The 458,123-nt window shown below is 39.2% G+C and overlaps 8 protein-coding genes, 5 long non-coding RNA genes and 1 other non-coding gene across 22 annotated transcripts; 4 read left to right on the top strand and 10 right to left on the bottom strand.

Moving 5' to 3' along the window:
* Positions 1-201: 201 nt before the first annotated feature.
* Positions 202-151,019, bottom strand: faf1 (Fas (TNFRSF6) associated factor 1). 2 transcript variants are annotated; one of them, XM_088598997.1, is made up of 19 exons: positions 150,515-151,019; positions 138,384-138,452; positions 130,993-131,039; positions 118,746-118,972; positions 114,430-114,521; positions 113,453-113,544; positions 97,187-97,292; positions 79,399-79,485; positions 57,426-57,521; positions 55,962-56,085; positions 53,995-54,058; positions 51,651-51,732; positions 42,803-42,957; positions 31,992-32,128; positions 31,527-31,615; positions 20,401-20,481; positions 19,445-19,522; positions 16,165-16,380; positions 202-3,058 (listed from the first exon to the last, which is right to left on the bottom strand). In XM_088598997.1, the coding sequence occupies exons 1-19, from the start codon at positions 150,569-150,571 to the stop codon at positions 2,975-2,977; spliced, it is 1,983 nt and encodes a 660-aa protein (XP_088455123.1). In that variant the 5' UTR covers positions 150,572-151,019; the 3' UTR covers positions 202-2,974. The 2 variants fall into 2 exon arrangements, with proteins under 2 accessions (XP_088455123.1, XP_088455124.1); XM_088598998.1 differs by lacking the exon at positions 150,515-151,019 and adding an exon at positions 144,844-144,900.
* On the top strand, positions 150,135-151,067 carry LOC148652336 (uncharacterized). The gene is made up of 2 exons (XR_015925297.1): positions 150,135-150,247; positions 150,439-151,067. It is a non-coding gene; the product is annotated as an uncharacterized LOC148652336 (long non-coding RNA).
* A 3,582-nt stretch (positions 151,068-154,649) lies between these two features.
* Positions 154,650-164,895, top strand: cdkn2c (cyclin-dependent kinase inhibitor 2C (p18, inhibits CDK4)). The gene is made up of 2 exons (XM_088598999.1): positions 154,650-156,463; positions 162,674-164,895. The coding sequence occupies exons 1-2, from the start codon at positions 156,332-156,334 to the stop codon at positions 163,037-163,039; spliced, it is 498 nt and encodes a 165-aa protein (XP_088455125.1). The 5' UTR covers positions 154,650-156,331; the 3' UTR covers positions 163,040-164,895.
* Positions 164,896-166,390: 1,495 nt separating this feature from the next.
* Positions 166,391-186,066, top strand: LOC148652338 (uncharacterized). Of its 3 annotated transcripts, XR_015925298.1 has the most exons (6): positions 166,391-166,879; positions 176,299-176,398; positions 179,766-179,820; positions 180,609-180,922; positions 181,255-181,365; positions 182,554-186,066. It is a non-coding gene; the product is annotated as an uncharacterized LOC148652338 (long non-coding RNA). The 3 variants fall into 3 exon arrangements; XR_015925300.1 differs by lacking the exon at positions 176,299-176,398; XR_015925299.1 differs by lacking the exon at positions 176,299-176,398 and having other exon boundaries at positions 179,770-179,820.
* A 12,746-nt stretch (positions 186,067-198,812) lies between these two features.
* Positions 198,813-231,434, bottom strand: rnf11b (ring finger protein 11b). Of its 2 annotated transcripts, none has more exons than XM_088599002.1 (3): positions 230,989-231,434; positions 204,391-204,560; positions 198,813-199,294 (listed from the first exon to the last, which is right to left on the bottom strand). In XM_088599002.1, the coding sequence occupies exons 1-3, from the start codon at positions 231,109-231,111 to the stop codon at positions 198,925-198,927; spliced, it is 663 nt and encodes a 220-aa protein (XP_088455128.1). In that variant the 5' UTR covers positions 231,112-231,434; the 3' UTR covers positions 198,813-198,924. The 2 variants fall into 2 exon arrangements, with proteins under 2 accessions (XP_088455128.1, XP_088455129.1); XM_088599003.1 differs by lacking the exon at positions 198,813-199,294 and adding an exon at positions 199,529-202,590.
* Positions 231,435-235,698: 4,264 nt separating this feature from the next.
* LOC148652340 (uncharacterized) lies at positions 235,699-240,503 on the bottom strand. The gene is made up of 2 exons (XR_015925301.1): positions 238,069-240,503; positions 235,699-237,992 (listed from the first exon to the last, which is right to left on the bottom strand). It is a non-coding gene; the product is annotated as an uncharacterized LOC148652340 (long non-coding RNA).
* An 8-nt stretch (positions 240,504-240,511) lies between these two features.
* ttc39a (tetratricopeptide repeat domain 39A) lies at positions 240,512-292,972 on the bottom strand. Of its 4 annotated transcripts, none has more exons than XM_088599005.1 (20): positions 292,647-292,971; positions 284,478-284,528; positions 273,609-273,753; positions 271,232-271,336; positions 262,683-262,814; positions 254,401-254,453; positions 253,036-253,103; positions 252,290-252,354; positions 251,250-251,349; positions 250,209-250,274; positions 249,535-249,643; positions 249,196-249,263; positions 249,010-249,069; positions 248,247-248,408; positions 247,637-247,728; positions 247,085-247,205; positions 246,612-246,723; positions 245,098-245,212; positions 244,844-244,960; positions 240,512-242,105 (listed from the first exon to the last, which is right to left on the bottom strand). In XM_088599005.1, exons 2-20 carry the CDS (start codon positions 284,512-284,514, stop codon positions 241,988-241,990), a joined length of 1,845 nt encoding a protein of 614 aa, XP_088455131.1. In that variant the 5' UTR covers positions 284,515-284,528; positions 292,647-292,971; the 3' UTR covers positions 240,512-241,987. The 4 variants fall into 4 exon arrangements, with proteins under 4 accessions (XP_088455131.1, XP_088455130.1, XP_088455133.1 ...); XM_088599004.1 differs by having other exon boundaries at positions 292,503-292,971; XM_088599007.1 differs by lacking the exon at positions 273,609-273,753 and having other exon boundaries at positions 292,647-292,972.
* A 2,500-nt stretch (positions 292,973-295,472) lies between these two features.
* eps15 (epidermal growth factor receptor pathway substrate 15) lies at positions 295,473-365,278 on the bottom strand. 2 transcript variants are annotated; one of them, XM_088599010.1, is made up of 25 exons: positions 365,194-365,278; positions 351,877-351,918; positions 349,562-349,651; positions 348,848-348,895; positions 347,709-347,804; positions 345,845-345,910; positions 343,867-343,992; positions 340,972-341,031; positions 337,168-337,368; positions 336,572-336,717; positions 335,621-335,774; positions 333,983-334,065; positions 325,316-325,388; positions 318,442-318,603; positions 316,591-316,788; positions 311,972-312,172; positions 310,412-310,495; positions 308,980-309,079; positions 308,467-308,511; positions 307,646-307,857; positions 306,997-307,066; positions 306,570-306,640; positions 305,345-305,486; positions 304,507-304,688; positions 295,473-299,837 (listed from the first exon to the last, which is right to left on the bottom strand). In XM_088599010.1, the coding sequence occupies exons 1-25, from the start codon at positions 365,218-365,220 to the stop codon at positions 299,697-299,699; spliced, it is 2,820 nt and encodes a 939-aa protein (XP_088455136.1). In that variant the 5' UTR covers positions 365,221-365,278; the 3' UTR covers positions 295,473-299,696. The 2 variants fall into 2 exon arrangements, with proteins under 2 accessions (XP_088455136.1, XP_088455135.1); XM_088599009.1 differs by lacking the exon at positions 304,507-304,688.
* Positions 365,279-369,700: 4,422 nt separating this feature from the next.
* On the bottom strand, positions 369,701-378,881 carry LOC148652343 (calreticulin-like). The gene is made up of 9 exons (XM_088599012.1): positions 378,640-378,881; positions 377,552-377,653; positions 374,750-374,953; positions 373,315-373,409; positions 372,765-372,974; positions 372,010-372,123; positions 371,343-371,486; positions 370,905-370,997; positions 369,701-370,713 (listed from the first exon to the last, which is right to left on the bottom strand). Exons 1-9 carry the CDS (start codon positions 378,722-378,724, stop codon positions 370,522-370,524), a joined length of 1,239 nt encoding a protein of 412 aa, XP_088455138.1. The 5' UTR covers positions 378,725-378,881; the 3' UTR covers positions 369,701-370,521.
* A 3,047-nt stretch (positions 378,882-381,928) lies between these two features.
* Positions 381,929-396,059, top strand: LOC148652344 (solute carrier family 71 member 1). Its single transcript, XM_088599011.1, has 12 exons — positions 381,929-382,605; positions 383,438-383,533; positions 385,264-385,326; positions 385,841-385,968; positions 386,507-386,621; positions 389,220-389,438; positions 391,026-391,139; positions 392,298-392,369; positions 393,258-393,370; positions 393,615-393,712; positions 394,455-394,627; positions 395,363-396,059. The coding sequence occupies exons 1-12, from the start codon at positions 382,525-382,527 to the stop codon at positions 395,567-395,569; spliced, it is 1,479 nt and encodes a 492-aa protein (XP_088455137.1). The 5' UTR covers positions 381,929-382,524; the 3' UTR covers positions 395,570-396,059.
* A 4,156-nt stretch (positions 396,060-400,215) lies between these two features.
* Positions 400,216-401,187, bottom strand: LOC148652345 (uncharacterized). The gene is made up of 2 exons (XR_015925078.1): positions 401,029-401,187; positions 400,216-400,582 (listed from the first exon to the last, which is right to left on the bottom strand). It is a non-coding gene; the product is annotated as an uncharacterized LOC148652345 (long non-coding RNA).
* Positions 401,188-412,581: 11,394 nt separating this feature from the next.
* Positions 412,582-414,204, bottom strand: LOC148652346 (uncharacterized). Its single transcript, XR_015925079.1, has 3 exons — positions 414,139-414,204; positions 413,776-413,842; positions 412,582-412,795 (listed from the first exon to the last, which is right to left on the bottom strand). It is a non-coding gene; the product is annotated as an uncharacterized LOC148652346 (long non-coding RNA).
* A 15,113-nt stretch (positions 414,205-429,317) lies between these two features.
* LOC148652347 (fibrous sheath-interacting protein 2-like) lies at positions 429,318-433,611 on the bottom strand. Its single transcript, XM_088597609.1, has 6 exons — positions 433,498-433,611; positions 432,741-432,902; positions 432,287-432,376; positions 430,739-430,878; positions 430,323-430,395; positions 429,318-429,440 (listed from the first exon to the last, which is right to left on the bottom strand). Exons 1-6 carry the CDS (start codon positions 433,609-433,611, stop codon positions 429,318-429,320), a joined length of 702 nt encoding a protein of 233 aa, XP_088453735.1.
* A 17,276-nt stretch (positions 433,612-450,887) lies between these two features.
* Positions 450,888-450,973, bottom strand: trnar-ucu (transfer RNA arginine (anticodon UCU)). Its single transcript is given in 2 exon segments — positions 450,888-450,923; positions 450,937-450,973. It is a non-coding gene; the product is annotated as a tRNA-Arg (tRNA).
* Between the last annotated feature and the right edge of the window lie 7,150 nt (positions 450,974-458,123).

The raw sequence follows: 458,123 nt of genomic DNA on the forward strand, positions 1-458,123 counted from the left end.
GGGGTAAATATTCTCAGCCAAATACATCAAACATTAGACAGACTCAGAATCAGTGCGTGACAGGCACAGTACACCTTTAACAAATTCTACCTCCCTAGCCATATTCATTTGGCATTTTGGGCAAAACCTGATAATTCCAGGGGGCATCCCAAGCCTTAGATCACGAAACACCATTTCAGATAGCGAAATGCACAGCAGAGGTGAGAATCAGAACTTTTATTAAGAATTCAGTTTAAAATTCGATGTACAGGAGTCAAGAGTGAAATACTGTAGAGTTGCGAAAACGAGACTTCCAAGAAATGTTCAGAACAAGTTCTGAATTTTGGGAGATTGCCACTTTTCCCTTTGTAAAAGTGCAATAATTTCCAGTTAACTTTATTCAGACTTTTTAAAATGTTAAGCTGTTGCACAATAGCTCAGGAACACAAGAACAGGCATGATCATCTTCCTAGGTTTATGAGCTTAATTATGAGAAAAAGAAATACTAAATAAATTAAACAAAAAAAAACAGTAATTTTCTTGGATGCTGGCTATTTCAACATAATCAAACATCTACCATTCCAATACCTTGCAGGTACTTTGCAAACAAGTACCTGTTTATCGAACTTATCATCACAGCCATCAGTAAACAGCAAAGTCCTCACAGGGTTAAACACAAAGCCTTCACTGCTGTCCTTAGCCTGCTGAAACACTGCAGCCATGACACCCCATACATGTTCCATAAAGGAACAAGGCACACAGCATTCACACAGCCAAAAGGTTTCTTGCTTTCAAAATCCCAAGTTGAGATCAACTGCGGACCAAAGGACCTTGGTACATCAGACAAGTAATTTATGAAACTCACTGCACTTGAGCACTCAAATGGCTTGTTCACAGTATTATGCAATCTGTCATAACTACTAAATTATGTTAGTACTGTGAATAAAAGCTATAAAATCAGAATTTCATGAACGGTTGTACACTATTTCTGGGTTAATTTAATCAAATTTGTTCATATCAAAAGGTCTGTTGATTTTTTTTCTCATTGTTTCTTTCTAATACCATTTTATGTTTTTTCCCAGTCATTGTACCAGGGAATATTGACTTCAATCAGTTGAAATATTTAAATTAAGTTGTACGTGCACCTGAACAATGACATTTATTTGAGAGACAAATAAATGAATGCTTATAATGTGCTTTCAAAGCCAATTAGATTTTTACAAAATTAACTACATACACTAGAAATAAATCATTTCAATAAATCAATGTTTTTTTGGCTAGTCTTGACACTTTTGTTTTGCCAGCTCCTCAATGAAAATGAGAATATCTCAAAGGGTGCAGCTTTAAACTTAAGCTTTTAAAAATACCATAAACTGTACATGGATTACACACAATTCTGTGCTCAATCCTGTAAAGATTAGCATCAGTAACTGAGAGGCTCCATGTTCACTTGAGGACAAATATCCCTGTGGTCACCTTTTTATAATGTAGCATCACTGGGGTGAGTAAATACTCAATATAAATTACATAGAAGGCATAAATTATTTTTCCTTTCCACCGAATGACAGAATTGATTACTGACACGTTTCTCTACATCTGAAAAGGTACTGCTTGAAGTTTTGGTATTGCCATTTGCCAGACATTGGCATGACAAATCGGTCCAAAATAGCGGGTTAATGTTAGCCGTGCTCTTTTGGTTCTGAAAGCCACTTAGCCTGTACATCCCTGTCTCCGTTGAAGCCACCACACTACCTCTGAAGATGAATGCAAACACAGAACGCCACACGTGGACAATGTTTTGCTGCTGTCAAAGTGTGTATTCAAGCTAACAGACCAAAACACTCTGTTTCAAAAGACCCGTCCGTCTCTTTCTCCCTCCGAGACATCTGTAAGCACGTGTGTAAAGGCACACCAATCGCGCCAGTTTATCTGAGGGTGGGATTAAATGGTATGCAATGTGAGCATACAGTGATCTGGCCCAAGCACGAGGTTGGAATCTCTATAAATGATCCCAAATCCAACTGAAGAATCCTGAGAACAATTTAATGTTTGCGCTATAAGAGCTGGTGATTGGAAACTCACAGGAAGCCAATATATAAACAACTAGAGCTTTAAAAAAAAAAAAAGCTTATGCACACACCATGAAAAAAATAAATAAATACATGCTGGTAAACAAGGCTGAAGGGATAACGGGCAGTAAAAGCTTCCAAAATAAATATGAATAATAAATGTCAAATTATATTCTTTATAATACCTGAACATCATTTGAATGGCAAAAGGAAATTGTTTAGTAACAAAAAGAATTGTATTCCAACCCTGAATACTGTGTATTCTTCATGGCAGAATTAGGATTTTTCTTTGTATTGAGAGCTCCTTATAAATTAAAAAAAAAGTTAAAAATTAAAAAAAAAATCAGCATGCATGTATATTCAAGAGAGTGCTGGCTCAGTCAAGTACATTATTTATATATATTTTTATATACTGTATAACAAACTAAAACAAATACAGCATTCAACTCAAAAATGATATGGGGACTGGATGGAGTGGGAACCAATGAAATCAAGCAGACGCAAGATCATCGAGGGGGCAGGAGGGAGGGAAGATGAGAGTCAAGTCCTAATGGGTGACCATTCACATCTCAGCAGCGTGTAGGTGGATAGGCCACCTGTGACTGGGAGGGATCGAGAAGGGAAGGCCAAGGAGAAAGTACAGCCTTTTTTCCAGGTATCGTCTTTCGTTTTGCTTTCTTCTTTACACACAAACGTATCTAAGAAGCCTTTGTGTGAAGTCCTGCTTGGTGTTACTCAGGAGCGAGCATGTGGACAGAGACTGTGATACAGAGAGTTGAGAGAGAGGAAGAGTGTGTGCATGTGGGTGTGTGTGAGAGCGTGTGTGTTGTGAGTTGAAGGAGTAGACAGCTCGCTGGCTCTTTGCAGTGAGTCTTCCCAGTCGATGGGCATGCTGGTCTGCCTTCCTCCGGGATGCCTCTCTCCTTCTACTCTTTTGCTTCCAGGAAGAGAGTTTCTTGGGGAAATAATTTTGCCTCCACTAAAGTCCACGAAGGGTCCAGCTGGGTCACCTGACGGGGGGAGAAAGAAAACAAAAAGGTCAACAGCTTAGAGCTGATGCTGCTCAAAAAACAAGATTATTTCTTGGGTCAGGAGTCAAATCTTGGTACACCTTCGAGTAGTATGGCACCATTACAAAGACCAGTTTTTATGCTTGATCTCAACCGAGAGACGGAAAGCCTCCGATTCGTGTTGGAGATTTTATCTGCAGCTCAATTTGCCCGCAGACATTTAGATAATGACTAAGAGTCAGTTCACTTTATTAGAAATTTCCTAGTGCCAAATGATTTTCTGTCCCAGAATGCAATCAGCCAGTGGGAATTAAAGCCACCCTAGACTCACCCTGCAACATTTCTAAGACATGCAGAGTGCAGCAGATGTAGTTGTTTAATACTTGAATTCAATAATACGAAAACCAATGGTTAAACAAAGTATGTGCTTAGTATTGAATTACAGGGGGTACTGTGGCACAGCACAGCAATGATCCCACTTCTCACACCATTGAGTCACGTTCCTGCAGTGCATGCTTTTTATTGTGGAACCAAATAACAGCCCTGCATTAGTGTTGAGTATTTTAATAAATAATGGATGGGTAGTATTATTGGTGATACCATTTTCGAAAGATCATGTTTTGAATTGCAATGAGGAAGGTAACTGGCTCAATGGCAACACAACAAACTCACTCACCCCAGGAGATGGTGACCTATGGAAAGATAGCAGAATTAAACTCCTACAAAAATTCTGAATGGCTGTTATAAGTGGACAGTAAGAAATTGGATAAAAATAACAAAACAGGAAATGTACAAAAAAGAACAAATCATCAAAAAGTGGCTAAAATGTGCAAGTCCTTAGATATCCGTAACAATGTTGCAGATAATCTAACAGGCAATACAATATAACTAAGATTGAATTAACAATTTTACAATCTTGTCTGACAGCAGGAGAGTAAGAGAAAATTATTTTTCGAAGCTGCAGCCACTATACTGTACATTTATCCATTTTGAGTTTAACAAAGCATTCTGAAATACACAGTCCTGTTCCCTTCGAGATACGTTTGTTGACTTTGCTCTGAAATGTACAGTTGAATTTAGTTATACCTCATATTTCATCCGCAAAGCATGGATTTAGCAGGAACATGAGTCAATGTGATGTTGCTCAACTCTAAAAAGGAGAGAAATGCGTGTGGGGAAAAAGAAGTGATCTAGGATTTACACACTAACAGAGAAACCTTCAGTAGACAACTAGTACAGTTAGTACTTGGACATGTACGAAAGTACGATGAAAATCGGTGTCTGAGGAAGAACAATATGGTTTAGTATTGTTTCATAACTATGGCTTACTGATGTCATCACTTAAAAACTACAGACATCTTGTATTGAAGGAGTTTTACAGTATGTATTTTATATATTCACTTAATTTTAATTTTTATGAAAGGTACAAATGAATATTATCAGTGAGTCTAAACCACATGAACCAGGCAACTAGAGCTACATTTGACCTTTAAATGTAATTCCAATATTACGATAGGGATTGAAATACTGTATGGCTTTAATTATGACATCAAGTCCTTTACAGAGAATAAATGAAAAATGCCAGAGCTAGCTTTGTTCTTCATGAGCTACAGCTACAAACTCATATTTCAGTCTAACTCAGCTATTTTGTGCATTGATAAAGTGAAAAAAACTCTTTCTTTACCAAAGATAAACACTTAAAGGCTTATATTGCATACAGTAGGCTACAGGAAGGGAAGGTAGGTACATCCTCCTTGTTGTTCAGCTGTTGCATGAATTGCAAGTAGATACGCACCTTTGTAGAAGGAGGTACTACCAGTGGTGCTCTGTCACACTTATGGATGAAAACATCACCATTGTGATGATTTTTTTTTAAATAATCACAAATCACGAGATGTTTCTTCAAATGCGGGAGCGAAAAGGAGCTTCAGTCAATCTGGGCCTATCAAACACTTGGCATATTGCAGATTTCTGAAGAAAACAATGAAAACCATGTCATTGTCCTAAACATGACAAAAAATGTGATTGAAGTTGATGAAGGCTGGAAGCATTCATCCTGGTAGTCTTTCTGACTTGTTTAGCATGAGATTTACATAACATTTGCAAATTTGTGTCATTCAGAAAGGGAGGCAGCTTCCACAAAGCTCTTTTATCCCATTTTCTAAATCTGCTTCTAAACACAGCCACGTCACACAGAAAGAAGCTCCCAGAGAGACATTTCACTTCATCATGCCTTTCTTCACATATTAAAATATCCCAGTAAGCATTGTCATAGATTGTACACTGCGCATCAAAACACAGCATTCACTTGTGATTGTGAAAAGCATTGTTTCAGTTGGTCATATCAGCAGAGAGAGATTTTCATGAGACCCTGTACATGGTTTTGACTCCTACAGCCTACGCAAGTGAACAGCCAGCTTTTGAAGATGTTTACCAAATCTGGGAATTCACTCAACTGCTGCAAAATGGAGCCTTGAAAGCCATTCCTTTTAAATGGGAGGTCCGAGAACATTCCCTGGATTCACCACTGCATTTATGCCAAATGGGCAGACGGAATTCATCCCAAACATGTCTCCTGGTTGGGTTTTCAAGAAAAGCATGAAAGTGCTGTTCCAAACATTCCTGTCTGAATTTGCTGTCTCTCTCCTTCTAGACTCTGCTGACGTCACACCTGTTTTAAAACCACAAGAGATGTTATTTTATCTAAACATCACCCTACTGTCTGGCTATCGCGTCTTTTCTTCAAACAAGAACACACGATGATCAGTCACCCAGTTTGATTGCTTTTTTAGTGGCTATTAAGTCTTTACTGCTTGTATTTTTCTCATTTTATTGTGTTACACTATGGATTACAATGTATTTAATTGGATTTGCTTGCCATTGATCAACACAAAAACACTATAATATCAAAGTGTCAACAACATTCTACAACAATTCTATCCAAAATTAATGATAACCATAAAACAGAAAATAACTGATTACATAAGCATTCAACTCTTTTTGCTATGACATATCTAAATACACTCTAGTGCAAAAAATAATCTTTAGAAGGTACATAACTATTTGAATAGAGTCCTCTTTTGTGCTATTAAGGCATTTGCATGTGTTCAGGTTAAATACACCTATCTCTTGGAGGTCCAACAGTTGATTAGTACATCAACTTACAAAGCACATCATGAAGACATTTAAAGCAAATACAGGACAGAGTTATTGAAAAGCACCAATCAGCGGAAGGGTATAAGAAATTTTCTAAGGCACTGAATATCTCCAAAAGGACAATAAAATCCATTATAAAGAAATGGAGAAAATAAGGCAGTACTGTGAATCTGTGCACACATGATGAGTTCATCCTCAAAAATTAAGTGTCTGGGTGAGAAGTCAGGGAGTCACTAGTCAGAGAGGACACCAAGAGGCCTACAACATCTCAAAAGGACTTAATGTCTTCCTTGGCTGAGATGGGAGAGACTGTGCATACAACAACAAATGCCCAGGTGCTGCACAAATCTGGGCTTCATGTGAAAGTGACAAAATGAAAGCCACTGTTGGGGAACCCCCCCTCGAATCTCGACTACAGTTTGCCAGAAGGTATTTGGAACACTCCGAGACCAAGTGGAAGAAGATTCTATGGTCTGATGTGACCACAATGAAACTTTTGGCCTCAGGCTAATATCTAAGTTTGGCACCAGTGCAACACAGCATGTCACCCTGAGACCATCATCGCTACCCTGAAGCACGGTGGTGGCAGCAACATGCAGCTTCGCTATGTCAGGGCCTGGAAATAATGTGAAGATAGAAGACAAAGTGGATGCAGCAAAGCAGAGAAAAATCCTGGAGGAAAACCTGTTAGTGGCTGCAAAAGACCTGGGAGAAGATTAATCCATTCAGCCATAGCCACACTTGAGTGGTTGAAAAACAAAAACTTAATAGAGATCTGGAGTTGAACCTGAACCTCAATCAAATCTAGAATCTGTGCCAGGAGGTGAAAACTGCTGTTCACCAATGGTCCCTATCTGGCATTGAGGGAGGTAGAGCAATTTTGCAAAGAATGGATACCATTTTCAGTGTCCAGAGGTGCCAAGCTGGTATGACTTGAGTCCAAGAGGCCTCATGGCTATAATTTCTGCCAAAGCTGCCTCTACCAAATATTGACTCAAGGGGGGATTTATGCAATCCAATGTTTCTGTTTTATATTTAGAATTAATTTAGGGGGATCTTCACACATTCGCTATATTCACTTCGATGTTGTAGTGTTTTGTCTTGGTCAATGGCAAAACATTCCTAATTAAATACATTTAGAATCCATATTCCATAAAAGTCCAAGGGGGGGAGAATACTTTTGATTGCCACTGTATAACATTTATCCAAAATACAGATAAAAATTCAGCTCACTTATCAAGGCTAAATAATTAAAAACATAAACCACAAATTGCAGCTATTGTTCTATTAATATGAACTATGGGCTCTTACATACTTGTAAATTGTCAAATAATGCACAAGAAATTTTGATTTTTTTATAGTTTATAAAAATAGGATACAGTACATGATTATTTTTGCTCCCTAAAAGAAAGGCTGCTTTTACTGTTTGTCTTGATGTTGATTGTTGATTTAAACTAAGAGACCTAAAAGCAAAGCATGTCTATTTTAATAACACATTATATATACTGCACATTATATTACATATTGTCTATCATGACTCGTATAGTCCCAGATGTGGACATACAGTAAACGTCTCTCTGCACAGTATTGTGAGGTTTTGCAGGCTACGGTGAATGAGAAGGCTCCACAGTTGAAACAATGTGTCTCTACTCATTACCTTTCAGCGTGGAATAAACCTTTATCCGTTCAGTCGCAGTCTACACATGCTGACGCAGATACCTCCTCGAACTTCATACAGTGTACATCTCTGTCTTTTTGGTTCTCTGGTCAAAATTGTACAAGGGTAAATACGATGACATAAAAATAATGCTTTTACAAAGTGTCAAGTACAGAAAATAAACATTTAACTCCACACTCGTTTTGCTGTCATCATTGATTGTAACATTTGTGGATAAAGATGTTCAGGTTGGAACTGACTGTGTAATGAAAGTGGAGGCAGCACCCAGCAAATATAGTTAGAATGCAGTCTTGAGGATGGGCAGCGGCTGTAGTGTGCCCCCATCCTTGTGACAGTGCCCATCACATTAATCACTACTGGCCCATGCCTAGTTGTGTCATTGGACATTCCCTCGGTTAGCTGCCACGAGGAGAAATTAGGCCCAGTTGGGCCTAATTAACATTTAGTTAGTACAGTACTATCTGAAAATGACTGGCACTGGCTCTGCAAAAAAAGCTATTTGGATTGATATCAAGAAGCTAAGGAGTGGACAAATGAAGCATAATGTTTAATAATAATAATAATAATAATAATAATAATAATAATAATTGCTTACACTTATATAGCGCTTTTCTGGACACTCCACTCAAAATGCTTTACAGGTAATGGGGACTCCCCTCCACCACCACCAATGTGCAGCATCCACCTGGCCATAGTGCACCAGGGGGGATCAGTGGGGAGGAGAGCAGAGTAATGAAGCCAATTTATAGAGGGGGATTGTTAGGAGGCCATGATTGATAAAGGCCGATGGGAAATTTGGCCAGGATGCCGGGGTTACACCCCTACTCTTTTCAAGAAACACCCTGGGATTTTTAATGACCACAGAGAGTCAGGACCTCGGTTTTACGTCTCATCCGAAGGACGGCGCCTGTTTACAGTATAGTGTCCCCGTCACTACACTGGGGCATTAGAACCCACATGAGCCGCAGGGTGAGCGCCCCCTGCTGGCCCCACTAACACCTCGTCCAGCAGCAACCTTAGTTTTTCCCAGGAGGTCTCCCATCCAGGTACTGACCAGGCTCACACCTGCTTAGCTATGGCTGCTGGCATATTTAAGATATTCAGATAAAATGAACCCTTCTGTACCGTGAATTAGATCTCAATATTCTTCAGCAAGCTTATTTTCTATATATAGGTTACATCCCATTTCAAACCTTCCTCAACTGCTGAATAGCTCATTGCGACTTGTTTATTTTTAATTTCTGAAGCTAATGCAGAGAAATGAGAATGTCTTCTCCTTTTCGCCATATCTGGTTAATATCTGGGCTCCAAATGATCAGGTTTTCAACAGCTGATTAACTGTCTGGCACATCACTTTAGCTGAGGCAGCTTCAGCTCAAACCTGTCTGATGGAGGCTAAAAAACTCAAAATCACAAAGCATTCCTACTTCAGATTCCAACCCCCAGCCTGCAAAGCTGCAGGCAAAGTTGAACTCTCAGTTGCTGCTGTAAACTATTTACAGCCGCCAATGCCTTGTTAAGAAAAATGTGTTAGGTCGAAAGAAGCCTGAAGAGATTCTAGCAGGTTCGGCTGCTGCCTGCTGCGGGGTACTAATTGAACAGATCTGGTGTTGTCAGAGCTCCTGACATTGTTGGAATAATAATAAAAAAAACAAACCGTGACACTGTCAGTATAACTAGGGAAAAGGTGCAGTTTTGTAATGTTTACACTGGGGACCTCTTCCCATCCTACACACAGGAAACACTTTTCGGAAAAGGCTGGGCACCTGAGCGGAGCAGATTTGATTTCCTCAAGGCAAACGATGGATCTGCATCCAATTAGTCTGCTGATACCACTTTCTCCAGTATAATTTGGAGTTGAGGTTTGAGGGAACGAGGGGGAGTGGCGAGCAGCCGAAGGAGCAAGATGGCACACGAACACACACAGCCCACGGTGCTGCTCAAACAAGATGCGGGCACGGCCATCCCGTGAATGAAGCTGGGTGTCATGACCTGATGGCATCAGGTGTGGTCGGGGGGGGGGGTGGGATGACGTGGGGGTGGGACGGCTCGGCAGCACACGGAGTGCTGGCCCTGTCCCAAGGAGGTGTGCCCGGCTGCTCCCTCAAAGACAGAGCGAGGTGCACGCTTGACACAAGGGACTGACAGAATCTGCAAATGTTTACACTGTTATCCAATTAACAGACAGTAAGCAGTGCGGCATCTGTCAACAAACAAAGCTGTTGTTTTCGCCTTCTCCCACTGCCTCCCCTTGCTCCGAGGCAACTCCTGCTCCTTCTGCTCTGCCTCTCTGACTAATTAGGGGCACAGGGCTGATCAGAGACTAACTCTCCCCCCGCCCCCCAGCCCTCCACCTCAGGGGACCTCAGCGAAGGCAATTGAAGCCATAAACACAGACTTCATCCCCAAGTGCTGCAAAGGAGTACATGCATGAAAATGGGCCTTCGCTCAAGTATCTGCACATACTTCCACCTTCTGGTTTTAAAGATGTGTTCCCTCGCCAGCTTTGACACAAGCCACTTGTCAATACCGCATACGTGTCCCTGCCAAAAGCCTTGAGTGCATCACTGATTGATCACTGATTTTTTCATACACAAGGACAAGTATATCTTACACAGTTTCTGCGCCACAGATGGGTCTAATGCATAAATGGGCTGGGCATACTTTCCCAAAAAGACAGGTATAGAAAGTCAAAGTGATAATAAAATATCTATGCAATCATAAGTTCACCAGTAACCACAAAAAAAGGCAGACCTGGGGGCTTATTTACTGAATATTTAACAACGCTCTATAGAGAATACAGACATCAAAATAAGCGTTTGAATTATTAAACAAACATTTAAGGGAACATACAAATAATTCCATCCAATCACTATTTATAGAACAAATATGTTTTATCTTAGCAAAAAAGAGCAGTGAGGCTCATAAGAGAGGTCCAGCAGAGATTGTCTTCAATTTCAAACACCAGCACACAGCCATCTCAGAACAAATGTATGTTCTTTGACTGTTATAAAAGGAAACAACTGATTCAAAATACACCACTATGTAAGAAGTGCAAAGTTTATAACATAGCGCATCCACTAATCTTAAAGGAGTGCTGAACAGTGTAGTGCAGAGCAAATTTTGTCCTGCTAGGATATTATAAGTGATATTTGACACCACACTCTAGACAAGCCACTGAATCTCGCAATCTATATTTGTTCAAGTTAATATACAACAATTCAAAAGAAGCTGTATTTTTTTTTGTGACATAAGCACTTTTTCCCTGCTTGTAAGAAAAAATGTAAGGGATTTATTGATGCTTTCGTCACATTGTTCTGGACAGTGACTCAAAAAGTAACTAGAGCACACCCACCACTTCATCCAAGCAATTCAATGGTGTGTTTTACGTGAGAAATTGTTTCTAGAAACATGGAGGAATTTGAAAAAATGGTGCATAAATTACATAAAACTGGATAAAAAAAAAGGCTGTCCATAAAAAAGTGGCAAAAAAAATTCAAACTGTCCAACCCGTTACAGCAAAAATCATCAATGTACAAAAAAGCTGTTTCACATTAATTAAACCGAAATAGTTTGTCCGATTCAAAGTTCTGTTGTCAAGTGTTTATTTGACCAATTACTAAAGCAGTGGGAGATCATTAGCTGCTCCCAAGAATGATGGAAACACATTTAGCAGGGGCGTGAACAGACCACTTCCAAGCAAGCTGCTGGGAATTGGAAAGAGACGGCAACTTGGTGAACAGATCTTTGGGAGGGGGCAAGAGGGTGCTCAAGGCCTGAGATGAGAGATAGAGCGCCTCAGGGCTGGGTGACAGTGCCCGCTCTCGGGCCGAGGGTAGGACAATCCCAAGCAGACATCTTGTGCGGTTTCACCAAAAAGAATTCTGATCATAAAACGAAAATCACACTTAAATAATCGGACTTAAATAACATTTCAAAGGTTTAATCGAGGCTTGAGCAGAAAAGGGTTGAAAAGTCCTGTGTTTTGAGAACTTACTGTAAGTAAGTAACACAGTTTAACTACATATAGTACAGAGTTAACGATTTTGAAAATAAATCACCATTGCAAACAGTAGAACTTAAATGAACAATTATTGTAAAGATAATAAAAAGTGTTCAGTATGACTGAAAGGTTGGTTCAACATGCTTTGTCCTTGTAAAGCAATCATCCCAAGCTTTGTAGCAGTCTGATTCTAAGCCATTAAAGTATTATTTAATAGTCTTAAAGGCGATTCATCACCATTTAATAACTTATTTGGTGCTCTCCTGAAATATTAGCATCAATACTCTCTCAGTTGAGGATGACTTTTTCAAGAACCCAAGGTGACAGACAGGACATACGAGAACTGCACACTTTCTGGAAGGTTAAGCAGACATTATTCCTCAAATACAAGACTTTGAAAGAGGTTTGTTAGTCTTTCTTCTAGATGCAATGCATACCAATACAGTGAACATACTTGGAAACAAAAGTAGAAGCATAAAGATGGCAGGTTATGTTTTGGGGTTTCCGAACAATGAATTATGGCCTCTTGTGCAACTTAAAATGCAGAGGGTCATTGTTCGTTGTTTGTATCAAGGAAATGTGCTCTGTTGTAGAAAATACAGTTGTAGTCTCAGAATGAAAACTTATTTAGCTGCTGAACTCACCGGGACTTCACTGGACGAGAGGACAAGGTGTTTCAGGGGGAACGTTTACACAGTTGAATCAACAGTATGAAGCACTGCAGTATGTGGCATCATCTCCATTTGAAATTTACACTCTGTGTACAAGGCTCACACAAACAAGCTTTGAGACTGCAGCAAGGCAAACACAGTGTCTTGTCTGCCAGAAAGCCTTTGATATTTCAAAGAAATTACTTTATTATATACTTGAACTAGCAGGTGCTAGGCAAATGGTAATTTCATTTTCTATCCAACAGCATGAAAAGGAAAACAAAATACACAGTACCAACACATTATTAAAATGCATACACATATATAATGTAGACACAGATAACTGTTACTTTCATTTATATTTATCCTCAAAAGATACAAAAAAAAATAAAACAACCTTCTTTACCATGAAATACTGCTGCTACAGCAATTCATTCTGCACTAATGTACTGAAGGTCCAGCTAGGTTTACATTTATGAAATTGCAGAAAATTTGAAAGAGAAGGTTTTACAACTGTAAAAAATAAAACTTTAATTCTTTGGTTTTTGTATAGCTCTGTATGGTTTTCTGTATGGCTCAGAAGTAGGTTTCATCAGAACATAGAAACACTAGCCGTTTTAGTGAATGTGAGGTGGAAAACATTTTTAACTGACAAAACTGAAGAACAGAAACAAATCTGAAGAAATGAAGAGATTTCCAAAATGGTTGGCGAGAGAGTGACATCTCAGGTAAGGCAACTGGCATAATGTAGCTCACATTCAAGTGACTTTTTATCTGCAACAGCCTGATGAGTTCCTTTTTTATTAGTACGCCTAATACAACTACTTCTGACAGGACCAGTAAGGTTTCTCTCACTGCTCCTGAGAAAATACTCCAGTACACTGTGACAGGAGAAGACAGCAGAGCAATGAAAAACTGGAAAACAACTACCGTGCTGTAGTGGTTAAAAAATGAAGTACAGAAGAGAGAAACTAGCTTATTTATGAATGCAGAAGCAGATTGGAAAGCAGGCATTTCCCTAGTGTGTCCCAAGCAGTCACAGAAACAAAAGTATTCAGTAATTTGTTTTAGCTGATCCCAGGCAATCAGCTTCAGTTTTAAACCCGGGTGGTAGGGTGGAGAGAAATCCTATTTAAACGATATTTCTGGAGAATTACAAATGCAATAGTCGTATTTCAGCTAATCCTTCCAGAAAAATAAGAGCCTTGGATGTCATTTAGCAGTTTTCTGTTTTCATTTTAATTAGATCTGAGCGCGTGAGGATTAGACAGGAGCTGCGTTCAGATGCACAAACACTGCTGCCACTTGACTCGTTCCCGTGGAGTTTAATTAAAAGAAAGGCCCCTTTACGTGATCGGCTGTATTACTGCCGATCCGCCTTCGCAAACGAACAGGTTGCACATTTGGGCTACTCACAAATTCTCTGAATGCAAATGAAATTGTGTATATTTCTGTTAGTTTAGAAACGAGGAGCTGGCAACCCCTTCGTGCTCAATCTGAGCACACTCAGCCCTGTAGCCAGTTTCCCTGCCGTTACACTGTATTAAATGCAAGGAGCAGGCTGCATGTTGCAGGCACAGTGACACCAACACAAGTGTGCAGTTTTCCCCAGAGATGGGCCAGGCAGGCTGTCTGGGCAGGCCTGGCAGCTCTCCTTAATGAATAATCCCATATTTGTTTCCACAAGTCTAATTAACCAGGTAGTTAAAAATGACGCTCATTAGCTACCTGCCACAGAACTTACCTCCCCCTATAATTACTGTGTTAAATCTGCCGCTGCAAGGGTGCAGTGGAGGAGCAGAGAGGACTGCTGACAGTATCTTAAGTAACCAGTGCTCTTTGGTGCATACAGGGATCCTAATTAATATTCGCAGAATAATAAAGGCACATGTGTATAGAAATAAAAACATGAAATCAAGGAGGTTCTCATTAGCCCACCGTAGCTTTTAATTAAACTGCACGCCTAGAACTTTCCATGCAGTAGTACTCAGTGGGCACAGGGGAGAAATATGAGCAACAAACTATATCAAGCAGCGACTTTGTGGGAATAGCGACCCAATTATTTTTTTTTCTTTAGCGGAGATGTTACAATATTAAAGGTCTCAGTACATTTTTTTCTCTCTCCACATCATTGATAGAGATTAGCCGTTACAGAACAGTCTGTTAAAAAGCAGATGAGAACATTTAGGCGAGGAAAGCACGCAAGTCAACAGCTCTGGCTCATCTTGAAGGACACAGGCAAAACTGGCTTTTACAACTTACTGATGAATACCTGCTGCAGTGCAAACATTATCAAAAAACACTGCAAGATGTCTGTCTGTGTCATTCAAAAAGATCTGCAATTTTTAAACAAGCAGTCTTTTTTCTCCATTATTGATTTTCATTTTCGTAGTCTCTTGTGGAAATCAATGCTTTTTCAAATTTCTACGATTTAAAGGAGCGTGTACAAATATTTGTCCAGGTAAATTACACATACACCTACAGATTAAATTTAAGATTAGTTCATATATGAAGTCCCACTACATTGGACAGATTTAGCATAAACCAGATTATTAACGATGAAAACAAAAAGGGAAGAGAAAAGTTTAAGAGGCAGAAAAAGATGAAGAAACAAAGAGAAAGGTTATTTAGCAGGCGATTTAAGATGAAGCACCTTTGAGCCCATCAGCTGAACTGTGCATTAATTACTACTGTTGCAGAGTCACAGGGCATCAGTTTTACACCTCTTTCAAAGGACCTTGCTCAGGCTAGTACAAAGTAATCCAGACTTCTTTATATTTCTTTCTTAACACTGATTCTGTATTGCAGTTTATTGTTCCTTTGTGCTATAGTAACATGGCAGAACTATTTTTGTGTACCCATTAGAGCACACATTTCCTAATTTTTTTTTAGGCCGTATTAGGCTTGTCTGCCACAAAATAGTGATGGGTCAAAGATGATCTAGATATTTTTTCCATCTTGAAATTAATACAGCTGTCAAAAAATTAAGTAAATTACATAATAAATATCTTCTGGTCTTACGAGCAGCTTCAGCTGTCTTTCAATTGAGCAAATGTCTCTTCAAAAGAAAAGTCTACAGACAACTATAACTCTTGTGTTTACATCTTTACATCAGTGTTCCACAATTCTGACGTGAATGAGTGTTTGTTAAAGTGAGAGGAAGTCTTCGAGGGCTCATCGTTTCAGGGTGAATGCTGAGCAACTTGACCGACTGTTTTCAGTCCACCAACATTAATCCCAGCAAAGCAAGAGACTTTCAAATCTAACTGGCTCCTTCAGGAGCACTGAGGCAGGCTTGATCATTCAAAACAAGCTAACCAAAAGCAACTCTGTGAACACTGGGGGATGTAACCACAGAGACTTGTATTAGACAGTATGTTTATGGCTCAATTTCATTAAAAAAAAAGAAAGTCGAGGGGAAACACTTAAGCTGCCTCTAGGGTCACTTTAATTAGTACCCTGTGCACATAATGTTGACTTTTATATGATACATAAAAAACATTTATATTATTAAAAATTGTGGTGGGGCAAGTTGTGAGACCTTTTTGGTGATTTTAGAAGACATAAATGAGCTTCTGTTAGAAGTCAGCAAGGGCGGAAGGTGGGGTACAATACTCACGTTTCTGCGGGGGAAGGTGGTCAGCAGTTTGAACTCCTCGAAGGGGTAGCCCTTGGATGCCACAAAGTCAAAGAGGACCTGGAGCTTGCAGCTGCCCAGGAAGCGGCGCTCCAGGAACTCTCCGCTGGGCGTCCGGATCCGGAGCTTGCTGATGGGCTCGCTGCTCTCTTCCTCGGGTTCTGGGGGCAGGGCCTGCTCCAACGACAGACGGATTGCCTGGAAGAAGGAGGGAGAAACCAACAACGTTACCCAACAGCGGGAAAGAGGAAATTAACAACATGGGCCCTTAGCAGACCTCGAATTGATTAAAAAGAACAATCTTTCCTCTGATGCAAAATAAACTGTAGCCCATTTACAATCTACCGATGTGCACAACAGCACATCAGAACACAGCAATGGCTAAAAGATACTGTAAAAATACTACTCTTTTACACCCAGAATGAGTGCTATTTGAAAGTGCCGTCTTCTTTTTGAAATATTTTAAAGTTTCAAACTTCAAAATGCTTGACATAACACTTTTAAGGTCAAGTTAAATACCACACTTCATGCTAACCTTAATGCAGAATATATGCATTCAAAGTACTGTACTTGTTTTCCTTTTAACTTTAAAATTGGCCACAATTTCGTATATATACGCTGATTTTGAAAAAGATGACATCTTGAGAGCTCTTTGAAACTATTTCTAATATCAATTTATATTATTAATAATACTAGTAATAAGAACAAAAGATGACGGAGGAGCAATTCAGTATCCTGCTCTGTGTGGTTTTCTCTTTCAGCCGAATGTTCTTATTTTGACAGTCGGCAACATATGCTGTGACAACAGATACCAGCTTTATTTACTAACCTAATGCAATTATATTTCATAAGAGTCGACAACAGTAGCTCATTAGCAGCCTGTGTCTTTGTGTGCCTGAGCCAGGGGTGCTCGTGGCCTACTCCCCTGAGCTGGGCCATACAATGAGCCCTGAGAGAAAAAGCTCCACATCTAACAAGCGCGCTGCAAACACCGGCAGGGCAGGCCCGCCACAAAGGGCACGCGGAGCACCTTTCGACTACAGAGAGCTTGAAAAGGACGACGGGCGTGCACCTGAGAGCTCGGTTTGTCTCCTGCCTTGTCCTGGAACAATGACCAAACAAACCCTCCCCACCTCTTTGTGGGCAAATCCCCATTGTCTGGCTTCCCTTTCACCTACTTCATAATAATCTCAGTATGTATTTCCGCCTACTAATATGTATAATAACATATATACACTTTTTGTTTTGCTTTTTCTAAAAGCATTCTCATATTAAAAAATAAACACTCCCAGCCAGCTTCCCTATGTCCTTTCAAGAGGCTGTGTGTATTGTGGAGAAGGGCAGCGAGCTGCTGGCGGGCGTCCAGCGGTGAGGACAGCATGCCGGGCTGTTTATCCACAGACAATGTCAGAGAAATGAGGTATTCTTTCACAGCCACGGACTGCTTCTGATCACCAGCCACAACAGCTGCACTCATGTATGCAGCATATATACAGTATACAATATAGGTCACATTTGTCTGTATGAATACAGCTCTGCTGTATTTATGAAATACTGACCTCCAATCACAAAAGGTCTGACGTTTCATTTGAAAGCCTGTTTTGTTAATGACAAAGCCACCTCTGCACTTCTTTTAGTGAAAATGCTTCGCTTCCTTTTAAATCGTTTTTACACATACTTTGAGATACATACTAGAATGCATTTGTATGAGGAGCTGTGCTCTCCTATAAAAACATTGTGCCAATTTTCTTTTAAATGTGCCATGTGAGCTGACTCTCCTTGCAAAGATCAATCTGGTGTATAAGCGGATGCCATCATGCTCATTAAAACACAATCCCTTGTGTATGAAGAGAAAAAATAAGAATTTGAACAGTGGGTAAAGCATATAGGAAATAAGTACTCGCTACTGAAACCAGATTACCTAAGAGCATGGGAGAGTTGCTCTCCACAGAAATGTATTTCATTTCAATTACTGCGGTTCCCAATCAGACACAAACTCCAAAATACAATGCTTTCACACAGGGATTCACTTGCATTACAGAATATTTAAGAGATTTCCACGTCTATTAAAACACAAAACTGAATAATTTCATTTTTGCAACTCACACGGCCTCAAAATGAGCAAACAGCTGTCTGTATATGCTGGTCCTAAAACTGGTCAGATACACCTCTATGCAGCTGTCCGCTTCCTCCAATCATGTTAACTGGGAGATGCAACCTGAAGAACAGGAGTCAGGAGCGGGAATCCCTCATTCCTTCTGTCCAGCGGACTTTATATTTGACCATTTCCTCAAGACCAGGTCCAGATCTATACTCAACTAAATGGCAAAAGGCCAGGTAACCAGTAAAACAAACCAGGCACAATTGCAAAGGTCTGCCCATCGATTTACTTTGCAGTTTCTGTTTACTGTGCCTTGTAAAAAGGATGCATTATTAGGTAAGCTTAAACAGTGGGGATTTTAATACGATGCCTAAATGAGAAGTGGCATTGTGTGGTATTATATATCTCAATATGTACATTGTTACACAGCAGCTCTTGCTGCCAGGTAATGACAGAAAGAGTATCCAAGAATAATCTAATTACACAGGCTCTGGTTTTGACAAAGCTATTTCACTAATGTGACAAATCACCCAAAGACTGCAGTCTAACCTGATTCATTCGTCACACAGTACATCATTGTGTGGGCAGTAAACACAAAAGGAGAGGTGACTGCGGACAGAACATTTCCCTTTCAGTTTTAATGATCGTTCTGAATGCTTTTTTGTTTGATTGCTTGTTAAGTTGCCTGTTGAAAGGTGAGAATCAAGACATCTGGTTCACAATGCGGTTCAGGGGTAACTTTTTTCCATCTCAGTAGTGAAAATCAGTATGGGACTTTCTTACTGAAAGAAATACAATTCTGCCATTAGTGCCCTTAAGTCTAGTTAAATCATGAACCTTTAAACAAACCTTCAGATAAAATGAGCACCTTTCCACATGTCTGAACAAAATGGAAGGTCTATTTCTTTGAGAAAGCTTTAGACTTGACTAAAGCTAGACTAGACTTGAGGGGCAAGCCACTCGTAACACACTATATTCCAAAAAGATTAAGATAAGGAGGACACTCATCCCATGTTACTCAATTAGCTACTATTAGCCTATTAATCAAAGTAGGTGATTCCACATGGAGCTTGAAGAATCAGAGGGATTCCATTAAAACCATTCAGGCAGCCACAATCTTTTGGCGACCAGCTGGCCACGTGCCGGAGGATTCGGTCTTACCTCACGCTCCTCCTCCTGCTCCTTCCGGATCTGCTCCAGGCGAACCTGCTCCGCCACCTCCCTTTCCTGGGCTTCTCTCTGCAACACCGACACATGCCAGAGTGTCAGTCAGCTGGCAGCTGCGCTGGCGCCCCGCCAGTATTTAGGCAGCAACCCCAAATCAGACAACCAACAAACATGATGATAAAAACAATTCACAATTTATTGAATACAGAATTCATTTTTGACATGCTATACTGACAGCCTGATTGGATATACTGCCAGCAATCTACACTTAAAGCAGACAAAGTTTTTCGGACCACAGTGCACGAATACAATCACAGTTTCTATAGTTTTATGGATGTGGAATTTCTCATCTCAAGAATGGCGATGGCCACAAAGCAAACCTCATCTAAAAGCAATTTATGAAGCATGGCTGGGTAACGCATAACAGCCTTTCCTATTTTTCACAAACTTGGTAATATCTGACAGAAACCCATATCTGAAAGAAGAACCCTGCTGAGAGCACAAAATGCAGTGTCGGTGATGAAATTAAATGGGTGATGAACAAAGGATGTATACTGCAAAGGGAAAGACCTGTTAAGATTTAGAGCCCACTAACTTTACAAACTTGCAAAATATCATGTCCACGTTTTCATATGTAAAACAAAACTAGACTGGACAGTTCTTGGGAGGGAGATCAGAGATACTATATGCTTGACAGATGGCTGAATGGGGATTGTATAGCAATCATTAGAAACTGAACGGCCTCATTTTTTCTTTCTTCTGCAACGTTCTGCTCTGGGATATATTACAATTGTATCCAATTAGTTTTGAACTCAGGTGAATGTTATTTTCAATACCAAATATTTTCACAGAACAGTGTACAGGGAATACTTCCATTCTCAACTTTATTGTCTGTCACTTGCTCTTTTTGTTAATTTGTCAATGTCGAGCTCACAATAAGCAGAACCAACCTTTTTGCGGTCCGCCTCTAAAGATAAGCGGTAGGCTTCATCTTGCTCCCTCTTCACCATCTCTCTTGCTTCACGTTCATCCTGGGAAGACGACAAAGCCACATACAACAGATTTAATTTCTTAATTTACAGGTTTGCTGGAATACTTTCTCTCTCAGATAAAAATCACAGGTAAAAAAAACACACACTGAAATAAGATAACACGGGAGCCAGTCTTCCACCACAGATATCAGGAGTTTGAATACAATTCTAAATCCAAATACTCCACTCAAAAGCATCCTTTTGATGCATCATGAACATCAGATTGCCTGTCAAAATGTTCTTACACAAATTAACCCTCTGATAATGTTTCATAATGAACACTTGTCTTCACACCATATGGCACCATCATGAACAACAGCTCCTGCACTGGGCTTTGGGATATCAGGTTTTTGAAGCTTAAATTTCCATCCCCTTTTCAGCTTTCTGTAAAAGTGGGCTCTAGGTTAATTACATAAAATAAAGAACTTTACTACCCTCCAACATTAGGACTGAACAATGCTTTGTGTGATAAATGCATTTACATTTGCTTGATCTATATAGGGGTGGGGGCAGTGGCACGGTGGTTACTGCCACATAGCTCTTTAGTCATTTGTTTGGAAATCTTCTGTATGGAGCTTGTATGTTCCATGGGTTTTTATTACTCCCACCCTAACATGCTGGCAGAGTTAAATGGCCTCTTTAAAATGTTCCTGTATGCCATGTGATGGCCTGATGTTGCATCCACGATGTAATCCCACTCTTCCATGATCAGTCTCCACGACCCTTATGAAATGGGGGCGATGAACACCCTAACACCTGCATCTCCCAATGAATTCCATTTACAGCCCTTTGTGGCAACAGTGACTACCCACGTTAAACCTTTCCCTGCAATCTTAAAGTACCACAACAAAAATCACACGTCTCCCAGAATAAGAACTCTGCAGTTGCTGCAGCAAAATTCTCTTTCAGCCTTTGTCTAACATTTCAATGAGATGATGAGATTTCTCACTTTAAAACCCCTGGTGCATAAAGTCTAGACACTGATGAGGTTTCAGGATGCTCATGGAGCTTCGCCACAGCTAGTTTAAAACCATACTGGCCTAGTGTGCTCAAGGTGAAACAGAGTACTGTACAACAATGATTGTGAACCACAGAAAAACATTCTGATCAGCAGACAAGGACTACAAAAGAAAAAGACTGACTCCTCACTAAATATGAAAAAACATTCTAAGAATATATGATCTTTATACTTAAACGCTGATTTTTAAAGATGCTTTACATTTTAATTTATATAAATGTTGAAATGTGAAACAGAAGGAAATACCTTGAAAGCTCATGGTAACAAGCAAATTCAGAAGGAAAGAATGAAGCTCTGAAACCTCAGCTGTGTTCACGGCATGATGATAATACATCCTTATTCTGATATTTTCTAAATGTTTCTAACCACAGCATTTGAAGAACAGCACCTTTCTCTGGTTCTTCTTTCAGCCTGTAAGCTCAAGTTAAAATCTGAATGATTCAAACTGGAAAGAGCTTAAGTGAGCAAGATGGGGAGAGATGAGCAGGCAGAGTAGTGGCTCTGGAATGAAGGAGCAAAGGAGTAATCGAGATCCTGTTTACCAAGAGATTGGTAGCTGTGTGCTACCTACTATGAGTGAAAAGACTTTGTAAGGAATGGACGTGATCAGTATCTATTGTGCAGTCAGGCACAGCTTGTTTTTACGATTGGAGGATTTAAAAGCACTGTGTAAACCAGAGTCTTTGGTGGAGCTGTGAGGTACTGGGCTTGAAAGTGTACTTGGCAAGACCTGTAAGTGAAAATGCAGAGATCAGTGTAGGGAAGAGATTAGGAAAAAGGTGACCTCTGATTTTAAATAAGTTCTCTCTAGTCTTTAAAGGGATGAAAGCGAGACAAGAATTATGGGTTTTCTTCTTCAGCCCCCCGTTGAACACAATTGTAGAGTGCAACTTTAAAGAAAAGTCAGTTTGCAAATGAGGGGAGTCTATTCGGTCCAACTAGTTCATTTGGGTTTTAGTTGCTAAGCAATCTGAGGATCTCATCCAGCTGTTTCGTGAAAGAAACAGCCACCTAAGGCAATGGATAAACAGCACATCAATCTTGTAGCTTCTCAGCACTCAAGCACATTTAAAAGCACAGTAAAGCCTTTTGTCATATGACACTCCTGGTTGTGCATTTAAAGAAGTATTGAGATACAATATTCTGCTTTTGTTTGAAAAAAGGCAAAAAACGTATTTTAGTACAATTTTAACAATTCTGTTCTCATATTTTGGGTAACACCCTGGCAGACTGCTATTTGACAAGCACCATCCTTAACCGACAGCTTCAACAGAAATCTACAAATAAAGGGTGAATGACATCCAAGAATGCTAAGCTTTGTCAGACTGTGATTTAAGAATGTATAAAAAATCAAGTTATGTGCAAATTAACTTATCTGTTATTTACCATTTACAAAGGCAGTAGCTGTCACAATCTGGAGCACAACATTTAGTCTGCAGTCCTTGTTGACTATGTGTGCAGGTCACGTTTTAGGATTCTCAGAGCGACATTTCTATCTACTTATTGCAATTATGAGGAAAAAATACATTCAGGTAGAATTAGTTCAATATACAGTATCAGACCTACGAGCATTAGACTATTTAAACCTTTTCAGTGTCAGAGCTGGTATGTGATTCTGCTAATCAATAAGAAATAATCCCTACATTTATATAGTGCTTTCCTGTAGACTCTAGCCAAAGTGCTTTACAGCGAATAGGGACTCCCCTCCACCACCACCAATGTGTAGAATACACCTGGATGATGTAATGGCAGTTAAAGTGCACCAATATGCTCACCACACATTAGCTATCAGTGGGGAAGAGAGCAGAGTAATGAAGCCGATTTAAAGATTACTACAGTAGAAGAGAAGACCATGACAGGCAAAAGTGGCGAGAGTTAATACTCCTACTCTTTTCTAGAAATGCTCAGGGAGTTATGATGACCACGGAGAGTCAGGAGCCCAGTTCCATGTCTCATCTGAAGGATGGCACTTTTTTTACAGTATAGTGTCCCTGTCTCTATTCTTTGGGCATTAGGACCACATAGACTGCAGGGTCCCACTAACACCTCTTCCAGCAGCAACCTTAGTTTTCCCCAAAAGGTCTCCAGTCCAGGCTCACACCTGCTTAGCTTCAGTGTGTTCCCCGTTGTGAGTTGTAGGGTGATACAGCTACTGGCATGATATAGCTAATGTTTTTAATTGCTTTAAAAACAAAAAAAACAAGTACATGAATTATGTTACGAATATTATTAATATAATATTTTTAGTTAAATTTTTTTAACACTGGTTTGAAGGTTCAATGTTTTATTTAACATGGGTAGGATTTCAGATATCTTCATCCCTTAAATTCCTGAAGACAGGTTATACTTTTATCTTTTATGATGTATGAAGCTTTGCGGTTTTATTTCTTTTTTAAGCCAAACAAATAAGAGAAGAAAAACTCAAACAAAATGTTTCTGTGGATTTAGTCCGGTCTTAAACAGAAATAACATCTGCTACTTCAACATACCTGCTCTAAAAATCTTGAAACTAGCAAATAATGATGGTACAAGAAATAATTTTGGTCTAAACATCTTGGTTCTCTCATATCCAGGTAGATTTGTATATTCTTTGTCTACCTGCGGATTCCCATTTTAAGATATAATGTATGGATATGGAGAAATTTGATTCATATGGAAACACTGTGAATGAAACAGAATCATGTGTGACAATTAGCAGAAGGAAAAGTAGCTGAAAAGAAAAATAACTAAATTTACAGTTTTCTCCTTAATTAAAAACCCTACTTGACAGGAAAAGCATATAATCACAGATAGAGTTAATACTCAAAAACCTAGTTATTAGAAACAACAGTCTTACATATAACAATTACCAGGAATTAAAATGATAATCAAATCAATAAACTAGCTAAATAGCTAGGCTGAGACTTACATGACAGATACAAGTATCAGTCTAAACTTTCTAGACAAGGATCACGGCCCACTGGCAGTCAAGTTCATTCAAATCAAGATTGAAAACGTCATTCACGGGCTGTTGTCAGCCCTTAAGACATGTCAATCTTGTTAGAAATTAATTGTCATCTCAGGACGCATTTGTCTCCTCTGGGTCCCTTCTGCTCCGGTGAGCACATAGTGCAGACAGCAGAGTGTGACTCAGGCAGAGTGGGAGGCCAGCTCACTGTGAATCACCTTCACTGTGATACCAGGAATTCCACCAAGGCACAACACAGGAAAGAGTGCATACCAGCCAAGTGAAATCCCACGCCTCACAGGCTTGCAGAGAAACGTGCACTGCTCCTCCACTTGTACTCTCGAAAAACTAGACATGCTCATCTTCCCATTCCTGAATTCTCCGACTTGAAGCCTTCTCTTTCTCCGAGTGCCATCTCCTGCTCCTCCGATTCTTCCCGTTAAATGCCATAATCCGCCTATTTTTTTTAATTTGACACAAACTTTTATGTTTGGCATTTCTGATTTTAGTCATAGTTGAAAAAGTGTAATTATTCTTTGCAGGGAGAGTCATGCTGCTTTTATGTTGCACAGTGAAAATCAAATGTGTTAGCAAAGGCAATCACTAATAATGGCCTATGAAATACAGCTTTGTATACAGTACATGACCTCAGTGCATGGATGTGTCTTCTGTTGTCCTAGACTTACAGCTAATTTGACACCCTTATTATGTTGGTTTATGGTTGTAGTACAAAAAAATATATTTTTTTGCCATTGAGTCAAAGGAGTATTAAAAGAAGACGTGGAGTCAACTATACTAAAATATAAATATAAAGATACGAAAACTTCACTCTATGAGTAACAGCTTAAAAAGTAATCTATGGTTACAAATGTTTTATTATGCATGTAATTTAGTGCTCCAGTTTCCTCCCAGTTAGGTTTTATTTGCGTTTAGTTTGTTTTTCCTAGATTCTACATATCTTGTGCATCTGCATAATAGTAACCAGCTAATTATAACTTGTGGGCATGTGGCTTTTGACTCATCAAATGAAATCAAAGGAAAACAATGTCAGCAAATCAATGACAGTAGTTCACGAACAGTTTAGAAAGACCTAGTTTGCAATTAGGGCAGCATGGAACCTCACAGCTCTGGGGCCCCGAAACCAATGCCAGACCTCAGTGCTATCGATATGGAGTTTGCATGAGTTTCCTCCAGTTTCTTCCCACAGTCCACAAACATACTGCTACATTAACTAGCTTCTGGGAAAACTGACCCTGGTGTGAGTGTATGACGGATTTGAAAATGACAGCTGGCTATACCTAAATGCATTGCACACATACTTTGTGTTGCTTTTCTGTTAATGATTTTTTGTTTCCAAAAGGTTAAGCATCTGATTTAAAAAGCTGCCTGTCAAATCTGCATTTAGATGATTCCAATGTCAAATCATGTCTGGTTCCAAAACTTCACATTTAGCCTCCAGGCTATCATTACTAAGTCAGAATGAATCTCATAAAGGGGTTTTGAAATACATGGCTTTATACAAGTGGAAAGATACATGACTAAATAGAACTCATTAAATGAGATCATTGAAGTTAGTTTTTTAATTTAATCCTTTATTTAACCGGATATGTCAGTTGAGAACACATTTTCATGTGCAATGATAATCCAGGAAGTAAGCATTTGAGCAGCAAGGAATTTGCTGGATCATTTTGGGTGAACTACCCAAAATTTAAGGACACAACAGCAGTGCCCTACTTGGGACGTGAGCCCACACCCCTTGTAAATTCCTAGATCGTTGTCATGCTGCATGCATTACAATATGGTTTCAAAACCTTAAAAAGTCAGAAATCAAGATCATTCTGAGTGTGTGCTGCATTGATTGCATTCCAAAAGAACAACAGAGTTCTTCACATTGAGAGTACATCCACTTCACCTACCGGTGGAAACAGCAACCACCTGGTGTTGCATGGTAGCCATTAAGTACCCCTGTTACACAGCAGGTAAGGTGGACAAGTTAGAAACTACCAGCAGAATTAAGATGGGACTTTAGGTGGACCAGATTGTTCAAGCCCTATTTCAAACAGTGCTATGTGATCCTTCATGTCCATGTTTTTAGGGCTTTAGTACATACCAAAGGATGGTATCTCCTAGAGCATAGTGTCCCTGGTCAGCACACTGAGTATTAATTTGGGAATTCTAGTGCAGAGGAAAGAGTGCCACCTACTGGTTGACCAATACCATTTAGATCAGCAACTTATTTTCATCCTTAGAGCTCTCTATCTCAGCACCCTGCAATGATTATCTGATGAGACCAGGTCCAAGGTGATAATGCTGCAAAAAACTAATCACACAGTTGAAACTACCATTGATAATTTATTTTCATGGGAAAACACCATCAATATATAACTCTGTTGCTTTTAAAACCTGTAATACCAAGAAAATGTGTTTAATGACTATAGAATCCTATTGCAAATGGAGGAACATTATGTGGGATGCTCATTTCAGTTCAGCAAGCATCCCGCAAAACACTGACAAACATTCTTTAGAATAGCAGTAGGTATTCAACTGTACCCTGACTCTACAATAGTTATGGCTTGTTTACTTAATTTATGTAACCACACAGTCGTTCTAAAGCTATCAAAGACCTCACATGTAATTCAACAGGTTAAGAAAATTAACAGCAGACAAATTACCTAATTAAAAGCTAAAATTTTAATGCACAGAAAGAGAAAAATAATAAAAGCACTGGATGAACACAAAGGAATTCGTGCAAGTCAAGAAATCACTTCTGTTACTAAAGCAATCATGTTGTTAAATATTGTGCAATCATTCCAAATTGTGTTTTTATTAGCTTTTTTATTCTGTACTAACAGGTCCTGTCAGAGTGTTTTGTTTTAAGGCCTAAAGAAATGTATTAATGTCATGTAACATGGTGAAGGGAAAAGCAAACTGCGGTCCATTCAGAAAAGGGCTTCAGGTTCTGGCTTCTCACTGAGCACAAAATGCACAGCTGTGTGGCCTGGTGGACAGCTGGCTAGCTAGCGAAACCTGAGGCCCAGGTGCTAAAACCATTTCTCAATGTAACACAGCCTGACAGCTGACTGAGACATGCGTGTTATTTCAGGATGAGCAGCTACCACACAACTCCACCCAGCCCCTCTCTGTCATAGACAATAACAGAAATCCTCAAACTCACCTGTTGACATGCTCCATTGGCATCGGGGTCTGCAAAAAAGTGCTTGGAAGACAGGCCATGCATGCCTTTCACAAAACAATCAGTTCGTGTTGATAAGGCTTCATAGGACATTTTGCCTAAGGCTGTTACATGCAGTTTTCTGTACACTACGGAACTTAATGTACACTACATATTATTAACTTTATACTTTGTAGAAGATTTGTTACAAATGAGAGGTAGCTACTCGACCCGTTGTCTATATTAAAAGACTGCCAGGTGTTGTGAATTGTATTTAAATCTTTTTGAATTTCATTTACTGCTCCTAAACTGTTTAATAATCCTGATAATTTGGTATCATTTGCAAACTTGGCTAGCTATATTGGAATTTTTTCACTCATATAAATTAAGAAGAGAAGTGGTGCTAGTACAGATCCCTACAGTAATCCACTATTTACATCACCCCAATTTGTGTATTCACCCCTTATCTGTACCCTGTTCTATTTAATTATCAACTCTGAATCTACACACAGGCCTTTCCATGTATGCCAATCATGTGCACTTTGAGGACTAAATTATGGGAAACTTTATCAAAAGCTTTCTAAAAATCAAACTATATCATATCACAAGATCTAAATATATCCATTACTGTTGTTACTTAGCAGTTTTTTTGTAAAACTTGTTTTATTCCTATAATATTTCCATATAGGGGATATCTCGGTTTAGTTTTACAACTGTTTTCATTAGTTTACATGTTAACAGAAGTCAGACATATTGGGAAATTACTAGAGTATTCGGCCTTCTATTCTGTGGATGGGCACTACATTAGTAATTACCCAGAACAAATAAACCACTTAGCTTGATTCCTGTTGCTATGCACATATGAACCATTGCGATTCGAAACTAATGTCCCCTTTATAAATTTACCAAAAAACCAACAATGGAAAACGCAGAAACTAGTCAGTAAAAAAGTGCAGTAGCAAGACTCTTTGATAAACTAATCAGGTCTCTCCTGGACAAAACCTTTCCAAACCACTTTGGTCAAACTGTTGTTAAATATTAAATATTAAATATGATGAGAGGTTTAATAAGGAATTCACAGAGTGTATTATTATCTGTCATTAAACCCCCAGCTCAATCTTGCTGTATTCCAAGGGACAACTATATACATATATTCAACCACTAAGTAATAATACATCATGCCATTTTGATAGAGATTTCTGAGGCTGGGCTTAATTTAAGAACCTTTTATACTGACTGATTTGTTATGATTTATTTAATCACCAAGCAACAAATTCTCTAAACCCACAGCTGTTTATCTGAAATATTACTTCACTGGGGTACAGCTAACCACAAGTAATAAAAATATCTTCAAATTACAGTACAACTAAGGAAAATGTAACATTTTGTAGACATTTCTATGTTGAACTTGATCTTGAAATCTACCATTTTCATTTACGGTTACTTTAAAATTACATATAAGTAGCAAAGAAGTTACTGGAAATATTACCTCATTTTGACAAAGTGTAACCTAAGGAATGAAGATACCTCCAAATTATGTTAGGTTTGTAAGTTATAAATTTATTTTAAACAGTATTTGATTTGAACTGTTTTTAGTCTCTACATCAGCACAAACAGCACAGTATCTCAGGAAGAGGGTTAAAGTACCTCAGACTTAATTTAGCCTTCTTGTACAGGTCTTAGATTATATAAAACTTTCTTGATTGCTGGCCCCATTTAATGAATTTGAGGAGCACTGTTCTAAGTTTAACACACTGATTTATGTGATATGTTTTCAATTACTAGCACCAGGGAAATTTTAGAATTTTATCGTATTGCAAAAATGATACGTGAACAGAGAAAATCCTCAATACCTAAAAACTGACTGCTGCTAGGGAACTGAGTTACCCTTAGAATATGACAGCATGGAGTCAAGTACCTATCCCAGCATTTCAATGGATTAAAATCCTTCCTCATACATAAGGGCAGTCAGTGTGCTACTACTTTTTGTAGAAGGCTAGGTGGTCTAGCAGTTAAGGCAAAAGGCTTATGGTTCAAGGTTCAAGTCACTGCTCTTCCCACTGACACTCTGCATTTCCCCGAGCTACTGAACCTCTTAAATGATTAATGAATTAATAGTCTAAAGGTATCCCGATCAGGAATCTCAAATGTCAGTTTGGAGAGAAGCCTCTGTTCATTCTGCTATACAAAAAGGAAACAAACAGTTAACTTTCTTTGTATGGAATTGATTCTTTTTCATCCACATCTTTCCCTCACAGGAAACTCCCCTATTCTCCAAGCTAATCTGCAGGATTCCTGTATTTACATGAAAGATATACAGTCTCTATTTTACATTTCAGTTCTTATAAATGAAGCAGGAGCTCTGGGATTGTTAGATGTTTGCTGTTTCTGTTGGTTTAAAGCAGCTTTAGAGAAAAAGAGGTAAAGGAACCGGAATTTGGATCCTGTTTGTATTGTCAAGACTTCAAGAAAAAAAAACAACTCATGCCCCCTTCTCAAACAAAAGCCAGCTCCGTCTTTTTTATTGTATGAACAATAACCTTTAAGGAAAACTTGCCTTTTGTTTTTTCCGCTTTTACATTTTGTAAAACACAAAGTTTACCAAGTCTGATTTGTTCCAACATGCATGGCTGTATGTTAGAAAAGTCAGCACAGACCAGCTAGACATGGCAAAAAGGCACTCTTGCCCTTTCAAAAAGCAATCCCTATAGGGCTGAAGTTCAGACTGCTTAGTAATTATCTGTAAAGATAATGGTCTGTGGACTAAAAATGCTGTAAAGTGGTTGACATTGCTAATGGTGAATAGCACACCTGTGGAAGCAAAATGTCAAATGATCTTCTCAAGAAAAAAGACATACACCCAGCCTTGTGACCTACTGTATGGTCGGAAGATAAACATATCCACAAGTTCCATGGCTAATTTTAAACTTCATAACCATAGACCTCAGACCTAAATAGACCATTAACTGCAAATCTTAGATCAGTCCACTTAATTAAATTACCCAAGAGTTTGTTCAACCTATCAGGATAGTTTTATCCAATTGAAAAGTGGCCTTCACAGTAACCTAAAGGGTAAAAATATCTAAGTGTAGGATGACAGTTGAATAACATACATTTATGGTGCTCATTAAAACAGGAAACAGCATAACTAAGTCATATGACAGAATAATCACAGGTGCTTCTCTAGATTTACTACACATCCAGGTCTTGTGCAGTGTGTAAGAAAGATTGCTGAATTATAATAAGGTATTCCACATTTTTTCTCATGGGTAGTAAAACAGACTGAACTATGGTCACATGTTGTTGAAATGATTTCCCTTTCTATCCTCAATGTTTGGTAACGGTCTTTCTTGACCCTTCACAATCACACTGCTCAGTCAGTTACTATGTTACTTCAGCAGTAACCACAGTTGGATTATGTATCCATTTTTACTTGCATACAGACTTTGTGCTAAGCACAAATTCTTAGCAAATGACACTTGTCTTAGCATATGAAAAATGATGTTGGTCTCACTTCTCTATTTCTCGTTGAAACAATGTAACAGTTTAATAAAGCATCTCGTAGCTGCTACAAATATCAGCTTTGTGCATGAGTATCTGCCTGTGCAACACAAGAGGCTGCTACACAATGGCATGTTTGTGCCTGCTGCCTTTTGTGCTACATGTTTTTGAATACAGTACATGACACAGGACATAAATTTATACATTATCTGTCATAGCTGCTCATTTTTACATGGTTTTGTGACATACCTATTAGTTCTGGAAGTCTATTAAATGCTGATATATAGTAGAAAACTAAATGAAAACACTTTACAACATGAAACTCAAGATGATAAGAATCAGACATGGGAATCAGCTTCATGTCCTTGGACAGGACCCCCTCACCCCTCCAGGCTGCGGCCCCTCACCTCATCTCTGATATCCTCTTGCTGCTGAGCTGTAAAGATCTCCATCGCCCCCATTAGCCTCATCATCAGTTCATCCACTGTCGTGTTCCCTAGCAACACAGAGACATCGACTCACCAACAAGTTATTAAAGAGTGGAAGGGGAAAAAAATCTGGAGAGACGGCACTAATTTCAGAATTAATCACTATGGAGTTATTAGGAAGGAGAAGGGCAGAAAGTACAAGTTTTAATGAAAATATCTAATTAGATTTTTAAAAAATAATACAAGCCCTTAAGTATTTAGAAAGAAAAAACATCTATAAATCCATCTGTACATCCAATTTATTAATAATATTTAAACAGGTTTACAATAATTTGATATGTGTTCCTGTAGGCTCTACGTCAAAGTCCAAGACTCAGTCCCATTTTTGTTCCCCATAAATGTATTCCTGTCCAATTGTGTTTCCCAGGTCCTGGGAAATATTACCTTGAATGACATTTAGCACTTCGTTTGATGCCCGTTTGCCCATCACAATGAGGAAGAGGGGAAATTGGTCTGTCTTGTAAGTTCGGATGGTCTGTGCCACCACACTGCCAAAATGCCTTGTGCACATTGTCAGCAACCTGCCAAAGGAAGACACACAAGATGGAAAGCATTACTGCAGGAAAATTAGTCTTTCATGTTCAAATTTAAGAATAACATAAGCCTCCTTATATCGGCAGCAATTTAAAATCAGTAGGTTTTGGTGTTCTGATGTCTACACATGATTTCAAATCTAACTAGATGTGTTCATTTTGGAAATAAATGTTCACATGCTGGCAGGACCCAGCAATATCTCTGCCAGTATGGATAGCCAATTCCGGCAAAATTAGCAAACAATTAATGCCTGATCTGAGACTTTTCAATGATCCAGTATTTCATGGAGCAAAGTGGCTTATATACCAGCATTTGACCCATGTGAACAGCACTTAGACAATATTGTGAACATGAATCTTGAGCCTTTGTTGACAGGATAAAATTAGAGCTTGTAGCATTTGGTGCTCAAGGAGTGTAATGTTAGACCACAATGAATTGCTCTCCAAAACACAATAATAAAATATTGTGATTGCTTCGTGAATCCGGAGAATATGAAGCATTTTGCCAGCACATGTTCAACAAATTCACATCAGAGTAAAGCATTAAAACAGTGGACGATCTAACACTTGGTAGCTCCTGCATGTTCCTTTTTCAGTTTTCTAGGAGGTATTTTTGAACTCATCCTTAGAAGAAACACAGATCAGGTTTTACTTATCTAGAAACTGGCATTTGGACTTGATTTGAACTGCCTTTAGCAACTACCAGAAGCTGTGGAAAAACCTAGAAATTTAACATGAAGATATAACTGTAGCAGCTTAAAATGAGCTCAATGTTCTTTGAGGTAGTGCAAAGTCCTGACAATATGGAGAATGCTATGGGGAACCTTCTGCTGCCTTCAGACAACTTCTGAGAAGATGATGGGTCAAGGTGACCCATGAACTTAAGAAATTTAATGAGGAACAACAATGTTTTAAAAGCTGGTAAGCATCTTTGCAGCCTTGCTACAGACAGTGACTGATTATGAAGACGTCTAGATAGTAGCTCAATGAAGGACTAGATTCTGTTTTCTTTTGCATTTCCCTGCACTATAAACAGAAGGAGTACTGTTATTACTTCCTAGGCCCACTTGTGTAAAACACTGGTAGCTATGGCACCACAACTCCTGGATGTGTCACAGTTCTGATAGAACTTTTATAGGTCGTTTTACCTTTACTACTTATTGAAAGACATCGTCATAGAAATCAAGAACCTCTTAGGATGGTACTGCAGCGCACAAATGCAAAATATGTATTACAAACATGAAAAGAAAATAAACTAGTGCCCGAACTTAACCAAGATCTAAAATGGAAAGTACTGCAAAATTTTAAGCACAGTATCATCATCATCATTATACTGCTGTACAAAAACCATGCCTGATACTTTAATATTAGTCATGCACCTTCACATGATTGATTCTTAACATCTCAGCATGGATATACAAGTAGTGAATAAGTGGTGGACCACGGTATGAAATGAAATCCACATTTTCTTTTTATGGGGTCCTTTATAATCCATTGAAACAAGTTCCCAAATGTCTGCACAAAAAAATCCAGTATTCGAGGTTTACCAAAGGACTTTACAACAGCTTGTATTGTTAGCTTTCCTCTGATCCTTAAATATGATCCTACAGGCTTCCATGATTGGGACATTCACACATGAATCATTAAATAAAATAAAAATTTATTTTTATTTAAAACACTCATTATAAAGGGTAGAAAGTCATGTGGTCTGTGTACTCTGTGGTTTTCACCAACTATCAGGGACATTTTTAGCCTTGTAAGTGGTTCTAAAGGACAGTATCTGAAAAATGAACCTTCTAACTCCAGGGAAGCAAATTTCAGGGGCACTGAACCCATTCAGTTTAACGTCCAACAGACAGCTTTCAAGACTTTCAAACAATTTGGTGTTTCATTCCCAGAAAAGTCTTGTACATCCAGGTAGGCTTGGAATTAGTATTCCTTGCCAGACACTGCGAATTGATAGGGCAGAGAGGATTTCTTATTCCATTACAAGACAGAACTTTAAATTAACATTTTGCCGAAGGAAAAGGGTAGCTGACAGCAGACCTGCAGAGCTGGTGGTAAATGTCATAATATTAATGAATTGCAAGGGGCTGAATGCAAATACAGATTAATTTTTTAATAAGATCCATTTTAATAACTGCAGTTAAAATAAGAAATGGGATGGCTTGAATATAGCTGGTCACTAGAGAAAGGGGTGATAGAGGGGTAGAGTTACGCCTTCATAATTCTGCATTAAACTTCAGAAGGGAGCTGTACCAACTAGATACTTGCAGAGAAAAATATGTCAAACCACTATCCTTTAAAGGCACTAGACTAAAGACAGTCTGGCCAGAGGTCTTCAGTGTTAACCACGCTGCATTATCCTGCCCGTTTGTACAAATAATCAATAGCATCTGCATTTGGTGCAAAACAAATCAAAGTCTTGTTTTCCAGCAAGAATCACTTACTTGAAAGTTCACCATAAAACCACAATCTACACAATCAAGGAAAATTACTTTTCCTTAGTTTTACAAATGACACAGAGATTATAGGATTTTCCACTGGAGTAGCATGGTATGACTTTCCAGATTTAAGAAAATGTACAAGCTGTAAATTCAGGACATGCTCAGCTCACTTGAGATCAAATCGGTGCTCAGGCTAAAATGCACACGATCAAAATAGGAGTAGGACTGATGCTCCTTAAAACACTTTAATTTAAGGCCAAATTCTGTGATGCAAGAAAAGAAGAAGCCAGCACATTACAGGAACTTTGTTTTCATCTGTGCTTGCACAAAGTACACACTAAAACTCAATGAAAAATAATGTATTTAAAAATGCTTTTAATCTCAAAGGCTCCCAAAGTGCTTTATGCAGCAGGAGAAACAGCCTCATACAGTATTGAAGGGCAGTACTAATTACCATTCTGCACCGGCAGGCCTACTACACAGCAGATAAGGTGGAGACATGAGAAATTACTTTATCAACTGATTTAACCAAGACCTTTAGAAAGGTCAGATGGTGCAGGCCCAAGACACCGAGGTTAACATAAGTACACTTTCGGACAGCTTCATAGGATATTAAAGACCAAGTCATCAGAACCTTGATTTAGCAAATTTCATTTGAAGAATGGCACATCCTACAGCACAGTGTCACAAGTCACCATACTGGAGTGTTGGCTTGGAAATTCCGGTCTAGAGGGAAGGATGCTGAGCCCCTGGTTTTTCTCAGAGGTCTCAGCCTACTTCTGAGATCTGTTTCAAAGGTGGTCAGTATTGAATAATTTACATTAGAACACCTAGCTCATCCAATTAAATCCATGTAGAAACCCTTCATCTGCATCCTAATATAGTTTACAGTGCGTTGCAAAAATATTCAGACCCTTGCACAGTTTTCACGCGTTGTAGCTATAAAGCTTGCACTCATGACACTTTCATGTAGTGATTAATTTTTTGCTACATACTGTACAAAGTACTCCATGCATTCAAAGCAAACAAAAAGAACAGAGTAAATAATTAGTATAAATGAAAAAATGACTGATTTAAGTAATATAAAATGCTGCTGTAGTAAATATTCAAAGCCTTTTCTGCGGCAGAATGATCTTAATTGCCTCTATGTGCAATGACAGTGTTGAGCATGATTACAGGTCTCTGTAAGCTCCTTCAGTCAGGTAGTAAACTTCAAACAAAGATTCAATCATGAAGACTAAAGAGATTTCAAATCAATTTAGAGATAACATTACAGAAAAGCACAGACTGAGAAGTTGGAGGATGGAGAAGATAGAGGGGCAGTCAGGAAAAAGAGATGGTGTGCGCCACTTTGCAACACAAAACAGCAGGATGTGAAACCAGATGCCCAGAAATCGGACGAGACTCAGGCATCCTGACCACCTGCAGAATGTTGGCAAAACAGCAAATACCTGACCAGAATGAAGAGAACTGTTTGATGGTGAAGAAATCGGGAGAACTGGAACTTTCACAAAGAACTTGAGGTTCTTGGACAAGAGCGATCTAGTACAAGCTGACACCAATGACAAAAACTGCCACTGGTCAGGGATAGATGAGAATCTGATGGAACAAAGTAATTCTCCAGGGAGAGGCAACACGTACCATCAATTTAATTACATGACTATGTAATATTTTTTAAATGAACTTATTTCTATTAAGTGATTTATATTTGTTTAGTGGTGCAAATGTTTACAGCAATGCCATATCTCCTTATTCATAGCCTCACATGTGCTGTGCTGATTGCATCTTGTGTGTGAGATTGTCATCTTCACAAACATGATTATTCATTTTTTATTGATGTATTGACTTTCACACAATTTAAATCTTTGATGCATCTTGTAAACTTCATAGAAACACATGGTTTTACACCACCATGAAATAAACTACGCCTACTCAATACTTATACAAATTCCCAGTAAGAATCACATAATGGGTGGCATGGCCATGGAGGAATTCCAAACTTAAGAAACGTATGTTTTGGATCTATTGAAGAATTTGTCATTGGTGGATTGGTCAGGTTTATGGATTTAAAGTCTAAAATGGGGTTAAATGTTATCAGGCAGTCATATTATTTTTTTAATTCAATAGTAAAATAGGTCTTGATTAAAATAATATTTGACGATATATGAAAAACAGCGTTTTCACAGTCTGAAAAATGATCTTGCGCATTCATCAGCCTAATATGTTAACAAAGACTTGATGTTTGTGATTATGTTAAGTAATCTTTTGAGCAGATACTCTGTTTTTAGTTTTCTCCTCATTTAAATGAAAAGTGGTACAGCAGCAAAATGTCCAGTCCCTTTTCTTTCATTTAATTGCGATGGTTGTTAGCAGTGGTGCCAACTCCTTGCAACAATTACAGCCGCCATTTGCTGTTTCCTTTTGCGTGCTGCTGTCTTGGTTTGTTCATGGTGACATTGGTGAGACATGGTAGTTAGGAGTTCTTATGTTTTTAACAATTAAGCTTGAGCCACATGCCTGTTTTTTTTAATATCAGTGCAAATTGTTCATGTACCTCCTGCACACACACTGAAAAAACAGAGCTACACAAAACACTCATTCTGTAGATCTATATTTTTCTTGGCACACTGACACTTTACACTAAAATTTGTCAAAAGGATTGTTGCTACATATTTGTTATTAATATTAAATATTAATTGCTATTAATCACCATCTGTTAATACAATTTTAAAATGCAAAAACTATGCAATATGTTGTGTAGCTTTGATTTTTGTTTAACATTTGTGACAGGTATGAGAAAAACATGACTCTTGTCTCATTTCTGCCACAGTGAGAGAGCTTGCCAATTAAAAGACTCTTCAGTTTTACTGAAACATTGGGTTAATTCGTCTGAAATTTCAGTTTTTGTAAGTGCAGAAATTCCCATAACATCTCAACTGTCAAAGGTTTCTTTTTTAACAACCATTAATTATATTCTCCATCTGGCCTGGTTCCAGGATGTGTATCTACTAAATGTAATTGTTTGCATAGCTTTTTTGTACTTTCATGGTTATAATCTTAAAACTATTCTGATCTTCTATCACTTTACCACTTCTAATTAAGATCAACATTTTCTGCTCAAAACAGACTGTTAACCATTCAATATATCCAGTCACATCACCACAAAACATTACTGATAATGAAACAGAAATTTGAAAATCAGCAAAACCAGTTATAAGACACAATGATTTATGTTAAAATGATATTGTAAAGGACTCGAGCAGAAAAGGTGTTGCAGCCCAATCCTACCCCCCAGAAAGGAACTAACCTGCCCACCTAGCCAAAGAGCCTGAAAATGCAATACTCTTTTAAAGTAAGCAGAATCAAAAATGTACTCAATTTATCACTGAGACAGTCTGAACATATGTCTGTATCCATGAAACATTTTTTAATTTTGTATACTTTTCCATAGTGAGACATTAACTTAAAAGTACGTGATACATTATGTCACTGCGAAATAATTTTTTTGTTTTTAAATTACACAAAGGATGTTCTGAAAATCTGTATCCTCAGGCCTTTCTTACTGGCTTAGAAAGTACATCCTTAACACAGAGACTACAGTGCTTCTTATATTCTTAAAAGACAATCCCTCCCCTTTTGAGGAAAGTGAATGAAGCAAAAATAAACTAGTGTCAATCACCCCTTGAGGCAGTCCAAAGCAGGAGGTTAAAGAGAGGGTGCCCAATTAAGTACCTGGCTGAAAAACACACCCCTGGCTTTCTAAACTGATGAAGATGCCAAGGCCTGCCTATTGAGACGATCTCCCTCTTTAATCCTTCCTCTTGTTCTTGAGGGTTAGCACAAGTCTGACAGGGGCCAGTCCAGAACAATACACAGGGGTAATTCTAACCAGTCGACTAGGAGATGGGAACAATTGCCGGGGGCTTGTGTGAAACCCAACACTATTACACTCATTACGTAAGGCCTTAGTCCCCATCAGGTCCCCAGAGCTCTTCTGAGATTGCACAAGGGCATGGGATTTGACACAACTCTCAAAGGCAAGCGTCCGAAGAAAGCCCGTTGGTTAGGTTCTTCAAGAGCACTCCTGATTCGTCACTTATCTGACACAGCAACCGGTGTCAAACACACTTGCTAGAAAGTCTTACGGACGCAGAAAAACTGTAATGCCCTAAAATTCAAATTACATGAAAAGGGAGGTATCAATGGTTATTCCATTACATGATTTGAAAGAGGAAATGATTTGAAATCTAATGATTCTGATCATTATATCCACACTAATTAACAAAATAACCCAAAATCGGACTGCGGTATTATATAAGATTTCCAGTTTCCTAAAATCAGAATCTACTGTGAATGTACTGTACGTAGTAATTTTAGTTATTCAGTAAGGACATGAACAACTCTTCAGCAAATAAAATCTGCTTTCCTCAAGAATCAAGAATAAAATGAGTGGCAACAAAACTTGTTCAAATGAGTATAGTTTTAGTTAGAAAACTGAAGTTGAGTTTAATTTGAGTATTTGCATTTCAGAAAAAGCCAGACCTTAAAGAAAGCTTTGCCATTTTCCTTATCGTCTACCTAATGAGCTTCCACCCTGTGCACCTGTACCAGTTCATTATACCAAAGTGTCATTAGTGCCATGATATTTAACCTTGCTGTGTTAATAAAAATTAATTTTAATGTCCCACAACAAACAAGTAGATTAGGCTATGAACATCAAACACACCATTAACTAATTGAAGAGGTGAAATCATTATGGTATTGCAAGGGCACAAGGTAGCAGGAAGTACCAAATCACAGGGAATCACTGACCATTGGAAACATTTTATAAACAGGTTTGATGTGGTCCAAGAATAAATCATTGACTAAATGAAGGGACGTACTGGATTGTATTAGCACTCAAGGTTCTCATTTTCAAATGCCAAGTATAAATATTTCTCTATTTGTTGGATCTCTTTGTAAGAAAAAGGCTTTTCACTTTGTATACGGTTAAGCAAGTAACTCAGAAACTCTTAGATTAATACATTTCTACTACATTTCCTATAGTGTTTACCTAGAGATACATCTCTGGGTGATGAATTCATTGCAATTCTATTGCACATGCCTGAAGATCACCAATTTAATGCAGTGCTAAAGCACGAGTGCTGTATGAGCACAATGCAAATATGTTTTGGTAGATAGACATCTATTTAAAATGCATTGAACCAGCTGGTTTATAAAGCTGTCTTTTATTCACTTCTGTTACTAAGGGAATTCAAAACATTCTTAGAGTACAACTGATGGAGAAATCTGGTGGAAGGTTCAGAGGATTATTCTTTGAATCAGGTATGCTTCCTTACACAAGTTATCTGCAGTGCCAATCACAGCATTCCCAAAAATGTGAAAATTTAATTATGCATCATGTATTTTTGTTGGTGTAAAGTTGAATAAAAACACACACTTTCCAAATTTAAATAGTTGCATTTGGACCAAATAAAAACTTGACATCTGTGACTATTATTTGTAATAGTATGGTAATTTGAAGCGTTGTGTAAGTATTTACAAAACAGCCCAACAATTACATAAAATATGACCCCCACCTAATCTGAGCTTCCCTATGGGTCTCTTTCATAGCAAAACCGACAGCAATCAGCAAGTTAAAGCAAGCTTGTTTGTAATATTTAATTCATAGCCTTACTCTCAATGCCAAGAGCAACACCCAGCTGTCAGGTCAAGCAACCTCCAGATGTAGGCTCTGTGAACTTGTGCAGCCCTCTAACCACCATGATTTGATGGCGAACAATTGCACAAGAAGCAGCTTTTGCTGCGGCAATCTGTGTGCATAAGTGTGTGTTTAGTAAAGGGGAAAAGCCCCAGATGTTGGCTGCCTTTAATCTGCAGGAAAATGGCTCAGCTGGAGCGGTGTAAAAAAAGGAAAGAATGAGGGAGGAAAGAAGGGTTCAGTGTCTTAACTCCCGTCTTTCTTAAACGCCTCCTTATGGGGGGCGGCTTAGAGGTGTATCCTAGTGGAAAAAAAGCCGCTCAGCTTAACATGCCCCTGAGCCAAACTTGCCGCTGGTACACAATCAAACTTCCATCTGTCTCCGCCACTGCCTGCAGCCCAGGCCTTTCTCAACAGCGGGAGAAAGGGCAAGCTAGCGCCAACACTAAGAGCTCACACCTGGGCTGGAATTCTGTTCTATTCTGCTGGTAGTGGGGGGTTAGGAGTAGGGGGAGGGGGTCGGGTTCGGCACGGTCAAGCGGTTTGTATCCAGGCAGTGTGAGGGCTCTAGCAAGGGGTCAGCCATCGAGAGGGCAGTTAATTACCTGAGGGGGACAGGAGGGAGGGGGATGGGTGGCGATTGCCTGAAGGAGCCCCTTTGATCAATTAGCAGCCGTCCTCACAATCTCACTGCCTTCCAATGACATAGGGATTTTGGTGAGAGGACATGACCTGAAGCTCCTGAGGTGTGCAAAGACAAGGAGCAATGCATTGCACCTGCAGGTAATAGCTCTACAGTACAAGCTATAACCACTCAGGTTCTGTTAATGAAATATTTCTTGATACAGTCCTATTGCTGTGCACAGGCCTTTTATTTATCCCATTAGAAAATATTGTTAAAAGGGTACTTTTTGTGGTTTTCTGCACATAAAACTGCTTTGGGACTCAAACATTTGATGTATTTACAGTCCATCTATGTAGTTCTAGTGACAGAACTTGCACATCATTCAGATATTATTCTGTCTTCACCATTAAAGTCAGGAGAGATTAAATAAATGATGGAATCCCTTAATATTCAATGCAATTGGTATACTGTAATCGACATACTATGTATAATGGGTAAGTGATTTTTCCAAGTTGGAAAAAGTCCCTTGCTGGAATTTCATTTCATTTAGCCTTCATTCAAATCCTTAAATTAATAACTTTGGACATCCAAAACCTAGGCTCACATAGTGTAAGTCTGTAAATTTGAAAAGCCCTTTTTTGCCATGCTAAGTTTATCAAACTTTTTAAAAAGAGAATTTCCTAATGTTCTACTATCAAAGCAAGCCATTCAAGGACTCCTTATTGGTTTCGTGTACACAACACTTTACAGTATTACCTTTTATGTTAATCTGATTTGCAAATGACACTGCTACTATTAGGAGGCCCTTACCAATCATGGCCTCCTAATAATCCCCATCTATGAATTGGCTTCATTACTCTGCTCTCCTCCCCACTGATAGCTGGTGTGTGGTGAGCGTTCTGGTGCACTATGGCCAGGTGGATGCTGCACATTGGTGGTGGTGGAGGGGAGTCCCCATTACCTGTAAAGCGCTTTGAGTGGAGTGTCCAGAAAAGCGCTATATAAGTGTAAGCAATTATTATTATTATTATTATTATTACTCACAAAGTGAATAATCTTGTGCTTACATCCAACCAAGACTCTGAATACATGCTGCTCGAACTGGGCCAGGAATACTTCTTTTTGCACAGGACTAACACTCTAAGATGGACTCAGAGAAACCACTACAGAGGATAAATTACCATCAAGAAAAGATTTAAATGAGGGAAGAGAGGATGACCTGAGGTCAACAGGCTTACCTTACCAGAGCCAGTATAACAGATAAGTGGAGATCAGAACTATTCTAACCTCCTATATTCAATGAATTAGCAACAGTGGGTCATTAAATCTTATGGCCACCTACAAAGAAAATACTGATCGCTATTACTTATGTCTCAGCTTTGCCATTTATTTTCATTCTTCCCTTTCGAAAAGTATTGCATTCCAGAAGGTAATGTTAAAATGATTTCTAAACATGCAAGGGGGAGGCTGTCTTGGAAATCATGCACTAATACAGCACCAAAATGTGAGAGATACAATACAAGTCAGATTTTATTAATTGATTCCGCTCTAAAATTTACATTCAGGGTCCAGTAAATGAAGCCTGAGTGTAAGTGACAACTGGAGAGTTAATTTATTAAAAATCCATTCACACACAAAATCCAGAATATCATTAATTATGTCAAACTTTTATTTCAATTCCTCAAACTTTTCTGCATTCTGGAATAGTTAAACTGCTACTAGGTAAATATTCAGTCATATTTCTACAGTACATGTATAAACAATTTAGATCAAGCAGAAGGCAGTATTTAGAAAAAGATATATAGACCGTAAAAGAAAAAGCAATAAGTCCTCTCAGTTGTTTGTATGTAAGTTTAAGCAGAATACAAATAAAGTCGGGCTAATGTTACCTGGCTCTGTTGGCCTCTTTAGTGACATCCCAGGCCCATGTGATGAAGTTCTGACTGAGATAGGAGACAATGGATTCGGCACACAGCATCTGGGAGCAGAAGACGTTGGTCAGGACGCTCTCATCATGGTGCAGGTAGATAGCAAGCAGCTTTCTCTGTGGGAAACAGAGACAAGTATAGTTTAACTAATACTGAGGAAAAGTTGAAAAGTGAGGCTGGCCCTGCAGCAACTCTGCAGGACAACCATGCAGCTACACCTGCACAAGTCACCAGACTAAGTCACAAGCGTAGGTTTACTTTCTCTACAATTGTAGAGCACATTGCCACCACTAACTATATCATAACCTTCTCAGCTCATTGAAAATAAGAACTTGGGCTTTGATAACAAGGTTTACAGTGGCATATTAAGCTCATGAAAACTTTAGTTTAAGACTGCCTTTTCATAAGCGCTTTGGGTAATGGGTCAGGTGCAAAGCAATGTAAGGAGACAAGTGACCGTACTAAAACAAAAGCTCAAACATACGTTAAAATAAAAACGCATATGCTACAGAGTCAACTTTCATACTCTTTCCAAAGGAATGTCAAATTCTACACTTTATTATAGATGAAAAGTTAGAAGCAACTTAGAGAACAAGCACACCCAGATGCACGCTGGGCACTGCAAATAGGCTGCAGTGACAGAGCTGGCAGGTTTCAACTTGTCACTGCAGTTCCGGCCTACCCCAGCAGAGCGCACACCCGAAACCACCGGCAGACGATGGGAAAGGCTGCAGTTAAGCCAGTGAACTAAAAGGCAAATAAAAAACTTCAAATGAAGCTGCCGATAGGAAAACAAAAGGAACAAATCACTTTATTTATTTTGCATCAAATGCCAATAACCCTTCTCAGCCCGTTCGGGTAGGCATCGGAGGCTGACAATATTGACGAATCCCAACCTCTAAATCCTGGGGTATTTAATGTGCAATATGAGCCCGGGATGCACCAAACTGAGAACTAATTAAAAAAAATAGACAGGAGGGGTTAGCTGAAGATCTAGTAAACAAAAATCACTGATTTTCTTATCTCTGCCTCTGAATCTTGCTCTTCATATGGTCGACCATCGCCTTTCTGCTTTTCAGACCGAAAGGCCTGAATTTATCCGTGTTATTCCAAATTTAAAACGTAAGGGAGGGGGGAATTAGGAAAAAAAAAAGGGAAAAATAAGTCCTGCTGCATTGTGGCTCCTGTAGAATAGGAGGGGAGAGCACGGCTGTGTTTGCTCAGCGATTAGAGGTTTAGAATAAGCCCCCAGCTCCTAGCGGGAAAGAGCTTCTAGCTCATTCACTGGGCCAACTGAAGGCCCTGAAAAGATTAAACACTCACGCTGAGAAGACAAGCAAATGCAGCTTGGAAGGAGGGGAAAAAATTCTTTTTCTAAAGAAAAGAAACGACGCACACACACACACACAGATGACTTCATTATTCCTCGTGCACCACATGGAAACTTTTGGAAAGTGTTTAGTTAGTAGAGAAGCCACTTTGACCCATTCTGCGTTTCCAAAAACCTTTGCCCAGTATGGGAAGCCAGCCTGTCAACAATAGTGCTCCCCCGCCCCACCTCAAAACCCACATCTCTCCAGATTCCTTTAGCACTCAGTTTGAAAACTGGCAAAAGGGTGTGTTTTGTTTTGTGGTTTTTGTCTTCTTCCCAAAAGAGTCTTTGAACTTATTGTCATTGTACATCTGCATTTTCTTAGATTAGGCTTTTTTGTGGCCCTTTAAAAAACAAGTTAAGAATTGGAAGCTTCTGGGATAGCAAGGAGTGAGAGACACCAAGAGGGGTTTCACCAGAGTAAAGTCAGTTTTTCTGAAGGATAGGTGATCCTACTTGTGTATCTTTCGCATTGGCGCAGAGCTGTTCTCATATTTGCATTTTGTAAAACAAGGGAACGACTGGCTGTGACTTAAGACGAGTCTGGAAGAAACAGGTTTCAATATCCTAGCTCCTGAGCTAGAAAATTGATTTCTTAACTGGGTAGAAATCATTTAAAAAACATATCATTCAAGTGCTACAAAAGCAATGTAAGTATGCTGTCTCCTCAAGAAAGGAAAAGAGGATAAAATGATATTATGAACTTGAAACAGTAGTTTTTTAGAGCAGTACATCATTCAGTTTCTTCATTATTCCTGTTCATCACCAGGACTGAATTCCAAAAGCTATAAGAAAGCCAGATGAACACCTATTTCCCCAGGTGGCAGTAAGCATGGTGCCCCCTGGGAGATTCCACAATGTTCTATGTGACTGCAGTTTCTGAATCCATACAATCAGCTTTTCAGGAGGCAGGATATTCAGCAGTGATTACACATTAAAAATAGACTTAGAAAAAAGTACAAGTTTACACTAATTTATTCACTCAGTTCTCAGTTTTACTAACACCAGAAGACAAAAAGACAGTGAGACTTTCCGGGACTAGAAATGAACATCATCTTCCTAAATGACCCCAGAAATTAAGAACACTACAGTAATGTCAATTCTGTGTTCTGAAAGCACACAGAAGAAAAAGAGTGAAAGAAGCTGCAGAGTTAATCTGATTCCAGGCTATCATGCCTAAATACTATCTCATGAGAGAACTCATCAGACAATTTGAGCAGGGTTAGTCCATTAATTATTCCAAGTGTCTCATTTATGAGAACATTACAGCGAAATGTAAAGGGAGGTGTTGTGATTAAGTACATTCTGGCCGATATAGTGTGCACTGCGTTAAGTAACTTCTGGTAGAAGCTGAAAGGATTCTTATTTTATGTTTTCCTAAAAGCACATTCGAATAATCTTTCAATATACAATTGCAGAAGAGAAAGGATTGTTTCAAAACTGTAATTTAGATCTTATGATAAATTTTGGCATTACTACTAACATCTTTGATTAGGATTAACACCCTCCACCAAAGAACAAGATTTTGAATGAAGCCATTTAGTTTTCTTTCAGCTCATCTTCCGAATCTGGTACAGAGCAGCTGTTGCACAGTTAAAGGGCCTTTACAATCAGCATCTTCAACCAGCTCTATAAAGATATAGTAAATACCAAGAGTTCATGAAGCTTTGAAATGTACAACTCTCCTCTCGACTGTTTGCAAACATTTCTTATTTCATTCTCTCCAAATCCTTGTACTCTGAGAAAAAATGTAAGAGTACAACACATTTCCAAAATCTCATACATTCATGGATGTGGCTTTGCTCTGTAAGTCTTTTAATTGTTTTTGAAATGTACAAAATACCAGTTCTGAACTCAGCTGTCTGCTACAGACTATGTGGGATTTAGTAAGAATATGAATAACTGAGACTTTCAGAAGGAGACTGTGTTACCAAGCAGCAAAATGTTTTTACAGATTTACAGTGTCATTTTTAAACTTCATTATAAAGACAGCAGAATGCCTGTTAGCAAAATGTGCATTTTGTAGTGTTTTTAAATATTTTGACAACAGCACATTTGAAAACCCTTGTTAAAGCACTGCACAGAGTAGCATTATTTTTCTACTTTAACTATTGCCATTCATATAATAATGGCAGTAGATAGCAGATATAGATATGTACATTTCCTTCCATACAGAAAAAACATTATAAGCAAGTGCGTTTTTCAGTTCTCTCATGAAATGTGCTCACCCAAGATACTGTAGAAATTGGGGAAAAAATAACATTTCTTCTTTAAAAGTAACCTTCTTAAATCACAATTTTGTTTAAAAAAATACTGCAGCTCTCCATGCTAAACTTCAGGCAGAACGGACTTTAATTGAAATTATACTGATAAATCCTTTAAGACCTCTCACCACAAATGTGAAAATCTTAATTTACTGTGATTCAAAGCTTACAAACGGAGCAATACTTTGTCTGCAATGTTGCAATTATTTCCATATGCTAATAACAGAAATACATTTTTCAAGAAGCAATCTTGCACTAATCCCTTACTTCTTTACTTGCTTTAAAAGTCAGCCTACTCTTTTTTTAGTTTTTAATTACATAGCTTGGATCTTCAGATAATCTTACTCACACCACTAAAATACACAACAAAGCTGGAACCTGGAACCTTATTTAAATAACTACTAAAATTAAAAGAAACCTTAGGTTTACAAGGTTGATAACAGAAAAACTGAAAATGCCCTGGAAGCTATTTAAATAAAAATAATGATTTTGACAGGCGGCACATGTGAACCCCACTACATTTCTGGGAACAAAAATTCAGTGTCATGAATATGTGATTTATTATGTGTCCTGGAGTCCACAGGCTTACTTAAAACTGCTGGTTACTTGCTCATTTCACAGGCCTTCTGCATCTCATCTTTCTTTGGTGAAATACGTAACAGTTGGCCAAAAAAACTGTAAAAGGTGTTAACATCCAGCATATTTTGTCAGCTCTGAACATATAATTATTTGTAACTCAAGCATGCACTTTCATGCACAGGTGTTCAACTTGTGGTAAAACGCTGTAACCTGATTTGCATCTATAGTGGTCTGCAGTCCCATATATACAGTACATACTAGCAAATCTTACAATGGCATAAAGACGGTTTTATATGCTGCCACGACTCTGGGTAATAAAATGTTCATGACATATTCCTGTCTTTTCTGGATACGGGCTAGTATATACCACATTTGTGATACCTGTCTACTTCACATTACAAGATTATTTAATTCACGTGTACTGCAGGCAATTTAAAAACACGCAACATGGAAACATGAAAATGCATTCAAACACAGGCCTAAAAGAGAGTAAATACTTTAAAATGAAAATGGATCAGATTACAGCAAACTATGACAGCGAGTGAGCAGGGGAGTTGTGTTCAGCAGATGGCAGATTTAATCACTGAACGATCCATTCTTTGTTTAATGACTCCAAAAACTAGCCACCCTTGAAAGTATTTGTAATAAAAAAATAAGCTTTACTTTTATTGGGCATTCAAGATAATCCTGAGTGCAGTGAGGCACGCTTTTTATTGAGAGAAAAAATAATACACAAGCAAAGCCAACTTTGCTTTACAAATGGATAGGTAAAGAGATGAAGGACAGATCATGCAGCAATAATGTACTTTAGCTATTGATCTCTGAATGTTACTATTGTTAGATGGTCAAACAGCAGGATAAATATTTTGAATGATCTAAAACGATCTCTGATATTAGACCTTATATCATTATATGAATTGACTGAATGTTCAAAATGATTTATATAAAGTCTTTCAAAATAGGTGATACTTAAGATTTAATAATAATTACTATAGCAATAAGAATATAGGAAATTACTACATTAATTTCTTAATTTCTGCTCACACCTGAAGAAGGATTCACAGCCAAAACATTACCTTTTCTCTCTTCTCTTTTCAGCATGGAATAATACCTATTACTTGTTCCTTTGCAGACTACGCATGCTGACACAGCTACCCAGCTGAACTATTAATTTCTTAATATGCTTGACAGAAATTTACTCTTCTGAACCTGTTCAATTCAGCAAATCTAATGTATCACCAAAAAAGCTGATCCTTCAACACTTAAAAATGTATTTTTGATATTTTCAAGGAGATTCAAATTTGACCATTTTAAATGAAGTGTGAAGTACAAAGATTCTATTTGAACATCTGATGTGAAGAGGCTACTAAACAGTAATTATGTTTTTAATATTATCGCTTGATGATGGTAATCCCAGAGACACTGACTAACGACATTTCTGCAATAAGTCACATTACCTCCAAGCCTGCAGGAGAAAATAATGAGCAGAATTCAGGAGTCAGAGGTAAACTGGCACTGCGTGCTTTAAATGCAGCACCAGGAATATGCGTGGGTATCAGACCATGATAATCCAGGAAAGATTAAAATATACCAATTACACAGAGAAGGACTGTGGAAGAAAGCTTGAGCCACAGCACAAGCTAAAACCCGAGATTCCTGAGAGCAACGGGGGGGTAACGTGATTTCAGGAAAATTACGGGACTCATTAGGGTTTCTGACTTTTTTTCCTAGATGTAAAAGAATAAAGATTCAAGCAAATACACAATACTAAAGGTATGAATGACGATTAATAGTTTTGTCTGTAAAACAAAACGGTCAATTCAAGCTCCAGACAGGGCATCACCTCCCTCCTGTAAATTATCACCACAAATTAGAATGCAGTAGATTGATTTTGATTAAATCCAAGAAATAAAACAATAAGGATTCAAATGGACAAACTCCTGTTCAACCTGCCTTCACCTCTGCTTCTCTTTTGTAAAATATTTGATTAAACTCTGCACCTGTAACAACATACTATTAATCTTAAAACTGAGTCTGGCTAGCACCTTTTTTTAAGTATGCAATAACTTGTTCTTTGTTTTGTTGCGCGCGTTTGCCGATGCACTTTAAAAATGAAAAAAAAAAAAACCCTCTGAACTGTTGCTTTAGTCCTCTGGTGTCAGAGAAGAGGCCAGGGAGGACAGTGTAAAGACCTTTCACTGGACCAGAGGCCTCCAATGCTGGAGCAGCTGTAGAGAAAGCACAGGGGGTGGCGGAGGAAGAAAAAAAAAATAGCAATCCGCATTCCAGTAATGAATTTTGATGTGCCTCCTTGTGAAACACTGAGTACCACGGATAGAGAGAGGGGTTACCTGATTAATCAAAACGTTAAAGGGACTTCAAAAGGCTGGAGCAGGGATGGGTGGCCTGTCTGAGGACCGCACTGATCTCCTGGCTCAACAGTCCTGAGCATTTTCATTAAGGGGGATTGAGCGACTGTGCTCCAGAAACACTTCATCAAATGTAGTGTTTTACTTAGTGATTAGCCGGACAGCCTTTGAGAGAGCCTCCGAAAATCCCTCCGGAATCTGCTCATTCCAATAAACACTTAATGAGCATCGGGGTTGACAGAGGGGAGATTTAGACCAATTTTTCAAGAGGTGGTGGCAGCGGCAGAGGGAGGGGTGTGGGGTTATTTACTGTTATACTCAATCTCCACTTCACAACAATCAGCTGTGGCTTTTCCAGCCTCTTTTCTGCACCATGAGGAAGAAAAGGTCAGCTGCCAATCACTCTTATTTTCACTCTTTTTTTTCACAGCCTTCTTTCCTCCAAGTCTAACACATTCCAAAGGCTTGTCTTGTACCGAAAAACATCAAAATAACACCATATTCAGTCTGCTGAGGAGTGAGAAACCCTGCTGGGAGACAGCCAGTGGCTGGAGCATCTTTGCACGCGGTTCTGCAACTCTCCAAACATCTTGCAGCATCTTCTTGTTCTAATAAGATTGTAATCCCCACAAGCTGTCAATTGATACAAGGGGCCTTATAAGGAAGGGGAAAAAAAACTAAAAATATAAGTTAAGAAGTGATTTTAAAATGCAATATGGTGCTAATAGAAGAATAACTGAACTTACACAGTTTTGGGGGAGGGAGATCTTTTAGGTTTTGCTTCATTAATTACAGTACATGAGTAATTTGAGCACATTTAGAAATCCTTCCAGGTTTTACACAATGGATAGACGCAAGATCCAAAAGCACATTATCAGACAAAATAAATCCCTACTCAATGACATCAAGGTAAGAAAAGCTATCAATTTCTTAAAGCGCTGCATGAGTCAGTGAAACACCGAACATCTCACCAGTCTTTGAGGGGTGGAATCTGATATAACCCCTAAGAGGGTCCAAAGACAAAAGTAATAAGAAAATACAAGTAATTGTTTGTTGTGTGTGGACTGATCACATGATTACTATTATTTGAGTGAACAGTACTCTATCATGTCACATGCTGTTAGTGTAAGTGTGTACGAAGCCGGGGAAGAGTTAGCGCTGGTATGACCTCCAATAGCAGAATAACCTTGTTGCACTGGTGCAGATGGCACAACAACATTGTACTGAATTACCAAACACGATTACTTTATTACCTAGGCGACAAAACACAAAGCATTTTCACATACTGAAAGTGGATGGAGTCTTGCTGTGGCTGCTGTCCTTACTCCACTACAGAGCAGATGAGCAATTAATGATATTCTCGATGTTGTGCTGGAGAGTAACTAATCAAACAGGTCATAGTACTCTACAGCTGTAGCTGTACTCTATGCTATAGATATATACTGTATAAGGCACGTGTGCCATGAGTGGTACTCAGACTAATTTTGAGCAACAAGCTATGAAAGTATAATAAGCCATGAAGAATTTGAAAAAAAGAACTATGCTTAACTACCTTGACAGTCTCTAAATGATGCTATTTAGAGGAAGTCAAAGCAATGAAGGGGGCTAACCAATACAGTTAATTGATGTAGAAAGGAAATATCGCAATGACACTGATCATATTTTTCACAGCTGAGTGGAGTCACTTTGGACAAAATGTCAAATCCTAAGAAAGCAAAGTTAGAGGTTTGCTCATTTCAATCCTCTTGAAGAGACAAACAGGGAGTTGTTCAACATAAAGACTGTGATATTTGTGCACTGTGTTGTGAGGGTGTTCTTAGTTGCATCTCAAATGACAAAGCACAAGAAACACTTCAAGGATGAGGTGGACAGGCTGAGTCAATCCAGCAGGCTTCAGTGAGGTATAGAAATCAAAGCAGTGCCTTTACTCACTACTGTCAGTATAAATCAAACTAAAGAGGGTAATTACCACCTCACACAATCTGTTCCAAAACATGGAAAGCCATTAACAGACGAGAAATATATTAAAAGAGTATCTTCTCAGTTCAGATGAGATCAGATGTTATGTTTGATGGTTTGTCCAATAAAATTCTCCAGAATTAAAGATTTACTTCTGTCTGCTCTATCAGTGGAGGGATGCAAAAGCGAAATGTCAGAAAACGTCAGCGCCCTCAGTGTATCCGACGCCTCCATTGTCAGCACGGTCGCCGAGAGGACATACTCACATCTCTGGCTTTCCCATAGAAGGCCTCCTGAAATGCCGCCTCCAGCGAGCCGATGAAGAACACCGGGTGACAGTCGCCATATCTTCAACACAAACACAGGGCAAGTCTGTCAGCACTTGCATGAAGCCACGAAAAAGGACATGCGCCATAGGTTAGAGAGGCATCAGTGCAGACTGGCTCAGGTATCAGCACACTAAACAAGCTGCTTCATTAACACTAGTTAATCAAACACACCACTACGTCTGTGTATTCTGTAGCTGTTCAAGGCAAAGAACATTTAATGGTTACATCTGACAAAAAATGAAAAGCATCAGAAATCAGAACTTAATGAAAAATCCATTTGTAATGAATTTAGGTAAATGATGACTGAAGACTTTTTTTAATTTGTTTTCTTATGGAGGAAAAAAAAACAACTAGAAACAAAATGCTCATGGTACTGCATCTGAAATAATATGAAGACATTTTAATTAATTAGCTTTCCACCATCATCTCACTACCAAGGGAAAGTGAACTGTTCAAGTCTGACCTTCTCATTCCAATAGAAAATCTTTAATATGCATTGTCCTCCAAACGCATTGCAAGTTAAAACGGTTATTTTTGCTTTATGTTCAAGCAATTTGTATTAGTGTAATAAGATTAACATGAATAAGTACCGTAGGTTTATTGGATAATTTCATGCATATCCGTGAACATAAGTAAACAAAGTGATCGCAAGTACTTTGCATTATTGAGGCAACTTCAAAGTGAATAAGTCAGTATTTACACATCCCTTTTGAAGCAACAACTGTATGAAATCTACTGAGCTCAAAAGACGTTTTGTATAATCATTTGTGATGTGTTGCCAAGTCTTTCCTGCCATCACGGCTTGCCTGTTCTTGGGGTATTCTTCAGTTATTTTCTTCTTCACGTAAAATGTCTTTCAATTGGCCGAAGATTAAACACTTTTTCTCCATTCTTGCACCAGCCATTTTATGCTGCACAGTGAAGCACAACCCTATATATATAAGTGTTTTGTTCATTTTGCTGAAATCTTTAGTGACATTGTCAATAAGATAGGTTTACTAGTTCCAAAACTATCTGAAAGCCATCCTGGCTGATCTTTGCACTTCCAAGCCAATTCTAACCTCCGTTTACTATTAACTGAGTTAACCGAGTTTACTGTTAATGGTGTTGATGAGAGGTTTACATCTTGCAGCATAGATTCTCAAGTCCCCAGGTTCTACGAAATGTGGATTTTGATATCTTTACCCCTGGACTCAATTTCACTGACATTTGGTTTAAACATTTTCCTTGATAGCTCAGATAATTTTTCTGTTACAAAATGCAGATGTTATTCTTGACAGACTCTGTCAGGGCTCATTGATAATTACACCTGTAGTTTCTTACTTCTTAATTTTATTCAACTGGTATGTCCAGTCTCTGGGCTATGGTTCTAAATACATTTCTTTTCTTTAAGCTTAAAAATTACCTGCTTTTTATGAACAGAAGTGTCTTTGGTTTTCATTTCGACTACAACGTCAAAGCTATACAGGCTGACAGCATGTTCAGAGCTCTTTCATGAGCATAGTTATCCATCAAAAACAAACACCTAACCAAAGAGAGACACCTGCTAGCCAACTGTCTGAGTACTTTTGGTGTTTCAAAATAATGGGGATCAACACTATCAGTTGGTTTAACTAAAAACAAGGATAAAACTGAACTGACATTATTAAAAAGTAAAATACTTCAGAGTTGTACTTCTCAGTCATGTTTTTCACGAGAAAATAATCTTATTTGAGTTGACAATGAAAATCCCAGTAAAGTCTTCTCTGGAACTCTAATACGTCTGGAGGGAACTGTAGTATGATATATGCAACAACAATTCCAGCTTTCAGTTACCATTTCGTAGCTGTACAAATTTTTTTTACTTATATATTTAATTCTATCCATTATAGCACATGTCTACAGTTGTCTAAATCCCAGGATTTTTTTTTATAAATGATCCGTTTCTCTTATTATTTATTTTCCAGAGACCTTTTTACTAACAATGACTGCTCTCTACAGTAAACAGAAGAAAAACTGGGTATTTTTTATATTCCTAAAATGTACAGTATTAAACACCTGTACATTCAACTAACAAGCAAAGATAAATTCCATACCAGAAAAGTAAAAAGACAAAATGGTGTGGTTTTTCCTCCTTCTTTTTCTTTTTTAATTGGGGAATTTTCCGCTTTTTACCTTTACAGCTTGCATGTGGACATACATGTACATACAGCTCCCCACTCTCACCTCATCTGTACATGAAGCCAAATAAATAATAAAAGAGCTCTTCAATGATCTGTTCCCTGAAATTCTGTCAGCTCACCTTGTTGAAAATTCAGCAGTAAACTGCAGTAAGGCATCTCCTTCACTCTCAGCATTTTCTGGCACTGAAACAGAGGAGGAATTAAAATTCGAACAGGTGAAGGTTTACAATTCCACAGCATGGCTTAACTACACGCTTCAAGTGAGTTGCTGTTAGGCAGGAACCTAAAGAAGCAATAACTCAATAAACCCAAAACAATCCCACCTCAGACTTCTTCAAATTGACAGAAGAAAAGAAACCTGGAGAATACATTGGTTAGAAGCAGGCAGAGGATATTGCTCTCAAACATAAGAGATTTATCCCAAATGTAAAAGTGATCTCAGTAAAGCTTTGAAGTGTTTTCGTGTTTTACGCCCTGCAAGTAGTACAGCAATTCTTTCTGTTTGAGACTAACACAGACGTGACTATTTTATTTAATAGGCATATGAACTGCAGTAATACTGAATTTACTTTATCAACATCAGGATATCTATCCGAAAGAGCCATGACAGAGCCTTTCTTAAGTAGAACACAGTTAAGTCGTGTTTCAAGTAACACATAGGCATAGCTACTGAAGATAGTAACAGAGTAAAAAAATGCAGTTATACATTAACTGCCTGAATGTTTCTGTTGATGTAAGGTTGAAGAGTTTTTGGTGTGATTAAATATTAAGATAAGTGGATACTTATCTTCCTTAATCTCACATAAATGCAGATTAGGGAGAGACAGGATAGTGAGAACAGGATTTACATAAAGTATATGGCAAAATATAAAAACAAGCAGCAAGTATTCTGTTGAGCTGCTACAAGAAGTAGACAACAATTGGAAACACCAATGTAAAGTCACTTAACAGGGCATTGGGATCCCATGTGTAGCTAACAGTCTACCAGTGTCTGGAATTCTGCAGCAAGAATATCGCACCATTATTCAATGAAAAGGTCCATCAAAGCCAGCAGGTATATCACCCTGCAAATCACAATTGGCAACCCACTGAAGCTAAGCAGTGTGTGCCTGTCCCTCAAATGGGAGGATTATGTATTAAAAGGGCTGTTTCCTATATGGTTCACCCAATATAGACGTAAATACCCTTGAATTAACGCTGACATTCTGCACTTTAACTTCATAGCCATTGTTGCATTTCAAATCTGCCGGAGTACAGAGCCAAAACAACAAAAATTGTGTCAGTGTCCAAATACTTACAGATTACACTGTTAAGTGTAAGCAATTAATATTAATTATCAACTCACTCATGGATTATGGAGGTGGAAAACTGTCTCAGGTGGTTCTCCAGAAGAACCAATAAATGTTCAATTGGGTTCAGATCTAGTGACATAACGTCTGTGTGATGCGCATCAAACCACTGGGTGACCACACGTGGATGGTGGCAGTCATACTGGACGCAACCCTTCCATGCTGAAAATTAATGCTGCAATATGGAGTTAAGATGATCACTCATTACCCTTAAATATCGATTAGGATTGAGTGTGCTTTCTGAGAGAATGACTGCACACACACCTTGCCAGGAAAATGCATTCCAATATATCATGGAACCACGAGAACCCTTCACAGCTCGCAATCATGCACTGCAAGCCAACTATTGATCTGTACCAGTTTTGATTAAACCAGTTGCTTGTGCCCCAGGTTAAAATGTGCAGTTAACTGATCTGCAGGTGCTCACCAGTTTTGTCTTGAATTTTGAATTCAGAATCCTGGAGTATGAGCTTCTGCCCACTGTTGCCCTGTGCAGAAGATGGTTTTCCCTTCTAGGTACATACTGACATAACCTTAGACATTGCTGCTCATGAAACATCAGCAAATTTAATTTTTTTTCCCCACTACCTGTACTTTGTTAGTAATTTATATCCTTGGCCATGCAAAAGAACATCTGAGGCAAAATGAAAAAAACAAGTCGCATAGAAAATGAGACAACACACAACGACACCACTGGTGTCTTTCCCATAATCCCTTACGATAGACAGAGCACTTACTCATGGGAGATTTCCGACAACTCGAAGTCCCCATCCCAAACATCTCAGCTTCATCCACTCCAAATTCTGAGGCATCTTCAAAATCATCCCCCTCGCTGTCACTCACCATGTGAACATCTGTACACTGTTCGAAAGCACAGAAAGATGTTAGGCAGACTTGGCAGCTCTTTCCTTCCGCCATGTCAGGAGAGGGAGGAGGGAGCTTCTGGCATAAGGCAATGCAAACCTTCCAACAAAAGAAAAGCTGTAGTTTCCTGCACCCCACCATGTTCGTCATGTAGGAAATTAGGAGGTAGTGCATGCAAGACTGAAAACAGAAAGCAGTTCTTTGCAAAAAGGGTGGTGGATGTCTGGGACAGGTTGCCAGCTTTGAAGAATCACCTGGATGGGTTCCTTGGATCAATTATCTGCTTATAACAATGAATGAGAAGGATCTAAAGGCCTGCTTTTTATGTTATTAACAGTACAACCAAAGGCAAACCAAATACTGGTAATTGGGTCCTTGTGGTGATGTACTGTACTGCTAATTACGAAGTCAAATTCAAACACTGCCAGTTCACTTTCTCCTCAGGAGAAAGCTTTAGCAATGCAATACTGATTTTTCCAATTTTTTCCCCAAGAAATATCAATAGACTTGATTCCTGATTTTGGTCATTTTGGAAAAAGCTCTGCATTACTCCTAAATACCTGATCAACCCAAAGCTAGAATAAAGCGTACAGAAGAACAGTCTTGAGTCTTGAGGCTATGAAAAGCGAAATATTAATGGCTTACCAGTAAAATAAAAAAAAAACTATGTCTGAACCACAGGGTGGTTCAGTGGGAAACCAGTGGGAAAGTCCTGTAAAAATATTAACTAATTTCTTCATGTTAGTCTTCACATAATCAGTGTTCTTTACAAAAACGTATGTAATAATGACTAGGTTCATATGCATGTGTTTACATACATAAAAAATACATTAATTTTTCATTTGCATTCTGTGCAAGAATATTACTGTTGTTTTTAAAAGGCTATGGTGACTATATGAACTTACACCCACACAGGAGTCCGTATCCACTGTTTAAAAGAGGATTCCTGGCTGTCTAAAAAAAATTCACTTGGAATCATAAGCTTCCAGATATAAGATAATCTCAGAAAGACTCCAAACTACTTACTAATGAGAGGTTAGACTTGTCAACAATGACCAGCTTACTACACAATTGACACTCTAAGCACTGACTGTTGTCATTGACTACTTGTCGAGTATATCTTTGTGACCATAAAAATATTTTGCTGTGACACCTGGATTCAAGGAATATAACAGAAATAGTATGACACCACTTCATTTTTATTTTATGCCTTGGGTGGAATATATAAAAATAACAGCATCATTTTAAAACGTCCCACAAATCATGGTCTCTTGAAGTGCACACAGTGTGTACAGTGGACAAGAGCACCATGGGAGTGATAGGAGTGCCTGGCTCACCTCTTCAGACTGCTCCCTGGTGTTGGTGGGAGAGGACCTCCGACACACAACCAGGTGGTGGCAGGGGTAGCTGATGCCTGCTGCTGCCAATGTCATCTGCAATGAGAAGCAACAGTCTTCTTTCAGAGAGAAGGACAGAGGCTTTGGTGGCCACTGTGAAATGCCAGGTCAATGCCCTTTATGTTCTGAATGATCTATAAACACATTCACAAAAAAACAACCGGCAGCAAAACTTTCTGTGGCAGGGAGTGGAACTTGGCAACCTGGTTCAAAATCAAGTGGCAACCTGCTAAATTAAAAAGGAGTATTCTTATAACACCACCACATTCTCTGACCAAGAATTATATATTCACCAGCTGTCAGACAAACTGGAAATCAGGGATCTTTAAGATTGGGAAAAACTCCCAATAAGGAATTTTTATATTGGTCACCATAGATATTTTTTTACGACTAGAAAGACTTTTACCCTGTGAATTATTTAAGCGGGTAATTCTACTAATGGTCCACGATGCCTTGTATTCATTGGAATTTGATTTAAGGTGCCCTTTGGAAAAATAAACAGCTCACAGGGAATAGTAAGAAAGGTGTCTGGTCCATTGCACTGTAATATAATATTAAACTGCAAAGCCACTGCAAATAAAAGATTATAAAAAAGGCCAGAGAGGTTTAATATTAATCAAACTCTTTAACATAAAACATTTTCTTGTAATTCATCGCTAAACCACTTCTGCAGGGGTCCATTAAGTTTTATTTCAACGTGTAGTCAGCAACACAGTGAACAAACTACTGAGTAAATCTTTCAAAAAGGTTATCAAACTAGCAACTCTTTTTCTAATGCAAAGCTAATGTTCTCTGAAAAGGGAGGTAAATCAATCTGGTTGCTGTCAAAGCCAGCGGGTACCATGAAAGCCTGTTCTGACATTCTGTATCCACTCTTCAATCCTAACCCAAACACCCCACAACATGGAGTCCTGGGTTTCCCCCAAACCCGACTGCCAAACAGTGCCAACTCCAGCCAAATTGCTCAAAGTCCATATGATCACAGGTTCAGAAAAGAAATGGGGAAGCTGGCCCACTGCTTAAGAGAAAAGATTAATATAAGCCAGGTAAAGACACACGCACAAAAAAAGGGACGATTCACAAGAGAACCAAACAATCTAAGTAAAAACCGCTCAGAGCTAGCCCATCTCAAATACTATCCCCATAAATGTTTCAAAGGAGAATAAACAAAAATGACATGTAAAAAGTACTTCATGTTTAAAATCTAATTCAGTCATTCATGTGCAGAGTCTTGGCACAGAAACATATGCATGTCCAGTAAGAGGAAATTTACAGTTTATATATTTGTTTTCTCTATCTATTGTACAAGTATCGGTCTACTGATTGCGTATAATGTCATGACACACAAGGATCAGCTGCTACATGTCTGGTTTTTTCTTGAGCAAAGAAGATTGAGAGGGGACATAAAAAGTATTCCAAATCCTTAAAGTGACTGTCAAAATTAACCCTGCAGATTTCTTCAGAATCAACAGTGAAACGCAAACCAGAAGACAAGTGAAACTATGTGGAGGTCCATTTAAAACGGAGAACAGGAGGCATTTCTTTACCCAAAGGAATGTGGAGTATGGAACAAGCCACCTGGTCATGGTGTAGAACCCAATACCCTGGACCCTTTCAACGAGATGGTGGATGAATTCCATCCACTAACTACCATACGAGTAAAATGGGCCAAACAGTCTCCTTCCGTTTGTCATCTTGCTTTACGCCCCTGTTACCTTTTTGTGTCTTCTCAGTTTTGTGTTAAGTTTTGTGTCAACCAAACTGCTTGTTTAAACATGGTGCTATCTGTGAAAAGACAGTGCCATTTCTCTTAATCAAGAGCCATTGCCAACACACAAAGACATTCACTTGTTTATTGATCATTTCAAATATAATGCAACCAGATTTGAAGTGTGGATCTTCAGATCTATGATTTAAGCATGCTAATGGACATTGGGGCACTAGAGCTAAAGAACACTTGCTTCCAGGAGTGATCACCTCTATTTCAGAAGATGTCTTGATCTGTTTGGACCTTCACCACAATTTTTATCCAATGAGCTTTTAATTCCTAAACGGAATCGGAAGGTCTTCAGAAAACAATAACTCTTACATGACTATAAAAAAACACCCCCCCACACCTTGTTTTCTTTAATTCCAGTTATAATACTCAAGAGGCCTTTTCTCCTGTCTAGATAGGCCAATGTACCTGTGGGAAGGACCTGAAGCACCTGCTTCGTTTTAGTCTGGCCTGCTAATTAGCAGACAAAACAGATCTGAAATGTCACTCTGCAGGCGCACTGAAGGGACTCATTAAAAATAGACACCCCACTCATCCACAGTGCAATTCTCACTGTGCCAAGAGCTCTTTCAGCTAAACGTGTGCTTCTCTTCTCATCCACCAACTCTTAAGTGTATCTAGATGAAGCTGGTACAATTCTGACTATAAATACCTTGTGTGACAGGTAGAAGTGTGAACAGGTTCCTCAGGTGAGAATTTTAAGTTCTATATAAAAAGGTCTGGGATCAGCTACAGGAGTGCTGTGTCTGTATTAGCACCACAAGCCATGCTGTGGACACCATGAAAATGGATGTTTCATAGAAAGCAGCACTGCAATACATACCTTTAATATTACTTTAAATCTGGCATACTTACCAGAGAGTATTACACAGCAACTCCAGAGTTTAGTGGGATGGTTTCACATACAGTTATTGAAACACTGCAATTCCACAAATTGTGGGATACTGTCCTACATACCATGATGGGTTTTCACAACATAAAGCTGCTGTTACTATCTCAAATGCAGAGAGAAATGTCTTTATCAAATCAATGGTGAGTTACCTAGACAATGCAATGAGTGTTTCAATACCATATTGTTTCTTGACATTCATTCAAGACAAACGTTGAGATTCCTTAGAACAGCAGCAATCTGCTCTATAAATGAACACAATCAACGGCATTAGTCACTCCGTCGTCTCACTCCAGCTCAAAAACTAGAACTGAAAGTATGTACAGTTTGGGCAAATGTGAGTAACTGTTGGTGTCTCTGCAAATTTGTTTCTCACACAGTAGTTTGCTACAACAATCATATTCTAACAGCTCTGCCAAATGAACAGGGTTCGGATAATCAGTGTGCCATCTGCTATACACAGTTAATCTGCAGTTATAGGGACTACAACAATGCACTGTTATTCCCAGGCCTCTAGCAAATATTCAGGGTTTTGATTGTTCCAAGTTATAAAAAATATAATTTGTCTGCCATGGAAGAAAAAAAAAGCCAAAACTCATTTGAGGTTCAATACCACAAAAGTGTTTTTAACAGAAACCAGGCAAGACTTTGTTATAACAAAAACCTTGTTTGTTATTAGGCTCTGAGGATTGAGCCTCTAAAAATGAAGCCGCTGTGATTTAGAGATTTCGAGTTTGATGAAGCAATGTAAGAGCATCCAAGACAGCCTACCCTGCACAATACACAATGGCTGCACTGCACAATACACAACCAGATACATCCTGAGACAAAACCAGCTCAACACAACAGAGAGTGTGCACATCCTGGCATGGTTTTTTTTCAGTCATCTTTGCATTCATGATAAAGAATCATAATCAAGCAGGAGGGAGAGCCAATGATTGTATGGGTTATAAAATTAAACTTTGTGAAAGGATAACGACGGTGGAACAGTACTGCAGTGGTCAGCATTGCTGGCTCACAGCGCTGGGTCCCTGCATTCAATTCCTGGAGTACTACCTGTGTAGAGCTTTTATATTCTCCCTATGCTTGTGTGGGAAATATGTGGAAAATTACATTTTCTGCATATACCCCTAGGGTTAAAATTAAACTAATAGTTCTGTCTACAGTAAGGTATGCGTTTTTCTCAGTGGTTGGAAGGGAGAACTTTCAGACTCTTGCCTTTCGAATGCTGAATTCCAGACTCTTGCCCAGTCCCTGTCTCTACACTAACACTCAAGCTCACTGAGACAGCCCCATCCACACACTGTACTGCACTGGCCGCACACAGAGCTCACCCAATGTGGGGGAGAGGGGTGACAGCTTGTCAAAGAGCACCTTGCAGCACTTTGAATATATTCCACTTATATAAGGTTGCATAGGAATCACTACGCAAGAAGAAAAAGAACCTTGGAAGACTTTGCATAATACAATAAATGCAAATATAAAAGCATTAAAATAATATACATTCTCCTATGTTATCTATACTAACTGCTGCACCAAAAAAGTAACTTAACACATACTGTATAAGTGCATAAAATGGCTAAAGGTATTATGATTAATTTTTTTTTTAAAGTACATTTATTAGTCTAGTTCAGTAGGCAGCTGCATCAGCATGCATAGGCTGCAAAGGAACAGGTAAGGGTTTATTCGATGCTGAAGAGAGACACAAAGTTTCAGCTATGGAGCCTTCTTCAGGTGATCATTTATTAGCATAGCTCCAGCCTATGATGTTTCTTGTCAATGGATCATTTCTGCCTGCATGACCACAGAGAGTGGCTGTCCTTCCTACTGTGAAGTTAAGAGAACTGCAATGCTATTTATATATTTCTAGGTTAGAAAAATCAGCATTGATGAGTCCATATCAAACCACAAAGAAAGTAATATGTACAGTAACGTGTAAAACCTCCAATTGTTATATGCATCACACAATAGACTAAATATCCAGGTACGCGCAGCACTATATTCTGCAATTCACAACGAGGCAACAAAACCAATAGAAATACTGCTCTCAAGTTCGAGATGGTTTTGGCTGACAAATACAACTTACTTGTTCACTCTGAATGCAGATTATGTTGGAACATTTCTGCAGTGTTATGTCTGCTGCGCATCTGTACTTATTCACTTGTACATCGCATTACATTAGTCCTTACAGTGACTAGTGAGTATGAAGGGCCGCTTCACATTGCAATTCGTGTGACCTCTTGTTCTTGCCCATAGAAACATGGCAACTATATAGTGCTTACACAATGTTCACGATTTTGTGCATTATTCAGAATCTGTAAAATTTTGAGATGCCGTCATTAATTTATTTTGTTACTGAGACTAACAACCTGTCTTCAGAAATTGGGACTGCACTTCCCCGTTAAAACATCCCTAAGGTCAAAGTACAGTAAATATTAAATTTAAGACTCCCCACCCACGTAAGCCATTCTGTTAAAACTGTTAGAGGATGATTTTTCAAGTATGTGGCAGGCAGAGTACATAGTATACTGTAAATACTAGCTATTAATAAAAATGTTTTGACCAACTTACTCGTGTTTCCATGTTACTTCATTAACATGGAAACAAATCAGGGACTAATCACAGAGATTGAAACAGTATTTACAATATAATATGCACTTTTTTTGTCCATATAAATGTCCATATGTTAATTTGATTTATATCGAAATATTTTGAATGATGTATGTAATTTATACTGAAAAAAAAAGACATGAAACAGCTTAAAAACTACAGAGTCTTTACTACAAAATCCGTAAACTCCCTTGTTCCCTTCGCATGAAAAAAATTAATCATGTATTATTTCTGCTCAACAGTTCATCACGCTCTTCAGAGCCGGCTAATTCGGAGGACAACAGAACACCTAACACATCAACCACAGATGTCCTAACAGGGGATAATGTTGCAACACAAAGGGCAAGAAGCTTTGAATGAACTTAATGTCAGCTTTTCATTGTCGATCTTGCTGTTTTTCACATCACAGCGAAATGGTTGCCTGACACCATCAGGCTTGACAGACAACAGAGGAACACTAGCATCGATTGCAGCCTCCATCTTTTTACCAGACTGATGAACAGGAAAATAAAGATAGATTCAGTTTCCGAAAGTTTGGATGCAGTGCGATGGCTATTGTTGGGTCTGGAACAGAAGCCAGAAAGAATCAGAGTTTCTTTTCTCTCTATCCCGCTCCAACGCTTGCCAAGCCTGAGGAGACACTAATTGCAGCACTGCCTCCCTGCAGAGTGAGAAAGAACAATGACCTGTCTCTGGGCACTGCAGCTCCATTGTAGATCACCACAGAGATACAGGCCAGACCGAAGTTGTAAGGTAAGGAAAGAGGAAGAACAGCCAATGTTTCTATTTCATTACAGCTGTGGCATTCCAAGAACAAAGAATACGTCCCTCAAGACTTTCTGATGACAAGATAGTATTTTTTTAGTGTTTCAAATCTGATTAAAACCCATCCTAAACACCAAGTATTTCCCAATTACATTGGCATTCAGCTGAATTGTACTGAGGAAGAACACTTAACAGAACTGATTTGCAGTGTTAAATCACTTTCTATCTCACTCCTTATCAGATCAAACACAGAAGCAAAACAATGAAGAAAACTTATTTTTTCCCCACTCAGTTGTATGACATGCCATAAAATCTAGTTTTCAATTTTTCGGTTTTTCATCCAGCATTTATATACTGTACACTGGTCAACAATCAAGGAACCTGCCATAACAATTCCTCGATTTCAATTCCAATGGAAAACATCAGAACCAAAGAACATGCAGTTCAATCCTACACACCCTCATTACAACCTTACCTGAAGCCAATCAAGGGAGAGGAATGGGCAGGGTAAGGATCACTATAATCCAGGCCTTTAAAGGCATTCAATGACACTAAATATCCAAATGACTAATATACAGTATGCTACAGTTCAATTTGTGCAACTATATGAAATCAGTTCATATCAGAACTTCAAATCACTCAGAATCATGGACAACATTGTAAACGATGGATTTTTTCAATTTTATAATGATTTACATGTACATTTAAATTAATGAAATGAAAGTTTGGGAATTTAAGAATTAAGATTTTGAATTAAAACTTTAGGAAAAAGTGAAAACTTACATTCTGAAGAAATGCCAAGATTTTACTAGTAACAAGTAGCTACAGTACATTTTGATATCTTAAAACTTAAAGCTGTGTTTCAGCAATACACTGGATTTTTAAAACAATTTTTGGAGAATGTCATGTATTGAAAAAAGCACAATAAAGGAGAGCTTTTGCATGCTCTCACAAATTTGCACAACAAAATCGAAGTCAGAGATAATGTCTATTATCAACACCAACCACTTCCAACACAAATCATAAAGCACCATAAAGCACCCTCAACACTGCAAATTTAATTTAATCAGTTCTAACTTTTGTAAGAGCAAAATCCTATACAGGAAAGTTCACACCCTAACTACAGCACTTACTAATGTCATAATATAACTTTACTCCTGTTATTTCCTACATTAATATTTTATTGTTTTATCATATTGCATTAGAAGGATCACATTCAATAGATACATATAAAACCAGCTGAGTTTGAAGATCAGTTTTGCTTCAGTTTTCTCAGGAATCTATGGCACACTGAGCATCCAGGGTTTGTCTGCAAGACCTTCATGCCCATCTGGAGAAGTACTTGTGCTGCCTGCTGTCCAAACTCAGAAAAGGCACCTGCCACATGAGAGCGACCTGAGTGGCCTCCATCCTGACCTGTGTGGAAGGGCTCCGATTAGTGCTGTATATTTTACACTTCCATCCTGAGCCCTGTTAATTGTCCTTTGGAAGGAAGCAGATGCAGTCGCTTGGGCTCCCTGCTGAGAGAGTGGTGGCACGGCAGGTTTTCAGCATGCCTGGACTGGCCTTCCTGATCTAACAGGGATAAAAAGACTCTCCTGGTCAGGGCCTGTGGAGCAGAGAAGCCAGCTAAAACAGAAACCGTTTTGTATAAAAGTGGAGAAGAGAAACAAAAATAATAATAGTACATGTCTTATTTATATGTCCATTAAAGAGCACCATTGGTCCTGAGAGATTAAACCAACTGTGAGTAGGTTTTTAAAAAAAAAAAATTCTGCAATGAAACTTCCACTAATTCTAACAATAAATTGTTCCAAATATTGTTACAGACATACAGACGAAGATGGGGAAAAAAGCCATCCAAATTACACAGACATCACTGTTTTTTATGCATTTTGGAACAAAGTGCACAAAAGTGAAGAGCAGCTATAACTTTATTCACATGAATTCAGAATTAAGAGGTTTTACCTACCTGCCACTTTACAAGTGGGGGGGTTTAAAAGCACAGTACGTGAGATATGATGAGACAAAAGAAATGCTCCAAAATCCCAATAAAGCCTATTAAAAAGACTTAAAATCTACTTTTATTACAACTTCAAAGCAGTCCTGAATGCTTAATCAATGACCATCTGCATTGTCGTCATCAGGTCAAGCCATGTCTCCTGAAAGTGACATGCTCCAGAAAGGATCTGCAGGTATTTAATGTGAGAATCGACATGCTGAAGTATGTGCAACCCTGCCAAAAAACTTTCTTGAAAGCCCCTAATAAGTGTATATCAGTTTATCACTTCCCCTCTCAAGGAGAGGACAGATTAGGCTCTGAAAAAAGTTCTGCTCAGATCAAAGCCTGACCTTCGCTTCTCCAGGCCTCCTAAAGACAAGTGGGGCTTCCCAGTGCTTTCGTCAGATTGGCTCAGCAGCAGAGGAGGTTAACCTCAGTGACCTATCCGCTCTGCCACTCACAAAAGACAGCACCTCTTTTTCTGGATTCTTTTAATTAACACTTGCATTCAGGAAAAAGGCTGCGGTGATGCAGAAAAGAGCTTTCTCTCTTTTATTTTGGAAGTGGCAGTGTTTGGATTGGGTGTCTGGCTGTGAGCGTGAGATAATTACTGCTGACAGCTGTATTGAAGACACCCATCCCATCACCTTGGTTCTGTGCCTCTTGGCTGGGGGCGCAACAGCACAGGCACAAAAAAATTAGTCCCACCCAAAACACCTGTTAAGCCTATTCAGGTTGCTCTGTGTGTTTAAAGATATGTCACTCCTGATTAGGCTCACAGGCCATTCACGTATCAACTTTACATTCAGCACCAAAGACTGTATTCCCGTGTAATTGCAAACATGGTGGCAAGCTATTCTCTTTAATTCCTACATTCCTAACCTTCGAGTAATTTATTTCTTTCACTTTTTTTAATGTTACTCCCAATACTATTGCATCACCTCATTTTCATATTACAGTAGCATTCAAAAGATTATAAACACTGTCCACAGACATACCACTGTTCAATTCTCTTTCAAAGTTTTGAGATTCAATAATACCTTTATGCAACCCTTAACAGATACTTTTCCTCATTAAAAATGCAGCAGACCTTGATGAGCAAGCTGTATATTTGGTGAGCTCTCTTTACAATAAAGAAGCTATACAACAGAGAAAATGTTGCCGGAAAAATCATGTTACTCTACACATTTGAAACCCTACTAAAAATGGAAAAAGTCAAATACAGCATTTGAAAACCAAATATTATAATAAAACACAACTGTATTTAAATAGTGACATATTTAACATATCCCCTGGCCTGAAATATTAAGCAACAACCACATCCTCCCCAGCTATACAAAGGGTTCCGTAACGACATCCAGATTTCATGGGGTTTGTGAAGTGTCAAATATCTAGCCAGAAGTAATTAATATCTTGCAATTAAACTTTCTAGCCAAGGCTGTTCATCGTTAAAATGACTAAATATAAGCGTAATGTAAAACATTTTGCATTTCAAACAATCAGACGAAAACCCCCTATTCCTCGTAAAATAATTATAATCCATTCTAAACAAGATAACCAACACACAATTATAGGCGCCTGCTCTACCTCTGCATCAGCTAATCCAATAATACATTGGATTTAAGAACCAATGGTTCATAGAGTGATGACATAGGAGTCACGTTTTAAAATGAGCTGGGATTCCCTGAAATTGTCCGTTATGATTTTGTTGATGGGTTAATTTAATCAGCTGACTTTGTGGCTATTCCACTGGAACTGGAAGTAAGTGGTCTGCAGCAGTATAGGTAGGTGTAACTTCACTTGAAAGCTCTCAACAAGATATAGACCTATGAATCAAATTACTTGATTATAGTATACTTAAAAAAAAACTAGAAATGCAACAAATAAGGGATGAATAATATTGACATTTCCATGACATTGACATTTTCCACCCTAAAGAAAGTCTCAAGACTTTCAGAAAGCATCAGCACATTTTAACAGGGCTGTTAACTATAGTACGTTTCACAGATAACACACAACACAGATATTGGGCCCCTTTAAAGATGCAACCTGTTTTGTATTTGCTACAAGACAAAGAAATATTATTTAACGTTGTGTAAATGGCTTACAGTTTTAACTATATGCAAGTGCAAGAGCAGGTCAACAAAAAGGAAAAACAACATCAGACAATGTTCATTATCAGCTGGTCTCCACCATGAGGACTTTTAAGAGAATATGTAAGCGTTAGAAATAAATGTTAATTAAAATAAGGTTTTACTTTATTAATAAGTCTATTATAAAGTTTTTGAAATTCAGGACCTTTATACTCTTCTGTTACGCTCCCTCAAATTTCTACAAAGTTAGAAATAAAGTAAACTAGGGTGTCCATTAGTCCATTTGCACCTCAGGCTGAGGAAACAGAGTAATACTGGAACAGAAGAGCTAAAAATGAAGTTTGTCTTTTACAAGTATCAGAAGCATGCAAGATCCATTTCTGGAGCCTGACCATATTCTACCATTGTACTTGAGGAAATTGGACATCTCATTCACAGATTATTAATAAAACTCTTCCAACATTAAATCAAGACACGGATAATACTCATTGATTGCAGGGTTCCAAAAGTGAGTGAAATGATGATTGGAGCTAAATTTGAGGAGCATTAGTATAGCATGAGAAACACGGGAAACTGTGTTTATGGACTTAAAAACAGTGAAGTGCAACCAAATCCATTCTTGGGCTTAGGGAATGTCCTGCATTTGTCTTGACAAGAGAGGATGATGAGGGAACCCAGTTTCAACTCAAAATCCAAAAAACACATCGTGAAGGTCAAGTGATCAGACTTCTTCAGAAACTGTGAAACTTGGAGCAGAGGTCGCAAGTGGAATCTATGGACGCTAGAACAAAACCTACAGCAGGCGCCATTTTTTTACACAAAGGGTTGTGGTAGCCTGGAAGAAGCAACTCATTGATACTGTTGACAGCTTGGCTAGATGAGATTTTAGATACATCACTTTATTGTCCATATACAATTTCTTGTATTAGGAATTTGTCTTTTCACACACCCCAACTTGCTCTCCATGAGACACACAGACAGGGAGAGAAGCTTGGGGTCAGAGCGTAGAGACAGCCATTTATACGGCGCCCCTGGAGCAGTTGGGGTTAAGGGCCGTGCTCAGGGGCCCAACGGAGTAGGACTCCTCTGCCAGCCGCAGGATACGAATAGGCAACCTTCCAGCCACAAGTACAGATGCTTAGCCACAGAGTCAACTACCAGAAACCAAGTGTGAAGACTGGCCTCCCTCGTTTGTAACTTTTAAGATATAGGTTTTTTTTTAAATTAACAAACATACACTGCAAATTCTACTAGGATTTCTCCAGCAAAGTCTTATAAAACCCTGTCCCATCAACTACTCCATGATTGCAGTTCTTTCAACTGTCAGATATACTAATTGAATATACCTATAGATATTGTACGAGGCACACAATTTACTAAATAAATTAGGTACTTGCAACAAATACTTAAAATTACAATAAGCAGACCCAACCGCAATAACCATTCTGACAATTATTAAAATGCAATAATGATTTGTCTTTGAATAATGCCTTCCTTTTGTAGACTCTTAAAAACAACAGCTGTCCGTGTAACCAGCCAAGGAAATCTCCCCATTCTTACACTATTAGCTCTTACAGTGTACCAGTTTTAAACATCTCTCCAAGAGCACTTTAAAAAGGAGGGAAATAACCATGTAACACTTTTCATGACAATCCCAAAGCACACAAGGCTGCAGGCCAATAGAAAAACCCAAAACTTTGGGCAAGTGTTCCATCTCGTACTTCCCTAGCCAGTTAAAGAGGCTCGTTTTTAGCCACAGGCAGCACATCTAAAAAGGACACTTCTCTAGCAGCTCCCCACTTAATGTCACCTGAAAAAAGCAATCACAAAAGGGCTCTGTCTGGGCTTATCTCTGAGCCCTGTCGCTACGGCAACCAATGGGAGAATAAGCTTCCGTGGGCCTACGAATTTGAGAATCTATAAAAGCCGAGGCTAAGGAGGCATGTGCAGCCCCTCAAAGATTGACTGCATTAATACATTAGCAAATACGCTGAAACACTGGATAAATGTCAGCAATTATGGGAAAGGCGTCTAATAACGATGTTCCATGTCTGTCAATCCCCCATGGGGACTGATATGCAACTGCCACTCAAAAGACGGGCCCAGAGCTTCTGCCGCCAGCCAAGAGCTGGCGACGCATTCAGATGTGCACTTTAAAAAAGTAATAAACAGTAATGTGGCTCAATCATCACTGATCACAACTGTCAACAATTCCCTCTAAAGAGGGCTGAAAATGCTTTCGCACTGCCTGCCACCTCAAAATGAGGCAAGCTGTCAGAGGGACTGCCTTGACAACTAAGCTCCTGCCAGCAAACTGTTGCCATCAAACTGTCCTTTTTGTTTTATCCCCTCCGTCGTCGCCGTTATTAGTTTTGACGGAAGGGAAAGAGAAAAACACAGCCACGAGCAGATTAATCCTTCCAAATGCTTCAGCTGTTATTCTAGGCAGCGCGGACAGAAACAGTCTGGTAACATGCGCTTCGACATCTGTCTTCTGCTTCGGACAAACGTTTTGAGAACTACTTCCTGGGTTCTAATGGGAACTTAAGATAGCTCTCAAAATGTTGGAATTCATCTTATTACAAGTGGGAAAACGGACATTTCATTAAGCAGCTCCATCAGTAGATTAAAATTCTGCAGCAAATGAGATGGCATTCCAACAACCTGATTTTTTCTCAATCTGTAACAAGGCTGCGGTAGTCGAGTTTTTATTTATTCGAAAAGTAGATTTTAAATTGGATATATTAATGAATTCTAAATGCCATTATGAGAAATGTTGCAAACCAGAGGGCACTTGGTCCATATTGTTATCTTACGAGTGAAGAGAAGCTAAGATATCACCTGTCTGTTTCTTCAATAAGACCAGCCGTTGAATTTCAACCATGTGGTTGGGAAATCTGTCCCCGATACTCACGACTCTGTCTAAAGAAAAAAGTCCTATTCTCTGTCCTAACATCCTAACCTCTGTCTGGGTTCCCTTTTAATTTCCTCACACTCTCATCGATCCCAACCTTATTTCACTACTGTGTGTAAAACACTCACTGATCACACTCCTTAGGATTTCATATACTTGAATAAAGAGCTCTCTTCCTATTCCCTTTGTGTGAGAATGAAGAAATTTAGTTCCTTTAACCTGTCTTTTTCTTTTTTGAACTCAAAGGCTATAACATCTTCAATATCCTTGGAAAGGTGACCAAAACTGAGAATAACATTGAAAAATATAACAAAGATCTAAAGTGTTGTCAATTTTAAGCATAACCTTCCTGGAATTAAATTCCAGACTTCTTTTCACACACCCAAGCATATGATAGGTTGGCTTTTTTTAGTGTCCCTCATTATCTGTACTATATAAAATAATCTACATAATGCATTTAGTCTTCTATACTGTGGCTTCGTACTTAAAAAAAACGGAATATTCTGGCCCAAAATCACTAGGTTTTCCACACCACTGGAGTTGGATCACATTGCCAAAGTATCAGACATCCCACTTTGATGGCACTGTAAGCTCCTCAGATGCTCTGTGTGGGACTAAGGCTCTCTTCTCTAATCCCCTTCATGATTATTGACCTATGCCTGTTATGGGGACCTCCAAGTTTAAACTGGGGGACTTCGTACACTACATGTCTCTAGTCCTACCAGGATGTAGCCTTAAGCCATCTTATCACCCACTTGAGTGGAGTGAGTGTTTAGTGATTTGTCAGTCGGCTTGCGGAACCATGCTGAACTCCTAAGATGGGCCAGTGGTCCCATTTCGGAGAAGCCCGCACAGTTCCAAAAAACAGTCCTTCACAGAGGTGTTAGTCCCCACACAATCTTCAGTTCCTCTCTTCACGTGGAAGAACTCTTCAGTCCTCTATTCCACTGAGAGAGCTAGAACAGACAAATTCCTGACAAACTCTTCTTTTTTCTCTTTCTCTTCACTGCTAAATAAAAAAAAAAACAATCCCAAGAACGCATAAACAGAAGGCTGACTTCAGGAACTGTCAGTTTGCACCCTGTACAACTAATAACCCCTGTGGTGTGCTATGTTGCCATGTAATACAACCCATTCAAGAACAAGATCATGAAAAAGAGCAAAGTGGTGCTAAATGGTGTTTGCAACTGGAGGGGGAGCTGCAGCTGAAGTGCAGATTCTCACAGAGCTTCCCCAGGCTGCAGGAACTCAGTGACAGGATCTTGTCAGGCACGAGGGGCGCCTCAGTGGGGCTGCATCAGCGGCGCTCCTCGGGGGCTGAGGTCACAGCAAGCTCTCGTCCCCCCAGGCTGCCACGCTTTCACACACCTCCCAGCATCACGTCACAAAAATAAACTACTGGAAAAAGGGCTCACTGGGGAGTTTAGGGAACCTGCCTGCAGGACCTAAAGAAACTGCTGTTTCCAAGACTTGGGTTATTCAAGAATTAAGTGGGAGATGTTCAGAAATGTGGGTCAAAACAAAGTTGACAACACTCTCTTGAACAGAGTTGAGCCATCTTCCAGATTGTATTCTTTCACCATTAAAACAATAAGGCAATGAATTCACTACTATGGTATTTTTTAAATTTTAAATCAAAACCTATTGAGTGTAATTACATCAAGTCTAACGTTTATTTCAGGAACCTAGAGAGATTTTAAATTTATTTTGGAATTAGTGACGAACATAAGATCCTAATGAAGGGCTGAATATTTTTTTTATTTCCCCTTTAAAATTCATTCATTTTAGATAAGGGCAGACATTGTAACATTTTACCTCATATTGGTTACACTTTATGTAACTTGACAGAGCAGGTTTTTTATTTCAGTTAGATTTACTTGCAAGAAAGTTTACACTAAAAAAAATAAATAAAGCCTTGGTCATTTCTCCTACTATCCTGCCAGATGATTGCTTTAATTCCACAATTCAAATCTCAAAGCACCAAGAGTAAGGCATGCAATATTGCAAAGGGGCCTGACACTGTTTCCTCTCATGGTGACTGTAAGCAAAGTAGTAAAATATTTGTTAACCCATCAGTCTCCACAAGCAACAGGAAAACCAAGAAAGTGAAAGCACTGTGGTCTCTGTTAAGCCTGTCTTGCAACTGTAGTCTTCTTTATAGGTAATGGAGATATTACCTATAAAGTGATATATAGTAATTAATTTGCTCGTCTATGGACAGCATGTTTGCTCCACTGTACTTTTTCGACAATCAGTCTGTATAAACCTATGCACATTTTGCACATATTTTATTGTTTTTACAGTGATTATGATCATCACATTTTGCACACACCTATGTATTTATTTTTTATTTATTTATTTTTATTTATTTTGTTGTCTTTTGTTTTATAACTATTCTGATGTCTGTTTTTGCTTGTCTTGGGCTGGATTGCTGTAACACATCAATTTCCCTATGGGATTAATAAAGTATTATCTATCTATATTGTATCGTATTAACTTACATCTAGCTCATAAATACCCACAGTACTGGATTTTGTAAATGATAATTTTTGCATTCTTTTTTGTTTTTCTTTGTTTCCTAAAAGAAAGAAAGTCTTTTGTTGCTTCCTTTTGTTTCCAAAGTTTTTTGTTCCTTTTGAAAACAAAATCCAAAACAATACGGTAACAAACTTACCTGCCAAGATTACCTCCACTCTTTCTTAATGAGTGCTAATTAAATGTGAGGAGGCCTTTCCAGTTTTGAGTGTTAAATGGAACGGAAAGCCTGCTTTGCTGCAGAAGTCAGTATAATGAAGTCTGGGCAGAATAATCATTGATTTGGACTCCCAGAAAATGTCATTTTAAGCCCTGCCCGCTATGTTTATTGGTACAAGTCCCAGGAGATGAGGCAAGGTTAATGAGATATGCACTGAAACAGCTCTGCTGGCATGCTGGGACTTTCATTGTAATGCAGGGAAAAGAGATTTCAATAAAAGGCAGGCTGACATGTAGGCTGTTATTGCAGGGTGACAATCTTATTTTAATATTGCCTCAAGAGGATAGTGGGTGTGCTGAACTTTACAAAGAAGTGAAGGTTAGGTACACACAACACACCCTTTGGAACTGGGCAGGCAAATTAAGCCATTGAGTTGGGACGCAAAAATTAAATGCACGAGCCCGTACATGGTTCATCCTGTAAAAGTCCCCAATCCAGAGAGCAGGACATGCCCTACATCCTGGAGATCCAGGATTCTGTGTTGCTCCTAGTTGCCAAAATGCTGACAGGGACCGAGCAGGCAGAGAAACGTGCAAGAGCCCTGCTTGTGCTCTGAACACTGAAAATAAAATGGGGATGAACTTGAGCAATACAACAAGCCTACCCCAGACTAGGAAGTATAACAAGCAAGCCCTGGGTTCCAAACTGTTTGCTCCAAACCTCATTGAGTTACTCATTGGAGGATATAGTTTTTTTTTTTTAAAGTTGGGGGGCAGAAGGTTGAAAATGTCTAAGTTGGATTTTCTTTTATCCATGTGATCTTATTTTTTTCCAGCAGCCCATTTCTCGCTCTTTTCTTTATTTATGACTTTTTGTTCTGATTCTTTTGTAATCGTACATATTGCATACTAGCTACAGAATCTTGCATAATTCAGTAGAGAAAATCTGTTTTGGTTATACACCAATGACTTAGCAGTATGGAGGCATAATTTGTAGCAGGAAGCCCACACTGAGTCTTAAGAAACATACTAGTTATAAATGCCACAAATTTACAAAGTTTTCAAGACCGTGTGCACGGAAAACTTATTGAAGTTACTGAATCAGTAAACATTATGCGGAGGAGTATTTGTCATCAACAAGACTGATCACCGGGAGGCAACAATGACTAGCAATATGTACAGTTCTCACTGGGAGCAATAAAATCTGTTGCGCATGTTTTGAACCAGTTTACAGAAGTTGAGTTTTGTATTTCCGTCCCACTGCTCTCGTGAACTCTGGACAAGCCCGTGTCTGTTCAGTAGTTCATAGACGTCACATTGTCACATTGCTTCAGCGCATCCAAAAATGTTCTCTGGGGCTCAAGTTATCATGTCACATTCTCATGCTGCAAGAAAACTGTTGTTAGAAGAGCAGGCTGAGGAGATGCATGTGCTTGCTGGAATGCTGTCACATTGGGATGAGCCCGTGTAAGGGCAGAAAACCTACCCTCCAACTTTCCTATGGCACATAGGTGGGGTCATCTTGATCACCGAGACCCATGATTCCTTCCTGGTTTACTCTTTATTTCAACTAGGTTTGACATGCAGCAGGTTAAATCGCGTTGCTATCTGTGTTCAACCAACTGTTTTTAATCATTACAATTGTTTTAATAACTGTTTTTCATCAGTTTGAAAAATACAGATACTTTAATTATCTAAAAACACACATACAAAAAACAGTGTTAAGTATCTTTTGATGCTCATGTCATGTCACAGAATTCTTCCAATAAATAATAAAGTTAAGAGAAAGCCCAATAAACAAAAAATGTTGTACTAAATACTGCATAATCTTTGCTGATTATTTTGCTGGCTTTGTTCAGTTTTATACTGTCACAAATGTAAATTTAACTTTTCTCAATTAGTAACCAGTATGGAATTAGTCACTTACATAGAAAGTGTTAAATTACTTGCTACATTTCCCTTCCAAAAAAGCCTATCGTATGCAAAAGAAGCATGACCTTTTATCTCAACACCATAGGGCTTGTGTTTTGTTTTCTTCCAGCAAAAAGCAACAAGTACAAAGAAAGACATGACAAAAATGTTCTGTATAACTATAAAATATCCAGTTACACTATAACCACTGTAAACTATAGCCCACAGTGATACATTTACGTCATTGAAAAATCAGTAAACAGTAGTTTTGTTTTGTTTTTTTAATGTGAGGACTGTTTGGATGCCTTGTTGTCTGTTCTGTGTTAATCTGCAAGCAATTGAGAGCACAAGATTTTCTTTAAAGAGGTCATTTCCAAAATTGTACTTGTGTAAGGATTATAGGACAATACCATTCCAATTATTTTAGAGTTACAAAATGAGAGCTTTTTGCATGATAATGATGATCAGACATGCCTGTAGAATAACCAAGTACCCTTGTATAGCAGTCGTTTAGGCAGTATATCAGCAATTACCGTCAAGAAACCAAACAGCACTTGACATCAAGATTGCCGTCACCTCTAACCGAAGATCAGGTTTAGAAAGGCCTGCGAACTTTGTTCCAAGGAGATTAACTTAACCTCTCAACTACAGTCTTTAAAATGGTCTAAGAAACATGTTGAGCTTATAAAAATGTAGCCTTGAGCAACAGAGAAGGCCCATTGACTTAACGCATGAAAGCACCCCTTCCAGGATGCATAATTATCAATCAAATTAGGTTGCAAGCAAATAAAGGAGTAATGTGGAGAATGCAGTCCTAGAGCTCCACAGGGCACACAGAGAAGGAGTATAATTGTGAGGTTCTGGAGAGATTGTCCCATAGCTCCGCTGCAGTGTGGTGGAATCTGGCCAGGGCACTAGGGTCAGCGTCTCTGCCATGGGATCTTTTTTGTCCACAAAAGCAGGCTCTTTGACATCTCACTCTGAATCCCAGAGCAGGGGTATTCTGGAGATGAAAAGCTCCTCCCCGATTTCCCTGGGCAGACCGTTACATTTCAACCTTGGTAAGAAAATAGTGGTCTCCAGACTCCACTAATTGAGAAACCAACAAACTGAAAGTACATTAAACAGTTGCCTTTGACTCACAGGTCATCACAATGCACCATCTCGTATCACTCTACTTCAGTGCACTGTAGCTTAGAAGTAAAGATGAGCAAAGTCAGCAAGTCTGGAAAACTCATCCCTAACACTGACCATAACAAAAAAAGAATACGAGCTGGCATAACAAATGAGATTCCAGTTGTTTTAATGCCTTTCAAACCTCATTTTCATTTCCAAGACTGACGCAAGTTATCTTCCATATATGAGCACTGCTCCACAGGCACTTTGCTACTAGTAAGGTTAGGCTCATAGCACCTACAGATCTCTATGCTTCAATTTATAATCATAACAATGACTCTCTTCCTTACTCTGGACTACAACAGATATTCAAAGGTACTTAAATGATCACTACCTACTAATCACAACAAATATTTTTTTTTTCATTATTACAGCAAAGTGACTGGGATATATGACTGTTAAAATTATAATTAACACAGCCTTAGATACTATGACATTTGCTCTGGATTGGTCAAGTGAAAGGTTTTGTATGGGCTAGGAGGCTGTCCATATTTCTCATACATTTGCAAATTGGATTCTGTTGGTGGGATTTTGTATATTCTTGAACATACAGTATATCACAAATCAGTTAATAAGAAAATCCAATACATTCCTAAGCTTTTTGAAGAACTGAAACACTGGACTCTTCTGGGCATATCAAGGTGCAGAACTGCAATGCATAAATTTAGCAGATGGTCGCAAAGCTAGAGACCAGAGACAAGAACATATTGATTCTGTGCCACTATTTCCAACAAAAGGTTTCCGTTCTAAAAGTTTCTTGGAATACCAAGTGAAAGCAGCTTAGAACCATTAACAATGACAATTCAAAAGATGCTCTCTGATGGACTGCATTAATAAAAATCTTTATAAGCCAAAATACACCATGTAGAATTATTCATCTCATTCTGCAAATCTGTTGGATGTCTGCATGATTAAAGACTGTTCTGTTCTACTGGCTCATATCCTTCTGAAGAGAAGGATGGAATTGACATGCAGTACTTCCATTTGGAGGGAAAGGGCTATTTCCATGCACTTCAGACTTCCTCCTCAATGCTAAACACTACTCTGCTCATAGCTGCCTAAGATTTGCAGTGCTGCCATTACACCGAAACTGTATTTAAGAGAATGTAAACTTTTCACTCATTCAGTATTAGCAAAACAAAAAAGCCAGATTAAGTGGTTACCACAGTTATTGCTACATGCGTTGTGGGTTTCAGTTATGCACACCATTATATCATATAATTTTCACACTGACATCCAGAAAAGCTTTTATCACACTGTGCTTTGAATAACATAGCATGAAAATACACACTAGTGGAAATGTAGCAAGAGAATAATGTTTCAGCTGAAAACAAGCCCAGCAACATCAATATATAGCTGTATCAATGGAGATGTAACAGAAACGCTGGTGGCTTTTTTAATACATTGATATGAATAGAACAGTTCAATATTTCCTATAGCCACTAGTATATGGCTAGAGGAAACAAAAAACCATATGTTACGCTGAAGATATCCACTGAATTCCCCGGGCCTAATCTCTAAGTTTTTGTCTTCATAAGTTACAGTTACTGACCAAGGAGGAACATCCTTTGCAAAGCAAACCAAAAACCAGAACACTGAAGTTGAAACATAAAACTCCTTTTCCATTTCCATCTTTTCTACTGTCAGTGAAGAGAGACTATACATTCTGCTAAAGGTTTTAAATTCTGTGATTTAAGGACTATTTCACTTTAAATCAAAATAAACTCACACTCCTTAGAGATATCCCATGTTAAAGCATGCAACGTTTTCAGGACCATGCCTGCTCAGCTGTCTGCACACAAGGCTCAAAAACGTGAAGATTCAAAAACCTGCATAAGAACGTCACGTACCAAAAATGGGCTCTGCTGCAACTGGGACTGTTAGATTTGAGTATCATTCTTTTTTGTCGAAGGAAGAAAAGGATCTTGGCATCCATTATGAGTGAAAAACTGGCCCGTTAGTGACAGAGGTGCAGTTCTGAAATAAAATAGCCTTTACTAAAAGGTATAACACATGAAAGCAACATAAGAACGTCTGCCTAAAGGTTTTAAAATTAACAACTTCCTCGTGCTCCAAAGAGGTTACACATCACACAGGGCATCTGAGTCAGCTAAGGATGTGGCTTCTCTCCACTGAAATCAGATTATGTTTGAAAATCATCCTTCTTTTCAGGTATATAACTCAACACCAAGATGGAGTTGAAGCCCAGCTGACAAACAGCTCAAAACTTGTCTGTACTCAGCTATGCATGCAAATTCCTAATAAAATGATGTGGTTACCTGCTTGGAAGTTGGTGATTGTTCCACAGTTTTGCTCAAGCGGTAAAGATACACAGACACTACAGAGCAGACTTATTCTGTAGGGTTCAGTTCAAAGCAGTTCGAGGAGAGAGATTTGTAGAGTGTCTAAATGGGTTCATATTTAAATGTCCTAAACACCTTTTCCACCTTACATATTAGCTAAATTATGTCATTATATCTTGCAAAAGTATCCACCCCCTACAAGATTGAAAGTCGACACTTTCAAAACACACTTTAAAATTTTAATATAATAGGTAAAAATGAAAGTTTTTTAAAAATACATATGTTCTATATACACTATGTGCTCAAGACTGTTTACTGTCTATTTACATACTGTCAAGCATGGTGGTAGCACCATTATTTTATGGGGATGCTTTTCATCACCAGTGTTGGGAAATGCATTCTAGAAGAAAACATTCTTCCAAAAAGTACTGACCTGGAGGGCTCAATATGTATGCATTTAATCTTTGAATGTTTTACCAACATTCAATGTCTCTCACATATAAACGTTCAGCTTGATCACTGTAGTTTTGAATGAAAAACTCCTTATAATTCAAGAAAACTACATATTATTGCCAAGAAACGAATAAATTGCAAGGCAACTGTACCAATGGGACCAAAGTACTCAATTCTTGAATAGAGGAATACTGCTTCCTTAATTTCTAATTAATCAATACCTAAAACCCACATCATACTGTACATAAATAATGTTCAATACTCAGTATATTTGACTGCATGCAATCTCCAGGAGCTCAGAGGAAGATTTCCGGCAAACCACTCACCGAGTCGTCTGTGGCAGTGGCGGGCCAGCCTTCCCATTGCTGGTGTCGGACAGGGATGTTGGTCAAGTCGTAGATGTTTCTTTTTACCTGGAAAAAGGGAAGGAAAGGTATGAGCCCTCAAAGAGGTCCACACAAAGTGCAGAAGGGAAACAGCAACAGCATGTTTATATGACTCACTTTATTCATGTATACAAATTCTTGTCCAAAGAGACGAGAGACAAGAAAAACATGTTAAGAAAAAAACCAAACATCTACAGCAGGGTGTCGACACCTGCAAATTTAACACACATTCACGATTCGGTCTGGCTGACAGGGTCTCGGATGAAACGAGTATTGTGGGATGACACCAAGCTGAAGGTCATAAACTGAAACTTTCAAGCTAGAGGTGTAACATACCAGAATCACAAGACCAATCTAACAGTGAGTGAGCCTCTACCTGCCCCCTGCCCAAGGACCCACTACACAGCATCCACATCTCAACACGGTCTTGTTTCTATACTGTAAGGAACGCGCCAGGTTCTATGTCAGCTGCGTTGGGAATGACAGGCTGCAGACATTTCACAGGCTTACTGACAGTTTTATTGTCCGTTTCATTATAGGGGGGCTCATCACGAATACTGATTACTATCAAAGTCTGTGATTTTTGTGGTTTCTTTTAGTTGATCAATGCTATTTAATGTAAAGCCAATGCATAAGTACTTTAATTATTATACAAGGTAGGGTTACATATGTATTTTAACCATATTTATGTCAATATACTGTATACTATATACATACTAGAATGTAGTGCATTATGCAACAGTGTGTGGGTGGACTTGGTTATATGTGAATTTGGCATTTCGCAATATCATGAATGTTGAAATCTTACTGTATAATAATAAGTCATAATAAGATTAATACATTGCATAAGCTCATGGACAGACAACTAAAAAAACTGGGTGGACATCCTTCAAATCAGTTAAAGGGTTATGACCATTGTTTGTGCTATTTCTCCCCCAACAATATGCTTCTTATTATTCAAGTTACATAACTAGGCATCACCACAGATCAAGGTAGATTTCTGAGCCCACTTGCAAAGAAATGTTTAATGTGAATTAATGACCATTAATAGAAAATGCAGAAACACTTTAGCAATCACTTGAACACTAATCTTTGTAAAGTCAAGAAAAGGCACTACACAGCCAATAATAAACCATGCACAGATCACTGAAAGATTTATAAATGGGGCCTAACACAAAGAGAAGCAATTGCATAAAACAGCATGGACCAGCAATGGACTTGCACCCTTAAATGAACGGAACCTGCTATAGAAAGAAAACATACTAAAAAATAAGAAAGACTCCCAGTTAAACGGTTAAAACTCTAGAAAGTTGACATCTATGAAAGTCTTATTGAAGACTGACTCATCAATATGATATAGGGCATAAATTAATTTTAAATTAAGATTGTAACACTATTAAAATTAGGTATAGCTATATACTGTAAAGGAACAAGTAATAGGTTTATTCCATGCTGAAAAGAGAGGAAAGAAAATGCAACGTTTCGGCTATGGAGCCTTCTATGGAGAAGAAACAAGCCCAATAATTCTTGTCTGCTTTTTAAACTCTCTCAAAAAAATGACTTCCTAAAAGTCCGCCGCAGCTTTTTGGCAAGTTGGAGTCTCTAGAGCAGGGGTCGGCATGCTACCACACACATGCCCTCGTTGGCCCTCAAAAGGATTTTTAACGACACACGCATAGAAAGCGGCACATTATAAACGTCTTACAAGCCATGAAGAAAAGAAGTTAAAAAAACACTAAAAAATTACACTGGACTCTTCTGTGATTCTCTACAGCATGCTACCCAATCAAAGTTCTTTGGCACAGATAAAAGGAAATTCACCCGGTTTGCTTACTGCCTGATTTTAACAGGGCTAACCAGTAGCATTCACATGGAAAGCTCACAATCTATGCTGCTGATAACGTTTTTTTATGCTTAAACGTAAAATCAAATATATTGGAAAAATTATCAGTTGCTAAGAAAGTAAAGTTACCGTTCTCTCATTTCAGCCCTTTTGAAGAGATGGATTTGCGCAACAAAGACCATGCTGTTTATGCTCTGTGTTGTACCACTTACTGCACAATGAAAATGGGTTGCAAAAGTAATGTTTCTAGCGGACACCACCACACATATGAATGAACTTAACTTCCATTAGCAGGGTGGATATCAAACTGTTCTGGGTCTTTTCGAAATGAGGAAGGCATTACTTGCAAAACATGCAAATTTTTCTACAGGGGAAATTGGCACCTCAATGTTCCGTTATTTCCAACACCTTAAACAAGTTTCAGAACATTGCACAATCCATGTTCCGAGTTTGAAGTGTACATGCAAGAACTGGCATCAGGTTTTTGTTTCCAGATTTTTTTAGCCTGATGCTTTTTTTCCCCCCAGATTAAACCAGACAGCTTTGATACCCAGATTTCTAAGCAGACTTCATTATAAATGGTAAGACATGCATATGAATGTATTCATTTTAGATATTTTATTATTAAATATGTATTAATCAAAACGTAAGTAGGGCTATTATTGACATTTAAAAAAAAACTAAAATGGCACACAAATCTGTAAAAACAAGTGCGTCGGGCAACTCTTGGCACGTCCCTTCTGAAAAGATGCCGTGCCCTGCTCTAGTGCAATCATCTCCAACAGAGGGGTTTGATTCAAGTGCAGCTGAAGGCCAGTGCCAGTAGAGTTGGGAGGTACTGGCTCTTCAGGTGACACACGGAGACACACCTGTGTGAACAGACTAGGAAGGTTAAGGGACAACAAGCCACCAACACTTCCTTCATGGAAACAGAAGCTGTGATCCTTGTGAGCAGCCTGCTCTTCCTCCTCCTCCTCCTCCTCCTCACAGCACCATGCAGTTACTCTCTGTCAGCAACTCCAGTGTGAGCACATTACAGATTTCTTCTCAATTTTAAAAGACAGACCTTCGATTTAAATTTCCTGCACAGCCCCGGCATTTTGTTCTGTGCCTTCGTAGGTACCACCCTGAAAGGACTGATTAACACAGCAGCTTAAAAAAAGGTTTTGGTTTTAAAAAGCCAAGCCAGATTGGAAAATAAATACTTAAAAATTAAATAAAATCGTACATGAATCGTCATCATTTCGTAATGGTATATTTACATCTAGTAACCGTCTTCACTCAGTGAGCAACCATGAGCAAAAATACAAATTCCAAGATAGTTAATAAAATGAGTTGGTTCTACTTTCATGGCACAAAGGTCATGAAAAATGCCAAAATAAAAAAAAATCTATATTTTTGAAAGAGGCAGCAAGTCGAACATAATATCCTAAATAAAAGAAATAATTGTAGCCTCACAGAGGAGGAGAAAGGAACCCTGTATTTGCATTCCAAGAATGCCAAGCTAATGCCCAAACACAACAGCTCCACACTCTGAAATGAACAGTATTCTATTCTCTCATTCAGCGCAGTGTATCTGCACTTAATAACATTCCGTGCTTTTAAACAGTAGTGCTTGCTGACTTGCACGTCGTGTTGGTTTAAAACGCAACGCCAGGCTGATGCGGAGGGCGAGGGTGATCAAAGCGGGCATCCCTCGAGCCACTGGGCCTGCATTCTACCGCATTACCCCTGCAGAATGCACCACGATGGGAGATTTGCCACAGAGTAAACTAGCTATTGTATTCAAGATCTCCGTCCACTCACTGTCACTTTCCGCATGTTGGTAAATGTTTCATCAACTGGAAGGCCTGGGCCCCGAGAACGAGCTGCTGAGATGTAAGATGCGAGCAGGGAAGCGGGGTTTTAGAATCCACAAGAAGATTCCCTTGCTCTTTCCTAGTCTAGGGACCAGCCTCTTAGGTCTCATGTTTTCAGACTTCTCCCAGAAAAGAAATTCGCAGGATTATGGACATCCTATGAAATCTGTGGATGGTTTTTTTTTGCAAGATGATCTCTTCAGAGTCCAATGATCTTTGAGGGATTACAGAATGCGTTTTCCCATAAAGTTCCCAAGATTCCACAATTGCAGAACTTACAGTATCATTGAATCTACCGACATAGACATTGTCCATTTTCAGAAAAAAAGAAGAACATCTGACTTAATTCCATTATATTGTCAGAAGAGTGGATAAATGTTTTTTGTATCATTTTAGTGCATCAAACATCCATACATTTCATGGTACAGGTGCTGTAACCTTTCCTACTTTACTTCAAGTTTCCTATTTATCATCCCACTATCCTGACCAACACAACAGATTACCCAAAAAATGCCAAAAAGGTGGTTGTGGTGTCACCACTCTGTATTGATAACACTTACAAGTCTGTGACAAGGACTGTGAATAAATGAAGGAACTGCTTAAAGAAGGGACAAAAGTTCCACACAGAGGATGCATGATCCCAGAAATAATTTTTAAAATTCCACATCAGAGTTCATTGAAAAAAAAAAACTAAGCCAGCATTTATCAAAATGATCAATCCCTTTGCTCACAATTATAATGTGGTAGGAAAATAAAATTGAATCTATATTATTGTATCTAGGCTACTATCACTTCATTTCAGCAAACGCCACAATGAAACATACAATTTACAATAATGTAAAGTCTTTTTTTCTCAGTTTCCAAATCCAGTTTGAAAAACGATTTGGACAGTAATAATAGGAAAGCAGCACCTCAGTTGAATTTCATGCAAAAATCTAACAATGCAGAAGTAATACTGCCCAACATTTATTCTTGATTAAAATAACTTGTTAAAGAGTTCTAAAAAATTTCAAAAATGTAATTACATTTACTTGATATTAAACAGTCACTAACATAGAATTTGACAAACTATGAAACTTTTGTCCTCAGAGAATTTAGGAAATTTTAATGGCAGATTTCAATGAGAACTTATGCACGTTTCTGCCTCTCTCTCTTCCTTGGTACATGAAAACTTGCTGAGAAAGATGTTCTGAGGTGATAAACACAGAACCAGTTGGTACAGGCAGCTGCAGCTCATTTTAAATTTAATATTTCCTGCAGGCGTCCAAATTAGGTAAAAATAAGAAAACTAGATAAAATGTTAATGTTAATATGTTAATGAGTGGTTACCAAGCAATGTTGATGAATGGAGATAATCTGTTACTCCAAGTTCAGTTATACACACTACAGATAACTTCTCTGTCATAATTGTGAGGCTTTTCCCCAACGTCTTCATTCTTGAATGCACAAGCTTTAGCACCATGTCCCTTTGATCAGCTGGCCTTCTCTTCCACACTGAAAGATGTTCTCTTTTCTCACTGTTTGGCTTTTTCTTCACCCTATACTGGGTCTGTCTGTTCAGTGATCTGGGTCTGGACTGGGTTCCAGCTGTAAACCCATCACTCTGTACACAAGGCAGTTGCGTTTCACCAGGAGCTCCTGATCCAGAGCTCTGCCAGGGTAATCTCTGGGACCTAACAAGGAAACAGAGCAGCCGCCTGCCTGCCACTCAGATTTCAGCAGCTATTTCACCTTGAAGCCTGACATCTCAGAAAGAATCCTTGGTCTGGGAATTAGGCAAAATTACATGTGGTTTATACTAGGGCAAAAAAACCTCTAAGGAAAACCAGTTTGGTTTTAAAAGAAGTATACTGGACCAGGAGTTGGAACTGACAAGAATTTCCAAACCGACCAAGTGACAGAAGAAACGTCAGCAGGGATATTGACCTATGAAGACAGCACTTTGCATCATTCAGGTTAAAAAGGGCAATATAAACACAACAAAACTGCATTAACTCTTACTACCAATGTGGAAGAGAGAATGATCAACCACTAAAGCTTTACTCCCTAGCCTTAATGGAAAACAATGCTTCGTTTAAAGTATATTTTCATTAATATGCAGCAGTATTTGAAAATCATAATTATCAGATCACACTCTTGGCTTCTTCAAGTCTAGATAATAGCAGGGAGTCTTCTGCAACAACAACATTTACTGTTCCACATTACTGAATAAAAAATCCTTGTCTGTATTTAGACAACTCTCTTTGAATTACTGGAGTCTGACTGAACTGTAAAACAATGCCAAACCAGGCTTAATGAATTCAGGAGCTACTGGTGAAACACCACTGTCTCTGTACATAGTGATGGGGTTACAGCTGGATCCCAGGCCTGACCCAGTTGAGAAGACAGATACGAGCTGGCATATTTTGCCATCCAATAACTTCCAAAACATTTTTTTATAATCTACTGGGGGTAACTAATACAGAAATTTTACATTTACTGGAATGCGGATTTTAAATTATTTTTACTCATAAAATATACTATATACTAAATATAACTAATACTCACAATAGTTCAGTTCTTTTGCAGACATTTTCATATGCGAGTATTTTAGGATACAGAAATACTGTAAGATGCCTACCATTCCATTCATCATTAAGCAGGGCTCTGCATGAGTATGTGCTGAAGTCACATGTCAAGTAGAAAACCTAGGGAAGTTAACAAGTTTTTTTATTTAAAGCTGCAAACAACATGAAACCTGTAACCAATTACAATTTCCATTGTAGAAGAAAAGAAGATTTTATAAAGGAAAACTAGACTTCAGAAAAAAGTTCAGTATCCCATTTTTCCCAGCTGTGAAATTGGTAGGGACTTGTATATGCCAATATCTTCAATTAAATAGCAATAAACGCTTATCAGAGTGGCCCTCAAACTTCACACCAGTTAGGGACAGAGAGGGACAATTTGTTTTTTAATTCAAACCAAATCAGAACTTTCACAACAGCGCCTCTTCCACAAGTAAATGTACTTAATGGTGGAGTACATAAAAACCATAGAGGGTCAAACAGGGTTCGCTACTTTGGTATCGACAGGGGATATGGTTATTTAATCCAAAGAAGCTATCTGATCAAAAGAGTTCCTGTCATTTCCTTTTGTGTGGCATTATAAACAGTGAGGAGATTCGGCACTTTAATGAGATACGAGACTCTTTATTTTTCCTCCCCTCTCTCACCATTAAGCTTTACTTCGGTGGCAGAAGACCGGGAGGGCTGTCTGGACGCAGGGCAGAAGCAAGTAGAATGTCTCCACCGTCCAGGGGCCTGGGGCGCTGGCCTGCTCCGACAGCACAGGCTCAGATCAGTGGCTGGAATGGCACAGCCTGACATGCACCCTTCAGCCTGGGAAGACAGCCCCCCGCCTCTCGTAGTGTGCACACAGTGGAGGTGCCTTCTTTATGAAGTAAAGGGTCACTGAAGGTGGAGAATGTTATTACAGAGTGTAATATCCTTGTTTGACCAGAGGGCTACAGGGATTTCAGCACCGAGCTCTGACCGCCAGGCTCCCTTAAACACCAGCGCTTGGCTGTAATGAACAGCCGGGATCAGAGGACAAGCTGGCCCCAGAGAAACAACAGCAGCAGAGTTCAGGACAACTTGGAGCCCCGTTTAACCAATTTAATTTTCCTGTTCACAAATGGTCATATGTATTTGGTTTCACCACATCATCTCATAGAATGAGAAGCCACTGGCTGATCTCCTTAACTGAATTCCTTCCTTTGCAGTGGTCTAATTTCCCAAACAAGTTGGTTTCATTTGGTCTTTTTTTTTTAGAACAAGTTCCCTTTTTTTCCTTAATTCCAAAATCACACTTTCCATAAATGGAACATTAGGTCATACTGCATTTTTGGTTGCTTTCACAAAACTTCTGCATCAAAAAAGTTTAGCGACACAAAATATTAATATTGACAATTTAATCTTAAAGTATCCGAGTCAGAATATGTATGGGATTACTCAGTTAAAAAGTTGTAAAGTTTGTCAAACTGTAAGACTGCCTCCTATGTTTAAAGCAATGTTATTTTACTATGTGTGGCACAAAGCAAGATTTACACTCCTTCAAAAACTGAAAACAATATCTTTCATCCCACAACTCAAAACTGAAGTACAAATTTGCCTGTGCCTTATGCTATCTATGCAAACTACACCGGTGATTTCTGATCGGCTGTAACAATTCCCTATGCTAACACCGTCTAGCCTGCGCTCCGCACATATTGCCAGCTCTTCCACAACCTGACAGTGCTATTGTCTACAGTGTGAAGCTTGAAATAACTGTTCTTGTTCCGAGACTCTAAATACAAAAATAAACCAACAAGGAAAGACATTTCCTTAATTCTAAAGGTTTGATTAGGAATCACAACATTCCATTTCTTTTGATCTTTGTTAGTTTTCAGAAATGGTCATTCTCTACTAGAGCAATACATTGTTTTAGGTGGCATCTACAGTTTCACAACTATAGTGCACTTGAAATAAAAAGCCCTGAATGATAACAGCATCTCAACGAAATACGCTCAAGCAAATGCAAATGTATAAAACGCAGTTCAAACAAAAGACAAGTAACAAAATTCACTTCAGGCCGCTGTTTGCTGAGAATTTAACTGGATGTGTATTATAAATCAGTAATGAGCACACTGAGCACTGATGCCCTCCAAGGCATGCTAAGCCATTATTTCTCACGTCTTTTAGCCTGCCTCAGAAACAAAAGGGGATCCATTATTATCGGGAAGAAATTAACATTAACATTTGATGAAGCTTTGACTTGTACTCATTCTCCTGCTCAGAACACAGCCTTCCAATTAAAGCTAATGAATGAGCGGTACACACCCTCTGCGGTGTTCTCAGTCTGCGGTGCGAAGACCGAGAGAGGGGTGAACACAAGAGCCTTCAGCAGCCTGGAGGAAGTGGGCAAACAAACAGCACTTATGAACAGACACACTTCCCAGAGGCTGGAGTTTCTCTCTGTGAGCCTGTAACAGCAGCCACTGCTAATGCTATCAACTTTCCCATTGCCAAGAAAGAATTACACTGGGTTTCAACAAGCAATTTATAACCCTGTACAGATTCCCACTGTAAAAAAACAGGAACCCAATGTTCTTTATAATTAGCCTGCAGTTCAAGAAGGTGCCACTTTCCAGACTTGTTATGCAGGATGGGAGATACCGATACAAAGCTAACCTGTAAGACCACATAGTATTTCTTCCTTCTTTTACATCTCAAGGATGTTTCTTATTAAGCTGAATAAATCCCTTGATGGGAATAAAAAATGTTTAGAAATCTTTTTTTGACTCAAAAAAGATAGAGTGGATATTGCACTCTTTTTATTATTAAAAACAACACAAGTACAAAGCCACAAAGTTGATCTAGACTACAGAGCTAAATAGTTTATCTAAACTTAAAGGACTGTGCTCCTTAAGAATTATTTCCTTTACTGTTAATATCAATTTAATTGCTCACTTACAACCAGAATATTGGAAATTAAAAATATTTTTTTCCTCACTAATTTTACTTACAAGGTCTTCAGATAAAAATGCATATGAGCTTATGCTTTAAGAACTGTTTTCCCAAAAAATATTCAGAAGAAAGCAAACAAAAAATTGATAAACATAAATAAATTACAATATTCAGATATGTAAACATTGACAGCACTGGTGGTATATTATGTTTCAGTAGGTGCTTCAGTAGAGGAATCTGTCTGTTGAGCGGTATGCACCAGACTTTTACTATATAAGAATTAGTACAATTTCTTCATATGTACTTTAATTCTAAGAACACTGAATGTTATGGGTCCTATACATGTAACTGTGGATTCTAGGAATGTGTGGGTTGGAATTAACATACCCCTCTTACTTCTGAGTACTTAATTCTCTGGCAAAGTATTTAAAGAATTAAGGCTCATATTATCCTCATCATTGCATGGCCAGTTACTCTCATAACCCAGTGTAACTGCTGTAATGTAAAAATTGACATGTGCAGAGTTACTTCTTACCTTCAGACTGAGAACCCTGCAAATTGTATTGAAGGGAGTGTTCTGCTTACACATTTCAATTTGTATCCAAAGACTACTTACTCTTCAAAAGCCTAGTAGCAAGATCTAACAAAATGCAAAGCCTGAGTCAGAAATCAAATGAAAGAACATGCATCTCTAAATTGTTAAAAATGCACAATAAATAAAAACACAAAAAAATGTAAAAAGCTGAAGGCATCAATTAAACTACCAGATATGTTTAGAATTTTGTACAATTACAAAACCAGGGGGTAGTTTACCAGTAAAGCATTAACATCAGAACTAACCACAGGATCATCACATAATGGAAGGCTAGTTGGAGCCACTAGTCACCTCCATGCAGCCCTGTCTAGGGGTCTGCTTTTACAGTAGTGTTTGTGGGTAAAAACTTGGTAACATTACAGTAGCCTTTTCATCTCACAAATTCAGTCTGTCTCTCCTATGTTTAATCATGTTTTTCATTCAAACATTCTCAAGGCATGTATATACTCCACCTTCACTTGACTCAGGCAGCTGTCTCATGCTGCCCCCTGCTGCAGAGAAGGCAAAGTGCAAGCTCTGACTGGCTAGTGTTTCCTACCTCGCTAACAAAAGAGAAGCTTCCCTATAATAGCTCTAAAGTGCATTGCTGGATACATAAAATAAGGTCAATCACACCAATTCCAGCTGCATAATGTGCCATTCAAAAACCTAAAGTCTACATTACATTACAATAAATTATATACTTCATTATAAATACATTATAAGGTTATATATAACTTCAATATAATACAATAAATCATATATTTCAATAAAATCTAAATTTTATCAGCATTAAGAAACTGGAAGAGCTGGAAATATATTTAATTTTATATGTGAAGATTTAGATCCCATGAGAACCTTCCTACTTATAATTGGGGCTTTTTCAGTTCTAAGAATACAAGTGAAAATCTGGTTTGCAAGTTTTACACATAACAATGATAAGTCTATTGGCATAACTGTGCTGCAAAGCTTGCTGTCATTTTCAGTAAGAAGTAACAAAATACTGCATAACACTAGATATTTAGCTACATAGATTTTAAGATTGTCATTACATGTATAGCCCTAAGTATATAGAGAAGCCTTAAAAATGCTACAAAACTATACTGATATTTTTCAATGAGTAAACTTGTGCAGGTAAATGCAGACCATGATTCAAGATGGGAGGAGGTTTTAGTTAGCATTGTGATATGGGTTTACACATGCGAATTACAATGCAATATTTATTTGTTATTTTTATTCTCCCTGAAGAGATAATTGGTCCTGTACGTATTTTTTTTTGTTTGGCTTCTACACCACCCAACACACATTACAAGCCATATTATCAAGATGTATATACATATATTTGAGTTTTATAATATTCAGTAGTTAATCACAAGAACATGGGTAAACAGTTACCTGTCCTATCCATATGAAGATTTTGGCCTATGGAACCCTAAAGGTACGGGTAGCCACGCTGTTCCTATAGCCTTGATATAATGAGGATATATTCCTGTAGCTGTCACCTCCAATATGACGGCAATAATATGGGTGTATAGTTTGCTAGGATAAGTACAGAAAAAAACAGTCCGAGTTAAACAATCAAAGTATTACCAGCAGCAGATGCCTTTCTTTCTCTCTTTTTTTTTTTTGTTCTCCGCTCATTTCTACAGCTGTAAAAACTGGGGCCCGAAATCCTTCAGCCTGGCTGTCTGGTCACGGAAATCTCCGGCCCCTCGGCAGCAGCTATTCTACCCTCCACTTTTCTGGCAAACATTTGCTCTCCAGCTTATCGCAGCCCACATTTAACTCGGGGTGCCAATCACCTCCGAAGCCGGCGCTGCGGTTTTGAGCAGGACCTGCAATACAGAGGGAGGGCGCGTTCCCCGGGAGAACTGGGCAAACCCCAAGGCTTTGGCAAAAGACAAACAAGCAGACAGGAGTCTATCTCTCCATTGATATGCACAGGCAGAAACCACAAGGCTGGCGTCTCCACAGTCACACTGGCTCCCATACAGATACATGGGCGTCCTGCACTGAGCACAGAAAGCTGCACCTTCCAGACAAAGGCCAAGTGTCTTTATTGTTGCCTTTATTATTTTCTCGCTTTTATTTCTTCTGAACATCACACGAACCCAGGCTAAAACCATCGGTTCACACAAACATTTTCCAGAAACATGATTTTATAGCCACATATATCCGGCGACGTATGTATTTCTGGGACAGAATCCTTCAGAAAGTCGTATAAATGTTTGCTTTAAATCTCTCAGCACTCGGCTGAGCCCAAAGAAGTATTTGCTTTACAGAAAGGAGAGCATTTTAAATAATCCTGGAACCACGTTTTGCAAAATCAGTACATTCCAATTGCATTCTGAAAATGATATATGGACACTAACATTTTTAACATGACAGATTCATATTCACACCTCATCATGAAGAGGGAAATGGAGAAAAACATTTTGTTCTCCAGCCAACCGCAACATGTTTTAGCCTTGTGGTGAAATGGTTACTCACGGTTCAATTAACCGCAACTTGACAATCCATTATGTGTCAGGAAACATGACGGAGCTCAAAAACGTAAAGATGGCAAGAAGTGAAACTTCGAGAGTGTTATTTTTATTGGGGTCTCATTTAGTCATTACTATTACGAGAGCACCTTGGAGACTTTTTTATTTTTACAGCTAAGCAGGATTGTTGAAAAGCTTACTTAAGACAGGAGCGGTCTGAACAATCTTTCATCATTTTACCATCAGACGATAATGCGCATGAAGCTCTTTGCAGCAGATTAAAAACCCCACATTAACTTAAATCAGTCTAGAGTAACATAACCTTATTTTTCCTCAATGTTAGGGCTTAAGGAAGACTGATAATTAGAGATAAAGTGACTAAACGAAATGCTACAGTTTTTCAGTGAGAGTTTAGTTCTAATACAGACCTACTTGCCAATTGCTAATGCTTGCCGGCAGGCTTCTGTTTGACAGAAAGATGCAACCACTGGCAAACAAAAGAATCGCCATCATGTATCAGTTTTGCAATTTAGACTCGATAAGCTGGAATTTTGATTTAATCCTCCTTCCTTGTTGTAACATGGCTAAATTACAGTGCTGTTTGGGTACTAATTTCAATTATACTGCTACAACAATAACCAAGAACACACAGAACTCTAAACACACAGATGTACACGCGTGTGTGAAAAAGCCAGGAATGGAGGTGCTTGTTTGCAGTCTCCACTATTTTGAGAACAAACCGAGGGCCCTGGGACTGCCTAAAGACGAGCATGTTAGTGGACGTGGGGGTCTGTTTGATTTCTTTTCTTACCCCTCTGGATCCCCCGCTGAGCTACCAGCCCTTTCCCTCTCCCTTCCCTTTAAGACCATTCGCAACAGGAACACTCCCCGTTTTTGTAATCCCAGCAAAACACTTAAGGAGCACAGTAGGTGCTCATCAAAGCCATCTGCTCCAGGAGGAAAGCCGGTCGCTACTCCCGCTTGTGAATAGAATGAGGAGACTGTGAATTAATCTCTTCAATTAGCACTATTACAAACTGTCAAGTGGGATTATTACAGTAGTGGTCACCACTGCAATCCGAAACACTCCCTCACCCCAGTGAGGTACGTGCAAAGTGAAGTACACAAAGGCTATATATGTTTGATGCTGGGTTACTGAAAACGCAACAGAGGCAACATCAGGAACTGGATCAGGTCAAACGCTGTTATGATTCCAGCTATCATTAATGGGGAAATGAGGCTGAAACACTAGCTGATCTCAGTTAAGCCTCTGTTGATTCATTATGATTAAAGAGCTAACAACAAATCCATTAAAGACACTCTAGAAGATCAATGTTTCAGTTTTTATCTAAGTTTCTAAAATGAGCACAGTACAACTAGATCAAAATTTCCAAAACAATGCCCCAGTACAGTGACAGGGAACACTGTGCTGTAGGAGGCATTATCTTTTGGATAAGTTAGTTCAAGTAGGTACACACCCGAAGAAGGCTTCTTCGCGCACCCGAAGAAGGCTCCACAGCCGAAACGTTTTGTTTCTTTTCTTCTCTTTTCAGCATGGAATACACCTTTACTTGATCTTTTGGATAAGACATTAAACTGAGGTCCTCACTAAAGATCATTAAAAGATCATGGTACAGAATAGCTTTATTAACTCTGGTGTCTTGTCTGTATTCCACTGTGGGCTTGATTAAACTGGCCTTCCTGAAGTTCACCCTGTTATGAAGCGGGGTTGCTGGCACATAATGGCCACTGTAAGTCACTCAGATACGTGACCGACGAATCTGGCCCACCCTTTATAAGTGCTTTGTGTTGAAAAGCCAAATGAGGAACAGGTTCCTATAGGATGGAGTTATCTGTTCTCTTTTGGGGTTTATTACAACTGTGATAATGTACTAATGTACTCAAACATGGCTTGTTTAAACAACACCTGAAACTTGATGGCTTGTGCTTCCTATTTGGGCGTAAAGCATGAACCCTGACTTTATGAAAGACTCAAAGACAGTGATCCCCATGAAAAGGAACTACATATATTAAAACAGCAACAGAATGTTTCCAAGACAATAATTTAGTGGAGGTGCAGATGTCTAAAACAGGCTTTACTCTATAGAAGTTTACAGTTCTCATATCAATTTCTAGACAGGACTAAGAAAAGCCAATACATGTAATTATTTCAGAACAGGCACATCTTGTTAACACTCAAACTGGAGGCTTTTTTTACATCACCAACAAAAGCTCCTTCATGTAACAAGTGAGTGCAATTGACAACAGTTAATAGCTTTTACGCATGTTAACTCGTGAATCCTTGTTGGCCATGAACCTGGCAAAACAGCAGGTAAAGCTGAAAAAACACAATATCTTTGGTTTACAAGACTCAATCTGCAGTTTGATTGCAGCCCTTTAATGGAGAACCCGCACCAGAGAATCTTAAAAGTAATATTTCCACTGGGCCATACAATTAACCAGAAGCTACTTTTCTCTCAGGCACTGACAAAAAATATTTGCTGTACCAGAAAATAATTAAAGATGCTATTAATTTACACCTCTGATCATATTATAACTACTAAAAAGTACAAATTGCTTGTTTATAATGTGGACATACCAAAGCTCAATTCAATTGTAATTCTCAAGTCAGGCACATTTTTAAAGAAACTATGAAAATTTCACAGGGACCAGTCAATTAAAATCCAAACATTTACATTTGAAGCAGAAATAAAAACAAATGAGAAAGCTGGAGCCTTTTTTATCACAATCACTTAGTTCCTAATTACAATGCTGAGAAGCTCTGGTAGATGAGTGGGGATTCAGCATTTCTTAATAATCTGTCTTTATAACATTAACACCACCACACAAGACCTTTCATGCTAGTATTTTTAGATACTTCCCTCCAACATAACCACACCTACTACTGGACAGCTGTCTAGGACAAATCATCTTATTCACGAGTGAGATAACCTACAATTTGAAATTTTTTTGTTACTATTTCACACAACAATGCATACATTCCATTATGAGGGAGACTGTCATGAGTAAGAATACAATAACTTTATTATCATGCCTGCTGCAACAACAATGTGGAATTGGCTGTATATCTAGAAGCAAGCAGCACAGATCTTTCAAAATACTATGCTAAGATTGCTGCTATATGAAAAGCAGTATTTTGAGTATGGATATAGGAGAATCAATAGCAGAGGCAGCACATGAAGGATAAGGCAACCCCTTCCAGCCACAATAAATGAGAGAAAACCAAATGGGTTCTTTTAAACAACACAGCTGTCTCTGTTGTCTAATAATTAAATCCATTCATTTTAGGAACTTTACGATAAGATAAGAGAGATAAGATCACTTTATTAGCCATATACAATTTCTTGCATTAGGAATTTTTTTTTTCGCATACCCCAGCTTGCTCTCCATGAGACACACAGACAGGGAGAGAAACTTTGTGTCAGAGTGCAGGGTCAGCCATTGTACAGCGCCCCTGGAGCAGTTGGGGTTAAGGGTCTTGCTCAGGAGCCCAACGGAGTAGGATACATCTGCCGGCTGTGGGATTTGAACTGGCAACCTTCCAGCAACAGGCCACAGATCGTTAGCCACAGAGCCACCAAGCAGCCCTTTTTTAGGTTCACTCTTTGTTCCGGTGGCTACTTTGGGCATTTCCAAGACCTCATGAATCTTCTAGATCTCGTCTAGATCACCGTCAAATAGACTTACAAAGTCATTCACAGATAACAAGGAGAACAGAAAATGACTTCATTTCAAACAACTGTATGTCTCCTATTCCTTGTTTACCAACAAAATAATACAGTGCTTAAAACAGCTTCAAAGTATAACATTTGAGCATGATCATTTACTAAGGAATACCCGTTTTTAGTGAGACCACTCTTACTCATCTCACCATTACCCTTTATACCTGCATAAGAATTAAAACGGCTTTTTTAGGAAACAGGGAGGATTAGGTGCGTGTCAGACATGCTAGAACTTTCTAGAAGCTTGATGGCAAACCAACCCTGTTTAAAGCCAAGAGCAGGAATTAAAATGCCAGGCGCTCAGGGTGAGGTCAACTTGGTTACCCTCCAACCTCAGCGCTGGAGTCAAAGGGTTAATGTGCTTCTGTCAATCCGAAGGGAGCTTGTTACATAGGAATAGAAAGAGTGCTCTAAATAATTGATGAAGTAATTTTGAATCCTTATGCATAGGATATCAGGGAAAAAAGTGGACCACATCAGGGGGCACATACAGTAAATGCTTCCAACTTGTCCACAAGGCCCCACCAACCCCCTCCCCCCACCGACAGGCTCACCAGCACCTCTCCAACTAACGACACTGTAATCTGCAAACAGATGCCTTGGGCTGAGCACCCATGAATATTTTATCAGCTCCCAAATCCAGTGTTTAATTTGAGCGAAGGAAATTAAGTCTCCTCTTCTCCAAATGCCAATTTGTCTGCAGATCAAACAGTATCTCGGCTATTAAGAAGCCTACTTTGTGTGTACTTGAAAGATATTAGAGGAAAAAAGGAACAGGAAAAATGGGAGTCCTAGCAGAAGAATAATTCTCCCAATTCTCGGAAGTGTGCTACAGTAACCGGCTCATTTACAGATTTCCGCATTGCAGAGTGCAAAGGGCTGCAATGTGAGGAGCTGAGCAGTAAGTACTAGTTCACAGTGCTAGGGTGGGAGATGCTGAATTACAGTACCTGCACTCCACTCTAGCACACAGCGGTTTAATGAACCTGACCGATTTGACAGCTTTGGTAAAAGAAAACTAATCTCCAGAGTGAAATTGTGTGGATCATTGGACCAGTCAGTATCAAAGTGCAGAAGAGACTTTGAGCATTTTAGTGCTTAGGGGATATATTGGAAACTAAAAGGGCAAGCACTGAGACATAAATGGAAGTTGGCAGAACTGATGGATTAATGTACACTTGCTACAAGTTTGGGATCTTGAGCAAAAAAGAAAACTAGCCTGCATTGTGGAAGCCATCCTTACAACATAAACAACCTTACAAAAACAGTCTTGGAGCCAAAAGTTCATGTACTTTCTCCACTCCAACAATTAGAAAGTGTTTTCCACTATATATCTCTAAAAGCACAAAATATGAAAATGTATCCTGATCTACATACAGACAGATCCAAGAACAAAAACTGATAGGATCAAGGCACAACACAACCTGTATGCCAGTTGGGATCAGAATCTATGCTCTTCAACTGTCCTGTCATATTCTGATTTTCTTCCATTGAAAAAAAGATTATCTTCTGTGACTCTCGTCTTCAGGCCCCGCGCGATTCAACAGCAGGCCTCCTGACATGTGCATGGATCACATTCATTTTGGACAGGGTCCTTTATCACAGTTTGATCAGCAGAGCTCTTTTAAGGGGAGGAATAGGGGAAAAAAAGATAGTGCAGTTTTTTCCTCCCAGACGCTTCCCATAAATAGTAAACACAGAAATAAGAGAAGAGTGAGATGGGCTTGTGGCTCTGTTACTCACCTCCTGGATGGTTTTGGATCCTGGGAAGTTGAGGCTGTAATCCCGCTGGGCTTCACGATGGCTGATGATGAGCAGGAAGTTCTGATTTAATGATTCCTGCAGGGCGCTGAAGGAGGAGAAGCAGGATGAGAGAAGAAGACGTTAAAAAAAAAAGAAAGTTGGAGGTGAGCATGTTACAACTTGTACCACAGTTAGCAGTGCGGCTAGGTTGCTGCCCTTGGGACACCCCTCTCCCCAACAACTGCCTCTGCTAAGGCAAGCCCAGGCAGCCCTGCTGCTCTCATACTAACTACGCACCACCGGGCTCATAGTGACCACCAGAGTAAGCAGTCAATTTCCACTGACACCAGCAAACTTGTCCACTGTACTGGCACAGGAAAAAGGCTTTGAAAGAAGGAGGTCACATGAGCGGTCTTGGTTGGTTTTCCATCACATAAGCTGCAGAAACCTAGGTTTATTTATTCAATGGCTTTTTGTCCCACGTGACAATCACTTGATTAATTGTGATAAATTTACCAATACATGTTAATAAGTTTGTATTTTATCTAAAGTGACTAATGTGAGTATTAGACTCAGCTAGAATTTGACTAAACTCTGAAACCTAATTTACAGTTTGACCAAGCACCCTTTATGAACTGCAAGACAAGTTTGTGGGAGGTTTTCTTCTTGTGATACCAGGATGTTTTCAGTAGTTCACAAAAAGCCTGTTCCTCAAACAAATAAATGCTGCCTGACTTTGTCTGGTCTTTTGTCACAAAGGCACATGTTAATATACAAAACACAGACAAAAGATTTATGACAACACTAGGGGCTGGTCTAGCCATCTAGCTTAGTCCCTGGACTCTTAACTGGTAGGTTATGGGTTCAAGTCCCCACTGCACACTGGTTGTCTTAGCTTGAGAGAGGTTTTATATCCCTTGGCACTAAATCTCCCAAATGTTACATCTAGAGCCAGCTGAATCTGGTTTTGTGACTGACCTAAAGCAAACAATACTGATGGGTTTGATTTCCCAAATCTACAACTTCAGCTAAGATGAACAGTTTCAATTGTCTTGGTTTTCTTCAATAATATCAAAAACAATGACAATAACAAATCAAAGCAATGCCAGCAGCCATATCACTCTGCAACTCACAACTGGCAACCCACTGAAGCTCAGCAGGTGTGAGCCTGGTCAGTACCTGGACAGGAGACCTCCTGGGAAAAACTAAGGTTGCTGCTGGAAGAGGTATTAGTGGGGCCAGTAGTGAGTGCTCACCCTTCAGTCTGTGTGGGTCCTAATGCCCTAGTATAGTGACGGGGTAACTATACTATAAAAAGGCGCCATCCTTCGGATGAGACGTAAAACCGAGGTCCCAACTCCGTGCATTTCATTAAAAATCCCAGGGTGTGTAACCCCGGCACCCGGGCCAAACTTCCCATTGGCCTTTACAAATCACAGCCTCCTAAAAATTCCTATCTATGAATTGGCTTCATTACTCCGCTCTCCTCCCCACTGATAGCTGGTGTGTGGTGAGTGTACTGGAGCACTATGGCTGTCGCTGGATCATCCAGGTGGATGATGCACATTCGTGGTGGTGGTGGTAGAGGGGGGTCCTCTTTAGCTCTGAAGCACTTTGAGTGGAGTGTACAGAAAAGCGCTATATAAGTGCAAGGTATTATTATTAATAATTAATATTATTAATAGGCCAAAGTGAGCAAACTTGCTCCATAAGAAAATATTTTTAAAAAACTATTAAGGCAGAAAGCATTTCTGTATTTTCTTGAAGTCGCCTACCTATATAGTCCACTAATTTAGTCGAATCCTTTACTCAAAGTGACTTATGACTTATAAGATGTGCACAGAGGACAGAGGCTGATGTACTGTATCATGAGGCAGAGCAGTACATGTGGCTGGATTTCAGTGGGCTGGTTTCAGGAATGGTAACAACTGAGAAACAATAATGGAGGCACTAGTGTAGCTCATTTGGAAATGGGGGAAGTGTAACCGTTCTACGCTGTTAGATCACTTCACACAGAAACCTGATACACAGATATTTCCCAAATTCTGTGATGTTTAAGCCTTGCAGGATAAAGGTGTTCAGATAAACAAATGTTTGGTAAATGTTTTGTCAATGTGTCTGAATGCGGAACGAAGCTCGGCTAGCACGAGCATCTAATCCGAGCTAAAAAAACTCAAAGAAAAAAAATGAAGAAGTTGGAATTAATATGTACCACACACAATAATTATGCAATCATGTCCTTAAGCTGGGAGATTTAGACAAGCTTATGTTAACAGAAGCCCAAATTTACTGTAATGACAGCATATTTACACTGAATAAAACTACGAAATCAATATGTAAATGTAATGTTTGTTGTAGCTAACACAGAAAATTGGAAATGTGAGCAGCTAGGCAATGCAGTGGGGAGGGGAAAAGATGAGACAGATGATATATCAGAGACAGGGGGATTCACGGATAAGACAAAACTAATAGCAATGTTATTTTGGGGTAGCTGGGAAGCCTGCCTACCCTCAAGTAGATATTACATTTGATGGTAATAGCTGGACAACCAAAAAACTAAACCCCACCTAAATCCCTACATTAGCGCTTTAACAGCCAAGTTAAAACTGTTAAGGACGAACATTTTAAAAAGTCAAACCTGACAAAATTACAAACCATCCAGTTTTACAATGAAAACACCCATCAGCTTAACCCATGACCATAAAAATGTGGATGTGGTCAAAGGACATCTATAATTCAACCAATGAGAATACATACAAGCATGCAAGCTCAGTAACAGAGTGAAAAGTGAAAATATTGATGATCTGAAAGAGGAATTTTTCAGTACACACTTTGCTTGGGCCCTGTAAAAGTCATCTGCTAGTGTACAGGATCAGGCCTTGGAAACCCCTTCATGGCCCAGAGCACGTGACTGTACAGCTCGGAGATGCAGAGCTTAACATGTTGTGGAGCTCAGTTGGGCATACAGTAGTTCCTTTTTGTTAAGACAGCAGGCAGATGAAAGCAGTCAGGCAGTGTCAAGTGAAGATGACTGAAAGAATTTGTGACATTCCCTGCTGGCTGGACATGAGAATATGTGTTCTGTGTTTGTGTTTAAAAAGATTCCTATACCCTTTGTGCAATATTACAGTGTGTGTTTAAATGTATGTTGTATCCTTGTCTTGACATGTGCAGTATGTAACACAAGAAGTTGAGTGGTGCTGTGCTTGGAGTATAAAAAGCCCTAAAAAATGTGTTTTAAAGCAGACAGACCTTGAGTTTATTTATTCAGGATGGCCACCCAAATAAACCTAGCTCACAATTACACTGAACTGCACTATGACCTCTTGCATCCCTACAGTTTGAATTCTCTAGTCCAACAAGCTTCATGTAAAAAACAGAGTTGTCACGTTTTTCCTTTCTGGTGTTAAAGGCTAAGAGTTCGAGTCTTATTCACAGACTTGTCAATCTTTTTTATGTACAAGGCCCTATGCTTATCCTACAGGGCAGGGTCTGTAAGGGTTTTCGGTCCTGAAAGACTTCTGATCCACAACTAACACTGCCAGTCACCCGTCAGCCAGCTGAAGAATTTCTTAAAAGGACTGATTTTAAGAAGATCGGTGCTATCACTAATTCCAAAAATCACATTACCGATGAATAAGTGAGATAAAACAGAGGGGTTTTATCCTCTATAAGGAATATAAGCATTTATGAAGATGAGTAAAGAGGGATACCTCCAGATGTAGAGGAATGTCTTGCATGACAAGCTAAAAGGAATTTAGTGTTTAATAGAGAATACAGAGAGGACCTGATTCAAGTATTCAAAATCTTCACTGACAGTCACCGACAAACTTCCTCAGGTTTATCAGTGAAACCAAACCAGAAATCCCACAAGTATAAAAAAAGAAAAATGCAGTCCAGACAGGAAATGGGAGACTCTTCTTTACACAAAAAGACATAGGTGTGTGGAAAAAGCAACCATGTAATATTATCAAAAGGTGATACCCCAGCTTTTTTTTTTAATCATATGCACGAAAGTCTCAATCTGATCATCTGCTAGCACCCAAACAAGATAGATTGGGTTTAATGGCCTCCTCTGTTTTTTTTCAAAAGGTTTATCTAGGAACATTTATTTTTTTACCATACCATGTCTACTAGTGACTTCTAAACTTTAAAAGATATTTAGTAAAAGGACACTCTAGAAAGCACCCAAACAGCCATTTTGACGGCTCAACGTTTTTGCTCTCACCCACGCCTTTTGCTCAATAAGTGTCCCAGATCAAGCCGGTTCTCTTACGTTAGCTTGCTGTTCTCTCTTGAGCTCAATTAGCAGACCTGGTTTTTACTGCTTAGTCTAGCGAGAGTCAGACAAAGGTGGCTGTGAAAGACGCTGTACAACGGTATTCCTATTGACATCACAGATTCTAAAAAGATGAATTAAATACTAAAAGTGTAATGAGTCATCTGTATTCAAACACGGGTTCAAATTCCTGGACACAGTGAAAGAAGCGATGGATGAATGATATTTAAATTATTCATCGCCTTACATTATTTATGCAAAGATTAACGTTTTCCACATATCTTGTCATATAAAGGAATCTGTAAATACAGCAATTTAAAAGACAGTTTGGTTTTCAAGTGGATTTCTGTAACTACCTTTGAAGGAGGATTCGTTCACAGTCTCAAAAGCCACCAATTTATTCATGATCAAACAGAGGATTTAAAAGGGTAGGCACTGAGGATTGCGAAACAATCTGATTAGTCTATTTGATTTAGGCACGTGAAATTTGATTTGCGGTAATTGCATGCAATGTCATTTATTTGTTGAGCTATGTTGCATTTTCAAATGATGCTCTCAATTATACTAAGGACCTCATTCTGATGTGCCCAGAAAGACAAATACAAAGCTGAAATACTACTTTCCAACACATGGCCTTTCTACTGAAAGCTTAACTTTTTATACTTCAATCTGATTAATGGTTACACAGATCTGGCTATGAATCATTTAGACACGGTAGCCTTTATTTCTACATCATGTCAAAGTGAAATTCAGACAGTTCTGAAAAACTGCATACCTGGTACTACTGGTAAACGTTCCTCTAACCAATTTTTTGTGTAACGGAAAAAATAAGATTTAAATCATGTGGACGAAAACAATTCAAATGTAACATCAAATAAAAAACAAACTGCGTCCCAAACTAAAACCTACATATTGTGCTCTTATTGGATCAACTAGATACCTACCAATGTAACGCACTAGGTGGGCTAAATGGCTTCTTCCCATTTGGAATCCTTCTGTTCTCATATAATGGCCAGAACCCAGTGTAGGCAAAGAAGTGTTAAAAATACTCCTGGCCTGCACAAATTGGGGGTGGGTGTATGTTTTTAACTTTCTTTGCATCTTAATTAAAGATGCCCTTTGTGGAAAAATAAATGTATCTCATATCTCAAAATCAACAGTGTAAGTTGTGATTTCAAGTTTCCTGGAAACCGTTATTAAAGGACATCACTGAGGTACAAAGGAAAGCCTGAGCTGAGCAAATTCTGGACTATGGTTACACCAAAAAGGTTGTGGATTTGAATCTAAAGTAGAACACGGATTATGTTGTACCCCTGAGCAATCAAGATTGCTTCAACAGAATGCTCAACTCTATAGGAGGTGACAAATCTAAGATTTCTGGATATAAGAAACAACAGCTAAAAATAATAATATTCAAATGGGTTAAGGCACCCTCAAAAGATTTAACACCAATGGTTATTTTTAAAACTCACTAACAGTTTGCATTCTCCCTGCAGGGGTTTGTTTCATCACTGCCATGTCTACTGTCAAGGCAATTCTCTAGGAACGATGACAGCAGTGTCACCTTTCCTCTCTTCCTGTCTGTCTAAAAACTCTTCAGCTGACATAGTGACTGCTCTGCAAATGACAATGAAAGTGCTTTAACATATACAATATGAAATTATGTTTTAAGACACCACAGTAAATTAAGAACTGAAACCGTGAGGCCATTGTTGCATTGATCCCTATATCGTTTTTAAAGATCACGCTCAAATGCAGTGAAGCTTTACACACTGTTGTGGCTTGAGTGTCTGCAGAATGCACAATGCCAAGGTCCTAATACTGCTGTGTTTTTGTCTGCTTTGTTTGTGCGTGGCGTTATTAAAATGAGCAGGTGTGTGCAATATAATTCAGAGCTGTGGAATTATGCACTCCTCAATAAAAGGCCATTTTGGCAAAAACAGACTGGCAAGAGATCCAGTTTACGTCATGGTAGTAATCCTCAAATTCTCCTAACGAAAAAACTGTACTGAAGTAGACACTGCTCTACTCCCAGCGGAGAGTAGCCCTCAACTACAAGTCAAAGACTAAAGAAAAAACTGCTCTCCAAAAAAGAGGTAGTGCTATCTATCTTGCTGACGAGACCTACAAACACATGGTCTTTAATTTTATGTGTACTCTTTTTATTAGTAATGTAAATCTGCAAGACCACATTTAGCAAAGTGAAAAAGCCTGTTAATTTTCATAAAATAACTGGATTGTGGAAGACGAGCTCATCCTATTTGTTTTTTTTTCCCCTGGCACATGCTAGCTGAGCCCTCACAGTGTACCTCACTTCACTCTTGCTGTCTTGTCGAACTGAGGCAGAACCAAACTGTGCAATACCTGCCTCACAAGCTACAGTATATGGGACTGTCCATGGACATATCACCCAGAGATTACAATCGGGCTGTTTACCTTACGGCCCAGTGTAAAGTCAGAGGAAATACAAATGATGAATATCTTTTCCATATTGTACTAAGTAACAGGGGTTTACATTAATATACAACATTATGTTTAGCCTTATCGAGAAGGCACCACTTAAGGTTCATTATGTTTCATGCAGAACATGTTTAATGTTACTTAACGCAGTAAGATGTAAAGTTACATGGGGGAAAAATACAGATATACAAACACATGACACCCAAAGAAGGCTCCACAGATGAAACATTGTGTTTTCTTTCTTCTCTTTTCCGCATGGACTCTTACACGCATGGAATAAACCCATTACGTGTTTCTTTACAGCCTCCGCATGCTGACGCAGCTACCCACCAGATATACAAACTACTGCTTTCTGATTTTATAATGCAATACCACAATTATATTTAATGCTCTGAGCTACATTAAGCCCTTTCTATAAGATAAACATGAAATACACTAAAAGTCTACCATAATTTGGAGAAACTCTTGGCTAGATATTTGTTGTTTTTCCCCAACTTAGAGTGGTATATAAATACCACATAAGCATTTCCTACATTACACTCTTATAATGTCCTAATATCTTCTCGTTTTCTTATGCGTCGGACCTGCAGTGTCCATCGCCCACACCCTCGGCACAGCTTGCGCTTCAAGCACAGGGAAAAGAGCAGGGCCATCCTTGTGCCCCTGTGAGAAGGCCATTAATCTTCCTTCTTCACAGCTTACAAAAATCCAGCAAAAATGTTTCCATCAGGTGCTTTTGGTTTTATCCAGCCACCATTCCCCCTCTGCTTCACTGCACTGGTTTCTCAGATGCGGCTTGTTTTTCTCCTGCTGAAGACCCCAGTCACAGTGGGTACCCTAGTTTGCCAGACATCCCCTTTAGGAACCAGGCCGATCTGGCCCAGCAGCCTCCCACAGAGCTAAGTGCCCAAGTTAATTAACACAGATAATTACATGCGACACATCCGCACTTGTTAGAAATGACCTTGTCTACTCTTAAAGCATTTTTAACTAATGAGAAATTACATGCCTTCCTATACGTTTTTGTCTTGTAACGTCTGTTGCTGGTTCCCTTCAAATTAACTGTAACCAATTATTAGCATTCCTCAATTTGTTCCTGGACTGCGACTCAATTAACACCCCTCACCTTTCAGGTGCAGAGTTCTGTGCTCTGTTCAGGCAAAAGCCCCCCCCAAAAAACATTTTGCCTTCTCAATACAACGGGTTCCTCCAGGCTGAGTCTAGCTCTCCATCGACGCCTCTTAGGATCAGTTAATTACACAACGGGTGGTAAGTTGGCTCCCCATTAAATGTTAAAGCTTTTATCACTTTTAATGTGATCTATTCCGTGCCTAAAGAAAGGGTGTGAACCATATACAATAACCTTACTCTAAAGAAAATGGAATTCTGTTGTCAGGAATTGTGTCGACTCACACAAGGAATGTCCTTGAGCTGTAATTCCTGCCAGTGTTACCCACTAGTTCAAAATACAGCAACTGGTTCTTCATACAACTATTTTTCTCTCAGACATGCCTGATACAATTCTATGATCTAAAGATTCAGAATCCGCACTGAAACACAAGACGACACAGATCTGCAAATTGTATTTAAAACCCAGAACAGGAGCTATTTCTTTATACAAAGGGAATATGTTGTTGAAGCCAACTACCTGGCTTCTTTCAAGACATGGCTGGATGAGACCTTGGATCAGGTAGCTACTAATTCTTAGGCATTAAACACATCAGGTAGAGCAATCAGAGGGAATTCAATCCACAACACGAAGATTTAGATTGTTCTGTACTGCTTAGCCTACATAGAAGGCCTGCTTTGGAAAATATGCAGTTTTCCATGACTGAATATAATATTTGTCCTTAATGCTTAGAGTAGGAAAAATATAACTGATTAACAATGGATATGTCTGCTGTGTGAAGAATTATTAACCATAATATAGCAAATTAAATCTGACTATACTATAACTATAGACAAGTGCTATATGGTACTCAATACCTAAAATAGTTAATTCAGCAGAAAATCCTTTCCTATCATTTTTTAGGATATTTAAGTGATCAAAATCTTAGGAAAGATATCACTGATAAGTAAGCACAGATTAGCACATAGTATTCATTATACATGGAAGTGCTTCAAATACAGGATTTCAATAGTTATTTCTTTGAATGCAGGCACAATACTTGGGTAGAGAAGTCCCAGTCTGCATTTAATAAACAAACACTGCCACCTAGTGTACCAAAGAAAAGCCATGCAAACTACAGTAAACAGTAAACAGGTCAGGGGACAGAGAGGGGTGCTTCAGAACACCCCTGTTTGATCAAATCTAAGATGAGACGAAAAAATCTAAATACTTATAGCTAACCCTCACCAAGAAAAGTGTGAAAATCAGTGATACAAATATAAGATGCTCAACGCTTTATTAATCTTTTCTAAGGAACATCATAAAAAAAAATTCCAAAGCAACAGCAATCACTGATTTCAAAAAATAATCCCCAGTCTATGTCGATAATTGTCATGGTTTCCAAATATACAGCAACTGAGTTTCATTTGGTTTTGGAACCATAGCAATACTTTATGGAGTACTAGACTTTTTAAGCTGTTTTTACATTGCAGGTCTGCAGGCTTTTTTCCCCAACTAGCCAGGTACTTAGCTCTTTGTGATGGCATCCATTCCAGAACCTAATTTGATTAGAAGGAACCTACAATATCCCTCAAAGCAGACAATTCCTATTGTGTTAGAATCTAGTGGTCTTTTGGCACATCATGAAATCTGTTAATTGTGCAAGTGGTCGCAAGGGCTTCGTAATTTTAATGTGATGACTTTTAATTTATTTCTTGGCAGATGAATAGGTTTCGTTATGACACCCACCACAAAAAAGCAAATTAGTCAGATTCATACTGTTGCCATCCTTCATGCTGTGACAGTAACTGTAATTATACAACACATTCTAGGATTTCTGCTTACAAAAACAATCCTAAACCTTCCGCTGTTATCAACAGAAAATAAGCATGCTACAAATATTTGTGACTTCTGCCAGTCTCTAAAAGCCATATGATAATCTTTGTTAAGCTCATTAGCCATTCACAGCTAAACAATCTATTGGTCGACCCTTAACACTATACTGATCTCTGCACCGCAGAATTTTAAATTAACTACAGTGATTGCAAAAAGAGGCATTACAAACTGTACTTTTCTGTCTCTGCTCTGATAATCAAGGGTCACGGGTTTCTACATCTTGTCACAGTACCAACAATTCAAGAGTTGACAAAAGTCTCGACATACCTTAAATAATTAAGAATTATCAATTGAATAAAAGCTATTTAATTAATAATTAAATTATTATTATGTTCAAATGGGTCATTTACAGCCTAGTGAAACAAAGCAACTATGACCTAACAAGCCCTCAGAAACGGAGTTGTTTTATTGAAAGTTAATCAATGCTGAAATAAGACACTGTAGGGGAACACTAGATGAACAAAAGAGTTTTAAAAAGTAAATATGTTTGAGGTGTTACAAAGCAACATCGTGGGTCTCGTCCAACATATAGGGAGCAATCGAAAAACGTATCCAGGTGTGGGAAAATCACGATAACCATCCTGTGAGTTTGACAGCAGTGAAGATGGAAAGGCATCAACGCAGCAGAGGATGTGATCCCAACTTAAAGGGTCCTTCACTGCACAACTACAAAACCAAAAGCAGAACGGCACAAATGCACTTCAGTATGAGGGAGGGTTACGTTGAAGAACGTGACTGAAATAAAATATAAGTATGTAGTCTTTACTCTTTGAAAGACTCATATTTTCCAAACTGAAATCCCACCAAGGTAGAAAAGACGACTGAATGGAACTTCATCACAAACACTGTTCGGTCATGTGACTTGATACAACAAAATTATTACTTAATGCTAAAATCTTGAATCTCTATCATTACTTTAAAGTAGGATAGGATGATTAGGGTATTAAATAAAAATTAGTATAAAGGGTTAATAAATAGTTTAATCCATTTGCTCACATGAATTACAAAGTACAAAGCACTATCAACAGATTTATATTCTAAATGACTAAAGTGGGTCTTTAATTTCACATTTCAGAATAACCAGATGCAAAAGGAATGTAAGGGAATGGGCAGCTGAAGAGAAAACCCTCTGAAGTGTTTACATTTTAGCAGGTTTACTTTGTACAACCCAGCCTCCACCCCAAACACAGCTGGTACTGATAATGAGCAAAAAGTATTACTACTCCTCCAATGAGCTGAGCAGAGCTCCCTCTAGTGGCTACATTCTGAAAACATCAGTTTTGACTGGACAGCTCTGGTGCAGTTCACGTTCTTGATAGCTAATAGATAAGAAACAGAAATGCAATATCTTTACATTGAGGTGCAAATTGAATGTTTCAGACAGGTGCTCTTCGGGAGAAGGCACCAGCTTCTTGGCAGTTTTCTGTTACAAATGGATTCATTTCTTATGGAGATAATGCTACGATGCTTTTCTTGCGGGTGCTTTCAGTCAACCAGTAAAGGTGCACATTCAGAACACAGGACAGGTCCAAACATGCCGGCACCATGGCTTCTAGTCTGGGCTGTGTTTTTAACCACATCTGACAGGGATTTGCTGAATGTCAGTCCTCAGGGGTATCTGTGGCATGCTGTGGAACAGCATCCCTTCTATCAGTGCTGTCAAAGAGTCTACTAACTCCTCCAAACAATGATTATCCTGAAGACACCATGGGACACACCCATGACAGAGCACCCTCTGAAAATTCAGAGAAATTCAGACAAAATCCACATCCTCTGCGTTTCTACATTTTATTACTATCTGAGTTTGCAATCGAGACTTTCAAACAGGACTTTATAAAAATATATACATTGATATTCAACATATAAATATATTACATTGATTTATAAACAAACTATAAAAAAAGCTTCATAACACATGCCAACTAAAAAATTAACAGTATATAAAATTGTGTTCTTAAAGAAAATCCAAAGATCATCAATTGCATAAGTATTCATCAGCAGCCAATCTAAACCAGTTCAGGTGCAAGACAACAATTTGAAAATGACCGTAATTTTCCAAATAATTTAAATTGACTTCAGAGTAAATGCATCAGTCTCTGTAAGTTCCCGTGAGCAGATACTGAATTTCAAGTCACAGCTCACATAGTGACATGACAAATCGACCATGAAGACCAATGTATTTTCAATGCATTTTGAAATGTATTAGGAATATATTGGCAGAAAACAACAGAGAAGGAGAAGATTACTTATCCCTTCAACGTGTCGTGACGTTAAGAATGGAGTGATGAAGTGGAATGTTCGTCACACCACCCAGATGATAACCTGAGCATACTGCTCTCCCATGCCGTGTAACTGGGAAAGCCAGAAACTGGTCAGGGATACAACTGAAAAGCCAAAACAGCCCAGCACTCAGTCAGTACCAGGTCTACTGTCACACATGGGGGTGGCAGCATCATGTTATGTCCCTCATCAGCAGGGACTGAGCGAAGCATCACATCTGAGTCATGTTTGAGCAATATGTAGATGAATCCTAGAAGACTACTGGCTTGAGTTACTCAAATGCACAACAGTAAACCTGAAACTGAAGCTTACTATGCAACATTACTAGCACTCTATACGACTAAAATAATACAAATGACTAAATGGCAGCGGGTTAGAAATACAGCTTCTCCTGGAAAATGTATATTCTCAGCTGCACTCAGAATCAGATTCAAACTGAAGATAGCAGGGAAGCCCACTGCTTAGAAGAAAACACTTCTGCTACCAAGACATTTAGACAGATAAACGCCTTGAGGGAAAAATAAGAAGCCTCACTCATAAATCGAACATTATTATTATTGACTGCCTCAGGCAAAAATAAAAAGCCTCACTCATAAATTGAAGATTTAAATAAATTGCTACATACCTATTAAAGAAAAGGTAAGCAGTAAGCTATGACCACCCAGTTGCGGCTGTTGACAATAAAATGTAAGAGCAGTACCTGCATAAATGTAATGTGAGCCATTTTCACAGGGACAACACAATAACCGAGGGAGGACAATTCAGCACTTAGAAGGGGTTTAGTTAATCAAACTTATTTACAGTATTCTTCCCAAAAACAAGGCTTTGCAAGGTCAACATTTTGATTGTTAAAAACACCGTGAACTGGAGCGAAGATGACGACTATGCCAGCTCTAACACGACCAGACACAAAGCCCAGAAACCCATCAAGATTTAATGAATGAGCACGAACCTAACATCTGCCTGTAATTACTGAATATACCACATGAGAGTGGTGCATGTTAATGGTGCACATTTATCAAAGACACACGTCATATGGAATATTTTGAAAGTAGCTAAATAATATTCGGCAAATTCAATTACGCATATTCAAAACCCTTTTGTGAAGTTTACTTTCAAGAATGAGCCACCCCAATTCAGCTGTAGTAAAGCACCAAAATCACCATAAATGACTTTATTATCCCTTATTCATGCTTGCGTTCTTAAATACTGTAAGAACCAACAGCATTTGTTGCATTTTTAATATGCTTCAGTGTGTAATGCAAATTACTGAAGCACAACCATGAAGGAAGTATGAAAAAACAATTTGAATTCAATATGCACAATAGAAATTTTGGAATCCCCCTCTTACACACACGTGTTCAAGCATGGAATGAGAATCCCCCCCCCCCGAAAGGAAATTGCTTCCTCTTAACCTTTTTAGAGAAAATGAAATTAAATGATTTTTTTCTGCTCAGAACATGTCGAGAAAACGGTCTCATCTTAGGAAAGAAAAGTTTGTAAAGTCCCACCAGACAAACCAGATGTATTTATTTGTGACATAATTAAGTGCAGCAGTCAACTTCAATCGAAAAAAGAGTCCTTTCTGTCACATCACTTGTGAATCAGACCTTTATATTATTTATTGGAGGAGTTTCTCCCTTTCCGCTCATTTGGCACAAGAAAAGAACATGTGCTAAATGTTTTGAGGAAAAAAACAACACAGGACACAGAAGCATCAGCAAACAATGAAGCTGGAACAGAGAGCAAGGGGAGGAAATCCTGTGGAGATTATTCCAAATATGACTCATATCTGTCACAGGAAGATTAAGGCTCTTGTCCACAAAACGATGCTGCTAAAATACTATAAAAACATATCAAGAGCTTGCACGTCAATTTGAAAATTAGCAGTTCTTCAGATTTGTTGAATTGTTGCAAGCTCCTAAAGGAGTTTTCTTTTGTCTTTACCACAAAAGTGAAACATGATAATTTTAAGCATGCTGCCCTTGAGATATACAGTAATGTTCTTTCCCCATGAGTCACAGAGTTTTTCTTCAAGTGGTCAAATTTTATTCTACACTTTTAACATGCCATATGTGCATTTTATTTTGAAAGCGCATGAGAATTAAAAACACAGGACCACAAAGGGCACATGGAACTTTTTAGAAGTATGATATGGGTTTACCTCATATAACAAGTGTTGGTATTCATTTAACTGGATTTTGAAGTCTGTCATGTTATTCCTTTGTATTATGATGCTAATCAAAAGCAGAATTACATATTTAAGTAAGATTTTGTTTCTTTCAATGCAAACAATGGTCATGTATGCTTTGTAGACCAGAACTAAGTGAAGCATAGTCATGTACAGTCACACTTCACACTTCTACATCATCTCAAAATGCCCACTATAAAAATACTAGATACAAGAAATATTAACCAAACAAACCAACAAAACAATTATATCAACAAGATGGAAAGCTTGGAGGCTTTTTGAAGAGCAAGATGATACTGAGTTGACTACAAAGGTGCAGCTTTAATCAGAAGCTAAAGAAAACGAGATGTTATCAAGGACTTGCACGCTGTGGTTTAAAAACTGCTCTCAGTACCACAGTCTTGACCAATTTAGAAACTGGATTTCTATGAAATGTAATTGTAAATCGAACTACTTCAACTACTCTCATCCTGTGAGTTCTGGGTCTCCTGGGCTTGCAATGTGCATATTAATTCAGGGCTTCACAGACGCTCCACATCGCAAACATGGAAAACCCGCTGGGGCAGCTGGTGATGAGCAATGGTTCCTGATAATTCTGGTGCTAAAGCCACAAAGAGAGAAACCCAGGCCCCACATCTTCTATCCACATTTCAGGATAGAGACCTTTAATATAGACTTTGACCAAGATTCTGGATTTCTGTTATATCCAATGCTCAGTCTAATGAGGCCCCTTGAAGCAACAATTATTTCAAAGGGGGCACCCTCCCTACCCAATCTGATGCTTACCTCACGGGTCCCCTCCTCACGCACCTCAGTCCTGTTCATCTTATTCCTTTACAACACGAGTACCGATAATGACCCTTTTGAGTTACCCTTAATAAGAGCATCAGGCAAACACACTAAGCGGGTTAGCAGTTTAGCAAATTGCATAATAAGGCTGGCTATTATGCTGTCTGGACTGGATTTGTAAAGGCAGCCGTAGCTGAAACACTAGAATATGTGTTTCCCAACCAACAAGCTGGACACCCAGAGCGGTCACAGTAGTTGCACGGAGAAATAGAAAAGTTTCTTTCTGGGAACCAGAAAGAAAGTCAACTTGTAATATCACATAAAAATCTTGCCACCACTGCTGTGCCTGTTAAGCAGAGAGCAAAAAGTACTTCTCATCCTAAGGCTATTTACACTTAAGCTCAATTGATATAACACTAAGCGACATGAACATATTACCTCCTTAATCAGCATTACATTTTGTTGCTTATGTGAGCAAAGCAAGCAAGCAGAAATTTGTTGTATCTTACCTATATTTTTGTTTGTGTGTGCAATTTAATTTTTACTGAGGGAAACTGAATTGTAGTTTGCAGTATATTAACTAGAAACCTTACACCAATGTCACGGCACTACAGCACCTGGGGGACCTACCCTCTAGATTTGGGAATTTAGAATTACTTGACTAAACTGAGAAGCAGAAATTATGTAGCCTGTCTTACAGCCACAACTGTATTCTTTAAACGCACATTTGCTGTACAGTGGTTCAATGCTCCAGCTTTGCATTCCTCCCATATGCATACTGCAATAGCAGGAGGAAAACTTGTAGCTTTTCTGTGCTTTCAGACTACAGCCCTGATCAAGTAAAGAGATTAGTGTCCTTCTGAAGTTGCATAACTCAAGAGGCTGCAACCAACTAATTGGCCTATTAAAAAATGCCATTGCCATGACGCTTTCTCATTTTCCATCAATCAGACCTCTCCTTGGAAGACAATGGAGAACAGAAAACATCGGGGCCTTATGTGAAATGTTCCTACATATAGTGGACAAGGATGAAGAGCTTTCTGATATGACCTGGTTAAGGTGATATATGTTCACATTTTCATTTGAAAAGAAAAGTCCTTTAGAAAAAAGCTAACCTGCACAATTCTTCCTAACTATAGATATTTCATCAGAAACATCAAGATGAAATGCTCAGATGTCTTGGACTGTAAGACTGGAGGGCTTCAGCCCTGGACAGTCATCACTGATGGGCTGTCAGAAGAGGAAAGCTGTGTAAGTGCTCACCTGGTCTGGCTGGTGGAGGCCGTGGGGACGATGTCTGGCGTCAGCACATACAGGCTGTTGTTCTTGGGCAAGTGCAGGCTCCGCAGGACAGTCTGCAGAGGGACAGGAAGAACGTCAGGGCCGACGCTCAGAGGCAGCGTCCAAGAACGGAGCACAGTTAGACCTTGTTCACGCGTATGTTGGGTCCATACAGAGCGTACAGTGTCCTGGGCCCAGCCTCTGGGGTAAATGTCCTGGCAACAACTTCAGGTCGGGGTGGGGGTGACGTTAAAATGTCATTGTGACAGCTGGCAGGAAAGTAAAGAGGAAAAACAGGCTCTGCACAAACTGCAGTTTTGTGAAACACTTTACCTTGTTTCAATGTCTTATGCCTTTTCACATCTGTTGTGTGCTTCCTTCACCTAATTTCTTTATTAATAGACTCATAGATTTAAAGTCTATGCAGTCTACCATCTTGTCAACCCAAATCTGACATGTCACGTGACCTGGTTCCTTCAAAAGGTGCTGTTACATCTCCTAGCAACCCCAGACACTGACTTCTCCTTCAAAATGACTCGCATAAACACAAGAGTATTGGTAATCCCAGTGGGAGCCAACGAGGGGAGATCCTGTCCTTAGAAAATGGTTGTGTGTGAGCAGGACTTCAGATGCGATTTATTAAGTAATGAACGTCATAACTAGCTGACCAAAATTGTATTGCAATAAAACCAAGTCTTAAGTTAAATCTTATTGCAGATTTTTTTTTAATTCAACAACTTCATACCCTAGGAGGAGGAGTCACAAACAACATCTGTAAACCTACTAGTTTTGCAAATATGTACGAAACAAATTTGCCAAAATCAGAAAATGTAAACTTTACAATTATACTCAACCCAGTTTTGGAAAAGAAGGTCACAGATGTAAATTTCCACCATCAGTTAAACCAAGTACTTGATCTTTGTAACAGTGACTCCTTGGCATATTGAAATGTTACTCACACTGTCAGTCACGTCTCCTGTTTTCCAGCCCTTCAGCTGCATTTTTGACACGGGAATCTGCAGCTCGGTTTCGAGGATCTGTTTAATGTCACCTGATGAAAACAGAACAAAGGGCATGGATCACATATAAGTCAAAGAACAGAGAAATGGGAAGGAGAGGAAAAACCTAGGAAGTAATCTTAATTGTACTTGAGGATTTTAGACACTTCTGTCGATGCTGTGCATTCCTCTCCGAGACCTCCCCTCCACCAGTCCACCATCTGAGGGCAGTGACGTACCAATCGAATTTCTTTAATAAGGATAAATGTGGAGACTATTACTGTTTCCACTGCCACAACTCAACAGAGTAAAACCATAGATGAACAATTCCGAAAGGGATCTGCTGTACAGGATTGTGATGGTGTGAATGTCAGCCTATACAACTTCCCCGATATTTAAGAATCTAAGAAAGGTTACAAGTAACAGGATCTTCTAATCCAGTGATTTTTTTTAAAGGATCCAGGGTCTCAAAATTCACACAATGCCTGTGTGGCCTGCGTAAAACAATGCCTCTTGCTATCAGTTTTAAATGGGCTTTGCATACATGTAATCCGTGTGTAGGCTTTAGAATAAATGCATTAGCAGCAGGATAGATAAACTTTGTGCCAAGTAACTGGAGTTGGGTAACAACACCTTCAATCAAGGGTGTTATATTTCATGATTTTAGAGACTGTGTGATGTATATTTCTGGAAATCTCCCTTTAATCTGAAGAATACACAGCTAACCTATGTTTTGATGTTTGGCCATTTGGGCTGAAATCAATTATCTGGAACAAAATTGGTTAGTGTCAACAACTGAGGAATCTGCAAAGGTCCCAGTACAAAGGTGATGCATAAGCTGCTGTAGTAGACTTGCATGTGTGTACTGTATGCTTCAACCAACCTGCAAAAGAAATGGTTTTGGGATAGGTTTGAACAGAGCAGGCTATTATAATTTTTGTGGTTAATGAGGATGTGAAAATGGTGATGTGAAAGTCATAACTGCATTACCAAGAACTGACAGCTACCAATTCTTGGTACTGCAATGGTAAAGCTTTATGCCATCTTCTAAGAATCACACCAAATTAACTTTTTGCTGTTTACTTCAAGTACTGGAAAGGAAATGACTGCAAGGGAGAAATGTGTTCTGAAACACTAACCCTAGTGGCCTATATACAATATGGTGAGAAATTATCGAAGAATAATTTTCATTTTGTGAAACGTTTCAAACGTTTATAACGCTTTCTCTCCACCTGCAACCAATTAATTTGTTTTTTAGATTTGCACATCACTGTTGGACTGAACAGAACTTGTTGCTAGCGCATTTCAGTTTTCCATAATATTGAGATCTGGGAACTGCTCTGTCTATGAAAGATCTCAAGTCAAGCACATACTGTCTGCCGCCAACAAAGCCTACAGATTCAACTCCAGTTCCTAATATTTTAGCTATAGAGAATAAGGGATATTTCAGGGTAATGAATATTTAAACCAGGTATTTTTCTATTGTACAGAAATCCAGTTTGGAATCATCAATTCTTTCTAAGACTCATCTATTCCAAGGCGTACACATGTTCTGAAACATCCACCGGAAGATTAATGCATTATTTGACACATTGCAAACACTTAATAAACACTTGGTGCCAAATGGAGGACCGATCCATCTATTACTGACATTACACCCTATCATGCTCTGCAGGGACGCTGCAGGGTTTGAGCACACCACACCCTGGGCCAGTGTTGACTTAAGATAAACTCATTTTAAACCTACCCACAAAGTGTCACACTTTGTAAGTGATCTCCCGTGTCGTCTAAATCAAATCATGCAGAACAGGCAAACAACTTTTCACCATAGTAAAAAGCTTTTCAAAGAAACTGGCATAATGATATAAAAATACACATACAGAAAATTTCATAAATTTTCTCCAGCAAAATAAAAATTCGCAACAAGACAACTGGAGTTTCACAGAGCCGTTTCCCAATCCAAAATCCAACAATTATAGTAAAATTATTTATCGGAGTTCAGCAAAGTTCCAAAGTCCATCAATAATTTATCAATAACCCAACAAAATAAAATCACAAAAGTAAAATCTCACCTATATACTTAGAATCCCATGTTCATACCTTGTAAGACACAAAGAAACTATTAAAATACTTCCATACATAAGAGACTATACTCATCTCTAGGCTTGGAGACAACAAAGAGCTACTGGCTCTTGGGGCTATTTTTCCAAAACTGACCACCTTGAAAAATCTGGTCCAATTGGTCCAAATTGCTGTCATACATTTTCAAGCATTCAAAGCCTTAGGTAAGATAGGTCCTCTGTGAAGCTCAGACTGGATTTTCTCTTGATTGTTTACATATCAGGGAATGACCAATCAGATTTTTATCAGTGGTCATTTCACACCTGGAAGCTTACCAGATGTTTTAGTTTACTGCCCAACAGCAATAAAAGGCCTCTCAGAAGTGCCTAGAGACTCACTATAGTAATTGCAATAGCTATGATACCTTTATTATTTTAAAATAATTTTATACTTTTACTGGGTATACAAGCAAAACCATTCCAGGTCTTCACAAAAAATGTTTTATGTCAAAATTTGTCTCAAATTTTTAGCCAAGCTAGCAGCCACATAGGGCCAGTTCTACAAGCATTTTCAGCTTTCTAACAGAGCCACAACTTAAAAAATAGATAATTGAGTACAAAAAACAATTCTGTTTCTTGTTTTTTTTTGTCTGGATATTTGTTTGATACGTGGACACAGTAAGATATATAAGATATCTGATGGTTGCACAAAGTGCTGAGGGAATCTGGGCTAACAAACCCCAACCTTATCCCAGCAGTACACAGCCAGTTTTGCACTGTCTCAGGGATCACTGTCTCAGGGATCAGGGGCAGTGACCGAGATCACTGTCTCAGGGATCAGGGGCAGTGACCGAGATCACTGTCTCAGGGATCAGGGGCAGTGACCGAGATCACTGTCTCAGGGATCACTGTCTCAGGGATCACTGTCTCAGGGATCACTGTCTCAGGGATCAGGGGCAGTGACCGAGATCACTGTCTCAGGGATCTCGGTCACTGCCAGGTCCTGACATGATCCAGTCCAAGAAGAGTGATGTTTATAAAATGGGGCTCAAGTGGGGAGATTCTGGAAAAGCAAAGCAACTCTTTTCTCTCCATCATGTCCAAATCAGATTTCACTTCCTAGCCAATGAAACAAATGCAACTAAATTGTTTGTGCTCGTCTCTCTCCTCTTACTTCCAAAACCGTTGCTGATATTGCTACTAGTCATTTCTGTCTCTGAGTTAATGCTGTGATTGTTGACGTCTGCAAAAGAAAACTTCCTCTTCAAAAACAGATAATGCATAATAGCTATTCTAGCACCATACGGTAATAAGTGAACGTCTGAAAACAACATCAATTTTTTGGGAAAAGATGTTCCAACTGCATATGATACAGCATCTATGTGCTCCCTAAGAATAGCACTTAAAACATGTTAGATGTTACACGCTATAAAATATGCAGAATGCTTTTTATGTGGTCACAGGTGTCACAGATATGCATGATGAATGGGGGTGGTTTCAGCTGGTCCTCAGAGACGAGTGGCTCTGAATGACAAGTGGAAATGGGGAATAAGAGTTTGTGAATGGAAACAAGCATTCTGTTATTTTTAGCTTTCGCTTCCCTATCTTCCTGTGAAGAGAAATGAAATCTCTCAGCTACCCCCTCCCCACCCCAGAGTCAAAGGGCAATAAGACCAGATGAGACGAGGGCAGGATTTCTTAGCGCACAAAGAGCACAGGGGATTCAGAAATGCTCTGTTCAGTGCACATGGCAGGCAAACGGAGGAGGCCCTCCACCTTTCACACGATCAGAGGGTTTGAACTTAATGCTAAGGACTCGGCAGTAGTTTTTTCTTCCCAGCTCTAGCCAGAACATTTCATATAATTTGCAGTTGGCACAAGGCAAATCCTTTGTCAAAATGCAAGCCTTAAGAATCAATATAACATGCAAGCTCTGAGTCATAAAGAGAAATAACACAATGTTGGTTTAACTTGGCATGGATCATTATGAATCGGATACTAAACAGCCTTAATATACAGATTATCAGAAAGAAAACGGTTTGTGGGTTTGGGGACTTTTGTTTTTTTCCACAGAGTGGTTTTTTCTTTGAAAGGTTAACCAAGCCACATACTTGAGTTCAGAGCCCGTTAGATGCTTCAGACTTGCTTAACTTGACTGCAAGGCTCCAAAGAGCTCTGAAGGGCTTCTCTTTTCTCCAGACTTGCTCCTTTTCTTACCCACTGTGCTGGACTCCTCCAGCACCACCTCCACGTTGCGGTCCCGGTACTCCACGCGGAAGTTGAGCATGCGTGGCTGACGCTCCACAATGGGTCGAGAGGGGATCACGGGGCAGAAGGCAGAGGCGGAGGAGGAGGAGGAGGAAGATGGGGAGGAAGAGGGGGGCACCACAGGTGAGCTGTTTGGCCCAAACCCACCGGCTTGGGATGCCTCACTGGTGAAGTTACTGCCAAAACAAAGCAGGACACCAAATTACAACAAGCACAGCTACCTTCACAATAGTGAGCTGAATCACATGCACAAATGCATTTCTCTCTCTCTTTGCAGTTTATAACAGTTTCTCTGGACAAATCATTTCGCATCACTCAAACAAGATCCGATTTCAAATGTTAGCCGCAGAGGTATCAGTCACAAAATGTGATCCAAAACAAAAGGGTGAAAAGAACCACATTCCTGACTTGATCGGAGAGCTGCACATTAAACATGGACAGACACAGAGAACCCTAAGCATTTTAATTTTTAAACACTCGGATAAAGTGCTGAATTAGAAAATAAGATCTTTGTCTCCCATTCATTTTCCAACAGATTTTCCAGTTTAACTTATTCCACAATTTACCAATTTCATTTTAAGGATTCAAACAATGAATTGACTATTACAGTACGAACATATTCAAAAATACCTTTAAAGGTTTTGTAGAGACGAGTATAAAGAATTAAGGTGCTTCACCTCTCTACCCATCAGGGGAATATGGCAGAGCATACAAGCATGAAATATTACACAATATGGGCCCAGCAAATTAAATACCTGTAAAGAAGAGATTACAAATGTCTCCTTCAACGTGCTGATGTCCAGTTGCAGAAATAAAACCCAGGAACTCCACTTAAGAAATATCTATGTGTACTGTAAACTGTACTACAGTCTGCTTTGACTCAACCCGTTATCGCTGGTGAATCACAGCAATTGTGGTACAAAGATCTCTTCCTCCACACACTGAATTGTTTGTGGTTTACTAATGATGGCCTAGAAGATTAAAATAAACCCTTATGGATTCATAATTCAAATAAAGTTAGCTTTTTCCCCAATGACAGGTTTTAAATAGGAAGCCTTTAATGTTAATAAGTCTATAAGAAGTTTGATACTTCAAAAAGTCAAGATATCATTAGAATTAGGCTTTCATGTCTGAGATTATTAAAAGCCCAATCTAAACTGCTCAGTATTTCATCAGCTATTTTGGTTTTAGATTACTAAAAGTCTTGTAGAATGCAGTATACACATGTATGAAAAGGTACATTAAAGGTTGAATTTTTGTTATGTGAGTCAAAAAAAATATGATAATCAGAAACAGAAATTTTGAGAGAGGGAAGGAGGAAGAAAACTCTGTGGTTTCAGAGCAATGTGGTCAGCACAACTCAGTTAATTATCACATTGTGAACCTTCAAATGAGTGGTTTTAAGAACTTGGAAGAAATAAATAGGGGCAAAGCAGTGTTTTGGTAAACAGAGAGGTCAGTATTTTAAATGATACAAACGAAAGTGAAGAGTCAAATAAAATGGGGGGAATAAAAACCAAATTAGCTTTCCTGTACATTTATACAGAATCAAAACTAAATCAGAAAAAGACCACTTTAACAGTATTAAGGGAAACCACAGTTTTTACATTTTTTATTTTTTAAAAAGTCAAGTAACAAGAATTTTTAACATGTCTTGGGAATGCAGATGATAATGTTTCTGAATATATGATTTAAGAGAACGATATTTAGAAACAGTGTCACCAGTGAAGTTCACAAAGAAAGGGCACTTGTTCAGAATCCAGCTTGAGTCCTGTTGTCCAGATGTCTACACATTGAGCCCAGGTCAACCACAGTCTGCACTCCCCGTCAGTCTACTGTAACTGCCCATTCCAGAGACTCAGAGCACAGCTTGCCAAGAATCACTGGGACTGGAAAGGCTTGTGGCAGCCTGGTATGCTGGGCTTGTCACGTCCCACTGGGTCATATCCGGTGCGAAAGTAGTTTTGCCAGTGAACACACCTCAGGATGATGTCAACTGTGCTCTAAGAACTAGTGGGAAAATGGCAGGTGGCCCTGACTAAGTCTCTTGAGAAAGATATATGCACCTCTCATTTTGTACATTTCTTTTTTTCCTGGTTGTCTTTTAACGTAGCTGCAAAATCAGGTCTAGGGGCGAGAGCAGCCAAATGAACAGGAAGAAGATTTGAAGTCTTCACAATATGACTTAATGAATCTTTTTACAAATGTCTGACAGGTGATATCATGTCAAAATGTACAATTTCAAATGTATGGTCAGGGACCATAGGTGGTCCCTACGGACTGACCGCACTCTCGCTCTCTAATACTCTTATGCTCATTTAAAACCGGACAGAAAGGGCTTCCCTGTATGTCCCAACCAGTGCCTGTCAGTCAGATGTGCTCTCTGTGAGTCTGGGTTCTGTTATAAGCTGATGGTCCTCAGGATTTCACCAGACAGTAAAATACAAGTCACTGTCTGGTTGTATGGGCTAGTCCTGGTTAGTTTTTGCAGTTTACCATGCAACAGTCACTGTACGTTTCCAGGTAAGTGTGATCCTGTTGTCACCGAGAGACGCGTACAGTCACAATGACAACCTCTGGTATTCGAACTGCGACTCTCACTGTGCGAATCACAAGCAGCAGATAGATCTTCAAAGCTTGCATCTTTCCCCTGCTGTTACAAGGGTAGCAAGCCGGGGCTGAGGAGAGTAATAATTGGTGGGTCCAAACTGGGAAAGTAAACAAAAGTTCAAGTTTTTAAAATACAAAAATCTAGATCTGATATTCTAGTGAGTTACCTACGTATTGAAACCCAAACCTCACTTGGCCTGTATAGAGATAAACACCATCGTGCTTAATGATATTGAGAGACTTAAGTTCATTTTTATTTCCCCCCAAGAAAGCGCCATTACCCTTAATTTTTCCCCATCCAGTCGAGCAACACTGCCGTGGTGGAATAATAGCTAGGGTTACGATAAACGTATTAATTTATTTTGTCGTCTTATTTGACGGATTCTCCAGTTCTGTAAATACAGCCGCACAAAAAAAACATATCACCATCCAGCCATTTTCTGACCGTTTTATCCAATACAGGGTAGTGAGGGAGCAGGAGCCTATCTTGGCCAGCAAGAAGTGCAAGGCAGGATATACTTTGTACTGGCCAGTACATCACAGGGCAGACAAAGCACATTTATTTATATACTTATATATATATACACACTAGTATATTTATTGCTCTCCACAACATATTTATAGTTCTGTTATTATGTTTGTAATAGTGTTGTATGTTATGTGTTGCCTACTCTGTATATCCCAGAGCAAATAAAACATCCAATGTACATACTGTTTGGCAATAAACTCCTCTACTCTATTGAAGCTTCCTACACATTAACAAACCAAACCAACATTTCTTTTTTTCACAGCACTGGCAAAACACATCTAATTCCTGGGAAGGGATGCACCAACCTGAAGTCCGAGGGCACAAGTCCACAACAGGGCACATACACAAACATCCAGGGATAATCTAGAAACATGGGAGGCCCCCTCCGTAGGGAATCAAACCCTTCCCACCATGCCACGGTGCCATGCGGCTTTGGCGATTCATACGCCCCCCAAAAAACAAGGCCTTGGCACTAAGCAGATCGAAACATCTTGAATCTGGCAGGGCGCCGGGCAGAGGGGAGCCTTCAGATTTACGGCTCCCGCGCGTGGATCCCTGTCCCTCGCGCAGCGCGAGCGCGGGACAAGTGAAGAGCTCCACGCTCCAGAGCCAGCTCACCAGCAACACAAACAGTTTGGAGTCAATGTCAACAGGCTGTGCACCCCAGATAAAACAGGCTGGGCTGAACAGCCACTCGATTGTCTGGCAAAGAGAAAACAATTCCTCATTGCCGAAGCCCGGGACACAAACGGCTTTCTCTTTCTGCATCTGGGGGCTGCATTCCCTGAAGCCGCCTTCCCACTTGCAGTAAATAATGTCTTTTCTCTCTCCTTGTGTCCACAAAGGCCTCTCTCTTTTCCTTTTGGGGTCAGCAGATATTACGCGCAAAAAGAATCAAGATGCCAGGGCTCCCTACAAAGACAGCATTTATCTCCCATTACAAAATAAAAGGTTAAAATCGTTGGGTTTGAGGTCATTCTGCAAACTTGTATAAAAAGGCAACGTTTTTCCAAACGGAATATTCTACAAACAAAAGTGCCAAGGCCTAACTTTTTTCACGTTTCTCTTGTCTCTCCCATGCCCTCATTTTATTTATTCCTCCTGTAGTCCCAGCCAATTCAGACTCCACAGTTAACGCAATCTCAGTTCCCGCCTTGAGCTGCAGCAAATTAAGAAAACTCACTTTGCACCAGCGTCTACTTTTTATATATAGCAGCAAAAGTGTGAAGTGAGAGAGTGAAAATGTCCCAGATTGTCAGAAAATGATTTGTTTCTTTAGTGCAACACCATAGCATTGGAAAAGCTCAGAAACAGCATTTCTTGCATAGCACAAACACAAAATCTACAGCCATGTTGTACATTAATTCTAAGCAGACAATTCACAGCAGTATTAACATATATGCTAACCCTTTCTCCGACCATTGTAAGAAATTAATCAACTTTGGCCGACTCAGGAAATAGATTTACATTTCAAAATGGTGTCAGAAGTATTTGAGAATACAGGTGTTAGTTTTAATAGAGGAGAAATCAGACTTCGGTAATAACCATCACTTCTGGGAAAGCAATGCAGACAGAGGGGAAAAAAAACTAGCTTACAAGATCATGGGATGTGGCCTTGGTATTACTCCTAGTGTCATTACTGTTATCAGATCAAAAGAATGATTACAGTTCACAGTCTTGCCAAACAATATTAATATCAAGGCACAGTGTCCAACAGATTTTTTGTTCTCTCCAAATTATTTGTTGCAGTTTCAGCCCATCTTTCCACTTACTTTGCATGTGCAATTAGTTCCTATTTAACAATAAGAAAATGAATATGAACCACAAACAGACAAATGCAAAACAATTTAGAGAAAAACTGGGTGTTTGTTGTGCTTTTCAGGTGGTGACTCATTCATAAAGTGCTCTGGATTGAGTGTTACTACTGCACTAATACTACGATTATTACTACTGGAACGCTACTGTAAAAAACAACATAAGTATTTCCACATGGATAGGCAGCCAAAATAACCGCAGTTGGACTAAGCCACGCACAGCCGTGCTTTCAACAAGCAAGAATATGATATTTGCTATTTGGGTCAGACTATGAAATGCAAACACTCATGTACTTAAAACTTTAGATCAGAGCTAAAAGCACATTTGAATGAGTGGTTGTTTTATTATTATTTTGAGGTACATACAAAAGCTGGGCTAAGCTTTTCCTCTTATTACTTCTATAAATAAGTAGTGACATGCCTGCAGATCGACTCACCATGCCCCTTGCTGTCTAATAGAAAGGAGCAGTGATGTAATGACAGTTCACTTAACACGACCTGGAACAGGGCACCTCTGAGACAAGGACTTCCTTACCACGAACGCACTCAGCCAGTAACCAAGAAACGAATGGAGACAGCACGCAGGGGGGAGAACGTCAACAGCACAGCGGTTTTCGGTGTTGACACTTTCTAAAATGAATTAGAAGTCCAAGAGGACCTTATACGCCTTTATAAGATTACCCTAAAAAGCTTGTTACCCTTTTTTCAGACTACCTAGGCACCAGACACAATGAAAGAAATGCTCTCTTGACTGTGCTAAGCAGATGGCTATTTTTAAACATTTCATTTTTTCCAGGAGACCTCTAATTCTGTCAATTCCTGCTTCAGAGCTGAAAGAAATTAGAGGGCACAATGCCTTTAAATCTTGGAAGAACACTGTGTATTGCACTTGTTATCTTTTTTCATGGTGCTCCTGATCTCAGGGTTATTTTCTTGCAGTTGTAGTACCGCAAGTATAACCTAGATGGGGATCTGAAACCATTTAATAGTGCCGAGGCAAAAAGGGACTATGACAGAGCCTGGTATTAACTGTGGGCATCTCACTGGGGGCTATTTTATGACAAATGCCTTCCTACTAGTATTGAGCAGTGCCAGTCTCTGTTGTAAATGGGGAGGATGGGAGCCACAACACCCGTCTCCATTCATAATTCCGTTCCGATTATTCAGATGAAAGCGGGAAGCTGGAGCATTACAGATCGGAGCTCTTCCAGCAACAGTCCAACAGATGCCGTTTCCCAGCTGTGCGTTTCCAGGCAGTGCCACGCGCTGCCCTTCCTTATCCCACTCCCCCCCCCCCCCAACACTAATAATGAAAGAAACGTCTGCTAGCTGCGGCTTTTTCGACAGGATTTTTCACTTCTATTTGTGATCAGATGTCCCGTTTCCCTCAGCCGAGATTTCCTTTCAAATGCAGGCCAACTCAGGTTTTTACTTTGACTTACAGTGCACCTTTATTTTTTGTAACTTTTTCATTTCTGCATGTCTAATCAAAATATCTTCCTCCTCACCAATCTGCCCTGATTCAAAGGCTTTTTCTCAACCACACTTTCATCCTAATCTCAGTGGCATTCTTCCCCCTCACACCACCCCTACTGCTCTCTAGCAATCAAGCTCAGGTTTGGAAGGTAGTGTTCACTGCCATTCGCTTGATTTCAGATAAGGAAAATAAAACCCTACAACATGAAAAGCCCTTTATTTATCTGGTGCTGGTCATCACTGTTGGCAGACCATCCTTGCTTGAGCACGCAGCTAATCTTACAACAGCAACAAGCTATTTAAATAACAATAGAGCACGCTAATTGCTAACCCTGTAGTTCACATCCGTTACACACTGCATACAGCAAATTCTTCAGTTTGTCTTTGCCGTTCCAGCCTAATGGTCCCAAGCTGTGCTGTGGTTATCATATGCTCAGAAGCCCAGCAGGGGGCTCCACTGACATCATTGCACTAATAGGACAAGCGGATCGAGGCCTCCTCAGCTCACACCCAGCAAGCTTAAAAACTCTGTTCAGGCTCCAAACCCTTTTGGGTTACATTATATTGTTCCTCCCACGCACCCACAAACCACATACATCTAATGACATTAAAATCTGAGCCGTTGTGCAACCAAAGACATTTTAGCTGGGACTTTTATGTGAAACGTTCTTTATAAAAAAGTGACATTTTCTTTTCCTCAGTAATTCCAGAACTACAGATTGGAGAGGCAAATGCTATGATCTCGTAGACTGATTCGAAGACATGTGTCTTTTAAATATGATTTTGCTCTACTAACTTTAGGAAGTTTACAAAAGAATTGTCTACATTCCAATATTTGACTTTTTTTTAAAATAAAAATTCCAGTCAACATTTTCTAAGTACCTCACATTCACAGTACATTTCAGAAATCATAACCTTCTACCTTTAGAGATTTGGAATCACCAATTAGTTATCAACACTAACCTAACACTATTATCTCTTGACTGCATGGAGAAGACAGGGGCCTCTGAACTCATTCTTTTGACAAGCAGTCCTTTAAAGTCATAAGAACATGAAGTTTGCACAAGAAGAACCTATTGAGCCCTTCGGGCCTGTTTGGTAGTTAATATTTAATTTATTCAAGGATTTAATCTAGACATTTCTTTAAAGAAGCCATGGTATCAACTTCAACAACTTAGCTGGCTATCTTGTTCAATACTTTCTCAACCCTTGGGATAAATAAATGCCTCCTGTGCTTCGTGTTGTCACTCATTTGACATGGTGCATTCTCCATGATGCCTTATAGTAGACATAGCACTAACTGGAGGAACAGTGCCTCACAGTCACATCACACCAAGTTTGCTAGAGCGTACCAGGTCCCAGCATTGGCTGCTTAGGGAGGTGAGTCACAGAAATGCAGGGTCAGAGACTGGCATAAGGACCACCTATAGAATTAATGAGCACAACAAAAACAGAACAGCTCCTTGCACAGAGCAGGGAATAAGGGAGATGTCAAGGCAGACTTTTCCTTCAATCTGAAAAATCGGTCTCCACTAATAGGGGTTACTCATCCATAGTACAAGACTAGTAAACCAAAACAACTGTCTATGTTATTTTTAAAAAATCAGTAAAGTATGGAAGAATATCTACCGAAAATCAAATTTAATTCACATATAAACATATTTTCTTATAACCTCTTTTTTAGACAGATTTTGGTTTGCTGCCTTCTGTGATCTCGTTTAGGCTGAGCAGAAGAATGGCAGACACACATCATTACTTGTTTAGAATAATCTACCATCATCTACGCCGTTTTAAACTTGAAAACCTCAAGTACAAGTCAGGACTCCACTGGCGGAATAATTTTTACATCCAGCCAGTAGAATTTCCTATTATGCTGCACTTTTGCTCTTGACCTGCTGTAGTGGCTTTAAGGCCATCACCGAGTAATTAAATGTGACAGGATTTCCCCAAGGAAACGGCCCAGCAAGGCTTCTGTTTTAGTCACAGATGATCATTTGCAGGATTGTTTCCTGACATATTTTCCATTTGTTACTTCTACAGAATGCCCTTTCAAAATCTTATTAACAGGATTTTTGGAACAAAAATGACCGTTTATTTTCCTCATGAAATTGAAGACCCACAACTCCCAAGGTTTCCATGCATACTTGTGTGGCCATTCACCATACACTAGAACTGGCCTCTTTCTTTGTAAGAAGTTAGGTTGCTCTTTACTTGTAAATAATTTTACATTTCAAGCCACAGCTGTTCTCTATTTTATGATCAATCTGTAAGATCACCAACTTTCTAGTTGCCACAAAGATGATTTGTTGCTCCATGAAAAGTAGCCAATTTGATTTTATAGAAGCACAAAAACAAAATTTTGGTTCAGACAGTGCATATCATTAATGGGCTCCCTATTTCAAGTGGGAATCTTATAACAAACCTCAGTCTCAATGTCTTTTGAGCCATGTGTGCATTTGAGCATGCAACTCTCCACACCTTTTCCAAAAAAGTGGAAATGCCAACTTTTTTGAGGATCGGCTGCATGGTGTCTCTATTACGGTGATTCAGCATGTACAAAATTCTTATTCTCAGTTATATTTTACACACACTTGTGACTATTTTGCAAAAGCAGATTTGACAGAATTAAGTGGTTTCTTGTTTGCACACTTAACAGCAGCTGTATTATTACAGTGCCCACAAACGAGTTTAATTCACACAATAAAAAGGACGGTTAGCCAAACAACGAGATACAAAATACATAAAATATTATGATGTGCTACAAGCGTTTTAACTTCACAAGCAGGCACTTCAACTTTCACTTTCCGCTATTTCAAGATTTCTTTCAGTTTGAAACCGAGTAGATAATGGACTTTTCACTTAGAGAAACATCACTGCTCTAGTCGATGCTAACTCCTGCAAGGCAATGTGGATCTCAGTCTATGAAATCTTTAATGGCTATTGCAAGTATGCACTGTAAAGACAAGTGTGTAAGGCCCTCAATCCAGGGTCAAAGAGCTGAGCGCTGGAAGAATATACAATATAAAAAGGCCATTCCTCCATTTATTTCAAGCTAAAAATACACCAGTACTGAAATGTATTGCCCTTCAATGAAATTGGATTGCATCTAACATTCCTCAATAACTGGGCTCATGATTCAATACTCAAACTGGCATCTTACTCCAACTGCAGTAAATTACTCATATTTCCTCCAAAACAGGCTGCCAGCCCAAGCACGTTTGTTCACTGTGATTCTGAAAGTGGTGCAGGACGGCTTTTCTATCAGTGGAAAGCATCCGTTCCCACTGGAAAAAGACTAGTCCAACAGGCCTTCAAGGCTAGCAACAGGATTCAGATATTCACTGCAAACCACTAATCCTACAGCTGATGCTACTAGACAGCTGAGCGTCGCCCGTTGGCTGTTTCATAGCATCCTCAGGACTGAGGGACTCCTGCTCTCAGAGCTACAAACCCAAGATCAAACACACTCATAACAACAAAACACAGTAATTTCTGCTCCAATTTGCTAATCCTGTGAGGGTGTCACTGCGCAAGTTCCTCACGTGCTGACTTATAGAGACAATGCAAGATAAGGCAGAAGTGATTCTGGGCAATCTTCGAATGTGCTTGATTGTAGTTCTTGAGACATGCATTTGTACTTTTACAGACACATCAAAACTGCTGCCTACAATGTTGCTTTGCATGACCAATACAAAGGAGATAAAAAGGTGCCTTATTACAATTAAGATTTAGATCCAAAAGCAAATTCCAATTAACATTAAATTGCAATCTAAATTAACATTTAGATCCAACATTTATCCAAAGCAAATTATATTTATGCTCCTTTTTATAACTGGGCAATGAACTGTAGGAATCTGTGTAAAATATCCTGTTCAACAGTACTACAGTGCTCCACCCAGGATTTGAACCCACAACCTTTCCGTTAGTTTAGAGCCCTAACCACTAGCTCAGCACTACTACCTTCTTTCTTTATTGCCCTTCCGATTCCAGAGAACAGCTTCTTAGGATACAAGGTTGTATGTTTCAGGTCAAATGCATTGAATGAAGATGAAAATTACATGAGAAGAGTGCTTGCATTTTGCTTTTATCCAACTCCACCCCCTGAAAACATGTCTCATAAAAAAACTTACTCAGTGTTACAATTAACTTATTCTAATACCAATAACCGGAAGTGAACGTGTTCAAAGGAGAACTGGACGTGACGGTTTTTAATGTAAGTTACAGCAAGCATTGTGCTTTTGCAAAATAGAAATGCATACCTAGAAGTCTAGGGAATGTGAATCTCAGTCTAAACACTGACACCTGGTTTATGTAAGAATGAAGCTATAAGCCTTCTGGTGAAAAGGAAGTAACTTAAAAAATCAGGTGACCTATAACCCTTTTTAATCTATGATTGCCTTGCAAAAATAAGCAACAGAAGTTAACAATGCAAACAAGTAGCAGACAAAATTATAATCATAAAATGGGAACCACTGATCTCTAAGAAAGCCTCGTGTCTATTTTGACTTTTTTTATTGTATTTAATGTGACGCAAATAAAAAACACAAACAGGGATACAACATGCACAAACACATGTCTTTAAAATAACAGATGTTATGTTAGAACTGTACCATACACTAGAAAGTACTCTATTAGAATACAAGACTTTTTCATCACCATGGTACGCCACTACAAAAGCTTCATGGCTTCTAAACCTACACTGACAGGCTAAATGAAAACACTTAAAACAATCATGAACAGAGGAGAAATAAGCGTATCTGATTAAATTATAGTTCATATTAAATTTTATTCAGAAAAGATCGCTTATTCAACCGAATTGTGAAATACAAACCAGAGGACACAAATGAAAACTGTGGAAGTGCATTTATGACTGAGAACAGGAAGCACTTCTTTACACAAAGGGTTGTGAGAGTATGTTACAAGTGGAGACAAGTCATGCTGGTTGAAGCAGTCACCCTGCCCTCCTTCAGGAAAAGACATGATAAAAGCCACAGATCATTTCGCTATTAGCCAATGGTGGATTAATTGTCTACCACTTGTTGGAAAATGATATGCTTTTATGTACTGACCCCAAGTGCTATGAATTTATAGTTCAATTTGGTGGAGTGTTCTTATCCAACATTTTCAAACGCTGCTTTACACAAAACACACAATTATATGTCTTATGATGCAGCTGGATTTGACAATGAAGATTTCAAAAATGTCAAAAGGCAAGAACATCCCCCAATGCCTAGTGTCACACAGTGACTCAGCCCTCTGCTAAGGGCACTAATCGTTCTCCAATTTACATGTCACTACTGAGGCTTCAGCACAGCTGGTCCAGTAACCAAAACGCCAAAGTATAAACCAAACACTAAGGCTTGCAGTTATAGTTTATGCACACTGAAAGTAAGCATACCTTAATGAATGTAAAACCAATCACAGCTGTTACGATTGCAAATCATTTTCTTCAATAAATCATTATCAAAAACAGCTCATTCAGTTTTTCCGCAACTGATAGTAAAAAGATAACACTGTACTTGGTTTCCTATTCATGGGGCTGTGAAAATGTGAATTACAACATCTTGATTAACTTAAATTTCAGACTGAAATAAGCAGACACTATCTTATGTGAAGATTACGTATCCTCAGCTTCAGTTTCTAATGGGGTTTAGACTACAGTGTTGATGACTCATATTTAATCACCTGAAAATTTCATAGATCCCTGACTATTCGACAAGCAGTTCAATCAGACCTACAGAAAGGGTCATTAGCAGTTGATCATTACCTTTGCAAGATCCCATTCTCTTGTGGAATCACTCCATTAATAGCTGCCTGTGGAGGAAAAAAAGAAAGCAGATCTTATTACACCAGGTTTGTTGGCAATGCAGAGATGAAGAAACTTTGTCACCAAAACAAGATTGCAGGGACTTGAATTCAATGGGCAAGCACAGCTCAAACATTCAATGAATATCTTTGTTTAGACTAGTAAATCCTGTGAAGAGGCATTCTGCTATGGTCTTTCAAAACAATAAATGGTGCACGTATAAAAAGGCTAAAAAGTTTAAAAGGCACATCATTTCAGTACAAAGCCATAACATTCAAGATGATCTTTTCAATGGCAAAATACACAAATCGGTAAAACAAATTGTGAAACATGGCTTTTGAGTCCTGTTACATCAGTACCTCATTACTTTTGAAGGTTTTAGTAAAGCAATTAACCGATTCCCATTATGAGAGGCTGTAATGTGCTTGCAGAAAATGTTATTGCTTATGTGTCCTCTTTGCACTACCCTTAGACTTGTGCACCTTTCTAGAGCTGAAACTCAAAAGGCATGGCGTTTTCTAAAGGAAAAGTGATTCTGCGTAGGACCATGCAGAAGTGTGTCTGTCTGAGGGGAACCATCAAAGGTTCCTTTAGGGCTGGGTAAGGGAGTACTATAGTTTTGGTGCAGTCAGATTAATTTTCAGGGTCCCATTAATGCCAAATTTATCAGTCAGCCTGCTGCCGATGGAGGAAATGACCCTGCACAGTGCCATAAAGACCACAATTAGAAAAGTCTGCACTGCATTTAGCTAAAGCAACGCAATGTCAACATAATCCCCTAATCTTTCACCATGTAATGTTTGTCCCTACGTAACAAGTGTAACTCAAGACTTGCTGCATCAATCCTAGCCAAGCAGCATGCTGTCATGCCACTATCGTCAGATCTTAATCTAGCGGTGGACCAGCAAAACTCAGTAGTCACATCAGCAGTAATCACTTCCAAATAGCATTACTGTTCTTTTAGCTAGTGTGCAGATATAATAGAGGAAAATCCAAGATGTCCATGTGCAGCAAGCTTCTGTTTAAGCTAAAAATGGGCCCATAAGGAAATGATCATTTATGCAGACTTGACTGACATGCACCTGAGTCTTTCTCGCTAGAAACAGCTGTATAAATGCCAAACTCATGTCACAACCAAAGCCTAAGGAATAAAACCATAATTACTTCATCTAATATCTTAAATCAAGTGATTTTAGTACATTATGTATATAGGGCCATTTCATGTCAAATTTCTAAAATGTTTATGCAATCCAAGACATATGATGACATTGGCTTGTTGAATTGACACATTGTTCTGACTGAAGTTGAGAAAGGTGCTGAACGTGTATTCCTGGAAATTAAATTATCTACGTGTTCACTGAAGTTACAACACAGTAAGCCAGAGTACAACTGCCCCCAGTAGCCCTAAAGATTGATTTTGCAGGTGAAAGTTCAGTTTATGGTCTCGGCTGATCAATCAATTGCAATTTTCGAAACATGCCAGAACGAGGAGGATTTTGGACATGCTTTAGTACTGTCCATGTGTTAATGCTGGGACATTTCACTCGTGATCCTAGGTCTTACGCTAAAAAAAACTGAAATCTCGAGAGGATCTGTCTGAGCAGCCACACTGCTGAAAGTTCACTTGACATTTTCATTTCTGCAACCCAGTGGCCACATTGTTCTCTGTGGCCTGTGACAATAATAACGTGGCGGGAATTAACGGTACTATTTGCATAACGTTACAACTCTCAAACTAACAGAAACGCCTTTCTGTCCTGCTTGTCGGCTGGGAAACCACTTTACTTCAATGATGGAAGAATAAATCAACCTCGCTGACTCACATTACGGTTATTCCAAGAGGCGGACAATACAGTATAGATGTTATTAATGGGTGGAACTCAACACAGTGGGCTATTTGTGTATTTTTTTTCCCCCAACTCGTTTATTTCAATGAGGAATGTATCTAAAGGATTCCAAGCAGGCTTGTGTGGGCACTGGGGCCCAGACAATGACGAAAAGACATGGTTAACGATCTTCGAAGACTCCTCCAATGAAAACTGCTCAAGGCACTGCCTTATGTGGCAAAAGAAAAGCTGAAGCATCTTGGTCCAGAATGTTAGCAGAACAGATCTCAGCTGCAGCGAAAATAACTTTATAACTGAAAAGACCAGCACACAGACTGCGGGTGCACTTGGAATCTTTTAATATGCTTCCTCCTACCCAACAACCACATCATTCTGCCACTGTGTTTTGAGAAAATGTTAAATTACAGTAACTACTCAACTCTTACTCATAAGAAAAAGGTATGGCCATTCTGAATTTTCTCTCTTCGATTAGGCGAAGGGAGATATCTCACTGCACAACTTAAAAAAAGGCTAATGGACCCATTTAAAGAAACATGGAAACTGGAAAAGGAAATTCACAGAATGATGCAGATCTTGCTTAAATGGAAGCATACTGATTTTCAAAATATTCTGGAAAATGACTGCTAAAGACCACATTATTAAAAGACCTAATTATAGTGGAATGGTACTAGTTAACTTTACTTTGAATAAAATAAGCCCATTAAATGGAAACTATTCTGGAACAAGTAAAGGTTAGTTCCTCACTGAAAAGCCAAAAGAAGAAAATGTTTTTGGCTGTTGAGAATTCTTCAGGTTCCATTGCAGTCGGCACATGTTGACACAGCTCCTCACTGATCTTTACCAACCAGACAACAAATATTCAAAAAGAGGTTGTTTTTACATTGTCAACGTAAAACATATCTGTCAAATCTACTACAGATACTTCCAACAAGTCTTCTCAATTGAAAGCCGCCTAATAATAACCCTTCAGTTCTGAGAAATGTTATTGTAACCTCATGTCTTCGTAAGCAATTATACAGCCTTTGAGCAGAGCTGTAGATATCTGATGCACGACAGCTCAGCAGACCACAAACAGGTTAGCATGGTCAAAGCCTTTGCATTTGTGAGAAATATCGAAACCCAGGTTGCTCCTTAGGGTGCCCACTCCACCCTGCCTACACCAAGAAACTGGAACACCCACTTTCTTGGAAACACTCAAGCTATTTATTGACCCTGGCATGACCCATCCTTCAGAGCCTTGTGTGCACCTTCACACACACCAGACAGGTTTTCTAAGCTTTTCAAATGTTTAACTGAGAAATGCTTCTACTAAACTCAACGCCAACCTCACTCAGGGACGGTGCAAGTCAGACCAACAGCAGAAGGCGTCTGGAGTCGGTCAATGGCTATATACTGTAAAAAAGAAATCTGTTAACATCTGAGAATGTAAAGGAGACAGGGTTCAGAAATTAAAGAAGAAAAGGTTAGGAAGGAGCAGAGGCACTGAAGGTCTGTTCAAAGCGATGTTTGCTTTCTTAGAGGGGGGTTCATGCCAGCAGTTCCAGAGCTCAGCTGGAATGTTTCTGGGACAATCTGGGCATTACTGCACTATGCCACCAGCACCCTGTTTAGCAGACCAATTCCTAAAATCAATAAAACTAAAAATGTATCACACCTGCAAAAAAACAGAGCTTTGACAAGCACAATCTTGTTGTTCTGTTGGGGTTTTTGTTTTGTCCCCCACACCACCTCCAACCCAACCTGCCCGAAATCTTAAACCTGCAGGTGGTTCGGAGGGTAGGGGCCCTCCCTGAGCACTTGTTAGCTGTCCTGTCCCCATACAGAGTACTTTTTGTTAACGTGCTCAACCTAACGGCACCGCAAAGGAACTGCAAGTCATCACATTTACAGGTGCGCCTAACCACTGCTTCTACTGCACTGCTTGCTTTGAAACCCTGCCAGCAGGAGAACTGCTGGCAGCTAAATATAGAAGCCTTTCGAGATAAAGAGTTACTTTGTAAAAAAAAGTGTAATTTCAGCAATGCCCTGTTCCCCCACACACTGACATCTCGTACCTTCTGTCAGAAAGAACACGCCGCTTTGTAAGGGTCCCGTCTCCCCCCCGTTTGGGAGAAATAAACCGACAGCTGCGGAATCGTCAACAAACCAGTCTTTCGTGTAACCTCGCGCTTCGAGCAGCGCCGCATTTTGTCACGACAAGCTGTGTTTTCTTTTCAATTACAAACTCCAATTTGGTCCAGATGTGAAGCAGACTGTGCCGGGCTGCAAAAAGGGTTTGGATACTACGTGTAAATGTGATTTTCCCCAACCAACACTGGCTCTTCATAGTGAATTCTAAGGCTCATTTTGAGCTTGGTATACATACAGGAAGAGTTGTGGTAGTACAGGTCACAGACCACTCTGAGTGTATCCTTACTGTCACTGCAAAGCATGCATTTCTGTCCATTATTATTCAGCAACAAAATTAGTTTATTAAAATAATAAACCTCATTCATTAAAATAATTGAAATATTAAACATCAGTACATCATTATGTGCTCATGTGTACATTCAGGAGATCACAGTAAAGTGGAGTCTGGTGGAGGATCGAGCTTGAGGGTTTCATTTTAAAGGCTCTTTCATTGGTTTCGCAAGAGTAATACAGCCTCCTTAGCACAGCTACCACTCTCACACAACTACACACAGCTGTGCCATCAGTTATCTGTACGGGTTAGGTTGCGAGAACCTCTGTCACACCGAACGACAAAAAACAGTAATAAAATTGTCACAAGGTGACAAGATTACAGCAACTATGGGACACTGCACCAATGTGTACTGTATAACTTATTAGAGCTTTCTGTTTCAAACAGAACCCTCACTTTGTTACATTACACCTGACTCCTCCAGTGCAGACATAAATGGCTATTACCTTTTACTGCACATGTAAACAGTTAACTCCCAGCTGTACTTTTTTTATGGACGAAAAGTGAACACAAACAAATTAGTACAGCTGATAGCTGCCAAGTGCTAAGGCAAAATAACTAATGTAATTCTATGACATGTTTTATAAAACAAAAAATGAAAACCATTTTTTACACTACTGTATGTTTCATGTTATATCCGTGTTTGACTCTTGTCAAATGATTTTGACTAAACAGCTTGTCAGACCTTCTATTTAATAAGACAGAGGTGGGTGATAAAAAAACATCACTGCAGTTCAGATGTGACAGGTGATATACAATAGAAATTATAATCTTATCATTTTGATCACCGTGTATTTTATATGTACTTGTCACATTATTGTAAATGAGTGCATGGTGTAAAAAAATGGAACTTGGGTGGGAAGTATATCTCAATGTCTACAATTCTTTCAGTATTCCAAGACCAGGAAAATCAATGACTGTAGAGGAAAGCTGAGCAGGTGTTACGAAAGTCTACAGTATATATATTAATCTATTGGAGTAAAAGCATTCTACAGCAAAGACTAGGATGATGGGAGGAAAGAACACTATAAAAAATATATTTACCTTTATTTCAGCACACTAGCTTCCAGTTGAACATTTTATTTCTTATAAAGATTTGTTCTCATTGTTATGACACTATATTAGCACAACAAAAGCAATAACTGATATATAAACAAAGAGAATATAGTGGTGTAATTGGAGATATTTAAAATATGTAAGAATATATTGAAAGCATCCTATTTTCAAAGCAGTTTCTGCTTATGTCACAATACATGGTGCATATTGTCATAGCTCCCACCTCTTAACAAGATCTTTCTTCTGTTGTCCCCTGGTGTTGAAACCTCATATTGGGTGAAAATATGTGCGCTACAAGAAATTCAAACTGAACGCCTCAAATAAGCAATCTCAAAATATGATTTAATATTTGTAGAAACTATAGAAATTTGCCTACAGTACTAAAGCACAAATCATCATAGTTTCATTCTAAGAGCATAGATCCCCAATAAAAACCCTTAGTGGTAAAGGCAGTAGGCAAAGCAAGTGATTTATCTGTACAGTACTGATCTGTGAGAGATGGGTTTGTACTACAGTTGCTTGCACCTAACACTTCATTGGTCAACTGTAGATAAACATGTTGCTTGTCTCGCCAGTGCTTAATATACACAATGTCATTTGTCAATGCCCATTTTACTAGGTACCTTCTGTACGAACAGTGCAATGCATTTAACACACTTGGCACAATTTATATCTTCCTCTATTTTAGGATAGAGGCTAAGTGAGGCAAAACAAGATTGGAGTAAGCACGTGTGAGATTCCCTTCCAAAACCACACCCAACTTGCCCCAGAAACCACTTACCACTCAGAATATGCCACCGTAAACACCAGGAGAAAGCAAAAACTGGTCCTGCAGGGATTTTGCAAACTACTTGATGTTCGATTATTCAGTTCTTATCATTGTTATGAAAAAGACCTTTGAATAATGATACACCAAAATATCACACCAGGCTAACAGTCATCTTTCTACTATTATATATTTACTCAGAATAACAAATTTGCCTGCAATTTTTTCTGCATTAACAAAAATCAAACCATAGGAAGCAACTGTTAAGTCTTCAGAAACACTCCAAAAACTGGTCTTAGGCATAGGTTTCTGCAATGCTATTTGATGTTGAGTTAAATAACAAAGATCCCCTGTTTTAACATATGGGGGAGGAACATATGAACTTTTGCACCCCCTAGCTCTATTTTAAAATCTTCTTTTGAAGAGTATTGTTCCATCACATAACTGATTTTGTGGAAATACATGCAAGCCTAGATAATTTTGTGAAGTAGCACAGTATTCACAGATTTCTTCAAAAGCGGTTCCAGGAGTCTGCAAAAGACTTTACATTTTTACCCAAACAGAACATATTCATTCATGTCATCACATTACACTAGAGGTGTGCCTTAGGAACTGATAACAATAATAACCTAGCACACAACATGCAGCATCTGTGTTCATGTGAGCCATATACATTCCTTCCTTTCACACTTCAGACTCAACCCCACTGCCTATCTGGGAGAAGTTCACATAGCATTCTGAGCGCACAGCTCTCTATTTTTAACTACAACAATTAGCATAAATCTTGTATTAAGATAGAGTCAATGTGCTTCGGAAGCTACGTTTTACTGAAAAGACTCTTCAAGTGCAGCCATTAATAGCGGGAGCTATGACAGCTATTTCAATGTTATCCTGTTCTATGAGAGCAATTGAACACAGTCCAAATATTCCCATACAGTGCATTCCTATTCGTTAGGATAGGATTCGTTCCTATTCTGAGTAACACACATTAAACCACAGTTTTAGAGCACCAGTGCAAAAGCTTCATTCAGAGCTTCAGTCGCATTAAAACATCTTGGGTATTAGTGGCTCTGTTTCAACACATAATGGGACTCCTTCTAAACACCAAAACATTGTTGGTAGGTTCTGATATTGTTTTTGGACATCAAAAATTATTTTGTGGCGGGCGTTATGTTTTTTTCCTCTTTTCTTGTGGGAGGCACAACTGGGGAGGTTAACTTACCACTAAATCCCAGTTATTCAGCTCCAGGAGGGCAATGGCTTCTGCAATGTTGTCAATGCCAGTGCAAGCCTGAAAAGACAAGAGATCACAATGTTGCCATCAATGTCACGATCTACTGCATGTGCAATACTTTGCAACATTCAGCTTCCGTGTTGCACAAGATGGCCAAGTTATAAAGGAAGAGTGTTCAGGATTGAGCAATAAAATACATGAACTCAAGCACTGTACAGTAGGGTCTGGACATTCGCAAGAGTTCGGTACAGAGAACCATCGCAAAAAGCCAAATTTGCATATAACGAAGTCCACACCTACAGTATGCCAATGCATAGTATACTACGGTAAATAGTACATATGGTTAAAAAACATAAGCAATCCTAGCCAAATATGCATACAACAAAGTCCACACCTATACTGACGCATAGTATTCTATAGTAAATAGTATGTATTGTTAAAAAGCATAAACAATCTTCCCTGATAATGATAATTATGGGGCGGAGCGGTGGCTCTGTGGCTAATGATCTGTGCCTTTGACCGGAAGGTTGCCGGTTCAAATCCCACAGCCGGCAGAGGAATCCTGCTCCGCTGGGCCCCTGAGCAAGGCCCTTAACCCCATCTGCTCCAGGGGCACTGTTCAATGGCTGACCCTGCGCTCTGACCCCAAGCTTCTCTCTCCCCGTCTGTGTCTCATGGTGAGCAAGCTGGGGTCTGCTAAAAGTATCAATAATACTGATTAACTAAAAGAGAAAAGAAAGAAACAACAGTGATCCCAAACTTAAATAATCAGTTAGAATAAGATGAATCCCTCCTCTGTATCCAGCCCGCACTTTCTCTCTCTGCCTCCATGATTAGCCCCACTGTAATGAAACGGGCAATGAAACTGTCAGTGAGCCTGTAAAGTCGTCTCCAGCCTGTCATTCCCCACACAGCCCACACAGGACCTGGAGTACTCCTTGCAATATAAAAACAAGACCACTCTGAGATGCGGGTGCTGGGTAGTACATATTTGGATAGTGGGCAGGGGGAGACTCACTCATTAGCTAGATTTATGTCACAATTCTAGTCTGCTGGGCTGCTAAACTTGAAAGCTGCAGGTAACAGCCTTCAGCTCAGTTTCATCCTGCATTGCTCTTCTATCATTCATGAGCCCACCAGTCAGACAGAATTGCAAACAATTTTATTTTAAATGTTAAATTAATGCTGAGATCCTACTGTATTATTAGCATGCACACTTTTACCGAGGCATCAGTAGAGTGGACATTACATCTGGGTGAAAGAAAAACCACAGATTGCTGGTAAATGCGTGACTGGAATGATGGAAAAACCTATTGTGATTACATAATACAAGCAATTCAACAGCCTTGTTTTGACATTGCTCATTACAGGAATTACTGAGCCATCATTTTTATAACTTTTCCTTTTCTTTATGTTCTTTTTTATTTTCATTTAAATAACTTTAGAGGTCATAAGATTTTTTTTTTTACATCTCAAGTCACCATGCTGTGGTATTCATTTGGAAATTCAGGTTCAGGGGAAACAGTGCCACCTACTGGTCGACCATCACCACTTGCAGCATCCACCTGGTTTATCTTGAAGGTTTGCCCATCCCAGTTTTCCAGGAAACTGGAAAATTGCCCAAGCCCCAAGACCAGGCCTGGCCTATCTTCTGAAATCTGATTAAATCAAAAAGGTAACACTGCTGTCAATAAGCTTTGGCTTCCCACTTTTCTGTCAGAAAAACAATCCGGTTCATGCTGAAAATTTACAATGACAGGCAGCACTAAAACACTGCCCACACAAAACAAAAATTAAACTTTATGTCAGACACAACAGGATTTTCAGCCCATTTCACATCTAAAGAGCTTTAATGTTGAGCAGTAGCCCAGAAGTAAAAGTAGAAGTCAATCATGATTTTATTCACCTCTAGAAAGTGGAAATGAAATATTATTGCAAGTGCAGAAAAATGCAAGGTCGTTCAAGGTGAAACTGCTGAATGTACACATTTCTCTCCATAGCACCACGAGTGTAGCACACAGGCAGCAGATGTGCAAAGCATTTTCATACAACTGCTCCCCGATACAACACAGCCCAGTCATAGAACAAATGCAGCTGAACAGATGAACACCAGCCCTCCAGTCGCAGGTTCTCTTACATTTCCCTCCAGCTCCTACTACACGTACCATTATATAAACAATTGCTAAAACTCCAGCAAAGAATCCCCTACTATAAGTAAATAAGATACCAGGGGGCAGTCAATTTGGGTTTAGAAATAGCAGATCTCGTCTAACCAATTTTCTTTGAGTTCTCTGAACAAGCAACAACAATAATGGACACACAGAATACAATATGAGGTATTTAGATTTGCAAAAGGCTTTTGATATGGGGTCTCCTAAAAGATTAATTCTCCTATTTCAGGCAGTATGCATTCAGGAAAATGCACGTATTTGGATTTAGGACTAGTTAATTAATTGCAAGGAGTACAGATAAGGGGCGCTGGTACTGACTCTGGCGAGAAAAAAAAACTGAGGTGTTCCCGAGCCAGATTTTCTGGAGTTTCTGCACTCATAGGGATGAAATCAAATAGTCACTGAGGTCTATGCATCAAGAAAAAGGCTCACCCATCAGATTAATAGAGATGCCTTTATTATTAGCATCTTTATGTGTAATTATGATGACAAAACCATTGACAAAATCTGTAGGCATGGAACATGCTCAGATACAAAACCGTTGATAAAGGGGCACTCAGTGTTGATAGATCTGGAGTACACAGCTAAAATAGTTTTTGCCACTATTCTAGACAACACAGGGGAAAAGGTGAACAATCCAGACAAAATGTTTGTGCATAGAGGTAGACACACAGGACTGAAATCAAGAGCTTTAATATTTAAATTGTATTATGCACGAGTAAGACCTTAATAAGAACACTATGGTCTCCACAAGCAAAAAAGATTTTGCTGCTCTGGAGTCAATCCAGGAAACAAGAACTACAAAATTAGTTATTTGTCATTAGATATCTAAAAGAAGGTCAAAACTTGAAATATACAGTGGCACTAGTACTTAGACCCCTGTGCTTTAGTAGCTCTAAATTTACACAGGTGAAAGAAATTACTCTAATGAGAATATAACTGCCTTACCACTGTCCTGTACACCACTGAAGTGACTGTTACATTTTCTAGTAAAAAACCCTGTCTGTTTAGGGAACATTGGTCAGACATTGAGGACTAAAGAACAATCTGAAGAAGTTAGAGTTAACGTGATAAATACACATACTGTAGATTAGGAACAGGGTACAAAAATTATCAGTGTATGGATATCCCAGCTCAATAATCAAGAGGCCATTCCCCAAAACCTACCATTGGAACATTGGAGGCCAACAATCACTATGAAAAACCTACAGAGTTCAGTTGCTGAGAGTGAAGTAAAGGAGCAACAATCAACTATATCAAGGGCTCTGCATAACATTGGCTTGTACAAGAGGGTAGCAATAAAGGTCGTTACTCAAAAACAATCCTCTAAAAGCCCATCTGGAGTTTACCAGATAGCATAAGAGTGATACAGCTAAGATCTGGAAAAGGGTTTGTGGTCAGATGAGACCAAGATAGAGCATTCTGGCCAAAATTCAAAGCGCTGTGTGTGCCACAAATCTAACATTACCTATGCCCTGAGAAACACTATGTCTGCAGTGGCTGCATCATGCTATGGGTATGCTTCTCATTAGGGACGAGGAATCTTGGTAGAATTGAAGGAAACATAGATGGAGCGAGCACAACGAAATACTGCAACGGAACTTGTTCCAGTCTGCTAAAAAAAAATTAGGCTTAGGAGAATATTCACCTTCCAGCAGAACAAGGATCCTAAGCAACACTGGAACAGCTCAAAAGTAAAAAAGGACAGACCCAGTAAAAAATCCTGACCTCAACTCCAGTGTGCTCTGTGGCACACGTTGAAAAATGGATCACAAGCACTGTCCAAGAAACAAAAAAAGAGCTGGAGCGAATCTGCCAAGACGAATGGGTGAACATCGCTCCTAACCAGTGTGCCGAGCTGGCACCGAAAACTACCACAAAAGACTTAAAGCTACTGTGGCTACTGCTATTGTTACTGTGGCAAATGGTGTTTCTGCCAAATATGAATGTGTGGGGTCCGAATACTTGTACTAGCAGCATATTTCAGTTTTTGACTTGACTTATCTACTGACAAATAACTAAGTTTGTCGTTAAAAAACATCTGTCTGAGCTTGTGAGTTTGTACTAAAAATGCCGAAAGGAATAAGATGTGCAAGCAACTTTTGTAATCCAGCAACATTTGAAAACTTGTTACAGGGACTCGATATTTTTGCAAGGCACTGTATATTTCTAGGCTTAAAGGAATTTCAAGCTTAAGGAACTGAACCATTTTAGACTTGAACACAGAAGACTTGATCCAAGTATCCATAATTCACAAAGACAATGACCAAGTCAACAGAGCTGACGTCTTTAAAATCAACAGTTAAACACAAACCAGCTGTGCACTGTGGTACACAGACAAATAGGACAAACCATTGCAACCGCTATCAAAGACTTACATATTGTATTGTGTTTCCACACCACAGACAACGACAGTACCCGCCCACAATTCCTTTCTGTAGCCAAGATAGCCAGCATACGCAAAAGACTGCTTAATCCTTCCTATGATCCTCATTACATGTTTTGCAACTGTCATTTTTCCACAGCACGCAATTTTCAGAATACGGATGTTCAAATAGGTCAAATAACTGTACAAGAGCCCTGTTTTTGGACTAAAAAAGCTTCTTATAGCAAAAGGCAATGAAAGACCACGCTGTCTGCTTCTAGCTCCAGACCAACGTTACAGGTCAGGTTCTAGGTCTGTTGTTTCCCTGCACAATGCTGCTAGCACCATGCCAGGCACCGATGAAAGCCCAAATAAAGCCCCCAGACACTGGTGGAATAGTGCAAATGTTCTTTTAACGTTATTCAACAACCAAGCCTCCCATGACCAGCAGCTGACAAAATCATGTCTGTGCAATGCATCTTCTGAAACCCTATATTGCAAAGTGTGATATATTTCATTAATGTTCCTCCCCATGCCTAAACCAATGACCTAGAACTTAACAAAGGTAATGCTTAACCCCATGCCCACAGAGGGGGGAGGGGAAGCTGTAGACTCCACCTGTAGCCAGCATCAAAATGAAAGAGAGAAAGGTGTTCTGATGAGCCTGGGGCATGAATATAGAACTGCTAAGTAAGCAAAATGCAAAACCACTGATATAGTCCTCATTTTATTTCCAGAAAGCATTCTAAATTGCATTAACAGCCACTTCTACAGACTTTTCACTTCTGTCATTGCACATTTGCAAATGCTCTGTCTCTAGTCATACAGTAGCAGTGCTAGGTCATCACAGGATGGACAGTATGGTCTGTAGACTAGCCACTGCAAATATTCAACCAGACTTTAATTCATAAAAAAACCAAATTGTAGTCTCCCGTTTCCCAGCCCTGATAGAACTACTGAAATCTGGCTAGTTTGTGAGTGAGAAAGGCAAATGCAGACCTAAACAGCTACAGGTGTGTGGGGAAAAATACTGATTCCAAAAGGCAACAGCTCCAATGACAATTCATTTGAACTATGCTTTACATACAAATAGGATAAAAAAAGAACTCAATGTCAGTCACAACTAAGGCCAGAGCTTTGTTTTCTACATTATTTTAGGGAAAAAAAATTGAAGGTAAAATAAAGTATTCAACAGATACAGTAAGTGTAAAAGCTGCCAAGTTTTCCATCTGCAGAGCACTCCTGAAATAAGGCTGACTGGGGGCTCTGCCCAATCCACACAACCCAAACGGACTCCTAAATAAAGACTATAATTCAAACCTGCTTTCCTTCCCAGCAGAAAAGGAAAAGACAGTAGAGCAGCTGTCCACGCTGTAAAATTCAGTGTCGAGTTCATTCTATCTTAACTTTAAAGAGAACGCTGAGTGCCCAAGAAGAACTAGTGGTGTGCGGCACCTTTGAAAAACAAGAACCGCAATAAGAGACAAAGCAAAAGGAAATCTGAAAGCAAAGGTGCCGGGCAAACCAGAACACCTCAAAAGAATAAGTCTGAAAATGCTACAGGTCTGTTTTGATTGAAAATGTGATATAAAGGCAAGCCCAGCATGCATGTTTTTAAACCAGTCTTAGAACTATCACTATCATTCAAAGGTACAAGGACTTCAGAGGGAGGGAGCTGAACGTACAGTGACAGATTTTATGAACTGTCTGTGTGTGGTTGCCTTAGATCTTACTGCTGTCAAGTTCCAAGGGAAATCCCTGTAACATAAGCAGACCCAGAACAGAGCACTTGCGGTGTACTGGCATCCTAAGATACCCCTGGGGCAGTGCAAAAAGCTGAAATCCTTCTAGGCCCTATTAGACAGGAGACCCTTTCCCACTTTGTTTTTTACTTTCGACTCAGCAAAATTACCTGCCGTTTCTTTTGACAGTCAAAGTGCGGGATGATTTTCATCCTTGGGTTCGTTATGATCCTTTCAGGCAGATGCTTTCCTCCCAGGTTGAACACAGAAGAGGACGAAATACATCAGTGTCCATGGTCCAACAACAAGGCTCGATCCAATTAGCATTGTGGTCACTCCTTCCCTGTTCATTTTATTGCTGTGCACTATTTTGTGTGTGTCTGTGTGCTAAAGAAGGCCCGTTTATTACGGACAAGGGGCTGGCAACATCGTGTCACTCGACTTCAACTCTCACATTCCCACAGGAACTCATGGCGGCGATGGCGGCTGCATGTTCAGAGATGTGAGGAGCACAAAGAAGCAATGGCTGTGTTTGTGTTGTGGCTCGGGCGAGCTCAATCCTGCTGGATTCACATTTCAACACTGGAAAACCTGCAGGGCTGTTTTCGACCCAGCTTGAGAGACTCGCCCTAGGAATGAAAATGGTCCTGTAAATACAGTACATCTGCCTGTTCAACCTGGGGAGGGTACGAGTAAGAAAGGATTTAAATCCATCGACCTTAAAACGCAGAAATGATGGATTATTCCAGGAAAACTGCATTGAATTTTCCTTGCGTTTGACTAGAGACTTTTACCATGACAAGCCGGAACACAAATTATAGAATTCCACATATATAACCCCAAATGTATATCAAATAATTTGTATAGTATTATTCAGACACGATTACGACCTACTTTGCAAAAAAAAAACGGACTCTCCTGTAAAATATTACTGTAGGCCATACTGATCTGTGGGAAGTGGCTTTGTTCCATATTTTCCAGAAACATTTTAACCCAAAACACTCAACAAAAAACCAACCCTAACACAAACACCACCCTAAATCATGTGTTATGTGAATGACAGTAGGAAAAGCCTCAGTAATGTCCTATTGTCCCTTAGAATTCTCATTTGAGCACAAGATCATGCACGTTCCATGCAAGCTAAGCTGTCAGTTGTTGACCTCATAAACAGCTGTGTCATTCTGCTTGTTAAAAATACAGGCCTCTACAGTAACAGCTTTCTCTGCTAGATCAGCAGGAAAAACTGTTTACTAACAGCTCAATTCACATTTGCAAAGATACCATCATGAAGGACCAAATGTCTTAGCATGAAATGAGAATGGTTTCTTCAGGAGGAAAGAAAGACTTCCTTGACTTTGAGACAAAGGCTGCTTTAATTGATGGTCTTCCATAAACAAGGCAGTGCTAAGCCAGAAAGCCATACTGATTTCTGTGTACCCAGAGAGCAAGTCTCACAGTCAGTCAGGTAACAAAGGTAAGGGCCTTATTTTCAGCTGTGGACAAACATTAGGGAAACTGCCCATCGCTTACTGTGGACATCATACAGTACTTTCCCAACCAAACTGTCCCTTTCACTCTGATCCTACGTTAGATTATAATTAACCTCCAAACCACTTTTCAAACAAACAGATAGAGCACATTGAGGAGTTAATTCTTGGCCTGTGACATCTGAAACAGAGTACCTCAGCTGTTTTCTTGCACATTAAGGATATGAAAAGTTCCGACCGCCTATCCTAGCCTGGCTGCTGTAAAAGAACTGGACATGACTTTCAAACTAACCTTGAAAGAACCCCTTACTCCCTCCTGTCTTCTACACATCAAGTACAAACTGACATGCAAAGAGGGATACAGTAGCTAATTCTTTCAATACATTTGATGATGGAAGTTTCTGACAATGTCGCTAGTGATAGCAAATCTAATATCAACTATTGTCCCAGACAGGCTCTAATTTGAGCCATGGGTTCTCAAAGTCACACTCCAAAGTGACTACTTTTTACACATAATTATCCACTCTGTCAAGCCGTTACATCTGTGCCAACTGTAAGCTCTGCCCAGAAGCCTTCACCATCATCTGTCATTCAGAAATACAAGTGGCCAACAGGAAGATGCTAACCCTAGCAGTAATGATTTTGTCCCTCAACGTTATATCAGTACTGCATGAACTTCCACTGACAGAAACGTATTTATAAAATTGAACATGGTTTGAATAAATAAGGACATAAAAGTTTAAAAACTATAGAGCAACAAAAAGACTATGTAGGTGATAAATACAGAGCCTAGAGAGCTCATCTCAAAAAGACCTTGACTTTCAAGCAGAGGACTGCCTGTGCATGTGTTTTCCATATACAATCTTTCATAAGGTGAGCAAAGGAAGCCAACAACAACAAAAGAAGCAAATAAGTGATGAGGTATATTTTATAAATATGTATTTTCTGGCAGTCTGCAGTCTATTACTATTTTTTTTTTTTTTTAAATAGATACAAGCAGGGTAATGAAAGTAACTGCAAAGGAAAATTTCAGCATAAGAAGTCCTTCTCTGCTGGTGCACTGGGTAATGGATTAGCTAATTCAGCACAACAGAAATGTGTTACAGCTGCTGCACGTCAACTAAGTTACTCCACTAGCTGAATTCTATCTACAGAAATCCCATCACATACATTAAAAAACACCTGCCTCATATTTAACAATCCCTTCTTACTTTGAATGGCTTCCATGACCAAACAGTTGAAATACCTTCTGCACAACAATGTGGAAACTCAGAAAAACAGCATGAGAAGTTTTGGAGATTGCAAAACTTTACAGTACATGGTGTATGTCCATGGTGTCCTTTAGCAAAGGCCTGGATGATTCTTTAATAGAACACTGTTTTGAATTAAAAAACTGCCTTTAGATTTAGGTGGCAGGTTCTCGCATGTAATATGTGGTTTTTGTCAGTCTTTACTGACAAATGGACGTTTCCACAAAATTCACTAAACTCCAGATAATTGTAAATGCTCATCATAAGATCCTAGTATCTGATCATCTGCAAGGGTTTAAAAATTAGGCTGAATTTAAACTTCTGTTTTTCCGTTCAGTCTATCATAGTCTGTCAAGTGAAAATGAGATTGTAAATTCAAGTGATATGGAAAGGGTAGTAAATCTGCTAAATGATTTTCTTCCACTTACATTTATCCATTAAAAAGTAGGACCAAAAAGACAAAAGCTGAACTGGTTAAAAAAAATAAAACTATTTTCTGAGAACCTCCTGACATTCACAATACCTTATGAGCACACTTCCATCAGTAACAGTGGCTCTGTGGCTAAGGATCTGCGCCTGTGGCTGGAAGGTTGCCAGTTCGTATCCCGCGGCCAGCAGAGGAATCCTGAGCAAGACCCTTAACCCCAAGTGCTCCAGGGGCGCATATAAAAGGCTGACCCTGCGCTCTGATCCCAAGCTTCGCTCCCTGTCTGTGTGTCTCATGGAGAGCATGTTGGGGTATGCAAAAAGGCAAATTCCCAATACAATAAATTGTATATGATCAATAAAGTGATCTTAAAAAAAATCTTATCTTAAAACCTGCTACCATGAATGTCTGTGTATGAAGCATAGAAAAAAGCAGGTATCTTTCAGCCAACAGTCAAAATTAAACCAGAAACAAAAACTACTCTGACTGAATATATTCCAGTTTTCCTAAATCAGCTTTATTTTAATAAACGCTTCACAAAGAATTAGGTTTTCATGTCCAGTCATACCACAAATATAACCAGGTTACCTTAAATCTTCCCAGCCCACAGAACACAGATTTAATTACACTAAAAAACTCCTGGTGTTGCATTTTTATTTTAACTGCCATTCCTCTGCTCATCTTATGACAATTCAATATATTTAAGTAGGGGGCTCATCTCAAACTCAGGATTATTTGCAAAACCTATAAAAACGTTCTAAATCCTTATAGTAGTAAAAGGGCGGTCATGGTGTTCAGAAACGTAGCTGCATCACAAAAGGCTTTGATATCAGCATAATAAACATAATCACAGGCATGAAGGGCCACTTTCAGACATTTGTAAAACTGTTATCAGGAGACACATCATCGCTGACCCGAAGCAGTCTACTCAGTAAATGGCTTCATGACTATAAACGTAATGAATACCAACTTGCTAATTCCTTCTGGTCTTACTTAAGATATTGCACATTAATCATTTATGCCAGCGCAACTTAACTCCATCATGCTTACCAAATCTGCAGTCAGTGGTACTGCATATTGCTCAGTGCACTGTTACATCTCAAGAAATGGGTTTAAACCATGTTGCTTCATCTGAACATTTATGATGTAGCCTACAATTTCACTTGCTTTATCTCCTGTGGCACCTTTTTAGACTGTAATCTACCATGGAAATCAACTACTGCAGAACCAGGTGCACAAAGATTCCATGGAAGAGTACAGGAGGAAGATGTAAGTAGCACACAGGTCTCTGAAGCACACTCCGGCCTGTGAAACATTTGTTTCCCTCAGTTCCTTCCTCACATGTGTCCTACAAACATCATTTCATAACAGTGGGCAATTACTCACAGAGGTACACAGGAAAATCCCAGCAGGAACAGCTACAGCACATTAAGAAAGAATGAAGGTAGAGTTAAATGTTACAAAACACCAGACTGTCACTTATGTAAACTTTCTACCAACTCACTGGGAAGAGCAAGACTGCATGTTGCGTCACCTGACATGCAGGAAAAGAAGCTGTAAAAATATCCTTATATCATCAAATGTTTGTCAACAAAATTACTATTTCAATCTCCAATATAAAGACTATGATAATGATTTATATATAAATAATAAATTTGCTGTATAAAACATCTTAGAGAGAAACTTAGAATTTTCCCTTCTGAGATCAAAAGATCTTAAAATTAATTTTAAAAGTGAAAATACAGAAAAATATTGTTTTAGGATACACAAATCACACTAATTCATCCCTACTCATTTAAAATCTTACAGTTACTAAGCTCACATTAAAAAGATGTTGTTCTCACTGTATTTTCTGAATGAAAAGGTGACAATCACACTTGGCAGCAACAAACCGCAACATCTAAAAGATTTCAGAAAGGCAAGTCTGTCAAACTGGGTGCATTGTTAAATCCCTTAAAATCCCTTATTTCTTAGGCATTAGCCATTTTCTTATCTGGTTAAACGGGATCTTTAAAGACCTATAAAAACTACAATTTGCATAAAATGCTGCAGGACTAGGCCATTAGTGCCTTACTAGAGTTAAAATTGGACCTCTTCTAAGATCAAAATATTTTTCTTCAGCCATCAGCAAAGCACTTTTGGTAGATCTCAAATGGATAGTTTTTATTTTTTTCTTAGCTTTACAGACAGCTTGTTAAAGTCAGGAGTATGAAAAGTGTTCAGGCACTGCCTTTGTGAAACATCCACAACAACCTGTTTTTTTTTTTATTTGGGTTAAAGTTCACTGTCCTTTAGCAATTTTTTTTGATGAGTTCAAGATCTACGTTCAGACCTGGTAACGTAAACAAAATGTTAAGTCTTCATTTATTTTTCAACTTCATGGAACCATTGGTTTTCTTTAACAAGCCATGTAAGCTTCTCAACCAGTACGATTCCTGTATCACGTCTAATGTGTTAACAGTGTCTATACCTCATCTACAGAAACCCAGACCGGCGTGTGTTTGTGTTGTTGTTGTTTGAAATGTGACAGGTTCTATTCTGTTTGAACAAGAGCATCTTGTCTCTCTTGTGCTGCTGTTGACGTGTGGCATTTCCTTTCAGGAACAGCATGTCAAGTTAAACAAGTCGGCGAGCATTAAGAGCCACGTACAGGAACCCGTGCAAAGAGGAAACCCACCTGAAAGTCAGCCAGAATCATCTCTCTGTCCATGTTGCTACCGCTATCGGAGGCCATTGCAGTGACTGGCTATCTCTCTCTAGTGAAAGCAGGAGGGGAGAGGGGAGGGGGCTAAGGTTTCATATAAAAATGCCGTCGGAAATACACAAAAACTACCCGAGCCCACCCGGGGAACGGGACTACGCAGGCAGGGAAGGTGAAAACGGCGGCGTTATCCCGCAGTTTCGTTGGTATTCCGGATCTTTTTTTTGTGGGTTTCAGCCTCTGATGAACCAACACTTTTCCTTTTTTATGTGCTCACAGGCACCTCTCCAGTTGATTTACGGCAGAAGAAAAAACGTCGCACGGCAAAACGAAAAAATGCTTTTCGGCAGCGTTGATGGAAAGTTTTTAAAGAGATAGTGTACTTTTTAAATCCAATATGAAAACATTGTAACGCAAGGATATTGTTGCGTTATGTGACAATTTCGTTGGAGTGTCTTGGTGCAGTTGTTTACAAGGCTGAGGAATAATAATACTGCGAAACAAAAAATAAAGGCACACAAAGCCTATATCACACAAGGTTTGACGTCACTCTTTGGGGAGAGGGTATTAACACTTTAAAATAAAAATAAAAAAAATTCAAAACAAGTTGAGTTTCGCAGTTTCTACCTCTGTCATATCAGACCCTCTTTACACGGTGAACTTGTGCATGAGGTGCGATTGGTTAAAATGTTATATATAGAAAATAAATATTATTGGATTCGAAAGAGGAGAAACACACATGCACTACAGTACTCTCCACCGAGTTGGAATGTGGCCACGTCAGATATGAAGTGCACTCAGTTAACAGCGCAAAACTCTACACAAGTTCAAAATTAGGTGATCCCAATAATAACAATGTGCTGTTTAATATAGGTTCAGAGCTTTATGAACCAGTAGATCCGCAATCACCGGTTGTTCCACATTCCTTGCACTGTTCGTTAAAACAAAATGAACGACATTTTTTCCTAATGACGTTTTCGTCATGTACAGTACTTAGAGTAAGACCGTCATACAGTAGAATTATGCACAGGTGTTTTTCAAGCATGTAAGGAAGGAATGTGTGTTTTTGACTGATAAACATATTGTGTGTGTAGAAAATCACCTGTCAAGGCCAGAGTCAGGGCTATTTACTGCAAAACATGCCTTGTTTTGGAAAACTTACTACTGACAATTCAAATGTTCTGGGAAAGCCTCTTCTCCTCTCAGGGCCAAAATAGTTAAGCAAAGCTGATTGTTGGTGGACCACTAGGTGGCAGTCTGCTGAGAGAAGAAAGTTCTCGTGTGCGAGATATATACCACATTGAAATCCTGTGTAGTGGCCTGCCTAGCTCACTCCAGATGGCTGTCAAGCTGATGTGCCAGGGAGACTGCGCGCTGGTTGATCCCTGTTGTCCACATCACAAGCGTCCATGCCAATCACTGCAGCCTGCCTGACATTTCAGGAACTCTTACGAGGCCGAGTTATGGAAGTTGATGCAAGAACAGCACTGAAACTCATATTCAATGAATCATCATCTTGATTTTATATTGGCAAAAAATACATTGTTTATCACCATGAAATAAATAGCATCTGCTTTCATGAAATGGAAAACGAAGTCCTGTCAGATACCAGACATTAAGGATCCCCAGGCATACCCGTTCCCTGGAAATCTTCCATTTTGGCTTATTCAGTCTGGCCTGTACTTAAATGTTATGTTTAATCAGCAAAGAAATGTAATCACTTCTCTTCCCTACTTGCAGTGTAGTGAACTGCTGGCACAGAACCACTGCTGTATTCCACCCCTGAGGGTGCTGCACTTCAGTGGTGGATGAAGTCAGTCCCTAATTACATGTGAAGAACTTTATGATTATTTGAGATAAAATAAGTTATATATGAGGTGTCATTATTATTCCCTCCTTTTGTAATGATTATATTAAATTTTCATGGTAAAACATAAATGTCTGTGCTACAAATCATCAAAAGGATGTAGCTGTTCAGAGAGCCCAATGGAGAGAATGTCTCCCTTCTCCATAACATTGTAACAAAGGTAATTTTCCTTGTTCACATTTTCATAGGGCTCAATCCCAACTCACGCTTTCTTCCTGTACTTCTGTGTGTGTGTGTGTGTGGGGGGGGGGGGGGTTCAGGTGCTCCAGTTTCTAGCTACCCATCCATATTGTCAAAACCAATACCCTGGCTTCTTTCAAGAAACGTCTGGATGAGACCCTTAGATCAATCAGCTACTAACTATCGAATGGTCTAGTGGGGCTAAAAAGCCTCTGCTTATTTGTGAAATAGCTTATATTCCCATTCAAGAGGGCCTTATCAACCTCTTCAACCCCAGCTTACACTGTGCATTTTACTGAGTAACTTACCTTGCTCAAGATTTTAACAGAGGTGCCCTACCTTGGACCTGAATCCACAGCTGCCCAGTTATAAACCCAGTGCCCTAACCCCTACGCCTTCCTTGCCAATAAGGAGAATGACCTAAGTGCCCTGTCTCTGCCTTCCTTGCGAATAAGGAGAATGACCTAAGTGCCCTGTCTCACTTATGACCCACACAGTTGTCTGGGATCCCGATTGTTAAATGTATAGTATACTGTTTAATTTCTGAAATCTGTCATCATGACGTCGTCACTGTGCCACTAATTTACCCTGACTACATGTCATGAGAAACTTGCTGTACACAGTCAAGTTAACTGTTATTGTCTCAATTGGAGGATACATTGTGTATATCTCACTACAAGACCTCCTTCTTTATGTAGTACAATCATTTTCATTTCTGATCACAATCGACAGAGCACACGTTTTGGTGCGAAAGTACAGCATATGTTTCACAAGGCGGCACTCGCTATTTATAAAATCTAAAGAAAATATTTCAATTCATTTTCAGAGACAGAGGGCGCAGCGCTGCTTGAGTACACAGCAGGCAGGCGCTCACGACAGACTGCTGCTCTGCCACAATGTCCAGTTTTTATCTGCTATACGTGCTCTGCATGACTGCTGTTTTTGCTTGTCTTGTTTGGTTGTCGTCTGCTGTAGCCTTTGAAACTCGCATGTTGGACATACAAGGGTGGAGGCGGCCCAGGGGCAAGAAGGACTTGCAGACCTGATTGCGTTAATTGCATTTCTTGGGAGCGCACCGTTCAGCCAACACACTGTACGCTGTTACGGGGTTTTCGTGTTCAGTTTGGTTAATGTTAAACATCTGTGGGAGCAGAACACCATTCATATTTAAACTGCATAAAATAAAAAAGGCTCGTTTGTGTATAACCTTCTTGAAAAGGCATATAGCAAATGAGATTAGATGTAGCGTGGCGAGTTAATTATATAGCTCAGTACTGTCACTATGGAGAAAAACGAACGCTTGATTCCAGCATAATGCTGATAGAAAGTATATATATGTTTCGCTGTGTAAATGTATAATTATCTTTATCTTGAGATGCCAAATTACCACAAAGTAACAGAAATTTTAAAAATAATCACTATCGTTTCAGTGAGATATGAATGCGAATCGTTTTCATAATTCCAGTCTTACACGGTCTGTGGCGTCGTTTATTTTCGTTCTTTTTTCCATTTGGTTCCCAACAGCTATTGGCCAAACGTACCAGTTGATAAGCCTTGTAGAAATTGAAAGCTGCGTTATTAGCAAGGTAGATAATTTGACCTGGGAATACGACTGACACATAACGGTAAAACAGTTTCGCAAGCGCTCAAGTCGAAGACGCAGACTTCGCAAGGGTCTTGGCTATGATTTTCAGGTTACCGATACTTTTAAAATACCGGTAATAGAGTTTAAAGGACAAAACATTAGAATGTAAATGACTCTCTTGATAAAAGTCCTGTATACGATGTTTCTTGGTCCGTGTATAACGAAAAGCTAAAAACCTGAAGGTGCGAATGAAATATGTGACTTTTTGATCTCTACAGAGGTGGAATTTGGGTACGGTTTTCGTCTAATTCAAAATCCTGTCCCAGTGGCTTTGGTCAGATAGGTTTATCGCCCCTGCCCCCTCCCGTAGAAGCCGGAGCGACGACAGAGCGGTCCAGTCCCAGCTCGCCTCCCCCTGCTCTTTCAGAAGCGACTGTATCTGTCAGCCCCGCCTCTGATCTGTTCGTTAGCTGTGTGGGCGGAAGAGTCGGAGGAGCTCCCTCTTTTCAAAAATGAGTGATGTCAATGAACAGCAACAAACCACTTTTTCAAAAAAAAATCACTCGTGTTAAAAAAAAAACTACGCAAAAAGGTGGGGTTGGCAAATGGAACTGCGATGAGGTCGGGGAGGGGGGAGAGCAACAGAAATTTATTGCAAATATTATCAGTGTTGAAATAATGCTTTTAAGGTTATGGCAAGCGGATCAGCGTTAATGCGAGTGAGGTCCTTGATACGACACAAAGGCAGGAAGGTACTAGGTTTCTGTAACAAATCACTACAGAGAGATGGCTTTACAATCAAATTTTAAAAAGCGAAAAGGAAGGGCCGAGATGGAGGAATACAATACCGTACCTGTTTTGTGAAGATACTGTACTGCATTGCCGCGATCTCATGGTGTTGCCTTTTTTAACCGAAATAAACAACCTCTCATCAATAATGAAGAAAGCAGGACGCATTTGAGCAACCCTTATTTCTACAGTTACAAAAATGGGCGGGAAGTTTGCACAAAACTTTGAAAACACAGCCTTTAAGATGTCATTGGATACAGCTACTCGTTAAACAGAAACAGACCTATTTTTCCCCATTTTTGTTTTCAGTCCAGAATTGCATTAAGACTGGCTTTGAAACGTACTTACTGTTTGCAAAAGGACCGGTTTAACTAAAACCATGCTCTTTTATGATCGGATATGCTGTGTGGACGGCCGCTGGCGATGTGACTACCTGTATTTTTAAACTGATCGCTTTTGGGATACAGTAACCGAAATATGGGTTGCACCTGTATGACAGCGTTTGCCTATTTGGATTTGTGAAAGGCAAATACCATTTTTGAGGGCGATTCAAGGAACTTACCTTAAATGCCAAGCGCGCTTTTCAAACAGAAAACGGTTTGTGAAATGAGTTAAATGTAGCTCACTTCATGACTGTTGCTCAGAAGCCGGGACTTTTTTTAATCATCTTTGAACCCGACCAATACGTTGGTGGGCACAATAACATTTTAAATCTTTCGACACCAACTAGCTAATTTTGCATTTTTTTCGACCTCTGCGCATCCCGGTTGCAAACGCGTGGTGACAGGTTTGAATCTTTTATCTGTCACCTTGTTGTTTTTCTCCGAAGAAGAAAAAGCGATTCCTGGATTTCAAATACGGATAAGCTAAGAGGAGTCTTTCCAGCAGCCGGGTTTTCTGAAGAAACCACTACAGGAGATGTCAAGTATCTGGGGTCTAGGGTCTATAATAATTTATTTTAAGCAGTAACAGTGCGCGGAGTCATCGGCAGAAAATCCGGGTACGAAGGGATTTCTCCTAAACCCGACCAAGACCGAGCGTCTCCGAGGGCATTAATGATGGATTTGTTTTCTGAGCGATGCTCAGTGAAAAAATATAGATCTGTATTCCTCGTTCTGGAATGGCTGGACATCCCGATTTTTCGAACTGATGTAAAAATGAAGTGGATTGTGTTTGTGGGATGGTGTTAAAAAGGGAGGCGGACCCTGGCCGAAGCCCAGTTTCTTTTACTGTTCAATATTTACTACAACCTTTTTGGTGGCTCGCGTCACTATAGGTTTACCATAAAAAAGAAGCAGAGCGTACTGTTACAAATAACACCCAACTTTTTTTCCCAAGAAAATATTTTTCAAATCTTTTATTTCCATAAAGAATGGCTGGTTCTTCAGAAGCAAACAGGCTTGCCAGTGCATCTGCAAGGGGCGATTTAACTGAAGTTGAAATGTTATTACAAACGGGGGCAAATGTAAATGAAAGGAATGAGTTTGGCAGGACTGCCTTGCAGGTTGGTATTGCGTTTCTTCAGACAAAATTGCACATTTTAGTTAAAAAAAAGACGCGGTAATTTTGCTGTGGGACTCGGTCCATAGGATGCACCGTTGTACAGATGTTTGACACCCTTAGCAAAAGGTAGCTTCGTGACGTATCTGAAATATGAATGATTATTTTAAGGCATAAATACCCTTTTCTCTGTTCCAGATGAAGTCAATTAAGATGTTTTTAATTGTCTTTAGAAAACAATATTATCAGTCTGCTGAAAAGATAGTGGAGGTTATACTTAACGTGGGACGTTGTTTTCTTCTTCGTTCGTGGTTAGCTGCTCCATCCGAGTCCGGTTTTCCAGCCCTGGGCATTTCGAAATCCGCGAAAATCACTAACGTCAAATACTCGCATTTTGCATCATCGCATATCATTCTTTTACTAATTCGGCTTCTTTTACGGTCTCGTTGTGTTCATAGTCTGTTGTTCATAAAAGAAAGACAGATTACGTTAGTAAGAATATGTTTTAAAAGGCTAGCCTTTGGGAATCTCGGCGTGTATGTAAAACTATAGAAAATTCGTCGCAAAATAGTGTCTCGGTAACTGCCCATATTAAAAAAAGGAGGCAGTATACTCATCTGACCTTAACTGCAGATACACACAAACCTACAGTATATTATTACATCTCTCACCATGTAGCTCATATATATGTAAAGTATAATGTTCGACCTTCATTGAGATATTAATTAGAATAAGCAGCCTTGCTAATTGTTCATTTATGTGCAGTACCTCGATCCACGGACTGATACCTTACAGTAAAAATAACCCGTTCTGTACAGCACATACTTTACGGCTTGGCCTAAGCTGAATATGTATTTATATCTTTATAATTAATAATGTGAGAACTTCTATTCCATATTACGATAACAAGTAGAATTAATTCACTTTAAAAAATAAGAGTACAACCTCCTTTTTTCTGCACTCTGGAATGGAAACCTGACCCCCGGTTTCTGAGGGGAGCTGAATTTTTAAAAATACATATTTATCAATAATTTTAGTTTCAGGTAAAGGCCATAACTACAGTCAGTAGTGTGAAATATCGCTTGATAGACTAGAAGACAATAATTATTTTTATGAATAAGCAGAATGCATTTATCTCCTATCTTGATTGGATATCAGTTTGGAACTATGACAGGTTTTTTAACCCGTGGGAGGTACGTATCATTTGTAATATTATTTTAAAACACTTCTAATAATCACTGGATAACTCAGACAAGAATAATTAACAGTAGGGACTGTCCTGCGCTAATACTGAAAGAGATGTGGCAGACCTCAAACTCACTATCACTGCGAATTGCAAATTTACGGATGACAAACGCAGTTTCAAACATAGAAAACGAACCAAAATACTCCTCATTCCAGAGTAAAAATCAACGTTTCGCAAAATGTAAACAAACGGAACTCAAAAGATAAATAAATAAACACTACTCCCCATTCACTCTTGTGAGATAGTGAGGAGAAAACAGATTAAGTATTTCATAAATTATTGGCCTGGTCACCTTAGCTAAAAATATATTAATTGATCAATTCACTGTTTCCAGTGTTAATTAATAGGTCTCAGTGACACTTATTTTAAAAATGTTTTTGTCTTTTTCAGTCAGGAGTTAATTGTACAGAAAGGTGTGTTTAAATGTGTATGTACTGTATGTGCGAGGGTAGACTTAGAGAATTTAACATTATTTTGTTGATTATGCCACACAGAATCCAAAGTTTAGTAATAGATTAAAGTAAATTTTTGTAACCACATTACCAACATAAAAGCTGTTGTTTTGTGGTTCGATTCAGCAGAACAAAACATATAAACAGCCTAAGCTTATTTTAGTTTTTGGAAGCTGAGTAGTACCTCGATAGCTATACAAAAGCCTGTGAAAGTGAACAGCAATAACATATCAGACAAACTCTGGTAGACCTAATGTTTTATATATAAATTGGAAACAAAAAAGAAAGATGCTACTGTATATAAAAAATAGCAATACCACATATCCTTATTTTACACCGGCCTACAGATTATACTTGTATAGTAGTATGTAATACCTATTTTTGTATTTATCCAATATTTATAAACAATGTAATTAGGCATCTGGACACTTTTAAAAATATGTTTAAATAAAAATTGAGTGTGGAAAGCAGACTAAATTTCAAGGACAGATTTGCTCCAATCTTTGGTTTTTATTTCCAAAACCATGGAATGTAAATTCAAAGTGTGTGTACTCTCCATCTTGATATAGATGTTTATGCATGTACTGTGTATAAATGAATGCAGTGATACATATATACACAAATACACATATGTTTGTGTTCATATGTACTGTATATATGTGTGTGTGCACTCAAGAACAATTTTTGAGGACAATTTTTTTTACAAACAGGAAAAAGACTCTTCTTGACAATTGCCAATATAATACTTTTTTTTTTTACAAAAAGCAGTGTTAAAACAACACGATTGTAGTAGAAAGGCATGTTGTATTTTCGGTGTGGTTTTTACCACAAAATTGTGTTGTTTCTTTTTGAGCGCCAAAAAGTGTAGTTTTCACCAGTATTGGGTGAAGGGAGACTATCTGAAGTAAAGGGTGAAGACATTGCAACTGCATTTGTTTCTCAAATATGTTTCAGCTTACAGTAAGCACTGTCTAAAAATACATAATGTCATACATTCATACAAATGTTTATCCTTTCAGGCTTTGGCAGAAAAGGCCAGCTATCAGCTTGTCTTTTTGAACTCTCTACAGGGGAATCCCAAGAACAATTTAAGCATGTTTTCAATGTAGTGGCCCCATTTCATTTTAGAGACTCCAGGGGCAACGTTTTTAAATTTGCCAGTTAAACAGATCAAGCCCTACTTTTTATTTTCAGGCCTCAGTCTTGCTTTGCAGAATAATCAAGACTTATGCGATAATGTTATGGAAAAAAAATAGAATAGGCTACTTAATCCTTTTTTGTTCCTTCTGAGAACCACAAACATTAGATTTAGCGCCCTGAATAATCTTATTCTGTACTTAATTGCATTTGTTTTTATTACCTACTTGCTTTTGCAGTATATTTTAAAAAACGCATGGACAAAATATGTTTCTGTGCAGCCTGCAATTGTACTATTTCATTCCTTTTTCATTTATAATAACAAGGTTATATGATGTAAACTAAGAGTATCCACATCCTCTTTTTTTTCAATTTAAAGGAAAACAAAATTAACGGTTGCAACTAAGTGGTATTAACCTGTTTTAAAATTAGACCCCTTCCCTACGATGGGCAGAAGTGTATGTGTATATCACTTCAAATGCTTTAAGTTCGTTCATGTTCTGTTACATTGAAGGCAGAGTGTTTATCTTGCTCTAGGCAGGCTAATGTGGAGAAAACTAAAAGAAAATCGGTTCAGTGCACCAAAGCAGAACTAAAAAAGATACCTTTTTCAAATTATTTGTCAAGATTTAATGTAGGCAATAGTAGGCCTCATGGTATCTTGGTACTTCCAAACGACTTTGCATATTGAGCTGTTAATAGATTTATTCATTTTAAACTGAACACTGCCTTTTTTATCTTTTATCAGTGTTGTATTTAAATTGAAATATCGGAATTTTGGTATTAGGTTATATTGTATGAATGTAACAATGAATCGTTGTCATTTGTCTATAATAGGTTGTCCTTTTTTTTACTGACAGCTACAGTATTATTTAATTCTGCATAAACCATCTCAGTTAATAGCTACAGCTTTCAAACAGTGAGGCCTAGTGTACTTAGAAATATTTTTGCAGTCAATCTTTTTTTCAAATAACAATATTGGTAGTGCAGTATTGTTATACAGAAATACATCTAAATCTGAAGGGATAATAATGCACGTGTGAATCTTTACTGCCAGCTCTTCTCTGTTTGGAGATTAAATGTTCACAGGCATGATAATTACATGTATTTCTTCAGGTGCAATTTCAGTTTTCTAAGGCCTAACAGTTATTACATGGTCATTCAATAATCCATTATGTCAGGATAACGAATACTGACTTGCTTACCTTTCAGTAGAATACTTTTAAAAGTAACGGTTAATAGTATGTTTGAATTTTCAATTCTTACTGTTTGGAAAGCTGTCACAAGATGTCAAGGTACCCAGAGGAAGAAAAAAGGCAGAATTAGGAGAATGCTCACTTTCGGAATACCGGACACAATTTTTGAAGATTACAATGAAGTCAAACGACCGTTACAAAACTGCTGGAGTGTTACCCAGATACAGGTGCCAAAATGGAGAATGCAGTCTCTCTGAACTAGATTGCATAGCCAAACCCACATCCTTATTGAGATGATTCTAGTAGAAAATAAATGTACCTCCCACATGTTCTTTACAGTAGGTGTTAATGGCCAGGACTGTCTTGGTGCTAACAGTGATGTTCATATGCTTTACTTTCAGTATTTGTATTGCCAGCACATCCCAAAGTTCCCTAACTAGCCTCCTTGGAGAACTAGCTCTCTCTGGCACCTATTCTTGGAGGAGAATGGTCCATTGAATGTGCACAGGGCCCGTATTGCCACCTATAAGCAATAGGAGTGAGGAGGCTAAGGTCATAGTGAACTCATACTCCTACTGCTTTTGAGAGCATCTGTTTTTAACATTTAACTTGATAACGCCTGCTGAAGTGAATCAACTGAAATTGCAATTATCTAACTATTGTTTTGCACATATAACAGTGCAAAAACGTTTGAGATGGGTGATTAGAGGCTTAGTTATAGCCCGTAAAATAGGCCATGTGCATTTTGTAGAAAACATTTAAGACTGTTTAAAAAACATTAATTTTCCATTCAGTGTCTTACTGTATATACTGTAAGTATTTTATGTATTATACAGTCCTATCTAAATTACTAAACAGTTTGCTTCTTTCATATTAAACCTATGGAAAATAGAGGAGCAACTATCAAACAAAATGATTTTCTACGATAGTTATCTTACAGAAACTCATTTGTTTAGCAGGTTTTTGTCATTCATTTTACATGAAAAAATCAATAGTAATTACCAAAGACTGTGTGAGCTTCAATTGGATTCTTTAAAGCATAACATAATTAAACCTATGTTACTTCATAGATCTGGTGTGCAGTTTTAATGTAAAGTACGTTTTAAATCTAAGCTGGAAAAATCAGATACATTATCCCTATTGTTAATTATAAATGTATTAAGTATGTATTTACAGATATCTTAAGTACAATAATAAAAATAATTCTGGCCCTTTGTAAATGACAGAATTGCAAATAGGCCTACAGTTTCTATATGAGCCACTTGTTCCTTCCACATACCTATTTTAAGAGAAAACTTTGAGATTACAAAATCACACATATTTGTAAAAAACACACCCTGCTAAAATTTGTCAGATCTTATTAAAGAGACATTGCATTCTTACAGAATATTATACATTGTGAAATGGCATATTAGAACATGATAATAATTAATGGAAAATAGGAATTAAAATAATGAAATATTAAACTTAAATATATCTTAAGAGAAGTTTTGCTATTTCACGTTTTCCCCAAGAACTGTGATATATCATTTATACAATATCTAATACAGAATCATAAGGAGTTTTATAAGAGCAGTTTACCAAAGAACTCTTACCGTAAGTTACTCTGAAAAACTGATACAAAATTTAAAGTGTGCGACTCTAAAATGGCGGTTTAATTAATGTTGTTAATATTTTTTTCTATGTTTAACTTTTAAATCCAAAGAATCGTTAAAAGCCGAAAAACTGCTCTGCCCCAACTCTCGCATCCTCATGGAAAATAACTTTGTATCGGCTCCGTAACTGAGGTCAAACAATTTATTGAAAGTAAAGTTATGCTACCCTACGAAATTCGAAAGATGCTGTTGACCTTAAACCACGGAGTATTTCAAATTGTCTATAAAATTGCCACAGTCTGGAATATTTTAGGGCCTACTGCATCAAACGTCTTTTGGTTGCCTACTGCAACACAGGTAAAGTTGCCAAGCCTTAGGTATGTATTCGGAACCTGCATTTTTGCCAATGTAATTAGACTAAAGGTGCTCAGAAACAGAATAGTTTGCAATGCCCCTACTTATATTTATTTAAACCTATGTGTTTATTATTGTTGCATTTAAAGCTATTTTCACTTGGCTCACTCAAAATCAAAATAAATAATATGCTGGTTTTATGCAACTAATAATTAACGTGCTTTCTGTTTCTAGGTCATGAAGCTTGGCAACCCCTCCATAGCCCAGGTCCTGCTGCGGGCGAACGCCGATCCCAACGTGCGAGACCCTCTCGGCGGCCTTACTGTGACGCACGACACTGCCCGGGACGGCTACGAGGACACGTTGCGCGTTCTGGTGGAGCACGGCGCCGACGTGAACATCCAGGACACAGAGGGGAATCTGCCTTTGCACCTTGCGGCTAGGGAAGGCAATTTGGACGTTGTTAAATTCCTAATAGAGCGGACGGCCCAGCCCCTGCATCGGAACCTGGAGGGAAAGACTGCTTGTGACTTGGCTAAAACGCACAACAGAATGACAACAGCGAGATGGATTGAGGAGTATATGCGCCTGCAAAACTAAAAGGGGAGCGCCACAGAGACATGTCACATTTAGGTTTAAGGGAAAAATCTGATCAATTCATGGACATCCATTGAGAAGTTTGAAATTCATGTATGATCATTCGTTTTTGTTCTATAATGGTGACGATGAGAGCGTAGTTACTCAGCATAATCCTCGTTCCAATCTAAAACTTGCGTTTGTGTGTGAAGCAACATATTGAAAAGCGTTGTTTAAGATAACGTAGAATGAAACATCCTCCAAGTCACGAGAAAATAGTTGATGTTGAAAATTTTTATTTTTTTATAAGGCGGAAGACAGATTGCCTTCCTCTTTAAAAATCGTTTAATTTTTGTTCGCTGAGGAACTGAAGATTTTCAGAGTAGTGGGCTACTGTAAAGCACAATCACAAATTGATTCTGCAAGAATAACTGCTGAATGCCTAGTTTATTGGCAAGTCAAATTTATACTGTTTCCTTTTGAAGCGCTCGAAAGAAACTACAAAACATATTATCCTAAAAAGCCTCTTAATATGTTTTGACCTAGGAAGAATCTCCAGGTTCTGTGAATGACAATTTCTTCGTTCATGTTTAATTCTTCTTTCTGTTTACGTTCATGCAAAAAGGGGAGAACGACAGTTTTAAATGGCCCCAATGTAACTTGTATCTCACTGCTTGACAAGCTGATATTTTCAATACGAATTTAATTTGGCAGCTTCAACAATCATCAATTTTGTGTGAAATGCTGAAACGTGCGCCTAGTGTCAAGGAACGCACTGCCACATACAGTATATGAAATAAATAATTCGATGTCGAGGGGAATACACTTTTTTATATAAACTACATTCCCATTTTGTATTAAATATCGAAACTTTTCGATAACCCATTACATCAACTTCAACATACAAGCGCGTCGAATTACCACCCAGTTTCTTTAAAAAAAAAACAGCCAATTTTTAGTAAGTACCGTTTGAGGTCTTAATAGATCGCTTGTGTTTCTTTGTTACTTTTTTACTGTAAGTTACATTTTTAGATTTTGATACGTCTACTAAGTGTGTTTCCAGCCACATAATATACTGAATGCTTTTTAAAACTATTGCAATCGCCGGTTTTAATTCAAACTAATAATTGTCCATTTTTTAAAAAAGCTTGTAGGTAATTTTATTTCCAGGCATTTTTAATGGCCTGTATTGATTTGGGAAATAAATTTTAAGTTGTTGAATTTAAACGATAGCTGGCTATATTTTTTTGTATGTTGAGGCGTGCTTAGATGTCAGTTGAACTGTTTGTATTATAGAGACACAATTTAATTTCTTTGCCACATCAACAGCAAGCTTAAAGCTGAAACGCCGCACGTTGCTTTCAGCGATTAACATCGAGTAGGCTTAGGCAAAGGCAATACATAAGATGCCAATCTCCAATTTACAGTATGTCTTTACAATCATGTGTTCTTTTTATTATTAATTGGATTTGCATCTTTAAATTAGCCAGGTTTATGGTTTGTTTTTCATCGTATTTTTATTTTCCTCTATAAAACGTTCACGTTGCACTTTTGGTGTAACGGCAGTGATGAATGTTACCCATGGTGCGATGTGTTAGACTGTGAACGCATGTATCTTTATCTTCTCAACAAAATGTGATTTTTACATTTTCAATACGGACCGACCAAAGTTTTGTTTTCTTTTCGTTTTTTTACGCAAAACGAAGAAGTACATGCACTTACAGTGTTTCATTTTGGATTTCTCTATTTATAAAACAACCGTCATTGTGTCAATTAAAATGTTTTATGTGTTGTCCTGTTAGGACAAAAGTGTATATTGCAAAATTAAGTTATGTTATCTTGCTTTCGTGAGAAAAAAATAAAATATTGAAAGAACGGCATGGTGCATTACTTCCTCTTACGTTTATCTTATTCATAATAAAATAATTTAAAGGTCATATATATAGTATGTATCAATATTATTAAATTGTAAGAATGTGTTATGTGACCAGCTCTCTCCTCTTCGAGGTCAATTCTCAAAGCTCAAAAATAAATCTGTACAACAGTTAACTTTCATTCTTAAAATTAGTTGCCTTTGATGGTTTTAAAACCGTGATATGTCAGCTTACTCATCACTTACTCATTTCCAAAAGTACTGTAAACAGTATCAGTACTGTTACAGAATATCATGAAATTTACGTGAGGAGACCTCGCGTCTGAATTCAAAATCATAACCACGGAAAAGGCATATCCAGACTCCATCTCTATGAAAGCTAAATGACACCAATTAAGTAATTTAAAAATAATGTTACAATTACTTTGCATCACAGTGTATTCAATGCAGATTACACATTCAATGGGCAACTATGTAGTCTTTCCAGTATTCATAATACTGTTAATAATAAATATGTCTGTTGTATTTTAATTTGTAGTTGATATTAAACCACAGTTAATTCAGAAGTGGACTACCTACAGAAGCAGACATAAGAGCAGTACAGTCTTCTAATTTATTGAACACTCCTTCATCAAGCCTAATTTAGGATGGTGAATAATACATTTAAGACAGGGCGGGAATAATTCATCTTCCAACGGCTCTCATTTCGAAAGCGTTGCAGAATAATTGGCAGTCAATGTCTCAGATTAAGAAACAATATTTATTACACTTAATACAATTAAGGTGTTGTAAGGCATTTAGGCAGTGAACACAGATGTTGGATATGTATGCAATAATTTCTACAACAATACATGAATTATTTATGAATAATTCTTAAATCAAAACACGATATGTGTGTAACAGATACAGTGGCCATACCGTATGTATATAAATGGACACACAGATGCACTCACTGTGTACGTGTGTCTTATTTCTCCTTTGGAACATAGTGTTTAATGTACTTCTTTGTTTAAAGTTTACGTCATGTCATTTTTTTAGATCTATGGTAAATAAAGTGTAAATGCACAGAAACGGGAAAATGTATACATACCGAAGTAATACACAATTTCTTGAATGTAAAGAAAGGACATTCTATATTGTGAGTCAATATTAATTGTACCCCCCATTTTAGAACACCTCATAAGTGAAATGTAGTTAGAAGTTGCAACATATTGAAACCGTCAGCCGTATTTAAATCAGAAATCAGTTTTGATTTAGCATCATAATCAAGAAGGCAAAACGATCAAACGCTGAAGTCCAATCAAACAAAATTATCACAAACCTGTTTTGATTTGAAAATGCTTTCTGCTTTTATTTCAGAATTTCTGGTGCAAGAAGAATTTTGAAGAGCAAACTCAAATCAGCCGGAAACACAAGACCTTGAGACCCACAGCTAAGGCAAAAACCGTTAGATAAAAAAGCTTTTTTTTCTTCTCCTGGCCAAAGGTTTCAAATTTTGGCGCTTCACCACTGTAGCAGCTCCCATAACAAACTTCCATTCTTAAATGAACAAAACAACAACAACAACAACAACAATTATATAAACACAGACAGAGAAAAAATAATGAAATGAAAAAATTAATATAATCCTTTTTTTGTGAGATTGTCTGTGTAACCATAATGCGCAATGGACCTCTTCCTGGTTGCGCACAGAAATAGATCGCCGTTCGTAATATTGCTAGTGTTATTTTTGGATTGTGCTTTCAGATTAACAATTTCGGGTCACTAACAATGTTTTTTAGCATCTTCGGTGTCTTTCTATCAAAACTATGGATTGACAATTTCTTATTACCCAAATTCGTCATCACATGTCAAACCTCTTCTGGATCAGTAGGTTACTTGTCCTCTTCAACCCGGAAAATGTTGCTTTTTAAAAGAAATTTAAAAAAGAGAGCGAATGTTAATCTGATCCGTACGTATTCATGAGTCTAGTTTTTAAAAACATCTTCACGGTAAGTGCTCTACAAAATGAACCAAAGCGCTATCGGGTTTTGAAATGAATCAGGCGATATAAGCAGAAGACGCGTTCTGCCAGCTCCTCTGTGCACCATAAATGTAAATGCAGCGACTTCGACGGACTGCTTTCTAATGTTTTTGTACAAATGATTTAACTGAAAGATCATAATGGAAATAAGAGACAATAGAAATATTGTATATACAGTACGTTAAATTAAAGTACCTGTAAAGGTGGTGATTGTCGAATAAAAGATACTTTTCACTGGGCTTTGCCCCAGGGGAACACTTTTACGCTATCTGGTTGTCATAATTGCCGGTACAGCGAAATGTAGATTTCAGAATAATACGAATCCGTGTGAGCATCTGTTAAAATTGAAGTGATGGTCGCTGTAGTTTAGACGTTTACAGGAACACTCTAATGCTGGAAAACGTTATCGGTTTTATTTAGAAAAGAACTGTCATACGTTTGTCTTTGTAAGACCTTTGTGGTCTGTAAATGTGGACATTCTTACTGCTTTTATTACGGGGTCAAGAGTTTACGCAAACCCGCCTTAATTTTCATGCAAAGTCTTTCACGCTCTTTCGCAGAAACATAATTAAGAATTTAATTCATCCCGATCTTAGGGGCACGCTGAGATGATCCTTGCGCTGGTTATTTGGCACTCTGTTACAAATATGGCTACTGCGCCATTTATATTGCTTTTCATCTTTCTTTTCTTAACGATTTCGGTGCCGAGAACTCCCGATTCCGGCTTGCTTAGAATTTGTTCTCGGAATCACATCAACATTTAAGCAGTACAACGAGTCCTTTAAATAATAATAATAAAAATAATAGTGGTGATGATGATGATGAAGTGCATTTTATCGGTTTTGTCTAACAATCACTCAGATGAACAACAGCTCCAGGGCCACTTTATCTGATTCTGTTGATGCACGATGTGGTGAGGCTGGCTCTCCGTGCAGAGCAGCCATTAGCGAGATATGTGCCTGTTCAGATACTGTAAGCTTGTTCAGTGTGTATAGTGACAAGAGGCATTGTGCTGTGGGGCACAGAGTGAGACCACAGAATCCCTGCCCTATGTACTGGTCTTTATCCCACTGATTCCACAAGGTCCTCCAGGTGAGGCGATGCAGTGGTGTCCTCTGTGTTGTAATTCTTCTTAAGTCGGCCGTGTTGTCTGCTACACGGGTCTCTGTACTAGCAGGGCCCTCTAGAAGTGGAAAGGGTGTGTGGAAAGATGTCACATCCCAGGATGGGGCCTGTCCTGTGTCTTTCAGACAACATCTGGAGAAGAGCTTTCTTCGTGATGGAGAAACAGGGCAAATGGTTTTTAGGGGCTACAGTGTCTCAACATACAGAACAGACCTTCCTCTTTCAAGTCCTGCTTGTATTCGTGAGATTACAAGTTAATGCAACCTCCCCACAAGCAATGCAGAGCAAAGTTAAATTCATACATTCAATAGGAAACACAAAAATAGCGAAGCCCGAAAACCTACTTTGGCTTTCTAGATGTCTCGGTGCCTTGGACATTTTGCAACTCTGGGTCCAGTCCTGCTCACTTTGCCTTACTTTTGCAACATTGTTCATTTCATGGGAAATTGTTTTTTATTGTGACTCATTTTAGACCAATATATAGGAAGACGTTTGATCAACAGGCATAAGTGGTCAAGAGAGAAAAACTGCAGACTGCAATTCTGAGTGAATAAAGTGCAAAGGTTTGCTGCTTTAAGAGTCTTCTGAAGATGAACAATTCTCATATTCAGAATATTGGTGTTGTGATTTTAGCTATGTAAAAAACAGAAGAGTAACATTACACAAGACATTTCAGGGTTTTATGGGGTGAATTACCCTTCTTCCCTCTCTGTAATGAAAAAGTTGCATTACAATTAAGTTGTACCTAAACACAGTTTACAGTTTTGCACTCTTCATTGTCAAAATATTGAAGGTTTCATATGAATTATTTTCATGAATGCCCTTTTGATGCCTCAAATAGACTGTAAATGATTAGACCAATTAAAATTTGAGTGATCTAGGAGTCCTACAGTGTCACTGCTGCCTGTTGATATGTAACTTACTCACTTTGGGCAGCATTCATGGGAGGTAGACATCTTTCATGAGCGTAATCATACACTCACATTTTCTTCAGAATGTTCCAGCTCCAAACATTTACAGAACTTCTATTCGTGTTCTCAAACAAACTGAAGCCAGTCCAGAAAGATGAAGTCTGAGTCAATTAGAAAAGACACCATTTTGAGGTCAATAACTGTTGCGCAAATCAGTTGTGTCAGGAGGAACTGTGGGCTTTAAATGGACTTACATCTAAAGACCTTGCAGTCATACAAGATATGATATTTTCATTGGCACTGCCAAAAAGTCTGCAATCCTTACACATTTCTCCAGCACATCACAGTATTTCACTGCTTGCACATTTACCTAATTCTCACTGAAATACTTCTCTGGGCCTTAGGTTCAGTTCAAGTTACACAGCGATGAGCAGAATTAAAACTAGGGACTTTTACTTTACTAGGGAAAGAAGTATTGGTTTATAACGTGTGTGATCTTCAATACTCTTCAATATTAATTTCTCTGATATGGTCCTTCTAATTACAATTATCCTTAACATGTGTCGCCTCAATGTTGCCCTTACGACTTCACGCAGCAGGAGATAAACTGGTGATATTTTATTCAATAGTTAATAATACCCCCAAAAATGCAATTTAAAACACTTTAATGGTAAAAGTAGATAATAATAAATAATAGATAAATAGATGATAATTTCAATTTGTCACTCTTGAGTGGTTTAGCCAAGCACTGTTGAATTGAATGAGCTGAGTCAGTCAATGAATCCTCAGCTAACTGCACCATTAGTGACCCCTGTGGTTTGCACTGCATGCAGAGGAAGCAGCTTGATAATTGTCCTCTTCTCTCCTGTGCTGGGACAAGAATTGCGGTAGGCCAAACTAATTGTGAATTGCTCACCACAAATTGGAAGGGGGCAAGGCTACTCACTAAAATAAATGCAGTAGTGATATTACCTTAATAATAGCAGTGATACAAGGAACTGCATTCTGAGCTGATTACCAAAACACATTCATGTCAGCCATCTTGGTGCAAAATAACTGTTCAAGACATATTAATAACCAAACATTCATGATTTCTTATGATAATCTGAATTGATAAATGTATGTAACAAAACAGGGCTTAAACTGGCAACAATTCTGGCACTTTATTAAAACTAATTAACATATTATATTTACAGCTGATGATAAGATGCAATATTTTTTTTAATTCCATTGCACATTCAATATTAGTCTTTATGAACCAGAATCTTATTTTTCATTCCATCTAAGATCTAAATCATCTTACTTACCTAACTGATTAGATGTCTCACCATTGTTTACCCTTTAAACAGCTATGCATAATTGAAAAAGCAACATTTAATGGAATTCTATAAAACATTTACATCGCTTTCATGTCCTCTCCAGTCAGTCTGATTTTGAAGCTCAAGTCAATATGAAAATATAGTTATATATATATAAATATAGCAGTTTCAAGACATCATATTCAAAATACTTTTCACATAGGGTGCAAAAGATACAGTAACTTGACAGAAATGAAACATCTACATTGTCAAAGGTGTCAGAAAGTCTAACCAGAAAAGTCTGTATTTGTTTAACAAAACTTGCCAAATGTATATGGGAACCCAGCTTCAAACATTTGAAAACACAAAGACATACTTGCCAATGAATGGTGTTTTAATTTTGTCAAAACATACAGTGCTGTGTAATAAACAATTGGCAGATGAAGAGTTTCCACTATTCAAAATGAATGCAAACAACCTTAATTATAGCACATGTTAATTCCTTTAGCATGCTAAATTAAACCCCAAATATTGTTATACCCCTCTGAATTCAAGAAACAAATCAACATCCTCCAACAGTAACTGAAGTAACAAAATGAATATGTTTAAACAGAAAGATAAACCATTTTTAACTGCCAATTTACATTACTGTAAGTAGTTTTTGGGAGAATATAGTTAATTTTAAAATAATTTACATTGATTCCTTACTAATTTTATTCTGAAATAGGTCTCAAAAAGGACTCTTAATTATAGAAACATTACACCTAAAATAAATATAAATATAAAAGAGCCAATTAAATGCTAAAATTCTTAAGCATATGGAGGTAAAGATTCCTGATAATTTACTTTAAACTTAAAGTCATTTTGTCTGACCTCTGCATTATAAAAGTTTTTTTTCAACCAAAAAAAAATCAAAACGATAAACTTCTTGCTACATGATCTGCTCGTGTAAGCCTGTAAATCTTTACACCTGCTTTCTGGACAATATCTGCATACTTAACAGCAGGTGGCCTGTTAGGATTGGCCAGAGTGAAGAGTTTGACTGTCTTTGCATCAGTATTATCAAAATGTGTCATCACTAGCTGTCACAGGCCATACAGTATAATAAAGGCTCACATGTGTAACAAAAAAAACCCAATGCAATTAACAATATGATGTGTCATCCCCAGACAGCAACAGATGAGATGTTTAGGAAAATCCACATTAGTTGGCATTATTGAATAACACAGACAGCATTTAGAAGACCTTAGCTACATTCAGGAACCCGAGTTAACACGTAAAATCGGAACCCTTCAGAAACACACCTCTGTCTTTCAGGGGTACTCCAATGAGAGAGCACACCATACTTTTAAATTTCATGATTTTAAAAAAGAAAAGGACTGAAGTAACAAAATGAGGTCCTATCTGTTTGTCAGTTGTAAGCCTGAAAAAAAGCAAAAGAGAGTACAACCCCACATACAGGGAAATTATGTGCAATTATGAACTATTTTTTTCCACAAATTTTGAGAATATCCATGAGGAGCCCACAGTGCTCAGTGCTAGCAGGTACCCATTGTTGCTTGAAGATTTCATTTCTAGGATGTTTTCTTTCTGCTTAAAGCCAATACAATATTTCCATAATTATATATCAAATATGCACATTATATACATATGCACATATCATATAAAAACTGGAGAAGATATATTAGACTATGAGAATGTCAACTATGTACAATATTTATCATACATTAAAAGTTAATTAAAAAACAGTGTAAAAGAATCAATACAATAAACACTATTCAGTAATTTGTTGCTTTATGTAACCTTTCCATTAGGTTTTTGTGACCAGTATTGTGGTGTCTATTTGAGTATGGCTTTACAGTGAATGTGAAGTTTTCTGGTTCTACCCTTATGAAAATAAGCTAAATGTTAGCTATAGAACTGTCCCTAGGAATTGGTAAATATAGTTTATTTTGGGGGCTGTTTACACAGGCAGTAAAACACTCAAAAAGCTGCTAGCCCAGTAAAACGCAAACTAATAATAGAGTTATCCTCGTTAGTTTTCCTATACCCATGAACACAAAACAATGTTTAATCAAAATACAACGGCCTCCAAAAGACAGTAAATTAACCTCGATATACTCAACGAGTAAACGCATTCATTCAGGAAAACTAAACGCTACATAAATATGTTTACAGTCTTAAACTTGGACATCCATATAATTTACTTAAGAATAGCCCTCTTCGTCCACTTCGCCGGATAGAAGACCCAAATACTAGGGAGTGACGTGTCTTGTCATGCTGCACTGAGAGTATTATCTGACTCAACTAGAAATTGTTGTAATTAATGAACACTACCTAAAAAGCAATAGTTTCTCACGAAATATCAGGAACTGCAGAAAGGCGCCCGATTCAGTTTTTCATACGGATCCTGTTTTTAATTTAAATAATCATTCACAAACACTGAATGCTGAACAGAAATGAGTACAACGGGATTCCCCTACTGCCTCTTCATTTTACATATGGGTTTATTGCGGTGACGCACAGCCATTATCCGATGTCAAATGCACAATTCCTAAAGCGTGTGACCAGACAGGGAGTACACCTGTGAGGTCCTTCAGAAAAACAACTACCGAGATATCAAAGGGAACGCTATCTCTGATGTCATAGTTTGGTCTGCACCGCGATTGAAGAAGAGAGATCAATCACAGGGAAAGATAAATCTGTTTGTAATGCTGAATCTTGTGCAAACGCTTGTTCACATGGGGAGGAAAGCTGTTTGTAGTTGTGCCATTTCTAAATTTTATGAGACAAAATAACGTTTTACGAAGCGTATAGCTTGTTTGAGGAAATAAAAACCACAAGTCAAATTGACTATTTGTTATTACACTACTTACTGTATGTAATAAGTAATGAAAAAGTACTTAATAAATACAAGAACTTAAGTAATATTTTACCTTTCATGTTTTTTGCAAGTGAAAATTCACGCAACACCTTCTAGACGCTATTAAAATAAAACAGTGCGGCAATAAGTTTCCATGTGTTCAACTATTATTAAATTGGTTCCATTTCATTATGTCTGGTTTAGATTGGAGGAAGAACATGTTTTCATTAACACTTTCTACTGTGACGTATCATAGTGGTTTCCGGGTTAGTCTGACAGTGGCCGAGTCTGCATTTCAAAAAATGAATCAGAATTTCGTTTCATTTAAAAATTTCAGAAGAATTCGCAGTCATTTATAAACAGGATTTCGAGAGCATTGCCAAGTGCCAAAACACTGCCTGAATATCTACAAAACACCATACAATTTCCGATTTATTGCCTGTAAATTTCAAACGCCTAATGGATTTAAGCAAGATTTAAAATTCGGTTAAAATAATCTTGGTTGATGATCATATGTGTACAGTATAAGTACTGTAGACTCGATCTTCAGTCCAGATACTAACCGTAAGAAAACACACACAAGTATAAGACATGAGTCTTTCATTAAATATAATTATTATTATGTGAATAATATCCCTGGCCCTGATCCAACATGTGCTTAACATAGATGCTATCCAATGATCTGCCATAAAGTAACGACATTTTTTCGTAACCATCCAGTGATTAAAAATGCACCCTACAACACTGTTGGGGTACAGTATTTGAAATCCATCGTGACTTGACCATTGCCTTGTAGTACTGAATAACTGTTCCACAAGTATCCTAGTGTACGATTTTCCCAGACTAGTTCTACGGATTCTGAGCCTGGAAAGGACTGTCCAAAACGTGGTATTACAGTACAGTGCTACATTACCAATGAAAATCAACCATTTCTCCTGCATTTTATGTTGCTAGAACCACGCATGAGTCGGTATACTGTACATAGATGTGCTTTGTATATATTAGTTCTTTTGGATCTCTGTTTGGAATAATTTCTATATAAATATACTTTTGGTAATCTCTGTAAGACACATGACCAGAACAGGCATGTTGCCGAATGTGTTTTTGCGCTAGTATTTTAAACTAAAATTTAGTAACATTTATACATTGCGTGATAGTTGTGCAGCGTTTCTAAAAGGTAAGTGATGAACACGGAAACGCGTTTCTCAAATAAAATTACGAATTGTAAATTATGACTCGTTTATATCGGAGATTACATCATTTTTCATTGTTTTATTTTGGGCACTGTTCGTACGGTTATTAAAGTGTTAGTTGATTATTTTAAAACGTCACACTTGAATAAACAAGCTATAAAATAACCCACTGTTTTTAAATTGGTTTCCATAGGCAGTATACTGGGATCCAGTGTGTGAACAGTTAACCAGTCCTTGAAGAAGTGAAAACAAAGATCGAATAAATAGTATTAATAAAGGCTGAATCTTGAACTACAGACAGGGCCTAGTTCTAAGCATTATGACCTGGGGAAACATGTTGGTGTCTTTAAGCTGGGCATTTCTTTCATACCTTATGCAAGCTCTTCATGAACGTCTCATGTTGTTCTTGCTTGGGGAGCTACAGTATAACTGTGCTAACCACTTTTGCAAAATTCAGTTCTTAGAACATTACTGAATGTGCATCAAAGAACAGAAATCTGCCCTCATGTCTTCTTCAGTTTTTAGCTCTTAACTTCCTTACCTCACATCTTCCTGGAACAGCTATTTCTGTTAAAACAGTAAGCACCACAAATAAGCAACACAGAAGCATTTGCAGAGAATTAACATGAAAAAGCATATCAGGGTATAAGTTTGGATTTCAAGGCACATCAGGAAATATTATTTTAATCATGCTTGCATTTTTATAAGTTTCAGGAATGTTTGGAGCTACAATTGCAGTTTCGGGACTATCCCCCAAATGAAATTAACAGAAAGACTACAGGCTTTTCATTCCCTGTCAGTAGTGCTGTAAAACTAATTTCACAGACATTTTGTGGACATTAATGAACTTTGTTCTGACAAGATTTGAGCAGATAGAGCCAAAAGAATTCATACTTGTTGTTATGCCCAAAGGAATTGCAGCATCACATTTTGGCACAGTTATGAGTATGATGTGTTAATGCAGCATTCATTATTCAGTGTTTCACTACATTTTCGCAATCACCTGATGGGCTCGAAGCAAAGGGATCTCTTGACCTTTCACAGCTGTTTCTGCGTGTAGTGCAAAAGTCATTCCTCCTTGGTGTGAGCACATTTTGGCCTTTCGAACTCAAGTAAACTACAGTGTGTTATTAAACTCATGAGGCAAATAAGTTTGCTGAACCCTTGGTTTATTACCCCTAAAATTAATCAGGTCAACCACACAAATAAAACTTTGATCTTAGCATGTCACAGCATATGTAAGAATGCTCCTATAAAGGAAGCTGTAAATTCCTGAGCACAGTTTATTTCATTCGATTCTTTCTGTACAGTATTTGTTTCTCATGTTTTGTAGCTTCAATAGAAGTTGTCATTGTTTTTCTCTGTATGTTGCCTGTCACATTCAATGTGGTTCCGTTCTGTATTGAGTGAGTTCTCCCCACTGAATTTCTTTAGTACAGAAAGGTATCTGAGCCACTGGTTTCTCAGTGCAACAAGGTTCCCTAGCAGTAACTGTCAATTGGCCATGTCTACAAAAACGGCCAGTCTTTTTTTTTGGATTACAGTGACACAGTTCAACATTGTGTTCATGGGAAAATATCAGAGCATCACAAGTGGGCCATAGCTTAGCCAATCGTTTGACACAAAACCCAGAGCACATGTGGTTTTTATTATACTGAGTCATGCAAATCCCTCCCAGTAAAATGTTATAATGCTCACATTTATATTATAACTACTAATAATTGATCCTGGTGTATGTTTGGTGATATGGTGCTGGTGTTCTGATGTCCTGCTCTTTCTTGAGAACAGGAGGCACTTCCTTACACAAAGGATTGTGGGTGAATGGAACATGCTACCCAACCTGTTGTTTAGCCCAATTAAGGGGGAACTGCAGTTCCAATTTCTCCATAACAAATGTAATTAATTGATTGACGTTAATGTACATTTTTACAAATTCCAAATTAAGTGTAAAATCATTAACTTTGTGAAAGTAATAAATGGTTGCCATTTTGTTGCAGGCAGATGAGAAACTGCTGGTCTTGCCAAAGGCGAGAGCAAGAGGCTGCAGAAATTGTGATGTGAAAGTGACCCTTCCTGCTCACTAGTCGCTGAAAGCAAGTGAGAAACGTGGTCTGATTACAACATTAATTATCAGTTTAGTTGTTTAGCAGGTTGTTCTTTTTGCAATACTTAAATGTATCTAGAAATGTGTTGCCTTGATGTGTCGGTTTCATACAAATATTTAATATTAGTATAGTAGCAAAAGTTGCTTGGTCTAAAGCATGCTTACAATGTAACAGGGCCATGTCTGCATCACTGGAGGTTTTTTTTGCCTTGTTCTGAATGGCAAACAATGACAGCAATATGGCACCACACATACATTGAGACTCTTTTGTGATCTGAATTGGAGGTTGTGCATGTTCCCATGTACCTGGCAGTTTCATTCTGGTTTGGAATTCACTCATCATTGCCAATTCTTTCTTACCCTGAAATGTAAAATTAGCTTTGCAGTTCCCCTTTAAGGAAGTGAGTTGCTTCCTTCAAACAAATCTGAATGAGAAACTTGGAGCAATAAGCTATTTACTAGCCAACAGGCTTGTTGGGCTAAATGGCCTCATTCGTTTGTAATCTTCTTTATCTTCTTGCCAGCTGTCATGCTTCTATTCTATTTTATTTTCTCTACTACCACCACTCTAATTACTAAAAATAAGGTGCACCACACATTGTGCAATGTGGTGTAAATTGATGAATCTAACTTTAAATTTGAGGTGTAAATGTCCTTAGCTAACTCACAGATCCTTCAAATTGTTGGGGGATTTTTATAAGGACACCAGACATTCTTTTTCATCTTATGTGAAGAGATTGTAAGGAAATGTTTCATCGGGAAGGGTGCAAAAACAAAAAAAACCTTCACATCTGCACACCTTCAAGTTCAAGTTTATTGTTTATGCCTAGTGGTGGTACTATTCTGGGTTCAGTACAAAACAGAGGGGGTGTTAGTGGGAGGTGGAGTTTAGGAGTCTTATGGCTGTGGGCTTTGAACCTAGAGGTTCAGATTTTTATACTCCTAAATCTTCTGCCAGAAAGAAGACAGAAAAGTGCATTTCCAGGGTAGTTTTTGTCTGATTATATTATTTGCTGTTCTGAGGTAGCGTGTGGTGAAGATGGTCTGGATGGAAGGGAGTTCTGTACCTGTGATGGCCTCAGCTGTCTCCACCACCTTCTGTAGTTTTTTTTTACATTCACTAGCTGAGCAATTGCCATACCAAACTGTAATGCATCCAGTGAGAATACTGTCTATAGTGCATCTATAGAAATTAGTGTTTGTGAACACATATAGTACCAAATCTGTTGAGTCTCAGGAGGAAGTAGAGGCGCTGGTGTGTTCTTGTAATTACTTAATCTACAGTATGTGATGGGACCAGGTCAGGTTGTTGGTGACGTGAATGGGCAGGAACCTGAAGCAGCTGGGCATCTTCACAGTAGCCCAATTGGGCATAAAAGACATTAAACTCGTCTGGGAGAGAGGTGTTAGGATCTGACTCCACTCAGTTTCACTTTAAAGTCCATGATGGCCTATAATCCTTGCCACATACGCCGACTATTAGAGGTGACAGACTGCAGTTCTTACCTTGCTCTTGTATTCTTTTTTAGCACTTCTGATGGCTTTCCGGAGGTTGTACCTGGTTTTCTTTTACAATTCTAAGTCACCGGATTTACTGTAAAAGCCCACGATTGGAAGCATGGAATAAATTATGCAGTTAAACCATGGTTCCTGGATGGAAAAAACCCAGATTATTTTTGTAGGTACACAGTTGTCCACGTGTTTTTTTTATAAACTCTGTAATGATTATTGTGTACTTATTCAGGGTGGATGAATGTGCCTTATCTTCTAATAAAGCTAAAATTTAAAAGACCTCAAGCAAAAAATAATCCATTTAATTGTTTGCGTCCTAGCGGTACAGTATTCATGAGACATTTTGAGAACTTAGCACACATATTGTAGGAAAATTTAGAAAGCTTCTATATCCCAGATGCCTAATTTTATTTAACTTGAACATTGTGAAATATACTTGATGAATATGAATCTGACATATTTGCAGGTGCTGTGTTTAGAATTGTATCTTTCCAAAGAGAAACACAATGCCCCTCAGACATATCAAATAGATATGGAGAAAGAGAAAGAAAGATCACAAGTCATTTCCATATCTTCTTTGAAATTTCCAATTCCTAATGAATGTCTTTCTTTGCAGTTCAACAGCACAGTGAATGAAAACCATCACCTTTTTTCCTTTCCAGTGTTTTATTAAGGTTGAGCCAGAGAAGGCTGAGATATAATGAGGAAAGGTGGAATTGTAGACAATGCACCAGTTGGCCATTTGTCCTTTCCTATGAACAAAAAGTAGTGAAGCAGTTTTTTTTAAAGCTATCAGGCAAACCTATATCTGTACTAATTCCATGCACCCATCTATCCATTTTCTATTATCCAATGCAAGTTGTGGGGGAGCCAGAGCCTATCCCAGCAAGCAATGGGCACAGGGCAGGATACATCCTGGATGGGATGCCAGTCCATCACAGGGTACACACAGACACAGATATGCACACACTCACACCAGGGCCAGTTTTTTCCAGAAGACAGTTAACCTACCAGTATGTCCTTTGACTTTGGAAGAAAACTGGAGCACCCAGAGCAAATCCCCAGACACAGGGAGTCCATACAGATCCACACAGATACAATAGAAACTGAACCCAGGGACCCAATGCTGGAAGGCATCAATGCTAACCACTGCACCACTGTGCTGCTCTATCTTTGATATTTGTAATACTTTAGAATTAAGCCCTCCTGCTGTGTAGAATTCCTTGTACAGGAAAAATAATTCTTAATAAATCAATAGATTTAGTTCTCAGTCCTAGTGTAGGTACCTGTAAGCAGTGTAGGATTAGTGCTAAGGCAGAACAGACCACAGCTAACACACCATTTAAGAACTTTATCAAATGAACTAAGTTAGCAGTGATGCACCAGTCAGGATATCTGTATTCTGAGCTCCATAAATTACATAAGCATCCATATCTATTTGCTATGTACAGATTTTATTAAGCTTAGCAAATTCGTCTTCTTGTTCTACAGTGTGTTAGACTACTGTATGCAGCCAGCTTTTCAAACCAAAGAGGGAAGTCTGATCATTGACAGCCGAATAAGACGCCCACATTACAACCTTAGCAAGAACCATAACCTTTCTTAAACAATGTCATTTAAGCCAATGCTTTTCAAGCAGCTGAGGCACTCTGCAAAGCCACCTAATTAAATTACAAACACCTTCACAGAACCTTTCTTCACCTTTCAGAACCACCGAGGGGCTGTGGGATCTTTGGAACAGCATGTAGAGGAAATTGATAACACTGGCTTTCTTGTTTTTCTGTGACCATGTTTTGCATTTCCTGTTTTGCATGTTTTTAGAGCTTCTCTCTTGTTGTTTCTGCCTAGCAAGACGTCAGAAAAGACTCCTCGACAGTGAACGTAAGGAGGAAGGGGCAGGGGGGTGAGTATTAGTGTTATTCAGTCTGCAAGTGTTTCTCAGTCTGAGCACCACTGGGATGTTATGCTGGGGGAAAGGGATTTACAGGCTGTTTTGAGAAGTCTCTTCTGGAACTGTGCCTGCTGAACAAATGACTGTGGAAAATTACCTAAAGGGAACATATGTTGTAAAGAGGTGGCCATTCTTGGTCATGGGCTGAATTTAAGGAAGTTACTGTCAGTAACATTAACGATCACTCAAACAAAAACAATTAAACAGCTAAAAGAAATTAAAACATTACAATAAGTCTGTTCTAAAGGGGAATAACTTGTTTTCAAATAATATACCGAAAATGATTTGGGCCTATGCATCTTTTTATGCATGTGTATTTTTAGAAAAATTAAAGCATGCAGATTTTTTTTGCATCAATTCCAGTAATTGATCATTCATGACTGACTGTGTTGCACTGGAGGAACTTTGGTTAAATCACATCATTAGTAAGTAAGCTGATTAGGCACAAATGATGATGTGACTTAACCTGTTGAATATTAAACCTGGTGAAAATCAAGACAGAAAAGAACTGAAGGAAAAAGTAAACTGGGGTGCTAACTGGGGTGTTCACAGCCAGTAGTATCTGATGCAACAGCCAAAACAGTCTGATACAACATCTCATCATTCAAGTGTGATGGCCTGGATAAACGTTTCTGGTAGCTACAGATCTCCCCTTGCAGTGATTGATGGCCTGCCTGCTTAGCAACACATTGATCATGTCCTATCACCTCACTTGCTACCCTTCCTCTGGGCTCTTCCAGGTGTGACAAGATTCCAGCAGGACACGCTTCCTCATGCTGCTCACATGAGAAAGGCTTTCTCACGAGATGAGGAGGTGGATCCCCATGTGCCAGACTGGAACTCCGTTGAACATTTTTGAGATGAGCTGGCAATGTGCTGAACCCAGGACTCAGCAAGACCGTGCTTTATGATTGTAGTGGGACAGAATCCCACAAGGCAGTCCGACTTCAAGCATGTGTCACAGAGGCACAGCTTGTGTTGCTTTCAGTGGTGGCTACACACACGACAAGCCTGCTACTTTCTTAGTAAAACCCACCATTGATCAGTCCTACAGGTGACAGATGTTACTCAGCATCATTCTTTGGAGAATTCTTTTTATATCATTCTCTATAAAACATCAGTACACATGCTACAAGATTATCATAAGACTTTGTAGACTTTGCAAGTGCTAAGTTTCTTTTGATGCTCCATATATAAAATTTATAAAATTGTATCATTTAAAACCAATTCTACTGCCACTCTTCTGAAATAATATTGGTCTACTTGCATTATAGCATTCCTTGAACAGATACACAAAGAGAAAAGCACAATAATATAAACTGCTCTAACAATATGGTCCACTAAGAATCCGTTTCTAAAATTGAAATCTGTTGTTTTTGGTTACAGACCCAGACATCTGGAGTTGTCAACTGTTATAAAACCTGGCTCACTGAACTGGAGGGGCACCTACAAGAGCCTACCATCATTTCCACAGAAAGCTGACAGACTCCTGGCTGAGTAAGTCCTAACCTTCAACTAGCAGTACACAACATGTTGTGTGCTGTTGTCTGGGAAATCCTGATTGCAGTCCAATGACACATGTGTGAGCTTTCGATATTTGCAATCTTTGAGCTGAGCTCAGTCTGTGCTCCAAGAGAGCACAAATACTGGATGAACCCCCATCTGATCTGGAGCCCACGATCCACTAAGTGATACCAACACCAGATTTTGGTATTTCCCGAGCATGGTACTATAGATTGTTCAACACAATTAAACAAGTCCACATTAAAGCACTAGGTGGAGAGGACGAGTATAGCTTACTGTTAAGCTATTCTGAAATACAACACAGGCATCTTTCTCCCCTATCCACACCCCCTCAACCCCAGAGGCACGCTGCATGGTATTTAGTGAGGTACTGTGAGACGCAGAGCCCTTTCCCTCTCTCCATTACACTCTCGTTGCTGGGGGCAGTTGACATCCCAGCAGCTCCAATCTGCCTCTCAGCGGGAGCGAAGACTGGCTGCCAGGGACTGTAGGAAGTGCATTTGTGATGCATAATTACAGCGACCCCAGTGTCCCTGGCACCAAAACGTGGATGTGGAATTTTGTCCATGGTTGCGCCACGAGATACATGTCATTCTAAACCTGCGCTGTAGTCCACTGTGGAGCGCAAAGCCCCATCTCTGAATCACAGCATTTCAATTCTTTTTTTTTTACCAAAGACTTTCAAGGACACCAATACGTAACGAAGGAAGTAAAACAAAGCTGTTGGCACAGCAAGGCACGGCGGATAGTGTGACTTGCATCGAGGTTGTGCAAAGCAAGCAAAGTGGACTGGATATTTAATGGCATGCATACAGTGATAAAAACGTGCAGTGTTGCTGTGAGAGGGAGACTGCAGAAAGGAATTAGCAGGCCTGATGCATGAGCTATGCAATGCCCTTTAATGAACTTGGGTATTTTTTTAAGCACAACTTTTTAAAAGCCAAGAAGCTTGTTCATCTCATTTAAAGCTCAAACCCACTCTCATGCACTTTGCAAAGATGTTGTGGTCCCATCCTTTCCACTACAGCATATAGTAAGTGCCTTAAAAATTTGTACAACTCCAGTGGGACCACATCACACCGTGAGTATCTCACTATTTCACACGACGGGCTTCCATTCACTCTTACAGTACCTGGGCTTTTTTTTTTGCTTTCTTCTTAGGTTTCCGACTTCCCCCACCTGTCAGCAGGGGCCCCAGACAGCTGGATCCTCATCTGAGGCCACATGTGCAGGTGTGGCAGAGACAGGCCAGTCCTGCGCCACACAGTCACCTTCATTGACTGAAGTGCTGAGTGAGAGCTGTACCACTTCAAAGGAGAGAGCACTGCCAGCACTGAGTCAAGTCTGCAGACCCACCCCTCTGAAGGATATCATGGTTTCACAGGGTGGAAAAGGCTCCAAGTTAGTTTTGGCTGGGGAAAAAGCTCTCTGTAGTTGAGCTTTTTTAAAAAAATAACCTTATCTTGTACTTTTTTAGCCGCCCCTTTTTCAGTAAGTGGCATTCCGTTCACACCAGAATTCAAAGGGTAGGAGATGTGAGTCTAGGCCCTAATATAGCTCTGTACTGGAAACTAATACTGCCATGCGCACTCTATCAGATCATATCACAGTGGAGTGCCGGCAGTTCTGCAGACATGGTATTATTTTTCAATAGTGCCCTTCTTAGAGAACCATTTTGAAATCCCTGAATGCAGCAACATCAAGAAATATGGTATCCCGTTTTCCACATAGGAAAGTGGGAAAAGGCCGGATGAGGGTTGATCGGTTTAGTTCCTGTTCTACAGAGTAAATATTTAATTTAATCCACCTATCTTCCAACACACCAAATCCAGTACAGGGTCACAGGGAGGGCCGGAGCCTAACCTGGCAGGCAATGAGCACAAGGCAGGAAACACCCTGAACACCGGTCCATCACAGGGCACAAACACACACACTCACAACAGAGTCACTTTTACAGAAGACAATTTAACCTTAGGATTCTGAACTCCAGGCTGGAGGGTTGTAGGTTCAAGTCCTACATGTGCTGCTCTGTTGTACCAAACTGCTGCTGAGAGAGCTGAAGTGCAGGGTGATCTCTCCGGGTTCACAGGTCCGAGTCTGGGCCATGTCACTAACCAAATGTGACCGGGATTCTTCCAGAGGCAGTGTAAACCGACTAAGTGCTGCCAAGGGTGTGGTGGAATTAGTTATTTATCAGGATTGGGATCGTGGTGACATACTGATTCCTGAGGTGCACGTGATAGTGTTGGTAGTGGTGCCCAAGAAGTGTTAATTAGATGAAGCAAAAAAACCCAAAAGGCTAGTCCTATCCAAAATTATCTGAACAGCCAATTAGAGACAGATTCCGTTCTAGGGTATAGAGGGTAGACTCAAAGTCTCAATATACTTTTAAAAATGGTAGACCCACTAGCTGTTTCTTTGTGTCTTCTGTCGTCCTCCTCTTTCGTTTTACTCTTTTTTGGGAGGGATGTAAGAAGTGGAGTGGAAATTCTGTATTTTCCCTTTCCATAATTTAGTCTCAGATGAAACACTCCCAACTATGTACTATTTACTGTCCTGTAACATTACTATAAGATTAAACTTATGCATCATGTTTTTGGTTGGTTAAAAAACAACTACTCATTGGTGAGGAGATGGGAAAGTCATTTATTCTGTCCACCATGCAGCTCAGGGAGCAGTGACAGGAAAAACACAATTGGCTATTCCAGATCCAGTGCAAATAAAATAACAAAATCTACATTACAAATATAATTCGCCAATTTTAATTTAGGAAAAACTAAAAATGCTCCTGTAAGGTTCCTGCTGTTGTCATTATAATGAAGAATTTATGCTTAATTGACCTGTGCAAACATTGCATAGAACAGAGAGAATCACAACACCAACTGCTGTTTTCATGTTTTTCAATGGCAAAACACAGGATATTAACAGATCGGGATTGTGCCAGTGATACAAGATATTACTACAAGATCTAAGTGCACATTCATGTTGACCAATTAAAAAGGAAACAGCAAAGCAATTAAAATGACAAACAATCTACCAACCAAAGGGCTTGGGGGTGAAAAGGCTAAAACATAAGATGAAATAAGGAAAAAATCTCCGACTTTGCAAGGCACATACAATCTTACTGTCCGCTCTCAGCTCTCGGCTCTTCCTATCACTCACTGGAGAGCACAGAGCGTCTTGTTTGGGTGCTGAACTAGTGAGACTCAAGGCAGGGAGGACAGGAGATCTGGAGCTACATAAAAATCTGAGCCAGATATAACAGATAGTGACTCCTGGGGCTGTACACCCCTTTTGAGCCCAATGCCTCTGATTAACCAGACTGGATCTATTTTGGTAACCACTCTCAAGTGAAAGTGATTAACTCAGTGTGCACAGGAGCAGAAATGTCCAGTTCTCCTCCCATTGTGTAAGCATCAGTCCCACACATGGCCACCTGCTGTGGATTTTGCACAGCCGTATTATCTCTGAGTCACAGTACAGCTAGAATCTGTAGGTTGGGGTGTTTCAGCTGAGGATGAGGGGGCAAAATTAAAATCAGATGGCACGCTGTCTGATCTGCATTGCCTAATCAAATGCAGCTGAATAATGGCAGCAACCTAATTACAGAAAAAGCCTTTGTAAATGGCTAACAAGTTAAAATGAATGAAGCGAGTAAGAGTAAGAATGTCAAACCGTACACAGCCCTGTATGTCTACTTCAGACCTTCTGAATGGGTCAGAGAGGTATCAAATGGAAACAACAAAAAAATTCAAACAAATTCTCTCCTACCGTCCGGTAAACGGTACCGAAGCATTCGGTCAAAGTCCAACAGATTACAGAACAGCTTCTACCTCTAGGCAATAAGACTGCTAAATAGCCAAGCTGCAGTTCCTTCAGCAAATCACCCGTAATGGCTACATGGACACACAGTTTTCATTGTATTCGGCATACTGCACTACTTGGACATAATATATTGCATACAGCCTGGACACATAGCAGCTCTATTTAGATTGAGTTTTGTCTGAGTTGATTTTATTCAATTTCTATTGCATTATTATCTATTATTATCAAACCTTATTTTATAGCCTTAATTTTGTAATTTTTATACCCTGGTGAGCTCCTAGAAAAGACATTTCATTGCCAGCAACTACTCCTGCATGCTGTATTGTTGTGCATTTGATAAACATCGATTGATTGATTGAATCACACATTGAAGGCATCCTTCATTATTTTAACTTTTTAACAACATTAAAAAGTTATTAAAAATAACACCTTATTGCTTTTACTTGTCTAGTTCCTCAGAACGCTAAAATGATTTTAGCCCAATGATTCAATAAAAAAATAAGCTTTCATTATTTATTTTTGCCTATAGACTTATTTCAAGGGAATTAACAAAGGATTATAAACGTAAGCATGAAACTAAAAAGGTAATAAGTTGCAAAGTTAGCTTTACATGGGGCAGCACAGGAGTGAAATTAAATTTAATTAACTTTTAAATAGAAATGTTGGTGAAAAATATAGTCCAACAAGCAGTGAAAGAAAATATCAGCACTGCAATAGTCCTAATGCTTGTGGAGACACTAAAGTTACATGTAACCGTGCTCAACAGAATAAAGAATGGCACACAATACAAGTCCACAAAGTTTAAATTGTACTTTATTAAAACTAAAAGACATTCATTATTTAAGCAAATGTCCTGTGGTTTTTATTATACCACATATTTGCCATGCATGATAAATAAACACATTAAATGCACAAAAGAAATCATATGTGCATCAAAAAAAGGCAAGGGCAATAGAGGGAGGCCTAACCGATCATTTAGGAATTTGCCCTGTTTACAGAAAACAAACCTTTGTCTTAATGGTGATCACAAGCAAGGTCTTGCAGTCATACTGTATATAAATCAGAGTTTCTGCTACCTCTCCCTGCCCCTCCCCAGAATAATACACCTTGATCCAGACCCCCCACCTGACACAGAAACATGAAGGTGTGAAGCTACCGCCTGATGGATTGTGACTGAATGCCTCTAAGTCAGGATCCCCTCTGACAGGGAGGTGGCACTTTTAAGGAGTTTCAGTATTCTGGCATTGGGATATGTGGTCGATGAACATTTATTTATGTCACCACTGTGTTAGAGGTGCAGTTACAGTTAAAACACAAACCTCGCTGAATTTCAAACTAGGAAGAAACATGTTAGGCAGGGGTGTCGGACTGGCTTCCTGGATGGCCTGGCATCTTTTTTTGTTCCAAACGAGTTCTACAACAGATGGTCTAAATCATTTAATGAACTGCACAGTTGTCATACTCCTCACCAGGCTCCAAGATGTCTTCTAAGTAACGCACCTTTAAGAAAGTGAAGACTTTAATGTGACCTCAAGAGAAATCCAAGGTCACGAAAATAAGTAGGTTACTGGCTTAATTGATCACTTGCATTGGACCAAAGAAAACACAATGGAGTTTGATTCCACTGATCCATGATCCATGCTACAGATCCACAGTTTGGGACTATGAGAGAGACCATTCATGGGGCATTGGGTGGTGAGAGGATTTGAGGCTATTTGTTCAACAACAGAGGGATGAGAGGATTGAGAGGATATAAGGAGACACTGCAGTGTGCAAAAGCTGAACTGCTTGCTAGAAAGAAGGACACTCTCTAGATCTCAAGTCTGATTGATGGCCCCAGAAAACAGTACTGAGATACCATATTAAGGCAACACCTACTGTACTTATCACGAGTAATTCTGGAGAGTAACACTCACAAAACAATACACAACTACCAGGAGATGAAATAACAGAAGCAAGTTATATGATTTCGCCACCACCCAGCGTTGTGCAACATCCAGACAGGAAGAAAACCCTTGTTATGGATGAAGGCAGCCGATACAGAATCAGAAACCGAGCAAACCACAGCAAAGGGAGTATGAAGTCTCCACTCCAGTCTGTGTGCATCTGGTGAGAGGTGGCTGACAGCACACATAGCCATCAGGATGCTGCACAACTTCCTAAACATTTCCTCTTACTGGCTTCAGAGTCATTACTGTGGGCTGCAAATGTATTTTCATTTCATTTCACAGATGGAAGCAAATCAGTGATCATTTCCTGAACTACTGTATACTCCTCAGCTGCATCACCATTGAATGGCATCAGACCATATAATCAAGCACACATGCATATCCTTCACTACCAAAACCTGGCACCTTGAGATTGATTCTCACCTCAAGCTTATCTTTTTGTGCAATGTTGTTCTTTAATTCTTTCAAATTTAATTCCATACCTCTGGTTTTAGTGGAAAATTAAAGAAAACTGCAAAAGGACACGATGCCTTATTTTCCTCAACCAAACAAGGCTGAAATAAGAGAAAACTTTTTTGTTCTTCTTATATGTTGGCTACAAATCCTTCTTCAGTCAAAACAAGAGATCTGCTGGGAGATTTTGACTTCTGGAAAGGAAGAGAGATGATAGGATTAGATGGACAGACTGATTCAGGCAACGCAAGGGTTTGATTGTCTATGCAGGGACAGGCAGTCCTAGTTCTAGAGGACTGGTGTATCTGCAGGTTTTCAAAGCACCAGTTTTGATTTTTCTCGTCAAAAGGCGAATAGGAATGAACCTGCAGGATGACCGTTTATTGGTCGGCTGGGTCAAACTATGTGGCTCTGTGCAGAATGGAAATTGTTTGATGTCGGTGCCATCTAGTGGCTCATTTTTGGTATCACAATCGCAACTGTATTAAAATCCAATGATTGTAGAAATAAATTCAATAGAGTGCTGGTCTAAGACTATTATGCGTATCACTAAGAACTGAGATGCAGAAGAAAATTGAGTTGGCAAATTAAAAACCGTAGAAAAATATCCCGCCACCTTAAACCGGAGAGAATTTTTAAAATATGCAATACCAGATATAACAGTTTATCTGTGAATACTGTTTACACTGTGAACCGTAAAAGTAAAGGAATCATCGCTACCGAAGAATGGTTTAAATTATAGGTAGTATGTATTAAAATATTGAACCAAACGGTTGTTTTAATATAATTTAGTTGCTGTTCATTAACAAGTCAACGCTTTCTCGGTGTTTGCAAGCGGTGAACTTATTGTCCCGAAGTCTAGTTATGCATTAATACCATTTTCTTAGAATAATGCTTAAAAGAACAACCCCGCACCAACATTTGAATCCGACGAGTAGCTTGGGCCCAAGAGAAGTAAACCGAAAACGAAATAAAAGGCTATTAACTGCTGGCATATTTTTTCCTCCAATTTTAAATAGACGGCTCATCAGGTGAGCTGTTGTGTTTCTTTGTGAACTTTCTTGCCCAAAATGTGGATTGGGACACGTCACAAAGTCTATGTGGTATTTCTTCCATCCGCACTCTCAGTGCCTTAAGCCTTCGTTTTCTCAGTCTGACCGTGTTATAATTGAAAACAGCACTGGAAATACTGTATTTAAATAAATTGACTGTCATCCCAGAGCAGAGTTTAAAAAAAAAAGCCCTGCAGAGCCCGGGTTATAAATATTGCTCTACTCCAGTGTTCTCATCGAAAGCCACAACTCATGAGGCACCCAAACTCCAAAGACTAAACACTTGGAAACAACTGTAATTAAGTCCAATCAAGTCATTAAGGGCTCAAGTAGAATGAAAACCACACAGAAACACCTTTGCTCTCCAGTGCCAAGCGTGAGATTGTATAATCTATGTGAGGCTGTGTGTAGCCTGTGACTGATAGTCTAGAATCAAAAAGGGAAAAATAAGTAAAACACTGAAAAATATTTTCCCACCTTCAGTTAGTACATATTTTTTTCAAAATTATGCATAAATCCTTTTTTTTTAAATGATTTTTTGATGAATTTGTTGTGAGGGGGACACAAAACAATGAGAGTGGGACAGTGGACAATGTTGCTGTATAGCAGAGCTGGGGCCCTGAGTTCAGTTCTGGACCTGGGATGCTAGCTGTGTGGATTTTTTATATTCTCCCTGTGTCCGGGTGAGTTTCCTCCAGGTGCTACTGTTTCCTCCCATAGTGCAACTGTATAATGGGAGGTTAAAGGACTTCTGGGAAATTTGGCCCTGGTGTGAGTGTGTGCATGTTTGCATTAGGGCATCAAAAGTGTACCACATCTTGCACACACTGCTTGATGGGATAGTCTCAGGCTCCCTGATGACCATGAAATGAATGAAGCTGTAAGAAATTGGATGGATGAACAAAAGCATTATTTACGGACAGTAATAAAAGTGTTATACTGTCGTCAGTTTCTGTCCGTGTAGAACAGGGATCGCCAACTTATCTCCTAGAAGACCTCAGTCCAGCATGTTTTAGAGGGTCCATTTCTAAAGGCTGGGAACAATTTAACTGTGCAGTTTAACAAGTGATTTTTAAGATGAAAAAAACTTTGAGACGTGTAAACTGAAATGTTCTTTGGCCCTCAAGGACAAGAGTTCCCTTAATTGAACAAACTACTTCCTTAATTAATCGATCAATAATTTGCAGGTCTTTGGAATCTTTGAAAAAAGGTGTCTCAGGGTGTCTGTGAGACAATACAGACTGGCACTCTCCCTGTCCAGAGGCCTGCCAGATGTACAGGGAATTTACAAAACAAGTTGTCCTCTTCAAGGTTAAGACCAAAGCTGTCTACAGAACACTTAAATTCTCACTAAATACTTATTCAACACACAGAAGGATGGAGAAGAGATGAAGCCCAAGAAAAATGATGTTAAACATCACCTCATTTGACGTTCCAAAAATATGGGTAACAGCTGAGCAATATAGCATGAGATGCTGCAAATGTGACAGGTGGCATGGAAAATCTAATCTAATCTAAAAACTAATTCATGTGTTAATGTGCAAAAAGTGCGTATGTGACAGAAGGGTGACCCTAAATTCAGGAACTACTTTTGCTTTGTGCCGACTACACAATCTAACAATTATAAAGGACCCTTCTTCACTTGACACAGGTTCTGTTCATCTCCCAGAATGCACTCACAGACCAGACAGGACAATTAGTAGTGCTTAAGTGTCCTTTTTATTCTCTTGCAATTACAACACCCTGTCTACACAACATCCAAAGGCCACAACACAAAACTCTCTCTAAGGGGCACACATTGTAGACCAGCACAGGTACTCCAGGGATTCCAGTTAGCAGAATAAATATCCCTGAAAGAATGCAGTCCAGCAGTTGTGCCCTTTGTGTAGCTCCTTGGGTGTTTCTTAGGTATCTTCTTCAGTCATATTCGTCCTGAACAATTTGTCCCTGGTGTTTCCCCCTCTACCCTGTTTGTCTCCCAGTTCAGTTTTGGGTAAAGGTGGGTGGTGAGGATGATGCTGGGGTTTTGAGTCCTCCTCTGCCTCTTCAGTCCCTGGTTGTCTGAGTTGAGTGCTCTCCTGGGTCAAACTGCTTTAATCTCTCAAGCAATCCTCCCTTCTCCAAAGGTCAACTCTGACTGAAGCTTTTATTTTAAGCCCCTTTAACAGGGTTTCTTCTGTCCTTTTCGACCGGCCAGTCCCAGTCTGTTTGCCATTGTCTCAGGCAGGGCCAGGTGTGCCCAGGCGATTACAGGAGGAAGCTTGAAGAAACAATATGAATTGTCAGTGTGCACATTTCCAGGTGTCTTGTCACAGTTTTGTGTTTCCTTTTCTGTCCCATACTGCCCAAGGTCTGGTCCTAACTGGTTTGGCACCACCAGACACTTCCACGGTAAGTTGTGGAAATTGAACAAACAAAGTGTTCCTCCTTCCCTGTTAATTGTCTCCTGCCCTGCTGTCTGCGTTTGACGCCTTTGATTATGGGGGGGAAACAAACACACAGGAAAAAGATAAACACACCAATACTGACTCAATCACTGGGCACTATATGCAAACCCAATTAATCACCACCCATAAAACTCTTCCCTTCCTAACTGTAGGCATGGTAGTTTCCCGGAGGAGCTGCATTTTAACAGGAATGAGAAAAGTTCAAAAGACTGACAGGGAGAAGATAGTTCCATATAAATAAGGAACAGAAAAAAATAAGCAGTTTCTTTTATGACAAAAGAGGAAAGAGGGTTTGTCAGGGTGAGAAAAAGGAAAAGAGGAACAAAGACATCCTTGTGCAAATTATTTGGCGACAGAAGAGTAATCAAAGAGTCGAAAAGAGTTGATGGAAGTTGAATATTGATATGGACATTCAAAAATTAAATCCAGCGTCCTTACAACGAGCAACTAAGCAAGATAGAAAAAATGATGATTTTTAGTGAAATTAAAGGTGAATGCAGAACATTAAATTACCATTTGAAACCACAAAATACACTGTTAGTTTCATTAAACGTTCAAGTAAACTGAAACAGGTCAAGTTTCATTATGTCTGAGAAACACAGTCATGGTATGTGTCAAAAAGAGAAAACTACTTAATATCTACAAGAAGCAATTCAAGCTCTTCATTATAATTTCAGAACAGCGAAGCAGAGGGACAGTTCTAATAATATTTAGAATCAAGTAAGTTATTGTTTACAACGGATGTTATGGTGACTGTGACTGTGACCTCTGACTGTGAACTGATCTAAAACTGTTATTCCTAAGAACAGTGTGCTGAGCTGCATAGCTCATAGAAACCACTTCTAGAGAAATTCGGTTCAGCACTGATGATGTTACGTCGCTAACACTTGGAAGGCTAAAATTTACAAAGAAATAAGGCTCGTAAGTTTATTCTCTAAAAACTGAAATTTGAATGAACTTCGAAATGCCAATTCATTGGAATTTTGAAAAACAGAGGCTGAACAGAACAGCATCTTTTTAAGACAACATACCCATTCATCCTAATCTAAGACACCAATTAAATATTTAGGAAAGACAGTTTAGAAAATAAAATAGATATTCTAAAAATTCTAGACATGTGCCCTTTAAATGGACTACTAAAAACATATGAGTGTATACTGACACATCAAATGAAATAAGGTTATTATTGTTAGTCTGAGTTAGGTTCTAATTTTTAAGAAACAAAGGGTAATTCATGTCAGACTATTTTATCACTTGGACTGACAAATTAATATGTTTCCTTGTGTATATTCTGTTTATGCAGAATATTCAGAAGACATAAGTGGAAACTGCACAGAAGTGCATTTACAAACAAGGACAGTTGAAGAGGCACATCTTTACACAAAGGGTTGTGGTTGTCTGGAATAAGCTTATACCCTGTTTACTTCCAAGAAGTGTCTGGATGAGATCCTCAGGTCACTTAGCAACCAAATGAGCTAGATGGACCAAAAGGCCTCCTCTTGTTTATAACCTTTCTTACGGTCCCATTATCTCCCTAAAGGTATAAACACAACATGATGGTTTAGTGCTTCAAAAGATACTGTATATGAAGGTGCTTTTTCTCCACCACAAAAGAGATGTAACAGCCACCAATTTTAAAAGAGCAATCTCTAAAGGTTAGCGCATTGTTTGATTTTAATGACAAAAAGAAACCTCTAATAAAACAGATTTATTTGACCTTTTTATTAAATGTTTCAACACATAATTATCATAGATTGTAAGAAATTCCATATCTAATTTTACTTGGGGGAAACAGCCCCACACGACTCAGATTTGCAATTTTAAAATTTGACTAATTTATTTGGAAACACAGCTCCTTCACACTCTGTTTTCACTTTGATGCTACATCTGTATTTGTTTTCACTTCTTTTGCCCTTTAGAGCTTACCAAGAGGTTTCTTCCAGTATAGTATATAATATAATAGAAAAAAACACATGGAAGGTGATTTATTTTCAATTCAAGAACAAATATTATTGATTAGCTGTGTGTGGATGTGGAAAGATTTAGTCAACTGAAATGTTTGAAATGTTCAAATTTGAATCCTGCATCTATCTCTTACTCTCTCAATGTAAGTGATTAAAATGAAAAGTAAAATGCAGAATGTCAAATGTTAATCCCTTCATTATTACACCAGGTCATTATATTGAGATTCCCTGACATGTCTGATGCGCGAGTGTAACACCTCTGTACTCTGTGTAGTGTGATGTCATAGAGAGAGTCAGAAGGCGTGTGATGTCACACGGTCTTTGTCTGACTTTGATCAACCTCTATTAAAGTGACAATATGCCACCATGTGCCCTGTTGCAGCACAATAATGATTAATTCAAAAACATAAAATGCCAGAGATAAATGTTCATTTGAATTGAATTATATGAGACAACATGTTTTGTAAATAGCTGGCCTAAAAAAACTATAACAACTTACAACAACTAATAGCTAATAATAACACTTCCTGTTTTAGTCTTATTCCTCTAAAACATTTTTCATTACAGGTTTCTTTTTGATGTGTTGGCCTTAAATAGCTAACAATAACTATGTACAATGACTGCTAAAAGGTAATGCCATGTATTAAAACTAGCAGTGCTTTGTTGCATGTAGTATAAGCAATGAGCATCGCTGATTTACTCAGTAGACAGAGCTGCCCAGTCCAAGTTTGAAAATTAATGAGTTATAAAGGGTAAAAACACCTATGTAAGGTGTGCAGTTCCACATTGCGGGAATGTTCAGAGAGCTTCACATCACAGAGGGCACTAGAGCTTCTCATCCCAAGTGATTCCACGGCACACCACATATATGGGGTCGCCCACTTCATTCATCACCAAAGTGCAGTACCCATCCACGCCTATACCTGGGTGAAACACAGCAGATCAGGGGGGAGAAGTGAGAACATACTTCACTAGCTGGATTCAGGGAGAACTTTATTTAGATCAGATTTAGCAAGACAAGTGGAATTTAGCCAGGATCCCCTGCTCTTACAAAACGTACTATGCCATCTTTAATGACTAAGTAGTCAGGACCTTGGTTTAATGTCTCAGCATATATAAAGGTCCAAAGAGAGATATAACCTTTTTATGAATATCAAGGCATACAGTAAGTAGATCATGGACTAAAGAGCAGCAGAATCCTTACCTCTACTCTCATCATTTTCTGTTTCAAAAATGCTTAAGCTATTTAAAACTTAAGGCAAATAGAACTTCTATTGTATTCTGTTCAATTAAAACATCAGATCTACAAGGCTTTAATTAAACAGCTCATAGACATGCCCATGCCTTATTTCCCAGTGATTTGCACCTTCCCTCATCCATGACTATAATTAAACATACCGGGAAAATGTTGTCTAAAACAAAAGATACGGCCCAGAAAGTTGCTGCCACCGGATCAAAGATATATGCTTTGTGGAAGAAAATGGAAATCAGGAGGGCCAAGGACACCTTGTCACACAGAAATTCATTTCCTCATTTAAATGCAACATGGGACAGCTCGAGCACTTGATAAATCAAAATGATACAATTTTAAAGGGACTGCTTCAAAAGCCAAAACAATCAATGTGCTATGGATTTCCTCTAAAGGTTCAACTTAATTGGCAGTCTGACAATAACTGTTTCTGGCATCATAAAAACCATCTCCATAGTAAAAGGTTTTCATTATTGAAAAAGGCTAACAATATTACCCCCCTTTAAATACTACTCTGTGAGCGAAATCAATGCAGTATGTTTTACAAGTTTCAAACTTTAGAAGATTTCTAAGAATATTTTACAGCTTCATTACCAAAAGCTCCAATTTATGTGATATATTTACGTGTGAGTGAGCATATTTTATACCAACACAAAAAGCTGTTATAAGACCTAAAGAATAGCTGCAGGAAGTTGTATTCTCTGGCATTTTGAGATAGGAAATGAAAAATATTGCTTCCCCAGGTGAGAGAGGCAAGACTTTTAAGCAAATCCAGGTTTCCAGGATTCAAATGCAAAGTTCAGTTCAAATTGTGATTATCAGCAGATTGCATAACTGCTAGAACCTGCTAAGAAACTACCACAGAAAAAAATATCAATAAACTCTATCTAAATTTACTGGCTCTAAGTAAATAGAAGCTTAAAAATAAGTTTTCATGAGGGACTGGTTTCATCTCAAGACAAATCATGAACATGTATTTCTTCTGTTGTGTGCTTTAACCTTACCCCCTAGAGTGCTTAAACATGTTCATGTCATTATGGTCTGCAAAGACCGTACGAGTGCCTTCAATTCTGTCCAAACAAGCGGTGCAGTGAAGTCAAAATGATCAAGTTATGGAAAATGATCTCTGACATTCAAATAAAAGGGGCAAAGTCAAAGGCTTGACATGTAGACTCTAAACCCATAACCACTAAACTTACAGCAGAAATGCTTAAATAATGTTCAGGAATAAAGCGTCTGAGCAATGTTAGTACCACCAAAGCAATTGCTTACAGAAAAGAAGGAGAACATGGTTGGTTGGCATATTGAAGGGCACAGCACAGTTGTGCAGGAGTTGCATCCCTAGTGCTCTGGGTTCAAGTCCAGGCCTGGGGTGCTACTGTATATGTGTGGAGTTTGTATGTTCTCCCCAGGTTTTGATGTGGGCTTCCTCTGGGTGCTCCTCTTTCCTCAAAAGAGTCCAAAGGCACCCTGGTATGTATTGAAATGCTGTTTGCAAAGATCCACTGGAGCTGCCAGGGCAGGATGACTGCCATTCATCACCCAGGTGGGGGCTGCACTTCAGTGGTGGGTGAAGTGGTCCCCTTTCTATTTTTAAAGGGCTTTGGGATGAAAGAGCCATACAAATGCAAGTAATTCTATCATATGCACACATTTCTCATCCTCTTGATCTTATTCGTCTTTATTGGATACAGAGATTTTTTTCCTGGCCTCCTAGCTGAATCAAACAAGCTTGATCCTAGGTCCTCATGGTCTGAATCTCCAAAGGTTTTTCTTTTTCCTTCCTACAGAAACAAACATTTTTCAAAATGTATAATAGATCTGCAGGCTCATATGCTGGCCAGGCCAACAGATGGCAGAAAAGCTAAAAAACTAGAGTGACTCCTTCCATGAAGTGCCTAATGATTGCAACTTGTATACATTTGGCGACTGTCTACATTGAGCACTATGAATATGTCGAGTTTAATGGTCATTTAGGTGTGCTATAGAAATGAAAGGAATTATTGAGTAGCCAGTCACGATATCAACATCTCCCACATAGATAGCATTAACATTATCAGCCTAAACTTCTATCTTCAAATAAGGCAATGCTGAAGGACAAGATGTGAGTGATGCATTTAACAAAAGAAGATTTTAAAGCAATTTTTCTCAATGAAGCTTCTTGAGAATTCTGCTACAGCAATATTACAAAACAGCCAGTATCTACACACGCCTGTAGCTCAAAACCACTATTAGAAATCAATAACGTATTCAGCATCGTTCTAGCTTTAGAAATATACAATAAGTATTTGTGGATTTGGTGCTCTTTTAGTAGTTGTTAGATCTGGTAACCGTCTTGTATTTTCGACGCTATTGACTACACAGTGACAAAACAAATCAGAACCTCAAAACTACAAAAATGAAACAAAGTTGAATTCCCAGATGGAATTCTGAAAACAGGCAAAAATAGCAGAAGAAACAGTAAAGCACATGTACATTCTACCATTGAGCTAAACAAGAACTCCTTTCACTCTAGCTGCAAGAACACTTCTCCCACAACTTGCGGCAGGTTATTGAACTGCAGAAATTACCAATTTTTGTAGTGATAACTCTACAAAAGCGTGATCCAGATATACAGTAACTGCACAAGCCTGCCGTGTAGCACAACCTGTGAGAGGTTAAGCATTAACAGTGTAAAACAGAGATTAAGAAAAAATAAAAACACTGACAGCTGGCATCCTTTTACCAAGGCTCTCCAAGTTATTATAGGAAAAGGAACAGTAGTATATAAAAGGTACAGTAGCAACTAGACCAAGACTGCTTTTCCTGAAAATGGATAATCAATGTTGGTAGTTGCCATATTGCTTTGAATTTTATGGGAGTACTCTATTGGGGACTGTTATACCCCAAAAGGTGGCACCTTTCCACAGTTGGATCAATAGGGTTGAGTTTCTCAAGTAGGTATACCACTCAAAAGCACCTCTGTGGTTTCTGAGACACCTGCAATCCTTCAGGTGAAGGCACCACTCAGTTCTCTATGTTGACATGAGGGCTCTAACGCTAAAGCCAAAATAAGAACTGGCAATACCAAACTGGCTAAGAGCCAAATCAATTGCAGTTTTAATTGAATTTCTTTTTTCTCAGATGTAACTGTTCCATTGTGGGGCTGAAGGACATTTTATTCCCTTCAAGATGGCCACTAGTGTCAGTAACTGCGACAAAATATTCCTACCAATAGCTTTGGTCATTGTAATTTAGTAATAGCCACTAGCAATTTTGAAACTGTAGGACACGTGTTTGACATTAATATTTAGATGCAGGGATAAATGTAATTAGTGACAAATATTGCGGGGGATCCGATCAGCACGCCAACAGGAAAAACTGGTCAGAACCCTTAATGTTAAACCACCAACCACAGGAAGACAAGTCCTTCCTATTCCATTCCATTCAAGGTCACATACTGTATTCCAAGTGCTTGTTGCACCTCCTGTTGTTTATGATCATTGCGACATTGCTTCAGAACAAATATTCAGGTTTCTGACAAGCCATCAAAAGCCAACTCCATAACAGAGAGAAAACAAAAGCCTGGCACCCCGGTAATACTGGCTGTCGATATTGGCCACAACCGCTTATTTTCTCGTCACTACTATCACCTCAAATGCCGTAGTTATACTAAAAAACATCACACATTCACAACTGCATTTCTGCTCTCCCCTTTCACCAGTTACAGAGCATTTTATGCTCCAATGAATTTCTACAATTTACTACACTCTGTAAACTCATCTACTGCACTGCCGACATTGCTTAGCTTTGTAATTTATGTTTGTGTTGTTCCCTGTATTTATAAATAGATATCCTACAACATTTTATAAAACCTGAATGGTGGTGTATAAAAATGTTAACATCAAATAAATAAGAAAAATAAATGATACTTTAAACATAAGTTGAAACCAATAAGACACAAAAATAATTGAACTCATTAAGAATCACGCATATTTACTTGGGTGGCTTTCCTGGGACCACCTGCTGATTCCTGCTGTATGGACATCTTTCAACTCTTTAGGTATAAAAAATAACTTCTTCAATGTGAAGTGCATTTTGTAACACATTTACCCTTTCCTGTCATAAACAGGACTTTTCAGTATGAGTGAGAAGACTAACATGGTTCTTTGGTAAGGAATGTATTATCACAGAACTAAATCTGCAATGAGACATATTTGTCATATCAGATATGAAAAGGTATCATTAAAGCAAAGTTTTAAAACAAACTTCAAGTGTGACTAAGCACATTACCACAAGTCTTGATAAATACAGCTCATCTTTGTCTTTCTACATCTGCAGAGTCTACCCTTTTAAGCTAGGTTTTAAGATCATAAGATCATATGCGTTTAGTCCAAGATTGTATTTTGTTTTATAGTTATGCATAAACCCACATGGTTCTTGCTGAGGGGCAATACCAGACAGGCAAAGACCACTCATAAATAAACAGGAATACCCAGTAATCCTTAGCGCAGTTTCTATTTATTTTATGTTTAGTCTGTGTACATATGTATATACATACTTACAGACATCACGTAAAGATATATGCACATACATACAGATGTAGACCGCTGTTCAAAAAATACACCTCAATAGTCCTGGAATCCATGGCAGCAGTTTATTTCTGAACAGCCGCTGTGCATATGCATGTACACTGATACACAGACAGATACATACATCTGGTAGAGTTTTGCATTGCATACCACTCCTGCATTCAGTGCTACTTGGGAGAGGGGGAGGGTTAATTTGCAATATCTTTTTTCCCCAATTCCTTATCTCAGTTTGTATGTGCGGAGCCTGGTGTGCCTCCTTCCAGCATCCTTCCGATTCCCAATCCGCCATCTTCGGTCTGCGCTGGTCTCGCATTCTCATTAGGCTGCCTTTGAGCATGCTTGAGCCCCGTGCCAGCTCGGGATCCTCTCCAAAAGCTCCAGTCTCAAAAGACCTAAGGCAATGGATTCCATTTTGAATGGAGAACACAACAACAACAAAAAAAAAAACTGTGCAAAACAAAAGCTTTTCTTTAAAAAACAAAATCTACTTATTTTCTGTGCCAGTGTCACCTATGTTCAGCTCATTAAGGTAACACCCCGACGCCCGTTATTGAAGCTGTCTCCCTCAGCAGTGAACCTTGACCCCAAACACTATTTCTACTAAGGGAAAACCAGACATCTGCTGCTTTCCATATAAAGGAAAAAAAAAACAGAAGATGCCATCTGTGACACCAACAGAACCTGCCATTCTCTCCTGTTGCTGACACACAGTTAGGACTCATTCCACACTGGCTGTAAGAGATATTCAAGATCTCTTTTGGGGAAACAAAGACAGTGGGCAAAAACAACAGCAAAGGGATATACTTCTTTTTAATTTAAGGCTTTGTCTGCTTAATTCTAAAAATATATATATATAATTCTAATGCCGTTTAATGTATGAAAAGTATATACAGTACTTTTTTTCTTTCTTGTGCTGTCAAACTTTTAAGGACACAGGAGTAAGAAGTGTGTTTTGGAACACGGTATAACAATTCAGCAGGCAGAGCCTGTTTTGTTAGTACCAAATAGAAATGTTTTTGCAGAGCATATGAAGGGGATCTCCTTCAGAAAACTCTGTATCTCTAATTAGAACATCTGCTTGTGTTTAGGCTTGGTTCTCCTCCACCTTTACTTCTGTGAAGCGATAACAAAGCTTTGTAATACTTTCATTACCTCTGAAACCATGCTTTTGTTTCCTTGGAGCTGAACTGGATTTTCCACTGGCCTATCATGTAACCGATAATGATGAACAAGCTCGAAGAATTACAGCATGCAATGAAACAGATTTCAATTACTGGTGCCAGGCCTGTCTCAAACTCACTATGCCTTAGAGGTATTCTTTTATTTTAAAAAGAAAAAGAGGAGCATAAACGTGAAGATAAAAATAGGTCAGAATTTTTCTGGCTATAAAAAAAAAATTAAAAATTGTTACTTTGTAAATTGAACTTCCAAGAATATACAGTCATATTCAGAAAAAACTCTAGGTTGGAATTTTGTCGAGCTTAACTTAATTCAGTGACAGCGCTTATAACTGGAAGGCCAAGAAGAAACTTTGATTTTGTGAATACTTTGACAGAATGGTTCTGCTGCACACCATATGTGGTGTCTAATGGTGTTTATAATTGGAATAGATGTACTCCTGTGACTGAAGAGGAGCACGTATTTATAGACTGAAGTATCAGTTACATGAAGATTACCGTTATGATGTTACATGAACAGAAGCACTGTTACGATGACATTCAAAGTAGTTAGTAAAACGCTCCAAACCAATAGCCAGCTGCTTGCACACCCTTTACAGTTAATGAGAACATTTTAATGAATACCAGCCTCAAATGCTATCTAAAACCCCGCTGAAAAGGGTAAAAAAAGAAATGAAACAATTCTGCTTTTGAACTATGAGTTGCATACCACTCCTAAAATTATGACTAATAAAGATTTTTGCATAGTCATACCTGTTTGAAAAACAGCAGTCTTCTTTCACTCACAGTATTTCAATAATATGATTCAGTGTGGTCATGCAATTAAAAACATTTTGAACAAGTTCATTATGAAAAATCATATAGTAAATGACTCTAGAAGTCCATGGAATTCTTGCCTATGGGGATGCCTATTAATTCACCTGCTGCTATTATTTCATTGACATGTCAAATTTGTTTGAGATAACATTGACTCTTTCACATTCTGGAATGATGCTGAAGAACACTTGACAGAAAAAAAATCAGACAATGTTGAAGACATCCGAAAATCAAAACTTTTCAACTAACAGCAAAAGAAGTACAGCATGACCAACAGAAAGTCGGGATAAATGTGTTACAACAGTGGAAAGAAATATAAATGAATAAAGATACATTTTAAACTACAACTCTGCTGTAATATAATGAGGTTCAACTACGCAAATTATTTGAAAAACTGGCATTTGTTCACATATTCTGATATCTCGAAATATGTAAAGGCAAAACAAAGAAAAGCGACCAGTGCAATTGTCTAAAGAGCAAAGCAGCATATCGGTCACACTTGGGTCTTGTGGCCTTTCTGCCATACTTCTGAAGCAGCAGACAGTCTGCACCTTAGTTACAGATGATAGGCATTTCTTATTTTGTGACATGACTGGAAGGTGCACGGACCCTTATGCTTTTCCAAACCCAGTAACTGACCACACGGGTTAAAGCTTCTCATTATTTGTGGAGGGTGTGCAAGCCACTTTACATCTCCGAAAACGCGATGCACAGAAGAGTGGAAGACAGCAGCCAGATTATCTATCCATATCTGAGCTCTGTTTAGTGTGCACTTAGTGCAAAGAGGTCTTTTGGATTAAGTGGGCTGGTGTACTACTAAAAGATGCGAAAAGGATATAATTATCTTGGAAACTATGTATTGGTACAGAGGCATAACCTTTTTATATCTATTCTACAGAAAAGTGCAAATGTCTTGATTTGAGTCATGAACATGCCTGTGTCTACTTTCTAGTAAACGTTCAATCCGTTTTCCTTTTATGGCAATAAGCCCTTTGTGACATTGAATTGGATCTAGTTTCTGTTCTTACCCAAAAAAAGAGGAACTTTCTGTCCAACATGCTGAGCACTCAGAATAAGGACCCCTCTAGCAGTAGTAGATAGTTCACATTTCGCAGTAGAAATAGGGTAGGAGGACAGGGACATAGGGGTGGCGATCAAAGTATCACCAGCTATTACAGATCCCATCAACAGGACTTCCTATTCTTCTCTGCTATCCTATGAGTTGTTCCTGGTTGTGGGGGCTGCTCTTGAATGATTCACTAGCGCCAGATGCGGTTCTCCTCTTTCTCCCCTGCAGGATTTCCTGGCCAGCAGGCCTGAGCAAGAGATCCGAGGTGGATATTGTTTGGGTGGGCAGGAGGTGTGATTGCAGCCAGCCCTACCCCCCCCTCCACTCCACAATCCACCCACCTCCCATCCTGCATCAGAGGAGGTGAAGCTAGTAGTGGAGGAAGGGTGTATGTGTGTGTGGGGAGGGTATTAGGGGTGGAGGGATGGGGTGGGGGTGGGTTGCAGGACGTGGTCAGTTGGTCTCGTAGGAAGAGAGCAGAGCGGCGTCCACAGGCTCCATGCAGGATGGACAGGTGAAGGACCGCATGAGCCAGTCGTCTATACAGTCCATGTGGTAGATGTGCATGCAGGGCAAGAACCGGATGGGGTCCCCATAAACAAAGTCCATCATACAGATCACACACCTGCATAGGGAACACAGCCAGGGAAGGGGTGGGGTGGGGGGACAGGGGGGGACATTTGTTAGCAATCTGAATTCTGATAAGAATGCTGCTGCACCTGACAGCTATCGGAGAGGCTCAGTGAACCAGGCATGGACAACAGAAGTGCTTTTATAAATAACTCCCTACACCGAGGACAACCTGCTGCCATGATGCAGTGGAAGCTCAAAAAAAAAAAAAGAGAGAAGAACAGACAGGGTAGATTTACAAAAATGAAAACTATGTCACAGTGGTTTCTTATCTTAGTCTTACCTTCTTACCTGCTAATTGGTTCATTATAGCGTAAGCTCCCAACGTTTTATTACCTTTTGACTAATAGAATTAGAAGTTCAACTTTAATTGAAGGGAGTAATTCAGTATAATTCTCCCTTTTGCACTTATCATGTAATGCATCATAAAAGGCTGAATTGGAGTGTTTAGTTTTTTTTTATTATCTAGTAGGTCACCAAAAACTGAAGTTTGTAATCTGTTTAGCTCTAAAAATTTTATACTAAATTGTAAGTGGGAGCACACTTAGTGCCAGGAGTTTTCACAAAGCCAGTGACTGACAATGGAAAAATACTGAATCAGTATTTTTAGTGGGCATTTTAGCTCTGATTTGTCTGTTTTGCTCCAGAATGTCCCCTCCAAAAAGGTAAATAAAGAATGCACAATTACTTTATGCAGAAATCCTACAATGATAACCACCGTCTATCAATCTGGCCTATGTCCTAATTAACATATACTTTTGGTTACAAATTGTGCACTTAAATGAAACTTAAAATATCCTATAGTTTATTGGATAATATAGCTTGAAGGTCATCAATAACATGGGTTTGAGACGAAAACCTCATGGCAGCAGTGAAAAAATTAAACCCATTAGCTACAAAGGAACAACAACACATTCAGACCTTAGGATGAACCGATGAAATTTAAATGATTAAATGCTTAGAAAGCAGTCCCCTTGACTGAGGCATTAACAGATCTTAAGCCGTTATTTCTGTTTGGGGACAGTTGACTGCTAGATGAATGAAGCACAAATATCAAAATCATTCATGTTGCTCAAGATAAGGTGAATTTATTTGAAATAGCATGCATCAAGAGGCTTACTCCAAATAATTCAGATTCTAGAAGCAGTAAAGTGAAATGACATTCAGAACTAGAACTGTGGGATGCCATGTTGTTGAAGTCAATATCTGACTGTGTTCAATTAGCTATGAGCAACCAGAACGTACATCTCTCATCTGTAACCTTTTTTTATGTTTTATGTTCAGAAGTACTGAACTGTCACCAAAGACTTACCTCCCCGCATTTAACCTCACATCATTTTATCGGCAATGCATAATGGAAAAATATGAACTAAAAAAAGATCTATGCAGAACCAGCAACAAAGGAACTGTTATAATCAATGCAACGTTGAATAAAAATTCAAATAAATTTAAAATGTTACTGTCAATTTGCCCCAACTTATCGATTCTCATTAGCCTGTGCCCTGTTCAATTCTTCTGCTGTTTATAATCACCTCCTCCGATCAATGTTTTCCTATCCTAGCCTTGGGGATACATGAATTAATTCTCTATTTCTAGTGTGCACAATGAATTGCTTCTAACCAACTTTGATCTAGTTGAATTTGATCAGGTACCAGAAGCCATTTAAAAAATGAAAAGCAATTTAAAATTGATAACTAGGTGGTAGTTAGATGTACAACTTGGTCTTTTCATTGGTCTGAACCGCTACACTACGGTCTAGAAACGATTTGCGAGAGTGGCCAGAGAGAGTACTCACTCGCGGATCTTTTTCTCCGAGCCATCCCTGCCGGCGTCGTACACCCCCTTGGGCAAGTGCTGGATGAGGCCGATCCTCTGGGCGATCCTCACCTGCTCCTCCTCCGTCAGCTGGGTGGCCAGGCGCGTCTGGCTGGGAGTCGGGTGGTACACTGGCACCTGTGCCTGCTCCTGAAAGCAGAGAGCGAGGGAGATCTGTCAACGTGAGGGGTAGGGCGGGGAATGAAAAGGAGAGCTCTGAAAAGATCTAAAGGAAAGAGCAGAGGGCAGAACTGCAGCCACTAGTTCCCATCACAAGCTGAGCGCCGTCAAACAGCTAAACCCCAGCATTTAATTTGGCTGTGTTCCTTATTTGTACTTGGTCTTTGGCAGACAATCCACGAAAGATGGGTAAAAAAAAGAAAAGATATTGCCTCTGTGGCATTCGTGAATTTTGTCTGCTTCAGAAATCTCTAAGCATCATTGATGCTAGAGAATTAACTTGTTTTTTAAGCGTTTCCACAAAGGCCTGACAAAACATATGAAAATGCTTCGCTCTAGAATACTGTGGCTTGGTATGCTGGCGTACATTTAAAGAACACAAGTAAGAGAAATGACAATAATGCTGCTGTTCCAGGTACTTCATTGTCTCTACTCTTGTTTAAAAATTGTTGCATCTTTGAAAAAAAAAAACACCTGTTAAGCCAGAACAAAATCAAGAGTTCAGACCTCTAGATATGCACCTGCTGTTCCTGCGTGCTGAGTCAGTGGCAGAGACAAATGCTCATGGATCAATGTAGTCAAAAACCATTGTGAGAACATGCTTGTTTCTCCTAACAAGTCCACACCCACATTCTGACAAAGTTCAGTTTCAACATTTTCTTTTCTTTGCTCCTGAAGTGAAACAGTTAGCGACGAGGAAACTGGTGTCCTTTTTAGACGACGAGGTTTGCTGTTGCAAGGAGCTGGACTCATTCTGATCAAGTACGCGAGAGTTCCAGTTTAACCCTGCTACTTGACCTGACCCAAGTCCAGCAGGTGGCATTATTGCCAAGTGCCAAAAATGACCCTGCATCAGCTTGACTGCACAAGGTCATCACATTTCATAGATCTGACAAACAAGTTGGTAATAATAATAATAATAATAATAATAATAATAATAATAATAATAATAATAATTGCTTGCACTTATATAGCGCTTTTCTGGACACACCACTCAAAGCGTTTTACAGGTAATGGGGACTCCCCTCCACCACCACCAATGTGGTAATCCTGTGCTTTACTCTAAAAAAGGAGCAAATCTAAATTTTAACAATAACCTGTCAAAATACTGAAGAAAATATTACCGGAAGGAATTGCAAATTCAGAAGCTACATTCCGAACAGAAGGTGAAAACGATGACTAACGAAACCTTCTCGAACGAAACTCGTGAATGTTTCTCGTCACTCACCTCCAGGTAATGAATAGGCGGTAATAACTAGAGTGAAACCAACAGTATTTCCTTACTATAACAGCTTACACAGCATGTTTTATAGTTCCAGAAAATGTTATCCTACATTTACCTATACACTATCTGTGACTGGATAATTGTATGAAAGAGTTCATTATGACTATCCATTTAAATGGAGGGATTCCCCTTTAAAGTAAAGTGGGATTAGGTCTGACCTAGGAATTATGTCGGATTTTTTGTTTTTACTCCACAAGACATAGTAACAAGAGTGCAACACGATGAAAGAAAACAACAAAAGACTTTAAAGTGTTTTTGTTGTTTATGCCTTCATCCTTCCTGTTTCAACTAGGAATACTGTAGAAGCTGTGCTATAGCCTGTTATCATTAATGAAGTTCTGATTTAAGGGTGACTTCAAACAGCCAGTACCATGCTGAGAACTGTGCATACAATTGAGACAAATGTAAAAAACACGCAAGCACATCACCACACCATCTTTCTTTAACAGAATGCCTGGATGCCATAATGGTTAAGCTCCATATTTTGTTCTTTAAAATATCAGCTTTTTTTCTGTGGTAACTTGGATGATGATACCGAGACAGATTGCGAAGAATTCTGTGTGTGGTGAATGAGGATAAGGACCATACCTGGTCTGTAGTCTATACTGTAGCTTGGGATGGACCAGTTTGACCAGATTGGAATTTATCTCATTTCTACGACACTGTAACACCATACTGGCACAGTTGTGAAAGCCTGCCACAGCACTCCTATTATTTATAACAAAACACGCTTGTTCCCTGATGTACAAGGAAAATGTTGAGCTGACATCCTTTCAGACAGTAACTGTTGCAGCCACAGCACAATTGTGCTGTTCCAAATGGCAGCGTGTGTGAGTCTGAAAACCCCTCACTGAAAAAAACAGATCAGGTAAACAGAGACATCCAGGGGAGGACAGTTAAAGTTCTAATAAAACCATTGGGGGAACACAACATCCAAGAGCAGCTGAACACTGCTGTCAAAACACAGAAAGGTGTGTCAACTAACTAGCAGTAGAACAGAAAGAAATGCTTTCCAGTGCAATGAACGCACAAAATATTTGAGATACATTACAGTAGGTGTAAGGATGATAAAATTGTGGAATTAGCTGAATTGTTCAGATTAATGAGCTTGTAGACAAAATGCTAGTTAATAGTCCTGTTAATACCACTGCTTGTACGGAGACTGGAGCCAATCCTGCAGATGTGTGGGGATGATTCTTGCACATTGCTACACATCAGGATTACCTTCCCCACACATAGACTTGGACATAGAGAAAGAGTACTTTTATTTACTCCTGCTAAATGTTACAAAACCTACATTTAACGCCGCCATTTTGACTACTGGAAGACAACAGATATTTCCAAGGTTACCATTCTATCTGTTATCTACACTTTTAATACTTTTCATGAGGGACATCCAGGTATGGTTTTGTCACTCTGTAACTTGAGTACTACGCTGGCAAGCGAAGGAAAGATAACCAGAAACGAGGCAAAACGAGTAATGATGAAAGTTCTTTCCATTTCTACTGGAATACACTGAGCACAACAACTAAAGACTAGAAAACCAGCAAGTGTGCTTTTTTGCCAAATAAGCCTCAATGCATGCAAACTATTTGAATTTAAATTTACCTTAAATCTGATCTAGAATTTATGATTGAGACACTGAGAAATTAACATCTCTGACATGTATCTTATGATGAAAACCCTAATAAAATTTATAACTTTTTGCAATAAGGGCAAATCCTAATAACGTTTGGTTAGAATACTAACAATTGGATAAAACAATGGAAAACTTAATTGAAAAGCTTTATTAATTTATTAGCCTTGACACTGCCAAAAACCCACTCAGTGTACCATGTCTGAGTTTTAAGGATCCTTTGAAAATGTAAGCACACTCACTTAAAACCAGTCATTACCCATAATACTGGGAAAAAGCATGATTATTTTCTCCCACGTTCTTCTGCAGTCATAATGATTTTAAGATGCCCATCCCTCTCTCAGAAGACTGCTTCACAAATGCATTTACTTAGAAATACTGCACCAAGCCCTTATACACACACATCAATGAGCCACATCAGTGTTTCTCTCACAGCTTCTGTGAATGATGTCGTAATTCCAAATTGCAGGTAAGTCCAGGATAAAGATTAGCCTGCACCAGCTTTGGGTTCCACACAAGCAGAACGTTGCATCAGCATTTTTCTGACAAAATTCCACATGCGAAAGACCTTCATTAAATTACATGCATTTATTATAAGAAGGAGATTAGCCTGAGTCAGCATTTTAATGCTTTCCCCCAACCCTATAAAAACTGAGTATTTTGGATTCATGACAGCAACTGCTTAAAACTAACAATTAGGCGATTTACATTTCCAACCTGGAAATTCAAGAATTTTAAGCCCATTAGATACATAAGCACACAACAAGCTTAACATTTAGGCTTACTTATGAAATGCACCAATTCTACCCAGAATAAAGGTTTTACTGTACTTCTTAGTTGGGATATTTGTATACTTTATAAAACCAGTATAAGAATTTACTCACATAAACCTAAAGTAAATTAACTGTAAAACATCACCAAGCAATCTTTAGTGCTTGCTTTCATACTCCCATTGTTTTCTGGCAGAAGTCAACAATGAGAGCACAGCACAAGTCATCTTGACATCTTTTGTACACCTCATTGATTCCTCCGGGATATATAAGGGTGGCAAAAGCAGGTTTTAGATGGAGTAATGAATTGGGCTTTGTGAATCTGCAAGACTTGGCACGCCACATTCATAAATTAACCATGTTAAAGTAAAGCGAATCAGGGAAGAAACCCAATCGCAGACAGATCTATATCTCAGTGATAACTGTTGATGAGGCTCATCAAGTGAAAAGATGCCATTGATTGGGTACTGCCAGAGAGCCCAGCGCACTGCAGACCATGACAGGCTTCCACACATGCAGAACTGAACAAGGCACACTAGGAAAGGATCGCAGCTTTTATGCAAGTTCTCTCAAAGTGAATTAAAGGTCTCTCTGGTTACGTATGAGGTGGATTAATGTGAGGAGTGTTTCAGAAAATGCTTCTCTTTGGTTTGCTATTTTTGCCAACAGTAACATGATTGTTCAGAGGCAAAACTGAACAAAAATTATGGAGAACTGAAAACATAAAAAAATGCCTTCCTCCAAACAAATACACCTTCAAATGTACTAACCCAAAACAAGTCTGAGAATATTACACACTTCTGAATGTTAGGTTAGAGTTACTTTTGTTGTATAAAAGTTTAAATCAGTTATTCAGATCATTCTGATTGCCAGTGTTAAGGCCAAAATTAAATCACCTTCATACTGTAATGTCTTGAGGTAGCTACACTCAGGACCCAGATTAACGCTGTCTACGTGTTGCTGCAGGATTAAGATACAACACAAAGTCCCCCTGTTTGTTTCTTAAATCCCTGAAGCAATCAAGTGCCGGCTGGCAGCAAAACAGCTGGGCTGGCTGGAGTGTACAGTCCCAACTTCATCTCCAAATCTCCTTAAGCTTTCGCACGAGGTGACCTTACAAAACTGGGAGGCCTGTGGAATTAATTAGCTCCAAGAATGTAGGTCAGTGCCCGTTAAATGCCTTCTTAAAGGGACAGGAACCTGTCAAGACCATTGCTTCTGCCTGGTGGTATACCTTGAGCAGTGCTGTGCCAATGACATGATTTCTGAAAACAAGCCGGTATAGTACAGACCAAAGGATTTGTATTTCAAATATTTACTTTTTAAAAGGTTCACAATTCCCCCCATTACCTAACAAATAGGGGTGACATGTTTCTCTCTATGTAGAGAGGGTGACCTGTTTTGAAAAAAAAAGGTATTTTTGCTTGCCTTGTACCCAGTCACCCAGAACTTAAACTGAAAAAAAATGGCAAGAAGTGAACTTCTGCCAGTAACAAACTATAGCCCCATCACTAAATTTTACAGGCCTAAATTACTCTAAACTAGGCGACAGGATACTACTGCTTACTTAACCTAAAAAATGTTTTTTTTTAATCAAGTTCTTGCTAGCAGCTGGTGTTCCATCTGAAGATGTGTGGTCTAGAGAGACAAGAGTGGTTTAATTACAGGCAGGAAACTTCAAAATCTCACAGGAAACCTGCTCTGCTAGAGGACATATGGAAGCACCGATGCAAACACAGTAGTGATCTTACTTAGTAGTAGTCCAACATGATCCAGTTTCCACTGACCTTATATTGAAATTTTCCAAGTCACAGTGGGGTTCAATTACAATGCACAGCTTGCTTTTTCAACTCAAGGATGATGCAAAACAGAAAAAAAAATACAACCACCAAATTGTGCTCTTCTTTTGGTATTGAATGAGCTCAGTTTATGTTAAATAAGTAAGACAAGTATTCAGCATTGCAATCCCCTGAGGTTGATATGACATAACCATGGCACCAGACACCACAACTTGTGACCCAAGACATTTTCTTGTTTGGGAGCAGAGTGGAAATATTTTAGGTCAGAGCTGTCAGAAAGAAGTTAGCTGGAATTCAGAAGATGCACCCTCTAACAGTTAGACAGATGTGTAAACTTCCCATATTTAATTTTTCATTGTCACATTGCCTTTCTGGTACATACAATAGGTCACAACAAAAACAATAAAGCAGGAGTGCCGTACAGATTCAGTTGCATGATGGAGCTAACAACATCTTTCTGTAGTATGTCTCACTTTAAAGCATACCCAGTCTTGCTCATGGGACAGTAGCTGTTTGAATGAGGCTGCACAGGACAGAAGACAGGGTGGGTGTTACCACAGACTGCTACACATCAGGCACTTACAGCCAACTGAAAAGTAGTGAGATACTACACCACAAAACCTAAACTGTACTGCAGTACTACAATTAAACAACCCATTGATGGTGGAGGTCCAGGTTTAATGGTTTGGGAAGAACTGTCAAATACCTATCGAAACGCCATTTGTAACAATTAGTTGAACTCTAACTGTGCAGTGCTACACTGATCAAGTGCAGGGATCGCACTTGCTGCCCTTCCTGTTCATATCGTTTTGCAGAATGAGAATGTGACACTTCTGCTGTGGATGCCCTACTCACCGGACTTGAGCGGAGGACATGCAGCATCTGGGGCTCAGAGACCAGTGAACCTAAACACACTTTGGTTACAGTAAGACTTAATTTTAGGTATAGAAACATAAAAAGACACTTTGTTTTAAACATACTTAAAACACAATGAAAAGCCAAAAAAACGTTATATTTGAATTTTAAAACCTGCTTGTTTATTTCTGGACTTGAGGAAGACCTTCAGAGAAAAAAAAACAACAAAGACTGAACATAGATTTATTTGGTATGTGTATCGAGCTTCTTGAATTTTCAGTTCAATCTCAGTGGAGGGGAGATACATCCATTCAGGTAGTCTCTCACTGAGAGGAACCCTGCAGGGCATGCCATAGGTCTGATGTTACACAGACCAAGGAAACAAGAGGACAGTTCTTTCTAAAACTCATTGATTATACATTAAATTGTCCCAAGCTTTTCAAAATTACTCAAACCATTTCCAAATGCTCTTGAAAGAACGTGCCGATGCATGCATGTGATGTCTGGCTTTCATACAATGCCAGTTTAATTACCCTTTTTCCCCACATGGTACTAAAAGGACGAGAGCCATACCACAAGAAAAACAAACTCAGTGGGGTGTATTATGACAGTAGTATGTTATATTCTTACATTATTTTGCAGTATGTTAAATGAATATTCAAGATCTTGTAAAGATGAAACGTTCACAATGCATCCCTGATACAAGTCAATCCTTTTCCTAACTGCAACTCGTTCCAGTAAACAAATTTGCCATAACTATGCCAAGCTGATGGCAACATGTGATGATACCACCAGTGACAGCTGAGCAGCAGTGAGACTCTAGAAGTGATAAAAGTCTGTCAGCTCTATGGACCTCAATTTCATTTCAAGTCATTATTGAACCAGTCACCAACTACTCTGGTTAATCTTCATTATTTATGCAACGAAACATTCACTTCTGGAGTAGCAGTAACAGACTATACCTACTTTTCTTACACATGTTTCCTACACACGTACAAAGTTGGCTTAAATATATTAAGCTATTTAAAGCAAGAATTACTCAATTATTAAAGACAGAAATTGTGGAACAGATTCAAAATATACTAAGCATAAAATATAAAGTATATGGATTTTGAATATTGATCAAATGTTTGTGGTGTCATGTTGATTGATGAATTGCGAATGTAATAAGCTTGAGTTATTTGGACTGTTACATAAGCACTTTATCACTCAATTAGAGAGAGATGACTGGACACAAGTGATGAAGTGAGCTAACCTGTTGATCAAGCCTGAAGAAAATCAAGAAAGAAATTAACCATTTACCATTAATGACTTTGTGTCATTAATAAGGAGGGAGATAGACTACGTTACCTCAGTTGAGCTTGCCAGCACAGTAGCAATGACTCAAGGTTTGTGTTGACCACACTGGAGCGTAACAGCGAGTGTGGAGCAAACATGCAGAATAACATTTTAAATGTGTACAATGGGGATGTCCAAGTGTGATGGTCTGTGCAGGAATGTCTACTTCAAAACTGCAGTGCCTGATGTCAGTCTGACTGCATAGTGCTACACTGATCAAGTCATAAGACCTTTCTTGTTGTCCATCTGTGGGCTCAGCCTTAAAACATTCCAGCAGGGAAACACATGATCTTTGCTTCTCAGGTAGCACTGGCTTTATTTCAAGGTGAGAATTTGACAGTTGTGCTGTGGATGAACTGCTTGCCGGACTTAAGCCCCACTTAATATAGTGGCATTTAGGGCTCAGAGACCAATGAAGAGACGCACTTGCTTTGCAGGATGTAGGATAGGAATGGACAGAATCCCATAACTTTCAACAACATGCAAAACGTACAAAACATCTGCAATGTTTCCACCAGGTCACAAAGGCTGCTGGCCTGTGACTTTCACAGAAGACCCCTAACCCCCCAACCGTCAGTCTTCAGCTCATGTCAGAGTGCAGTTATCCAACTTTGAAGATAAGGAAAAGGGAAAAGGGTGATGGAAAAACAAAAACAAGGGAAACAAAAAATGCAGTATTTGTAAAGATGTGACAGACACACATGGATAGAGTAGGTCTTATCTTTTCAGCCCGTAGAAACAAACCAGACAGCATAAGCTGCCAAGCTTCCTTCAGACAGAAAGCTTCTTAACTGCCGTCTTCATGATATAGTCCCCGCCTCCCCTCCCCCCTCATCTCATACACTCAGACATTACTCAGGCACTGTGCTGAAACCCTCCGGTGATGCAACTGTGCTGTGGGAGTCCACGAATTCCCTACAGTCTCCATTGTAGATAGAACTGAATAAACAATAGTTCACTCTTACTCCATGCCTGTCTGACCCTGTTCCACCCCAGCATGCTGTGGTTCAAGATTAGTATCGCCGTCTGCCTAAGAACATGGATATGCCACAGTCCTGGGATTTTTAGCAGTCCTGTCTGGGTGCAGCTGTATAGTACCTCCCTGACGAAGACCCTCCTTCAGGCCGGCCCAAATGAACACAATTTTAACACTGATGGCACTGCATACTTAGGTGTCACTACTTCCTAGCTCTCAAAAGTTCCCCAAACTCCCTCATGCTAGAAACAACTCATTCGTTTGGACACGTAGGAGGAAAACCATCAAGACACAGAGGCCTGTGTGCTCGCCAATGTCAAAGTGTAAAGGCAGGGTTACATTTTAGTTCATGAATGACATTTTTCATTGCTCTATAGTCATGCATCAGCTTACATTACAGTGTTACAGAGATTGTGTTACAGTACAGGCCTCTGACTAATGCCAGGGAAGCAGTCTAGAATTCACGAAAAACCCCTCTTGTTCAGCCTTGTGGGAGCAACTCCCCAGTCATGCTGTTGTACTTGATTCCTGAGGGCTCTTCAAGGGATTATTTACCCTCAGCAAACACTCATGAAGTGATTAACTACTGAGGAACAAAACGAACAAAACTCTTTGCATATGCTTTCCTTATTTGGAACCCCTCATAATTTTCATACATTCACTGAATCTTTGGTTTACATTGCACTTTTCAGAAAGTATGGAATGACAATGAGAAACCTAAAACATGTAAAAAAAAAAGAAATTCTGACAATTCAAAAACCAATCTTCCGTGAATATAGAAATCAAAACTAGACAGAAAAGCAAAAATATGATATGTAATACAAACATTTTTGTATGAATCATTAGCAGTGTTTAAAGTAACACAAATGTGACTTTAACCTTACTGTAAAAGAAGCAACAGATACAAATGGTTTCACAGCTGTGGGAGCTTTAAAAGAGAGCACTCAGCCACCTGCACTTTTCTCTGCACTTTTGGGACACTGAACAGGGCTGCATTTTGTAATCTCAGAGACCAAGTAGGGACATACAAGTTCAACATCAATCTTAAGTATATGAGTCCCCTGATGAAGCTTTATATGTCAAGAACAGGATTTTAAAATACATATTGAATCAAACTAAAAAACAAGGATCTACTTGTGCAGTTGTGAAAAAAGGGGAACCCTATTCATCATCATCCTCCTCCTCCTTTTCCACCACCTTGTTATCTTTATGCCTTTGTAAGGTGCCGCTCTGGAGGCCAACATCCCTGTGGATTTCTAATCAGAAATATTATTTTTATATTCCTACTTCAGCCTTGTTGCAAAAGGGCTGCTTCAATGAAGTTAATCCAGACGCCTTTACTAGTTCTCACTGCTTTTGTGATTAACGTGCAAGGGAAAACTCTGAACTACACTCAAAAGACACTGGCATGCCTTTTTTGGATATGGGAAGTTACAAAACACCACATTTGCATGTATTCACCTGAATACTATTTTACCAACACTTAAAACTTTTCTCTTCCGTGAATCTGAGTTGAACTCTAGTTAACCTCAAGGAGGTAATTAAGCAACAGAAATATAAATATTATTTTTTCACTTATAGCTTTACATCTAGTAGGAACCCAAAATATTTCACATACAAAAGGATAACAGAGCAACTATTATGCACCAGTAGCTAAGTGGCATATCAGACCAGGTCAAGGAGGAAGTTCTTCAATAATTCAAATGAGGGGAAAATGCAGGTAGAATACAATAAGAAGTCAGATGTGAAATCAAGTAAGGGCACTGGAGTTAACGCACCCACTCTAACAAATACTGCAAAGGATTCTTATTGACTGCAAGTGACCTGGAGTTTAATTAGACTTCTAATGGACTTCCAACGCAAAATATAGGTTCTAGAAAAAGTATGTTGTTGACTGAAAAAGTAAATGATTACTTTAAGGATGACGCATCTGCAAATTTAAACCATGAGCTCACTCTCCTGTAACTTTAGACTACTCACTGAAAGCCAGACAGCAGCAACTTCCAGCTTTGGCATGAACTCTGAACCCATCTATAGTACAAGTTCATCAGCATGTACATCCTGCAGGCTAGAGAAGACCCTACCAGAGTCAACGGCACTGTGTAAACATACAGCAAGAAGAGGAACAGAAAGGAAGCCCAAAACAGGAAGAGATACCAGGTGGCCTATTCAGTAGCACATTGGGACTGTTTAGAGACACCTTCACCAGTACAGATCTCAGAAGATTGTGTTGACCTTTACATAGTGAACTCTTTGTTAGTCATGTTATCAAAAGGTCCTTTCTTTTTTGACTGGTATCCAGAAATGTATCATTTGATAGTGCCTGACCACTGCAAATTAATTTGAAACTAAGTTAAAACAAGATCAGTATTGTTTCACTCGCAGATAAGAGTCTGAAAATAAACTAGTGTCTCACATTCATTCATGACATCCAAGCCCACGCAAACAGTCAGGCCAGGAAGAGGCAACACATTTGACATCTGTGAGGACATCTCTCCTAAATCTGTTTCAACTCACTTTTATACCCCAGCAGCCAGACTGCTGTACCTCTTTCTTTGTAAAGTACAAGTACACGCACTGCTCACCTCAGCACAAGGCTGACTGCAGTTTTTAAATCTGAGGGATTTTTAAACTTTTTAAGGTAGGTTATCGCTCAGACCACGAGGGTCAGAAGGGGTAGTATAGCCACCTGATTAAAAATTACTTAAAGGCACATTCCCAGCACAGCAGTTATCACCCTCCATCAGTGGTGCATTGCGCATCTGAAAGACTACACAGACCTAAACCTTTTCTGCATTTCCTAAATGAGCTTAACAAACATTCCATTCAACATTTAATTAAAATATCAGTATGATGACATTTTGATTCTTGAATTACATTTGGTTAAGTCCTGCACTGAAATATGAAATTCTGTTTCCCCAGAGTACAAGAGCAAAGTGTGAGGAGACACTACCAAGACAATAAAAAACTGCAGACATGACAATTCTGTACCTGTGGCGTACCGAAGGTTAAGGTCTAGGGTAACACTTTTTACTTAATGAATGAATGGCGTTTTTCCATTGCTATATAGCCTTACATTAGCTTATGTTACAGTGGCTTTGAGATTGTGTTTCAGTCTCTACCACTATGAACTTTGGTATGTGGGCTCAAAGTGCACTTCAGCACTCTTACCTGATCATAGTCATGTACAGAAAATACTATTTTGAGAAAACACTAAAAATGTCCTACTAGTATTCACATTGCTGTTTCTGCAAAGGTGTGCATTGTAAATCTCATTACAGCATACAGTTCTGTTGTACTCTGTTACTTTGAAGCCTGAACACAGAGCCATCATAAAAAGTTACACACTAAATCATTCAAGATATTGAACAGCAGTTGACTTTAGAGCCTCAGCTTCTACCACATTGAGACTTGCACTTGGCACTCGAACAATAATCACTTACTGAGAGTCTGGGGAAATATGGTGTAAGATTATTGTAAATAATAAATATAAATGCAACACAAACTGACTTGTCAAGAAACGTGGCCTTAAAACATAAAACCTTGACTCTAAGACACACAGTTGACGGTCACATTGACTTAATCACTTATCTTTCTGCGAAGCTGAGTAATTGAAAGCTTTTAAGGAGGTATTAGGCCTCATGGAATGCAAGCTGAATTCTCCTTATTCGCTGCTGATGTTAGTTAACTGTGTTCTTAGCAATATATAATGAGCTGCAGGCTAAAAAAGATCAGTTGTGTGCCCCACACAACTCTGCTACCACACCCTCTAAATACCATGTTTGTACGATTCATTTCTAGTTGTTGTCATGGCAACCTGCAGTAGGTAGCCCCTTTCCAGCTCCAGGTGAGGCACCCCACTTCTTCTGCGCTGCTTTTCCGAAGGGACAGAAGAAGCAGGCTGCCCCTGAGGTAGCACCGTAAGGCCACGAGTTGACCGCTGAGCCCTCTCTGAGCCGGTGCTGGGCGCCCTCTCGGCACCAGCCCCCCGCCAGCTGGGCCTACGACTCCCGACAGCTTGCCTGATTACCGCGCGCTCCCTGCCTCTTCACGCGTCGCTCTTCCATGCTCCTGTTTTTCTGGCAGCTCTGACAGCTTGGGTGTATAGCCCTGGAGCACATTTTCGATCCCAACTGTGCATGCTAGCACAACAAAAATGCTGACAAGCCTCCCAATAAACAAGATTCAAATGTGATATTTCTTTAGCTTGGCGTGTTAACGCTTAAAATACTTCTCCGCAAAGCACTTGCGTTCAGAAACATTTTCTTGTTTACAGTTCCAAAGGAAAGCAATTCTAGGATAATCCGTGCACTGTTAAAGGAATTCTCAGATCAAATATACACTAACTTTAACCCTTTACAGGTTGTTGGAATATGTAAGATCTGCTGGTAGGAAAGGTCTATGATCTCTGAATATCTGCATCAAGAGAATTAGACACTAGACTGCAGAACTTAGTTGGACACGGACCACAATTCATGTCTTGCAGAGTCAGGCGCGACCAACAATGTGTGAGTGCTTCTAAGGTAATTTTCACACCAAACAAAAATTGAGGCCATGAAGGCTTAAAGGCCAGCTAGTCCTGAAACCGGTCAACTTGATCTTACGAGAAAAAGGGGATCTATCACAGCAGCAGTCAACCAAAAGCTCCTTTCAAGCGGCGAAAAATTGCCACCATAAAATAAAAGCATACCTAACCAATCCCATAACCCAGATCACTGTGATGACTACACTGTACTTAGAAAGAACAGAAAAAGTAATGTGATGTGACTTTGCTCTACAGCTGATCTAATGAAAATGAGCAAAGAGGAGCTGCCTCAGCACAATGTCCTGCTGCTTTTGTTGCATTCCTAACACTGGGCATGACATTCCCCCCTTCACAAATGCTGCAGATGAGGAAATCAAGGTCATGTTACATTTTATCATCCACAGTCAAGACTGCTAATAGCCTCCACAGAGCATCCGAGAATACTCCCTGCCTACTGTGATAGCAGTGATAATCTGCAGTCCAGCTACCACGACTTTTCAATTAAGAGAAACTGTGAAAGGTTAATCTTTTTCTCTCTAGCACTCTCAGGAAGGGAGCCCTCCTACCCTTTCATGATACAGCCCTGACAAAAACTAGAACATAATGCACTATTAATATTTATCCACTGCTGTCTCGGCTTACAAGGGACCAGATTGTTTGCCATCATCCACTTGAGCCCAGCAGAGGGCATGCAATTTACTTTACCTGCACACCAAGGAAAACCTCATTCTAGATCACCATCTTTGACCAAGCCATCTTTTTCAAAACACAAAAAGTCACAGCAATCCAGACAATTTGCCCACTGACCAAATTCAAAGAAACATCAAAACAGAGGATCATAATGAAAATCACCTTAGAAACTACCATAAAATTAGAATTTTATTTTAAAACATCCAGCAGCCTATGTGACGCTTGTTTAAAAGTCCCCTTTCAAGGAGATAAAAGTAAAAACAGATTTAATATTCATAAAAATAGATCCATCACTAGTAAATGTTTGAAATTCTCACAGCACTTTTTATGTATTGATCTAGAAAAAGTCAGTAGTAAAGATCTTGTGGCTCTGTAATTATACACAACTGAAGCTGAGTTTCACAAACTTGAATCACACTGAATCTGAACTTGTACTGAATGATTTACACTTTGCAATCCACCATGTAGAATTTCTTCACTTGTGGTTTTGACACTTATCTAATTCATCAGATCTAGAAGCAGGACAGTCTTCATGCTGTCTGACAGAAGACACAAAAGGGAATGTTGCTTTATACAAAAACAATTCCCAGGAAGGCATGAATACAGAAGTAAATCACGTAGCTTCAGATAAGTGTGAAAATAATTTAAAGACAAAGTGATGCCTCATGATAAAGTGAAAGAATTTGTCTACCTTCATGTAAGAAGTACATACTGTAGCTTTAGAACTGGCTTGTTAGCTTCTATGCAGGCTTTATTCACAAATGTCATCCATCTGAATTGTGCCAATAATGACAGACTAAGTGCATCTCCCACTGTAGAGACCAATGTTTCTTTCCGAGATCCATGCACTTCAGACAGCATCAACGAAACCAGCTCTAGTCAAGAGAGCCACAATTGAGAAATATTTTTTTATATATATATACACCCAGCTTGTTTCAGTTTTGTGGTTTTCACATTTTGGCTTGCACCTACGAACACTGTGACCGCACACGGGGGAGAATGGTTAAATAGGCAGACCTCTCCATACCCAACTTCCTTCGAAACACACATCTATTAACACATCACAGGCAAAACAGCCCTGTACCAGAGATTTAGTTTTAACTGGAAGAGAGGCACATCCCTCATCAATAGCCAGGAGAAGAGAGAGCCTAATAAGCAAGGACTAATTTCACCCTAATAAAGAGGACTAATCTCATCCTATCTTCAGCAACGTTTTAACTATGCATCATCATGGTGGCTGCAAGTGACTTAGTATAGTAATTGCAAACTTTACAGCAAATGTAAGTTACAAGTCTTACATTATTGTCTTATTACATCAACCTTTCAAATCTGCTGCTGTAGCTCTCCAGGATGGCCACCCGTGTAAAAATATATTCAGATGATTATGTAATCCAACTGGGCTACACTCTTCTAAACACAGGTTGCATACTATAATTAGCAGGTTTAGTAAATAATAAAAATAGTCCCAAATTTGGTCCTGAAACTACAATTTTGGTTTTCAGGATTTATGACAAAGGTAATCCAAAAACAATTCAGACAGGGCTATTGGTTTCTGCTTTTTGGCTTCCAATGGATGAAAGCAATGCTCTGAAGTAAAAGCCCGCTCCCCAGAACAACACTGAATAGAACTGGTTTATATGTTATTTTCTTCATCACCACACTAGAGGCCCATTTGGATAAGCCTAAACTCTAAGAAAAAACTTGCACATTAAAAGAACCAAGTTGACAGAAACTGCCAATGTAGAATGTAAAATCAATTCTGATTAAAGAACACAAATCTCTGGCATTTAAAACTGAGAAAACATTCTGCACCTAAATTCTATCTTGTAGTTGCCAGTTCCACATTTTTAACTGAGAAAATGGAGTTGTAAAAACAGAAAAAACAATGCCTCTACTAAAGTCAGTGGACTGTAGCAAAGCAGCACAAAAATCCACAGTAGAGGAGTTTTTTTGTGTATTTCACAGCAGTTTTATTCCCAAAGCTGCCAGTGTCAGTTTTCTGCCCTGGGCATGTCTATGAAATCTGCCAACACAGCACAGACTGCAAAATTGGCCTGTGGAAAGAACAAGCTGATTTAGATGCTGCACACAGTGTTTCATTATCAAATATTTCAGAGTGGAGAGTACGTCTGACTGAGAAAAATGCATGGCATGCTTAGAATGGACTAGAGGGTGGCCTAACCACTGCCCACATTTGTTCGAAGACAAACCTGCACTTTTAAGAGTGCAGACATTTCTAATCTTGGCAATGGCAACAAAATAATTTGTTACCAACATTAGATGACTAAGTGCTACAGAAGTCAGGGGAGATGGTTTGTTACAAGCAGACGCCTGCAACAAGCCACAATTCTGGCACTGAGAGTTACCCTGAAAACATTACTTAACCTGCTTGTGACCTGTCCTCTGGGTGAAAGGTTACAGAGATTTCCTGTTGTAAGGGACATCACAGTATCAACTGTACCTGCTGAGGTGCAGTTTGCCAGTAATGTCCCTATGTGTAGAAACATCTGGTAAATGCTCAATTATTTTTAGAACAGTTGTCAAAAGCCTGCATAAGATTCCATATGACCATAGCTATGCTTCAATAACACATGCCCCAATAAAGTCAGGCATCAGCACTGAAGCATTTCAAAATATCTAGAAAAAGAAACAATTTTGCACTGTATTTAAGAAGACAAACTGAAGCTTGTCTTCTTTCAGTCTTCTCAAACCTGTCCTTGGCTGCAAGTTAAATGCCCTGCCCAAAGACCCAGAACTGCCCTACTTCAACTGAAGCAAAGCCAATGGCTGTCTTGCCTCTTGAACTGGTTAAATCTCAGTTTGTTACTCATGTAGTGTGCAAACTGGGAGATGATGCAGCTGGGGCTGAAAAGTACAGAAGGTGCTGTTATAAGTCCAGGTGACATTCCGAAATACTGAAGCTTAAGCTGGCGTCACACTACACAACCTTTCCTAGGATTTTCAGTTGTAGCCTTCATTTACATAATCGTGAGAAAATCACAGCAAGTTGTAGAGTCGCAGTGCGTGCCCATTACCGTCAGTTGTGTAGTGTGACTCCCCCCGCAACTCAGTCATAGCCCCCTTAATAGCCCCTACGACTCCCCGCGACTTGCAAGTCGTAGGGGTGGGCTCTTGTGTCTGTGACAGTCACACCCTATGAGCGCCTAAACCGGAGGTACAATGCGTACAATGCTGCTGCAAAGAAAGAAGGAAAGCGAGTGTTTTGGACTGTGCAAATGAACGAGAGGCTCGTTTGACTTTGGAGCCACCACCCATGTCTGTTCGATGTTTCATGTTTGTTGTTTGTTTACTTTCGTGCAGTGCTCCTCCTCTTATTCCGGGTGCGCTCCATGTTGATTGGCTGCCAAAATGAGGTGACCTTGCGGTACTTTCGCGGTGCGATATGAGATTTGGAACCGTGATGAAAAGTCGTGAGGGAATCGTGTAATTAGTCACCCCCTGTGATTCCTAGTCGGACAATCTGACACCCTCTAGGACAGAAAAGGCAGCAAGATTCAGCAACTGCAGTCGTTAACTTTGACATGCTCTCCGACTAGAAGTCATGTAGAGTCCCGTAGTGCGACGCCGGCGTTATAGTGAAACAACTTCTAATTAATACTAATAAGGGAATGACTGAATTATCTTGTGATATGCTCCCAAAACATACAGTTCAGACTCTAGTACGTACTGTAGACACAATATGGACATCAGCCATTATACAACAATCAACAGGAGTAAATAATACTAGTATATTTTTATTCTTGTCTTGTGATTGGATTTGATTAAGATCAAAGTATATGCAGTTGCATACATTTAGCTACATACATACAATTGCTTCACAACATAGGCCATAAGGAGGACAGCGCAAGCCAGTGGGGTGTGATGTCATGGCACACTACAGGACCTGCCGCCTACACTGTTGGCTTTTGGTGCCTTGAAAAACAACGCGAGTCGGATATAATATAACATACAATACATGCAGTTTACTCAATTAACTGATGATATATATTCAAAACAATGAATTTCAGGTGTATTATAACGGGAACCCTTTGTATAAATTTCTATTTATACATTCCCCTTGGTTTCACAATGCAAAGAAAATTCGGTGAATCAGCATTTGGTGATGTACTGCAGGTTAAATATGTGGGAAAAGCAACTGACCTTCTAAAGGACATATAGGATGGATTTCCCTGAAAGGCAGCTGGTGGTTTTCTAGGAAAAAACACTAATGCCAAAACTGCCAAAACTTCAGATACTTCAGAATAATGGCTAACTGTTTTGCAGTCAACAAAGGAGAAGCGATTCAAAAAGAATGCACAACATTAATTTCATTCCTGTGTTCCCCAACAATGTTTGCCACTTCCAGTATTTCCATTCCCCTCATTACACCACAACTTGAGACACACGGATGGGTTCGGGCATTTTTTATGGAATGCTCAAATTCCAAATATCACTTCCAAATGTGCACTTTCCATTCTTAAAGGAAAAGTCATAAAGGATTTCTTGTGCAAACTATTTAAGCTATGTTTTAATTACTTTATTAACGTTATGTGCTACATAAAGAAAAAAATGCAAAAACCACAAAAACAAGAATACATCATATCAATAAACGGTGTATAGTACGAAGTTATACACATCACCCAAATAGGTCTGAAAAAAGTCTTTCAGCTCTAATCAGCAGATTGCCAGACCCTCAGGAGAAAAAAAAACAGTCAAGGAATTTTTACTTTGCTGATCAATTTACAGCTATTAGCTTACACTAATGTAGTGCAAGAACAGCACCAGAAAGAGTGACCTCATCAAATCTTAGAAGCTCGACAAGGCTGGGCCTGGTCAGTACTGTGATGAGAGAGAATTAAAGAAAGACTGGTTGATGCTGTAAATGGTATAAGTGGACCAGGAGGTGGTGCTCATAACTCAAGATCAGAATGTCTTTGGTATGGGGGGCACTGTATTTTGGATGAGACATTAAACCCAGGACCTAACTACTTGGCCATGAGTGATCCCATGGTACTGTTCATAAGAGCAGGGGTGTTAACCCCATGTCCTGGCTAACGTCTCCTCTGGGCCTTGTACAGTCTGGCCTTTCTCAAGTTCCTCTTCAGTTTAACTGGTAAATCAATTTCTCACTTCTCTGACTAATATGAAATGTAACAGGGTTGCTGGAGCACAAAGTCTAAAAAACATGTCACTGAGGTGGGGGCTGAACTTCACTGCTAAATGAAGTGGATCCTCTCATAGATATAAAACACTTTGGTAACCAGTGGGATGAAAAGCACTGCATAAATATAATCATTATTAAACAATACTACAAGGTTCTGTGTGATGTAAATAAAGAGTCAAATATAAAATAATATACAAATACAAAAATAAGAAGCTTTCTTTTGCAAAAGCTTACTGTGTGTTGCATACTGCAGATTTTTTCACCGAAGCTTGAGAGTCAAAGGCCTGTCACCATCTGAAAAGTCTTACTGCAACAAAGACTAACTCGCTCACAAATAATACAGTTTGCAATGCAGCAACCATACCTAGACGTCATCTGGAAATAATGCCAAAAGCCCAGAAAAAAAAGGTTACGTCAGAAAAATGGCTGTGCAGATCTCGGCTGGGGGAAAAAAAAGAGGAACAGACAAGACATGGCAGCATTACAACATAAGTGTTGATAACTGCATCCATAAGACCAAAAAAATAGTTACCTCAGGCGATCCTCACACAAGCTACACAAGTCTCCTACTGTATATCTTGGAGACCTACAGTATACCATTGTGGGATCATGAGGAGTGATGGGGCAACTTGAAAGACAATGAACTGTTAGTCATCATCTCACCTGCTTGCTTTTGGCTTAAATAGCAGGTCTGTAACTATAGGAGGCAAAGCTCCCTTTGCTTCACCCTCAAGGAAGGCAAAAGCTTTAGTCAGGAAAGCTAATGTTTCCACAGCTGTGGTCAACAAGAGACAGCATTTTTATGTCCTGACATGACTGAAACCCTGTAATCTCACAGTGTGGTTGATGGTTTTAGCACTCTTGATCTCCTCAGTCTGCTTTCAGGAGTTCAATCCTTTACTCCTGTGGGTTTTTTGTAATAGTTTAGGAAACAAGACATCTCTCACTGTACAGTTTTTTACATGTTGGGTCTTACTGACTACAGGTGAAGTAAAGTGCCTACAGAAAGTCTATACACCCTTTACAATTTTTTACCTTTTGCTGCCTTGTAGCCTGGAATTAAAATGCATTCAATTTTTTTTATTTATCTACACATCCTACCGCACAACATCTAAGAGAAAAAACTGATTTAATTTACCAAATAAAAATGAACACTTGGTAAGATAAGTCTCATTAGCAATCCTCATTTCACGAAGGGTTAACCAATGAACCTCAAAATCATACACCAGCTTCTACCTGTTCTGAACTGTTCTGAACTGCTTGGGTAGTGCATTTCAAAGCAAAGATTGAACCACGAGCACCCACGAGGATTCAAAAGAACTCCAGAACAAAGCTGTGGAAAGGCACAGATCGGGGGAATGGGGTTAAAAATGTCAAAGGACTTGACTATCCCTTGGAACACGGTCAAGAAGTGGGTGGTGTACAGCACCAATCAAGACCCTTGTTCAAAAGGCTCATCCCTCCCTCCGAACTGCATAACAGCAAGGAGACTGATCAGAGTGGGCACATGATATCAACATCTAAAGCACTCCTATCTAGCCTGTATGGCAGGATGGCAAGAAAGACATTACTGAAAAAAAAACAGTAATAAAGCATTTAATACTGCAAATGTGTGGTAAAAAGAGTCTGTGGTCTGATGGAACTAAAATTAACCCCGTCTTTAATGTAAAGCATTATGTTTGGCACAAACACAGCACATATTGCAAAGAACCCCATCCCAACTGCGAGGCATGGTTGTAGCTGCATGTTAGAGGGATGTTTTTCATCTTCAGAGACTTGGGCTCTTTTCAGGAGAGAAGTGTGTATGAATGGAGCAAAGCACAGAAAGGTCCTTGAGGAAAACCTGCTGTCCTCCGCGTGAAAGCTGAAACTGGGACAGAAGTTGTCATGGTGAAAGGCAAACACCCCAAAGCAACATTGGAAGAGCTAACAAGCAGGTAAATGTCCTTGAGTGATCCTGTCAAGAGTCCCCACCTAAATCCAGTCGAAAAGGTGCTACTAGCTAGTATTAACTGAGGGAAACAGAGACTCAAACAGTCAGAATATTTCACTTTTAATTTCTTTCCAATAAACACATTTTCCCCTTAAATGTTTAGTAGTGTGTAGATATGAGGGACAAAAAACCTTCTTCTAAAGAATGAAAATCCTTGTTTAAAAATATGTAAAAAGGTCCAGGTGATGCAGACGTTCTGCAGGCACTGTAACAACCATTTCAAGTGCTAAACAGGCTATAGCAAGCCTGTAACCATATTTTGAGTGCATTTGCATAGATTAGCATTGTTGACATTTTAAAGTGTACTGACTCCCCGATTCACCTGCAGAATCTGATGTGTGAAATCCTGTGATAAAATTAGTATATATATGCCCATTTCCTATTTCCCATGTGCCAGATGAACATCTGCCTCCTCCATTTTGCAGATTGTTTTCAATCCTTGTGCCCTACAGTGTCACATCAGGCGATTATCAGCATTTTATTGCCAAAACCAGAAGAGAGCTATGAGACTAAACCCAACAGAAGGCAAAACAGCTGTAAAAAAGGGTTCCACATGCAGTAGTCTCTTCATAACAGCGTCTAGCAAGCACCCTCATCTCTCCCAATAAAACTGAAGTGTTTCCAGACAACACAAGCATTATTTAATCCCTCCTCTGCTCTTCCCGTTAGTAAACCACACTCGAGGAGCACAATCGGGCTCCGGAAAGCACCAGGAGTAAGACAGTACAGCCCTGTACTGTCTGAATTATAGCAATAATCCTAATGACTCTTGATCCTTACAAGGCAAATTCCCCCCCCAAAACAGAAGCCAGATTTGAAATGAATGCATTGTTGTGATGAAAATGACATCTATTAATATAGAAAAATCTAGCAAATAGCATGGACGTATTCAAAATAAAAATAGTTGAGATCAAGTTTAAGATGAAATGGGAAATTCTTTGCTACAATTTTGTCAAAACCCTGTTCCTGTGTCCAAAAAGTAAGGTTTGCTTATCACCAGAACATGCATCAATATGTATCTTTCAAATTAAAAAAGACAGAAAGACATTGAAACTTAAAAGTTATTGTCCCACAAGCTGATTTTTTTATTATAGCAAAAGCTATAATCTATGTTTGATGACAGTGTGTTCTCGTTCTGTCTCCCGTGCGGATCACCACTTGGATTATGCACAAATTAGGGATTATAATCCAAAAAAGCACCATCTACAGTGCTTAGAATCTTGCTTAGAAAACCCAGTTCTTTTAGAAGAATAACATTTCTGAGGAAGCCTCCATCTCCAAAGAAGCCCTCCAACTCCAATCATTTAGATCAGCACATCAGAATGCTCTTTATAATCCAAACCAAAACGAAAATGTGCATTTGACCTCCAGAGTTTGATGTTTCCAGATTCAGAAATTAACTAATCCTCCTCGGCCCACTTAAACCAACAAACTGGGATCGATCAATTCATATTCAATCCAAAACTCTGCAACACCTTCAAGAGGAGACTGGGGAGGACATCCTGATACAATCACTTGTGTGGTGCACTGACACCATCACACAATGCCCACACACATAAGTAACAGGCCAGAGACAGGACACTGGAGAGCACCGAGTCAGACCTTCACAAGCACAAGATGGAGTCTGTATCTAAGAACAGTTACTACTGAACTGCCCTCTACGAGCCTCTGAGAACCCTTTTCCTGGACGATAATATGTGACCAAGCAATGGAAGCACAGTTGGAAAGAACAGACCTTAATTGAGAAAAATGCACAATACATATCCTTCCTTAAACACGTTCTCCTCCAGAATCTCTAAGGAAGCTAGCTATTGTTTTTTTTTTATACGATTAAAGGAGGGCAGAATATTTGCCAAGAGTCTAAATTTTATTTGGCAAAGGCTTTGGAAAACATTACCCAGTGCCTTTTAAGATAGGATCTTTTAAGCACCGAGTAAATACTGAGTCCATTAGCACCAAAGAAAATGTTGTTACTAAGTGGCTGAAGGACCTTCTTTTCAGAAGCGGTTCTTGTTGAAAGCCACAGCTCTATAGTGATATTCCAATTCAGTGGAGTTGTAAATAAAATGAGGGAACTGGAACTGGTGTGCCTTGATATCAAGAGCATAAGGACAGATCATAAATCCAAAGTCCCTGTGCAATCCAGTTGCAGACTTCCTTTAATTTCTATGTGTCTCAATCCATCTGCGGCTCCTTGTCCTCTCTGTTCTATCTAGACGATGAAGGGACTCAGTCATCTATGATCAGAAACATCTTTGTAGGTGGATGGCGAAGCCCAGAAACGTCTCTCATTATGTTCAGACTTTATTGCCCCCAAATAAAAACAAATGGCACAGCTTTCACACTCCAGCCAACCTTGAACAAAAAGGAACTACAGCTGCGTCCAGGGAGAGTTCACACTGTGACCAATTATCCACAGATGATCAAATATTAGAGGCCACCTATTTCAAAAACCTCTTCAGGGTGGTGTGTAAAATATCAGCTTTCATAAGAGTTCTCTTCAAATTCACAGTTTCTGTTTTCAGTTTATCCTTGGGGACTCAATGTTGATGACTCTAGTGTTCAAGTCAGAATTGCACTATGATAAGGTAAGCAGGTTTCATGGACTACCTAAAAGCCATATTTCATCAGACATTTGATATAGTCTACCTGAAATAGCATAGCATGAAAAAAAAAACCAATATGTAATTAAATTACAGTAAAACACTCCTGGAAATACCAAGCAAGCCAGATGGTGAATTGGATGGGTTGTAAGAAGGTTCAAGGGGAATCAGGTGACAGTGAAATTATTAAAACCAATAAATTACAATGTGATCATGCCTGGGGGGCCTGAGTGACAAAGCAGTGCTCCACAATGCAGTCGTGGAATTGATGTAGTGAGGGCTGCCTGTCTGTTTACACTCGACTGGCTAGAGAGAGGGCGCACGTTTAGAGAACGTGCACTGATCCCCAAGAGCTGACGCACAACCACTGCACTGCACAGAGGAACTGAAACCACTTTTTAACAATAACAAAGACATGGGTTAGATTTATACTAGGTCTGAAAAAAGTCTTTAAGTCTAAAAAAACACAGCAGCCAGCAACCGTAGGTTTTTCCCCTATTCTTATACTCCTGCAGCCTGGCTGCACTCCAACCCTGATGTAACAATAGTGACACAGCAAAATAAAGATAAAAACTATCAGTTGGGTTTGACATGGTTTCTGTGTGCGCCACTCACAAAATAAACCTTCGTTTACATATGGAATAGAAAGTGTGACCATTTAACAGATACTTAGAAAACATGACAAGGCAACCCAATAGTAGTGATGAGGTGAAGTTAAGGTTAATTTTATATTTGATTTATGGCTGGTATGAACTGTATACTTATACATTTATTAGCATTTTGTAGAACTGCAATTGACAATTAACAGAATATCCTTATTTGGACAATGAAAACTTAAAAACGTAAGTGCTACTAAATAAAGTGTTAATTGACATCTGTAATTAACCAAAATGTATGAGCCATTCTATAAGGGTAATATAGTACTTTCTTCCTCAAGTGGTTGTCTGAGGACATGTTTTTGAACACATTCCACCCTGCAGAGAATACGTTTAGGATTTATTTTATAGGTGCAGAAATTCAATAAAAGAGGCATGTTATTAGAGATCCAGTGGTCTGGTTAATAGCACTGCTGTCAGTGATCTCTTCAGGTCCTGGGACCTGGGAAGCGTACTGTTGTGGGGGGGTTTTGTGCAATTTCTCCAAGGTTTGGGTAACCGATAATTTTTGTTTGAGTGGCAATCGATCCAGATTGCAGTCCTGCCTTTAACTCTCTACAACTGGCAAGGGTTCTGAGCTACCACCATGCTAACCACGATCACACAGCTTTTGAGGAGGGATGGCATTTAATGTCAAAATTATAGAATTCAGTCGCCAAATTGCAGCAAAACATTCTGCTGTTCTGGAACCAGTCCATACCAGACTACAAGGATACAAGCATTCAAAATCCTTGAGGTGACTGGCAAATTCACCACAACAGACTTCGTCAGAATCAAAAGGAAAAAAGAAACAAAGGATACAAGTGGAAAATTCGTGGATATTCATTTACAACTGAGAACAGGAGAAACTTCTTTACTTTAACTTCTTTAGAGTTGTGTAAGTATGGAAAACGAAGTTAAAACCCTGGTTTCTTTCAGGAAACCTGTATTAGATCCTCAGATCAACTATTGGCAACCAAACAAGCCTGATGATGAATCAGCTCCTTGGTGTTTATCATAGCAATTGGTAACTAACAGGGAAATATGCTGTAAATTTGGAAAAACGTGGTGGCAGTGGGAAGAATAATTACCTTTATATATAGGCAAATACAAAAGAGACAACCCAGCCATGTTAAATTCTTAGGACAAAAAGCCGATTTCAGTGAACAATCACATAACAAGTTCAGTCTTTTGCTTCTAATTCCAACATTATTCAGAATAATTACTCATCTTTATTAAATTACATTCTGTCCTAAATGCCCTCGAAACCACCCAGAAAATAGGCAAAATGAAAATTACAGCACACAAGTTTTACCAATAAATGTCCATTTTTCGTGACAAAACACATTGTCCCATTATTACGCAAAACCTGCCTCGTTTCAACACAGTTTAAGGTTGACCAAAGGGCGATATTTCGGATACACGGTTTTATAGCCATTGAAACACTTTATTTTAATGTAAGAAGCGAACAATTCATAGTACGGAGAGGAAAACCGAGATAAAGAATACACATTGTTCCTCCCAATCCATGCTCGACTCATGAGCTACCATTGAGATTGGATAAACAGCTTTAAGAAATACATACCGGTCTCGGCTCAAACCTTTGTATGTTATTGAGTGGCACAGGCAATGCAACTCACTCAGACCTCGGGTCAATTAATTTTATTACAATTTTCTGCATTATACAAAATAAACTGGGTTTACCTAACAGAATGTGAGAAAACTTAACCTAATGTTTTGTCTTCCCTGGTTTGTAGTACAAAACCACATCAGGAAACAAAGGACAAAATAAATAAAACAACATGAAAAATAAATAAAGCAACCCAAATAAACAAAGGGTAGCTGAAAAACCAAAATCGATAATAAATGACACACGAAGTGCAAGAACATTACATTCTGTCCTTTTATTAAGAAAAGACCGAACTACGTGAGAATCGACGTAGTCAATTGTTTGAGATACAAATGTTTTGTTTAGGTGTTATCTCTATTGCGTAGCCAGTAAATGGACTCAATTCGCATTGCCTTCTGATTATTGAAAGGACATATCTACGGTGCATTACATGACAAACACTTCTGCTTACCAAGTAACGAAAAATGAAAATGAATACAGTAATTGTGCACTCCCATACCTGATATGGCGGCGGAGGCTCTTGGTCCGGGTCTGTCCCGTCACCATAACTAGCTCTGTCCGACTGCGATTCATGTAACAAGGAGATGTCATCCGAGGTCGGAGATTTCAGACAATTGCCCATCTCCTCTTTGACCTCCTTGTGTATCTCTTATCTTCTTCTCAGTTACACACCTTTACCTGCGAGCCCAATCTTCCAAACCGAAACAAAACTAATTGACTCCCCATGCAATCCAGCACCCAACGCCGAATGGCGACTTAAGACTTGCACAGACTTGGAAAGAAGAAAATCAGAACTTTTTTTTAACAACCAGCTAGTTTTAAAACCCTTTCCTGCTGCCTCGGTACTTGATTTTCCTGTTTAAAAAGCCTTGTTGTCTTTTCCGCCCGCAGACAATACAGCAGCTGCTGCAGAGCTGGGCTCAACGTCACGCCTGAATGTCGTACTACGTCAGGAGAGGTGGTACAGTTTGCGTTGCTAGTGTGTAACGTGCCCTACCTCCCAGTTTATTATTATTATTATTATTATTATTATTATTATTAATAATAATAATAATAATAATAATAATAATAATAATAATAATAATAATAATAATAATAATAATAATAATAACGTGTTTGTTAATTAATATAGGATTTTGTAATGTCACAAATGAAAACAGGTATTATACTGTATTTGCACTATTTGTAGAGCAAAAACAAGCTGTTTACTGAAGTTGGTTTATATTTTGTGATAAATTACTTTGTACTACAGATGCTACTTTAGTATTCTTCAGTAATCGTTTTTTTATTTAACTCAAAGATTAATAATATCTATAATAAAAGAGTGACAAAGACATATGGCCCTCCACGTCTTTGGATATGGTACCTACAATATATATTGGGCAAGTTTATTTCAGAGGCAAAATAAAGTGGTTGCATATCTGACCGCCTCTCTAGCAGAAATGCAGCAAAGGTTTACAAAATGTACACATACAGTACGTAGACTTCTGTTTGCGTTTGGATTGTGTGTATACTTCCCCTTTCTAAGTAGTCAAATATCTAGGATGGCCTTTATGAATATCTGTGCTAGTTGCAACATACTTCTCTCTCTCCTCTTATTAAGACATTATATTTACATTATGTCAATACATTCTAATATATATTTCAAGTACTGGAAAAAGTCAGAAACATCTTTGATGGAACATTGTATTCTCCCACCGTCGAAACCAACATGAACAAAATGGGTTTTCAGAAACAGAGTCCCTTGATGCTAGTCCTTAAGGGCCAGCACATTCTACTGATAGCTCTAATATCACCTCTTTCAGGCTTAGGAAGCAGAATTAGTAAGAAGAATGAAATTGGCTCAGTTACGAGAACAGTTAAGTATATTAAATAATGAAGATTTAAGATGGAATGAAAATTAAAGGCCCTTTAAGATCCAGAGAATGCTTTGTTCTTGTGTCATATTATTGATGTCCCCAACAGAATATTCGGTTTCCCATTAGCAAGATACCCAAAGACACTATATAAATAAGACAGATACATATAAATTGATAAACACTAAAATGTAATATTACAATTTAGTGGCTTCTATGGACTTTTCCTTGATCTTTGAGGAAGAGCTTTTTCATACCAAATAACACACTTTCATTTGTAAGTCTTGTATTCTGTCATACATTGTGGAGTGACACTTATTTCTGAAAATCACAGATTTCTTGCTCTCACTCCCTTAATCTGTCATATTCCACTAGAAAATAAAACATTACATGAGAAAGGTCAAGGAAGTCTTGATCTATCATGATCTACTTATTGATGCCACACAGTGGTCAAAAATCAATCCCAAAATTTGTAGTTTTCACCTACATTTACACTACATTATTTTCATAGTGTCCTACCAATCTGCTATCCTGAACTCTGTTAAACATGTTTATCAGGCCATTTGTTCTTGGTTCGCAATGAAAGAGGTTCACGCACGGCTTTAGGTCGGCGAGTTTCATAAAGGGCTGCTTCACATTTTAAGGTGCCACTTAAAAGGCACCTTAAAGGCATATTAAAAGGTGTATCATTTTAAGTGCCACTTGTTGGCTGTGTCTTATTGGCGGTCAGGCAGAAATTGTTAGTAGTTTCAACTAAAATAAATAAAAAAACACTGCTATGCACACTTAATTCCTATATATTCTATTTTTTTAAGAGAATAAAGTTTGGTATTATTTAAACTTCATCAGCTTATCAATCTGTCTAAAAAGTTACAATGTAACAGTGGTCTCTTCTGTGGAGTTGTCTTTTGCGGGTATAAAACCCATGCATTTCTATGGACCTGTGGAGACTGGCTATCTGTAAATATCCAACAAACGAGATGGGAGCAGTGGGTGGCTGGCCTCCGTCTGCTAAAGCATGTAAGACTGTACAATTTCATGACGACAGAATTAAGTGATTGACAGAATACGAATATTACCATAAATCTAAGATCTGAGGAGCAGAAACGATATGAACAACATTTCTTTAAATAGAGATACTTGACTTTGTGACCTATGTGATTTCATTTCTACAGTATCTGGAGAAATTCTGCACATTGATCATTGTAATTATGTGATCAAAAAGTGACTCCAATCTAATCAACTCTTTACCTGAATTCAAGGTGATACGAACAGATCCCATTGCCCTGACTTCCACATAATTGTGTTACTTGCACTCTGTACAGGTGTTTAATCTCTGCTTGATCTAGGGTGCCTCGCAAACATATTCAGATCTTTGCAAGGTTTTTACATCTTGTTGCTTTAAAGCTTCCACTCATGACACTTTGGAGCAGCAATTGATGTTATATACATAACCAACTCAGCGCAATCAAAGCAAAAAATAAAAGGAAATGAGTAAATAGAGTAAAAAGAAATAAGTAAAAATTGAAAAAAGAACTTTGGTATCTTTTGGTGTAGCAAACTGAAATGATTTAAGGTACACAGAATTACTTTAAACAGCAACGTAATTTGTTAAGTGACATACCTTAACTGTAGGTCTGTTCTCATTTACTGTATAGTGGTTCACATGATTTCAGAATAAACACACCTGTCTGTGGTTTGGTCCCTCATTCAAGTAGTGAACCTAAAAATATTCAACCATGAAGACCAAGGAATTTTTAAAACAACCTAGGGATACATTTGTAGTATAAAATTGTATAAAAGCACCAATCGGGAGAATGCACAGATCAGGAGAATGGTATGAAAACATTTCAGAGACCCTAACTATCTCTTTCAGCATGGTTAAATGGTATTGACTGGTCATTAAGAAGTGTAAGGCACTGTAAGGCTGTACCCCCAGACTGAGTCAGGCAAGGAGGAAACAAGTTAGGGACGACTCTTAGAAAGAGTTAGGATTGGAGAAAATGTCCATGAGTTAATTCTATTCTGTTCACTCCACAAAAGAAACAACGTCTCATATCCTGCATGGGGGTTATTGCAAAACACCTAAGTGATACTGCAAACATGTTGCAAAACGCTTTGAATTCAGACACAACAAATGTGGAACATTTTGGTCTAAAAGCAAAGGATTACATCTGACATAAATCCAACACAGTGCATAACTTTTTCAAAACCTTCCTTACTGTCAAGCATAAAGTTATAATTCTACCTCTCACCAGGAAGCTTTGTAAGACAGAGCAAAGTACTAGAAAACGTTTAAGAAAAACCTGCTTCAGACCTAAAACCAGGACAAACTTACACATTTCATTAGGACAATGTTCCTACAAGGCCAAAGCTACAATGGAGTAGTACAGTAAGTACTCATAAAGTGAATGTCTTGAGTGATCCAGTCAAAAGTTCTGACCAGAATCCTACTGAGAAATTGTGAAAGAGTTGAAAACTGTTGTTCATAAACAATCCTTCAAGCAACTTGCGAAAGCTTGAGCAAATCTGCCAAGAAGAATGGACAAAAGGTGTAGCAAGCTGGTGTACAAAGTCGGCACAGACTTACCCAAAAATACACACAGCTATAATTGTTGCCAGAGGTACTTCTATTCAATATTGAGTTCACGGATCTGAATACTTATACGATCAACATATTTTAGTTTTTTCTCTTTAATGATTTATCCTGATATTGACTGTAAGTCTTTCAGTTTGAGCATTCAGGTTTTGAAATAAACATGAATTTAAAAAATGTGTATATGCATCCCTTTAGAATTTGTGAAAATGGGACACCATCGCAAGAGTCATTGCATACTTTTGAAAGGTACTCTAAATAATGTAAAACTTTGCTTGTGTTTTAACATTTTGTGAAATTTGTAAAATGCAGAAATTGTTATGTGCTTGTTAGGAGAGAGTATGTTAATTACTATATAGGAGTTGTGAGATTATATATTTTAATTGATTTGTGAGTAATAATTTTGATATTACTTGGACATTGTTTCTCAATCTTGCTTTTAATTTTTAATTCTATTTAGATGTTTACATAAGATCTTGATGTTTCTATCAGTCTATAAGCCATAGAGACAAAATATACCGTATTCAATTTGAAATGCATAATTACTGCGGCCCTGTAGTTCTCTCAGTCTGGAAGACAAAGTTTGGGTGTCACAGAGGATGTCATCAGTTACACCTGTCTGTGGGATCTCTGAGTCTTTTGAGAGTCATGTCAAAACCATCAAATTACGATTTATTTTTATCATCTGTGTGAAGTCTCTAACATCATAACTTCAATAAGACATTCATGCCAGTTAATAAATAGACCAACAAGGGAAAACACTAAGATATTTATTTTATTAATTACCCTTCATTACAAAATCAAATTTATTTACAGGAATGTAAAACTGCCCAGTAGCCATACCCCAAGGTGCAAAGTGTTTTAAACTCACAGTGCCTTCAGAATGATTTTCTATGGATTAACTCTTTACCCTGTATTTTTGCTATTAAGAGATTATTCCCATTTTTGAATAATACAACAAAGAAAGTTTAGGTGCATTAGAAACTATAACCAGTGTTTATGGCCAATTATTTGACACCAAACAGTGACTATTTCCGTTTTTCCAATGTTGTGGTCAAAGTAATGTAATATTTTAGCCTTCAGAAATCCTCCTATTTGCATACACAATGCTAATGCCAGTAAAATCAATCACAGAATGGTATAGATACAGTATGTCTCTACTGTCCATGTTTCATAGACAAACCTAAATCCAAGGAGAACATCTTTTATGACAATGAAAGATATGTGACTGTCATACAGGTGCTCGCATGGAAAAGAACTGTGGATTATTTTGAGAGCTCTCTGATGTACACCAATTTAGCTAAAATGCTCATTTTTAAATTCTGCTAGCTTGGTGTGGATTACAGAAAATGCAGTGAAAGTGAAAAGCAATGTACAATGTACAAGCAATGTGACATGGAAATCTTCTGAAATACCACACATGACTATGACATCAGAACCTGGACAATCCTTTAACGGTCGGCTGAACCGTGTGGAGGCAGTCTAGGAACAAAATGGGTTTTCAGAAACAGAGTCCCTTGATGCTAGTCCTTAAGGGCCAGCACATTCTACAGACAGCTCTAATATCACCTCTTTCAGGCTTAGGAAGCAGAATTAGTAAGAAGAATGAAATTGGCTCATTTACGAGAACAGTTAAGTATATTAAATAATGAAGATTTAAGATGGAATGAAAATTAAAGGCCCTTTAAGATCCAGAGAATGCTTTGTTCTTGTGTCATATTATTGATGTCCCCAACAGAATATTCGGTTTCCCATTAGCAAGATACCCAAAGACACTATAAATAAGACAGATACATATAAATTGATAAACACTAAAATGTAATATTACAATTTAGTGGCTTCTATGGACTTTTCCTTGACCTTTGAGGAAGAGCTTTTTCATACCAAATAACACACTTTCATTTGTAAGTCTTGTATTCTGTCATACATTGTGGAGTGACACTTATTTCTGAAAATCACAGATTTCTTGCTCTCACTCCCTTAATCTGTCATATTCCACTAGAAAATAAAACATTACATGAGAAAGGTCAAGGAAATCGTGAACTATCACGATCTACTTATTGATGCCAGACAGTGGTCAAAAATCAATCCCAAAAGCTGAAGGTTTCATTTTCTGAAAACACAGTATTTAGAACAATAGACAATAAATAAAACAGGAGTTAAAATATGTTGTAAATAACACTGATAGGAATAACTTTTGTTTATGAAAGGATCATTTTCAGAAATAAGTGAACATCAAAGCCACATTCTACTTTAGGGATGAATCTGAATGAGTCTTAGTATCAGGGCACAATTTCTGATACTGTGAGACGAAGACAAAGACAATGTGAAACAAAGACTGGTTAAATGGTCATTTAATTATTGAATGAGAGACTCTGCTGTACCGCTGAACACCTTCAAAGCCTTGACAACTCTCTGGACAGTTCCATAATCACTGTACAATCAATCAATTGATCTTTGTGGAGGAAAAAAACCTTGAAGAACTTCTAAGCCTTTGTTCTAACATTTTCTGGCACCATCAGCAACCCATGTTGATTCTATAGCACTTCTGGAGTATTTTCTAGAACTTTCAGATAATGGGAGCAGAGATTGCTATGGGATATAGACCTCAAGCAATGATAGAGCAAAGGACTTCATAAAGTCCATCCTTCTCTTTTGTTGGGGCCATGGTACTCTGCCACCTTCCTTTGTCTGTCCATTGTGCTCTATGAAGTTATGGGAGAACTTGAAAGTGAACTCTTCCAGGAGATGTGCTACTCAAGAAGACAATGGTCAGATGAAGATGGCAGTTTTTAAGCTAATGAGCAAAGATGAGAGCTACTTCCTTCATGTCACCTGTAATCTTTAAAGCAATTTATCTGTGCTGTATGTGTCATTTGTCAGTCATCAGATATCAGAAACAGACATGAGACACTTCTTATGTGTAACACCATGAGCAATTGAAAGGCAGAAGGGAAAGGCACATACAAAGCAAGAATAGTAACAATAGGATGATAAGGCACATGTAATACAATCCAATTTTGATTTAAGTTTAATTAAACACTTTTTGACCTATTACAAAGAAATGAAGGGGTGAAGCAATACAATTTTCATATTTTCAAATTATATCTAGGAAATACCCTAATACTCTACTACTGCATATTAACATGAAGATTAATGATCAAAATGTGTAAGTGTTTCATATAATTTGTAGTTTTCACCTGCATTTACACTACATTATTTTCATAGTGTCCTACCAATCTGCTATCCTGAACTCTGTTACACCTTCGAATGTAGCCTTACACTGACACCCAATGGTGAAAAAGGTTGGCAAGAATAGCTTTTATCCTATGCAGAGAAACTGAAAAATATTTCAAATAGTTATGAATATGAATAAATGTTTAGGATTTCATAGTTTTCTATTGCTTTTCTATCAGAGGGAAATCACATCCTTGTATGATATGGTAATGCAGAGAAGGTAAGATAGGCACTGTACATATTATTTTAGAAACAATAAATTATAGCAAACACAAAACAAATGCAGCCAAATTCAGAATATGTGGTAATCCTGTACACAATAATTATAGATTGTGAAACTTTTACCTATCACCTTTATTAGTAAAGGCTGCCTGTGTTTGTACTAGTTTTGACCCATCCTCCTATGAGTGCATAAAACATGAATGGGTTAATTAATAATATCCAGTGTTAATGCACAACAAAGTTAAGGCAGAACATGGGAAGTACCCAAGGTAAGATGTCAGAGTGCAGAAATTTCACTTTAGCCCTCATTTCATTAAGAAAAAGGGTGTATTTGCCTGAAGCATTAAAAATATTTTACATTTGTTTAATTTGATTTTTTTAATGATTTTAAATTGTATTGGTGGTGTACTAGGAAGTTGCTAACAGCACTATTTACAGTGAACGCAGTGAAAATACTCACACTCCATTTTCTCTTGAAGCCGACTCTGTGCTTTGTGCAGGTCACTGACGGCTTATTTTAGAGGAGAGCAGACTACATCCAAGCCAGACAAAGCTTGGTGAATTTATGTGCAAACCTATTACAAATCACAGTAAGACCACAGGCCAACACTAGGAAATCAGTAGGAAGCAAACATCACATTCCTATATTTTATGATAAAGAGATAAAAATAGGCCATGTTACACAAAATTTCTGAAAACCTTCAATACTTCATTTACTGTCTACAGATGTTTATGATCTCCAAACTATGTTTGCTATTTTTTGTTTCGTTACTTTCACAAATACTTTCCCATTCACAAAATGGAAATGAATTAATTTCACAAAACCACCTAGTTTATATATTTAAAGACAAAGGAAATATGTTCCTTTGTGCCAGCTGGATTAGGCAGAACTGTTAACACCAATTTTCTAAACCAATTTCAAGACTGAATAACCAACCAAAAATGTATCAGTGGGGGAAAGCGCCTGTTACCAATACAGTTAACAAAACTGCATATGCAACAATAAATCACACAAATTGTAAACTAAATATGCCAAGAAGACAAATTGATAATAATATATGTGTTGTCCATTAGATTCTGAAGGATGGGGGCTTGATGCATTTCTCTTAAATCTCTTAAATTTGGCCAGGACGCCGGGGTTACGATGGTAACATAAACTAATTTGATAAAGGCAATGGGTACATAGATATGTGCAGTATCTCCCTCATTGACAAAGTCTGTGCAAAAATTTATTTTCCGCTCCTTATTAGAAACTAAACTAAAACACACAGCATTTGCATTGCTCCCTCTCCCTCTCCTGTTCTTTTGCAAGTGCAGAACATTTTGGCACCTTTCTTTCACTCTTAGGAACATAATCACGAAGTCTAAACAGAAGCAAATATGATTTTATGGTATCCTGCTCTCATTTTGTGGGTAGGCTACTTATTTCCATGAATCAATTATGCATTAGGGAACTAACATGCTTGCTATATACTTTATAAGGAGGATTCTGTCGTTCCCTAAATTAAAACAAACACCAATTAACAGAACAAGTGAAAGGTTTATTCCATACTGATAAGAGAAGAAAGGAAACACAATGTTTCGGCTGTGGAGCATTCTTTGAGTGTGAGCCGAAATGTTGTGTTTCCTTTGTGTTTCTTTGTGTTGTGTTTATTTTCAGCATGGAATAAACCTTTTACTTGTTCCTTTGCAGCCTACGCATGCTGACACAGCTATAGTACCTACTGTACTTGAACTACTTCAGCCAATTAACAGATACTTTTTGTGAAACCTCTTACAGGACATTGTATATAACTTATGTTTGTATATATGCTATATACACACACACAAATAAATTACTTATATTCTGGATTGAACATTTGCTTTTTCTCAAAGCTCATCCATGTAAATTAGAATAAACTGACTGGAATAAGTTCAATCATTCTAGCAGGATGCCTACACTAGGTTAGATTGTCTGTTCTAACAACAGATGTGAGCTCTATGCATTATACCTCATATTCGTGTACTGTCAATTGTACTGCATATTAAAAAATGAGGTTCATTCATCATGTTTGTATAAATCCTAAATAAAGTTATTCATGTACCATGAAACATACTGTATTCAAAAAACGATTATAGCAAATGTCTAAACAGTGATGTATCGTAATGACTGCAAGTGCTGTAGCCCTGCCTTTATGTTACTATTTTTTTACTGGCCATAAAAGACTAATATCACAAGAACTGAAGTGTTCCTTCTCACATAAAACAGGATTAGAAAGACCTGTTATAAACCATGAAGCAAGGCGTTGAAGAGCAGGGATATCCATGTCTGGTCCTGGAGAGTTACAGTCAAGCATGCATTGCTGGTAACTATTTAACTGTCAATTACAAAAGAAAGGTAGTAATTGAACTACGTGAAATTTAAAGAGATTATTTTAGCATTTAAAACAAAACCTGAACGCAATACATTGTTCAAGGATTAAAGGTCTTGACTAAGTGACTTGCTTATTTGATCAATAACGTACAAGTGTTTCCTTTCCTTAAGAACAAGAGAGTTAGGGTGACGGTTAACTCTTTCTGGATTTGGAGGTCACTAGAACCAGGAGTGGACATCCCCGATCTATTGATTTTTACCGCACCTCGAGTTTAGGCATATGAATAGATTTTTAAAACCTGTCTTGAGATTTTAGATTTCCCCTCAAATACACTGACAAAATATAAACTAAGAAGGACACTATTTTAGCAAAACATAATACATTGTGAAACATCTTGTGAAACATCTAGAGGACATTATACATTGGGGAATAAACAAGAAATGAGAACCACAATAACACTAACAAATGTGTTTTCACAATGCTTGTGTAGCTCTTTCACCATCGATCAGTGCCAGTATTAACCATTTCCAAAGGCCCAGGAGCTCTGTGAAACCTCCCAAATCATCCAGTGGGACTCAATGACCAGTTGCCTGGGAAGAGATGATTGATATAGCCCCAACCTTTACAGTCTTCATAACAATTATAAATTGTAATTAGTCCGAGGCTTGCTGGGACTTGGGTATTAAAATTTGGACATTTCTCAGTTTTGGTCACTGAAATAAGACAAATAATTTAGAACAGGAAGGTGACTGAAAACTACAGTAGGTTGTGAGGTCGAGTCATCAGAAGAACAAAGGTTTGGTGCTTCACCGCTGAAACAGCAGTGGGAAAGGAAATAATCACAACTTACACTGCACTTTTCAAAAGGTTAACACTGGTACTAGTGTTACTTTTGAGAGGGTTTTGACCTAGCTTTAAAATATGACTACTAAGCTATAGAAGCAAATAATACAAGAACCATGTTTTAATTTGGCATGGGATTGCTCGTAGTGGGATATTTTCAGAGGTTGTGCAGTGTTTTTTCTGCCGTTAACTCTGCAGAGTTGAAGCAAACCAATGGGAATTAACCCAGACAGGCCTTCAGCAGGAGTGCTCTCAGAACTGATGATGAGGGATCCTAGGCCTTCCTGGTCTAAAAGGTGCTGTTTTCGTTCCTGCTCCTTTGATGACACCCAAATGCTCCGGACTCTATCCTTAGGGCAGGCAGACCCTGGCCCTACTTCATTCCTGTAGCTATGGAGTGCAAGGCACAGAATGGACTCCGTTTTCCACCGTCAACCTCGCCTTCTGTAGTGCAGCCTGGATTCGGAAATGCGTCCTGGACTCCATTGAGTAATTCTTGTAATTCTGCCTGCAACACACACAAAAAAGGGAAATTCCCTGAACACAGATCCCATTCAATATTATGTGAATTAGACAGGTGAATAGGCCACTAAGAAAAACAAGGGCCACATTCAAATGCATAGATGGGGGCATAAATAACAAGTTAGAACCCTATGTTCATTCTTTTGAACTGCCAGAAGACAGTTTTTCAATACAATGATATTTGCTGTGTAATGTACACATTCTCTGTGTGACTCTTTGGACAATAAAGTTTTCAAAATCATGTGCTATTAATAAGAGTAAGATTGTTATTCTCAGTGGCACAGACTGCAGACTGTAAAAAAACACGCATTTCCCTCTAGTACTGTGTTCCACTTGAGCTTAAACAGAAAATTCAGCGCCTTGCGTAGGTTTACCCCCTTTCCAATGACATTCCTTTTTCTTGATTTACAAGTATGGTATATGCACATATAATGCGAATGTTTAATTAAAACTGGAAAGCTAAAATTCAACTATTATGGGTGAAAAAAAATATTTTTATAGTATATATAGTATATATCTAAGAAAAATTAAAAAGTTTAATGTCAAGTGGGCTGCAAGAACTCACCTTCCTGAGTTAATTCTTCATGGAAGCCCCTTTAGCATCAATTACAGCTGTCAGTCTTTTTCGGTCTCTACCAACTTTGTTAATCTGAATGGTGTAATTTTTACCCGTTCTTTACTGATGAACAGTAATTTCAAAGCCTCACCATAGATTTTCTATTGAATTCAAGTCTGGACTCAGGCACTCAAGGACTTTAAACGTCATCTCGTTAAATCTATCTTTGGCCTTATTGGCATGGCTGAGGTCATTGTCCAGCTGAAAGGTTACTTTTTGTGTCAGTTTTAGAAGACTGAGGGAGGTTTTCCACCAAACTTTGTTTTTTTCCAATTTACCAGTCACTGCTGATGAGAAGTAACCTGGTAACATAATTTGATCACCACCATGCTTGACACTAAGGATGGTGGGAGATGTGCTGTGTTTGCATTAACATTAAACAGCTTCAATTTTGACTCTCATGACACCAAGGTTTGAGTCTCTTTTTCACCACATGTTTGTGGCAAAAAAAAAGGACGTGGAGTGGTGGCACTGTGGCTAAGGATCTGCACCTGTGACTGGAAGGTTGCTGGTTCAAATCCCGTGGCTAGCAGAAAAATCCTACTCTGTTGGGCCCCTGAGCAAGACCCTTAACCCCAACTGCTCCCTGCCTGTGTGTCTCATAGAGAGCAAGCTAGGGTATGTGAAAAGACAAATTCCTAATGCAAGAAATTGTATATGGCTAATAAAATGATCTGATCTGAATTTTTTAAATGGTCAACAATACTGTGGTTCAACATTGTGGAGTAGTCAGAATATTGTTGACACATGTACATTTTCTCCCATCTTAGCCACTGAACTCTCTATCTCTTTAAAAGTCAGTGTTAGCCTAATGGTAGCATTACTAACCAGTTTCTTCCTTGGCCTACTGTTCAGGTCATAGGGACCACATGATCCAGACAGTGTCTGAGTAATACACATCTGACTTCTTAATGATCAACTTCCCTATTTATGGTCTGTGAAATGATCTCATATCCTTTTCCTTATTGATGTACCTTTCTACAACTTTATCCCTGAGTTGTTTGGAAAACTTCACGGTTGAAACTTTTCCTGAAATTCACTATATGTATATTTATCCTGAAATTAGCTGACCCACTATTGCACACAGCCAAAAGCCATACTTAAAAACATTGTGTGACATACAGTATCTAATCAGATTTGTACACCTGAATCTTGGTTTGCCATAGCAAAGGGGCTGAATACTTATGCAAATATGTAAAGAAAATGTGTCTAAAATCTTTTGTGGGTTGCACAATACAATTTTCATCTTCATCAGGGCTATTTTTTACAGGTCAAGTCTCACCTTTCTCCAGGTGTGTGGTAACTGATTTTTCATTGAAAATTGTGAGCAATTCAAACTGCAATCACGTCAGGGGAACACCTAAGTGATTTTATTATTTGTATTATTTACGGTGTATTTTATTTTGTGTTGAATTATTTAAAGAGTAGCGTATGGTAAAGACATGTATAGTTTTAATAAACTCATTAAAAGGCAATTCTGACTTCTTAACTTTATTGTGTATTTTAAGTGTACACTATATTTGCGGTTTATTCTACCTGTACAGTTGTATTTGTTTTCATTCATCCTTATTTCTTTCCTCTCAAACTTTGAAAAACAGGGTAGTTTATTTTTCTCTCCACCTCATCGACTGCTAGCTGCTGCTACATTTTCTCTCTCTTGCTCTCTACCCTCTCTGTGATCAGCACACACAGCTGTTAACCATTAAAGGACAATACATCCTGGTGAGCTTTCAATTCTACTCTACTCCCTTCCTCGCTGACAGACACAGCTAGGGCAAATAAGGACGGATCGCTGCAATGTTGTGAATGGTGCTTTTCTATATGGATACACACAAAGGCTAAGAAAAGGTTGCTTCTGACTTATGTAAGATTCAGGTCATGTAAAGATTTGAGAAAACAAACTCTTATTTAACCTCAGGAGTTTTAATTTTTCATTTTTGCTGAGAAATAACATTTTTCTCCCATAAAAATGTTTAGTTTGCCCATTCAGGTATTGTCCTTTTAATCTGTAGGGTGAACAAGCTCCATTCCCATAGTTAATTTCTGCAATTCATCAGAAGTCTTTCATACAGGATGGGATATACTCATTATCATATCCTCTGACTTACTTTGCTGTTTCCAGGAGTTTGATCCCCTCTTCCTTCCTCCCCAGCTCCATGCACAAAAGCCCGTGTTCCAGCAGGGCATTTGGCACTAAATAGTGGTCATATCTGATTTGTGTTTCACTGCAAGGAGATGAAATTACAAGGTTTAAAGTGTTAATATATTACGGGTTGAAACTGATGCTGACAAAATTTAAAGAGTCAACTTACAAAAGAAGTACTTGAATCAGCACAAAGGAAGTGCAATCAGAAATACATACTTGCAGAGGACAAGGGTAAAGTAATGTTCTGCTTCCTCATGGTACCCAAGGTGCTTCAGACACAGGCCTTTCAGAAGGCTCATCAGACACTGGTCATCTATTGTGTAATCTGATGCTACAAGGACAAGATTGAGACTCAAATTCAGCCAAGGCAGATCCACCCTGAAAAAAACACTTTGCACTATTCATATTCCTGGCTGCGCCTTGTGAAGTCATCCGGAACATTCCTCAGCTTATCACACACCACTGCATCAAGACATCACGATGGCCACAAATGAGAGGAGGCTTTTCAGCCCATTGTGTTAATTTGGTTCTATTTGTCTGTGGTTTCATAGACAATAATGGTAAGGTAAGGGACTGCTTAGAGTCAATTAAAGATGATAAGACCTACAGCACAGTACATGTCTGTGGGACCATATCATTGTGCTGTTCTCTTTTTCTGGTACTAAGCTTTGCCAGTAAAAGCAGTAGCTTTTCCTGTGACACCATTCACTGAGCTAAGCTCCTGGATCGCATTTTTAGTTCAGTCAACCCATAGAGCAGAGGCAGGAGAGCTTGGTTACAGAGAAAAAGTGGTTTGATTGACAACTCGCTATCCAGTACTGGGACAACTTAAGGGGAAGACAATCATCCTGTTACAGCGATAGAAGTGGCTATCTGAGGTGTCTCTGGATTTAGAAATAATGGTCAAACACGAGTCAAAATTGTCATGGTTAAACACTAGATTCAACTATAGTGTAAACATATTCATTTATCAGAAGTTTCAAAACAAGAAAAAAAATAGGAGGCCTGAGACAAAAAAAAATATGTAAGGTTTACCTTGGATTACTTTAGAAAATATTAAGCTCTGGGTAAATAACTAAGCATTATCAAAGGTCTAGAAAAACCAAATTTTAATTCTGTTGTTTTTGAGGAAACTAATTTCCTGTATAAAGACTCCCTAGGTTCATGAAATAGTATCGCCTGGTTAGTGACTGCATTTTTTAGAATAGGAAGAGGTTTTCATTCATTTGTAGCATTTGGATTTACAGAGAGAGAGATTCAACTCTAGCTTGCATACTGTTTTATTTAGAAGGCAGGTTTAGCTCTCTTGTGGGCCTGTTTAGATGTTATATAGGGTTTTTGAATACTTGACAGCAGTCTAGGTTTTTCTAGGTAGGATGTACAGTAGGCTTCTGCGACTCCTTGTTTGTAAATAGAGTAACTTGTGTGTTGTATGTTGTGTTCTGTCATTGTCATCATTAATAAACAGGTGTTTATCCCAGCTTGCCTGTAATTTATTACTCCTTCTACAAAGCTGTGACAAAAAACACAGTTAGGTGCCTCTAATTATAACAACAGCTCAGGTACATTTTTGGCATATCATTACAATTTAGTGGCTATGATTATTTAATTACTTACTGATTATCCCGCTTGGTCTATTTCCGTAATTCTCTATTAGTAACAATTTATCAGGACTTTTTAAACAATGCTTCTCAGCCAAGCAGTACATTTATTATAACGCAGGGCATTACTTGAGTTAGGTTCCATCTTCTTCTGTGCTTCGTCCAGAGTCTTTAACATCCCTTCTGTCAGGTCTCGGTGCTTTCCAATCACTGTGAACCCATTCCAGATGTACATCATTTCCTGCATAGAAAGGGGAAATTTTGAGGCAGGACAGAAAGAGCTCTTACAGCAACAAATACACATAAAGACATATAAAGCCTATAGGGCCCCTTTCCTTCAGAAAGATTGAAGTGATAATATATTGTACTTATTAGAGAAAGCTGTAAACATCACAGCATGTACTTCATGAAAAATTCCCTAAAATTCTCAATAACCTAGTCCATGCCAGGTTAGCGGTCCAGGAAGTATAATCACTGATAGCAAACTGAAACCTTTTTATGTACTGTACATCTGGCACAGGGGCACTCCTGCAACAGACTCCTAGCAGAGTATGGTCTGTGGGGGTGTTGTTGAAGCCAGACTGTTTAGGTCAGGGACTGACCAAGGGAGGGGCAGGCAGAGGAGTGTGGTTCTCAGCGAGGTACCGTCGGGCTTTACGGATTGCAAATTTCTCAGTGGGTAAAGATTTCCCTGCTATTTTCTGTTTCAGTCCTGGGACTTGTCTGGAAAAGGACGAACACAAAAAAGAAATATTAATGAAAAGCCCTATTTTTAAGATTAGATAGTATTTGTCAAAACTGATTGTTTCGATCATTTTAACATTAAATAAAAAAACAATTGAGAATTAAACAGTAACGATCAGTTAACATTAGTCGAAGACGACATCTGATAAAATGCCAAAAGCACAGAAATCTTTATTTTCCTTGTGTAAATGCTGAAATTGTATATTATCATGTTTTCAGGTGAAATACCATGTGTAGCCTTCTGAACATTAGAAAAATTTGGAATTCAATAGAGCAATGTTTATGTACTGTATAGTATAACGCTGTGTGTTAAGCTGTAAAGTAAATTGGTGCAGGATATTTATTGAAACATGGAAATGGATTCTATTGTTAATTTTATTAATGTTTATCTGCACATCCCAAAGTCCTACCTGAAAAGCTCCACCTCACTCTCACCAAAAGGTTTGCAATCCTCTTTGCTCAGCATGCTGAGGTACGCACCCTTCATGTAAGCATATGTGGCCTGTTTAAAAAACAAACAATGTTATATCCTTAGGACTGTTTTTCACACAGACAAAAAAACAACTCCGCCAAAGCCAACCTGAAGACTATATCTAGGTGACTTGTCTCTTTCTTACTTTAAATTTGGCTACATTTTGGTTCAGGACTATATACACAGAAATTAAATTGAGCACACCCCTAACAAAACCAGAATATTCCAGTAGGTCTGTCTGCTGCAGGCCCCAAGAAGCCATGGTAACAACTACTGTGGTGTTGGTGCCTGCTCTATTTTCCGCTTGGTATTTTGTCACAATCGTATTACCTCCATTTGAACATTGCTCTTTTAAATAGATGTTTATTCCCACATTTTCTCAGTTAAACAATTCAGAGTGAGAAATAGAACAGCAATTGCTAAGCTCTTAAATACAGCAAAAAAGGCAGGGATTGATGAAATGGTGGATTAGAAAATGTGCCTTCTATGCCTGGCGCTCAGGACTCAAGGCTCAGTGCTGACCAGTGGTATGTCCTATGGATTCTCACTTTGGACCAGGCACTCTCTTTGCTCAGCAGGTCTGCATAGAAGTAGGCCATCTTCCACTGCTTCTTGTAGGTGAAGCACCACATCAGCTCCCAGTAACACATGTGGTGAAACTGCTTCCAAAGCTGCTGGGCTTCGCAGCATTCCTCAAACCGTTTTATAGCCTAAGAGGCAGAAAGACAACCACATGAGACTTACAGTAGACACACATGACATTATAATCAACTGGCAGGATTTGCTAAAAGGACAAAGGGCTAAGGTTATTCAAGGTTCCTGGATGTGTCTGTCTCTCATGGAATGAAATCTAGTGGAAGACAATTGTGTTTTCTATTCAGATGAGTAATCTGTGAAACCTGTAAAGGAAATAATAGTGCTATATATAAATAAAAGCACACGTTTTCCTAGTAAACTTTCTTTTTTACACTAAACTATAAACCCGCCTTTCCTAAATATGGATTTGTCTGTTCGCAGTCGGCTTGTCTTGGTAATATTTTGTACAAAATGTGTGAAAGTGTGTCTTAAATTCTTCCAGTGACAATAATCACACATGGACTGGCAAACCCACCAGGCAGAAAGGTAACAAAGTAGAAAGTTCCAAAATGCAATAATGCTGATTTAATAATTTTATCTACATAGTGTATTCTATTTTGTATTTACAATTATAAAGTGAGATACAGGTATGGACTTCTGTACATAGCACATGAATTTGCTAAGTCAAATGCAATGCAAATGCAAAACCCAGTCTGCAGTGCACTTGATACTTACAGTGTCCAAGTTTCCTTTTAACTCCTCAATTCGTCCAGCAAAAAACAGGAAGATAGCTCCCTACAACAAAGAAAGACAACACAAGGGAGCTGTAAGGATTGAATTATTAGGAAACGTGGTTTAGCAACGGTTAATATTAGTGAATTTATTTTAATAAAAATTTAATAAGTTCTGTACTTTTCTCACCTTAGGATACTCCCTGAGGTATGGTTGCAAAAGCTTTTCTGCATCCTCTACATCTCCGTCCCCTGTCCCTGTTAATACAAATACAGATGTTGGAGACAGAGTTAGATTGACGTCAAAATTTGTTACAGGGATCTTCTTTACATAAATAATATTTTTAAATATATTATGTGAAAATCTCATTTGAGTGCTGGCACACTACTGTAGCCAAGGAGAAATGGTCAGTGTACTGTCCAGATTAGAACAGAGCAGGGGATAGTGTGCAGTTGAGAACAGAACAATACAGTGCACAGTGTGCACTCCAGAACAGAATAGTGTGATACAGCATACAGAGGGTCTCACCAAGAATGAAGCTCATGAAGGTGTGGTAGCAGAGCAGCAGCATAGTGCACAAAAAGGCCCTAAAGGTGTTAGTGGAGGCTCCCTCCTGGAGCTGCTGTAACCCATGCTCCTGAAAACAGAACAGAACACAACATGCAGCAGTGAGGTTCCAACCTGAAGCTCACTTCCTGAAACACTGCTTCCTCTACACCCGTCATTGCCCTTCGAACACAAACCACACACGGCCACATAGGGATAACAGATCCTTGTTATAAAATGGCTGGGTAAAATATCCATGCACTAATTGTCTAACTTGGGTTTTTAACAAATTACTGGTTCATTTAAAATAGAAAAAGGTGAGTGTATCTTGATATTGAAAAACAAGTAGTGCATTTGTAAGTGCATTTAAAATGAGACCAAGATAACCACTCTGACAAGGGCTTCCCTAGTCATGTCCTGTGTCAGCTCTTACGCGAGACACTGAAACGGCATCAGGAGAGGTGCGTGCCGGGAGACCAGACTGTATTCAATTTTCACTCTAAAACTGTGAAAAATACAACAGCCGCCATGGCACTCTGTCATGTTATTTCACAAACCCACCATATTCACTTCAGTAAACGAATGTGACAGCAAAAGCAGCAGGAAAGAAAACTGGAACTATATTTATCTGTGAAATCATGCTGAAAAAAATTTACCTTGTTGCCAGAAAATCCCACAAACTCTAGAAGCCTTAGTATTCTTGTGGGTAGCATGGAGAGAGTCTAAATGGTAAGAAGGGAAAACAATGGAAAGAAGAGTGTTACACAAGAAAGATGAGAAATGAGTGGAGGCCATTCTGCCTATTGAGCCTGTTTGATTGATTGAGCCTAATCGATCTGCAGATACTGTACCTCCCAGCTTTGTCTTGAAAGAAATCAGGCTATACTCCCACATTCCTCTGCGTACAAAATGCCAGAATTCTCTGAGTTTAAAATGATTTTCACTGTAATTGAATGGTACCATTTGTATTTCATTGTTGAGTTGAATAAGTCCAATGGGTGGATCTGAATTCAAGGATTCTGAATACTTGAATCAAGACACCTAATCTTCTGCATTCAAGGTTTACTTATTTTAGCCTGTCAGTGTAGGCCAAGCCCAGGGATGTATCTGGTTGCTTTACTTCTATGACAGCAAAATCTTTTTTGTTGACAATTTAATTCTAAAACAAACTTTTCTGAAATACTACTGTCCTGAGCTCTATGTTGGTGACTGTATTTTTGTTGTATTGTTGTGTTGGTCTCAACAAATTTCCCTCAGGGGACAATAAAGCTTGTATTGAATTAAGCATATCTACTATTTCAGTTTTGGCTGCTGACATGCCAACTGTTTTTTCCCAGGCTTTTATGTGAGGAAAAATGAAGTCTCCCATGAAAATCAATTGTTTTTACACATATGTTCTTAATTTCTTTTCACATTGTTGAATTAGAATTAATATCTGCATTTGGTTGTCTGGCAAAGCGGTTCATACTTTATTGATAACTAAGAAAATAACCTTTTTAATGTTTTTGAAGTTGAAGAAATATTATTCGGCTCTTGCCAATAAAGTAATATTTTAAAATTAAATTTGAGGTTCATGACATCAATGGAAAATTACTGAAATGTAACAGTAGTAGCAGACCTTTTAGGATCTCCTCAATATAAAGTGTAAAAAGTTAAAACATAGGTATATCAAGATTAACAACGAATACTCTGCTCACCAGATTAAAGGCTCCAACCCCAAGTTTGGCACCAGCTTCAAAGTGACTGTGATTCTCCCCATGAGCGTAGTTAGATGACTGTAAAATGGTGTGAAGTTCCCTGAAACACAGAATAGGATCAACTTATTGATCTAGGACCTTTCACACTCCTACTGATATGGGATATTACAATATGTCAAATGATTCAAACAGCTTTAACAAATGTGTTTTTTACAAATATAATGGCACTTTTCCCCTTTAGATAAATCTAATATCTTTTACATTCCAGTAACCCAAAAAGAAGAGTAAATTGATCATTCAATCCATTTGCTCATTTGGCTGTTGCTCATTTGGTTGTACACAAGTTATTGATCCAAGTATCTAATCCAGATGGTTTTTTGAAAGACAAAGGGATCTGCATCACAAACAGACTGGATAAACACAGGTATTTGCAATAGTGCAGAATAATTATCGTAACCATCATTCATCCATCCATTTTTGAGCTGCTTCATCCAATTTGGGGTCTTGGGGAAGCTGGAGCCTATCTCAGCCAGTAATGGGAGCAAGGCATCCATGACAGGGCACACACAGACACAAACACACACTCTCACGCCAGGGACAACTTTCCCAGACGCCAGTTAACTTAAGCTATGTTTTCAGACTGTGGGAGGAAATCAGAGCACCTTGATGAAAATCATGTGAACACAGGGAGACCATAGAAACTCCATTCAGATACAGTAGCACCCCAGGTCCAGAACTGAATCCAGGACCCCAGCACTTTAGCAGTACTATCCACCATGCTGCGCTCTGTAACCATCAGGATTGTTTAAAACTGAAGTGGTAATTTTATATTTACCATAGGCTTAAAGAGAGTGATCTCCTCCCATGCCCCAATGTCTCTGCAGATAACCAGATAATGACTTTATTGCGTAGTATAAGGCACGAAAAAGAAGCGAGATTAAAAGTGTCATTCGCATTTAAGATTTTACATAATTGGCCACTAAAGCACAGTTCTTGAAAAGTACTTTAAATGTTGTGAAACAGAGAGGAGAAGCTCTTACTTATAGGTCTGGTAACTGCTCCTCACTTTGATTCCCCCTTTGATGAAACTGATCATGTTTTCATCCTGAAAGACACACAGGCCTAAGTTGGATTCGAATTCCGAGACTGATTTCCAATCAGGAACATGTACTTTTTTAAATGCATGTAGCTTTCCTGATGTGATGTAGTGCACCTGTCATTAAACAGATGCAGATTTGCAAGACAGAAGGCTTCATTTAACAGGCTTCAAATTTGTTTTCCAATTGTGTTTGTCTCTGCACGTACGTGCACTGATCTTTCATTCTTGATATGGGTGTATAAGGACTAACTGTAAACAAGGATAATGTTGATGGAAAGACTCTGATCCTAAGAGAGACCAAAACAGCAGGAGACACTGCTGGTGAAGTTATTCATAGTCCATGTTGCATGTAAGCAAACAGGCAAGTCAATATTCTAGTTTAGTTCTAGTATTCTAATTGGTTCTGTAAGGAAAATAATCAGACAAACAATCAAACATTATTATTTCAAGAAATCTTTTGTGCAGGAGAAAAATGAAATGAAATAAACTGACAAAAGCAAATGATTACACAATGCTTGATTTGCATGCCTGCTTATTCCACATGTTTTCTGAAATTTAACACCATTTCAATCTTATAGACAGAAAGGAAAGTAAGCTTAGCTTGTGGTGGGGAATGTCTTGTCTAAAAGATGTGACAAAGCATAAAAAACAAAAACATCAGAGACAGAGAAAACACAGGCTGCTTACCTGGAGGAAAGTGAGTGCTGCTCTCTGCAGGAGACACTCTGCATAGCACAGCTCTGCATGGATCTCCTCTGGGACACATGGGAGAACACTATTACCTCCCCTACTCGTATTTGGCTCATTAATACAACCTTACATTCTTTATTACATTCTTCACATCATTATGCTGTTCACTAATTGGCAGCTGGTTACCATTTTCAATGCGATACTTGTAATTCTTTATACAAAACCTTTTTTGGTTTTTGCATAAATAAAATGAGCACAGTAAACTTGAATAGCCTGGTACTAAAATGAAGGTTTAAATAAAGTTTTAATCTATTTCCCCTGCCAGGTTTGCAATTTGCAGCTGTTGGGTGGACTGAAGTTTTGATTTAATCAGGGCCTACGCTTGTGCTGCCAAAGGTAACGTACAATAAATCACAGAAAAAAGCATTTGTTAACAATTACTACAATGCCAAATTTACATCTACATCAATTTAGTTCCTTACATATTTCAAAAATAAGGTTTTGTTACACTGAACATTGACTCATTGCTTTTGACTGAGGTCACATAATGTCATGCAGACACTTAAAAGCTGAAAAACAAAACAGTCAACAGCCACAGATGACATGTTTAAAAAGCGCACTTCACAGCAACACACTGAGAAGTGTGCTCTTCTGTGGCGTTTCTGTGTTTTTTTACAGGAATCAAATAAATAATGTATATAAAAAAGCCCTTGAGAGCTACTGATTAAACAATGTATTTTAATGTCTTCCCACGCACAGACAAATCCAATCACACTTTTCTGTAGAATCTTAGCATTGGACAAAAAGAGATAGAAAAAGCTCAAGGGCTGAAGGCAATGCAAGCATATCACTTTTTGCTCTGTCCTGCTGAATGACTGAAGACATTTCTTTCCCAGGCAAAACTGGCTCCTGAATTATAAGCTTCCAGCTGAAGCTCTATGAAAGGACAGAATAGCTGTGGGAAACACCACTTTAAAAAAGGTGAGGATTTTCCCCTGGATTCTACTTGATAAATTGAGAAAGAAAATACACTTTTAAATGGGGTGCAAAAGCTTTGATAGTCATATATAGCATGTATGTATGATAAGCCTTTTTTGGGAATTCAAAGCTTTCTCTTCATGGTAATCAAGGTTTGTGTTGGCTGTGTGGTGTCAACTTCAGTTAATGTAAATCAAATAAAAAAAACGTCATAAATTACTTTTAATTTATCAAAAAAAAGTTTTAAGAGTTTCATGAAATATTAAAAAGAGAAAACAGAGTCTCATTAAACAGGAGATTAAGAGTAGCAGGCAGGTGTATCATCGCACTTGTGTATCATCTCAATAATAAATCATTTTAGAAAAATGTCCTTCATCCACTGACCTTCGGTGAACTGCTTGTTCATGAGGCTGTTGAAGGAAGGTTTTTTGCGGAATCTGAAATAGAAACACAATGTGTCAGAAAATGCTATCTACAAGCCTGAGAGAACTGTTGAAGCCCTGGCACTGTTCACACAAATGTGTCACTTCTCTCACTCCCACATGACAAAGAACTGGATTCTCCTACGAGTGGCTGATCTGCTTAATGTGGCAAGACAGGTAATATTTCTGGGAAGCCATCTCCCCCTCCTGAGAGAGCTGGAAGCAATTTTTGTGATTGACTGTTTTAATGTAATGGGTATATTTATCCAAGCTATAGACTCTGATCAATAATATTAAGTAGGTGAGCACAAGCTGCCATCTAAAGTGACTTGCAGTCTCTTGTGAGTGAGCTATGCATCAGCTACTCTTGTTGAAGTTTATTAAAATTCAACCCCAGGTTTACACCTTGTCTTAAGGCCCGACAGTCCTCCCCTAGAGGGCGCTCCACTACTCCTGTCATTAGTCCGGTGATTGTTGCTATGTTCACTAGGTACACCCTGTTATGTGCAATGTTATTTAAATTCTAGTTCCTCCAGTCCTTGGGGGCTCAACATTAGGGTACGGATGTTGCGAGGCCAGCCCAGCACCAGGATACCCTACAGTACATCCGTCTCCTGAGGGCATAGGCCTCATCACCGACACCTCCCGTTTCCTGAGCCCGGGGTCTGGAGGAACTCTCCCCGTCATCATAGGACCTCCATGTTTTCCATGTCTTCGTGTTTTCCTCCTTCCCGCGGATTTTAGCCTTGTCGTGACAGAGGACGGATTTATTGTTGATGGACTCATGGACTGTGCCATGACCTGTCTTTGGACCTGCTCGGATTTGGATGCCATTCTTTGTCACCCCTGCTCACTGTCTCATGGACTGTCGCTGTTATTCTGTGCACCATTAAACCCCTGTGTGTTCTCCCACACCACACCTCCTGTTTTCTCCAACTCTTACCACATCGCATAGGATCTACAACAAAAACCGTCACGGACTGTGAATACAGGAAGAGTCTTTAAAATGGTCATTTTCACTCCCAAATTAACAATGCAACAATCTTAACAGATCTTTGTGGAAAGTAGGCTGATCTGTGCTAAGCTGCACAAGTAAAAGAGGAGAGAGAGTCTATTTCAGTGTGACAAATGTAAAGCTCCTTTCCAAATGTGAATCCAATGGGTTAGAAAAAGAGTATGTCAATATCGTGCCGTACACAATTACACTGTCTGCTTGAAGAAACAGATCTTGTATGCCTTGATTCTTTTAACCAACCAACATTTGGTTTAGGCACGCAAAGACTGAGAAGAAATAAACACAAACACAAACACAAACCAAATTCTAATTCCATTGAATCTATAACTCTGAGCCACAAGAAAAGAATACTCACCATGCCTAGAAGAAGCATACGGTATGCTAATTTCTGATTTCTCAAACATTGTTGACAACTAATTTGTCTCATAATTAACCACACCACTCCTTGTGCTTAACCAGCAACATATTCACAAAAGGTTTCTTCTCTCAGAAGTGCAATTGGGATCTACAATCTGACAACCACCTACTGCAGTGGAAAATACATTACATGCATTAACAAAAAGTTTACACCCACCTAGCAACATAAATTAAAACTCAAAGCCTCCATACTATACAAACAGGTTGTGCCTTGCAGTCATATTTGACGTCATTGTGATGCTTAAGGGTGGCTTGGTGGTATAATATTTAGCATTACTGCCTCATAGCGCTGGGGTCCTGGGTTCAACACTGGACCTGGGTTGCTATCTGAGTGGAGTTTGTAAATTCTCTCTGTGTTTGCGTGGGTTTCCTCTAGGTGCTCTGATTTCCTCCCACAGTCCAAAGACATGCTGGTATGTAAATTGGCCCTGCTAGGAGTGAATGTGTGTATGTGTGTTTGCCCTGTGATGGACTGGCAGCGCAACCAGAGTGTATCCCACTTTGCGCCTGTTGCTTGCTGGGATAGGCTCCAGCTCCCCTGTGACCCTGAATTGGAAGAAGTGATTAGAAAATGGATGGATGTGATGATTACTAGAAAGTGAAAAACATGCCAGTGGACACAAAGAAAATATTGAGAAGGTCCCCTTAATGTTCTCAAAAGAAACAAGCAACCCTTTGAGTAACATTATCTTTAAGGTTAAGGCCTTGTACTGAATTTCACACCAGTTAAAATTGATTTTCTGTCAGCTTTCAAATAATCATTCCACTTCCATATTTCTAATCCCTACAGGTGCCTGAGAGAATCAAGAAAAAAACATCCTGAAGAAAGGGTTTTGTGCTAAAAACTAAACTGCCTTTTGTCCTTCTCAGACAGTATCAGTTAGCAGTTTACACTGTTTGTCCTTTATTCTGTCTAGAATGTTTCACAGCACTCACAGCAGAGAGAGTGAGTTGAAAAAAGCATGTCTTTGATGTTGAATAATCTTAAAACTTTTCTTCAAAATCCTCAAATCCAGTTTCTTTCCTTTCTCTCCTCCATAATTGTGATTAAATGTAAATGACTAAATGTAAAAAAAAACTCCAATTTCCCAAACACCAAAGGGCAGTCTACAGTTTTCTGTTTGGCTTTTTGCCCTTTACGTCACTAAAACATATAATTAATTAAATTGATATATAAAATGTTACAAAATATTTATAAATATAAAATGCTGACTCTTTTCCAGAAAACATTTTAATTTTTTTAAATGAGAATTTGACCTTTATTGTTCGGCCCTAGTATTCCATGAGATCATCCCTGTCCGGGGTGGATGTTATCATCTTAACACTAATGTTGTAAGTGGAATTTTAATGAATCCAACAAGAATGACTCTCAGAATTTCTGGATAAGAGTACATTTTGTCCTTGCACTAAGACTAATTCAAATATGCTGTTATTAGGGTTAGGGGAAATTTCCTGAGGAAACTCACTGATTCTTCAACAAACTGAGCATTGTATGTGGCAGAGACAGGGGAATTCTCTTTATCAATGTGGGATTTCCACTGTATAATAAAGCTGTGAGTTCAGCCACAGGTACTGTACAGCAAGCTCAAAGACTGTGTTCTTCTCAAAGTTAGTCTGATTTTGGTTCAAGGGGTAAAACCAAGTGAAACCTGAGACAGACTCAAGCACTCAGACTCAGTGTGAATGGCACACATTGAAATAACAGAAAGCAGTAAGATTCAGTCAAAAACTGATCAGGAAAAGCCAGATTCAGAGGGCTTCTGTCCTCGCCTTATAAAACCATTTTAACATATTATCCAAATTACGCTGTCCTCCTCAGTCTTATAGAGTCATTGTGAAGTAAGAATATTGCTTAGAGATTTAGAAATTCATTTTTGCTTTCTGAAATACATACAATGTATATGTGTTGTCCAAGTAATAGAACAGCTTTAATTATGTATCATTGGTCTTTGAAACTGATAGGATTGCTTAGTAATAGGGTATTACATGTTTTTATGAAAATGAACAATGTAAGCGATATTGGTACAATAGTAACTGTTTTTGTAAGGGTCTTTACCTTTAAAGTACAGGGTCCAAGAATCTAAACATGTCTTGGCTACAAACAATGTTACAGCCTGTAATTTTTTATTTCTGTGACCAAGGGGAGCAGCAAACCATCTGAGTGATATACAGTTGTAAATGTAGTTTCTCTGTAAAGCTCAAGTAAATGATGGATTGTGGAGAAACTGAAGTAATGATAATTCTGTGTATTACTTGCTATATTTTTCAATGAAGAGGTCAGGTGATAAATTATATTTTAATTAAAAAATGTGAGTAAAGAATATTTGAAACAGGCATGGTAGTAGAATTTCTTTCATCTCACTTGCCAGGTGAATCAGTTTCATTTCCTCCCACTGGACAGAACTTTATTTTTTAAAGACGTACAAATCTCAGCAAGCTTCAATCTCAAATCCCTCTCAGAAGAAAAAAACTGAATGAGTACTTTCTGAAACTCCACTTCTCTGTATTTATAAAATACTTCTACACTTCAATGTCAGCAGTTCATTTTCATCCCAGCGTACCAATGGACCTTTTTTAATTAACCTAGAGACAGTGAAAACACAAAAATATTTTGGAAAACCTGCACATTGAGCAAGGAGTTTGGACTGAAGCAGTCAGCAGGTCTGATACTATTACTTCAATGCTATAAGACACAGTGCACACAAAGTAAGGGCCTTTGCGACATGAACCATCCCACTGACCCCTGTCCCTGCATTTCTGAAATAGTAAGGAAGCAACTATCATTGGCAGCACAATGCATGGGTTTACCCACTGGTATGTGGGGATACTGTATCTGGGAGAGCCTTCACAGATAGTCAGGAATCCAAGCACACATTCACCCCAAGAAGGCCTAAATACAATCACACTAAATAAATAAATTGGCTTTCATTTACATGAATGTTTCAGCTGTGTTTTTTAAACAGCTATACAGTAAGTCTTCTGTACAGGTTATAGTATTCTAAAACACTGGTGGGGCAACAGAAAGTGATGTATAATAGAGTTTGAAAACCAGGGTCAGTGCTAGATTATGTCTCTGACAGCCTTTTGATGGGAGGTACAAAGAAAGAGTACATCTTCACTTTTTTGCTGTCTTGTCCCTCTTTTTAATTTCTGGGTTCTCAGTATGTCCACCCTTCTTTTATGATGGGGGGCAAAGTTTTTTTTTTGGGGGGCAATAGTGTCTTGTACTGGACCTAATAAGAAAACCTTCTAGCACTCTATTGCTGAGTGGCGCTGAAATAAGAAAAGCATAGCTCTGGAACAGTATAGTACTGCAGCTTTCTCTTATACAATTCCCCTGCAGATACAATTGAAGCCTTTTCCCCGCAATCTAGCCCAGCCTACATTCAGCAGAGCAGGAAATGAGGCAGAAAAAGTCTAATTGATTTAAAAAAGGTCATGTGAACAGACATCACAACAAAACATGTGACTTAATGTTACAATACCACCCCTTGACTGTCTCTTCTCCCTAAGGCAAACACTGAATAGATGCAAAACCAAGGGGAATTTCTACACAATCGAGTTGGCATAGCTTGTCACATCTTTTTCTTGAAGTCAAGGTGAAATTGGAACGTGGTTGACAGTGCTCAGTAAACAAATATGTACAGTATTTGCAACTGGAAATTCACAGTTAATTTGACTAATTAATGAGTATGTATGGGTGCAAATTAAGGATATGAGTAAAATTACATAAGCCTTAAGTTTCAGCTGGACCTTCAGTAGTATGGTGACATTTCTGATTGACTTACATGGTTTGTTCTGATTAGTAACATTGTTGGATGTGCAAAATATTCCTATATACTGAAGTTCAATTAAAGTTGTTGTTGGATGTTTGAAGGGTATTTGCCAGTATCTATACCACCCTGCAATTCACAACTGGGAACTCACTGAAGCTTAGCAGATGTGAACCTGGCTAGAACTGTACCTGGATGGAAGACCTGGGAAAGTGAATGTTGCTGCTGAAAGTGGTGTTAGTGGGGCCAGTAGGGGATGCTCTCCCTGCTGTCTGTGTGGGTCCTAATGCCCAAGTATAGTGACAGGGACACTATACTGTAAAAAGGTGCTGTCCTTCAGATGAGATGTAAAACCAAGGTCCTGACTCTCTGCGTTCATTATAAATCCCAGGGAGTTTCTCAGAAGGAGCAGGGGTATTACTCTGGCATCCTAGCCAAATTCCCCATTGGCCTTTAAAAATCATGGCCTCCTAATAATCCCCATCTATCAATTGGCTTCATCACTCTGTTTTCCTCCTCACTGACAGCTGGTGTGTGGTGAGTGGCGTACTGTGCACACAATAGCTGCCGTTGCATCATTAGGTGGATGCAGCACAGGGAAGTCCCCATTAACTGCAAAGTGCCTTGAGTGGAGTGTCCAGAAAAGTGCTATATAAGGAATGGGCTGATTGGCCTCCTCTTACTTGGAACCATTCTTACTTTAAAACCTGGGTCCCTGCAGACTTTCTCATTTACTGTAAATGTAGGTACCTACTGGTCTTTAAGCAAAATTTTGTATCAGGCTTGGGCATGGCTATCCCATCCTAGCCCTAGAAGGTTGATGTGTTTGCAGGTGTTCATTCCAGCTCATACATCTGCTTGTTGTTGGCTTAACTGGACAAATGTAACCTTCTCGTAGCTCTTCAGGTGCCGGTGCTTTAAAGAGCCCTAGAAAACTTGCAGACAAAATTTTGGTAGTGGTTATATTAAAGTAGTGCAACAACACAATTGTTCGCATTTGTAAAGTGTCAGGTAATAATAATAATAAGCTTTACACTTATATAGTGCTTTTCTGGACAATTCTAATTTAGTTGATATTCTTTTACACTTCATTTATTGTCACTGAATTGTATTAAAAACAGAGTACTTGTAAAAACGTACTTAAACTAAGGTTAACAGAAAAGCATGGAACAGACGACAGAATCGGAAACTACTTTGAAGAACATTTAATCCTGCAAAAAAGAGGCACTTCTTTATTTCAAGGGTTGTGGAACCCTGGTTTCTCTCAAGCAACAGCCAGATCAGCACTTTAGATTAACTGACTGCCTACAACCAAACAGGATAAAAGGACCAAATGACCATGTGATTTTACTTTCTTATATCTGTGCTGCAACTTTAACTCTTTCAGATCTGCACCTGTGGCTGGAAGGTGCCCGGTTCAAATCCCGCGGCCGGCAGAGGAACTCTGCCATTGGGCCCCTGAGCAAGGCCTTTAACTCCAACTGCTCCAGGGGAGCCGTATAAATGGATGACCCTGCGCTCTGACCCTAAGCTTCTCTCTCCCCGTCTGTGTGTCTGTATGTCTCATGGAGAGCAAGCTGGGGTATGCAAAAAGTCAAATTCCTAATGCAAGAAATTGTATATGGCTAATAAAGTGATCTTATCTTTTAATTTAAGCAACAGTTCGATAGTTTACAGTCTGAATATTCTTTGCAGCAGACCAGTAGGCTGACTTTACTAATGATTACATTTACATTACACAGGTCTGGTTTATACAGTATACAGTATCTAACTTTATTTCATTCTACCGTGTTCCACTCTCTGCTTACACACCCACACACAACCTCCCCCAAACTGCTACTAAGTCCAACCCCTCCTACTGTCTGCCTCATGTCAGCTCCTGCTTTGTCTCTGATGCTCATCTGCACCCTACTACAAGCCTCTGAAACAGAGCCTGCCACAGCCTATTCACATCTATACTGTCTCCCCTCTATACAGTTATTTTCATTTGATTGCACCTCCATCGTCTGATGCTTACTAGGTCTTCCCATCTATGCCCAAGCTGACAAGTATTGTGATTCTACCTGGAAATCAGCATTTAGAGCACTGCTTGTCATAGACAGAGAGATTAAACAGCAACCAGAGTTTTCCTTCAAGTTCCCATGAGAAGGACAGGGATATGATAGAGGTGGAGCCCATGACAATTCCTGAGGATAAAAATGGCTCAGCCCCATCCACTGGGATACATACTGTAAACCTGCCAAATGCACCTCATAGGATGCCAGGAGAAAGAGAGACCTGTCATTATGCATTATGGGGTGTTGATTCACTAGATATGTGTAGTAGCAGTGTTCACCTGTCTATACTGTGGACCTTTAGAGTAATCTGTCTAACCATGCTGTAGAAACTTACTCAATTGGGCTTCTTCAGAAAGTAGTTTGACAAGATCCTTCTATAAATAATACTAGCTAAGCGTTATATAAAATTCGGTCTTAAGTAGTTCAATCAGTTGAGGTGCTAACTAGAAGCTCAGGCTGAGCCCTACAGTAAAGAAAGTGTTGTCCCATTTTATTATCCATTTAACCAAGATCCTCCAAGCATCATGAGTGCTACAGCAATTGGATGGACCTGATTTAGTCATGCTGTCTTCATCCTGACATTTACCAGCTGGTGCTTCAGAGCTCACAGTGTCAAACAGTGACTGGCTCTGACAGCTGGGGAGTAAAGTGTGTGCAGATCCTCATTTCATAAAGCCTCCATAAATTGGTCCACTTGGGTCACAGTGGAATGCCTACCTGATCAACAAATTTTAATTACAAATTAGGTAATTATATACGCAAAAATGACTGAAAATTTCAAATGAAAATAATCGTAGTTGAAAAAGAAGACAGTTCTGATATGGAGTGTTTAGCATTTACCTTACCTGTCATTATTTACACAAGTCAATGTGATTAAAAATCCAATCAACAGAATAATGTAAACTCCTGAACACGTAATGATTTATTAAAACTATACATATTAGGCTGATATTGTACAGCACACAGATATCTGCCTACATACCTTTGGCACACTGCCTGGGCATCTTTCATGGTGTTTCCTGCTTCTAGTATGTTCTGAGGATCAAAAGTCATCATTGCCTGCATCTCTAATATTGTGGCATATGTGAGGGAATGGTACATGCTTTCTTTGGTTCTGAAAGAGAAAAGGGAAGAAAAAAGCACATTAATGTTTTTTTTACTGCCGTATAGAGTCATTTCTGTTCCATTATCTAGAACAGCTGGAATCACCTCTTTGTACCTTTTTGAGAGGCCTGTCTGTGCAGTGTCTATATCCACAAAACAAAACAAGCTTTTGTTGAGTCAGTTTCTCTGGGAGTCACTCTCATCACAATGAAATTGACAAAAACACATTTTATAACGCCAACTGACAAACAAATACAATAAAAGGCACTTCTTTGGTCCTGTATGGGGCTGTCTGACTTGTCATTTTTTGTTGGTGGGATTTGAACAACCTATTCCCAATCATGCCACAAGCTTGTAGAAGCAATAATATTTCAATCTCCGATCACATGGCTCAGAGAAACTGAAACTGGAGGGGATATACAGAACTTGTGAACTACCCTGCTATATTATATTCTACTCCTTTCCTATTTTAAGATTCTGTTGTGTTAGGTTGAAAATCTCCATTGAATTGCACTCAATAACAAATCAAATTACTACCCCCACAGTCACTTACTGTACTGTATATTAACCAGGGCACTTGTGGAAACTGCTGCTGAATCAAGTAAATTAAAAGCAAATTAAATAAATTTCTACAACAATGTCACATGCTATCCTTGTAGTTTGTGCGTATATCAGTCTTCCAGATATATCCTATTCTGTGAGCAAAATTAAGATTAAATCTCCTATTTCCTGCAGTGTCTGGGTGCCCCACAAAATAATACTATTGACAGAGCATTTAGTTTCAACACTACATGTTAACATTTTGCTCATATGAGCCATAGAACCTCTCAATTTTATTTATCTAGCTGATGTCTTGATAATCAGCAGTTAATTATTTAGTGAACTAGTAAAAACTCTCATTTCCTAGTTCTTAAGTAGCCTGATGAATCCAGCTCTAGTGCCTTGAAAGCACAGCAATAAATTTAAATGGTCAATATGCTCGATCTTGAACCAGACCAGTGTGCAATATCAAACTCTGTAACATTTCAACCTGTCTTTATGTATTCGGGTCGATCACATGTCTTTTGTTGAGGAAGCAAGGAAAATAAATGAACCGTTGCTAAAACATTCCTAACTAAATTATTCCACTGATTCCACACAAAATCTGTGAGATATGGAAGTAACATATTTCAGTTGTTCAGAGAGTTTCGGATTAAGTTCCAGAATATGGAGGTAGAATGCCTAATTTGAACTAAACCATAACTCTATTCAGTCTTATTTTTTCATAAAATAAAATTGATTAGTCATTAAATAATCTCTCAATCTGACAATTCAGAGTAGTAAAGCATGACATTAGCATTAATGCAGCTGCTGCTAAGAGAGATCATGACCCACATACTCATGATTCTTTTGAAACAGGTGTACAATGCTCATTGAATCTTGTGAAGTTGCTATGGCAACTCTTACTTCTACAATTGTTGTTTGGTAGCTGCATAAGGTGAAATTGTTATGTATTTCGCTTTTGTGTGGTCTGTCAGAATTGCTGCATAGGTAAAATAAACTGCTTACAAAGTGAAACAGAAACCATATGGAAATGTAAATCAGCATTAATAAAACAGTTTGCAGTGATAACAAATAGGTGTTCTTAAAATATGTTTGGGTTAAGCACAGCTCATAGGTGCTGAACTAGTTCTACATATTACTGTAAGAGAATTAAACAATCATGCATAACATTCAACAACAGCTGCCAGCAGCACTAGTCTTCAGCAGGTTTATACGAGTGGAACAGTCTGATGGCAGAGCTGAAAGTGATGTTTAAGCAAAGCACTACTGTTTATGTTTTGTGGTTTGCACGCCAGCTGTACATGAGGAAAACAGTTTAAAATGGCCTTGCTACAAGTGCTAATGTAACAATTTCAGAACAGTTAGTAATCAAAATTATAATCAATTCCAAACTTTTTTCACTCTCGTATTTATCCTGCCAGTCAAAAAAGTATATACCAGTAGAATATGAAGTCAAAGCCAGCAGTTTATAAATAAGATATGCAAACAAGATTATTGTTCTGAAGAAAAGGGGCTATTTTTGTTTTTATGATTGAATTTTTCAATTTCAGCACCACTTGGTTACATTAGATTTTGTTTGTCTCTTAGAAACAAACAGTCTTAAAAAATTCCAGACTTGAAGTTGACCTCTCTCATTCATTAATAAACTCAGTGGGTATGCACATGGATTTTGAAAAAAATCATTTAAAATGGTATGTTTCATCAGTTTGAGAATGTGAATAACAATTACAAGTTTAGGATGAGACAAAAAACGTTAAGAATCATGGAATGTTTTGAGAAGTGCTGCCACTCAAATCTCTTCATTCTTATCAGCTGGAAAAGCTTCAGCTTCTGTTCATCCTAGTAGTTCCAGAAGATCTTCAGAACCTTTACCTGAACAAGCCTTAACAAACCTGAATGATACTTTGAGAAAGCAACTTACATTTTCTGTATGTACTGGAGGAGCAATTCAAAAAGCACATGATAACAGCAGACAACAAGATTTCATGGTCTTCCAACTGAAAATAAAAATGTGTTTCCAGGTTTGATGATATTTCAAAATGTCAAAGTAGTAACAAAGTTTAATTTTTAAACTTACATGGGTTCTCAGTAACTTAACACCCATTTTAAAGGAAACTTGCTGTTCTTGCTCTAGTGTTCATCTGAATCCACCTTTCTCACATACTGTACAAAGCTTGTACTATACTCCTTTTACTCCTTGTCAGTTCCCCTCTTGTTGGCTTTTAGATCTCTATTGCACTTCATATACTTTTGTCTATTAGGCTAAATGCAGAGTTAGTAAGATGGAAAAATCTACATGAATATATTTTTAACTAACTACAAGTTCGAAATTTGTATTCTGAAGACAGAGTTGGCAGAAGACACACCTAGAAGATGAGCTAGGCCATGTGGAATCTTCAGTAGCTAATTATTACTCTGACAAACACTTAATGATTTTCAAATCATTATCAACATTGAAAACATCGACTTTTGTGTATTTAAACAAAGCGCAAGGCTACTTGGAACGCACAGTGATTACAGCATGTTTATTTGTCATCAGAGTCAAATTTATGATGATGGTAAAACAAAAATTTAGGGAAGTTGTTTTATTTATATCATGACATTACTAACTTGTCACCGTATGTGTTTATTGCAATGGGAATCCATATCCAGACTTTATATACTGTATGTGTGTGCCCATCCATCCAACTATTATTGGAAAGTCACTCTTTTTGGCAAAGGTAGCAGCAATCCATCACAGGGCTGAAGGAGTGCCTACACTCTGTACAAGATGCCAATCAATCACAGGGCATACACACATGCTGGACGTCTTTAGAGATCCCGGCGAATCTAGCCAGCAAGTCTTTGGGTCATGGGAGGAAACTGGAGCAACAAGACAAAACTTATGTGGAAATGTTCGTCTGACTCACAGAGCTCTGTTCCACAGAGCAAAACCCAAACAGAAGGTATTCCAAGCCAGAATTAAAACCCTGTACCCAAGAGCATGAGTCCCGTAAATGAGTCAGCAGCGCTAACTGTCACTCAGATACAGTATAAGCCCATTGGTCATTAAGATATTCCAATCACTCTGAAAGCATGTATTAGAATTATAAGTTTCTATACAGACCATCCATCCATTTTCTAACTGCTTCATTCAATTCTGGTTTGCCGGGGAGCCAGATCCTATCCCAGCCAGCAACTGGTGCAAGACAGGATAGACACTGGAGAGGATACCAGTCTATCATAGGGCACACACAGACACTACAGGGCCAATTTTCCCAGAAGCTAGGTAGTCTACCTGTATATTTTTGGACTATGGGAGGCAACTGGAACATCTAGAGAAAGCCCACATGAACACAAGGAGAACATATCCTATGTAGATAGCACCACAGGTCCAGAATTGTGCCCAGGGAAACAGTGCTGCAGAGCAGCAATGCTAATTACTATTTCTATCCAGAAAGATCCTTCTAAATACTGTACAGTACACGCAGGGTGAAAGAAAATTAATTCTGGTTGTTTCTTCTTTCTCAATAGGTATTGCTCCATCTGCATGCAAAATTATACTTTTCCATGAACTGTGTGCAGGCTAGGGGGGGGGTTCATCTTTTCCTTTTGTTTGCCCAGCAATACTTTGATTATCGCTTATAAAGGAAACATAGCTCTTTGTGTGGAGGAACATCTGATAGTTGCTCTGGAGACACTATAGTTCCACATGACGGTATGCTGTGGCACTGCCAGCTCAGGCTGGATGAGTACGTGAGAAGGGAACAAACAGAAAAGTAAAGGAGGTTCTTCTGGACTGCCAGTGGCATCCATATGGCTTTGAAAGTGCTCTCTTAGCGACACTGAGAATCTACAGCAAGACACACTAGATTCAAACCACAGCAGAACGATAAAATTGCCATAATTATACAGTATTTAAGGGTCACAAGCTTTTTCTCTGCACGGTAGGGAACCATAGCAAGATCACATGACTCACCAATCACTACCCTTGTCATCAGGTAATTTTTGCAGTAGACAGTAGTACCTGATAAATGCCATAAAAATGTAGCTCAACACAACCACACTACAAAAAGCTATCCTTACAAAACAATTCCATCTGGTGATATGCCTACTGTGGCCATTAAAGGGATGGAGATGAATAGCTATATATTTTGTTTTCAGTTGTGCAAAGCAAATAAAAAAATATGATCACAATAAATCCTTGGCCTCTTGGTTTGATTGCATATCCAACTACCTTTACTAACTTAGTGAGGCATGATAATTATTTTCTTGCAGTAACTTGTAGGGCCTGTCAATAGAGGTTTTCAACTTCTTTGAAAAGAACTAGTGAAAGTGGATGTTTTCACTCTCAACTCATAACACAAGAGAACAAGAAAGTAAAATAATAAGCAAGAAGACAAATTTGTGACAGACAATAGCACTCGGGTGTATGTCACATCTCAGCTGTGGGATGTGTTTTATTGAACAGCTTTAAGAAACAGCCAGGGAAAGTTCTTGAATGAATGCAAAATAAATTTGTGTGAACAGCTCCTTCTTGTTAGTAACTTTTAATATGAAAAAAACTATCATTATTAAGCCATTATTTGCTTCGTGATTCAGGATAAGATACACACATTTGAAATTGTACATAATAGTTTGTTTGCTTTATGAAAACCTTTTGAAATTAAAATTTTATATCCATTCTGGAAAAAGAATTTAGGATAAGTAACCTCTGGAGAAGCGTTTAAATAATTGCCACCTTTAAACAACAAATACACAAGTGGTGCATTAACCTGCTCAGAATAAACATTGGAAATACATTTGGCATTAATGTAACATCCTCAGAGACAAATCAAGTTAAACAGTTAAAACAAGTGGCTATTTTCTAGACTCATTGTACATACACCTCATTGCAGTCCATATTCAGATTCCTATATCATCTGGTTTTGAAAATGAACCATGTCATATCAACTTTATTCTCCTTGAGAACTGAACATCAGGACAAACACAGCCCCCAGCCATCCCAGGTGTCTGAACAGCTTCTCTGTCAACCTCATTCAGCTTCACAGACAGCCTCTCTCCTTATATAACACAGCTCTTGAGAACAGCTCCCCACCCTGTCTATGCAGCAAAGCTGGGAATGGGGTGGGGCCACACTGTAATTTAGAACAAAAAAATAAGCAAAGTCACGGGCTGTCAAGCTGCAAGTCTGAACAGTCAGCAGTAAGGCAATACCCACTCACTGCACAAGCTGTGTCTCATCTATCTTGTTGACAGAATTTGTGCAACTTTGTGTTTATACTGTATACAGGTATACTCTATGTCCTATATGAGCTATATGTCCTATATAAAAATAACCAGACAGAACTCCGCCATTCTAATATCAGATACCTAAAATAGCTAGTCCCCTAAAGACTACATCATTGTGCTCTAACTTGAATCTATGAATTGGCTATATTACTCTGCTCTCCTCCCCACTGATAGCTGATGTTTGGTGAGCGTTCTGGCGCACTACGGCTGCCGTCGCATCATCCAGGTGGATGCTGCACATTGGTGGTGGTGGAGGGGAGTCCCCATTACCTGTAAAGCTCTTTGAGTGGAATGTCCAGAAAAGCGCTATATAAGTGTAAGCAATTATATTATTAATTATAACTTATAGAAATTAGGATCTTCTTTGTACTTCTATCGAGCAGAACATTCTAGCCACATTGTTATGTATTTGATCCTTTTTTACCCATACACTACAAGCAAACAACAAATTAAAGCACAGGTCTAAAAAAAATGATGATGTTTCATCATCTAGTGATTTTCATCTTAAACAAAAAATTGTAAGTCTAAAGGGAACCAACCTATAACAATCTCTACCACACTGCAGTTCAGAACGTGATATATCATTGCATGATCATTTTATACACCAAAACATCTCCATACTGCCAAATTCCCCAAACTCTGTCCTCTCAATATAGCCTTCGGAGTCACGAAAGATGCCTCAAAGAAGGTGTAGCACAAGAAAGGAAAGGGACTGTACTGATACGTTATGGCCCTTCTAGCATCTGTAAAAACACTTCAAACATCAATGAAGAAACATTTTATGCTGGAAACAATATAGGCAAAAAACAGTATTGTAAAGCTACACGCAGTATATTCATAACGTTAATCCTTGGTCCTCTATCCTTGACCTTGTATTACTTTATTACACGGTAAAGCTAACTTTAACTACCAGGTAGACATATACATGTGTGATATTATAACTAAATGTGAGTCACATAGTGTATAATTAATACAATGTGCTGTACAATACAATTATTGTTAGGGGCTCAGAAATATACAAAAATCTGATTTTGTTTCTCGCTTGATTTACTGTGTAACTTAACCACTAAACAAGAAACAATTTCAAACATTCCAAACTCTCCCGGAGTGCGACAAATCCTACTTATTCCGTTGCAAGTATATAAACCGACCTGAGAGAGTTTTAAATAAAACCTTTACTTTTCTGCTGGTAATGAGTGTGAATGGGTGTCAGTAAGCGAGAGAGGCAAAAAAAAAGAAATGGACACTTTTACTACTGCAGCTTTTGGAAAAACTCAGATTTGATACAGTATATTGGGCATAATGAAATGTAACTTGGTGTAATGTGATTCCTGACAGACAGTCCTCTTGGGCAGTCATTGTGTAAGAATGAAGAATGACCAATAACACCGTAGATCTGCCAATGTGCGGGCTTGAAAAGGAAGCAAACTGGGGCAATGTGCATACTGGGCCATGTAGACAAAATTCTCTGCTTAGCCAATCTCAGCACAACAAAAACTGTTTTAAGGCACTAATCATAGTGTTGTTCCTTGTAAAAAACTCACAGATGGAATTTAAGACAAATTGAATTTAACACATTTTATGAGCTTGGGCTCATTCTTTGGGCTACAGACAAAAGTGTTGTACTGGATTTGTGGGAGATCGGCATGTTCTAAACCTCACAACTAATTCACTATAAACACGGGGCTCATGCTATACTCAGAGATGCCTTGGGGTTTTTTACTAAAAACTGAAAAAGGGTGGCAGCATTAAGAACTATTAAGCACAAGATTTTCATCAAGGTGGGATGCACAGTGGTTAGCATTGATGCCCTGCAGAGCTGCAGAACCGGGTTCCTGGGTTCAGTTCTAGATCTGGGGTACTATCTGCTGGAGTTTGTATGTTCTCCCTGTATTTGCATCGGGTTTCCTCTCACAGTCATACTGTCTGATAGACATAGTGCTAGGTTAATTGGCTTCTGGGAAAATCGGCCATGGTGTGAGTGAGTGTGTGCTTGTTTGTCTCTGTCCTGCGATGGACTGGCATCCCTTCCAGGGTGTATCCTGCCAGCATTAGGAGCTATTAAGCACAAGAGTTTCATCAAGGTGGGCGGCACTGTGGCACAGTGGTTAGCATTGATGTCCTGCAGACCTGGGTCCCTGGGTTCAATTCCTGGGAGGCTACTGTATCTGCGTGGATCTGTATGTACTCCCTTTGTTTGGGGGGATTTCCTCTGGCTGCTCTGATTTTCTCCCAAAGTCCAAGCACATACTGGTATGTTAATTGTATTCTGGGAAACCTGGCCCTGGTGTGAGTGTCTGTGTATTTGTGTCGGTATGTCTGCCCTGTGATGGACTGGTATTCTGCCCAGGGTGTATCCTGCCTTGCTCCCGTTGGTTGCTATGGCTTCCATGCGGCCCTGTATTGACTAAAGCAGTTAGACAATAGATGGATGAAATTTCAGCGATGTGCCCAGAGTTTATGTTTCATAACAAAAAAGACAACACCCAAAAGACAACACTGCCACAATCCCGAAATTTGACAAAACACGTAAGGGAATTTGTGAGGACTAATCCAAAGATAAAGATTTCATGCAAATGATAAAAAACACATGATGCCCCCCTCCCTCCTTACTTGGACTGAAGCCGAGTTAATGCCTCCTCAAAGTCGTTTCTTAGGAAAAGGTCCAGAGCACCCATACAGTCTTCCAGTGCAACTGACAGGTCCGACTTCTGTGACCTGGAAAACGAGAACGGCATCAGCATGGAGGTATTTAATGCATGTGATTAGGATATATTCTCCTCCATCTTCTACAGTCCTAGCACAGCATTCGTAGTCATTTGCTGCATTAAGGACACCAGCAATAGCAAAGACAACTCTTGTTTGAATATAGATGGAGGATTAAAGTTCTTGCACACAAGTCTCAAGGAATTTTTTTATGCTCAGCACACACCATGGTATAGTACACACCAATGTCTACATGAACACAGTAGGTGTTCAGATATTCACTAACTTTGCTCTCCCAACAATTAAAAGCTTTGATGGAAGATAGTAGGGCAATCTGGGCAGTTTTTGAGTCAGTTATGTATGAACTGTATATATGAAGTGTGCTAGGTACTACTTCACCATAGATCACAATTTGTACATCTTTACAATAGCAAAGCAGCTCAGGCCAGCTGAGATCAGAATTAACATGGTCGCAAAACCTTGCAATAACACATGCTGGTATTGCAACTGGTTGTCACCGCACTTCTAATGTCACAAGTGTCAGTGAGATTTTTTTCTTGTTACAGAGTCTAGTCCTCAATTTCACTTTTAATGCTCTGTTATCTTCTTTGAAGTACTATATGTCAGAACATAAAGCTTTAGAGTTTTATTTAGATACCCAAAGACTCCACGTATACCATGTACCTGAATTGAAAACGTAGTGAAATAAAAAAAGAGATAAGCAGCTTTTTCTCCATTATCCCCTGGCTGTCTGTCTCATAAAATGACTAAATGATGCACACTTGGTATAATTTGACTAATCCATACAGTTTTTGACAAAAATGCCAAATTAAATCAGTTTATAACCTTAGTCGGACAACAGACAAAGCCTATGTTTCATATAAACAGGCCTTTTCTCTGAAGGAAGTTGAAACCTTTTCGTCAACATAACATTTCTGCTTCTCTGGCTCATTGCTATGATCTATAACTATCATGGGAGGACTTGAGCATTGCATGGAATTATTACACTGATAAATAAACTGCAGCTTCTGTGAGGTGTAAAGCAAGGATGTCACAAATGCTCAATTATTGTGCAGCTTTCAAAGTGATTAATGATCACTATGAGTTCAGCAGCTGCGTCACATTCGCTTCAAATTAGCTCAATTACTAGCAGCTGGTTGTAAGGGAGAATACAGACCGTGTACAGAGAAGGCCTGGACAGTTAATCAGAAGATCACTACAGACAACGACACTGAGCAGAGTACCCAGCACAGTCCCTGGTGCATACAGAATCCATATTTCACCAAATACATATCATTCATATAAGCTGCGTGCACAACGAGAACATTATTTTACAAACCAACAAATCCTAATTCTATTGAGGGCCACTGAAGAAAGAAGTGACAGCTTCATCCTTTTGCACATTAGCCCATTTCTCCCAGAAGAAATCCAGTGATTTTCTGACAAGGTCCTCCTCAGGGAGCTTCACAGAGATGAGACAATCTTTCTTGCTGCTTTGATTTCTTAACTTCTTTATTCCTTCTCAGCCAGCTTCCAACTTTTCTAAATGGGTACCTTTTCCACAGAATTTGACCAGTATAAATCGAAACAAATCTCAATGAAGAAAGGCTGCATGTTCTTTCATTTTATTTCAGTCCAGCACAATGCATTTTTAACGTATTCAGTGTAACACTGGTTATGAGTGTAGTGAATGTGGTCACATTATTCGCAGTAGTTGTGCTGTTACAATCATTTTAGAATATAGGGAGGGTCATTCTGAATTAACTGCCAGGCAGAATAAATCCAAGGGGTTTAAGTAGGTTTTGAAAATAATGCTACAATGATGCCCACAACAGACTTCTTTGTACTGTACTGTACTGTACTGAGTAGCACCATACTGTATATCATATTACATTGCAAAACAAAAGTCAGCAGTTCTATGAAATTTTCAAATCTCTAAAAGGCAATTTGCAAAAACAGTAAGATCATTCCTCTGACACACAGCCTTCTTTATCCCGGCTTCGGCAGTGATACTGTGTAATCATGTTATTGTCATCGGAACATTTTTTGAATGAAGGAAACACGAAAAAGCCACGCAGACTGGCGCACTTTTTTAAGCACATGCACACGATAAAGATCACTGCATCGTTGCACTAACCCCTCCGAAGCCAAACTAAACCCGAAAAAGAATACGTTTAAGTTGATTTTTTTTTTTATCCAGAGGGAGCATTAACGAGACACAAGGGCACAGAAACATCTGTGCACGTTTTCACACGGATGGATCCAGTGGTACCTGCACTCTTACCCGTTGGAGAGAGTCTCTGCTTCCCCTGACATTTTCATCTGGCAGAGCTGGAGAGAGCGGAGTCTGCCCCTTTCACAACAGGCAGTTTTCAACAGCTCGCTGAAGATCGCAGGCCCTTCTAAACGAGAAGGATTTCCCAGTTGGCCTTAGAGGCAAGCACGCAGGAGGGGAAGAACACAGTCTAATAAGATTGGGATGACTATCACACTGGGAAACTAAGCATATGCAATCTCAGCCCCCCCCCCCCCCCCTTCCCTCAGTCTGCTCTGTGCTCTCCCCACCATTGCACTTACACAGCGCTCACTGCAGAGGATAGTGCTTACTGATTGGGTACTGCACTAGTGACTGTAGGCAGTAGGACTGGAGTCAAATAAAAATCTGAGCCAGATATTCATTGGAGATAGTGACTCCTGTGGCAGCACATCCCTTTGGTAACTCTGATTAACCTGGCAGCGAGCTGTTGGAGTAGAAGTCAAACAAGGCTCATTTTTGTAAGCCCTCTTAATTATGATGGAAAAATAAATACTAAATATTGCAGATTTCCACTTCACTGACTGCAGCAATTCGACTCCCAGGAAGCTGCCAGAAAACTGAAATGTGAATGAGGCTATTTTCTCAAAGCTTCTCTGTAAATTTGAGAACACAACTAACGTACAGTCACAATGGCGTATATTGTATCTATTTATACACATCTTGCCTTTGCACTTAGAGTGAAAGGCAACCAAGGGAAACAAATGTCCTTGTGATCTGTGATTTGTATTACAAACATACCATCTGAGTCTTAAGTCTTCCGATCAATCGTTGCCATATACTGTATATACAGTATGTGTACAAACAAAGGTCACAAAAACAAGCTACTCTCCTCCCTCAATGGAGTTCTGTGGAAGTATGAACTATTAGATTGATTTAGAAACAGTCACATTCACGTACTCGGTCACAGACTGATTCCATGGACATAAACACATACTTCAAGAATATGCAGCACATTGCAAAATTTGGTGTTTGCAAAACAGTGATCCCAAAAATATCCTTTTCTGTATGAAAAGTACCTAAAAAATTTCCTTAGATACAAGTTCCAAAATCTGTAACAAAAAGTTCTCTTCTATATTATTTTGCTCTTTATATGATTTTCCTAGAATTCTAGCAATGTGTTTTTTCACTTTTTAGTAACAAAATGCATGTTTCATGCTTTTTAATCTCTGTGGAAGAAATGGGAAATGAAATGCAAAATGATGAGAGAACCCTAAACAGTGTCCAGTCATCTTCATATAAGCAGCCTTGACATAAAGTCAACATGTAGTCCGGAAGTATAAGGTGTTCTTTGGCCTTTTGTATCTAACAGGGCTTGACACAGACGCTCATAAAGAAGGTTTAGTGAAAATGTGGCTTACAGTAGTCTGCTCTGTAACAGTAGCACATAATGATTATCCCAGAACTCTGAATTCTAATGTGTGGTACAGAATCAGGAGAAACCAATTAGACACACGATGACTCTCTCTCCTGGGATACAGGCAGTCCTTGCATTTACTGTCAAAAACCTAGAAGTTTCCCATTCGTTTTGCCAGACACCATGTGTTGCAGTGATTAATATCCATCCCTAGGGGTAGCTAGTTTATTAATGGATTATTATTGAACTGCATTTGTTAAAGGAAACCATTGCAATTTGATAGTTTACAGTCTGAATTTGATCAGAACAATTGCCGTCATTTTCTTTCTGCAGTGGGACTGCTATTGGGATTTCTGATAAAGCAGCACTTTGTAACAGTGCATGCAGCATTAACGGGAAACAGTATATAATATACATAATCAGTCTTATTATTATAGTCTAACTGTGTAATGAACAGTCAGAAAAACCTAATTCTATCATGAGAGCTCCCTGACACAAAAGGCTAATTTAGAAGTGTTTTCTGGTGATTTAGTTCTGCACTTCTAAGTTAATCACCAGATGCTCGGGCTTGCTGCTTGACCTCGTCAGATCTTACAGTAAAGCAGGAATGGGAGACTTCTAGGGGGAAATGAGAGAAATTCTTCTCTCTGGACAAAAACAAGCTACCGCTAGGTACTGTCTTAAAGAATTGCTGATACAGTATGTAAACATTATGTTTGTTAAAGGGTTTATGGCACTCTCCATAAAAGTCATATTCTAGTGCATCAGTCACAGGTTAATATGTTTGGTCTGCAAAGCACTGTTCTTAGTAGTTTCAGAAGCCAAAGATTTGTTGTGTCATGGAGCTTAATCAAAAGACATGGTCATGAATTCAAGATATCATGAATTAACAGAGGTGTTCATATAAGGCAATATGAGGCAGTTGCTGGTGTCACACACAAGATTATTCTGTTTCGAATCATAGAAGCAGACATGCTATGAATTTGTAGTATACTTCTCTTTTGCACATGACCCTGTAGTTTGTAAAACCTAAAAATTGTATATGTGCTTTAATTGGAATATGATTCGATTACTTAGCCATTTGCACTAGTAAGAAACTGAGGTCAAATGATCTTCAGAACAAGAGTGATTAGTAGTCGAGTACTTGACATCAGAGATAATATCTGAGAAGCTTCTGTTCTGCTGAAGGTGAATTCCATTGAAAAGAAGTACATTGCTTTCTGCTAAATGCATTTTAGAAATTCCTTTTGGTCTTTAAGGAAAATGTTGGAATAAAACAGTTTGTTATAAGAGGCTCCAGTTTGTATCTACATTTCATCAACATAATTTCTCAGTTGATCCATGGTTCTTTTTGATTTCCACTGAATGGATTAGGATAAAATTAGCAAATCCAATTAAAGCAATATTTTTCTTCAGAAACCAAATATCCCTATGGTTAGGAAAACCAAGTAACTTCAGTCTGTCTTTCAGTATTTTATCAGGCTCCTTGTTTTTATAGGCTTGATTTGATGTCAATAGTTTCTAATACAGTGATGTTGGGCTAATGTTGGAATAAGACTTCTTTGTAAAATTCAGGCACTCGACACACCAAGGTAGGCATGTTTCTTGATTACCAAGCTAAAAGGACAGGCTCATATGATTTACTTTCTCCTCAAAGTCGTTTTTATAATCAGGCTTCGTTTTTGTCATTTAAAATTTTGCCTCGAGCAAAATTATAGCTACCTTCAGAGAACACCCAACATTTTATTTTATAGTCATTGTGTTAATGTGCTAATTTGATTAATTTTACCTGTTTAACTTTCCAAACCTGAACAGTTAAAAATGTAATATATATCCTTCACCCATAACCAGCCACGATACATTCTCTTTACCTACTGCAGTAAAATTAGGTGGACTGAATCAGCTTTATTTTCAGAATTAATCATTCTGAAATACACATATGCAAACAAATACAGCTAATCAATCAGGAGTTATCCCTTTACAGATAAGCATCTCAACCCCTGACCACACTGAGAAAGTATTTACTGTAGGTGTCAAAGACAACTTAAAACAACTTTAAAAATTAGGTTTCAGCTTGTTCAGGAAGCAGATCTGATACTTTTCACAATACATATGTAACATTCTAACACCACTTGTAAAATGATTACATTTTGAAAAATGGAATGGACTTTACAAAGGGCTATTTTAACACATAAACCCTTCCACAGTCAAGGTGCCTTATAACTCCAGGAACTCAGTATTCCAGTATGTCCTTGGAAATCCGCAAACCTGGACACACTGGTTGTACCAATAAAAACCACAGGAAAACAGGCAGACCTGGAACTGGAGCCTTATTTGTTCTGTCCTCAGTTTATGGAATTTCCTTCCATTAGATACTCAAATCTGAGCTATTTTAAGTCATGTCAGAAACTTTATTTTTATCTTCCTTCTTTGTTTGTTTGCTACAGGAAAAAAATGAGCTTGACTAAAATGTGTTTTAATACAGTACTTTGTGTGCAGCACAAATACAAAATGTCAAAAAGGGTACAAGCCTTGCTGTCTATTTGTGGATTGATTTCAAAGCCACGTGTGAAACCACATCAGCATGAAACATACCCTGTTATCATTCAGTGGCTTGAAACACTTGAACTTCGATTTAAAAGTATTCAGGAGATGACAGGTACAGCAGCAATTTAAAAATGTAATCCTCTTTGAACTAAAATATCACTTAAAGCGACTTAAAAGAAACTCACAGGAAATGTATTGAGCACTGCCCTAGTGAAAAAAACCCACAATAACAGAAAAAGAAAGGAGCACTCAGTATACCTGTGGTGCTTGTAGCCATGTTCATTTATAAGGCTGGTTTAGCTTATGTCACTTTTAGGCTCCTGTAGAGTAAATAAATCTTCACATGGCAGTATAGCAACAAACACTCCTGACACAGTGTGCGTATTGAAAGAATTGAAGCGATTTGATTGATCAATTTTTTAAAGGCAGGAAAAGCGCTGGATATGACATTTTTCTACCAGGCTGCCTCTTCTGCAGTTTGTTTCTCATTAGAACAGTGTAGCCATCCAATCTGGAAAACAGATCATAATGCATGCATGTGATACAGCAGGATATTCAGTATATTCCTCTGCAGAGTGTTACTTTCTACCTAAATGCATAGAAAGGATGTCTTAAAATGTTTTCATTTTCAAGAAAAGTACAAATACTGTAGCTTCCTTTTATTGGTAACCTGTCTTACAGTATGCATTACACTGACAAATCGCTGTCAAATTTCAGAGTTTAATCCAAAGTGTGGACATTCGTGTGACCAAACAGATATTAAGCATCACTGCTTAATTGTCAAGCCATGCTAATGAAGGTGTAAAGATGGAGATGCCATTTTAATCCCAATATAACTATTCCTATCTTTTGGGATAAAGTACTCAGGCTGTCAGTCTTGGAAACCACACCTCCAGCACACTAACTCTGAACACTGGGGTCCCCCAGGGGTGTGTGCTTAGTCCATTACTCTACTCCCTCTACACCCACGACTGTAAGGCCAAACATAACACCAACTCCATCATCAAGTTTGCTGATGACACCACAGTTGTAGGTCTGATCACAGACAATGATGAGAGGGCCTACAGGGAGGAGGTCAATCTCCTTACAACGTGGTGTGAAGACAACAACCTCACCCTCAACGTCAGCAAAACCAAGGAATTGATCGTTAATTTCAGGAAACTGCAAAACGGACCTGGCCCTATCCACATCAACAGGACTGAAGTGGAAAGGGTCAGTAACTTTAAATTCCTTGGTGTCCATATCACCGAGGACCTCACATGGTCTCTCAATGCCACCTGTCTGATCAAGAAAGCGCAACAGCGCCTGTACTTCCTAAGACGGTTGAAGAAGGCTAAGATATGTCCCCAGATCCTCACTAACTTTTACAGATGCACTACAGAAAGCACACTGACAGGTTGCATCACAGTGTTGTATGGCAACTGCAGTATTGCTGACCGCAAAGCCCTACAGCAGGTGGTGAAAACTGCCCAGTCCATCACTGGGGTTGCCCTCCCATCTATACAGGACATTTATGACAGACAGTGCTTGAGGAAAGCTCTAAGCATCATCAAAGACCCCACACATTCCAGCTACAGACTGTATGACCCTCTACCATCTAGAAAACGGTACCGGACTATTCGGGCCTGGACTACCAGACTCAGAGACAGTTTTTACCCCCACACTATCAAACTATTAAACTCCCAGCCTCTCTCACTCATGATCTGAACCTCACAGTGCCTTCTTTCTTTCTTACCAAAAACTCACACATTGAAATCTACCTCTACCTTACATGTCAAAAAGCTCACTCCCCATAATTTCTATCCTTTTATTTCATTCTGTTGATGCATGTTTTTGCACATCTGATGTTGATTTTGCACATTACCTGTTAACCTTTTTGTTGCTTTGCACATTGCCTGATGTTGTTTTTTGCACACTGCCTGTTCTCTCTGTCTTTCTTTTGTCTTTCAATTGTATTGTTGTTTTTTTTTTGTACCACGTTATCGTCTGAGAGCTAGCTAAATAGCATTTCATTATACCATACACCTGTATATGAGTATAATGACAATAAACTTGAACTTGAACTCAACAAATATCTGAAATGCACCAGCAGTGCCCATTCTTTAAATCCTTTGCTCCAATTTTCACCTAATTGTTTTCTGCTTCCTGTCCAAAGTCAGTCAGCTGTTACTTGATATATTAGATATCCTGTAACTCTATCCCAGGAAATACCAGTATAACAGGTAAATGCATTCAAAATACATTTTTATTTCTTCTCACAGTTTCAGAAACAAAAATGTAAAGACTTTTCAGAATCAATCAAGATGCAATGTGATGAAGATGTATTTCATGGGGAAACATAGATTCTTCAATAGTCCCCCACACACTTTTTGGAAATCAATTCAGAGAAGCGTTTTCAGAATCTACTTAGTTGGGCCATAATAGTAACCTATTGTGCTTGACTGTCAAGTACAAAGCCAGGTCACAAACAAATCATTCCTGGCATCACCAAAGAGGTGTGAAAACAAATTTGTTTCACAAATCATCATCATTCTCTTCATTATCTTGATTTTATTAAATACCTTTCATGCGAAGATACATAAAAACAAGGCAGGTCTGTAAAACTGAAAATAAATTAGTGTTGTGTTCTCCAATGTTTGGTTATGCTGGGAGTATATACTGTAATATGATATATTCCCAACATCATCATCATCTTGCTCTTCAAACTGCATTAAAGCAAAACTCCACCATTTTCACCACACAAAATGTTCTTAATACAATGTAGTTAAGGGTAATCAGAAAACGTTGTACAAATAGCAGGTACATTTCCTTCTAAATCAGGCAAAGGGGAAAGAGCCTGTGGGTTTATTCTTAAACTAATTTTTCTTTGGACCAGATTCTTTAAAATAATGCATGTTACGTATAACCATGGCAACTGCAAGTCACAGTAGACTGGGTAACAAGCCTCTTTTCACTCCAACTGAAAAAACAGTATTCACCTGAATGAAAAGAAATGTATTTGTATAAAAAATTATCGTAAAGGGAAAATTCTGTTTCTGTTAGTATTATTTTTTGCAGATTTGAATACTATACCAAACCTACATGCTTAGAACAGCTGCAAGAGATCTGTCTGCTTTTTGCTGTGTTCAGTGAAGTCACATTTACCTCCAACAGCTGAAATATTTACAATATCTCCAGTATACTGAATAGCACTGACTCTGCAGGTGTTATTTCAGGAAACCACTGAGATGAAGCAATTATGTTATGATGGAGACAGTCTCATTATTCTCATTGTCTTTAATGTGGTTACCAATGGGAGCATTAAGGCATGTTGACAGGAGTTAACAAAGCTGGGCTTAAGTTGTATATTTCCAAATCCCCTTTTTTATTAGGATCACATAACAGACAAAGAACTCTTGCAAGAGTTCATTTCTGGAGGATCTGAAATTAAAGCCCATGAAACCAATTAAAAATGTCATATGAAACTGAAGGTGATCTTAAACTGAACGAGTTCAAGAAGTTAGCTGCATCAGCCTGCGCAGGCCTCCCACCTCCTCTACACTCCCTTTTTTTTTGTTCTCCTATGCTATATAATCTCTGCTGACTCCCCTGTGTTTCGCATACCCGGAGAAGGCTTCACAGCAGCCGAAACATTGTGTTTTCTTTCTTCTCTTTTCAGCATGGAATAAACCTTTACTTGTTCTTAAACTGACTGAGACTGTTTACAGCTTAGTGCTTCTACCCCATTGCCAGGATGTGGCAGTAAATGCAGACATATACTAGGCCACTGCCTGGCTAACCAAGCTCTTGAATATTTTAGATGAGTATCTGGTCTGACAGCATCACATAGTTGTGAAATCCAGTATTATATTCATGTGTGCAAAATTTAAATTTTTCAAAAAGATAGTCTTTGGTGCATTGACCGTTCATTTTCATATGTTAGCCACAAAGAGGCTAGCAACAGTATAGATTTGCATGGGTACTATTTAAAATATGATGTGACATTTAATAAAACTCAGTGCATGATCTCATTACGAGTCTTCTAAAAGTTCCTGGTTTCATCACAGTCATAGACAACTCCCAGTCTTCTGAATTTTCAATAGGTTAACTTTGTAAAACTGTAGGCTGCAAAATGTTTTATTGATGGGTAATATAATTAGTGTTTTTTTGCATTTGGTTTTATACCAATTGTGGTTACCTTTATTGTGGATTCAGCAATCAAGCAGTCTTTCTCAAAGGACTTTTCCAAATCCCTTCTATAAAGAATAACATGTCAGCTCTCCTCTCACACTTGCATAACACTCAATGCCCTCTCCAACATTCTGAATAGAAGATTTTTGATTTCTGCAGGAAAGGTGCTGGGCAACAGCAACACACAATCTTGTTCCTTCTAGTTGTAAAACCACAAAAAAAGACAACTGCCAAGATTCGCCGCCATTCAAAACCTATTATTACTGGCATATGTTTATCACTATATCAAAAGACAATCTGAGAACTTGGCTTCTATTTCTGGGCATTTTCCTGCAACCTGTATATGCCCTCTTACAGCTTCAACAAATTTGGGAAATGTCTATGAAGTATTTATTTGTCTAAAACAAGAATTTGTCCATTTATGATCTAAAAACAAAATGCTAATATTCATGTATTTACTCCTTCAAGTGCAGTTCAAGATAAGTGCAAGAATAAAAAAGAAATTGAGAGAGAGATGTGGGTGCTTAGAAGAAACCAATTCACTGGGATCCCGTTGGTTATGTTAATAAACTGTAGTAAGTAAAGTTATTTTGCAATTCTTTTCAGAGATACAGTATTACTATTCTGTACTCTTGTAAGCAAAATCAAGAGAAATCAGATAGGACATTTAGCAAGTACCAGAGAAAATATACAGTAAGTAAAATTAAAGAGATGCAAGCTACAGTATATATTGAATGCCTACACATCAATATAGATAGTAGTTTAATAGAGGACGTGAATGAATTTCACAAAGAATCACTTGTCTGAAAGATGTGTAGTTATTATTAAAAGGATGCAGCTTTTTATCAGGGTACTGGAAATGATGAAAATATTTCAATTGTCAAATTTCTCCATTTCAGTTAATCCTCTGTTTTTAAGAATTTAAAGTATCAGCATTAGGGCTACCGTGATTTGTCAAGGAAGGACATCCTGTGTTTGACCCCGTTTTCCTGGTTGTCAAAGTGTGTCTCTTCTCTGGGTCAAGCTCGTGGGGTTTCAATTAAACAAGAATGAGCTGCAGACGTCAAGCAGAGATCAAAGGGGCTTGTTGATTAGGAGCTCTTTTCGTCTCTAATTGTACAGGTGCAGAGGAAAATCACCACAGGACGTATGCCATACTGAAAGTCAGTGAGAGGACCAGGCCTTGTGCTGCAGATTCATCATCTAACAAAGCCATACTGGAAGTCTCTGGTCTATGCATAGAGAAGGACAATGGTCAACCATGTTAAGCAAAAAAAAGACAAAAGAGTGTAATAAGGGTCAACCTATAACAAAGTTTGTTAAACTCAAAGACAAATAGGGGTATTTTTATAGTGATTACTACATTGCAAAAACCGATATAGAGCATTAAAACTGATATAGACACACATCTGTAAGACACGGTGCTGAACATTTCTCGATTGGCAGAGTTTGTAGGGGTAGGCAAGTACTTTTGTCCAATCTTGTACAGTATATTTCTAAATCCTAATGTGGAATTAAGGGCCAGTATAAAGGACTTAGGGGGTTTCAGGCTGCAAATTCCTAGAAACCTAACAGGCCTTACTGGTGTGTCTTTGCAGCGGATCTTACAGGTGTATGGACCAGCCCGAGATTCTGCCAGGGATTGGTATTCCTGCCTGAACAATCAGTCCATCTACAGACCAGCTTGTGTGGACTCCAGGTACACAAGGCCCAGGAGAAAAAGGCTTTTCCATTCATTTGCAAGACTCAAAGAAGCTGAGACCTGGGCACATGGGGTTTTGGTGTAAATAATTTACTGTCTGCATTCTAGACTATTGAAGCAGAAGCAATGCTCCCTACCTGACTGTTAGGGTTTTAATTGCTTTGCACAGCAAGACATCAGTGCAGAGACAGCATGGTTTCATTTAGTTTTGTCAAAAGGGTGGCTAAGGTCCCCAATAAATCCATCTCTATTTCCTGGAAACAGGTCACATTTCACCAGGCTGCATTTAAATACTACCTTAGCATCTCCGTGCTTTGAGGTTTAACACAATATACAGAAAATAAGACAATAGAACAACAAGAGGGATAGGGAGCAGTCAGAAAACCAATGCCACTGCAGTTCCCTGAATGTGGTGTACTGTTCCCAAACCATAATAGCTTCAAAAAGAACAATAAAAACAAGCACAGATCGAGATGCAGAAAAACAGGTCTCCAGAAGTAGAGGACTGCGATCCCCAAATCTTCTGGGTCTTTTGTACTTTCAAATAAAGAGAAAAGACGTCAACAAAACGTCACATGTTACACTTGTTCTGGGAGTCTGAAATACAGTAAGTTATTCCATCAGTAATTTAGTCAGTTGGATGTTCTCAGAAAATGGACAGGTCTTATCTTCTTGTTCCTGACCAGCAATTCATATGTAAGACAGAATAACCTGTTGCACAAACATCAATGCATAAATGTCCTTTCCAGGCTAACTAAAGAAAAACAAAACACGCTGTATGTAACAGAGACTACTGCTCCATTGTAGTAATAGTTGTTTCTGACTCATAGTCATTTGTTAGATGTAACCTGAAACAGAAGCAAGACATTGAGGCTGTCTGTTGGAGTCTCTTAACAGAAAGATGTAGGTTAGGCAACAAAACCACAGAGGATCACTCAGAGATGTAAATAAAATAAAAGACACACAGAGGGACATCTGTAATCTGTGAATTCAACAGAAAAAGAAAAATTGTTGGTGTGCATTTTATCTGAAATACATCTACTGTGCAAAATGACAAACTTACATGATATGGGGGGATCCAGTGTTAGGATTGTTGCCATCAGGGGCTGGAGACCTAAAATATAAGAGAACTGTCAGTTGACAAATTTCATCCCTCAAATTAAAATATACCCTACGCAAATTACTTTAGACTTTTTCATCCAATACTATGGGTGGATGAGAAGGCTGGTGAAATGTTGTTCACTTGACCCAATGGAAAAATTGTATCTTCAATGTTACAGTATATTATTTACATGCTGTATTACTTAGATAATACATTATCTGGGCTGTTTTCTGTGACATAGTGTGTCACCTTTATGTGAACATCAAGGCAATTGTGATGACTCAGCACTTCAGAGTGAAGATCATCACTGGGTGGAGCAGTGGCACTGTGGCTAAGGATCTCCACCTGTGGCTGGAAGGTTGCCAGTTCAAATCCCATGGATGGCAGAGGAATCCTACTCAGATGGGCCCCTGAGCAAGGGCCTTAACCCCAACTGCTCCAGGAGTGCTGAATAAATGGCTGACCCTGTGCTCTGACCTCAAACTTCTCTCTCTCTGTCTGTGTGTCTCATGGAGAGCAAGCTGGGGTATGTGAAAAGACAAATTCCTAATGCAAGAAATTGTACTGTATATGGTCAATAAAGTGATCTTATCTTTGGAACAACCTATTCACTGCCAAATAATGGGAAATAGTTTTTGCACGCATTATTTTTAATCACAACAGTAATAATATACAATAGTACACACATGAAGCTCTGAAAAAAATTGTAATTTAAGATTAACCTGATTAAGTGTTGGACTACACATGCAAAGACAGCAGAAATACAAGCATCTGATCATTAAATGAAATAAATATACTAACATTATTTTCTTTATATTTTCTTTACATTTCACTTTTACAGTAACGTATGAATACATACAAAAAGGATGAATACCTCGAAATATTTCAATATTATTCATAATTCTATTAATATCACCTTAAGCTGTAGTGTAATTGCAAGCTACAAATTAAAAGTACCTGGAAAACCAGGCCCATCTTTTACCAAGTTGTACCAAATGCCTAAAAGTAAAACAGAAATGCTAGCCTGCTGGTGACATTCTCCCTATTAAACTGTATTTGTTCAGACAAATGGCCAGACAATTGAATTTGCATTTAATTAGTTCCCAGTGTGGGCAAATGTCACTGATGCCAGGCCCAGATGTTTTGAACAAAAGCAGACAGATCAGAAATCAGTTTCTTACTGTAAAATAGTCAAAATGTTAGTGGTGAAGTGAACAATGTAATCCAGATATAAGGAACAGGGCTTGTCAAGGTGTCATTTGTTATCTTTTTTTCTAGTTCTTCTTATATGAATTCAAAAGAGCTAAGGAGCACTGCTGGCCTTAGCTTGGCTAAACCTATTTTCCCAGATGAAAACCCAGTTTTCATCCCCATACCTAATACAGAACTATAAAAAGGTAACTGGACAGTACAATTCATGTTTCAAGAAGCTTGAAACAGTCTATTGAATGTATGTACTTCTATGGCAATTTAAGCAAATTTCCTTGGTGCAACTGACCTATAGCCTTTGTAATGTATATAACCTGTCACTCTGTCTCATTGAATACTTTGGTCACTCTCAGAGAGTTCATAGTTCTTATTTCAAGGTTAATGCAACTGGTAGCGTAATGAGATAGAAACTCACTAAAATTACTATAATACTGTGCAAAGCATAACACAGTAGTAAAATACTGACATAAGGAATCACTTTTTATAAACAGAGTCCTAAATGCTTGAAACGGTGTTGTCACGGCAAGCATCTGCACCCAAGAACACTGTGATCTTTCAAGAAGCAGCGCTATGCTGGAGTCTTTGATCAATCTTAGAATACAGTACAGCAAGTTCTGAACAATAACAAAACTATTGTTATCATTTCTTTATGTGTATAACAGCATAGCCACAGAGATGGAGCTATAAGCGAGTAAGTAGTGAGCAAAGAATAATAACAATGTTTATGTATGTTTTCAACACAGTACAAATGACACAAAAATCAAAAAGAAACGTTTAGGATTAGTCTCCCAGAGCTCTTAGAAGTCAAGCAAACAGCAATCACTGTAATTTCCTGGGCACCAGCAGGCTTGTTGTGAGGTCAGTGAGAGATGTGTCACTTCTCTAGTAGCGCTCACCCTCCAGGAGTGCGCTGAAAAGCATGAAGTGTGTGAAAACACAAGAGGCCAGATGTGTGAGCAGCTCAGAGGAGCTTGTCTGCCCATTCTTATCCTCTCTGTACAGTAGAGAAATCATTGCTAACAGCCAGCATGTAAAGAAACAATTGGAGAATCCCAACTGGGTGAGTATAAAACAAGAAACAAAAAAAATAGAAAAATATAATAATCAGAATTATATTAATGCTCTAAAACCTGCACAGCACAATTGTGCTACAGAAGTGATGTCCCACATTCAAAGCATGCAAGAACCCCGCACGTCCAGTAGTATTGAAGACACCCTAGCTGACACAAGCCATTCCAATACCAGCAATGCTCAGCCAATTGTGCACAGTGCACAATTGTGCTTGGGGACTAAGATCTCAGACTCAAATCAGTGACGTCTGAACTCTAGGGTTCAACCTGCGCTACAAAATGAAGAACTTTATCCGCTGGGAACCAAGACAAAGCAGCCTTTTAACATATCTCTTTGTTTTAGGTTTCCTCTAGGAGGCTAAAGTCCAGGGACCAGCTTCTCTGTTCTTCCCTGTACACCTGCCCCGAATTAATCCACCAGTTTCATTGCATTCGCATGTCATTGTGATTCATCAATGAATGTTACAATATCACAATACTTTAGTACACAATCTGTAGAAGGGATGTGTCTTCTGACAGCAAAGAGAAAAGGAGAGATAAAAATGTCACTTTCCCACAGATGAACACCGGATGTTTCCACAGACTCATCCTTCTGCATTGTTACAAGAAAAACTAAATAATAGCATTGAAGAGCCTAAAAAAACAAGAAAGTGTGACACATGACAGTGTGTTTGTAAGAAGGAATCACCAAGCAGTGGTGCACTGGTAGGTACACTGCCAAAGGAGGCTTGGAATTAGCTGGCCAGGATCCTGTCAGTGGGCGGCACAGAGGTTAGCATTGCAACACTGGGGCCCTGACTTCAATTCTGGACCTGAGTCGCTCGCTGCATGGAGTTTGAAAGTTCTCCCTGTGCTTGCGTGGGATTCCTCTGGGTGCTTTGGTTTCCTAATGTGAGTGTGTGCATGTGTGTGGCTATGAGTACCCTGTGATGGACTGGGGTCCCATCAATGGTGTAAACTGCCTTGCGCTTTGCCAGGTAGCTTGCCAGACAGTCTCCAGCTCCCCCACGACCCTGAATTGGGTCAAGTGGTTAGGAGATGAATGAATAGATGGAAATGAATGCTTGGAGAGTGTTTTCAGTACAATCTGTGTTGGCTATGGGACTGTAGGCAAACTGAATCAAATGAGCTTGATGGGCTAATTTGCTTCCTCTTATTAGTGAAGATTGTGTCTATGTATAACAAGAAATCTGAAGTCTATTAAGAAAATCACTGAGAAAAGCTTAATCAAAGGAGACTGTAGACCATTGTGACCCATATTTATAGCATGCACATCTGATCAGCTTAATCTGGAACCACTAGCATAGTTGAACTATATTTATCTGACATCTAGACAGAGATTAATTGGTTTCAGATATGCAGCCTGGCCTACTTAATATCAGCACCAAGGAAATCAGTCCCTTTAAAAAAATATGTTATATTCACTGCAAATATAAATCCATTCAATATGTTAGGCTGAACAAGCACCTGCCATACAAGAGCATATGGCACGAATTGTTATAGGTTTCCAGTTGGACTTGATATAAACCAACTGAAAAAGTTGAATACATATTGAACATTGGCACACCACACGTCAATCAATAATACATTATGCACTAATTTATTAAGTGTAAGAAATAGTAAGAACACAAAAGGGCTGACAAGTGACAGGAGATTATTCAGGCCACCTTACTGATTTGCTTGTTACTAGTTCATTCATTTATGGACTTTGTCCATCTGCTTCAACAACATTGCTGAACAGCTAAACCCCACAGCCTTCTTTATTGTGTAAAGAATTCCTTTCTGTTTTAAGTCCTAGATCAATCACCTCTTTATTTTCTATACTTACCTGGCAAATATTTTCAAGTTTATTGAACATTCTTTCAACCCAGTTAAATGTTTAAAGGAATTAAATCACTGTAATACACTGAGTGTGAATACTTGTTTTGGAGCACTACGGCACATTAAAAATAATTTAAATAAGGAGCAGACACTTCTCCTTAAACTCCGGGTACTGTTCAGATTAGAGACCATCTTGCTCGTGATCGAAAATAAAGATCTACATGAAACAGGGTCGTATCACTTCCGATGATGAAAGACTTACTTTATTTGACAGCCATGTCAATCAGTCAGTGCAGTGTTTTCAGTGCAAAATGCTGAAAAACCAGCCCTTCTGGTAGAGGCAGCTAAACCTCTTAAGTCATAGACTGCTGCAGCTACACAGATCACATATTTTGTTTTGTGAGAAGGCACGCTACACCCAGTTGTCAAGAACTTAAAAAAAATATTTTCCTCCAGGCTTAAAAGCAACGTTAATCTCCCCCAGTGCTATAGCTACAGCAGAATGAAGGAGACTGACTAAACCTATTTAAAGACCAATTTTAGTGAGGGGTTCTGAGTATGTGAGGAATTGGTTGTCTAATGAAAATGCAAGGTCTCATATCATGTTAGGTTGAAAACCTTTAAAACATCTTTGCAAAGAAAAGAGTTCAGGTTCTAAGAGTTATATGGTCAGTGATAAGCTTGACAAAGTGCATGTGTCATTCTCACAGCACTGATGGAATAACATGATTAAAACCATGTACTGTATATATAAAATGTAAATGTATTGCCATGCCGCACAAGACAACATCTCTGTGCTTGTTTAAAATATTTGTATATTATGCAAAAGTTCCCTCACAAACTTTCAATTTCAATTGGATTTTAAAAATCCATTTATAAGTAAACAATCGATGGGACAGTAAATATATTGTAACCTGACATTGTCAATACGTTTGCTAATCCTATTATAGAAGTACGTGCTGAATTAGTTTCTGTTTAGGACATTATTTGCAATGTTAATTATAGTGCTATAAATAGCCTCTGAAGTGGTTTCACAAAACCAGCCACCTGGTAGTGCACAAGGATTTAAAATCATGTTGTAAAAACAATGGCACTCTCACCTGTGTCATGTCTTATAATGTCAGCTACTGTATACCTCTTTTTGCTAAGCCTGGGACAACCTAAGCAGAAAGCTAGCTAATCATGTAAAACACTAAATAATGTAACAGGCTATTTCCCTGTAAAACAATCATGTAAAATGCTTTAGATGTGTGCAAGCACTAAATTCGCTTATTATTCACATAAGGATCTCAAAGAAACTTTTTTTTGTTTGTTTGTTTTAGATCTGAAGGGATCCATCAAAGTAACTATGGCTTAATTTACATTACTTTAAAATGTTTTTACCTTCAGATCATGGTTGTCTTTGCAATGGAGGAAATTCACTTTACCGGCTTCTTATCTGCATGTACTGTATAAAAGCGGTAGTGACTTGAATTCCAGGTCTAAGCTCTCAAAACAGTATTCTGTTGTACAGTATTTTACCCTTGTGCCACTAAGGTCTTGTGGTAAAAAGGTATACTGGCAATTTGTCCTTGAATAGCAACTAATTTGATTTTTCTTTTTTTCTGTGGTTATCTAAAATTGTTTATAGCTGTTTTAGTCAACAATATACAAAACAAGGGTACAGAAAAGTTCAATTTAAACTGAGTACAACATTATTTTATTTTACAAATGAAAATGAACAGACAAGGCAGCCAATAAGATGGAAAATAAAGATAAAACAGACTTTTATTTGTAATATTCTCCTGGGATGGCCTTAAAGGATAGTATATTTTATAACTACATCTATGTTGAAATCACTGTTCTTCATTCACAGAGACATAATAACAGGTAAAATAAAAATCCCATAAGCTTTTAATGGTTAACTGGAAATTGAAATTGTGATTGCCTGTAATTCTAAAACAGCCTGGCAATTTTGGCTGACAAATAAGGGTCTTCACTTAGTGAACCCCAGGCCAAGTGCAAAAGGTAATGGAGAGTCCATTTCTTTTGGAACGTGGGCCCAGACATAGATCGCGGCACAGGATTTCTGAAGAGGTGACAAAAAGGGAGCAGTGCCAAGACAGAATAAATCATTACTTGTTCTTTTTGCCCAAAATCTGGAAACAGGTCAAAAACCTGCCAAAAACCTGCAGCAGTTGATTAAGGCCCACATGCAAAGGTGAAAACAGGCTGGTCAGTGCCAGATGAAAACCAGGCTTGACCCTTTCGTTTACTTCCATGTCCATACCAATTTAAATGTCACGATGGGTTCTCCGACACCCCTGCACTGCCACATCACTAGTTTTCTTTCCAACAAGTAACTTCTTATTTCGACACCTCTTTACCTTGAGCCCCTGCCTTACGTTTCTAGTAGCCTGCTTTTTTTGTTAGCCTATTTTTTTTAAAATTCATCCCAAGCAGAAATACATTTCCCCCCACACTTTTATTTCTTTCATGAAGGGCTGTTAAAAAAAGCATTCTGCCCTGGTGATGCTTGTTCATAAATTAATCAATGCTTCCAAAACGTAAATAAAAGCATTAATCTGCATCAGTTCATAATGGCTCTTGAAGTATTTTTCTTCGCATTTCTGCCACTCAAAACAAATTAATTTTCACTTTTTTAGGGAAGAACCCAAGAACATACTGAAGCATCACCATCTACCTCATTGTAATTTATTAATTGTACGTCTCCAGTCATTGTTTACACGTCTGTATTGTTTACAGTCAAACTGTCTGCATGTCTACTTGCACATTGTCTATTGTTTGTTTGTACATTGTCTTGATGCACTGTTTGCACTTTGTTTTGTTTTTTACACTTGTTTTATAATCGAGAGACTTTCTGTAAGTAAGAATTCCATTGTACCAGTACCGGTTACATATGGCAATAAAGTTCAAGTTCAAGTTCAAGTTCAAGTTCAAGTTCAGTGTCTGACACCTTTGCATTTAATTGTTTGCCTCTGATTAAACACAAGGTGAAGACATGAATGAGAAGGAAGAACTTCACTTCTCAGTCTCAGTGACCTCAGAATAGTAAACATAGCAACAAGCTGTTTCTCTCTTTGTAAAGCTCTAGGAAGGAATAGCAAAATGGTGCTCCAACCCAGGTTCGGGTTTCTAATCCATATTATTGTAAATAATTATTTTCTATGTCTTGTGCCCACTTGTACTGTATATGATGGATTCATTAAGAAAATACACTAGTCATTTAAGAAAACTGATTCCTGAGGACTTAAATTTGTTTATAATGATTTCTACTGTAAATCATTATACTGTAGATGATAATTAACTAAATCAATTAAATTCACAAATCATGGGCCATGGAGGTCTTTGGTAATTGATAAGGGTTTTTGGTAATTAAGATGTTAATGGTGATTTCTAAAACCTGGAGGACAGCAGCTCTTTAGGAGGATTAGACACTTCCTGTCAAAGCAGAGTTGTAAAGCCACAATTCTATGACACAACACAACCATAAATAATCTGTAGAAGTGTGTTGATAACTATCTGACAGTTGGAATGTGAAATGTTACTTTCAAAATAAAAATAATTTTCTCCTTTATTGAACGCCAAGACTTCTAAACTATTTTCCTTTCGCTTAGACGGAACACAAGAACGTCACCTGGTTACATTGCCCTGGGCTGAAGTGATGTCCACTCAGAACCTAAATAGGGCTTGTTGCAAACTTCAAAGCAGAAAGATAGGCAATACTGGGGGGAAAAGATAGAGTGTGGTGCATGTAAAGTTCATTTTAAAAGAATTAAAAAAGTTGTGTGGTCTATATCTCGTTCAAAAATAAAGTCTTATTTAAAAAATGAAAGTTTCTACCTTTTCGATGAGCCTCGTCATTGAAAGTGAAAAGAGCTCTTACCTTTTGCTGGCATTCCTCTTCAAAGTGCGTCTCAAAGCTGCAAAACTCATTTAAATAGCCAGAGGACAACGGCACAACTGCAGGTTCCAGCGACTGTTTCGTACCGCGTCTATAAATGTAAAGTCCAAAACATGCGTGTTTTACCTGAGCTCAGGTATACTAAACAGCGACGAAGACCTGTGCATTCCAGAAATGCAATACCCAGGTAACCTCCTCTCTTCCTGAAACGAAAAGGTGTGTAGAACTCCACCGTGGTACAGTAAATGGGTTTTTGTTTTTTCAGAAGTGAGCTGTGGAATGTGTATCTGCTATTTTCTGGGTCTTAAAGCCTTCCGAATTAAAACTGACCCCTATTTTATTATAATTTACATATCATTTTCATGTATTTCCACAGGCTCCAGAGTCCCAGATATTCAGCTTTAAGCATAAGTGCACAAAATTCCTGACACGTAGGTTAACCTGAGCTGTGAGGAATGCGGACAACGGGGAGCGGGACTGTCATAAAGCATTTTAAATACCGGTACATCCTCTTGCTAAAAATACAAAATTTTAATGATGATGTCTTTCGTGTGAGTGACGTAAAAAGTTTAGTAACTGTTAGAAGTAAATGCCAATATGAGAAACCTTATATTTCGTTTTTTTCAGCTTGTCAGGAATTTAGACGTGAAAAACCCACAGCATACAGACTTGTCAGGTCTGTCAATGCGTAGCTTTGCAATGATTTCATTTCATACCGCAAATTTACCATCTGTGTTTTCCCTCACATTTTCTTTGCTTTTGTTGCATACTGTATCAGTATGTGAAACAGAATAATGATTTACTGTAAAAGATATGACAAGTACCCAATAATCATGTATAATGTACTTTAACTTAAAATAACTGCCATCTATATATACCCTATTGCATTTGACTGTATCCATTAGACTTGACTTGCTTCCTTTTTGCATGAGTTCATGATGTGATTATTTCAAAAATAAACCTATAGAATATTTTATAGATGTGTTCCTAATGAAACCCCTGGCATAGATATACAACAAAATTTAGACTTCTTCCTTTTCCCCTAAGCTCCTGCCTTAAAAAGCCTCATGGATTCCTGACCCTTCCTGTACTAACCCAACTGCCTGTTACCAAACTGCTGTTCTGTAAAAATACCTTTGCGTGGGACATTAAACTTTTAATAAAACCCCTGCTCTGTAATAGAGACTTCTGTAGTCCATCTACTATAAGTAAAGCCCCAGGACATATTGACACTTTGGCAGATGCTATTGGTTCCCATGCTCTTTTATTGCCTTTATCTGTTGTTCTGGAATATAGTGTATAAACATTACAAACATTTCATTTATACTGAAACTGCAGTCCTTCGCATCATTAACAACTGAGTTCCTGAACATGGCAAAGCAGAACCTACAGGTGCAACACACAATATTGATACTAATAAAGAGACAGAATGGCAAGGGTTATTATTTAGATTTATAAACATTATGACGGGGCTGAGTGACTCTTTAACACAGAAAAAGAAACGTTCTCATTCCATTCCAGAAATACATTGCTTTCATAAAATGCGAAACACGTTTTCTTCTTTGAAACTGGAATGTACAAACTTCATATACTGTACCTGACTCTTGTCTGATTGAAGACACACATGGCAAAGAAACTGAGCAAACACCAAGGGATTTACTCTGTGAGTCCTGCACTGTGCCCAAGAGCCTCACCACCCAGCTTTGACAGCCATGTGTGACACAATTCAAGGTAAACAGTAATAAATATCACAGATTCCAGAGACCTGGCTTATATTTCAAACTCATTAGGCAGAAGCTTCTATCCAGAGCAGACTGAGGGTTAACTACAGTATTCTCATATAATACAAGGGTAACCCTTACCATTTCAGAAGCATTGTTTTTCCTCAGTCTATAGACATACTGGTAGGTTAACTGGCTTCTGGGAAAATTGGCCCCAATGTGATTGTGTGTGTGTGCTTCTCTCCATGATAGACTGGCATCCCATTTAGTGTGTATCCCACATCATGCCTGTTGTTTGCCAGGATAGGTTGTGGATCTCCTGCGACCCTCTATCGGATAAAATGCTTTAGAAAATCTGGCATTGCTACGCTTGGTCATAGTTTTTCCCCTTCCAGTGCTGGGAAGTCTCTTAGAACATACTCACAATCACGCTTGGAGTCTATAGTCTTAAGAATCTTTAGCCAGAGGAAACAATTAATCAAGTGGGGTAGCCTTGATTGTATCGAGGTACGGTACAGTATCGTCACCTTGCCTGTGACTAGCTGGACATATGTGACATTGAGTGTAGGAATGATGCAGCTTTCATTACAAAGATAAAACTCCAGCACTCAAACACAACTTTCTCCTGCAGGGAAAGTAGAACAAAGCTTGCAAAGCCCTCATCCTTTCCATGTCAGAATAAAGGTCACAGCAATGTTCCAAGTTGGTTAGCCATTGCTACTTTTTTAGGCCTGGTCGTACACAGATGCAAATTAAAGAAACTTTTCGTCAAGAACTGTTATTTACAGCTTTAAAGGTCAGTGGGCAAGTCAGAAGTTAACACTAAAAATTCACATTAATAATCTAATGCTGGGCAGGGGAGGTAGCGGTAAATGGAGAATAAATAGTAGCTCATCTCCATTGCAATACATCAAATACAATGGCAAACGTGCATGAAAACCTCAGAATCTGAAATAAACTACACTTTCATGACACTGCTTTTTGGCTGCATGAGTGAGCACATCCTGTGAAGAAAAGGGTCCTGAAATGAATAATACCTGACCCAAACCAGTTCCAGCATTTTGCATTTCATCTCTGAAATCGATCCCTTGCATGTTTTCCTCTATAAATATCAATGGGTCTTGGCATGGGCAGCTCCTACACATTAGAACGTTCTTTCAATTCTGGTTTGTTGAATAAAACATACAAAATCTGTCTGAGGCACCCTGCACACAATAAGACAGGAACCAAGTTCTGTTTAAGATTTATATTTATTTTAATTAATTACAGGTTATAATCGGCATATTTGAACAGCTGAAGATATTTCCATTAAGAAAAACAAAATGACAGTTTAAAAAAGTCTATTGATAGCCTATTTAACGTATATCAGTGGTTTTAAATGAGTGAGGAGCCTATACAATTCACATGAGCAATAGTAACAAGAGACTTTAACAAGATGAGCTGAAGGAAAGAACTGTCTTTAAATGGAGAAAGCAGTTCTGTGGTATTTACAATGAGGATTGATTTGGAGGACGCCACAGAAGAGCTTGAGAACTTAAGCTGGGCTTTAGGGTTCATTCAGGATTGATTTTAGTGTAGTGATAAATTACTTTTCATGTACAGGTTTGAATAGTTACTGCTGGATTTTCTCTTATATTAGCTTCACAGCTGAAGCCTCTACAGAGCAGTCCAGTGCTGAATATACTGCAATACAACTCCTTTCGCCAGCCCTTTCCCCACGTCTTAAAATCACAACCTTCTCATTTTTTTTGACTGCAAACACTCAATCTATAGAAATCGTAGGGACAGCATTTTACAATGAGGAAGAAATCAGATAAAAATTGCTTCAGAACTTTCCAATCATGTCTACATTTGAATTGAAGAAATTGTATTAAGTGTTAATGTGAAATGAGACATTTAATAAGGCTTAGCAATGTATTATTGCACTTCTCAAAAGTAAAGATGAGGGCATCACGTTTTTTTCCCCCGATAAACACACAAAAAGGTGGTAAACTCCTGAAAATTGAAAGGCTGACAATGGATGTTACCATTCATCTCATAACACTGTATTCAAGTCCTTGAATTGGATTATTTTCCTGCATTTTTTTCTTGCTCCGTACTGTACACTGCATTGTTCAGGTTGTTTGGCATGCAGGTTCAGAAAACAGTATTTCAGAAAACCACTATAAACACAAACTGAGAACAACAAAGTATTGGCAAAGAAAATTCTTAAATAAATTAGCAACACCTGCTGTCAATAACAGGTGGTTAATTCTGTCCTGTGGCAGAAATCAATGAAATTTCCATTTCCCCTCTAAGTCAACTTTAAGAAGTCTTCTCAGGAGCCGCCATTTTGTTGGAATACAATGTTGGCACAGAAAACAAAACCCAAGAGTGAGGCATGCATGAACAAAAAGCGGACAATTTCAGAAAAAATATTCCAAAGGCAACTAACCACCATCCTTCGATCCTACCAAAATCTAAAACATCCTTGATTCCTAAATCTGTTTCCAGTTTTGAACCTTACATTCAGTGTAACATTTAAATAAAAAAAATAATAATTGAAAGTAAAGCCATTTAGTTCTTTACAAAATCTTCTAAACATTTTTCTGGGGATGTCATGTTTTCAAAACCACACTTCAGAGCATTCCACTGATAGGTCTGTTATTACTATGGTTACCAAAGCAGGTTATAAAGAGGGAAGTTACAGAGAGCCACATAGATAAATTGCCAACCCTACAAAGTAGAGACACACGAACTGTGTCTAGAGCCAGTAACCTCTCCATTATGTAGAACAACAACAAGACAGGAAAACATTGTTTAGTGGATGCAGAACATTGCTTGCAGTGAAAGGCAAGAAGAAACTAATGGTGACCAGGGCATAGGAGCATTTCTTTGATGAAAAACCCAAAGAAGCCATTGCAGGGCTCAGGAGAAATGACTGCAGAGATGAAGAAAGCAAGCTACCCCCGTCCCCCTCCAAACACAGTTCACAGCAGAACTACAGTAGCTTTCCACTTGGGTCACAACGTCTTGCATCTGAGCTGAGCAGAAGAGGCTAAACAAGCAAGGGGCTACTTCTACTGCCGCTTGTCTTTAATTTACTTAAATTGGACTATTAAATATTGTAAAAGCTAGCACAGCTAAAAACAAAAGCATCTCAAAGCGTTGCCCTTCGGGTCTCTTGGAATCACATGCTACAAGAGACAGACTGCAGCCCGAACTCCACTGCTCCAAACAGCTTTGGAAATAGGCAATAACGGAGAATCCTGAATTATCCAGTCCCTGTGCTTGGAAGTTCTAAAGTTAAATAATATATATTATAAACACAAGCTTGCAGCATGTATAAACCCTGAAACGGCTCTGACTGCTCTTTACTGGGACTCTTATTGTCAATTCCCCACTCTGTTCCATTAGTCCTTTCTTTGCATGTAAATATAGCCATCGATATTTTGCATTTTGAAGTGCTTTATGTAAATGAAAAATAAAAGGGCATTTTCCCTTCATACACACATTCTTCTCCTCAAAGTACAGAACACATAATTCAACAGATATTAAAAGAAGTGGCCAGGCTGAAAAAGGGACTCCTATTGATCATGCATGAGCTCTCTGTGCTCCACCATCAGTGTACCATTCTGGCGCATTACTCAGCTTGTACATGACAGGCACTATAAACCCTAGCAGCAGAGAGAGAAAGCAACTGTCAAAAGATGAGCATCTTGCTACGATTTGTACCAAAACTTAAAATCAAGTGGAATTAATTTTTTTTTCCATATGCACAGAATAGTGGATACATTGTTTTCCCATCAAAATGCATCGAAGCACCAAATTCATAAAGCATGAAACCAGAAGTCACACCCTTTGCCATCATACCAACCACACTCACACCCAGAAATCTTCATCTTTTTTTAGCAAGGGCTTTCTAACCCATTAATTTAACAAACAAAGGCAAGATGAAGCCTGCCTCAAGATACGTTAGGGGAAGCTCTACTGTAGTGTGCTTATACTTGTAGGAGAACAAGGTTCCCATGTAAAATTAGAAGCTCAGTTTATTAAATGGTGACTTCCCAGGTGACAGTTATCTGTTTTTTAGATTTGCCCTAAAAAACTATCACACCATCATCCTGAGGCTCCCTTTAATCAATAAGTCTTTTGATGGCAATCAATATCAAAAACATAATAAAAAACATCCAGACAGTCATGAAGCACGTGATTATATACAAAGATGTTTTAATAAGGGCAGTGTGAGGTTACATCTGGGTATTGGAGGAAACTTCATATTGCCACTTCAGGGTATATGCTTCATGAGCAGCAGCCAGAAAGTAGCCTTGTGTTAACTGGCTTTCACATGCACTGGAAAGGAATGCATTTTTCTCCATTGTAATTATCAAGTTTTTCCAGTCTAAAAAGTCTCATGAGTTCCCAGAACACCGTAGCGATGGCTAGTGTTATACTCATGTGAGATATTGGTGCTAAACCCTTCTACAGAGTCCCACTGTATTGGCTGAAACTCTTCAGCATTCATTCACTGGCCACAGAGTCTCACATCCTCACCCTGCTATTGGCCAACAATCATCATTTTAGCACCCAATCATTGAGCAAGTTCATCCACAGTACATTAGATACAATAGGTAGATATGAATATTAAGTTGACAAGAGTAAGAGTTCTAAAAGGTTGATTCCCTCCATAGGTTAGAACAAAAAACCAGACTCAGCACAAAATCCTAGTCATAGGCTTGAGAGTTTAAACAAAAAGAAAGGAAGCTGTATCTGAAAATAGCTGTAAATGGGTTTTTCTAAAACTGCCAATTGAAATGATGCACAGGGTTCAAAACCGCTTAGTTGAGATTTAATACAAATGCAGAGGAAAAATTAGCTTCCGTTATAGTTACAGAAGATTTGTGGGTGCACATCAGACACTGGCAGGCAAAAGGATATAGAATGGTGCTTATGCAGATACTGTATCTCTGTAGTTTTGTGTAATCTGAAGTTTGTGGCTCTAAGTTTCAGAAGACGAAACAATTTTCACCAGCTGCTCCAAGACTGCAAAGGGGGAGAGAGGGCCGTCAAAATGCTAATTCCCTCTGGAGGTGTCCACCCGCCCTCAGAAACACAAAAATAGCTTTTATATCTGTGGGTATATATATGATATATACACACACTAGGGTTCTGTGAGGAAATGGATTGTCTGTGTCAGGCCATAATGCAGGGAACCTTACCATCTCCAAACTGGCCTAAAAATTAACTGACCCTCCCCCCAGCCTGTCTCTCGTCTCCCACCGACAAGGAGGTTGGTACACGTCAAACCAAAAGAAAATAAATCCAGATACAATAAACCCCAGGGGATCTGAAATCTCTCCGTGCTGAGGTGGCGCCAAGTATCTTTGCCTTCTTCTTTTAAAAATCTTTTCCGACCGGGCCCATGGGGGGGGTGGGGGGTGGGGTGGTAGCAGGTGGGATCGGGGGTCCCCCCCCCTCAGGAAAGCTCCGACTTGCTGAGTGCGATGGCCAGCTCCAGGTCCTCCTGCTCCTGTTGGGTCAGCCGGGCCAGGCGCTCCTTCTCCTCCCTCTCGCTTTCCCGCTTCACCCACTCAATCATGTCCTCCTCCGTGGGATACTGCACAAGCAAGCACACACACAGACACCGCAGGCCGTCAGAGCACAGGGACACCAGCAGCTGCACACTGTTTCCCACTGACACCTGCAGTACACCAGCAGGAACTACCATCAACTGATCAGCATCCCTTTTCAGAAGCTTGACTTCACTTATATTAACGTTACGTTTCTTGCTATGGACAGCCTTTACAGCTGTCTCATTATATAGTGCCCTGCTGTACTCTTCATTATAACTCTAATCACAATCGCAATTTCCCTTTTTTCCCCCCAAGGTTTACAATATGGAATCATTAATTGTTTCCAACTCTGTTCACTGTTCATTGCAGCAACAGAGTACAAATGTTCTGTAGTCGCTTCGTCACAATGCAGGCTCTTCGGTGTTTCTGCAATATAAAAAGGGCTATTCACCCACAACTGCAGGTGAAGGACATCATGTGGTCATACTGCCCTCTAGTGGTGCCGCATTAGATTTGAAATCGGTACACAACTCATTCCAATTCTTGATTTGTGTTACAAAAGAACCGTTGCAATAAAATTGATGGCATTCTTCCCATAAACCTAGATTTAGATTTGTACTTAAATAAGCACAAACAGACAGTCAAAGAGACCAATGGAAGATCTCAAAGAAACAAACAAAAAAAAAAGCTCTGGGAATACAATTCCTAACAGACTGTATTAAACTTGATTTCTGGGCCCTGTTTATGTTAGTTTACAACAGATAATCTTTATGGGCAAATCACCTCTTTTTTTGCAAATACACTGCACATATTCATCTTCTTCAAGAAACCGACAGCTGATTAACAGCACTTCAAACATTTAAAAGGCAATGAGGGTCTACTAGTTGCATGATAAAACATCATTTTATCCAAACAAGCAACAATTTATGAAAAGCTTCCTAGTCGTAATGAACAAGACTTTCACTTCAAGCAGGTCTTACCAAGAGATTCTGTATGATAAGAGAAGATGTTGTCTTAGTGTTTTAGTTAATTTCATTAATCACCAGGGTGATTAAAACTACACACTGATTTATTACACATAATCATACCGTAGGCCATTGTTTTTGGCTCATTTTTACTACGATTCTACTGTTAAAACAATGGAAGTGAAGACATCTTCCAATTAGGTTTTCTAGGTTTGTGCACTTTCCTTTTCCAGAAACCTACAGATATTCAGCTGACATCAGTTTAAAGTATATTTTTGCCCATAAAGTTGAAACATGTTAACTAGGGAACAGATTTACTCAAGTTTATGTCCTTTCTTTTTTCACAAGAAGAACTGCATTACACAATAGAGCACATTTTAATAACTAATCTGATATAAGTTAATTGACAAAACTTTAATGTTCAATACCTTACTGCAAATAGCAGACATAATAGCATTTACAACAACGATGTTTAATTAGAAGAAGTTCTATTATATTTTACAAAAAACATATGGAGCGAAAACCATTTATTGGAATCTTGCTTGGAGAAAAATACAGAAGACCAGAACTTCTGATTATAAGAATTAGGTCTAAAAAGAAATTAACACACAATAGGATTAGTGGAAACAGCAGACAGAAATATCACCTCGTAACCTGATCTTTTCAGATCACTAAACAAGGCTGGGCCTGGCCAGTAACGAGAAGGAAGGGAGTTCAGATTTCCTGCTGCTTGGAATGGTACTAAAGTAACAGGTGACATTCTTCCCACTGATCAAGAATTTCCACTCTAATGCCCAAGGGCCAAGGGACACTGTGCTGGAATTTTTACAACAGAAAACAAATGTTTAATCTAAACATTTAATCTACCACCTCCTAATAATAAACCACACAGTAAGGATGGAAGAAGACAAATAAAGAGCATGAATGTGAATCTCAGCTGTCCTATAGACAATACTGTGAACACACTAAACATTAAAATTACCTTGAGAGTCCTGGATTACCAGCAGCCTTTTGGCTGAATTAAAAAAAAATCAGATATTTCAAAGCCCAGTTCAAAAAACAATTCCGCAATGGGTGTTTTTATGTGCTGGATGTTAAGTTGCACAGTGGTCAGTTAATGGGACTGTCATATAGGAAATGGAAAAAGAAAACCAGAGCACATGCTTTTAGGGATGGGCCAGCCAGTACAGAGCAAGTGAAAGACGAGTCATTAGCCGACAGCGGTTTATTGGGAAAGAGCGCTGGCACACAATTTCTGTTGCACTCCCACATACTGCCTGACAGAAAGCATCACGGAAACTTGTACGATATAAACGCTATGGAATACACCCTGTCCAGAGTGGTCAAAAGGCACTGGACCGTTCAAGAGTGCACCCACTCAGGAAGTTTAGATCCACTTCCACAATGACATTTTCAAGATAAAATTGACATTTTTAAGAAATTAGATGTTTCCCAAAATAAACCACATCCAAGATTTTAAACAGTCAAGTCTTATTTTTTATAATTTTCATACAGAGCCCCAGAGGTTTTTATGGTGTCTGCATGCTAATAAATGATGGCAGGAGGACATTCCAGAATGTGGTCATGGGCAGCGGTTTGTAGTAGCCGTTCAGTTCAAAATAAAGCTGTGGTACACACAGTTATACATGGCGATACAGTTTAACCAGCTGAAAGTCCTGAGTTTTTCCAGGCCCTTTTATAACAATAATTCCTTACATTTATATATGAACACTCCACTCAAAGCTATTTACAGTTAATGGGGACTCCCCTCCACCACCATCAATGTACAGCTCCCACCTAGATGATGTGTCGGCAGCCCTACTCTTTTCAAGAAACACCCTGGGATTTCTAATGACCACAGAGAGTCTGGACCTCCGTTTTACGTCTCATCCGAAGAACGGCTATTTTTTACAATATAGTGTTCCCGTCGCTATACTGTGGCATTAGGACTCACACAGGCCGTAGGGTGAGCGCCCCTGCTGGCCCCACTAACACCTCTTCCAGCAGCAGCCTGAGCTTTTCCCAGGAGGTCTCCCATCCAGCTACTACCCAAGTTCACATCTGCTTAGCTTCAGTGGGCTGCCAGTTGTGAGTTGCAGATTGATATAGCTGCTGGCAACCCACTGAATCTTCGCAGGTGCCGGTTTTTAAATGCATAAACACAAGCTTTTCATCCAGACTGGTGGGGAATGCAAATTTTGTTTTGAGGTTAGTGTATATACTCCAGAATGGAAATGTAGATTTCTAGCCCATTTGGCTTGAACACCTCTACAACCCTCATACCATCAGGAGATACTTAAGGACAATATGGAAAAAAAGAATTTTGCGGGACAAACAAGCCAGCCATTTCCTTTTACAGGAGTAAAAACAGCTGAGCTAAGGCATTAGATGTCAATGCAGACACTGCAGGTTAATGTGGAACTGCTGGGCAAGGAGCCTTGGAAACCAACTCTGAAACCACCTAGTGCTGGCAGCCCACGGCCAATCAGGGCAAGCTCACAGCTCAGTCCGTCACTCTTGAAGGGCACCAGAAAGGAAGGGAAACATTTAATGCAAACACGGCTTATACACCTGTAATCTCCTGTGCCTACTGGGCATGTGTGGAGTGCACTGAACAATGACGCCAGGCCTGATGAACATGCAGCTAGGTTTGAAGTTAGAGAAATATGATAAAGCAGAGGAGAGAAGAGAAAAAAACAGACCAAAATGATTAACGGCAGTCACATATTTGCAGAAACGTTGCAAACTGTGATAAGCGAGAAAAATAAAACCAGTGTTAATGGCTCCAACAGAAGAAGACAACATGCTGCACTTCATACAATGTATCTGCTGATCTTCATGCAAAAGAAAGTTTGTGATGCTTCTAAAGTATATGCGATCACAATGATATTCCAAGGAGAAGGAGGAGGGGGTGATTAATGAGCTCTTGCAGGCAAACGATTCCAAGCCATGATGAGAAAGAAGTCAATGCATGGTCTCTCACACGAGGGGGCACATTCAGGAGGAGTTACAGTGACAAGGCCAGGGAGAAATGGGACACCAAAATGCTAGTTAAGAGTGTGCCGGACTTGGCGTCGTGATGGAGGAATGCAGTAAAATGAAGATTCAGACTGGGCTCTCTTTTAGTCTCTTGTAGGAAGTCGCCATAAAAAAGACGTGGTCACTAACAACAGTCCAGCTTCTCCATCCACAGCCAAATTTGAACAAGGTCAATCTAAGCACTGACAGTGCACCAACCAGAGAGCTGGCACCAATTAATATCAATCCAAAAACCTGCATAAGAATTGTTTTAGTATACTACATTGGATTATAAATTTTACTTCTGGAATTTGATCTAAGCACATCAAATGGCAATCCTTATCTTCTATTGAAGAGTATGAGCTCTTTTATCGTTGCCTTCTCCAACATCCTTTCCTTTCAGCCAAAGCAAAAAGGCATATGAGCAACCAATAGAACAGCTCCATTCAGGGATAAGCCTGAAGAGTACGGGAAATACTGTCTTAGCGCAGAAAGGAAACAGTCTGCAGCAGCTGTAAAGAGCACGCACATTAATAATTGTAAAATTAATGATTCATTTTACAATGTTAATAATCCATTACTTAATTTTAACCTCCTTATTTAGTTCCACGTCAGTTGCCATAACTTATTTCCTATCTGGTTTTTGGGTTCCTCTTTGGCTGGAGATGGAAAGATAAGCTCAAGCTTGAGTCTGTCTGGCAGGGGCTCTAGCAGGCAGGGAGGTGCTCACTTTGTCAAAGCTGGCGAAGCTGTCAGGGTCCTTCAGAGTCTGTCTGGGAGAGGACGGGGAGAAAGGGTCCTGCAATTTCTCCTCCTGGGACCGAGAGCTGTCTCCGGATCCCCGAGACAGGAAGGAACCTTTCCGATGGAAGGAGTCCGAGGACTCAGATCTGGAAATGGAGGACCGCTTCCCTGCGCAGACACAACATCACAACAACACTTACAGCAGCCACGCTTGGCGAACACAGGAAAAAGGGGGCAACGGGTCTCTGAAAATTTCCACGCTCTGGGAAACAGCAACGGTCGGAAAACTGGTCATTTTCCACTTTGCTATTAATTGCTCGGTGTGTCCTGTTGTTATTAAAGTGTGTGTTATTAAAGCACAGATACAAGCTTTCACAGTTCAGGCACAGGTTAAAACCTCTACTGGAAAAACACACCTGAACAAGGCCACTTAGACAGCAAATGTGTCCAGTTTTCCCAATAAGACAGGCAGCATAAACAAGAGTTCGGCGTTTTCAGACAAAACTAAAGAAGTGCACAGGCAGCCATCTTTCATTATATATACAGTCGAACTGCAGAAGGCAAACCAGGAGGCAGGACTGCCCTATCGCTGGAGCCAAAGAGCAGGTTTAGTCAGGTCACTAAATGAAAACCTCACTGCTAGAATAGAGTGACCTGTTGTAACCCAGGCGGGACCTTGGGGACCAAGCGCTCATGTCCATCAGAGAGCAGGGCAGTGAGGCCAACAGGCAGGCTTGCCCAGCTGGCTTGTTGTTCGTGTGAGCTGCCAAGACAGCCGGACTGGGAGCAGCTCCATTCTGCCCCACTGCACAAACCACTGTTACCTGGCGGAGGCGGCGGGGGCCTGGTGGGGGTCCCCGTCTTGGGGGGCAGGGCAGGCGGCACATCTGGACTCGTCATTCTGTCCTCCTGAAATAGGTTCTTACTGCTCAAGACGTCAGAGCTGAAAGGATCTGAGCCATTGGACTATGAAGCAAACAAAGGTTAGAAGACAATCTTATTCAACTTTGTACAGATTAGCACAAGCTACCTTAAAAATAGATTAAATTATTCGGAATCGCCAGTTATGTTTTCTAATTCCCAGTTCACAGCTACAAACTCCAAAACCAGACGCAGGACTATGAAGAAGTGTAAGAAGACTCTTCCATCTTGCCCATCTTCCAACCATTTGTGTTTTACTGCAACACTCATTGAAGAAGAGGTGCATATTTCACCAATAGCACTGATAGTTTGCGGGTGCCCAGGAAGTTTCAGGGGCTGATGTACCATCAGGAGCTGAGGGGGGCTTCGCCACAGATCCCACCCCACTCTCAGTGGTGTTCAGACAATTGTGCTCCATCACTTGGGAAGTCTCAGTCGGCTAGTAACCTGATCCAGACTCATGCTCACAGCACCCGGATCATAGAACTCAAACTGGGCTAGTGCCTGCACCTTTACTCACTGAGCCACACAGGAGTGATACAGCTTATTTTAATGTAGAAAAAACAACTAAATCAATTACAGGGGGATGCATTCCTGAAAAATGCCATGTCATTAAAAAAAACACAAGAACAATCCCCCATAGGAATGCATGCAAACAGGGGGGAATGTGTTGTGGGTTCAGTCTCAATCTGAGGGTTGAACTCCCAAATAAAAAAAATTACATGCTTTAATTTATATAAGATGTTTATATAGTTTTAATGCTTTAATAAATGCTTGTGGATATTTTGAATTCCATGTCAACTGTGAAGGGAAGGCTTGTAAGTGGCAGGTGGTGAACAGTGTGGAAAATGGTCACATGCCCAAAGACTAAACAACTCCACATTGCGCCATTTAAGAGTCACATTAGTAACATTACAATTATTATTTATTGACAGATTGATATGATTATTAACCATTTTATCTAAGAACAAAATTTGCTTTTATGTTGAATGTTAAGTTTGACAACTGCATTTCATATTTAAAAAAAAAACTTCGTCTTTTAACCAGCTCAATCATAACCTGTTTTCTTTTAGTCTACAAATACCTGTGGAAGGGATCATGGACATAACAGTGTGAACTGTCATTTACCTTTGACAGGTTGCTAAAATCAGCAAATCCACCTCCAAAAGTGTCACTGCCAAACACAGAGGCAAAGGGGTCTGTGAGGGAAACACAGAGAAGATTACACACTAACAGAGGTGACATTGTGCTAGTGGTACCCTCCATAACGCCAACTTAAACTACACACAGCCACTTCTGGGACAAGATTTAGTATTGAAAATAATAAAAACATGATTATGAAGCAATAATGATTTGACCTATGTCTGCGTGTGCTTTCTCCCACGTCCCAGAGACCTGCTGGTTAGATTAAGTGGCGTCTCTAAACTGTTCCTATCCCTTGTGCTTATGTAAGTTTTAGAGTAAGGTGCAAGAAACCTTAAGAGGTAATTTTAAACTTCCTGAGAAAATCAGCCCAGCCTTCAATCCCTCTGTGCACTAACAGGGGGAGACTCACCTGGGTCAGAACCTGTGGTTACTGCAGTGCCTCCTGGAGCAAAGGGGTCATTGACCAGGGTTGTCTCCATCTGAGAAGAACCAGGAACTGTTACTGCCAGACTCTTCACACATTTGTACTGCTGTCTTTGCTTTGTCTAAGACTTGCTATTGAGTCTTTTGTCATTACTTTTCCACAATCTCACTAAAATTGAACTCCATTTCTCAGGTGGGTGAAAAACAGCCCAAAATATACATTTTGTAGCATGTTTGAATTTCAAAGAACCTCAAAAATGTTAAAAAAGTAATTTTCTTTTTTTTTTGCAAAAGTGACAGGAAATACATACCCACACATACACCACTGCTTCCCAAACATCAAGTCCATACAGTATCTTAGCTACATAAAATACACAGGCCAGTAGGTTCTCAAAATTACCTCACAAAATCTAAGTCACCCAATCAAATCCGACAACTAGACTGGTGCCGACAGGTTCAGTGCACTGTACTGCTCAGGGTGGACAGAAAAAAGTCATTTTTAAATATGCTAAACGTATAAATCATCCTTGTTTTTGTATGGAGCCAGCGTTGTCAAGTGTTTGCAAACTCCCTAACGGCAAGAAAAAAAAGTCATCAGGCCACCTCGCTGAAAACCTGAGCACTGCAGGACTGACCTTGGCCAGCTCTGGACCGCCGGTGGAGCTCGTGAAGGGGTCGGCTTCTGCGGTGCTGCTCATCTTGGAGCTGAAGGGATCGGCCTCGGGGGGGTTGCCTGGGGCCCCACTGAACGGGTCGGCCGTGGCGAAGGGGTCAGCCGACGGCTGCTTGAAGAAGGAGTCTGCAGCGAAGGGGTCCGTGCCTTTGAATGGGTCTTCACCGAATGGGTCTGACGGACACAAAAGCATAACTACATTCACAAGCTGTCAGCATACATGAGCTTAACGGGGGGCTGTGTTATATTAACACCTGCTGCGGCAGAGTCACTGAGAAACAGTCTATAGTCTGGTGTGCCTTATCAGAAGGACAGGACACTAGAAGATCCAGCAACATAATTAGGGCACCAATGGCTTAACTTTGTCTTGATAGCCATTATTTTATTTTAGTTTTTTCTGGTAAATCCCTTCATTCAGCCTGCTAAGGCCATTTGTGATCATGTACAATGGCTTTTTATATCCTAAAGAAATCTCTATATTTGAATATGATAAAGTTTCACTGTTTACCAAATGGCACAATTAAAACCATTTTGGAGCCTCTAACTCGACAACACAGCTACACAACATATGATCAGTTTACCACTATTAATACACGGCTCTGAAAACACTCCCCCATTGAAAACCCATTCATGTAAAATAGGTCACAGTATGTGGGTTTTATATAGCCTAGGATGCCACCCACAATTCAAATTCAGAACAACCTGTTGAACTGAAATCCCCTAAATAATGTATTTGCATATTCTATCCTGCTTTTTTAACAAAAGAATATTTGAATAATTTACCTGAAACGTCCACCTTTGTAAATGGATCATCTTTGAATGGGTCATCTAAAATAAATAAAAATGTCAAAAAGTAATTGTTGGTGGCAGATAAAGAATTAGCCAAATCTTTACACAACATGCTTGCAATTTAATGTTATTTTCTAAGAGACCAATATTTTATGTAACTTATTTCTAAATCTTGTGAATTAATGCGTTGGCCTGCCCATGGACCAGCACTTGTATATAGAGAGACAACTACTGTATATTAAATTTAAAATAATGTATTTTAATAAAAGGGAAATACTGTCCATTTTACACCTATCCATAACCTGATTAAAGCCAACCAGCAAAACGAAACAGGCTGGTTTCAATGAGTGATTCCCATGTTTTCTTCCTGTACTTATCCAAGGTTTGAAGCCGAGTTATTTTCTGTTTCTGCATCTTGTATTGATTATCCAATGGAGTCAAACAGAATGAAGTCACGTGTGATTGAAAAAATACTCCAGAGAGAGGACTGGAGCTCAGGGCACTTACTGTCCGTGAAGGGATCCGACTGGAAGAAGTCCAGTCCGCTCTCGGTGGAGGGGTTGGACTGTGAGGGCTCTGGCCTTTTCTCTACTTCAGGAGATTCCTCCTGCATAGATGTTCAGACACATTTGTAAAAGACAAACACTTCAAATAAGAGCATTTTAATCTACTGAGCAGCCACACAGAGTGCAGAGAGGACAGTGGGGACCTCTCTTGGTTTGTGGTGCCTGAGGAAAAGATGCTTTAGCTGTTTCAAACATTTTCCTTTCAATAATACGAAAGAAAACGGGATGTCGCAGAGAAATTTCGGAAAAGAAGTGCTCTCAAGAGCACTGGACTGACCCTAGCTGTGACTAGGAGCCACCTTACTATATTCTTACAGCCCCAGCGAGTAAAGGATTAATCTTTAGCCTTTTACAAATTGCCAGGTGGAAACTACAAACTCTACACGGACTAGAAACACACTGTCCTCCTACTAAAAAGGACATTCCCATTAGCAGCTTTCAGATGTCACAATGCCAGATTTGCCAAAGAAAACTAACTTGTTATTTCAGAAGTTGCAAACTTTACAAATGATGAATATCCAACTATACATCAGTAAACGATTTAGACATGAGGTCACCTTTATTAACAAACATGCAGTTAATCACTTGCTCATTGATATACTGCAGGTTAGAAATAAGTTATACATAAAGTTTGCAACCCCTGACAGAAGGTGTTTCCAAACATACATTTTCTCTCAAAGCCAATTTCTCCCATATTCTTTTATCAGGAAATATTATTTTTAATGCAATGCTTCCCAGGGCTCTCAAAACCAAATTAGTTCTTCACACCTGAAGAAGGCTCCACGGCTGAAACACTGCATTTTCTTTCTTCTCTTTTTAGCATGGAATAAACCTATTACTTGTTCCTTTGCAGCCTACGCATGCTGACGCAGCTACCCACCTGAACTACAAATGACTTGATTACTCCTTACATCTATAAAGCGATTTTCAGCCCAAAGGAACCACAGTGCTTGCTACATACTGTAGGAAGGACTCACTTCATCCACCAATGTTGTATAGCAGCTACCTGGGTGACCTATGACAGTCATTCTGCACCAGCTGCCCCACTAGGACAGAACAGGTGGACCAGTAATAAACACATCCCCCAGTTGCATTAAGGAAGAGCGCTGAATAGGCCAGATTACGAGATCCCAGAAAGGAATTTTGCCAGGACCTTTTTTTGATTGTCTCATCCAAAGGACAGTGTTTCACAACAGCAGTGTCACAATATGACAAGTGAAACAATGCACGACACAGTGTGTCGAAAGAGATTGGCATCTCTTCATTCCTGCAGGGCCCTGGGGAGCCTTTGTCACTTTCCTCAAAGGGTCCAGTTGCGCTGGCAGAGACAAGTGTTAAGATTAGAGAATTCCAGCAGCAGGAAGGCAGCGAACCTGTGGCTTTGGAGGACTGTCCTCTGGGAGTTCCTCTTTTTCTTCTGTTGTGTTTTCAGCCGACGAGGAAGGGCTGCTCCTTTCCTACAGAACACCAGAAATGAGGAGAAACAGGACAGTAAATTGCTAAGAGACATGAAAATGCCTCCATATATAATAATAATAATTGCTTACACTTATATAGTGCTTTTCTGGACACTCCACTCAAAGCGCTTTACAGGTAATGGAGACTCCCCTCCACCACCACCAATGTGCAGCCCCATCTGGATGATGCGATGGCAGCCATAGTGTGCTAGTACACTCACCACACATCAGCTATCAGTGGGGAGGAGAGCAGAGTAATGTAGCCAATTCATAGATGGGGATTATTAGGAGGCCATCATTGGGAGGGCCAATGGGAAATTTGGCCAGGACGCCGGGGTTACACCCCTGCTCTTTTCGAGAAACGTGCTGGGATTTTTAATGACCACAGAGAGTCAGGACCTCGGTTTTACGTCTCATCCGAAGGACGGCGCCTGTTTACAGTATAGTGCCCCCGTCACTATACTGGGTCATTAGGACCCACATGGACCGCAGGGTGAGTGCCCCCTGCTGGCCCCACTAACACTTATTCCAGCAGCAACCTTAGTTTTTCCCAGGAGGTCTCCCATCCAGGTTCTGACCAGGCTCACACCTGCTGAACTTCAGTGGGTTACCAGTTGTGAGTTGCAAGGGGATATGGCTGCTGGCTGAAAATATATTTGATGATAAAAAAGTAAACCTCTCACTCTAGTTCAAATCAGCTATGAAATGGTCTACACACCTGAACAGACTGAGAAAAGCATCATCCTGTGCTGAGGCAATTGAACAAATAGAACTGAATTTCATCCTACGCTGCAGCTCTTAAGTCTTTGAAAGCACTCGCTCTGAAATGTTCCCAAAAACTCCAAAAAGGTGTAACACAGAAGCAAATCTCTGGGATCTAAACCCTTTTCAATATATCTGCTGCACCACAATCTATATACTGTACAGTTACATTCTATAAATAAAACATTGCAATGAAGTTGCAGCCTACTACCAAACTCTTTCTAAATGCTCTTGCCTTGTAGGCACTTTCCTTTTCATTTTCCGTAACACTCACAGAAGTGTGAAGTAGTACTAAGCGTGGTAGAAAACATAAGGCTGGAGGAGTGGTTGAGGCAAAAAACCCATAACCGACAGGTTGTGGAATCTTGTCCCAGACTGCTGTTGCAAAGGAAGAAGTAAAGGATTATTCCATGCTGAAAAGAGAAGAAAAGAAACAACACCACAGCCGAAATGTTGTGCTTCTTTTCTTCTTTTCAGCATGGAATAATCCTTTACTTCTTCCTTTGCAGTCTACGCATGCCAACGCAGTTGCCTACTTAAACTTCTTCAACCCAGACTGCTGTTGTACCCTTTAGCAAGGTGCTTCACTCAAGAGCGCTTCAGTAAAATGTCAGGTGGTACAAAATTGTACAAAGATATGCAGCTTTGGATAATAATCATATTCTTCAGCACCTCTTTATTTCTTCCCCAATCACAATAGCTGGATTGACTCACCGGAGTGTCCTGCTTCAAGGTACTGGGGATGCTGCTGTAGATGTCCTCAAGGACTGCTGTTTCGGGGTCCTCCTCAGGGGTCTTCGGCACCTCCTCCTCCGACGTGCCATTTACCAGTGGCCCCACCAGGTGCCGTCTCCAGCTCGTCTGGCTCCTGGAGTCCCTCTCCATCTCCTTTAGCTCCAACAGTTTCTGCTGAACCTGCAGAGCACAGCCAATCAGTGCCACACCAGCCTAGCAGCACAAGTTCCAGAAAGGTGTAGCATGACACAACTGACAAACTTCTGCACAAACATTTCAGTCTGAATGGAGCCTGGAACAGACTGAGGCGCTTGAAGTCACTCCTTATAACTAAGATACTAAACTGATAACAGGTGACAACTGAAAAACAACACAACCACATTACAGAAAATTTGAAAGTGTTCCAAATGTTGTCATTGTACTGTAAGTGATATATTCTCAATTCCAAGCAGCCCACAGGGGACAAATTCACTGAGTTTGTCACAACCCATTTATATTAAAGGGGCACTGCTAAATGGGGAGAGCAAAATCAAACTGTTAGAAAAATTCAACAGTCCCAGGCGATCAATAGTTTGGATCCTAAGGCACAGCAGTACTGACTCTATAAGCTGTTTAATACAATATATAATATTGATGTTGCAATATTTCTACTACTGCTTGTTTCTTATGGATTTAATGGTATCATCTAAACACCAGGTCTGCCTCCGTTTGAAGCTCAGCTAAAACAAATGCATGCTGTCCTGTCAACCAATCAGTACCCTGAGTGTGCCCAGCTGGGATTTTATTTTCTCCTGTCTTGGAGGCACCAAAGCTTCATAGTAGCTTCATAGTACTGTGAGTTCTGATGAGGTGAAGCCACAATGAGTCCCGTCCTACTAACACACAACCATTACACCTACAACACACCACAAAAGCATGGCTGAGGGAGCCTATCTAAACAAACAGCATGAATATTATAGCTACTAAATACTATACTTTATGTGTTCTCCGCTTATATGGTTCAGTTAGCAGCTGAACCAAAAAGGCTCAGTTACACAAAAGAGAAAAGAAAAATTTTGATGTGGAGCAAAAAACAAACAAACTGAGAGCTCTAATGAAAACCAACACTGGAATTATGTACCATTTTAAAGCAACTGCAATCCAGTTATTGTAGGGTAGACGCAACCATACAGCAAAAATGTAGAAAATTGTCAGAACGTCAACTGTTCAGAAAGGTATGATTTACTCTTCAGTTTGGGGAGTGCAATGTACCCCTTAACTGAAATGTGCATTGCAACTTCTTTGTTTTCTACTTAGTGCTTTTCTTTGCTACAAGGAAAGGTGTAATTTAAAAACCAAGCACTCTTAACTTCTCAGCCTTAAGGTCAGTAAAGGGAAGACAAAGTGCCCCAGATATCCACATTTATCAATAAATCAATGTTGTGACCTTATTTTAGTCCTTTCCAATAACACATTAAAGGTTAAGCCTGAACAGTTAAGACCCTAAACTCGTGTACAGCTTCCCAACACACTTCATAGTCACATTAATATTCAAGCCTGTTTTCCAATGGGCACCACTATGTGTACAGTTAATACTGAAATCGCATACATGGGAAACAAAATACAACAGTAACAGCAAAATCAAAAATAAAACCAGGAAAAGAATCCTATTTTTTTGCTATGCATAAACATAGGTAGAAATCATAAATCTGCCACAGAACTGAAGGATGTTTTCCAGAAATAGAAAGATGAAGCTCAGCTTTCCACCATTTTCTTGCCATTCTACCACAGAGACAGTGGGTTGCAGAGACACAAAGTGCTCAATACAGTACACTTTCTGATGTCTGTGTAGCATTATTTTGATTAAAAGATAGAAAATGTGTACTGATTTGTTCATCATAAACTCATAAAATGAAATCGAAGAAACAAATATTGGAATGATCTGGTAAAAGTTAAGTAAACTGCACTGGTGTCCTTAATTAATGTTGACTACCTCATTTGACACTAACAATTGAGATGGACCTGTAGGTAAAGCATTAAGTTTCCTTTTTTGCTTTTCAGTATGTTCCTTTGGAGCCTGCGCACACATGCTGTACCCAGCTCTAACATCTCTAAAAGACTTCAGAAAAGAAGCATCAAGACATGAGCCTGAATGTGGTTAATGGCTGTTTCATATTCTCAAAGAATGAGAAAAGCAAGGTTTCACCATAAAGCCAGTGAAGGTCAGCTCAGCTTTCCGCAATCAAGGTACTACTTTCTGCCTTGCTTATTCAACCTTTCAATGTGCAACATCAGCATCATATCTAATGGAGACACATTGCACATAAAATCTTAGATGACCCCCTCCCATCCACCCTTTTTAGAATATACTTTCCAACCGTCATGGAGGAGGTACCAGATCCCCTGTATGAACACAAGAGAGCTTTTACTTCCTTTATAACTAAAAACAGTCCATCACCAAATAATGAAAAAATGTTTGCAGGTAGAGATATTATTATTGATGTTGTTTTTAGACTCTTTACAAGCTAATTGTCTCTTTGTTATTACCCTTAGGGGTAATAAACTAATTCAATTCAGTACTTTTTCTTTAGATGGTCAAAACGCCAATATCAACTTACAGTGTATCAGTTTCCAGCCATCAGTAAACATGCTGTGCCATAAATTTGCCTTAAAATTAAGTATGGGAAGTGATAATTCTACCTCCCTGATGTACATTGAAACAATGCAATTATCTAGCTCAACAGGATTAAGAAAAAAGACCCTACAGGAAAAAAGTTTATGTGTGCCAAAGAATTTATTAGCGAGGGTCAAAAGAGAAGTTTCCCTTTCACTTCCTTTAAAAAGACAGTACTGGCTGTAAATCTTACAGTAGTTAAACTGACAAGAAAAAAACTAAAATTAAAACAAAGGGCCCGAACTATAAAGCATTCCATTAACAGTATTCTTGAATGGCTGGACTTTTATGAAAAAAGGTTTAAAAAACTGATGACGGGTCAGTTTTACGAACGCAAAAGCTGCCAGTCCACATGACTGAGCAGAAGAGAATAAATAAATCACTTCCAAAGTCAGTAGGCTCTGTGAGAGGCAAAAGAGCTTACTTTTGTCAAAAGATAATCAAGTCACGAAGCCTGTCCTCAGGTCAGCTCATTATTCAACTTGTACACTAATTTGACGGCTTGAAATTAACAAGAGCTTTACTGGCAGCTGCACAGCTAGCAACTGATTGGTGCTACAAGTATCAGCATACAGGAAATGACATAAATTACAATACTGGCAAAGTTTTCTCACAGTCTTCCTCCAGAGTTGGTTTAATTGCTAATTCCTAATTGTACTCTGATATTCTAGACTGTATTGTCGATTAAACGAAGAAATCAGCTTTGTATAATTTATCTGAAGCTGTTTTGTTAGCTGTGTTGTTCAATTTCTTTCTTTACATATAAATCATCAGATCGTAGTTGAGCTCCAGTGACATTTTGCTATAGTTTTATGAAACAACGTTGCATTGAAATGCTTTGCAGTCTTCTCTGACCCAGTGGATATTTCCTAGTATTTTATACTCCCTTGTATCTAAGAAAAATTATTGAATGTTGTGAATATGGAGTAAGAAAATAAAGACGAATAAAGGCTACAAAGACAGGAAACCATTTTGCTGATCTAAACAGTTAAGTAGTGAGTAATTAATTGATAGAAGGTTCTGCCGTTTCTTGACAGAAGCCAAGGTACTGGCTTCAATACAATGACTGGACAGCTTGTTACATACTCTCAAAGCCTTGCTATATAAACACAACCCTCCTATTCTTGGTTTTAAAAGCACTTCCACATAGATTCTAGTGATACCCCCTGGTTCGTGCTTCATTATGAAGAAATCCACTGGGATGCCTTTGAGTTTGTAAAAGTAAAAAGGTTCAGTTCCTTCAGCCCATCAGTATAGGACAGGATAATAAGCCCTAGAAAGCATCTGGTTGGTTATCTCTGGATTGAGTCCAAATCAGCAATCTCTGTTCTATTATGCAGTGACCAAAAGTGATCAAAATGAGGTATTACGTATTCTACAGTGTTTGCCAATCTTTTTTAATTTGGTGTCATTTTGTGCATTTGCATTTTCACAGCATATTTACATAACCAATGACTGGAATTTCACGTTTTGTTGAGTCATTATAATCAATCGCCCACTTAAAGGAGACTTTTATGTCTTCTGGATGTATTTTAATTAAGAATAAACATAAAAAATATGAAATTGAGCTAGACTACATTAACCTTTTTATACAGAGAACTAAAAATGCAAAGGCACAACTTCCGCAACAGCAGCATGGCACGAAAAAAAAAGAAGGGAGATGTGCAGATAGGATTTAATGTTTTGTTACACTTCTGTAAGGCCTGAATGTGTCATAATAATAATAATAATAATTCCTTTCACTTATATAGCACTTTTCTGGACACTGAGTCCACTCAAAGACCTTGACAAATAAAGGGTCCACCACCACCAATGTGCAGCACCCACCTGGATGATGTGACGGCAGCCATAGTTCTCCAGTACACTCACCTCACACCAGCTATCAGTGGGGAGGAGAGCAGAGCCATGGTGTCATGTGGAAATTGCCGGGGGTCTGGTACAGTACCTTGGAGACTTCCTGTTGCGAGCTTTGGAGCGACTCCTCCAGGGGGCTGAGCTGGGCCTTGCTGGCCTCCACTTTCTCCTCCAGCTGCGCCGTCTCCAGCTGCAGCTGTCGCAGCTGCTCGTGCGCCTGGGCCAGCTCCTCCTCGTATCGAGAGATCTTCCTCTCCTGATCCACACGCTCCGTTTGCAGTTTGGAGATCTGGGCGGGGGGGGGGGAAAGAGTGAGTTGAAGGAGAAAGATTTGAAGAATGAACAGATTATACAATTCAGCTCCAGTTCAGGGATGCTTTTCGTTAATCTTTAAGCTTTTTTTGAAGCAAATTTAGTGTCAGTGCTTGGCTGAGGACCCAATAATGCAAAGCTACAAAGTTTTGAGGTCTAGGGTTATGACCGAATGCTTCTAATTCAGAATCCCTTCTAAAAATGATAAATTAAAAAAATTAAACGGTGTAAAGAACCCTAGCATTACGATTAAGATTCAAGCCGTAGACACGGCTATCTTTTTTTTTTTAACCAATATCCATTTAATCCAGAGGTGGATTATCAGTACTTATATGTTCAAATCAGGTTTCCCTCTGGGTGGTCCAGTTTCCTCCCACAATCCAAAGACTGGTAGGTTAACTGGCTTGTGGGAAAACTGGCCCTGGTGTATATGTGTTTGTCTGCAATACAATGGACTGGCATCCCATCCAGGGTGTACTCTGCCTTGCATCAGTTGCTTGCCAAGATAGGCTCTGGTCCCCCCACGATTTTGTACTGGACAAAGCCATTAGAAAATTATTTATGGATGAATGGATGTTACTGTTAAGCTTGTGTTACAGACAAAACACACTTGATGTGAGACTTTTTTTATTGTTGTTATGAGCTGAGGGTGTATGTCATTTGCAGTTCACGTTCTGACTACAATATTCAAGACCTTACTCAGAAAACTAAAAATATTGAGGATGGTGTGAGGCATTTTCCTAGCTGCAGGTTAGTTCAGATTATCAAAGAGGCTTTTCTAGTGAATTACGCTGGTTAATTAATTTCATGGTCAATCATCAGAGCGTTCAACATAGAACACACCATAAAGGGAAAGAGAAGGAAATCCCTCCTCTTTCTCTAAGCTTGTGCCATGTCAGAGGACCTTGCTCTGGTCTGTCTTGGAGACTCAATAATCTGATCATTAAAAAAAAATGCTGTCCTTTTTATTTTAGGAAATTCTTATTTCCTTTATAGTGGAATCCTCAGACTATAGACATTCACTCCTAGTTGGTGATGCATTTTTAGAGCAGGGAGATTGATTCCCACGGAAGGGAGATTTAGTTATGAATCATATTCTTCTATTTTTATTTTCCTTTAGGTTTAGGTTCCATTCTATTTCAGATTACAGGGGAAAAATTCTGCATGGAATGTAGGCCTCGGAAATGCATAGATTTGTAGATGTGTTATTTGTGTAATGTGGTATACACGGTTCAGGTGCATTATTGACGGGTTGATATTTGTTTGACAAAGCTGTGTCAGAGAATATGTAGAACTCAAGTGCGATTTCTCAGGTGCCTTAAATTCTTACCTGCTGTTTGGGTACATTTTAACCCCCCCCCCCCCCAATTTGTAACACTATCAACACCATTCAAGTGATGCACTGCAAGGACTGAGAGAGTGTTTGAACCTTAAATATCTAACTAGTGTCTCCACTGCCAGATGTCAGAAATGTTCATCTGGAAACAAAAGTGGCCATGTAATGAGGATGATCAATGTGCTCAAAAAAAATAAACAGAAAACGTCTACCTGTATAAAAGTACGCGGGTTTACACCAGAGGCAGGGGCCTGTTTGTACTAGGCTTAGTGTAATGTGGCTGTCCTCTCTTACCAGCTCGCTCTCCTGCGTGCACTGCTGGCGGATCTTCCCCAGCTGCTCTTCCAGAGCTTCTTTCTGCTGGTCCAGCTTACCCAGCACCTCCTGGATCTCCTGCCGCTGGGCCTGTAACTTCTGTAGCTCCTCGCTTTCCCGCTGCACTTCATCCTGCAAGTCCTAGGGAAGAACGGGAGAGAGCCGCACGCAATGCATCAACACTGGGATTGGGCTGCAGCCTGTGCAGGAGAAATCCTATCATCAGCCATTCATCGTGTTTCTCTGGCTACAGCTGAGAAACATAAACCTAAAACATTGTAACTCTCAAAACACTTATTACCATTACCCTGGGAAAGTCATAGAGGCTTCAATGCCATGCCACAGACAGAAATCTCAGTAGAGAGTCTGAAAGAGTTCCAGGGAAGTCAATATCAACACCATTCTGAATGCTGCCAAAGACACTGGCTTTAGTACTTGCACAGAGACACTAGTGCCCTTATCAGCAGAGAACTGCACCTCACTGCCAAAGTCAGAGCAGTACAGCCTTCAACAGTGCTTATTAAAACAAAACTATTTATTACTGAAAGCTTATTACACTGCCAAGAGGATCAACTTCAGCCCACTAGCAAGAAACTCTCTGTAGACACTGGTCTAATGCAGAGAAGATAATCGAACCTGTTCCCTGGCACCTAATATTATCACATGAGGAAAAGCCTTCATTTGTAAAATGTGGAAAAACTAAAAAATTTAGAAATTCTAAAATGTCATTTGTTTTGGTATTAAAAACCGTTGCTTCATCTCTCCTTATGTCATCGGAGGCTTAGTAAGATCCTTTTGAATTTCCAAGAAGATGCACTGCACCAGTATTCAAGAGCTTCAAAGCATTTTAAAGAGTTAGTTAGGTCAGGGATCCCAATCCTGGTCCCTGAGTCCCATGCACCAGCTTGTTTTCATTATAGCCCAACTTAATTACCTTATTCAAGCTGCAATTGAACAAACAAGTTGCCTCATTGCAAGTTGTAACAGCTCCAAATGGACACTTAATGCTAACTGTGCTAACTGATGCCTGTAACTGGTCCTTGGTTTCAAAATACTCTATGTAAAGGGCAATGATTCCAACAATGTCACAACAATGAAAGAACACAGAATTACCACAGAGTCTCAACATTTATGCTTTTTATTCCTGCTTTTATTCCTTCAGATCACAGCTTACAAACTGGTGGACCATTAACAGCCCAGAAGCCATTTCGTGGCAACAAAGAAACAGTTCTTGAAGTCACGGGTTTATGCCGATTCTTAAAATACAGATCTCAGGTCTCCGTTAACAGTTCACCACAAATGGCAGAGGCAGTGGGGAAAAAAAGCTGCTCCATCTTACATGTGCACGATACTTATAGATCATGAAATTCTTGTACTTTAAAAAAATCATTCCGCTGATTTGGTGATTTGAAGGGAATGCAGGTTGGCTATGCTGTTGTACTAAAAACAATTCATTGCAATTGTCCCAAGCTGGGCATCTGGAGTGTCTCACTCAGGAAAGGCAGTACCTGAAGCCTGGCTAAGCTCTATTCGTGTGGGTGCGAGGCCGGGAGCCTCTAAGGAGCGGCTCATGATTGGCTGAGCAATGCTGAGCGCAGGGTAGGATTAGTCACTCAGGAATCTCTCAGTGATGCCTGCAGTGCTGAACTTGAAGGATGAGCCACTCTTGGCTCCACTGTTGGCTAGTTCACCTACACTTACTCATCCTGGGTTTGTAGCAGATTGAATAACACAGCAGGTAGGTATAACACATAAAATAAACAGAACACTCTCAGGTGGTAACCCACACGCACCTTGCAGTTGGCTGCCATAGAGGTGCCATGGTCATGCTTACATTCAGGACCACTGGGTGGGATAAGTAGAACAGACAGGCACGCTAGGGTGCTTCATTCACCTTTGGGCACCTTTACCCTGAATCCAACAGCACCCAAATCTGAGTAACAATGGCTATTCCACTTTTACCCAAAATATCCATATAGGCTGATATCCCATACTGGCCAGCTTCAACCCTGAAACCATTAGGCCAGTACTCAGGTATAAAAGAGTTAAATCAAAAGAAAGGGAGCAACTGGCGTTTTTTATACTGTCCCCAGTGTAGAAGAAAAAAAAACAAAAAAACAGAAGGTGGAAAGAAAGTTTTTTAAAGAAAACATGGCTCCACCTCCCCCATCCCATCAATCAATGATCATATTTGCAATCCCCATTTAGAAAGGTAATAAAAACTCATATTTCCCTTCCAATACTAATTAATTCAAATTAGGTGGAAGTTTTACACAGAGAACACTAAACAAACTGGATCCTCTAAGCAGTCTGCAATTTTTTTTAACTGAGGTAAAACAAAAGGCTACCTTTCCATAATGAGGCCATAATCAGAACTGAGCAGTCATAAATCCTGACAAGCACTACCAAGGTTTCACAAATAAGCCTTGAAGCATCTCATTCCAGGAAATGAAGCAAGAAGTCGAAACCTCCCAAGGATGAACCTTTCACTTAGCACAGCCAAGGACTCTGAGGGAGGCAGAGGCAAAGGAGACTAAATTAAAAATTAATAAGTGAACAAAGAAAAAATGACTTTTCTAATTGGATTCTGATGGGTGCCATTGTAATTTCTACAAAGAAACCACACAAATCTTTCCAAATTAGTCTTGCTTCGCACTCAACTGTCAGGTACTAAAATAGAAGCCATTCATCATGCCGAAAAGCTGTACAACGGCTGAGACAAAGGGCTTTCTGGTTTTATCTGCATAGCTTATTCCTCAAGCCCGTGCAGGTGTGAGTGCGGGAAAAGAAAAATCAGGATTCTGTAAATAACGGGATGGTACCCAAGAAATCCATACAATTTTATCTGGAGAGAATGTATCATTCATTAATGCAGTTTATTGCAGTTTTCACAAATTCAGTGTATATACACCTATGCCAGGAGTAATCATTTTTCCTCCCCTTTATTTTTCCTACTGCTTGTGGTTAGAGTAGTGCAAATTAAATTGGTTTTAAAAACCAATTTACTTACAGTGAAATGAACCAGAGCCTAATATCTCTGCTGAAGCTCTTCCCAGGAAAGTGCAGTGATGCATTCATTGTAACTCCCCCACCACCACCACCACCTCAACCAACCAGCGGTGCTCTGACACAGCTCTGAATAGAAGCACTTACAAAACCGCACCTTCTCAAATTTACAGTTCACTCGATTCTGCGACAATGACTCAAGACAGCACAGGAAACTAGGCAACACAGTGTGGAAACTCAGCTTCGTCAGCTAATAGGAGCGCGAAGAAAGCTCTGTAATGCAGTTTAAAGCCTGTGGTAAATGTTAAAGGGAATTTGTATTACTGGGAGACAACACAAGGCATGAAACAGCATAATTGCTAACTTGAACTCATGGGCAACAGAGCTTGATGCAGACGACCTATTACTGCAGCAAATCAAAGAGGTGAAAGGTGGAAATTCCACAATTTGTATTATTAGCCCATACATTTCAGTTAAGAGCAGAGCAAATTCTTTTCCCTCACAAGTTATTACTTATAACAAATCGCCAAAGAAATGGAGCTGCAGAGGAAACAAACTCGTTCACATTTATTTTACACGACCTTCGTTTGGTGTGTTGAACTGGCTAAAGTATATTCATGGATTCCTGTCAAACAAACAAGCTAACACAAGTTTAAAATGAAAGAATCAAAAAGGCACTTTTCATAGCAGTGGTCAGTTCAAGTGAAGGCAGAAAACAAACCCTCATGTATGGAAATGGAAAACGTAAAACAAAACGTTAAACCACATTTTCACGTAGCATCACATGAAAAATGTTTTAATTTACAAAGGGAAATGCTGGATATTTCTGATTGCAGCAAAACTGAAAATTTCTTAAGCAATTTGCATGACCTAAATAACATTTTAAAAGCAGGGAATGTTTTAACACTGAGTATAATATTGGTGTCGAACACTGAGTGTAACCATATCTGTGATGAACTGTCTTCTGGAAATCACTACAAACTTTCACTTTTCAGATCACTGTCATTTTATTCCACAGCCCTGCTGCCTTCCTCCTGACCAGTAGGAAAAATTTAAAAGAAGATTTGATCGTAATCGTAAGTCCTTTATTAAAAATTGAATAAATATAGCTACCGGGGGAATATTTTTTAAAAAGTGGTTCATTTCAATACCCAGAGAACCAACTGCAGTCCATCTCATGTACAAACTGCCAGGTATTAATACAAAGGACTCTCCTGGAGGCCCCAGTGTCTTGTGGTATTTGTTCCAAGCAAAGTCTGTCTTATAGTATGTGCAATCAACTTGTATCAACTGAGAAATTTATCAGCACTTATTCAAACTTATTCAAGAACAACTGTTTTTAACAAAAACACAAAATCTTTGAAGAAAAAAAAAAGTCCAGTTGTGACTATCAGCTCAATTATGTAACTGAGAAAACACACAGATGAAAACCAGAAAGCATGAGCAGTGAGATACGAGACTACAAGAGCATAGACTATCGAGTAGCAGTAATAATGCACACAGCCAAGCTGGGCCTCTCGCAGCCAGTCTCATGTGGTCATTTTAGCATTTTTCAATTGATGACCATGTTGGGTTTATTATTGTCATACTTTTTTGGGAATTTAATTTTTTGTGCGCAGTTCAATTTCCTATGTGCGCGGATTTCATAACCTGTGTACGCGCGCACAGCTTAGAGGGAACACTGATTGCAGGGCAATGGAGCTCTGTATTCAATACTGTATTCTGTATTCAGCTCTGCCTTTCCTGTTTCCGTGATTCTGCAATTCATTTGGTTCCTGACTACATGCTGCACTCGAGCCAAGCCCTCGTGCTTCCACAGATCCAACCCAGCTTTTTCCCCCCATCAGTACTGCCACTGCCGAATGGCCCCACTGAGAGCTATATTTAGCTGCCTGATGGCTTATGCTAATAAATGAGTGTGACTGTAGCCTGTAAATAATGTTCAATTCAACTGCCTTGGTACTGTGATTGAAGTTAAGGGACCCAAGCCAGTTTTGTAGATTAATAATTAACTACAGGTATTGCCTAGAATTTTAAACAGACCCCCTTGGGCTTGCTTCAGCAAAGGTTTAAGTGTATTAAGAATAACCATCACAATAGCACAGACTACATCCCTGCAAAACATCTTAATAATTAAAACGCTTAAATAAAAAAACACCTGATGAAGGTTCCATGGTCGCAAAGCTGTAGATCTTACTTAAGCATTTCTTTTCGACCTTCCTTGGAGCTCAGTGCTCTACTCCCCAAGTATATATGGGGGTTCTTCCATCCGACTTTTATTAGGCTTTAAGCATAGAGATCAGCACTGCTAACAATGTGACATAATGACATGCAGTGTAAAATTAATGTCTTTGAAGGTTTTTGCGCCACCAGCTTTTTTCAATAACTGATTAGTTAATACAATTATATACATATGTTATCCATCTGTGCTTGGGCCAAGCTGAACCCTGTTCACTTAGTTCTAAATTTGAGAGCACAGAGTTCCTGGTACACATAAAAAGGCCAGTGTAAAATTGACATTGTTTCCTCTGTAATATTAAAGCAAAATGCATTGTTGATGCAGCTTCATGCAAAAATGTTGGGTAATGCTATAATGAGCTCAGCTGGATTCAAAGCTGATGTTTAAATGAGCCTTCTGCATGTCGGACGCACTTAAAATCTAGCTTAGTACAACAGGGAAAGGGAGCTGCAATGTTATGTACCTAAATCCAGCGTTTAAATCAACTTTAATGAGGAAATCAGCAAGAATTCAGAACGTAAGAAAGGAAGCAAAGTCAAGGAGGGTATTCGACACATCTGGCTCATTTAGTTAACTCTGGCTGTTGGACTACTGGACCCTCGTAGTACCACCCAATAATCCAACAAATACAAAATTCTGATGAATATCAGTCCTCAAAGATTGAAAGTGCACCCAGAGAACCATCATCAATTATAACATTCCAAAAGTGTTCCTATTAGTTAACGCAAGTCTAAAATGTGCAGTAGGAAAGATAGATTTGCAACTCTTTCTCCCATTTTTAGCATCCCATTTCACCGAATCAGCCATTCTGCCAATAGCAAAACAGGTAAATGGAGAAAGGAGACCATTTGAACCATTGAACTGATTGTTAAAATTTTAAAGCAGTGTTCTCCAGTCCTGAATCAAATGCCCTTGCCAGAATTTTCCGGGGATCTGCACTTCTGCTCCCTGCAGAGGCCTGTACTGGGTTCTCTTGCAAAATAAAGAGAAACATTTCACCCCACCCCTGCCGGGGTGGAATGATAACACAAAGATTATACATAGGACTGTCCAAGAAATCATCATATGTTCATCATACACTTAAACACAGGTGTATCAAATGATAACATCTTTGCAGGCACGTTGTAGCCGAAATGAAGACAGACACAAAGCTAAAAATAAATACAGATTTGAATCAAAAGCACACGCACAAGGGGGCTCTGGGACTCTGAACTTGTCAATCTGCCAGCACGTGTCACGAGGTCAGTGAAGGGTGCGTGAAAACAAACACGCAGACAAGCATGACAGTGAAGGAATTTCGAGAAATAGCATTAATGTCCCAGACAAATCTGACAAATAATGTCTGCGTCACTCAGCAAGACACAGAAGGAAAGGAATAGCAGCTTTGATATACTGTAAATGACAATGATGAAAAAAAAAAACAGTCATACGGTAAAGCAATAAAAAATGACGCCACCAAACCAGCAGACGCATTGAGCAGCCTGTAGCCTCAACCGGCATGGAGCAACCTGAAATCAGGCTTTTTAAACATTTCCTGCAATTAAAATCTGTATATCCGGAACCTGCACCTGCCCCTTCAAACACACACATACACACAGACAGCCTTACCTGTACTTCACTGGTCTTCTGTTTGATGCTTTCCTCCTTCTCCTTGATCTCCTGTTCCACAGTGGTTTTCTCCCTGGAAGACCAGCACAGGAGGCAGGAGTATTTAATAACATCCGAGACAGAGGGCACCATAGGCAGCCAGCCTCCTGCTCCCGATGGCTCGCTCTTTACAATCATTGCCCGTCTGCTGTGAAAAGGGGCTCTTGGCAGCAGGAACCCGAGTTAGGGGGGTTCAGGGTCTGGACTACACAGGAGAGAGTGCGCGTGTGCAGAGCACTGAGAGACAGAGAGAAGTCACAGACAGGAGGCGGGGGGGGGTTGGGAAAGACGAGAGGAAATCCTCCCTCCTTCTCTCTGCCCCTCGCTCCTCCCTTCCCGTCTCCTTCAGTCTGTTCCACCTCCTCCCAGCCACAGAAACGGCTCAGAGGCGCTGAGTGGAGCAGGCAGGGGTGACACAGCTGTTCCTCAGCATCTCCCTACTCCCCCACCTGCCTCCCAGACACTGTCGCTATGGAGTCAGGGGCTAATCGAGTCTGGAGAGCTAGAACGAAGCACAAGGAAGCCAGGACTGCAGTGTGAGGGAAACGGGAGTGCTTAACCCTTCACACGCCGCAGCAAACACATCTTTACTTGGCATTTCTGCGATATTCAGAAAACCCACTCTCAAGAAAAAAAATGATTCAAAATCCTATATCACAATCCTGGGATACAATTTGTAAAAAGTTATAGTATTATACTTGGCTTCTATATAAGAAAAGAAGGATGTACATCAGTAAGAAGTAGGTTTTCCAGATTTGATGTCAAACTAGCATAAAATTTAGAGCAGGCCTGCCTATAAACGTACATAAAAAAAACATTTTCCAATCGCAAAACACAGTAACCCCATGTACCTTAATATAAACTGAACCCTAACAAACCTAAAAGTGTGTATAAATGAAAATATCAGACAGGAATGCACACATGTATGTAAAGTTCTCCACTACAGATGAGACCTACTCTGCCTGTGAACCACCATTGTTTAAAGCAGCTAACAGTCTGCTTGGCATAAATGCAGGCTGATGGAAAAAAAGCATATTGTAAAATACAATTTATTGCTAGAAGTGTGATCAGTTGACATATGGCACATTATATATAAATATTTCTGCAATATTGAAAGTAACCTCTGATGGGGGCTTTGGAAAAGACAATAGCAATCATCAAATACACATCTCTGCAATTTGCAGAGCAAAATGTTTAAAAGATGTGGAAGAACTGGAGAGCTCCATAGTTTTTAGCGTTTGTCTATGGTAGTTGTTCTGTGTGCATGTTGGGGATTTTTTAATATAGAAGGAGTCTACAGGGGTAGCTGAAGGACAAAATCCATACTTTTATATAATTGAGCTTCACAAACTGTTGTTGCGATACAGCTCTGTATACAATGATACACCAAATGTGACTGATCGCGTGAGTCAGGTCAAAGATCACAGACGTGCATGTCCAAATTGTTCAACAATAAGAGACTGTATTGCCCAGTAACACAAAGAAAGCTACCATGCTGCACAGTGAGCACACAGATCTCTTCAGATTTGCCGAACACCCATCCCAGAATTGATACGGCTTTCATTACTTTCAGGAAAGTTGCATGAAAAGTAATTAGCGCAGTTCTTAAAAGCTCTGAGGAGATCCGAGCCAGATACTACTGAACTGCAAGGCCAGTTTAAAACAAGAAAGGCAGCGGCAACTCCCTAGCCACATCTTAAAAGAATGAAGGACATTTATTTCCTAACATTACTCAATTAAACACTATCTGTGAAGCTTTCCAAACTGTGAATCCATAAATCCATTTTGGGAAACTGAAAAATAAGTTAATGACAGCAGTCTCAGGAGATGACATTAACACCACAATGAAACAGCATCTGACACTGAGAGACAGTGCAGTGTAATTGAGGCCTTCATTGATAGCTCTGTTATTTAACTTAACAGCTCGAGTCCTTCCTATAAGATAAGGCTATGAGATGCATCTCCCTGGCACTACACTCTTTGAAACAAAGTAGCAATAAGATCACTGGTATATTCAAAGATGTTTACATTGATGCCAATTTTATTGCAGTAACAGTTTATTGCTGCTTATGTGTACGCTGGCTACTCTCTGCCTTGGGCACACATAATCGATTTCTAAGAGCATTCAGAAGTTTACCTAATCAGAAATGTTTCCATAAATGTTCAGCCAGAAAATGGCAGATCTGCAAAGAAAGTGTTAAAATCCAGTCTCCTCCTAACAGTACAGTACCTTTGCTATCTGATATAATGGCGCGAGGCTAGAGAATATTTAAATACACTTGAATAATGCGCAAGTTGACAAGTTAAGAAGATGATAAATGTGAACTTAAGAACTTCTTAACATGGCACACAGGGCATGGGGGGGAAATTGCCATAACACTGCCATATATTTTAGCATATGTTTAACAGTTGGCTGTCAGGGTAAGGATAGTGACAGAGTTACATTATGGGGTAAACAGTTTATACTTGCCATTAAAATCACATTACACCAGGGACACACCATATTCTAACATGAAGGACAGGAAGACTGAAACGCAGAATGTCTTTATCTAAGAAAATAATTTATCTTGTCTGTATCTAAGACAAAATTATGGCAGATAATCAAATGGACATCAGTGATGTTCATTGATTGTTGAGAAGACTTTATCAAGCAAGAACAACTTTGTATGTGAGGGGTGTGAGAAAGGAAAGAGTGGAATCTACTTGCAAATATATCAAAATGTAAAAATCATTTCCATTTCTCACTGAAACCCACTTCTCTCCACTTAAGGCTGGAGCCAAAGAAAACAAACTTTGCTTCTCTTGAAAGAGCCAGAAAGCACAGAAATGTGACTGAACTAGCCTAGCACACAAACATCAGCTCTTTTCAGGTTTTGAAGATTTTGCACATTATAAATGGATTCACAATATAAGTGAGGTATTTCCCACATTTATTATACCGTAAGAGCAGCACAGTGGCAGAGTTAGTACTGCTTTCTCACAGCGCTGAGGTCTGGGTTCAATTCTGGGGTGCTATCTGTCCAAAGACAAACTGGTAGGTTAACTGGCCCTGGTGTGAGTGTGTGCACGTCTATGTTTGCACTGTGATGGACTGGTGTCCATCCCGCCTTGTGCCCATAGCTTGCTGGGATAGGTTCTGCTTTTCCCCAGTGACCCAGTTCTGGAAAAAGCAGTTAAGAAAAGGTTGGATAGATTAAGCTGTACATGCATCAGGACTGCAGCAGTATCTGGTACTCAAACAGTAATGAATGCCAGAAAATCCTTCATGAAATGAAGTTTAACTCTTCTTTCTTTGAACCCCTAAATAATCAGTTCTGCTCACACCACAAGCATACATCACATATCACATTAGGTTTACTGGTTCAGGCATCACAGTGCAAACCAATTTCAAATGTAAAAGTCAAATACTGTACATAATACAACTTCACAAAACTGCTTCCTACTTCTGTGAGACACTATAAAAGACTTGTTTTTACACCATGCTTTCATTAACCTTAAGCTGTGGAGGATTTATAGTTCAAGGACTTAACCGTAGTACCAAATAGTACATAAAGCAAGAGTTTTGCCATATAAAAGAGAAACATCTATCCATCCTTCCATTTTCTAACCACTTCTTCCAAATCAGGATCACGGTGAAGCCTGGCAAGAAACGGGCGCGAGGAGGGATACACCTTAGACAGGTCACCAGTCGATCACAGAGCAACGGTGAAACAGCCCAACAAAAATGCAATTGAACAGACAATATATGCAATGATACAAAGACTCATTTCATAACAGATGAAATTTAAAAGGTAAGCTGCAGGATCTTGAGGATGTCAATAACATCAATTTAATTTTTTCTTTTTACTTTATGTGTGCTTCCTTATTTAAATAAATCTGTACAAGGATCTGGAGGTACAGTATTAACTGAAAGAAGTGGAGAGAAGGTTGGGGAAAGTCTCTGAGATTCAGCTACATTTTTTATGCAGAAACCACAGACACTTACATTGTCTACTTTGTAGAAATTTGCCTCCTTCTGAGGAGGTCCTCACAACAAATATTTCTCAGGACGTACAGTACTCTCTTGGTGAGGGTCCTCTCTCAGATTTTGACCTGGCAAAGATGGTAACACCTCTGCTTGGACATACTGTACACACACCAGAGTAAAATACAAAATGAAAGAGTACTGCTCTTCTGCCACAGGTTGTACTCTCTCACTTTCACCTCGAATATGCCGCTGCTTAAACTATACCTACTTCCCTCATTGATCACCAATGCCAAGGTCAAAACAGGTTCTCTGGCAAACCTGTACATTTCATGTTTCTTCTTTAGAATGATTCTCTAGTCTTGCCAAATTATCAAGGAAATTGATGCCCTTGTGTCTAATCTCTCTTTAGCTTTGAGCCTTTCTTGGATGCCAACTTTGTACTGAAAACATTACACATGGTGAGAACTACAGTGCTGTGTCTTGTATAACCAAGTATTGTACTGTTCTATTTGCTGTGGCAGTCTCACAAGCTTCACAGTAGGAGAGTAAGGGGATGTGCAGCAGGTGTATTATCTCTAAAGTAACTCAAGAGCTTTATAGCAAACCAGCAAAGGAGAACTGCAGTGTAGATTCCACTAAAGGGGAACTGCAGCAATATTTTTATATTTCAGGGTTAAAAAGAATCAGCTGTGATGAGCGCATTTCAAACCACAATAAAGGTAAAACGTACACAGTAATGTGCAAAAGCTCCAATTTACTTTACAAAATAGATAGCATTTCCAGGGACAGTATGCGAAATGCTATGTTCTGCGATTCAGTCATTATAGTGACTAGTGAGCAGGAAAAGCCACATCAACTTACAATTCATGCAAACTCTCACTCTTGCCTGTGGCGAGACCAGGTTTGCAACAACATGGTAACTATCCAATACTTTCACAAATGTCATGATTTTGTGCTTATCTCGATATTTGTAAAAGTCTTCTATAACATCAAAGAATTTATTATTTTACCAAGATTTAATAACTGGTCTAAGAAACTGTGACAGCAGTCCCCCTTTTAAATCTGATTTCTAGGCAGGTCACTGCCCTAGATTTCAAGGCAATGTAATTTTACTACAACAGCCAAAAGCAGGAAACCAGATTCACACCTCTACTACTCTACTAGTTGTATGAAAAACAGATCATTAACTATCTATGATGCATCTTCCTAAAAAGTCCAGTTTGGCCTGAATTAAACTGCAGAAAGTGTGATCCTGTGAAAGCTAGCACCTGAATCAGGTCATCCCTTTAAGCAAGTGTTGATCAATGTGTGCATCAAAGCATCTCACCCAGAATACACCCTGAAGTGTAATGTTTACCAAACCTTCAGAGAGGACAAAACATCTGTTCCTATGAAGACCACATCAATTGTGACAGATCCGTCTGGCACATCTTTTGCACCGTTTAGATCTTGAGATCTTTAACATTTCAGAATCACAAAAATAATCAGTTTTAACACCCTTCCCCTCATTAGAAAGATATAATTTAACAACAGATGTTTTTCTTTCTAAAAATAAGGGACATCTATAGAAGACACAGAATACACCTTTAGCTGGCATTTGATATGTAGGTAAAACATGGCTGCTGTACTTCACACTTAAAAAAAACACCGTTCAGTGCTTGGATTTTCCAGTGTCTTAAGAGTTCTAAGAAAATATCTGTAGCTAAAATCATGTGTACAAATAGCACCTCCATCCATCTTCTCTTCCAGCGCCACTACTTTTCTGAGAATTCTAAAAGTGCTGAGACTTGACAAGGATGGAGCGACTCCTCTCTCGAGAAAACATTGAGATCACAGAACATTGCACCTCTTTTCATCTGCAAAAAAAACGACAGAAATGGCAGCTGCTTCAGAGGTTTCACAGGTAAGAGGGGAAAAAAAAGCAGAGGTGAGAAGGAAAGAGAATCAAGGTGAGAAATAAGATAGACAAAAATATTCAGACAACTTTCACACTCTGGTTGAAGGTCCTTCATGAAGACAACTCCAATCAAAATATATGATGCATGTCCCTGATTTAGAAAGCGTGGTTTGTGCAAATGTGCAAATTCACTTCCTTCACCTTGCAGCTGGGTCTAAGTGATCAGATAGAAGCAGGGGAGCACTTACCTTTCACTGGAGGGAGCCCGTTGCCGTGGAGATTTTAAGCAGTCCCTCACCACACGCATCATCTTTGCGGCACACAGTCCCCCATCCTAACTCGGCATTCCACCCTCTCTCCCTTTACTCTCTCTGTCTCTATTTCTGAGCTCCACAGTCAGGACACTCAACACCGAAAACCCACTTCCCCCTCAGCAGAACAAAAAAAAAAGGAGAAATAACTGAACTTCCCCTCCTCACACTTCAAGGATCCACTGTTCTGCTCAGAAGGCAGGTTTTGACTCAAAGTGGAGGAGCCCAGTAAGAAGAAGGTAATGCCAAAGAGAGTCTCCCTCAGAGAAGTGGAAAAAAAAAACCTTAACTGCCTGTAAATGAGCTCTCCCCTTCTACTACCCTCCCAACCTCCTCCCTCCCTCCTCTAGCCTTGAGGCAGCAGCATCTATCACGTGGAGAACGCCAACCTCTGGAGAGACGCTTTGCTCACTCTCTGCCTTTTTTTTTCTCTCCGATTGAGGAAGAAAAAAAAGCAGCTTCCAGTTCTGACCGGGCTGCTGGTCCCCGAGAGTCCGGAAGTCCGTTTGCCCCGGTTCCTCCTCTCTCTGCTCTGAGGAACTCCTTGACACGCGTTACTGCACAGCCCATTCCTCGCCGAGGCGAGAGTGCTGAAACACATCACGTCAGGTTTTTATACCCTGCTTGCAAGGCTTATTCCATGCAAGGCATTTGAAGTGCCGGGTCTTCCCTCTGGATTACCGACCACACATCCTCTACTAAGCTAGTTTGTGTGCTGGCTATATTTGATTGGACTTGCTAGCAATTAAAACCTGAGTTTTCCAATGTGTTACTTTTAGAACAAAATATTATGTATTTTTCTCTGTTTCACACACTCCATCTTGCTTTGATAAGAATTCTATATTTTGGCTTACCAGACTTTTTATTAGCTGTCAAATTTGCAATTACAGCAAATCGAATCACTTTTCAGGATACTTACTTCCTAAGAACTAGAAAGCAAGATATTTCTCACCTAGAGATTGTGAACTACAAAGAACAGAACAGAAAGCCCTTGGGGTGCGTGTTCAAAATACAGTAATAAAGCAAACCGGAGAACAAGACAGGCAATTAACAAAAATGAACTGGTAGACCACGCAGGTAATGAATACAGGGGTTTGAAACCCTTTTTCTTCATTAGTTATAAACCTCAAAACTATCACACAGAGTAAAAAAAAACATTAAGACTGGCTATGAGAAATGTGAAAAGGATCACATTACTAATATGTTCCTACGCGAGCTTCTGAGGACACACATATGTGTATCTCTAACAATGTGCTACACTGCACCTGTGTCCTGTAGTTGCTGACAACACACCTCCTCCATCACCACATACACTTACTACACTGAGAGCAAGAGTCTCTGGAGTGCCCCCCTCCAAATCTCATCACCATGGCGAGAAGGCTGAGTATAAATAGCAAGCATACAACGTCCGACACACAGAGGTCAGATGAAGGAGTTTTCGAAACTGTATACGACCGACAGAAACTAGCCCTTTCTTCCTCCAGAACAGGGGTGTGTCACTGCTCACTGGAACAAAAAGCAGCAGCCGATTTGTTTTTCTTTCACCAGGAAAGGCGATCTGCAGCTACAATAAATTGCCCCTAACTCTTATTAGCAGAGACAGCGGCATGCCCTTTGTTGATTTTGGTTGCTTGCAAACAAAGGTAGAATCATCTTAAATTTTATTCAAATATGATTTTTTGGGCATCTGGGAAGGGTACAAATACTAAAAAAACATTTTTGTCTGTCACAAAAAAGCAGCTCCACAAAGACACCAAAGTGTCTTTGAATAATAGATTTGGACATTTTAAACCATCTAGAGAATACATCCAATACACAACGTAAATGTGGGCAGCATAGACAGAAATTGAGAGACTTATACATCAGTGTTAGACGGTGTGCACGCCACACTGGAAACAGGATGGGATGGAATAAGTTATCATTCATTCATACTAGAGACAAACAAGTATAAAAACTGGAATGAAAAAGGAGTTCTAGTTTGGTAACGCAGATACACTTACAAAAAAACAAGATGTCCTCCTAATTAAAGGCATTTTTAAATAACAATTTAGGGAAACACGGAAATAGCTGTCTTGCTAAGATTTACCAGCAGGGTTTTAAGAAATCTATAATCTAAGGACAGCAGAAACAAGCACTGACATTTTCAACTGAGAATCATTAACCAGCAGGTGTCCTCAGTTTCTTAATTATTACAGAAAGGACTATAAATTCAGCTTCAGGGAGAATTCAGCTACCCAGAAGCAGACAACCACCTGTGGAAAACTGTTAATGTTTATCAGCTGTTACAGTAGGAAAAAAATTTCTATTTGCATTATAGCAAACGGAAGCTTTTACTAAATAAATTTAAAAACTTGGCAAAACCATAAGAGTGGCCTGTGATGTTTTTAAGAGCAATGTGGAGCAGTCATACCCCAATTCCCTTGCTCCCCCCAAAAAGGTCCTGGCTCACTCACCTCTGGAGGTCGATGATCTCATTGCTCAAAGAGTCCAGCTCTTTGATGGCAGAGAAGTCAGCTGCCAGGCTACTCAATGTGCCCTGCAGAAAGAGTGGAAAGGTAGCCTCAGTATGAGCATCACAGCAAAAGACACAATCAGACCATTTCAATCATCATAAGAGAACTTCACACATTTCCAAATCATTAAAGAGACCCACACTCTGTTTGTGATCCACTGGGCAGTAAGATATTGCATGGAAACACCTACAGACTTCATTTAAAAAAAGTCAGAAATGTGCTTATTCAAAGCGGCATATGAACTTGGTATCGGAGCGAGGCGTACTGTGAAGATTCTGGTAACATTTGGCAAGCAAATGTCAAGTAGACAGTATACCACAGCAGCAAGTGGTCCTCAAAAGCGATACATCATCTTGCATGATATGGAGCCGTGTTGTAGAAAAACTGTCTGCATACACTGCTTGTCCACTGCTTATTCAACAGACTCCAAATGACTTGAAGTCTGACTACTTGACAAAAAGTGAAATTCATAGTAATGCTTACTCAAAGCAATTCAGACCACTGAATAACACAGCACCGTTGCTTTTTGATGACACTTAATACTGTTCACACTGATGCCCAAAGACATGCGGAAAAATTATCCTTATTGGCAAGTTATCATCAAGTCTTTGATAGAGACTGTATAAAGGGGTGACATCCATCTATCCAGACTTCAGTGGTTTCAGCCATCAGTAGTCCATACTTTGCTGCTGTGGGTAATTATGCCTGACCTCACTGCGCTTGCCTGGACGACAGCTTTCTTTGCAGGTGAAAGTGCAATATTAGTCTGCCAGATCACTTGAATGCAACAATGCTACGTATGCTCCAGAATCTCCTGGAAGATGCACGTTTTGGGGCAAAACCTCCGATAGCCAGTCTGAAGCTCATCACCACCCTCAAGGAAGAGTGCAGGAGTATCCAGCAAAAAGCAGCCTCCATGGGTGAAGTCTGTACCTCATTCTGCATTCTTGTGCTTCAGCTTACAGAGAAGACACACACCATGCACCAGGTCGAAGTGCTGAAAGATTACTACTAAAAAAGCCCACTACTGTTATAAGGAGATGAAGTGCTAAAACTATGTGCATTCACTGAGTTCGAAACTGGCTGGGTCGTCTGCTAGCATAACCATGTACATGGTAAAATTTTGAACTGTGTACAATTTAATTAACAAAAAACACCTGAAGCAGTCTGGTACACACATTTTCCCCAATTGTTTTTAGATCCTTTAAATCCCCTTACAAAGTGATCATACAAACCAAAATTTAAATTTTAAGTGTAATGCATTTTTCTGGAAATGGTAAAGTGAGACACTAACTATACCCCCCATTATACAAACTATGTGGTATTTCTGTAGATTGAAAACCAGTTTCCTCACCTGACTTCTTGAGACAATCTGAAGACCAGAAATAAAAGATGACTCCACAAACCTTTTTTGATTTGGCTTCAGCTTTTAACAAAATTGGGATATTTCCAGAGAACAGAAAGCACTCTGATTGTATAAAGCTTACATAAGTGAAGGGTTCTGTTCCTGCAGTGCCCCATTCCTCTAGGTAGAGCTAGCTGGCCCTGGGATGGCAGAGTAGAGCTCTGCTGGTTTACCTGCTGCAAAAGTCTGTCCGATGGAGGAAGCATTTCAGGAGTCAAGGCCTGGGGAGGGTCTATCCCCTTGGCAAGTTTCTGGTTGATCAGGTACAACGCCAGAGCGAACTGCTCTTTGTTCAGCTTCCCCGCATCACTGGTGTCACACAGCTCCCTGGACAGAATATAAAAACACCGACTTGAGTTCCTCCTTTCTGCCACTCTTAATATTATATGCAAATTCAGTCGTGTAAAATGCCTTATGACACTAATTCCTTTTCACAGCAGAAACACTAAAAGTGTACGACTATTGCCTCCCCATAAGTCAAATTTATTTATTACTAAATTGCTTAAAGCTCATCTCAGAAAGAGATTACCATTCTTCCAACAGATCCTCCAACAGATCCTCTTCAGGAGTCTGTCATGGTTACTGCAGACACAGTCTCAGTCCTCGTGTTTCTAGACTATAGGATCAAACTGAAATTTTCCAGTGTTCTCCTTCCACTGTAGATACTCTGCTCAGATCCAAAACAGTGCTGGTGAAAAGGCAGGAATATGCAATACCCAGTGGCTCCATGAATACAGGCCTGTGGTCAGTTGGGCCCTTAAGTCCAGAGATCACCTGGCAATATATGGGCTTTCTCATTAACCAACCTCAACCGGGACTCCCGGAGCCCTGCCAGGGCTAAGAGGACTGAAGTATCCTGCCAGGGAGCACAAGGCCCAAGGCATGTAGTGTGTCTGCAGAGTTATCAAGAGTAGCAAATATCCTCTTTCCTCTAATGCTTTTGATGAGTTGCTTGCAAGCTGATAATGGCTCAGAGTTCCTGAGTACTTATATCAATAGCCCAAAACCCTCCCAATGCATAAGAATTTATGCATTAACTCCGTTTTAAAATTAAAGAACAACAAGGGGGTATCAAGAAGAAACATCCCTCAGATTAAAGATAAGAGATTAGAAACAGGTCTCACCAAATTTTTGCAAGGGTGGCAGAGGGCAGACCAGTCTTCAGAAAGATATCGCGCACCTCAGGGCCAGAAACCAGCCCATCCTTGTCCTTGTCGGTCTTCATAAATATGTCATCGTACTTGGCTTTATCTGCTGGTGACACAACCCACTGCCAAGGAACAGAAATGGAACAGCGTCTTAACTCAGTGGACCTCAGTGGAAATGGAGTGGAAACAAGACTATATAATTAACAAGAGTTGCTAAAATAATTTTTCAACAGATGATTAAGTAGTTACATGATGAACTGGAAAGAATTCAGGTTTGGATGATTTGGATGCATCTCAGCTGCCATGTTATTTCACCCGTGTATCAAGTAAATATTAACAACTAAGATTTTAGTTCAAGTCATTGGAACATTGTAAAATAAAACTTGAAACACTTGAGTTCACGCAATGGAACCCATTTTTCGTTTCTTCACAGGTAGTCCTGATCCTTTGCTGAAATGTTTTGCAGCCATTCTTTAAGTACTAATTGATGGGCAAGTGCTGCTCTCTCCAGTACGCAGCAGCAATGAGACAGGAAAGACAGGACAATGCCTAAGCACAAAGCTGGAGGGCACCTGTACAGTGGGGGCCTTAGGGGGCAGAGTCTTGGGCCCTGTCATGGAGTGGCGACTGTCTTTGACGGAGGGAGGCGAGGGCAGCAGGGGCACCACAGGAGGCACAGCTGGTTTCTTTCTTTTGGACGGCGGCACCAAGGGGGCAGGAAGGGACATTGGCACAGGTTCCTTCTCCAGCGCTCGATACACCAGGTACATGGCCTGTCAAGGCACAAACCAGTGCTAGAGTTAAGTGCCCCGGGGTAAGTTTTATACAACATCCATAGCCACATGTGGAAACAGTAATAACAAAGCAACCAAACGGTCTCGTTTGTAACCTCTCTCATAGTCAAAGCAGTCTCCAGATTCTCAAACCTGACTTAGTCCAACACTCTCCACAGTTATCCAGTGATATGATTTTTTAAAAACCTGTTCCACCTCTTATGTGTTATCAACAAGACAAAGGGAATACTTCACAATCTCGGGTAATCTGTATCAAATTTCATCAACGCAAAAAATTCAACTGATGAAATCAACGAGTGTCTTTTCTTGAGGACTGACGCTTTGATTCTTACTAATTGTTATTGAAAATAATTAGGGTTTCCTATTTAGACAATGCTGTAGCTCAAGTATCAGATATTAATTAATTACACACCTACAAACAAGTCTGCATTACCCAATGTGCTCAGTGAAGTAGTGATTAGGATCGGCACTTGTAACTGGAAGGATGCAGGTTCAAATCCCAGGTGGGGCACTGTTAAGCAAGATACTTCAGTAAAATATTTTAACTCTATGGACAGATAAAAATGTAAGCTGCTTTGGATGAAAACATCAGCAAAATGGTAATAGTATTCCTGTCTCCAGTCAAAACCCAGCTTCCTTCATAAGTACAGAACTATACTGGGGTTTAAAGACTTTATGCAAGCAAAAAAACCCTGACACACTATAAATTTCTCTTGAAGAATTACTGCAGTAATTACTACAGACTGCTATTAAATGCTACCAACAATTTTTCATAGAGCATGTCTATTGTCTGCACGTACCACAAAGAGCTTTTAAAATCAGATTGTCTTACCTCTGCTCAGACAAACACTATTCCTGTCTCCTGCTGTGACATCGGTGCCTGATTTTGTTTGCCTACATTTACTTAAGTCTCTGACAACAGAGATGACAATCAAGAATCAAACACTTAAATCAAAGTGACCACACTACTTCCAACATGGACAAGGACTGTTGCCATTTATAAATTAATAAAAAGAGCCATATTTTTTTAGGGCTCCTATTTGGTTGATGTGGGAACATATTAAGATAAGCCCTGTTCAATGTCATAAATCAAAGTGTCAATACTCTTCACAAAGAGTCCGTAAATATAAACAAAATTTAGCAAGTGCATTTATCCCAATAAACCCATTTATAGTGACAGGCATTTTACTAAAGCTGAGTGAAGAACCTTACTCTAAAATGTGCAATATCCCACAAAAATAAACTAGCTCTATTTCCAAGCTGTTCTATAGAACTAGCCCTTGACAAAAAAAGGAATATTAGTGTTAACCCTGTTAGCCTCACCAGGGTGTGATTACAGCGGCAACTGCAACATCACTTAATCACCATTATAAACCAACTGACTCAAATCCTTCACTCAGACGTGCTGTGCGGCAGCAAAGTCAAGTAAAAACTAAATGTGGCATTTAAACTTTGAAAGTTGTAAGCAAATATTAAGTTTCACAGCTTTTGGTCAGAAAGAGCAAAGCAGCACTGCAAATTAAAATAGCTGCATTTCCTCCACCTAGACCACAACCCCACATAAACACCTGTGTGAAGAATGGTTTAAAACCATCTAGCACTAAACCTTTGCTTGTTATGGGAGATTAATTCAATGTATTTTACCAGATACATTAATTAACACTGAACATCTTTTTCCTCTGCAATACTGAAAACAAACACATGGGGCGTCTGGTTTTTGGTGTTCAAGTTTCCATCGCACAATGCCTCTTTAAATTCTATGGGGAATTAGTTGAACCACAACACATGGTTAGCTTTTCTGATTTTCATCTTGATTGTACCACCGATCATTTCCTTATCTATATTTGAAACACAGATGACCAGTAATGTTGATCATTCATCCATGAACCTGAGTTGAGTCGCTTCCTCCATTTATTGAAGAACATTTTTTTCCATCTTATGGAACTAGTCATTTCTACTTCTTGCTGAACAAAAAAAATCTACTATTAAATACTGTATTATTTCAGCACGAAACAGCTATGTACATGACACTATTCAGCGATATTACTGATTTGTAGGAACTGTTTATAACCCAGCTGACTTAGATAGATAAGACTTTATTGATCCCGAAAAGAAATTGATGTGTTACAGCAGCCCAAGACAAGCAAAAAAAAACAGACATCAGGATAGATAAAAAATTAGAATATGTACAGTAATACAAAATAAATATAAAATAAAATAAATAAAAATACATAGGTGTGTGCAAAATATGATCATAGTCACTGTAAAAATAAAATATGTGCAAAATGTGCATAGGTATATAATTCTCTTAATTGTGATGCAGAAAGCTTTAAAAAAGCATCATTATGGTTTACGTAAGGGCATGTAGTTGGAAAAAAAAACCATAAAAGAAAATAAGGATTGCATTGGTACCTTATTAACAGTCTCTTAATTTAATAGCCAACTTTAATTTTAAAACCAGAAACTTTACATTTAAAAAACCTGATCTCAATGGAATCCAACTGGGAAAAGCATGTTCCTGCAGTATGTGCAGTAATGCTGGAGGACCAGTAGGTGGCACTTTAAGGTTCAGTCTGCAGTCCTGCAGTTTCCAAATCCCAAGCATGGAAATGAAGGGCACTGGACTGTAGGTGGCGCAGTTTTTCGTGTAAATGTTAACCTGATGTCATATCTCACGATTAAACAGTAAAAGGACTGTTTGAAGATTGTACTCTGTCCCTGGAGTGGAAGGGAATGAGATGTGGACCAGCAGTCACTGGACACACTGCTGGATCCACAGTACCAGACAGGAGAGCTGGCATTGCTTGGAAGACTGGCTCACGTCTCAGCAATGCCACCGCAGTGCCCGCGGGCCGGTGGCAAGTCAGAGTAGCCGCTGCTCACCAGAAAGCCAAAGGCTAATAATACCCGGCTCAATCCATGAAGAGCTCGACCACTTGGGAAAAGTCGGTCACAGTCAAGTTGTGAACTACAGACAATTATATTTTTTGTACACTCTTCAGCATGGCCAACTCCTACCTTATTAGTCAGGAATTTTAGAATTTTGTGGTGCCTTTCCTTTGGACGGATTAAGAGAAAACGTACATGTACAGTATACACAGCCACTGCTTCTCATCTGCGGCTCTGCATACTCGAGTTGTTAGGATGAGTCTAGCACGAGAGTCCCTCCTGAAGCTTCTAGAATATCCTCTGAGGCCCAAAGCTTCTCAGACTACCTCCGAGGCCCAGTCCAAAATTTGCTCCTTGATTTTCCTCCACGTTACACAACATAATATCACCTGCTTCATCACATCTTCTTGAAAATGCATGCTTTATGTTTACTTTCATGATATTGCTTTTATTTCCAAGTTTCCTGGAAAACTATGCAGTACTTTATTTTCTGTTATGCTCTTTTGTTATTTGGCAAATTTATGTTGATTTTTATGGTGTGGTAGACTAACTCTTGCTAGATGTTGTGGGAGAGCTTTGGCCCCTTTTGTACCTTTTCATTATCCACCAACACGTTATATGTACACTGCTTTGTGTAACTCCATAAGAAAAAAAGAGAAAGGCTCCTTTTCAAAGAAACTGTAATTTCCTTACCACTGCAAATTCATCCCGGTCTAACATCCCATCTCTGTCAATGTCGCTGAGCTCCCACACCTGAAACAGGACAGGAAAGGTGAATCAACATCTGTGACAAGTTTATCTCTGTGAAAGTGCACCATTCTTACATTTTCCACAGCAATGCTTTACCATATTCTGCTCTTCCAGACTCTCTTGGCGATTTCACTGTGCTTTGCTAAGTTTCACTGTCCTACACTGCTGTATTTATTAGGGCCAGTCTGAAACCAATACTTGCCAGTGCCAGAGCCTGACACAGTACTAGTGTCCAATGAATAGGAAATAGTCCTCACAAGTTACAAACATAAGACTTGATCTGGCAGGTGTGTGGAATTTAATCCAGGTATAGGAAGCAGAATTTATACAACCTAAAAACCTGATCTCGATGGACCTGTGATGTTAAGCCACGCTGGTAAAGTCACAACATCAAACCAATCAAAGAAAAGCATGTTCCTGCAGTATATACAGTAATGCTAGAGGACCAGTAGGTGGCTCTTTAGGTTTAATCTGCAGTCCTACAGTTTCCCAACCCAACCCCAAGCATGGAAATAAAGGGCACTGGAAGATAGTGTGATTTATCATGTCAATGTTAACCTGAGGTCACATCTCACAATAAAGTAGTAAAAGTACTGTGGTACATTTCTTGCAAAAGTAGGGTGTTAATCACAAAACCATAACTAAAAAAATCAAAACGGGATTCCTGCTTCCTGCTCACTGGGATTTACTAGCTAAGGAAAGTTTGAACAGAATGAAATCACTTTTTTTTAAAAAGTGAAATTTGACTGGTTGTCTTAGGGTTGTAATGAGAACCAGTGTACAGTGGCTATCAAATGTATTCATTCCTCCTGGACTTTCCATATTTTATTGTGATACAAGATGAAAATTTATTTAACAGGGATTTTTTTGCCATTGATTGACACACAACATTATATAATGTCAAAGTGAAAACAAAACTTGCCAGATCCTCCTCCTGATGAGACCAAAAATTGTGAAAAAGTTCAAGGGGGAAGAATACTTTTGCTAGCCACTATATGTGGAAAGATCTCTTATTCCAGGTCTGACTGGTTTAAAGCCACTCCATCTTCACGGGAGAGCACAGCCACCTCCAAATCCTACCCTTTATAAATCAGAAGCGTGTCTATCAATCCACAAACTTTAGTACTGCATAAAAACTTTCCTAATCATAAAATTTGGAATTTTTGCTCTAAATAACCATATGAATTATAGCAATCCAAGAGCAGACAAACATTTTAGAACCTCATAATATGGAAAATTTCTTGCCCTTGAAATGTATGTTTAGATGGTTTAAAATTTAGATTTCAGAAAACTCAACAAACTGCTTGAAATGCAGGGCAAGACTAGAGAATCAGTTTGTACACACAGTCTATTAGAGTTCTGTTCAGTACACATGCCATTCTAATGAACTGAAGGCAGCCTGAAACCTGTATTAGACGTTTAAGACAATGGTTGAAAATTTCCACACCCAGGCTCTTTTCCACCACGATAATCAAGATCTGAAATGAAACTTAGCCTAATCTTTCCACTGCAAGAGAAACCTTCGAAAAATCCTAGGATAAACTATTGACTGGTACCCTTCATTTAAAAATAATATGGACTAATTATGGCTATAGGTTAGATATTAGCAAGAAAGGACAAAACTTTAGTCCAAGTAGATGACAATTAGTTGAAAATAATTTAGAATAAATCCTGAAAAAACATATTACACTTTTTCCAAACAGAAGACTTAATGAAAACGGAATAGCTAAGAATATACAGAAAACTACACTCTGAAAAAATATTGAACTGTATAAATGCAATACTGAACCTAGTTTTTAAGAACATATCTCATATATGTTCAGCTTTTCTCAATAAATATTTGTTGTGGAATGTGCTATGCTTTCGGTGTAAGATGTTAGTAATCCAAGTACTTCTTAAGAGAGATTCTGAAGCACGGAGCAATATGTAGCCTGGCAAAAGAGCACCCTCCTCTGGAAAACCAAAGGCAACTGCACCGTCATTCAGAAGCAGGAAACAAATTAAGCTTCACAAACTTTCTTGACGAAAAACCATGATCAGCAAGCAAACAACCATAAAGGGCTAAAAACTTTGTTACTGTACCTCAAAAGGCATCATCAAGATTTGGTAAAATTGACTGAATTAAAAGTTGAGACACAAAAGGAGATTTCCTTTTCTTGAGCTTGACATAAATGAGTCCACTTCCGCCTAACATAAAACTATATTTAGCTAATCTCCGTAAGCAGTAACAGCATGAAGCTAAACCCATATTACGCATTAATACCTGGTGACCAGGGCTGCCTGGAATTCTGGAAATACACCAGAAAAAAAGGTGTTTTCCCCAAAACTGCTTAATAAAACAGTAATTTCTAGTTCACTTTGCAGCAGCTCTTTTAATACACTTTGATACACAAAAGATTCAGTAACTCCAAATACACTGGCCTGGTAAATGACTGAAACACAAATAAATATCTTGCTATCACTCTCTCACCCAATGTAGCTCAGCCTCCTACATCACACTTTGAAGGATTTCTCACAACTGCCCTTTAAAAGCAAGACTGCTTCCTATACCAATCAGACCTTTTGAAAAATCACTCAACCTCAAACTTCAGGCTACTTCTGAAAGGAACAGGAGCCAAATGCTACTTTTATACAAGTATTAGCTCAACTGAAAGGCTCTAAAGACTTATTAATTTATTATATTGTTTTTAATGTTACCAGATTAAAAAAACAGCTTTTAAAAGTGATAAGTGTCAAGAAGCAAGAAATTACATCAATTCCTAGAACATTTGAGAATGGAGGTTGTTTCTTTTAATAAATTCAAACTAGCACTCAAAAAGAAATGGCTTTCTCCCTTACCCTCCCCAAAACATCCACAGGCAATTTGGAATTCAGAAGAACTGGTTTGACTTTCTCCCCTGAAAGCATGCCATTCACTGGGGAAAGGCTGTCAAAGATGGCATCATACTTCAGCTTCTCCTCCGGCTAGAAAACAGAATGCAGAGATGTTATGCGCTGGCATGCAGTGCAGAATAACACGCACTTCAGTCTGTAAATCACTGACACCTGGAACAATCCAGGAACCGGTTTAATCATAAAAAACAGAAAAGGCAAACTGAAGTACATTTGAGGTACTTATTTTTCCCCTTTTATTTATGGCTTGTCCAAGATTTAAACATTCATCTTATTTCATTCAATAAACCTTTGGACTGTTACTGTGATACTCAAAAGACATCCTATACATTTTTCCCCTCAGAGACCATCAAATGTCAGAATAATACCAAAAGGATGTTCTGTTAATTAGCTGCACTGTGAGGCACAAAGTTTTAATTCAACCTGGGAATCTATCTAAACGATCTGAACGTTGGCTCTGCAAAACACATTCAAATTTTTTAATGACATGCTACATTACATAATACAACCTGTATAATTTCTTTTCACATTTGGACAAGTGTCAGGGTCAGTTAAATGAGTCAGCTCCAGGTTAATTAAATGAGCAGGACTATTAAGTCTAACTATGTAGCATTTTTATTACAGTACTTGGCGCTAACACCAAAGATTTAACACAGAATAAAAAAATTGAATAATACCTACACATACAGCAGCTTTCTGATACAGTAACACTCCCTAGGATGTATAGCACAATTTGTGATATGCGAAAAGATACCCAGGAGTGGTACAAGATGTACAGTATAATTTCAAACAATTAAACAAGTCTGATAGGTGGTCCTTAATGTTTTGTGAATACAGGCCCAACCCCTCCCACTGTCTATCACTTCCTTCCCCTGTGCCAAAAAGACAGCTGGCCTCCTGTCATTGAGGCACAGAAATGCAGGTTTCATCACAGCATGGTTAACACTTCAGCTGGAAAAAAAAACAGCCTCTCACCAGTGGGAAACACCGCAACATTTTCCCGGTTCCCTTTTCAGCCTTTCATTAACCACAGTACGATTTTAGAAACAAGTCAATTAAGCACTTAAAAAGTAACCAAAAGACTTGTATTATTTGAAAGACCCAGCACATAAACTGAGGCCGCTGAGTATGGGGACAACAGGGGAGAGTGTGTGGGTAGGGAGGGAGATCACATGCTCATTAAATCCAGGGCACTGCGGGCGCCCCAAGTTTGAGTTCATGTGTCGGAGCGGGGTTCATGTCACTAGCCGACTGTGACTGGAAGTCCCCAAGCAGCGGTGCAGAACTGACGGAACAGTGCCAGGGGGAGGGCTGTCCGTCTCCCGGGTGTCTCAGGGTGCTGGGAGGCATGCGGTGCTGCCTGGGAGAAAGGCACCTTTTCTCCAATCGGTTTCGCACGCCTGGTACAGGGCCGTGTTGTCTGTGATGGCCGAGTCAAGATGTGAAACACACAATCGGTTGTTCCAAATTAACTAACTTGTGCGTTTCCTTTCTTGAATATCTTCTTCCCTTTGTTCAGGGTTATCCAAAGTGCGTCTCCAGAAGGCTTGCCAAAACCTTATTGTTGTGTATCCCAAGTTAGGACAAGATGCATCAAGAAATTCAATTTTTACATTAAAGAATGTAAAGAAGTTTAAGAATGTAAATAATTAACATTCCTTAATTTCTAAGTTCCTTAAATTAAGCTAAATTTAATTTTATCCTTTTTCTGCAAGTATTTACATGCTTTTAAAAAAGCATCTCTGACTCTAAGAGGGAATTTGTCAACTATGGAAAGTTATGCAGACCCAGGACTTCATGGCTAGTAACCCTCTTTAGAATATCAAACCCAAGAACTGCAAGGACCCCTGCTGCTGAAACACTAATTTAGCACACAAGAGACTCCTGCTGCTTAAGTGTCCAACACGTTGGTCAGCATTCTCACCTTGACTGCCCACGGACTGTCAATAGGCACCACTCCATGAGGCAGCAGGGGACTGCTGGTGTCATGCTGCAAAGAACAATTGACAGAACTTAAAATTGGCAAGGACTGTTTAAAACACCCATAACAAAAGACCCAATTTAGTCCATGAGCTACATCTCCAGGTACTGCAGTCATAAAATACCAAGACCACAAAGCGCATTTGTGCTCCAAATGTATTCACAATACATCCACTTATGTTACTTTTATCAAGCACTGGTGCTAGACTCTATTAGCATTCTTATATACGTAGATATTATTTAGGGTATATTCTATTTGTAAATTAATCAAATAACAACTAGATTGTGGCTTCTTGAATTTGTTTAGTTTGAAAACATTTCAGGATGTTTAGAAAAATTGTTGTCGCAGTGCTGAAAAGGATTGTTACTTTTCCAAACCGCTTACTTGATGAGATGACTTAAAGCTCACAGCTAAAGTCTATATGCACATGTAGATAATCAGTGATCTGTCCCTGCCTGATGCACTTATAATGCTGCTCAGTAAAGAAGAGGCACGGTTTTGATTAACTATTGTGAGCAGAGAAAAGATTTTAAGCATGGACCATGGGGATTTTAAGCAAGCATCTCATTTCCTCCTACTCAATCTTTTTATTGCTGTTTGCTTCTAGCGAAAGTTGCACACAAAGTGTGAAAATCCTAATCTATCCAGGTTTGAGCAGCACAGTATTGGCCAAGCCTAGAATTAAGTGTAATAATCTCTCTTGAACAATCTCTTTCTTTGAAAATAAATCTGGGAACTAGTCAACTGAACTCTTTGGATTTTCCTGTAGTAGGATTCTTAACAAGGACACAATGGTTCTCTACCTCCTAAACCAGGCTAACAAAAAATTGGGTTGCCCTGAAGCCCTATACTGATACAACGTGCAGATTCGTGCCTCTCAATGTAGAGTTCCAGGACGAAAGCACAGCTGGACATCACTAGTCATGAATCCACTCACAAGGTCAGAGTGACCCACCCATTAAGGAATACATCAAGTGGTTTTGCAAGTATACCTGATGATGCCACTCTTAATCAATAACCACCATGTGCCTTTATAGCCGCCATACCACATTCAGTGCTGCAGAGTTCCTGCAAGATCAGGCAACTTGACCAAAAACTCTTCATGTGACTGCAAACACTTGCTGTCCACGCCCAGCTGCTAAGGTACATAACGTTTAACCGAAAGAAGCCGCTGGGCCTGTGTAAAAGAAAATGCTGCCCAAAATGCATTTGGAACTAGAGGAATTCTGGGATACTCCCAACTATGATCTTTCACATTTCCAAAATTACTGGTACAGGTACATTTTTTAACATATCATACCAAATATTATATATTGCATATTCAGCATAGCAGGTATAAACTACTGGCAAGTGGACTTTCCAGTCATCTTCCCAACCAAGTATTTAACATTGTGCTGTGGGAAATATATCTATGATGGCGAATAACGACCAGTTGCAGTCCAGCTTTGTTAGGACTTTCAAATCTCACAAGGAAACAATCACCTAACCAAGTATGTTAACTCCAAAGGGTGTATAATATTTAGTACTCACATTTTAACACTTAAGAATTATTATTCCAAGAGTTTGTATGATAATGTTAATTCATTACAGTAATCTCATATTTACTCGTCCTCTTCCAGTTTATGATTGCTGAAATTATTTTCTCTTCTAATTCCTGAGTTTTAGACTGGCGCTTGGTGCATCACAAAAATATATCTATCACATTTAATCATGTATTTGTTTAAAGGCCACATTTTAATGTATTGTTGTATTGTTTATTTTACATTCACATAACTTATTCTGCAAGACAAAAAAGTTCTCAACTCACAAACTTGGGTGAAGGTACAGCCACACTGAGGCTTTTGAGTGCCACTTCCAGGCCATTCTGAGCACAGGCCACCAGCCGCAGGGCGACAAAGAATTGCTGTGCAGAGGAAAAATGTCAGATTAAACCATGTGGGGACCCTGGAGAAATAGAGGAATTGACTTTATATTACTAGACATCTGTCTTTAGATAATCAGATAGTTATCACCTTTCAATACACACAATCAGATCTGCTGACTCAGTAATTGTTAGTTTGTTGTATGCAGATGAGCGGGACCATGGGCCAGCTGTAGATGAGTTTGCCGCCTCGTATGAAGAGAATTATCTTAAGTTGAATGTCTCCAAGACGAAAGGCATGGCAACTGATTTAAGGAAGAACACTCAGACCCCCACTCAAACCCACATCGGGGTGAATCATACAAATGTCATACAAATATAACTTGCTGTTCAGGATGGCAAGTTAATTTTGAGGCATACATTGATTTGATTTTCAAAAAAATGGCAAAGGTGTCAATTTTCCTTAAGGAAGCTTAAAAATTCTAAGGCTGTTAATTTGTTGTTGATAGTGTTTTATCAAGTCTTTTATTGAATCTACCTAAATGTTTACCCCGATTTGTAAATCTGAATCTGAGGAGTCAGAACAAATTGGGGAGTATGGTCAGACTGTCCCGAAAGTAATTGGTGCTGACCTTTCGGCCCTATGCCAATGTCTATCAGTTACGCATTTTGTATAAAACATATTCCTAGAGGACCCTTCACAACCTTTTGTTTAGTAAATTCCAATTACTCCCCTCAGAATGAAATTTAAGAGCGAACAGGTTGGGGTTTTCATTTATACCTATGGCTAAAAGCTTGCTAAACAACGTATTCTTTTGATGTATGTACAGTACATATGTATTGGTAGTTTTTGGGTTTTCTTTATATTGTCTGCTGTTGTAAAACAAATTGCCCCTTGGATAATTCTCTCTTATATCTTTAACATCTAAGGAACTCATTCATTCAATTATTTTTTGGGGGAAACAAACAGGAGTCCATTTTAGTGGCTGAAACCCATCTGACAGCAGAGTGTAACAGATTGATCAGCTTATCTTCTAAAAGTGAAAAAAATACCTGGAAAACACAAGTGAGAAGTGAATACACACCTGCTTGTTTAGAAAGCCTTTTCGTTCTGCATCTGCTAAATCCCATATCTAGAAGGGGAAAAAAGAACATTTTACAGTAAGCTCTACTTTAAGAATCAAAACCGAAATCACAAACCAAAAATAATAAACGGCAGAACTACTGAGCGGTTTTTCCATAATGGCACAAATCTCACTGAGGCATTCAACTGTAACATACTTCTTGGTAGTAATCAGCATGGGTATCAAACATTCCTGCAAGGATAACCATGAGGAAAAGTTTCCATAAAGGTTGCAATACCTGCAGTTTTAACTTAATTTCATGTAAGGACAGTCTGCTCAAATCCCATCCTCCAGAACATTATAACCAGTGCACACAGAAAAGCCAGTGGTCCTTTATTGCAGGAAAAGCCTAGAATTAACGTTAATTAAGTCTTCACAGACAACCAAGCAACCACTGTCTTATCTTCACACAAACTGAGACTCCACAAACTCTCCCATGACAAGGCTCAATACTAACTGAATATACAACACAAATGTTGCAAGAATAACAAAGGCAGGCACCCATATGACTTTTCTCATAGTGAAAGGTGGCAAATGCCTTTTCTGGAGAGCCACAGGTTGAACTGACGTCGAAGCTCTTTCTGTATTGTCAAATGTTAAACACCTGGAACGAATGGCCATTTAACCAGCTAGGCGTATGGATCCAGTCTAGAAATTTAAGGGAGCAGGTCCTACCTTCCCCAACACCAGGTCAGCCAGGCCGGACCTCTTCAGAAACAGGGCAGCATCTGTGGCTGCCACACGCCCACTGCCAGCTGGGTCTACCTGAGGAAAAAAAGAGGGGTGCCATGAGGAGAAGGAGCAGCTGTTGGACAGGATCACTCCAGTGTGAGGTGGATCAGAGCCAGTCATGGTAAAATAGGGGTCTTGTGATCTTCCACTGTAGAAAGTTTATTAAAAGGCACAGTCGATTTGCTTGCGGCTATGGCGTGGAGTAGTGGTTAGGGAGTCCAGAATGGGGCTTCAAATTCTACACTAAAAGCACATCTCTGGGCAAGGCTTCTTTGTAAACAGGCACTTTTCAGGTCATCACAGTAAATGTATTTGTTTCTCAACTTACTTTCCTGTTAAATAATAAAAACTGCAGATATTACTGCAGATATAAAAAGAAGCTATGAATTATGGAGCACTACTATCTTCCCTTCCTTCCTCCCTGAAGGGTTAATTCAGGGGTTACCAACTCAGGAGTCAGAAGATGATCTACAGCTCCATTTCTAGGTCTCAAGTTGTCAATGGCTGAGGAGAAGGTCTAGGGTCTAGTCAAACTATAATTAGATTAATTTAAAACTTATCACAGGAGAAGAGCAGTTTATACTGTAAGGAGACAGATCTGCTCAACCCTAGGTCACAACGTTGTAGCAGTGTTCATCAGAGGAAGCACATACTGTAACTTGAGAAGTGCAAAAGCACTCTGGAAGAATTTCATTCTCCATGGCTGACCCTGGTGGGGAAAACCGAAGGCCCTGCCTTCTGCTCTCCCAGCACCACCTGCTCAACAGCTGCCCTCTCAGCAGCTTGGCAACATCAGCCCACCAGCCCAGACTGGTCCACATGAAAGTGGGGGTGGCCAGACCAGATGACACGGACTCATTTGTCGCTCCTTCTCGTCCGTACATGCACATGCTTCTTGATGTATGACATCCGAGGGACAGCATGGAAACGTGGAGAATCTTTTACATGCTCAATGCAAAAGATCTTCCAAAGCTTTCAGCTACAGAGAAAGACTGATGGTAATTTAGTTAACTCTCAGAGTTATGATAAAGAAAAAAAAAGCGTCCAATTTGCTTTTTCTGCATCTATAAGGTCACTTGCTACATTTGCAATGAATAAATCAATTCAGTAAAATGGGAGCAAAAAGCTTGGGCACCATAGTGGCATAGTGGCCAAGCGCTAGTATTATTCTGTGCTGAAAAGAGAAGAAAATTAACACACCTGAAGAAGGCTCCACAGCCGAAACACAGTGTTTATTTTTTTTCCTGTTTTTAGCAAGGCATAAACCTTTACTTGTTCCTTTGCAGCCTATCCGTGCTGATGCATTGCTGGCTTGCAGAACTGGGGCCCTGGGCTCAATTCCTGGCATGCTCCTTGGGTTTGGTTTTCTTCCATAATCCAAAGACATCCTGGTAGTTTAACTGACTTTTGAGAAAACCGGCCCTGTTGTGTGTGCCTGGTTGTGTCTTTGTACTGTATCCCAGCAATGTACCAGAGCAGACGTAGGACACATCCGTAGAGTGCCTTACACCTGTTGCATGGGCAGGCAACATGGCTTCACTCAAGCCTGATTGAACAGGTCTGCCCCAGCCCAAACAGCTAGTCATTAACATGACTCATCACCATCATTTTTCTGCTCAGTTTCGAAAAATCAATAGGCTCCAGCACACCTGAGACAATGTATTACATAAAGCAGTTAAATGGATGAATGGAAGCAAAAAGTCACATGTATAAAATAACCACTTTGGAGTCCTGTCCGGATTATATTGATTGTACTCTTTAAATGCATAATCCATATGCTTCAAAACACTGGAACTGCAGAAACAAAGTCAATGAATTGGCACCTTCATGAGCTTGCACAACCAGGAAAATTTTTTAAAAATGAAGAAAAATTGTCATAATTGGGAAAGTATTTAAGGCAACTGTTGATATCCATTTTTCACACAGGTATTTCACACTTGTGGGCATGTAACTGGTTTAATTAAATTCAATTAGCATTCAACAAGAGGGGGGCATAATGCCTGGTGGAATAAACTCAGATGTTTGTTACTAGAGGTTATCACTAATTTCCTTCTCTCCCTTGATTTCAAGACATACAGGAAGATGAGAGGAGAGTTATTATTAATTCATAAGAAGGTTCCATGTGCACAGAAGCACTGCATGACTCAAACAAGTCAAGACTCCTCAGCAAAACCTCTGCTGCTCATCTGATATACGGTACGTGAGGATATAAAGGCACTAATCACAAAAGAAGCATGACACCAAAAATTGACCCTTACCTGCCGATAATACTTGTCATAGACAGGATTTCCACTTGAAAGCTGTTGAGACAGAAAAAAACACATTCATCATACAGAAAGGAGTTTGAATTTCAGGCTCAAAGGTTATGGAAAATATCTGAGGTCTGAGTTCGGACCCTGCTTTTCTCTGACTCACTCCCTTTCTCCCAGGTATGTTTCTTGACCTCTTGGAATAGTGATGTTTAGCATGAAAACCTGTTCTGAATGACTCCGTGCAGTTCACCCTCTGGCCTATTAGCCAATCTAAATAAAAGCTACTAATAAATGCCTAATGACCAGTATCACCGATGGAGTCCACTTCAGGTTCTCCTTTTGACTTGACAACCTGGAATTACCCGACTTGCTCTCTCGCAGCCAGCACTGCACACTGACACAGCTCCCTACCCTATTTATACTTTGTCTACTTCCAGGTATAATTCAAGATAACTGAATTAAATCTATACACAAATATCTAGCAACCTGAATGGTTCAATCATTTCTAGAAAAAAAAATCTCCAAGCAAGATAGACCACAACATCCACTGCTCTGACTGCACAAGAGATAGAGGACAACCATCCACATTGACAGTATACTGTATATACTAGTTCAGGTGGGTAGCTGCGTCAGCATGCGTAGGCTGCAAAGGAACAAGTAATAGGTTTATTCCATGCTGAAAAAAAGAAGAAAGAGAACACAACGTTTCGGCCGTGGAGCCTTCTTGCTCACACCTGAAGAAGGCTCCACGGCCGAAACGTTGTGTTCTCTTTCTTCTTTTTTTCAGCATGGAATAAACCTATTACTTGTTCCTTTACTGTATATACTGTACACCAACAGTGTTTGGGGCTTGTTACAGGGCAAAACAAAAACAAAAAGGGATAAATAAATCAAAATTACATTTTGCAGAAATAAAGATGGAGGAAAAAAATGTGGAGAAAGGAATAAAGGCAATCATTTAATAAAAGTCTGACTAAAGGTAAGTCCATAAGTCTTTATTCTGGATTTAAAAACTATCAAAGAGTGGCACTTTTTGATGGGCTAAGCGGTGGCTCTGTGGCTAAGGATCTGCGCCTGTGGCTGGAAGGTTGCCGGTTCAAATCCAACAGCTGGCAGAGGAATCATTGGTTAACTCCAGCTGCTCCAGAGGTGCTGTACAACGGCTGACCCTGCGCTCAGACCACAACCTTCTCTCCCTGTCTGTGTGCCTCATGGAGGGCAAGCTGGGGTATGCAAAAAGACAAATTCCTAATGCAAGAAACTGTATATGGCTAATAAAGTGATCTTATCTTACTTCCAAGGGAGTTCCGGAGTTGTGGAGAAAGGTGGCTGAAAGCACGCGCCCCGAGATGCTTGTACCCAGAAGAAAGTACTAGTAAGAGGTGTACCTCAGTAGAACGTAGGTGTGTAAGCGTTGTGGGGATCTGGTGTGTAGGGCTTTAAAAGTTAAAAAGAAAATTTTGAACTGAACACGCTAAGTAATGGGGAGCCAGTGTCAGAACTGGGCTGACGTGGTCACAGGGCCTTCTGTAGGCTGTTGATGTACCATGAGTTAGAGAGCCACCTTATCAAAAGCACAGGCACCTCTCAAACTTCCTACTGCAAGGAAGTCAAGGTAAATGCGCCAAAAAAACAACCGGAAATGTGTACCAAACCTTCTTTCCTAATGATTACAAAATTGCTTTTTATCCTTTAATCCTCACAGCCAGATGTAAAATTCAGAAATAAGTCCTGTTAACCAAGGATATTGTGAACTAACAAAACCTCCCCATGAGAAAAAGCTTCACAAGCTGAAGCACTGCAGCACTGCCCTGACATCATCGTGGTCTCAGTTCATTCATGACTTCCCACCGATAAAATTAGAGTCTCTGGGGGATGAGCTCCACAGATGCTCGACCAGAAACCTTTTAGACTGAAGAGTATTTAGCACTTGGCCATTACTTCCTGTTCAGTGCTTTGTGGTTTGCTGGTCACCCATTCACATCTGCAGCAGCTCATGACAGAGCTACAGAGTTAAAGGAGCTAAGCCTCCAATATCAACCTCTCTCTCTCAACGGGGTGGAAATACCAGCAGGGTCAAGTGTGCACTCACTGCACCTACTGTACATGCAGACTTCCTGCCGATATAAAACACACGGTTTCACTCAAGCCTGATTGAACAGGTCTGCCCCAGCCCCACCAGCTTAGTCATTAACATGTGCCGTCACCATCATTTTTCTGCTCAGTTTAAAAAAATCAGAATCATGCAATAGATGAGCCCAGCCAAGTTCAGGTACAATTCAACAAGGGCTTCTTCGCAGTGCTGGCTCCACTGATAGGTCCTTATCGTGACTTCTATGGACCAGGAAGTTCCAGGATTAGCAAATGCTTTCCTTATTATCACTTCTTGACCTTTCATCTGCCATCGGAACCTTACGCAACTGTCTTCTTTAATTATGCACAGCAGGAGAATTGAGCAGGAACTGGGAACTGAAAAATCAGATTTCCGGCCACATTTGCATAGCTGATAAGTGTGGGATGAGATGTATTTTTTTAATCCAGTAGCTGTGTCTATTCAAAGACAGAAAAGCATTTAACTGAGCATTTCTGTGATCCAGCATTTTTTGCCGAGTTTTTAACCTAGGATATTTAAAGCTATTACACCACTCACATAACTGTCTAAAGGAGATTAATCTCTCAACAGAGCAAGGTAATGCTCATTCACCTTTTGTACAAACCACCTTTAGAGCTTTTCCAATAAGCTAATACTCTTGATAAGTCTTAAAAAAGGGGAGCCCAGCTATGGTGCATTGTCTCCTCCTAAAATTAGCATTTAAAGAGGTCTCCCTGATCTTTTTTTTCTCCTCTTAATTTTTATTCCTTGTTGACAGAGCTGGTTTGCCTGGAAATATGAATCATATTCAGAACAATGTTTTGTTTTGGAAACAGATACAGAATCCACTTCTTACCGTACCTGCTGCCTGACCTGTCAACATTCAGATGTCCCGATTTTCAACATTCAACTACAACGCTCTCTCTCTCTCTTTCTCTACTGATCTTCTCAGAGTTACTCACTCAAACCTCTCCAGTTCTGGATTATAAACATGTTATATGCATGGTCCGACAGCTGTGAAATGAAAACCAGTTATTTGTTTCCTGTGATCTAATTAATCTTGGCTGCAGCAGAAAAGAGGCTCTCGGTTTCAAAGAGGCAACAAACCTGGCGAGCAGGTAGGGGTCAGATCACATCACAGGAGGAAGCTGCAGTGAATGGCTAAGCTCTCGCACAAGACGGAAATGAGCAATAAAAGAAGCAGTTGCAGCACTCTGACAATCCTATCGCTTCCGCTGAAGTGAATCCATCTGTAAAGGATGTGGCCAGCAATCTATTTCCTTTTCAGTTCCTGCTGAATAAACAAGAGGCCCTAGATCTCCAAAATGGAGCCCCACAGGACAAGGAGAGAGGCCGGATACCGTGTTGCATGCTCTTATCTCCCTGCCTGCTGGACTTCCTGGAAGAACGAGCAGCATCTCGAACTGAAATCTTGAGTTCTGATTGAGCTTAAAAAACAGCCTGAAATCTACAGAAGACCTCCACAAATTATGCATCCGATACAATCATGACCAAGTGAACAAGATGAGTTTCAAGTCTACATGAAAAACAAAATAACTGTCTTCTTTCAATTACTGGACAGAATTTAAAGATTAATCATTTATGAAAATTACCTTCAGATTTTTTTACAACACGGGAAGAAAATGAAAATAATTTGCTTTAGCAGAGAACCCTGATGTCAAAGACAACAAGCCTGACACATGACCAAGATAAACATATCACAGCATGTTTAATAAAAATGCAGTAATTGGCACAGAGCGTATACTGAAGACTCAGAAATTCAAACAGTACTTTTAGAGGTTTTATATCCAAGTTCTGATGTCCCACAACATTTTAGATTGATACGTTTATAAATTGGGAGTTACAAAAATAACAAACACCAGGAAATGGCCAAGCAAAATAATCATAACCCAGCATCCGAACCACTCATAGACTTATCAAGTATTCAAAATCTTATCAAAATCTTACAAAAGGCCAAAATAAGCAACCTTCTAAACCAAACAGAACACAACCAGCAGTTAAATCTCTACCTCTGCAAACCTGGATGCCTATCTCCCTATTCTAAATATGCACCCCCTAACCAGGAAAAGCCATTTTTAACTGAGGGATTCTTTACACAGGAAATCATATTTCCATTAAAACCACAGAATAGCAGGCTCTCTTAGCAAGGCTCAAATACGTAGCTCCTATCTGGTCTTTCCAGGTGATCTGGAACAAGGAGCTCCATTCCTCTCTCTTGCCTTTTCCTTCCTCAGTTCTCTCCCTGTTTTTCCCCCCTTCTCTCCTTTCTCTAGTTGTCCATGAACAAAGCTTAAAAGAGGAAGACTACTGATTGACATTTAATCATTGACCAACTGAATAGATTGCTGAATCTGGGACCACTACATCTCCACGAACATTCTCCTCTGATCTGAAGCTGTAAATGTTTACACTACCCAGGTGTTCCTCACTTTATCTAGACTCACTTCATAAAAACACTACACACATTCTGAACTTTTCACAACTCGAAATGGTATGGCGTTTGCCTAGACCATATCAGTCACAAACAACTTCATTCAAATTAATGTTCTCCGAGACATTAATAGAAACTAAATGAGTCACTCAGCCCTCAGAAATCAGACTGAATTAACTCAGTCCAGGAAAAGGACTATAGTGATCTAACAGCTTCCATGGAGCACTGTCATTTTCATCCTGTTATTAATTTAGCACACGACTTTAAGGAGACTTAAAGTGATTATGCTTCATATAATGGAGTGTTATGATCATGTTGAAGGGTACACAAATGAAATAGACAGCCATTTAGGCAGGCTACTTTTAGGCCTAGGAAGCAACTCGAACACAATTTGACTTTTGCTTACTCATGCTAACAACTGCAACAGAAGTCATGATCTAGGGTTTTACTAGAAGTGAAAAAACAATCCCGGAACAGATCCACCCTGCTGTGCAAGTGCAGTCTTATTCCATCACAGGAACGGGACCCCCCCCCAGATTGTTTTCCCAAGCTCTCTGAAAAAGCACATAGCATTTTTTTTTCTTGACATTTTGGACAACTTCTGCTGCTCCCTCCTCCCTCTTATTCCTTTGGTAACAATTGTGTGCCTGGAACTGCTTATTAGCAGAACACTGAGAGGCTTTGTGTGTTTAACAGTACAGCAGTAAACAGCCATTCTCTGCGCTGGATTGAAGCCGGCATCGCGGCTGCTGTCTCTTTTGGGGCGGGCGTGTGCGCTCTGTGTCCGCACAACAGTGAGCGAAGAACGGAAAAACCACAGCATCGCAGGGCCCCAACTTGTTAAAACTGCAAAGATCCGTCACATCAAATCTACAATATGATGGCTGCCAGCCATCAAGAGCAAATACTAATGACTGGCTTCTTGGGTTAACTATAACACTTTAGAAAAGAAAAAAATAAACAAATCACTGACCCGACCAAACCGAAGTCTGGAGATTTTAGAAATGGCAGAGCTGAACAATCCTGCTCACATATACTAGTCGCCTGGACATTTTCCTCAGAATGCCCAATTCATTTTTTGTGACATTCTGTTCAGTGCAGGAGTTGTTGTCCTTAAATGGGGCAGAGAACGAATTTGGTTCAGTTCTTGTTTCACAGCACCCTGTTCAATCACTTGAGCTCTACCGTTCCCTGTGCTGAGTTCATACGCCAGTGTCAGCAATGGCTTTGCAAACAGACGCCTCTCTTCCTGCCGACAATGAAATTAAAAGCCGCAAGAAGGGTGAGCAGGCTCAAAAAGGAGACAATCCGATGTCAGAGATCACAAAAGCAAGTAAACAGTACCCAGTTTTATCCGGTATCCAGTTTTGCTTTTATTTTGGTGATTAAAATACATGAATATGCTAAACGGCACTGCCACAATTTTAATAAATGGTACACATGCAATTAAATTTAAAGAGAAATAGGAACTACAGGGCAGCAGGGATGGTGTAGTGGTTAGCATTACTGCCTCGCAATACTGGGGCCCTTGGTTCAATTCCAAACCTGTAGTGCTACCTGCATGGAGTTTGTTCTCTCTGTGTTCAAGCGAGTTTACTCCTGCAGTCCAAAAACATACTGGTACAGCAGGTAAACTGGCTTCTGGGAAGACTGGCCCTAGTGTGAATGTATGTGCATGTCTGTGTGTGCCCTGCCATGGACTGGTGTCCTGTCCAGGGTACATCCTAGATGGATAAGAACAAGGATCCCCACAGGCATACTAACATTTGCCCAAGCTTTCTTTAAGGAAAAAAACTAAAAATCTATTTTCCTTCTTTGTTTAAATCCATAACTGGACTTGAAAAATAGAAATGTATATATATTTATTGAAATATCAACACTGTAACAATTTAACTGTTGTATAATGAACTCAAGATAGATTACATATTTAGAAATACCAATTCCACAAAGCAATATCCATATCAAATACAGATACAAATGGTTATGCGTGTGCTGTCCTTAGAAGTCAAGAGGTTAAAATATTATTTCATATTGAGCTGATTCCCACCACTGATGTCTGAACCAAAAAAAACAACTCATGCAAATCTTTTAACTATTCAGAATATAAAAAGGAACGTGCATCAAACCCATCTTCCCTTTATGCAGCAGTTATTACCATATTTAAAATGCTCATTCAAAAAAAAGCTTAATTTTGATGCTTTATCTGATATTACCATCCCTTCCACATGCATGTACTTGTTTGTCTCTGCACAGCTCAATGTTCGGACATTACGATGACGTTCAGAAAGATGTCTAAAAATAGATGAGCCAGGATCGGACAGTTATGCTTTCCAAGTCTATTCTTGTAATAGTATCCATTAATATTTTTCCTACATATCAATGGGGAGATCGAAAGGGGTGACATTAGTCCTAGAACACATTATACTTGATGTGACTAGCTACATGCAGGAAGAAAAAAAGAGGGCGGAGATTTAAAAAAAAGGAGCCCATCTCAGCCTTTAGTTTTGCACTGTACATTTCTTAAACAACCATCCAAACTCGACCATTAGTACTTAATCACAGAGGAACCAATGACTGCAGTATAGCAAGATGCACAGCAACAGCTTGAAGCAATCTGCTGTTTCAATGTCCTGATAAAATCCAAGCTACACAAATCCTCAATGCTTTCAAAGGGCTCAGGGTGATTCTGTAAAATTGAATGTCATGGGGCTCCTGAATGATAATAAATAATAATTATAAGTGCTTACACTTATATAGCGCTTTTCTGGACACTCCACCCAAAGCGCTTTACAGGTAATGGGGAGTCCCCTCCACCACCACCAATGTGCAGCATCCACCTGGATGTTGTTTAACGATGACATCGAGCTTCATGAGCCGGACTGCTAGCTCAAGTCCGGGCCATCCCACTAGTGGACTGTGGCCAGGAATTCCTCAAGCAGCCTGTGATGCGCATATAGAACAAAAATCAGATGCGCATATAGAACCTAAGTGGATAGATTTCTTTTTAACAACACCTGGATACCTGGACACCTGAAGAAGGCTCTGCAGCCGAAACGTTGCGTTTCTCTTCTCTTTCCAGTACGGAATAAACCTCCACTTGTCATTTTAATCAATGCATTTTAATAACTGCTAAATTTGATCTATAACTACGACAGTCTGTTATTTCTGCGGGGGTCTCTATTCAGTCATGTCTAGTACTTCTGCCAAAAACCTGCCCAGAGTGGAATAAGAGGAAATGGGGGGAGGGACACACATCAGTGTTACGCTGTCCTAAGTTTCTAATCATTCTGAAACAGGCAGCTACAGTCATTGTGCTGCACGATGCCCCCATTCCCCCAGAGATTTCCTACATATTATCCTACAGCACATTCTGAAACGCCAACATTTCAACAGCAACCAACACAGAATATCCAAAGCCCTGCCACAGAATCATCCACGAGTTCTATAAAAGCCGGCAGTGCAATCACAGACATTTATTTCTGACTGGCCATTAAGACACTCACTGCAAGAGGAGGCGTCCCAGCATCTAGATGCTCTTCAAACTAAGCAGCTTTTCAATACCTATCAGTGCCCATCAGAATATCTCTTCTAATACGAACCAGACTGAGTTTAATACACAGACGCTGATCCAATAATACAGGATTAAATAGCTGCACAGATCAAGGAAAATGTAATTGAAAATAATCCCCCTTATTACTAAGCAGAGAGTTTAATCCCTTTCACTCTATTATTGTAGTTAAAATGCCAACCATTAAATAACAGTCCATAATAACATTTAAACAGACTGAATGCTTTTGGAAAAATGGAGAAAAGAGCACCAAATGGACTAATATTAACTAAAAGACAATATAACAATCCTCTAACAAAGTTTAAATTAAATGAAAATGTAAATGGTATTTACTTTTCAATTTTATATCAGCACTTGGCTTCAACAACTGAAGACTTTAACAACTTACACACAACCACCTTTGAATTAACTCAAGACTTTTTATTCATTCGTCATATCCGATACTAAAAGAGGAACATGAAACAACGCTCAGCACAATTTGTCCCGTCTCATGAGCTGAACTCTCTAGGATGTGCGACTGGGGAGCTGTGTCAGCATGCCAGCTGCAAAAGGAACACAGCAGAAAGAAAGGAGAAAATGTTTTCGCTGTGGAGCCTTCTTCGGGTATGAGCAGCAAGGACCAGGAAAACGTCAACTTTCCTTCATTCTTTCACATACCTGAAAACCCGCAGCTTTCTTTTCTCCTTTTCAGTGTGAAATTAATCTCTACGTGTTGGTCTATAGTATGTGGCTTTCTAAAATTTCTCAGATACCTGCTGGGCTTAATAACCAAATGAGTTAGAAAAGCCAAATGCCCCCCCCCCCCCCCATTTGCAACAAATATTTTGTGTTTAAAAATAGTTTACTGAAAGTAACGGGACATTTTCACACAACATAACCAGCAGCACCTAAGGCAGAAACACTGAAAAAGAAAGTGAAGTACTGGAACTGTTAAACGCCTTCTCCATGACTAGCTCTCTTTTATTGCAGTTCTTATTATCCCTGAATAAGGATGTGAGCATGTCATCAAACAGTACGAGCACTTCTCCCATCTTGCGATTGCCTCATTGTGACCCTTGCAGTTCCCCTCCGATAACGATCTTTGAATACATGCGTAGTTAGGATTCCTAAAAACACAACTAGGCTTTAAACAAATCCTGTCATTAAACACTTCTCTATTGTGCTCTTATCTGAATTATTTCTTCCTGTTATTGTTACCATGATCTCTTTTCTATATTTCAGTTCCAGCCTCAGGTTCGTTTCCCATGCCAACGACAGGCAGTTTTAAAACAAAGCTTCAGTGCACCCCCTGATCCCAGATTACAGACCCAGTTGGGTGTTTCACTGGAAAGAAACAAGAACCTGCTTACAAGCAAACAGCAAGTTTGAAACTGGCGAGATGGCACTTTAATGTAATCTGACTGGGGCCCAAAGGTATTGCAGAAAAAAAACACCATCTATAAATGCCGACTCATTTTAATGTCAGGAAATGACCTGGGGAAGTTCACCAGCGTTGCGCATGCCTACGTGAGTAATGCTGGTCAGATGAATCTCTTCAGGTGACAGTTGCTAGGTGGTTCAAAACAGGGCTGACCTGGAGTTTCAGCAGTAAGAGCCCTTTACATGCAAATCGTGTTTGTAAGGCAAGCAGTCTTGGATTAAATTAGACACCAACCGTACAGTATTTCACAGCAGATGGCAAGCACCAGTCAAAACGGAGATTGTGACGAATCCCTAGGATTCCCAAGACAGAAGATTTTGCTCTGGATTGTATTAAGCCTTAAAAATAACTAAAACCATTCATATACACAGGCTTACACATTATCATGCTGTTTATTCATATTTGCTGAAAGCGATCTCTTCATCTTAAGATCTTTGCATGTTTAGGGGAGTATTCCAGGCAAAGACGATTATAACAGAAAACACTGCCAGACCATACGGTAGATGAGAAGTGCTGATCTGGTCCACTCGATGCAACACTGCCATAACAAAAAAAAAATCAAATGAGAGAAAAGTATTACACCTCTTGTGCTTTGCCAGAGTTTGGCTTTTTTCCCCAGAAGAGACATCCTTACCAAACAAGAGATGGCTCTCTCCTTATGCCCTTACCATGTATTCACCCAAGTCATTATCTCCTGGTCACTTAATACTCACTGTATACTGTATACTTGCTCTGGCCACTTGGTCCTCTCCACAGGCTAGGCAGAATGAATGCAGGCTTCCTGCTATAATTATGTATTCGTTTAAAGGGATCTCAAACTATATTTTACCTCCACCAGACAATAAAAAACTGCTCTGCACATTCTCCTCAGAATAACATTTGCCATCCAATAACCCATGCCTTGGTGAACCCAAACTAAAATGTCTTGCTCCTGCAACTCCTGTTTTGTTGTGACACTATATTGGTCGACCCCCCCATCCTATCTGCAGTTGAATTGTTCCAATAATTACAGTACAGCAAGACCCATTTTTAATAGTGCATGATTCCGCTCTCATCTGAATTTGCAGGGAACTGCCAAAACCAATAGGGGAAATTAGCAGACAGATAACATTGGCAGACGATGACATGAAATATGTATGAAAAGCCAAATGGCCTGGTAAAAGCTTTTTCTGGGCAGTGCAATAAATGAGCTCAGATTCAAACATAAACTTTAATGGAAAGAGACTGCACACTACGTAATCCAAAGCAATCTAGGTAGATCCATTGCACAATCAGAAACAAACAGGAAACACAAGGTTGTGTGATATATCTTAACCTACCCACTTTACTCTGTGACAAACAAATGAAGCGATGCTCTAAACATAAATTACTACGAATAACTTCACAATAATGTCCGATAAGACCCGACCTGTCACTCACTTCACATTTTCAAATTATCATCAAAAAGAAATGCACCAGCATTAAAATCCCCTAAGTACGGCAACACCTTTCTGCGATAACTGAGTTAGGCCATGCTGAAAAGAGAAGAAAGTTAACGTGTCAGCCGTGGAGCCTTCTTTGAGTGTTAAGGCTCCACAGCCGAAACGTTGCGTTTCCTTTCTTCTCTTTTCAGCATGGAATAAAACTTTAACCTGTTCCTTTGCAGCCTACCCACGCTAACGCAGTTACCTACTTGAACTATAACGGAGTTAATTATACCTGTCTCTTTATTAAAGGCGATGTTAGTACAGAGCAGGAGATTTTCTTCTGTTTGTACTCCTATAATTAGCTGTCATCCACATTAGGTTACAGCGAAGTCAGGATCTTAACGTGACCTTGGTGCTTCCCTTCCTTCAGGCACTTTAACTCTGGCCTTGCTGTTGATGCCAGAAGCAAGAACACTTCCCTCAAACGATCAGCCAGTTTTAAGCGGTAGTTTGACGACTGTCCAGAGTGAAACAGTCAGGACACTCTATAGGGCTCATCAAGTGGGCACCTCCTTTCACCAGTCCCTTCACACCCTCTGGGAAGGCGAGTTATAAAGAGAACTATATAGCACCAGCCTCTCATCTTCACCCGTCTGGCCTCCAGGACTCTGACAACCGTCAGGTGAGCGTACCGACCTCCCGAATCTTACAATGAACCCCCAACCTCAAAACGCTACAATACTGGGGCTGGGCAAATGTAAATGATGAACTTGTAGGGAAGAAATTAATACAACTTCATTTTTAATGAATCAGCCAAAATGTTAATTTGTAAATGCCTTACAACTAGGCCAATACACAGGACGGCCTATGCTTGCATACGCACTTCACCAAGGGAAGTTTTAAGAATAATCTAAGATCACTCATCAGTCACTCCCAGATCTCCCAATACCTGTTGACCAGACTGCCATTGTAATGACAAGTTCTTCTTTGGCAACACTATACAGGAAGAGCCAATCGAAGTCTGTGTTTAGTCGGGGCCCTAAATAACTGAATCCAAGTAGCTCTAATAACTACAGCTGTCTTAAAGCTAGTTTTGCAGACGCAAAAATAACCTTTCCTTTCTGTGCTTCCTATAGAAAACAGCATGAGCTCAATGGAGCATTCCAGCTAAAAGGTGTGTTCTCGTAGACTGAAATACAACTTAAAAATGTTTCGGGACCATACCCATGCAAAATGTGTTGTTTCAACTTTAAAATATAAAACAGATTTTGCGCCCGTCTAGCTGCATAGATTTCATTTCGTTTTAAAACTTTAAATTGCAGCGCTGCGAGAGAACCCTACACTAACTTTGCAAAACGGTTACAAGCGTAACAAGTATTTAGAAAAAAACATGCTCATTCCTTACTGTAATTTAATCATTACTGACGTAAAAGGCGCTGTCAAAATCATGTATCAAGATGCTCCGACTGGAAGTGTAAAAGACGGATATACCGCAGTATCGTACTAACAGACAAACTGCCTATGACACCCAGGCCGGCAGGAGAATAAAAACACGGATGAAGGCGTTGGTTAACACTGGATTGTCAATCGAGCAGCTAAGTCTGATGAACAGTGTTTAAAATTCGCGAGATAACAGCAGAAGCAAAGAGGCAGCTCAAGATAAGAGGACAGAGAATATGAGCAACGAAATGGTTATGACAACAGACTTACACTACAGCAGATCACTACAGAAAGACAAGATATAGTGCTTAGGGTAACTCAACTAGGCACGTTACAACGAATGCCTGTACTTCCATAATTTATAAACGTGCTTTGCATATACTTTTTTCGAAAGACAGCTGCAATTAATAGTCAGTAAATGACTCACTATAAACGTCGAAAGTCTTATTTGCTTCGCAAACTGACGGGGAAAATCCAGTTATTATTTTCCAGCACGTAATACATGTGTGTTCAATTTCTTCCCAAACTCAAACTTTCGATGTACTGTACACTACTGCAGCTGGTAATCCATTTTATCTCGCCACCCGACAGATATATTGACACTACAAAACTAAGCAGCAAAACACGTTGGAAACAAAGCGATCAACATCGCGTCTTGGGAATAACGTGTTTAGTTGATGTAACAGAGTACTAGTTTAAAATATTTAAAAAACAAAAGCCCCACCCCCAAATTGACAAACTACGCCCTTACGCAGTCCCCAAAGAGATTAAAAACAGAAACTTTTTCCCCAATTCACAAACTTCTAAAAAATCACACAAACATGTGTGTAGCCTCCTTTTCACAGCCCTGCTCTAACTTCCTCATCGCCCCACACAGTCCAACGTCTAAAACATGCAGCGGAAGGAATGGTAATCGCGGTAATTCTGTTGAAAAGGCAGAGTTACCTGAGTCAGAGAGAGACTGGCAGCCATAATGTTTCTCTTCCCATTAGCCCATCCTGCGTTGCACTGGGCAATATAGGGGAGGCGAGGAAACCAGGAACAGGAGCCCCGATCGAACTGGATGCGGCTGTCTGCAAAACGTGGCACTGGCGTGACAAACCAGCTCGGCTCCGGAGGAGTTTTGCAAACTACTGTATTTTAACTTTGTTAAAGGCGGTGATTCGGGTTGGCAGCACACTGTCTTGTTTTGTGTCCGTATGCAGTTCGAGCAGCACTGTATTAGGCAACGAAGGACAAACGTTTAACCCATTTGTAAATATTAAATACAAAAATCAAAAATACAAGTTTAAAAATATGCCAAGTGATAATCTGTTGTACCCATTCATACTTGTCGAAGTATCCCGTTCTGTAAACTAATCAACCTAAGCTTGTTTTTTTTTTCATACATTCACATTTATCGGAACACATGTTTCTGTTATACAGGACTGGTTTAAAAATAGTTCAAATTACGAGTTCTCCCTTCTCACAATTTCATTAGAAAGGGGTCACGGTAAATTAAGAGTAGAAGAACACTTTGAAAACAAAAAAATCATGAGAGTCTTTATAAACATATCTTTAAAAGAAAAACGTGTTTGTTACATAAAGATAATATGAATTATCCAGCTAAGCTTCACACCCCACTTCAACAAATGACACTAAATATTAGCAAGTAAACAGCGTATCTAACAATTCCAATAGGGGGAGCTGTTACATAAATTATCCCTCTGGTTCAGAAGTTTTTCATTGCCTGATGGTTTTAACCAAAGTGAATTATATTTGTGCTAATTTATACACGTCTCGACTTTTAACAACAGTAAGCCTGAGTGAGTTACTTCGCTCAGTGACAGTAAGGTGAGGAAATTAGATTTTGCAGGGGACGTGACTGAATTTATTAGTGGATTGGATTTAGAGGCGAATTGCTGATTGCCCTAAACATTTTTTTCTTAATTATTCTATTTTGAAGTTGTGCTTCTCGGTATTTTTTGTCATTGCAATAGAGTATTATGTCATTTATGTACTGTTTTAATCTTTTAAATTTCAGACAGCGCATTGGCCGAGTGGTTTCTTTCACGGACACTAAAACACCGCTAAGAAAATAAAGTGCAAACGTTTCCCAGATAAATCCAAAACAATCTAACTTGTTAAGATGGCGTGGTCACTTTTTCCGTTTTCTTCCACAACCGTTATCCCTGTTGTACGTGGATCTGAGAATTTGCACAAATTGAACAGCGTAAGTTTATTGTAATAAACTGTTTTCCCTAATTCATCTACTTGTGCAAGTGACTGCTCTTTTGAAAGGATCCGGTGGCCGCAGAAACTAAACTATGCCTACCGTTCTCTTTCAGAACCACCTGACTAAAAAAGGCCATTCAAGTGTATTAACATAGAAAGTCTATGACTTCCCAAAAATATATGACTATTTTTAGGAACGAAGAACCACACTAGAATTCTTGTCATTCTGTACCGGTTGCACCCGTTCAATTGTTTTGAATTTATCTCGGAAAACATTTGCAGTTTATTCCCTGGCTGCCGAAATGAGGCTTTTCACTCATTTCATTTTCATTTTCTTTCACTTGCCTCTCGCCACGAGACTCGGTTGTAGCCCTGCCGCAGTACTTTTCGCCTTTCACTCGCTTAAGTGACTGGGATAAATAGGCTTGCCCGAGGGACAGACATAAACAGCTCTCGACATTTTCCTAAAGTACTTTAAAGCATTAGGATCACAAAATGCAAAAGCGTTAAGGCGAGAACACCAAAAAACATATCCACTGTGGACTGCGGTGCCTATGCAAATACATAAGCAGAAACTCTGGTTTACATATAAGTTCATGAGCCTGTCTCTAAATCTGTCATTTTGTTCCATTCATTCAATTGGTAATCATTCTACCTGATACTATAATGGCATTTGGAACCTGAATCAGTTTTAAAAGGCTCATCATCTGTTTGAGGGTGTCATTTGCTGTCCCTTAGGTATGGTTTCTTGAAGCCCTCTTCACCAGTGGTCCCCCAGCCTGGTCCTGAGAAACACTGCTGGTTTTCATTGTAGTACCAGTTGATGACATCATTAGCTTGTTTGTTTAACCTGATTGTTCAGCCAGTCTTAAGTGTAAAAAAATACAACTTCAGGGGTACTGAGGACATAAACCCTTAACTCTCACCTGGTTACAGAGGCCACAGGCCTAACCTCAGCATTGCCCCTAGTTAATTCAAACAGTGCTGAAAATTCATCCATTTTCCATCAACTTCCAGGGCACACCCTGGATGAGACACACAGGTTATAACACAGACACAAATATGCACACACTCACAGCAGGGCCAATTTTCACAGAAGCCAGTTCATCTACCAGCATGGCTTTGGACGGTGGGAGGTAACCAGTGTACCGGGAGGAAACCCTCCCAAACACAGTAAGAACATACGAACTCCACCCAGATCATATCACAGTTTCTGGAATTAAACCCAGGGCCCCAGCACTGCTAACCACCTTACCGCCTTACTGCCCCTCTCCTCCATTTGCTTGCTGGTATTTCTGACTGAACAGCCATGACTTGTAGATCAGTAGATGAAGAACACAGGGTCGAATGAGTTTTCTTCTCTCTGCACAGCTCTAGTTAGTTACATTTCAGGTGCCTACTCCGAACGAGTAGTTCTTAACTCCGATTGCGTTCGGTTCTGAAACTCAGAAATTGAAGCTGATGGTACCAAATACAAATTCCATTTGACCTCCCAAGAGCCGAAAAGCAGATGTACAAATATGGCCCAAACAGAAAATTTAAATAATTAAAATTGGCAAATTTAAATGCAGATAGCCTGTTATTCAGAACTTGGCGGGAGCAAAAACCAGGAGAGGCCCTGTTCCTCTAGGAACAGGTCTGGGATTCACTACTCTACACTATAGCAATCCCTTTCTAGCTCCAGATCCGTCTGGATCCACCTAGGTGGGGGATGCCCACCTCTGGTCCTCAAGGTCAATGATAAGATTCAACTGTAGAGTTTAATTAGGTCATTAAGGGCTCTGGTAACAGCTAAAATGGTCTCTTCAGGACTCGAGTCCTGCACACTTTGTCCATCTTTAAGGATTGAACTGCAGGGCATGGTTGGAATCTTCACTCAACACAGTACCAACTTCCACCACATTCAAAACTGGATTTGAGCGCTTTATGCTTTATTGTCCAATATGCATGGCAGCTCATGCCAGCAACTTTTTGGTATTCAACTTCTATTCCCAGCAGACCCATTCAGTATCACCAATTTACTGAACATTTAAGTCCAGGCTATCACCATTTAAGACTGCTAGAAAACAAAAGATCCATGAATTGTCTTGTTACACATACCTGACAATGTTGTGCATTTACTGTACTCCCATCATCCTTCATTTTCTCAAGTCTAATGGTTTAGTTCTTGATATTCTGAGGAGCAGGTCAAGTTTTAACCAGAACACCCTGATATTTCAAGGGAAAGAACAGAGACTCTTTTAAATTAGTTTATTACTGTACAGGAACTCACATAACCAGATCTTCGGCAGGACAATCTTCTTACTCCATCCCCCTCCCCCTCCCCCCCAAAACCCCATAAACAAATACAAAAAATATAAAAAAGGAACATAAACCAAAACCGGTCACCGGTCAGGTAAGTTTCAGATTGAATGTACAGCAGTGCAATTCACATTATTTCCAATTCGATGCTAATAAAGATTCTAAAACGGGACAAACTAACATTCACTCTGCATGATTTAAACCACTCTGGTTCGGCTTACCGGTCTTTTTGTAATATGGGCAGTTCCTAAGGGCAAGGCAGGGCACTTGGGCTGTTGAACAACACAGACCAGCGCTCTCAAACAATTCAGATTTTCTCTATGTTCCTACAATGAACTGTAGGAACTGGATGGATTTTAAAAGCACAGTACCTTCACCAGTAGTTACAGATGGGATATCCTAATATCCTTGTTAAAAACAAGGGAGATGGGAAATACAGAACAAATGTATTTCACAGGAATGTGGGGGAAATAGCGTTTTTTCACTTTTTTTTATAAGTAAATGAAGACTTTGCAACAGAAATTGTAAACCCCATTTCACAAACGAAACAGAAGAAATGAAATGGTGCTCTTAAAACAGGAGACAAATCTACAGCAGGTGACGATTAGAGCCACAGACCTGAAACAGCATGTCAGATGTCCTTTGAACAGAAATAAAAATAACTACCAGTGTTTGATAAATGTGCTAAATAATTCAAGGATGGTTATCACCTGGCTTTGGTAACAGGGAAAAAAAGCTGCCCCAAAATTCTAACATGTTATTTAACCCAGAAAAGCCTGAAATAGTCTGTTTTTATTAGCCTATAAAACTGCTGTTCTAAATATTTCTGCAGAATGTAAAACACTATAGTGTTGCATATGAACAACCACCATATTTTTTACAAGCGATCTATTTGTTTGGTAATTTCAACTCTTTCAAATGAGGCCAAGGATACTAGTTTAGAAACTGTGACCACATGGATTTATTTGACAGGGGCCTCAACATTGACAGAGGTGCAAAATGAGCCCATAAGGAATAGCAGCACAGGTTTACAAAGGACGGCGCACAACATCCACTGGAAATGCAGCAAGACTAATGAAGACAAGGGGGCTTTACAAAGAAAAACAAAATGATGAAATGTCTTCTCAAAGAGTCTTAACAAAAAAAAGGTGCAGCATTTTGAAATTCTACTGAAACAAACCAGATACTGAGATACAGTATGTGATCTATCTATAGAAAGTGGATCCATTACATTTGACTTGTCACATTAAAGCACACAATGGGTTTCTGAAAAGAATGGCCCTTACAGGACACCATAACTTAAAAAAAGTTTACATTAACAACTAGTCTCTCTAAAAACAAAAAAACAAAGATTTCCTTTCAACCCTCCCCACCCCACCCATCACCACAGGAAACCATTTCCCCCAAGGAAAGGGGAGTTCCCCTCCCCCGGGCTCTCTGGGCCAGGACAGCTTGGGTTTGGTCCAGGCTAACGTTAATGTTAGGTACACAAGATACCTGTAGCTACTGGCAAGGATTAAACCCCCAGCTGGACTGTCTTGTGTTTGTTAGTTGTGAAAGAGTTCAGAAAGGGAGGCTATGTAGTTATGAAAAAAGGCATTTCCTAAGGCTGTTCAGATTTCTCCCTTTGTGATGAGACCAGAGCCCCCCCACACACACCCTAGACCTGCCTGAATTGGAAAATGAAAGTCCTACAGGGTTATTCCCCAGAGTGGCTCCAGTTCGGCAGGGTATCTTTCTCACTGCCTGTTTTTTTTTTTACAGCTCATCCTTGAGGTTAGAGTCCGTTTCTTCCTCCTCTTCCTCATCGTCCTCCTCCTCCTCCTTCTCTTCGTCCTCCTCGTCTTCATCTTCCTCCTCCTTTGTTTCTTCCTTCAGCTTCTTCTCATCCTCCTCACGCTTCTTCCTCTCCTCCTCCTCCTGGCTCTCCTTCATCTTCTTCTCTGGGTCCTGTGCACAAAGGTAATGTGAGTTAGAGGTCCTTCATACTTTGGTAATCCTAGTCAGCATTGGCGCAACCTGACCTCATGAAAACATCTTTATCTTGACCACTTCTTCCAGTCAGCTGCCTAAGTGCTATGTGCAGGAACTTGCACCCAAACAGGTGTAGAAATGCTTTGTTCAGGACTGTGATAACATACCTTAGTTAAACCCCATGTTTCATTGCCCACCTCTTCTGCAAACTTTTCGTCGTTTGTGATCAGGAAGTTATCAAAAATTGTGCCCGATTTCACCTGCAAGAAAAGGGGGAGGTGGGATCAGTCACAGTTCAGCACAGAAAATACTGTGTACATTTTCCATCCAATATTTTTTTAATGATGGACATTCAACATGCTCTCACATAGCATCTGCATTTTATCGCCCCACAATCTACCATAAAGTCCTGACTCCAATATCTTATATAAGAGATTCTCTTCTAACATAAAGCATTTAACTCGTCACAAAAGATGGACAAAGAATAAACATAAAAAACATTAAGCCTTAAAAAACTGCCTTAAACCTACAGTAAGTGTGTAGACATTCACTAAAGGTTTTACATAAGCTTTTACATAAACTATGCAGAAGTCAATTTTGCCTACCTGCCACAGGTCAAGACCAATGACACCAGCGCTGTCATACTTGTAGATTTCAGCATCGGGAGTGTACTCTGGATTGTCGATTTCAGGGTGCACCCACTTGCCTTTGTAGTTGGGGTTATCAATCTTGCGGGGTTTCCATTCACCCTGAAAGATTAAAGGGTGGCCTGTCATCAACTGTGCTGATGGTTCAACTCTGGTTCCCCCAAAACATGACAGCACCCTCACAACCCTGCTCCTGACAGAACCACTGCTCTAGGAACTGAGGCTTTATGCAGAAGATTACAGAGGGCACACGTGGAAACTATATGGAAGTGCATTTAAAATGAACCGTGGGAGGAACTTTCCCCAGAGAGTGGTGGGAGTATGGAACAACCAGCCACATGCTTGAAGTGGATTCCCCAGCTTTTTTCCATGAAAAAAATCAATTGATTTAGTAACTGCCCAAACAAGGAACGTGGGACAAATAGCCTCCTCTTATTTATAACTTATGTTCTTATTTATTTAAGGGCATGTTTTCTGCTTCTGCTCCTGGCCAAGAGCAATTTGGATGAAGTCAATGCACAGGCAGGGCAAAGAGTTCATCTGAACTCTTGAGGAACTTGTATCTTGACACAACTTGAGGAAACCAGAGCTGGGCCCTGGCTACCCAGCAAGGAGATAATGGTACCTTGTACTCAGGGTTTGTGATCATGGGAGGCTCCCATTCGCCGTCCATCTCGTCATCCCAGTCCTCCGGCTTCTTGGCATCAGGGTCTGGAATGTGCTCAGGCTTGTCCCAGTCCTTTGAAAATAATAAAGACCGAAAAGGTTGTGTTTTCTTTCTTCTCTTTTCAGCAGGGAATAAACCCATTACTTGTACCATTACATAAAGTTGATTTCTATTACTTTTCGGGGAGCATGAAAAATAGGTAAGCAGGTGTGGGAACAGTAAGCTCACTTACGCTGTAAACTACAATCTTGTAGCCTCAGCTAGAATAATGCCTATTAAATACATTAACATTGATCATCATTGATCTGGTGCATACATGAACAAATCAAGAGCCCCTTCCACAGACCAAACTGACAGGACCAGGCTTGAGATTTTCCTCTGAACATTAAAATACATTCAATGGTATGATGGCATCGTGCTGAGAATTTCAAAACCACTGTGAGTGCAAAAGTGCCCGGCAAGGAGATCACACACATGGCAATGAAATGCGGAAAGGACTACCAAGACATTCAGAGCATGACCAGGTAAAACAAGACTGAACTCACTCCTATTTAGAAGTAGTTCTTCCAGAAAGACATTTACTTCCTCAAGGAGACAAAGTGTTATAGGGACCCATAATTTCAAACCCACCTGAGGACGGTTCTTCAATACGAGATCTACAGTACTATTTACATGGAATCAAAGTGTTGTGAGGACCCACATCACACACCCACCTCAGGCTTTGTGTCCTCGGGATCATCGATCTTCTCCCGCTCATCCCAGTCTTCTGGCTTTTTGGCCTCAGGGTCCTTGATCTTCTTGGGTGGCAGGAAGTCCCAGTCCTCTTCCAGACTCCCCGACTCCACCTTCTTGTTGTCCATCTTTACCTCATAGGTGTTGTCAGGGCGGACGATCAGGGTGTACAGGTGAGTGTACTCATCATCCTGACACAAGACAGACATCCACTTAAAACTGCAGCTTGAAACCTTCACAGTCCTAAAAAAGCTGCTGCACTTACTGGAGCAATAAACCAGACAGGATTTCTCCAAGACTACATCAGATCCAAATCATGTTTCTTGACAAATTAAATCAAACTGCTTTTGATGTCAAAACTGAACATTCTTGGGAAAGTTGCAGGAAACATTAACTTTCTACATTGTTGTTACAAGTTTTCATAAATATTTAGCATCAATTACAAAATCAGCTTCCCAACCCTTGGGCTGACTGAATCCAGTGGAAACAAGCCATAAGATCACCTCACAGCAAAAATGTTATTTAACATACCTTGCAACGGATGTCTTTGTTAATAAGGTGATTCTTTCCCTTGTAATTAAATATGACATGGACTTTTTTGGTCCCTGGACCACAGATATCAGGCCCTGTAAGATGCAGGAAACCAATATCAGGAACAAACAAAAGACCATTGTGTCGCCATCAATTCATACTGGGACACAATTCAATGCATTTAAAATGATTTTATAAAATCATTTTTTTTTTAAATATAGAAGGTACAATCCTTTCTGTGGTTCACTGCCCCCCCAAATCATTTAAGCCAGTACCGAAACACAAAATACAAAACACTTGCATCACTGCCACTGGGTTGTGAATCATGTTCTTACTGTCGCGCTCCTCATGAAGCACGAATTAACTGCAAATTTTTAAAGGGTCTTCTGACGGTATGCACTGTGTAGTTGAACACGAGCAATACACGGCAGGTGGAACTGTAAGTTAGTTTAAAAGCGATATCCGTTTTCAAAAGTCACCCAGAACCTTACTAAGGTCAAACAAGGTGCAGATTGGAATACCTTCTACTTATGTTAAGTGCTAATGTGATGTAAGAGACTCTACCCTGGTGTTTCACACTTTCAACACATCACCAAAATAGTATTATCCTGGAACCCTGTAGGACTTCCTCCCTGCGGTTCCCAACTCTGGTCCTACAGGACCACTGTGTCTGCTATTTTTAATTCCAGCTTTCATTCCAAATCCCTGGGGCTAATTGGCATGTTTCTACACTGCAGTCCTGAATTTCAACGCTCCTTATTATTATTATTATTATTATTATAGGTGTACAATTTCCCGCATCTTCAGAACACAAAGGCTGTCTCTTCCCAACTACCCTTATTTCTGACTAAACCCACTTGGAATATTTACAGAGGGCAGACGGGGACCAGAATGGCCTAGAGTGGCATGCATGTCCATGGAAAATTCTCTCATAAATTAGTGCGTTTTCCTTCTGCAGAAGTCCATTTGGTTCCATTTTATGCAAAACACCTGAAATGAAGGAATTCTGAAAATCTGGAATTGGTACCAATTACAAATCACATTTGAGCTTTTAAGTGGTGAAAGCAAACTTAAAAATAGATCCCAAACTTCTCTGCGATTTAGGGCATGGCCGAAGCAAAAGAACGGGTCAGAGCCACTGACTTAACTCGCCAATTGAAACCACAGGACTCTTTCCACTGTTTTCTGCAGATGCAATATATAAAAGTACTCCTGTCACAGTTCTCAATAAGAAATAATCAAACATTTCACTTGAATCGCTATACTGCTGTCATCACTGACTATGAAAGCACTCTTTTCACATTCAAATTCAAGGGCATTCATAAGGTAACCAAGTTATAGAAAGTGATCTATTTATACTTTTTTACTTTTGAAAACAAACAGAAAAACAGACTTTTCCCATGTGTGCTAATGGCACACAGACTGGGAGACCTACCAAACATGAGGTTGTAGGCGGAGTCCCCGTGCATGTCTTCCTGGTTGAGGTCGGCTGGGAAGAGTTTGATGTAGCCGCCGCCACAGTCGATGTTCTGCTCGTGCTTCACGCTGAACTGGACGACCAGGGTCTGGCCTTCGTTGCTGAAGGGCTCAAACCGGGAAGACAGGGAGTAGAACCTGGCGTCCTGGCTTGTCTGTAGGCCTGGGAGAAACAGAGAGGAAGAGCTCAAACCCCAGGAATGACTTCCCTGGCATTGAGGCCCCTCCAAACCCAAGAAACAATTCCAATTCCAATGAACACCTTAAAGATGCTTTGGGTACATCTTGTTTTTTTTATAAAAGTTTTCATTTACGATTTCAGAGATGTGAAAATATGAAGAAATTCCACAGCCCTGAGAATGCGGGAGGGGTTCGTCGTTTGACAGGTATACAAGAGCAATTCAAACGTCAGCAAACTTTCGCTTTCCTAAAAACGTCTTTTTTAATTCAGTGCCAAAGCCAGTGCTGGCAACCGACGTGCTCACACGACAAACAATTAAAGGGCAACACTTCAGCATGCACCAGATTACAGCAGTAGTTATCAAATGGCAAAGGTGTGTGAATACAATGAAAACAAAAAGCATGTCAGGCTGTGTGCGCCTCCCAAATCCTGATTCATAGAAGGAGCTGTTTCAGATTAGGGGACTGTTCTGGTAGTTGGCTTCAATTCAAGAGTTGCCCAGAACTGAGCCATTCAGCATAATGCAGACTCTCAGTGCTGCAACACTTTCAGTGAAATAATTTACTCAAGTTATTTTAAATTTTTCAGATTTGAAATGGCTAGATACCTTTAACACTGGAGACAAAGATTTAACTGAACTGCACTAGATCAATCAAGACTGAGACCCAGCTCAATCACGTAGAAAAAGGAATGAAGTAAACTACAATGACAAGTTAAGGGTGATGATCTCATTGACTTGAATTAATTCACAGAAGATCAGAGCAGGTGGAATGTGAAAGCTCTACTCCTGTATTTTCACATCCTGTTCTTTGTGATCATGTAATAAGATCACAGGTGTAAGCTACGTGATTTAGCCGAATGTGTAATATAACCCCCTGTCAGGTATGGCAAAATACTTCCTACTTCAGGCCTGTATGCAAGAGGCCTATAACGTTAGGCAATACTGCAATATGATCCTACCACCTTGGTGCATTATTACAATGCACTGCCAGCCACCAGCTTCTTGTCAGAACAAACTATATGGAAGCCAACTGCTTTTCAAAAACATTACGAAAAACATCATTAGTTAGCTCCCAATTAGTTGATCCCTTTTAATTAAGCCTTAATAGACGAACATGAATCAGCAGTTTCAAGATTGTCTTTTTGTCCCATTTACCTTTTAATACAAAGGAGATAATTGGAAATGTTTCGGCGAGTCAGCAGAAATAAGCCTGCCTTCTCCTAAAAGTAGCTCAGCTATTGCAGCATAGCAAGGCTTCTCACTATAAATTCCCACTTGTGTCACTACGGCACACAATGACTGCTCGGACATGTTTCCCATCAACAGCACCACAAACTCTTCAAGTTGCTAAGGCAGCACTTCCTCACCAGACTGTCACAGCTCGTGGGAATGTTCTTTCCAGTTTAAAATCTGATAAATCAATTCTGAAGACCTATAATTTACAGGAATGGGGAGAAAAAAGTATATACAGAACCCTGCTCTTGGAAACAAAAGCTTTGGTCTAGTTTCCAGAAATACACTGCTTTAGAATCCATGGGAGAAAAATAATCATGGCATATTTATGCAAGTTTTTTTTATCCCTTTGCTTTTTAATTCGCTTTAATGTACATCAAAATGCAGTAGTAAAGTAGTTAGATAGGTTGTGCTTGCTGTCTAAATCAACTTTTTAAATAAACCAAACTTTGAAAAAGCATGTAAAAAAAGAAATGCTGGCATTCATCTGCAGCGACAGCATTTTAAATCCAGTTTTTGCCACTGAATGCGTTTTTCCTCCCAAACACCTATAAACTATTTGTGACAATTCTCTTTACAGTATGAAGCTCCTCTTGAATAAAAAAAACTTTGTCACTGAAGATTAATTACAAATTGCCTTTTTTGAAACTGAGCAAAATCAGGCTCCAACAAACCCAGATCTTGAAGAAGGTTTCTGATTGATTTCATTCAGCACCTTCTTCAAATACAGCACCCTGATGCCTTGAATACCCATATTCATAAGGCACATACTCTAAATACTAAGCAGTTGCTTGTTTACAATAGTTTTATTTAAGAGATACACAAGCTTATTTGTTTAGACAGCAGCAAATACTTCACTCTCAAGCACATTTAACATTTAAATTCTAGATGACAGATTGAACGATGTGTTCGTTTAATGCAATGAGATTACTTCCGTAATACACTTAGGACTCCAATTCAAGGATTAATAAGAATTGGAGAGGCAGCAGAGATAATGTCTTACTTCATTGTGCCCCTGCTTTCTTTATGGGCACAATAAACTTAATCCCTGTGACATTTTTTAGGAGGTCCAGTGTATTTTTGGTGGAATAACATTATAGGACTGGTGCTTTTCCCTAGCTCAGTCAAATATTACTCATTGCAAATTTGCGAGAGATTATAGATTTTGGCTCTCGCACTACCTGTACAGGGTCAGAAAGCACAGAACACTAGTTGCTCAGGTGGAAGACACCAATACCAAATCTAGAAAGCTCTGTGGTTTCTACACATTTCAGCATAAGCAATACCAGCAGCCCCAGTAAGGTCTTCTGGAAGCTTCCCAGTAGCTAAACCCGAGCTCTCCTCACCTTTGTCTTTCTCCGCATCTCCGTAGAACTTCCCAGCTGTCAGAACAAACTTCCCGTAGTCTGACTTGTGCTTTGATTCCACCCATCGGCTCTTCCAGGCATCTGTCGAGGGAAATTCAACGTTACTGCTAACGTTGTAACAAGCGTCAGTGCAAGCAGTAATGTGGGTTCTCTATGAAGAACTGCTGAAGCCTGTCTTCATTGGTGGTTCACAAATGACCCGGCTTGTATCATAGATTGAAAGATAGTTGTGATAAGAAACCTAAAGGCACAGACGGTACATCTCAGGTAACACCACCATTATTCCTCAGTTCATTGAAAGACCTCATCACCTTGCGGGCCGTGCTGGAACAACTTCGTTTGTACAAGGATACTGTTTTGACTGGGGGAACTCCAACGGGGAAAGTAAAGTACATTTTAAAGTTAATTTTAAAAAAAGTACTAGTGATAAAAATAACAACCTAGATTGCAAATCGGTAACGCCGGCTTGCTGAGAACTACATTTTTAGAGCAGACTTTCAAGGTCTAACAAAGAGAACACTTTTAGCTCATGCTAGCATTCCATTGAATTAAAACGGGATAATTCAATGGAATTTAAAGATTCAGCGTTACTTTTAACACGTTAATTACCACTTACGTGATCCCCAAGTATCACTTGAATTCTCTCATATAGTTATTCCCACCTTTTAACAATTTTCATTATCTTCAGGCCTCAGAATAAAAACTGCTCCTCGGTATTGGCAGTTAATATCACAGAACCCAATTATGAAAAGTATATAAAAATAACAGCTGCACTTCTAATGACAGATCCTAACCGATGCCAAACACATGGCATGTATGCATTTTAATTAAATCCCCGCAATACAATTCAAATAACAATAACAAATATACAGATGCTTTTAGTTATCCCGACATTTTAGGCATTTAAATGTCATACCTTAAAATTAACCACCCCTCCCCCACTGATCAATCAACGCAGAGGCATTTAAACTGACACACGAAGAACTTCAACTTATCTTGCATGCAAATAATAAACAATCCAAAATAAAAAAGAAAGGCATACTTCTTTCTTAATCATTTTAACTTACCCCCATCCTCAAACTGCTCCCGAAAATATACAATGGGTTCAGCACAAGCCAGGGCAAAAAAAGCAGCCAATACTAACACCTTCATGATGATTAAATAGCTAGCGTTTTAATTCAATTTTCTATTAAGCATATACAGTTTTTATTTATATAAATAACCCTTAAAATGTATGTGCTCGGGCAGTTTACCGTCACGCCTGCCTTCAGATTCCTGCCCGGCAGCTCTGCACAGAAGCAAGGAATCTCCTCTCTGCTCACAACAGATGTCTGCTTCCCATTGGCTGAAGGCTCTGAGAGGCTGGCGCAACGGCTACAGCCAATCAGACATCTAGACGAATCTAAGGGCTGTACACTCTCGGCCAATGAGAGTCGACCACGCGTTTCACTGTCACTCCCCCCTGCAAAAAGCCTTCTTGACCAATTCTGGTCTAAGTGCTTATATTGTATTTCGTAAAATAAAGACTTCTAAATTTTAAATGAATGCAATGCAATATTAATACATTTCAAGTAGGATATGAATTCAATATGGAATAGACAGCTACGCAAATTTCGTAAATGCATCACAATCAAAGACATTACTTCTTATTTCTCCCAGTGTTTAACTCCTTCTTTGGTTTGGCTTTCAAATTATGTAATATCACGTTTTCCACAAGATGGGGAAAAACGGTACTGAAATTTTAAGTGCGTTCGAGTTTCTGGTTGAGGAATGCGTGAAAAACGAAAGAGAAAGTGTGACAAAACGAAGTATCGCTGCAGCCGGACACCCCGGTATAATTTAAAAACAAACTGAAGTTAACAGAGCGTACCGTGCAATCAGGTATTCCAATTTTCCGTGGTGACTTCATTTGTAGGAATTAAGGTTTGTATTTGTTTTTCTGCATTATTCGTCCTAAAAAGTGCCTGCTTGTTTCTCCTCACCCCCATACTGTAGGTCTTGCTTGAATGTACTATGGATGAGAGAGATTGGGCTTGCTGTGATGTTTTTCTTTTGGCCGGATCCTAAACGTTTGGGTTCACAACTACGGTACAGGTAACGACTGGTTATTGCTAATAGGCAATTGGAAAGCTAACATGCAATATCCCAGAGAAAACAGAGGGACTATACGTATAACCAGATGCTGTATTCAAAAGTGTTGTTCTATTCTCATTTCAATTACTGATGACTAAGAAGAGTATTTGATTCTCCTTTATCCAAGACTTGCAAACAGTGTTGTCCTGAGAAATCTGACAACTGTAAACTTGTTAAACAGATAAGACAGGCATATTAAAACGACATTTGCTTTTTTACAGGTACAAAATGGTGTCTGCAAAATTTTATTAGATGCATTTCTCAGTTCAGGTTTAATCAACAGTACCATCCAGCCCTGTAAATGACAAATTGCAGACAGGCACAAAGCAGTCAAGGGATATTGAAAAAAGTTGCCCCCCATTTTCATCTGAAAGCAGCTACTCTCTGATTCAAGTAGGTAGTTGTGTCAGCATGCGTAGGCTGCAAAGAAACACACCTGTTGTCTCTTTTCTTTCCCTCCCAGCATGGAATAAACATTTACCTCAGCTTATCCTTGTCCTGGATTCACAGCTATGTTAAAACTAGTTTCTTGGGTTGTGTTTACTTTAGAGGCATTAAAATAATGAACGTCAACCATATCCCTTCACTGCCTTCTTTTAAGACTAAAGAGGTTAAGGTCCTTTAAAATGCCTCTGTGTGACATTTCTTTGAGACATGGAAAGACTTTCACACTGGTTGTTTTTTGGTCCAGATCAGCGAAAACCTCTTTAACAACTGTAACCAAAAATGAGGATCATATCACAAATGAGGTTTTATAGTTTTTTAATGCAGATTACTTCAATATAAGCTTGTCGGTTTTGCTGTACAGTCACACATTTACATGGGCACATTCATCCTTTTCAGATTTTTTTCCCTAATGTTCAGCACTGATGCGTGGCATAGGGGGCACAATGGTTAGCATTGCTGCCTCGTAGCACTGAGGCCCTGGGTTCAATTCCTGGGGTGCTCTCTGCGTGGAGTTTGTACATTCTCCCCATGTAAGTTAATTGGCTTCTGGGAAAATTGGCCCACCCTGTGAGTGTTTGCAGTACGATGGACTGGCATCTCTCCTTGCACACATTGCCTGCTGGGATAGGCTCTGGCTTCCCCGCGACCCTGATTTGGATGAAATGGTTAGAAAATGGGTGTATGGATGTTCAGCCCTGTTTGAATTAACTAGGGGCAATGCAGAGCTTAGGCCCGTGGCGTCCTGAACAGAAGGAGAGTTTTAGGTTTGTGTTGTTATTGAAGACAGTGCTGTGGCATCTCCAAGCAAGGTGAGCAAGGTATCTTGCCCCATTTCTGATGCCCATCTATCTGGAAATGAGTACCAGCATTGCACTATTCGGGTGAGCATCCTTTTGCCTACTGAATGTTACAGCACCTAACAATAACTCTCTGATGAGCCACTAGATTTCACTGATGTGACCCAGTTGTGTTATAAATTGCCACCTTTCAAAGCTTTTGGAAAAGTATTCATTTTGGGTGAATCAGTGCTGTAATAGGATCAATGAAGTTAGTTAAAAAGACAGAAAGGCCATGAAGCCCTCCAAAAACCCCAACCAATGTCATTTAATGGGTTTCCTGCTCTAGTTCTCTTGGTTTCTGTGTTATTTTATCACTCTAATGTCCACAGTGTAGTGATGCTCAGAGCATCAGAACATAATAATTTAACATAAGGAGTCGGACATTAAATTGAAATTTCAACCCATCCTCCAACTACAATACTAAAAACACCTGCCTGAGTCTGAGTTTTCTATGGGCATAAGGTATAAGAATCCGGAAAAGGTATACGATTCGGAAACATTAAAGGTACCATTAAAATATTGGGTTCTGGAATTAATTATTAGTCTGGAATTAAAGTGTTTATAGGTTGCCTACAGTTTAAATATTTTATTGTGTAAAAGGAATGCTAAACCTTTACTGTAAGCGCAAAAAGTGTTGGCCATTGTCTGACCAGAAGGCATTACAGGGGGTGATCAGGTCAGCCAAGCCCATCCCTGGGGTACAGCTCCCCTCTATTGTGGACATTTTTACAGCTCGCTGTCTCAGGAAGGCTGGAAGTATCGCTAAGGACACCAGTCATTCTGGTATTTTCTCCCCCCTTCCCTCTGGTAAGCATTATAGGAGCATAAAGGCACAAACTTCCAAATTCAGAGACAGGATCTTCCCACAAGCTGTCAGATTACTGAACTTTACCCCTACCACTGGCTCACACTTATGTTTTTTTTTCTTTTTTAAGTTGTACGTTATTTAACTTGTTGCTGCTACTGCTGTTTTGTGTTTCTGTTTTTGAAGATTCCTTTAATGTCTTTTTGTATTGGAGCATACATTGCACTTGTGCATAGCACAATAAACTGAACTCAGCTGTATTGATATTGCTGTTTAATTACCGTATTGGGCACAACAATTTTATAACGCTACAGATGTCTGATGAAATACCAGTGTGGTTGGTTTGTTTAGTGGTTCCACTACGGCAATGGAAACCTGATATGGCATTTTGTAGTGGTGAATTTCAGTCTTAATGGTGAAAGCGATGCAATTTGTGACAAGACTACGGTCTGAATTCTAGGGTTGCTTTTCAGTCGTAAACGTCACAAAGGGGGGGGGGTTTCATCTGACGTAGCCAAACATTCGGAATCGTGCGATGTGACGTCACCGCGGGCTGCTGGTGTTTGTTGTGTCAAGATGGCGGCAGTGAGATGAATGGGGTTGTCTCGCTACTGTAGAAAGTTGATGGTGGTATTTTAACAGTTTTTTGTTCTCGTGTTTGTCTTCTTTTCTGTTTGTTTTAGTTAGTTACCATTTCTTTTTTTAAGAAGAATCATTAGAATGGCAATATGACACAGGCCAAGAAGAAAAAGCGGACGAACCGCAGTATTATGCTGGCGAAGAAGATCATCATTAAGGATGGAGGAACGGTGAGCGGATTTCTTTTAAACTTGTAAATGAGCATTTTATTGCTGTAATTTAGCGTATAACTTTATGGGGAGAGCTGATTTAATGTTTAACGGCCTGAACTGTGTGTTTTGTCGACCAGCTGCTTGGAGACTCTTGATCTGGGTCTTCCGCTGCGTGTATCCGAGGCGGTGTCACGCCTGAAATCCGCTTGCTGATCACACCTGAGCGGCAGGGCTGGCTCCTGTCGCTGCATCGTTTTAGCTGTTCCGGGGAGATGCGATGTGTTTTTGCGCCACGTTCTCCCCCCATTCCTTCTCCTTGTCGTTTATCAGATTCTTTATAAGAAAATGTGTCCATCTGCCATGTTGGACATGAGGATCGCTTATGCGGCCGTGCAGAATGCGACGGTCTTTTGATGGAGTACACTGGAAGACCCGATGTTAAATAAAATCTCAGGGCAGCAGTGGGAGTATTGAAGTGTTTTTTTTTTTTATTCGGAGTGAGTGTTCGCGTTCGCGTTCTGGACTTTCCGCCCCGGAGTGTTTTGATGACGAAATAAGCGAGACAGCGCTGGATGCGCCGCAGCGGTTTTGCAGACAGTAAGCACAGAGCCGGCCTTGTCATCGTGCTGCTCGTCTGTTCGTAGTTGGGGGATGAAAATAAAGGCGAAGCACAGACCTTGCCAGGTCGCGGGAGCTTATCAGCGTGATAAACGAGCGTGTGGCGATGACAGGAGGCAGGACAATGCCTGGACGCGTGTGTCTCTATTCTCTCTCAATAGTCCATCTGCGCTCTGGGGTGCTAAAGAAAAGCACTCACTTTTCCTAATTGTATTTTTTCCCCTTGTCACAGCCACAGGGAATAGGATCTCCCAGCGTGTACCATGCAGTGATCGTGATATTCCTGGAGTTCTTTGCCTGGGGTCTTCTGACTGCTCCCACCCTAGTGGTAAGGATGAGGTTTTCCTGATTTTGGGGTAGAAGGACATTGTAAAACGAATGCCGTGTGTTATATCCTGACAGTTTCCTCCAGCCATAATAATTATTGACTTACTCAACAGTGCTTCTGAGGAGAGTTTGTGAGTGACCGACCAAAATATCATCATTGGAAAAGTAGCTTTGATTGGTCTCTGGTTGAGGTGAAGGACAAAATATCATAGGTGCCTTCTTTCTGCTTTGTGCATGCTTCAAAACTGAATGGGGTATTTTCTGCTGAAATACCTTACCATTTCAGGTGGTTGTAAGAGTATGATTTTCCCAGTTTTTATGAAATCCACGTTTGCAGGCTGCCATCTTGAAAGGCTTTATGAAACCTTCCCCAGTGTATCCTCAATATTTTGATACAGTGCAATTTCATGTCCCAGTGATGGGTGGTTCTGGATTTCGTGAGAACAAAACCTGACAGCCACATCTGCAGAAATTCGCTTCTCTTTTTAAACGAAACACCTTTTGTTGGGCAATCACAGGAATCTGTACATTTCTTCTGTAGCTTGAATCCCACAAGGACCCCATTCTTATCTTGCGAGTAGTTGTCTTTTCCCTTCCAACAACCATACAGACTGTATCACTTAAAGGGCACGGTTGTCGTCTCTGCACAGTTTAGCCTTTTACTACGACTGTATGATTCAGCACACTGTGTGCCCCTCAACTCCCTGGGTGCTAAAAATAGCAGACAGATGCACAGGTTATATGACTAAGTGGGTAGCTGCAGTTGCAATGTTTTCTAAGCATGTTAGCTGTTTCAGTCATATCTCAGAAGATAGTGGGCCTTCTTGAGGTGTGTGGAAAAAGTTGTGTAACTTCTGAAGAGGACTATGCAGCTGAGATGTTATTTTTCTCTCCTTTTTTACTTTTCGGCATGGAATGTAGCTCTACTTTTTCCTTTTGTGGTATACACAGATTGAGCATAGGAACAGGAATGTGAGAGGAGGCTTTTCTGCTCATCCTGCTTGTTTTTGGGTATCACTATCTGACTATCTACAGATCTCCCACAGACTTGCAGGATCACAGTCTGGGCTTTTACAACTTATTTGCTTTGTTTGCAGGCACAAACAACTCTTTTTACAAAGTGACACCCTTTTATTTTCTTCCGTTACACTTCCTAGTAGTTTTTCACCTATGCCCAAAGGTCTTTATTTCATGGTTGCGCCTCAAATAATCCAGTGGATTCATTTAGATGGTGTTTAGTCATATAGGATTTTGAAGACTAATTCCAAGCCAATCCCTCATTTAGTGCAATATTGTCTGGAGGTATTGTAACTGTGCCATTTGTTGTATGTGCAGTTATAGTATCTGAAAGATATCAGTGCATTTCCAGTCTTTATGGTTTGTTACGCTGAAAAAAAAAAAGAAATAGGTAATAAATGTTCTTAAAGATTTCTTGGGTCAAATCAAGACTTGTAGATACGTAATAGAAGAAAATACAAGTCTTTAAGAAAAACTGATTGAATGTTAAGCCTGTTACAAATATCTCATTGTAAACTGTAGCTTAATTCTGTTGTACTGTATGCCTGTAATTTCTTTAACTGAAGGATTACTGGTCAAAAAGCTTAATGTGTTTTTCTGTTCAATTAGGCAAATGTGTTGAACAAAAATACTTAACCTTATGTAGTTATATCTTTGGTAATGGTTTATTTCTCAGAGAATGGTGGGTTTCAGGTTTTTTTTTTCTTCTTAAAGGTTTTGCACGAGACATTCCCAAAACATACGTTTTTGATGAATGGCTTGATTCAGGGAGTAAAGGTGAGAAACATTCTACAAAAATTCACATTTGTTCTCGGCTTTGCAAATGCAAAACATATTCATAAACATAAATCTGCCTATCTGTGTGTGACTTGTGTTGTGAAACAAGTTGTCGGTGTTGTTGATTATGCACGCTTAATTAAATCTTGCTTGATTAAGTCTTTAAATCCTCCCGACTTAACCGACATATCTTGTGAATCAAATCCTTAACTGTTACTTTTATGTTTATAAATGGATTATTTTTACTGCGATAAAGTGTGCAGGTAATTTCAAGCTTTTATAATGGAAAAACAGGTAGACATGAAAGATTAAGAATTTTATTTTCCTCAGATTTTGACTGCTTTCTCTTAGTATGTCTTGTAAATGGCTTGAATTTATTTGCATGACTCTGTAATGGCTTACCTGCATCCCGTTTTGCGTTGTTATTTAGCTGCGTAAAGTTCATCACAGTTCATAAGAAGAACGCCCTTTGCAATGTTACTGTTGTTTATCATGGCTTATATTTTATCTGAAGGGTCTACTCTCATTCCTGAGTGCTCCCCTAATTGGTGCCCTGTCAGATGTCTGGGGACGCAAGTCCTTCCTGCTGCTAACGGTCTTCTTTACCTGTGCTCCCATTCCTCTCATGAAGATCAGCCCGTGGTAGGTTGGTCTTTCTTCATCTGCTGTTGGGCGGCAAAGCAAAACTTCACTATTCAAAACCTCCCTGCAAGGCTCTTGGTAGTTCAGTTCAGTCGTTTCTCTGATTTTGTTAACACCTGTGAAACAACTTTCACATCACCAATAGCAACTATAAAATCGCGAATGAGAAGATACGGGTGTTAGGAAGAGAAAGCATCATATTCATATACTATCACCTGTGAAGTTTGCGTCTATTTACCATAGACTGATAGCTTATTGTCTTGGGGAGAAAATGACTGCACACAGTTATGTCATTGGGTTGGGTCTTGTCTTTACCTATGCTTCTGTGCAAAGTAAGCACAGAACATACTTGCACTTTTAAGTATGAGCACACAGGATGTGTTTTTTCACTCTTATGCTTGATTTGGAGATCCGTAACTCGACCTACTTATCAGGATACACGTAGGATGGGGTTGTTGACAGCGATTTGCGGCTGTGGACTGCATCAAGTTGTTAGGCATCCTCAATTCTGACACGTTTTCCAATGTTTGTCTTTCAGGTGGTACTTTGCAGTAATTTCTGTGTCTGGGGTATTTGCTGTAACTTTCTCTGTGGTATTTGCTTATGTGGCCGACATAACCCAGGAACATGAGAGGAGTATGGCGTATGGATTGGTACGTATTTGAAAAGAGGACAACCTAGTATTTACATTTGTTTTCCTCCAGCAGGTTAGTGTCTTTAAAAATGGATAAACCAATTCTGGCCTTCACAGGGGACATTGGTGTGGGCTTCTGAAGTGCACTATCTATGCAGAATGGAAACTTTCATGCTTGTAAAGCTCCACATTCCAACTGACTGTTGGCCACAGCGCCATGGGTGACCAGTTCTGTTCTACAGCTCACCATGTTTTCACCTGGCTGGCGTTAAAGCCTTGTGAAAGAGGCAGGATGATTTCAATGAACTTGACAGGACATGTTTCCTTTCCTCCATTTTACTAAGCCCAGTGAAAGCACTCCAGTCTCATTGCATAGTTCAACCAAAGCAAGTTTGTGTGCGACAGGAGACTAAAAAGGTCTGTTTTCTGTATTGTTTACTCAGCTATGTAAACACAAATACACTGACTCAGCTCAGAACTGAAAAAATAATTGTAGAATTGAGGGGTGGATGGATTAAGAATGAAGTTTGTTATTAAAATATCTATTTCAGATGAAATCCATAGTTACTATTTAACTTTCTTTGGTGTGGCTTATAGTTTTTCCAGTGTGGCTAAAAATGCTTAGTGTTGGCAAATTAAAATCCCTTTCCCATTGAATATAGTTGCAAAACAATGAGGTTAGCAGCTGAATTGGCTCCAGTAAATAATGACAATCTGATGCAGAGTACAAGCAAGAGGAGTGGTCTGAAGTTCTTTTCCTCTTCAGTTTCCCTGTATTAAGGCTTTTTTTCAAACCAGAGAAATGGGTTGCTCCAGCACCAAGAGAAGACAGGGCTCTGTCTAGGCACCAGCAAGAATGAGGTTTTTGTGTGAGGAAGAAACATCATTCCAGAAAAGCTTCATTCCAATAGTCAGGATTCAAAGAAGTTTGAATATCATCGCCATTTAGATGGAGTTGGAATAAAAAACAAAAATTATCATGCAGAATTCCCTCATGAATTCCGCAGTAGCCTGCTTCTGTTGTGTCACATTTGAATAACCAAGAGTTAATAACGAATGATTGGCAACCCAGCTCCCAGCAGTCACAGGCTCTCTGGGATAGAAGTACAGGTATTGGACTGTTCTTTCCCAGCATTCATCAGGCTAACACCCCGCTCTAAACCCAAAGGAGCCCTATGGTTTATTGTACAAGGGCTCAGACTTCCTCATCTATTTCAACCAAGCCTAACTTTTCAATGTAATTAATTTATTATTATTTCTATGCTTATCAGCCACCCTTATGTAGGATAACCTACAGTGAAAATATTTATTTGTAAATGCAATTAAACAGTTGTGCAGGTATTGCAAGTTCGAATGAATAAGGTGAGATGATTAGGATAGCTCAAACGGGACAAGCAGCACACAGGCCACTCAAAGGAAATATCGTAGTTGTGTTATTTATCTTTGTCTTCTCCACTGTTATTAACCATTGCAGGCTGGGTAAAAATGCCTATAGAACAACCTATGCAGATGATAATCAAACTAAATACTGATTATGGCATAAATAGAGCTGCATTACTACAAACAAACATCGCTATTGTGAATAGCAAACAAGTTGTTAGAGAATCTGACAAGAAATGTAACAGAAGTTGGACGTTTTAATACCTGTCCTGTCCAGATGTCACTTTTTTTTTACAGCTTTCCAAAAGGAAGGAAAGGTTTAGCATTTTGGCATCTGTGGTGCGCAGAAGTGATAAGGGTGCCTCTCAGTGTTGTCATTTAGCACTGCTGATGATGGATGAGGTTGCTCAAAAGAGCTTTTGTATCTGCTTAATTAGACTCTTAATGAAGTACTCCATTAACTTGGTCGTTGAGAAACAGCAGCAGGTGTGGTCTCTGAATTCAGAATTGATCTTGATAGTGACCAAGCTTCCATAAACATAGTGTAACACAGTACAAGGACCAGCAGAGACTGTTTTACTTTTAATTACTGTACAAACATTATCTGTTAATTGTAGAAATTGGTATCATGTGAACTAATTTGTAAAGGAGGTTTTTCAGTGTCATCACTAGCTGTGCAACCTGCCTTGGAGGTCTTTACCAGTCAGTAGTTTAAAGCAGAATGGCCAGCATGAGCTCTTCCTGTTTCACAAAGTGCTGAAGCACACCCTCCTTCAGAGCTCCTGACAAAACGAGTAAAAGCTATAGCACACCTCAGTGTCACACTCAACCCTTCTTGTAGACAAGCCAGCTCCAGTGTCAGTTTTCACACTAAGTCTAAGTACTTTTCAAAGGCACTCAGGACAAGGAGATCTATTCTATTTCTGGCATGGTTTGTGATTATTTTGGTTTGTGTGTGGTTGTATTAAAAGGAAGTATGCCTTTTTAAGTTTGTATCCATTCTGCTTTCTGTACAGTTCTTTTGTATTCATTTTGTCTAAAAGCACCTTTGACTCACTTTTGCGTACCTTGAAATGTGCTGTGTAAGAATGATATTAGGTGCCAGAAGGAGTCGAGTGTGACACTGTGTGTTTCATTAAAAATAGAAAAGGATGGCTTCGGCAAAAAAACCACAACATTAACTTGTGTCCAGTTTATTCTAGGTCATTGGTTATTTTGTTTTGTTCTGTAATTGAAGGTTTCGGCAACTTTTGCGGCCAGCCTGGTGACCAGCCCGGCGATTGGAGCCTACCTTGGGAGAGTGTATGGAGACAGTCTGGTGGTGGTACTGGCCACGGCCATTGCACTGCTGGACATCTGCTTTATCCTGGTGGCCGTGCCGGAGTCCCTGCCAGAGAAGATGAGGCCGGCGTCCTGGGGAGCCCCCATCTCCTGGGAGCAGGCTGACCCATTTGCAGTGAGTACTGAGTCTGCAGTGGCCACGGAGCTCTGACTGATTTAGATGCTGACTCAGGTCAGTCTGTATGGAAGATGTTGGAATACGTCTGAATGGCGCCCTAGTGGGTACGCTAGAAGGGATGGCATTTTTGTCACTGGCCACTTAATATGCATTTGTTTGAGTTAATGGCCATAATACTGGAGAATGATTGCACAGAACCATTTCTCCACTTGGTTTATACAGATTTTGCCAGTCTTGTCATTTAAAAGAAATTTAATGAGTTAATTGCACCTCCTCTGGTATTGAAGGCTTATCGGGGCTTAGGTGAAATTCTGAATTTACTTTGGGATCTCTCTGAAAAACGCATAGAGAAAGTTCAGAGTGTTCTGAAATATCCATTGCAGCATGCTAAAATCTTGATTAAGAATAATCAAAAATGATGTAGAACATTGGATTTGTACAGTGGGGCTGTCCAAACCAGAGTTTACATTTTTGGGTGTCGGTGCCAGTGTGTGTGGATGAGTCGTGCATCTGTGTCTCAAATTCAGTGAGTGCCTACTGTATCATAATGACATCTGCACCATGACAAAGTGGGCTCTTCATCTGCATGCTCCAAATGGCCCAGTGTGACCAACAGGCATTGTGCTGCCATTCTGACAGACACCTGCAGATCTGCTGACAGTGTCCGTATCTGGCTCTCTGTTTCCTGCGGCTCTGACGCTGCAGTTCTGTTCTGAATCTCTTGCTTGTAGATTTTCCCTTAAAGTGCTGAGCAGTCTTTTCAGTAGAAAGTCTGACTTGCTAGTCGTGTTCATCTGCACATCTGATGTATTCAGGTCTCCACTGACATTCCAAAACACGCCTACAAAGACGCATTATAAATGATAGTCAAAAATAAGAAAAGCTGAGATGTGAAATCACTTCTGAAGCACGTACTGCAGTGAGAGATAAGGAAAGCAGGACCCACAGCGTTTCCATTTTTGGGATGCTGAAGAACAGCAGTTCTCTAATGATGAGCTAGCAAGACAACTTTCGGTTGCATGTCTGGACACATTCTGGTATTGTGCATGTACCTGCTGCAACATCAGATGAGTTATCTGCTTGCAAAACTGTTTTCAAATCCTACAGCATATACCTGTTTGCTTTTTTTAGCAAGCTCTTTAAACAAAGAAAAGCTTGTGTGTGGGTTCTAAGACTAAGACTAAGACTTAAAGAAGAAGAGGAACTTTCTTCATACTGAAACTAGCCAGTGCTGTTTATTGTGATCCTAAGTTAGTATCCTGGCTCATGTTGGATCTAAATCTCATCCATTGTTTTTCCCTTTTGTCTAGACAACACACAACCAGATTATTTCAACCTTTTAATTTTGTAAAATGTTGGGATCACCGGCGTCCTACATTGCCTTCTTTCCTTGCTGAGATAGGCTCTGGCTCCCCTGTGATTTTGTATTGACTAAAAGTGGTTGGATGGATGGATTGGTAAAATATGTTAAGCAATTATTCCAGAGCCATATAAGTGATTGTACCAGGCACACCTCAAGCATTTCAGTCTAAAGCCCTAAGTGTTGTATCTGAAATGACTGTAGATATCTCTTCCTCTCTCTAGTCTCTGAAAAAGGTGGGCCAGGACTCTACAGTGCTGCTGATCTGTATAACAGTGTTCCTCTCCTACCTCCCTGAAGCTGGCCAGTACTCCAGCTTTTTCCTGTACCTCCGACAGGTAAGTCCAATTGTTGCCTTGCTCATCGACCCAGGCTGCTCATAACAGACCTAACAGTTAATGTAATCTCTAGTTACAGTAAAGTGACAGGTAAAAGCATAAATCTTTAAAAGGAAATATTTCAGATAACGTTGATATAGAACTATGAGTGTCTGGGTAACAAGAATTGCATTGTAACATCGCAGTAATAATCATTAAGGAACAAGTAACACGTTTCACAATTAAGTGTTTAGTGGAAGAATTAACGAGAACCGTTACAAAGCCCCGGATCATTTTATATGTAGTTAATGTTTTAGCATGTTTTATATAGTGATGCACAAGTGCAATGCAACACTTGATCTAATCAAACAAGATTGCAGAAAATGTGAATAAAAATACAGATGAAAGAATAAATCATAAATAAATATTGAATCTGTAATGTGACATACAGTAAAAATGAAACCATTGCAAACTTATCTAGTCTGATCTCCCTGGGCATTAACAGAATCTTGGCAGCGTTGACATATAGTACAAACCTGATCAGCCCACTTGTACTGTGTAACTGCAGCCAGCTGGCTAAGGTTAAGCAGTGGTCATTAGCCTCTGTAATGACCCCATGTCTTCCAGGACATGGCCTGTCTCTCACAGAGCTCAAAGAACTCGCAGAGCTAGTTGCCCAGTTACCCTGGACTAGCCTGTTGATTGTTAAAGCAGAACATCTCCTTCCATGGCCAACATCTGTCACAGACAGACTGCCAGTCAGTCATGCTGATAGCAGCCATGAGATCTTCATTACTCAGACAGTTGTATCTTTTGCTGTTTTGTGGCATTAATTAATATTGTCATTTTGGCAATAAGTAATGGATGGCTGTTGATACAGATGTATAGTGAGTAACATAAATGAGCAAACGCATTTTACAATTTTAACTCAAATTAAACGACAAACTCTGTGAACCTAGAAGTTTTTGTATAATTACATGACACGAGCCCAGGGCTTTTTAGGAAAAGGGCATCTCAAGCAACTTCACTATCCTCTCACAATTTAAAATGTATATAACCTTGTGTGTGCATAGAGAGCTATTGATATAAAAATTAAACTGTTGTTTTCCTTAAATTTAAGTATGCATACCTAAGTTATTTTTTCAGTGATTTTTATTTCTTGTTATTGTCTTGTTTCAGATGATGGGATTTTCACCAGAAAGTGTTGCTGCATTTATAGCTGTGCTGGGATTGCTCTCTATTATTGCACAAGTTAGTATTCTGTTGTTCATTGTTTTCATAACAATACTAGACTTTTAAAAAGCTTAACATTTTGAGTCTATGTACAGTTATAGGAGGCCAGGGTAAAGTGGCTTTAATTCACATATTTCTTCACATTTGTTGAAATTGCTGACCATCAGCTGGTGTATTTTAAATCCATGTGGTTTTATTTTTTTATTGTGTCTTTGCCACTTTAAGATCTATGTGAATTTGACGCACATAACTAGCTAACTTAGTACAAATGATTGGTATCAAAGGTAAATGGGGTCTGTTTCCAGTCTTGTGGCTGGTTACATTATGTGTGATTACAGTTCAGTTTTAATTGAAGTCTAATAAAAAGAAAACATGGTTTTGCAAAATACTGCATGTCAATTTAAAAATATACATATATGAAAAATACCTAAAAATAGTTTCAGAATGGAGGATGGCAATATCCATACATACAGATATGCAATTTAACTTGACCCAGAATAATCCCAGAATGCAGCTGTAGACTATAAACCAACTTTGGGCTTTTAAACAACTTTAAAACTCATTTTTAGGGGAAAGTCTCAGAATCAAGTAGAATCTTAAAGATTGAGTAGAAGCATTTCAGACACAAGTGAGTATTTTGCATAAAGTATGTTGGACATCAAAATCATTTGAGTCTGACATTTCAACAACTTCCTGGTGGGGATAAGTGCTGTTGAGTTTGGGGGTTTGTATGGGGAGCAGGGGTGGATGCAATAAGAGGTTCCCTTTAATGAAATTATGGCTTCAGTTTAGCATTCCTCACAGAGCAGTAACACTGAAACACAGGTGAAACATGAGGTTTCCTCTGCAAACATGTGGCTCAACAAGGTAAAAAAGTATTGATTTCTTGCCTCTTTATCTTCACAGACTGTAGTCTTGAGTTTACTGATGCGGTCCATTGGGAACAAGAACACTATTTTACTTGGCCTGGGCTTCCAGATTCTGCAACTTGCTTGGTACGGCTTTGGATCAGAACCCTGGTATGTGCCTTGTATTCTGTAGGAGTAGAAAACCCAGGAGCGTTTCCTAACACACTGTAGGTCACAGATCATCAAGCATAATTTGTGAACCTTTAATATAAGTCCTATTCTGAGTTATTTAAAATTATTAAGCAGGTACTGTCACTATTAAACCAAACATTTAATCTTATAAACCTGAAATACAGTCGCTGTTTTCTGCATATTTCTAGTTTGATACTAGTTTTCCTTCTTGGTTTCTCCCCAGGATGATGTGGGCTGCTGGTGCAGTTGCAGCTATGTCCAGTATTACCTTCCCAGCAGTCAGTGCTCTTGTGTCCAGGACAGCTGAAGCAGACCAGCAAGGTACCCAGGGCAAGAAAAAAGTCGCTTTGTACAGAAACTCAGCTGTTGGTTTCTGTCATCCATCTGAAAATGAAAGCGCTATGTATTTCTTGTACTTGTAATCTTGCAACTTCTCTGTGTCGTGAAGTCAGACAGATCTATTCTTTCACCCATTTAGTTTCACAGTTCTGTTTGAAAAGCTCATAAATATCCAATGGTCCATCCACTAAGAGAGAGCTCAGTAGTCTTAAGTGTAATGGCTAGATTAGAGGGCATCCACTGTGGTTCTTGATTGTCAAAAGATTGGCCTGTGAAACTAATTAAATTAGTTTAAGCTAGTTACTGTACTTAACAATTAAATTGTTAAGTACAGTAACTAGGAGTTTTAGGGATCTAAAACCCAGAAATCTTTTTGGCCTTGAGAGCTGGAGCAGAAGATCTTGTCTTGATCGTTGCACTAGCTAATCTAATGTTTGTGCTGTGCTTGTGCGTTCTTAGCTCTCCCTACTCATTAGAACTGGCGAGACAGTGAAGAGAAGCACAACATGTTTGCAGTCAGTCAGTGAGGTTAGGTGCAGTTTTAGTCAGGGGGCTGTTCCATGTCTTGTCCTGTGCTAAATGCCAGCATTGGGGGTTAAGACTTTTTAAAATAAACTAAAATGTACCCTACATGTTTGTCCTGTACGTATCTTCATGTGATCCTGCTAGATTTCTGCTTACCTAAGTCTTCTTGTGAATGGCTGACGGTCTCGTTCTCTTGTAGGAGTGGTTCAGGGGATGATCACTGGGATTCGAGGGCTGTGTAATGGCCTGGGACCGGCGCTGTACGGGTTCATTTTCTACATATTCCATGTGGAGCTTAATGAACTCCCAGTGAGTAACAGTGGCCTGGGAGCTGAGTCTGAATCATCACATCACTCTCAACACAATCATCAGGTAACGTACAGTGTCCAGCTTCATGGAATTGTCATTGAAACTCGTCATCTTTAGGTTTGGGTGTCAGTCTCTCAGAATTATGCTCTGGAATGTGAAATGTAGTCAAAATGGTATGAGATGGTGAAACAAATATGAAACCAGACATGTAGGATTTTGATGTTCAGTTTCTATGTAACCATAGAACTTGTCTCTATCTTATAAAAGGGAATATCATTCTTCGCAGGACATGTTACCTGTCATGCCAGTATCCCAGAGGAGTCTTTCATGACTTGCAGTACATTGTAAGAATGGTTAGGTTAACACACTTGGATGCAGATTTTGCTGTTGATCTTCAGATACTTTTAGTGAGGCACTAACATTTTTTTGCAGTTGATGTTGGCCAACTAATAGCTGGTATCAGGAATTATAAATGTGATGTCTGTGGAGTGTATGGGTATAGGTCACACTCTCATGGTCCCCCTGTGCAGGCTTGCCTAAACTGTGGTCAAGTGAGTACCTGCATTGGTATGTGTTAGCTGCAAGGAGACATGTATTGGTTAATCCCAGCCTGAAAAATAGGGGAAAAAATCCAGCGTTTCAGCTGCTGAAACGTCTTCAGGGGATATTTCATTTCACATAGCACGTTGAATGTCTCAAGATTAAGATATATAATACCCCTAAAAATCCTGGGTTTGGCGGGCTTCATTCTGCACTTTTTAATTACCGTCCCTTTGTGATTTTTTTCTGCCCACGCAGAGTTCAATAATCCCTGGTCCTCCGTTCCTGTTTGGGGCATGTGCTGTGCTGCTCGCCCTGCTGGTGGCGCTGTTCATCCCTGAGCACACTAACATGGCCCCGCGGAGCAGCACCTGGAAGAAGCATCTGTCAGCCCACAGCCACCCCCACAGCCCCCAGGCACCCGGGGAGGCCAAGGAGCCACTCTTACAAGACAGCAACGTATGACTGCTGTTGCTTCTCAGGCGGTTTCTAGATACATCATTCGGCCATTTTTTATGTATTTAAGGAGATGCCAGGTAATGGAAATTCAACACGAGTGTTAAGAGTACCATTTTGTAATATATTTAAAAATTGTCCAAAGGCACTATTGCAATAGCTCTATTTATTGAATTCAATATAGTTAGAGAGGATTTTTTATACATTTTTGTCATAAATTCTACATCGGCATGGCTTACCCAGGGACTTGTGCCTTGTAGAACTGGAATGTTACTGAACACAGTGTGTTTGTCAGTCATCCTGCTTTGAAGAGGTGTGATAATATGGGTTGAAGTGCAATCGGTTCACTAGAGAACACTCAGCCCATTAAGAGCTTTACCTCTTTTCCTCTTTTGACCCAAGACAGACTTTATTAAAAGTCAGAATGATGTACAGAAAAAGTGGTGTGGCCTCTTAAGCTTGTACATGACAAAGCCTTAATAGATGCTCTTGGGTGCAAAAGCAAGTGGGTCAAGAACAGTTCATTCTTTTGCGGCTTTGTTATCATTGAAAAGTGAAAAAGACTTGGAACTTCGCTTGTTCTACACATCTTCATTTTTCTGTTCATATCAAGCAGTTGCAGCATGCAGTGCTGTCTCAGTTTCTGACTACCTTCCCATTTTCACAGTTTCAGTTGCAAGTAAGCTTCTGCCCACCAAGAGGGTGGGGATTGCTGGGGGCTCATGTAGTTTGTGTCTCAAGAACCTTTATCTGAACATAGAGCTAGGCGTTGTGCAGCATCATGCAACTGTGAAGCTCAAGACAAAGTGCACAGGACCAAAAAATATGCTGTTCAAACTAGGGCGTAGTATTGACAAGATAATGACCTGGTGTGAATATGCCTTTTTTGAACTGTTATATTTATTAGAGGGCCTCAGAATATGAAATGAGTTTTGTGGCCTCAACTTGAAAGACGTGCATTTTTCTAAGTGGCCTTTTTCAGTAAGGATATTCGCAAGAACATGCTAATGTACCAAATAATAGAACATCAGATGTGAAATTCTCTGAAATGGTATATTTTTGTGTGCTCAATATATTTGAATGATTCCTTGAAAGATATTACTAGCGTGTAAAATATCGTAAGCTCAAATGTTTTTATTTTCCTTTCCGTTACGTACTGTGGTTATTACACTGCTTCACTGCCTTGTTTTTCTTTTAACCTTCAAGAAGATACTGTCATGGACACAGTTCTAAGTGTTGTAAATATAAAAGAGGTAAAGTTCAATAAAGTGGATTATTTTAATGTATGCAAGATGTATTATTTCATCTTAGTACTGTGTAACTCCCTTCCCTTCTTAACTTCAAAACATGCTCTGACTTTAGACATCTCAAAATATGATGCAGGATTCAACATTCGGATAATAACTGCTCCAGCAAGGTCTCCAGCTGTTGATTTAAGAATGCCTGGAAAATCTGTTGCATTGTGGTTCCTGATGACTAGAGTTGTGCACCTCAACCTTTTAAAAGTGTTCATATTTCTGTAATTGGGCCGAATATATAGTAGCTACAGGACTCTCACAACCTTAGTTGGGCTCATCACTACCAGAATGGATACTGTGATGGGCTCAGTGGAGTAGTGGCACCACCCCGCATAGCTTCAGGTCTGTGCAAGAACACTGCCTTGATGAACAGATGAAGAGTGATGTCTGTGAGCGAGGAAGGTTCTCTCAATCTGACCGGCACTCCTTTAGTCCACATCAACAACTGCAACCTGCTGCCTCTTTATGGAGAGTGTTAAAATCCTACTATAAAGAAAACAGTAATTACAGGTATACAAAATATAAGACATGGCAGACTAAAAGCAAGAGAAATTCAAAGAAGATTTTGATTAGATGGATTAAGCAGTTTGAAAGAGGCAATTTGGTGCTGCTTTTAATTACACTGGTACTGTGTATGATTAAAAAGGTTGTGGCTTTTCACAGCGTTGGATTGGTTTTCCTAGAGTCTCAAACTGCTGCTTTTCCCAGAACATAATCCAAATAGTACAAGAGTTCTTTCCTTCTACTGATATTCAGCAAATATAAAAGCACAGCAATAGCTGACTAAATTCTTAATCACAGGTTAGCTGAGTTCTACTGAATTCTATTTTTTTTGTGTCATATTTGTAAATTTGCTTTCAACTATAAATACCCAATAAGGAAGCTGTTTAAGCTGTTTAGAAGCTGTATTAATTAGGCTTAATGCATAACTATTCATAATAAATAGTACAGTACTATTAAATTCACGTAATGCTAAAACCATACTGCAATACTTAGAATATCTAAAAACTGCAGGATACAGAATTCTAAAGCTCAAACTACACAGTGGAGTAAAAAGTAACATTATGTTACTATACCTTAGATTTCACACAATATTAACTTTGCTTGTATTTAACTGCAATGTCCAGCAAAATCAGTCTTGATACAAAAAATGAGTGTAGATGTTGGACGTTTTCAGCGTGGAAAAAATATTTGAATATTAATACTATGATGTGTATATTGGACAATTCTATTTTAGTAGTTAAACCTTTCAGCTTTTTGGAATATTTCACTTTTACGTGTATCGCTTAAAGGAGTCCAATGTTTAAATGTTGGAACTCAATATTTTATGTAGCACTACTGCTCAATATATGTGTAGGTTTTCAAAAATGTCGATCAATATGGTGTATATAATATGTTTACATTTTTATTAAGTGTCAAAAATCCTTTTGGTAAATGTAACATCCCTACGAGGCTACAAAGAAATTAGATGTAATCACATATAGAAGCAGGATATGCACAGAGAAATAGAAAAGAACAACTTTGAAGTATCATCTGAAAGTTTATTTTACATACTGTGCAAAGAATTTGTAATCAGTTAACAGAAAAAAAACATTTAAAAACATATAACTGTCTTTCTGAGGCATTTATTGCCTTAAAACAAATGACATTTTTGTGGCTTGATATAAAAGATTAAATAAAAATACATTACATAACATTGTCATCATTCTCTGTAAAAAATAGTTTCATAACTTTTTTTTACTTTAAATAGGCTAATAAAATAAATAATTTGTACACATGTGTACAGTACCAATCAGATGAGATAATTATGCATTTACAAAGTATGATGCAAAAGTTAAGGAAAAACCCTTATTGTACTGTAAAATCTGGTAAGGTTAACCAGAAATAGCCTGCTTTTATCTATATTATGAATGAATTATGAGGCAAAACAATGGATTTTCATTCAGTAATATTCCTTCCACAACATGCTAAATGGAGCCATGCACCCTGTCTGAGTCCTGCATGGTTGACTTTTCTTGTATTGTGTATTGAGATGCAATAAAATGGTTAATTGTAGCCATGGTGCAAGAAGATGTTTAGTGCTCCCACTGCTGGCAGAGAGAAGCAGAGATGGAGAGAAACTTGCTGCTACACTGGTAGAGAAACATACAGTACTTCCCCAAAATCAGAACAGCTATCAATCCTACTGGGGAATAAACCTCCAAATAGTTTAGTTTAGTAGATTTATTGTACTAGATTTGTCGATGTTTAGTTAAATATTAATGCTTTGGCAATAGTGTAATCCATAGGTTATTTCAATAAGAGTCTGAATTTTAATACATTTAAGGAACATGTGAGTACCAAAGATCTCTCCAAACCAATAGTTCCCTATTTCTCCTCAAACAGACACAATCTTTCAGTTTTCTTTTTTAGAACTTCTATTGCATAAAGATACCCAAAACCAAAATTATGAATTTGCAGATTTTGGCTTTCCACACATCTCCTCTTGTTACACCTGAGTTTGGACACTGTTTTTCACCTGCTTTGTGCTCATTTTCCCTCAGCTGTCTACCCCTTTGTGCCTACTCTGTCTTTTTTTCTCCTGCACCTCATTTATCTGCTACTTTCCCTCTCTCCCTCACATCTTAAGAAGACTCCACAGCTGAAACGTTGTGTTTCTTTTCTTTACCTTTCTTGATGGAATGAACATTTCCCTGTTACTTTGAATTAGAATGTCAGCACCTCTAAAATACAAGCCTGACCAACAGTTGTATGAGAGAATGCTGAAGATGGTTGCCATTTAACTAGCAGAGGCAAGGTCAGCAAAATTACATAGGTAAACTATGGCAAGAAGAAGAGGAGCCAGAGGAGAGAAATTAAACACACCACAAATGATAAAGCCTGAAACTAAATTATACTGAAACTAAATACAAAATAAAGCATTCCTGCAAACCTGCAGGTTAGTGGCATTCATAAACTGTCATAACATACAAAACAAATGAAAAGGAGCATATCTTTTTGGGCAGTCTTAATTTTTCTGAGCCAAGATCCTTGGCTATAGTGGTGTATTGTTTTAAAGGATTTAGAATTGCAACAGGCATGGTTAACAGGTTCCACGCACAACAACATTATTCACATCAGGAAGGATAATGCTCCTGTATCCTGCATAAACTCATATTGTCTGAAGAAAAATAAAACAAAGGTATGACAATGAATCAAAGGCCTTTCAACGCCTTGTGAGTAAAACACAATGTTACATGAACATGCCAAGTTTAATAAACGCTGAAAGAAGGTGGAGAGAATTACCTATCTGCACACAGTAAACCTGAAAAACACTGTAAACGAATCTGTCGTTGGAAGAAAATATTAGAGACAGAATTTAGTAGGCATACAAGATTCCTGGTTTATGTTAAAAAATAAAGGTCTTTCTCGATGTATCGCAGATAGAAACTTCCAAAAGGCAAGCAAAATGAAAAGCTTGCAAAGTCATCAGTCCGTCATTTGTGGAAGAACAATTAACACAGAAGTGTGCAAATAGATTCCATTGTCACAGAAAACGTAACGAAATCGAGCAGCAATACATGCAAAACATAAATAAAAACACAGATTTGATGTAAAGTGCAGGTGTGAGCAGAACATAAACGTCCTAAAACACCTCGGAATTATGTTTCCCAACGACGATGTAGACCACAGGATGTTCCATAGTGTGCAGCTCTGCGAGAAAACGTGGAAGCCGTTGTCCAGGCTGAAGAAAGGAGAAAAGAAAAGGAAGAATGAAACACTATTTCTAGGGACTTTTAACACTAGTGCTTAGAACTGAATGCTGGAGCTGGACATTTCAACTAATACCACACACACGTATTCCAGAAATAGAGATGGACGGTACAGAGACCGCAGGAAATCATCAGCTGTACAGATAAAACGTCTGAAGAGGCGCAGTTTGAGGTCAGCACACAGGAAAGAACGTTTACATTATGCCGAAAGACTAATAATTCATTTTTTGGGGGCATTGTGTAAACAATGCAACTACGGACAAAAAAAGTCAGCTCGTCCAAAATGCAGAATTACTCCGATAGCTACTCACAATTACAAAAAGGATAGCATCACTATAAATGTAGATAAAGGAGCAAAAGTATAGGTATCCACAAGGAACACACAACAACAACAACAACAACACAGAAAAATAAATACCTGTTGCCTTGGTACAATGAATCCTTGCAGTTGGTACCTGCAGATCTCACTCCTGTCTGTTATGGCTACTGCCACCTGCTGGTAGAAGTGGAAATAAAACCCGAGTTGCGCCAGCAACGGTAAAGGTCACATTAAGGGATGTCAATTTTAAATGTTAGTTAAAACTACGTCTAGTGATTTTGTGCACCACTGAGTGTAGATTACAACAAATTTAGGACCACTCAGTCTCAAACATAATGCTTTCACTTAATCTGAGCCCTAGTTTACAACTTAAGATGTTTATGCTTCTATCTGTGAAATTAAGCACTAATTAGCACTGACTGTAACGGACTAACTGCTTATATCTAATATATAAGCGAAATAATACATAGAAAAAGCTTCAGGGTGGATTACCAATCATTGCCTGTAAATTACCACAACAAACAGGACTGTTGGAAGAACATGTATCATTATTTGGTGTATATAATGCATAATATTGTAACGCAACGGGGGCTCAGGCGGGCGCCCTTGCCGCATTAGGTCGGCCCCGCACCGTCCGAGCCTCGAACCCGGGACTTCCGCGTCTCTCTGCAGCGACCCAGCCCCGTGAGCTAAAGAGAGATCTCTCTAAAGCCCAGTAGCTGTAGTCCTGCTATCACAGGGAAGGGCGGTGACGTCACCTGCTCTGGTACGCCGGCTCTTACACAGTGCCTGTCGGCCGTAAGCGTTACACTCTCCCCCGCTTAAATCGCCGTCCCCAGCGAAGGGCTATCCCATCCCACTTCTGACACCAATGTAACGCAACGGGGGCTCAGGCGGGCGCCCTTGCCGCATTAGGTCGGCCCCATCCCGACTGGAGGCTCGAACCTGGGACTCCCGCGTCTCTCTGCAGCGAGCTAGCCCCGTGAGCTAAAGAGAGATCTCTCTACAGCCCAGTAGCTGTAGTCCTGCTATCACAGGGAAGGGCGGTGACATCATCTGCTCTGGTACGCCGGCTCTTACACAGTGCCTGTCGGCCGTAAGCGTTACAATATAATGCACCAAATTAGATCAATGCATTCTTGGGCAGCATAGAAATTGAAATTCACAGAAATTATGTATTCCAAAGGTAATGCAGACAGAGTCAAAGCCTGAACTGCCATACCCGTGCAAAGTTTTGCATGGCACAGTTCAGATGACAGTAGGACTTAGATACAGTACTTAGTTCTTCAATTATTTTTGGCATTATGTCTAAATGCTTTACATCAATGTCCATTCACCACTTCAGGCTGGGATGCAAATAAATGCATTTCTTAACAATATTCTGAAATGAGTGGCAAGGTCTTCTAAAGTCAGTATAGGGTTTCATTAATGAATATGAATAAGAGGTGTTTCAATACACCTTTTTTAAATTTACAAATTAAAATAACATTATGCATTCATTATGTTGAGTATATTTATACTGACATCATTATCTCAAATTCAGTTCACTGAACATAGCACAAAGGCATAACTGAAAAACTGTTAAAAGACAAAAATGGACGACATGATGTGGTGGTAAGGACACTGTGATCTTTTAAAGTTGAGCCTGGAACTGTATCTTTCTAGGGGAAAATTCCCCTCTACTTTTCTGGGGCAAAAATCAAAACAAATCCATTGCTATAGCAGTCAGCGATCTGAAATTAGATCTTTGTTTTCAGACCCTATTTCCATATCCCTCATGTGGCATTCCAAAAATACCCATTTACAACTTTACACCTCAATAACACCAAAGAAACACAACACAAGCACAATGGCAGTGAAATTCATTCAGTCTATTGTGTCTGTGGCCCACTGTTCACAAAAGCACCCACTCTGGCGGCTGGAATGGAAAACGAGAAGCAAAGCGTCATTCTTTATTTTCTGAGCCTCTGCTCCTTTGCTGTAACTGTATAATTGTCAGCTGTTACTGTATCGCCAGTCTCAGGTGAGAAGCTGTTATAATAATGGTGAATTATTTACCGGATAAATGATTTCAAAGCAAAGCTCTAAATGAAAGCAAGCCCAAGCATGCATGACAACAAGGCAGTTGCTCAACACAACTGAAAGAAGGAGACTCAAAGCACTTCCTCAAAACCTTCAGAATCGCACACAAAGGGGGTTTCTGTAGCATGTTTCCACCATGCGTGTACCTGGAGACATCACACACAACTACAGTAGTCATCAGCTTATTCTGTTATACAGCCAGATATCCTCAGATCCAACTAGACAATACTGGGATCGATCCACCACTGCTGGTGGTGTGATGCACTGTGTGATGCACTCTTCTGGTTCAGAAATTCCAAACCCTTTTCTTCACAGATTTGCAAGGTACAACGCTGCAGAAGAAGCCATATTTTGGATGAGACTTTAAACCAAGGACCGACCCACATTTTGGGCACCACAGATTCATATATTTCCATTTACAAATGTGGGGGCTAGCCCTCAAGCAAAGGGAGAATCCAGAAAAGGTTTTAACTTCACGGCTTACTGATGTTCCCTCATCTTCCTCTGGATTAAAATCTGAACTACCCTGCTTCTACTCTACAAGTCAGCACTTCAGAGACATCGTTATTGGGACTTCTTGATAAATAACTTAGAGTATGCATCCTCAGACAGAGAAAGAGACTGCATCCAATTTTTTTTACTCTGTGCCAGCACGACGGTACAGAAAATAATAGGTTGTGTCCTAGGCTTAACACAGCTAACTTTTAAACAAATAAAATTTTCCCCTAGCAACTGTCATCTATATGCCAGAGAAAGATAGACACCCAGTCACCGTCATTCACATTATCATCGTTCCCTTCCACCTCCAGCAATGTTATTCTCTAATTTATAAAGTATAATAAACAATGTTACATAAACATAAGTTATTTCACAATGGTATTTGTTTCCATTCATGTTTTTATATATATACTGTATAGTGGATTAAACAATATGTGACACAACATGTGGACACTAATTTTCATAGCTCTGTCAACGTCAACACAACTCCATCAATACACATTTTATGCCTAATAGTGTATTCCTGTCAGGAATATTCCTGACTTCTGTGTGAGCCTAGTGCTGAGAGAAGCAGCCATTAAACAAGGTTAATTAGTTCTCACTAAAACTTTGATTTTAAGAAATATTGTTCAGACATAATGCGGAGGGTTAGCATTAAATGAGAGAGGCTGTAATAGAATAATGGCTTCACTATAGTTTTGGAGTAGTTTTAATATGCGGAATGGTGCTTTCCTACACAGAACTAGGGGAATACCATGCTACAGTATACTTTTCTAAGGAATGTACTCTGTAGTAATACCATGGACCAATATAATAAAACACTGTGAAACCTTGTCAGAACCACAGGAAACAGAAGCAAAACGAATTAAAACCAAAGTGCGAGTGCAAAAACCACAATAAATCCGCCAAGGTGAACTTCGTTGAGATTTAACAGGTGAATTACTGAACCTGCACAATGCATTTACACCTTTTCCTCTGTTTGGGCCTCTACAGATAACGTTAATCTGTTAACAGGTCAAGAAGAAAAACGGCCAGGTTCTGATCTGCTGGGGAGGAAATGTGTACTGTCCCTGCGACCTGACAGCACAACACTCTGTCAGCAAGCCCCCAGCCTTATAGCTCTGGTCAGGACAAAGACCTGTAGATGCTAATTGTGTTCGACAGGCACAATCATACAACAGGCAGGAGATTAGGAGAGTGTTAATTGCGTTCAGTGGCAAAGGGAGTCAGGAGGCAGCCTGGTGTCAGGGGAGTGGGCTGTGTTTGCAGGTGGTCAGGGGTTCCCAGAGGGTGGGAGGGAGCTTCACCACAAAGGATCTCTCTCTGACAGGAGGGCTGATGAGGCATGAAATCCCATCAGCCCACGCAGGGGGCAGTTTGGTATGTAAAGAGCACACTTGTGACTGTTGTTTTGGGTGGTTGTGTTTTGTTTTAATCACAGACCACCAAGGGATCCTCCAAAGCCCAGTGATTCCAAGCTGTCATTTGAGGGTGAAACCACCCGTTGCAAAATCATTTTTAACTTGAGACCTTTCTGTTTAATGCATTCTTTTGTGGGTTTTTGTTACATTTACAGGTATTTTGGTCTCATTAACAATAAGACTAGGTGTTAAAGACTTATCAGCATCACTGTGGTTTGCAGCTATTGTGCCCCTCCTTCCTATAGCAAGGATGAACAACTGCATCCTGTTTGATTTACTTAGCTGACCATTGATTATCTCTTTAACTCACTGCTTAAAGAATTAAGGATCTGCATCAACAAGGACTAGGGAATGGAAAGGAACAAAAATGCCCAGGCTGCACACACACTTGTGATAGAGAAAGAGGATAGATCCCTATATTCAGGACTATGTAAAACCTACTGTTATTTAAGAACCTTACTATTGTGACAGATCTCTTCTTATACTGTAGCAACCCTTTGATTAAAAAAATACAATGTAATACATGTATTGAATCTTGGGCTAAAACATTTTCTTCTATTCTCTCTTTTAAATGCAGAATGCTTTACTCCAGGCTAATAAGATTTTGAATTGGGCACCTAGGAAATGTTAATGGTTTTCATCGGGTTCTGGACAATGTAAGGAAGGTCACGAATATGAGGAAATCATTTGGCCCATCCAGAGCATTTATTTGCTTAGCAGCCTCATTAATCTGGCAGGGCAGCCTTTTCCAGAGAAAGAGTATTCCCAGCACTCCAGTAACACGTCTCATGTTTTCCTAAATATCTAGTTTTCAATCAGGCTAAAAACTACAGAGGTAAAACATTTGTATTTGAAACTATTAATCCAAATAAGAGGGACCCTTTTTTGTTTTTCAAAATGCTTGTTTTCATTTTCTCCTTATAACACTTAAGTTTCTGTGCCAGGGGAGCACAATTCCAGCCTTGAAGGTTTGAAATGTCTAAAGGTTTTCATTTCCTAACTAGCAAATTGCCATAATTATTTGCCTAAACAAACCAGATTAACCCCTGTGCCCAGGTGTTTCGGTGGTGATTTAAAGAGACCTACTGAAAAAGAACAGGTGGACTGTGGATCTCCAGCTAGTAGTTGTGCACCCTAGCACTACACCTTTACTCACAATATGCCTGGTTGAGCTTCAGTGTAGAGTTATAACATGAAGAGGCACAACTGACTTGATCTTATCAACTTATCAAGAAGGCTGGCTCTGTGTTGGGGATGAGCCTTGACCCCATGGAGGTGGTGGCTGAGAGGAGAATGCTGACCAAGCTCACAGCCATCATGAACGACGCCTCTCATCCGCTTCATGGGACTGTTGTTAAAAGCGGAGTACTTTTAGCAACAGACTGCTCCAGCTACGGTGTTCAAGGGAACGTTTCCGCAGGTCGGTGTCTGTCAGGGTGTATAACGCTGCCCTAGGCTAGGACTGTTAGCCCTTCATTTGCTCGTCTATGGACAGCATGTTTGCTCCATTGTACTTTTTGGACAATCAGTCTGTATAAACCTATGCACATTTTCCACATATTTTATTGTTTTTACAGTGACTATGATCATCACATTTTGCACACACCTATGTATTTATTTTTTATTTATTGATTTTGTTTTGTTTTATAACTATTCTGATGTCTGTTTTTGCTTGTCTTGGCTGGACTGCTGTAACACATCAATTTCCCTTTGGGTTCAATAAAGTCATATCTAGCTATCTTCACCACTTGTCATCTCCAGGAAAAATGCTGGAAACGACAAACCTCTGTATATGTCTTCATGTCACAGAAACCTTTTACTTCAACACTAAAGCACTGTGAATGAGGCTCCTGAATTACCAAACTTTATCATGACTTTAACATTTAAAATAATTACAGTGAATAAAGCTAAAAAAACTTCAGTTACTCATACCTGAAGAATGAGTAACTTTTTCTAAATTAGCATGTAACAAACACTGACGTCTAATAGGATTTAAAAGGTGGGTATGTCATTGTATAAACACTAAAACCACAAAACATGACAAATATAATGTAATGGTGCCTAGTACTTCATTAATGTATTGTATGTGTGACCTGCTTGAAGCACATCAATCAAATCTAGCCCACTACAGTAATGAATCTGACACCACTGGGTTGTTGTCTTTGTAATATTCATTTGTCATGTTCATGGCTTTTGTTGTAGATAACGACTGTAAATATTTTTTTGGAATGTACACTTTCATGTTAAAGTTATTGCAAAAATTCTGTATTAAGTAAACTGACAATTTATGGATTTACAAATTATGCTGTTTAATATTTGTAACCAATTGGGTTGATCAACAGGGTGTCTACTGTTAAGCCTCGGGATACAGGAGTGTTGGTGCTGTTGAAAGCAAAACGAGCTGAAGACAATGCTTTGCTCCAGCTCCTGGTGGTGTGTTGTGGGATTTTGTCCCATTCCTCACATAATACCTGGAAAAGCATGTGCCCGTTCATTGATCTCTGTTGCCCTGGATGCTAAAGTCATCCCACAGATGTTCCATGGGGCTCCATGGGTCTGGGGAGAAAGGCATCCACAGAATAACAGTCCAATTCCCAGCACTTGAGAAAACAGACGCTCCCTGAGCAGCACGAGGACATGACATTCCAGCAGGACAACAGATCGCATCAGATTGAGGTCACTGGAAGGGAAGCAAGTGTGATGCCAGGACTTCATCAATGCTGTATCATGTCCATGTAGTCAAGCTGGCATCAGTTCCTACAAGTGGAGTTCTGTAGTGACTAGACACTCCTCTCCAGACCAGCACAGTTGATAGTGATGAGCAACTCTTGGCAAGATGTGTGACTCATAGTCTGCATGATGGTAGCCTATCACTGTATGGACTTCATTTCACTGTAAGATCTTGCCAGGTTAGATACCTTTTGTTTACTTACAGTTTAAAACGCACTTACTTAATCCATCTCCCAATATACTGCTGACACAAAGGTGCCTCTGTACTTCGGCATTATGCCCAGCTTGTCAATAAATTTGATAAGCTAGACACAGTGATTCTTTTATATATGTTTTTTTCAGATAGAGGCAACTTAATGCTTATGCAGCAGTCACCATGATTCAAATGTGTTCACGGTTACTCATGATCACTGAAGTCGATAATACAAAAGATTTATTCAATATCCAAATTCTATACACTTTTTCTAAAACATGCAATTTATCATATTTTTCTTTTGATGTGCAGTATACAGTATATCACTAAGTGCAATCTGAACTTCATTGCACAATGTGACTAATATGTATATTTTGTGTCTACATTGGTTCTCATAGAATAGAACTTTTTGCTTTTTTAAAACTGAGCTGCAGAACTTTTTTTTGTTTTTATTGTTCCTTTTTGTAAAACAAAATTAAATAGTGCTCAAAAGGCAATACAATCCTAATGGACTACATGACAAAAGGTGATTTATATAACTACAGATGCAGCCATTCAAAACGAGCAGAGTACGCTGCGGTACAACGTGGTGGGCATATCGCATCAAATACCGTCATAACATCATTTCGCGTCATACTGCCCTTTACCGTATGCAAATTATATTATGTTAATAGTATCCAGAATCACCTTGTAAAACCGGCAGGTGGAGCTAATAAAACTTTCATGTACAGCATTTGAGTTGTCACCAGAAAACACCTGGTTTTGAATCCTGCTCACTGCTGAAGGACAATCTTTACTCAGTTAAGAATTTAAGTTGTATACTCCTTAGACTTTCAAATTTAAACTGTGTATTACAGCATGTTAATCATTAGACATTAAAAAGTTAGTATATTTTATGAAAGCAAGATTGGTCAGTTGGACAAGAGTACGCAGCCTACCACCTTTATAATAAATATTTTAATTATGCAGAAATATTTTATTAATCAAAGTCTTTACCAAGATATTACTAATAGTATTAATAATGAATGACTTCGGACAAGCTTTAAACTCAAAGTATTACCCTGGTCCACATTCTTTGTAATCGTCTTTGTAAACGAAAATACTTTATTTTTTCATTGACAAAAAGTAACACCACAGCATTTCGTTGATCCGATCACGCATTCGTTTTCAATCACACAAAGTCTTGAGAATCACCGATTCACCATGCCTTTCACGTGCTCATAAAAGATACATTAGGAACATAAACAGATCACTGTATGTAAACTATACTGTATATGGCTGGTCTTGGTAGTTAAAAGAACAAATACACACCAGTATTCCATTTCTCCCTAAACATTTTAAGCATCAAAGTCTTACATGTGGTTATTTCAGAAGCGGTTTTATGTGCTCCTTCTGACCATATTATTGTAGTTTTATATACTTTGTGAAAATTGATCGTTTTAACCTTTTCTGCGAATAAGCTCGTTATCTGAGTAAACAAAAGCATACTTTTAGAATTTGATTAATAGGGAATAGAATATGGAATCGCATATCTAAATAAATTAATAACGATATAATTATATTAATGTACTGTTGCACAAAAAGTAGTATAAGACTTTCCATTGATATCTGTATTGCTGTTTCACTGCATGACCTGTCACTTTCTGTGGTGTGATGGCTTAAGTGACTGACTTACAGTATAAGGCTGAGGTTGGAGGTATGATCCCAGCTGTCACCATGAGTTTTCTTTTAACAAATAAACATTTCTTTGGAAAACTAAAATAGCAAATATTATTGTCATTATATTGAAATTTTTTATATTTCTAAATATCACAACATGTTCATACTGTATGTACACAGTGGTACTGCAGGGTGTAGGCGCAAACCCACGTAATTTTAAAGACCTCTACTTGTGAAACTTTTCACAGCCTGTACATAAAGCTATATACACAATACTGCTGACAGCAGGAAAATTCCTATTCTTTACTCAGCAGCTTATTAAAAACAGCACCCACGTTGTTCAAGACGATTTTTTTTTACACAGAAGACTGACAGAGGTTCACGTTGTGAATCTATTTTTCTAAGAAAACATGTGTCAGTCTGTCCGTGGGGGGAAGGTGGACTGTCTTTCATTGGAAGACTTGCCCTATTCTACCTTGAAAATGAATAAGTTGAGAAAAGACTTGTGAAACCAGTTTGTTAACAAACAATGTAGACACAGAGACTCAGACTGTGGATTGAAATTTGGCACAGCCAGCACAGAGAGACAGACAGAGACAGAGACAATATAGTGCCCATAATATTTGATATTTTAGTTTTTCAGGGAAATGTTTATTTGTTAAAAGAAAATTCATGGCAACAGCTGGATTTGAACACTCACCCTCAGGCTTATAAGTCAGTCACTTCAGCCATCACGCAACAGAAACAGACACGTATCACGTACTGAAACAGCCATACACATATCAATAGAAAGTCTTATACTACTGTTTGTGCAACAGTACATGAATATAGTTATATTATTATTAATTTCTTTAGCTAGCTATCCGATTTCACATTATATTCCCTATTAATCAAATTCTAAAAGTATGCTTTTGTTTACTCCGAAACGAGCGTATTCTCAGAAAAGGTTAAAACAATCCATTTTCACAAAGTACATAAATACACAGGAATAAGGTCAGAAGGAGGACGTAAAAACATTTCCGAAATAACCACATGTAAGACTTTGATGCTTAAAATGTTTAGGGAGAAATGGAATACTGGTGTGTATTTTTTCTTTAAACTACCAATACCAGCAATATACAGTTTACATAATATGTTTATGTTACTAGATTAATATCGTTTATGACATTCAGATGCGTTATGCTCCTATTCTTTTTATGCTCCGCTACTAAAATTTCCCTTTAGTTGTAAAATTCCATATAAATATTCAATACTAAGCGGATTGAAACGTGCACAGTAAAGGGATTAAATGATTTAATCTTTTCACTACCGACCAATGCACCACGAGTGCCCCTGTTGGTCATTTTGGCCAGCCAATCACGGACTGCGGTACGGCGCGGGGGCTTGTGCATAGTTGCGTGCGGTATGGGGTTTGTACCGCGAACTTTGAATGGCTGCATCTGTATTAGTTTTTCATTTTGAAATGTAAAATTGTTACTTTGAAATTAAGACACCAGCCAAATGAAGTCAAATCACATCATGGGTCTCAGAGAATCTAAGCAATAGTTTTAAGTCTTTCTGTCATTACTATTGTTAATGTGTTTTGCTGTAGTTAAACATTGTTTTCATGTCTTGTGACTTACTGCCACCTGCTGGCAAAACCTGCGCTGGAAAGGTTGGATCTTCCCCACTCAGCCAGGTTCACTCCTGTTGTGTGATACAGCTCAGGCATTTTTAGAGATCTCTTTAAATCAACTAAAATAAACTAAATTGAACTAAAAATGAATGAAATATTGAAATTGAATTGAACTAGAAATAATTAGTTCAATTAAGCATGTTTCATTTGGCTATTATGATATATTATTGTATTGTTCAGAAAAAGTCTATGAAAGTAGCTGTCCTGTAATTTGCTAATGTTACTGTTAAAATGGAAATTAATGCCGTTTCAGGGAGCCTTGCTCTTAGGTACAAAAATGAACATTTAATTTCACTGAAAAACAAAAATTCACGGAGGAGACATTCCACATGAAGTGATCATCTTTTTCTTTTCTCATTCACTGGAGGGAAAAAGGCACTATATACATAAACCGTTATATAAACATGATTTTATTTTCTAAAGAAAGATTTTTGTGCATACAGTAATGTACTGGAAGTAGTTCAGGTGGGTAACTGCGTCAGCATGCGTAGGCTGCAAAGGAACAAGTAATAGGTTTATTCCATGCTGAAAAGAGAAGAAAGAAAACAACATTTTGGCCGTGGAGCCTTCTTCAGGTGCTACCTGCTCACACCTGAAGTCACACCTAAAAAGGCTTCAGGGTCGAAATGTTGTTTTCTTTCTTCTCTTTTCAGCATGGAATAAACCTATTACTTGTCCCAGTAATGCACTTGTTCATTACGGAAACCAATTTGATTTCTGTCTCTTACTTAATCACAGATGGGAAATTTGCTTTGCAGGCTGGTAAAGACATAACACATAATACATTTATAGACACAACACATTACCCAAGACATTTAAACACTATATATTTAACTGATGTACGGTGAGAAAGTAAACCAATATACAGTGTAGTTCATAAGTATTTGGACAGTGACACACTTTTTGCTGTTTTGGCTCTATTCCAGCACATTGGATTTGAAATGAAACAATAACTATGAGGTTATAACCCTTTCTTTGAGGACGTCAGGATATCGGCGTCCACATCATAGTTGGGATGTTTGTTCCAGGCCCCAAACCCTTTGAATAAAAATATGCATTTCCCTGTTTGGTAGATTATTTAAATCTCTTATATTTTTTAAAAAATCCAAATAGTTTCCCCTAGTTCGTGTTTCACTACTCAATCTTATGAAGTGCACTAGGTCAGTAGCTTTGAGGATTTTGAATGCTTACAGTAAATCAGGTCTTGCTATAACTATGAATAGAATTATGAAGGCTAAGATTGTTTTATTTTTTTAATGGTGTAGTACACCAATAAGATATTTACAGACAACATTAAAACTAACATACCATTTTGTGATTTAGTTGAAAAGTGTCTGGTCATGGATGTGGTAGTGTGCTCACCTATTTGAATAACAAAACTTTATACAAAAACATGAATGCAATTATTTTTATTTCAGAAACAGTAGTTCCCATCATTAAAACTCCTTGTTTGATTTTTCATTGCAAGGAGTTTCCCCTCCATGTGAAACATGTTTGATGGTGGCAGATGGATTATTACAGGAAGGCTCTGGATAAAGCAGTCGACATCTTCGACAGCAAAGATGTTTTTTTTTGGCATCTTCCTGGAGTTTGGAATTACAGGGATCCCTGAAAACACAGAGTGGTTTGACATGTCACTGTTCGAGTTTCTTTATTCCATGGCAGCAGGTAAGATAGACTTTGGATACAGTTCTACCCAGAGGCATCTTAATGTCAGGTTTATTCAATAAGAAGCTATTTGATTAAAGGTGTGTGGTAATTTGGCTATTAGACAACTGTTTTTCAGTCATTTCAATCACATTCATAACTATTATTCCTGTCATCTTCTATTGGACTATTCACCCCTGATCTGTACTATTACCTGTCCCTTAACCAGTTCAATACACGAATTTCGCTAAATGCCTATTGCCTTTAATTTAAGAAGAACATTATCAAAAGCATCTTTAAAATCTAATCATATCATTTTGTATGTTCTGTGTGTTTACTGCTGTGACTTGTTTGAAGAATTTTAACAAGTTGGTAAAGGAAGAATGACCTTTTCTAAAACCATATTGACTACTGCTAGGGTCTTATTTTCATATGAGCGATCCTGTTGTTTAGTTCTAAAGTGGTTTTCATAACTTTACTTGTAAAAGAAGATGTATTAGCTTATATCTTGTCATATAAGTCACATTTAGTCATATTTACTAAACCGAGAGATACTGTAGAAGGGAATGAGGGAGGGCACTGAAAATGGAGAAAATAGAGTACTGTTGAAGAGGACTGCCAAAGATTGATGCACTGGACAATGGACTATTTAGAAGAAGAGAGATCAGGGAAGAGTAGAGGTGCACAGTTAACCACTTGATCAGAGTGGAGTTTAGAGTTCTGCCTCACCATTCCTATGGAGGTAGCAGTGTCAATAAAAAGTGACGTTTGCAGAAGTTTAAGGCCAATTTGTATAAAAATCAGTTTGTTTTTTAAAGGATTCTAAATTTAGGATGAATTCCCCGATTCTACATAAATTCCATCCAATGTCTAATTCTGAACCACACTTGTCACTAATGTGCTACACAAAATAAAATCCAAGTCACAAACTAAATACTCACCATCTGGAGTGTTCTGAGGCTTGTTCCTACTGAATCTGTCCAAACTAAAAACTTCTTTTTTGAAGAACTATGAGCACACAAAGATAACAATTTAGGAATATTTCTTCCACAGGTATTATACTTGAACTGTTACGTACTGTATTGATCTTGATAAATTTGTAGTCATTATTCATACAGAACATTCAGCATTGGCCACCATAGCAGTTCCTATTCTTGTTGATTGCAATTAATAGGAATGTCTTCTAGAATGTTATTTGATGTACAAATGAGCATTCTATTCAAATAATTTCTGTAGTGCTAATATTAAAAATACAATAATGCCCAAATTAATTAATAATTAAAGTTTGGGTATCTAATCCATACCTTGTGTTTTTGAGGCTCGTTGTACTCATCAGGCACTTTAAATGGTCCAAAGCTTTCACAGCTCCCGCGTCCACTGAATGTTCCTTGGGCTCTTAAGTTTTCCAAAGATGGATTTGTTTTATTCTGAATTCTGACGTCTTTTGACCTATTACCCATGATCTTATGCTTTATCATGGAGCCAAACTTTTTCAAAGGATGTTTCTTGACTTTCTGGCTCACATTCACATCTTCATCCGGCGTATTAACTGCAAAGGGGATGTTGCTGTGCGAGAGAAGCCCTTCGCTCTCAGATGTTTTGGTCAGTTGCATTGGGGTCATGTAATGTTTTGCTATGTCAGTGCGCAGACCACTCTTGCTTTGGGCTGGACTGAGATTTTTGTCCTTATTAAGGCTGGGATTGTACACATACCAAGATGAGTGTCCGGGCAACTCCTGTCACAAAAAAACAAAAAGTTACAGTTCAGTGATTGTTGTTTCATTTTTAAAAGTAAATCAAAACAAGTAACACTTCTCTTACGGAAAAGAAGATAAGGATTATGGGGTGTGTATATGTTTTTAGCACTGACGTTAACACTAGAATAAAGGCAGACAATGAAATATAAAATAAGAAATCAATGTGAATGTTTACAATTGCATGTATAGAAAATAATGCATCTCAATTTTTTTTATGATGCAGATATCAGTTTGGAAATGTAGACAATACTGTGAGCAAGTCTCTCTATAGTAGCATTAACTCACCTGATTGCTCTTGTACTAATTGAGTGATAAAGCTGACATCCACAGACAGGTGAGTTTAGTACGTATGCTATGAACTGACAATAGGGATGTTTCTGAGATGTTATACAGTATTAGGGAAAACAAATCTGGATTTGTAGTTTTATTGTAAAGAAAAATGCACAACACAACTATCATCATATTTACAAAATAAGAGTTCCATTTTCCAGTACTTTCTACACAAATGTCTGTTAATTAGTTACAGAACAGGTCCATCCTACTTTGATAAGAGACATTTTTACAGGTTTGGAACTGTTGGTCTTACCTCATCAACCACATCATGCGAAGAGGACTCCAGAAGTTGTGTTTTCATACAGTCTGGCCTCGAGGAGCTCTTCTTAGTCTTCTTAACTGTCTTCCCTGAAGCCTTACGCTGCTGTACTCCTTTTAGACCCTGGACTCTTTGAACCAGATAATCTCCAGGCTTCTCTGGGGTCTCAGAAGCTAAGCAATCTTTTTTCTTATTAGAACAAGGTGTCACACCAACAGCTTCTCCTAGGGAACGTGATGAGCAGGGCTTATCCATAGTGTCTTCTGGCTGGAAACTGTTTTCAAAAACACTTTGGACTGTTGGAGAAAAGCCCTTTGGAGACTTTTTCATAGAAGACTGTAGTTTTTTACTTCTGACTGTAGTTACGTTTGTGTCCACAATTTTGTCCTGTGTGGACTTACTGGTTTTCTGAGAAATGAGAGATTGTGAAGATGGAATTGAACACCCGCTTCGTAAACCATAATTTGCAATAGTTTCTTTAGCCACACAACAGGCCATTTCCTTGATCATTTCTGGATTCTGTGAGGCAATTCCTACTTGTAATACTTTCTTGCTGCCAATGGATTCCATCAGTTTGCTGTAAACAGAGCTAACGGTTTTCTTGATGGCTTGCTGTAATTGAAGATGTTCTTCAGCCTTTGGTTCACTGATGGTTAGAGTGGAAACCTTTGACAATTCCTTCAGCGCATCTTTGGTGAGTTTCAGTGCCAGGTCCCTGACCTGAGACTCGGACAGCTCTTCCAGTTCCCCAGAATAATTTTCTGGGTTGGGGAATCCAGGGCGAATTTTCAAAAGCAGTTTTGCCATGATATTTTTCACTGCATCTGTTTGACACATAACAGGTGAAGGTTCTAACTGGTCCATTTTGGTGCACATGAGCTGCTCAGTGCTCCGGGTTTCCATATCAATGGCAGCTTGAGGAGTACTGGACTCAGGGCAGGAACAGTTTAGCTGAATTTTCTTTAGCAGACTATCTGTGACTCCATGTACTATTTCAGAAGAAACAAGGGAAACTTTAGAAGACTGAGCACTGGGTGTTGCCTCTTTGTTGTGCTCACTAGCGATTCTAATATCACTCATCATCTCATCAACCTTCACATCATGCGAAGAGGACTCCAGAGGTTGTGTTTTCATACAGTCTGGCCTCGAGGAGCTCTTCTTAGTCTTCTTAACTGTCTTCCCTGAAGCCTTACGCTGCTGTACTCCTTCTAGACCCTGGACTCTTTGAACCAGATAATCTCCAGGCTTCTCTGGGGTCTCAGAAGCTAAGCAATCTTTTTTCTTATTAGAACAAGGTGTCACACCAACAGCTTCTCCTAGGGAACATGATTAGCAGAGCTTATCCATAGTGTCTTCTGGCTGGAAACTGTTTTCAAACCCACTTGGAACTGTTGGAGAAAAGCCTTTTGGAGACTTTGTCATAGGAGACTGCAGTTTTTTACTTCTGACTGTTCGACCAATAACAGGTGAAGGTTCTAACTGGTCCATTTTGGTGCACATGAGCTGCTCAGTGCTCCGGGTTTCCATATCAATGGCAGCTTGAGGAGTACTGGACTCAGGGCTGGAACAGTTTAGCTGAATTTTCTTTAGCAGACTATCTGTGACTCCATGTACTATTTCAGAAGAAACAAGGGAAACTTTAGAAGACTGAGCACTGGGTGTTGCCTCTTTGTTGTGCTCACTAGCGATTCTAATATCACTCATCAGCTCATCAACCTTCACATCATGCGAAGAGGACTCCAGAGGTTGTGTTTTCATACAGTCTGGCCTCGAGGAGCTCTTCTTAGTCTTCTTAACTGTCTTTCCTGAAGCCTTACACTGCTGTACTCCTTCTAGACCCTGGACTCTTTGAACCATATAATCTCCAGGCTTCTCTGGGGTCTCAGAAGCTAAGCAATCTTTTTTCTTTTTAGAACAAGGTGTCATACCAACAGCTTCTCCTAGGAAACGTGATGAGCAGGGCTTATCCATAGTGTCTTCTGGCTGGAAACTGTTTTCAAACCCACTTGGAACTGTTGGAGAAAAGCCTTTTGGAGACTTTGTCATAGGAGACTGCAGTTTTTTACTTCTGACTGTTCGACCAATAACAGGTGAAGGTTCTAACTGGTCCATTTTGGTGCACATGAGCTGCTCAGTGCTCCGGGTTTCCATATCAATGGCAGCTTGAGTAGTACTGGACTCAGGGCTGGAACAGTTTAGCTGAATTTTCTTTAGCAGACTATCTGTGACTCCATGTACTATTTCAGAAGAAACAAGGGAAACTTCAGAAGACTGAGCACTGGGTGTTGCCTCTTTGTTGTGCTCTCTAGCAATTCTAATATCACTCATCAGCTCATCAACCTTCACATCATGCAAAGAGGACTCCAGAGGTTGTGTTTTCATACAGTCTGGACTCGAGGAGCTCTTCTTAGTCTTCTTAACTGTCTTCCCTGAAGCCTTACACCGTTGTACTCCTTCTAGACCCTGGACTCTTTGAACCAGATAATCTCCAGGCTTCACTGGGGTCTCAGAAGCTAAGCAATCTTTTTTCTTATTAGAACAAGGTGTCACACCAACAGCTTCTCCTAGGGAACGTGATGAGCAGGGCTTATCCATAGTGTCTTCTGGCTGGAAACTGTTTTCAAACCCACTTGGAACTGTTGGAGAAAAGCCTTTTGGAGACTTTGTCATAGAAGACTGCAGTTTTTTACTTCTGACTGTTCGACCAATAAAAGGTGAAGGTTCTAACTGGTCCATTTTGGTGCACATGAGCTGCTCAGTGCTCCGGGTTTCCATATCAATGGCAGCTTGAGGAGTACTGGACTCAGGGCTGGAACAGTTTAGCTGAATTTTCTTTAGCAGACTATCTGTGACTCCATGTACTATTTCAGAAGAAACAAGGGAAACTTCAGAAGACTGAGCACTGGGTGTTGCCTCTTTGTTGTGCTCACTAGCGATTCCAATATCACTCATCAGCTCATCAACCTTCACATCATGCGAAGAGGACTCCAGAGGTTGTGTTTTCATACAGTCTGGGATTGAGGAGCTGTTCTTAGTCTTCTGAACTGTCTTCCCTGAAGCCTTACACTGCTGTACTCCTTCTAGACCCTGGACTCTTTGAACCAGATAATCTCCAGGCTTCTCTGGGGTCTCAGAAGCTAAGCAATCTTTTTTCTTATTAGAACAAGGTGTCACACCAACAGCTTCTCCTAGGGAACATGATGAGCAGGGCTTATCCATAGTGTCTTCTGGCTGGAAACTGTTTTCAAACCCACTTGGAACTGTTGGAGAAAAGCCTTTTGGAGACTTTGTCATAGGAGACTGCAGTTTTTTACTTCTGACTGTTCGACCAATAACAGGTGAAGGTTCTAACTGGTCCATTTTGGTGCACATGAGCTGCCCAGTGCGCCGGGTTTCCATATCAATGGCAGCTTGAGGAGTACTGGACTCAGGGCTGGAACAGTTTAGCTGAATTTTCTTTAGCAGACTATCTGTGACTCCATGTACTATTTCAGAAGAAACAAGGGAAACTTCAGAAGACTGAGCACTGGGTGTTGCCTCTTTGTTGTGCTCTCTAGCAATTCTAATATCACTCATCAGCTCATCAACCTTCACATCATGAAAAGAGGACTCCAGAGGTTGTGTTTTCATACAGTCTGGGCTCGAGGAGCTCTTCTTAGTCTTCTTAACTGTCTTCCCTGAAGCCTTACACCGCTGTACTCCTTCTAGACCCTGGACTCTTTGAACCAGATAATCTCCAGGCTTCTCTGGGGTCTCAGAAGCTAAGCAATCTTTTTTCTTATTAGAACAAGGTGTCATACCAACAGCTTCTCCTAGGGAACGTGATGAGCAGGGCTTATCCATAGTGTCTTCTGGCTGGAAACTGTTTTCAAACCCACTTGGAACTGTTGGAGAAAAGCCTTTTGGAGACTTTGTCATAGGAGACTGCAGTTTTTTACTTCTGACTGTTCGACCAATAACAGGTGAAGGTTCTAACTGGTCCATTTTGGTGCACATGAGCTGCTCAGTGCTCCGGGTTTCCATATCAATGGCAGCTTGAGGAGTACTGGACTCAGGGCTGGAACAGTTTAGCTGAATTTTCTTTAGCAGATTATCTGTGACTCCATGTACTATTTCAGAAGAAACAAGAGAAACTTTAGAAGACTGAGCACTGGGTGTTGCCTCTTTGTTGTGCTCACCAGTTATTTTAATATCACCCATCACCTCATCAACGATCTCACTTGCTTCTCTGCTAATACTGGTCTCTGGTGAAAGGGATGAACATCGGGAAGCTGAATGTGTCAGCTTGGAAATGTTGGTCACCATAGAACTGATTATGGTTTTGACCACTGTCTCATTTCTGGTGGCTACAGCTTTCTGTAGAACCTGTTGGGATCCAGTTTGACATAGCAATTCATTGTGAACAGAGCTGGCAACCTGCTGAATCTTGTGTGGTTCATGAAACACATCATTATCCTGTTTCACAACTGTTATCTCCTGGTTTTCGGACAAGTCCTGCAACACACTGTCAAAGAGGTCCACAGCTATCTGACTCAGCAAAGACACAGACATCTTCCCTGGGATTTCTGTAGAAGTTTCCTCTTTTATCAAAGTAGGGTATATCTGCAATAGTAGCTGTGTTATGATGTTTTCCACAGTCTCAGTACACACTAAAGTCATATTAAGTGATTCTGTTGATTTAGCCATAGAAATTTCCTGGAGCCCAACTGAGGAAACCGGTTCAATATTCAACATTTCTACAGGGACACTGAGTGGTTTGATTTCAGAACTGTTTTCAAGGTGGGAGTCTCTTTTCAGTTCCTCAGAAGAACTCTTCTCAATTTCTGATGTCACCCTGGCTGCTGGTATATTACCTATGTTAACAAAGAGCTTTTCATTTAATGATAGTAAAGCAAAATATCAGAAAGCATGAAACAAAAACTAAATTATATTGAGAAGTAACGAATGACAGGCATCACAAAATATTTGAGTATAAAGCTTCATGTTCCTGTAAAACTATTACATCTTGGAGCTCAGGTAACTACAAACAAAGAAGCAGCCATATTCACAGATACGTTATATATGGCTACTGAATATATGGCTATATTCACTCATTCTCTCATTCATAGTCATGGCCTACACTATATTGGTCTAAATACATCAAAAACTTTTAAAAGATACAACAGATAGAAAATCAAGGTACTGTATATTTATATACAGTCACTACATTTTTTAACTTGTACTTCATATCAACTAAAATGTTAATACACTTTTAAATGATTTGATTTGATTTCCTTCTTACCTTGATTTTCACTCTCTTCAGGCTCCATTGATAAATCACATGCAGCAGACAAAACATCCATGACAGACTTTACAAGCAAGCTGGAAAGCTGATTAATTGCATCATGGTACATCTGTGAACTGGGCACTGATGGTTCAGTACTTTTCTGTGGTCTGTGATCCTTGGCAGTCAGAGACACTTTCTCTGAAATCCTTTGGGAAGACTTCAATTCCGTATTTGTATCACACTCTTGAAAAAGTGAAACATCCTTCTCATTTGTGTCAAACGTTGGAGAATCGGGAAAACTGAGGCACTGCTTCAACAGCCTTTTCACTGATTTCTCAGTAAATGAATACAACAACTGCATAGAAAGCTCCGAGGACTTTGGATGGGATAAATCCTGAACTACTAGGGGGCTCTTTAAAATTGGATCTGAATTAGATTTGTGAGCTGTGCCCAATTGTACTGCAATTCCCGATTTCAAAATTAAATGGAAAACATTTTTGACAAGTTCTTCTGAAAATACACGCAGAGATCCACTCGAGACAAGTTGTTCCACTTTCCTTTCAATAGGACTCATTGTAGGACTCTCTGTGGAGGTCCTGACTTGGTCCTTTGGCTCTTCTGAAACCCTTGTCTGCAGTGGGGGGTGCTTTGCTGTGGCTCCTGGTACTTGAGATGCCCAGGACGCCTCTTCAGCTGAAAGCTTTTCAATGTTCAAATTAACATTATTGGGGTGGGTTTGAAATGCTATATTCTCAGTGACGAGACCAGCAGCACACTCCGATTTCTTTTGGCTTGCTCTAGACTTGCTTTTTGTATCTGAGGCCACCGTTACATCAAGTTCGCCCATAATAATGTCAACAATACCCATGGCAACAATTTCAATGTCAGACACTGCAGACTCTGCACGGGCTCTGTGTTCTGCTGAGAAGTCAAGCTTTGGTGAAATGAGAGGGCTTGGCTGGTCTCCTTCCTCAACATTGTCAAGTGTTGTTTTCTCTGAGCCTCTCTTTTGTTCTGCAGCATTTAAGCTGTTTTGAGCTGTAAATGAATCTTCTATCACATTGCTTCTGCAAGGAAGTTCCATGAACTCTTGATCACCTAGTCCCATGTCATTTGCAGTAGAGGGTTTCTTCCAAACACGGGACCGGGGAACTCGATTGCTTTTACATGTCAATTCATTTTCTTGTTCTGCTGTAGGGGTAGGTTGATCCTGAAGCTTTGATGAAGCATCAGTCAAGGCTCTATAGGGAGTGTCCCGACTCATGACTTCTGTGTCATCTGTATAAGAATCAATCACCATCCCAGGCACATTTATGGGTGGGAAACGTTGAACAGAACATTCTCTACGGTTACTTTTAGTGTATTCTTTATGGACAATGTCTTCTGCACTAGACATCCTGTCTTTCCCATATTGTTCACCAGAGAGGTGCATTGTTTCATAATCTGGCTTTAAGACCACATCTGAAACCTTAAGATTTTCAAATGTAGATAAAACAGAATCCACCAGTTCACTTGCTTGAAGGGTTTCTTCTGAGGGTTTTGCTCTTGCTCCTGAGCAACATCCTTTGTCATCACCCCTATTTATTTCACTCCTGATTGTTTGCAATATCTGACTGCCAACATCCTTGGCACAGATGATTAAATTTGCCTGATTTTCCTGAGTAGTCCTGCTTTGCCTTGAGAAATCAACGTTCATTAACACACCTAAAGGTTCTGAATCTTCACTAAGATGCTTACGGGGTGCCGAGTTTGGTACTGACATGCTTTTCTTAGTCAAGTGTGGTTCACTAAAGCTCAGGTGTGAAACCTGGACTGAAGGAGGAAACATCTCAAGTGAATCTACTGATCTCCGCTCTTTAGCAGATAAAACTTTCCTTGCTTTGAACAAAGACAGGCTCTTCTGATTCCAAAAGTGTTTCAGTTTGTTCTTCACAGTTTTGAAGAGTTCCTCAGTCATTGTCCTAAGGTGCTCAGCTGTTCTAGTATCAGTTTTAATTTCTGATGTTCCTGGTAACAGGGCTGTATCACAACTTTCTAATTTATCTTTGTAGTCTGTTGAGAAAGAAATCGTCTCAAAGCATGTAGCGTAATGTAGTTTTTCTAAAACATCAACAACAATATCTGAAGCCAGTTCAGTGGTTTGCACATGAGAAGAAGAGTCTGAGGACATTGCTTCTTGAGCATGTTTTGTTGCATTCGGTGTTTTACATACATCATCAGCTGTACTGTTTGGTTGCTCTGGGAGATGGGCAAGTCCAGAAGAAATAATTTTTGCAGCTGCTTTTTCAATAATTTCACTTATTATCCTTGTTGCTGTACTATGGAATACAGAGCTGGAGGTCCTCGGCATCTTTTCTGATCCTTCACTTTCTCCATCTGATATGATGCTCTCTCCAGAAGAGGAAACACTCAAATTGTCCTCAACCAAGTTCATGTCCATTTGCCCAATTTGCTGTTTTGAAGAAATGTTCTCAGGTGACACCACCTTTGGAGGATATCTACAAATCTCCATTGTAATTTGATTAGGGACTTGTCCTGTTGCCTTATCAATATCAGATAATATGATTTCTTCAACAGGAGATATCTGGGATTTTGATTGATCTTGAATACTCTCCTCTCTTATAAATGTAGAAGCATCTCTCTCCCAGTCTTTAGGATATGGTGAAGGGCTTTTAATGGTGTCTAAAATATATTGCTCTTCAAGGTACTCCAAAACTGAAGTAACAACCTCTCTAGCCAGAAGGCTTTCATCTGAAGCCTTCTTTGCCACTGTTGTGCAATAAATCTCCTGGTCTAACTCTTTTTTCATTGCTTCACAAATGGCTCCAGCAGTTTCTACTGTATAGGTGCACAAATCTGAAATATCTGACACAGAATCAGAAAACACTGAAGTTTTTGGTGAAGAGCTGACACTTGAGCTCTTTGCATTGCTTTGAGCAGGAGAACTGGAATTAGATACATCTTCTTTAGTCTGGGTGAGTAAAGATTTGAGCTTTCCAAATATAGTCCTTACGATGCCTTTTGCAACTGAACTAAAGTCAAAAGTATGATCAATGGATCCTCTTTCTGTGCTGCCTCTAGAAGTTTGAGGAGCAGCAGCAACATTTTTATTGGATTCTTGCAGATATTTATTTGTTTCAATACAATTCAGTGCAAACAAAACATTTTCAAAAACAGAATTTACAATGTCCTTGGCAATAACAGTGACCCTATTGTTGTGAATCTGAGATTTTGGACTTATTTTTTCCAAAATGGAGATTTCTGCAGCTTCTGGGAGCAATAATGACTCTTTTGAGTTACTCTCATGTAAATTGTTACCCACAGGGGTGAAATCCCACTTTGTTTTTTCAATGATCTGAGATACTATCTGTTCAGCAATTTCAATGATTTTGGCTTTAGAGATCCCAAAAGCAATATCACTGTTTGCTCTTTTCATTCCCACACTTGATTCCGAGGAGTGAGACTTTAATTTGAAAGATGGGGGGCTACTGCCATTTGTTCTTTTCTTAGTCACTTTTGCCTCATCTCTCTCATTCTGCAGGGCATCAGGACTCTGAAGAAGGTAGTTCTTCTCCACAGATAAGCTGGAGGAGGGTGAAATCGTTTCTAAATTTTTCAGAATTGCTGACACAAAGTCACTCATTGATTGGTTATCGCCTGAATATGTTTCTTTCACGTCACTCATCTTATTTTCAGTATTTGCTTTGCAGAATTCACTCTTGACTTCTTGTAAGACAGTACTGATTATTTCTGTTGCCGTGACAGCTAACTCCGCCTCATCATATTGTTCTGAGTGGAGTCTCTGGGATTGTCCTATGGCATGTAGGTCACCACCATGGCCACCCAGGAGTCTACAGGTTGACCCTGACTCAACAGCGCTTGTGAAAAAAGGCTGGAGTCTTCCAGAGACAACTTGTATAATCTCACTGGCAATCTCTGAGGCTACAGATTCTGTCTGTGCTTCTAGATTAACACGCACAGTCTTTGTGGTGGGAATTCTTTGCTTATTTTCTGACAAGGCAGATATGACAAGTCCAAGAACACCTTCCACAAGTTCAGTGGCAAGGTTATTCGATCTGCAGCGGGTAATCAAGACACCTAACGCACAACACTGGGGTTCCATCAGCTGAGCAGGAAGCTGTGCTTCAATGAGGGCTCTGCTAAGGACATCCTGTACTATACGTTCTGCTTTTGTAATTATACTTGACTTAGTGATTCCAAAAAGGTCATTCAAAGGTTCTGAGAGGGGCTTTCCAGCATCTTCTCCTCCATCAGCAACCACAATCTCCTTCGAGGGTGTTCTGGATTTTAAGCAGGGTGTATTTTTCCCTGTTTCTTCTCCTGAACTACCCGAGGACGAGAGGGGTGAAGGGAAGGGAGTGGAGATCCTGCATCTCGTTGACATGAAGCTACTGCTCCTACTCTGGGACTGCCATGTGGACCCTGACTCAGTACCAAGCAGAGAATGAGAACTCAGGGTGGCCTGTTCTGTCTCCTCACTACTGCTGAAGTAAACCGGGGACTCAAAGGAGCAGTGAGACACGCTCCTGCTCCTCTCTTCACTGTAAAGCGAGATGGCTGGAAGCAGCACTCTGATGATAGACGCTGCCACCCACACCACTATATTCTCCGCCATGTCGTTAAGCTCTTCCGTTGTTATCTGTTTTAAAGCAATAGTACAAAAGTAACCACAGAGCACGGAAAATGTTCAATATACAGTACACCTATCAATATAAGACCTACTTTTACTTACTTGTCAGGGTTCATTGTTTCTCATGTTAACATTTAGAAATTTGCAACCAAATTTTGAATGCCAGCACAGACGCAACTAATACAAATATACTGTTGTCTATACAGTACAGTAAAAATCTATTATAGATATACTGTTGTATGTATAGAAAAATATATACAGTACAGTATTTCTAATATATAAATGAAGCAAGAACAACAGAATACCAGTCTAACCAAAGAAATAGAATGGTCAGTATTGCATATTTTAAGTGGATCCCTTAATTTATATATAATTAAATGTGCAGACCCCTGTTTCATTCCAGAGGAGGCAGTGTCAAAGGGTTCTTTTGGCATCGAGTCTATGGTAGAAAGTGAAGTCACCCCCTTGGAACCTGGACAGCTTAATATTCTCTGGCAAAGAGGCGCAGACCTTTGGCATTGAGGAATATCTCTGCTCTGAGGAGTGGCTATGTGGCTCTGACGCCAGGGCAGCCACAATCAAAACCTAGTGGGAGCTGAGCTGAACATGTCAGGGAAGGAACCACTAAGCAACAGCTAGGTGGACTAAATTTCAGGATTTACTGTACTGAAGGAACAAATTAACATATTTCTTTACATTTGTTCTTTAGTTATGACACTGTGCATTTTAACCTCAAGGAGCTATCTGGAAAAATAAAATGCATCCATTACATTCAGATAAGCAGTGTACCTTACCTGTCCATATAAACTCTTCTCAATCACCTTCCTTTCACTAAAAAACATTATGATAAAAATTAATTAGTGTGACATTGCTACTACATGGACAAAATACGAACTATATTTTGCAATATTAAAAAATGGTGACTAATTAACAATATATAGGCATCTTTTCTAGTGGCAGAACAATTAATCTATTTTAAAGCATATTCCTGTGTAAAAAAGATGGCATCCTAACCACGATTGTGTTCGTACTTTTTCAATTTACCTACTGGATGTCTAAAACTAGCTTAGGTTTTTAACTTTAATATGAGAGGCTTATAAAATAAAAATCACCACAACAAAATAGCACATTGGAATTGATAAATCTTAAACTTCAAACGGCAACTGTTCCATAACACTTTAGCGAGTATGGTACAATCGTGTTCCTATGTGAAGCAAGATCACTGGTAATTTACATCATTGTGTTTTCAACAACAACTACTTGGTCAGGCGCAATGTATCTAACCAGTTTCATACTGGGTACCTCATAATTGACACATGACAAATACAGTTAAATTCAGAAAATAAATAGTAATTCTGCATTGAAATGTGCAGAAATATGTCATGTTTATGTTTGTACCCTGTTAACTTCATAGAGATTAGACCTTAGAGAATTTAAAGATTCTGTGAAACAGGCAGTTTGACCAGAGGTGCCCAAACGTTTGCATACAACTGTATATTGCTGCTGCATCATTCAGGACAAAGCCCAAAATGCGTTTCCAACACATTTGATGACTTAGTGTTACTTAGTTGTTACTGCCCTCTGGTGGTTGTTGATTGAAACATAACATCCATTCAAACACGACCAGACATTTCTCCCACTGTCAATACCTCAGCAAAACTTCACATTTTATACCGGTGCCACAACAAATTGTTATTATGATAGAAATTTGTTTTAATATGACTAATATATTATTGTTGTAATGCAGTATGATCAGAGTTATACATAAGTACAATACAACAGTTTATTTTTGCGAAGGTTCAGTGTTCAATGTCAATGTTCTAGTCATTACAACAAAGCCAGTCTATGGTAAACTAAATCTAGGATTTGGAAAAATGCACATGAGCTAACACAAAAATATGCACATGTTCTGTACTGTTAACAGACTGATTCATGCATTCGCAAAGAGAGAAAAAGCAATTTCACGAACTCAGCTGGGGAAGTGAGCTCAAAATAGAAAACAGTTGCTCTTTAAACATTTACGTATCACCATACTTAAAATGCTTAAAATAAAAACTTTATGTAAGCACTGATGCTTAACATACCACATCTGCAGCATGTAGGACTTACCCATCAGACAGCTGACTGATCAGAGGGACTTCATGAAACCATTTGGAATCAGTAGTCACCTCTTCAGTGGAGTCAGGTGAAATATGAACTGACCCAAGAGAAAATAATTATTGTCGCATTAGAATTCTCATGGCATGCATAAAAAAGTGATCAATCCAATTAACATCCAAAAAAGGCAGAAAACATGTATTTATTCATAGATACAATTAGGATGCTGATTAGGATTTATTTATCTGTTTACCCATATAATTTAAATCATTTTCACACCTTAGCTCACAACAATTTTACTGCACCAGACTGTGGCACAATGGCTGCCCAGAGATCCCCAGACTTAATTGGAACCTTCTTCAGCCTTAACAGTAGATGTTACCAAGCTTTCAAAACCCAACACTTGTGCATTAATCATTGACATGTTTTTATCTGAATAAGCTATACAAATAAAACTGAATTGAACTAAACTGATTTTTTGGATTATATGTTCCATTGTCTTTCACAATATCTTTCAGTATCTCAGCACCCACTGAATTTCTCTGCAGCTGCATTGGAAAATTGTCAAAACATAACTTTTTTCAAAACCTTTATTTTTTCTAGAAACAAATTAAAATACTGACCTTTGGTGATTTTAGAACTTTTCTCATTAGCAATGGTAACATCTCTATTCTCCGTGCTAATGATCTCAGTAGAAGCTGTGCCACAAAGAAAACATCATTTTAGTTGAATAGTTATTTCAGATAGTTTAGATCAATAGATACTGTAAATGTTTTTATAACAAAATGTGGATTACAGAAATGTTGAATATAATGTATGTACATGTTGTGGCTGGAAATTAAACAATCTGAAGATAATGAAGGATTCCTTCTTAATGTATTATTTTATGATACCTGCAACTTATTGCGTGTTTCCCTTTAAAAAGTTTTGATCTCAGTACATACATATTATTCTTTTCATACAGCCATATGATTGAAAAGCTTTGGAATTTTGTAATTGTAGGTGTTTATTAAACAAATTCTACAGTTCTGTAATCAGAAGTAAACCTGAAGATGTTGTTAACCTGCATCATTCCTTCTAGCCAACAAACTAAAACACATTAAATTGTGTACTAAGTCATAGTTGTACCACTGCAAATTATTGGATCTAGAAGCTTACCCTGTTTTCCAGACTGAAGAATTTCATTCAAATATTGCCTTTTTATTCTGTCTTGCATTTCTCTCTCAAAATCCTTCCTTTCCTGTAAACTCTCATTTAGCTTTTGCTGCTGGAGAGCAACCTTCCTCTTATAGAATTCAAATGCCTGAGAATGACAGAAAACCTTTCACAAGTGGCTATTCTTTAATGAAAAGGGAAAGCCTCTCAACAAAAGATGAAAAGGTCCATCTCATTGTTGAACATCTTGTTGCTAGTAGAAAACTTCCCGTCCATAAGATCACAAACTACAGGAGACTCCAATCTCATCTCAATCTACAGCACCCTGAAGCTGGGAAGCTGGGTCTGGTCAGAGCTCAGAAGAAAAAAGGCTGGGTCCGACATTACTTGGATGAAAGACTCTGTGTGTAGTTCAGAACCTTGCAGGCTGGGTATAAGAGATTGAAGCAGCAATGTCTCTCCTCTAATGCTTAGGTAATGAAGAGGAGAGATCATCAACCACCCTCTTGGATCCTCTTGGGGAGATACCCCTGAGGGATACTTTAGAACAGCCAATTATGCAAAGCAGCATGTCTCTGGGATGTTACTTGGAATTAAAACCCACAACACGCAGAATAAATGCCACACAGGGAGGTGCCCAAGGCTGGAGATAAACCATGGGCTTTGGAGATGCAGTGCTATAACCATGAATTGGAGGCACCAAACACTACCAGAATATGGTGTTTTGGCACCTCTGTAGCATATCTTGGCATAACCACCCTAGAGTAGATGCACAATATAAGAGGTGCCAACATACCATGCTCATTGTGGTCACCGAGGATACAAAAGGTATTAGTTTAGGTTATTAATTTAAACCTATAGGTGCTCATCTTGGAAATACAACAAAATATAGCTGCAAGGTCAGTGTCAGGTCCGGAATTTGCATGAAGAAAAGTTCACCTTAAGAGGATGAATCCAAACATCCATTACTCCAGTACCTTTTTGTGCCTTCTAGCTCTGGTCTGATTCTTCAGCTGGGCCTGTCGCACCTCCCTCCGGGCATCTTCCTCTATCCTCATCTGTAAAGCCCTCTCTCTGATTTTCCACATCTGTAGAGCCGTCAGTGAAAAGGCAAAGCCGATGAGAAACAGCAGAAAGCTAGATTGTGTTGAGCACAGAACAGCTACGCTACTAGACATTTATATTTATATATGTCACCTGCTTATAGGTGGTACATTATATATTGAGGAATCTGTTAGATCATGTGGAGCTGAATCTCTCCCCTTTTTACAATCTAGCAAATGAGGCCTTTGGGCATTTTTCAGCATATTAGGAGCATTCAGCAGCTGAATGTGGTCTGGGAAGCCCAAAGACAAAATAACTGGGAAAATAACATACCATACAGCAATGTACAGTGAGAATGTGAAAAAAAAACAAGAAACATGATCAAGCTGATGTAGAAAACCGATGAGGCTAAATACTGTATATTGATAATGCTGGTGATTTGAAAGCTGATAAATCAATGAAAGGGGTGAATAAGCTATGTGTTTCAAAAGTGAGTTAAGCTACAGTGTGAAATGTAAGATTCATAAAAGCGTATGAAAAGTGTCTGAAGTCTAAGTGTGACGATACAGTAACATGATTCACTAAGGGTATCCACTCTGCAGAAATCTGTTCGGCTGGAAGAGGCGTATACTGTACACTATAAGGTGAGATAAGTTTTTTAATGAGCATTTTGCAACATAAATGCTTAATTACTTGTCAGAAACACAACATCTTTTAAAACAGTTATGCTAGAGATCCTGTTATCTTTTGCTTGCTCCCCAATCAAGCTGTATTTACAGAGGTGTCACAAGGTCACTTGCCAGAGTGGATATAAATGTCTCTAATCAGTTTAAGATGCAGAAGGAAACCAGCTATTAAAGATCTCCCATCCAGGTGATGACCAGGAGCAGCCCTGGGTCAAAATAAATCAAACTGTATTCTCATACCTCAGCCTGACCTTTCATACTCTGTATTTCACCACTGCATATCTCCTCTGTTTTTGGAGCTCCTGCCTGGTGCCTTCATAAACAACAACAGCAAAGAAAGCTTAATCCACAAGGCAAGGTCAAAATGTCAGACAGCAGCAGAGGAATTTGTGAATGTGGTATTTCCGTAGAGCAAATGTTCATCTTTTGGAAAACTTTGACTCAGTCAAGACTTCCACTTGCTTGCACAATTAATTAACTTAAGGCAAACCTTTACTTACAGTTGTATTCTTGACATCTAATGTTTCAACATAACAGTAAAATATTTACACATATTTACAGCGAAACAAAAAAAATGTGATACAAATATAACAAATCAGGAATCCAAAAGGCAGGAACTTGCTGTTAAAGAGTGAGGAGCTTCCGTATGTTATTACCTGTCTCTGTTAGCCATAAACTGGTCTGAAATATTCTTGGATCCTTCCTCCAGGAGCCATTCCCTCACATCGGTGAAGCTGATATCCCTGGGAATCTCGTTCTGCTCCTGGAGCTCCAAGAACTTCTTCACTATTGTTTTCTGAAAGCCAGCACAGCCTTTTACTAGAGTGCCACACTCCCTTCATTGCAAAGTTCTCCTAAGCACTATTATAGCCGAGTGTGCACTTCAAAACCAACACTGACTTTTTCCATTAGATTTTTAATTTGAACTCACACCGATAGAATGTGTTTGTATATGTATAAGAGTGAAGGCTGAGCTACTGTAGTTTGTTGATCTAAACATTTCAATTTAAGATGTACATCTTGGATACCGTGGTTAACCTTGTTATCTCGCAACACTGGTGCCAGGGGCTCTATTCTGGGCCTGAGGTGATTTATCTGTGTGGAGTTTGTATGGTCTCCCCATATTCACATGGGTTTTTCACGGTTTGCTCTGGTTTGCTCCCACAGTCCAAAGCCATACTATACTTGTAGAAAAAAAGGTTTCTAGGAAAATTGGTTCTAGTGTGAATTTGTGTCTGTGTGAGCCTTGCAATGGACTAAATTCTGGTCAAGGGTGTATATCGCCTTAAGCCCGTTGCTTTCTGGGATAGGCCCCGGCTCCCTGCAGCCCTTAGATGAGGCGGTTAGATTAGATGACGTGGATGGAAAGGGATGGATGGAAGTTCAAGTCGTTTTTCAGCCTTGTCTGGTAAAGAAGACTTATAAATTCTGTTTTGGACTACACACAAAAGCTGCCTGTATTAACATGTTTGGAAAAATACATTTGTTTGCACTGAAAATGGATTAAAGTCTACAGAGCAGTACAGATAAGCAGTGAATGCTCCGATTGCGGTGGTACAATTAGTGGTTTACCACAAAGAAAAACATCCAGATATATTGCCCAGCCTCAATGAATAAAAAAACTATCTTTTTTTAACTCTGTTATCGTGAACTACAAACTACAAGTCTGCTTGTTGAACGCTGACTTCTTTCAAGAAACAGCTGGATGAGACTCACAGACCAATTAGCAAGTAATTACCAAACAGGCTAAAGAGCTTCCTCTCATTCGTAACTTTTCTTATGATATGAAACCCATATCCTGCATGCAGAAAGGACTATATGGGCTATAAACAACACAAAGTAGCATGAAAAGATGTACAGTATGGCTGAACTAACAAGAAGAAGCTAAAATAGGCTAGAGCAGTGACAAACATAAGCAACAACATCATAAGCGTCAAAACACTAAAACAGAAATGAGCTTCATAGCAATTAGAGAAGAAACTGAAAGAAAACATTGAAATTGATCCTTAGAATACAAACACAGTCAAGGTAGAGACTTCCTTGAAGATGACATGATGACAGCAGTATATTCAAAGGTGCATAATGGAGAGATCTTATGGAAGCCTTCATCCAGAAACGTTACTGATTGAGGGCTGGATAAAGGCAGAAGTCTTTGATGAAGAGTCAGAATCAGATGGACGGTTGTTTAAAAACATCACACTTACCTGTTTAGTCACATAATTTTTGTCATACTGCAACTTCACATTGCTAAGGTAGTTATGATATTGATTGTATTCTTTCAAAGAGCAGAGGACCTGAAAACAGACAAAACATGTTTCAAGTACTGTCTAGGAGGTTAAAGACAATGTTTTTATTTTTATTTTACAAATCTAGAGCACAGTCAAGTACTCTGTGTTTGAATATTTATTGAGCATAAGGACTTTAGCACAAACCATAGGCCTGCTTTGATTACATCTAACATTACATGCTTTGATTACAACCAAAGGCCTGCCCACCGAATACATCTATGCTGTAGTGCAGACATGAGTTAAATCACGCTACTGGAAACTATTACAGCTAAATGAGCTAGAACCTGGTCTATTTTTTTTTTTACAACACTTCACTCCTTCACCATACCAAAAAAGCCTCATTCTTTGCACAAACTCTAAACAGCCTTACTTTCTTCTGCTCATTGATTAAGCCTCTGTTCTGCAGAGACTCCTGCATGCCCTTGCGATGGTAATAGGTGCGCAGGTGGGGGTCATGGAGGCTGTTGTACTTCGAATCCAAAAGAAAACCGCGGGGATCAGTCAGAGTGAAGTCAGGAGATGGCTGGTGCAGCTGAAATAGAAGGTAAGTATTTAATTAAAACATGATATGTATAGGTAAACACAGATATGTATCCCCCTATGTTTCTGAACACAAAAATGAGAATGTTTTTTTTCTCCCCCCTCCGAAGGCTGTCGCCAGTTTCTTGGAAGACTACTCCAGAATCGCTGTTATCATTTTTTTCTACGTTCTTGAAAATCAAATTCCAATTTCTCAGTCATTGTAGCCAACTAAAAATGACTACATTGCAAAAAGACAGTAAGCACAATAAGCTTTAAGGCATACAGTACAGCTGAATTTCAATAATGTGATCAATATACTGCGTCTAGAAAAATATATAACCTTACTCCTGATGTTATATGCACAAAGATGTCAAGGGAAGACAGTTTGCTTACAGTTTAATCATTACAGCAACCACATTATACTAACACACACAGAAATGTGTTAATGTGTCCCAGGTATCATTTCATATTATACAATTTTACATGTTGGTTTACCCCTAAAAAGAAAAAAAAACATGAATAAACATGTCATTTTTTACAATTTAAATGTTTAGAATTAAATAAGAATAAATGTATTAATGCTTTTCATTTTAGGTTACACTTACTTTCTCCGAAAGAGCAGTCCTGCAAAATTGAGGTTTAGACCCTGGGATTAACGGCAGTTTAGTGCCGACGGGTCTCTCCAACAGCTGCTGCTCTCCCTGCAGTGCATACAGCATGGTGTAGCAGCCCTGAAACACAGAACATAGCTATCGTACCTCACAGAACCACAGCCAAAACGCCAGAAAAAACAAGCAGAGCTGATGGCAGAAATGATTTCATCTGTCACAGAGTGAAATAAAATGGGTGTGGGGGCAACAGCAGGTATCAAGGACAATGTTGACTTTGCATAGACGTTTGTATAGAATGACCAGTGACTTCAATGAGGGTGGTAATATGTGTCTTTCTTTGTTCTGGGGTTTCCTACTGATCAAAGATGCTATTGCAAACATTGTTAATGACCACACAGTTCAGAGAAGACACATGGGATGTCAAAACTGGCCTAGCCGAGCCTCAGACTGAGGAGGTGGATCTAGAAAATCTAGAATGTTCTAGAGCAATCTTACACCTGGCCATCTGTATATAGCCATTTGATCAATGAGCCCCAAGAAGTTAGCTCTGCTTACACCCAAAACTATCAACCCCCCCCCCCCCCCCCCAAGAAAGGTAGGGGGGCTTTAATAACCCCAGTGACAGAGCCAGAGCACACAGAAACAGAAGAAACAGGAATAACCAATTTGTACCATAGCACCCAGGAGAGGGTTTGGACACCAGGGACTCTCTACAGTGAGCAAGGGAGGAAGGCTTTAGCATTGTCTTCCTCCCCTCTCTACTCAAAAAATTGACTCAGAGACAAATGGGGGGACATATTAAAAACCAGACTCAGCCAGGACTGAGGAGGATCCCTAAGACTACACAGAGTTTCTTTGCTATGACAGAAGCAGGCACACCAGGTCTCCAACTGGGGCTGGGTTTGGGAGAATATTTGCAGCTGGACTTTTCCTTTGGAACTCTGGTTTTGGTAACTGGGGTCAAATGGGGCTCTTGAGCTGGTCTGCAATGTGTTCTGTGAGTAAGTAAGTACCTCTAGTGGATAACTTGTAATATGTGTTCTGTGGATTAGGCTATAATAGATACTGGAATTGCAAAGTACTGTAATAAAAATGGAAATGATGTAGGATGACTGTGTTCTCTGGTCTGTGGATGCACTAGTGGTTCTGGAAGATAAAAAGAACTTGTTGCTGGGGGAAAAGGTCTTTAGAATTGCTAGGTGGCATAATCAGCTACAAAACTAACTTTTAAAAGCAGTCCCTGCATTTAAGGGTCACGGTTCCTGACATATCTTTTTATAGATAGGTAAGAAGAGTTACCCTAGGGTGTTTAGAGGGCTAAATCAGTTCATAACATTCTTTTTTTTTCTTCTGCACAAACGAGTTGATTCTCTAAGTCTGTTTAGAGTTTTAGATTGGGAAGGCATATTCTCACCCAAGACATTTTAAGACAACAAAAGAAAAGTACAGTACGTATATTCCCATAAAATACAGAAAGGGTTAACAATAAATTATTAACCCACGATTTCAGAAATAGATCACATAGCTGGAATTTTAAAATCACGTTCCATTTATTTTACCTTCTAGAGCTTTTAAAACAGTATTAGAAATATTACTACGAGGTGTACGTTTTTACTGTTTTACTAAACCTTACATTTTAAAGCTAAACACTAATGCTGATTTTTTTTAACGATTCACTACCTAAAAGTTCAAATATTTAAACGTATGGATAGTACACTCACAGCTCCAGATCCCGGTTTCTTTCTCTCCATTTTTAACCCTGATCTCGTTCCATTAATCCATTAATCAATTAATCTATTTTGAGAAAACAATTCCGTCGTGTTCGTGAGCGTTTAGACTTAATTTTGTATAATACGGACTTGAGCATAAACCACTGTATAACCAAAATGTTGTCTATTATAACGTCAGATCTGCAAAGCAGTTGCCTTATCTGACGTATCCAGCGTGTACAAGTTAAGTAAAGACGTCATTAAAACCTGCAGCAGGGAAGCTACAGTATTCGTCCCTGTACGGACTTGTTTTTTTATATATATATTTATAATTAGGTTTTAATTAGAAAATCCAGACAAAAAGGCGATGTCCGATTTAATGTTTAATTTGAATGTCGCCATTCTAACTCAAAGCCTTCACGGTATCAAACTTGTGTGGTCACACGTCCCAAACAGTCTGGCTCTGCCAGTGGAGCCTAGAGACCCCAAAAATATAATACACGGTTTGCCTTTTAATAATTTACACCTATAATAATAATAATAATAATAATAATAATAATAATAATAATAAACACTTGTTTGAAAAGCGCGGACTGATTTGTAATTTGTACAGAGCAACATAACAAGACAGTGGCCACAGTACATACGGAAATCTCCAACTGTACTATATTTAAAAACTATATCTTTTTCCTGTATATCAAGGCCTAGTTTCCAGTGACTACCGCGATGCGCCCTTCCATTTCCTAACTGTGTTATAGAAAGGAAGTGGCGCTGCTGAAGAAAATATCCTAAAAATAACTAGTTTTTGTAGTGTCCGTAATGTGACGAGGGGTCCGGTTCACCTTCAGAATTAATTTCTTATATAAGTATATTGTATATACAGTAGGTTTTATAGTCTTATAAAACCCTTTTTTTCAAAGCGTTTTATAATGCACTCTGCTGTCTCCTAGTTCCTTTCAGTTGGGCTTCACCGGTGAAATAAGGATGAAAACATCCTCTCTCTGCCCAGTCTTGCTTTTTGGCGGTTGATGTGTCTGTATGTGTCTTTTCTAGATATGTCTAAAACGACACCAAATATGCAGGAAGAAGCTGTTAAATTGGTAAGCTGGTATCTGTAGCTGGTTAGCTGCAGAAAGGGATTGAAAACGTACAGACATAATTTTGGGTGCAACGGTAGGATGACGTCACAACGGAACGGCCATTTCACGAGGTTCCTAATTCCTCAGCCTCGAGATGTGTTCTGGTTGTTTTCGGTTTGGCTGAAGGTATTTGTGCGGTAGCAATGCCGTGCTTTAAATTTCATACTTGGTTATTTAAGATCCCCGTTTATATGAATAGGAGTGTTAACACCTCTATATTCTGGCTAGATTTCACTCTGGAATTCTTAATCTTTTCATCTGTACATCTGTAGTTTCTTCATTTCTGTTGCAGTGTGAAAGCAAAGAAAATTACAGTCATCAACAATTATACTGCTTATCTGTTTAGTTGCAAGAGGATTATCCTTTCTTTTGGACATAATCTGCATTCGGATTTGTGACCAAGATTACATCATACAAATGCCAAAGATTGGAACGTCTGAAAAAGACTCAGTGGATGACAGAGGGATCAAATTAGCTAAATAAATGTGTGTTCACTGTATGGTCTGCAGAGCCACACGATCAGGCTGGGTGCAATAAGATGTGGATACAGTCCTTCAAATTCACATCCCTAGTAAAAAAAGAGCATACAATCCATTTTATCACTCTGCAACTCACAACTGGCAACCCACTGAAGCTAAGCAGGGACACTATACTGTAAACAGGCGCCGTCCTTCGGATGAGACATAAAACCGAGGTCCTGACTCTCTCTGGTCATTAAACATCCCAGGGCGTTTCTCGAAAAGAGTAGGGGTGTAACCCTGGCGTCCTGGCCAAAGTTCCCATTGGCCCTTACCAATCATGGCCTCCTAATAAATCCCCATCTATGAAATGGCTTCATTACTCTGCTCTTCTCCCCACTGATAGCTGATGTGTGGTGAGCGTTCTGGCGCACTATTGCTGCTGTCGCATCATCCAGGTGTATACTGCACATTGGTGGTGGTGGAGGGGAGTCCCTATTACCTGTAAAGTGCTTTGAGTGGAGTGTCCAGAAAAGCACTATATAAGTGTAAGCAATTATTAATTATTATTATAACTAGCTGACTAGTGACTAGTGACCTTATTTTAGCCTGGAAGAGATACATTATGATCATTTAATACTGGCAAATATTCTTGTAGCACAAGGGAAGCGGAACAAACATTATATTTCCACTAGGGGGAACAGTAGGTTTTTGGACTAAACTGTCCTGCTTTGGCAACACTGTATATTTATGGTATATAAATTAGTTATTTCTGGATAATCACTTCAGGAGCTCACTTTATCCCCTGAACAGTAGTCACTGTAAATATAATTTGTCTTTTATTTCCCAAAACAATTCAATATTTCCCACTGTACTGCATACAGTATTTAGCCTCTAGAATTTAATTTGCTCAATGTTAGTCTTGAAGCATGTAGTTAGTACTGTATAGGTACTATCATTTAACAGCATTCATGAGATACATTCAAACAGAATATTAATTCCATATATTCAATTGAATCTTTCAAAGAGAACAACCATTTCCCTGCGAAATTAGGCTTTTCTCTATCACTTCTCAGGTGGCTCTGACAATCAGCTGCCGTTAAATTGTGGCTGTGGGCATCTGTTTCAATGGAGTTTCTACTCCCTCTTTAAGTGTGATATTAGAAATACATATTTTTTGCTCAAAAACGTCTTTTTACAAATTAAAGATACAGCTATAAACTAATATGATGTTTCGGCTGTGAAGCCTTCTTAAGGTCTGTGAGACACACCTGAAGAAGGCTTCACAGCCGAAACTTTGTGTTTTCTCTCTTCTCTTTTCAGCATGGGATAAACCTATTGTTCCTTTACAGACTACGCATGCTGACACAGCTACCCATCTGCACTACTATAAACGAATATAGCATACAATGGCATCTAATTATAACAACTTATACTTAAAAAACCTTTGTTTTTAATCCACAGCATAATATTACATTATGAAAAGAGTTTCGTGCAGGAAAAAAAAGCACCTTTACATTTACCTTTATTTATATAAAAACTAGACTATTGTCTAAAATAGTCTAGAATGGTAAATTGTGTCATGTGAAGTTCATTTTTCAGTTTCCACTGTCTACATTCCTGGGCACGGCTTACAGTATATGTGCGTTAATATTTACCTATCGGATTAGCAAAGGTTAAAATGACACAATTGAAACAGGGTGAGGAAATGTGCACACACTCCTCTGACATACTCATGAGAGAGTCTTTTCCCACTTGACATGCTTTGAGCTTATAAAGAGAGATTACCCACTGGAGAAGAACACGACTGTGAGTGACATCACTGTGAGGTCACAGGCATTGAGCAGGTCAGAAAATCAAGACATCAAGGGGAAACTCAATCCTACCCAACATTAGAGACATTCCTATTTTTTCAAGTGCCAGCTTGATAATGGTTTAAGTTCCTCAGATATTTTTTAACTTCAGCTAGGCGTATGGCCTTTGACTTAAAAATCAGTAAATCATTAAGGAATGCTGGAAGGTTTAATAGAATTAAGATATTCTTACCAGATCGAAACACCAGCACGGCACTGTAACCTTATTCTTTATAAAAATGTGACCATAAACTCTCTCCTTTAAACTGTACAGGCCTATTACAAAGCCAGTCAAAGTGGACAGCTCCACAGAGTAAACAGTCATAAAATCCAATGCTTCAAGTTGATCAATAATGTAGTAACTGTACTGTATATGAAGATGTGGTGATTGTTTTTATTTAACCTTAACCACCTGTTCTGAAAAGCATAGGTTGTCTTGTGTTTTGCAATACGTAGTCTGTGGTGTTATTGATTTAGCTAGTAAAAATATATATTTAATATTCATCCATTGCGTGGTTTCTGTGTAAAGTGTTGTCAGCATTACACCATTAATTTATTACAAAACTGCTGTGAAAACAAACTGAATGATTATGTTTAAAAGACACTGGAGATCACTTGCATTTGCCATATTTTGAGAAAAGTGTAGCGTTGAAAGCTAATACACACGTGTAGTTGGATATACCTATCCATGGGTGTATACTGTTAACTCCAAGGAGTCGGATTTGAGTCATAAAATCAAAATACAGCATAACCATTACATTATTAAACTGCGCGATGTCAGTACTCCTGATAAACAAACCCTTTAGCCGCATCCACAGAAACAGAAGTCGCAGATATGTGCCGAACAGGAATACTAGTATCAATATAATGTGCTTGATACGAACTGCCTAATGGGGCCACAGGAATAATTGAAGGCAGGTCAGATCCAGCACTTTTATTACAAACAAGCCTTTAAAGAAACACAAACAGAATGTATTTTTATGATTTGAAATAATTGTAAATCGCCTCAGCAAAAATAATTTGACTTTTTTCACCCCCTCCACTTTAGGCTTTGACTGTATAAGTTCAAAGTTGTTTCCTGACTTTTGGATCTTAAGCAACAGTGAGGGTCATATATTCAGTACTTCATTAAAAAATGTTTTTTTAGATGCATGACTTCCTCATGATAAATATCCTTTCTAAATACATTTCACTTTTGCTATTAAGGTCAGTACTGAATAGTTTAGGAACAAGTAAAGCTTTATTCCATGCTGAAAAGAGAAGAAAAGAAACAAGAACTGACACCTGAAGAAGACTCTACAGCTGAAACATTGAGTTTCTTTTCTTCTCTTTTCAGCATGGAATAAAGCTTTACTTGTTCCTTTGCAGCCTATGCGTGTTGACGCACTACCTACTTGAGCTACTGCAGAGTTTTCTTACATATTACTTACCACCATTTGCTTTGACTTGGAAAAACTATGCAGTATCTTTTGAAAAACAGCCCTTTGTCTATTTCTGCCAGCCACGTGTTACTGGCAGTCCTCAAATGTGTCAACTACTGTGAGGAAGGCCTTCCACACTCCAGGCCTGCTTGTGCACACAGCCCCACCTCCTCTTCTCCTTTGACTGATCTCTCGGTTCGTGTCCGCGATGCAGGTCCAGTGCTGACCCCCGCCCTTCGTCACACACCACTTGGAGTGGTCCACCATGATGCCGAAAGGCCTGGCCTCTGGCAGCTGCATCATCGTCACGTTGTACACCTTGTGCGCCACAGAGCAATTTGACGGCAGAGGCCGATGAAGCTTCCCCCAGCTTTTGGCAAAGAAGTCGTCTCCTAAATAGTTAACCAGCAAACCTGAATAGAGATCTGAAACGGAACAGAGTCACAGGTTCCATGTTAGAATCTGTCCCAGGCACACTTTCTACCCAACCAAAAACAGGAAGTGCACTAGCTACCAAAACGTCAAACTGAAACTGAGAACAAGCGAATGTGTATTTCTCCCCCCTCTCAGGGGTGGATGCAATAAGAGGTTCCCTTTAATGAAATCATGGCTTCAGTTTAGCATTCCTCACAGAGCAGTAACACTGAAACACAGGTAAAACATGAGATTTTCTCTGCAAACATGTGGCTCAACAAGGTAAAAAAGTATTGATTTCTTGCCTCTTTATCTTCACAGACTGTAGTCTTGAGTTTACTGATGCGGTCCATTGGGAAAAAGAACACTATTTTACTTGGCCTGGGCTTCCAGATTCTGCAACTTGCTTGGTACGGCTTTGGATCAGAACCCTGGAATGTGCCTTGTATTCTGTAGGAGTAGAAAACCCAGGAGCTTTTCCTAACAGACACTGTAGGTCACAGATCATCAAGCATAATTTGTGAACCTTTAATATCAGTCCTATTCTGAGTTATTTAAAATTATTAAGCAGGTACTGTCACTATTAAACCAAACATTTAATCTTATAAACCTGAAATACAGTTGCTGTTTTATGCATATTTCTAGTTTGATACTAGTTTTCCTTCTTGGTTTCTCCCCAGGATGATGTACAGTAGGCTGCTGGTGCAGTTGCAGCTATGTCCAGTATTACCTTCCCAGCAGTCAATGCTCTTGTATCCAGGACAGCTGAAGCAGACCAGCAAGGTACCCAGGGCAAGAAAAAAGTCGCTTTGTACAGAAACTCAGCTGTTGGTTTCTGTCATCCATCTGAAAATGAAAGCAATATGTATTTCTTGTACTTGTAATCTTGCAACTTCTCTGTTACGCCACAAAGCTGTGTCGTGAAGTCAGACAGATCTATTCTTTCACCCATTTGGTTTGACAGTTCTGTTTGAAAAGCTCATAAATATCCAATGCTCCATCCACTAAGAGAGAGCTCAGTAGTCTTAAGTGTAATGGCTAGATTAGAGGGCATCCAGTGTGGTTCTTGATTGTCAAAAGATTGGCCTGTGAAACTAATTAAATTAGTTTAAGCTAGTAATTAGTTGTTAAGTACAGTAACTAGGAGTTTTAGGGATCTAAAACCCAGAAATCTTTTTGGCCTTGAGAGCTGGAGCAGAAGATCTTGTCTTGATCGTTGCACTAGCTAATCTAATGTTTGTGCTGTGCTTGTGCGTTCTTAGCTCTCCCTACTCATTAGAACTGGCGAGACAGTGAAGAGAAGCACAACATGTTTGCAGTCAGTCAGTGAGGTTAGGTGCAGTTTTAGTCAGGGGGCTATTCCATGTCTTGTCCTGTGCTAAATGCCAGCATTGGGGGTTAAGACTTTTTAAAATAAACTAAAATGTACCCTACATGTTTGTCCTGTACGTATCTTCATGTGATCCTGCTAGATTTCTGCTTACCTAAGTCTTCTTGTGAATGGCGTGTGGAAGGCTGACGGTCTCGTTCTCTTATACTGTAGGTGTGGTTCAGGGGATGATCACTGGGATTCCAGGGCTGTGTAATGGCCTGGGACTGGTGCCGTACGGGTTCATTTTCTACATATTCCATGTGGAGCTTAATGAACTCCCAGTGAGTAACAGTGGCCTGGGAGCTGAGTCTGAATCATCACATCACTCTCAACACAATCATCAGGTAACGTACAGTGTGCAGCTTCATGGAATTGTCATTGAAATTCGTCATCTTTAGGTTTGGGTGTCAGTCTCTCAGAATTATGCTCTGGAATGTGAAATGTAGTCAAAATGGTATGAGATGGTGAAACAATTATGAAACCAGACAGGAAGGATTTTGATGTTCAGTTTCTATGTAACCATAGAACTTGTCTCTATCTTATAAAAGGGAATATCATTCTTCGCAGGACATGTTACCTGTCATGCCAGTATCCCAGAGGAGTCTTTCATGACTTGCAGCACATTGTAAGAATGGTTAGGTTAACACACTTGGATGCAGATTTTGCTGTTGATCTTCAGATACTGTTCTTTTAGTGAGGCACTAACATTTTTTTGCAGTTGATGTTGGCCAACTAATAGCTGGTATCAAGAGTTATAAATGTGATGTCTGTGGAGTGTATGGGTATAGGTCACACTCTCATGGTCCCCCTGTGCAGTCTTGCCTAAACTGTGGTCAAGTGAGTAGCTGCATTGGTATGTGTTAGCTGCAAGGAGACATGTATTGGTTAATCCCAGCCTGAAAAATAGGGGAAAAAATCCAACATTTCAGCTGCTGAGACGTCTTCAGGGGATATTTCATTTCACACGGTTTCTAGATACATCATTCGGCCATTTTTTATGTATTTAAGGAGATGCCAGGTAATGGAAATTCAACACGAGTGTTAAGAGTACCATTTTGTAATATATTTAAAAATTGTCCAAAGGCACTTTTGCAATAGCTCTATTTATTGAATTCGATATAGTTGGAGAGGATTTTTTATACATTTTTGTCATAAATTCTACATCGGCATGGCTTACCCAGGGACTCGTGCCTTGTAGAACTGGAATGTTACTGAACACAGTGTGTTTGTCAGTCATCCTGCTTTGAAGAGGTGTGATAAAATGGGTTGAAGTGCAATCGGTTCACTATAGAACACTCAGCCCATTAAGAGCTTTACCTCTTTTCCTCTTTTGACCCAAGAAAGACTTTATTAAAAGTCAGAATGATGTACAGAAAAAGTGGTGTGGCCTCTTAAGCTTGTACATGACAAAGCCTTAATAGATGCTCTTGGGTGCAAAAGCAACATGCAGTGGGTCAAGACCAGTTCATTCTTTTGCGGCTTTGTTATCATTGAAAAGTGAAAAGGACTTGGAACTTTGCTTGTTCTATTTTATTCTTGTTTTATTTTCCTTTCCGTTACGTACTGTGGTTATTACACTGCTTCACTGCCTTGTTTTTCTTTTAACCTTCAAGAAGATACTGTCATGGACACAGTTCTAAGTGTTGTAAATATAAAAGAGGTAAAGTTCAATAAAGTGGATTATTTTAATGTATGCAAGATGTATTATTTCATCTTAGTGCTGTGTAACTCCCTTCCCTTCTTAACTTCAAAACATGCTCTGACTTTTGACATCTCAAAATATGATGCAGGATTCAACGTTCGGATAATAACTGCTCCAGCAAGGTCTCCAGCTGTTGACTTAAGAATGCCTGGAAAATCTGTTGCATTGTGGTTCCTGATGACTAGAGTTGTGCACCTCAACCTTTTAAAAGTGTTCAAATTTCTGTAATTAGGCTGAATATATAGTAGCTACAGGACTCTCACAAGCTTAGTTGGGCTCATCACTACCAGAATGGATACTGTGATGGGCTCAGTGGAGTAGTGGCACCACCCCGCATAGCTTCAGGTCTGTGCAAGAACACTGCCTTGGAACAGATGAAGAGTGATGTCTGTGAGCGAGGAAAGTTCTCTCAATCTGACCGGCACTCCTTTAGTCCACATCAACAACTGCAACCTGCTGCCTCTTTATGGAGAGTGTTAAAATCCTACTATAAAGAAAACAGTAATTACAGGTATACAAATAAAGACATGGCAGACTAAGAGCAAGAGAAATTCAAAACAGATTTTAATTAGATGGATTAAGCAGTTCAAAGAGGCAATTTGGTGCTGCTTTTAATTACAGTGGTACTGTGGATGATTAAAAAGGTTGTGGCTTTTCACAGCGTTGGATTGGTTTTCCTAGAGTCTCAAACTGCTGCTTTTCCCAGAACATAATCCAAATAGTACAAGAGTTCTTTCCTTCTACTGATATTCAGCAAATATAAAAGCACAGCAATAGCTGACTAAATAGAGTGGTTGTCTTCCCTTGTCCTGGAAGAACCCAAGTTCTTAATCACAGGTTAGCTGAGTTCTGCTGAATTCTATTTTTTTTGTGTCATATTTGTAAATTTGCTTTCAACTATTAATACCCAATAAGGAAGCTGTTTAGCTGTTTAGAAGCTGTATTAATTAAGCTTAGTGCATAACTATTCAAAACAAATAGTACAGTACTATTTAATTCACGTGAAGCTAAAACCATACTGCAATACTAAGTAGAATAAAAACTGCAGGATACAGAATTCTAAAGCTCAAATTACACAGTGGAGTGAACCTTAGATTTCACATAATATTAACTTTGCTTGTATTTAACTGCAATGTCCAGCAAAATCAGTCTTGATACAAAAAATGAGTGTAGATGCTGGAAGTTTTCAGCGTGGAAAAAATATTTGAATATTAATACTATGATGCGTATATTGGACAATTCTGTTTTCGTAGTTAAACCTTTCAGCTTTTTGGAATATTTCATTTTTACGTGTATCGCTTAAAGGAGTCCAATGTTTAAATGTTGGAACTCAATATTTTATGTAGCACTACTGTTCAGTATAGGTGTAGGTTTTCAAAAATGTAGATCAATATGGTGTATATAATATGTTTACATTTTTATTAAGTGTCAAAAATCCTTTTGGTAAATGCAGCATTGCTCAGAGGCTACAAAGAAATTAGATATAATCACATAGAAGCAGGATATGCACAGAGAAATAGAAAAGAACAACTTTGAAGTATCATCTGAAAGTTTATTTTACATACTGTGCAAATAATTTGTAATCAGGGAACAGAAGAAGACCCATTTAAAAACATATTACTGTCTTTCTAAGGCATTTATTGCCTTAAAACAAATGACATTTTTGTGGCTTGATATAAAAGATTAAATAAAAATACATTACATAACATTGTCATCATTCTCTGTAAAAATACTTCCATAACTTATTTTTACTTTAATTAGGCTAATAAAATAAATAATTTGTATACATGTGTACAGTACCGATCAGATGAGATAATTATGCATTTACAAAGTATGATGCAAAAGTTAAGGAAAAACCCTTATTGTACTGTAAAATCTGGTAAGGTTAACCAGAAATAGCCTGCTTTTATCTATATTATGAATGAATTATGAGGCAAAACAATGGATTTTCATTCAGTAATATTCCTTCCACAACATGCTAAATGAAGCCATGCACCCTGTCTGAGTCCTGCATGGTTGACTTTTCTTGTATTGTGTATTGAGATGCAATAAAATGGTTAATTGTAGCAATAGTGCAAGAAGATGTTTAGTGCTCCCACTGCTGGCAGAGAGAAGCAGAGATGGAGAGAAACTTGCTGCTACACTGGTAGAGAAACATATAGTACTTCCCCAAAATCAGAACAGCTATCAAACCTACTGGGGAATAAACCTCCAAATAGTTTAGTTTAGTAGATTTATTGTACTAGATTTGTAGATGTTTAGTTAAATATTAATGCTTTGGCAATAGTGTAATTCATAGGTTATTTCAATAAGAGTCTGAATTTTAATACATTTAAGGAAAATTGTGAGTACCAAAGATCTCTCCAAACCAATAGTTCCCCATTTCTCCTCAAACAGACACAATCTTTCAGTTTTATGTTTTAGAACTTCTATTGCAGAAAGATACCCAAAACCAAAATTATTAATTTGCAGATTTTGGCTTTCCACACATCTCCTCTTGTTACACCTGAGTTTGGACACTGTTTTTCCCCTGCTGTCTACCCCTTTGTGCCTACTCTGTCTTTTTTTCTCCTGCACCTCATTTATCTGCTACTTTCCCTCTCTCCCTCACATCTTAAGAAGGCTCCACAGCTGAAACGTTGTGTTTCTTTTCTTTACCTTTGTTGATGGATTTCCCTGTTACTTTGAATTTGAATGTCAGCACTCTAAAATACAAGCCTGACCAACAGTTGTATGAGAGAATGCTGAAGATGGTTGCCATTTAACTAGCAGAGGTCAGCAAAATTACATAGGTAAAATATGGCAAGAAGAAGAGGAGCCAGAGGAGAAAAATTAAACACACCACAAACACTGATATAGCCTGAAACTAAATAATACTGAAACTAAATACAAAATAAAGGATTCCTGCAAAACTGCAGGTTAGTGCCATTAATAAACTGTCATAACATACAAAACAAATGAAAAGGAGCATATCTTTTTGGGCAGTCTTAATTTTCCTGAGCCAAGATCCTTGGCTATAGTGGTGTATCGTTTTAAAGGATTTAGAATTGCAACAGGCATGGTTAACAGGTTCCACGCACGACAACATTATTCACATCAGGGAGGATAATGCTCTTGTATCCTGCATAAACTCATATTGTCTGAAGAAAATTAAAACAAAGGTATGACAATGAATTAAAGGCCTTTCAACGCCTTGTGAGTAAAACACAATGTTACATGAACATGCCAAGTTTAATAAACGCTGAAAGAAGATGGAGAGCATTACCTATCTGCACACAATAAACCTGAAAACCACTGTAAACGAATCTGTCGTTGGAAGAAATTACGAGAGACAGAATTGAGTAGGCATACAAGATTCCTGTTTATGTTAAAAAATAAAGGTCTTTCTCGATGTATCACAGATAGAAACTTCCAAAAGGCAGGCAAAATGAAAAGCTTGCAAAAAGTCATCAGTCCGTCATTTACGGAAGAACAATTAACACAGAAGTGTGCAAATGGATTCCATTGTCACAGAAAACGTAACGAAATCGAGCAGCAATACATGCAAAACATAAATAAAAACACAGATTTGATGTAAAGTGCAGGTGTGAGCAGAGCATAAACGTCCTAAAACACCTCGGAATTGTGTTTCCCAACGACGATGTAGACCACAGGATGTTCCATAGTGTGCAGCTCTGCGAGAAAACGTGGAAGCCGTTGTCCAGGCTGAAGAAAGGAGAAAAGAAAAGGAAGAATGAAACACTATTTCTAGGGACTTTTAACACTAGTGCTTAGAGCTAAATTCTGGAGCTGGACATTTCAACTAATACCACACACACGTATTCCAAAAATAGAGATGGACGGTACAGAGACCGCAGGAAATCATCCGCTGTACAGATAAAACGTCTGAAGAGGCGCAGTTTGAGGTCAGCACACAGGAAAGATCGTTTACATTATGCCCAAAGACTAATAATTCCTTTTTTGGGACTCCTAAACATGTAAACAATGCAACTACGGACAAAAAAGTCAGCTCGTCAAAAATGCAGAATTACTCCGATAGCTACTCACAATTACAAAAAGGACAGCATCACTATAAATGTAGATAAAGGAGCAAAAGTATAGGTATCCACAAGGAACACACAACAACAACAAACACAGAAAAAATAAATACCTGTTGCCTTGGCACAATGAATCCTTGCAGTTGGTACCTGCAGATCTCACTCCTGTCTGTTATGGCTACTGCCACCTGCTGGTAGAAGTGGAATTAAAACCCGAATTGCGCCAGCAACGGTAAAGGTCACATTAAGGGATGTCCGTTTTTTTCTGTTTCACCCTCCACTAAAACTACAGAATTTCACTTCATTCCATGATTTGTTGGTGTAAGAAAGTGCCTGAGCCCAGTGGATTTGTACTCGCAAGACATCTTGTGGTCCATGTTAAAGGCTGCTATAACTAGAGCTAGGTCTTTACTCTGTGGTGTTGAGCCCAATCAACAAGCAAGAAAAGGAAAGTGCATCATACCACCCAGACTACTGAACCCAGCTGTGATGACACTGTCAAGTCAATCACGAATTGCAGCCCTAGGCAGCATGTCACCTTAATGTTTTGGCATTTTAGTGCAATAATAATAATCATCATAATCCCTTACTGTGATATAGTATAGCAGTTTTCCAATCAAAGCACTTTTCAGGTAATGGTAACTACCCTCCTCCACCACCAATGTGTAGCCCCCAACTGAATGATGCAAAGTGCGCCACTACACTCACTACACATCAGCTAGCAGCGAGGAGGAAAAGAGTCAGAAGCCAATTGATAGATGGAGATTATAAGGAGGCCATGACTTGTAAAGGCCAGGGGGGGAATTTGGCCAGGACACCGCTACAACAATAATAATAATAATAATAATAATAATAATAATAATAATAATAATAATAAATCCTTAAACTTATATAGCACTTTTCTGGACTCTCCACTCAAAGCACTTTACAGGTATTGGAGTCTCGCCTTTTATTATCCTTTTTATACAGTGTCACCTTAGTTTTAAAATAGTGTTACAAATGAAAGAGAGAATTTAGGAAAATACCAGAAATAGACAGAGTGTGTCTATTTAAATAATCAATAATTACAATAATCACAACCCCCAAACTGTAAAAAATATGCCAAGAATATATCTGACCACCCCACCTAGCTGTAACAATGGGAAATATGTGACCATAATTCGGATGAGAACTATACATTTTCGGCACTAGGTTATTTGAAATCGTCACAAAATGTCAAAACGCACTTTTCCCAAAAAAAATCAACAAATGAAAATGGAAAGAATTGTATTTCTGATCAGGTTGACTTTGCAAAAAAAACTATTCTTTTGGATGCATAAATATTATGTTAGTGGTGTTATCTTATCCATATCTGTGTAATTCAGCTGCATCTCTGCTACAATATTACTGTAAGCAGCAACAATCAAGTCAAACTTATTCAAATGGAGGAATGGGGGAATGGTATTCCTGTTCTCAACTGAATGTCTCATTTCCTGGCTCACCTGATACGGCTGGATGAGATCAATGGATCAATTAGATTCTAACCAAACAGGCAAAGGGTGATGAATTCCTTTTGTTTTAAACCTTCCTCTCTCCATTTGAAAGACAGCAACCTAATTTTCCTTACAGGCTCAAGAGCAATCAAGGTTGTGTCAGAGGCAACTGCTGAAGACTGTATAACTTGCTCTATCTCAGCAAGTGCCAAGATTGTAGACCCAGGACCTCTGTCATTTACAGTACAGGCCAGAGCAGGGTACAGTTTCTCTCTGCAGAAATGTAGGCACCCCCTACAGCACAATGTCCCTGGTTTCCATATTTTACATAATTGGTGTGGCGGTTCTAGTCCAGAGGAAAGTGTTCCACCTACTGGTCCACCAACACTGCTTGTGTGGCAGCAAACTGGATTTCCTTGTACTGTAGGTCTCCAATTCCAGTGTGGATCAGGCCCAGCCTTGCTTTGTGATATAATGACATTAGGTAACAAAATGTAGTAGCACTGCTGATAAAATAATAACTTCCGTGAGTTCTGGAGGTTCAGTTCTGACTATAATAAGTTTTAAAAAAAACATATTAATGAGTAATAAACAGTGGAAAGAGCGGAGAAGGCTTCACAGTGTAAACGTTATTTTTGCCTGTGTGGAATTAACCACCTCATACTTTTCAACCTGTACGCCGACGTCGCTCACCTCTCGATCAATCCTTAACACTTTACAAACAGTTGTTTCTTGGCACGACGTGAGCTATTATTAAAGAGGAAAAGTACTCTTCTGACATTATTACACTTAATGTTTGTATGCAGTTCTATATTTGGTATTTCCGGTGGGAAAAGGCGGTATGTAGCCGGATTTATGTAAAGTGTTTCTCTTCCAGGTGTTGGCTCTTAGTGTTTTATAGCAGTCATAACAACTCGCACACAGGCGGACCTTCCTCGTGTTTCACGTGCGTGTCTGACGAAAAGAAGGTGTGGACGTGCTCCTTGAGGTGCCGGACCGAGCAAACGGTGGAGTAAGGGCTGCACTGACTGCGACTTGAGTAACTTTTCTGTGCTGATCAACGCGCACATCCCTGTCTGGCGCGTTCCTCTGCTGTGACGTTACTGCTGGGTGCAGTGATGAGGACGGACTTCGGACCTCATTTGGCGCAGAAACAAGGAAGCGAGATAGCGAACTGTTATATCGCAAGCAACGCAAGATTTTTTTTCCGAACCATATTTTCGAGTAAATAAGGACTTTAATATGACCGGGGTCTGCACCACTGCAATCAAGTGCCGATATAGAAAAAAAGGTTTGTCCTAAATGAATGAGTCTTTTGCCTGGATACTGCCATCTCTCGTCGGGAAACGTTAGTGCCGGAGAGAGACGGATGGGAGGTATACTGTATGTAGGTTAATTTTTGCTGGAAAGGCGCGATTGGGTGCTGACATTTAACAATCGTTTGTTTCTTTGGTACAACTTAAGCAATTGTTTGAAAACATCAAGATGGATCATTTATTTAGTTGTTTTAATTTCGAAAATATAGTTCTATTGGGTCGTTGTTTAATTCATTCTAAAAACAAAAATGGCGACCGGACAGTTCCCTGACGGGTCTCTCAGATATGGAAACTGTTTTATTTCATTATTTGTACGGAAACATCCTGGATTAAAGCAAAACAGGCGCATTCAATTAAGATTTGTTTTAAATAACAGATTTTATTTATCGATATGAAAAAAGTCAGTGTATTTAAGGTTTTGATCTGTAACCTGATATTTTAGTTTACAGCAAATAGCTAAGAGAGTTTACCAGAAACAAAAGGTCAAAATTCGACTCCGCCGGGACTCGAACCCGGAACCTTTGAATCACTTCACGCCTCTAGAAGTCCAATGCGCTATCCATTGCGCCACGGAGCCACCTGTTGGACGCACGCGAGCGGTAGGTGTAAGAAGGCATGATCAGTTTCGTACGTGCCGCTCAATTGATTATGGAATATAAAAATAGGCACCACGCAGATACGACCTGCAGTTATGATGTAAATTAGATTCAGTTCTTATTTGCCAAACATTCTGCTGATTTGTGATACTCTGTGATTCTAAACTGAAAACCGAAAACCTTTTTAAAAATATGGCAGAAAGAGTTAACAACTGTAATAACATGAATATAAGGAGTGCAGTGTAGGTCTAGTATTGTGACAGGTCTGATACATTTTGTCTTGAGTCGACAAGAGAATGGATGACCCCGATTTCAGAACATCTGTATGGACCGTTTTTACCACATGGCGTCACTATTGTGCAGGACTTGAATGTCACTAAGCTTTCTGACCCGATCTGGGGAAACAATAAGCGTTCATTTTTCCGGGTACTGTAAGATATATCAACCTGAGTGAGTTTGGATGGAGTGTCCTCTTTACCTAAATAGCTTCTGAACTGGAATATATATTTTAGCCACGTATCATAATTTTGAAAATTTGAATGTGTTCAGAATACTTGGAAATTCTCTTGAGTGTAGCCCCAAACTGTATTTTTCATCTTTGGGATAAATAAAAATGTTAAATCTTCCGAGAAAATGTCTGTTTGTATTTTAAGCTTGTTTAAATGTGGCTATTCTCAAGGGGTTAAAAGCACAAGAAATGCAAATTAAAGGGATTGCAGTGTTAAATGCTTACATTTAACACATACAGTAATTCAGAGGTCTGTTGGGTTTTCCATTTCCGAAGCCATTAAGTAATTCAGCTGAAAACAGACATGAAGACATTAAAAAGGGGTTTCAGAAAACAGATATGCATATTCTCATGGCCCATGACATTGGAACCCAGAACGCTGGACCAAGATGGCCTACACAATAAATCTCTGCTGCATTACTCAGGTATCCATGGTGACAGACCCAGGAAAGCAGGGTACACTGGGCTGCACAGAGCAAGATCTCTTACAATCAATAGCCAGGGAAGGGGGGTGTTGGGCAACTATTAGCCCTGGGACCCCAAGAGATTTATTTTCTCCCAAAAGCAGTGTTTGTTTTCCTCAAGGTCATCTGCTATTATATCGTTAACTGTAAATACTCATCTGTGTCAAACTTTAGTGCAGGGTGCCATGGCAAATATATTGACTGAGGTTAAGATCTGTTTCTGAGCCTCGCAGACTCTCTTCAGTAACAGAGTGATACACACACATACAGTATATATAAGAAACAAGTATAAAGGTTTATTCCATGCTGAAAGGAGAAGAAAAGAAACACAACGTTTCGGCTGTGGAGCCTTTTGCGGATGTCAGCCTCCACAGCCGAAACGCTGTGTTTCTTTGGATCTCTTTCAGCATGGATTAAACTTTTATTTGTTCTTTTGTAGCTTACGCATGCTGACACAGCTACCTACTTGAACCACATATATATAATAGTATCCGGGAAGTGCGTATTCTAGTAATCTCCCATTTCATACTTGATGAAGAATTTAGAGTACATTCATAGATTCTTCACTACATTTAGAGAACATTGATACACAATAACCTGAAAACAAAGCAACAGTTTTGTCATTTCAAAAGTGCAAACTTGCAGGTGGTTGTAATTCCATTAAATGCTCGTTCAGGTCTGCCATATCCAAGTGATAGAGGTATACCTAGACCTAAAAGTAATTTAAGCACTCAGAAATGCCCATTGCAAATTAACATCTGTTTGCATGCTCAAAAAGGTATAATTGATTTTCATATGTTTCAAAAAATTATCTTTGGTAAGTTTTAGTACAGGACCTCAGGATGTCTTGTACAGGCTCATGCACCACTGAAGATCATGTACCACTCTGAATGATATTCGGGTTCAGATTGCCATATACTGTACAGTGAAATTTGGACGTAAGTTTTTCTAAATCATTCTCTGTGCATTTAACTGAAAAGAATAGTAGAGCCAATGTTACTACAAAATCACATTTTTAATGAAGTTTAGTAGTTTAATAAGACAAGTGACAGTTAATCAAAAAGGAAGAGGAAGAGTGCATTAGCAGGTGTGTTTTTCTATAGGAAATTTATTGGCATTTTCTGATCTCAGCCTGCAAAGTCGTCAATTTTGCTTTGTTGCAGTTTTCCAGTTGTGTGTCTTTCTGTCTGCCACAGCCTGCTTTGATATTGCAGTGTTTTGAGTTGGAATGCTTGAAGGCATGCACAAAAGAAACAGCTTTAGGAGATACTAAAGTACTATGAATCACCAGCCTTGTGTAATGGTTTTCAGAAAACCATTCTAAGCAGAAGTAATTGCAAAGCTAGATGATGCCCCTGACTTGCTGTGTTTCACGGATTTAATCTGAGGATATGAGTCAGTAACCTAGGTGTGTGTTAATGTTTTAGATGAGAGGGGAGTGTAATGTCATTCTTAAACAGTACCTCTGCACTGATTTGCACTTTGTTTTTGGTTCAACAGTAGCAAGAACATGACTAATTCCAAGAAACCCAGCCAAAATTTACTGGAACATTTTTTTTCTTTGAAATAAATTCCCCACAAGATGTAATGTATTTGTGGTATAAAAGGTGTTCCCACTTGAATTGTAGGTATGTTCTCAAACTCTAAACTGTTTTAAAAACTCAACTTGCTCTTTTGCTTCTTAATTTTTTCCCCATTTAAACAGGATTGATTTATAAGTTGTGTCTAAATAAATGCTGGAATGAAGTTTGCACTGAGTAAACAGAGGTCAGTTTCTCTGCCTCTCAACTTTGAAGTCCCTTAAAGTAAAACAAAACGATGTGACTGATTTCATTTTTGGACCGTCCGTAACTTTTATTGTTGGTTGTTTTATGCTTTGTCACGTTCTTCTGCTTTGTGCTCCCAGATATCTTGCCAGGATTCTCACAAAGCTGTACAACTGAAGCAATGTAGTCAGGCGTCTGTGTAATTTGTTTTCTTTCTCAAATTAAGGAAATAAAGGCAATCGTCTGTACCGCCAATGTGATTGTTCTCTGATTAGCAGCTAGATGAAGAAAATGTGAATTACCAGCCAGAGTGCCACAGGCTAAAACAGCATTTAGATAAAATCGACTCTATAAATCTCTGTATCTCAGCTCAGGAATGACCTATAATAATCTAAAGTAGGTTCTGAACATTGTGATCACAATTGCAATGTCTGAGTCTTATTGAATCTTGGTATGTTCAAGATCTAGACATTAGTATAGAGATGTCTCATCTCCTTATTGTTTTGGAATCACTGCTGTGCTGCCTTACGCCCTTTCCTGACACACAAACTCAATTGATGGGTGGAGGATACATAAGCAGGAAAGAAGGCTCATTTAGGATGATGTGCCAGGACAGGGTTTCAATGTACCAGCTCTGCATTTCATTTCTGGACAGCTGGCGTTCAGCAAAGTAACTGGAACTTCCACTTGATACATCAGGAGTGTCCGATGGGCCCTTATCAGTACAAATGATTATATGTTCCGACAACAGATACTTCTGTGGAGACGCCACTTCTGTAAAGACTGGGTCCTCATCTCTCCTCAGGCAAAGAGCATCATTGCATCACAAATCGGCTCTAGCCTGGCAAATCTTCCGACACAATGTAAACACAACAAGAGCAAGTGTAAGATGTCCTTAACAAAACCCTGCAAGAAGACGGTTTTTGTTTCAAACCAAGTTATCCATGTACAGTTGGATGCGAAAGTTTGGGCACAGGTCAAATCCCACGTTTCACAGAATCTCTTAAGTGAAAAGAAATTAACACAGTCTCTGGAGGGTACAAATGTTCACATGACATATTTATGTTTAACAGATTGAAAAAAATCAATAAAACAGAGGACCTCCTGATGTTCATGCACATGCTGAGGAAAAGAAAGATGAAACTATGCCATGGTATAATAGTGCATGAACAAGTTTCTCCGCACATTCTTCTGCTTGAAGGTTAGACAGAGCTGAAGTATATAAAAGGACAATGGATTGCAGCAATACCAACTTTTGAACAGAAAGCCTTAATATTTTCTTGCAGCTTTCCAAAGACATAAATCAAAACAGATGCATTCAAATGAAGGCCTCACAGACCCAGAGTGGCGACCATTGTTTCTGTTTGCAACTAGGCATTCATCTTTGTTTTTCTTTCACAGATAAAGCTGAACTGAACTCACAAAGATGGACTGCCTGTTGCGGTTATCTGAACTGAACATTCCTCTTTTCTTTTCAATTTTTTTTTTCTCCTGAACCAATTTTTCACCACAACTAAAAAGGGTCTGAACATCAGTCATTGATAACTGAATGGCACTTCTGTTGACAGCTCATTCTATTGGGGTGTGTACAGTAGTTTCTGCTCACTGTAAAAGATGGCACAATGGGACAACGGAATAGCAAACGATCTCTCCCTGGAGCAATCTGGCTCTTCTCAGGTTTAATATTTGGGTTCATATTTTGTTCGGTGTGAATATGCCTGTAGCCCTTTGCTTTTGAGATTGAGGTGGTAATTAAGAACCTGGCACTTGGATATATAAGTATTAGAATTCTATAGCATTATTATATGAAGAGCAAAAGAGTTTTCAAAATTGTATTGACTGCATTGTTTTCACGCCTGGGGCTTGTAAAGGGCCCATAAGGTTTGTGGGAGAATGGACCATGCAGCCAACTAAAGCCCTGACTTCCAGAGATCCTTCAAGAAGCGGCTGGATGAAATCCTCAGGTTAGTAAGATTTCACAGTAACCAGCCAAGGAAGACGGGGGGGAAATGGCCACTTCTCATCTGTCGCTGCTTTCTAATGAAAGGACAGTGGCATTTCCCAGAGGAAAACACCACCAGAGAATGAACGAATTGTTATATTGCGTTCTTCCAGTAAATATTCACTGTGAAAATAAGCTTTAAAAGTATAGCTGGGTAATTTTAACTGAATGATTGACCGACTCAACAATGGCTTTGTGGTGGCGTGGTGGTATTGGTTAGCATTTCTGTGTCACAAGACCTGGTGCCCTGGGTTCAATTCCTGCGGTGCTGTCTGTGTGGAGTTTGTATGTTCTTCCCATGTTTGCATGGGTTTCCTCTGGGTGCTCTGGTTTCCACCCACAGTCCAAAAATGAATGAATTGATTAACCTTTAATGTATTTGTGCCTGTGTATGCCTTACAAAGGACTGGTGTCCCGTCCAGGGTGTAACCTGCCTTGCACCCATTGCTCGCCAAGACAGTTTTCCCTGCAACCCTGTATTGGATGAAGGGATTCAGGATTCACTTGGATGGATGTGAATAGGTTGAGTGCTTCACACAGTGACTCATAATAAACCACTCTGCTTTCTCCAGTTCAGCACCATCTGATCTGCGGGGGGGGGGCAGTAGAATCACAGGTCACAGTCTAAGCTCTCTTGTAAATGTCAGTACCCGCTTGTTAAATCAGAGGAGCAGTCCCTGATAACTCAGCATTCGACCAGCACAATCATTCAATGAGGTTAAGAACCCAAGTAGAAAATATCTCCCTCCTAAGGTCGCCTGCTGCCTCTTTATTCATCTGCCATCTGTGCAGTGTGGGTCTTTCCTCGTCTCCTCTGCAGACATCATTCATCACCCTGCCTCACCTGCCCCCAGCTCTCTTCCCCGCCTGTGAGCAGCTCTGAAGGACAGTCCTTGGCCAGATGAAAACCGAGACCAGCCTGAAAGCAGTAGGAAGGGGACAATACTGTGAAAGAAGATAAATTATGACGATGATAAATTCATGTCACAAAAGGGTCGTTTATTTCTTTGGCTGGGCGAACAAAGGCAAACTCTTATTGTGACAGGCCTTAATGTGCTCCTTCCCCAGTGATCAGGCAAGAAGTGGTTGAAAGAGGAGGGAATGTGAACCAGCCCTGCTTAATCACTTTTGTCAAGGGATACTGATATATATAATATATAATAAATAGCGGCTCCTTTTTTTTTCCACTTTGTCGTTTTTTCCTTATTTTGTCTCGGAGAAATCTGCTTGCTTTAGTGTAACAATACTATATTGCTCTTGTTTAATAGGGAAAATGAGTCTGACTGAAAGCTGTAAAAGGACAATTTTGCTGGTCTCCACTGCTCTTGATGCAGTTGATGTTAAAAGCAGGTGTCTTCAGCCTTGCGTCCGGAGAACCTCATTCCTTCAGATGTTATAGGCCACCATTAATGTATCAATTTCTAGAGATCTGGAACAGGTTGTGATCTATTAAAATATTTTAATTGGTTGCAGGTAGTAAAGATGTGACACATTACACAATACATTTAACGCAACATGAACCCATTAACAACTAAGAGCCATACTTGTTAGATGAGAAAGAAAATATATATATATAAAGTAAAATATACAGTCAATTGAGCAGGCTAATTGCTGTGGGAATAAAACATCATTTAGTTCTATTGCTCCAGAATCTAGGCAGTCTAAATTGATGCCCACAAGGAAGGAGGTCACATTGTGCAAGGGGTGGTCTCGACAGTCAGTGATCACATTGGCCTTCTGCACTATTTGCTTAACATAGATGTCTGAAAGCTGTAGTTGTTGTGCAGCTATAATTTTGCTGGCTAGCTTCAGAATCCTGCTCAGTCTGGTTTTATTGCATGTATTAAGGTTACGAAACTAGGCTACCACAGAGAATGTAAGGACGGTTTCAGTGGAAGTTTTAAATAAAGTCACCCTTGAACTACACACTTTAAAAAAAGCAGAGTTTTCTTAGGAAGAACAATTGTTGGCTCTTCCTACATATTGCATCTGTGTTTTCCTCCAAGGTTAGTTTGTATTCAACAACGGTGCCAAGCCATTTGTAGGTGAAATATGTGAATTGTTATATTAAGTAATTCCCGTCAAGGACCAGGATTCCCTTAAATGAACAAATCTGGTTAATTGGTGACTATCTTGACATTACATGTTTCTCCTCTTGAAAAACAGGAGATTTTAGGGTGACCTATGAGAGTGGCACTGGGGTTCTCCAGAACCAGGTTTGGAGACACTAATGTGACACTAATGAGACACTATTGTGTAGACCAAAGAATATTGGGCCTTCTTATCACAACAAGAAAGTGTGAAGCCAACTATTTTATCTGCCTTTGATGTCTGAGTACGTTTTTCACTTCACTTCCAGAAATGTGTCCTGTAAGGGCTGCAAAAAAAGCA

This window comes from Lepisosteus platostomus, chromosome 11, assembly GCF_059453375.1.
Source record: "Lepisosteus platostomus isolate fLepPlt1 chromosome 11, fLepPlt1.hap1, whole genome shotgun sequence".
In the NCBI taxonomy this organism is placed as follows: Eukaryota; Metazoa; Chordata; class Actinopteri; order Semionotiformes; family Lepisosteidae; genus Lepisosteus; species Lepisosteus platostomus.

Bases quoted from the DNA above. Each gene is read 5' to 3' on its own strand.
- LOC148652347 (XM_088597609.1), bottom strand. From the start codon at position 433,611: ATGCTGTATGCACTGCAGGGAGAGCAGCAGCTGTTGGAGAGACCCGTC. The intron at 432,903-433,497 runs GTAAGTGTAACC...CTTCTATTTCAG, and splicing joins GGACTGCTCTTTCGGAGAAA to CTGCACCAGCCATCTCCTGA. The intron at 432,377-432,740 runs GTAAGGCTGTTT...GTCTGTTTTCAG, and splicing joins TAATCAATGAGCAGAAGAAA to GTCCTCTGCTCTTTGAAAGA.
- LOC148652343 (XM_088599012.1), bottom strand. From the start codon at position 378,724: ATGAAGGTGTTAGTATTGGCTGCTTTTTTTGCCCTGGCTTGTGCTGAA. The intron at 377,654-378,639 runs GTAAGTTAAAAT...TTCCCTCGACAG, and splicing joins GGAGCAGTTTGAGGATGGGG to ATGCCTGGAAGAGCCGATGG. The intron at 371,487-372,009 runs GTACCATTATCT...TTAATCTTTCAG, and splicing joins TCACAAACCCTGAGTACAAG to GGTGAATGGAAACCCCGCAA.
- eps15 (XM_088599010.1), bottom strand. From the start codon at position 365,220: ATGGCTGCCAGTCTCTCTCTGACTCAG. The intron at 345,911-347,708 runs GTGAGTTGAGAA...TGTTCTTTGCAG, and splicing joins CTGTACCTTCACCCAAGTTT to CATGACACCAGCAGTCCCCT. The intron at 336,718-337,167 runs GTGCCCTCCAGC...GTTCCTTGGCAG, and splicing joins CTAAGGCCCCCACTGTACAG to TGGGTTGTGTCACCAGCAGA.
- cdkn2c (XM_088598999.1), top strand. From the start codon at position 156,332: ATGGCTGGTTCTTCAGAAGCAAACAGGCTTGCCAGTGCATCTGCAAGG. The intron at 156,464-162,673 runs GTTGGTATTGCG...TTCTGTTTCTAG, and splicing joins TTGGCAGGACTGCCTTGCAG to GTCATGAAGCTTGGCAACCC.
- LOC148652344 (XM_088599011.1), top strand. From the start codon at position 382,525: ATGACACAGGCCAAGAAGAAAAAGCGGACGAACCGCAGTATTATGCTG. The intron at 383,534-385,263 runs GTAAGGATGAGG...TTCTTCTTAAAG, and splicing joins TGACTGCTCCCACCCTAGTG to GTTTTGCACGAGACATTCCC. The intron at 393,371-393,614 runs GTATGTGCCTTG...GTTTCTCCCCAG, and splicing joins GGCTTTGGATCAGAACCCTG to GATGATGTGGGCTGCTGGTG.
- faf1 (XM_088598997.1), bottom strand. From the start codon at position 150,571: ATGGCCTCCGATAGCGGTAGCAACATGGACAGAGAGATGATTCTGGCT. The intron at 113,545-114,429 runs GTGAGTAACATT...GTCCCTCTGCAG, and splicing joins CAGGAGACGTGACTGACAGT to ACTGTCCTGCGGAGCCTGCA. The intron at 79,486-97,186 runs GTGAGTAACAGA...CCCTTTTTCCAG, and splicing joins GATCCAAAACCATCCAGGAG to GTAAAAAGAAACATCTACGA.
- rnf11b (XM_088599002.1), bottom strand. From the start codon at position 231,111: ATGGGCAATTGTCTGAAATCTCCGACCTCGGATGACATCTCCTTGTTA. The intron at 204,561-230,988 runs GTATGGGAGTGC...CTCTGCTTTCAG, and splicing joins AGCCTCCGCCGCCATATCAG to GAGCAGGCACAGGTGCCAGT. The intron at 199,295-204,390 runs GTGAGTACTCTC...CCATTGCCTTAG, and splicing joins TCGGAGAAAAAGATCCGCGA to GTCTTTTGAGACTGGAGCTT.
- ttc39a (XM_088599004.1), bottom strand. The intron at 249,644-250,208 runs GTAAATTTTTTT...TTCTGTTTTCAG, and splicing joins TGGGATTTTCTGGCAACAAG to GAGCATGGGTTACAGCAGCT. The intron at 248,409-249,009 runs GTAAGTATCAAG...TCTGCCTCTTAG, and splicing joins TAAAAGGAAACTTGGACACT to GCTATAAAACGGTTTGAGGA.